Source organism: Eubalaena glacialis, chromosome 7, assembly GCF_028564815.1.
Source record: "Eubalaena glacialis isolate mEubGla1 chromosome 7, mEubGla1.1.hap2.+ XY, whole genome shotgun sequence".
Lineage (NCBI taxonomy): Eukaryota > Metazoa > Chordata > Mammalia > Artiodactyla > Balaenidae > Eubalaena > Eubalaena glacialis.
This window is the reverse complement of record NC_083722.1, coordinates 11,690,676-12,267,391: the sequence shown is the minus strand read 5'-3', so window position 1 is coordinate 12,267,391 and position 576,716 is coordinate 11,690,676. Positions and strand designations below refer to the sequence as shown.

General features: G+C 43.4%; 3 protein-coding genes and 1 pseudogene across 11 annotated transcripts; 2 read left to right on the top strand and 2 right to left on the bottom strand.

Moving 5' to 3' along the window:
- Positions 1 to 155,203: 155,203 nt before the first annotated feature.
- DTNBP1 (dystrobrevin binding protein 1) lies at positions 155,204 to 273,774 on the top strand. The gene is made up of 10 exons (XM_061195752.1): positions 155,204 to 155,407; positions 168,014 to 168,067; positions 168,787 to 168,837; positions 176,185 to 176,245; positions 186,497 to 186,629; positions 194,962 to 195,094; positions 208,105 to 208,127; positions 262,724 to 262,879; positions 269,859 to 270,002; positions 271,359 to 273,774. The coding sequence occupies exons 1-10, from the start codon at positions 155,349 to 155,351 to the stop codon at positions 271,574 to 271,576; spliced, it is 1,032 nt and encodes a 343-aa protein (XP_061051735.1). The 5' UTR covers positions 155,204 to 155,348; the 3' UTR covers positions 271,577 to 273,774.
- A 151-nt stretch (positions 273,775 to 273,925) lies between these two features.
- On the bottom strand, positions 273,926 to 514,548 carry JARID2 (jumonji and AT-rich interaction domain containing 2). Of its 9 annotated transcripts, none has more exons than XM_061195746.1 (19): positions 513,986 to 514,548; positions 401,285 to 401,420; positions 369,123 to 369,264; positions 334,945 to 335,114; positions 320,926 to 321,102; positions 303,167 to 303,399; positions 295,213 to 296,245; positions 291,613 to 292,115; positions 289,181 to 289,273; positions 286,494 to 286,612; positions 286,332 to 286,402; positions 285,548 to 285,662; positions 283,061 to 283,166; positions 281,967 to 282,149; positions 281,393 to 281,523; positions 280,614 to 280,797; positions 277,545 to 277,652; positions 275,468 to 275,626; positions 274,255 to 274,338 (listed from the first exon to the last, which is right to left on the bottom strand). In XM_061195746.1, exons 1-18 carry the CDS (start codon positions 514,028 to 514,030, stop codon positions 275,474 to 275,476), a joined length of 3,702 nt encoding a protein of 1,233 aa, XP_061051729.1. In that variant the 5' UTR covers positions 514,031 to 514,548; the 3' UTR covers positions 274,255 to 274,338; positions 275,468 to 275,473. The 9 variants fall into 9 exon arrangements, 8 of the variants coding, with proteins under 8 accessions (XP_061051726.1, XP_061051732.1, XP_061051731.1 ...); XR_009701536.1 differs by having other exon boundaries at positions 274,298 to 274,338; positions 274,749 to 275,626; XM_061195743.1 differs by lacking the exon at positions 275,468 to 275,626 and having other exon boundaries at positions 273,926 to 274,338.
- On the bottom strand, positions 511,084 to 512,094 carry LOC133094877 (homeobox protein Hox-B3-like). Its single transcript, XM_061195632.1, has 2 exons — positions 511,681 to 512,094; positions 511,084 to 511,554 (listed from the first exon to the last, which is right to left on the bottom strand). Exons 1-2 carry the CDS (start codon positions 512,092 to 512,094, stop codon positions 511,546 to 511,548), a joined length of 423 nt encoding a protein of 140 aa, XP_061051615.1. The 3' UTR covers positions 511,084 to 511,545.
- A 59,882-nt stretch (positions 514,549 to 574,430) lies between the features above and the next one.
- Positions 574,431 to 576,514, top strand: LOC133095645 (ferritin light chain-like; annotated as a pseudogene).
- Positions 576,515 to 576,716: the final 202 nt, after the last annotated feature.

Sequence of the window (576,716 nt, the reverse complement as noted above, 5' to 3'; positions counted from 1 at the left end):
GAGAAGGGAAGCTTGGTTAGTTAAATTATGGTATCTACCTACAATGAACTGTATATACTTTAAAAATGATTATACATATTGCATATATTCATATAGTTATGTTAATAAACTATTAAGTGAAAAGTCAGGTTATAGGCTTTGTATATGGTATGTAGCCTCATTATGTTTTTAGCATATGTATTTATGCATGTAATATATATGCATGATTCTTTTAAAGTTTTGGAACAATTTCAAATGCAGAGAAAAATTACCATTATAATACAAAAACTTCTCTCCTGAGCCATTTGAGAGTAAATTGCTGGTATGAGAGGCCTTGAGTGAACCACTCTGAGAGCTTGTTTCAGTCCCTGGAATTGGAGGAACACAGGGTCTAGTGCTTGACACCTGCCTGGGAGGGGAGGTGGCTGGCGTGTAAATGGCCTGCATTTCCACATTGGAGAGCCCGGGAAGTCTAAGATCGCATGGGGCAGAGATGACCTCTGCAGAAGGAAGCCACACTGGGGCACCTGGAGAGGACCTCCTCCCAGGAGGGTGCCTGGAGAGGCCAGGTGACCACCGGAGAGGGTGGGCCTGCAGAAAGTGGGGACCTAGGGCAGCTCATCAGCTGCCAGCAGAGGAGGCAAAGGTGAGAGGCACCTGGAGATAGAAGAACCTCCAAAAGAACTGCTCAGTCGCCCACAGGAGGGAAATCAGCATTTGAATTCTGAGCCACCCAGGGGCCCAACATTATACTACAACCACACAGGCAAGTATGAGTCCTCCAGCGGCTTCCCTCTTCCTTCCCCAACCTGCAGCCCTGGAGGAGCCAGATGCTGCCTGGTGATGGGGAATGAGGAGGAGGGCGTGGAAATGGAGCCGCTGGCCACGCCCCCTCCCCCCTCCCCCCCTGCTTTCTAACCCTGAGCAGGTCCTGGATGGAACAGGAGCTTAATTGTATGGGACTTTGTAGGAGCTGGACTTCTTTCCTGAATGTGACCAGTGCACTTTTTATGGTTATGAAAATGACTGGGAAAGTTCTAGGACCCACCCCAGATTGTACTCAGGAGCAGGGAGAAGTGAGTTGAGGGAACCTGTTGAAAGAGGCAGAGGTGGAAAATAATAAAGCAATTTTCTACTTGTACTCTATTGAGCTTGTTTGATAAACTGGATACTTAAAAGAAAATATTTAGTTTGAGCATGAAACTTATCTCTAAATGTGAGAAAGAATTCTCCTCATTTTAATAAGCTATTTTTTTCCAGCTTTATTGAGATATAATTGGCATGTAACATTGTGTAAGTTTAAAGTGTACAGTGTGGTGATTGGATACTCATTACTTTTTTTTTTTTTGGCCTATTGTAATCTATTGATAACTTACTAATTTTCAAAAATTAGCTCGGTAACCCTCTACTACATATCCCATTTAATTATTGTGTTTGTGTGTTTTAAGAATCCTGCTCGCAAAATAACATGAATAATACTTCTCTCATAAAATGCCCCAGGAAGGACTTTTTAAGTGTTATCCACATGGTAATTCTCTAACACACTTCCAGAAAGAGTAGATTACACATGAACCCTGACACAACCCGTTACCTCAGGAGACACTGAATTAAGCTTGGAAAAAGAGGATATTACATTCGGTTTCTGTAGCATTCCATTTTATGCTGGCAAGACACCTATCAACGTCGAACTGGCAACAATAAATTACCCAGGGCAATTTTTTTTTTTTAACATCTTTATTGGAGTATAATTGCTTTACAATGGTGTGCTAGTTTCTGCTTTATAACAAAGTGAATCAGTTATACATATACATATGTTCCCATATCTCTTCCCTCTTGCGTCTCCCTCCCTCCCACCCTCCCTATCCCACCCCTCTAGGTGGTCACAGACCACCTAGCTGATCTCCCTGTGCTATGCGGCTGCTTCCCACTAGCTATCTATTTTACATTTGGTAGTGTATATATGTCCATGCCACTCTCTCACCCTGTCACATCTTACCCCTCCCCCTCCCCATATCCTCAAGTCCATTCTCTAGTAGGTCTGTGTCTTTATTCCCGTCTTGCCACTAGGTTCTTCATGACCTTTTTTTTTTTTTCCTTAGATTCCATATATATGTGTTAGCATACTGTATTTGTTTTTCTCTTTCTGACTTACTTCACTCTGTATGACAGACTCTAACTCCATCCACCTCATTACAAATACCTCCATTTCGTTTCTTTTTATGGCTGAGTAATATTCCATTGTATATATGTGCCACATCTTCTTTATCCATTCATCCGATGATGGACACTTAGGTTGCTTCCATGTCCTGGCTATTGTAAATAGAACTGCAATGAACATTTTGGTACATGACTCTATTTGAATTATGGTTTTCTCAGGGTATATGCCCAGTAGTGAGATTGCTGGGTCATATGGTAGTTCTATTTTTAGTTTTTTAAGGAACCTCCATACTGTTCTCCATAGTGGCTCTATCAATTTACATTCCCACCAACAATGCAAGAGGGTTCCCTTTTCTCCACACCCTCTCCAGCATTTATTGTTTCTAGATTTTTTGATGATGGCCATTCTGACTGGTGTGAGATGATATCTCACTGTAGTTTTGATTTGCATTTCTCTAATGATTAATGATGTTGAGCATTCTTTCATGTGTTTGTTGGCAATCTGTATATCTTCTTTGGAGAAATGTCTATTCAGGTCTTCTGCCCATTTTTGGATTGGGTTGTTTGTTTTTTTGTTATTGAGCTGCATGAGCTGCTTGTAAATCTTGGAGATTAATCCTTTGTCAGTTGCTTCATTTGCAAATATTTTCTCCCATTCTGAGGGTTGTCTTTTGGTCTTGTTTATGGTTTCCTTTGCTGTGCAAAAGCTTTTAAGTTTCATTAGGTCCCATTTGTTTATTTGTGTTTTTATTTCCATTTCTCGAGGAGGTGGGTCAAAAAGGATCTTGCTGTGATTTATGTCATAGAGTGTTCTGCCTATGTTTTCCTCTAAGAGTTTTATAGTGTCTGGCCTTACACTTAGGTCTTTAATCCATTTTGAGTTTATTTTTGTGTATGGTGTTAGGGAGTGTTCTAATTTCATTCTTTTACATGTACCTGTCCAGTTTTCCCAGCACCACTTATTGAAGAGGCTGTCTTTTCTCCACTGTATATGCTTGCCTCCTTTATCAAAGATAAGGTGACCATATGTGCATGGGTTTATCTCTGGGTTTTCTATCCTGTTCCATTGATCTATGTTTCTGTTTTTGTGCCAGTACCAAACTGTCTTGATTACTGTAGCTTTGTAATATAGTCTGAAGTCAGGGAGCCTGATTCCTCCAGCTCCATTTTTCGTTCTCAAGATTGCTTTGGCTATTCGGGGTCTTTTGTGTTTCCATACAAATTGTGAAATTTTTTGTTCTAGTTCTGTGAAAAATGCCAGTGGTAGTTTGATAGGGATTGCATTGAATCTGTAGATTGCTTTGGGTAGTAGAGTCATTTTCACAATGTTTATTCTTCCAATCCAAGAACATGGTATATCTCTCCATCTATTTGTATCATCTTTAATTTCTTTCATCAGTGTCTTATAATTTTCTGCATACAGGTCTTTTGTCTCCTTAGGTAGGTTTATTCCTAGATATTTTATTCTTTTTTTGCAATGGTAAACGGGAGTGTTTTCTTAATTTCACTTTCAGATTTTTCATCATTAGTGTATAGGAATGCAAGAGATTTCTGCGCATTAATTTTGTATCCTGCTACTTTACCAAATTCATTGATTAGCTCTAGTAGTTTTCTGGTAGCATCTTTAGGATTCTCTATGTATAGTATCATGTCATCTGCAAACAGTGACAGATTTACTTCTTCTTTTCCGATTTGGATTCCTTTTATTTCTTTTTCTTCTCTGATTGCTGTGGCTAACACTTCCAAAACTATGTTGAATAATAGTGGTGAGAGTGGGCAACCTTGTCTTGTTCCTGATCTTAGTGGAAATGGTTTCAGTTTTTCACCATTGAGGACAATGTTGGCTGTGGGTTTGTCATATATGGCCTTTATTATGTTGAGGAAAGTTCCCTCTATGCCTACTTTCTGCAGGGCTTTTATCATAAATGGGTGTTGAATTTTGTCGAAAGCTTTCTCTGCATCTATTGCGATGGTCATATGGTTTTTCTCCTTCAATTTGTTAATATGATGTATCACGTTGATTGATTTGCGTATATTGAAGAATCCTTGCATTCCTGGAATAAACCCCACTTGATCATGGTGTATGATCCTTGTAATGTGCTGTTGGATTCTGTTTGCTAGTATTTTGTTGAGGATTTTTGCATCTATGTTCATCAGTGATATTGGCGTGTAGTTTTCTTTCTTTGTGACATCTTTGTCTGGTTTTGGTATCAGGGTGATGGTGGCCTTGTAGAATGAGTTGGGGAGTGTTCCTCCCTCTGCAATATTTTGGAAGAGTTTGAGAAGGATAGGTGTTAGCTCTTCTCTAAATGTTTGATAGAATTCTCCTGTGAAGCCATCTGGTCCTGGGCTTTTGTGTGTTGGAAGATTTTTAATCACAGTTTCAATTTCAGTGCTTGTGATTGGTCTGTTCATATTTTCTATTTCTTCCTGGTTCAGTCTCGGCAGGTTGTGCATTTCTAAGAATTTGTCCATTTCTTCCAGGTTGTCCATTTTATTGGCATAGAGTTGCTTGTAGTAATCTCTCATGATCGTTTGTATTTCTGCAGTGTCAGTGGTTACTTTTCCTTTTTCATTTCTAATTCTATTGATTTGAATCTTCTCCCTTTTTCTCTTGATGAGTCTGGCTAATGGTTTATCAATTTTGTTTATCTTCTCAAAGAACCAGCTTTTAGTTTCATTGATCTTTGCTATTGTCTCCTTCATTTCTTTTTCATTTATTTCTGATCTGTTCTTTATGATTTCTTTCCTTCTGCTAGCTTTGGGGGTTTTTTGTTCTTCTTTCTCTAATTGCTTTAGGTGCAAGGTTAGGTTGTTTATTCGAGATGTTTCCTGTTTCTTGATGTAGGCTTGTATTGCTATAAACTTCCCTCTTAGAACTGCTTTTGCTGCATCCCATATGTTTTGGGTCATCGTGTCTCCATTGTCATTCGTTTCTAGGTATTTTTTGATTTCCCCTTTGATTTCTTCAGTGATCACTTCGTTATTAAGTAGTGTATTGTGTAGCCTCCATGTGTTTGTATTTTTTATAGATCTTTTCCTGTAATTGATATCTAGTCTCATAGCGTTGTGGTCGGAAAAGATACTTGATACGATTTCAATTTTCTTAAATTTACCAAGGCTTGATTTGTGACCCAAGATATGATCTATCCTGGAGAATGTTCCATGAGCACTTGAGAAAAATGTGTATTCTGTTGTTTTTGGGTGGAATGTCCTATAAATATCAATTAAGTCCATCTTGTTTAATGTATCATTTAAAGCTTGTGTTTCCTTATTTATTTTCATTTTGGATGATCTGTCCATTGGTGAAAGTGGGGTGTTAAAGTCCCCTACTATGATTGTGTTACTGTCGATTTCCCCTTTTATGGCTGTTAGTATTTGCCTTATGTATTGTGGTGCTCCTATGTTGGGTGCATAAATATTTACAATTGTTATACCTTCTTCTTGGATCGACCCCTTGATCATTATAAAGTGTCCTTCTTTGTCTCTTGTAATAGTCTTTATTTTAAAGTCTATTTTGTCTGATATGAGAATTGCTACTCCAGCTTTCTTTTGATTTCCATTTGCATGGAATATCTTTTTCCATCCCCTCACTTTCAGTTTGTATGTGTCCCTAGGTCTGAAGTGGGTCTCTTGTAGACAGCATATATATGGGTCTTGTTTTTGTATCCATTCAGCCAGTCTGTGTCTTTTGGTGGGAGCATTTAATCCATTTACATTTAAGGTAATTATCGATATGTATGTTCCTATTCCATTTTCTTAATTGTTTTGGGTTTGGTATTGTAGGTCTTTTCCTTCTCTTGTGTTTCTTGCCTAGAGAAGTTCCTTTAGCATTTGTTGTAGAGCTGGTTTGGTGGTGCTGAATTCTCTTAGCTTTTGCTTGTCTGTAAAGCCTTTGATTTCTCCATCAAATCTGAATGAGATCCTTGCTGGGTAGAGTAATCTTGGTTGTAGGTTTTTCTCCTTCATCACTTTAAGTATATCCTGCCACTCCCTTCTGGCTTGCAGAGTTTCTGCTGAAAGATCAGCTGTTAACCTTATGAGGATTCCCTTGTGTGTTATTTGTTGGTTTTCCCTTGCTGCTTTTAATATGTTTTCTTTATATTTAATTTTTGATAGTTTGATTAATATGTGTCTTGGCGTGTTTCTCCTTGGATTTATCCTGTATGGGACTCTCTGTGCTTCCAGGACTTGATTAACTATTTCCTTTCCCATATTAGGGAAGTTTTCAACTATAATCTCTTCAAATATTTTCTCAGTCCCTTTCTTTTTCTCTTCTTCTTCTGGGACCCCTATAATTTGAATGTTGGTGCATTTAATGTTGTCCCAGAGGTCTCTGAGACTGTCCTCAGTTCTTTTCATTCTTTTTTCTTTATTCTGCTCTGCAGTAGTTATTTCCACTATTTTATCTTCCAGGTCACTTACCCGTTCTTCTGCCTCAGTTATTCTGCTATTGATCCCTTCTAGAGTATTTTTAATTTCATTTATTGTGTTTTTCATCGTTGCTTGGTTCCTCTTTAGTTCTTCTATGTCCTTGTTAAATGTTTCTTGCATTTTGTCTATTCTATTTCCAAGATTTTGGATCACCTTTACTATCATTATTCTGAATTCTTTTTCAGGTAGACTACCTATTTCCTCTTCATTTGTTAGGTCTGGTGTGTTTTGACCCTGCTCCTTCATCTGCTGTGTGTTTTTCTGTCTTCTCATTTTGCTTATCTTACTGTGTTTGGGGTCTCCTTTTCACAGGCTGCAGGTTCGTAGTTCCCGTTGTTTTTGGTATCTGTCCCCAGTGGCTAAGGTTGGTTCAGTGGGTTGTGTAGGCTTCCTGGTGGAGGGGACTAGTGCCTGTGTTCTGGTGGATGAGGCTGGATCTTGTCTTTCTGGTGGGCATGTCCACGTCTGGTGGTGTGTTTTGGGGTGTCTGTGGCCTTATTATGATTTTAGGCAGCCTCTCTGCTAATGGATGGGGCTGTGTTCCTGTCTTGCTAGTTGTTTGGCATAGTGTGTCCAGCACTGTAGCTTGCTGGTCGTTGAGTGAAGCTGGGTCTTGATGTTGAGATGGAGATCTCTGAGAGATTTTCGCCGTTTGGTATTACGTGGAGCTGGGAGGTCTCTTGTGGACCAGTGTCCTGAAGTTGGCTCTCCCACCTCAGAGGCACAGCCCTGATGCCTGGCTGGAGCACCAAGAGCCTTTCATCCACACGGCTCAGAATAAAAGGGAGAAAAAATAGAAAGAAAGAAAGAGGATAGAATAAAATAAAATAAAATCTATTATAATAAAAAAATAAAAAATTATTAAGAAAAAATTTATTAAGAAAAATTTTCTTAATTTTTTAAAATAAATTTATTAATTTTTATAAGAAAAAAATTATTAAGAAAAAATTTTTTTAATTTTTTAAAATAAAAAATAAGGAAAAAATTATTAAGAAAAAATTTATTAAGAAAAAAAATTTTTTAAGAAAACAAAAAAACAAAAACAAAAAAAAAAAAACGGACCCACCGAACCCTAGGACAAATGGTGAAAGCAAAGCTATACAGACAAAATCTCACCCAGAAGCATACACATATACACTCACAAAAAAAGGAAAAGGGGAAAAATTAATATATCCTGCTCCCAAAGTCCACCTCCTGAATTTGGGATGATTCGTTGTCTATTCAGGTATTCAACAGATGCAGGTACGTCAAGTTGATTGTGGAGATTTAATCCGCTGCTCCTGAGGCTGCTGGGAGAGATTTCCCTTTCTCTTCTTTGTTCGTACAGCTCCCGGGGTTCAGCTTTGGATTTGGACCCGCCTCTGCGTGTAGGTCGCCTGAGGGCATCTGTTCTTTGCTCAGACAGGACGGGGTTAAAGGAGCAGCTGATTCGGGGGCTCTGGCTCACTCAGGCCGGGGGGAGGGAGGGGTACGGAGGCGGGGCGATCCTGCGGCGGCAGCGGCCAGCATGACGTTGCACCAGCCTGAGGCGCGCCGTGCGTTCTCCCGGGGAAGTTGTCCCTGGGTCACGGGAGCCTGGCAGTGGCCGGCTGCACCGGCTCCCGGGAGGGGCGGTGTGGAGAGTGACCTGTGCTCGCACACAGGCTTCTTGGTGGAGGCAGCAGCAGCCTTAGCGTCCCATGCCCGTCTCTGGGGTCCGCGCTGATAGCCGCGGCTCGCGCCCGTCTCTGGAGCTCGTTTAGGCGGCGCTCTGAATCCCCTCTCCTCGCGCACCAGGAAACAAAGAGGCAAGAAAAAGTCTCTTGCCTCTTTGGCAGCTCCAGACCTTTTCCCGGACTCCCTCCCAGGTAGCTGTGGCGCACTAACCCCTTCAGGCTGTGTTCACGCCGCCAACCCCAGTCCTCTCCCTGCGATCCGACCGAAGCCCGAGCCTCAGCTCCCAGCCCCCGCCCGCCCCGGCGGGTGAGCAGACAAGCCTCTCGGGCTGGTGAGTGCTGGTCGGCACCGCTCCTCCGTGCAGGAATCTCTCCGCTTTGCCCCTCCGCACCCCTGTGGCTGCGCTCTCCTCCGTGGCTCCGAAGCTACCCCCCTCCACCACCCGCAGTCTCCCCCGCGAAGGGGCTTCCTAGTGTGTGGAAACCTTTCCTCCTTCACAGCTCCCTCCCACTGGTGCAGGTCCCGTCCCTATTCTTTTGTCTCTGTTTTTTCTTTTTTCTTTTACCCTACCCAAGTACGTGGGGAGTTTCTTGCCTTTTGGGAGGTCTGACGTCTTCTGCCAGCATTCAGTGGGTGTTCTGTAGGAGCAGTTCCACGTGTAGATGTATTTCTCATGTATCTGTGGGAAGGAAGGTGATCTCCGCGTCTTACTCTTCCGCCATCTTGCCCATTCCCCTCCCCAGGGCAATTTTTTAAATGTGACCTGAATTATTGAGATCTCAAATGCCAAAATATCAGTTTTTTAACTTACAATTTTTAAAGTTACTGGTTCTTTCTAGAATTACACAAATCCCATTTTCCCAGCTGCTGGTTTATCATTTTATTTTATCCTTCTGGTTGTCCTAAAACAGTACCGGAATTATTCATTTTCAGAAAATATTTTTATTGCTTGCATGGCAATTTCCTCCCATTATTTTGGAAAATAAATGAATTGAATGTTCTTTGAAAATAAATACTTCGAAGCACATGGGAGAAAATTACAAGAAAATTATGAAACCTAAGTTCAAAAAGAAAACCGGAGGTTTATGAGAATCAGCTAAATTCTATGCTGACATGGGTTTCTGACATTGTCCTCTGTTAGACTGTGTGACTTGCAGAGCTGGTTTGCTTTTTGTAGTCAGTACTTAGCTATGGAGGTCACAAAAGTCCCCCCATTGGCATATGTGTCCATACATCATACAGGAGGGCCAAGGCATACCTGGAGGGAGGTGGCAGTGGTTGGACAGGCATAGGCGACTGCTGGGATGTGATCCCTCTCCTGAGGTCTTCAGAAAATGAGAAAGAGACATTCTTAAGTGTAGAGACCAGGAGGAAAGATTGTTCTGAGCTTCTGCTCTGTTCTACAACTCTCCCTCCCAGAAAATACAAGCCAAATCTCCTCTTCATGCCTCCTTTCCAAGGAATAGCAAGGAATGAAATCATCAATTTAATAACAACCTCTTGATGTCATCAGAACTAAAATGCCTCCCAGATGGGAGCCAATTAGCAGGTCTTAGTTTTATTCAATCTCTTCTTCTTCAGGTTTCAGTGCAATTTCAGGGAATTCCATTAGCTGCAAGGGTAACTTTTGCCTTATCTGCAAACACTCCTTTACTTTAAAAAAAATAATAATTTAGTTATTTATTTTGTTTTATATAGCTCTTACATTTCAGAAGGCCATCATCTGGTCTTCAATATACCCAAACCTACTTTTGGCTTAAAAAAATGCAAAAACCAATGCCAATCTGCCCCTTCAGGAATCATCAAAAAAAAAAAAAAAAAAAATCAAGTCTGCAAGGAAAGACAGTTGGAGGAGAGGTACTTTTAGAACACTTGCAGCCATCAATGTGTCATTGGTAGACTGTGTGATATGGAGAAACAGGAACACATGAGTGATATTCCTGGCTTAGTCCACAATCAGCAATGTGGCTTAACTCTGTGGCCTAAGTTACCAGAAAAACTCCATAGTCCTTTCTGCCCTTAAAAAATGGTGTATGATTCTAGGTAAAGGGACTTTATAATTCAACAAATGCAAGACCATAAAATAATGTTTTAAAGATTCATAGAAGTTAATAATGTACCACCACCATAATTTATCCATGAAAAGAAAACATTTTTATAATGCCTGAAATGGTAACAGTGCCAGTGCTTGTTATTTTCACATGTTGAAAGCAGGTATTCAGTTGTTTTGCTTTTGAATGAGAACACCCTGCCCTCTCCTGAACTCCCACGATTAGGGGCTATGTTCCTTTAAGGCAGGAAGCACTGTTTTACTTGACATGCTCTGTATCGGGGGAAATCCAGTGGCAACATCAGCACGAGCTCGTGGGGCTCTCTGCAAGAAATGTTCCAAGATTTCAGATTTCTGAGATTGAAGAGTGTGAAATGTATCTTGGAAACAAGGCAATAAATGATGTATTTGGACAGAAATCTCTGGGATAAAAAATAAGAGGAAACTGCTGGCTTGATTTTGCAGTAACATTACCAAGACTGGAGAGCAAAAGGTCATATTTCCCAAAAAGTATCATGATTGCCACAAAGTTGACCAAGTTGTGTTGTGGATAATTAGGGACCCCAATGTTCTAAATCATTTAGGCAAAAAAGCCAGCCAGACAGGAGAAGGGAATGAGAAATGTTAGGTAAAGAAGGATGGACGGGGCAACTACAATAAACCACCTGCCAGGTGTTCTCACCTAGGGTCCCAGCTGCTGTCCTCTGGACCCAGAGAAGAGATCCTCACCATGATGGTTAGTTTTTTTTTGTTTTGTTTTTCTTTATTTTTGGCTGCATTGGGTCTTCATTGCTGCACTCAGGCTTTTCTCTAGTTGTGGTGAGCGGGGGCTGCTCTTCATTGCGGTGCACGGGCTTCTCATTGCAGTGGCTTCTCTTGTTGCGGAGCACAGGCTCTAGGCGCACGGGCTTCAGTAGTTGTGGCTCGAGGGCTCTAGGGCACAGGCTCAGTAGTTGTGGCGCACGGGCTTAGTTGCTCCGCGGCATGTGGGATCTTCCCGGACCAGGGCTTGAACCCATGTCCCCTGCATTGGCAGGCAGATTCTTAACCACTGTGCCACCAGGGAAGTCCCATGATGGTTAGTTTTATGTGTCAACTTGCCTGGGCCATGGGTGCCCAAACATTTGGTCAAACATTATTGAGTGTTTCTGTGAGGATGTTTCTGGATGAGATTAACATTTGAATCGGTAGACGGAGTGAAGTCGATTGCCCTCCTGATGTGGGTGGACCTCATCTAATCAGTTGAAGGCTCAAATACTGTAAAACCAAAAGACTGAGTAAGAGGGAACTCCTCCTGCCTGACTGCCTTGAGCTGGGACATCAGTTTTTTCCTGCCTTCAGATTTGAACTGAAACATTGGCTCTTCCTGGGTCTTGAACCTACCAGCCTTCAGACTGGAACTACACCATAGGTTCTCCTAGTTCTCAGGCCTTCAGACTTGGACTGGAACTTACACCATCAGCTCTCCTGGGTCTCCCGCTTGCCAACTGAAGATTTTGGGACTTGGCAGCCTCCATAATCACATAAGCCAGTTCCTTATAATAAATGTGTGTGTGTGTGTGTGTGCGTGTGTGTGTGTATCCTATTGGTTCTATTTTCCTGGAGAGCCCTAATACACTCATGTTCAAATATCTTCAAATATAAGAACATCTATCCATTTCTTACAGGGGAAAAAAAATACTTCCTGACACACTGCAGAGAAAGTAACATCCAGTGCGGCCCATGTAGTACAGAAGCACATATTTAATCATCCTGCTCACATTCAGAAGCCTGTCTGGAGACCTAAATAGAAAGGCAGACAGAGGACCCAGAGAGTCCATGAACATTGTCTTTAGTCATGGAAAGCAGGGGGTGCTGTGCTGGGGAGCAGGGCGTGCTGCAGGGCAGGGTAGGGAGAGGAACAGTGGGACACAGGGATGGAAACAATGTGCTCCTCCTCTCGGCCAGGCACGTGCTAGGTGTCCTACCTGCAGAATCCAAACAACAATCTTGGGAGGTTGGTGCTTAATTTTTATTTATTTAACACAATTTAGAAAATCATATAATTCCATTGAATTTAAAGTCGATAAGTCAGGAAAACAAGGCAAAGAGAAATTAAAAGTATAGGAAAATTAGATGAATTCAGGGGTGAGTTTCATCCAAAAAATGCAAATTACAAAATCTTATGCATGAGCCAGAAGTAGAGCATAGATTGGTCTAGTAGTGCTCTAGCCCCTAGTGCAAACGGGAGAGCAGGCTCAAGTCTGTGACTCATAGTCTTCAGAGGACAATGGCAAGGGAAACAGAGCTCCTCCTGGGGTTGATAAAAGAGAAACATTTTCCCCAAGCACCTTTGGAAACAGAGCCCTGTGGGCTGTTGGGAGCAAGAGCCTCCCTATAGAAGTGCTAACGAGCAGCTTCACAAGGCCACTTCTCATCATGTTCTTCCATGAGGGCAAGTAGAATAATGCCATTCAGTAAAAGCAATCGTTCAGGAAGCAAAGCACCAGCCCAGATACACAGCTCTCCAAAGGTCTCTCTTAATCCCAAAGGTAATTTTTAGAGTAATCTAAAGCAAGGTTCTTACTGGGGCATTTTGGAAATTTATGCTGAAGTTTTGGGTTATCACAACGTGAGGCTGGCCCCTGGCAGTCAGCAGGCAGGGCCCTGGACATCCTGCAATGGGTGGGAGACAACAAAAACCTTCCCATATCCCTTGAGGCTTTATAAATATAATACTGGATGGTCAAGGAGACGGAAAGCTTGTTATCACATGCTCTCATAAATAGCTGGTGGGAAAGCAAGATGGTGAAACTTCTAGAAGAAGAAGAATTCTTCTAGAAGAATTTGGCAATATCTAAAACTCTAAATATTTGACCCAGCAATTCTACTTCTAGGAATCCACTCTCAAGTTACACCTCCACAAATACAAAACAACATGTGCACAGGTTACTTGTTGCCACATTAGCTGGAATTTTAAAAGACCGGAAACAATACAAATGTCTATAAATGGGGAATTGTATTGTCCCTGGTTGAATCAACTAAGGGACATCTATACAACAGAGTGTGATATAGCCCTTAAAAAAGAATTAGGAAGGTTGACATGGAGTGACTTTAAGATATGTATAATATCTATAGCATATGGTATGCTACCTTTTTATATTAGAAAGAAAAGGAAACCCTAGACTAATAAACCAAAAATGAAAATCATTACTCATGGGAGGTTGAGAGAGGAAAATGAAGTGGAGGGGGTAGGAATGGGGCAAGAATTCTCTTAGAATAACTTTACTCTTTTGATTGAAGTATAGTTGACTTACAATGCTCTGCCAGTCTCTGCTGTACAGCAAAGTGACTCAGGTATACACAAACATACATTTTTTATAGTCTTTTCCATTATAGTTTATCACAGGATATTGAATATAGTTCCCTGTGCTATACATTAGGACCTTGTTGTTTATCCCTTCTAAATGTAATAGTTTGCATCTACCAACCCCAAATTCCCAGTCCATCCCTCTCACTCCCCCATTCCCCCTTGGCAACCACAAATCTGTTCTCTATGTCTGTGAGTCTGTTTCTGTTTTGTAGATTGGTTCATTTGTGGCATATTTTAGATTCTACACATAAGTGAGATCTTATGGTATTTGTCTTTCTCTTTCTGACTTACTTCACTTAGTATGATAATCTCTAGTTGCATCCATGTTGCTGCAAATGGCATTATTTCATTTATTTTTTATGGCTGAGTAGTATTCCATTGTATATATGTACCACATCTTGTTTATCCATTCATCTGTCGATAGACATTTAGATTGTTTCCATGTTTTGGCTATTGTAAATAGTGCTGCTATGAACACAGGAGTGCATGTATCGTTTTTTTTTAGAATTTTATTATTTTTTTATACAGCAGGTTCTTATTAATCTATTTTATACATATTAGTGTATATACGTCAATCCCAATCTCCCAATTCATCCCACCCCCCACCACCCCACCGCTTTCCTCCCTTGGTGTCCATACGTTTGTTCTCTACACCTGTGTCTCTATTTCTGCCTTATAAAACGGTTCATCTGTACCATTTTTCTAGATTCCACATACATGCGTTAATATACGATATTTGTTTTTCTCCTTCTGACTTACTGCACTCTGTATGAAAGTCTCTAGGTCCATCCACGTCTCTACAAATGACCCAGTTTCATTCCTTTTTATGGCAGAGTAGTATTCCATTGTATATATGTAGCACATCTTCTCTATCCATTCATCTGTCAGTGGGCATTTACGTTGATTCCATGACCTGGCTATTGTAAATAGTGCTGCAATGAACACTGGGGTGCATGTGTCTTTTTGAACTATGGTTTTCTCTGGGTATATGCCCAGTAATGGGATTGCTGGGTCATACGGTAATTCTCTTTTTCGTTTTTAAAGGAACCTCCATACTGTTCTCCATAGCGGCTGTATCAATTTACATTCCCACCAACAGTGCAAGATGGTTCCCTTTGCTCCACACCATCTCCAGCATTTGATGTTTGTAGATTTTCTGATGATGCCCATTCTAACTGGTGTGAGGTGATAACTCATTGCAGTTTTGATTTGCATTTCTCTAATAATTAGTGATGTTGAGCAGCTTTTCATGTGCCTCTTGGTCATCTGTATGTCTTCTTTTGAGAAATGTCTATTTAGGTCTTCTGCCCTTTTTTGATTAGGTTGTCTGTTTTTTTAATATTGAGCTGCATGAATTGTTTATGTATTTTGGAGATTAATCCTTTGTCCGTTGATTCGTTTGCAAATATTTTCTCCCATTCTGAGGGTTGTCTTTTCGTCTTGTTTATAGTTTCCTTTGCTGTGCAATAGCTTTTAAGTTTCATTAGGTCCCATTTGTTTATTTTTGTTTTTATTTCCATTACTCGAGGAGGTGGGTCAAAAAAGATCTTGCTGTGATTCATGCCCAAGGGTGTTCTTCCTATGTTTTCCTCTAACACTTTTATAGTGTCTGGTCTTACATTTAGGTCTCTAATCCATTTTGAGTTTATTTTCGTGTATGGTGTAAGGTAGTGTTCTAATTTCATTCTTTTACATGTAGCTGTCCAGTTTTCCCAGCACCACTTATTGAAGAGACTGTCTTTTCTCCATTGTATATTCTTGCCTCCTTTGTCATAGATTAGTTGACCATAAGTGCATGAGTTTATCTCTGGGCTTTCTATACTGCTCCATTAATCTATATTTCTGTTTTTGTGCCAGTACCATATTGTCTTGATTACTGTAGCTTTGTAGTATAGTCTGAAGTCAGGGAGTCTGATTCCTCCAGCTCCACTTTTTTCCCTCAAGATTGCTTTGGCTATTTGGGGTCTTTTGTGTCTCCAAACAAATTTTAAGATTTTTTGTTCTAGCTCTGTAAAAATTGCCATTGGTAATTTGATAGGGATTGAATTGATTCTGTAGATTACTTTGGGTAATATAGTCATTTTCACAATATTGATTATTCCATTCCAAGAACATGGTATATCTCTCCATCTGTTTGTGTCATCTTTGATTTCTTTCATCAGTGTCATAGTTTTCTGAGTACAGGTCTTTTGTCTCCCTAGGTAGGTTTATTCCTAGGTATTTTATTCTTTTTGTTGCAATGGTGAATGTGATTGTTTCCTTAATTTCTCTTTCTGATCTTTCATTGTTAGTGTATAGGAATGCAAGGGATTTCTGTGCATTAATTTTGTATCCTGCTACTTTACCAAATTGATTGATTAGCTCTAGTAGTTTTCTGGTGGCATCTTTAGGATTCTCTATGTATAGTATCATGTCATCTGCAGACAGTGACAGTTTTACTTTTTCTTTTCCAAATTGTATTCTTTTTATTTCTTTCTCTTCTCTGATTGCAGTGGCTAGGACTTCCAAAACTATGTTGAATAATAGTGGCTAGAGTGGACATCCTTGTCTTGTTCCTGATCTGAGAGGAAATGCTTTCAGTTTTTCACCATTGAGAGTGATGTTTGCTGTGGGTTTGTCGTATATGGCCTTTATTATGTTGAGGTAGGTTCCCTCTATGCCCACTTTCTGGAGAGTTTTTATCATAAATGGGTGTTGAATTTTGTCCAAAACTCTTTCTGCATCTACTGAGATGATCATATGTTTTTTTTCTTCAATTTGTTAATATGGTGTATCACATTGATTGATTTGCATATATTGAAGAATCCTTGCATCCCTGGGATAAATCCCACTTGATCATGGTTTATAATCCTTTTAATGTGTTGTTGGATTCTGTTTGCTAGTATTTTGTTGAGGATTTTTGCATCTATATTCATCAGTGATATTGGTCTGTAATTTTCTTTTTTTGTAGTATCTTTGTCTGGTTTTGGTATCAGAGTGATGGTGGCCTTGTAGAATGCATTTGGGAGTGTTCCTTCCTCTGCAATTTTTTGGAAGAGTTTGAGAAAGATAGGTGTTAACTCTTCTCTAAATGTTTGATAGAATTCATCTGTGAAGCCATCTGATCCTGGACTTTTCTTTGTTGGAAGATTTTTAAACACAGTTTCAATTTCATTACTTGTGATTGGTCTGTTCATATTTTCTATTTCTTCCTCGTTCAGTCTTGGAAGGTTATACCTTTCTAAGAATTTGTCCATTTCTTCCAGGTTGTCCATTTTATTGGCATAAAGTTGCCTGTAGTAGTCTCTTATGATGCTTTGTATTCCTGCGGTGTCTGTTGTAACTTCTCCTTTTTCATTTCTAATTTTGTTGATTTGAGTCCTCTCCCTCATTTTCTTGAGGAGTCTGGCTAATGGTTTATCAATTTTGTTTATCTTCTCAAAGAACCAGCTTTTAGTTTTATTGATCTTTGCTATTGTTTCCTTTGTTTCTATTTCATTTATTTCTGCTCTGATTTTTATGATTTCTTTCCTTCTACTAACTTTGGGTTTTGTTTGTTCCTCTTTCTCTAGTTCCTTTAGGTGTAAGGTTATATTGTTTATTTGAGATTTTTCTTGTTTCTTGAGGTAGGTTTGTATAGCTATAAACTTCCCTCTTAGAACTGCTTTTGCTGCATCCCATAGGTTTTCGATCATCGTGTTTTCGTTGTCATTTGTCTCTAGGTATTTTTTGATTTCCTCTCTGATTTCTTCAGTGATCTCTTGGTTATTTAGTAACGTATTGTTTAGCCTCCATGTGTTTGTGTTTTTTACGTTTTTTTTCCCTGTAATTGATTTCTAATCTCATAGCGTTGTGGTCAGAAAAGATGCTTGATATAATTTCAATTTTCTTAAATTTACCAAGGCTTGATTTGTGGCCCAAGATGTGATCTATCCTGGAGAATGTTCCATGTGCACTTGAGAAGAAAGTGTAATCTGCTGTTTTCAGATGGAATGTCCTATAAATATCAATTAAATCTATCTGGTCTATTGTGTCATTTAAAGCTTGTGTTTCCTTATTTATTTTCTGTCTGGATGATCTGTCCATTGGTGTAAGTGAGGTGTTGAAGTCACCTACTATTATTGTGTTACTGTCAATTTCCTCTTCTATAGCTGTTAGCATTTGCCTTATGTATTGAGGTGCTCCTATGTTGGGTGCATATATATTTATAATTGTTATATCTTCTTCTTGGATTGATCCCTTGATCATTGTGTAGTGTCCTTCCTTGTCTCTTGTAACATTATTTTAAACTCTATTTTATCTGATATGGGTATCGCTACTCCAGCTTTCTTTTGATTTCCATTTGCATGGAATATCTTTTTCCGTCCCCTCACTTTCAGTCTGTATGTGTCCCTAGGTCTGAAGTGGGTCTCTTGTAGACAGCATATATATGGGTCTTGTGTTTGTATCCATTCAGCAAGCCTTTGTCTTTTGGTTGGAGCATTTAATCCATTCACATTTAAGGTAATTATTGATGTGTATGTTCCTATGACCATTTTCTTAATTGTTTTGGGTTTGTTTTTGTAGGGCCTTATCTTCTCTTGTATTTCCCACTTAGAGAAGTGCCTTTAGCATTTGTTGTAGAGCTGGTTTGGTGGTGCAGAATTCTCTTAGCTTTTGCTTGTCTGTAAAGCTTTTGATTTCTCCATTGACTCTGGATGAGTTGGTTTCTAAATACATCTCCCACTAAAAGAAATTAGAGACCTTTGGATAAATGGATAATTCCAGTTCTAAGGAAGGAAAAGCAAAGTTGCTTTCAAAGATGAATGGCAGATATGTCAAGAAGTTACAGGAATCTAAATGTGGTACAAGACAACTGGCCTGGATTCTTCCAAAAAAAAAAATTAATGTCATGGGAAAAAAATAGTGGAGGGATTGTTCTGGATTAAAAGAAACTAGTAAAACATAATAAAAACAATAGATGAATGTTGATTGGATCCTGATTTTTAAAAATCACAGTTGTGAAAGTAATGGTTGGGTCAATTGAAGAATTTTGTACATGGACTAGATATTAGATAATATTATGAAATTACTGTTAATTTTTTTGGCATGATAACACTATTGTGAATATGTAAGAAAATATCCTTATTCTTAGAAGCTGCATAATGAAGTAAAGTGTAATATCTACAAACACTTTCAAATGATTCTGAAAAAAAAAAAAAGTTGAATTTTGGTGAAGGGTATACACCAGTATTCATTTTGCTATTCTTTTCACTCTTGTATGTATTTGAAATTTTTCATAATAAAAACTTGGGGGGCAAAGTTTCTACTTTTTTTTAGTGTAGACCCTTACTTTATTTTGTATATAAGCCCAAAATATTTATTGGCACAGTTTTTGATCAGTGAATTTTTCAGGAATGCACCTTCTATATGAATCAAGAGAAGCTCTCAGTTTTGTTTGGAATTTAAACCAAAATTATTCACCATATACAACCCACCTCTACCAACCTGCATGGATAGCTGTCACAGGTAGAGCATCTGACTGCTTCATTTTTCCTTCTGGAGTGGCTGTGCTCAGCATTTAATACTTCATATTGAAATATACCACATTGTATTATAACTTAATCTCCTTTTATGTCTTCTTTATATTCTAGTTAATATAGTATTTTGATTTTAAAAAATTTTTATGTGTAGATAGCTTATGTTTCTCAAGAATTTCATTTCAGAATAGTAAAAGGAGTCAATATAAAGCTTTGTTCTAGGAAGGTAGTCTGATAGGGTAGGAAATGATTTGGCTGCAGGATGGCCATAGTACACATCCTTCAGGGCAAAGCACACAGGCATGATTTTTCTCAACTAACCTTTTGACAGAAATTGAGTGGCAGCCCCATAAAGGGGACAGCCACTGGGGAACTGCCCGACTGTCAGCAAAGAAACCAGACCCCAACAGTGAGCCTGGCCTCGGCATAAGCTAAAATCTTCACTCCCTTACATTTGTGCTTGAAAATAGAAAAGTTGCAAACAGACAGATATGTAAGACTCCAGAAAGTTTCATTTGAGGGTTTGTTTTTGGTCTTTGTGAGAAGAAATTTCACTGAAGTGTCTATCTTCTTTTTTATAGCATTTCAAGAAGTGTGTGATAGCTCTGATAGTAAGTACAGGGATTACCTTTTTCTGAACCAGAATTGTGATGTGGCTTGACAAAGCATCGTCTATGACTACAGAAGGTATTATAAAGTTTTACAGTGGTACAAAATGAATCATATCCAGTTAGACAGTTAATGAGTATTCTTTACTGAAAAGAGGAAAATTTCCCTACTAATTGGTCCAGAAAATACACGACATATTCTTACCTTAAAACGCTGAACAAAAGATACAGAAGGAAGCAACATTCATTCATTCATTCAGCTAGCACTTATTAAATGCATTATATGTGTGAGGATAAAAACATTGAGAGGCACTATCCACCATCAAGGAGGTTATAGTTTAATGGGGAAGCAATTAACATTCAGTTAACTGTTAAAATAGTTAACATGTGTGCTGTGTGGTATGCGTGTTAGGGTGGGGGACGGAACAGGTCAGGGGACAGACATACTTGTTAAGAGCAAGGTATGGGGGGAGCCATTACAGAAAAAGCTGCTTTTGTGGAGAGACATAAAATCAAAACCCTCTGTGAAGCAAGGGCGTTATATAAGAAGAAAGTGAAAGATATCATCTTACCTAGTAATACAATGCCAGAGCTAGAGAACAGCTCATGAATAGGCGGAAAGAAAGTGCTGCCTAGGTGAATTCTGCTTGAAAGAAGGTATCTAGGGACTTAACTGGTGGCGCAGTGGTTAAGAATCCGCCTGCCAATGCAGGGGACACAGGCTCGAGCCCTGGTCCAGGAAGATCCCACATGCCGCAGAGCAACTAAGACCGTGCGCCACAACTACTGAGCCTGCACTATAGAGCCCATGAGCCACAACTACTGAAGACTGCGTGCCTAGAGCCCGTGCTCCGCAACAAGAGAAGCCACCACAATGAGAAGCCCGCGCACCGCAATGAAGAGTAGACACCGCTTGCCACAACTAGAGAAAAGCCTGCATGCAGCAATGAAGACCCAACACGGCCCAAAATAAATAAATAGAATAACAGTATAAAGTCAGAGCATAGGTCATATGGACCTTAGGATTCTAAACAGTGCAGAGGACACTGGTTCTATTTATTTACTTTCTGCCCAGGATCTGAAACTTCTTCCCATGTGGGGGAACCTCCATTGTATAGTCTTGGCAGCCACATCTGCCTCCCCACCTATGGCAGTGAGGGTGTGGACAACTGACTAGGGGCAGCTCATCCAATGCTCCAACCCCAGACTCTCATTCTCAGCACATAAAGCACAGGGCAGTGAATGCCATTCCAGTTCTCCAGGGACCCAGTGTGGGGAGAAAAGTGAAGACTCCTCTGCTGCTCTCTTCATCCCTGCAGGGAAGGTGAGAAAACAGAGCTGCAGAGATGTTAAGAAACCTGTACCAGGTAATTCAGATGGATAACATCTTGGCTGTAGACAAGGAGATTCAGTACCAAGAATGAAATTGCTGGGAGCGCTGTTGCCAGAGTAACCCGGTGTGGGTGTTGGGGTTGGTTCCTTCCTGTCACAACGATACCTGTTTCCATGTGCTGAGATCCTGAGGTGATGCCGTGTGGCTGACAGGGCCTTGGTGCTGTGGCGGGGTGTCAGGCCTAAGCCTCTGAGATGGGAGAGCCGAGTTCAGGATATTGGTCCACCAGAGACCTCCCGGCCCCTTGTAATATCAAACAGCAAAAGCTCTCCCAGAGATCTCCATCTCAATGCTAAGACACAGCTCCACTCAACGACCAGCAAGCTCCAGTGCTGGACACCCTATGCCAAACAACTAGCAAGACAGGAACACAAACGCACCCATTAGCAGAGAGGCTCCCTAAAATCATAATAAGTTAAAAGACAGCCCAAAGCACACCACCAGACGCGGTCCTGCCCACCAGAAAGACAAGATCCAGCCTCATCCACCAGAACACAGGCACCAGTCCCCTCCACCAGGAAGCCTACACAAGCCACTGAACCAGCCTTACCCACTGGGGGCAGACACCAAAAACAACAGGAACTACGAAACTGCAGCCTGCGAAATGGAGACCCAAAACACAGTAAGTTAAGCAAAATGAGAAGACAGAGAAATACACAGCAGATGAAGGAGCAAGGTAAAAACTGACCAGACCAAACAAATGAAGAGGAAATAGGCAGTGTACCTGAAAAAGAATTCGGAGTAATAATAGTAAAGATGATCCAAAATCTTGGAAATAGAATGGAGAAAATACAAGAAACGTTTAACGAGGACCTAGAAGAACTAAAGAGCAAACAAACAATGATGAACAACACAATAAATGAAATTTAAAATTCTCTAGAAGGAATCAACACCAGAATAACTGAGGCAGAAGAATGGATAAGTAACCTGGAAGATAAAATAGTGGAAATAACTACTGCAGAACAGAATAAAGAAAAAAGAATGGAAAGAATTGAGGACAATCTCAGAGACCTCTGGGACAACATTAAACACACCAACATTCGAATTATAGGGGTCCCAGAAGAAGAAGAGAAAAAGAAAGGGACTGAGAAAATATTTGAAGAGATTATAGTTGAAAACTTCCCTAATATGGATAAGGAAATTGTCAATCAAGTCCAGTAAGCGCAGAGAGTCCCATACAGGATAAATCCAAGGAGAAACACGCCAAGACACATATTAATCAAACTATCAAAAATTAAATACAAAGAAAAAATATTAAAATCAGCAAGGTAAAAGCAACAATTAACATACAAGGGAATCCCCATAAGGTTAACAGCTGATCTTTCAGCAGAAACTCTGCAAGCCAAAAGGGAGTGGCAGGACATATTTAAAGTGATGAAGGGAAAAACCTACAACCAAGATTACTCTACCCAGCAAGGATCTCATTCAGATTTGATGGAGAAATTAAAACCTTTACAGACAAGCAAAAGCTAAGAGAATTCAGCACCACCAAACCAGCTCTACAACAAATGCTAAAGGCACTTCTCTAGGCAGGAAATACAAGAGAAGGAAAAGACTTACAATAACAAACCCAAAACAATTAAGAAACTGGTAATAGGAACATACATATCGATAACTACCTTAAATGTAAATGGATTAAATGCTCCAACCAAAAGACATAGACTGGCTGAATGGATACAAAAACAAGAGCCGTACATATGCTGTCTACAAGAGACCCACTTCAGACCTAGGGACACATGCACACTGAAAGTGAGGGGATGGAAAAAGATATTGCATGCAAATGGAAATCAAAAGAAAGCTGGAGTAGCAATTCTCGTATCAGACAAAATGGACATTAAAATAAAGACTATTACAAGAGACAAAGAAGGACACTACATAATGATCAAGAGACCAATCCAAGAAGAAGATATAACAATTGTAAATATTTATGCACCCAACATAGGAGCACCTCAATACATAAAGCAAATGCTAACAGCCATAAAAGGAGAAATTGACAGTAACACAATCATAGTAGGGAACTTTAACACCCCACTTTCACCAATGGACAGATCATCCAAAATGAAATAAAAGAAACACAAGCTTTAAATGACACATTAAACAAAATGGAATTAATTGATATTTATAGGATGTTCCATCCAAAAACAACAGAATACACTTTCTTCTCAAGTGCTCATGGAATATTCTCCAGGATAGATCATATCTTGGGTCACAAATCAAGCCTTGGTAAATTTAAGAAAATTGAAATTGTATCAAGTATCTTTTCTGACCACAATGCTATGAGACTAGATATCAATTACAGGAAAAAATCTGTAAAAAATACAAACACATGGAGGCTAAACAATATGTTATGAAATAACCAAGAGATCACTGAAGAAATCAAAGAGGAAATAAAAAAATACCTAGAAACAAATGACAATGAAAACACGACGACCCAAAACCTATGGGATGCAGCAAAAGCAGTTCTAAGAGGGAAGTTTATAACAATACAAAACTACCTGAAGAAAAAAGAAGCATCTCAAATAAACAACCTAACCTTACACTTAAAGCAATTAGAGAAAGAAGAACAAAAACACCCCAAGGTTAGCAGAAGGAAAGAAGTCATAAAGATCAGAGCAGAAATAAATGAAAAAGAAATGAAGGAAACAATAGCAAAGATCAATAAAATTAGGGCTTCCCTGGTGGCGCAGTGGTTGAGAATCTGCCTGCCAATGCAGGGAACACGGGCTCGAGCCCTGGTCTGGGAAGATCCCACGTGCCGCGGAACAGCTGGGCCCGTGAGCCACAATTACTGAGCCTGCGCATCTGGAGCCTGTGCTCCGCAACAAGAGAGGCCGCGATAGTGAGAGGCCCGTGCACCGCGATGAAGAGTGGCCCCCGCTTGCCACAACTAGAGAAAGCCCTCGCACAGAAACGAAGACCCAACACAGCCATAAATAAATAAATAAATATTTTTTAAAAACCTACAAAGAATAAATGCTGGAGAGGGTGTGGAGAAAAAGGAACCCTCTTGCACTGTTGGTGGAAATATAAATTGATACAGCCACTATGGAGAACATTATGGAGGTTCCTCAAAAAACTAAAAATAGAACCACCATATGACCCAGCAATCCCACTACTGAGCATATACCCTGAGAAAACTATAATTCAAAAAGAGTCATGTACCACAATGTTCATTGCAGCTCTATTTACAATAGCCAGGACATGGAAGCAACCTAAGTGTGCATTGACAGATGAATGGATAAAGAAGATGTGGCACATATATACAATGGAATATGACTCAGCCATAAAAAGAAACGAAACTGAGTTATTAGTGAGGTGGATGGACCTAGAGACTGTCATACAGAGTGAGTCAGAAAGAGAAAAACAAATACCTCATGCTAACATATATATGGAATCTAAAAAAAAAAAAAGGTTCTGAAGAACCTAGGGGCAGGACTAGAATAAAAACGCAGACATAGAGAATGGACTTGAGGACACGGGGAGGGGGAAGGGTAAGCTGGGATGAAGTGAGAGTGTGGCATGGACATATACACACTACCAAATGTAAAGTAGATAGCTAGTGGGAAGCAGCTGCATAGCACAGGGAAATCAGCTCAGTGCTTTGTGTACACCTAGAGGGGTGGGATAGGGAGAGTGGGAGGGAGACGCAAGAGGGAGGAGATATGGGGATGTATGTATATGTATAGCTGATTCACCTTGTTATACAGCTGAAACTAACACACCATTGTAAAGCAATTGTACTCCAATAAAGATGTTAAAAAAAAAAAAAGAATGAAATTGCTGGCTCAAAAAAAAAAAAAAAGCACAGGGCAGCATTAATTCTGTTCTCAGTGACAGTGTTCAATGGCCACATTAGCTGCTGCACCTGTGGCAGCATCTTAACCAGGCTGTTTCTATGGAATGCCCTTGAAGCTGTTCAGCTTCTGTTGGTTCCTAACTGCATTCTGACCTTGTTCTTTGCTTTCTAACCTTGTTCTTCAGTTTTCCCATCAATTTGAGCATGTCTCAATACTCTTGTGAAGGATGTGTAGAGATGAGTAATTTTTAGACAGGAGAACAGGTGAAGGTAAGCCAAGTAATTAATGACCAGAAAGTTCTCTCAGCCTTCAAGATGGGCATGACTGATGGGCAGTTGTAGGAAAAAAGACGTGAAGAAGGTGGTGACAAGTAGAATCAATGTGAGACAATTTAAAAGACAAAACCGGTGTGGAGAACCAATGAGAAGCCCACAGAAGATATTGACAGAGGAATGTCAGGGAGGGAAAAGTACACTAACAACATGAGGCCACTGTGTTTAAAGAAAGCTAACGGGGAGAATAGCAGAAGAAAACTTTCCTAGAAAAATATGAAAATATATCAACTAATGCAGAAAGGGTGATAACAAAGCTCATTCTTGGATAAATCTAGACCAGACCATGAAAAAAAGGTGGAAGGGCTTTCCTGGTGGCACAGTGGTTAAGAATCCGCCTGCCAGTGCAGGGGACATGGGTTCGGGCCCTGGTCCAGGAAGGTCCCACATGCCGCGGAGCAACTAAGCCCGTGTGCCACAACTACTGAGCCCATGTGCCACAACTACTGAAGCCCGCGTGCCTAGAGCCCGTGCTCCACAACAAGAGAAGCCACCGCGATGAGAAGCCCACGCACCGCAACAAAGAGCAGCCCCCGCCCACCACAACTGGAGAAAGCCCGCGCGCAGCAACGAAGACCCAAGGCAGTCAAAAGTAAATAAATAAAATAAATTAAAAGCTCTGCTCATTCAAAAAAAAAAAGAAAAGGTGGAAGAATTTAACTCAATGTGTTCATGGAAAAAATAAGGAAGAAGGAAATATTAAAGAGTTATCCAGTTAAACTTTGCTTATAGGTTTGTGTTAAAAAAAATTATTCCACTATAAATGTAATATCAAAATACAGAAAAAATAAGCAAAAATTATCCATCATCCTATTAAGCCTAACATAACTATTAGCATGTTGGCATGTGTTGTTGTTTTTTCTTTATTACATAGTATTTTTTTAAATTGGTAGTCATTCTGTATCCTGATTTTCTATTTTATATTATTATATAAACAAGTTTCTCTGCTGGCTGAAAGTCTTAATTAATATACATTTTAATAGCTGCATAAGTCTATAAAGGAGATAACCTTGATTTCCTTGGTTCTAGATGGTGTGTGGGTGTGTGCACCACTTATTGTGTGACCACTATGTAAATAGGGCTCTATATGCATTTTCTATAATCCTCAAACATCAAATATATGGTCACCGTTACAAGTTCAGAGAAGTTGGAACAAGTAGTGATAAAGCAAGGTCTATGCTCAATTTTGCCCAATTCCAGGTCAATGCCACTTGGAACTGGGCAAAATTTCCACTACACCATGGCACCTCCCCATTAGCTGTTGCCAATTTTTTTTACTCTGAATAATATTGTAATTAATATCTTCATGTTGATAGTTTTTCCCTTAGTTTGGATTGATTCCTTAGAAGAGCTACCCAGAATCAGAATTACTAGGTCACAAGAATATTTTTGCATCTCAGTACATATCGCCGAGTGGATTTTCAAAAGGTCAAATGTCCTTTATAGTGCTGTCAATAATGAGTAAGAGTATTTCAGTAGACTTTTGCCAGCACTGATCATTTTCTTAATTTAACAGTATAATTTTCTTAATTTTCTGGCAGAGGTTTTTGATATATCAATAATTGGGTGAAGAAAAATGACAAATTACATGATGCAAAAATACTTCACTTTTTAGTTTAAAAATGATTTCAGTATGATAGATGTCATGTCAAGAGGCCTAATCAGTAACCATTCCCCCTTCTTTCCTGCCATCAGAACCCCAATGTTCATCAAGAATTTACATTCCTCTACAAGACCTCTGGGAAGGCTGGCCCCATCTCATTTCTACAGGGGTAAATCTTAATTAGTTTAAATCAGTCATGGCAATTTTATTCCCTTATTGGGAATGGTCTTAGGAAATGACATGTTTTCCTATTCTGGCCAGTAAGCAGGGGGTGATTCCTGGGAAGAGCTTCTTTACCATTGTCCCCATTTCTGCCTCTGGACATTGGCCAAAGTGAGGATGGGATGCTTCGAACTACTATAGTTATTTGAAACCATGAAGGGAGATAAGTGACTTACTGAAATTGGCAGGTGGAAAGAACATGGATCCTTACTGACGTCATGGAGCCCCTTAATTGACCATCACCATGATGCCCCTCCATCTAGATCTCTTGATTTATTTGATAATAAATCCCTTATTTAAGCCCACTAGGTCTGAGTTTTCTGATTCTTTGCTGTTCCTTGAAGCAGACAATATCCCATCTGACACAAGGGTCATATACAAGGAGTCAGAGGCCATTATATATTGGACTATGGTATCTCCAGTGTCAGTTTGGTCCCATCCATGAAGACTGTAGTGGAAACTGGCAGAGTGACCCAAGAGGCCTGATAGGGCAATATAAGGAGACAATGTGCAGTGAGTTTATTCTTTTTAGGAAACTGTAACTTGCAAAAGTGGGCTGGAAGTGATCCTACCTAGTGAACCTGTGTCAAAAGACCAGGCATGATTTCCTTCTTTAAAACCATGCAAGTCCATAGCCTCCATCCAAGATTTGAAATCTATGATCCCTGAAAGAGGAATACACAGTAAATGAGAAGAGGCCAGGAAATGGAGCTCACATACAATCAAGGTCATTTGGAGTTCAGGTTGCCAGCTCTGGGGTTGACTGTCAGCTTAGGAAAGGCACTTCCTTTCCTGGTGCTTCGGTTTCTAAGTGATCATTTGTATTCATTTTAGCTCCAGAGTTAAATGATTTGTTCTACCAGTTTTGAGAGGGACACAAAGTAAATGATCATACAGCATTTACCTGTATGTATTACTCTTATTATAGTTATCACTAATACTAGAAAAAATGTAAGGTACGGTGGTAAAGAGTATGTGCCCTGTGATCATACAAATCTGGGTTCAAATACCACTTGAGGTGTGATGTTGGGTGTCACTGAACCTTTCTAAACCTTGGTTTCCTCTCCTGTTATATGAAGATAATTCCCTTACAGGGCTGTCGTGAGGATTCAATGAGCTAATGCATGTAAAAAAAAGCTTAACTCATGGTAGGCATTCAGTAAACTGCTAGCCGTTGTTATTAGTAGTAACAATAACAACTAGCATTTATATGGCAGACAGTTCATGAGCCAGTACCTGGGTCTCCTAATTTGATTTTTGTGTTCTTTTTAATACAGCTCACAGCCTTGCGAGATAAAATTGAGTCTCAGACTCCTAAAACATAGAGAAAATGAGAAGAAAATATGTACAGAGAGAGCTATGTTGTATAAACATGCATAATACTGTGATAATAGATATACTGTAATAACACCAAACCATACCCTCTTCCGTAAAGCTGCCTGTATTTGCCACTCTGCTATCTCAGAGGACCCCCAACCCTGTAGAACAAGTAGGCAGTTAATGGTTTCCTATTCTCTGCCCAAACCAGAATATTGACGTTTTCCTCCCTCTGTGAAATGTTGACAACAAGCCTCGCGAGGACCAGGGGACAGTCCATAGACTGGGCGGTTAGGTGATGGAGTCAGCTCACTTCTCTCTAGAAAGAGAAGAAAAGCGGAAAATCTGCACCCAAGCATAGCCCTCTCTTGAATTCAAAGTCAATTTTCAAATGTGCACTCTTCTCAGGGTAAGGAAGAGTGCACAAAAGTTATCTGAAAATAGAAAAGGAAGCCATTAAAAATCCAGGTGCATGTTTAAGGTTAAACGATAACCAAACAAGAAAGAAGGGAGCAAATAGAAAGAAAGACTTACAGAGCCAGGAGCACAGCAGTGTTGGTCTCTACGGAACAGACTCTACCTCATCAAAGAATTTCTACTGCCTTAGGAAAGAAATACATGTTATATCTGGCTCTAGACAAGTACAGTCAGACCATCTCTGTTGAGTTTGGGTTTTTGTTGTTGTTTATTTTTATAGAACAATGGCCAATATAGCATATTAATATATTCAGGCTACTGTTCAGACAAAGAAAATGGTGAGAACAGTAGTGAAAGATATCTTTCACTCCACTTACAGTTGTTATCTGAAGGTAATAATAACCTTTTAGATGGATAAGAATAAAAAGCTTAAGAGACAAATGACATAATCAAAAGGAACACAGTGAGAATGGAATCTTCCCTCTGCTTCTTCTCAAAAACCTTAAATTCTCCACATGTGAAAGGGCATGCACAAAGGAGAGGTTTTAAGATTAAAATTGGGGCTAAGAGAAACAAAGTTTCCAAATTGGAAACTAATACAATTAAAGGGAAATCTGAAATAACAAGCTCTGCTCTCAAAACTCATAAATGTAGGAGAAAAAAATTCCTATACACCCCTACTTGGGATCAGAGGGGGATGCCCAATAACCAGAGTCTCAAAAATCCTTTGAGTAAGATCTAGAAATCCCAGTATCCCAGAGGGATACAAATCCTGTCAAAAAGGTTGGGCAAAGGGAATCAGGTTCATGAGATATTACCAACAATAATTAAGACCCTTGAGAGTACATGTTCAAAATTTTAAAGACAAGTAACATTTAACTAATGGGAAATTTATATCTATAGTATTAAGGAAAAAGAGATCACTTTTACCAAGAAGAAGAGGAAATGAAATATGTTTAAGGTAAACAGAAGGAAACAATGAATTCTCTTTAAAAAAAAAGTCAACATACATTTTCAATTTTAGAAATCTTTTCACATTAAATTTGATATAAGTGAGCAAGGGATGACTGGCCAGAATGGAAATATATTATGACTGGAAAATAAGGGCAATAGGCAAAAGTTGATGGAAAAGTTATTAGAAAGTTCTGGACTTCCAAAGAGACCATGTTCCAAATCCATTGTCCTAGACTACAAACTTTAGGGTGTGTTGTGAATAGCAGCTCGGTTCTGCTTCCCACACAGCACTGAGTGCATAAAACACACTCCATTGGTTGAGGTTTGAAAAGATTTTTAAAAAACAGGAATAGGGGTAAGAAGGAGATTTAGGCCAGAATGGAAGCAAACACCTGTGCTAATCCAGGATGCAGGAGCAGGGGTGTTGCCAGAATTAGTGGACAGTTTAAGCATCCCACGTCGAAAAAGAAGCTGCCAAGCAAGGGTGGTCTGAGGCCATGAACGGCGATTTGGGAGATTTTTCTGAATTTTGGAAAAATAAGGCTTTGATCCCAAAGACCATAAACACTTCTCTGAAAAATGTTATTGTCAGACTTCAAGAAGCTGTTGTGCATCTGACAAAGTACCTCTAATCACTCCTGAAAAATATGTTTTTACAAGAAAAATGCATTCCAAGCTCCAGTTGGGGGAGGGGGTGTGGTACCAAATCAGGAGCTGTAGAAGACGGTGACTGGAAACGCATGGAACACAAAGGGGCCTTAGAAACATTCGGGTCCAACTCCTTTGTGTTAAAGGAGAGAAGACTGGTAGAGGTATGTAATTACCCCCAGGTCACACAGCTAGGAACTAGAATGCAGGGCTAGATAAGAGACCAGTTAAGCAAATTCATCAGAGGATGTCCTCTCTAACCCCTCCAGGGAGAATTACCGGCTCCTCCCCTCCAACCTTTTGTACCTCCAATATAGCATTTACCAAACTGTAGCCAGGTAAGCCACCATCACACCTTCCTTTCCCTCTCTCCCACACTCCCTAACGGCCCTCAGGATGAAGACTATGTATCATTTGTCCCTTTCACCGCAGACCTTAATGTAAAAGGCTTAATATTGAGCCTTATAGGTAGGATTCAGTAAGTATTTATGGAATGAGCTAATGAACACCAAAAACGTAGATGGCAGGGTGGATATACACATCAGAGGACGGTACCTTGGGCGCTGCCAGGACTCCAGATCAGAGAAGGTGATAGTCTGGGGATGTCCGACCGCATTGGACCACTTAGAGTCACTGAGCACACACTGACAAAACACAGTTTACCTGGGGAAAGGTGGCTAGGTTAATGAAGGTTCTGGAAGCTGTAAATGCATTGAGGAGTCATGGAGGGAATTAGAGGTATTTAGCCTAAAAAAAAGAGAAGTTTCAGCGAGTGGTTTTCAAGATGCATTCATATTTTACAGAGATGCCCAAGGGGCTGCCAAGAAATAGGGAGCAGAAAGGGAGTGGGTAGAACGACGGGCACAAACCCAGATTCAAAAGGAGGAGTCTTGCTTTCATCTGCTTTACATATTGGGCGGTAGCATAAGATTCACAAGGAGCAGTGATGGGTACGTGGGGGGCTCACCCCCAGGGGACTATGATGGGGGTCTTTAAATATAAGGAAGAAGATTTAGACTTGCTCTTTGTATCCCTAGCACTCGGCACTAGAAACACAAGGCAGATCTCAGGTCACACACGGAAAGTAACACCCAGGGATCAGACCTGACTGTAAGTACCTGCCTATACTGCGGCCCTACATTGTCCGTTGGCACAGCTGGGGTCACTGGGCCTGCAGGCCTGGCACGTGTTTCCCTGCCCGCCAGCTCCAGGCTCCGGGGAGGGATTAAGAGGGCCTGCAGTCAGCAGCCCAGAGCTCGGTTGCTGAGCAGGTCTTGCTGCCAATTCCACTCTGACCCTAGGTTGAACTCTTCTTATTAGGTCTTATTCTTCACAAGACAAGACACCAAATCATAGCCTAGTTTCTGCATTGTTCCCACATACCCAAGCTTTATAAACTTCCCAGTACTACAACCGGTTCTCAGAAAACAGAGATTTTGTTTCTGAATCTTAATCCTCACCACCAGGTCTCTTTCACCATAGCCCTCCAGCCAGCTATGTTCCCTCCTTACTGCCTGTGATATGATGCCCTCTGGATGGCGCTCCACCACCTGCTGGCACCACCACCTGCAGCCCCTCGTGCCAGCCCTCCTTGACACCCCCTGACATCCCTGCCGGGCCTGGAGCCCTGCCTACTAGCTACTGCTTGGCAACTCTGACACTCCATGTTCTTGTCCAGATTTCCTCCTGGTGCCTAGGACTGGGTGCTGAACACATGGCCATCTTCTCCCAGGAGACTGTGATTATTATTATGTCTTCTCCTTAGAATGTCGACTCCATGAGGGAGCTGTTCTGTTCACAGGTGTAGCCCAAGTGCCTAAAACAGTGCCTGGCTCGTGGTAGGTACTTAACAGATATTAGATGCTGGTTTTGTTTTGTTCCTTGGGCCCTGATCCTTCCTGGTTTTATGCCATTGACCGAACTCTACAACTAGCATTATCTTACTATGTATCTACCTTAGAAAACGACAGCTCCCTGGGGACAGAAAATGGATATTCTTTTTTTTTTTTAATTGGGGTATCGTCGTTTTACAATGTTGTGTTAGTTCCTACTGTATGGCGAAGTAGAATTTCCTGTGTGCTATACAGCAGGTTCTCATTAGTTATCTATTTTATACACATTAGTGTATATATGTCAATCCCAATCTCCCAATTCATCCCTCTCCCTCTTTCCCCCCTTGGTGTCCGTACGTTTGTTCTCTACATCTGTGTCTCTATTTCTGCCTTGCAAACTGGTTCATCTGTACCATTTTTCTAGATTCCACATATATGCGTTAATATACGATATTTGTTTTTCTCTGTCTGACTTACTTCACTCTGTATGACTTCACTCTGTCTCTAAGTCCATCCACGTCTCTACAAATGACCCAGTTTCATTTTTGAATTCCCAAATTCAAAAAGGAATTTCATTCCTTTTTATGGCTGAATAATATTCCATTGTATATATGTACCACATCTTCTTTAATGCAAATCAAAACTACAATGAGGTATCACCTCACACAGGTTAGAATGGGCATCAACAAAAAATCTACAAACAATAAATGCTGGAGAGGGTGTGGAGAAAAGGGAACCCTCTTGCGCTGCTGGTGGGAATGTAAATTGATACAGCCACTATGGAGAACAGTATGGAGGTTCCTTAAAAAACTAAAACTAGAACTACCATATGACCCAGCAATCCCACTACTGGGCATATACCCAGAGAAAACCATAATTCAAAAAGACACATGAACCCCAATGTTCACTGCAGCACTATTTACAATAGCCAGGACATGGAAGCAACCTAAATGGCTATTCATTCTTGTTTGGAGAGTCAGCAAGGGAGGGAGGGGAGAAGGTGGCTGACCCCAGTGCTTCCCAAGGTTCCTTAGGGTTTATCAGGAAGAGATTTCATAGGAAGTTTTTTCTATACTCCTTATTCAGGAAGAAAAGTAACTTCCCAAGTCAGTGTCTGTGCCCTAAACTGGCTTCAATAACCATCAGTGCCTCCACCTTCACCACCGGCTGCCCCTTCTCGGCAGCCACGCCCCCAGTGGGCAGAGCTCGCAGGCAGCTGCATCTCTCACCCAGCACTCTGAACCCTGGCCACAGCTGACGGGACCGGGGGTGACACATGATCCAAAGACAGTCCATTTATAGGCTGACCAGCAACCCGGGACGTGGGCCAGTATGGTAACTGGGCTGGGTCAGTCAGGGTCTCCTCGGGAGCGTGAGCTGAAAGAACGGGGCAGATAACAGAATCTGAGGCTGATGGAATATTCTGGGGTGGGGTAGCAGCCATGAAGCACCATTCTCAGGGCAAAGTTTTGAGGAAGTAGGAACTGAAAGGAAACAGATCAGGAATGAAACATAAAATGCATAGAACAGGGGGAGATGAGCCAGCGGGGGGTGGCGGTAAGAAACAGACTTGCCAAGGAGCCAGGTCAGGCCAAGAGCCACCAGATGTCCTGCTGGGTTCCCAGACCCACCTCCGGGTCCTGCTGTTCCTGGTGGGGGGGGGGGCTTCTGAGCACACGTCTCCCTGGGATAAACATGTCCTTGTTTGAGATGCACTGGAGCCTTGCCACTAAAAGACTCTAATGAAAACACGTTCTGGTTGGGGGAATGCACTTGTTTCCTCTTGCTGCTATTACAAATTACCCTAAACTTAGGGACCCAAAGCAACACAGATTCATGATCCTGCAGTTCAGGAGGTCAGAACTCTGAATCGGGTTTCTCCGGGCTACAATCAAAGATGTCGGAAGGGCCGTGTTCCTTCAGGGTCTGTAGGGGAGAATGCTTTCTGGCCTTCTCCAGTTCCTAGAGGCGTCTGTAGCCCTCGCTTGTGACGCCAGCCAGCAACTACATCACCCCAGCCTCTCCTTCCATGCTCACTTCTTTCTCTGACTCTCTTACCTCCCTCTTCCCCTTATGAGAACCCTAATGACTTCCTTGGGCCTTCCCAGGTGGTCCAGGATAATCTCCCACCTCAAGGTCCTCAACCTGAATTATATTTGCAAAATCCCCTTTGCCGTGTAAGGTAACATAGTCACGGGTTCTGGGGATTAGGACATGGACCTCTATGGGAGGGAGCATTATTCTGCCCACTGCAGGGAACAAGGGGTAATCCCCTCAGGACTGCAAAGTAGACCAAGCCCTCAAAAATCGTAAGTCGGCTCCAGAGGGCTGCTTACATTCTAAATGCTTTAAAACAGGAAGGAATCGAGCTGGCAAACCGGCAAAGCTCCCTCTCATAAGCATCTGATCAAGAGGAGAGCATCCTCCGTATTCTCAATGCTGGTTTCCATATCTTACACAAACACAGGGCTTCCTGGGAGTGTGGGCTTAATTTGAAATGCAGGGTGAGAGTCTCACCCTCATTGGAAGGAAGTCTGATTAGCATTGCAATGAATAAGCAAGCAGTCCGGGGAGAGTGAGGCCGACCAGAACCGTACAAGAGATTGGTGTAGACCCACCTTGGATGCCGGTCCTTCCTCATTAAAGGAATTTATTTAGTTATATTTCACTCAGAAGAGCCTGTTGACAGCCCAGATGCACACGGCTGGGTAATTATAGGGCTCTAAGAAATGACGTGATGGGAAGAGAGGAGAATAAATGATAAAATAATGCCTGGTAGCAGCTTTGACTGACAGCACAGAGCTGTACCGTCAAGCCTGAGTGTGACAAGGGGAGAAAAGGAAAAGAAAGACGCCAGGCCCTGCCCCATTCTAGCTGTTTCCTTTCAATCCCTTGTTCCTGCTTCTTGTCTGTTGTGGAAAAAAGCCTCAGGTGCCTTCTTTAGTGTTTAGCTGGAAAGGAGACTTCGAGGCCTGGGGTTTCATGGAAACCAGGTGTTTAGTTTAAAAAGCAGAGATAAAAAAAAAAAAAAAAACCCTTTGCTGAAATCAGTTTTTCAAAAAATATACAGGCCCTCAGCAGCCGAGCGTAGTATCTTCGGAAGCCAGTGACTAATTATTCAAATGCATCCAGGGGCGGTAAGTATCCACCCGCATTCCTGGGTTGTAGAAACCCCAAATAGATAATGATGCAAGGATTCCACACCAGTTTGTAAAGAAAATTACATCAGCATGATTCAAACATGTTTATTCTTTTCAATTTTATACCAAGTCATGTTTCAGACATGGCCTGAGGGTTATGGGGCTTCCTCTAAGGCTTTTAGCCTCAAAGGGATCTACAGGTGGTGAAATATAGATCTCTTAAGGATCCACAATTTTCAGTCTGAGTTCTGAGGTCAGAGTTCATTGAGCTTTCTATTTGGACGTTTTTATGTTACTGGGATCCAAATGCTAACACTGAACTCATCAAAAATAGAGAAATAACTTGTATCTTTAGTGTTTCCCAGATCACCGATAATCTACAGAGACCGACCGAGTGTAAAGTCTTAAGTGCCAGGCAGACTGTGCACAGATTCCTTCTGTTTTCCGTTTTTTTTATGAGCTGTCTGCTGCCGTGTTGCCCCACCTGTGAGTATTCTGTTTTTCCCGTAGTGATTAGTTTGGATTACGGAATGATGAGAAAGCGTGTTGTGTAACAAATGAGATTAGGAAGAAGAGGGAAAAAAGAGCGAAAGGATATTACTTCTGACCTGTTGAAATAACCTAAGGCAATTTCTGATATAAAGGACAGCTTGTAGGACCCATCAGAGCCTAGAGCTGGGCTAACTCCTTCCTAGTATGTGTTTTCCACAGACTCACGTAGAAGGAAGCCAAAAAGGAGTGAGCACACTCTCTGCTCCAAGATGGATTTATTCCAACAAGGAGGCCGTACAAGAAAGAGGAATGAATACACACAGTACGGCCCTAAATAGGAGCACAGTGGGATGGAGATTCTATAAAGGGCAACTGGGTAGAAATATTGATTCTTAGGAGCAGAGAGTCTTCGAAAGACTGGAAGAAGAGATATTTCTGCTCTTCGATCTGATTTCAAATTTTGCGTCTTCAGCAAAAAGCCAGAGGCACAGGCCTTATGGGCCCAGAGGGAGATTAATGAAACGGCTTCTAGAAAACCAAAGCAGGACAATTTTGAGGCCAGAGTACCTTAACAACCATGCTCTGAGAACTACAAAAACCACAATAACAATAAACATTATAGAGGAGGAAAGGAGAGGGAGGCAGAACAATGATTTCCCCCAAAGATTTCCACATCCTACTCCCCATAACTTATGCATACATTTGGTTACATGGCAACGGGGAATTAAAGTTGCAGATGGAATTAAGACTGCTCATCAGGTGACCTTGAGATGGGAAGATTATCTTGGATTATCTTGGTGGGCCCAATGTAATCACAATGTTCTTAAAAGTGGAAGAGGAAGACGGAAAAGAAGTCAGAGTGATACAATGTAAGAAGGACTCAACCCACCATTGCTGGTTTTGTAGGTTGAGGAAGGGGCCATGAGCTGAGGCATGCAGGCAGCCTATAGAAGCTGGAAAAGGCAAGGAAAGAGATTCTTCCCAGAGTCTCCAGACGAGATGCAGCCCTGTGGACACCTTAATCTTAACCCAGTAAGACCAATTTCAGATGGACTTCTGACCTCCAGAACTGTAAAATGATATACATGTGTTGTCTTAAGCCTGTAAGTTTATGGTCATAGGAAACTCATACACCTGCCAGGTGAGTAGGGGAACATAACAGATGTCTGAACTGGTCTCGATGAGGACTAGATATATACCTCATGCTCCCCTCAGGAAAATGAAGTACTTGAGAACTCCAAGCAGTTGTTAGGAGAAAAGGAAATATTTTCAGACTCCTTGATCTTAACATCTCTGCCTATTAAGCTGGGGGAGTCTGAGCTATGCAGAGGGACCACTGTAATGGAGCTAAGGAATTAATCTTCTGACCCCCAGTGAGATGCAGACACCTCTGCTAAGGATTGCACGTTAGCAATGAAGAGACTTTCCTGGCATCACGGCCTCTGCTCTGAGAAAGATCTCAGATGTGCTACTATTTTTGTTTCAAAACTAGAATCTTCATATGAAAGTCGTGGTGTGGCAGATACTATTGGAAACAAATCCAAAGGTCTTTCTCCCATTCTTCCTTGCTGAGAGAGCCCTGTTTTGTTTAGGTATTTACCCACTCCTCCCCCATGTGATTCAGGGTCCAGTGGTGATTGATCTAAGCCAATCACAGTAGTCTCCTTTGCCCATGACGCTGTCATTATGGTCATGTGATACAGTTCTGGCCAATGGGCTGTGAAGGCAAGTCGGCTTGAAGGCTTCTGTGAACAGTTTTCCTCAAACTTGAAAAGAGACTCATGAAAGAGAAGAGCCTCTTTTTGCCTCTGGATGTTGTTGTGATGAGGAGGTGATTTCTGGAATTACGAGCCAGCATCTCCAGACCATGAAGATGTGAGGATGAGAGCAAAGCCATATACCAAGGTTAGCAGAGTGGAAGGACAGAAAGAACCCGGGTCCCTGATGACACCATGAAGCTCCTGAATTAACCAATTTCAGAGCCATCCTATGTGGGTCTTCTTATTTATGAGTCTATAAATCCCTTCAATTTTCTGTTGGTTGCAACTGAAAGTATCCCACCTGATGAACAGATGGTTAATTAACATCCGTAAAACGTAAAAGTTAATGAGAAAAAGATGTCTATTTCAAGATTTTTTTTAATTAAGCAAAAGAAAAGAACAGATAATTGCCAAATAAAAATAGACTGTAAACATTTGAAGAAGTATTCAGATTTACTAATAACTAACTAATTGCCAGTAAAAAGAACCAGATACTATTTTTTTGCCTCTAAATTGGCAAAAACCTTTTGTCAATGATGGCATATAATACTGTTGATGGCTTAGGGACATAGGCACTTCTCTTGGAAATGAAATGGACACATCCTTTCTAAAGAACACTTTAGTCACACATGTTACAGAGACAATCCCTGCTGGCTGGATCAGAGATTGGAATATCCCTGGTAACAACCTTGTACCCTAATATCTACTTAAATTCATTGATTTGCTGGTGAGCCTAGAAGCTGTCTTGGAACTATCTAGAAATATGTCTTCCTCTGAAGTTCAGACGTGCTTGGCAAAGTTAGATGGGGCCACCTGAAGCTAAGTTTTAAGAGGAAAAACAGTGTCCTTGGAAGGAAATCTTCCATGGGGAAGAAAAATCAGACAGACTTGTCAGGCAACAAGTTCTCCAAATGGACAAGGTAGTGATTCCAAGCGCATTGGCAAGAGCACAAGTATTTGGACACAAGCACAGATCCAGCCACCAGGGATGTTCTAGGGAGAAAAATCTATATTTGAAACCAGAGATTCTTAGTACAGAGGTTATAACAGCTCACAGCCCAAAGATCTCTTAATGGGGTCCCTCTGTCACTGTATATTAGAAAGGAGGGAAGGTGAGCACTGGCAGCCCAGAGCAGAGGAGGGCATCTCAGAGCATCTCCAAGGCACATCAGCAGTGAGGGTGCCCATGTGTCTGAGGGACCGTCAACCAATGTGAAGTGCCCTCTAGACACTCCCTGATAGGCTGGAGAGGAAAAGGAAGCTACAGAGGAGACTCAAGTAACTGCAGGTGCTCAAATAAGAAGAGAGGTCCTTAGGCTAGTAAAAGCTGTGTCTTCTTTTTTTGTTGTTGTTTTTTTGTAATGTTGAATGTTGAGTTCATTACCTCTTGTTTTGAGAATGCACATCAATACAAGTCTTCGGGATTATGGGGTAAAACATCACATCTCAGTTTACAGCCCTTTGCTTACTGAGCCAACCTCCTCTGAACTTGTGAATTCTGGCCACTTCTTGAAAAGATGCAGGTGCTCAGGTCAGATCAGCAACAGGTGAGTCTCCCAATGACCCTGGGAGGACTTGCTGCTGGAGAAATTCAAGACAGCCCCCTGTTCAGTCGAATCACAGACATTGTTCTACTTTTGAGCCAAGTAAGGGTGTTGATCTTCATCACACCTCTATGTTAGATGTTCCTTTTGCCAGTAGGGTTGAGTATCTTCTTTAACTCTTAAAGCATAGCAAGGACTGTGAGTCTGTGACTTCACTTGTGTCCAAATGCTAAAAAGACCTGAGAGACATTCACTACATCAGGAGACCTAAATCTCTTCATATTATTTGACCTAGCAATTCTTCTTCTACAAATTGATCCTAAGAAGATAATCGAGATTCACTCAAAGATCTTTATACAAGTACATCACAGTACTTTATACAAGTACATCAAGTATCCTTGATGTACGCATACATATACATCCTTGATGTACACACATACAAGTACATGTGATGTACTTTATACAAGTACATCACAGTACTTTCACAATTGCAAAATATTTTTTAAAAAAAGTTCAAGAATTGGGAAAGGGCTAAGTAATTTATGATACCATCCTTAAAATTATGTTTCTAAAAAGTATTTAACAATGTGAGAAAATGTTAAAAATTAAGGAAAAATTAATACAAAGAACTCAATGTGTATTATGACCCTAATTTTGTTTTTTAAAAAATGGAAAGAAGACTGGAAGGTAATGCACCCAGATTTTGCATAGTAATTAACTCCAGGTGCTGAGACTATGCAGGATTTTACTTTTCATTCTTTTAAGGAAGGGGTTATTTTTCATTTTTTACGTTTTACGGTTGTTTTACTATGAATGTGAATTGCTTTTGTGACTAATAATGAGATATGAGTTATGAGAATTCCATGCTAATGAACTTGAAAACTCCTACCCAAAATCTGATATTTCAAGGCTTATCATTTTAAGAGAAAGAAAAAGAATAGAATAGTGATGAATGGGTGTCCTGTTCAGAAAAGAGAGCAGATTCATCACCAAGTTCTTTTGGGTTAATCAATCCACAAGACAACACTTAAGATAATTGCATTCTGAAGCAAGCTATTCTAAAGCCATATTTTTTTTGTAGGCATTTGGTACATTTCTCTATGATTGAAAAGAGATGATTAATTCATGCTGGATGTCCTCATTTGTTTTAAAATTTTCCTCGGAATTAAGATATTTAGTTTTAATGTAATATTGCAATATTATTTCTCTTCTAATTTTTCATTTGTCTTCATTCATGTAAATACAGGGTTTAGATATACCATTTTACACTTAGTGAATTTAAAACTAGAGTTTAAGAAATCTTTTTTAAAATACTAAAAATAAATAAATAAATAGAGATAGTGAAGGAAGCATTTATCCTCCAGTTTTTGCATTCATTACAATCCCACCTCACAAGAAGAACAAATGAAATGTTTGGGTAAAACTCTGATGTGGTGAGCAATGAAGAAGAGCTCTTTGGAAGAACAGTTGTTTGAGCTAAGCAGTGGGTCCTCTGACCCATCCCCATGGGGAGCTGGCCTGGCAGTCTCTGTGGGGTGACAGCCGGAGGCTCTGGGATTGAGTGCTGCAGAAAGTGCCCTATTCCCTGCTTTCTGCCCCAGACTGCCAGCTCCTGAACTGGGCCCGTGTCCCTCCAGCAGAGAGTAAATGAAGCAGCCGGATGCTCAGGAGCTTGTCAGTGTCCCTTCAGCCCGATTGTCTATGAGTCAGATGCTCAACCCCAAAACCTCCTCCAGTCCCCTCCCTTTCCTGGACATCAAGACCAGACATGGGTTCCTGGTGGTCCTAATGAGCTGGGCGCTCTTGGAATCAGAAGCCTTTTGAGAAACATGAGAACCTTGGGGCAAACCAACAGTTCCTCAGAGCTTGCACTGAATTCTCGCTCTGTTTCATCCTCGTCTCAGCCCATATTCACTGTCTCTCCATTTGGCTCTTTCCCTACCGTCTCACCAACATTCTCCTCCTGCTTGGCCTTCCACGTAGCCCCATGGTCAAGACATACTTCATTTCCCCCCTTTCTCTCACCCTCCCTCCCTCCCTCTCTCCCCTTTCACACCAAGGACACACAAACACACATAAACACACCACACACACACATACATACACACACATACACCAGTGTTTTGGGGAAAGGTTTTAGATTGCCCATTATCAATTAACGAAAATGATTTGCTTTTAAACTATTTGTTTTGTCTCAGTTGTTGCCTTCCCATTCTGGTTCTCCTTTTTTTAAGTGTAAAATTCTTCTGTTTCAAATATCAGTAAAATGCCCACAGAATAATAGCTGTACCTTGAGGAGCCACTGATTGATAATACACATATACACAGAGGGATTCCCAGAATCTCTGCAATACTCCCAAGCTCCCCCCAACCAAGGCACAGGGCTGAGACCTCTGCTGTCAGCCAGGACAGTATTGTTCCGTCTCAGCTCTGCACAGAGCCACTCGGGGCACGAGGACTATCTTGCGGGGGTGATTTGATCAGCTGCTGAGGGTGCCCAAGGCTAATTGCATTATTAAATCACCAGCTCAGTTCCTAAGGGACCCTGGAGCTGGTATTTATCTGTATGGTTCTGATCATTCTTTTGGTTCAATAACAATTCCCTTAAAACGGCCTCTGTAAATTGGGAGAAAGGGTTGGGTGGTCACGTGGTGGTCACTGTGTAATCTCTACTTAGGGGAGACACCCCTCTGTGACCCGTCTCGCATTCCTGAAATGCCCTACTGCAGTCCACTTCCTTCGCAGCGTGGAACTCTGCCTTGAACGACACTCTTTCCAGCTGGGCTTCTGACCCTCTGCCTCCTCCTGGCTGGCCCCCTCCCTTTTAAGATGGCCATATCCAGCTCCCTAAACCCCAATCTGAGGGGTTCACGGCTGTGCTGTAAATGCGCTCGGTGCCCAGAAACTTACTTAACTAGCATCTGACTTCTAGTGTCATCCATGGCCTTAGATGCTGGACCCAGGCCAAACCCAGTGAATTAGGACTCTGGGATTGTGACAGCCTCTGGAATCTAGCCCGGCTTTGACAGGAGCTTGAGACACTGCTTCTCAGGAAAGAAAGTCTTGGGCTGGGTTAGTTTGTCCAATCTCTTCCCATTCCCACCTTTCCCCCCACCCCCAGATCTCCCCCAACTCCCAGCTCAATTATAGGAAGTGACTCTGGAGTGAGAAACACCTGGATTCCAACCCTAGCGTTTGCTGCTTACCAGTGCACAATGTCAGGCAAGTACTTAACCCCTCTTGCCTCACTTGCCGCATCTAAGAAATGCAAATAACGCGCCAGTTTTGCAAGGTTGTCGGGAGGATTTAAAGAAACAGACACTAATATGGCATTTGGCCTGTAGTAGACCATCAAAAAATTAAAATAAAATAAAATAAAATAAAATAAGGGAGTTCCCTGGTGGCCTAGTGGTAGGATTCCAGGCTTTCACTGCCTTGGCCCAGGTTCAATCCCTGGTCGGGGAGCTGAGATCCTGCAAGCCACAAAGTGCAGTCAAAAAATAATTTCTTTTTAATAAAATAAAATAGAATGGCACCACTGTTTTATCCAGTCCTCTCCTGATTTTTCCCAGTTCTGGAGACTCTAGCCATATGTCCACTCACCTGCCAGATGCAAAAAACCGGCAACGACCACAGCACTTTCCTGCAGGTCATTCCAAGACTGGTAAATCGTGGGTCAGTTTCCCAACACACGCCCCCTCCCCACAGACAAGCTCCGGCTTTAGACCTGCCTGCAGTCTATTCCTGTAATTTCTCAATTTTGTCTTCTGCCTATCATGTATTCCCTCTGATGCCTGCCTTTTGCAAGCCACACCCATGCAGTGGTATGCTGGAGCTGGTTTGTACTGGCCAACAAGAGCTGGTCATTAACTCTTCAAGAATTTTGCTGTTAATTGAAACCAGCTATGGCAGGAATATTTACACCCTGGAAATCAGCAACCATTACAAATAAATCCACGCGGTGCCTCCCTACCCAGGACTGGTTTCTGAGCCCACACTGTACCTACCAGTCATCCTGAGCATGAGTTGTCTGTGCCACACTCCCCTAAACCACGCTTCTCCCAGCAGTCTATTTCCTGTTACTGAGACCTCATCCCAGGGAGTGTGTCTGGTCTCCAGATTCCTGTGACCCTGTGGGGCATGGACCAAACCCCAGATGTGGCACCATCTAGTAGAATTCCACAAACTCTGGGCATCTCAGGGGACTCACTGCTTTGTTTACCATCAAGTTCTCACACATCTGAGACAGCTCCTGTCAAAATAGAGGCAATAGACCAATTCACACATTAATTATCTCAGACTGCAAACCTAATGGGAAGATTTCAGAGGTTCTCCTATTGAATAAACAAACCCTGTCAATGTTCTGTAAGAAAAGATTCTGGAAAGAGTCTAAATGACAGTCCCCCAGTAATATTTTAATTGAGATGATGCCGTGTGACAGAACGAATTCCATCCACAACTTTCCCTTGGCTCTTGTGTGACCTTTCCCCCCATTTCTCGACAGATTCGTCTTGCTGAACATCTTGTGGAGAATGTGGAAAACATCCCCTTTTTTCTCTGTCATGCTGAAATCTGAATCTCATGAATTTATTTTCCTTAGAATAACCGGTGCTGCATATTCTGATCACTTCTTCAATTATATTTGTAACACTCCTCTTCGAAATAGCTCGGAACATTTTCTCTCTCCTCCTACCCCTCTTTCTAGTCTTGATCCTTCAGTGGAAGATTCTTGCGTTGAACTTCAAGTTGACCATAGCCAGGGAAATATCAAACGGGTCACGGATGTGTCATTTTTGTGGGTATACCTTCAGAGTATAGTTTTTTGTTTTTTTTGTTTTTTTGTTTTTATTCTTGACACCATCTTTAATGCTTTTAAGCCAAGGAGGGTAGCTTAGGAAGGTCCTATAAGATAGTCACAGACTTGGAACTTTCCTGGTGGCGCAGTGGTTAAGAATCCACCTGCCAATGCAGGGGACACAGGTTCGAGCCCTGGCCCAGGAAGATTCCACATGCCGTGAAGCAACTAAGCCCGTGCGCCACAACTACTGAGCCTGCACTCTAGAGCCTGTGAGCCACAACTACTGAAGCCCACATGCCTAGAGCCCATGCTCTGCAACAAGAGAAGCCACCACAATGAGAAGCCCGCGCACCACAACAAAGAGTAGCCCCTGCTCACCACAACTAAAGAAAGCCCGTGTGCAGCAATGAAGACCCAATGCAGCCAAAAATAAGTAAATAAATAAATTTTTTTAAAAAGATAGTCACAGACTTGAGATTGCTCAGAAGAGTAACAAATACACTCCAACCCATCCACATGTTAATCGGGTCACCCATATGTACGTAGCCCGTTACGTTCTCAGTCCTCTTGAGGCTCCTCTCCTCAAGGAGTTTGGCTGTTTATCTAGTAGGAGAGATAGAAAAGTAAGAAAACACAGTAGGATCTGATATTATCTGTGCAGTAATATAGGTGTGAACAAAGTAAAGAGATAAAAGTGGTAAAGAAGGGATGACTAAGTCAGCTGGGCAACATATTAGTTTCCTGCGGTTGCTGTGACAAATTATCACAAATTTGGTGGCTGAAAACAACACAGATTTATTCTCTTATTGTTCCAGAGATCACATTCCAAAATGAGTCTTCTGGAGCTAAAATCGAAGTGTGTGCAGGGCTGTTTCCTTCTGAGAGCTCCAGGGGGAGAAACCCTTCCTTTGCCTCTTCCACCTTCTAGAGGCTGGCTGCATCCTCTCCTTGGGACCCGTCACTCCAGTCTCTGGTTCCATCACCACACTGCCTTCTCCTCCTCTGATCTCTGCCTCCTTTCATAAGGAGACTTGTGATTACATTGCCCCCCCACTCAGATAATCCAAGATAATCTCCTCATCTCAAGATCCTTAACTTAATCACCTCGGCAAGTCCCTTTTACCATGTAAAGTAACGAACGCACGAGTTCTGAGAATTTCAACACCAGCATTCAGTCTACCCCAGGCAGGATGTGGGAAGTGGAGTCCAGTGAAACTTCTTCCCAGATGTCAAGCAGAAGATGGTGGAGCCATTTGCTGTGTCTTGACCAGGTCATGCCTCTGCATCTTCCAGATCTGACCTGCCACGGACGCCCACCCTTCAGTCGCTGCTGCGCCCACCGCTGCCCTTCGTACCTCTGGAGGTGGCTTCAGCCTCCAACTCCTCCGAGGCCATGGGGGCCTGTGGGACAGCCCAATGCTCCACAACTTGGCTATCAGTCTACCTTAGCAGTGGACCTCCCACCACCATCCTCAGGTCCTACAACCGAAGTACAAAGGATTTCCCAATTTTACTTTGGAAAATAATGAGGATAACTTTTTAAAAAGCTATCTGTTATTATCACTTGTGTGTAACAAATGATACTAAGTGATGTATATGAATTATCTCATTTAATCCTTAAAAATAACCTCTGTGGCAAATACTAGCTTTATCCCCATGTTCAAGGTGAGGAAACTAAGGCTTAGTGATGTTAAGCCATTTGTCCATGGTCACTCTTGCCACGTAGCAAGAACCGTAGCTCAAACTTAAAACCAGCTTCCTCTGGTTCTAAAGCATCTGTTGTAACCACAACTCTATTCTATGCTGAAGTCAGCTGAGTCCCCATCTAGAGATTTATTCACTAAGGGATTAGATGCAATAAAGTAGAAAAGATATGAACACAGGTCCAAGAACTTAGTCACATATAAACTTATAAATTTGGGTCAATTGCTTTATTCCTATGTGCCTCAGTTTCTCATCCATAAATTGGAGATAAAAATATTACCCATTTGAGAGGGTTTTTTTTTTCTTTTTTCAGTGTATCTGGTGTGGAGCCTTAGATTCTGCCATCTGAACAAGCAAGCCCTCCAGATGATTCTCGGGAATCACTCTTTGAACAACTCTGAGCTCTCTTCAGGTAGGCCTTATAGTTGAATTGGGGTCAACCAGTAATAACCAGAATGGTAAGTTTTCAAGAACAAAGAAAAGCATTATTAGTTAAAATTGCTCCAGTAGGAATCTGAATGATAATAAAGCTTATTTCCTTTTTTATTAAAACCTTTAATTGACATATAACATTATATGAGTTTCAGGTGTATAATATAATGATGTGATATTTGTATATATTGTGAAATGATCAGCACAGTAAGGCTAGTTAATAACACTGCAATGTGTATTTGAAAGTTACTAAGAGAGTAGATCTTAAGAGTTCTCATCACAAGGGAAAAAATGTAACTATGTGTGGTGATGGATGTTAACTAGACTTACTGAGATAGTTTAATGAAGATTATATCAGATAACATGTGCAAATATTGTGTACCTGAAAGACAGTGATCAATACACGTTAGCTATGTTATTTAATTAAGAGTTATCATATTATTGAAAGTAGAGAATAGACACGTCTTTGTGTCTATTCTCTTTGTGAGGACTGGACCAGGGGAAGGTATTCTTTGATGCAGAACCTTCAAGGGAGGCTGGTGATAAGCATCTTGGTGAACAATCTAGGTCCAAATAAATGTTAACTTTCCTGCAAAGGGTATGCAGGGTATTGGCCATGGTGAAGGACCTTTGTCTGTCTGTCATTAAGTGTTCTCTCTCAGCTCTAAATTCCCTTCTACAATTTGCTCAGTGATACTGGAGTGAGACAAACAGGAGGGAGGGGGATGGGGCACAACCTTTAAAAGAATGACATAGTCCTTGAGGATAGACATAAACTGGCTAGAACCAACAAGTCCCAAGATGGCAGAAGATTCACCTTCCAGTAGACCTGGAGCCTTGTTATACACTCATTGTAATGCATTAGCTAAATGACACACCCATAGGTGCCTGGACAGTTCTGAGGCCGACCAAAAAAGGCCAAAAAGTAGGCGGTGGCTCAATTCCTGGAAATCCCCACTGCTTCTCCAAAATAGTTGGAATAATCCTCCCACTCATTAGCCTATGAAATTACCCAACTCATGAAAACTAACCGCCCCATATCTCGGGGCTGCTCTCACCTTCTGAGATGGCCCCCATTCTGTCTGTGGAGTGTGTGTCTCCCATGACCACTCTCGCCTTTTGAGACAGACCACACTCTGTCTGTGGAATGTGTTTCTCTCTAAATAAATCCACATCTTACCTATCACTTTGCCTCTCCCTGAATTTCTTCTTTGCTGAGACAAAAAGAACCCGAGCTTCGTTAAGTCCTGAGACCAGGTGTGCGATCTTAATTAAAAGACAGTGGGTTCAGGGACTCCCCGGCGGTCCAGTGGTTAAGACTCCGAGCTTCCACTGCAGGGGGCCCAGGTTCGATCCCTGGTCGGCGAACTAAGATCCCGAAAGCTACACAGCGCGGCCAAACTAATAATAATAAAAAAAAAAAGACAGTGGGTTCAAGTCCCAAATCTGAGTTTTGGCTGAGATTGAGTCCCAGCCCGTGCGTTCAAATCCCATCTGAGTGGTGCAGTTTTAAGACTGTTTGTCCTTTCCCTGTTAGGCATCAGCAGTCAGGGGTGCTAGATGAAGACGGGAAGGGGGAGGCGGAAGAGGGACCTGCTGCTGTGCCTGTGTGCACCCCACCCCCCCATTGTGGCACCTGTAGGTCGGTTCTAGTTGCAGGTGGGTCCAGTTGCCAGCTTCTTTTCACTCTCCCAGAACCTGGCTCCCAGAGCCCACACCCCCTCCGTCTCCCAGCTCCAGGGGCTCCTCCTCCAAGCTCCTGGGCAGCAGTCAGGCAGTGTCCTCCCCAGAAGGCTGTCAACCATGTGGGCCCCCATACAAGCTTCTCGGTTCTGGAAACCTCAACCTCTTGCCTTCGTTCTCCCAGCCCTAGATGTTCCAGTTGCTTCCTGCAGTAACTGTCTCTGTGCTAATTCTGTCACATTGCTGTTCCCTTTTTGTTTTTCCTGTCCTTGGACAACTGTTTAATCAATTCCCTAGAGTAAATTCTCTCTATTAGAGTAACTCACGTGGATTCTGTTTCCTGACTAGACCCTGAATGATAGGACACACACACACAACACACACTTATACTGTTAACACTGTTCACGGGGATTTGTGTATATACACACACACACACACACACACACGCACACGCACATTTGCACATGCTTTATCTATGCAAATGTGTGCAACTTCCTCAGTTTGTTCCAGCCCTGCATCTGTTCCATGGGCCCTCATTAATGCTCTATCCTTTCCAGATTCTAAAATGTAGTAGAAAGAACAAAGTGACAGAGTTCTAGATGATGGAAAATCTTTTCCTTCTCATAAACACAAGCATCTGTTCGATGCTTCCATAGTCAAAAACTTACAGGCCAACTCTTTTTAACATCAGTCATTCATGGTGGCAACATTTGTTAAAGACTTACTGGCTCCAATGGGAAATTTTAAGCAATTCGATGATAGAAAAATTCCCTATTGAAATTTTCACTGCTTCCTTCATTTATTCGACCTCTGTCGCTTTCCACTCAGTGCCTGGTACTCTAGACACTTCAGATACGGGAAAGGATAAGACAGACAAAGTCACAGCCCTCACGGGGGAAGGATGGGGGAATGAGGGACTGGGAAACTATTCCCAGACCAGTGGCTGGGAAGACAGCGTCGAGGTTCGGGTTTGGGTGACTGCAGCAGATAGAACTGAGGTTACGTGTGAGGGCTCTAGAGTCCAGCCGCCTAGTTTCAAGTCCTGCCTCCACCACTTACTGGCCAGATGACCTTGGAAATTTCCTAAATTTGTCTGTGCCTTCTCTTTCCTCTTTTTACAAAACAGGGATAATAATAAATACGTCTTCAAAGGGTTACTAGGGAGATTAGACAAGAAAATAAACGGTGCTTGACACAGTGCAGGCACTTGGTAAGTGCTAGCTGTTATTCCTGTCAACACCGTCATTAGAGATGTGCTTGAAGGGCTCCCTTGCCCTGAAAATCTGACTCGTTAATCTGCCAGGGAACCCAGAAGGGCTGAAGGGCAGGTCACAGTGGCCCATGTCCCAACAGCATCATCCTGGAAAAGTTACATAGCCTCTCTGAGCTTCCGTTTCTGCATGTGTCAAATGGTGACGATGGTGCCTGCCATGCAGAGTGTGGCTCGCACAGATTAGCCAGTGCATACACACCCACAAGCCCCTGCCTACCAAGTACCTAATAATTAGCACTCACTCCTCCAACAAGTACTTTGGGAGACCTACTGTGTGCCAGGCGTTATTCTCACTATGGCTAGAGCCAGGAACAAGACATAGTTGCTGTCCTAAAAGAGCTCATCTTCTAAGGAGGAGACAGACAAGAAATACACAAGCAAGTCACCACCAGGGGTGGTGGTGAGTGGGGGTGACCTGGGAAGTTCTCTGTAGAGGTGATGTCTGGCAGAGACAGGAAGGAAATGAGGGAGTAGGCTGTACAAACATTCGGGAAAGGAGAATCCCGTTCAGGGACAAAAACAAGTGCAAAGTCTCTGGGATGGAAATAGGGGTGTTCAAGGAGCAGGAAAAGACAATGTCACCAGATCAGGGAGAGTGTGTGAGAGAGAAGAACCGGATAGGGGCCAGCTCAGGCAGGGCCTGATAGGTATAAGAACACTGGATTTCAGGCCAATTTTTAGGGGAAGGCATTGGAGGTTGAGGTCAGAGGAAGCAACGTGATCTGATGATTCTTTTTCTAAACGATCACTCCAGCTGCTCTGTGCACAGCTGCCTGTAGGGAGAGAGAGTAGACACAGGGAGTCCAGTGGGGGGGATTAAGGATGTATTCTGAAGGTAGACTTAAAAGGATTTGCCAGTGGATTGCAGTGGAGAAGACTAGGAGAGGAGCATGTCTGGGTGAGGGACTGGGCAAAATTAGCTCAGATTTAGCCATGGAAGCGGGGTGCCTATTACACATCCACGCAGAGGGGTTGAGTGGGCAGTTGGATATACACGCCTGGTGCTACCTTCTCCCCCTCTCTGCTTCCCTTCCACCGTTACAGGGTTATTTATTAGAGTTAAGCCAATGACCTAAACAGATGCATTAAATCACCATTTGGTCATTTGGTATGAATCTAGTTAATTTATTTTACAGCAGTTTGCTGAAGGAATGAGAATATTTATGGCACACAGGAGCCTTTACCTGGCCCTGGAGAGAGGTCAGGTGTCCAGAATAGCAGAAGGAGTGCAGAAGGGGGAGGCGAAACAGCACTAGAAATGATTTTCCTCTGCCTGGCAGAGCTGGCCCTGTGTATATAACCTGTGCTGCCTTAGAATTTCACACAAGACTTATGAATCACGCTGAGTACCTCTTTCGGGGTCATTTACTTCCCTCTATCAATTACTAGCCAAGCCAGACACAGTCTGAATTTAAACCAAATTACAGTCGCTTTTTCCACCCACCACCCATTGAAATTCTCATCAACACCGTTATCAGTGACTGCTGGAGCTTCCATCCTAACAGGAAGACATCCCTCCAGGGACATCCTTCCAGGGAGGGAGACAAAGAAACACCCACGTCTTGGAAATAACCTTTCCAATTACCTTTCTTCTCTCTCCTGATGAGCCTGGCAGAATCATGTACCCCATCTCTGTATCTCATAAACGGTCTCCGCAGAGCCAGAGACAGGCAGTAGCTCTCCTCCTCATCACCTTAGCGTCCCTGGCTTGCTGCTAAGCACTGCTTCTTGGGGTTCTTTATTATCTTAATTGCATCTTGCATGCCCACCTTTCCGCTCGAGGAGCTGTGGGTATTAATCACTTCCGAGTCACTCTGGGAAATGCTGAGTGCTTTATCTTTTGCTCTGTCACCAGCATAAGGATACAGGAGGTCGCAAGGAGGCAAATGGCTTCCTTCTTGATCGCAACCTTCCTAAAATCCTCACTGCTCACCGTCTTGGCAGAAAACTTCAGGCCTTTTCCTCTGGGTAGCCATTCTTCACTATAGCGAGTTGCCTCCAAGGTCAAATTCATCAATGTCCCCTGTAAAATTACCAACTATCTGATGTTTTATTAACACTTTGCAAGCATCATCCACAGAGGTGAATGAGAGCATGCTGCAGAGCAGTGGTTTCAAGGTTTCCCACAGCATTAGCATCCCTGGGACCTCATTAGAAATGCACATTCTCAGGGTCCACCCAGACCAACCGAACAATCAGGACGTATGCAGGGGTGAGAGGGACACAGCAATGTGTTTTATCAAGCACTGCATGTGCTGAAGCACACTCAAGTTTGAGAACCACCGCAGAAACGCTTAGAATGGGAAACAGGATGCCAGTCACTCCGGTGACGAACAAACCCAGTGCCTTTGGTTGGGTCGCTTCACCTTGCACCTGACAACAAGGAGATCAGACCTGATCATTGATCATCTCTCCACCTCTTTCAGATCCAAAATTCTAAGAATGTATATGGGGACGGGGGTGGGGGGAAACAGTATGAAACAATGATGATGGTAATTATTAATATTTCTTGAGTGCTTCCTATGAGTCTGGCACTTGGACAGGCATTCTCATTACCTATGAGACACACACGTCTTGGAAATGGACAAATAAATGGTAAATTGTTCTAGTCTCCCTCCAAGACTCAGCTTGGGCTTTCCTGACACACAGTTGGAATTAGGTGTGTGCCCCGCATTCCACCACCTCCACATGCATTGCTCGTAGCTCTTAGCACTGGTCATTAAGACTCTCGGCCCTTGTCCTGGTTTCTCCCAATAACGTAAAGGAAGGGAGCACGTCTGTACCCCAGCATCTAGCCAAATGCCTGGTATTTCATAAGTATGTTCATATCAGTAACCTTCACTCTGTGCCCAGAAAACCACAGGCATTGGTGATGTCTTAAAGCCCCTTCAATTCTCATCTCCTCTCCCCTACTCATCCCAACCACCCTTGTTGTTTTTATACCTCTTCCCCACTAAGCTCTGTGATGTGGCCTATAACATCACACACGCCATGTTCCTCCGCAAAGGCCACACCCTGCATCTCTCAGTCGACTCCATCTTGGCCTCATCTCAGAATGAACTGACTAGCCCCTTCCTTTTACAGAGATGTCTAAAAGGCTGTCCTCTGATAGATGCGTTTTCAGACTCATTGATTTAGCTGTGATGCACAATTTCTAAGTGGGAAGTATAATAAAACCATTTTTTTTTAAAGAGCTATTCGTTTTTTGGTTTTTTTTAGTTTCTTTATTTCTTTATTTATTTTCTTTATTTATTTTTGGCTGCTTTGGGTCTTCGTTGCTGCGCCGGGGCTTTCTCTAGTTGTGGCGAGCGGAGGCTACTCTTCATTGTGTTGCGCGGACTTCTCATTGCGGTGGCTTCTCTTGTTGCAGAGCACGGGCTCTAGGCGCGCGGGCTCAGTGGTTGTGGCTCACAGGCTCAGTAGTTGTGGCTCGCGGGTTTTAGAGCACAGGCTCAGTAGTTGTAGCGCACGGGCTTAGCTGCTCCGTGGCATGTGGGATCTTCCCGGACCAGGGATCGAACCCATGTCCCCTGCATTGGCAGGCGGATTCTTAACCACTGTGCCACCAGGGAAGTCCAGTAAAACCATTTTTATTCATTTATTCCTGTATTTCTCTTCCTCCAACAGCAACAGTTCTTCTCCTTCACTAATTGTCCCACAGTAAATTGCTGGGAAAGGTCAGCCTCAGGTCTCCTTAGTGAGTTAATGTTAACATTTCCATAAGCCATGCAAAAAACAAATATACACTGTTTGAAGATTTTATCACCAGTTCTAACACCATCCCCATAGACCAAGCACTGTAGGGTCCAAGGGTCACGGAGAAGGAAGCCTCAGGAATGCAGATGTGCCCAGAAACAGCCTCACTACTGGGTCCATACAACACTCATGCCCACTAGCACACTTTCAGAACCTGACTTAAGATGCTGTTGTAGGCAGAATTCTCAGATGTGGCCTGGTGTACACACCCCTTTGCCCAGTTATTCGATCAGACACTAATCCAAGTGCTGCTATGAAGGGATTTTGCAGATGTAATTAGATTCCAAGTCCATTGATCTTAGGAAAGGGAGATTACCTTCAGTGGGCCTGACCTAATCAGGTGATCTCTTCAGTGTGATAGGACTATTCTTGGCAAGAAAGATTTGAATCATGAAGGACATTCTCCATCCCTGACTTTGGAGATGGAGGAGACCACAAGGCAAGGAATGCAGGTGGCCACTGACTAAGAGCCAGCAAAGAAATAGGACCACAGTCCTACAACTACAAGGAACTGAATTCTGCAACAACCTGAATGAGCTTTGGAAGCAGACCCTTCTTTAGTCAAGCCTCCTGATGAGAGCACAGCCCAGCCAACACCTTGATTTCAGCCTTGTGGAACCCTGAACAGAGAACCCAGACATGCTATGCCCAAACTTCTGACCAACAGAGCCGTGAGTTAATGTATGGGTATTGCTTTAAGCTGCTAAATGTGTGGGTAATTTCTTATACAGCAATAGGAAACTAACAGAGATGCTAATAGGTAACACCGCCCTCCTTTACCCTAAAATGTAGGTCTGCCCTTATCACACAGATACCTCATACACTCCATGCCTACCCCCACCCCCATTTCTATTCTTAACCTTGCCAGAGAAGGTTCTAGAAACACAAAATGTAACAACTCCCCCATTATAACAGAAGGCAAATACAACATGTGAGGACAGGAAGAGACCAGGCTGTTCCGTGACAGACAGGATCACCCCTACAGTCCCTGCTTTGCCCCTGAGTGTGGCTATCATGTGCTTTCTGTAAACAATCCATTATTTTTATGCCCTCAATCATCTAGCATATAACCTCTCACCCTCACTCCAAAGCCGTCCTGTACTCAGTGCCCTGAAATATCACAGATGGTGCCAACTGCCTCGTGGCTTCCACGACCCTCGAGTTGTCTGCTTCATTTTACTGGCTGTAATAGATGGCCTGGTCTTGCTGCACCACAAAATTGAGACAGGCCCTATCCTTCAGATTCCTTCCCGTGCACGCTGTTGGAAAGGGAGAGTCATTTATGGTCTCTCCTACTGGATTGTCTGTAAATGATAGGGCTGCATTTATAGGTTATGTTTTCGGCAGGAATATCCAGCTCAAGGCTGAGAAATTTCCCTGCAGGACAGATTACAGGGAAAGTGTGGGTGTCTTTTTTTTTTTTTTTAACTTTCTGGTCTTGGCAATTAATATTTAATGTAATACATCACCATGAATCACTGGGGGAGGCTCTCCTACAGTACTCATTAGCTTATTAAAATGAACACAACTGTTCTGGGTGATCTAAATTGTAGAATGATGACAAAAATAACAATAATAATAAATCTCACATCAATTTCATCCTGTCTTCTGTAATATTTCAGCTTGCCCTCCCCTGAGTCTGCAGGGTAGGGATGAGAACTTGAAACTAAAAGGGAAACCTGCCACCACAGCCTCAGGACTGTCATCCTCTCAGCTCAGGATGGCTCCCACCTGGGAAGCTCTGCTCTGTACCTGAGGGAGCAGGAATGGGTGAACACTCTCTCCTACACACCCCAGGCCATCACTTGGCCACTTCAACCTACTTCTGAGAGTCAATATAGCCTAGTAAGTCATTCCCAAACTTTGCTGCACACGAGAAACAGCTGCAGATCTCTAAACAATCCTGGCTCTCATCTGAGACACTCTAATGTCATCAGTCTGGGCTGTAACCTGGGAATTTGGGGGGTTTTCAAAGCTCCCCAAGTGGTCCCAATGTGCAGCCAAATGTGGGAACCACTGGCCCAATAGTCAAGGCACACTTTGGGTTAAGGCTTTACCACCAATAGCAGGACAACTTTGAGCAAGTCACATATTCTTTCTACACCTCAGTTTCCTAATCTGTAAAATGGACCTAGTCATGGTATCTACCTCACAGGTATTAGTAAATGAGAGCATGCCTGCTGATGGTTTACCCCAGTGCCTAGCACACAGTAAGCAGGCAGTATGTGTTAATTATTGACATTCTAATTGTTGCCATCATTATTATTTCTCTTGGCCTCTCTGGAGATCATGGAACCAAAGATTCTTTTGTTAGCAAGGACTTGAGGAGTCATCTACGTTCAGGAGTTACTGTTCAGAAGTCCCCAGCAGGTGACCATCCAGTTTGGCTTGCTAGCACTTTCTCCACCCAGTGGAACTCATCGTGGTAGTTAGATTCCCACATAGACAATTTGAGGGTACGATGGGAGAGGGGGGAACTGGGGGTTCAAATTTGACAAAGTAGGTAGTATTGTAAAGCTTCATTCACTCAGCAAGCATTTATTGGACATCTGCACCAAGTACTGTGCCGGGACCACTAAGAGAAAGACATAAACTCATGGTCCACTTAGCACAAATCGCCAGCTTTTGGTCACCCCACAGCCAGTTAAAGCTGAGAAGCCCAGATGATCCATTGGTAAATTAATTCTTTTGCTGGGGCTTTTCTGTTTGCTTGGAATCCCTCAGAGCCATGGTGGTGGCCCAGTTCTTTGGCCATCCTGACCTCTCCTATCCATCCCCTCACACCCTACCTTTGATCAATTTCTTCCCACTCCTTTCCCCTACCCTGTGCCTCTACTTTGTGTTCTCAGACTAGCTGTGTCATTCAAATATCCTAACTCTTGTGCCTCTTCCAATACTACTTCTCTGCCTTTCCTCGTGGGTTACTATCTTTCTGTATGACTTGTTAATCATGACCACGCAATACATACCTGCTCTTTCAAAACAACTCATATGGATGCCTGTCTAGGATTTTATCCCCTTATAAACCAACAATCAATATTTTAGAGAAGTTTAGTATAATCCTATCATCCCATTTTTCTGTTCCTCTTCCCAACAAAATGCCCCAAAGTTGTCTATTCTTGAGTCTTCACATATTTCTTGATATTTTCTTCTAAACCCTCTATTCTCAAGTTTCCACCCCTAGCACACCACTACCTCCCACTCATCCATGCTACTGGTGGACCCCTGCCGTAAGTGCAATTCTGATGCTAGCCACCCAGAGTTAGTGCAGACACCACAAGTTAAGGGCTCAGTCTCCACAAGACTGCTGCAAGATCAGGGATCCCTAGGCCACCCACACTTATGACCAATGGTGTGGTCATAAGTGTGACCCCTACACATTCAGGGGTTCCCACCCCTACACATTCAGGGGTTCCCACAACTCTCAGGTTTGATAATTCACTAGAAGGACTCACAGTAGTCTGGAAAGCACTATGCTTATGATTATACAATAGTTTTATTATGAAGGATACAAATCAGAACAAGCCAAATGAAGGAACTCACAGAGCGAGGTCTGGGAGAGCCCTGAACACAGAGTTTGTGTGCCCCTCTCCATGGAATCAGGGCATGTCACCCTCACAAGTACATCAATGTGGCCACCAAGCAGAAAGTTCCAGCCAGCTTCAGTAATAGGCATGACTGATTGAATCACTGGCCTCGTGATTAAATGCAACCTCCAGCCCTTCTCCACTCCCCAAGGTCAGAAAATTAGGCTGATATCACAGGGCTCAAAGCTCCAACCCTCTAAACACAGGGTTGATCTTTCTGGCATGGGTGACCCCCATCCTGAATCGTCTCATTAGCATAAGCTATCTAGGAGCCCACCCCGAGTCACCTCTTCAGCATAAATTATCAAGGCACACCATGAAAAAAAAGACATGCCTACCACTTGGATAATTCCAAGGAACCCAGGAGAAAGGCAAGCCAAATTCTTTATTATACAGCAACCTCCATCTTGCAGATCCAAGAGCAGTGTTGTACTTCTTAGCAGTGTTTGACAATTGATCGCTTCTTTTTTCTTGAGAGTTTTCTCACTGAGCTCTCTGGTTGTCCTCCTACCTCTCTGGCCATGCCTTCTCCTTCACTGGAGGCTACTCCCCTTCTTAGCCTCTAAGTCTAGAGTGCCCAGACCCCTTCTCTAGCTCTACCTTCTTTCGCCCAGTCCCAGGCCTGTAATTAACAAAAGTACATTGAGCCACAGCTGCGTCTTGTCATCCTGGGGCCTGTGTCACTGCAGCAAGCCCCAGAAACCCAGACCTCTGTTCCACAGGAGATCCGCACAGCCCGGCACCTCAGACACAGGTGCCACTGCTGCAGCAAGCGCACCTGTGCCTCAGGACCAAGGTGCTATGCCGGTTCGGCAGGCACCTCAATCCCAGCACCCTGACTCCACTGCCGCTCTGAGTTCCAGCATGGCTGACCTGGTGCAAAGAAGAATCCCCTCGGCTAGAACTCACTCCCACGGGCAAAAAAAAAGGAGACTAGGTAGATCCCAGCAGCCTTTTCCTCCAAGGTCCCTAATAACTCTAGCGATCACTTCCACCTGCAGGACCTTCCCAGACTTGGCTAAAGAAGATGATGCACACTTGGCTGATGTTGATTTTGGCTGTCACCGCTGCGTGGAGCCTACGCCGCTGTGCCCTCCCAGGAATCCCTGACGCCGACCCCACCCAGCTGGTGCCCTCATAGCCACCTTCAAGAGAAATTCTTTCCCCACTGAAGAAAGTCTCAGAAGACTGGGAGAGGTGACCGCTTCCTCGCCTTACTACTCTGGCTTGTAGTAAGCCTCGGAGGCAACAGGATGCGCTCGGTAAGTCAGCCCCCTATTTTTACCCTAAATGTTCAAAGCTGAACCAGACACAGAACTGTATCAGCAGTCAACCCACTAGGCAGGTCCCCCTCACTGCATCTGTATCTCTTTTCAATTCCTTCCAAATACTTGTACAACCGCAGAGCACTAGCAGGCCCGGGCAAAACTAAGAGGCCACCTAGAGCCCAGACAGAAAGAGAATCCAACATGAGTTGTTTAAAAACAGTGCAACAGCAAACAAAAACTTGTGACTTCCATTTCTGTGACATCTCCAAATTGTTTTGGAATTTATCAAAAACACTTGGAAGATGTAAACACTGGGAAAGTAAAAGCTATGGACTTGCCGAGCTGGCTAGAGTCTCCTGTAGACCAAACTAAGCTGTTTAAATGCTTGTGCCTGGCTGCAGTTGGGGACTTCTGTTCCTCTGGCAGGGGGGCTGAATCAGAACAAAAATTATGCCTTGACCTGACTCAAAGGTGTGCATTCCTAGCTCAGTGCCTTGGTCCTTGAGCTTATCCAGACGGTGAGATTTTTGAGGGCTGGGAGCTTGTCCTTGGCATCTTTGAATCTCTTGCAATTCTTACTGCTCAGCCTCATTTATAACTGGAGCCCCATAAACATGGACTGGTTCCTTGCTGCACGTTACTAAAATGTGATTGGGCTTCTGGGAGCTTGACACGTTATCAGATGGAAGGTAGTATTTTGTATAATAGTATGATTAGCTTATAGGTTGTGCAAAGGGAGTCTATAACAGGCAAAAAGAATGTTCTGGAAAATATTTTAATTTATAGCACCAAAGAAGAGAAGAAATGGCACAATTTCAAATAAGAAAAACCAGGTGTCTTGCTGTTGCTAGTAGAACTGTTCTGACTGATCCCAACATCAGTCTCTTTCACTTGGCTGGGGAGAGAGTCCACCCACAGTAGAATCACGCACTGACCCCTGGGGGTTCAGCAGATAGGACAATGACCTAGAAGCCTGACCAGGCTGCAGGAGCAGCCGGCAGATACTCTGCATGCTGGAAATGATAAGTTACTATAAACTGTGCCATGAGCCACATACAGAAGCAATTTGTAAATGGTTCCTTACAAAGTTGGGGGACATTGAGGACAAGCCAGAACACACAGGAAGGATGGAAACTCACGTCATCCTCTTAGTGCCTCCAACCTGATGACGAGGTTTTATCCCGCAGGATGCAGAAGCTAGACCCCTTTGTCACGGAGCTAAACCGCCGCCTGGCCCAGGGGTTTGAAAAGCAGAGGGAGGGTCCCAGAGAAGGTGAGGTAGCTGCAGGCCAGCCACTGTCCTACACCAACAATATGTGCCAGCAGGTAAGTGATAATGTGCATGGGCTAGTAAACGCAAAGGCAGTGTGGATGTCTCCAGTCTCGTGTAAAATGTCACTGTGGGCCACCCTAACTGGAAATATGCAGGGAGGGGGAAATCTGGGATGCACAGTGCAGACTAGCCACATTGACACATGACAAAGCCGCCACACTTTCTGAGACCAGCTCCTCCCTGCAGGGCTACGTGGGTCTTTGGCACAAGCAACCTGTCCCTGCCCTTCTCTGTCTTCTCCCACAGTCCCCTTCCCACCTGATTCCCTCCTTGCTTCTTTTCATTTTCCCCATTATCCCTGAAGGTCAAAGTGTCTGATGATTGGATGTTTCAGAAACTGTTAGGATCAAGAAGGGCCCAAAAGGGCCCAGCAAATACCTAACCAGGCTGTGGGGACCACTGCTCTTCAGTGGGATGGAAATCTGGGGTGCAGACCCCAGACCCAGGGTTTCTGACACCCTCTAACCAGACTGAAATAGGCTTGGACTGTTTTTTTTGGTTCTATCCTTCGGAGCCCAAAAAAATGAAAGTGAGGCAGATTATAATGGTAATTTTACTTTCTCATATTTGGAACCATATCTACCCAACATTGAACAATATTCTGGAAATGCAGAGGTTTTTTTTTTTTTTTTTCTCTTCTTTCCACAAGGGGATAAGTATCTTATTATCACAAATGAAACCTTAACAGATTCAGAGAAAGGGCTGTACCACCCTTAGGAATCTAAATCCAGATCCTTTACACATTTTCCATGGATACAAATCGCAATTGTTCACCACCTCTCATTGATCATAATCAAAAGATAGAAGAGGGCTTCCCTGGTGGCACAGTGGTTGAGAATCTGCCTGCCAATGCAGGGGATACGGGTTCGAGCCCTGGTCTGGGAAGATCCCACATGCCACGGAGCAACTGGGCCCATGAGCCACAACTACTGAGCCTGCGCGTCTGGAGCCTGTGCTCCGCAACAAGAGAGGCCACGACAGTGAGAGGTCCGCGCACCGCGATGAAGAGTGGCCCCCGCTTGCCACAACTAGAGAAAGCCCTCGCACAGAAACTAAGACCCAACACAGCAAAAATATATAAATAAATTAATTAATTTAAAAAAAAAAAAAGATAGACGAGACAAATTTCCAAGGGGAGGCTTGGTCCTTAAGTAGAAATACCTGTTTCCATGGTGACATCCTATTAAGTTATAGTTTGGAACTTTTTTCAGGGAACTGAAAAAAGTAGTTGACTAGAGATTCTGAATTTTAAATCCATATCATCAGTTAGAGCGTTGAGGGATTTGAACGCCTCCAGAATAATTTCACACGCTGGGAAGGATGAGTCACCAGTCATTTCATGAGGGCCATCCCTCGCTCAGGCAGGCAGCTTTGTATCTAGGCCTACCTGGAAGAGCTGAGGAGATACACATGAGTTTAGTTACTGACCCTGAATTGGGAAAGTTCTGTCTTTGTCCACAGAATTTAAACTTCTCTGAAGCATGACTTAAGAATTAGTTATTGAACATGTGGATTTTCCTCTCCTGGGGTCAATTAAATACTCATTAGAGGAATGGTTCACAGCCTTGGCTGTAAGTTAGAATAACCTGGAGAGCTTCTTAAACAATACTGATGCCAGAGTCCCACCCCTAGAGATTCTGATTCAGTCCGATTGGACTTGGGCCCAGGCAATGGTATGTTTTCAAAGCCCCCCAATGAGCCTAAAGTGCATCGGGGGTCTAGGGTCTCTCTCCTGGTTAAATAGTTTCCACGGTGGCTTAAGGAGAGGCAGGTCTCCACCACTCATACTTCCATTTAATGGGTGTTTGTTAAGGAGCAGGCTGAGGAATGAATTAACTTATCTGACTTAACCTGTCAGCAACCCCCTGGGGTAGATGTTACCATGATCTCCATTTTGTAAGTGAGAAAACTAAAGTGTAGAAAGGTTAAATTGTTGCCTGAGTTTGCAAAGCTACAGAGCATAGAGCTGGCTTTAAACTCTTACCTGGTGTCAACAAAGCCCATGCTGTTAGCCACCATTATATTTCCTGCCCCATCACTGGATAGTCCACCGGCCACTGAGAAAACGCCCAGTTGTCCAATTCTCACCACTTCACGGAAGAGGCAGAAGCAAGGAGAGGAAATAAATGCATCTCATAGGCTGTACTTTAGAGGTCTGATAAGTTCATAGAGTCTTAGTGCTGGCAGAGAAAGTCAAGGACACCAGGTGCAAGCACTTTATTTTCTAGATGAGGAAACATAAATCCAGAAAGAGTAAGTGATTTCCAAGGTTTATAAGTAGGTTGACTTCAGAGTCCCATCTCCTCGTTCTAAGTGAAGTCATTTTCTCCGGCACTCGTTAGTTTCCCATTTACCATCTAGTAGAGGAGAGAGCACAAGGGGACCGGCAAACTCAACTCGCAGCGTTAACGTGAGCAAATGTGTTCTCAGAGGCTAATGTGGTGTCATAGGCGGGGAGTACGGAGGAGGAGGAATTGCTTGTGGCTGGTGAGACTGGGGGAAACTTGACGGAGGAAGTGGCTTTTAAGTTGAGCCAAAATCAGGTAGGTTTCCATCTTGCTGAGCTGAAAGAGAGAACATGCCATAGGGAGGGAAGAGTGTACGCAGAGGCAGGAAGAGGGGAGATTTGTTGACCATCAGGTGGCCTGAATTGTCTTAACAGAGGATACCTGTGAGGAAAAGAAACAAGAGACACGATGAGGAAGTGGGAGCTAGGGCGCCGACCGAGGGGGCTGGACCCTAATCCAAAGGCAGTGGGACCGTGGCTGCTGCGTCCAGTGAGTGGGGACTGAAGTGCACAGTGAGGAGGGTCAGAGACAAGTCACAGAATCCGTCCTCTCACAAGGCACGGGAGGCTGAGCTCCTGCTGAGGTCTTGGGAGAGGAGAGAGGATGGAGACAGTGGGGTGGGGAGCAGAGCGCCGCAGCGGGGATGCGGATGAGCGCGGGGGTGATGAGGCTGAGAGACGGAAACCGGCCTCAGCGGGGGATGCGACTGTGCTCGCCCTGGACCCCACCCCGTAAAGCAGAAGCCAGAGAAAAAAGAGAAGGTGGGATGATAAAGTCCTTCTGGTCATTTCACTAAAAATCTGCCTTCCAAGGTGAGAGCCCAGCGGGAGAGGAAAGCCCTGCAGGAAAGGGGACGGGGCTGAGGTGAGCTGCGGGGCGGGAGGAGAGGAGAGGGCGGAGGCCGAGGGGAAGCCGCCGGCTGGAGAGGATATGCGTGCGCTGGGAGCAGACGGGCGTCGGAGGAAAGCCTCCGCTGTTTGCCCCGGGCCTGGTTGGACAGGTGACCAAAGTGGTTTCAAAAGGGACAGTAAGTGGCGAGAACAAAGTTCTGGGGGAATGTTATGAACCCAACTGCCCTGAATCAAATCCTCTTGAACACAAGCGTAGCCCACGGAATCGGTTGAGATCATGCAAAGAGACAGAATTCCATTCAGGTAGCTTAACTGCAGAGACTTTAAAGCAGGTGTGGGCATAGCTAATATACCAACCCCCAGAGACCGGAAACAGCAGAAGCCACACCACCCCTGGGCCTGAGCAGAGGGCAGTGAAGGCAGGGCTGCAGTCCCAGCGAGGACGGCCATCAGTGCGGTGCCAGCGCAGGGATGGGCAGAGAAGAAACACCCTGACTTCTCTCCCGCTGCCAGGCTCCTGTGCGATTCCCATTGGCTGCTCACAACAGGAAGTGGAGGGCAAGGCAGCCCAGGGATGACTGTTAGGGACCAGCCTTCCCAAGCGCAGAGCAAGGCAGAGAAGTGATTTGGGGGCAGAGCAAATGGAGACGAACTAGCATGCCCAGCAAGCAAACAGCCTTGGTCCTGAGTCCGTCAGAGTCCGCTGGCGTGTGACAGACACCGCTCTTCTCTCCGTGCCGGTGAATGATGGGCCGAACCTTCTAGGGGAGGAGGGAACTCCTGGCTCCGCACAGCTTTGCTGCTGCAACTCACCAGCTGCTTCTTCCCAAATGTCTGAAAACTAGCATCTTTGGAATCTTGCATGAATACTTGTATTGTAAAAATGACAACCAGATGAGCATGAACCTTTCCTGTGATGGCAAACCTTGTCCTCTTATGCCCATATTTCCCATAAACTAAACTCTGCCGAAGTATTTTTGTACTAAGTGTGAGAGGAAGCTTGGGAGATGTGGTTTGGCAGGTGAATTATGGGAGTTCCCAGATATTTGGTTTTTGAAGATAAGAGGAAAATTATTGCATCACTCATAAAGCCCTTTGCCACACCCAATACCAGAAAAATTTAAATGTACAGGTTTGGAGCAGGAGAAAGGAAATGCAGGGAATGACTAGAGATCAAAATGTTAAGTTGTATAGGATTAGAAAAGATACTTACAGCTGAAACGATTTGTTGCAGAACCCGGGGAAAGTGTGAATTATTTGCATAATAACAGAAGGCATCCCTCCACGACTTCACTCACTTTGCACTGCCCAGTTGCCCAGCCCCAGGAGATCAGTGCCCTCGTGACAGCCTCAAGCCTCCTCGGCAGGCCTGACATAACACCCCCAGGCCTTCTAGCCCTTCATCCTAAGTTTGACAGGGTGCTAAGATTCCATCAAATTAAAATTGCATTGTCCATTTAAAAACAGCTTTTTTTCAGGAGAAAAAGACATTACCAAATCATATGCTCACGTCGATTTTCAGAAACATAAAATTAGAAGAAAAACCTTCCATCAAATTTCAAATGTTCCAACTTCCAGGGTATCAGCTAGAAGTTGTTTTCCTGATCACAGTAATTCTCACGAAAGTACCAATGAGTCTGAATTTGCTTAAGGAGAATTTTTCTCTTCCAAAGAGTATCCTGCTAACCTAAATAACTCTCTCATTTGTGGAACAGGGAAAAGGAGATACTTTTGACCCAGAAAAAACGTCTTCAGCCATTTGGTATCCTATTTCCAAATATTATTGCCACCAGACTTTTGAGCTCAAGAACTCAAAAGAGCTTTTCTGAGTCACCAGTTGTTTTCCAAGAATATCAGCTAAGGAAACAGTAGAAAGGGATGGGGATCAATCCCTATTTCCAACTCAGCAGCAGTGAGACCTCTCAAAGTCAACTAATTATAGGAACCACCTATGGTTTTTGGCAAAATGACACTGATGACAAGGAGAAATAAGTCCTCTTTAACGTAAAATACCCCACTACCCTCTAAACTAAGACGAAGGCTCACATGTGACCAGTGCTAAGGAGAGGAGTATTCAATGCAGGACAGAAGATTAGGCGATTTGGTTTGTCAAAAAGGCCAGGGAAGTCTTTTTTTTCTTTTCTAATTGAAGTATAGTTGATTCACAATGTTGTGTTAATTTCTGCTGTACAGCAAAGTGACTCAGTTATACACATATATACGTTCTTTTTTATATTCTTTTCCATTATGGTTTATCCAAGGGTATTGAATATAGTTCCCTGTGCTATACAGTAGGACCTTGTTGTTTATCCATTCTACATGTAATAGTTTGCATCCACTAACCCCAAACTCCCAGTCCATCCCTCCCCCATGCCCCCTCCCCTTTGGCAACCACAAGTCTGTTCTCTATGTCTGTGAGTCTATTTCTGTTTCATAGATAGGTTAATTTGTGGCATATTTTAGATTCCACATATAAGTGATATCATCCGGTATTTGTCTTCCTCTTTCTGACTTACTTCACTTATTATGATAATCTCTAGTTGCACCCATGTTGCTGCAAATGGCATTATTTCTTTCTTTTTTATGGCTGAGTAGTAGTATCCCACTGTATATATGTACCACATCTCCTTTATCCATTCATCTGTCGATGGACATTTGGGTTGTTTCCATGTCTTGGCTATTGTGAATAGTGCTGCTATGAACATAGGGGTAAGGCCAGGGAAGTCTTGACCTGAGATCTGAAGGATAATTAGAAGTCAACTAGGCAAAGAAGGTAGGGAAAGTATGTTCAAAGGCCCTGTGGTAGAAAGGACCGTGGCAGGTAGGTGAAATTAAAAGTAGTCACTAGTGACTGGGACTGAGATCGTAAGGAGGTAGGGAGTTTCTGGGCCAAGAAAGTCCACAGGTCCATGCAGCATCTGTAGCCAGTGTTCAGGAGTTGTTTTCTGTTTCTTTGCTTGCTTACTTATTTGTTCTCTATCTTTCAAGCAGTGGAGGGAAGGAGGGAAGATGGCACTCACAGGCTTGCCTTTTAAGACAATCACTAACTATAGTATAGAGAATGGAATACAGGGGCAAGGGTGATGGGGAAGACCAGTTAAGAAACCACTGCAATAGTCAAGGCAAGAGATGATGGGAGCTTAAACCAGAGTGGAGACAATGACCAGATCTGAGAAATATTTAGAAGAAAAAAATCATTGAACCTGGTGACATTGGAAATGGGAGTGTAGCGGGGAGGGATCAAGGATGGCACCTACATTTCTAGCTTGTGTAACAGGTGGAACCATTCACCAAAATTGGAAATACTGGAAAGAAGACCAGGTTGGAGGGGAAAGATGATGAGTTTGGGTTGAGGCATGTTGTGTTCAGATGCCCTTGAGAAATCCAAGAGGAAATATGTAGGAGAAAGTTGGGCAAGCAGGTCAGAAGAGAGGTCAAGATTGGAAGTGGAAATGTGGGAATCAACTGCATGAAGTCAATTAAAGCTGTGGGTATAAGTAACAGAAGTATAGAATTAAAGGAGAAAATGGGGCTGGATAGAGTAGAACATGATACGAAGGACGGAGTGTGGTCAGAGAGGTAGAAGAAAATACTGAGGGGCAAGAAGGCTCCCAGAAACCTAGTAAAGAGCATTTCAAGAAGAATATGGTCAATGGTTCCAGAACAATTGGAGAGGTCAAGAAAGGTAAGGCCTGAAAATAGGTCCTTTGAATTGGTTGATACAGCAACCATTGTGATCTTGGTAAGAAATAATACAAGAACGCCTACGCACAGTTCTCTGATTGAAAAAAAAACTATTTTTTTGGAGAAAAAGTATATGGCCTGCAAACATTTGTTTTTCCTAAATTTGCTCTTATGGAAAAAAAAAAAAATCTGTACTTTAGCCATCTAGGGTCAACCAGATTGGAGACTTGCAGGTAATTCAGTGGGTGATGAGGAGTCGGGTGGAACCAGCTGAGGAAAGAAAGGAGGTCTCTTGGCACTGGGCTGGCAGAGCTGACTCCTGGCAGCTCCTTACCCTCTGTCCTGTGTCCTGTCCTGTGTTGGTTTCCTAGGGCTCTGTAATAAATTACTACATGCTGGGTGGCTTAAAACAACAGAAATTTATTCTCACAGCTCTGGAGGCTAGAAGTCCCACATCAAGGTGTTGACAGCACCACGCTCCCTCCAAAAGCTCTGGGAGGGGATCCTTCCTTGCTTCCTCCAGCTTTGGTAACTCCCGGTGTCCTTGGCTCGTGGCTGCTTCCATTATCATGTGGTCTCCTCTTGAGTCTTCCCCCTTCTCTTCTTTTCTAATGACATCTACCACTGGATTTAGAGCCCACTCTATTCCAGGGTGATCCCATCTCAAGATCCTTAACATAATTACTTCTGCAAAGACTCTTTTTCCAAATAAGGTCACAACCACAGGTTCCAATGGACATATCTTTGTAGGGACCACCATTCAACTCACTCCACCCTCCCATTCCCGTCTCCTGGAGTATCATTTCATCTAATCTGAACATCTCCATCCCCAAACTGAAGAGCCAACAATCCTATCCCTGCCCCTTTAATACCCAGCCCCAACCTTACCCAGCCAGGTCATAGGAGCCACCAAATTCCATGTAGAGCTGAGTGTGCTTCTTCCCTGGCCAGCTGCTCCAGACTATTCTTTTTCCTAGAGGAAGGTAGGTGTCCCAGACCCCAGAGCTCACTGCGGCTGGTAGGTAATTTTACTCTGCTGGATGTATTTCCCCATAGACACATTGCTAAACTGCATCACTAGGTTCTATCCCCTTCTTCATTCAAGACTTTAGGTGTCGCTTAGGATAAATGGTATTTTATGGATGTGGGGGAGGGGAGGGGAACCAACCATAGTTTAAATACATTGTATTGATAGTTTTCCAAGTTCCAAATGAACTTTTGAGACAACATCCATTTGCACACCAGGGATTCTGTGAAGGTTTCCTATATCAGCTACTGAATGAGAATTAGAACTCAAGAGTATTGATGAATAATTGGTCACTGTAACCATGAGGGACAGACACGTGGGGCTACATCACATGTCTGTGAGGTGGGTGGGGGCTCTTGCTGGCTGCTTTCTCCATTGAGGATAGAGAACCATGCATGTGGCTCTAAGTAGTTTCCCATGAAAGAGGTTTTTATGGGCTTCATGACTCAAGAACTGTATCTTCTTTCCAAACTGATGAAGAACAAAAAGTGGCACTTTATTGAGCTACTACAGTAAATGCTGTTTTAATAATAACAGGTGGACTTCCTCTCCTCCTAAGAGCTCATGTATTCCATTATGCATTTAACTTATCTTTACAAGAGTTCAGAAAAGCACTTTCAGATACCACTTCAAGGTGCATTTGGGGAAATCAAGGCACGGAGTTGATAAATGACTGCTGGGCCACGTTTTGGCCACCCATGAGGCAATTCATCCCTTCTCACCATCACAAAAGACTCTTAAGACTTAAAATTGTCCTTCAAAACTGTGTCTGTAGCTGAGAAAGAAATAGGATGCAGACCTCATTTTCCAGGTTTTGTGTCTTATCTTGTAAATCAGTGGTTCCCAAATTGGGTAGTGGTTAAATCGACTTGTTAAAAGTTTACTTTCTGTTCTGCCTCAGACCCATAGCATCAGAACCACCAGAGGGTGAGACTAGGGTGCTGTTGGCTGCATCTCTCCCCCCTTTTCTGATGCTCAGTCACATTTGGGTCCCCCCACTATGGGTCTCCTGGGGAGCTTTGCTTGGCTGTCTCTAGGCCCTCTGGTTTCTGGACCTTCCAGTAGTACAGGGTGCTGTCTGGACACATTTGGTCTTTGGTAACCACATCCGGGCCCAAGTTGTCTCCTGGGGGATGAAGCTGTGCTAAAGAACTGTCCTTCTGTGAGCTTCCCTAGTCACAAAAATTAGAAGATAATTCCCTTGTACCAGGGTCTGCCTCGGACAAACTAATGAAGCCAGTTCTCTGTGTCCTAGCCTTCAATCAGCATAGGGGATAAAGCATGGAGTCAGACAGCCATGTGAACTTAGGCAAGCCTTCAGTTTCTCCCTGGGCTTGAGCCTCAGTTTCCTCATCTGTACAATGGATGGGGTTGGGGGTGGGTAGTGGAACGGCAATGTAAAAGGAAGGTTACTAAAAGAATCAAATGGTATCTGTTAAATGCCTGTCATGGTTTTCAACAAATGGCAATTCTCTTTTCCTTTCCCTAGAAGGTCTCCATTTCTGTCATGTGAATTCTGGGAATCTCTGTTCCTTCTTTCTATTAGAACAAGGGTGTGGCATATCTTTCTGTGTGTGTGTACATTTAAGTTTTTTACCTTTTTGCAAGTTTTTAGCTTTTTAAGTTAAAAGTTAAGTTTTTAACTTTTTCATTTTACAATTAACTACCTGATTTTCCCATGTTGGCTGAGGAGAACCATTAACTGTAGTTCCTAGTTAAATAAGCAACTCTCTATGACTCTCACCCAGCAGAGTTACCCAGGTGGGAAGTAGTTTGATTGCAAATCTACTGCAGTTTGGAGCATCAGTCAGGAGCTTGTCTGAGCCCATTGTTTATTGCTTTTGTTCATGAGGTTGTATCTGTGGCACTGCTTTTCCAACCAATAATCACGAAGCTTCTCGCTATATCCAGGTTTGGGCTCATTTGAGAGTCCTCCTGCCCTAAAGCCCCAAAATGAATTTTGGATACTCCACAGACATCTCTATTTTGCAGCCAACATCTTAAACACAACCTCCAAATTTGATGAGGTAACATCTCAACAGGCAGAGATGTGATTTTATTTATATTGTATATGGAATGGAAGGCTTGTCTGCCCAGATACAGAAATTCAGAGCTCAGGAAACTGTAGTGTGACCAGCCATCCCAGTTTTCCTGGGACAGTGGTGTTTGCTGAACCTGGGAGTTCAGGTTTAAAACTGACAACATCCCAGGCAAACTGGGACAAGTTGACCTCCCTAGCAGGGAAGGGATGGGCACAATAGAAGACCTTTCCATCCTCTTTCAACAACTGGAAGTAGGTGAAGTTCTCATCAGCTGGTCTTCCGCCCCCACCTATGGGTAAAGTGGCCCAGGTAAGGCGTGCTCCTTGGCAGTCTCTGGTACAACTGCACGCTTTGTGCTGGACTCCAGGGTCTAGAGAAATCCTCACTCTTTGAATTCTAAAAATTGTTGGAGAATAACAAACAGAGCAGCTGGGACTTCCCACTTCTGGAATCCTGGGAATTTGCTCAGAATTATCTTTCAGTCAGACATTATGCTCCAGGACCAGTCTTATGGCAGACAGAGAATGGGGAAGTTGACGGACTCTCCCATTTACTAGCAGTGTGGCTTGGGCAAGTCCTCTCTAAATGTGAATTTCCTCACCTGCACTTTGGTGATGACAACATCTCCTTCAAAGAGCAATGGTGACGGACTTCCCTGATGGCGCAGTGGTTAGGAATCCGCCTGCCAATGCAGGGGACACGGGTTCAAGCCCTGGTCCAGGAAGATCCCACATGCCGCGGAGCAACTAAGCCCGTGCACCACAGCTACTGAGCCCACACGCCTAGAGCCCATGCTCCTCAACAGAAGAAGCCACTGCAAGGAGAAGCCCGCACACCACAACGAATAGTAGCCCCCGCTCGCCACAATTAGAGAAAGCCTGCACAAAGCAACAAAGACCCAAAGCAGCCAAAAATAAATTGAAAAAAAATTTTAAATCTTAAAAAAAAAATTTTTTAAAAAGCAATGGTGAGAATCCTGCAGGTACCAAGCACTCACTAACAAAGGCACCGAACTCATGCCCGTTTCTCTCTCCATCTCCGTGCCCTTGATGAGACATATATTTAGGGATGGTGTGATGACAGCCTCCAAACGTTCCTCCATGAGTTTAGATTCTAACATTCACTGTTAGAATTGCAGAACATTGCGTTGGAAAAAAAATTTTCAATGTTCTGCTCTCCTCTTCTCCAAAATGAGTATCATTAATGATCCATGAGCTTATGAGTTACAAAAATCCAGATTCTCCAATCTAGCCATCCAACAGATAAAGAAACTGAGGCCCAGAGTGGACGAGTGGATGACACACCTGCTACATAGCAGATCTAGAATCCAGTCCTCTAACTTCCAATCTTCTGATCCAGTGGCTCCTCCATCACACTGTCTCCTAATCCCTTTCCTCAAGGATTTGGTCTCTGGCAATAAAAAGAGTTGGGAGAGCAAGAATAAAAGCCTTAAGAAGATACTAGCGCTTTATTGATGCTTGATTAAAGGGGGCAAGAGCTGGTTTTACTAGAAGAAAGCGGGAAGGCCAGTGGGGGAGGGACAAGAAGACAGGGTTTAGAAGAAACACTAACTAGAAAGAAGAAAGCAAACTTTACCCAACTAGTCTACGTCAAGGTGACCCCAATCAAGAGACTATGCTTGACTGCTTGATGATAGTGACCCAAACGTGGCTACTTTTTTTAAGGGGTCCAATTCTAGCTCCTGTGACAATTACTAAGACATAGGACTCCCTGACTTGGAAAAGTGGAAACAGCAGCCCCCTCATAAAATGGGGTGCTGGCGCCAGCTTTCCCAGGCTGTCAGATGAGCATCTTTTGTATCTAGGGCACAGGTAATAGCAGGCTCACCCTGTTTCATTATATCTGTGATTCTGCAGTGCTTCTGCTTACACCTCGGGGCTGCCTCTGTAATTTAGGCTTGTGTCTTAAGACGGCTCTCCCCTTGGTAACTCGTGCTGGTGATGTGAAATCACTTTGTAAGCTGGGAAGGAGTGGAATGCGTAATCGAAAAGCTGTACCCAATTTGCCCAGCCTAAGAATCTGACAGTGGGAAAGGTAGAAAGTGCTTCTTGCCAAGAATGGATTGTGAAATGGATTAGAAAATGAAGGCTGTTTGGCATTCACCCCTTTGCAGCTCACAGGTAGCCTTGAGGGCTGCAGTGTAACCCCACCACTTTGCCCAAGAGGGAACTATGACTATGATTCCAGGTTACTTTAACTGTAGATTATTTTGTCCTAAACTGTAGATAAGAATTAGGATTCAGACTCAATTCCCACCTCCTTACTAATCTGTGAAGAAAAATGAGCCCGTTTATCAGGTCCTTGGGAAGCTGGAGATTTAGCTAGATTTAGTAATGCCCTATGACAAAGATAAAGTCTTTCCAAGAATAATAGAAGCAATATAGACTGTGATATTCTAAAAAGTGTGTTCAATTATGCATTAGATTAAAATGGAAAATAAATTATAGGTGAAATTGCACATAACAAAGAAGATTTCTGAGCTCTGTCCCTGACCCACTTATTAAGAACTGTATTCAGTGGGTCAGAATTTCATTAAAACAAAAGAAGTTAATGATTTCTTGAAGTTTGTCAAAATGGGTTTGACACGTAGTGAGAAAATAATAATAATAATATCAAAAGTAATAACTTATATAAATGCTTATCTTGTGTCAGGGAAGAAACCAGTCACTTCCATGCATCTTATAGTTGACACAAAAATAAGTATACAATAAATGTTAGGTATTGTTATAGTTATCACATTTAACCATTACAATCCTATGAGTTATGTACCTTTATCATTCCCATTTTGTACATGAGCAAACTGAGGTCCCAAAACGTCGGTAATTTGTCCGGCCTCCCACAGATGTATGTGTTGGACATGAGGTATTAGTTCATTTCTATCTAACTGGGAGGCCATGCTTCAGACTGCTATGCTTTAGTACCTCCCTGCTGTCCACATTGCCCTTGTTTAAGGCCTTTGTCCAAGCGGCAAAATCAGTTATGCAACTGAAGATAAGAATCACATATGGGCTTCCCTGGTGGCACAGTGGTTGAGAATCTGCCTGCCAATGCAGGAGACACGGGTTCGAGCCCTGGTCTGGGAAGATCCCACATGCCGCGGAGCAACTAGGCCCGTGAGCCACAATTGCTGAGCCTGCGCGTCTGGAGCCTGTGCTCCGCAACAAGAGAGGCCGCGATAGTGAGAGGCCCGCGCACCGCGATGAAGAGTGGCCCCCGCGTGCCGCAACTAGAGAAAGCCCTCGCACAGAAACGAGGACCCGACACAGCCATAAATAAATAAAATTAAAAAAAAAAAAAAAAAGAATCACATAGATTAGATATGTGAATTTTTAGCACTGTGTATGGATAAGAGTGTGGGCTTTGGAACCAACCCTACTACTTACCAGCTGTGTGGTAAGTTACTAAACTCCCTGTGTCTTGGTTTCCTTGTCTGTAAAATGAGATAATACCTCGCACACAGGGCTGTTGGAGGGAAAAAATTAACACCAGATAACTCCTCTGTAAATGTTACATATTATTATTACTAAATGAACCTGCTATCTTTTTTTTTTTAATTTTTTGGCCATGTGGCGCGTTATGTAGGACCTTAGTTCCCCGACTAGGAATCGAACCCACGCCCCCTGCGTTGGAAGCACGGAATCTTGACTACTGGACCACCAGGGAAGTCCTGAACCTGCTATCTTAAAGGTAAATAGCCTCTCAATGACAATACTTGCCTACACAATTTTTTTTACACAATTTTAACACAATATTTTGTAAAAAGTGTAATAAAGTCTTGAGACATTTTTCCAGCTAGGGAAGACACCATCATCCTAGCTGACAGCTGTAAATTCTAGGACACTGAGCTTGCCCCAGCCCTGTGAGTGATGGTTCTAGAGTGTCTTAAACCACAAGGAATGGAGAGTCAGTTGTATCAGGTACCTTTTCCCTTTGGGATTTGCACACACTGATGATTACACGTTGTGTGAAGAGGACTGAAATGAGCAGAGTCCTTTTCACAGGGAGCAGGTGTGAAAGTGTCATTGCAGTCATGGCCACAGCCACTGTTTTCAGAACAGCTAGGCTGGTCAGCTTCCGGTTAGGCAGGAGGCTCCTGCTTTCATTGGAGAGACACGAGACTCCCCAGGCAGGCTCTCCTGCCAGAAAGTATGAACTCCACATCTGTCATTCCACCATTATAGCTTCATCTCTAGCTCTCAAAGGCCCTTTCTCCTGAAGAATCCACTAATAGGATTTAAATACACCTGGAGGGTTCCAAGATTTTAGCAGAACCCACCCTGATTGCCTAATCAGTTGACACCTTCTGCAAGCATCCAGATGAAAAGTAAAATACTTCTAAGGACTGGACCCAGGAGGGTGAGGGAGCAGGCAGTGAAGCCAGCCTAAGAGTCTCTGTCCTGGTGTGGGTCTCCAAGGCCCTTGAGGCATTAACAACCTGTCTTGCCCTTAAAGAGACATTCATTAATGAATTAGCTGTTTGTGCCTTTGTCTACAAGATTATACAGAAAAGCTTCTGAGATGCATAATTCCCACAGTCTTTATTTGCCTTCACTGAAGGGCCTGATTATTAAATTATGTTTGTCGTTAAACCATTAGTGATTCCCACATTTAAGTCTAATTAAAAATGGGCTACTCTGCTTAATGATTGTTGCAAAGGAGATAACTCCTCAGTAATTCTAAACATTTACCCTCCATCTAGTGGGAAATGCAGTTTTTACCAGGGGCTGGGCCACCAGGAACTTTCTCAGTAAATGCAGGTCCCTCTCAGGCGGGTTGAACTGTCCTCCTGTTAAGGACACTATCTTCAGATGTTACTCAATTATCTTAAAGGCTAGGAGACAAGAGGGGAAATGAGGTCAGTGCATAGGACCACAGAAGACATTCCCTCTCCACTTCTCTGTAGTTCAAATGAAAAAATTTCCTTACTCAGCAACGAAGGATTTAAGATTCATACCTAAATGTTAATTTTGTGAAAATCAAAATTGTTTTATCTTCCAGTGTATTGTATTTGCTTTCCCCCCCCTCCAAAGTATATTTACTTATTTTAAAATCCAAAGTGTTATAATTAGTTTTCACAAAAAACGTGCTGTCTTTTGGGCTTCAGGTTTTTTTGTTTTGTTTTGGTTTTTTTTTTTTTTTTGATTTACTGAAGCAAAAACTGATTACAAAATTGTTATGCTGATACCTTCATACATCCTTGCTCAATTCCCTGCCCTGGAAAATCACATTTGGATTTTTCAAGCCTGTCTTGTCTGTTCAGTTCTCTAGTTATGGAGATACAATGATAGTGGTAATGCATAAAGGTGGGCGGCAGAGAGGACCACTGTTCAGAAGTATATCTTTCTTCTCCTGTCCATATATAAAATCCAGGAATTATTAGCTAGACCAAGGACCCAGCTTTTGCCAAATCCCTAAGAGTTCTATACCCTCTTCTCCCCGGGGGACCCCAGCAGAGGGAAGACACAAGCATGTGCTGGCTCAGAGGCACCAAATGTACCGGAGATCCCCTCTCCTGCTAGAGAAGCAGCACTCTTGGTGAGACAAGAGCCAGAGTTTGGCCTTGAATCTTGGCTCAGCCCTTAGTATTTGGTGGGACTTGGGAATGTTACCCAGCTTCTTGAACCTCTATTTCCTCACTTACAGAAGCAAGGTTTAAAATAGATTTGTAATGAGAATTGAATGAGACCATGTTTCAAAGCAAACAGCAGAAGATATTTAGCCAACGTTAATTTCCTTTCTCTGATCTAACTATTGATTATGAGTTTCTAACTCCCTCTATAAACCATTCTCCTTTTCAGAATTTTAATCTAGTCTTGTCTTTGGCAGCTGTCCCCAGAGGAGTTATGATTTATGAAGTTTCAGGACAGAATGCTAATTTTAAAATCTTTGTAGCTGCTAGCAATTATGACTTAAGGCACACACAGAGAACAATAAATATTTGATGTGTAGTGGGTTGAATGGTGGCCCTCCGCAAAGATATGTGTTTGCCCTTATCCCAGGAACCTGTGAATGTGACCTTATTGGGGAAAAAAAGATGCAATGAAGTTAAGGATCTTGAGATGAGATCTTCCCGGATTATCCAGGGAGGCCCTAGATGCCGTGATACATGTCCTTATATAAGTAAGACTTAGGGAGAGAACACAGACAGAAGAAGAGGAGGCGATGTGACCATCGAGGCAGAGACTGGAGTCTTGTGGCCACAAGTCAAGGAACGCTGACAGTCACCAGACACTGGAAGAGGCAGAGAATAGATTCTCCCCTAGAGTTCCCAGAGGGAGTGCGCCCTGCTGGACTTAGAACTTCTAGCCTCCAAACTAGAAGTGAGAGACAAAATTTCTGTTGTTTTAAGTCACCAAATTTGTGGTGCCTTGTTACAGTAGCCACAGGAACCTAATACAAGGTGCTACTATTATTAATAAATATAGATTTCCTTCCTCTCAATTTTGTTGTAAACCTAAAACTGCTCTAAAAAGTAAAGTCTTAAACATATATATACATATATATATGTGTATGTGTGTGTATATACATATGTTTTTTATTTTATTTTAAACCATTACTTTTTTAGCTTTGATACAGAGAAGTTAGAAAAGCCCCTTCTCTTGGTATTTTTCTAATAACAATCTTTACTAAAACAAAGGCAGTCAAGGGTGGAAGGAAGAGTTTCTCAGGACATTGAAGTCCTATTAAGTCATTCTGCTTGCAATCCCCAAAAATGTGCCATGAGTACTATGGAAAAACAAGAAGAGAAACCACTCTTTTAAAAGTGTTTGCCTTTATACTCTTGCATGTCAACACTGACAGTGCCAGGGAGCCACAAATACCAATGCACTTGACATTATTACCAGTGGGGGACTTTCCATCCTCACCCTCACAACCACCCCAAATCCAGTAAACAAGGATAATGAAGACATCTGTTGACTCCATCACCCCTCTTGCAACGCTTGCAATGCTGGTAACCTCCAACACTTTATTGACAAAAGTAAAACTTTGGCTCAGTTCTCTGTTCTTTTAAAAGCCCATATATCACCATTTGGCATCTCCAGGTTTGACTCATTCAGGATATTGTATTCTTTTCATGAGTACACAATGAGCTAAAGTCCTCTCAAGGGTATAGGTGTGCGTTCAGGAAGAAAAGTTTATGAGATTTTCTTCTTAATTCTGATCATTGAAAATTAGCTTTCTCATAAAAAAACAATATCCCTTTTTCCTAAGGGTGTTGTACAACTGGAAGATCAGAGCACATCATGAACAAAGTATCAAATTGAATGTAAAATGGATTAAAGGTGATTTAGAAATTTGAGCAGCAGCAGGGAAGCTGTGATACCTGTGATAGTATTAAGACTCGAGTTTGGGGTGATTATCTTACATCTCAGTTCAAATGAGGTTAATGGGCTTTCAAATCATCACTGGGGGAGGGCAGGCAGAACCAGCATCGTTCATGTGAGGAGTCCAAGTTCCTTGGCTTGTTTTACAAATCCTTTAGTATGTGACCTTTTACTTAAGTCAGTACTCCCCTTTTTTTTCCCCCCCATTTCTTCCACTTACTTGGTACATTCTATTGCTCTCTTCCACAAGAGTAAAGAAAGCATTGCATAGAACAGAATTTTGACCTAATTTTGACTTTCTTCAGGAAAAAATTTATACAGTCATTTCCTGCTTTTAAATACAAGCTATCCCTGGAGGTTAAGTGGCTCATTATGGGACAGAACAGTAACTTCACATATTCCTGTATCTTTGTTCCCAGCACATAGTAGGTACTCAATAAATACTGACTACTGAATGAATATGTTTAAATGTACATTTTTGAGCATCATAAGTAAAAAGTATGAAATGAGTAAGTCATGAAGCAAAGAATAAGTCTTTATTAGGCAGCATGGAAAAAGAACCAATAAGTGATCAATATTTAATCAGCACCTACTACATGTCAGGCACTTTTTAGGCACTGGGAATGCAGTGAATGAAACAGTCTCTTCCCTCATGGTACTGTCATTCTAGCTGGAAGAAAAGACAGTAAACAAACAAGTGTAAGGCAAAGTTATGATCTCTACTTGAGAGGCATATAGGCATTCACCCAAAGCCAAACCTAAGTGCTGGTTAACTTCCAGGTCAACTGACTCTGGTCCTTTTGACTCCTTGTTTTACCCCTCAACCATCACCAAATTTTAAGTGCAGCATATTTTAACTGGAAAAGGCTCATGTCTGCAAACCTGCATTTAGAGCTGCCATCTTCCTAAGGCCTTTTCAGGCTCTATATCACTGCCCAGAAGCAGACACCAAAAGTCTAAACCAGCTTCCTAAGGGGTGTCCTGCAGATCTAAGAATGAGAGTTATTTATTTATTCAGTTCTTCAACAAAACATTTATTGCATGCCACATAGTCTCCTAAATACTGATGTTGAGGGTACAGCAGTAAATAAGTCAAAATCCCTCTCTTCTCATGGAGCTCATGTGCTGGTTGGGGAGGTGAAGGGGGCAGATAGTAAGGAAATACTTACGCACACGTTCACAGTGCTATGGAAAAACACAAAGCAAATATATTTTAAATAAGATGGTCTAGTGAGTGGTCATTTGAGCTGAGACCCTAAAGAAGTGAGGGAGTGAGCCATGCTGATGTCTGAGGAAGAGCATTTCAGGCAGAGGCAGGTGCAAAGGCCCTAAGACAGGAGGTCCATGTGACTGGAACACAGTGACAGAAGGGGTAAGTGGTCGGAGATGAGGTCAGAGAAGTAATGGAGGGCCAGATTAGGTAGCGTCTCACAGGCCACTGTAATTGTCATTCTACACTCTCTGATGTGTAGAATCAAATATTGAGAGTTAGAATAAGCAGCTGGTAGAGTGGAAAGGAATCCTCTTTGGAATCAGAAAAATGTGGGTTCAAATTCTACCACCACTATTTGTAGTTGAGTAATCTTGGAGAGTCACAGAAACTCTCTGAGCCTCAGTTTCCTTGCCTGTAGAGTGGGCTGGTCATAGAAGCACACAGGGCTGCTGGGGGGATTAAATGGTAGGACCTTTGCAATGCACCTAGCACAGTGCCAGGCCCCATCAAGGATCTCAGCATATGGTAACACGGTACTTCCTTTCCCTCTTTTATCTCAAGCTCTTCAGCTTTTACTGTGACTGAGATGGGAAGGCATTGGAAGATTTTGAGCCAAGGAATGGTGTGACTTGACTTGAGCTTTTAAAAGCTGCTATGTGGAGGGTAGATTATGGGGAGCAGGGGTGGAAGCAGGGAGGTGAGTTAAGTGGCTAACGCAACAATCCAGGAAGAAGATGGTGGGATTTTGGACAAGGATGGTTGACGTGGAACTGGTGAGAAGTGGTCAGATGTGGGATATGTTTTCATGGAGCGAATAGCATTTGCTGATTTTTGCATGCAAAGTATTAGAAAAAGAGAGGTGCCTCCAAGATTTGGGGACCAAGAAACTGGAAAGTGAAGTTACCATTTACTAAGGTGGGGAAGATTTGAAATAGGCTTGGAGAGGCAGGTGCCAAGAGTCTGTTTCTGAACATGTTAAGTTTGAGATGTCTGTTATGTACTCAAGAGGAGCTATCAATTACACAGGTAGACGAGGCCAGGCCAGAAATGAGAGCTGGTATCGTAGGTGAGAGAACTCCATGGCAAAGGACTTAGGAATGCTGGGCTAGGGATAACGGGTTGCTTTACTCTAGGACTCCTTACAGTTTTTAACACAAATGTACTTTGTGAACATCCAAGAGAAGGATTTAAGGTTTACCAAACTTATTTAACTTATTTATTAAGTTTTACCACACTTATTTTAGGGAGCTTCCGGTCACACTGTTATTCTATAGAACACCCTTTGGAGAATACTGTTGAAGACAGTAAGTATTCGTTTTATAATAGAATGATCTCCACCTTGCAGCAAGACGGCACAAAAAACAATAAGAGTTTGAAATGTATATCCTTTAATCAGTACCTGACTACTTTTGTGCTTCTTTGCATTTTCCCTTGTGAATTAATAGAACCCCATTCTAATTTGGAAAGCAGATTGTTTTGAGGTTGGTTATATGAATTAAACCCTAAGATCTTGATCAGCTCACCCCTTGGGTGAACTAATAAACTCAGGTTTCTAAACCTGCAGGGCTAAGGGCTCAACCTCCTGAAGTCCAAACTGAAATAGTTCAACTTGCCTTTATCCTTTACTTTTCTTCAACTCAGTGGGTCTTATAGATTCAGGCCACCACCTCTTATACTCCTCTTGATCAATTTTAGCCTAGAACCTCTTGTCCGATCACCATCACAGTACTCTTCCCTGATGATCTCGTGTTTTCCCATAACTTAAACCACATACAGACTGATGGCTCCCAAATCCACATCTCGCGCTTCCAGCTTTCTCCTGAATCTTAGGATGGTATTTCCTACTGCTGTCAGCATCTCTATTGTGGTATCCTAGAAGCATCTCCAACTCAGTGTTTCCCAAACTGAGATCAACCTTTCCCTCAAAACTTGTTCTTCCTCCTGCAATGTTTACTTCCATCTACAGCACCACTGTGCTCCTGCTGCCCTACAGAGTAGCCTGGAGTCGTCCTTCCCTAGGGGCCCCCATCTGCTTTCTGCTGCCCCACCCAGGCCCCCAACGTGCAGTCATTCATCAAGTCATGTCATCACTACTTTCTAAATCTCCCCCAGCCTTCATCCTCTTCGCCCTCCGCTGACACCTCTCATTTCAGGTCCTCAAACAATTCTACCTGAATTGTTTCATTAGCCTCTGGGTGTCTTCCTGCCATCTGCATGGGGTCACCACCACCAACTGGTCCTCCTCGCTGCTGCCAAGGTTACCTTGTCAAACGGAAAACTAGTCACTTGACTTCTCTGGCTAAAAGCCACCAGTGGTGTCACACTACCTTCAGAATAAAGCCCGTGTGTTCAGGGCCTTTCACAGTCTGGTCCAACCCACCTCACTCCCACTGTGCCCCCAAGACACACAGAACAAATCTTTCTCCCCACGACATGACCTTTCATACCTCCGTACCTTTGCACGTGCCAGAGCCTTGCCTTTACTGGGAGCATGTCCCATCTCCCTTCACCCCTATCCAAAATAGCATCCCTTATCAGACTTGTCGAAAATGAAACCTTCTTTGAGAGCCTTCCTTCTGGACCCCTCAAGCAGGCAGATCTCTTTGGTACCTAGAACTTTTATATGTAACCCAGATTTCCCTGGGCCTTGGCAGCCTGGAGAAACAAGGGAAGAATATGGGTAGACTCAGTGAATGTTTCCTACCAATGAAAGTTAGGCATTTGGAGCTGGGACGAACACTCTGTAGGTGAGTGTTTTTAAGGCTAATGATACTGATCACAATGATTCTTAACAGCTTTCCAGGCCGAAGAAGCAAACCCATGGAGAACTGAAAAGAGCACAGCGAGGTTGTACAGAGACTGGAGTTGAGAGTTTGTTCAGGAACCGAAGGGAGCTGAGTCGTCTTTTTGTCCCACAGTGGCTAGAGTTCATGAAGCTCGTTCTACTTCTTCTATGTCCACCTCTCTCTGGATCCGTCCACATCGGCTGCTCTACCGGGTGCCAGATATCTCTCTCTCTCACATTCATACTCAACAACTGAGATTCTGACCTCAGAGGCCCCTGGAAACCCTTAAAAATGCTTCCCTCGGGTCAGGCACACAGTTATAGTCACAGGGGTCACAGGGGTTGCAAGCACAGAGCACTCAGAAGTGACCGGAGCCGTGACAAGTATCACAATGGCTTGTCAAGTTCAAGTACCTTCCTTGTGTTTCACAAATCCCTAACGTGTCCACATGTATTCCCGAACACCCATGATGGTCTTCTGCGTCCACATTTCTCTTTCCCTGTTACCCAGAGGCTCCATCTCTGGCTCCCTAGTCAATGCAAAGGTAGGTGTCTCTTCCCTTGCACAGATGGTGTCCTGTGGCCCCTGCCTTCTCCAGCCTCACTGGTATTAGTTTGGTCTGCAACCATGCTTGTGTCAGAGCACAACTGTCCTCTTCCAACTCATGCTAAAACCTGTTAGACCACAAAAGGGAGTTTCTAGTGGCACCTCTTGTGATTCAAGTCTTTTCCTTTAATTTGCTTGTTTGCTTCCTGACAGCTCACCCATTCACAAGGCACCTGACAAACTCAGGAGGTGAGACCAGAAGACAGTTTGACCACCACCCTCAAAAGCATTCTTCCTTGCCAGTATCCCAAACCAGATTGTACGTTTCAACTCTCTCCTCAGGGTGAGTTCCTTCTTTTTCAAGGGCAACACCAGGGAGTAAATTGCTTATAAATCTTAGCATGAGACCAAAGCATCAGCCAATTTCTCCATGGAGTTATTGTCTGTCCCAGGAGGCTCATCAAACCCCCATAACCCATGACATTAGCACCCTATGGCCCAGGAAGCTTATCAAACCCCCATAACCCATGACATTAGCACCCTATGGCCCAGGAAGCTTATCAAATTCCCATAACCCATGACATTAGCACCCTATGGCCCAGGAAGCTTATCAAACCCCCATAACCCATGACATCAGTGCCCCATGTCTCGCCTCCCCCACCACCACCCTCACTGTGCCCCTGAGTAGGTGGAGGCCCAGAGCCCAGGTCCTCTCTCTTGCTCCACGAATATACAATTCTGATTATCCTAACACTTGCCATGTTATATTTTAATAATCAGAGACAGAAGGAAACCAATATTGACTGATAACTAGTATGACCCAGATTTTTTATTAGATGCTTTACATTCATGATGATCTTTAATCTTCATGTCCACCCTTTAAGAAGGGAATAGTTGTCTATACGTTACAAGTAAGAAAATAACTCAGAGAAGTGACATGTCCTGTCACAAGATCTCACGGCTAACGAGGGCCACCCTCTCTCCTGCCCCCAGCTACTGTGAGCTCCTCCTTGGCAGTGACGGTCTGTAATTCATCACTGTATCTCCGCGGCATCTGTCACACTCTTAAGTAGGGGCTCAAACAACATTTTTCTAAGGAAAGAAGGAAGGGAAGGAAGAAAGGAGGAAGGAAAAATAAAGGCTTTGATTTCACCTTGCACTTAGTAAGCACTTAATAAATGTTTATGAGTGAATACTAAGGTTTGAGAGAAGCCCTCCAAGTTTCCCCTGAGGCAATCGAATGATGTGATTGGCAGGACTCAATTTATCAGCCTCCTCCAGGCAAGCTTGTGAAACAGAGCAAGAATGATGGGGCTGGAGCTAATGTAATTTCAGATGAATCCATTAGAGTCCCTGTACTGCTGGAAACTGGGACGCAGAATTAAAGTGCCCTTTATAATTTATACTCAAACACAAATGGGATGTGGAAAGTTGAACCTTTGCTTTATATTCTGATACCTTTTTCTCTGGCCCTCGAATCGGTTATCAAATGAAGAGAGCTTCAATAAGGGCAGAAAGCTGGGGTGATTTAGGAGCGATCCTTACCCCAGCCCAAGAGCTAGATGAGCTGACTTACCGAGCTGTCCTCCAGTCTCTCAATTTTATGATTATGTTATTTGGGTAACAGGAGGCAGGAGAGAAGAGACAGCCACACTGGGGAAGCGCTGTCTGATGAGAAGATGTCAGGTCCGAGGGAGTGGAGAGAGAGGCTGGGAGTCTATTTCATCGTGGCCGTGCACCCCGTCACGGAGACACTGTAATAAATAAACCATTGGCTATGAATGTGTTGATGTTTCCATAGCCTCTGTGCATAAGAGGGGTCAGCTGGAAAAGTATGAAGTCCACGGCCGTGGAGTTCTGCTTATTTATCATTCACAAAGAGATAAAGAGGATAGCCCAGGGATTTCTGCTTGGGGCAGAAATGGAGAGAGAGTGAGAGAGGGCATATTTTAAATTTATACCATTATCTCATCTCTAGGAAGAAATCAGGGGGATCAAAAAGTTAAAGACTGCAATGCAAATCTCCATCTCTCCAAACCTCAAGGGTTTTAGGATCCTAGGATTTTAGAGCCAGAAGAGCTCTTCCGGGCATCTGATTATTCTGTAGGTGAGGGAGCTGGGGCCTACCGGGTGGAAGCTGGCGTCAGTGAGAGGCAGAGCCCAGGCCACACTCAGGCCACCTGGGGCCTCCCTGGTCCTGCTCTTCCCCTGGTGCAGGAGAGCCTGCCCGTTCAGTAGTTCTCAGTTCATCGTATTCTATCTCAGTTCTACCAGCATCTCAGGATTCAGCACCCTCCACAAAATAAGCGTAACAGTGCCTACTCTTTACAGACTTGTATTAACTTATCAAATGAGATAATACATGTGGAATGAAAATGTTTTGCAAACTTTAAGAATCAAATGAGATAACAGATGTCAGATGAGAATGTATTGCAAATTGTAAGCCCTGGAATGTGCTATCAACCTCTGTGTGAATATAAGCATCATTAACATTGATGACATTAAAAAGTATCTACCCCATTATATAGCATCAGTGTAAATAATAATAACAGATTTCCAGTCTTTGTACATGACTTTTCAATTGACATCTCCTTTTCTTTTTTTTTTTTTTAACATCTTTATTGGAGTATAATTGCTTTACAGTGTTGTGTTAGTTTCTGCTGTATAACAAAGTGAATCAGCTATATGTATACATATATCCCCATATCCCCTCCCTCTTTCGTCTCCCTCCTACCCTCCCTATCCCACCCCTCTAGGTGGTCACAAAGCACCGAGCTGATCTCCCTGTGCTATGTAGCTGTTTCCCACTAGCTATCTATTTTACATTTGGTAGTGTATTTATGTCAATGCTCCTCTCTCACTTTGTCCCAGCTTGCCCTTCCCCCTCCCCGTGTCCTCAAGTCCATTCTCCATGTCTGTGTCTTTATTCCTGTCCTGCCCTTAGGTTCATCAGAACCTTTTTTTTTTTTTTTTTAGATTCCATATATATGTGTTCGCATACGGTATTTGTTTTTCTCTTTCTGACTTACTTCACCCTGTATGACAGACTCTCGGTCCATCCACCTCACTACAAATGACTCAATTTCATTTCTTTTTATGGCTGAGTAATATTCCATTGTATATATGTGCCACATCTTCTTTATCCATTCATCTGTCGATGGACACTTAGGTTGCTTCCATGTCCTGGCTATTGTAAATAGTGCTGCAATGAACATTGTGGTACATGACTCTTTTTGAATTATGGTTTTCTCAGGGTATATGCCCAGTAGTGGGATTGCTGGGTCATATGGTAGTTTTAGTTTTAGTTTTTTAAGGAACCTCCATACTGTTCTCCATAGTGGCTGTACCAATTTACATTCCCACCAACAGTGCAAGAGGGTTCCCTTTTCTCCACACCCTCTCCAGCATTTATTGTTTGTAGATTTTTTGATGATGGCCATTCTAACCCATGTGAGGTGACACCTCATTGTAGTTTTGATTTGCATTTCTGTAATGATTAGTGATGTTGAGCATCCTTTCATGTGTTTGTTGGCAATCTGTATATCTTCTTTGGAGAAATGTCTATTTAGATCTTCTGCCCATTTCTGGATTGGGTTGTTTGTTTTTTTGATACTGAGCTGCATGAGCTGCTTATATATTTTGGAAATTAATCCTTTGTCAGTTGCTTTGTTTGCAAACCCTCTAATAAAAATTCCTCTAACTTTTTTTATAAGCTCTTTTTTCTCATTAGAGGAAGTAATGTATGCTCATTATAGACCATTTTTAAAATAAATTTATTTATTTATTTATATTTTATTTTTGGCTGCATTGGGTCTTCGTTGCTGCACGGGGGCTTTCTCTAGTTGCAGCGAGCGGGGGCTTCTCTTCATTGTGGTGCGCAGGCTTCTCACTGCGGTGGCTTCTCTTGGGCTCTAGGCGCATGGGTGTCAGTAGTTGTGGCATGCAGGCTCAGTAGTTGTGGCACCCAGGCTTAGTTGCTCTGCGGCATGTGGGATCTTCCCAGACCAGGGCTGAAACCTGTATCCTCTGCATTGGCAGGCGGATTCTTAACCACTGCGCCACCAGGGAAGTCCTAGACAATTTTAAATACCAAAAGACGTAAAGAAAAAAATGTCATTCATAGTCCCAAAACCCAAACATAATCACCATTAATCTTTTGATATATTTCCTTCCAGTTTTTTGCCATACATATTTTAGTGAGTTATCATCATAATTGATTTGAATATTCTCTTCCCTGATTTTTTTCATTTAACATAATAACTTAGATATTTTTCCATGTTACTAAAAATCATTAAAATGTCTTAATGGTTGTATAACATTTTATTCTATGGATATACCATAGTCTATTTAATCATTCCTTCTTATGAGCTATTAGGTTGTTTCCTTTTGAAAAATATTATACATAATGCAACAATTAATTGTGAATAAATCTTTCATGTATCTCAATCTATAAACAGTATTTTAGGATAGTTTAGTAGAAATAGGACTCGTGAGAAGAGGAATTTTTAAAGTTTTGATACATTTGTTGAATTATTTTCAAGAAGATTTTATCAATTCACCTTTGCCCATCAGGGATGCAGTAACAAACTACCGCAAGTTGGGCGGCTTAAAACAACAGAAATTTATTCTCACCTAGTTCTGGAAGTCAGAGTCCAAAATCAAGGTTTTGGCACTGCCTTTTCCCTGTGAAGGCTCCAGGGAAGAATACTGCCTTGCCTCTTCTAGCTTCTGATGATGGTCAACAATTCTTGGTGTTCCTTGGTTTATGGCAGCATAATTCCAATCTCAGCCTCCATCTTCACATGGCCTTCTTCCCTATGTATCTGTGTGTCTCCAAATGTCTCTTTCCTTGTAAGGACACCAGTCTTTTGTCTTTCACTCTAATTCAGTATAACCTCATCTTAACTTGATTGCATCTGCAAAGACTCTATTTCCAAATCTGATCCCATTCACAGGTTCTTGGGTATCAGGACCTCAACATGCCTTATGAGAGGACACAATTCAACCCACAACAAATGGTATATGAATGTTCCCATCCCATCCTGTGGTCCCCAGCAATATCACTTCACATTTTAATTGTATTATGTATATCCTCAAAACAGAAATAGATTTCCATAAAGATCTTCACCAATGTTGAGCATGGTGGAGTGATTACTTTTCAGGGTTTTTTTTTTTTTAGGTTAGTCTTTTTTACATAACCAAGATTGATATTTATTTATGTTAATTTTGGGAAGAGCACTGATCTGCTTTTGATGTCCAGCTGAGCTATCTCTGCTATGGGCCCAGGCCTCCCCCAGAACCTCAGGGAGGGAACTTTTATCAGGAGCCACCCTGAAGAGGGGGAAGCTCATGAGCTTGGGAATAAGACAAATCTGGGTTCAAATCCCAGCTCTGCATCACCTTGAACATGTACTTCGTCTCTTTATTTTCTCCTCTGTTAAATAAGGATAGAAAACATGGAAGGGTCAAGCACTTAGCCCATTACATGGTAATTACTCAGTACATGTTAGCTATGGTTATTCATGTTGATTAAGGTTGTTGCCATTGGTACTATTATCATACTGTTGTTGATCCTTCCCAGTTTTTATGTAATAGGGTTCTTTCTCTCTGCCTAGGTATCTGTGTCTGGGCACTATTCCTGGAGCTCAAGCATTTTCTGTCTGACTCTGTCTCTCTCCTACCCAATCATTTATTGTGTGGATTCCTAAAATGCACATTGCATGCCTGGATTCTACCCTGATGTCCTTAGTTCCCTTGCAGGTCCTTGCTTTCTGCCACCAAATTGTCCCCTCACATCAGGGCATATCCTCTGCTACAGAGCCAAGTCCAGGCAGTTTGGTTTCCCCCTGGTGCCCCATCATATTTCAGTCCTTCAGACCTGACCTGCATATCCAGAACTTGCTTTGCATATGAGCCCTCTTGCCCAGTCTGACATCAGATATTGCATGGCATCTCCCTTTAGCCAGGCTTCTCTTCCATCAGTGTGGTATATTGTGACTTTCCAATAAGTGATAACCTTTTCTGGACCACCCCAGGCCCAGCTCCTTTCTCTTAGCCTGTCCAGTCTCTTCTGTTCAAGTCCTGGTTTTAAGAATTAACCTTATTAGAATCATCCACATTCTCCTCTTCAAAAAGATTCTTCAGTACCATATGCAATGATTCTTAGAATAAAAAACCCATATGACATTTCCCCCAAATTCATTAGTTTTCTGTTCCTCAAGTATTTTATACTCAACAGGATCAATCATGGGGAATGGAATGGGAAGAGAGGTAACAGTCAATGCTAAAGTGGTCTGGGGCACATTTTCTCCCACTTCTAATTGGGTGGCAAATTACTTATTCCACTTAATAAGGTAAGGGAATTATAAAACTCATCTATACGTATTTTATCCTGTGTATTTATGTTACTTTGGGGTGCCTGCTTACAGTAACCACAGTCAAATCCATTAAAGATGACTTTTATCTCTTAATGTCAGAGCCATCTCCTTGACCTACCTTGATGCATATTCATGGTGTCATTAACAGCTGGGCCATGCCCTTCAAGATAGCAGGCATAGAATAATGGGTCCTCCATGACCTGGAATTGCGTGGTAAAATACCACACTTTAAATGATGTTGCACACAAGCAAGACTTAGTCCTATGAGTCAGAAATAGCCTCTTTGCCCTCCAGCACTATGAAAGAAGTTCTCCTAAATATTGCAGAACATCTTCAAGCTGGCAGACACCAGTGCCTTCTTTGTCCTCTCCCGCATCTCACAGGAATCAAATCTCCTAATTCAAGAAAACAGCCAGAGAGTATCAATAAATGGTTAAAAATGCCAAGACTTTGGTTCTGATCAAGGCAAATCTCTAGAGGCAAGAGAAGATACCATACTGGGTCTGATCCAGTTTCTCTAGTTGTACAGCTCATTTCCATGATTTGTAACTCATAGCTATCAATGTTATATTACATGCCTATATATTGGCTTACATACATCTGTACACCTATTGAAAACCTCTAATGTGACATTCCCATACTCAAATTCACTAACTGGCAATGGTGCTGTTCAAGGACCTGACCTTATCGTATTTTATCAGGTAGAGCAGTGATATAGCTCTAGGAATGAGAGAACCTTCCGTCTGGGCCCTTGGAGTCACTCAACCTTTTTAATTAGGAGAGAGACTTGGGACCTTCTTGGGGTAGCAACCACTACCTACGGGGTTGCATCCAACATGGTGCTGAGTTCAAGCTCAGGTTAAGAAAATGACTCCAGGGTAGAATTCTAGGAAACTGGGAGCTTGACTCTTGGTATTGTTGTTGCTTAATTCTTAAAGAATAGCATCTCATGGGAAATCAGATGCCATGGGAGACTCACACGACTGAAAAAATGATAAGCAGATGAAGGAATGTAAGGCAATTGGGAATGAAATTAGAGTCGCCTTAAATCTGACTGAGGTTAACAGCTAGGATTTGATAATTTAAAGAATATTAACTTTGATTGCCTTAAAGAAAATGGAGTTGTGCTGAAGTACAAGCAGTCAAGGAAAATCTTATTCACAGCACCTACAGCGCTGCTTGACATATGTGAATTATTTGCTTCAATCAGGGAAACGCAGGGAGAGATGGCAATGGAGCGAAGGATGCTGACTGAGCTCTTCACCCTTTGGAAGACGAGGACCTCAGAGCTGAGCTCCACGGCCAAGTCCAGCTATGATTTGGTTTTAGAGAAGGTTTGAGACTAGGAATCAGGTCTCTGACTCAGGGTTGCAGCCCTTACATCAAAGGGAATTTCGTTCCCTCTCCAATATACTGATGGGTTCATAAGTCAGTCACCCTTCACCCTCCTCTTTTGGGGCAGTCTGTCTGGACTGAATCCCAGGGCTCTCAGTGGCCTCTTGGCTCCATCAAATGCTGGAATGTTGCGCTTCTCAACAGCAGGGGGCAACTTATTGTCATTTGCTGGAAAGTGGGAAAAATTATTTTCTCATGCTTCTGGGCCTCTCAGCAAGGGTGACAAAATGAAACATGAGTTTCACTCTGCTTCTGAATAAATAAAAGCTTATTCGCCTACAATTCTTAATTAAATTTTTTTCTGCATCATATTCCGCCTACTGGGAATCTCCCCTTTCCTTGAAACCAATGTCCATTCCTTCATTCTTGAGGGTGTTCCTTATGTCAGAGAACTGTCGTCAGGGTTTATCTTCATATTGTTCAATAACTATTGTGCAATGACTTAGCTACACTGTGTGTGAGACTTTGAAAAATGTGTGGCTGGTCCTAAAGTTCAGCCCCTATTCGTTCATTTGATCTTTTAGCCAACATTCCTTCAACTCCCCCTCGCTGTTCTGCGGATTACAGATTGAGTGCTACAGATACATAGCTGACACCCTCAAAAAGTTCAGATTCATACAGAGAGGGTGGGGGGTAGGAAAGTTTAAGATAAATCAGAAAGATTATCTACCAGATGTGCAACATAATTTCAGGAGTCTCAGAAACCATATAAGAACCTTAATTAATGCCTCCAAATTCCTACATGTCCTCAAAAATACTTTATATTATGAAAATAAGGAAAATTCCCTATAGGCATTCAGAAGGGGGGGAAAAAAAGGAAAGCTTGCCCAAAGAAGAACAAAAATCAGACTCCACAGTAACAGAAGATAATGGTGCATCATTCTCGAATTTTGACAGGAAAAGCCTATAGCCCAAGAATTCTATACTCAGTCCAAAAAACAACAACAACAACAAAAACAAAACAGTAGGGTTGCCAGATTTAACAAATAAAAACACAGGACACTCATATTAAATTTGAATTTCAGATAAACTATGTTTTTAGTATAAATATGTTCTATGCAGTATTGGGGACACACATACTAAAAACATGTTTAGTGTTTATCTGAAATTCAAATTTAACTGGGTGTCCTGTATTTTATCTGTCAACCCCAATATAAAAAACATTTATACTTCAGACATTTCAGACATCAACGAGCTAGAAGACTTAGCACGCCCCGTATTTTCTAAAACAGTTGCTTGGGATATTCACAATGTAAAGAATTTTAAAATTTGAATAAGAAAGTCATGATTAAAGGGGGCTAATGACTAGCAGTGAGCACCAATTACTAAAAATTTTAAAATTGGTGTAAATATGGTTAAAATTCTAGGAAAAGCTACATATTATTGAAAAGTAATGATTTAAAACTAATACATATACTAGTCATTCGAAGTCTATAATCTTAGATAGTATTACCAAGAAGTGGATGCAATCAATGGCTGGGGACAAATTTTACGCATATTCAGAGCACGGTTCACACAGCGTAGCAAGGTTAGAGAGAGGAATGACAACACACCTTCTTCTTTTGTAGAGTGCTGTTGTATGTATGATGTCATTCGAACATGATCTCATTTGGGTCTCACATGACCCTGGGAAAGTTGAGAGAATTAATAAGGTCAGTAAGCACATGTTTCTCATCTATACCATTGGAAAAAACAAGGCTGAGGGAGCATTAATGGATCACCCCATATTTAGCCACTAGCAAGTAGCAAGATCTTGTCTCCAAGTTCAGAGGGTGATTCCAGACCAAAGTGAGGTGTTCTGTCGGGTTTGTCCAACTCTCAAATCCAGTTTATTGCTAACTGCGAGGTCAAAGAAGCCACTCCCACTCAATATTTGTTGATAAATTAACATTTTTCCAGTCAATTCAACTGATTATTGATTGAGTTTCATGTTCTCAATCATATTCTCTGGGGTACGTAGAAACGGTGTGAAACATGACCTTTGTCTTCTGGATTTAAAATCTACTTAGAGAGGAAACCAACATACATGGGACAACCTGATAACTTCAGGGGATGGCTAGGTTTCTGAGCTATACATTACAAAATAGTATAACAGAATGCTTCTAATTTTTAAAATCTATATATTTTTAGTTATGCTTAGGAAAAAAACCTGGAATGTTGGAATACTGGGGAGTTTTATTTTCTTCTCTGTAATTTTCTGCATTTTCCAAGTTTTCTACAGGGAATAGAAAATACTTTAGACATCAAGAAAAGACATCTTGTTTTGTTGAGTTTAAATTAGATACTTCCCAGAAGACCAGAACTTGGAAATGTGGCCTTCTAAAAGGTTGTAATTCCAGACCTGCATTATCAGATATGCGGCTGTTGGACACCTGAAATTCGGCTAGCCCACGTTTCCAGGTGGTGTGAGTATAAATTACACTCCATATTTTGAAGACAGTACAAAAAAAAGATGTCTCAGTAATTTTTATATTGATTACATGTTGAAATGATAATATTTTGGATATATCGAGTTAAGCAAAATACACTCTTGGGTTAAATAAAATAAAATTAATTTCACTTGTTTCTTTTTAAATACAGTCACTTTAGAAAATTTTAAAATTCCATGAGTGGCTTGCATTTGTTGCTCAGAGTGCGTTTCCACCAGACAGAGAGCGCTGCTCTAGATGGATGGAACACCTACGTAGAGGCTACATGGAAATCAGATTTTCTAGATATTGCCATCAGTGTACCTACACTGCCCAGAGAATTTGTAACTGGACACGTTATCAAAAAAAGGTGAGTTAATTCTATTTAAAATTAGGGAGAAATCTCAGTAACAAGAATCAGTGCTTCCTCAGAATCAGGAATCATTGAGTAGGGTACTTGGGATTTGTTTTTGTTTTTTTTAATCTTCCTCTACATGGTATATTCTTTTCCAATAATGTTTTGAATTTTTAAAAATACAAAGCAGAATCTAATTTCTACAGTTTGTGAAACAGATTCTACCTACAATTTACAAGGAGTTCAGAGACAGATGACAGATGGGTATGCAAGAGAGGTTCATGGAGAAGGTGGTACACACGTGGAGTCTGGAAGGATGGTGAGTTTTACACAAGCAGGTGAGAGAACAAGGCTCTCAGACAGCCCTGCTAGTGTCCTGGTCGACGGACACACACTGAGCACTAAAGCCTGTGGCTGGGAGCAAAAACGTGCTGCTCAGACAGGCAGCTCTTTAACTTCTTTGGGCCTCAGTTTCCCCATCCGTAAAGTAAGGATAATAATGCCCACCTCAGTGCAGTTGTTGCAAGGATGAAATGTAATACTCTCTATAAAGGGCTCAGCAAAACAAAGCACTCGAGTGGTTATTATCATCACTGTTATTATTACTAATGGAAACTAAAGCTGTGCTGGTTGGAGAGAGGACCAGATTATAGAAAGTTTTGAAACCCACGCAGAGGAGTTAAGGAAAATTAAGTGTGCAGGGTGGACTCGAGAGGCAAGAACTAGACTCCAAGAAGTCAGTTTTGAGGCTGATGTGATGTGGGTGAGAGGTGGTGCGATTCGTTTCCTGGAGCTGCTGTAACAAATTACCACAAACTGGGTGGCTAAGAAGGACACTAAGGTACTGTCTCACAGTTCTGGAGGTTGGGAGTCGGAAATCAAGGTATCAGCACGGCCACACTCCTGCCTGAGGCTTTAGGGGAGGATCGTTCCTTGCCTCTTTCAGCTACTGGTGCCTCCAGCATGCTTTGGCTTGCGGCTATGTCATTCCAAATGTGAAGGCCAACATCTTCAAATCTCTCTCTGTTGTCTTCACATTGCCTCCTCCTCTCTGGATCATCCATCAGATCTCCCTCTGCCTCCCTTTTATAGGGACACATGTGATTGCATTGAGTGCCCACCCAGATAATCCAACATAATCTCCCCACCTCAACAGCCTTAACTTGATCACATCCTTTGCCATTTTAAGGTAGTATTTACAGGTCTGCCTTTTAAAGTAACCTATCTATAACTTACTGTAACTTTGGGGGCCATTTTTCAGCCCACCACAGGTGGTAAGGACCTTGGCAGAGCAGATTATCAAACAGTCCCAACAGCCCAGACATTAGCCCCTGGTGTGCCAGGTCCCAGGAGAATGGCCAAGGCCTGGCATGGGGTGAGGAGAAGTACTCAACTGTAGCTATTTTCCAAGTGATTTGGCTTTACTGGTACAACCTAGCAGAATGTAAGCCCTGTGTGGGATAGAAAAGGAGAGAAAGAGACTATAAGAGACTTTTTACAGGCAAAATTGATGGGCCTCGTTATGAAAGATGAAGTTCAGTGGACACTGTGTAAAGAGAGAGCTCACCATCTGTGGGAAGGACATGAGGGCATATTTTCCAAGTAGTCCAGGGTTGAGGCCGTTCTCCAGTGTGCTCGGCATCCCGGTCCCTGATACCGCTGCCCCGGCGCAGGTCCCTGCCTGAGAGACGTTAATGAATGCACTTCTCAGTCTTCAGACCCGGTGAGGATCCTGGCGCGAGGCTGCCAGCAACTGCAGTGTGTCAGAACAGACTGTTTACCAAACTCCCGCAAACGTGAGGAAGCCCAGGGGACTGCTCTAAATTAGGAGAAAACAGGTTCTTTCAAGGCAGTTAGTGCCCTCTCCTGAAACTACTAACAGAGGGTTGCTTTTCAGTACCTCCTGAGCTGATCAAGAGGTCGATGGGTCCTAATTAGCATGTGAGGTTTATGCATCTGTAAACTTGTAAAAGGAATGCTCTCTAGGGAATTTGAATCAGCAAGAACTGTTGTTCCCGTGGCCCTGGTTTAACAAGCAATGAAGACAATTTGCCTCTGTGTTTTTCCCATTAGGCTGGTAGACTGGAACGGAGATTATTTCTTGATGATCTTTTTCCAATATTTATTAGACATCAGTACAAGGTTCAGTGATCTAGCAAATCCACTTCTGGTATTTTCAATGAGAAAATGATATGAATGCTCATTAAAAGTGCATAATTTGACCCAAAGCCCAGGAAATTGAGAACTAAGTTCAGCAGACCTACTTAGACTCCATTCTTTGCATAGATGAGTACTTTGCATAGGTAGATGAGTAATCATGATGAGGACTCTATGCTTGATCAGAAACTCCTCTGGTGGGGCTTCCCTGGTGGCGCAGTGGTTGAGAATCTGCCTGCCAATGCAGGGGATATGGGTTCGAGCCCTGGTCTGGGAGGATCCCACATGCCGCGGAGCGACTGGGCCCGTGAGCCACAATTGCTGAGCCTGCGCGTCTGGAGCCTGTGCTCCGAAACAAGAGAGGCCGCGATAGTGAGAGGCCCGCGCACCGCGATGAAGAGTGGCCCCCACTTGCCACAACTGGAGAAAGGCCTCGCACAGAAACAAAGACCCAACACAGCCAAAAATAAATAAATTTAGGAAAAAAAAAAAAAAAAAAGAAACTCCTCTGGTGAGCATCACAGAAAAAGAATAGCATAAGTGCAACTTACACTTACTGCAAAAGTGGAGTTTGCTTGCTATAAACATGAGATTAGCAATAACAGGATGTGGTAAGGCCATGCCTCGTTCCACCCACCCCACCCCAACATGATCAATGTGAATTTATTTATTTTTGCTGTTATGCAACCATGGAAAGAAAGCTCAAATTTCAATGGACTCACCACCAAAGAGCAACCAAGTCCTGCTCTGTACGACACCCACTAAATGTCACACAGCTTCAGAAAAACAACCCTTGCCTTCCAGGAGTTAACAATTTAACAGTCCTCAACTTTTCATTGCTTAGGCAAAAATTATTTCCATTCATTACATTCATTTGTTACAGATGCTTACGTTTGATCTCTCAAGAGAATAGGAATAAAAGACTGCAGAAAATGCTTCGACCTGTATTTTCTGAATCCCTATCTTTAGCAAATCCCACACTTGCCCCTTCACCCAAATGCTTCATTAGTTTTGTTTTGTTTTATTCTTAAGAAATGTGTAATAAATCCCAGGAATCAGGACTGTTTAATACTTAGCCAAACACTTCTCATGAAGTGCCCTAAGGTTAGTCTAATTGCCTGGGCAAACAGCAACTCCACCTGCTTGCCTTTAGACACCCCGGAGCAGCCTTCACCTCCAAGCATCCCCACCATCCACTCCTGATAAAGCTTGTCCTGACTGAACAGAAACCAGCCATTGGACAGAAGAGGTGCCCCAAGAAGGCTCCTGGCCTTAGTTACTTTTCACACTCCAAAAGAGGAAGGCGGGCTAAGTCTGAGCCCTGATCTGAGCAACAAATGAGAATGAGGCAGCGTAGCAGCCGTGAGAGTGGGCCTTCAAATCTTCTACTGCCGGGAGTGCAGTTAACCGAGGGCCGGGCGGTTGTGCTCCGAAATCCATCTCCAGGGTTCCCTGCAGGCCACACTTCCCAAAGCTGCTCTGGGGTGGCTAAGGCCGGTCTGCCTGTGGGAAATGCGGGACTCTTCAGACAGGAAGCTTTGCCGAACTTTCCGTAGAATTGCATTGCAGTCTAAGTCACTTCTACCCACTCTTCATGTCTTCCTTCTCTGGGGTCAGACTTGCATCACTGTCTTTTCAAGCCCGTATTGGCTTTCTCCACGTTTTCTTTCACAGTTTTTTCCCCTAATAAATTTCTTGCACCTTTAACCAATCTGGGTGTCTGCTTCTCAGAGGACTTGGACTATCAAAAGCCGGGATCCGCCAAGAGAAGCAGAAAGCAGCTGAGGGGAGGAGAGGAGGGGGAGCATGGTGTTGATTTAACGATCAGACTCACTTCCTGAGATGAGGGCCGTGAGGCCTCAGTGAGGCTTCACTCAAAGCTTATAGTGATGGCTTTGTAATGTGCCTACTTGGCCAGGCTGGACTACATTTCCCAGAATTCCTTTTTCTCGTATGTTTCAGGTTAGGACAGACTCCAAGGAATATTCTCTCACGAGAGTTGGAAGGAGGCATAGTAGCGGCCTCCAGTTTGTACTGTGGCAAAAACTCGCTGCCGGTCTGCTGAGTCGCTCCGTTGAGATGAAACAGCACTGGGCCTGCCGTTACCATCCATCCCCCCAAATCTTCCTTCAGTTTCCCTGCACCCTGGGCCAGGTGTATACATGTTCAGCAACATGACACAGGGCCTCAGCTTCTGCAGAATACCCGCACCAGCAAGGCCAGAGGGAACAAAAAGGGACATGGGTTTCTGCCTGCCCACGTGGGGTTTCCGCCTGCCCACGCGGGGTTCCAGCCCCTGCTCACATGAGCTTCCCTTCTGTCTGCTTCTGGACTTCGGGCTCCAACACTTGTCAAGAAGACAGCCTTGTGGAGACTGCCTAGCCAGCTCCCATAATTGTGTAAGCCAGTGCCTAATAATTCATATTTTTTCAGTCATATATACATGTAAATATTCTTCATGGTTAAACCCTGAGCGATGCACTGATTACGTGCCCTCTCCCCAGTTTCCTTCCTGGCAGGGGTTCAGAGTAGGAACTAGGGTAGGCGCTGAGGCTCCGAAGAGCTCGCAATGCCAACCCTCTGCTGCTTTAGGTCAGAGCTGGACATCTACAACATGAAGATGAAACTGCGTCATGCGGACAGGTGTGCATTCACAGCCCACCTGGCAGAGGTGGAAGATGGATGATGTGGTTTTGTTTTTTAAATTATACACAGCTTTGTGGCCCCACCTCCCTGCCTGGGAAACCAGCCAAAAACAGTTGTTATTGGGACACCTACTACCATCACTACTTCCCTACTGTATAGAACAGGAATCCTGGGGCTCTCAGAAATGGGGCAGGGTCTAGCTCTTACACCAGGGCGGTTGCTAGCCCTTCTCTTCCTGATTTCCCAGTGCCAGTGTTGAGAGTGGTCTTCTGTCATCTGTGGAGCATAGCTGCCAGGGAGAAGCCTCTGACATTCCAGTCTGCCTCAGCGTGGGTGACGAGGTTCCAAAGCCAAGAAGTTCAGCGATGAGTTCCAAGGAGCCATGTGCTGCATCATTGGAGATCCTGACACCTTGAGGGGTGCATGGGGCAGGTACCATCTCCTCCACTCACGGGACCTTCCGTCCTCTAAGTCTCAGAGAACCCAGTTCTTCCTGGGTCCAGCTACTTCTCTACCCGCTCTTTACCTCCTGTAAGTGTCAATTATTCAAAATACCAGCCTCTTTATTCCCCCCTGGGTTTAGAAAAACCCCAAGGGGATGTTATCTTCTACTTCGCTCATGATAAGTCTGTAAATATTTATTTCTTTTTAATTTTTACTCCATGGGATTAAGAATCAGTATAACTTTGGGAGGAAGGATGGAGGTAGAAATTAGAGGGGTCACAAGGTGGGCTTCTGGGGTGCAGACAATGTATTATTTCTTGATCTGTATTCATTGAGCTGTACTTTTATGTTTTGTGTGCTTATCTCTGTTATACTTCAGTCTTTAAACGTTTAAGACAATCCAAATGCTATCAAAGTTGCATACAGTAAAAAAAAAAATCCCTTTCCCACACTTATTTCCTATACCTCACTTACCCTCCTCAGGTGAGTAGCCCTATTTAGGAGCTCCAGTACCTTGTAGGCTTTGCAGTCATTAGTGCTGTTCTGCATCTCCTTCCAGGCACCTGGTCCCATTGCCCTTCTGGCATTTCCCGGCCCTCCTGTGGTTGGACAGGATTGCGTGACTAATTCTGGCCAGTGAGTTGTAAGCGGAAATGATGCATGTCACTTTTGGGCCAAGGCATTCCATCGCCAGTATAAGGTCCTCTGGACTTCTCTTTTCCTCCTGCCACAGTGACATGCTGTTTTTTGGTTAGTGTTCTCCTTCAGCTTTGGTCTCAGAGGAATTATGACAAAGAGCCAGTTCACAGTGGATGCGGGCAAGAGGCATGAGCAAGAAATAAATGTGTGATGTTTTAAGCCACTGAGATTGGGGGGATTGTTTGGTACTGCACTGATTCATAGTGAGACCTCCTGTGTGTGTGTGTGTGTGTGTGTGTGTGTGTGTGTGTGTGTGTGTTTTGCATGTGTATATCTCTGAAGAGTACACCAAGACAAGAAAGTTGAAATAGAAATATATGGGGAAATATGAGTATAGTTAATGTATCTGTATCTATTAAGATATTTTCAGCTCCAAGTATAGAAACCCAAAGCGGAAGTCGCCTGCACAATAAGGCTCTTGCTTATGTAAGAGAGATGCGGTGATTCCAGGATTGTCTTGCTTATGTAAGAGAGGTGCGGTGATTCCAGGACTGTCTTGCTTATGTAAGAGAGGTGCGGTGATTCCAGGACTGTCTTGCTTATGTAAGAGAGGTGCGGTGATTCCAGGACTGTCTTGCTTATGTAAGAGAGGTGCGGTGATTCCAGGACTGTCTTGCTTATGTAAGAGAGGTGCGGTGATTCCAGGACTGTCTTGCTTATGTAAGAGAGGTGCGGTGATTCCAGGACTGTCTTGCTTATGTAAGAGAGGTGCGGTGATTCCAGGACTGTCTTGCTTATGTAAGAGAGGTGCGGTGATTCCAGGACTGTCTTGCTTATGTAAGAGAGGTGCGGTGATTCCAGGACTGTCTTGCTTATGTAAGAGAGGTGCGGTGATTCCAGGACTGTCTTGCTTATGTAAGAGAGGTGCGGTGATTCCAGGACTGTCTTGCTTATGTAAGAGAGGTGCGGTGATTCCAGGACTGTCTTGCTTATGTAAGAGAGGTGCGGTGATTCCAGGACTGTCTTGCTTATGTAAGAGAGGTGCGGTGATTCCAGGACTGTCTTGCTTATGTAAGAGAGGTGCGGTGATTCCAGGACTGTCTTGCTTATGTAAGAGAGGTGCGGTGATTCCAGGACTGTCTTGCTTATGTAAGAGAGGTGCGGTGATTCCAGGACTGTCTTGCTTATGTAAGAGAGGTGCGGTGATTCCAGGACTGTCTTGCTTATGTAAGAGAGGTGCGGTGATTCCAGGACTGTCTTGCTTATGTAAGAGAGGTGCGGTGATTCCAGGACTGTCTTGCTTATGTAAGAGAGGTGCGGTGATTCCAGGACTGTCTTGCTTATGTAAGAGAGGTGCGGTGATTCCAGGACTGTCTTGCTTATGTAAGAGAGGTGCGGTGATTCCAGGACTGTCTTGCTTATGTAAGAGAGGTGCGGTGATTCCAGGACTGTCTTGCTTATGTAAGAGAGGTGCGGTGATTCCAGGACTGTCTTGCTTATGTAAGAGAGGTGCGGTGATTCCAGGACTGTCTTGCTTATGTAAGAGAGGTGCGGTGATTCCAGGACTGTCTTGCTTATGTAAGAGAGGTGCGGTGATTCCAGGACTGTCTTGCTTATGTAAGAGAGGTGCGGTGATTCCAGGACTGTCCTGCTTATGTAAGAGAGGTGCGGTGATTCCAGGACTGTCTTGCTTATGTAAGAGAGGTGCGGTGATTCCAGGACTGTCTTGCTTATGTAAGAGAGGTGCGGTGATTCCAGGACTGTCTTGCTTATGTAAGAGAGGTGCGGTGATTCCAGGACTGTCTTGCTTATGTAAGAGAGGTGCGGTGATTCCAGGACTGTCTTGCTTATGTAAGAGAGGTGCGGTGATTCCAGGACTGTCTTGCTTATGTAAGAGAGGTGCGGTGATTCCAGGATTGGTTGAGATCAGCTGCTCAACTGTGTCATCAAAACCCCAGATTCTTTCCCCTCTGCCATCCTCAGTGTTTTGGCTGCCTCCCCTCTTGGTGCAAGATAGATGACTGCAGCAGATTCAGTTGTGTGTCTCCCTCAGGCTCTCATAATCTGTCTCTCTCAGACACACACACCAATACACACAAATATGCAGACACAAATCAGAGACTATTCAACAACATGTTCAGATTGAAAAAGGAAACAAGGCTTCAGCCATTATGATCATTTTAGCAGTTCTCTGATGGTGATTTCAAAGCTCTTTGAATGGTGTGTTGTGTTTATTATTAGAGTTTTTAACGCAACATAAAGTGTTCTTTTGTTAGTAGACCACAAAATCAGGTAGGACCTGTGACAGCCAAGAATAAAGAAAAGTGATAGAACGACTTTTGCTATTTCCTGGTACATTGATTTTGCGTGATGCTGAGCTTTGTAGTCTTGAGCAAGTTTAACTTCTCTCAAGCTCACTTTCCTTCTCCTCCCTGTAAAGGGGTTAACAATTGTACCTTCATCACAGATCTGCTGTGAGACTTAAATGAATTAATAAATATAAAGTGCTTAAACACTTTCTGGCCCATAGTAAATGCTATGGAACCAGTAGCTATTGACATTATAATAGGGTTTTGGGAGAATTAAATGAGTTAATGCATGTAAAGGACTTAGAATAACATGTAGTAAGCACTCAATATAGCTTTGCTACTGATGCTACTACTATTATTATAGCTTTAAGTAAGAAGATTGAAGAAGTTAAGGAGAGTAAAACATATAGTTAACCCTTTTAAACTGAATTTATCAGTATGAAATACCATTGTCATCTTCTTAATTATCATGATCCAATAGTAAAGTCTTACTGACCAGCTACAGCATAACTGATCGATAAGAAAAGAGGTCGTCATCCTAAATATGCTCTAACAATTTTCTAAGAGACCTGAATTGTGCAGACTGTCTCTTTAAAACCTTTCTATAAAAGATAACTAAAACTGCCCAGGAAATATTTAATTGATTCTTATTGCCATCAGCATACTTCCTATTGATTAGATTTATAATGCTGGATTTAAAAAATGTTTTTACAGAGTTTACAGTTCATTAGGGTACTTTATATAATCTTACTATTTTTTAAAATAGATCGTGGAACAGTACCATTTGGGTTGAACATCTAGTTTGTAGCCTTGGGGTTATACAAGTATTGTTTAGTGTGAAGCCCTGGTATCTGTTGTTAATGGGTTAAGAAGGCTCTGTGGCCCACAGGAAACTGAAGGAAACAAGGACATGAGCATTTATTAAGTGCTTCTATGTGTGTTTATGTCATGGTTATTTATACATTATTTTATCTAATCCACACCACAACCCTGCTTTGTGGTATCATCATCTCCATCTTCCCAGGTGAGGGAACTGAGACATAGAAGTTATGTGACTTAAAAAAAGTAGGAACCAGGAATTGGACAATGGAAGACCAGAGATGGGAGAGCAATCATGGTGTAGTCCAGGTAACTAAGGGATGGATGTTGTACCCAGCTGCCTTTTAGGGGGTCACAACTCTGCTGTGCTTGAAAGCCTTGACATTTAGAAAATGGGTTTTCTGTAAATCCACCCTTTATAAGGCAGTGTCTAAAAATATACCTACAGGAACAAATGTGCGTTTCCTGTTTTCTGAGTGGGCATATAATAAATGCTAACTGGCATTGCTTACAGGTGTAAAATTAATAATGGAGTTGGATCTGATTAGGAGAATAAAATCAGAGCTCTCAGTGTCCTGTGGCTACAGCCCAAGAAGCCCAGCTTAGGAGTCCCACACTGACTTAGGCCAGCTTGAAAAAAGATGGTTTGTCATTTCTTCGCCAAAAAAGCATTCATTAACCAAGGAAAGTAACTTAACATAGTACATTGTCATCTAGTGAACAAACGAGTACGATAAACCAACAAGAGCATTTCCTGAGTGTGCCAGCCATTGTGCTAGGCACCCGGACCACTAAGGCAAAGATTCATTGTCTCATGGAGCAGAAGTGAGCAGGTAACAACTGTGAAAAGGACATTTTTGTTTGTTTGCTTTTAATTTTTTGGCCGCACTGCATGGTATGAAGGATCTTAGTTCCCCGACCAGGGATCGAACCTGCGCCCCCCACAGTGAAAGTGTGGAGTCTTAACCACTGGACGGCCAGGGAAGTCCCTGAGTACAATACTACTAATTAAACAATAAACCTTTTTCCAGTTTCATGTACTTTTCCATAAAAAAATAAAAATGCGCAGGGACAAAAACTTGAAGAGAGTATGCAGAAATGAAAATTGTGTGTGTGTGTTTGAAATGGTCAGTATTATGCACTGATTTTTTTCCATGAAAAATTGTCTTTAATATTTTTATTTTATTGTTCAATTTTTTTAAAAAAACATAAATTACCAGGATTCTTCTCTTTTCTACTCAGTAGGCTTAAGTAGGCACTTTCTAAGGGAAATAAGGTCGTCAAATTTAGCAAAAATTAATACAGGATACATAATTAAATTTGAATTTCAGATATATTAATACAGTGAATAATATTTTTTAGTATTAATATGTCCCATACAGTATTTGGAATATGCTTCTATTAAAAAATTATATTTTTTTCTCTGAAATTCAAATTTAACTGGGCTTCCTATATTTTATCTGGCAACCCTACAGGAAAATGACACATAGGGAGAGTGTAGCTTAGTGTGCTGCACCTGGGGTCCTGTGTCATGGGAAGGGAGATGGCATGATGTCTTCCAGTAAGAAGATGCAAACATTATTTTCCCACCATTCTTACCATGTTCTGCTAGAGGGAAGATTTCTCTATCAGAGGATAGAAAGAGGCTGCAGGGAAAGGAAACCCATTAAACTATTTCAGAAGGTGTGTAATGCAGCTGTTACCTTGGCCTGACCCACCTCAACCAGACCTAATGTTGGGGGAGGGGTATGGAAGGGTAAGACGCGGGTGAGTGGGTGTGGGCCAGGGTTAAGCATGGGGGCCTGAGAGTGTGAGGGGAGAAGCAAATGCCCTCAGAATCAAAAGCAAGGTAAAGGAGACCTGTCTCTACCCCCCAGCACCCCTACTCCTCCCACCCCCACTTCCACCTCCCTCATTGGCCTTAAAACGAATAAAACTGTGGGCCCATTTGAAGTAAAACTTGAAATACATGCCCGTCGGGGCCAGTGCCAGTTTTGTGTTGCTGCCTCTGGGACCAAGCTGTAGTCCTAAGCAGACTACTCAAGATCTATTTCCAGAGAGCTTGCTGCAGTGCCTAGTTCCAATATATAATTTCTGGAATCCAAAGCAGTAATTTAGGAAGCACCATAAAAAGCACCTTGAGGCTTTAACCAGTGAAAACCCCGTAATCTGACAGGTTTACTTTGCATGGGAAATGTTGGCTTCTGCCTTACTTAAACTCTCGCACCAGCAATGCATGGAGTGTCTATGCTCTGGCCAGGAAGGGTCTCTTCCCCTCTCCCATCACTGGTCCCCTGCCCAGCTCCACTGTACTCCATCCACCCTGGATGAGAGGCACATGACAAACGTAGAAATTCACTAGGGTGCGCTTGAAGGCCCCTTTAGTTACCACATGGAAGTTGCTGCTACCACCTGAGAGCTGCCCATCATTTGGGAACCATCTCCTTCCAGGCTATTTTTCATTTCAAATTAAAAATTTTCGGGCTTCCCTGGTGGCGCAGTGGTTGAGAATCTGCCTGCCAATGCAGGGGACACGGGTTCGAGCCCTGGTCTGGGAAGATCCCACATGCCGCGGAGCAACTAGGCCCGTGAGCCACAATTACTGAGCCTGCGCGTCTGGAGCCTGTGCTCCGCAACAAGAGAGGCCGCGATAGTGAGAGGCCTGCGCACCGTGATGAAGAGTGGCCCCCACTTGCCGCAACTAGAGAAAGCCCTCGCACAGAAACGAAGACCCAACACAGCCATAAATAAATAAATAAATAAATATACCTTTAAAAAAAAAAAAAATTCCCTGGGGCTTCCCTGGTGGCGCAGTGGTTAAGGATTTGCCTGCCAAGGCAGGGGACACGGGTTCGAGCCCTGGCCCAGGAAGATCCCACATGCCGCAAAGCAAGTAAGCCCATGCACCACAACTACAGAGCCTGCGCTCTAGAGCCCGCAAGCCACAACTACTGAAGCCCGCGTGCTACAACTACTGAAGCCCACATGCCATGACTACTGAGCCCGCACACCACAACTACTGAAGCCCGCGTGCCACAACTACTGAGCCTGCGCTCTAGAGCCCGCAAGCCACAACTACTGAAGCCCACGTGCCACAACTACTGAAGCCCACATGCCATGACTACTGAGCCCGCACACCACAACTACTGAAGCCCGCGTGCCACAACTACTGAGCCTGCGCTCTAGAGCCCATGAGCCACAACTACTGAAGCCTGCGCACCTAGAGCCCGTGCTCTGCAACAAGAGAAGCCACCGCAGTGAGAAGCCTGTGCACCACAACAAAGAGTAGCCCCCGCTCGCTGCAACTAGAGAAAGCCCGCGTGCAGCAACGAAGACCCGACGCAGCCAAAAATAAATTAATTAATTAATTAAAAAAGAAAATGTCCTCACTGTGCCACAGGTTTTCCTTTCTGTATATAAATTCTGTTTTTCTTCCTGCTTCTGCTGCTTCTCTTGGAAGCCCTAACTCTTAAGTGATTTGCTCCCACCATATATGAACATGTGTTGACATCTAACCCTCAGAATAGTCCTTGAAAATTATTCCTCCTGCTTAGAGGATCCCAGAGGCATTGTGGGTAGTAGAATCAACACAGGATCTTGAGGCAGAAAACCTGGTTTATGCACTAGCTTTTTCCCTCACTACCTGCATGACCGTGGGCAACTCACTTAAGCTCTTCAGATTCCCTGTCTGTTGAAGTGGACACAGTTCCTCCTGCTTAGCTCACAGCTTGGTTATATGGAAGAAATGGAAGGAAATGAGAATGGTTTATAAACTATAAACCTGCTGTGCTAATAATAGCAAACATTTCTCAGTGTTTATTATGTGCTAGGCACTGAGTTTTGCGTGCTTATCTCATTGAATTCTCACAATAACTTCACAGGATAAATATTATTACCATTTTACAGATGGCTATACTGAGGCACAGTGCTTAAGTATCTTCCCAAGCATCATACTGGTAGTAAATGGTGGCCTTGGGATTTGAACCCAGGCCATCTGGCAGCCAAGCCTACTTTTTTGCCACAGGGCTGAGTTACTTCTCAGTTTCATTACTGTATTAAAATCATTGTTGGAAAGTGAGGCTAAAGATGCTTCTGTCCTGGCCTCACTGGGGTAGAAGGCAGTGCCATTGCCATGGGCTCTACCGTGAGTCTTTCCTTTTGAACCCTTCACTGTAGATCCCCTTGTGAGGCTGAGTTGGAGGAATCAAAACTACTCGCTGCTTAAAAGGTCTTTTCTGTTTCTCCCTGTGATGTTTCGGGGATATATCTGGCTAACAGTATATCCTGAATTGCATGCTAGTGAGGCTGCTGTAACAGTCCTCCTTTTCTAAGGCAGACAACACATTTATGGCTGTGAAACTTCGGACAGTCTGCTGGTAGCTGGGTGTAGCATGGGATTCCTCGAATGTCTGTAAGTAGGACATGTTTTAAAGGAACAGTATTCTCGTGGATCATGAAGACCAGTTCCATGGACCCCCAATTTGAGAAATGCCGATGTGTACCAGAAAGCACAGCCGAACCTGCGCTTAGGAAACCCAGGTTCTCCTGCCATCGCCGCTACCCAGCCAGGTCGATGTTGACTGAACTATAAGATGAGATCAGCCAGATCTGCGCTCACAGAGGCCACCGGCCCAAATGGGCGGGCAGGTGACCAAACGAGTGAGTGCCCAGAGCTGGTGAGGGGCCACGGGGAGCAGCGGCTTGGCCTCTGTGCACCGCAGCCGTGAGGGATTGCCGGCGCCATCTCTTCCCAGGTTCTGAGTTTTGAAGAGGAGCCTGACATTTCATGCCTTTATGAAAAATCTATCGATTTTTGTGTTTGGATTCTAAGTGTTGGAGATGAATACAACAATGCTTAAAGCACTGGGAGAACCAGACAAAAAACAGCTCTGTGAGCAAGAGCCGTGGCTGGAAAACCACCAGACTGAGACCCGGAACAAGGTCAAGAGTTTTCCAGTGACGTCCACCAGAGTGCCACAGAGCCTCTGTGCGGCTCCGGCGGGGGGTCCGGGGCAGCTCTTCCCCCATTTCAACCAGACAGCTCTGTCTGCTCTTCTAGTGACATCCCACTGATGTGTTTTGAGAAATGCTCCCACTGCTAACAACTGGAAGAGTTGAGATTTAAGGGCAGCTCTAGTGGTTGGTGCAGATAGAAATGTGTAGATAGAAATGGTGTGCTTTTTAAAAAAGAAACCATTCAGTGGGTCCAGAGGGCAGGAGCGAGGAGGCGTCACCCCTCTCCAGGCAGCAACTCACTGCTGCTCTGGACTCACTGTTTGGGTGGTTTCAGTTTTAGCGGGAACCTCTTCTGCACCTTTGCGTGTCCCCAAGACGGAAGCATGAAATAGCGGTGCTAGAAAGAAAAGCCCAGCTCAAAAGCAGTACCAAGTTCAGCCAGCCAGCCTGTTTGTCCCACTTAAGTTCTCTGAGCTCATTTAGCAGCAAGTGGTGGTGGTGTTACTGTCCCGGAAATGCCTCTGTAAAAGGCAATTCGTCTCGGAGTGCAGTCTCCCCCTGGTAAAGCTTGTCTTAGACCTTTCACTGCTCGTGTGTTTATTCTGTGGAGAAAGAGGCTGTCGTGTTCAGGATTGCACACAGCAGAGGAGCTGGAAGTGACACAATAATACAAGAGTTTGGGAGCCTCCCCTGAAAACATGTGAGGGAGTTTTTGCTGCATTCGACAGCTGAAAAGATGTAGGGTGTTGACAGTCCTGGCAGACCCAACAGATAAAAACTGCCACTCGGATATGGCAGGGAACCAGTGTGTGCGTGTGTGTGTGTGTGTGTGTGTTGGGAGGGGCGGTGGTTACAGACTTGTCTACCTTCATTCTCTCAGTGATAATTCAAGTGGTTCAATGATTATTTTACCGTGTTATCAAACCTCTACCCTAAGCATGGGGGGAGGATTATTTGGAATGGTCTAAGGAAACCAAAGGGAATGTAAGAGAATATAAATGAAGGAAAGATATATGAAGATATCAGCAGGAAAATCTCTTGATCACTGCAGTGTGATTTAGCTTAATAAGTTTCTCAAAGGGAAAGAGCTGGAAGGTCCATCATAGAGAATGGTGCACACCTGAGAGAGAACCGTCCCGGGCGTTTCATTTGAACAGGGCTTTATGCGGAGAGAGTGGGAGGAGAAGGGAAAGGGGTATGTGATGTTTGCCTAAACCTGCACATGCCTCTGACCCTCAGCCCTACAAACCTGAAACTTCAGTCAGTGAGATTTCCAGGATTCGCTTCACTTCCCACAACAACTTCTCTGAGAGGGAAGATGTGCTGACTCCCTGTATCATCTTTCAGTTTGATACAGCTGGTCCCGTATCTGGCGTGAGGGGGACACTGCTTTCCAGCACTGGGCTGGTCTTCTTCTACACTTTAGCGTCTGTTCGGCTAAGTGAAGTCTGTGGTGGCACAGATATCACCAACTTTCCTGAAGGTCAGGCTAGATGGTGTTCTTTTTTCAGAGGGACTCATATGGATCTGGTAATAGAGACATTACAATAACGCCTTTGATAATTTTCTGTACAGAAATCCTCTCCCACAATGTGGCATGCTTTTCATTCTCAAAGCCTTTGAGACTCTGTTGTGCTTCTAAATGAGATCAACGGCATAACCTTTCTTTGCTTTTGATGCAAACTCATAAATATAGGCAGTCTCCGAAGCAGGAGGTACGCCTCTCTTTTCTGTCCTCACTGTTTGGGATGACACGAAGGCAGCTCTTGTGATGACTGTACTATTAGTGTGTCGTGACCTGGACCTCAAATGTGAGAACTCTAACTCAACCCTCATCTCTTCTGAGTTCCTAGACGTATGTATTTTAAGTATAAACCTAAGCACAGGAGTTGCTGAGAAAAGCACTATTATTTAGATGTTCGTTGACAGGCTCTGTATATTAGATGTTCTTTTGCCATTTCACACAAACTGATGTTTTGACAGGTGCCATTTTATTTAGTTGGCAGGACTCACTTGACTGTTTTTCTCGTCAGCCCTCTTTGAATTTCCTCTACCAGATATAAATACCAAGCTGGCGTTGGCCAGAAGTGATCATCTAAAAGACAAAATTAACAAGTTCTAGAAAAGACCCCAGCCATTCTTGTACAAGCTATTTCATGGTGCTTTATAGCGTGGTTTAAATTTACTTTATTTAATTCTTTTTCTTTCCTCTGGTGAATTATTGATTCCTTAGCCTTGAAATGGAGATTCAAATAAGTACTTGGCAAAGAAGATTTGATGACTGTCCATTATACTGGAAGGGAAACATCATCCTTTCTCTAATAGCTCCGTGGGCTTCACTGAAGTGTTATTTACTAGCCTCCCTGGAGACTCATAACACTCACTCTCTCCGCTATAATACCCTGAGGAGAATTCTGTTTCTTTCTTTCTTTTAATATAAGGAGATGAATGTCATGGAAGAATGGTTATTTGGACAATTCTTGGCCTCCTCAATTCGTTTAAGACAAAGAGAATAGGTACATTTCATTAGTAATATCTCTGGGGACTAAAATGTTCTAAGTTTCCTTACTCAGGGAGAAAGAACCTAGAACCCCCTTCCCCCCACTTTTCTAAGTTTTTCTTTTGCAAGAAGGTGCTGCCGTTTGCATTCTGCCACTTAGGTACTTAATTTCTCTATTTGAAGCTGCACCCTGAATTCCTAAGTTAGAATGCACCACCTATGCTCTCATTTGCTCTCATAATCTTAAAGATGTTGGGATATGGTCATGCCTGTGGAACTTGATAGACTTCAGATCTCTCAGAGCTTGTGCTTTTCATACATTTTCCTCTATCAGTAACCCTCAGCCTTTGCTCAGGTTGTTTTGACAGTGTTGTAGGGAGCTTGTCTGCATTCTGTAAGGACAGTCCCCTGATTAGTGTACTCAGAGGTGGGAGATGCTTTTCAATCGGGAACAAGATAACTCCTTCTCCCTTTGAAATCACTGTATACCTTCCTTACAAATCTCTCAATCTTCCCTAGGAACTGCTAATAAAATAATTAGAAGGAACTTGATAATGTGACATTCTCTGTGTCTGGAAAGGGAGGAAAGCCACCAGAGAAAGAGCTCATCTTCATAGGATGTGGTGCATAGACAGTGGTGCCCGGCCCAGACCCCCTTCCATGGAGGAGGTCAGGGATTCCTCAGCTGCGGAGAACCCCTTGACTAAGGCCACTTCCCTTCCCACATGCCTTGACTGATTGATGTAGGAGTGTAAAGGCCAGGCCATCTCAGCCTGACTTGGGATGATTCTGAAGGGCCTTCTAGCTCCAGGACTCCCAGTAAGCTGAGGCTGCTGTGAGGCCTGCATCACAGTCAACTTCTCCCTCAGCCCACACCTGCTTCCTTCCACAGATACTGATCCAAGGGCAGCTCCTAATATACATCCTACACACTAAACTCTGGGGAACCCAATCTGTGACAGAGAGTGATATTATTTGGACAGAGGAAAGCACATCACCACGGAATTTTGTCTTCTTTGCATCATCAGATGTTAGTCTGTTACAACTAACAACAGTTCTAACTAGACTCTGCTGAAATAACACTGAGATGAAACTGGACTAAGAATAAGCTAATTATGAAGGAGGAAAATCTGTAGTTTTTAACTCCATTAACAATAGTGTCAATGACGTTAAATTGCCAGGCATTTCATTTCTATTATTTTATTTAACCCTCACAAGAATTCTGTGAAGTGGACATTATCCTCATTTTGTGAATAAGGAAATGTACTTGGAGATGTGAAATAACTTGAAAATATTACAAGGCCAAAGTGGATCTAAAACTCCAGTCTGTCTGACTGCACACACCTGAATTCTCATCCTTGCCTGGAATGTCCCTCCTTCAGCCCCTCCTACTCATTTGCTGCCCAGCGAAAATGCTGCTGTTCTCACCTTATAGTTAACTCAGATAATGCCTTAAAAGTGTAAATTTTGAAAACTGAGCCTCGCCTAAGAAAGATATTGCTGTCAAATAAAGCTATATTCTACTGTACTAGTATAAGTTTATTTCATGGTTTAGGACAGTATCTAATTAAAGTACTTAAATGAACCTCTCTGTATAATGTGGAAGTCTAATCCGGTTGAATCCTGTAAAATCCATTGAATAGACAGGATATTCTGTCTCTATGCTACTACTGTCTTCTAGTATTAACCAACAAGCTACATATAAGGATAGATCAGCATACTTCTTCTCAGAACTATTTTGTAAAAATGTAGCTCAATGTTTTGACCCCTTACTTCTGGCTCCCCCTTTATACCTTTATTGTTGCTTTGCTGACTTTCCTTCATTATTTAAGCATTTGCTTCATCTTTTAACATGCTGTTTATGTTCCTCTCAGCTGTTTTAAATCCTTTTTAGAAAGTCAGTTCCATCTTCTTTATTATTTAACTCCATCTTTTCCCTGGTCTCTTTTCCTGTGATAATGGTACCATAGCTGTAACAACCATAATGTGATATAAAAATGTCTCTGATTTCTGTTAGGGATAGGTGCTCCAGAAACTACCGGAGTTTGTTTCCTACACTCAGAACTGAAGAAAATGCTAAATTTTTCCTTAGAGGTTAGTGAAAATAAAGATGTAATTTTTTTGCACTCTAGTTTGTGGGCCCCCTGAAATCTCCCCATAGACCGCATGGTAGTCTGTGGATTCCAAGCTGGGGACTCGCAGAAGTAGACTGACTCCTAAAAATAATTTAATACCTTTGCCTCTGCATTACCTTCCATTTGTTCTATACACATTTATTGAGCACCTAGTATATGCTAGGCATTGTGCTGAGAACTGGGTATGCAAGATTTGAATAAGACTATGTGCCTACCCTCATTGCCCACTAAGAGAATCGAATGTATAAACTGATAACATACATTACAATATAGTACCAAGGTATAAACAAATTATTGTGGATATGCTTGTTTTTGATTCCTAAGTATAAACTGTAGTCTGTATACTCCCTCTATTCCCTCTGTAGAAGTCTGAAATAGACTTCTACAATTATATCACTTTTCTCTTTTCTTTCATTTCTCATAAATGCCTTCCACTATGCATCCGTGCTAAACTTGGGGGTTTTCCATTAATCATTAATTAGGGTCTAAGTATCTAAAAACAGAGGATATTTAATGCAGGGAATTGGTCACACAGATGATGGAAGAGCTGAGAAGACAATAGGGAATAGTGAAGCAACTGAGAGATTAGAGAGGGAAACCCTTAACCCTGGGTTGGCTGGAGGAACAAAGGGAGGAGGTCATGTTACCAGAACCCAGAGGCTGGGATAGCCCACTCGAAGTTGGAACCATAGTGCGTCAGCATTCAGCAGGAGTTGGAGCCACAGAAAATACACAGCCATGGCAGAGAGAGAGGAGAAGAAAAATACCTTGGCTTTTTCGTTCTTCCTGTCTTCCAGTCTCCTGCCAGTGCCTCCCACTGGACAAATCCAGCTGGAGGACAGCTGACATGACAGCCTGAGAAGTGCAGTGTGAGAGTCAGCCTCTTGCTGTATAGATTAAAGCTGGGGAAAAGCAAGGGGTGGATCCAAAGGCAGACATGCCCACGACCAGCATGGTTGCCTTCCTTCTTGACAGGCAGTTCTCCTTCCTGTGCCTTCTCCTAGATATATGACTTCTATTGAACTGTCTCAGGTCTACATTCGATCGCCCCCAGAACAAATAGCAAACACCAGACTGTGTGTCTTTTTGTTGGGTCTGTAAGAGGATATCTCAAACCTGTCAGTGCTTGTGAATCTTCATTTTGCTCCAGAACCTTAGATACTACTTCCTTTTTTGAATATCTGAAATAACCCACTATGGGGCAAGGTTCTCTTATGTTCTATACTCCAAAGCATGTATTCCCAACAGGGGTGATATCACCCCCAAAAGGGCAAAAATTAATTCTTGGGGGGAGGGCAGAGGAACAGGTTTTTAAAAACCTTAGATTTTATAATGCTTTGGGATCCTCCAAAGCTCAACTTATCTGACAACATCTTATTCCTTAGTATTTAATTTCTTTTGTCAGGGAGATATTTGATATAATTTTAAACTTTAAATAATTAATTTCTCCCCTCAGGGGGGCAAGACTGAAAGAAAAAAAAAGGGGGGGGGGAAAGGTAGAGAAACATTGCCCCAAAGGATGAAGAGTAATTTCTTCTTAACTCTCATCTCCTTGACATATTCTTATACCAATAGAATTTTTTTGACTTCTCTTCTGAATTTTTTTTCATGTATTATTATTTTCATCCTGCTTAGAAACTCTTCTTTAAAACTAGAACTATGAGTTCTGTTGTAAACAATAAAAATCAGCTTTAGTGGATTTAACCAAAAAAATTGTTTTTATTAATAGGTTATTGGTATCTTAAGAAAATTTCCAAATTACAACAAAATAATTTGAAAGAAACCAAGAAAAATAATTTGATAAAGAAAAAAAGCAAAAATTTATGAAAATAAAAACAAATTAAAAAAAATAAATCCAAAAGCCAGTTTTTTGAAAGGAATGACAAAATAGATAAACATTTCTGAAACCATAGATAAAGGAGAAATTAAATAGAATTATAAATGAATACTACATGCGACTCCATGACATTTTAAAATTTAGAAGAAATGAATAATTTTCTAGAAAAATTAAAATTAGAATACTCAATAATAAGAAGAAAGCTTGAATAAACCAGTTACCATAACAGATATTGAAAGGTAATTAGAATCTACCACTGGACAAAATACCAGAACTAGATGGCTTCATAGCTGAGTTTTATCTAACCCCTTAAGAACAAATTATTCCAATGTTATTTAAAATATTCCAGTCCTTGAAAAAAGATGAAACCCCCTCCAATTTATTTTATGAAGGTAGCATAACTTTAATGCCAAATCCAGAAAATCATTACAAAAAAAATTTTTGGATCAATCTCATATGTGTATAGAAGTGTATAACTTCGAAATAAAACCTTAACAAATAAAATCCCGCAAACATGTCAAAGAAATAATGCATGTATAAAAAAGCAGAGCTAATTTTTAGAAAACCTAAAAATAAAGCAGGATTTGTGTAAAGTGCGAATGAATATTAGGAATGGTATTAACGTAGTCTATTACATGAGCAGGTTAGAGGGGAAAAAGCAGATGTTTAAAGGTCTTTGATGAAATTTATCACATAACCTTTATAGAAAATCAAAATAAGGTAGAAATAGAAGGAAATAACAAATGTAATAAAAACTAATTAACAAAAAATAAAAATACTATCCTAAATGATAAAACACTATAACCATTTCTATTAAAATCAGAAATTAGACTGCTATGTCACCATTGCCATTTTTATTTAATACTGTCTTGGAAATTTTAACATTGAAATAAGATTAGAAAATGAAATAATTGATATAAACATTGGAAAGGAAGAAGTAGAAGTAAAAAACCCAAGAGAACCTGTTACCAAAAAATTATCAGACTTAATGAGTAAAGTGGCTGGTTAAAATATAGATTTACCAAAAAAAACCAAAACAAAACAGAAGCTATCCTGGAAGTAAGCCTAAAAATAGATATAAAAGAAATTATTCCATTCACAATAGAAATAACTGTAAAATGCTTAAGAATGAATTTTTAAAAACAGAGTATAGGAAATTATAAAAATCTTAAGGATATAATAAGCTAAGATATGCACAATTGGAAAGGTAAACCATGACTTTGGATGGATAAAATGTTAATATAATAAAAATCTCAATCCTCCTAAATTAATATATAAATTTAATGAAATTCTAATTATAATTTGAACAGGAATTCTTTCTCAGCAAAAGGAAGGAGAGGAAAGGAGAATTAAATAAATAATGTTAGGGACTTCCCTGGTGGCGCAGTGATAAGACTCCGTACTCCTAATGCAGGGGATTCGAGTTGGATCCCTGGTCAGGGAACTAGATCCACATGCATGCCGCAAGTAAGGAGCCTGCCTGCCACAACTAAGACCGGGTGCAACCAAATAAATAAATAAATATTTTAAACAATAATAAATAAAATAAATAATATTAGAGTCTATACCAATGGATAAGTATCCAACAATAACCAAGAAAATATGAAAAGTAAGCTTAGTGAAGGGGGGAGGACATGCTTTAATAGTTATAAGAACACAACATAATCTGCTCTAATAAAATAAATATGTTATTGGCATAGAATAGACAAATCAAAATGCAACAGCACAGACAACCCATAATTTAAATCCAGTTACGTATATATGATGGCATTTCATTTAAGTGGGAAAGAGTGAGTTATTTAATAATTGGTGGTGATACAGATATTTATCCAACTGAAAGAAAGTAAAATTGGACTGCTATCTTATACAGTATATAGAAATAAAGTCATATGGCTAAAAGACTTAAATGTAGAATTTTTTTAAAATTCCACAAGAAAATCTAAGAAGCAACATGTAGACAAGACTGGAAAAATAGACATACAAAATAAAAAATAGACATTTTATTATATATAAGTTTAAAACTATTTTATAGCTAAAACACAAAGTCAGTAACAAATAATAAGCTTAGGAGACTACTTGCAATGCAGAGGACATATGGGAGTTAATTATACTCTGAAAAAATCTCTTTCAAATTGGAAGAAAGGAATCAACAACAACAACAAAAACTAGGCAAAAGATACAAAGAGATCATTCATAGAGGGCAAGTTCAAATAGTCAACAACATATGGAGAGATCAAACCCATTAACCACTGAGAAAATGCAAATGAAAGTAATAATAAGGTATCATTTTACACCCAACAGAATGGCAAATATTTTCAAGTATTGTAACACCTATTGCTGGCAAAAATGCTGATAGAAAAGTGAGTTGTTTCAGCTTTTTAGGAAAGCAGTCTGACAACATCTATTATATTTCAATACACACACACACCTGTTTTGACTATTTATGGCGGGAAAAACAGAAAACCTCATGCTTAATGGAAAAACATTGAAAGCACTCCCTTTGAAATTAAAAAAAAACCCAAAGATTTCTGATAATATTTCTCTAGTTGAGCATTATAATAGGTTCTAGCCAGAGTAGTAAAACAGGTAAAATAAGGGAAAGTTGTAAGAATTGCCAGAGAGGACTGTCATTATTTGTAGATAACAAAATTGTATGTCTAGAAAATTTGAAAGAATCCACAGAGAAATTAGAAGCATTGAAGTTTAGCAAGTTTGCTTGATACAAAATTAATGTATACAATCATATTTCTAAATACTAGCTACTAAATAGTTAAAAAATAAATAATTTTAAAAACTTATAATAATATCAAAGATACTAGATGTCAAGGAGACATCTATCAGAAAATATGCAGGACTATTATGCAGAAAACTAAATTTTTGAGAGAACTTAAAAATACATAGAGTGTATGGTTTTATGGTTTGGAATGCTCATGCCATTTCTCCTCAGTTTAATAGATTTGGTGTGATCTCAGTCAAAATTCAAACAAATCTTTTTTCATAGAACTTGGCAAGTTGATTCCAAAATTTATATAAAAATACAAAGGGCCAAGAATAGTTAAAACCCTCTTGAAGAAGAACAAGGTGAGTGGCTAGCTCTTCCAGATATCACAAATCTTTATAAATCTATAAAAACCAAGAATGTATAGATAGTATTGGCATAGAGATAAACAAATAGACTAATGGAATAGAATAGAGAGCCTAGAAATAGAAGCATGCACTAGAACTCATTATCAAGTTACAAATTTTTCTCGAAAGAAGAATTATTACTTGCCCAGAGAGGTGTGGCTTTGTTTAAAACCCAAGTGTCCTCCCCTGTAATTCTCCTAACATATATTCCAAAGAACCCATACAATGTATTTTCTGGCACTAGCACTTTGAGCACCTTTGGATATTCTGGAAATAAGGGCCAATGGGGAAACTGCGTGGACCAATGACTTGACCAGGTGGAAAGATTTGCTCTGGGCCCCAACTCAAAGCTAGCAGCTTTTCTAGCCACCCATTTAAGTGAGCAGCGCAAGACGTTTGTATCAGCTAGGAATTGTATTAGGGACAGGAAATCCAACCGTAATAGTTTAACCAAATGGGGGGTTATTTTTGTCAGATTAAGAAGTATGGAGGTAAACAGCCCAGGGCTGGTGCAGTGGCTGCCTATTATCAGTAGTGTCTCAGGATCCTTCTATCTTTCGGCTCCACCATCCTTCACTTGCGATTTGTGCTCATGCATATTGCCTCATAGTCATGGTCCCAGGTTGGCTACCACAGCTCCAGATAGGAAGAAAGAGGGAAACAGAGGTGGTACATTTCCCAGAAATCGTGAGCTTTGTGCCACAGTAGCCAATTAGCCATGCGCTGATACTTGGTGACTCTCAGCTGCAAGGGAATCTGAATATTTTTAACTGGACACATTGCTACTCAAACAGAATTAGGGTTCCATCAAAAAGAAGAAATCCATATTGGTAGACAATCAGTAGTGTCCGCCACAGCATCCAAATGTGGTACATGTGATTTCTAAAATTTAAAAAGGCCTATAAAGCCTTGTGCCTCTCTTTCTCAGTGGTAAGAAGTGCAGTGGATAGCTACTTTCATTTTGTAGGAAAAGATCCCAACATTCCCCAGTTCCCCAGTGTGCTCATTCACTCATGCTCTCTCTCTTTCTCTCCCCCGTGCCCCCTCTCCCCCTCCCTTCCTCCGTCCCTAGTCCCCCCACCCCCGCCCCAATGTGCCTGCAAACACATGGAATTTTAGCAAGATAACAAGCCCCATAACTCCATGTGATGTATTCTACCCCCCTCACACACATAATATACCAAGGCACCCAGGCCGCATGTTACTTCCTGTTTCCAAGTTTATCAGTATGATGTCATTAATATAGTGAGCCAGCTCCATGTTCTGTCGACTAAATTTGATATAAACCCAGAGAATTGGCATAAGCTTGAGGCCCTGTGGTGAAAGTATATTGTTGACTCTGACAAATGAAAACAAATTCCTTATGATGTCCCTTATTATAGGGATAGAGGGAAAAAGCAAAGGGCACTCAATGGGGATTCAAGGATATTCTGAGTAAACCAGGGTATACTGCAGAGGCTGGTCTAGGTTAAAAACGAGTGAGAATGACTATTCAGATTTGGATGAAATTATTTTATCTCGGTTTTATTATTTTGCAGGAGTGCAAAAATAAAATTTAAAAGATTGCAAAAAGAGTCTCAGTAGACCTCATGGATAAGGATTTTGATCTGCCATTTATTCTGTTTTGCTCTTGCAGAGGCATGGAATAACACATTAGTATTCAAGGGTTTGTCACATCACTACGTAAGGAAATTGTTATGTTCCACAATTACACACTCCTGCATTCTATTTTTGAATTAGGTAATTGGGTCTTCTCACGAGTTCAGTCCAGCATGCCCTGCCATGGCCTACATGAATCATCTAAATCTTCCCACTGAAATTCTCCAGGCCCTCACTTCCCCCATCAATGGTCTGCCTTTCTCTTTAGAGACCAGCTGAGGATGTGACTTCAGCTCTTTTTAATTCAGAAACTTTCAGGATCAAACTGTACATTTGATATTTGGCTCTCTGCACACTTCAGTGTCAAGCGATAAATTCTTCTTACACAGCCATGGAAGCCTCTGGTTTTCAGCATGTGCGTTGAACTGAGAATTTGGAAATTTGAGCATGTCTTTCTTTTTATTTAAGCTATCAATTATCATTAGAAGATGCCACCTCATCCCATAGTCCTTGAATTCCCTGTGACCTTCATATTCAATAGCATTGATCTCTCAGTTCCCCTAAACTTAGCCTTCAGTGGCAATTCAGTTTAGGTGTGCACAGGTGATAATTTGATTAACCACTTCACCAGATCATGACTAGAACCCTTAAGAAAATCAGCTGGATTTTCATTGCCTTCAATTTCAAAGCTAGATAACAGGTATTTCTACATACATCCCAATATTTCTCTGGAACATTCACAGTTCTTAGTTGCAAAGACTAGAATCCAGCTCTGTCTGATTGAAGCAGAAAATTAATTTATTGAAGGATACTGGGTGGCTCATAAAATTTCTAGAAAGGCTAAAGAGTCAAGTTTGCAGTGAGGTAGCCAGGAAATATACTCCTGAGAAGGGACATGATGACTTGAATAGTCAATAGGCTAATTGAGCCCCTTTAGCACTGCTACCCCAGAACTTGATCATTCTGCCACCTCTGACCCTGAGAGACAATGGAGAGTTTCTTATGGTTCCCCCAACTTCATGACTTCATCTCATAAGTGGATGCTGTGACTCAGACCTGACTCTCGCAGTGGAGACTGGGAGAGCAAGTATCTGACATTTCAGCTTCTATAGTGGAAGATGTGTTCTGTCTTTCACTGATACAAGATGGGAAAATCCAAACATGCAAAAGGGTTTCTAGATACGGAACAGCCAAAAGGAAAGACAGATGTTCATTTTACCTTTTAATAAACCAGAAGAAGGAGGAATATTCAAACCTCTTTCTCTTCTTCTCCAGTAGGGAGACAAGATCATATCCAGCAAGAAGACAAACACAGCACACATCCTGGAGGTCATTGAAACGCTTTCATAACTGTGCCTATTTCCTGGGTCTCATGTTACATTACAACATTTTGAAGTCTCCCCCATTAGTGTCAATAGCCAAGTCACCTCTTCTCTTCACCGGGGATTTGTCATAACACAAGAGCTTACTTGGCCACTTTCATCCCTTTGGGTTCCATCCAGTGCTGACCTACTAACTATTAGTATTTCACACCAGATTTTACCATAACCTTGCCTTTCTCTATACTCAATCGCGTTTTTATTTAGTCAACACTTATTGAATATCTACGTATGCTAGGTGACATGCTAGTATTTGAAGACACATTCTCCAAGAAAGGAAGAGTTAACAAAATACGGGCAATTTTTGATTAGGCAAATGTAAATGCTCAGATTCTTGATAGAAACATTCAACATTTAAAGTATCTGTGTCTGAAAACAAACAAAAATAAATAAAAAGCCCAACAACTCCAGTGAACTCCCCTTGCATTAGAATAAGCCCAAACTCCGAACCATGCTGGGCCTTACAGGCCCTACAAGAGTGGGCCCTGTCTTTCAGCTGACCTCATCTCCCACTACATTTCTCTCCTCGCTATGATCCAGCCCCCTCAGCCTTCTTTCTCTTCCTTGAACAGACCAAGTTCATTCTTACCTAATTCTGCACTTGATGCTCCCTGTTCTCCGTAGTCTTCTCCGTGGCTGACTTCCCAGAGAGGACATCCCTGACCGCTCTATGTAAGACAGCCACTGTCTCTTCCCAGCCACTCTGTCTGATCACTCATATTTCCATGACGTTATATACCTACCACCCACTTGCCCAATAAGAGCCTGTGCTAACAGAGAGCAGGACCTTGCCTGTCACGTTCATCGCTATCCCCCGCACCTGCACATTGTAAGCCATCAGAAAAGGTTTAACATATGAATTAAAGTAAGGACTGGCAGAGTCCAAACTAATAGCAAGGGCAACCATGGGCCTATCAGGAGATCAGAATACTTAATGGTGCAGATCTCCAAGGTATGCTAGTACATCTTGGGTTTTCACATTTTCTGCAGATCTTTCTCCCCCTTTATAAGTTTTTCCAGAAGGTAGACAGGAAAAACGGAAGTATCTTTGGTCCAATCTAGAAGGATCACAGGGACATTGTGGCATTAAAGGCTGGGGAGACCTGGATTTGGTTATCATTTAAAAAGGCAATTTTTTCCAATAGAAGGAAAGTACTTGCCTGTTAAGTAAATCTCACCAAAAGGGAAGGTAAATTGGGAAGGCCCCATCCTGGCTTTTTCCATGTGGTCACATATGGCAGCATCCGCCCTCTTATCTGGTCGGGTGAAAACAACAACAGTGTACTCAGGCTCAGTAAATTTCAGGACTAACAGCAAATAGCAGTACAGGCTCCAAATCGGCTGCTTCTCTTGTCAGTGTAGCAATAGCCTTGGCAACTTTCTTTTTATCTCAGTACTCTAAAGCTATTTATACACTGGCATAGGAAAACATATTATTTGCAGAAATGCCTCCGGATCCTATGTCATTTATACAGGGACAGAAGATGTTTTCAAAGAACCATATTTCTGTAGTATTTTTTGCGACAAAGACTGTACAGCAATGATCTGCCAGGTTGCGTGGGTGTAAAAACAGCCTCCGGTAACTAACCTTCAGTTCTACTTTGGCTCTTTAAATATCTATTCAAGTTTTTCCGTCTGCCCATATTTAGATTTTGGAATTTAGTCATGATTAATTTGCAGGCTTTTAAGAATACAATCGAGTGCCTAGGAGTTCCTTTCTCAATCCTCTCCTCCTCTCTGTTGGGTTATTGGAATCGTGCCAATATCAGTGCACTTTGGAACTCTTACTTTAGCTAATCTGGAAATACGGCAATTATAGGGATAATGCAAGTCTCTTGCTTCACTTCCATAGGCTCCTGTGTTAGTTTGGGTCCTTCTAGAAGCAGATGCAAAGACAGGATTAGACATGCAAGAAATTTATCAAGGGAGATGCCAGTGAGGGAGAAAGGGGAGGGAGCTGAAGGAGGTGAGGAGGGCTGGGAAGGATGAGAGGGAAGTAATAAGCGGGGCGGATGGACAGTCTCAGATCGCCCCAGAGCCTTAAGAATGTTTCAGCCAGGTTGATGAAAAGCCTTTGAGCCGACATCGCCCATCAGAAGAGTCCCCCATCTTGCAGGAACAGGCCTGCATAAGCAGCCCTGTCACATTCAGTCGTTGGCCAGAAGCAGCCCACGGGGAGTGGGGACTCACGCACGTGCCGTGAGGGTCCCCATCTGTCACTGTGCTCTCTGCGGCAGGAGACCTGGGCGGTGCATTGTCAGTGCCGCCACAGCTCCCACCCAGTTTTCTTAACACAAGTAAAAGGTGGTAGCTTTTAACTTTCTTTAAAGCTCTGGGGTCCTAAAGTGGGCCGTCAGTCTACACAGGGAGGGACCGAGAGGTTAGGAACTACTTCAGGCCCTAGGCCTTCTTCACCCAGAGAGGCTTTTTACTATTGTATGCATTGGGGGTTCTACATAGGACTTCCTTAGGAGGAAAATGATTCCACTGCTTTCTAAATAGTTTCAAAACAGTTAAAGGAATACCACTGGTGCGGAGGTTCCCCTTTGAACACAAATCCTTGATTTGTGGGTCGTTGGAAGAAAAAAAAGATAATTTCTACTTAATACTTATTTCCCCAGACCATGTTCTTCTACACATTGGGCTTTCTATATGCTGTTCCATGTGCCTACAATGCCCTTCTCCCTCTTTTCTACCTAGAAAATTCTTCATCCTTCATGACCCATATCAACTGCCATCTCCCCTCTGAAATCTTCCCTGGTTTCCTGAGGCACAGGAAACAGTTCCTACCACTGTGTTCCCATGGTGATTTGTATCTTGATTACAGCATTTATTACATTTTATAATAATTTATTTACACATTTGTGTCCTCCACATTGTGAAGTTTTTATATTTTATTCTTTCCCTCTTTCTCTAAAGAGGGAAACATTGGCATCATTCCATAAATATAGTGGTAAGTTCTCTTCTTTTACAACTGTGACTAATATCTCTAGCTGGTTAAGAGAAAGCCATCTACTTTCTAAGTAATTTTGAATTTCCACTGCATGTTTTTAGAAGGAATAAAACCCTGACAAAAGCAAAAAAAAAAAAAAATTGACATCCAAAAGGTGGCTGTAAACTGATCATCAGTATTAGATCATTTGTATTACAACTTCGTGAGAACTATAAAAAGCAAACATGAAAAGAAAAACTTACCTATAATTAATTTATCCATTTAGTCCACAAATACTTATTGAGAAGCAACTGTGTGCCAGGCAATGTTGCAGGTGCCACCATAGCTAAAGACTATGATGAAAATAAAACAGAGTGAAGTGGCGGGGGTGATAGAGAGGCTACTCTAGGTGGGTGATCAGGAGAGGGGCTTCCTCTGATCTGTTAGGACATGTACAGCTTCAGGGGGATAGCATCCCTTGCAGAGAAAACAGCTAGTGCCAATGGCCCAAGATGGACCCACACCAAAGCCAGGGTGATGAGACTTTGGTGAGCAAGGCAGTTTGTGATGGGAGAGAAGTGGTCAGAGAGGCAGGCAGGAGTCAAGTAGGTAGGGCTTTGAGGAACAACATATGTATTTTGAATTTTTTCTTAGGTGGAACAGGATGTCATTGGAGGATTGTAAGCAGGCAAATGATATGATCTGATCATATCTGATCGTATCAAGCTCACTATGGATGCTGTGTATAAAACGGATTGTAGCAGGTTAGGACTAGTGAGGAGTCATTGGAGAAGTCAATTTGGATGAGGGGGCAGCAGTGGAGTGCAGTGTTAAAATATGCGAATAAATACTGTATATGGACACAAGCACATGTGTGTGCAAGTGCATATACACAGAAACATACACATCATAATGAAAGCAAAAAAAATTAATTCTGTGACCTCGGATCTCTATAATATCCCAATCATGCTCACATGAGAAACAATTAAACACGGCTTGTAAACGCACTTCTACCCCTGCTCCTTGCTCTCCGTTTCCTAGTTTATAGGAAATGATTAAACTGAGCAGAGAGGGTGGGAATTTCCGGTTGAGGGTCTGGAAGGACACAGGTGACAGAAACAGGAAGTCTGATCTGTAAGGCTGCTTCTCTTTTTTACTGTCCGAGTCTGCATCCATGAATTAGAGGTGATATATAGTCCTGTCCCCTGAGCAAACACACTAGTTAGAATATTCTGACAGAATTAATGAGGAGGCGGGGGTTGAGTGTTTAATTAGTTGACCATCTGTTCTATTAAATCATCTCTTACCTTGAAAGAGCACGGGTTCTTAAGTGAGCTCCCTGTCTCCAGTGTAAACCTCCCAAATCCATTCACCACATTGTTGCCAGAGTGCTGGAGCTAAGAGACAAGTCTAATTGTGCCCCACCCTGCTATGAAACCTCCAAGAGCTCTCCATCAGCTGAAGGCTGGTTTCAGCTCCTTTCATGCATGCGAGCCCCTCTGTATCTCTCGCATCTTGGCTCTTGCACCTGCCCTCACTGCACTCTTTGCTTGACCAAAACTGAGGAAAGGAGACCTGCTGTTCCCACCTTGTGCCTTTGCTCCTGCTGTTCCCTTTGTCGATACAGCAAGCCTTTACTTACATATGCGTCCACGGAGCCTCAGCGCAGGCTTCACTCTCAATAAAGCCTCCAGGTAGCCTTCCACGTTGCCCTTTTGTACCCTTAAAGCAATGGTTCTTAAAGCGTGGCCCATGGAACCCTGGGAGGGAGAGAGTTCCGTAAATTATCATGGGGCGTCCACAAGGTCAAAACTATTTTTTTTCATAATAGTACTAGGATGTTAATTGCCTTTTCCATGGTTGTTGATATTGGGTGACAATAGTGCAAAAGGAATGGTGAGTAAAACTGCTGGCATCTTCACATAAGTCAAGGCAGTGGCACCAAGGTACATTGGTAGACACTGTAATTCTTCACCACCACACACTCACAACGACAACAAAAGGCCAGTTGCACTTACCAATGTCCTTGATGAGGCAGTAAACAATACTGATTTTATTAAATCTCAGCCATTGAATACACAACTTTTTAATATTCTACGTGATGAAATGAGAAGGACAAACTCAAGCACTTCAGCTGCAAATCAAATAACAAGGGTTGTCACAAGAAAAAGCACCTGTGTTTGAGTTGTGAGCTGAGCTAGCTGCTTTTCTGTTTAGGTTGTTTTCACAGAACACCACTTTTATCTGAAAGAACGACTGACAAACTAGGATTAGCAGGCTTGGTTATTTGGCAGACATTTTCTGAAAGAGGAACCAAGTGAGCCTGTCACTTCAGGGAAAACAACTGAAAGTATTTGTTGCCAATGACAAAATGTATGCTTTCCAACAAAATTTTGAATTTTTGGAAAGCGTGTATCTGCCAGTGATATGAAGTTGACAGCTTCCCTGGACTTATAGACTTTCCTGATGAAATTGGAATTATTAATGAATATGTTTTATTAATATATTGTATAATAAAGTGTGTAAACATTTGGAAGATCTGCATGACCCAGTGAACCAGCATTTTCCAAATGACCAATGCATGATGTTACAAAGTCATGTGTGGGTGAAATCCATTCACAGTACAAGATAACCAATGTATTTTAATGTAACAAAGTATAGAATGTCTATTGCTGTCACCCAAATGGATCTATAGAATTAGTGTAATATCAGTCAAAATCCTAATAGGCTTTATTTTTGTAAAACTTGAGAAACTAATTCTAAAATTTATATGGAAATGCAAGGAAACTAGAGCAGCCAAAGCAATTTGAAAAAGAAGTTGAAGAATTTTCTACCTGATTTTAAGAATAATGATTAAGCTATAGTAATCAAGATAGTGTGATATTGGTATAAAGAGAGACATATAGATCAAATGGAACCTATAGAATAGAGGTTCTAGAAATAATTCTACACATATGTTGCCAAAATATTTTTAACAAAGATGCCAAGGCAGTGCAGTGGGGTAAAGATAATCTTTTCAGCAAATGTAACAACCGGATAGTCATTAAAAAAAAAAAAAAGAACCTCAATCATTACCTCATAATATATACAAAAATTAACTCAAACTTAATTTGAGTATCCATGTCTTAAATGTAAGAGTCAAAATTACAAAACTTCTAAAGGAATACATAGGAGAATTTAGTGACTCAGGGTTTGGCAAAGATTTCTTAAATAGGAAATAGAAAAAGCACAAACCCTTAAAGTCAATAAATTAATCAAAATGTAAAGCTTTTGCTTTTCAAAATGCCATGAAAATGAAAAGGCAAGCCATAGATTGGAGGAAAATATTTGCAAAACGTATATTTGACAAAACACTGGTATCTAGAATATATAAATAGCTCTTACAGCGATAAGAAGACGTTACCTAATGAAAAAATAGGCAAATAGTTTGCACAGACATGTCACTGAAAAAGATCTACGAAAGGCAAGTAATACATGAAAAGGTGCTCAGCATCATCAGTCATTATGGAAATGAAAATTGTAACCACAAAGAGATATCACTGTACATCCAGTAGAATGGCTGAGGTTAAAAAGACTGACAATACCAAGTATTAGAGGGGATGTAAAACATTGGAACTTTCATAAATTGCTAAGGGAATGGTAAATGGTACAGCCACTGTGGATAACAGTTTGACAGTTTTATAAAAAGCTGAACATATACTGCATGACCCAGCCATCTTACTCCTAGGTATTTTTACAAGAGAAATGAAAATATATGTCCACACAAAGACTTGAATATGAAAATTCATAGCAGAGTTATTTATAATAGCCAAAACCTTGGCTGGGGTGGGGAGGAAATAAATGTCCATCAGCAGGGGAAAGAATAAACAATTTGTGTCATATTCAAACAATGGAATACTACTCAGCAATAAAAAGGAACAAACTACTGATACATGTTAAAGCATGGATACATTTCATAATTATGCTGGGTGGAAGAAGCTAGACAAAAAAGACTACATACTTTATAGTCCCATTTAGATACAGTTCTAGACCTGTACTGTCAAATGTCGTAGCCACTAACCATATATGTCTATTGAGCACTTGAAATGTTACTAGTTCAAATTGAGAGATTCTATATGTATGAAATACATACCAGATTTCAGAGACTTCATATGAAAAAAAAGAAAATGTAAAGTATCTGTCTTAGTCTGTTCAGGCTACTATAACAAAAATACCATAGACTGGGTGGCTTATAAACAACAGAAATTTATTTCTCACAGTTCTGGAGACTGGGAAGTCCAGGATCAAGGTGCCAGCAGGTTCGATGTCTGGTGAAGGCCTGCTTCCTGCTTCATAGGTGGCAGTCTCCTTCCTGTGTCCTCACATGGTGGAAAGGGCAAGGAACCTCTCTGGGGTCTCTTTTAAAGGGCACTAATCCCATTCATGAGGGCTCCACTCTTATGTTGTAATACCTGCCAAAGGCTCCGCCTTCAAATACCATCACATTGGGGATTAGGTTTCAACATATGAATTTTGGAGGGGACACAAACATTCAGTCTTTGGCAATATCTCAGTAATTTTATGTTGATTACATGGCAAAATGGTAATATTTTATATATTGTGTTAAATGAAATATGCTACTAGAAAATTTACAATTGTATATGTGGCCCACATTTGTAGCTCATGTTATATTTCCTTTGGGCAGTGCTCTTATAGAAAAATACGAAGTAATCTGTAGTGACAGAAAACACATCAGTGATTGCCTGGGAATGGTTTGGGGGACATAGGAAGGAGGAATGGACTACAAAGGGGCACAGAGACACTTTTGAAGGTAATAAAAAAATGTTTATTATTTTGACTTTAGTGATATATACATGAATGTATCCATATGTCAAAACTCATCAAATTGTACATTTCAAATATGTGTGACTTATTGTAAGTCAGTTATATCTCAACAGATCTGTAAAAAATCTGTTTATTGATATGTTTTCAGATTGAACATTGCAACTACCCTTTAAGAAACTATCACTTAAAAAAAGAAACTGTCACTTGTCAAGCTTTTGTGTAATAGTAAAGAAGAATAGCCACAATTATTTGGAAAGGCTATTAAGATACTATTCCCATTTCAAACTATATACCTATGTGTGGCTATTTTTTTTTCATATACATCACAAAAACAACATATCTTAACAGATTGAATGTGAGGCATATATGAGAATCTAGCTGTCTTCTGTTAAGCCAGATCTATTTTAAAAATTTGCCAAATTTTAAAATATGCTAGTCTTCTGACTAAATATTTTGTGTTTTGGAAAATATAATTATTTTCCATTAAAATATCTTATTTATATTAACACATAATAAGTTTATTATTGGTTACTTTTTACTGATTTAATAAATACTTAAAAATTTTTCTGTTTAACTCGTATTTTAAAGATGGAGCCAATGAGACTTTGTTTATACACATAAACATTGTTTTTTAAACATGTCATTGGAATCATATAGAATGTCTGGATGCATCACATGATTTACAGGAACAGGAATTTCTTTTTTTTTTTTTTTTTAAGTATTTATTTATTTATTTATGGCTGTGTTGGGTCTTCGTTTCTGTGCGAGGGCTTTCTCTAGTTGTGGCAACAGGGGCCACTCTTCATCGCGGTGCGCGGGCCTCTCACTGTCGAGGCCTCTCTTGTTGCGGAGCACAGGCTCCAGACGTGCAGGCTCAGTAGTAGTGGCTCACGGGCCCAGCTGCTCCGCGGCACGTGGGATCTTCCCAGACCAGGGCTCGAACCCGTGTCCCCTGCATTGGCAGGCAGATTCTCAACCACTGCGCCACCAGGGAAGCCCAGGAATAGGAATTTCTACAAGAAGCTTTTATGAATGCAAATTTTATGAAAAAATTTACATGTGTATTTTTAAAATCAGCTAGATAGCTGATTAAATATGTTTATTTCTAAATTAGTTTCTATATAGCCCAGTCAGTTGAGCTTTAGGAAAAGTCTCTGAGCTAGAAACAAAGAAGTAATTTTTTTCTCTTATCTGTAGGAAGTAATCAGCAGCCAGCCTTGTGTATTTCATGAGGATAACATTGACCCCAATCTTACTGTTCTAGAAAGCTGTATCATTAGGATCCAGAAAGAAGACAGAAATCACGCTAGTTGTTTTAAAAGAGAAAATGTAATGTAAAGGATTGCTAGACAGATACTGGAGAACCAAAAAGGCAGAAAAGGAGCAGTTCAGGTATTGTGGAGATGGCATCCACAGGATGCAGCTACTACCCCTAGGACTGAAGAATGAAAGATCAGTAATAACATTTCCTAAGGACATATTATGTATATACTCTCTGCTGTTCTCCACATACATTATTTCTAAACCATACGGTCAATTAGCTATTACTATTCCCATTCTATTGATGAAGAAACTAAAGCTCAGAGAGACTAAAGCTGGGATTAGAACCTAAGTCTGTCTCATTCCAGAATCTAAGCAAGCTTTTATTTTCTTTGTAATTTTAATAAAATATGACATACATACAAGCAGCACATAGAAATATGTGACATCAGAAAATAAACACCACTGTGCTGTCAATTTACCTATACCTTAGAAGACCCCTATGTGCTACTCCTTATGGCATCTCCCCTACCTCCCAGGTTGCCACGCTCCTGAATTTTGTGTGACTAATTTGCTTTCTTTTTTAAAATAATCTTATTTCATATGTCTGTATCCCTAAACACTATATTTTAAAGTTTTGTCTGCTTTATATTTTATCTATTTGGAAATCATGAATAATGTCAGCCTTTCTCAGAAAAATTCCTTTGACAAAAGAATTAATCACAGACCTCTTACTGTATCTATAGTTCTGGAGTTTTAAACCCAGAGTAAGTAGAAGGCCTAGATTCATAGTTTTAAGGTAGGACTGCCAGATTTAGCAAATAAAAGTATAAATAACAATTCAGCATGTGTACCTCATGCAATATTTGGGACATACTTATACTTTAAAAGTATTTGTTTTTATCTAAAACTGAAATTTAACTGGGCATCTTGTATTTCATCTGGCAACTCAGTTTTAAGAGGACTTACTACATCAATCTTGATAGCCAAACACCAAGCACTGGCAACGCTGGGGGGTAATCAGCATTGTTCTAGTCGCTCCCACAACATAGGGGTGGAAATTACACGGATTCTAAACTTAGAAGACGCAGGTCCTAATTTCTACTTTATCAGTTCTAGGTTATGTGAACTTGAACAAGTCCCTTAAACTTCCCGGGCTTTGGTGTTTTCATCTTCAAACCTGGGATCATGAGAGGCTTCCTTATAAAAGTTAAATTCCCATCTATTATTAAAGAAATTCAATTGCTAACATTTAGGCTTGATAAACCAAGAAATAATAGCATAAGAACATTACTTAGAGATATGCGGGGGGCCCCAAGAAATCCTGAAAATGCTAGCAGTTCAGAATTCCAAATGGTTGCCTCTGAGTTGCAGAACCAGGGGTGAGTGTGGGAAGGGGTAGAGAGGGAGAGCTGCTTCTCGTGGTCAGATTGCTAGTGGCATTTCATGTTTTTAACATCAACTTTACTTTGGAAAAATTTTAATTGTTAAAGTAGAAATTGCATGGAAACAACTGAGATTGAGTTTCAAGGTAATAAAATCATGATAATCCTCATAGAATTGAGGATACAACGAGAATATATGTGTAAGGATTCTAAGAAAATTCCAGAGCTGATATCATGCCTGTCTTTTTAGAAAAAGGAAAGGAATAGAATCACCCTGCTGTCCCTGAAGAAACTGACTGTTAGCAGCAGGAGAATTTCCCCCAGCATCTTTTGATAAATCACTCAACCTTGACCAGCCAGCGAGTCCTGGTTAGTCTTTCTAGTTCAATGCTCAGAAGAGTTACGGCGCCCCGAAGGACTTTATAAGTATTTTTTATGCCAATGATGAATTCAAGTTACTGAATTTAATTCCAAAAAAGAAAACTCCTCCTGGGCTTCTGATGCCGGGCAGTGTCTTGAAGAAGATAAGTTGCCCCTCCCAACTTTGCCTCTGAAATAAGGTAGACTTTCACTACAGCTCAAATGAGGAATTGCAGGGAGCTGGGGCTGGCAGCACGAATGATCAGGTGTTAGGCAACTTAAGAGAGTGGCAGCGCCTTCTGGGGACACACAGGGGAGATGCGATGAAGTGACTGGTACTGCAGCCGAGGAAACTACATCCTCAGGCTTAGGTCTGCCCTCTAGTGGCTGCATATGCTAATTTCTCTCCAAAAAAGCTTGTTTCTCTCCCACAGGAGTGAGAACTTTGAGTTCCAAGTAACTAAAGAAGTAACTAGGGAGACAGAAACGAGAAACAGTTCAGACAGCACATGTTGAGATGCGGGTGAGAGATTGGGTTACAGCTGGGTGAGAGATTGGGTTACAGCTTCTTTGGATGCCTCTCCTCTGAGCTAGTGGTTCTCTAGAAATTAGAAAAATAAGGCCAGTAATCAAAGCAAAAATGCATTTAAGTTAAAGGATTGTCTTTCATTCTAAGATTTTTGTTCTGCCAAATTTGGGGCACTTTATAAAATGATGATGATAGTAAATGGTAATTTTCTTTTAATGTCCCATGTCATCTTCCAAATGTTTTGGAAATTTTTACTCATTTGTTACATCTCTCCTTCTAGGAACCATTGTTCCAAGCCACCTTTCAAATTCATAATCACAGAGTGATTTTCAGTGGATGTCCAAGATGATCATTTTCCAGAAAAATTAGGTATTCTTTCCATGATACAGACTTAAGACCTAAGCAGGATAAGTGATCTGTTTCCCATAATTCAGTACCTTGCACATGGCAGGAATTCAGTGGGGAATGCTGAAAAGAATGAAGTTCTTAGGTGATAGGCAGGGCCTGGAACCCAGATATTCTGCCACCTAATATGGTGTCCTTTTCACCACACCAGGTGATCTGTTTGATTGAAACACTGCTAGGTTTTCATAACAGGAAGGGGTTGGCCGGTGCCCGGAATAGCAGGAATCCAGCAGGGAGAATCTGTGTTTGCTGTGCTCAGGTGAGCCTTGGGACGTTTCTTTAGAGAGTCTAGACTAGACTAGGGGAAGTTTGGGGCCGTTGGTAACTCCTCTGGTGGCTTTTCCTCCTGGCTGGCATATGACTGAGACTGGGGGGTTGGGTAGGAATTACTGGGTGAGGGTGAGGACAAAGGCCTGGTGTGCTGCAGCGAGAAAATAGGGAAATAAAGGCCTATGTGAAAATGGGAATGTTCTACAACGTGGAGAGAGCAAGGAGGGGCGGAGGGAGGTTGCCTTAAAAGTAGCCAAGAGATCAAACACATGGGGCTCCCAGAATAACAAGGTGCCCTGAGTACTAAAGGGAAGTACCCAGTAACTCTGCCTGGATAACAACTTTAAAATCCAAGCAGTGTGTCAAAATGCACTCAAAGAAAGTTCTGTAAATTTAAACTTTCATAAATTCTGTCTTACAGCTCCAGAAAAACTATTCTCAAATATATACTTAATGATGTTGGTGAGGACATAGAGAAATTGGAATCCTCGTGCATTGCTGATAGGAATGTAAAATGATGCAGTCCCTATGGAAATCCATTTAGTAGTTTCTCAAAAGGTTAAACATAGTATTAGTATAGGTGACCCTTGAGCAGTACAGGTTTGAACTGCAAGGGTCCACTTATATGCAGATTTTTTTCGGTAGCAAATACTACAGTACTGCAAAATCCACTGTTGGTTGAATCCTCAGATGCAGAACCATGGATACAGAGGAACCTCAGATATGGTGGGCAAGTTATAAGTTAAACTTAGAATTTTGACTAAGAGGAAAGTCCATGCCTCTAACACCCATGCTGTTCAAGGGTCAACTGTATTTAATCCAGCAATTCCACTCCTAGGTATATACCCCAAAGAATTGAAAAACAGTGCTTATAGTAACTCTATTCATAATAGCCAAAAGGTAGAAACAACCCAAATACCTATCAACTGATAAATGGATTAGCAAATTGTGGTATATCCATATAATGGAATATTACTCAGCAAAAACAAGATATGAAGTACTGACACATGCTGCAACGTGAATGAACCTCAAAAACATTATGCTAAGTGAAAGAAGACAGACATAAAAGGTCATATGTTGTGTGATTCCATTTATATGAAATAGCCAGAATAAGAAAGATCCATAGAGGCAGAAATCAGATTAGTGGTTGCTAGGGGCTGGGGACAGGGGAGAAAGGGGAAGAGACTGCTTAATGGGTACAGAATTTCCTTTTGGGGTGATGAAAATGTTTTACATCTAGATAGAGGTGATAGATTGTGAATGTACTTAATGCTGTTGAATTGTATACTTTTAAATGGTAAATTGTATATTCTGTGAATTTTACCTCAATAAAAATATGATACATTTTTAAATGGTTTAAAAATATATTTAATGACAAGTCACTTTATTTTTTAAAATTTTTTAAAAATTTATTTATTTTATTTATTTATTTTTGGCTGCATTGGGTCTTCATTGTGGTGCGCGGCCTTCTCATTGCAGTGGCTTCTCTTGTTGCAGAACACGGGCTCTAGAGCGCAGGCTCACTAGTTGCGGTACACGGGCTCAGTAGTTGTGGCTCATGGGCTCTAGAGTGCAGGCTCAGTAGTTGTGGTGCACAGGCTTAGTTGCTCCGTGGCATGTGGGATCCTCCCGGACCAGGCCTCGAACCCGTTTTCCCCTGCATTGGCAGGCGGATTCTTAACCACTGCGCCACCGGGGAAGCCCTGACAAGTCACTTTAACTAGTTACTAGTTAAAGAGATAATGAAAAGAAGATTGAAGTCTAATTTTCACATGTTCTTCTTCGATTAAAATAATCAAATTTTAAAATGTTCTTTTCTCAACTGGTTGTATTTAAATTGTTATCAACTGTTAATAATTTTATGATTACCGCTGCAATTCACTTTCATGACCTATGGTTATCATTGTGCAAATATTGAGGATGAATGTAAATGAAAAGATTTCTTGACTCCATGTGCTGTAGATGAATTGCCATAGTTAATAAAATTTACCTATTCCACAATACTGGAGAGAAAGAAGTTAGAATTGGTTAAAAAAAAAAAGATCATTAAGGCCTTTGGAAAGGGGTGTGTCATTACATTCCTATTTCATTGATTCTAAGCTGCACATTTTTTCACATTTTAATATTGCTGAAATTGAGATGCCTCTTACAGCCACTGAGGCCAGGTGGCTGTCACGATGCAGCTATCACTGCCTGCACTTGTATATCCAAAAGTGCTAACTGGCTGTCAGAGACCTGGGGAAAAATCCGAGTGTGGGGCAGTCTTTTAAGAACATTCTTGATCACAAAACATGGACACTAATGACTCATTGTAGTAAAATGATTCCAAAGAGTTGGATTCATTTCAATTCTATTTTTTAATATTGTACAAACATGATATAGAATAATATCTATGCTAAAGAAATCTTTAAAAACTCTTTCAATGAGTGTAAAATAAAAATTCAAGTGATAAAAAAGCATTTTGTTATAGTTATGGACATCATTTTGTTATAGACAGTTATTTTGTTATGTAATAGACAGCATTTTTTCCCTATCTCCATAGAACATAAAATAATGGTGTCATATTTTCAGTGATGTCTTAGGTTTATCAAATATGGTAATTATTTTCTATAAAAAATCTTAAACATTTGCATTATTTTAGAAAATTATCCATAGTTCCAAATATTAACACTAGTGCACCTTATTTTTAAAAGTGAGCATATTTTAGTTCAGTAGAATTTACCTCCTTCAATAGATGTTTACTGAAAACCCTCAAAAAAAGAACTGTATTAGCTTCAATGTGGAATATTAAAATAAATAAGACAGCCCCTGAACTAAAGGAATTTACAATCTAGTAGATAAGTGATATTACTCCTCTGGTGTGTTTCATTCCTTTATTCATTCAAAAAATATTTACTGAGCAATTTCTTTATATCAGGTCCTGTTCCAGGGGCTAGAAATGTAACAGTAAACAAAACAAAATCCTCCACCCTCCTGGAACATACATTCCAGAAAGAAGACATTCAATAAAAAGGATAAACAAGTAAATGTATATTATGTTAGATAATGATAGGGACTAAGGGAAAAAAAAAAGACTAGAGGAAGGCTATGAAATACTGAGAGGAGGTTGAAGTTTTATATCTAGAAAGCCCTCACTGAGGAGGAAAACCTGATGAAAGTAGGAGCTAACAATGAGAAGATCTGGCTAAAGAAGCGCCTTCCAGGCAGAGGGCACAGCAAAGGCCCTGAGGCAGGAATGATGAGGAAGGAAGCAGACAGTCTGAAGCAGTGGAGAAAACAAAGAGTAGGCGGTGGGGACTTCCCTGGTGGCACAGTGGTTAAGAATCTGCCTGCCAATGCAGAGGACACAGGTTTGAGCCCTGGTCCAGGAAGATCCCACATGCTGCGGAGCAACTAAGCCTGTTCGCCACAACTACTGAGCCCACGTGCCACAACTACTGAGCCCACGTGCCACAACTACTGAAGCCCACGTGCCTAGAGCCCGTGCTCCGCAACAAGAGAAGCCACCGCAATGAGAAGCCCATGCACCGCAATGAAGACCCAATACAGCCAAAAATAAATAAATAAAATAAATAAATTTAAAAACATAAAATAAAGGAGTAGATGGTGGTACAACCAGAGAAGCAGGAGAGCCCAGATCTACAGAGCCTGTAGGTCAGGAGCCTGTAGGAGCCTTTTCTTGTGAGTGAGGTGAGGTGTTTGAGCAGAGAAGTGACACGATATGATTCATCTTTAATAGGAACGTTTTGACTGCTGTGTTGAGAGAAGGCTGAAAGGGGAAGAGCAGAAGCAGGGGAGCCAATTAGGAAGACGTTGAAATAACCAGGTGAGAGGTGAGGGTGTCTTGGATCCGAATAGTGTGAGTGAGCACGATGCGAGGCAGTGGAATTCTGAATAGATTCTGAAGGTGGCACTCACAGGACGTGTAGATGGATTGGAGGTGGGGCGTGAGATAAAGAGGAGTCACGGAGGACGCCGTGGTTTTCGGCCTGAGCGAATAGAATGGAACCGTCATGGACAAGATGAGGAAGAATCTAGGAGGTAATGACAAGAACTCAGCTGGGGAGATGTTAAGCTTGAGATGCTCTGAGAGTCCACTCTAGAGAAATACACCTGCAGGGCACTGGCCCCTCCTGAAGACATGACACACACTGATTGCTTTGTAACCATGGGTCCATGGGATTTCTGGACAGTTTGTGCCAGCCTGTCAACATTGTTCAGTGATCGTGGTGAGGTCGGTGATTTGCATCTGGTCTCAGTGAGATCCCCAGAAGGCTCTGCCATTGGGCCTGGTTACATGGGGGCATTAAGGCCGTGTGTGAGGCCTGCAGAATGTAAGAAACCCCAGCCATTTGGGGCTGCCTGGTTGTAAGGTGTCCCACGCACATATCAGTGGCTCCTGGTCCAAGAGAGAAAATGTGTTCAGTACAGCCCTTACGGAGGAAGCCTGTGCCTGGCCTCTCTGGGCCCCCAGCTGTGAGGCAGCCTTCCATGCCCCTAGTTTAAGGCTGTTGCTGCATTGTGTCCTTTTCCTGTGATAAACTGTAGATTTGTAAGCGCTGTCATTCTGGGTCCTATGAGTCTGCGTCAGCTCTCTGCCTGTGGTGCCCCTGGAAATGCTTTGTCCCCATAGGCAGAGAGATAGAAATGCCTGGAAATGTACTCCCCCCCGGGGACAACCCTTGACCAGTGGCTGACACATGTGCAGGGCTGGGGGCTGAGGGTCATGTCTAAGAGCCCAGCTCCCTTGTCTCTGGAAAACTCTGAGGTATAACTGAAGCCCCCGAGTTTCCTCACACCCAGGATCAGGTTAAAACTACCCTCTACAAGAATGCCTGCGGTTGTCCCTTTGCCTGGCTTCCTCTCCTCCCACTTTGTGTCTCCCTCTCCAGTCCTGGGAGCACCTCCTCACTAAATCATCTGCACACGAATCCTTGTCTCAGTATCTGCTTCTGGGCACCCAACCTAAGACAAACACGTAAATGATAGCTGAAGCCGCGAGTCTGGGTGAATTGTAAAATATCAAGAGACTTGATATTCATAGTACTCTCTATATTTAATGTTTTAAGGGATTTTGTTGTTACTGGTTTTTTTGGGAACCAAAGCAATTCTGAATGTTTCCAAGTTTAAAGTCTGCCCTTGCATAGCTGCATTTATGTAACAAATATTCAAGATTCAGCTGGAATAGGATCTCCTAACGAGGTCATCACCCCTTGATACATAAATACTGGCTTCTGGATGCAAATATAAAAATGAATAGAGGAATATGAGGGTATGAGTGTGTGTTTAAGTGTGTGTTGATGTCGGGGTACAAGGCACGGACAAAGGAGTCCTATGCGTGTTGTTGGCCATCAGGCAAAGTGAGGAACAGCCTCAATGGAACTAGACTAGAGAATACATTCTGGAATGTTCTGCCCAACATTAAGAGTAATATGGTCATGCTGCAGAAAGGAAAAATGACCATAAATACATATCGTTATTAATTCAAAAATATGTATTTTAGGTCATTTATGACATGTCTGGAACTGTGCTGAGGGGAGATTTGTGAGCTGGCAGGTGTAAGTCTGCCCTCACTGCACTTAAAGTTTGAAGCTGGGGAGAAGGAGAGACGGACCTTGAATGATCACCTAAATAATTATCTTCTTAAAATTATTTGTGTTAGAAAGAAACAGTACAAGGCATTATTAGAGTAAATAACTGGGGATTGGACTGACAGGAGAGGCCTCTCTGGAGAGGTGACCCCCAAGCTGAGCCTGAAGGATGAATAGAACTCAGCAGACAGAGAGAGCGTGTGCTCTGGATCTGGGGCCAGGCAAGAACAAGTCCTCCTCAAACTCCAGTCCTGCACTGTGCTCCAGCCACGAGAACCATCCCAGCAAGATCCTGTGTGCTTTGCCCCCACCCCCGGGCCCTTTTCTTCTGAGTACGGACTCTGTCCTTGCTTGAAATTCCCCACTTGGAGGCCATCTGATCCTCTCAAGATTCAGTTAATGCCTCTTCCTCTTTGAAGCTTTTGCTGACTCTGGGAAACGTTAGACCCTCCGGCCACCGTGTGCCTTGAACATTCCTGGCACATCGTAGGTACTTGTGAAATATTCATTGGGTATCTAGTAAATAAATATAACAGCACATTATTCAGTAACTTTTTGTAAATGTTTAAGCCATCTCCAGACCCTGAGCTCCATGGAAGCAGAGGCTGTGTCTTGCTTCTCCATCCAGTGCTTGATTCTGCAGCACTTTTTAAATGTTTGTTAAATGAATGTATGAGGTTAAGGAACTGGGGCTGTGATAACAGAAACCTAGGAGGTGAAGTTTCAACGTAAAGTCAGGTCAAATTATGGAAGGCCTTAAATGTTGTTTGAAGGAGTCTGGACCTTGTGTAGGATGTGTGGAGCCACTGACAGTGTCCGAGCAAGAGACTGGCTGTCTAGACCCGTGCTCTACGAAGATGGCTGTCAGCAGAGTGTACGACAGACAGAAGTGGGGAGAGATTGGAGGCGTGTAGGCCAGGTGGGAAGGTCCCTAGATTAGTGATAGTAGAAAGGGACAGGAGCGAGGAGGCACTGGGAAGGGAGAAACGGCTACGTCAGGACCCGAGAACTAATTTCATGTGGGAGATACACTCTGGGGCCTTTGCCACGAGAGGCTGCAGTTTGCGTGAACTCTCTGTAATGTTTCCTAAGAATTCTCCAGAGGCACATGAGTTTTCTAGTTAGGTAATTAAGAAACAGTATGTTCTCCAGAGAACAGCTGAATGCCCTAGATAATGTCTCCAATTTTGATTTAGCAAATGGGTGAGCTAGCTAGGCCATCAGTTTTTTGGGTTTGGTATTTTGGTTTTTGGTTTTTTGGTTGAATACCCACAAAATAACCATGTAATAACACCCCAGCAACATCAGTAGCCTAAGTGACTTCTGGAAGCTTCATCATCTCGTCTCCTAGATTCTGGCTTCCCTTTGATAACTAGAGTTAATGTTTCATTTTTATTGCTCCATCCCCCTGCAGCTTTAATTACCAATATGATTGAAAATGCTGTGGGTTTATTTGTTCATTAAAGGTAAATAAAAGGAAAAGAAAAGGGAGCATACAAAAAACTTAAACTGCGTTACAAATTTTATACCAGAAGTCAGGAAACAGAAAATTTAAGATTCTCAAGGCATGTGAATATTAATTTATCTGCTCTGCATATGTTTTAAAAGATGTTTCAAATCTAATCCTGAATCCAAACTAATCATCCATAATGTGGGTGGGTTAATATTAGCATAATTTATCTTTTGATTTTTTTAACTTCCTGAACAAATTTATGAGTGACTGTTCTGTATACCCCTAAACATTTATGAGGACCCATTATATGTCAAGCACTGTATTTTATATCTTTATGTATCTAAAACTTTAATTTTGCAAAATTCGTGCAAGACTATTGTACTATTATCTCCATTTTGCAGTTGATGAAACAGGCTCAGAGTGGCTCAGTGACTTGCCTGAGACCACACAGCTCACAGGCAATGGACACTGTTGGGAATTCAAATCTGCTTGCCTCCAAGCCTTCCCACCCTGCTGCCACTAAGACTGAACCACACAGCAGGTCGGCTCTAACATAGCAACACAACTCTATGAAAATGTTGAAAATTGTCCTAAATGGGCAAGAAGAATTAAAGCTGTCTTTCATGTTGTCCTGTGGTAAAAGCAGAGAATAAGCCTCAGTAAGCTTATCAGTTTCAATGAGCAAAAGAAACTGATTCCCAACAGCAAACAGTATAACCACCACATAGTATACACTCGCTTTGAAATCATTTCCTCTTTCTAATATAACTGTTTTCTTAGAAGGCCGTGGCCCTGTGTCAAATGTCACTGGACAATACTGTTGCAGGAAAATGGGGCGTGAGAGGGTAGTCATGTCCCAGGTCTCGGGTGAGTCCCCGGGGCGGGCCGCCAAGTGAGGGTCCTTGGCTTCACACAGGAAGGACTTCAAGAGTGAGCCATAGTAAAGTGAAAGCAAGTTTATTTAGAGATACACATTCCATAGGCAGAATGGGGTCCATCTCAGAAGGTGAGAGCTGCCGCGAGATATGGGGTGGTTAGTTTTCAAGGGCTGGGTAATTTCATAGGCTAACAAGTGGGTGGATTATTCCAACTATTTCGGGGAAGCGGGGGGGATTTCCAGGAATTGGGCCACTGCCCACTTTTTGGCCTTTTATGGTCAGCCTCAGAACTGTCCTGGCACCTGTGGGTGTGTCATTTAACTAATGCGTTATAACGAGTGTATAATGAGGCTCAAGGTCTACCTAAGTCAAATCTTCCACCATCTTGGGCCAAGTTGGTTCTAACCAGTTTATATCGTATCCTCAATGGCTCTGTCATTCTTTTAAAGGTTGCGTCCTGCCCCCTTCCCTCCTGTCTCAATACGACTGTAACAATATTTCAGGCTTCAGTGGATTGTTTCATAAGAACTTTCACACTTTACAAATAAACCTTTTTCTCTGTGTACATAATGATAATTTTTTTTTATTGTGCAGAACAATTTTCCAAAGCATGTAAAGGTAATTGATTGCTTATTAATATTTACAGCAACCCTACAAGTGGTTTGGAGCTGAATGTTGCCATTTGTATTTTCTTTCCCATGATGACTAACGTCTAGAAAAGTCAAGAAGTCCCAGCTGGACCCTGAAATTAAATGCTGGCCTGTGGCTCCAAGCCCAGTGCAATTTTGTGCACTTGAAGATGATCATTTGCTAGTAAATCTAAGAAAATAATAAGCATAGATACGATCCTTAAGACTGCAGGATGGAATTGCTACCCTATGTTCTTTTCCACCTCTGAAGTTATGAGGAAGGGAACTCATGGCTTCTTGTCCTCCTGCTATGTATGTCGCGGGGCCAGACACAGACTGTCACCCATTGTGTCATTTGAACCCTCACAACAGCACCTGAGGTTGGTGTTATTACCTCCATTTTACAGGCAGGGAAACAGACTCTCAGAGACATTAAGGAAATTTCCCAACCTCACTCACCTAGCAAATGATAGGTCCAGGGTTTAAACCCAGGTCAAGCCAAGCCCATGCTTATCCTACCCCCTCTGTCCCACCTCTCTTACTTTTTTTTTAATACTGACATCTGTCAGGAAATTTTAGAAACAGGCATGAGAAAATACGAATAGTTAAAATTCACAGATAACTGCCAATTCTTATTTTAGCATTCCTGCCAGATCTTTAATTAGAAAATCAAGACTGTTACATTGTCAGATTGGCTGCTTTGAAATTCCCTGCTTTCCCCAAGCCTCCGCTCTGCTGGAGGTGAAAACTGCCAAAAGGTGAATGTCACGACACACCAGGCAATATGTTTATGTATGATCAGGATATGCTTTTATATATGTGCTCCTGTTTAAAGAGTACATTCCAGATTTCATAATTTTACATTTTAAACAGGAAATTCATAATATCACTAAGAAGCAGCATCGTCTTATTTTTTTTTTTTTGGTCATGGAATTTCAGGGTGAATGTTTTGAATCATCTAACAGACTAACTTCTCTCATTTCTTTCCCCAAAGCATACCTGCATTATGACACAAATGTGCCAGGAGAATGCTAAATGGTTTTGTTCCCTTTTTAAAAGGAATATAGATAAAAAGCTGATCAGGAAAGGTTAGCAAGCAACTGCTGGCATCAAAAAGAGAGAGAAAGAATCAGAACCCAATCTCCTTTTCTTGTCAAGTATTTTGTATCTGGCTTTATAATACACAGAAGCATCCTTTATTATTAAAAGGTATCGTTCCAAGATAGCCTTAGAATGTTATCTTCTGTGTAGGTTCTGTCAAATTAGTTGCTTTAAAGCTCGATAGATCACAACAGAATTGAAATGATAAAGGACACATAACCAAGTTTTAAGAAATTACATTATCTGACACTCATGTGTGCCATTTTTTAAAACTTGCTTTTAGAAACTGTTAAGAAACTCAGGTTGTGGTACGTTAACAAAATATAGTGAAGCATAGACTGCCTCTGATTTTTAAAATAGCTAAGCTTACATGTACAAATATTTACTGCCTCGTCTTCCCCACTTTCATACCCCTCTCAGGATCCCCAGTGACACTGCCATGATGTGCGATAAAGTGGTTCAGGAGCAGAAGAAAGGACAGTGCTATGAAGAGAAGTTACAGTGTTAGGGAGCTGACTCCAGAATGGTGAGGTGGAAATTCATGGCCTTTGGAGTCAGCGGGGCTGAATTTAAAAATCAACCTTACTGCTTACTACCATATCACCTTAAACAAGTCACATAACCTCTCTGAGCCTTAGTTTCTGAATCTATAAAACAAGGACAATAATACACGCCTCATGAGAGTCTTGAAAGAATTAAATAGATGATACATGTAGCCATAATTGAAGCCATAACCCATGTGGTTCAGTTCCAGAGGAAACAGGATTTACAGGCTAAATATCATGGAAAAGCAATTCCGATTTTATTCAAGTTTCTCAGCATTGAAGAGAATCCAATTATAACCGATTGCAGTATTTCTCATAGCTGCTTGATTCTTCTACCTAATTCACTTGTGTCCTCAGTGTCTGGAGTTCCTCATTTACCACCAAAGAACATTCTCTACCCCTCCTTGCTTTTTCTATCGCTCCCACTTCACCTCCCACCTATCCAATTCATCTCTTTCCCAGACTTTATTACAAAGATGACTTAATTTCTTTTGAAAAGCCCTTTCTTTTTAACTCCAGTCTCTCCAACTCTGTGTTTCTCTGGCCATCCTGCATCACATGTATAGAGAAACCATTCTGAAGAAGAAAGACCAGTGGTTTGTTTTGGGAGATAAGTTTGGCTGATAAGGTGGTTTAAATGAAGCTGGAAATTACAGGCTTTTTCCTTGTCGATATGGGAGAGTGATGTGGAAGAAATTGGCCAACATTCCATGTTGATAATTTTCACCCCATGATTTATGTGAAGAAAGTAGCACAGGGTCTGGTACAAAGTATAATCTCAATATTTGTCTCTTCCATTCAGCATCTGTTCCAGATATCTACTGCTGCATAACATCATACTATGCCAAAACTAAGTAGCTTAAAACTACAGTTACTATTCTCCCTCATGGCTCTGTGGCTGACTGAGCTCACCTGGCCAGTTAGCACTTGGGGCCTCTCACGTGATTACAGTCAGTGGCACCTAGGCCTGGACTTGTCTGAAAACTCAAGTAGACACTCCGTTATCTCGGCTGGGAAGAGTGGAAGAGCCAAAGGCTCTTCCAAAGGCCAGGTGTCTGTCTGTTTGTCTCTCCGTATGGTCCCTCTATGTGACTGACTTGGGCTTCCTCCCAGCATGGCCATCGCAAGGGGGTCAGACTACTTACATTGTGTCTGGCTTCCTCAGAGAGCATTTCAAGAGACCCAGGTAGAAGCTACAAGGCTCCTTATGAAGTAGCCTCAGAATTTACACAGGCACCAAGTTTGCAAGTTAAAAGAAGCAAGTCTTAAAGCCAGCTCAGATTCAAGGGGAGGAAACTACACAAGGGCATGAAAACAGGGATGCACAGTTGATTGGGGGGCTGTCTTTGGAGACTATCTATCACATAGCCCACTCAACTCACCCAAAAACATTTTTTCCTCATTTTGGAAATTTAGAAATATCTTGTTACACTTTATAGTTACTTTTGCTAAAGAATAGAGAATTTGGGTCACATTGGCAGCCCCCTACATTAAGCCGACAAAGTTCAGTATGAAAACACCCAATCCCTTCATTCTTGGAGAGACAGTGTAGCCCTAAAATCAGACTGCCTGAATTTGACTCTTGACTCCACCCTACACTATCTCTTAGAGCTCGAGCTGGTTTTGCATCCCAGCATTTCCAGCCTGTAACTACAAGGCACTCCGGTAAGGAAACACCTTAAGCTCACCCAGGAATTCTAGACAGTTGACAGTAGTTTCAGAAAGTATAGGTAGTGTAATTTGTAATGTGAATACAGTGAATAAATGGCAGGTTACTGGCAAGCATGTTTATGGATGAATGAAACTTGCACTTATTTGGATTTGTGGCATCTCCAAATCCTTTTGTCTTTGGCTTCATTGGGAAATGAATGCAAAGCAGCACCCAACTTGCCCTAAACTTTTTAAATTCATTTTATTATACTGGTAGGAATTCAACCAATAACGTATTCTTTTGGGTGAGCAAGTATAACCAAAGCTTTGCAGACAAATACAATAAAATCTGCTAAGTAATTCTGGGAAGCATGGCTGGCTAGGAGTGAATAGAATGTGGGGGGACTGGTTTCCGAGGTGGGTGAGAGGCAAGGGAAGACCCTCCTCACCGTTCACAGGGAGGAGGCAGACCAGGCTTCCCTGGCCTTCCAGCAAATCTTCAGAAATCAAACAACAGAAACACCAAAGGGGTCCAAAGACTTACTAGGTTTGGCCATGGGGTGGGGTATTAGGATAAGATTTGGGGTAGGAGTGAGGTACCTCAGTGGAATAAGAAGTATGTCATTCTTTTGAGATCTTGTCCCAAGTTCATTGTGCAGATAGAGCATGAGAGGCCGAGGAGAGCTGTGTCAGTCAGGGTTGTTTGTGTCGAGCAACTGAAACCAACTCTGGCCAACTTGCGCAAAAGGGATTCTTTCAGCAGGATATAGGGCAGATTCAGAACAGACAGCCCCAGGCACCTCCAGAAGGCCTCAGTAGCAGGGATTACTAAATGGTCTTGTCTGGACATCTTCCCTAGAAAGGATGAACCAGTCCAACCATTTTTAGTCTTTTCATCACTAAGTTCAAGGAGAATGACAGCAATTATCCTAGCAGGGGTAGTTTGCCCAGCCATTGGCCAGAAAAAGGATGACCACCATTTAAATATATCCCATTTGGATATATCCAATGGGAGAGAGGTGGTTCTTCCATATGAGTGGTTTGCCCCAAGACAACACGTATCTACTATAAAAGTCAGTATTGACACACAAGAATAATAATACAAGTAGTAAAATGAGGGGTCTTGCCTTAGAATAATCAGGCAGGTGGATGGAGGGCAGGGTGTGGAGGTGGGCGGTAGTGTGCTGCTGTGCTGCCAGAAGTGGCTTGTTTTGCCCCAAGAGGCTAAAAGGCAGTTGAGAAAGAGGGATAATTACAGTCTGAGACAACATTTGAGAATAATAAATCTATTATTATCTTGTACCCTGTTTGATCCTCCAGACTCCTGCAGCCAGGTGAAATCCCAAACACAGAGCATCCTTTTCCAAAGACCTAAACACTCATAGAAAGGAAGGAGCACTAGAAAATCAAATGTTAGTTTGAACGAATTAATTCTGTTTGCTTTCTTGTTCATCTCAGTGAGGGTTTGAGTAAAGAGGTGGAGGAGGAGGTTGGTGATTTGGGGGCATTTAGATGAGTCAGGCTGACCCAGGTCAAGTGCAAGGGCTTAGGGCAAGTGAAAGTTCAGATGCCAGGAGAAGGGGAGCTCTGAGGTGGAGGAGGGCCGTTAGGACTGACCTTGGACCCAGGAAAGGGGAAGAGTACTCTTTCCCCTCCTCAACACAGAGGCCGTGGTTCCCCATTCCAGACCCAGAACTCAGGCTCCGATTGTCGTTCGGCCACCTTAAGGGTTAAACCAGCTTCAGTAGAAAAGGCCTATCGACCAAATCACCATTTGTAACTTTGTGGTTAGGGGGAAGATCCATCTTGGGTTTCTAAACACTGACATAAACCTTAAGAGCATGGCTTTTTCAGCTGCGGCGTTGTCTATAATGCATCGTTTATACTCTGTGATTTTGTTGGTGGGATTTATTCTGAGCGATCTGGCCTGGGGAGTTCTGTCATCAAGCAAACATTCATCTCTAGCGAATGTAATTTGGTTAAGCCCTTAATAATGCACAGTGGCTTTTATCATGTCTGCCTGGAGTCTTTATTTAGTCTGGCTGATTAACTAACTGGCTCAAATACCCTGCCTCTGTGGAGTACAGATAAACAAGGGCTTAACAAACTCAAGGGTACCTTACAGTCTCCTGCGGGGCCATGAGAGATGTGGGGAGCTCCTCTGAGGTGTTCCCATCAGAGGGCTTTCTGCCGGGTAACCAGAGGCTAAGTGGGAAAGAGAGGAGTCAGATTGCCCAGGTCAGGGCACTGCCGGGGGCAGTGGGTGGGAGGGGGACCTCAGGGCCTCTGGGGAGGATTATATCCATGCCCTGTTAAATAGAACATCCTTCCCCTTTCCTGTACTTCCTCTGCAGGCTCCCTGCCTGACCAAGGAGAACCTAAAAGCGGAAGGGGGAGGAAGAACAAAAGTGAAAGCACAGACCAGTCCTCATCCGTCCGTCCATCTTCCTCTCTGTGGAGGGTCCAATGAGCCTAGGCCAGGCCTGCACCTCGGGAGGGGAGGAGCCAAGGATGGAGCTTTAAGCTGGACTGGATTTGTGTGTGTGTGTGTGTGTGTGTGTGTGTGTGTGATGAAAGTTTCAAGAAAGCCACACCTATGACAACTTTATAATGTAAAAAAATGAAACTGTATGTCCCCTTCAGTTAATTTATCTTATTGCTCTATCAGTTTTTAAAAACTATAAAAGATGAGAATACAGCCTGATATATTTTGACCTTAAATCATCCACATGACTAATCATGAGGTTCACTAAGAACAGTCAGAACATTGACATGGCTCTTGGAAATTCAGCCAAAAATGACTCCAGTTTTGCAGAGTGAGAATTTTAAAAGTTCCAATTTATGGGGCTTCCCTGGTGGCGCAGTGGTTGAGAATCTGCCTGCCAATGCAGGGGACACGGGTTCGAGCCCTGATCTGGGAAGATCCCACATGCCGCGGAGCAACTAGGCCCGTGAGCCACAGCTACTGAGCCTGCGCGTCTGGAGCCTGTGCTCCGCAACAAGAGAGGCCGCGACAGTGAGAGGCCCAGGCACCGTGATGAAGAGTGGCCCCCACTCGCCGCAACTAGAGAAAGCCCTCGCACAGAAACCCAACTCGCACAGAAGACCCAACACAGCCAAAAATAAAATAAATAAATATTTTTTTAAAAAAAAAGAAAAAAAGAAAAACGTTTAAAAGAAAAAGAAGTTCCAATTTATGACATTCATCTTTCTGTACCTCCAGTTTTTGTATTGGCAAACACTGTAGATTTTTAAAATAAACATGAAGAGCTGCTTTGGACAGCTGGCGTGTGTGCACCCAAGGTGCAGCAGCAGTATCAGTTCATCTCTACACGTCATCCTAGCTCAGAACTCCAAAACACCACTGCTGTGAAGAAGCATTGTAGCTTCCCGAACGCCAGCCTCCAGGCTGAGAGAACAAGGTGCCGTGGGGTCACCATCTGGCATGACAGTGACTTAGATCAGGAGAACAGTAGATGATTTAGGTTGTTTGTTGTTGACTGTTGACAAATTGGCAACTAATAGTAGAGTTCTCCAGAGTCATCTATGTGTCAAATGGACACAGACTAAAGTCATGACCAAGAACTGTGCCTTTAATGTACCATCTAGAAATGAATTACTTAATTTTACTGCTGGGCAAAATAGAGGACATAGAACTAAAATATCAATGGGTAGTAAGTTTAAAAACAAAATCCAGACTCCCCCTTGACCCCATTAAATCTACATTATAAGGCCTACTGAATGCCAGTGCAGGGAATTCTACTGCAACCCCCTCGTTTCTCAGTTTCTTTAAATGATGTGTGTGTGTGTGTGTAGTTTAAGAATGCTGGAAATTTCAGTTTTGTGAAAAATGAACAAAAGACTGACATGTTCTTTTGATTGCTGGAACTTAAGGTTTCATTTCAACAGGATATATTTAGCATAAACCATTGTAGTTTAGCATTTTTACTAAAAGTTGATAAGGCACATTGCATTGAGTTTATTGACAGGAAGCCTATCATTAATATTTGTTTTCTTTTCCAAAAAAATTTGTATAAGGTCAAAATTCCAAGGGAAAATTGGCCAGTTTTCCAAAACATTTGGGAGGGTGAGTAGTGCCCCACTGAGACTGTGCTCTCTAGTGTTCATTAATGTGTGTAAATTCTGATTGGGAAGAGCAGTGATGTGTCTGGATCCTGCCCCCCACAGGGTGGATGCAAAGGCCAAGCCAGGGTAGGACAAGGGGAGTTTATTGGCCTTTAACATCAGTGGGTTTCTGATGACACCACAGCTGACACTGATCCTCACCTCTGCTCTCACTTCAGCCCCGAGCTATTTATAGGGCAAAGAACTTGAGACTTTACATCGGAGGTTAAATTTAGTGATGGTGAAATAGGGGATTAGTGGAAACTCTCTTCCCACTCAAAACACATCGTCAGGTTTGGGTAAAATGCAAGTAGAACATAAAGAAATGACAGTGAAGAGAAAAAAAGAGGTCCAGTTTGAAGGCTGGATCTGATCCTTGGCTGAATCCCATTTGGCCTGTAGGACAAGCTCCCAGATCTGATTTGATTTAGGGCTGCAATTGTGAAGATGCAATAAGGTATTGCAAACACTTAGTGACAATGCTCTGTATTAAAAGATGAAGACAGGATGGTTTATGGTCCCCCAAGGGTAGACAAGGCACTTCAAAAGGAGAAAATAGTCAGTGTGAGCCACGTTTCCCAGACTGTACCCCACAGGAGCACAAACAAGGGGTGGGGACAGTAACGCATTTCTGACTTGCTACCCCTCCAAGACGCCGGGATATTCTGCTTCACCAGCTTGGGGTAAAATTATTATTCAAGTCAGCCTCCAACTCGTATATCACTTGAATGGTTTTTCTTCTCTCCATAGGGACCCTCCCCTCATAATAAATCTCAAAACTCAGAGATCGTCTTAGTTCAAGGAGCCAGATTTGCTTTATCTTGGCTGGAGTCAAAATTCAGCTTCACCCCCATGAGGCTAGAGGATAACCGCTACTTACTAGGTATTGGCTGTTCCCTGCTAAAGGCATTTGGGCTCCCAGCGAGATCATCTTTGTGACTCAGGTCTCTGTTTACACACAGATGCACACACACACACACACACACACCCTCCCTCCACTGTGCCCAAAGTAGCCCTTTTTGGATAGAATTCAGGCTGTGCCGTGGGCCCAGGTGACCAGCACAAACCTCTCTTCCCCAACCTCCCCCATTCCCTTTCCACCAAGATGATTTCCCCTGGGCTGTCTCTAGTCTGAAGTCTTTCTGTCGTCTGACCTCAGTGAGATACCCCACCCCACCTGAGATGTTTTATAATGTTGCATGACTTTGAAAGGGAAGGAGTTAGGGGCTTTACTATATCTGCCCTCTCAGAGGCACCATAGATTTTATGCAAATTTGTGAACCTCTTCACCACAACCTTTAAGATCTATCTACCAAAACGTATTACACCCTTCCTCTGGAACAAGGGATGCCTGTTTGCATTGGTCTACATAAAAGGCCATGCAAATGATTCTTTTAGAAGACCTGCTCCAAGACGACATGCTGTCTCCACCATCTGGTAAAATGATACGGACCCTTGCGAAGCATGACCAGCTCCTCCTGAAAATCCTTTCTCAGAGAGCGTGAAACAGGTAAAAGTTAGATGGGGCTTTGGAAAGGCTGTTTATACCGGTGAACACTGGTGGGCTCTGGGTGCCCTGCTCAGATTCCCGTGCCATGGAGCGGACTCAAAATGCTGGCTGTCCTCCTGCAGTCAGACAGGCAGTGCCTTAGTCCTGTGAGTTTGAGGAAGTGAAGCTGGTAATGACCTGGGGTGGCCCACTGTCTGTGACTAAAGGCAGAAGCAGGGTATGTCGGTTTGGCCAATAGGGAGGACAGATTCGCCAGCCTGGGCGTTCCTCCTTTCCTCCTTCACCCCCAGAGTTGGGGCTCAACACCTACCCTCCCAGGTCTCTGATTCACATTTACACTGGGAAGCCTTTTGTTCCCGTTTAGGGGAGTCTCCTTCTCTCTGACCCTGAGTCTCTACAGTGGGATCCCAGGCAGGGGCTGTGTAACCCTCTCCCACTCCCTTCCAGAGGGCAGAGGGCAAGGGTGCCTGGCATGGGCAGGGTCCACCCCTCCCCTGCTCTGCTCCTAACACCAGTGGGCTCTCTGTCTTCTCTATTCCCTCCCTCTAGGGTCTTGCCAGTCTGTGAGGGAGGAAGTGTCACAGATAACCCGTGCAACCGGGCCAGCCGGGCTCAGCCCCCTGACGGGGGGCTGTAACCGCCACGTAACCAGGTGCCATTTGCCAGGAGCTGCCCGGGAAGGCTGGGCCAGATGCCAAGCTTCACCAACCAATCACATGCACCTTCCAGGAGTTCGTGCTGATGTACCTGGATTTAAGTTTCTCAGGGACGCTCAACACCAGGCCCCCTTTCATGACTCTTTCTTCCAAAGCAAAGTCAAGGTGAGTCACCCTTCGTCTGGGCTGTCATCACCACAGGTAAAACACTAATCGCCTCGCCTAGACTATAAACTCTTCACGGGTTTGTAGGTGCCTTATTGTCCTTCATTTCCTCATCTGCAAAATGGGCAAAATAATACGTGTAAAGTGCTTAGAATCCTGCCTAAGTGAGCTCTCAGTAGGTAATAGCCATCATTGTCATTACAGTAAGATAAAGTCAGTACGTTAGTATGTGCCTGGCATCTGGTAGAGCGCCAGGCATAGGCAGGGCCTCAGCAGTCACCCTCGTTGAGTAGACAATGTTGCAGAAAACCACGAGGACTCAGCCTTGCAGGACTGGGGGGCGGGGCACGTTAGGAAGCAGTGGGGAATCGGTAGATGGATGGCACCCCTGGATCCCCCAGACCGATCTTACTCTCAGCCTAAGAGCCCAGTGTTTCCTGTTCACTGTAGCCTCCAGGAGAGGAAGAATGGGGCTCCTGTTTGGGGTACTTTTCCTCCTGTGACATTTCCACTATTTTAAAATGTTGAGGTTTCACAAAAAGTCTTCCATCTATGAGCTCATTCTCTCTCGATGCCGTGTTCCCTGGCTGGGTACCACCAGGTAATGAGTGGTGGCTAATTAGGATGGCATTAAGCACAGCAGTTAGACTCACTTCAGGAACAGAATTCCAATAATGGAGGAAACAAACGAGCTTTTCATTGGTAGATACAATGGTTTATTAAGACAACAAATACATCTGTTCACTTGCATTTCTGTGTATAAACAGAGACAATACACTAGTTAAAGCAGAGGAACCCAGTGTGTTTGTACATGAGAACTACTTTCTTTCTCCCCCTCCCCTTGTCGAGATTCTCAGCACATCATAAAGGCAATGTTTGGAAACTTTATTATATATAAACCTCGAATTGAAGCAACATAAGCAAAAACATTACCAGGTACACTGGGTACTTTTTCTCTAATTTAACTATTAGAGGCTTATTTCCCCTTGCATAGGTCTAAGAAACAGCCCCTCATAATCCCCTTCTAGGGGAAAAAAAGGCCAAAAGCAGTTCTTGCACATGTTTTGTGTTGCTTAACCCTGCAACCTGGGTCACAATAGATTGGGCTGGGGACTGGTACTTGGCCTACAAGCAGACATGTATAGCATGAGGTGGTCTCGTGCAAGAGCTTTGCTTATGTGAGGCATTTTCTGTTAAATGAAGGACTGGAGAAAGCATTTAGAGCCTTCTTCTGGTCACTCAGGGAGGGGCAGAGTTGGCAGCAATGGCAGTAGCCAAAAGGCATGGAGAGAGGGCGTTAAGCTGAAGTCACCAGGCGGCAGGCGTCATGTGGTAGAGCAGAGCTTAGAAAGAGTGAAAAATGAAAGCAGAGGGAGTCAGAGACAGAGAAATAAATGGAACTGGAAGAGTCACCAGGAGAGGGGACAAGGGACTTTTTTTTTCCCTGAAATGACAGCTACTGAGAGCTGCTCAGGACACTTGAACGTTTGTTGTTTCCTGAAAGGCAACAAGAAGCTTCCAGTTCCACCAGGCCAAGTGTCAAGACACAGCCAGCTCCTGGGGTTCCCTCCCTTCGCCGTGTAGCATCCTTACAGAAAGACCGCATGCCTTGGGGTGGCCTGAGCACGCCAGACAGAGCCTGGCCTCCCCAGTGCGGTGCCCAGATTCGCTCCCTCGCTCCTCCCCTTCACACCACTGCCTCCAGGGTCAGCCAGCGCCGTTTGGGCAGAGGCTGCAGGAGCTCAGGCCCATGTACCAAATGTTACAAACTAAGTGATGGGGCTGGTGCCTGTTTGAAGGAGCTGGGAGAGTGGGGACCAGCTTCAGCCTGGAATCCTGAAGTCAGGGAGAGGTCTGGTGGACTCTGAGGTCACAGTCGCTGCTCTAGCCAGAGCGTCTGCTTCCTTTCCCTGCAGGCAGCTCAGGTCGCAAAGCTCAGCTCGGTTGTTCCTGGCCCCAACTATACATTAGAATCAACTGGGAAACTTTTGAAACTGTGTGGCTGAGGAGGTGTGGCCTCAGACCAGTTAAACCTGAGATTTCATCTCCAGAGATTGGGCCCAGGTATTGGTATTTTTTAAATGCTCTCCAAATGATTCTAAAGTGCAGCCAGGGTTGAGAACCATCCACTTAACTGCATTTAAAGGACTCTCTCTGGTTTCCTCCCAGAATCAGTTTCGCAGTATCAGTTTCCACTGACATGGGCAACTCCTGTGGACAGAGAGGCACTCTTAGGGCACTGGGACCTTATATTTGCCCTTCTCCTCAATCCTTTTCAATTATTGGGACTCCCCCCACCTATATTAAGCTGATACTTAACTATAGGTAATAATTGTCTCAATCATCTTTTTGTAATTCTTATTAAAAAGTTTCCATTTGAGTTAAATTCTCCCACTTGAAGAGATTTCTGTTCTATAATGGTTCAGAAGGTGTAATTTCTGAGATATACTTTCTCCAGGGAAAACCATTTATTTGTGGTCTCCTCTATTCATGTAGGGTCCCTACATTTTAATGAATGGAGTCACTTGGTTATTTATGAATATTTCATAGATCATATAGATCCGTACATAGATTAACGAAAAATAAAAGAGGTTTCCTCCTCTAATGCACTGTGTAGTACCTTTCCTTCATCTGAGCAAAAAGACGAGGTTAGGTGCCTGATTACATTTTATTATAGTGTGATAAAATTTCAAAACAAATAGATGCAGCTGAGCTGCCTCTCGCTGTTCTTTCAATGTGGTTCATGTTGAAAATATTCTTTCCCAACTTTGCTGGGAGTGTCACTCCACACACTGCTTGCCTTCTTGGTCTGTTAGCTTCTGTCTTCAGACTTTGATTCCCACCCCACCGGCCCCCCGCTCCCCCAATACCCTCTTCTTCTGTGTTCTTCTTCAACTGGGCTCTAATCTTTGCTCTGCGTGTTGGAATTCCCCTCCTCCACCTCTCAGGTTCCTGTCTGTTTTCCTTTTCAAAATGCCAAGCTGATGTTACCTTCCAGCTTCATTTAGCTTACTTTATTCTTAGAACGACTTATTGTTTCACCAGAAACATTTACAGCTTTTAATTGGTTTCTTTCTTCTGGCATCTTTAAATTCTTAAAAATTAAAGATATCAAAAATCTTGGTTTTGTAAAATTATAAATAAGTTAATAACAACACGTAGATGCCTTTACAAATCTGTTAGATTCCTGTAACTCAAATGGCAGTAGGGCCTTTCCAATTACTCTAAAAGATCTCTGCCAAAAAAGTGGTGTGAAATCTTCGGGGTCCTATGGCTTCTTCTTTTATAGCATCTTTTCTTTGGTTCCAATTCCACCAAATCCTCATTCATCATTTTATTTACTGTAAAAATCCAGAGACAAGGAAACCCCTTTCCTTAGCAAGTGTCCTAGAGCAGTGCTTCTCACATGTTAAATGAATACGAATCACCTGGGGATCTTGTTAAAATTCAGATTCTGATTCAGTAGGTCTGGGTGGGGCCTGAGATTCTGCATTTGCAACAAGCTCCCAGGTGATGCTGCTGCGGCTGCTCCAGGGAGGCACCACCATGGGGAGCTTCTTACGCAGCTTTGGTGCTTTTGCCCCAAATGTTTTATCATCACAGCTTTCTCCCTGCTTAGCTATTATGTTCTCAAATCAGCTCTCAACCAATTGCTGAATTAAGATGAGGTCAGTAGCCTCCACTATTGATGTTGGTTCCCTATACTTAAAACTTTTTTTTTTTCATTTTGCCAGTCAATCTTCCTAGTTTCTGGCTGATGACTGTTACTTAAATTGACACAACGTGTCGCATGTTTCAACTCTTGGTCCTTAATCATTCCTGCAAAACTACTCATGTGCAACAGTAGTCATTTTCTCTCTCTTTACTTTCATTTTTATAATTTACTTTTGTTTCCTTATAATTATCTCTTCTTATTAGCACTTTTAAAACTGTCACTGTTTGGGGGTTTATCAGACATGGGGTTAAGAATGTTCATAAAACACCTCAAAACGAAGGACAAACATGCCATAGACTAATAATGCAATGGTCAAGATAAAAATGATTGGGCACAAGTAAATCTATTTTCTAGTGACAGGCATACTCTCTTTGATCTGATTTGGTACTTTACTGGAATGTATGAAACTTAGTAAATTGAAAACATATGAGCAGAGGAGTTTATTTCAATTGAATAAAATGAAAAAGATTTATTACTTCTCAGTACATGTGGTTTCCACATCTACTAGACAGTGAGGAATCTGTCTCTGTAGACCTGATCATTTGATCGCTTACTCTGTACCAGGTACTGTTTCTGGGTGGTGGAGAAAGACCCAATAAACAGAACCCCTCTCAACCAACTTGTCTCAACCTACTAAGAAATAAGAAAGTCAGCATAAAGCACCCAGAACATCACTTTCATTTCTGGTAAGGGTGATGAAGCACATGACTTATGTTCATGGGCAAGCAGAACTCCTATTACTGAACCTCACGTTAAAACTTGCCCACCCAGTCACAGAAAGCACTGGGTCACTGCAGCCTGCTCACCTGGCAGCCTGTTCTTATGGAGTAGAACGGCTGTTCTTTACTGGATGTTTGCACCCAAGGAAAAGAAGAAAGGATGGGGCCAGGCTCCTTATTCCCTAGATCAGTGATCCCCAGCTTTTTTTGGCACCAGGGACCGGTTTCGTGGAAGACAATTTTTCCATGGACTGGGGGCAGCTCACCCGTTGCTGACCTCCTGCTGTGCGGCCTGGTTCCTAACAGGCCTCAGACCGGTACCAGTCCAAGGCCCGGGGGTTGGGGACCCCTGCCCTAGATCACTAATCAGAATAGTCACTTCTGCTCTGCCAGGAAAGGCCTATCCTCACACAGCCCATCTCACTTGACTCATTCAATCCCAGCCCTATCATATCCTGTCTTCTTTTTTTTTTTAATTTTTGGATGTGTCGGGTCTTTAGTTGTGGCACAAGAGATCTTCCGCTGCGGCGCTTGAGCTTCTCTCTAGTTGTGGGGTGCGGGTTTTCTCTCTCTAGTTGAGGCGCACAAGCTCAGTAGTTGTGGCGCGCAGCCTTAGTTGTCCCTCGGCATGTGGGATCTTAGTTCCCTGACCAGGGATCGAACCTGCGTCCCCTGCATTGCAGGACGGATTCTTTACCACTGGCCCAGTCTTTAAAATAAAGACAGATCCTGTCTTAAAATTTAGATATTTTGTTCATCACAAAATTTTTCACTAATTTAAAATTTTTTGAATATTGCATTAAAATATTATTCATCTTGATTACTAAGGTTTTTGGCTTCCCCTTAAGTTTTACACTTGAGGCCTTGCCCACCTCATCCTAGTCTCAGAGCTGGTTTTAAAATAAATGTGTAAGCAAATAAATAAACAACTTTTTCTTAAACAAATATTAAATAAATTATCAGATAGTGTTATGTACTAAGTTGAGAAACAGAGTGTATAGGAAGTGATTGGGCCGGTAAGTGGAATGATCAGGGAAGATCTACCTAAGAGGATGATATTTAAGCTGAGATCTGAATGCCACAAAGGAGCCAGCCATGGGACAATTTGGAGAAAAGCTTGTGAACAGGCCTCAAGGAAATGAATCTAGGATTTTCAGGGAACACACAACATACCAAAGGTTAGTATGGCTTAAATGTCAAGGAATGATAGGTGAGTAGTACTTACTTTGGATAGAGTGTCAGGAAGGGTTCAAATTTTAGGACTTCATAAGCCGAGTAAGGAGTTTGACTTTTTTTCTAAGGGCACAGAAGGATTTAAAGCAAGAAAGCGACACAATATGATTGCTCTTTTAAATAATTCTCTTCGGCTGCTGTATCAAGGATGAGTTACAGGCATGTGCATGGCAAAAGAGTAGAATAAGGAGACCTGTCAGTATTCCTGGTGAAAGATGATGGTGCCTTGGACCAGGGTGATTATAGTGAAGATGGAGAAAAAGGAGCAGGTTCTAGCAATACTTTAGAAATAGAGTTGATTGGACTTGATGAATTAATATTCAGCAGGTGGGGAAAATAGGAAATGGTAATTTCAGGTGGCTTAACTTGAGCAACTTGGTGTATGGTGGTGCCACTTACTGAAATGGAAGAGACTGGGATTAGGTTCGAAAGTGAGTTTGCAATAAAATTTTCAATTTTTGATATTTTGGGTTTGAGATGCCTGTTGGATACATGTGGAGTAAGCAACTGGTATGAATTGAAGGAGGGGGAGGGAGGACAGGGCTGAAGATGGAGATTTGGGCGTGACCGGTGCCTCGATAGAATTTACAGCATCGTAATGGACAGAATAACCTAGGAGGGGGCCATACATGGAGAAGCGCAGGAGCCTGCAAATGTGGCCTTGGGAGCAGCTGCTGAAGTAGGAGAAGGAGTGGACAGGAAGGGAGAGTGCATGAATGGTGTGCCTGAAAGAAAGAGAAGAACGTGTCTTAAGAATGGGATAAGGAGTTGCTTGAGAGCCACCGAGAGGTCGAGAAAAAAATCAGGGCAGATAAGTAAAATGGTATCGGCAACATGGCCGTCACTGGTGACTCGACAAAGGCCACCTCCTTTGGTATGAAGGGCACGAAAGCCTGATGGGGTAGGTTGAAAAGAGAATGGAAAGTAAAGATGTCGGAACAGTTGATTTTTGCCATTTTATCAATGAAGAAACCGAGGCTCAGAATGGTTAATTTTCTCATCCAAGGTCAAAGCCAGCGGGGTCAGATCCTGGAACCAGAGTCCACAAAAGTGTTTGCTACAGGGGAGGTGCACGCTATGCAAGAAATTGATCCATCTCTCTTCCAAACTGTGAAAACAAACGCCGCACTCAAAGAAGCGCTGGTTTTAAAGCATTCTTTCACGTGGCCACTTCAATTTTAAAGAGGAAAAGGAGAGGGCCTGGCTTCGCGCTAGGAAAAGGCACCCGAACCGCTCAGTTTCTTGGCTGGGAGAGAAGGACCGCCCCTTTTCCGCAGCCCGAGCCCGGCTGGGTCACTGCGGCTGCGCGGGCCTGGGCGCGGCGCGGGCGGGGCGGGAGCGCGCGAGCGGGGGGGCGGGAACGCGGAAGGGGCCGCGGCGCGAAGGCGAGAGCGGACCGGGGGCGGGGCCGGCCGTGAGTGTGCCGGGCGCGCCGTGACAGGTGCGGCGGGGTGTCTTCGCGGGGCTGAGGGCGGCGGCGGCGGCGGCGGCGGCGGCGGCCTGAGCGGAGGAGACGTGGAGGCGGCGGCGATGATGCTGGAGACCCTGCGCGAGCGGCTGCTGAGCGTGCAGCAGGATTTCACCTCCGGGTAGGTACACGGTGGGGGACGGAAAGGGAACCCGGGGGCCGGGCCGAGGAGGTGGGGGCACCGGGACGCGGCCTCCGCGCACCCCGGTCCGATCCCTCTCCCTCCTCCTCCCCCCACCCCGCCGCTCCCATCCCCGCCGGATCGAGGAAAGTAACGAACTTTCCGGCCTCTGTCCGGCCGCACAAAGTAACTTAGGTCCCACCGGGCAGACTCTGACCCGCGCCCCGGGCCCGGAAGGGGGTCGGGAAAGCTGCGGGCGCGCCGGGGACCATGCAGCCCCCTCCCGGCAGCCCTGGCCGGCCCGGGGGGGTGTCTTGTGAGGGGCGAGCGCGCCTCCCCGCTCCTCTGCCCGGGGGGGACGGTGACCCTGAGGCCCCTCCCACGCCGCCGAGACCCCTGCCCGCTCGAGCCTCGGAGCTTCTGCGGCCCCGCCTGCAGCCGGGCCGCTGCCCCCTCCCCAGGCCGGAGGTCGCGGGCGCCGCAGCCTTCACCCGCCGGGGCCCGGCCCCGCGTCCTGTCCACCCTCGCGCTCGGTTCGCTCGCTGAACCTTTGCCAAGGCTTGGCGCCTTTGCCCCTTTTGCTTTCTCTCTCTACCTTTGCCTCGGGTTTAACGCCTCAGTGAAGAAACTCTAGGGCCACAGAAACAACAGAACTATGGCAGTACTATTAATGCCTAGTGGTGAAGCGCACACGGACCAAGCGGTTCCCGAACTTTGCTTAGAATCACCTGGGAACCTTTAACCATCTTGATGCCGGGGTCGCAAACTATACTAATTACATCAGGCTGGCGATGGGGTTTTAAAGACCCCCAGGTGATTCCTGTGTGCGGCAAACTCTGGGAACCGCAGGCATAGACTCTAACGCCAGAAACTCGCAGAAACGTGTTTCTGTAAGTTTCTCTGCCTCAGTTTCCACGACTGTACAACGAGGGTGAAGATGGTACTCATAGGGTTATTTTGAGGATGAATGAATTAACATGTAAAACAGCGCAGTCACACTATGTCACTATTGTTATTTAGTGCTTAATTCATTTTAGTTTTTCCATTACTTTAGAAAGGGTGTCACTTTGATAAAGGATTTGTCTGTCACCTTTAGATTACGAATCCTTTGGAGAATGCCCTGAATAGGAGGGCCTCTCCATCATGTTTTAAATTTCTAATGAGAAAGATTTTAGCTAAAATTTTATGGGACAAAAATGTTTATATTGTTTGCCTCTTGGGTGCTGCATAGTAACAAACTGTCAAATACTTGAGCACTTACATGTAAAGCATTTTTGGTAATCTTGGTTTGGTGTCCTTAAGAATATTAGTTGTAGATGCTGTAGCAGTCATTCACTGATGCTGTGCTTGCATGCTTGCATTTCCTCCCCCCCCCTTTAAATTTAAAAAGTAACTTCCTTTCAGAACGTAAATTATTGTATTGAAAAATTGGGGTATAATGCTGGAATGATAGCATGAGAATGATCACAGATAAACACATCTGGGACAGCCCTGTTGTCATCACCTCAAGGAACTCCTTGATGGTGAAACAGTCTATCTTTTGGGAGTTACAACTACTGTAACTCCCTAGGTCATGTGGTTGCCTTTGAACCCATTCATTCTCCTGACCTTGGCTTAAGAAGGTTCAGCTTACCTGGGAATATAGATTCTGGACCCAAACCATCCTGAGAGATCTGGAAAACCTGAGTTTAGATAGGGAGAGGGTTGAGGGGATCTGGGTAGAACGCCTTGGAAACTGACCTTACCTCTTGAAGATGCCATTAACTGGGGCCAGTTTGGGATTAGACATCCTGAGTGGGCTTTCATTCCATTTAGGCCCTTCATTGGCTTCCTTGTACAGGTCATTTTCAGCTGACAAAGCACTGGACTGTCAGTGTGTGCCATTAGCCTGTCACCTGACAGAGAAATAACTCATCTTCAAGTTATGTCTGTGACTGGCAGCTTTAAACTCTGATGTTCACCTTTGTCAGGTCCACCAATTCCTAGGTGATTCTTTTTTAAATTTTTTAATTTTTAATTTTTTTTTATTCAAACAGAAAGTCACAAAAATTATAATCATCTTCATCAGTTCACTCAGTCCCATGTAATTAATTTTTTTTTCATCTTGATCTTTTGTTAGCACTTTTATGAATTCATCAGTTTTCCATTAGAGTTCTGAAAATGCTTATTCATTCAGTTCAGCAGTATAGTCAGTTACCAGAAACCTGTACTTGTCAGAGTCTTTTCCATGAATTCCTTGAAGATGAAACCCTTTTATAGGAACATTTTTGCAAAAGCATCAGAGTACACCCAGAACTGTCTGTAAATGACAAAAGACTTAAAAATGACCACGGTTAAAGATTTGATGAAAGTTGATAATAATGCAATTGACAAGGAAATTTAGTTATTTCTGAGATATACATTTTAAAGTAATAGCTAGAATTATGACTTATAACATTATACCAGAACATATAAGATTTTTAGAAATTTCATGTAATGTCTGAAACATTTATATTAACATATTTCCATACAAATAACCCAAAGAAAGTTTAGTATTAGTTGCTTTTTTGTTTGTTTGTTTTTTTATACTGCAGGTTCTTATTAGTCATCAACTTTATACACATCAGTGTATACATGTCAATCCCAATCGCTCAATTCAGCACACCACCATCCCCACCCCACTGCGGTTTTCCCCCCTTGGTGTCCATACATTTGTTCTCTACATCTGTGTCTCAACCTCTGCCTTGCAAACCGGTTCATCTGTACCATTTTTCTAGGTTCCACATATGTGCGTTAATATACGATATTTGTTTTTCTCTTTCTGACTTACTTCACTCTGTATGACAGTCTCTAGATCCATCCATGTCTCAACAAATGACTTAATTTCGTTCCTTTTAATGGCTGAGTAATATTCCATTGTATACATGTACCACATCTTCTTTATCCATTCGTCTGTTGATGGGCATTTAGGTTGTTTCCATGACCTGGCTATTGTAAATAGTGCTGCAATGAACATTGGGGTGCATGTGTCTTTTTGAATTATGGTGTTCTCTGGGTATATGCCCAGTAGTGGGATTGCTGGATCATATGGTAATTCTACTTTTAGTTTTTTAAGGAACCTCCATACTGTTCGCCATAGTGGCTGTATCAATTTACATTCCCACCAACAGTGCAAGAGGGTTCCCTTTTCTCCACACCCTCGCCAGTATTTGTTGTTTGTAGATTTTCTGATGATGCCCATTCTAACTGGTGTGAGGTGATACCTCATTGTAGTTTTGATTTGCATTTCTCTAATAATTAGTGATGTTGAGCATCTTTTCATGTGCTTCTTGGCCATCTGTATGTCTTCTTTGGAGAAATGTCTATTTAGGTCTTCTGCCCATTTTTGGATTGGGTTGTTTGTTTCTTTAATATTGAGCTGCATGAGCTGTTTATATATTTTGGAGATTAATCCTTTGTCTGTTGATTCGTTTGCAAATATTTTCTCCCATTCTGAGGGTTCTCTTTTCATTTTGTTTATGGTTTCCTTTGCTGTGCACGAGCTTTGAAGTTTCATTAGGTCCCATTTGTTTATTTTTGTTTTTATTTCCATTACTCTAGGAGGTGGATCAAAAAAGATCTTGCTGTGATTTATGTCCAAGAGTGTTCTTCCTATGTTTTCTTCTAAGAGTTTTATAGTGTCCGGTCTTACATTTAGATTTCGAATCCATTTTGAGTTTATTTTTGTGTATGGTGTTAGGGAGTTTTCTAATTTCATTCTTTTACATGTAGCTGTCCGGTTTTCCCAGCACCACTTATTGAAGAGACTGTCTTTTCTCCATTGTATATCTTTGCCTCCTTTGTCATAGATTAGTTGACCATAGGTGCGTGGGTTTATCTCTGGGCTTTCTATCTTGTTCCATTGATCTATGTTTCTGTTTTTGTGCCAGTACCATATTGTCTTGATTACTGTAGCTTTGTAGTATAGTCTGAAGTCAGGGAGTCTGATTCCTCCAGCTCCGTTTTTTTCCCTCAAGACTGCTTTGGCTATTCGAGGTCTTTTGTGTCTCCATACAAATTTTAAGATGATTTGTTCTAGTTCCATAAAAAATGCCATTGGTAATTTGATAGGGATTGCATTGAATCTGTAGATTGCTTTGGGTAGTATAGTCATTTTCACAATATTGATTCTTCCAATCCAAGAACATGGTATATCTCTCCATCTGTTGGTATCATCTTTAATTTCTTTCATCAGTGTCTTATAGTTTTCTGCATACAGGTCTTTTGTCTCCCTAGGTAGGTTTATTCCTAGGTATTTTATTCTTTTTGTTGCAGTGGTAAATGGGAGTGTTTCCATAATTTATCTTTCAGATTTTTCATCATTAGTGTATAGGAATGCAAGAGATTTCTGTGCATTAATTTTGTATCCTGCAACTTTACCAAATTCATTGATTAGCTCTAGTAGTTTTCTGGTGGCATTTTTAGGATTCTCTATGTATAGTATCATGTCATCTGCAAACAGTGACAGTTTTACTTCTTCTTTTCCAATTTGTATTCCTTTTATTTCTTTTTCTGCTCTGATTGCCGTGGCTAGGACTTCCAAAACTATGTTGAATAATAGTGGTGAGAGTGGACATCCTTGTCTTGTTCCTGATCTGAGAGGACATGCTTTCAGTTTTTCACCATTGAGAATGATGTTTGCTGTGGGTTTGTCCTATATGGCCTTTATTATGTTGAGGTAGGTTCCCTCTATGCCCACTTTCTGGAGAGTTTTTATCATAAATGGGTGTTGAATTCTGTCAAAAGCTTTTTCTGCATCTATTGAGATGATCATATGGTTTTTTTTCTTCAATTTGTTAATATGGTGTATCACATTGATTGATTTGCGTATATTGAAGAATCCTTGCATCCCTGGGATAAATCCCACTTCATCGTGGTGTATGAGCCTTTTAATGTGTTGTTGGATTCTGTTTGTTAGTATTTTGTTGAGGATTTTTGCATCTATATTCATCAGTGATATTGGTCTGTAATTTTCTTTTTTTGTAGTATCTTTGTCTGGTTTTGGTATCAGAGTGATGGTGGCCTTGTAGAATGCATTTGGGAGTGTTCCTTCCTCTGCAATTTTTTGGAAGAGTTTGAGAAGGATAGGTGTTAGCTCTTCTCTAAATGTTTGATAGAATTCACCTGTGAAGCCATCTGGTCCTGGACTTTTGTTTGTTGGAAGATTTTTAATCACAGTTTCATTTTCATTACTTGTGATTGGTCTGTTCATATTTTCTGTTTCTTCCTGGTTCAGTCTTGGAAGGTTATACCTTTCTAAGAATTTGTCCATTTCTTCCAGGTTGTCCATTTTATTGGCATAGAGTTGCTTGTAGTAGTCTCTTAGCGTGCTTTGTATTTCTGTGGTGTCTGTTGTAACTTCTCCTTTTTCATTTCTAATTTTATTGATTTGAGTCCTCTCCCTCTTTTTCTTGATGAGTCTGGCTAATGGTTTCTCAATTTTGTTTATCTTCTCAAAGAACCAGCTTTTAGTTTTATTGATCTTTGCTATTGTTTTCTTTGTTTCTATTTCATTTATTTCTGCTCTGATATTGATGATTTCTTTCCTTCTGCTAATTTTGGGTTTTGTTTGTTCTTTCTCTAGTTCCTTTAGGTGTAAGGTTAGATGTTTACTTGAGATTTTTCTTGTTTCTTGAGGTAGGCTTTTATAGCTATAAACTTCCCTCTTAGAACTGCTTTTGCTACATCCCATAGGTTTTGGATTGTTGTGTTTTCATTGTCATTTGTCTCTAGGTATTTTTTGATTTCCTCTTTGATTTCTTTAGTGTTCTCTTGGTTATTTAGTAACGTATTGTTTAGCCTCCATGTGTTTGTGTTTTTTACGTTTTTTCCCCCTGGAATTCATTTCTAATCTCATAGCATTGCGGTCAGAAAAGATGCTTGATATGATTTCAATTTTCTTAAATTTACTGAGGCTTGATTTGTGACCCAAGATGTGATCTATCCTGGAGAATGTTCCATGCGCACTTGAGAAGAAAGTGTAATCTGAAAAAAAAAAAAACCAAAAAAAAAAAAAACAAAAAGAAAGTGTAATCTGTTTTTGGATGGAATGTTCTATGAATATCAATTAAATCTATCTGGTCTGTTGTGTTATTTAAAGCTTCTGTTTCCTTATTTATTTTCATTTTGGATGATCTGTCCATTGGTGTAAGTGAGGTGTTAAAGTCCCCCACTATTATTGTGTTACTGTCGATTTCCTCTTTTATAGCCGTTAGCAGTTGCCTTATGTATTGAGGTGCTCTCCTAGGCGATTCTTAACAAGAAAAAATCCATGTAATTCCTTTTAGTAAACTGTTTCATATTCAGCCCAAGATCAACCTATTTTTGAATATTTTGCCAGGCTGAGAAAAGGTGACATTAAACACAGCTTCATGTGTATATTGCATGAAGGCACTGAGGGATTCAGAGATGAAAGCAACATGGCCCTTACCTCTCAAAACTACCCAGCTGGACCTGGTATTCCTTTAGAACACTTGCTGTTAATGCCCATAGAAGCCAGAACAGCTGGCTTACAAAATAATTGGAAACTTCATCTGTTCGGGTTGCCCTGGGAACTCAGTAGAAGAAAGGCCTGGTGCTTTCCTGAGCTCCTTCACGTGGATCTTCACAGCAGCCCAGAGCAGCAGCCTCTCCTCAGGGCTTTTCTACTCATTTTCAGTTTCTGAAATTCATATATCTGGAGCTGGAATGTAGGCAATTATTTTTTTTAAAGTAAAATAGGAATATCCTTTATCAGGCTCACAAGAGAATGCCACATTAATGATTAAAGCATATTTGATGGACATAACAAATTTCAACTTTCCATTCAAACTTAGAAAAAACGCAGCTTGAGGGCAGTGGAAAGATTGCTGCTGGCCTTCAAGGACTGTAGGTCGTCCATGGACTCGTGGTCTGTTTTGTAATTTTTAATTTTTTATTCATAATAAGAGCTATGTCAAAATCGAGATAAACCTAGAAATAATGTTGCTTTCTTTCTGGCCTAACTGGGTGGCCAGCTGGTCCAAAGGCCCCGGGAGTGGACTGCCTCCCAGCTTCGCTCTTTCCCCCTCACCTACATGAGTCCTCATCTGATTTAACTCCCTCGGAGCTCTAGGAGCCTTTCGGAGAGTTCACACAGAACATCCACTTTTTAGGGACTGGCTTGAGCTCTGAGGGAGACTTTTGGACCCACCGAAGCATTTACTTCAAATCCACTCTGGTCTTTGACTTTTTACCTTCTGAGCAGTTATGACCTACGACCTCAGGACTGAAGTGTGCAGGCATGCAAAACCCTTCAGGAAACTGAAAATCAGATTTACCAAGGGTTTGAAGCTGCCTGTCACTGCCTGGCATTTCCTGTCTGTAATGCTCTGGGTGCTTTTGGGTATGGATACAAGTGTTGCAACTAGACAGTGGGTGTTTCTTCCTCAAAGCCACCTCTGCCCTGACCTCCAGCCCTGCCCACTGCACTCATTTTCTCTTCTTCCCTCCTGTAGTATCAAAACCTCAAAGGAGAGGATCTAACAATCTAATTCACAGTGTGGTAAAATGGTGAGGTTTTGCCTGAAATGTTGACTCTTCCATGATTACTTACCTTTAGCAGGAAAAAAAATCTCAGTATTCAATTTGACCTAATAAACATTTACTGAGTTCCCACCAAGTGTCAGACACTGGGCTAGGAACTCAGTCTTCTTTATCATAGAAGCTTTTTTCATTTCGTCAAAAAAAAAAAAAAAAAGATTTGAGGCCACATGCTCAGTTTTGCCTGCTCTTTGCCCGTGTCTATATATTGGACTAGATCTTGGGGCTACAAAGTTAACTAAAACCATTTCTGCCTTCCGGATGCCCTAGACTGGTGGTAACATAAAGCAAAGCAGAAGGAACTGAATGTGAAAGATAGAAGTGATGTGGTTTTTGAGCCTAGAGGAAAGAGTCATTAGTTCAGATGCATTTATGGAAGGCTTCAAAGAGGAGGTGGCTTCTAGACTGGGCCTTGAAGAATGAGGAGGGATGAGGATAGATTTGGGTGAGGGATTTCAGAGATGAAGCTCTTGTGGGAGAGGAACCTGGAAAGGAAGTTTAGTTAGTGATAATAGAGGGTCTTCAGTGCTTTGCTAAATTAATTCATTTATGAAATATTTATTGAGCGCTTAGCTGTTGACAGGCACTAGGGTTACAGCGGAGAATGCATACACCGGACAGCAAATAATGTCCCTGCGCTCATTCTACTGGCAGGAGGCAGAATATCTACAAGGTCATAAGTACTGTTGCTAAAAATAAAGCAGGTTAAGGGGTTTTGGGGTGGGGGGTTGCTATCTTATATAGGGTGGTCTTGCTTATTTTTAGGTTGACTGGATCTTCTGAAGGTTTTTGTGGAGGGGAGCGGCCTGAGCCTACCTGTATTTCTGGAAGAATAATTTGGGAGGCGATGTGATGGGAGGATTAGAGATGGGGAACAGGGAGAGTATTAAGAAGGCTATAATTAGGGGGCAGGCGAGAGAGAATAGAAATTGAAGGAGGGAATAGTCCTGACATGACAGGCACTGGTCGATTTCATAAAAAGTGAGACTAGGAAGTGAAAAAGGTGGAGAAATTGAGGATGTTAATTTTGGAGTATCTTAGATAATGATGTAATTTACCAACAGGAGAGAAGTTGAGTAGTTTTGAGAGAGAAGGAGCAGTTGACGGTTAATGTGCTATGAGGTCCAAGAAGCAGCTGGAAATTTATGAAACACTCAGGAGAGAGGTCAGGACCGAAGTGGTGTGTTTGGGGGTGATTAGGATAGAGATAGGCTATAGTCCTCTCTCCCCTTCCTGAGTCTCTGTGGCTTTTGTGTGAATCTCTCAGCATTCAGAGCTTTGGGGTCATGTGCACTTTTAGGTAGGGTTAATGCTTTCATGTTTCCTGATCTTGGCTTTAAAAAAGAAAAAATGATAAACATTAACGGGAAAATATAATAGATTGGATTTTTATTCATAAACAGAATTTAAAGTTGGAATAATGGAGACATGAAAATGAGCCTTAAAGGACAAAATATGCTAATTAATACATTTTGTGGTGTTTTAAAGCAGCCATCCTCACCTTTCATAATCGCTGATGGGGTTAGATGAGTAGGAAATTGAAGTGAGGATAAATGGAATGCCGTCACGGTCCCTCATGCCATCGAGTCGGGTCCAGAGAGCACACTTCCTGCTCATCAGTCAGTGTCGTGCTCCGCCTCTCATGCTGTGTAACTACTTTTTAAACTTTTTGTCTAAGCAGTTTTGCTAGTTATCCCCGTTTCGTAGTAAGATGCCTCCATCTTAGTATTTTCTGTAAAGCTTAAAAAAATAAATGTGCTGGGGTCAAATTAAGGTAAGTCTTTGCAGCAATCTAAAAATAAAATATTGTGGTGTTATGAATTTGAAGGTAAGTGCTTTGAGCTCTGAAGTGTGCATTAGTTGCTTCGGGTAGAAAATAATTGTCAGGTGGCTCACTTAGAAGTCTGTATATTAATATTCTCACACAGCAGTACTCATGTCTCCCTGGGGGTATACGGTATTGTGAAGAAGATTAGGAACAGTGGAGAAGACTTTTATGGGAACTGGTGCATTGGGGGACCTCTACTTTATTTTACTTTGGCCCTGTAATGTACATAGCTTCTTACCTTTCTTGATGGTGATAATTTTTACTAAATTTGGAGATAGTTTGTATTACACTTTTTGTTTGAATTGGCTTTATAATTTACAATTATAGTTTGCTGCCAAAGTCATATTTCCTTTACTTCTTGTGGCAAATCATTATGGTCAGTACAATACTCCTATTTTATGGTTTAGGAAACTGGGTATTTCACTCAGATCAGTATTTCCTTCTCAGTGTGTCAAGACATGGTGGGACTTTATTAGCGGGTTGTTTCCAGCACAGACTTACTGTGAGAAACTTAAATAGGGTTATCCCCAAATAAAAATGGTAAGCTACTTTCAGTTGAATTCTGGGTTTTGAGTATATACTTCAGAAAGGACTGTTTTGCTTTTTTGGGGGTCTGACCTTATTTGTTTTTGACTTAAAGTGTTACATTGACTATTAATCTTATTTTATCTTTTTCTCTCCTGAACTTTCTTCTTGCTACTTTGTTTTCTACAGCAGTTTCTATTCTGAATTTTGGCATATTGATGATTTATATGGAGAAGGTGTGATGAGAAAAGATGAATATATAAAATACTTTTTTTGTTATTAAAACTTTTTCTTACAAAGTTTTAAACATATACAAAAATAGAATAACACAGTGAGTCCCATATTTTCATTATTCAGATTCAGCAGTTGTCAACTACTACCAGATTTGCTTTGTCTCTCCCTTATTTATAAAGTAAACCTCAGACTAAGCTCTTACATCTCTCATACATCAGTTTTCATCTCTCAAAAAAATACATTACATAAATGCAATGCCAATATCATACCTAGCAAAATTAACACTAATTCTTTGATATTATCAATTATCCAGTCCATAATCAAATTTCCTGGTTCTTAGAAATGTCTTTTTACAGTTGATCAAATCCACATCAAATAAGTTCCACACATTACATTTGGTTCAAGACCAATTTTTAAAGTAGGTGGTTGTTAAGGAGCCACCTGGGGAAGCTCTTACTGACCTTCCAACAATTTTATTTTCAGCTCCCTATAAGCTTCCTCCTTTCTCTTTTATTCCAAACTATTTTTTTTCTTTCTTTCTTTTGGGGAAGTGTGGAGGAGAACCCCACATTTGATATCTTACAATTGAGAAATTTAACATTTTTTTCAGAAATAAATACTTGAAATACTGACCTAAAGATTTGCTAGGTCCTATAATGAATGGTCCAAAGAGGGTCTTAGCAGTGAGCTTTCAATATCCTTGTAACACCTAACGATATTGAATTGTCCCAAATCACTGAATATAATACTAGAATCGTTTTGAGTATAATGCACTACTGTGTCTGCCTATCCTAGTATAATTCTACCTCGGATGTCACAACTAAGTGCCTTTCTCAGCTTTTGGAGTGGAAATGGTTGAATGGCTATCAAAATACCTTTCCCTAGCTGTTGCTTAATCTTAGTTTAAACCAGATTTACTAGTTTCCAAGCTAAGCTTGAAAATTTATATAGTTTTTCTGGGACAGGTTAGACTTTTTAAATTCAATTCATCTGGAGAGATATATACAAATAGTTTTATATTAAAGAGATTGCTAAGTCTTTTTAACATTGTATTGGAATTGATCTCATCAATATTTTAGTTTTTGAAAAAGAACATAGAACAATATAAAAAAATCTTAGTATGAAATTGACACTGCAACTTGTTAAAAAAAAATGACTTGACACTAGAAGTCCCTTTCTGGTTTTAAGCCAGGCATTATTGACCAAAAAGTTGTAATCCTCTGTCAGGGCTTGCACGTACAGCTGTGCACAACAAAGGGTTGGGGCATTCATAGGAGAGTCAGCTTGTATGCTAGGACAGTTTCTGACTGAGTGCAGTAAAGTGTCTTGAGAAAGGAGCACCTGTGTCTAGCTTTACAAAGGCTTCGTGGAGCTAGCTGGGGTACTGTGGCCTATGTTTCAGACTCTATTTAGAAATGAATATTTGTGGAAGTAATCAGATTAAGAAGAACATGTCCACATATCTCATTTTATGTGAGATTATCTCATAATTTAGCATTTGCTTTTTGGCAGTCTGTTATATGATACAGAGTCCACAGTTAAAGGTAGGTAAAAAATGGGCTGGTGAAGTGAAAAAACATTGTATGAAGTTTATGAACTTCATATTTTATATATAGAAGAGCCTATTTAATTTTATTTTACATATGCATTTCTAGCCCATTTATGTTTCCCAGCCCAATAATTTAAAAAAGCAAATAGAAGGGGAGTAGGCTGCTATAGTTAAATAGCTAGCAGAAGCAGTAAGTGGTAGCTGATACCAGATGACCAATGGTAGAGATGGAAAATTTAAATTTTGAAGAAATAGACGTAGGATCCTGAACAAACTCAGAAAACCGCTTTAGATTGGTTTCGAGTTGGTAAATGAAGAGACATTCCTAGCTCAGAAACATCTAAGAAGAGTACTGTTTTGCCACGAAATGCAGTCAGTGGTATTCATGATAATGATGCCTAGTTATCAGAAAATCTTCAATAGAATGTACCAAGACCTCTTTAATGAAGGTTTGTAATGTATTTTAGAAAGCCTTTTATCAATAGCTAAAATTTCTCAGAATGTTGGCACTTAGACAGTGCCTGGCATAGTTATCTACTTAAAAATGTGCTGCTTAGATATCTTTGTTGCTGATCAAGTTCACCTATGGAGACCACTTTTTTTTATCTGATGTTGCCAGAGTAGTGAGGTTTTCTAGTCCAGTTATATTTAGGAAATGTTTCTAGAAAAGGGATTTGGGGCAAGAAAAATATAAAAATATTTGCTACAAATTTTCCATTTGTGGTGTCTGATACATAGTAAACAAATATTTGTTGTCTGTAGAGGTGCTTAATTCTTGCTAAAAAAAAAAATTAGCTTATCCAACCCAAAGTTTTACGAACTGTGAAATTTGCATTTGAAAAATACCTCTTAAGCTGTAAAAATATGATATCTTATACTTGTTGAATTATAGGCTGAAGACTTTAACTGACAAGTCAAGAGAAGCTAAAGTAAAAAACAAACCCAGGTAAGCTTGTGCTGATTTAATTTACTATGACTTAGATTTCATACAACTTTTGGTTGTCATGATAGTATAATTAATGGATTTTATATCTGTTGAATGCATCTGACTAAACAATTTATTGATTCTTTCTAAATTTTGTAACACTGGAAATTTTTCTGATAAAATTGTAAACTGGTTGAAAAAATGGTGACGTGTAATTGTTTTACTCCATGACAGTCAATAGCTATTTGATCACAATTAATCATTTTTATTTGTATATTAAGAGCACAGTAAAAGTTCTCCATTATTGAGAAGCAAATTGATAATGAAACAGTACTTGGCAAGTGAGCCTCCTTAGCTGTGTTATCTGTTTTATATGAAAACACTAGTATAATTTGTGCAGTTTTTTCATTTTTTTAATAAAGTAAAGCACATGACCAAATTTCACTTTAAACCTAGAGATGAGGAGCTTTTTAAAAAATTTCTTGTTAGCTAACATTCTATTAAAGTGTTTATTATTGTGTGCTAAAAATCTATAGGGCAAAGTGATGGTTGATAGTATATTGCAGTATATTAACTTTGGAATAACTACATTTTTCTAAAAGTTTAGATCAATTGTCATTAGTGATTTAAAAATATTCCACATTATGATTGACAGCATCAAAATTATTATATGTAACTTTTTTTTTAAGTTGGCCTAAATCAGCAGCAGTTTTTAATAAAATAAGTGTTTCTTTTGGCAGGACTGTTCCGTATTTGCCAAAGTGCTCTGCTGGACTAGAATTACTTAGCAGGTAAGTGTTTTCATTTAAATAAAAAGGTTATACTTCTGACTACTGTCTAAAAGTATTTTATAACTTTATAGATAGAAACCTTAAAACAACTAAATTTTACCTTAACAAGGAGATTGGAAATTATTTACTTATTTGTGTTCCTGAGGGGCTTTTGCATTTCACTCATTAATACAAAGGCCATTCAGACTTTGAGCATATTGATCACTGTTGTGTTTACTAATCAGTAACTTTATCATGTGCATGTATTATGTTTGTGGTTTCTTTGTTGCAAGAAAATCAATTCTGGATTTGAGTCCCCAATAATTTTCTTACTTTGATTCTTAATTTTTTACCATTTCTTCTCCAATCCATTTCTATTGACGTGCAGATTAATATTAAAATACGTGATTTTCTTAGATGACATCAAAAGCATGAGTAACGCAGGAAAAAAAGATAAATTGGACTTTATCAAAATTAAAAACTTTTGCTCTTTAAAGAACACTATCAAGAAAGTGAAACAACAATCCACAGAATGGGAGAAAATATTTGCAAATTATACATCTGTTGAGGTACTTGTATCTAGAATGTATAAATAACTTTATAACTCAACAGTAAAAAGACAAATAATCCAGTGAAGAAATAGGCAAAGGATTTGAATAGACATTTCCATAAAAAAGATAGGCAAATGGCCAATAAGCACATGAAAAAATTCTCATCGTTAGTCATCAGGGAAGTGCAGACCAAAGCTACGATGAAATACCACTTCATACCCACTAGCATGGCTATAATCAAAAAGACAAACAATAACGAGTGTTGGCAGTGATGTGGAAAAATTGGAACCTTTATGCTCTGCTGGTGGGATTATAAAATCACTGCTTTGGAAAACAGTTTGGTAGTTTCTCAAAAAGTTAAAAGTAGAATTACCATGTGACCTAGCAGTTTCACACCAAGAAAATTGAAAACTTATGTCCACATAAAAAATTGTACACAAATGTGCATAATAGCAGTATCATTCATAAAGCAATATTATTCATAATAGCCAAAAAGTAGAAACAGCGCAAATATTCATCAGTCAATGAATCAATAACAAAATTTCCTATCTCCATACAATGGAATATTATTTAGCCATGAAAAGGAATGAAGTACTGAGGTGTGCTACATCTTGGATGAAACTTAAAAACATTATGCTAAATGAAAGGAATCAACAAAAATGGCACATAGTGTATGATTCCATTTATATGAAATGTCCAGAATAGGCAAATCCATAGAGATGGAAAGATAATTTTGCCAAGGTTTGGAGGAGAGAGGGGAATGAGTAATGACTGCTAATGGATATGGGGTTTCTTTTCAGGGTGATGAAAATATTTTGGAATTAGATAGTGGTGATAGTTGTCCCAACTAATTCTGTGAATATACTGTGAATTATGCACTTTATAAGATTTTTTTTTTTTGATGTGGACCTTTTTTAAAGTCTTTATTGAATTTGTTACAATACTGCTTCTGTTTTATGTTTTGGTTTTTTTGGCCGAGAGGCATGTGGGATCTTAGCTCCCCAACCAGGGGTCGAACCCACACCTCCTGCATTGGAAGGCAAAGTCTTAACTGCTGGACCGCCAGGGAAGTCCTGAATTATGCGCTTTAGAAGCATGAATTTTGGGACTTCCCTGGCAGTCCAGTGGTTAAAACTTCGAGCTTCCACTGCAGGGGGCGCAGGTTTGATCCCTGGTTGGGGAACTAAGATCCCCTCATGCCACATGGTGCGGCCAAAGAAAAAAAAAACATGAATTTTATGGTGTATCAAAATTCAATAAAGCTGTTATAAAAATAAGTATATGGTTTGCATATGTTGTTATATGCATTTCTGTACCCCGTAACATGGCATCTGATGGATAAGTGGTGGCCATGTGTGCAGTAGAGGGTATGCTCCTTCGCCTTATCAGGTTGTGTTAGGACACAATCACCTATACCTACATTTTGCTTTCTCTTTTCTAGCTTTTTATTCAGTTTCTTTTTATGGTTGCTAAATCTGGGGATTTTTCTTCTCTGAGTGCTTAATTTGACATTAATTTCCTGCTTGGTTTTGTTGAGTGAGGAACATAAGTGAACATGTGAGGAACATGAAAGGAGATATAGTAAAAAATTAATCAGTGGTGTTCTGTTTGCATGTTATCTTTATTTTTTTAATCTAGGGATTTAGTTGAAAGAACTTCATTGAAAGATTTACTTTAGACGTGTAGACTTATGTGTATGGTAGTTTTGGGAAATGGGGTGCATTTGGGGACTTAACATGAAAAATTTGCAGCCACAGGAATGTCTGTAATGTGTCTATTCATTGCACTGAAGCACAGTCTTTTCTCTTTGGAACTAGTATTGAGTGGAGGAAAGACCATTTTAAATAGCAGATAACCTAAATCATAAAATGTTCTTAATTGTTAAAAAAATTGTGTAAGATACATATAGCATAAAATTTGCCATCTTAACCATTATTAGGTGTACAATTCACTACTACTGAGTACATTCGCATTGTTGTGCATCCAGTCTCCAAAACTCTTTTCATCTTGCAAACGTCTGCCACTGGCAGCCAGCATTCTACTTTCTCTTTCTATGAATTTGACTACTTTAGGTACCTCTTAAAAGTGGCATCATACAGTATTTGTCTTTTTGTGATTGGCTTATTTCACTTAACATAATACTTTCAAGTTTCATCCATGTAGCTTGTTAGAAATTCTTCCTTTTTGGTCTTCCAGTTTTATTGAGATATAATTGGCATACAGTACTGTATAAGTTTAAGGTATTGCAACATAATGATTTGACTTACATACATCATGAGATGATTGCCACAGTAAGTTTAGTGAACATCCATATCTCATATAGATACAAAATAAAAGAAAAAGAATTTTTTTTCCTTGTGACGAGAACTCTTAGACTTTAACAACATTCATATATAACATACAGCAGTGTGAATTATATTCATTGTGTTGTATATTATATCCTTGGTACTTACTTATGTTACAAACTGGAAGTTTGTGCCTTTTCACTGCCTTCATTCGATTCCCCTTCCTCCACACCCCGCCCACCTGCCTCTGGTAACCACACATCTGATCTCTTTTTCTATTCGTTTGTTTGCTTGCTTGTTTTTAAAGTATAATTGATCTACAAAACTACGTTAGTCCCTGGTGCACAACATAGTTATTCCATATTTCTGTACATTACAAAATGATCACCAATAATTCAAAGGAATTTCCTTCCTTTTTAAGGCTGAATAATATTCCATTGTATGAATATACCATATTTTGCTTATTCATTCATCCATTAATGGACATTTGGGTTGCTTCCATTTTTTGGCTGTTGTAAACAATGCTGCTATGAATGTGGGTGTGCAGATATCTCTTCATGACCCAGCTTTCAGTTTTTTGGCAGTATATACTGAAAAAAGGAAATGCTGAATCATATGGTAATTTTACTTTAATATTTTGAAGAACCCCTATACTGTTTTCCATACCAGCTGCACCATTTTACATTCCCCTAGCAGTGCACATTTCTCCGGTTGCCTTTTCTCCACATTCTCACCAAAACTTGTTTTGGGGGTCTTTTGTTTGGCTGGTTGGTTTTTTTGCCATTCTCATTGGTATGAAGTGGTATCTCATTGTGGTTTTGATTTTCATTTCCCTAATGACTGATGATGGTGAGTTTCTCATGTGTTTATTGGCCATTTATATATCTTCTTTAGAGAAATATCTATTCAAGTCCTTTGCCTGTTTTTGGATAGGGTTGTTTTTTGTTGTTGAGTGTTAGGAGTTTTCTATATATTCTGGATATTAATCCATTATCAGGTATGTGATTTGTAAATATTTTCTCCCATTTTATTGGTTGCCTTTTTATCTGTTGATTGTGTTCTTTCATGCACAAAAGTTTCTAATTTTGATTAAGTCCAATTTGTCTATTTTCTTTGTGGCCTGTGCCTTTGGTGTTATATCCAAGAAATCATTGTCAAATCTAATGTCATGAAGCTTTTCTCCATGTTTTCTTCAAAGAGTTTTATAGTTTTAGTTCTTATGTTTGGATTTTTTGATCCATTTTTAGTTAATTTTTGTATATGGTGTTAAAGTAAGAGTCCAACTTCATTCTTTTGCATGTGGATACCCACTTTTCCCAGCACCCTAGCGTATTTGTTGAAAAGACTATCCTTTCCCCATTGAATGATCTTGGCACAGTTGTAGAAAATTATTTGACCATACATGCAAGTGTTTATTTCTGGGCTCTCTGTTTCATTGGCCTATATGTCTCCCTTTATACCAGTGCCACACTGTTTTGATTATTATTTGATTTTGATTATTGTAGCTTTGTAGTAAGTTTTGAAATCAAGAAGTGTGAGTCTTCCAACTTTGTTCTTCTTTTCAAGATTGTTTTGGCTTTTCAGGATCCCTTGACCTTCCATATGAATTTTATGATGGATTTTTTTCTACTTCGACAAAGAATGCCATTGGGATTTCAATAGGGATTACACTGAGTTTGTAGATTACTGTGGGTGCTATTGACAACATCTTAACAATATTAAGTCTTCCATTCCATGAACGTGGGATATCTTTCCATCTATTTATGTCTTTTAAAATTTCTTTCAGCAATATTTTGCAGTTTTCATTGTACAAGTATTCACCTCCTTGGTTAATTCCTAAAAATTTTTTTGATGCTATTGTAGATGGAATTGTTTTCTTAGTTCTCTTTGTTTTCTCCTTCCTACTGCCAGCTATAGGTTCTGTTTGTTCTTTTTCTAGTTCCTTAAGTTGTGAAGTTAGATTGTTGATTTGAGATCTTTTTTCTTTTTTCTTAAGCCTGAACTTTTTTTTGAGAGATAATTGACATATGACATTATATTAGTTTTAGGTGTACAGCATAATGACTCAATATTTGTATATATTGCAAAATAATCACCACAATAAATCTAGTTAACATCTATTATCACATATAGTTTAAAAAATTTTTCATGTGATGAGGACTTTTATGTTTTACTCTTAGCAACTTTCAAATATATGATATAGTATTATTAACTATAGTCACCATGCTGTATGTTATGTATAACTACAAGTTTATACCTTTGACCACCTTCACCCATTTCTCTCTCACACACACACAGCCACATCCAACCCCTCACCCCCTGCCTTTGGTAACCCCCAGTTTGTTCTCTGTACCTATGAGTTCAGGTTTATTTTGTTTTCTATTTATTTATTTAAAATTTTTTTTATTGAGGTATAGTTGATTTACAATATTAGTTTCAGGGGTACAACATAGTGATTCAAACTTTTTATAGATTATACTCCATTTAAAGTTATTATAAATTATTGGCTATATTCCCTGTGCTATACCCTTGTAGCTTACTTATCTCATACATAGTAGTTTGTACCTCTTAATCCCCTACCCCTTTCTTGCCCCTCCCCCTCTTCACTCTCCCCACTGGTAACCACTAATTTGTTCTGGGCATCTGTGAGTCTGTTTCTATTTTGTTATGTTCATTCATTTGTTGTATTTTTTAGATTCCATATATAAGTGATAACATACAGTATTTGTCTTTCTCTGTCTGACTTATTTCACTAAGCGTAATGCCCTCCAAGTCCATCCATGTTGTTGCAAATGGCAAAGGGGTTGCTCCCATGTCCTGGCTATTGTGAGTAGTGCTGCTGTGAACATTGGGTGCATGTGTCTTTTCGAATTATAGTTTTGTCTGGGTATGTGCCCAGGAGTGGGATTGCTGGATCATATGGTAGTTCTATTTTTAATTTTTTGAGGAACCTCCATACTGTTTTCCATAGTGGCTGCACCAGTTTACATTCCCACCAACAGTATACTAAGGGTTCCCTTTTCTTCACATCCTCACCAACACTTATTATTTGCTGTATTTTTGAGAATAGCCATCTAACAGGGGTGAGGCGATACCTCATTGTGGTTTTGATTTGCACTTTTTGATGATTAGTGAAGTGAGCACCTTTTCATGTACCTGTTGGTTATTTGTATGTCTTTGGAAAAATATCTGTTCAGAGCCTCTACCTGTTTTTTAATCAGATTGTTTTTTGCTATTGAGTTGCATGATTTCTTTACATATTTTGGGTATTAACTCTTTATTACATGTATGATTTGCAAGTATTTTCTCGCATTCAGTAGGTTGCCATTTCATTTTGTTGATGGTTTCCTTTGCTTTGCAGAAGCTTTTCTGTTTGATGTAGTTCTACTTGTTTGTTTTTGCTCTTTTTGCCTTTGCTTTTGGTGTCAGATCCAAAAAATCACAAGACCGATGTCAAGGAGCTTACTGCCTATGTTTTTTCATAGGAGTTTTATGGTTTCAGGTCCTACATTCAGGTCTTTAATCCATTTTGAGTTAATTTTGGGGTGTGGTATAAGATAGTTGTCCAGTTTCATCCTTTTGCATGTGGCTGTCCAGTTTTCCTTACACCATTTATTGAAGAGACTCTCCTTTCCCTATTGTATATTCTTGACTCCTTTGTTGTGAAGTAATTGAGCCATATATGCATGGGTTTATTTCTGGCTAGTTATTTTGCAAAATATCCCTCATTTTGGGTTTATCTGCTGTTTTCTCATGATTAAATTCAAGTTAGTGCTTTTATGGTGAGAATAACAGAAGAATAATGAATGTATCCTCCAGTGCATTGTATCAGTAGGCATATGATGTTGATACGTCTCCTTACTGTTGATGTTAATATTGACCACTTGGTTAAGGAAGTGTCTGCCAGGTTTCTCCACTTTAATACTGTTTCCCCCTTTTAAATTAATAAGTATCCTGTGGGGAGATACTTAGAGACTATGAAAATATCCTGTTTCTCTTTATACTCTCACCCACTAATTTTAGCATCTATTAGAATTCTTGCCTGAAATAATTAGTATTGTGTTTACCAAATGGTGATTTTCTATTTTTCTCATTTTGTCTGTCATTATTAATTGGAATTCTACCATCAGGAAGAATTTTTCCCTTCTGCCCCATTCGGTTGTTTATCTTAATCGCTATGAACTCATGGCTGTTGGTTTTAGTCCATGAGTTATAACCCGTTTCTACCATTATTTGTTTTGTTGGTCAGATTGTCCCAGATTTGGCAATTGGAAGCCCCTTGAAGTTGACTTCTGTGTGTTTACAGTGTGTCTCCGTTATTTTTTGAGCTTTCCTTTCTGACACCACAGGATGTAACAGGTTCATTTTTAGGTAGAATTTTTTTTTATTAATTAATTTTTATTGGTGTGCAGTTGCTTTACAATGTTGTGTTAGCTCCTACGGCACAGCAAAATGAATCAGCCCTACGTGTACATAGGTAGGATTTTTTTAATGTGTGGTTTGTATTTTGAATTATTTTTTGCTTTTCTTAGGTATGAAGATACATGGGCTGCACTGCACAGAAGAGCCCAGGAATGCGCAAGTGCTGGCGAGGTAAAGAATCAGCTAATCTTATACTCACGGGGAAAATACCCTTCTGCAGTCTTAAATGCTAGTTTTTAAGAAATTAAATTTGTAGTTGTGTTAAAACGTTTTGCAGGATATCTGAAATTTAGTAGTTGATTATGAAACTCCCTAAATAAAGCACTTTTTCATAATTTTTCAGTCAAGTAATTTAGTTTAGTTAGCTTAGAGAGTTTGTAACTTTTATTCTAGAGTCGCAAGTAAATATTTGGTTCATCCAGGTATAATGCTTTGAATTTGAGTCTGATACCTTTGCAGTTTATGTAAATTATGTCATTCCTTTCTACTCACTATTTAAGAATTCCTTTTTTGGAGGGCAAAAGTTTAACTTTGCTCAGTCTACTTAAAATCATTAATTTGCTTATTAGCAAATAAAGATCTCAGGAGTCAACCTCAATTACTTAGAAGAACAACCTATTTTCTATCTCTATAGAGTGTATAATGAATAAAAGAGACTTGTAATTAAAATTATTTGGTATATGTACTTAAAGCTTTTTTAGCCAAGATGAAATATAGTCTGTGTTATTGATGTCAGTCAAACGTTATTTCTTTCTAAAAACACTTCTGTGATTCTGACTTTTAATTGATTTAGACTGACTGACTTTACCATTTACCTAATTAGTGAAGCTGTAATAGTTGTATGTACAGAACATGGTAATACATATGATAAAATTTAGACATTAATGTTTCTCTTAGAAATTACTGAAAAGGAAGGTTATACATTTCTGTTAGTAAGGCAGACTAGATACTTTGAAAAGCCCTTTAGGTGTAAAACACCTAAATGCTGGATAGATTTTTTTTTTCAATTTTTAAATGCAGTAAGTGTACAAAAATTAAAGGAAATCCTAAAGGCAGAAAACAAACAAACAAAAACACCAGGGAACTGAAATGAGAGTGGTTAAAAAAATAACATGGAAGCTGGGGTCAAATAGTAAAACAAAAGCTTTAGAGATTTAGGTGATAGGAGATTTTTGTCTATGGGGAACTGAGTCTGAGACTCCTGCATAAAGCTCTTGGATATTTGAAGTGACTACATCTCTTGGTGAAAGGGTAATCTAAGACATTTAAAAAAAGAAAAGAAAAAAGAAAAGAAAAGCTACTTGTTGGCAAAAGGAGACAACAAGGAAACTTGTCTTCATAACAACTTGGAATAAATATAGTCTCCATTTTGGATTTGTTTATATGGTCTTGGCCTCACATGAGTGTTGGGCTCTAGTTTATACTTCCTGCATGATCAAGGAACCACTAACTTAAGAAATGAAAGGGCTACGGGTGACTGTGTCTTTGACACTCAACAGAAACAAATACCAGTTCTTAATGGATGAAACTTGTAAACCCAGGCCCTTCAAGATTCCCACAGATTCATCCCCTAACCACCCCCCTCTCCCCTGCCAAAGATTAGCAAACACACAAAGAAATATATTACCAAAAGTTTGAGTCACTAGAACCAAAGAGTAAGATTTAGACCTGTAAGGCACTTTAGATATTGCACTCTTGTATATAGACAATTAAATAGGAACATACAAAGTTTTTTAGAGAGATGAAAGATGGATGAAAAATGAGTAAGGAATAAGAGAGTATGAAACATGACTTTAAAACATGACTTTTAAAAGTCATTGAGATTAAAAACCCAAAGGATGTGCTTAACAGCAGGTATCTATAGCTGAAGAAAGAGCACATTGAAGTAGGAGATGAAGTCAGACATTACCCAGAAAGGATTTCTGAGATATGAAAATGGAAAATATGAAAGAGGAGTTAATAGAAAATAGTTATAAAAGGTCTATAGGTTGAACCAAGTAAAATTACCAATATGAGACCTTTTTGATCTGTAAAATTACAGTTTCATATAGCTCAGCTTAATATATCTAATAATCTAGAAAGAGAATGAGGGAAAGACAGTGTAGGAAAGTGTAAATGGCTGAGAATTTTCCAGAAATGAGATGTGTAAATCCTTAGATCCAAAAAGTATTACAAGCAAGCAAGGTAAGTAATTATCCACACCTAGACATACCATGTTGAAACTACAGAACACCAAAGGCAAAGAGAAGGTCTCAAAGTAACTAAAGAGAAAAGATAGATCACTTACAAATGAATGAGTTTCCATTAGACTTCTCAAACTGTTGTCAAGAATGAGGGCAAAGTGAGACATTTTCAGATAAAAATAGTTTTCTATCAACAGTTGTCCAATAAAGGAACTTCTAAAAAAATGTATTTCTGGATAAAAGAAATGATTTTGGAAGGTAGGTCTCAGGTATAGGAAGGAATAGTGAGCAAAGAAAATGGTAAACCATAAGTAAATATAAACAGTGACTATGTATTTCTATCAGTTATCTAGTTTGTGGAATTAAAAATGATAGAACAAAAATGCTAGATAAGAATAGCATGCAATCTGGAAGGCAGATTATCAGAGTTCAAGTATTCTAAAAGCCTTTGCATTATTAATGGGGAGGGTATAGATATTGATTAACCTTAGATTTAAAGTTAAATATGGAGGGCAGAATTTCAAGGGTAACCACTAAAGAACAGAAATAGTGTTTATCTTTCAAACCTGTAGAAGAAACTAGAATAATGAGAATGAATTAAATAGGAAACAGAGGATCACTCTATAAGATTCAGTTCCCTAAGGGGGAAAAGTCTAAACCTGTGTGTCTAGTAAGTCTCAGTATATAAAAGTCAAATTATAAGGAAAAATGGATAAATCTATCATCAAAATGGGGGGATGTTAATACATTCCTCTTAATTGATAGGGAAAAAACCCAAATAAAATAAGTATGGATATAGGACATGCGACTAATGTGATTTACAGACTTGACCAGATAGACAAATACAGAATCTGCCCCAACAAATACAGAATCTGCCCCAACAAATACAGAATACAGATTCTTTAAAGCACACCTGGAACACATAAAAATTGACCATGTACTGGGCCGCAAAGCAGTTCTCAACAAGTTTCATGTAAATCAACAAGTTTCATGTAAATCAAGTCATACAGAATATTCTCTGATCCTGGTGCAAATGAAGCTGGAAGTCAGTATAGGAAAACAATTTTGAAAATTCCATACGTTTGCAAATTAAAAATATATATTATGCATTGGGACTTCCCTGGTGGCGCAGTGGTTGGGAATCAGCCTGCCAATGCAGGCGACATGTGTTCGAGCCCTGGTCTGGGAAGATCCCACTTGCCGCAGAGCAACTAAGCCCGTGTGCCACGACTACTGAGCCTGCGCCCTAGAGCCCGTGAGCCACAACTCTGAGCCCGCGTGCCACCACTACTGAAGCCCACGTGCCTAGAGCCTGTGCTCTGCCACAAGAGAAGCCACCGCAATGAGAAGCCTGCGCACCACAACAAAGAGTAGCCCCCTCTCCCCGCAACTAGAGAAAGCCCACGTGCAGCAACGAAGACTCAACACAGCCAAAAATAAAGAAATTTATTTTTTTAAAAACTATAAAAAAATTTATAATGCATAATTTATGGTTCAAAGAAGGAAATAATACTGAAAATTTTTAAATAGAACTGAATTATAATAATTACTACACATAAATTGTATAATTTGCCAAAGACTACTTAGAGGGAAATTTTATAGGGGAAAAATTAGACTGAAAGTCAGTGAGCTAATCTAACCTAAGAATTAGAGAACAGAGTAAATCATGAAGGAAGAATGAAAGAGATAATAAAGATGAAAAAAGTAAATGAAATAGAATATAAAGAATACAATAGAAGCCAGACAAAGCCACAAGTTCTTAGAAAAGACTAATAAAATATGGTAGGTAGATGTCTGGTGATATGGATCAAGAAAAGAAGGATAAATAATTTTAAGAATTAAAGAATATAACTACAGCTACAGCAGAGTGAAAAGATAAGAGTTTGTGAACAACTCTATGACAGATATGAAAACTTAGACAAAATGGCAAAACCCTGGAAATTTTTACTAAAACCAATTTTAAAAGCAGTACAAATCCTGAATAGTCTTATAGCCACTAAAGAAACAGTATTAGTGATTAATCTTTTCACTAAGAAAGCACCAGGTCCACAAAGTTTCATAGGAGAGTTCTGTCAAACTTTCAGAGAGGCTACCATTTCAATGTTAGAGAAACTCCTGCAGCAAGTGAAAAAGGAGGAAACTCCCCAGCTCATTTCATGAGGCTAGAATAACTGATACTGAACCCCAACAAGGGAAGTATAAGAAAGTGAAATTGGAGTCCATTCCCATTCATGAATACAGTTACAAAAATTATAAGCAAAATGGAGGCATTATCTCTCACTTAACTTCAGTAACCTATTTCTGGAAATCAGATGTTCTGTGCAAACACTCTATCCAGGAACCTATTTGTCACATTCTAAATTGGAAAAGTCATAATGTGTTACATGTCCACCCAAAGCCCTCAACCAACTTTCTTAAATATATTTAAGAATATATTATAATATATATATATAACCAGCAAAACGTCTATAGATGGTAGCAATCTGTTAGGAAGTAAAGTGCTTCAAACATAGCTTTCTGCTTACCAAACCTGTGGTACACTCATTGACAAACAGCTGCCTCGTGTGTAGTAACGTGACCTCTCAACACTCACAGTATGCAGGGCTTGCCTCTCCTTTATAGATGGGCTCCTTGTACCGTCTCGTGATTCTCATATTCTATCAATGTTATTTGAAATTTCATTTGAGAATATTCTCACACATTGTTTTAAAATGTGTATCAAGCTTAAATGTAAAGTTTTCCTGTATAACTGTTAGCCAAAACTTTGTATATGTGTTTGTATATGTGCTTGTTCTGTGAATGTTGGATGATAAGCAAGAGGCATTCTACCTGGGAGACATCCTGCTGTATATATGACTGTGATGGCAGACCAAATCCAGCCATGCATAAACACCCCAGATTCCAGGATTATAAAGTTGGTTTGACATTAGAAAATCTTTTGTACGCCGTTGACCACGTTAACAAATTAAAAGAGAAAAATATATAATCGTCAGATGCAGAAAATACATTCAGTAAAATTATTCAGAGTAAAACGTTTTAGCAAGTTTTTAATAGAAGTTAACTTTTGTCCTAATATCTACCAAAACCTGCAGTATTTGACTTGTAGTATTTTGATCCCATGGTCAATCATCTTGCTAAATCCTCTTATTCTAATAATTTGCGTTCAAGGGTGGGAGTTGTTTTGTGTGGATGGAAGGGAAGAAGCAAAAACCTACCAGTCTTTCCTCAGGTCTTTTTACAGTGGGTAGAACCTCCAATGTTATGTTGAAAAAAAGTAGTTGAAGATCGTGGTTCAGATTTTGGCTCCATCAGACTTAAATGTGAAAGGAAAAATTATAAATCTTTTAGAAAATAGTAGAAAAGCTAAGACCTCAGGGTAGAGAAAGAGTTCTTCAACAAGGCATAATAAGTACCAACCATAAATGAAAATATTGATAATTTTTATCAAATCTTCTGTTCATCAAACAACACCATGAAAAAGTTAAGCAGTTCACAAAACAGAGAACTAGTGTTCAAAACATATGCAAAACCTCTACACACCAATAAAAAGAGAACCCATTAAAAAGTGAGCAAAAGATATGACCAGGTATTACACCGAAGAAAAAACATGAGTGACCAGTAAATGTGAAAATGTTCAAAATTGATTAGTAGTCAAGGAAATACAAATGAAAACCTCAAATTCATACTTGTTAGATTATCAAACATTTAAGAAGCTGTGAATTTTCTCTGCAGTCAGTCATTATTCACTGATGACAGTTGTCCCTTAGAAGAAACATGATGAGGAACAGCTAGAACTAGGGAGTGTAAATCCATCGGCACAGTCGTGTTAGAAAAATGAACTTCCATGAAGTGGAAATTGGAATTCCACATACCTTTCAAACAACAGTTTGGCCCCTAGGGATATTTTGTAACATTGCATCCCAAGCTTTCCCCTGGGGATGTTGGTATGGCTCACATTTCAGCACATAACATTGGCATGGTATCATCTATTCATTATGTAACAAATAGATGAGAGTACTTGAAGTGAGGGGTGTCTAGGCTGGAGGAGGTCTACTTACTCCAGCCCTGTTGAGCCTCCGCAGGGGGTGAGGAGCTCAATACTTTAGACACATTGGTAACTAACTTGTGAAAATTGCATGTGTGCAACAGGAGATTTGTACCAGAATGTTTATAGCAGGTTTTGTTGCGTCTTTAGACAGTCCCAAAGTCCACCTATAGAGTAAATTATTAGTATTCATAAAATCAAATACCATATGGCAGTGAAAAATTAGTGAACTACTATACCTACATGTATCAGCATGGATGAATCCCACAATATTCAGTGAAGACCATATCCTGTAGAGGAGGTTTTTTTTTTAAATTTTATTTATTTATTTTTAGCTGCTGTTGGGTCTTCCGTTGCTGCACGTGAGCTCTCTCTAGTTGCAGCGAGCGGGGGCTACTCTTCGTTGTGGTGCATGGGCTTCTCATTGAGGTGGCTTCTCTTGTTGCGGAGCACGGGCTCTAGGCGTGCGGGCTTCAATAGTTGTGGCTCGTGGGCTCAGTAGTTGTGGCTTGCTCCATGGCATATGGGATCTTCCCGGAACAGGGCTCAAACTCGTGTCCCCTGTATTGGCACGAGGATTCTTAACTGCTGCGCCACCAGGGAAGTCCTGTAGAGGAGCTTTAACAAAAATTATTATTTTTTTAATTTTAAGAAGTGTTTCATAATAAAATATATAGGAGAAAGAATTTCCTGTAAGATCTGTTGCTGAATGCTACATTTTTTCATAGTCGAGTATTTGGTTATTTTAAGACCCATATCTGATCAAAAGTGCCTCTGTTGATTTCCAGAAATATAGTTCTCAGCTTTAAAAATGAAAATTTATTTTAAAGCTCTCTGACGTATTGTTGAGACATATGTAAATATTTAAAATGTATCTTTAACGTGCAAAGTGTTTTATCATGTGTTTGTTTTGTCAGGCCATGCTCATGTGTCTTTAGTGGCCTTTAACCAAAGAGTATCAACCTGCCAGGGCAAATATACCTAAGGACAATTAAGTCTTCTTTGACAAATTATTTTATACTCAATTACTTTAAAACTAATTCTTACTATATAGTCTTAAAATTCAAAGCAACGTCTTAGAAAACAGTTTGGTCAATGGTAACTTTGTTGTCTAGACTTTTTCCACAAGTTTTGTTTTTTCTTTTCTTTTTTAACAAGTTTTTTGATTTTTTTTTTCCCTCCCCTAGCAATATATAAATGAGTACATAATTGATAGTGACTTAGGGGTTAGATTCTGAGGGCACCTTTTTAAGTTAGACTTCCAGTGCATTATTTGCTTATAATTTTTATTACTGTGAAATATTTGCTTGCCTTCAAATTGAACTCTTAAGATTCATGTTTTAACAGTTTGGTGCGTAAGCTGCTTAAATTAGGCATGCGTCACTCTCTTTGTGTTCCAGGTTGGATCTCTTCTGCCTGTGGTGGGAAGTGAACTGTACTGGGTGTGGGAATGCCTACTTTCTGCAGTAATACATTTTGACCTTGGGCAGATAAACGGAGTCTCTCTATTTTTAGTTTCCTCACATATAAAATGGTATAACACCACTTACACTGCTTACCAAAGTTGTTTGAAAATCACATGAAATAACGTACCCCCAAAACACAGAACTGTTTTATACAAAGTAAGGTCCTAATGTTACCCATTTACTTGTATCCCTGCTTTTTCTTTGTTCTCCTAACTTCAGTGTCCACCAGAAGGAATTTTGGAATGACTTGTAATTTGGGCAACAAACTATGGGTTTGTCTTGCTACTTAAACTTGATTTCCTGGTGTTAAATCTGGATTTATTCAGAATTGTTTACTTGGAGGAGAAAAATTGGCCTTCTGGAGATAGCTCATTTCTTATTAAGTAAAGTTGAAGTACAGTTTTTCAGAACCTTTTCTTTTGCTACCTTTTCACTTCTTCCTTTCATGTCCCCTTATACACAATCCCTAGAATATCAATTAAGGGCATGGGCTTAAGTGTCAAATTCCCTGGGATTGAATCTAGGTTCTCTGTGGCCCTTGGGAAAGTGACTCAGCTTCATTGTGCCTTGGTTTCTTCTTCTGTAAAAATGGAAGTGGTAATATTGCTCTGTTTACAAGGTTGCTGTGTAGTTAAATGAGATAATATATGTAAATTGCTTAGCACAGGGCCTGGCACACAGAAATGCTCAAAATGTTTTAGTATTATTATATTATACTTGGTAAAGATTTCTGAGAATCCATTCAACATCCCATTCTTTTAAATTAAAATAGTATTTTAATGTATTCTGATATATTCTTTCTATGCATGCTTCTTATATTCTATATGCAGAATATAATTTTCAATTTTGTGGAAGACATGAACTATACTGTACTTAAGTTTTAATACTTAAGTATGTTTCACTTTACTTTTCAGTAAGAAATGGTTCATATCTAAAAATTGTTTATTCTAGATTTTTCAAATTTTTAACATAATTAACCAGAGTAATTAAGATTTAACAAACTTTTTAAGAGATATGCCATGTACCAGGAAAAATATCTTTCTTATCATCAGTTCAGCCCTGTGATACAGGAATTATTTTTTCTTTTTTAGAATTTAAAAACTGCAGTTAAGAAAATTTGTGAGACCTACTCCAGACTAAAGCACCAAGAGTGCAGGGATCTTTTTTTCTCTTTTGTTCACCATGGTATCTCCAGTACCTGAAACAGTGCCGGGCAAAGAGTGGGCGGTCAGTAGAAACTTGTTGGATATTACAGATGAACCCTATGGGCACGGATCCTTGTGTCAAGCCCAGTTTCCTTACTATTGCATCACAGCTGTGTCTGTTAGCAATGCTCAGTATCTTTTAAACTCCTCTTCAGGATCTTTACAAAACCGGTTGGCACGGGCATTTTTAAGTATACAGAATTAATGAGACGTGCACTTGGAGTAGCGCTTGGTGTCACCTCCCCAGCTCAGCTGAGGCTTGTATGTGGGATGATGTGGTTACCCCTCCAATGTGGGCTGACTAACAATGGGGAGGTGTGCGTGAAGTGGGGATAATGTGAGGAAACAGGGCAGCTTTCTAACCTCTTTATTGTAGCTTAATTTTTTTATTTCAATGTTGTGAATTCCTAGAATATTAAAATGTAGAAGCTAAAATAATCTAGCGCCACATGCAAATAATTTTGTATCTTATTTTGATATTTTTATTCCTCTAAAAGTTCTTTCTTTAGTGAGATTCAGTAAAAATCAGTTGTATTCATGTTTCAGCTCTTGAAGAATCTTAATCTTGGGATGCGTAAATTGCCCCTTTTTTAATATGTTAACTATGAACTCTGATTTTACATATAAAATTCAAATATACTTTCTTCTGTTATATAATGAATTTTGAAGTCTTTATTGTACAAAATATGGGTGTCTTTCACAGTTCTTGCTTATTATTGGTGATGTTTTCAAAAGATAACCTCTCCGTGCTCCTTCTAAGTCTTATTCTAGGTCCTTTCCTCTCTCACCATGTTAAAACCAAAACAAAATTGTCTGGGAGAAACCGCTCTCTGTCATTGTCTTTACAGTTTTCAGGAAAACAAGTTAGAATTATTTTAGGCTAGTCTGGCATCCCACAGCCCTGCTGTTGGGAACCTTTCACCTCTGAATGTCTTCTTTGTTAGTGTAAATCCTTTTCTCCTTTTTCTGGAATTGATAATTGCCTCAGTAATTCCTCCGTACACAAGTACCATTTATCTTACTTTATGCAGTGAGTGTTCCTGTTTAAATGGAAATTGAATCATAATATATTCTAAATGCATTAGGGAACTTTTCTTTTAAAAGAATTCCTTTTGTAAAACAAATAATTACCCATTCATTATGTTTTGGGTTTGTTTTTGTTTGTTTTCTTTTCGGTTGTTAGTGGCTGTTTTTTATTTTTTCTAGATTTGAATTTTCAAATACATGGTTTACTTAAAAATAGGGTATAGTTTAGAAGTGACTTCTAAGGTCACTGCTGACCTTTCTCTTTCCTGGGTTAAGATGCACTGATAAAAGCTGTAATTTGATGTTTTCTGCGCTGGATGTTGAGGTGGTTCTTTTCTCAGAAAGAAAACAGCTCCAGTCTCTTTCGAGTAGTATCCTGCTGTCTGTACTCAGAAGGAGGGTTTTGGAAGATAACGTGGGCTAACTCTCATCATGCTGGCTGCAATCTCTGTGCCTGCTGTCTGGTTTTACTTTACCCCGCCTCTTCCATGTTGCAGCTGGTTGACAGCGAGGTTGTCGTGCTCTCCGCGCACTGGGAGAAGAAGCAGGCGAGCCTGATAGAGCTACAGCAGCAGCTTCGGCAGCTTCCGGGCCTAAAGGCAGATTTAGAATCCCTGACGGCAAGTCTGAGTAAGTTCCACGTTTGCCTCTGGACATTACTTCTAGGAATGAAAATAATTTGGTGTAATTCCAAAGCTTTCTAAGACTACATTAAATTATTGCTTAACAGGATGTGGGGGGAAATAGTTCTAATTAATTTCATATTCTGATTAACTGATGATTTGACAGAAAACGATGATTTAAAGTGTAGAAGTGATTTCTAAAATATACCACTAACTTTTTCTGCCTCATTTCTGCTCAGAAAACATAATTTTGTTGATTCTTTAAAGCGACTCAGGGTGGTCTTTGTGACTTTAGGTCTCTGTTTAAAAGTGTAAATGTAGGAAATAAAAAGGATTAGCTTGGCTTTGTTATGACTAAAGGATATACTCTGGAAGTTGTTGCTTTTAAAATTAGGTCTGCTCAGAGCTTCATGTCTTGAAATATGCTTTTTTCCCTTCTTTAAACTGATGAGAGATCAAACCCTCATTAAATGAGGGTACCTGTTTGGCTAAATTTATACCTTGTGGAAGTTTATATTTTTTTGTTGTTTTCATTGGGATGAATTATGCTGATATTTATTTCTTGAGTTTATATTCAGAAAATTAACTTTTATGCTTGACAGTTGCCACATCTTAGGATAATATTGTGGCTTATTATTTTCTAACCAAGCTTAAGATCTTAGTGAAGTAAGAGGTAGGGGTTATCTACATAGGAGTTGAATTTCTTGAGCTGATAACCTGACCCAGTCTCAATAGGTAAGGAGGTAAGGATACCCCACCATCTCTTCTGTTTTTCAGTACTGCCTTTTTAAAAGCAAAACAAAGCTGATTTACAAAGCGAGTAATTAGCAAATCATAAAACGTGTGTGTGTGTGTGTGTGTGTGTGTGAATAAAATAGACACGAATGGTATTTGGAATGCTATTGCTGATAACAATAGCTAATGTTTATAGCACCCACTATATGTCAGAGATTGTTAGGTGCTTTACAAACATTTTCAATCCTCACAAGATCCCTGCAGAAGTAGCTTTTATTATCCCACTTTACAGCTAAGGAAAGTTAGCGTTGGAGAGGTTGTGACTTGCTCAGGGTCACACAGTTAATAAGGTGTGAATCCAGGATCCCAGTCACGATGATGAGGGATGAGGCAGTTAGGGTGGCAGCTGTCAGTAGGCCTCATGAATTGCATTCTTGAAACCCTGGCCTTAGGGTTCTGTTATTTCTGAAGGCAGGGTGTGGAAAAGAGATCCCGGGTCTTAGGAGGAAGGCCCTCTGCATTATTTCCCTCTTGCAAGTATAGGAATGATTCTTCTCAAGGCTTTGATAACTAACTGATGGAAAAAGCCTCCAAGATATTTGGAATATTTCTTTTAGCCACTTTCTTTTTAGCTTCTCTTCCTGTATCTCTCTGAGTCGCTTGCTTTTCATTGGTTATGTATTTCTTTGCAGAGATATTCACCTCTGATACCATCCCCCCTTTTCTTTCCAGCTGAGAGTAAATTCTGTTTATAAATGTTATTTATTTGATACCACTCTTCTGATTAAATGCATTTTGCCACATTTCTAATTATTTTCATAGTTAATTCTGCTTAGGACATGCAGTATATATAAGTTTTTCTTAAGGTAGAATATACTGTATTTTCATTCTCAATTAGGATTCTTATATCCTGAAAAAATGATACTTAGTGACATAATACCGTCTTCTTTAGAAACTTCATTTTGGCTTCTTAAATGAATGGGGCAGGCTTCCCAAATGCTCACTTGAATTTTCTCTCTTTACTAATCTGAGAACATTGACCACTAAAGGCAAATTAAAGCTAAAGGTTTCTCTGAAGTACTATTCTAGACGGTCACTTCCAAATAATTTGATTCTTTTTTTTTGATTGAAGTGTAGTTGACATATTAGTTTCAGATGTACAACATAGTGATTCAACATTTATATACATTATGAATTGATCACCATTGTAAGTGTAGTAACCATCTGCCGCAATACAGTTATTACAATATTATTGACTTATTCCTTTTGCTGTGCATTACATCCCCATGACTAACTTATTTTATAACTGGACATTTGTACCTCTTAATCCCCTTCACCTATTTCATCCAGCTACCCCACTGCCCTCCCCTCTGGCAACCACCAGTTTGTTCTCTGTATCTGTGAGTCTTTTTCTGTTTTGTTTATTCGTTTTGTTTTTTAGATTCCATATGTAGGTGAAATCATATGGTATTTTTCTGTCTGACTTATTTCACGTAACATAATACCCCCCCAGGTCTATCCATGTTGTTGCAAATAGCAAGATTTCATTATTTTTTATGGCTGAGTAATACTCCATTGCATTTATCTATATATCATCTTTTTCCATTCATCAATTGATGCACAATTAGGTTGCCTCCATATCTTGGCTATTTTTACTAAAGCTGTAGTGAACATGGGGGTGCATGTATCTTTCCTAACTGGTGTTTTCATTGTCTTCGGATGAATACCAAGGAGTAGAATTGCTGGATCATATGGTATTTCTCTTTTTACTTTTTTGAGGAATCCATACTGTTTTCCGTAGTGGCTGCACCAACTTACATTCCCATCAGCAGTGCACCAGGGCTCCTTTTTTTCCACATCGTCACCAACACTCGTTAACTGTCTTTTTGGTAATAGCTATTCCGACAGGTGTGAGGTGATATTGTGGTTTCGATTCGCATTTTCCTGATGATTAGCAGTGTTGAGCGTCTCTTCATGTATCTGTTGGCCATCTGTATGGCTTCCTTGGAAAAATGTTTATTCAGGTCATCTGCCTATTTTTTAATCAGATTGTTTTTGGTTTTGATATTGAGTTGTGTGAGGTCCTTATGTATTTTAGATATTAACCCTTTATCAGATATATCATTTGCAATATCTTCTCCCATTTAGGAGGTTGCCTTTTCGTTTTGTTGAGGGTTTCCTTTGCTGTACAAATGCTTTTTAATTTGATATAGGCCCATTTGTTTATTTTTGCTTTTGTTGTCCTTGTCTCAGGAAAATATTTTGAAGCCAAATCTGGTAGGTTGTATAAATATATATCTGTATCATTAATGTATTTTGTGAATTCATCTTAATGAGTTTATGGATCATTCTTAGGTATTCGAATCATTTGGTTTTAAATGCTTGCTCATAAACTGTGGATTCCTTTATTTTTGGGTAGCTTCCAAAGACTCCTTATCATCACCTAAATACCTTGATATAATATTACAAGGTTTAGTCAAGCAATAATAAAAAATAAAAATAACTTAGAAGAAAATGGTAACTGACCTATATGTTAGGATTCTTGTAGCTTCTTTGAACTTTTTACCCTTTCATTGTCAAATCTAATACCATATCCAGTCAGTCCCTCCATTTCCCAGGCTACTTAACTCTTTGAGTCTTGCCTTGCTCTCTAAAGGGTCTGCCCTTATTAAAGAATAAGGGATTAATATGATGTGAACAATTTGAACCTTTGATGATGCTTTTAGCTGTGTTGTCCTATGGCTTAATAAATATGACTCCTGATTACATGCTCCCTCAGGAATTAAGTAAGAACAGATAATCCACTCATGTTTTTTTTAATGGGGTGTGATCCATCCAGCTTACAAAAGCCTGTGTAATAGATAACTACTGGTAAGGCTTATCATTTAAAAAAGAAATGATAAAGGTATGCTGGGAATTGGAAAATAAGGGCTGTTGGACTGACTCTCCGATCTGGATTTGGATCTCAATTCCACAGCTTCCTAACTGTGAGACCCCGTGCAGGTTTCATAACTTCTCTAAGCTTTAGTTTGCTTGCAGGATTGAGGGTGAGAGTACCTGCCTCGTAGGGTAGTTGGAGGGTTGAAGGAGGTGATGGGTGTAAAGCACTCAGCACAGTGCCTGGTATATTAGGCATCTGCTGAGTGCCATGTGCCGTTTGTAGGCTCTGGGGATACAGCAGTGAACAAGACCAGGCAACTGCCACCAGGATGCTGACGTTCTACTGGGAGTCTCTGTGGCCTTTGCAAATTTATAAATCCATTGTCTTTGACAGAAGGGTTTGGATGGATGTTATGTAATTTAGCTTGTCCTGCATAGAATGTAAAACCATAGCATGAAATGTGGTGAGAACAACAATGTAGTATTCTGTACATTGAAAGACAGTATGTAAGGATAAAAGGGAATGTTGTCCTCCACATCCTGTACACTTTCTTATTCTGTGCATTTTATCATAAAACTGGTAAAATGTTTGAAAAGTATTTATTGAATTCTCTTGAACTTCCACTAGAGGGTAGTCTAATCCTATTCCTATATTGAAGTCTAAAATGTCAAGGGCTTTTCTGAGTTATCTCTATTGCTTAGTTTATTTTGTATGACCTACTTAAAAAGACTGTTACCTTTGTCTAGAACAGATGATTCTGTTAATTCTTAGATAACAAAGTGCTGTAAGAGAATGACAGCCTTATACTGAGCTTGCATCTTTCTTTTGATCTGACCTGTTTTGCTTTCTCTGTACAGAATTTGAGAGTGCATCTAGCAGAGAGACTGTCACAGTTTTTAGGGTTTCATGAAATACATTATCTTATTGTCCAGGTTACGTTCTGAGATTAGACCCTTCAAGAGACTTATTAACTCTCTTTCAACACCTTTTAGTATATACTACACAGATCTCATTTGTTCCATGATGGCTTTTAATGCATTTCTTAAAGTTCCTTATTATCATACCATCATTACCTTATTACACAGAGTAATGAAAGTATTTGTTGAAGACTCTTGTGGTCCTTTAGTACCCAGCCTCTGTGACCTATGGGTTTGCAGTCAAAGATTTCTTTGTTCCTTGAGGCTAATTGTTTTTGCTAGAAAATACTCATTTAAGTGTGAAATTACGAATTTTAACGTGCTGTTCCATTCTTCATATGTCAGTGGTTACACTACAGATAATATGTATTCGAAACAAATGGCACAAAGGAAAATTCCAAACAGAATGGCTCTTCCTCTGGGATGGTCTCCTCCCAAAGATTTGTGACGTTCTTTCCTGCACAGCTGTCAGGCTCTGCCAAATGGCTTTTCCCAATAAAATTCCACCCATCTTTTCCACTGATCACTAAATGAGACATATGCTGTTGTTATAGCGAGCAAAATGGTGAGGCTGGAATTTCTTATAAAAAGGTACATTTGTGTCCACGGAGGCCTGCTAGTGTTTTATGTACGTGCATTCTAAGTCTGGTTACCAGATTGACTCATATCTGCAACTCGTTTCCTAACAGGAGATGAGCAGGGTGTGATGGGGAGATTAAATTTCTGCCCGTTTAAATTCAATATAAAATATTCAGAATACATACCATATATATGCTTATAATTATTATTTAAAGAGGTTTTTAAAAAGTTTTTAATATAAAAAGGGAAGAAGATTTATGTTCATCAATACAATTCTTCTGTATTTTATCACTGACTTCAAGCCTGTTAAGAGTTAAAATGGAAACGTTCCATTGCTTCTTCTGCTTTAACTCACTGGTAATGGGGCCTGATTTGATACACTAATAACAAAGTACCATCTTGTTTAATGTTTTCATAGTTCTCTGCCCATGTTTAACTTACTTGTTTACAAAATTTAGGATAACCTCCTAATATTTAAATTAGATGAACATGAATCATAGATTTGCTTTCTTGGTTATTATTTTATGTTTTAGAGTAATAGAATCATTCTGTCTCCAGAAATCCTTTTTAATTGAATTCAGCAGACTAGGTATTAGGGGATACAAAGATGCAAAGATATAGTCTTTACGCTTAAGACATTCACAGATGCCTGAGAGAGGTAAGAGTGCACAACTTGCGGTAGAATGTCAGAGTATAAGTCCTGGGCAGGGTTCACAGGTCTGTGGAAGCACAGAAGAGGGGAGAGAGCCCAGCGGGCTGGAAGCAGGGCGGGCTCTGACTTGAACCTGCCAGGGAGATGCAGGGCAGGGAGGCAAGCGGAGACCTCTCAGGAGAGGCAGAGGCAAGGGGGCAGGAACACACAAGACCCTCCTCGGAGTGATGAGCAGTCCTGAAGGAGAGTGGTAGTGAGGTTGGAAAAGTAGGCTGTGGCCAGTGAGTGGGGGTCCCTGGCCACAACTTTTAAAGGGGAGAACATAAATACGAGTTTGGCAGCAGTCATAAAGTGACCACTGACTCTCCCAAGCATTTTAAATCTCGGTTTGCCATTCAGCACGGGAACATGATGCTGTTGGCCTACATATCAAAGCCTCACCGTTATCCAGCCCCCTGTATGCTAAGGATAGCATGCGTGATGCTAAAGGAACCAGGTAGCTTAGAGCTGAATGGATTCCATATTAAATGTAGTTATTCTAGTTCTTATCACTTATCAAAGTGAAATAGCCTTTAAATAATCCTATTAGCTATGATCGTCTTTAAAGACCCTGTCAAACTAGTTAGAATGAGCTGAACATTGCTTCTTCAGGGCCAGTAACACTAGCTCCCAGGCTGAGGCTGCTAGTCATTTTTCCATTTAATATAATAACAAAAAATAATCTAAATAGCAACTAACATAATAACATCATTTTGCCTGTTTCCCGCCACATAAACTCCTTATGTACCATTTATGACATTATTAAAATCTTAGATATAATTTTTCATTGATTAAAACAGATTTTGCACACTGTTTCTGGTTAGGCTTTCCATAGTCACATATATTAGCTGTTGTATGTTACCCCTGTAGATAGATTCAAAACCGTTATGAACTGCATTATCAGTCTTTTCCAGACTTGCCATGATCTACAGTGACAGATCAATATGATAAAAATCATTACCTAAAATGTCTTTGAAGGGGAATGCTAAACTACTTGTCATCACATTTTAACTTTTCAGTAAAATTTTATTTTCCCCCAAAATCCACGTCTTTAAGCCCTAGACTCTACCAAATAGAAGCGGGAGTTTTTATAAGCATAGATATTTAGTAGAGTTAAAATTTAGGATATTAGAAAATGTGAATGCTTCTGGATTTAATAGATCTCCAGATCAAACATATCAATTAAAAACAGACAAAATATGTATCTTAATAAACCTAAAACTACACGTTGAAATTTAGGGAATTTGGGCCTAATGTAGGTGCTACAGAAGCTAATTTAGAAAGTCACGTGACAATCTAGTGGATAAGGGAAGGGATTAGACACACCATCCTTGTATCATAGCTATCTGAATGAAACCAAGGCTGGAAAGCTGCACAGCCAGCTTGCTCCTTCCTCGAGGCCCCTTCCTCCCGACGGCTGTGACTTCCAGACGTGGGAGTCACATTTCTTGCTGAGTCTCACTCTCCCTCATCTCTGTTAGATGCCTCTCCTTTGAGTTTTCACAGCACCTCAAGCCAAGCTCTGTCAGGCAGTGTTGTCACTGAAATACTCCTGCCCTCTACTTTAAGCTCTTTGAGCGCACGGACTATCTTTTTCATCTTTGTACCCCAGTGTCTGGCACATGCGGTGAGTGTTCGGTAAATGGCCCTGATGCTGTTTGAGTTCTAAAACCTTTGACCTCTGAAACTTTTCTGTTGTCTGAGAAAACAACCAGTCCTCACCCCTATGACTATGAAGTCTTGGTTTACTTACGCATCTATCAACTGGAAATCATTTTATGTAAGAGGGACTCAGTTTTGATTCCTGACTGCTCTTCACTTAGCTAGGTGACCTTGGGCAGAGCTCTGAAATAATTTCTGCAGGCTTTGGCTTGAATCTTTTAAATGAAGGATTTGACATAGATTATCTCCATGTTCCAATGAAGCTGCAAAGCTCTGCGGCCTAGAGACAAAGCTGAGTTGCTGAAAGACCAGTGGACAGTGAGCGCTGCTTCCGGGGTGTTTGTACGTCTGCGCAGCGCCTTGGAGGTTTACACGTGTCACGTGCACGGCCAGACAGACGCTGAAGTAACGAGGACTCTCAGATACTAAATTGTGTTCGGTGTCACATGTTAGTTATACTTTGCTATACTCGCATATGAAAATTGCCTATTCGTGTGGGGCATATGGGGTCCTTAGGATATCATACATTAGATTAATCAGGATACTCTGTTTCCTCATCCTGGTTAATAAAGTATTTTTTTAATTGAAGTATAGTTGATTTACGATGTGTTGATAAAGTATTTAAAGTATTCTGGAAAGTTCTGTTTTAAAAACGTTCGAGATAGAAAAGTATACTCAAAAAAGATAATTTGAAGTATGTTTTAATGTTAGTGCATTTTATTTTGCTTCAAGAAAGTTTAATAAAAATATTAGATAAATGCAGAACAATCTCAAGAGTTCAGACGTTTAACTTTTGGACACTTTTTCTTTTCTCCATGATCAAGGATTCTGATTTTTGACGTTTGTTTCTTCTTTTGACCTTATATACTTTCAGCTCATTTAGAGGCTAGTTTTGAGGAGGTAGAAAACCACCTGCTGAATCTGGAGGATTTATGTGGACAGTGTGAATTAGAAAGATACAAACATATGCAGTCCCAACACCTGGAAAATTACAAGAAAAATAAGAGGTGAGTTTGAAAAATTGGCCACGATATTCATTTTCAGTCTCAAAGTTTTCCACAGTACTTTACATGCTATTCTTTATAAGTTTGGACTGATAAAAGACAAAGGTGTCAGGTAAATCTCTTTAATAAGCTTTCCAAAGCATGATTTTTTTTTTTTTTTTTTTTTTGGTACCACTATCTGTTGCTGTTTTATTGGAGATGAGTTCTGGAAAGCTAAGGCTGGGATAGATGGTGGAGGGGAGCAGTGCAATGGGCAGAGCTTCCCAATCGAGTAGAACCCCCGACCTCATTTTCTCCAAGTGGCAGATCCTGCGCTGCTTTTTCCCCTTTTCTTCTCTTTTTATTTAGAGCAGGAGGAAAAGGAACCTAAGCTCAGGCTGTGGAAAGGGGCGCAGCTTTGTCACATGTTGGCTATGAGACCTTCAGCAAGTTATTGAATCTCTTAGCCTCAATACGTGTAGCTTATAGTGAAGATAATATTGTACCGGTTTCCTAGAGTTGTTGTGAGGGTTCAGTGAGATGGTCGTTATCAGCTGCAGTGTGTGCTCTGTCAGTAGTAGTTATTACGGTGATTATTTTCATTGGACTAACCTGAACTGGAAATGGGTAATAAGATTTGGAACTGTGAAATTTTATTTGTCATTCTTTTCTTCACTCTCACCCAGTGACTTAGGTTATTAGATATAATTAGTACATTATAATTTATATGTTACAAAATGAAAATCAACTTCATGTTTGGAAAACAGCCTCACCTTTAATTTGAGTAAAAGCCAAAGTGTACTGGACAAGTCTTAGCATGTTTCACATAATTGAAATATCATTTTAGAGGTATTTAGAGGAATTGTGTAGTAGAAAGAGCACTGTCATTAGTCGGAAGACCCAAGTCCTGGCTTCTACTAATTCTTTGCTCTTGGGCAAGCTGTTGACTTTCCTTTATACTTCATCCTGTTGTTAAGCTTTTCTTGACTAGCATTTGAAAGACTTCTTAAAAAATTACATAATTTTAGTAAATTTAGATATGATAAACAGATTTGTTGATAGCACCTGTTACTCTGAAATATGTAGGAAAAAATAGTGTGCCAGTTGATGACTACCAGTTTATAATCAGTAGCTTGAAATCTATAGGTAAAATAATGGTAAATTTTTCATGTTCTGATAGGCCAAATTTTAAAAAATTATAAAATTTACTTTATTTCTCAAGGACTGCATGAGATTAATGTAAGATGTCATAACAGGTTTTAAACCTAACAGTTTCAGTGAGAAATACCAAAGGTGGGAAATTTAAATTAACTAGTACTTTGATGGACTTTCCAAGACTTTGAAAAAAATTATATATGTAGATATTTGTTAATGGTTACTCATAGCATCTTCATAAAATAAATATTTATTAATAAATGCCAAAGTATTTTGCATCTGATTGTCTAATAAGACATTAGACTTGTGACTTAGCTTGAAATCATATTTTTATCCTGAAATGATAAGTACTGATTTAATTCACAGTTGTTAACAGTAATATGGTTTGTTTTGGTTATTGTGAAAAGTCCTTGAAAACCTAAGCTTGATTTTCTTCTCTAGCACTTCCTACCCATATGACCTTTTGCAAATGACCTATCTTTGGCTTTCTTATCTGTAAAATAGAGATAATGATATACTTTCCTGCAGGGTTATGGAAGATAAGGGAGAGTTTTGTTTAAAGGACCAAATAAAAGCTGGTCCATTTAGCTTACAGAATCGTTGGTGATTCTCAGTTCTAGTTAACTTGCCTTTCTAAATACAAATAGTGGAAATACTGACTATGAAACATTGCTTAATTCTGTTTATCAATATAAACTGTAATCTTTCCGAAACTCTTTTTCCCAGTTTTGTTGAGATGTAATTTATATGCAGCACTGTATAAGTTTAAGGTGTACGACATCATGACTTCACTTACATACATTGTAAATTGAGTACCACAAAAAGTTTAGTCAACATCCATCATCTCATTTAGATACAAAAAACGGGTGGGGGGGGATTTCCTTATGATGAGAATTCTTAGGATCTACTCTCTTAACAACTTTCATTTATACCACACAGCAGTGTTAACTGTCATTGTCATGTTGTACATTACATCCCTAGTACTTATTTATCTTCTAACTGGAAGTTTGTGCCTTTTGACCACTTTCATCCAATTCATCTTCATCCCTTATCAGATTTATCATGGGCAGATATTTTTTCCCATTCCATAGGTTGTCTTTTCATTTTGTTGGTCATTTCTTTTTCTGTGCAGAAGCTTTTTAGTTTGATGTCGTCCCACTTGTTTATTTGTTATTTTGTTGCTTGTGCTTTAGGTGTATCATATCCAAAAAATCATTGCCAAGACCCATAATAAGGAGCTTTTTTTCCCTGTTTTCTTCTAGTAGTTTTATTGTTTTGGGTCTTATATTTAAGTCTTTAATCCATTTTGAGCTCATTTTTGTGAGTGGTGTAAGATAGGGGTCTTTACACCTGAATATTCAATTTTCCCAGCACCATTTCTCGAAGAGACTGTTTTTTCTCCATTGAGTGAGTGTTCTTGGCTCCCTTGTCAAATATTAGTTGACTGTATATGCATGGTCTTCCTGAAATTCTTAACCTATTTTATTCAGCATATAAAAGGATGAACTATCTTCTTCAAAGAAACCTTTTGGAATCAATTTGTTTAGTTAATACACACACACACACACACAACACACACTCATATATGGCTGATTAACAATCAGTTGTAGTATAAATAATTTGAGTTGACAACACTGAGAATGAAGTAGTTTTATTCAGTCAAATGTAGATCAAAAAATATCTTTCCAATAATAAATTATGTAGAATATTTACTATTCAGAGATGTCTTATTTACGTTTTAAGCTTCTTCTTACTTTTATTCAATCTAGAGGTTATCAAAACTGGGAATATTATGAAGGCTAGTGTCAATAAATGGAAAAAAATGAATAAATATATGCATTGGCATATATTGGCATTATTTAGAAATAATGGAGGTAAATATTGGAAGAAATCTCTAGAAGAGTTGAATGTAGCTGCTTGCGAAAAGCAGGACAGAAAGGTGGGGAGAACTGAGCCGAGGAACTAATCTGCTTCATCATAAGTCCTTGTGGGTACTATTTGACTTAAGGAATGTACATGTACTATTTTGATAAACATAAAAATTGAATTTAGAAATTTTTTATTAGCTACAACATTCCCTGAAGTGTTTTACAGGAACAGTGGACTGAGAAGATAGCCACTGGCATTCCATGATCAAATAAGTTCCAGAAACACTTTACCCTGTATTTGCCTCATGGAACTTTGTAGTACATGTCAGTTTATTAAGGGTTCTGAGAATTCCTATAGTAGAGAAATTTGACTCAGCATTTCACAACTTACTTGCTTACAGAACCAATTCATCTCTAATACATATTAAAATTCTGTGACTTGATATCCTATATTACACCATTTGAAAAACTTTAAAAGGCCCCCAAATTAAACATTTTATTATGTGGTCCACAAGGGAAGAGTTTCTTAAAAATAAGCCTCTTTCCTCTTTAACAAGGGGCCCTACAAACTAAACGAATGATTTTTCTTTTCTTGCTCTGAAGAAGATAATGTGTAATACAATGGTTGGATGTGTGTGTGTGTGTGTGTGTGTGTGTGTGTGTGTGTGTGTGTATGTATGTATTACAGTGTCCACCCACTCTGTAGCTTTCCAGAAAATCTGAGTCAGACAACTAGATGGGGATGGAGAGAGTGGGGGAATGAAGGATAATTTCTCACACACCTCCAGTGCTAATCGTGTCTACGATAGGCTCCGATGCACTTTCTCATTCTGCTCCCATCAGAGCCTGGGGAGTGGGCAGGCAGCGATTGTTGGAGCTGGGGAGGAGATTGAGTTACATGAAATTATGTTACTGCTTAGGGGCCAGCATCAAGGCCAGGGTCTTCTTTTTTTTGACTGTTGCATTGGAATAAGTGGAATCCGTCCCAGATGTTGATATCAGTGCATCTGTAGTTGAGAACGGATATACGATACTTTGTCATATATTTGATAGGCATTCCCGGCACAGAATAAATTCCTGCCTCCTGTGAAAGGAGGGATGTGACCCATCCCAACAGTAATGTGGCTTACTATGGCAGATTCTCAGTGTGGGCAGAGGGAAACATAGAGCTTTAGAACACTCCTAGGGGTGTATCTACCCTTGAAAAACATTTGAATAGATGGTTTAACCTAAGTATTTCTGCATTGAAAAAGGACATCCTACTTTAGCTGGTTATCTAATGAAAGTGACATATAAGCAACTGTATAATTGTAGGGGGAAGATACCCATAAATAGCTTTTCTAATAACTCTTCTGCATATAAAGTGATATTGCTATTACTGATAGCTTTTATGGACAGGAATAGACACCGCCTTGATCAATAGTAAAACATGGTATAGTGGATGAAATATGGCTGTAGGCAGAGACAAGTACTGGTACCAGTAGTTAGGTTGTCATATGGTTCAGAAGATGAGTTAGCCATACAAGTGTAGCTCCTAGATGTGTTGCATAGGTTTTCATAACCAATAGGAAATACATTTTTTCATCAAGTAAGAAGCGTTAATATTGAATATATGAGCCAAAATAAAGAACCTAAGACCATTTACATTGTCTAGCTAGCAGTTAGAGAAATCGACTTGAGATTCGGGAGTCAGCTAGCATTTATAGTCATGGGTGTGGGGAGAAATAGATGATAAATGTGTACATGATTTTATTTATTTTTAACTTACTTATTTGTTTGGTTGTTTGGCTGTGCTGGGTCTTAGTTGCGGCACGTGGGATCTAGTTCCCTGACCAGGGATCAAACCTGGGCCCCCCCTGCATTGGGAGTGCGGAGTCCTAGCCGCTGGACCGCCAGGCAAGTCCCTGTACATGATTTTTAAAAAGGATAATTTCAGACAATTATATTGAAGAAAATAAAACAGAATAACATTATAGAGGTGGGGAGGGTTGCTTTGCTGGGGTGAGCAGGGAAGGCCCTTCCTGGAGGACACGTGAGAGCTGAGACCTGAGTAAGGAGGCAGCCACACGGGGATGGAGGATGACACCCTTCCAAGCAGAGGAGCAACAGATACGTTTAGAAGAATGAAGAAGTAGAGCTAAAAAGAAATTCAGCCTTCTAAATTTGTAATCTTTTCAGTACCACCATAATATTCCTTAGAATGATTATTGAGATTCTTTCATAATAATTTAGTTAAAGTCATATGTGAGTGATTTAATTAAAATATTTCTTACTTCCAGACTTTTGGATCCTTTGTTTTCCCCTTCAGTATGCAGCATACCATCAGAATTTCTCTGAAAATAGCTACATCTTGAAGAACAGTGTGATTTTAGTATTTCAGCTTAATTATAAATGACTCATAATTTTAACACAGTCTTCCACTGGACTTGAAATCTGCTTTGGGGCATACTAAACTCTAGAAGCATTTTTCACTGATTCATTTAGACTTTGAAACTTAATTGTCATCTCTTAGAAACGCCTGTGAGTGGGGGGGCACTGCTTCTGTTGATAAGATTCAGTGCCCAGGCATATTTTGAGAAAGTCATTATTCCTTCTGCTTTATGTATTACAGCTAATGCTAAGGAACTATGCTCTTCTTTGTGTTTGTGTTTTATTTTTATGTTAATGTGGACTGTAGACTAAGTTTAGAAAATCTTTAAAGCAAAGCATAACAGATTTATTTGAGATGTTATCTTTAGTAGTATTTGACCAGCTTATGTTCTAGAGAATAACCCACCAAACTCTTGAGCTTCAAGAACTGACTGTCCACTAGACAGGCTGTGGGCCACGGGTCTGACCTGTTCTTCCATTTCAGAGTGTTGAGGATGGTGTGCCTGGGAGACTTGCCACAGGCCTGGCTTTGCTGAGAATAGAACAGAAGAAACCAGTGGCATTCTCCAAGGTGAACAACAGAGAAGAAGGTCCAACAGAGATAGGCAGAAAGGCAATAACTAGCTCCCGAGGTTCTGCATGGAGATCCATTTGGATGCTGAATAGAAAGTAGATCAGGAGAGCTTTCCTTCAGGCAGTGCTTTTACAGAAAGGATCCTCCCAAGCTGGAATAACAGGGACCAGACTTACTCTCCCACCTGATGCAGCCAAAAAACAGACAAAATAAATGAAATAACACTTTGGAAGACATTGGGCAAAGAAGAGAAGTGATCCTTGATCGATAGGAAACAGGTGAGACAAGCCCTGTGGTTTCCCCAGCGTTCTGCCTTGAGAGTTTCCAGGCTAAGTGCAGGGAGGGGGCCCAGGTAGAGCCTGGCAGACTCTCTGAACTGAAGAACAGCTGAGTGCCTGGGAACCCAAGGCAGCCAGAGTTCACAGGACACAGTGCCAGGGAGAGAGGATACCGAAAATCTGCAGAAAGCTCCCCTGAATATTCAGCAGAGGACCGATAATTCATGTGAGGAAACCACCTGAGGCAGGAGGAAAATATCATCCAAAAGGGTCAGTTAGCAGTGCCTGGTGCTCACATCCTCACACTGTGCCTGAGCCCAGCAGCCAGACTGAAGAAGCTTAGAATTCCTGGGGCACCAGGTAGAGCACTCAGGAGCGTATCCTTCAGCAGGGGTACAGTTAGCCCTTGACTGAGCCCTGTTCCAGACCTGCTTAACTAATCATAAAAGCAAGCATCAAAAAGATCAAACTGTTTCCAAGTAAGTTAACTGTATCCCAGAACAAAGCTGAGGAATACTTGTAGAAATACAAAAATATCTAATAGCCAACAAGGTAGATCATTCTAACAGGTTGCTTGTGAATGGACAAGATGCATGGCACACTGAAGTTAAAATATTGTTCTAGAGAAAGATCGTATACAGGTTGTGTCATATTAAGACGTTCATAGAGACCAAATCCATGATGCACTTTAAATATTTAACCTGTATTTTTCTTCTTAGGTCTTTAGGTAACTAAGCCCATTGACAAATCAGTCCTTATTTACCTGACCTCTTGAAACTGTCCCTTTTTTACTTCTATAACACTCATATCCTAAATTTTCTTCTCTACTGTAGGTTAGTATCTAGTTGCCATTGTAGATGCTTTAGTTCTGTTATTCTCTTGGGTTCTGTTCTTGGTTGTTGCCACCTCCCATTCTACGTATTAAAAATATCTTGTTCTATAACACATGCCCCTCCACAGTACCTGTGTAAGGAACAAATGACAGCAGGGACTTCTAAGATACAGTTTTGTGCAAATTACCTCAAGCAGGTAGGCCCGCTCTCCCCCAGCCCCACCTTCATCCACTTTCTACCCTCTTAACCACAAACTCACCAGGTGCATAAGGGTACACATTTTCATGACTGTAGAATGCTAAGAAACAAAAGATTGGGTAATAGTGAATAGTAGCCGGTCTTTTGTGAAAGAGGTCTTGTAAGATCTTTCCTATGAACTTTCCTATCCATCAGCCATAACAAAGGGACGCTCTTCTACTGTGTTCAATACAAAAGGTATTGCTGATCATACTTTAAAAAAAATTTCCCCTAAACATTTTCAAATATGAAGAAAAATGTGAGAGTTGATTTTGCACTTCACATTTTGAATGTGGTATTTTGCCATAGAGAATCATTGTGTTAGGTTTTATTATGGATTTGTCCTGGGGAAGCAGTTTAGTGTTTAGAGAAAGTGTGCTTCCATCTGTGAGATGATTGTGTTTATGGAGACATTTATCCAGTGGTTCCAATCTATTAAGTTTGCATCTGTGGGTCTGATTTAGTTGATTTCTATACGTATACAGATTTAATATACTTCTTGCAACACTCCATAGATTTATTTATTAATGTGATGCTTTTTTTTTTTTTTTTTCCTGCCCTCATAACTCAACCCCTGTAGAGAAAATGATTAAATAGCAGTTTCGCCCTTTGGAAATATTAGATTTTTGAGTCTGGTGTTATTTGGTGAATGTTTTAGTTTCACGGTTTGTTATGCTAAATTTTGTGATGGCCTTTGCTGAATTGAGTAAAATTTAAAATATTGTAAAATCTAAAGGAAGGCATTTCAATTCTTTCTACTTATTTGATCTTCTGAAAATATTATTAAACTTTGAAAAAGAAGAGACTCAGATTTTTGAAATTGCAAGAGGCAAACACGTTGTTATCAGATGAGAGACTATGTGGTCAAACTTTTTTATAAAGAATAAAATCCTCCCTAGTCATAGCAAAGGCTTCTTTGAAGAAGCAGCTATTCTTAGTCATTCTGCAGCCACAGTACTTGATAATCATGACTTGCTGAGTGTCTGTTGTGTCTGACTCTGTGCACATGTGTGATCAGGGCGGATGAGATGTGATCTCTGCACTTCAGGATCTCTGCAGTGTAATTGTAGAGATGATACCTGCATGGAGATCACTGCATTACAAGGCAGTGCACCTGGTGTTATAAAACTGATGGACCTGAGTGCTATAGGAGTTGAGGGAAGGGGAGATTGCCATTTGAGTGTGAAGGATATCATCATGGAAAAGGTGAACTTGGATAAGAGTTTGGAGAGTAGCCAGAACTTAGAACTCCTGGTCACCTATGCTTTTTCATTTGGTTAGCGAGTATGACGTAATAATGGTTAAGAGTGAAGCATCTGCCATGTTTTCAATCAGTGTTACCTGTCATCATCAGTTATACTTTCCCTCAAAACTCAGTTCAATCCTGGCTCCTCCAGGAAGCCTTTCCCAGCAACCCACAGTGTGTGAGTTGCTCCCTCCTCTGTATTCCTAGAAAATCCTCAGCATGGCTGGCATTATCAGAGCACTATTCTATGACATCAGTTTCTAACTGTTGCTTTACTTCTGTCTCTTCTCCCTAAAGTTCCTTGAGGTTATGGAACGTGTATAACCCAACCTGAGCATTATTCCTACTGCTATTCCTGACGTTATTCCTAGTGTCTAAGGCTCAGTACATTTTTTGTTGAGTGAATGATCAAAGATTACATTCAGTATGAGAAAATGAATATTTATCCAAGGCACGATATTTATCATCATGACAGTAGTGACGATGGGGAGAAATGGATGGATTCAGGATATGTTTTGAGATAGAATTAATAGGATATATTGATGGATTAGATGTGGCGAAGGAGGGAGATGGATAAACCAAAGCTTGAGGAACTTGGTAATGGCATGAGTTGAGATGAGGGAGACAGAAGGAAGAACAGGCTCTTTTTTTTTTTAAATTTATTTATTTTATTTATTTTTGGCTGCCGTTGGGTCTTCGTTGCTGTGCGTGGGCTTTCTCTAGTTGCGGCGAGCGAGGGCTACTCTTCGTTGCAGTGTGCAGGCTTCTCGTTGCGGTGGCTTCTCTTGTTGCGGAGCACGACCTCTAGGCGCGCGGGCTTCAGTAGTTGTGGCACGCGGGCTCAGTAGTTGTGGCTCACGGGCTCTAGAGCACAGGCTCAGTAGTTGTGGCGCATGGGCTTAGTTGCTCTGCGGCATGTGGGATCTTCCCAGACCAGGGCTCGAACCTGTGTCTCCTGCATTGGCAGATGGATTCTTAACCACTGTGCCACCAGGGAAGCCCGAACAGGCTCTCTTGCAGGTATTGTTGGGAAGCCTGCTCCACTTTGAGCAGAGCTCTCAAATAGGCAGTTGCATTTGCGTCTGGAGCTCAAAGAAGAGATCAAGACAGGAAGTATAAATCAGGAAGTCAGTATGTGGATGGTATTTAAGGCTGCATAGCTGAATGAATTGCCTTGTGAGAGAATGTAAGTTACGCAGAGGGCCCAGGACCAGGCTGGCAGAGCTCCAGCATCTAGTGGTCGTCTGGAAGGGGTAGAGAAGTAGCAGAAGGAGCTGAGGGAGAAGGAGAAAAACTAGAGAAAACTTTCTCAAGGAATCAAATTCTGCTGAGGGATTCAGATGAAAACTGAGAGTGAGCATTGCCTTCGGCAGCTTGGTGATTGCCGGTGACCCTCACTGTGCAGTGGTGGGGTCTGGAAGCCAAGCTGGAGTAGGTTCAGGACTGAACAGGCAGTGGGGGAGCTGAATCCCTGAGTGGGTTACAGGGGAGGGGAGTCATGTCTTTCAGCATCGCCAGCCTTAGGTTTCCTACCTTCCAGATTATTTCATTAAGTTCCAAACTGAACTCATGCACTGCCCTCCAAAATCTGCTCCTCTTCCTAAGTTTTCTGTTAACGAATTCCCTTTCCTTCCAGTGATCCAGACTAGAACTCTCATGGTTATGTACTTATGCCCATGTCATCAGTTGCCATGGTCTGTTGAGTCTTCTCCGTGGCGTTTTTCAAATTGGACTCCCTCTCTTCATTGCCATTGCCACTGCCACTGCCACTTATGTTGCCCTTTCCAGGCACTAATTAGCTCTTCTTCAAACTCTTCTAATAGTTTCCTGAGTGCTCCCTGCTTTATTCTCCCCCTTGTTAGTACATCTATGCATCACAGCTAGAATGTTCTTCCCAAAGCACAGATTTGCTCAAGTTATTCTCCTGCTAAAAATAAAACCAAATCCTTTTAGCCTGGCACTCAGAATCCTCTACCTCTTTAACCTCATCTCCCACTACTTTCTCTTCATTCAGCCTGCTGTTCTGAATTATTTGTTCTTTCCTAAAGATAACCCGCACCGTTCAGCCTCCACGGCTTCACTTTCACCGTTACCTCTGCTTGATGTGCCTTTCCCTCCCTTCTCTTGTATCTTCTGTATTTCCAGATGCTGTTACCTCTGACATTGTGGAGTTTGCCCTAAAAATTACAAAACTTCAAGCCTTCCAGTGCTACTGATTTCCTTTATCAGTTCTTTAAAAGTTCCGTAGTACTGATTTTTACCTTAAACCACTGTTATCTGTACCACCACTACCTCAGCCAGTCTTCTTTTTTAGGAATTGGGTACAGGAGTGGCTTACTTTCTGAAAGGAAGTTTCATGAACTGCCGTGGGTCATGACAGTCTGTAAACAGAGGTGTCTAGGGAGAGCACCCTGCTGGCCTTTCCTTTTTTCTCATAGCAGCTTCCCATTGCTTTGATGAGGCAGCCAGAAGGTTGGAAGGTGGGCATGGTAACTCCACATGAAAGCTTCCCTCAATTGGGCAATGACTCATTAATAAGGTAGACACTGGATTCTTCGCTTTATGGTTTTTAGTATTCAGGGCGAGCGTAAGGGAAAAACAATGTCTGAAATCATTACTCCAAGTTTCACCTTTTTAAAACAGGAGGTGCTTTTTTGAAACTTTGTTTACTGCTGCATGTTCTAAAAGAAGGAAGGCAGACAGTATCTAAAGACTGTTATCAGAGAGAAAAGAATTACTTCTTAAAATATTGAACTGAGTGTTCCATCATCTTGTCCACCCCTTGGTGGCCTTAGGAGATTGCTCACACGAGGGCATCAGTAAGAAGTAGATTGAAGGTATCTCTTCAGGATATTCTCTTACGATACATGTTGCCTTTCCGCTAGGCCTATTTCGGCTTTCATCCCATTATTGGAGTATAAAGTAGGTTTTAGGCATGTTTACTTTGTACCTAGTCTTTTAAGAATGAAGCTGGGCTATTGGCTCAAGGGAAACAACTGCACTTTTTTTTTTTTAATGATAGGATCGAAAATAACATTCTTTTTTCTTAGTTAATGAACTCTGGTGCTGGGGCAATATTATCATGAGTTGGTATTTTTAGAAAAAAAGAGGGGTGAGATAACCATCTGATTTGAGAACCTTCCCTTGGCTGTTACAAGAATATTGGCTTTTCACTGGCAGCTTCCCAGTTCCACCAGCCAGCTGTTCATTGTAGTCACCTGTGTTGGAACATGAGCGGTATTGTAATTAGCAATGTGGAATACTGACTTGAGAATCTAAAATAGCTCTAGATTTTTAGTAAAACGTACATGCAAATAAAAGATAAACGTCTCATATTTTGAGTGGGATAACAAACCTTTACTAAATGAATTTGCCTCCTCAAAATTATTAGTACTGATAATGAGAAAAATATAATTACAGAATTATGAAGGAAAACCTGAAAAAAACTTGCTTTTGACTTCTTTGTCAAAAATGTTTTGTATTGTGGGGACTTTCCTGGTGGCACAGTGGTTTAGAATCCGCCTGCCAATGCAGGGGACACGGGTTCGAGCCCTAGTCCGGGAAGATTCCCACATGCCGTGGAGCAACTAAGCCCATGTGCCACAACTACTGAGCCTGCGCTCTGGAGCCCGCGAACCACAACTACTGAGCCCGCGTGCCACAACTACTGAAGCCCGCGTGCTTAGAGCCCATGCTGTGTAACAAGAGAAGCCACTGCAGTGAGAAGCCTGCACACCACAACGAAGAGTAGCCCCCGCTCGCCACAGCTAGAGAAAGCTCATGCACAGCAACGAAGACCCAACACAGCCATAAATAAATGAATGAATGAATGAATGAATGAATAAATAAATAGATTTATTTAAAAAAAAATGTTTTGTTATATGATTGTTCATCTATTTTCCCTGGCTTTACATTTCCCCAGGAAACTTTGTGTTTCAGCATCGCTAATTGACACTGCCAAAATTACAAACCAGAGGATTTCCTGGAGGCTTGGCCCTTTTGTGTCAGGATGATCTATGGACTTCAATCCTTTGACATATGCTCTCCCCTTTCATTTAAAAGAGGAAAACACTGCTCCTATTCTGGATGATTTTTAATTAAAGATTTTAAAAATCTGTTGTTTAATATTTATCAGTGGAGGGAAAATTGTTAAGTGCTTTTATAAACTGATTCTTATATATACTAGATGGTTCCTAGCTGGCATTAAAATGCTCTATGTCTTCTTATAAGTGTTTCAGTGTTCTAACAGTTTAAATTTTGGTAGAACTTTTTTGAGCCATTAATAGGGTAATAGCAGAAAAACTGAAAATAATAGCTTTAGGCTAATTGTACTGGTAATTTCACTGAAGTATAATTGACATGTGAACATCTAGAAATACCACTCTGGGCATTTGAAGTACTTAAAATTTTATAATCTAAGAGCAGTTTCCATTGGGAATAGATTAATAAATTTATATCTTTTTTTTCCTACAGGAAGGAACTTGAAACCTTCAAAGGTAATTTTGTGTTTAATTCTTCACTTTAAAGTAGATGACAGTTAATTGATGTCAGATGTTCTCTCGATGATGAAAGAATGCATTCCTTTTTCTTTAAATCAGACAATTTACATCAGAAAATAAAAGTTTGCTTAATACTGTTTTCGTAAATTTTATTTAATCACAAGTGGTTTTGATATTCTTTTTTAGCTGTAACACATGTACGAAGTGAGAGTTTCTGCTAATGACATTATAAGTAATATGCTAGGAGACACGGCACTAACTTTGAGGTTGTTGAGAATCATAGTGTTTTGGGTTTTTGTTTTTTGTTTTTTATAAATTTATTTATTTATTTTTGGCTGTGTTGGGTCTTTGTTGCTGCACGCGGGCTTTCTCTAGGTGCAGCGAGGGGGGCTACTCTTCGTTGCGGTGTGCGGGCTTCTCATTGCAGTGGCTTCTCTTGTTGTGGAGCACGGGCTCTAGGCACGTGGGCTTCAGTAGTTGTGGCTCGTGGGCTCTAGAGCGCACGCTCAGTAGTGGTGGTGTACGGGGCTTTGTTGCTCCGCAGCATGTGGGATCTTCCCAGACCGGGGATCGAACCCGTGTCCCCTGCATTGGCAGGCGGATTCTTATCCAGTGTGCCACCAGGGAAGTCCCTGGGTTTTTTTTTTTTTTAAACATTTATTTATTTATTATTTGGCTGTGCGGGGTCAGATCTTAGTTGTGGCACACAGGATCTTTAGTTGCAGTATGTGGACTCTTAGTTGTGGCATGCGGGATCTAGTTCCCTGACCAGGGATTGAACCCGGGCCCCCTGCATTGGGAGCGTGGAGTCTTAGCCACTAGACCACCAGGGAAGTCCCAGAGAATCATAATTTAAGAAGATTCTGGTTTCTGTTGTGCTGAGCCTGGGCCACACGGAGAGGCTGTGGTGATAAAGGCAGAGAGGTGGCCCTGCAGTTGACCCAGAGTCACATGAACCTCCTGCGAGGTTTTCAGTGCTGGGTCATGCTCTGCCACCATCTTGTAACTTTGGATAAGTCTCTCTATCTTTTTTAGCCTTAGTTTCTCAATCTGTAAAATTACAAGCTTTAATGAAGCTTTGATGAACTATATTCTGAGATACTAAAAGTGCCCAGCATTGCTTTTTAATTTTAGGGAACTATTTTAGGTGGGCACTGAAGAATCATTCTTGGCCACGTTGACCCTTACTGGTTATGGGGAAACACTTGTGAAAAATAGGGAAAACCACAAACTTTCCAACAGCTCAAAGCCCTTCCAATTCGCCACTTTTCAATTACTCGTTAGCAATTGAGTAGTGAAATTTCTTTTCTCAGAGAATTTCAGTAACCAAGAAGACTTTGAATTATTGCTTATTATGTTTCATATATAAGCTAGTATTGACTTTTAGAGTTACTGGTTAAAGATTTTCCAGTATATTATTTACAGTTGAATTGTTCATGTGTATGATTTATTTGGATGTGTTAGAGAAAATAAGTAACCCGCAAGGTAAAAGGTATAAAGGCTTATTCCTACTATGACTATAATCAGACAGACTTGTTTTGGCTGAGTTTCTGTTTGACTGACTACAGTTAAAGTAAATGATTAAGTTCATGGCCAGTTTGTTGAGGGCCATGTTAAATGATCATGTGACGTATTATCATGGCTACACCATTATTCTTAATCAATTTGTGAACCACAACTCATGTACATTATTTTTCCTCACTGGTTTAAAATAAGATTTGAAATCCTCATAAAATATTATTTTCCCTCTCCTTCTTTTCTTTTAGTCTACTAGCATCTTCTTATATCATGTTAGGAGAAGAAAAAAAGCAAGTTAATATTAAAAGGCAGGCAGGGACACAGATTATGCAAAATGTCAACTTTGCTTGCATCTCAGTACTGAGGCATTTTTTTTTTTGTATGACAGTATTCACAGAAAACAAGGAGACCAGCAGTTTGCAAAAGGTTAGATAGTGTTACATATTACCTGATAGAATAATTCAATTTATGCTAAAATATCTTGTTTATACACACATCCCTAATTATGCACAATATTTAACAGCACATCCAACCCACCCACAGGCCAATTAAAGCTCTCAAATTTGAACAAACCCTAAACTGATTATTGTATCATATCTAGTTTTTTAAAGAACTAATATTCATTGAAAATTCTTTCCTCTTGAGTGTTTTTCTTTTAATTTTTGAATTTTATTTATTTTTTTATACAGCAGGTTCTTATTAGTCATCCATTTTATACACATCAGTGTATACATGTCAATCCCAATCGCACAATTCATCACACCGCCACCCCCACCCCTCCACGGCTTTCCCCCCTTAGTGTCCATACGTTTGTTCTCTACATCTGTGTCTCAATTTCTGCCCTGCAAACCGGTTCATCTGTACCATTTTTGTAGGTTCCACATATATGCGTAAATATGCAATATTTGTTTTTCTCTGACTTACTTCACTCTGTATGACAGTCTCTAGGTCCACCGACGTCTCTACAAATGACCCAGTTTCGTTCCTTTTTATGGCTGAGTAATATTCCATTGTATATATGTACCACATCTTCTTTATCCATTCGTCTGTCGATGGGCATTTAGGTTGCTTCCATGACCTGGCTATGGTAAATAGTGCTGCAATGAACATTGGGGTGCATATGTCTTTTTGAATTATGGTTTTCTCTGGGTATATGCCCAGTACTGGGATTGCTGGATCATATGGTAATTCTACTTTCAGTTTTTTAAGGAACCTCCATACTGTTCTCCATAGTGGCTGTATCAATTTACATTCCCACCACCAGTGCAAGAGGGTTCCCTTTTCTCCACACCCTCTCCAGCATTTGTCGTTTGTAGATTTTCTGATGATGCCCGTTCTAACTGGTGTGAGGTGATACCTCATTGTAGTTTTGATTTGCATTTCTCTAATAATTAGTGATGTTGAGCATCTTTTCATGTGCTTCTTGGCCATCTGTATGTCTTCTTTGGAGAAATGTCTATTTAGGTCTTCTGCCCATTTTTGGATTGGGTTGTTTGTTTCTTTAATATTGAGCTGCATGAGCTGTTTATATATTTTGGAGATTAATCCTTTGTCCGTTGATTCGTTTGCAAATATTTTCTCCCATTCTGAGGGGTGTCTTTTCGTCTTGTTTATGGTTTCCTTTGCTGTGCAAGAGCTTTGAAGTTTCATTAGGTCCCATTTGTTTGTTTTTGTTTTTATTTCCATTACTCTAAGAGGTGGATGAAAAAAGATCTTGCTGTGATTTATGTCAAAGAGTGTTCTTCCTATGTTTTCCTCTAAGAGTTTTATAGTGTCCGGTCTTACACTTAGGTCTCTAATCCATTTTGAGTTTAATTTTGTGTATGGTGTTAGGGAGTGTTCTAATTTCATTCTTTTACATGTAGCTGTCCAGTTTTCCCAGCACCACTTATTGAAGAGACTGTCTTTTCTCCATTGTATATCCTTGCCTCCTTTGTCATAGATTAGTTGACCATAGTTGTGTGGGTTTATCTCTGGGCTTTCTGTCTTGTTTCATTGACCTATATTTCTGTTTTTGTGCCAGTACTATATTGTCTTGATTACTGTAACTTTGTAATATAGTCTGTAGTCAGGGCGTCTCATTCCTCCAGCTCCGTTTTTTTCCCTCAAGACTGCTTTGGCTATTCGGGGTCTTTTGTGTCTCCATACAAATTTTAAGAATTTTTTGTTCTAGTTCTGTAAAAAATGCCATTGGTAGTTTGATAGGGATTGCACTGAATCTGTAGATTGCTTTGGGTAGTGTAGTCATTTTCACAATATTGATTCTTCCAATCCAAGAACATGGTATATCTCTCCATCTGTTGGTATCATCCTTAATTTCTTTCATCAGTGTCTTATAGTTTTCTGCATACAGGCCTTTTGTCTCCCTAGGTAGGTTTATTCCTAGGTATTTTATTCTTTTTTGTTGCAATGGTAAATGGGAGTGTTTCCTTAATTTCTCTTTCAGATTTTTCATCATTAGTGTATAGGAATGCAAGAGATTTCTGTGCATTAATTTTGTATCCTGCAACTTCACCAAATTCATTGATTAGCTCTAGTAGTTTTCTGGTAGCATTTTTAGGATTCTCTATGTATAGTAAGTATCATGTCATCTGCAAACAGTGACAGTTTTACTTCTTCTTTTCCAATTTGTATTCCTTTTATTTCTTTTTCTTCTCTGATTGCCGTGGCTAGGACTTCCAAAACTATGTTGGATAATAGTGGTGAGAGTGGACATCCTTGTCCTGTTCCTGATCTTAGAGGAAATGCTTTCAGTTTCTCACCATTGAGGATGATGTTTGCTGTGGGTTTGTCGTATATGGCCTTTATTATGTTGAGGTAGGTTCCCTCTATGCCCACTTTCTGGAGAGTTTTTATCATAAATGGGTGTTGAATTTTGTCAAAAGCTTTTTCTGCATCTATGGAGATGATCATATGGTTTTTATTCTTGAATTTGTTAATATTGGTTTATCACATTGATTTATTTGCGTATATTGAAGAATCATTGCATCCCTGGGATAAATCCCACTTGATCATGGTGTATAACCCTTTTAATGTGTTGTTGGCTTCTGTTTGCTAGTATTTTGTTGTGGATTTTTGCATCTATATTCATCAGTGATATTGGTCTGTAATTTTCTTTTTTTGTAGTATCTTTGTCTGGTCTTGGTATCAGGGTGATGGTGGCCTCATAGAATGAGTTTGGGAGTGTTCCTTCCTCTGCAATTTTTTGAAGCGTTTGAGAAGGATGAGTGGTAGCTCATCTCTAAATGTTTGATAGAATTCACCTGTGAAGCCATCTGGTCCTGGACTTTTGTTTGTTGGAAGATTTTTAATCACAGTTTCAATTTCATTACTTGTGATTGGTCTGTTCATATTTTCTATTTCTTCCTGATTCATTCTTGGAAGGTTATATCTTTCTAAGGATTTGTCCATTTCTTCCAGGTTGTCCATTTTATTGGCATAGAGTTGCTTGTAGTAGTCTCTTAGGATGCTTTGTATTTCTGCGGTGTCTGTTGTAACTTCTCCTTTTTCATTTCTAATTTTATTGATTTGAGGAGTTTATCTTTATTGATTTTGTTTATCTTCTCAAAGAACCAGCTTTTACTTTTATTGATCTTTGCTATTGTTTTCTTTGTTTGTATTTCATTTATTTCTGCTCTGATCTTGATGATTTCTTTCCTTCTGCTAACTTTGGGTATTGTTTGTTCTTCTTTCTCTAGCCCCTTTAGGTGTAAGGTTAGATTGTTTATTTGAGATTTTTCTTGTTTCTTGAGGTAGGCTTGTATAGCTATAAACTTCCCTCTTAGAACTGCTTTTGCTGCATCCTATAGGTTTTGGATTGTTGTGTTTTCATTGTCATTTGTCTCTAGGTATTTTTTGATCTCCTCTTTGATTTCATCAGTGATCTCTTCATTACTTAGTAACGTAGTGTTAACCTCCATGTGTTTGTGTTTTTTACGTTTTTTTCCCCTGTAATTGATTTCTAATCTCATAGCGTTGTGGTCAGAAAAGATGCTTGGTATGATTTCAGTTTTCTTAAATTTACTGAGGCTTGATTTGTGACCCAAGATGTGATCTATCCTGGAGAATGTTCCATGCGCACTTGAGAAGAAAGTGTAATCTGTTTTTGGATGGAATGTCCTATAAATATCAATTAAATCTATCTGGTCTATTGTGTCATTTAAAGCTTGTGTTTCCTTATTAATTTTCTGTTTCGATGATCTGTCCATTGGTGTAAGTGAGGTGTTAAAGTCCCCCACTGTTATTGTTTTACTGTCGCTTTCCTCTTTTATAGCTGTTAGCAGTTGCCTTATGTATTGAGGTGCTCCTATGTTGGGTGCATATATATTTATAATTGTTACATCTTCTTCTTGGATTGATCCCTTGATCATTATGTAGTGTCCTTCCTTGTCTCTTGTAACATTCTTTATTTTAAAGTCTGTTTTATCTGACATGAGTATTGCTACTCCAGCTTTCTTTTGATTTCCATTTGCATGGAATATCTTTTTCCATCCCTTCACTTTCAGTCTGTCTGTGTCCCTAGGTCTGCAGTAGGTCTCTTGTAGACAGCATATTATATGGGTCTTGTTTTTGTGTCCATTCAGCAAGCCTGTGTCTTTTGGTTGGAGCATTTAATCCGTTCACGTTTAAGGTAGTTATCGATATGTATGTTCCTATGACCATTTTCTTAATTGTTTTGGGTTTGTTTTTGTAGGTCCTTTCCTTCTCTTGTGTTTCCCACTTAGAGAAGTTCCTTTAGCATTTGTTGTAGAGCTGGTTTGGTGGTGCTGAATTCTCTTAGCTTTTGCTTGTCTGTAAAGCTTTTGATTTCTCCATCGAATGTGAATGAGATCCTTGCCGGGTAGAGTAATCTTGGTTGTAGGTTCTTCCCTTTCATCACTTTAAGTATATCATGCCACTCCCTTCTGGCTTGTAGTTTCTGCTGAGAAATCAGCTGTTAACCTTATGGAAGTTTCCTTGTATGTTATTTGTCGTTTTTCCCTGGCTGATTTCAATAATTTTTCTTTGTCTTTAATTTTTACCAGTTTGATTACTGTGTGTCTTGGCATGTTTCTCCTTGGGTTTATCCTGTATGGGACTCTCTGCACTTCCTGGACTTGGGTGGCTATTTCCTTTCCCATGTTAGGGAAGTTTTCGACTGTAATCTCTTCAGATATTTTCTTGGGTCCTTTCACTCTCTCTTCTCCTTCTGGGACCCCTATAATGCGAATGTTGTTGCGTTTAATGTTGTCCCAGAGGTTTCTTAGGCTGTCTTCATTTCTTTTCATTCTTTTTTCTTTATTCTGTTCTGCAGCAGTGAATTCCACCATTCTGTCTTCCAGGTCACTTATCCATTCTTCTCCCTCAGTTAATTCTGTTGTTGATTCCTTCTAGTGTATTTTTCATTTCAGTTATTATATTGTTCATCTCTGTTTGTTTGTTCTTTAATTCTTCTAGGTCTTTGTTAAACATTTCTTGCATCTTCTCGATCTTTGCCTCCATTCTTTTTCAGAGGTCCTGGATCATCTTCACTATCATTATTCTGAATTCTTTTTCTGGAAGGTTGCCTATCTCTACTTCATTTAGTTGTTTTTCTGGGGTTTTATCTTATTCCTTCATCTGTTACATAGCCCTCTGCCTTTTCATCTTGTCTGTCTTTCTGTGAATGTGATTTATGTTCCACAGGCTGCAGGATTGTAGTTCTTCTTGCTTCTGCTGTCTTCCCTCTGGTGGATGAGGCTATCTAAGAGGCTTAAGCAAGTTTCCTGATCGGAGGGACTGGTGGTGGGTAGAGCTGGCTGTTGCTCTGGTGGGCAGAGCTCAGTAAAACTTTAATCTGCTTGTCTGCTGATGGGTGGGCCTGGGTTCCCTCCCTGTTGGTTGTTTGGCCTGAGGTGACCCAACACTGGAGCATACCCGGGTTCTTTGGTGAGGCTAATGGCAGACTCCAGGAGGGCTCACGCCAAGGAGTACTTCCAAGAACTTCCGCCGCCAGTGTCCTTGTCCTCACGGTGAGCCACAGCCACCCCCCACCTCTGCAGGAGACCCTCCAACACTAGCAGGTAGGTCTGGTTCAGTCTCCTATGGGGTCACTGCTCCTTCCCCTGGGTCCCGATGCTCACACTACTTTGTGTGTGCCCTCCAAGAGTGAAGTCTCTGTTTCCCCCAGTCCTGTCGAAGTCCTGCAATCAAATCCTGCTAGCCTTCAAAGTCTGATCCTCTAGGAATTCCTCCTCCCTTTGCCGGACCCGCAGGTTGGGAAGCCTGACGTGGGGCTCAGAACCTTCATTCCAGTGGGTGGACTTCTGTGGTATAAGTGTTCGCCAGTCTGTGAGTCACCCACCCAGCAGTTATGGGATTTGATTTTATTGTGATTGCACCCCTCCTACCATCTCATTGTGGCTTCTCCTTTGTCTTTGGATGTAGGGTATCTTTTTTTGTGAGTTCCAGTGTCTTCCTGTCAATGATTGTTCAGCAGTTAGTTGTGATTCCGGTGTTCTCGCAAGAGGGAGTGAGAGCAGGTCCTTCTACTCTGCCATCTTGAACCAAGCTCTGCCTCTTGAGTGTTTTGCTAATATTTCAAAAGCGTGAATAGCGTCTAATAAGAAAAAAAGAAATATAACTGCTCTTCTAAGACATTAGTGGAGGAAAAGAATTCATTCAAACATATTATAACAATTGCTTGTTTTTTGAACATTGCTTTTGCCTTTGTTTTTCCTTTATATGTTGCAGGAAAACAAAAGGTTTTACTTCCTCCAATTGTTTTATTCCACTTGTAGTTATATTTAGAAGCTTTTTGCTAAGTTGGGGAAGAGCTAACTTTGGGAGACAAAAAGGCAAAATTAGTAACCCTCAAAGTTAGTAACGTAGATCAGTATGATCCACTGAGTTCTGGGTTCTTCCTTCTGTACTCCATTGAGGTTAATGAGTTAAGTTCACCTTGCACTTGTGAAATACTTAGCAAATCTCTACAGTATTATTGAAACTAATTGTTTATTATTTGTTTTTTAAAATATTGGCAACAGGAAGGTTTTCTCTGTTCCCCCAAGTACTGCATTCATTTAAACTCTTTATTGATAGTCGCTTGAACATTATTACAATATAAAAAGGTGGGTAGGATCTTAAAAGTCTTAATTTTTTATTTTCAGTGGGGAAGGAACACCATCATTGTAACTACATGTAGAGTAGGTAAGTTTTTCGCAGTCCTTAAAGACATAGGAAATTGGCCACGAATAGATGTGTCTGTTATTTAGGGATTTTCATCATTTTTCCAGTTTAATTTTTAAAATACATTGTCATTTCATATATGAATCTTAATCACTCTTAAGTATAAGTCTAGAAATATCGTGGCACTGAAAAGAGTAGAGGTGAGGACATCTAGGCTTGGTTACTGTTCTTATCTCCATAACATTCCCAACTTAACATGGCTTTAATATGCGAACTTGTTCTTTTTCTTTCACTTTTGTGCCTTACCAAATTAACCGTCAGTCTCCATTTTCTCTGTAAAACACACTGACTGATACCACAGCATGCTGAATGCTCGTGGCTGATAGGCTACTCACCACTACAGCCAAATACTTTCATTTCTACCCAGAGTGAATTGTTTGTTCCCAAATTCATTTACCCTTGTTATTGTAATGTGCAGGTTTTTTTTTTTAATTTTAGCTTTACTGGAGTATAGTTGATTTACAATATTGTGTTAGTTTCTGGGGTATAGCAAGATAATTCAGTTTTACGCATACATATTTTCATTCATTTTTAGATTCTTTTCTCATATAGGTTATCACAGAATATTGAGTAGAGTTCCCTGTGTTATACAGCAGGTCCTTGTTGGTCATCTATCTTATGTGTAGTAGTGTGTGTATGTTCATCACAAGCTCCTGATTTATCGTCCCTCCCCACCCCTCCATGTTTCCCCTTTGGTAACCATAAGTTTGTTTTCGATATCTGTAAGTCTGTTTCTGTTTTGTAAATGAGTTCATTTGTATCATTTTTAAAATTAGATTCCACATATGAGTGATATCATATGATATTTGTCTTTCTCTGTCTGACTTACTTTACTTAGTATGATAATCTCTAGGTCCATCCATGTTGCTGCAAATGGCATTATTTCATTTTTTTATGGCTGAGTAATATTCCACTGTATATATGTACCACATCGTCTTTATCCATTCCTCTGTCGATGGACATTTAGGTTGCTTCCATGTCTTGGCTGTTGTAAATAGTGCTGCAGTGAACATTGGGGTGCATGTATCTTTTCAGATTATGGTTTTCTCTGGGTATATGCCCAGGAGTGGGATTGCTGGATCGTATGGTAGTTCTATTCTTAGTTTTTTAGGGAACCTCCATACTGTTTTCCATAGTGGTTGTACCAATTTACATTCCCACCAACAGTGTAGGAGGGTTCCCTTTTCCCCACACCCTTAATATGCAGTTTAATTAAATATCAGGTAAAATGATGAAACCTCAGCGTTAAGGATAACTGTTTGTAAGAAAATTAAGTTGACTGCTTTGGAAGACTTAATATAGGTAAATAGCTTTTAAAAATTGCTGCAAAATGTATAATTAGGAATTAGAAAAGACTTGGGGGAAAATAATAAATATTCTGAAAGGTTCTATGCACAGATTGCTTCACAGGTCTTAAATTCCTGCTCTGCTTTTAAAAATAGGCTGGAAATTTTATCCAGTGCAGTATAGGTGGCTTATACAAGGATTTTTTTCAACAAGTTGATCTATACTCAAAGAATTCAGAGGAAAAAGTATGGTTATATTTTAAATTAAAGTGGTTTTTAATGGATTCCTATATTAACTGCCTTTTGAAAAATTAAATGACCAACATGGGATCCAGTTGTATCATATAAGAGGACATCCACTGTAATCTCCTCCTCAATACAACATTACCCAACCGTGTCAGAAATGTGACTGACAGTGTGAAAACATGCCAGGATTTAGGGGTTATCACTATCACAGTGGGTGGATCACCATGAGAATATGTGGGGAAAGGCAGGTAAGACCAGCCTGATACAGTGTGATCACATTTAAGGCTTAGCTCTGGGAAGTGGAGCCAATGAAGGAGACAGGGCCAGAGTGGTCATCAAAACTGGTGGAAGACCAAGACAGTTCAGTGACAGGAAGTCCAGAGAGGAGAAAGTTTAAACTAGAAGTGGTTATCAGTGCTATAAGTAATGCAAAAAAGTTGAGCAGGATGGGGATGAATAGACAACTGGTGACCTGACAGAGCTATTTGTAAAGGGAGAATCCAGATTGTAAATCAGAAGTACACGAGAAATTAGGAAAGAAATGAAAAGGTCACTTGAGATAGAATCAGGATCAAGGTCAGGGGAGAAGGTGAAGTTGAAGATGTTAAGGAGTTGATTAAGATCTAGAGAAGATGGGGAAAAATATCCAGATAGATTATCCTTGTAGAGGATCCAGGACATCTCTTTCTCTGAGACCTTAGAGGAGGAAAGGCTGGCAGGTAATACGGGAGAAAGAATCTGTGTACGGAGGTAGTCTGAATTTGCAAGGCTAGGCTCAGAAGTAGAAATATAAACCAAAACAAATATGCTTTGGTTAACACAAAGCTGGGAATTAAAGAGCATATATGGTGGCTCAGCAGATCATGGTAATCTTGGGTGCTAATGAGATCATGATTAAAATGATTGGCCATGGAATTCAGGCCAGAAAAGAGAGTCCTGATGAGACCAGTAAAATAAGCAAGATACAAGGTACTGGGGATGGCGTACGCCCTAAAGGTGAAAAACACTTTGGTCGTTGAGGTGGATCTTGTGGTCAAAGAAAGAATTTCAGTTTGAGATCTTTGAGGTGGAACAGTTCCCAGTGATAATCATGGCTAAATTTGTGTTAAAAAGAAGAAATAAAATTAACGAGATTGTCTGAATTGGAGAATTCTGAGACCATTAGGAGCCTCACTTGTTTGGATGACTTGGGTATGGATTATGTGTACTGTTGGCTTGGCAACCATAGCATGTCACAAATTTGGATGTAATAGATAGATGGTAAACTTGGGTAGAATGTGTTGGTTCAACTCAAAGAGTTAGCTTAACATGTAAGACAAAACTCTTCAGCTGCCATTTGGCAATATTTAGGTAATGGAGACTCAGGTTGGGTAAGACAACTGTCCTCTGTCCTCAAGGAGCTAAAAGCACTGTGGCAAAGCTTATAGGATAGAAAGGCAAATATATAATTTTAATACAATGTAAAAAATATTAAAATAAAAATAAGCACACTAAGGCAGGAGTAATGAACTATTTAGAGAGAGGCACTTGAGTGCTGACCTGGCAGAAAAGGGTAATAAGGACATTCCAGGAAGAAGAAAGAACAATTGCAAAGATGCAGAGATGTTTATTTTATTTCAAGAATACAAGTTAAGGGGGAGACCTTCAAAATGGTGGAGGAGTAAGACGTGGAGATCACCTTCCTCCCCACAAATACATCCAAAATATATCTACATGTGGAACAACTTGTACAGAACACTTACTGAACGCTGGCAGAAGAACTCAGACTTCGCAAAAGACACCAGAGGGTGACCTAACATGCAGAGGCGGGGCCAAATCCACAGCTGAACCCCAGGAGCTGTGCGAACAAAGAAGAGAAAGGGAAATCTCTCCCAGCAGCCTCAGGAGCAGCGGATTAAATCTCCACAATCAACTTGATGTACCCTGCATCTGTGGAATACCTGAATAGACAAGGAATCATCCCAAATTGAGGAGGTGGACTTTGGGAGCAACTGTAGACTTGGGTTTCCTTTCTGCATCTAATTTGTTTCTGGTTTTATGTTTATCTCAGTTTAGTATTTAGAGCTTATTATCATTGGTAGATTTGTTTATTGATTTGGTTGCTCTCTTCCTTTACTTTTATATATATATATATATATATTTTTTTTTTTTTTCCCTTTTTCTCTCTTTGTGAGTGTGTATATGTATGCTTCTTTGTGTGATTTTTGTCTGTAGGTTTGCTTTTACCATTTGTCCTAGGGTTCTGTCTGGGTTTTTTTTTGTTTTTTGTTTTTGGCTTTTTAGTAGAGTTTTTAGCGCTTGTTATCATTGGTGGATTTGTTTATTGGTTTGGTTGTTCTTTCCTTTTTTATTACTTTTTAAAAATTTTAATAATATATTTTTTAATAACTATTTTTTTTTCTTTTTCTTTTTTTTTTTTTTTTCCCCCTCCCTTTTCTTCTGAGCCATGTGGCTGACAGGGTCTTGGTGCTCTGGCCAGGTGTCAGGCCTGAGCCTCTGAGGTGGGAGAGCTGAGTTCAGGACACTGGTCCACCAGAGACCTCCTGGCCCCATGTAATATCAGTTATCGAGAGCTCTCCCAGAGTTCTCCATCTCAACGCTAAGACACAGCTCCACTCAATGACCAGCAAGCTCCAATGCTGGACACCCCATGCTAAACAACTAGCAAGACAGAAACACAGCCCCACCCATTAGCAGAGAGGCTGCTAAAAACCATAATAAGGTCACAGACACCCCAAAACACACCACCAGACGTGGACCTGCCCACCAGAAAGACAAGGTCCAGCCTCATCCACCAGAACACAGGCACCAGTCCCCTCCACCAGGAAGGCTACACAACCCACTGAACCAACCTTACCCACTGGGGGCAGACACCAAAAACCACGGGAATTACGAACCTGCAGCCTGCGTAAAGGAGACCCCAAACACAGTAAGTTAAGCAAAATGAGAAGACAGAATACACAGCAGATGAAGGAGCAAGGTAAAAACCCACTAGACCAAACAAATGAAGAGGAAATAGGCAGCCTACCTGAAAAAGAATTCAGAGTAATGATAGTAAAGATGATCCAAAATCTTGGAAATAGAATGGAGAAAATACAAGAAACGTTTAACAAGGACCTAGAAGAACTAAAGAGCAAACAAACAATGCTGAACAACACAATAAATGAAATTAAAAATTCTCTAGAAGGAATCGATAGCAGAATAACTGAGGCAGAGGAATGGATAAGTGACCTGGAAGATAAAATAGTGGAAATAACTACTGCAGAGCAGAATAAAGAAAAAAGAATGAAAAGAATCGAGGACAGTCTCAGAGACCTCTGGGGCAACATTAAATGCACCAGGTTTCGAATTATAGGGGTCCCAGAAGAAGAAGAGAAATAGAAAGGGACTGAGAAAATATTTCAAGAAATTATAGTTGAAAACTTCCCTAATATGGGAAAGGAAATAGTCAATCAAGTCCAGGAAGCGCAGAGAGTCCCATACAGGATAAATACAAGGAGAAACACACCAAGACACATATTAATCAAACTATCAAAAATTTCATACAAAGAAAAAATATTAAAAGCAGCAAGGGAAAAGCAACAAATAACATACAAGGGAATCCCCATAAGGTTAACAGCTGATCCTTCAGCAGAAACTCTGCAAGCCAGAAGGGTGTGGCAGAACATATTTAAAGTGATGAAAGGGAAAAACCTACAACCAAGATTACCGAGCCAAGGATCTCATTCAGATTCGATGGAGAAATTTAAACCTTTACAGACAAGCAAAAGTTAAGAGAATTCAGCACCACCAAACCAGCTTTACAACAAATGCTAAAGGAACTTCTCTAGGCAGGAAACACAAAAGAAGGAAAAGACCTACAAAAACAAACCCAAAACAATTAAGAAAATAGTAATAGGAACATACATATCAATAACTACCTTAAATGTAAATTGATTAAATGCTCCAACCAAAAGACACAGTGGCTGAATGGATACAAAAACAAGACCTGTATATATGCTGTCTACAAGAGACCCACTTCAGACCTAGGGACACATACAGACTGAAAGTGAGGGGATGGTAAATGATATTCCATGCAAATGGAAATCAGAAGAAAGCTGGAGTAGCAATTCTCATATCAGACAAAACAGACTTTAAAATAAAGACTATTACAGGAGACAGAGACACTACATAACAATCAAGGGGTCAATCCAAGAAAAAGATATAACAATTGTAAATACTTATGCACCCAACATAGGAGCACCTCAATACATAAGGCAAATGCTAACAGCCATAAAAGGGGAAATCGACAGTAACACAATCATAGTAGGGGACTTTAACACCCTACTTTCACCAATGGGCAGATCATCCAAAATGAAAGTAAATAAGGAAAAACAAGCTTTAAATGATACATTAAACAAGATGGACTTAATTGATACTTATAGGACATTCCATCCAAAAACAACAGAATACACTTTCTTCTCAAGTGCTCATGGGACATTCTCCAGGATAGATCATATCTTGGGTCACAAATCAAGCCTTGGTAAATTTAAGAAAATTGAAATCTTATCAAGTATCTTTTCCAACCACAACACTATGAGACTAGATATCAATTACAGGAAAAAATATGTAAAGAAACACAAACACATGGAGGCTAAACAGTACACTACTAAATAACCAAGAGATCACTGAAGAAATCAAAGAGGAAATCAAAAAAATACCTAGAAACAAATGACAATGAAAACACGACGACCCAAAAATCTATGGGATGCAGCAAAAGCAGTTCTAAGAGGGAAGTTTATAGCAATACAATCCTACCTCAGGAAACAAGAAACATCTCAGATAAACAACCTAACCTTACACCTAAAGGAATTAGAGAAAGAAGAACAAAAAACCCCCAGGGTTAGCAGAAGGAACGTAATCATAAAGGTCAGATCAGAAATAAATGAAAAAGAAATGAAGGAAATGATAGCAAAGATCAATAAAACTAAAAGCTGGTTCTTTGAGAAGATAAACAAAATCGATAAACCATTAGCCAGACTCATCAAGAAAAAAAGGGAGAAGATTCAAATCAATAGAAATGAAAAAGAAGTAACAAGTGACACTGCAGAAATACAAAGGACCATGAGAGATTACTACAAGCAACTATATGCCAATAAAATGGACAACCTGGAAGAAATGGGCAAATTCTTAGAAAAGCACAACCTTCTGAGACTGAACCAGGAAGAAATAGAAAATATAAACAGACCAATCACAAGCATTGAAATTGAAACTGTGATTAAAAATCTTCCAACAAACAAAAGCCCAGGACCAGATGGCTTCACAGGCGAATTCTATGAAACACTGAGAGAAGAGCTAACACCTATCCTTCTCAAGTTCTTCCAAAATATAGCAGAGGAAGGAACACTCCCAAATTCATTCTACGAGGCCACCATCACCCTGATACCAAAACCAGACAAAGATGACACAAAAATAGAAAACTACAGGCCAATATCACTGATGAACATAGATGCAAAAATCCTTAACAAAATACTAGTGAACAGAATCCAACAGCACATTAAAAGGATCATACACCATGATCAAGTGGGGTTTATCCCAGGAGTGCAAGGATTCTTCAATATACGCAAATCAATCAATGTGATACACCATATTAACAAATTGAAGGAGAAAAACCATATGATCATCTCAGTAGATGCTGAAAAAGCTTTTCACAAGATTCAACACCCATCTGTGATAAAAACCCTCCAGAAAGTAGGCATAGAGGGAACTTACCTCAACATAATAAAGGCCATGTATGAAAAACCCACAGCCAACATCTTTCTCAGTGGTGAAAAACTGAAACCATTTCCACTAAGATCAGGAACAGGACAAGGTTGCCCACTCTCACCACTGTTATTCAACATAGTTTTGGAAGTTTTAGCCACAGCAATCAGAGAAGAAAAAGAAATAAAAGGAATACAAATTGGAAAAGAAGAAGTAAAACTGTCACTGTTTGCAGATGACATGATACTATATGTAGAGAATCCTAAAGATGCTACCAGAAAACTACTAGAGCTAATCAATGAATTTGTTAAAGTAACAGGATACAAAATTAATGCACAGAAATCTCTTGCATTCCTATACACTAATGATGAAAAATCTGAAAGAGAAATTAAGGAAACACTCCCATTTACCACTGCAATAAAAAGAATAAAATACCTAGGAATAAACCTACCTAAGGAGACAAAAGACCTGTATGCAGAAAACTGTAAGACACTGATGAAAGAAATTAAACATGATAGAAACAGATGGAGAGATATACCATGTTCTTGGATTGGAAGAATCAATATTGTGAAAATGACTATACTACCCAAAGCAATCTACAGATTCAGTGCAATCCCTATCAAACTACCAATGGCATTTTTCACAGAACTAGAACAAAAAAATTCACAATTTGTATGGAAACACAAAAGACCCCGAATAGCCAGAGCAATCTTGAGAAAGAAAAACAGAGCTGGAGGAATCAGGCTCCCTGACTTCAGACTATACTACAAAGCTACAGTAATCAATACAGTATGGTACTGGCACAGAAATAGAAATATAGATCAATGGAACAGGATAGAAAGCCCAGAGATAAACCCACACACATATGGTCACCTTATCTTTGATAAAGGAGGCAAGGATATACAATGGAGAAAAGACAGCCTCTTCAATAAGTGGTGCTGGGAAAACTGGACAGCTACATGTAAAAGAATGAAATTAGAACACTTCCTAACACCATACACAAAAATAAACTCAAAATGGATTAAAGACCTAAATGTAAGGCCAGACACTGTAAAACTCTTAGAGGAAAACATAGGAAGAACACTCTATGACGTACATCACAGCAAGATCCTTTTTGACCCACCTCCTTCCTAGAGAAATGGAAATAAAAACAAAAATAAACAAATGGGACCTAATGAAACTTCAAAGCTTTTGCACAGCAAAGGAAACCATAAACAAGGCTAAAAGACAACCCTCAGAATGGGAGAAAATATTTGCAAATGAAGCAACTGACAAAGGATTAATCTCCAAAATATACAAGCAGCTCATGCAGCTCAATATCAAAAAAACAAACAACCCAATCCAAAAGTGGGCCGAAGACCTAAATCGACATTTCTCCAAAGAAGATATATAGATTCCCAACAAACACATGAAAGGATGCTCAACATCACTAATCATTAGAGAAATGCAAATCAGAACTACAATGAGGTATCACCTCACACCGGTCAGAATGGCCATTATCAAAAAATCTACAAACAATAAATGCTGGAGAGGGTGTGGAGAAAAGGGAATGCTCTTGCACTGTTGGTGGTTATGTAAATTAATACAGCCACTATGCAGAACACTTTGGAGGTTCCTTATAAAACTAAAAATAGAACTACCATATGACACAGCAATCCCACTACTGGGCGTATACCCTGAGAAAACCATAATTCAAAAAGAGTTATGTACCACAATGTTCATTGCAGCACTATTTACAATAGCCAGGACATGGAAGCAACCTAAGTGTCCATCGACAGATGAATGGATAAAGAAGATGTGGCACATATATACAATGGAATATTAACCATAAAAAGAAACGAAATTGAGTTATTTGTAGTGAGGTGGTTGGACCTAGAGTCTGTCATACAGAATGAAGTAGGTCAGAAAGAGAAAAACAAATACTGTATGCTAACACATATATATGCAATGTTAAAAAGAAAAAAAAAATGTTCTGAAGAACCTAGGGGCAAGACAGGAATAGAGACATAGAGAATGGACTTGAGGACATGGGGAGGGGGAAGGGTAAGCTGGGACGAAGTGAGAGAGTGGCATGGACATATATACACTACCAAATGTAAAATAGATAGCTGGTAGGAAGCAGCCGCATAGCACAGGGAGATCAGCTCGGTGCTTTGTGTCCACCTAGAGGGGTGGGAGGAAGATGCCAGAGGGAGGGGATATGGGGATATATGTATATGTATATGTATAGCTGATTCACTTTGTTATACAGCAGAAACTAACACACCATTGTAAAGCAATTATACTCCAATAAAGATGTTAAAAAAAAAGAAGAGTACAAGTTAAAATTTAACTTCTTGTTCAATGAGATGACTACGAACAATTAGTTAGTGCCGGAGCATATGATGTGTGTGTGAAGTAGTGAAGGGGTGAAGTTGAGGCGTAGGCAGGGAACACATGCCACACAGCTCACATGTCATGCAAAGGAGGTTAGCCTTTTTCCTTTGGACCAGTGGTCTCCAAAGAGGCAAGTGAGTATGCAAAGTAATAGTTGTGGAGAAGAAAACTGGAACTTATGTTTCTTTCTTTTTTATGTCATCCTTTTAAGTTTCAATTTTTGTGTACATTCTATAATAATCTAATACAGGAATTGATGTATATGTTATATAAATATACACATCTGGGGTGCATGTTAAAAGTTTTTGTTCATGGCAGGACTGCATGGTCAGAAGAGCCCAACAGTCACTGTTGTAACTGAGAGAGCCAGGTAGGGTTGGGAGCACCCAAAGGGTTTTAATTAGGGTAGCAGGATCCGATTTGCACCATAGAGCAAGTTTTCTGGGATCAGATGGAAGATATATTGGAAGAGAGCAGGTCTAGAGCAAGAGGGGTTAGTTGAGAAACTGTTAAACATACTTGAATGAAGGCAGTTGTAGAATGGAGAGAAAGACCCAGATTCAAGAATCTAAGTAGGTAGAACAAAAAGAATTTCATGATTGTTGTGAGGAGTCTAGGATGACTGGAATTCTAGCTAGGACATGTGGGTAGATAGATTTTTCACTTACCAGGATATGTAATAAAGGCAGAAGAGCAGATTTGGGAGGGAACCATAGTGAATTCTGTTGGTTTTTTGGGGAGGAGGTAAAGGTATCAGTTTATTAATGACTGCAGGCAAGTTCCCAGTAATCCCACAAAAGTGCAAAACTTTTTGGTATCTGATAGAGAAATGCTTTTTTAAAACACTTTTATTGAGGTTTGATTTGTTTCATTCATTTTTAAGTGTACAAGTCAATGATATTTAGTAAATTTATAAAGTTGTGCAACCATCATCACAATCCAGTTTTAGAACATTTTCATCACCCACAACCATTCCTTTCTGCCCCCTTGCATTCAATACTGTTTTGTATTCCCAGCCACAGGCAGTCATTAAGCAGTTTCTGTCTCTATAGATTTTCCTTTTCTGGACCTTTCATATAAATGCAGTCATACACTATATAGTGTTTCTGCTTCTGGATTCTTTCACTCATGTTAAATTTTTGAAGTTCATGCATGTTGTAGTATATATCAGTAGATTGTTTTTCTTTTATTGCTGAATTAATATCTCATTGTATATGGGCTTCCCTGGTGGCACAGTGGTTAAGAATCCGCCTGCCCATGCAGGGGACACGGGTTTGAGCCCTGGCCCGGAAAGATCCCACGTGCCATGGAGCAACTAAGCCCGTGCGCCACAACTACTGAGCCTGCGCTCTAGAGCCCGCGAACCACAACTACTGAGCCCACGTGCTGCAACTACCAAAGCCCATGTGCCTGGAGCCTGTGCTCCACAACAAGAGAAGCCACTGCAATGAGAAGCCCGCGCACCGCAACAAAGAGTAGCCCCCACTCGCCACAACTGCAGAAAGCCTCCATGCAGCAACGAAGACTCAATGCAGCCAAAAAAAAAAAAAAAAAAAATCCCATTGTATCAATTTACTACATGTCGTTTATCCGTTCACTGGTTGATGGATATTTGGATTGCTTCCACTTTGGGGCTATTGTGAATAATGCTGCTATAAACTTTCATATGCAAGACTTCGGACATATGTTTTCATTTTTCTTGGGTATATAGCTAAGACTGGAATTTCTGGATCGTATGATAAGTTTATGCTTAACTTTTTAAGAAACTGCCAAGCTGTTCTCTGAAGCAGTGGTACTGTTTACATTCCTACCAGCTATGTATGGGGGTTGTGGTTTCTCCTCACCCTTGCCAACACTTGTTATTGTAGACTCTTAGATTTAGGTCTGTGATCCATTTTTTTTTTCTTCCTGTGATCCATTTTGAGTCAATTTTTGTGTTTGAGTGATGTAAGAGTCTAAGTTTTTTTTGTTTTTGTTTTTTACATATATCCAGTTGTCTCAGAACTTTTTTCGGAAAAGGCTTTTTCCCCCATTGAATTGCTTTGGCACCTTGGCCATAAATGTAAAGAGTTTATTTCTGGACTCTCAGTTTTGTTCCTTATTGCCAATACCACACTGCCTAGATTACTATAGTTTTGAAATTGGGAAGTGTAAGTCCTCCAGCTTTGTTCTTAAAAATCATTTTGGCTATTTTAGGTCTTTTGCATTTCTATATAAATTTTAGGATCATTTTGTCTATCTCTACAAAAAAAATCATGCTGGGATTTTGATAAGGAGTGTTTTGAATTTCTAAATCAATTTGGGGAGAATTGCTATCTTAACAATATTGAGTCTTCCCATTCATGAACATGGAATGTGTCTTCATTTATTTATAGCTTTGATTTTTCTTAGCAGTGTTTTGTTATTTTCAATATACAAGTCTCACACTTCTTTTGTTAAATTTATTTGTAAATATTTTATTCTTGTTGCGTGAATTCTGTCTTGAGCATATTAAATTTGAGGTGTCTATGAGACATTACAGGTAGAAGTGTCCAGTGGGTCGTTGGACGTCAGGAGAGAGATGTGAGCTGGAATTGGGGACAGTCAGCACACAGGTGGGAATGGGGAGCCTTGGGTTTGCATGCAGTTGCTCACGGAGAGCAGGCAGAAGAAAACAAAGGTGACAATGGATAGAAATCTGGGAAGCACTAGAATTCACTAGGCAGGCATAAGAAGAGAACTAGTTCCTTGTAACGGAGGCTGACAACAGTCAGCCACAGAGGTAAGGGGGAGAGAGTGGTGTCGCTCAGCGGAGAACATTTCAAGGAAATGCCAAGCAGCAGTGTCATGTGGTGGAGAGGGCAGAGTGGAAGATAGTCTGAGAAGGGGCATGTAATTTGTCAACTAAAGGCTAACTGGTGATGTTACTTGGAATAATTTCAGCAGCATGGGTGTTCCAGTGTAGGGACGGGAGGGGAACCCAGATGGCGGAGGATGAGGGGATGAGTGGGAGGTTCTGCCTCGTTCGCCGTGTGACCCCAGGTGCCTGGCACGTTGGTACTTACTAAACATTTGAGTGAATGGGGAGGTAGAGCGGTGCTTTCAAAAGCTAAGGCTTAGAGGAGGAAAGAGAGGAGAGGCTAGAGGGGAGGGTCAGGTTGAAGGCAGGAATGTTTTTTTAATTCGTGAGAAATGTGAGTGCCTTTGTATGAAAAAGGAAAAGAGGCTGTAGAGAGGGAGAGGCTGAGGGCAGTGAGAGTGGCTGGTCGATGAAGCTGTGATGCAGAGCAGACCAGAGGGAGTGGGGTTCAGAGCATACGATTTGAAACAGGAAAAGACTGTTGACAAGTATCTGTAACTATTGGAATTGTGATGATTTAAGATACTTACTAAAAATACATAGCACATTCCAAGCTACTGGTTAGTGTTGCTGAATTTGAAGGAACCTTTAGGCTAAAGCCATGTTGAAAATGAATTGGGGGAAATTTAAAGATACCTTATGTGTTAGGAAATAAACTATGTTCTTAATCTTTATTTTACTACTTCCAGATAGCAAGGTTTCTTCTCTTGTGGTATGTTACTAATGTGTCTTTGTGCCTACATGACAGATGCAGATGGATTTAGTATATTTTCAGCCTCCCTCCCCCTGCTTTTGAGCAGCATTTGGTATGGCCCCAGATCTGTGCATACATCTTTGCACACCAGAGCCCTCAGAGCTTGCATTTGGCTTTTATAGAGGCGGTAGATTACTATATATGTCTGCTTAAGCCATCAGCAGAAAACTAACAGGCTTAATAGAATTTCTCTGGAAAAACCTGCTTCTGGCTTCAGCCTCACTTCCTTTGTTCAACATCCCAGAAGATGCACATCAGGGGAGCTGCCTGGTAACTGGAGGTTTCACTTGACCAGCACTGAGCTTCTGTTTACTTGTTCAGTTCTCACATCCATGTCATCTCCAGGACTCACCGAAAATAATCAGAGGAATCCCTGTAGGTGGAACTTTATGTTTTTCCTTCGCTGCTTTTCTTTAAAATTTTTACCTCCATGCTTGGGTACATTGCGGTATTTGCATGGTATGCAGGTGATACATCACTGAAGAGCAGAAATTAAATTTCACCTTGATTTGAACCTACACAGTATATTTTAATGAAAGCATTATTTGTTTCTTTATATTACAAGGAAGTGATAATTACTAAATTAATACCTAAAACAAATAAGTAAAGAATGTTGCATGGAAATGTAGGACTTCTGCTTTTATAATTTTGTGTCTTATCCATCAGGTGAAATTCACCAGTCATTTTTATGAGGCAGCACATTTATAAGTTAAATATAAAATGCCAGGAAAGCAATGCCAGCCGTTAGAGTAATGAGTCCAGTACTAATGTACAGCTCCATAAAACTAACTCAGCATCCCTTGCTGCTAGTATGTTCATCTTCCAAAAAGCAGTTACTATAGTTAAACATGTGAGCTGTATCCAATAATAATGTAAAGTTAAAGTTCATTCCATGCTATTATATTGGTTCCTCTAAAACGGATGATTTTCCAAATAGGTTTTGAAAATGTAATAATGCTTTATACAGATTAAAACCTATATGTTATTTCCCTAATTATACAGAATTTCAGTGCTCCCTGTCACCTGTTGGTGATGGTTTTATGTCTACTTGTGGCATTTTTATAAATAGCACATATAAGGATATTGAATTCGTGGAATTTACTGCAAAAATTATACCTTAGAAATTAATTGGTGGCTTTTGTTTTTTTTGGTTGAGTAATTTATTCTACCCATGGAGATTACTGAGGAATAATTTTTTAATAATTATTGCATTTTTTAAAATTCTGTATTTTGCCTTTAAGGTGGCACATGTTATGACATATTATATATCATGCCGTCAGATGGAAGCCCACTTGTTTCCAAAGAAAAAAAATGAAAGAAGCACACATCGTCCCTGAGCTCTTTGTTACTCTACTGTGATTTTTCTGTTTCTGAGATTATATATTAAAGTTGAACTTGAATTAAAGGGAAACTTCCTCCTTCTTCCCCCTTTCTTATGTCTATCTTGTGTGTAGTGTAGCAAACCCTTCAAGCTCTTTAAGCTTAGACGCATTAACCGAAGCAAAATGATAGCTCAGGGATTCATTATAACACTGGAGTATCATGGAATGAAATTCTAACTCGAGGTATTACCACATCCTTATTCATTATTTGTTAAGTGTTCAGGAATAAACTGGTAAGAATGGAGAAGTGAGAACTTTAGTGCTTATTTTTAAAGTGTTTATAGGGAATGTATAATAAATGATGTTTTCTCTTCTTCCCTCAGTTATACTATCTTAACATGGTGGTTCTAAGAGCAAAGATTTGAATACAGGTATAATCTGGTATTAAATTTAATTTTTTTAAATGATTTAAGAAATTACTCCCTGAAAATCTTGATTTGTTGGTGAATACTGGCAAGATTTTAAGTATCTGCTTTTTTTCTCACATGTCTATATGTATAAGTTTAAAAAGCCGGTTTATGTTATATAACTTAGTATTTAAGTAAAGTTAGTATCTATGTCCTATACTACAGAAATATTCATATCCTCCCTGTTAATTTTGTCTCTAAGACAGTTTATGTTTAAGACCTAGTTGATTCTTTATTCTAATAACCTGTCATAAGATGTCATGCTGTGGCATGACCTAGAACTCCCAAAGATGACGGTTTATATTGAAGAGGAGTTGTAATTCTAACAGCTTGTGTAGGTATTAAACTACACAAAAGTAGAGCCTTGCGATCAGGGTTGTGATGCTTAAATGTTACCTTTCTGTAATTTCTTATAATGATTATATACTACTGTCCTGTAAACAATAATGATAGCAATAGAGTCTTTTTAGAAATGTATCAGGACAACTTTTTGTTGTAGATCATGTATGTTTGGTATCATGAATAAATACAGCTGTTCTATTTCATTACCTTTTTGCTGGAATATGGTATAAACTTGACAGCAAAAATTATACCTTTCAGAAAAACTAAATTTCGGTACCACAAAAAGGAGAGTTCTCTGAAAATTTTACCTGTCAGGCTCAAAAAGAGATTTTATTTGTTGAGTTCATATGGAGCTTCATGATTTTTTTCTCAGTTTTCTGGAGGTTTGTGCTGGAAAATAACCTATGGGATCTTGTAGCTCTGCTGTTTAAACTGTTTTGGGCAGGTGATGGAGTTTGCACTTTCTCAGAAGACTGGTCCATACCTAATGATTTTTATAGATTTCCAGGGCCCAGTCAAGTGGCTAGCTGAGCCCTATTGGAAAACCAAATAGTCATGTGGCTTTCCTTGTAGAGGTGTGCCCATTCCATAAACAAAAGTAGACGGTGGTGAATTGTTTTGTTCATGCTTCTGGCCACTTTCAGGAGGGATTTTAGTGTACTTAATGATTGTGGGTGAGGATGTTACATATTAAGGATATCAAATTGTTGTCATATTTATTACAGGTATTTAAACTCTCAGCTTGGTTATCTGTCTTTTAATTTTGTTTGCATTTTTATTACACATGGAAGCTTAATATTTTTATGTATTCAAGTGAATATTTTAAAACGACATCCTCCATTGGTTTTTTTTGTTTTTTTGTTTTTTTGTTTTTTGTTTTTTTTTTAATTTTTTTTTTTTTTTTTAACTTTGGGTTTGTTTATTTATTTATGGCTGTGTTGGGTCTTCGTTTCTGTGCAAGGGCTTTCTCTAGTTGCGGCAAGTGGGGGCCACTCTTCATCGCGGTGCATGGGCCTCTCACCATCGCGGCCTCTCTTGTTGCGGAGCACAGGCTCCAGACGCGCAGGCTCAGTAACTGTGGCTCACAGGCCTAGTTGCTCCGCGGCATGTGGGATCCTCCCAGACCAGGGCTCGAACCCGTGTCCCCTGCATTGGCAGGCAGACTCTCAACCACTGCGCCACCAGGGAAGCCCCTTGTTTTTTTTTTTTAATTAATTAATTTATTTATTTATTTTTGACTGTGTTGGGTCTTCGTTTCTGTGCGAGGGCTTTCTCTAGTTGCAGCGAGCGGGGGCCACTCTTCATCGCGGTGCACGGGCCTCTCACCATCGCGGCCTCTCTTGTTGCGGAGCACAGGCTCCAGACGCGCAGGCTCAGTAGTTGTGGCTCACGGGCCTAGTTGCTCCACGGCATGTGGGATCTTCCCAGACCAGGGCTCGAACCCGTGTCCCCTGCATTGGCAGGCGGATTCTCAACCACTGCGCCACCAGGGAAGCCCCTCCATAGTTTTTAATGCCTAAAAAGTTCCCTCCCAATCCTAAGAAAGAAATGTTAACTTGTAATTTCTTCTGGTTTTTATTCCAGCTCAATTATCATTTGCTCATTTCACGCTAACGAATCTGGAACTTATATTGATGTGTAGTATGAAGTGAGCATCAGTTTTTTGCCATAGAGGTAATTAATTTTTCTAGTACTCTGCAATAATGCTTTGCAGTTCTCAACCTCTTGTTGCCAAATTTTGTTGGCAAAATTTAATTGGTTAAGTTAAACTCTGCCTGCATGGTGCCTGATCCTGAGCAGCTTGGCTGTGGCTGGAAAACACATTCAACCTTCCCTGAGGTCTCACTTTAAATTCTGTGCACAGTTCACTAGAGAGCCTTGAGCACAGACTGGCACCCCTGCTCCTCTTTGCTCAGGCTGCCAGCAGCCCATCTCTGCTCCTTGTTCTCAGCTGATTTCTTCTGATTCCTCCGAGGAGATAGAAGCAATCAGAAGAGAACTTGCATGCGTTCCTTCCACTGACTCTCCCCACCCCCGTGTCTTGCTCTCTGCCACCTCCCTGATCTGTGGGATGTCTCCGCTTCTCCAGCTCTCCTTTTGTGCACCGCCTCCCATCTGCTCTCTCCTCCTCAAGGACTTCGCTCTGCCACTTTTTCCTTCTCTCTTCCTACGTTGTCTGCTGAATCATTCCAGCACTTACTCTGATGTTCCCCGTAGTTCACTCTGCTTTCTCTCAGTCGCCTTCGCCTCACTGTCCTTTCTACTCCCATCATCCCAGGTGGTGCAGTGCCTCCGGGCTCAATCCTTGGGCCTCTTCTCTCGCCTTCTGTGGTCTCATCAGTCCCCAGGCTTTAAATACCATCTGATGCTAATGACTCCCTGGTTAAAGGGCTCCTATCCCGCCTCTCCCCTAAATTCTAGGCTGGAAAAGCCAACTGCCAACTCAAGATCTGTACAGCTGTGCTTACAGGCAACTTTGGCTCAACACGGCAAAGCCTGAAGTCTTCACACTCATCTTCCCACCTTCCTGGCCGCTCATTCATCCCAGTGACACCACCATTCATCTTGGGGCTTTGACCAAAACAAACACACAACCCCAAAATAAAATGCTGCTTGATTCCTCTCTTGCTCTCACACCTCACATCCAATTCTTCAATAAATCCAGTCAGCCCTGCCTTCACACTAGATCCCAGATCTGACCATTCCTTACCGTCTCACCCACTGCCGTCTGGTCCAGCTGCCTCGGTCGTGTTTGGAAGCTGCGGTCGCTTCCTTGCCCAGTCCCTGCCTTACTGTCACCCTCCACTCAGAGTATCACCTCCTTGCTCCAGACACCCTGCGGCTTCCCATCCTGTTGAGAACAGCGCCCTTCTCGCTGCTTGCTTGGCCTCCATCACCCAGCGGTTTGCCCCCCCCCACCTCACCTCCTCCCACTCTTTCCTGGCCCCTCTGTCCAGCCCCAGCTGCTGCCCGCTGTTCCTCCTGAGGGCCCAGCATGCCCTGCCGTGGCCTGGGGCTTCTCCTAAGCCCTCTGCCTACACTGCTCCTTTCTTCCTGCTGCCTTCTCAAAGGTGTCCATGTTTTAAGTTGCTCATTATTCTCTCTCCCTTTACCTGGCTTTGTTTTACTTATGACATACATTCTTTTCTTTCTCTAACATGCAAACCTGACATACACTTATCTGGCTTTTCTCTGCTGCATCCAGTGTGTCTAGACAGTGGTTGGCACAGGACTCAGTAAATATTCGTTGGATGGATGGAGTGCTAAGACAGCATCCTATCCCCTTGCTTTCTGGCTTGGATTCTTTTTAACTCTGTCTTCTAAACATTGTGGAGCCATCTAGCTATCTATCTAAAAATTCAGATCAGCCACATCATGAAACCTTGAAGTGGCTCCCTAATCCTTCCAGCAGCATTTCCTAACATCAGTCACTAGAGCTTCAGTCACAAGTTTTGACATATCCATGTATCGGCTGTATTGCTTTTAACTGACTTTCTTTAAGTCAACTCATTTTAAAAATGTATTTTAAAACACGCTTCTTAGGGACTTCCCTGGCGGTCCAGTGGTTAGGACTCAGCGCTTTCACTGCCAGGGCCCCGGGTTCAGTCCCTGGTTGAGGAACTAAGATCCCACAAGTCGTGCAGTGCAGCAAAAAAAAAAAAAGAGAGAGAAAAAGTAAAATACTCTTCTTATTATAAATGGAAAAGCAGTATCACTTGACACAAATAGAAACTACTATTAAAACTGCCTGTACCACCACAAATTATCTTGCGTGCAGTATTTTGGAAAACTGAGCTTCAGGATTAAGTCCAAGCTCTTTAACAGAGCAGATAAAATTCTTCTTGAAAGCCCACGCTTGCCTCTCTGGCTTCATCACAATTTTTTTTGTACTGAAAACTTTAAGGATATATTATTTGCTGGGTTTATCTTGAACCAGACAGCTTTTTGAAAAGTGTTTTCCTCACTGATCAGTTAAAAGAAGTTCAAAAAGAAAGTATAAGTCACACTGTGAAATCAGTTTTGCCGAGAGGCAAACCTTGGTGGCCGAGTCTCCCCCTCCTTCCTGCCCGGGGCCCTCTTAGCAGAAGCATTTTTGCTGCTACTTTTGCCAGTTTCATCATTTGCACTTTTGTGAGACTAAACACCAAAATGCTGATCACAGCTGGAAACGGCAGTATAAAATCAAAGAGGGGTTGTTCTGTGGCCTCTTGCCCACGTGTGTGACTTCGGAAAGCGGTGGCAGCACTGTAAGGGAGAGCAGGCTGTTTGAGTTTCTTTTTCACTTTTTGGTTCCCTCGTATTCAGTCTTTTCTCAGATCGCCCTGTGCGGCATCGGTAACTGCCTTGAGAGAATTTTGTATTATACTCTAAAGAACAAGTGTGTTTCCTCAGAGCTGTGGTAAGAAGGTTTACATTACGGTGTCTCTTTTTTTCAAATTTAACACTGGAAAAGCCCAAAGAAGTGTTTAAAAAAGAGTCCATGAAAGTCAGATGGAGCTATGCCCTTAAATGGCTGATTTGGTTTGTGTAGATTAAAGGGTGAAAACATTACTGCTTTCTGGGATTAGACAGTTGTGTTAGGTTGGCAATATTTTGTGCTTTGTATTGAGAGGACATATAGCAGAAAATCATCAGTGTGTTTGTAGAATAAACCTGTTTTAAGTTCTCTATTCAGAAAACTTAGTACTTACAGCCTCGTGGAAAGCACTCAACTGAGATCAGAACCCTCTCCCTCTTTTAGGGCTGTATTGGATAATACTAGAAAACTTGGTGACACTCCACTTGGATTGTGAGAGAAATATTAGAGGATCTAACCACTAACTAATAAATAGACTTGCCTTTTTTCATGTCCAAGTAACTCCAGGGAAACGCTTCCTTTGAATGGCTGCCCTCCTCCTTCTCCACAAACATCTTTTGAGCTTTTGGGTGGAACAGCTTGCTGAGGCAGTGCTCTCTGTGCTGGAGGATGTTTATTTCAGTGCGCGTTGGAGAGCGTGACAGTGGATTCACTTCTAATAATTTTTGGTGAAAACAATATGCTCCGAGTAGAATGAAATTCTCGTATATGAGACACCCCACAGACACCCCACATTGTACGGGTGTTGAGTCTGAGTCTTTCCTCGGGTCTCAGGACCTGGACAGCTGCCTCATGGGATAGTGCAGCTGCCTCTTTGGAGTGCCAGGCTCAGCCTCAGTTACTTAATTTTCTTTGTCTAAGGGAGCCTTGTTTCCCCCAAACAACCCCCTCAGGTCTTGAAATGCTGTTGGTTCACTTAGTAAACACCTGTGTTTGTTGTTCTTGCCGTCTACTCTATCCAACACCAGGGATGTAGTGCCGACTGAGGAAGAACCCGCCAGCGCTTGCATCTCTAGCAGCTGATGTATGTTTACTTTTTTAAAAACTGCCAAGCTGTTTTGAAAGTGGCTCTTCTGTTTTTCAATCCTACCATCAATATATGGGAGTTTCAGTTGCTCCACATCCTTATCAACACTTATTTTTGTCCACCTTTTTAATTTTAGCCATTTTAGTGGGTGTGTAATATGGCAGTTTAACTTGCATTTCCTTAATTACTAATAATATTCAGCATCTTCCAATGTGCCTATTTGCTATTAGGATATCTTCTTTGATAATGGACTCTTCAAATCTTATGTGCTTTTTTCATTTTAATTTTTATTCATTTATTTGTTTTTTAAATTTTTATTGAAATAAAGCTGATTTACAAGGTGTTAGTTTCATGTATACAGCAAAGTGATTCAGTTATGCATATATACATATATTCTTTTTTTTTAAATAAATTTATTTATTTATTTATCTATTTATTTTTGGCTGTGTTGGGTCTTCGTTTCTGTGCAAGGGCTTTCTCCAGTTGTGGCGAGTGGGGGCTACTCTTCATTGCGGTGCGCGGGCCTCTCACTGTTGCGGCCTCTCCTGTTGCGGAGCACAGGCTCCAGACGCACAGGCTCAGTAGTTGTGGCTCACGGCCCTAGTCGCTCCGCGGCATGTGGGATCTTCCTGGACCAGGGCTCGAACCCGTGTCCCCTGCATTGGCAGGCGGACTCCCAACCACTGCGCCACCAGGGAAGCCCCATATATTCTTTTTTTACATTCTTTTCCATTATAGGTTATTACAAGATAGTGAGTATAGTCCCCTCCGCAGCTGGCTCTTTACAGTGGCTTATAGTAAAAGCTCCTTAGAGTTGACTAGCCCAGAAATGTTATTAATTTGATAAATCAAATTCTCAAGTCTATAAAACCTTCGCTTTAGTTTTCTCTTAATCTATACCATGTATCAGACATTTCCTATATGGTAGTAGGATGGAAAATAACAATATCTACTTTTGTAAATTAATGTTGACCAATGTAATTTTTCTAATTTTGATATTGAAAACTAGACTATGAAATATAGCTGGAAAAAATAGCGTAGGTTAAAAAAAAAACAAAAAAAAACATGGTAACTTTGCTCCAGAGGATATACAAGGCTTAATCCTTAAACCACACATTTCAGGTTAACCCAGGTATATGTGAACCTATTAGGCAGTGGAGCAGGTGATTAAGAGCACTGAATCTGGAGCCACTAGGAGTGCTCACTAGTGTGTTGTGTAACCTCTCTGAGCCTCAGTTTCCTCTTTAAAAAATGAAGACGAGAATAGGACCTACATCCTTTAATTGCTATAAGGATTAACTGAGTTGGTACATGTGAAGGGTTTTCAGCAGTGTCTGGCATTTACGTAAGCGTTAGCTACTATTACTACAGAGACGAGGCAAACAGGATAAGTGACCTGTTTTCCATTACTTGCTTTCTTTGTCTTGTACTTGAAAGGCATAAAGATACAGAAAAAGAGAAAAATCAAGTCTAAACCTCCGTAGGTTACAGAACTGAGTTTCTTGTACGTAATAAATATGGGTGGAGGTGTCTGCATTAGCAGTTCAACTCACAGGCTGGGTTTTAATCGGTTCATCACTTGCAGCTGTATGTCCTTGGCTAAGTGACTTAACCTCTGAGTCTGTTTGCTTACCTATAAAATGGGGAAAATAGTAGTACCTACCTCATAGCGCTTTTGTGAGAATAAATGAAATAATAATAGTGCCAGCCATATAATAAATTTGGAATGAATGTTAAGCTCTTTGTAATTATGAGTTCGTACTAACCGTAATTCTTATTGATGGGACTCCTAGCTCTCCATTTTTTGATTAGCCATGGGCTGTCTCTTTAATGAAAACAGTGGCAAAGCTCTGTAAAATAAGGGAATTGTTCACATGCAAATATGAGTTGGCTATTTTTATCATAAGTATATCTTCAGGACTCAAACTTTGGTTTCAGAAACAGTTTATTAACAAATGTGCATTCGTACGATTAAATTAGAGTATTAAAATAATTTTTAGAAAAATGTCTTGAAATTACAATGTGAAAAGTATCAAAATATTTAAAGTTCTAGAATGAGCTCCTAACTTTGAGATTTACAAATTTATTCTCTCATTCCTCATTTATTCTGCTTCTGTTGAATCTAAGCCCAGGATGTAAAGATGAATAGGACTGCGTGTCTGCTACCATCAGGAAGTTCACAGTACAGCTGGGAGTCAGTCAGTGGCTGTAGGACCACAAGTGGACTATGGGATCACCGTGGGCTGGTGCGGGGTTCCGGGGGCCTGCCAGACAGGGAAGACTGCCCAGAGGAAGGTTATCAGGCACCCTTGCAGTCACACGGCACTAAACCTGTGGAATTCCGGGCACCTGTCTTGTGAGTATGTACTGATCTTGAAAAAGATCCCACACGGCTATTGAAACCCCAGCAGCAGTAGTTGCAGTGAAACTAGAAGAGAGAGACAGTGGAGGGAGCAAAGGGAGGGAGGATTCTTCACGGATCAGTGACTTACAGTCTTTAAAGAGATTACAGTGAGGTTTAATGTGACAGGTAATAGGACCTTATCAATCTCTTAATTTTGATTGACAGTTCTTTGAATAAATTTGAACTGTGACTAGCTGAAATCTTTTGTTTGATCAGGTTGACAGTTAAAAGAATTATTATGCTTCCCCCACCCCTTTTTGTTACAGAAGTTATCAAACGTGTACAAAATAGAGTATAATGAAAGTCCGTGTCCCCATCACCCAGCTTCAACACTCAACACATGGCCCATCTGTTTCACCACCATCCCTGCCTATTCCCTCCCTCACTGCATCGTTTTCAAGCAAATTCCCTCTGTGGTATAATTTCATCCATTAATATCTCAATGTGTACCTCTAAAAAATAAGACAACCACAAAACCATTATTATACCTAAAATAATATAATAATTTTAATTCCTTAATGCCATTAAGATAGAAAGATGTTGTTAGGTTTTTTAGATTAATAAGTGAAATAGATGTTAAGTCATGTTATATCTCTGTAATACCTAGTTTACTAATTTCTAGTTTACTAAGAGTATACTTTTGAATTACTTTTTATTTTCGTATTGTCTGGTATTCAGTTCACGAACTGCCTTAGTTCACATTCAAATGTTATTATTTTATCAGAAACGTTAACCCTCTTTAAGCGGAAATTTACAAAAATCCGTGAGCATAGTTGGCTTACGTAAAGCACTCCCAGAAAGAACAGAGTAATAACTTTAGAAAGTCAAGTGTTTACTTCGCAAACAGAATCGGCATGTCTCGGGGATCTGCTGGAAGAAGAAGGAATTAAAAAATTTTTTTTTATCTGCCAGTGAGTACCCTGGTTTAGAAGGTGGAGTTTCTGGTGCTTGCCCAGAAAGGAGGCAGCGGGCAGGTGCAAAAATAGGGCATTGTTATGGTAGTGAGTTCATTGTCCTTACACAAGCTGACGAAATAACAACACATTTGCAGAGTTCCTCTGCTTCATCCTTCTTTTGTTCTCTTGGGCAGCAAGGTTAGGCTAATGAGCAGGGCTCTTTCTGCTATTTTTATAATAATTTTTCAAAGGTAGGCTATAAATGTCACACAGAAATTCCAGTAGTGTCCCATTTGCTATTTCAAGTTGCTGTAATGTGCTACACTATGAAATATAGCTAAACATGTTTGTCCATGTTAACAGAAAAGTAGTCACAACTCTTTCCACCTTAAAAAAATTTTATTAACCTCTATTACTACAAATATGTAGAATTGATTTTTTAATTAAGAGAAAGGGATATTTTGGTTAAGAGTGTATTCAGTACGTCAAATAAAAAGGTGAAACAGCCAAAGAAAGCATTCCATACATCACAATATATTTTTGAATAGAGCTGGTTTTTGCAGAAAAGTGATTTAAATCCTAGTTTCATTAAGTCTTTATTTGAAAATATGAAGTTCATTTTTATGGGAGTGTCTCTTGGCAGGGTGTGAGGTGTGCTGTTTTTCTTTTGGCTTCTGCATCAACTTCAATTTTCAGTTTATTCTACAAGATTATTGTTAGTAAATCAGGAATTGATTTAGTCCATCTCTAAGCCAGAGTAGGTCAGTACTAAAATATGGTTTGATGAAAGTATGGAAAGAGTATAGCCATATGTGTTTTATTTTTAGATTTTTTAATTACAAAATTAATTATTTGTATGTAAATTACCTATATGTTCAAGTATATCTTATGGAAAGTGAAAGCAGGCTCTTTGGAGATGATGTAGCTGATTTGGCTTTCTGTTTCTGATTAACTATTAAAACATCAAAGTAAAACCAGACGGACCAGTTGCATATTGGTACCTGTGAAGGTTGTCCAAATAAAAATAAGGTTTTTAAAAAAAATTTCTGCTATAATCAGTGTTTGCTGATTCAACAAAGATTTGTGCCTGTTTCTTTGTTAAGCATTGGGAATTCGAAGTTGAAAAGATTCTTACTTTCAAGGAGCTGATAGTCTAGTAGGAAGAGAGAGAAAAATTGTAAGACAGTGTATACAAGTGTATTTGGAACAGAAAGGAATCCCAAAGTTGTCTCGGGGCTGTTGGGAAAGATACTTGGAAGACTTGGGGTTAATGGTCATTTTATTCTGTAGACCTTAACAAAAAGTAAATAATAGGATTCACTTGTTGATTGACCACTGTGTGCCAGGCCCTCTGCTGGTAGTAGGTATACATGTATATAGTATGTACACGTTCATGTAATAGGTGTATGCACATATGTGTATGTACATACACAGTATACACGCACACGTACAGACATATACACGAGGGACGGGGGAGATGCCGTCATGGAGGTCGGTCCAGCAGGAAGAGTTAGGCCGTTTACAAGCAATGACAGTCATTATCACAGGGACACAGTTTAGACTGGTGAAGGGGGTGGGAAGGGCAGGGACTACCCGAGGTAGTGACTGTTTGAGACAGAAGAATGAGAGGGAGAAAACCAATATGAATAAGGGGCAGGGGGAGAAATTTCTAGCGGCGGTAAAGAAATTGGCAGGTGTGAAACAACTGAAAGGCAGCCTGTGTGGCCAGATTGTGGTGAGGCTGGAGCTGCCGCAGAAGCCAGACCCAGAAGGCCTTATGGAGAATTAGAAAGAGTTTGGATTTCATTTGTACTGCAGGGAAGGCCGACAAAGGGTTTTAAGTAGCGGGGGTGTGGGGGGGGGTGTGTGGGGTAACATCTGATTCATAATTTGGAAAGATGACTCTTACTGGGTATGTGGGAAAATGAGTGCTGCTTTCTGGTTAGATATGTGGAAAACGGACAGTAGAAAGGGTTGAGGAGGAGCAGAGGCCAGATAAGGGAATGGGACTGGGATGGGGAGACGTGGAAATGGATTCCAGGGATATTTTGGAAGCAGAATTAACACAATTTGGAGTAATTAGATATTGGAGAGAGTGGTCAGCTTTGTCATCTTCTCAGAAATGTGAAGATTGAAATATGTCCATTGGAATTGGCAACACGTGAGCCGCTGGTGACCATGAGAAGAGCAGCTTCAGTGGAGTGAAGGGGGCAGAAGCCATGTTGTACACATGTTGTTAATTCTCACAGCAGCCGTAGTGTCCTTGTCCCTGTTTTATGAATCTGAGAGATTTTAAAGTAACTTTCCAAAATTACCCAGCTGGAAACTTGTGCAGCAGGCATTTGAACATTGTCTTCTTGAGCTCAGAGGCTGTGCTCCGTGTACTGCGTTAGGCTGCTTCGTAGACGGATGGTGCTCGTAGAGGACGCCATGTGTTCCCTCTCCTGTGATTTTGATTTGGGCGTCTCCACTGACTAATGATGTTGAGCAGCTTTTCATGTGTTTATTAGCCACTCATGTATCTTCTTTGGTTAAATGACTACCGAAATATTTTGCCCATTTCTTAATTAGGTCGTCTTATTGAGTTGAAAGAGTTCTGTATTTTGGATACAAGCTCTTTATCAGATATGTGATTTGCCAATATTCTCTTCCAGTTTGTGGTTGTTCATTTTCTCATTTGTATATTTTGAAGCACAAAAGTTTTTAATTTTGGTGAAATCCATTTTATCAAAAAAATTTTTAATGAATTGTGCTTTTGTCATATCCAGGAACTCTTTGCCTAATTCAAGGCCATGGAGACTTTCTCCTTTTCTCTTCTAGAAGTTTTATCATAAGTTAGGTTTCACTTAATTGTGGAGATCATGGAATCTTTCTGTGAGGAAGTGGAACTTAAGCTGAGATCTGGAAGCTGAGTAGGAGCTAAAAGGGGAGGGAAGAGATTACGTGCAGAGGAAACGGCACGTGCAAAGCTCAAGGCTAGTGGGATTATGTCAAGTTTGAAGAGGTAGAAGGAAGGAGACCATTCGAGCTGGGGGCAGTGAGTGCAGGTGGCGGTACATGATGAGACTGGAGAGGTGACGGGATCATTTAGGCCATGTGAAGCAGTCCTTCTAAGAGCACTGGAGTCTGGGAGGGTTTTATTAGGCAGGGCGTGACATGACCAGGTTTGCTATGCAGAATAGTCACTCTGGCTACTATGCAGAAATGGATGGGAAGAGGGCTGGTGTGGATCTGGATTGACCAGCTAGGAGGCTGTTGACCAGTTAGTGAGAGATAATGGTAGCTTGGGCCCAAGGGAAATGTGAAAATTAGGATGATTAGGGACATTTGAGGGCTTACCTGCCTTGAATTCTGCATGGTCAAGCTTCCAACCTGGAGGTTATAATAAGGGTGAGTAAGCCAGTGTCTGTGGCTTCCAGTCTGTTCCCTAGCAGACACCTCTTTTTGGTTCTGTTCATTGGATTTTCTTTACCAAAAGGAGATGGTCCTAATAGCCCACACACAGCAATTTAGTTTAAACATCTTCACTGCTTTCCTCCTACTTCACAAGACTTAGGAAAAAAATTAAAAGCAAGTTAGTTATTTATTCATACGTCCATTTCATTAAAAAAAAAAAGTAAGTACTTATTTTATGCTACATACATAGAAGAGCAAGTACCTTTGTTGTAGAAAAGTGGCTTATAATCTAGGGTCAAGTAGTCTCAGATGGACCCCCCTACTGTTAATTCAGGAAGTTATCAGGGGAAATGTAACTGAGTCTGGTGAATATGAGAGAACAATGACAGTGCCACAAACTGTGAGCTGTAACCCACTAATTCAACAAAAGATGATTGTGAGACATTTTCAAGCACCACAGTATCAACTTCAACTCTGAGCTTTTATTTTAGTTCTGAAATATGAAATGTGGAAGAATCTTTTCTACGTTTTTCCCAGAGTGTCCTTTAATTGACTCAGTGAATTAATAGTAGCAAATTACGATTTCTCAAAGGGATTACAAAAAATCGAATTCATTTTATCTTTCAAAATACAACAGAAAGTACTGGGATTTCTAGACTAATGGTAAAGAAATATCTTGCTCAGAAAACTAAAACATGTATTTTTCTAAGTGCTTTCCATTCTGTCTGTGAAATTGATACCTGGAAACATATTTCCTCTTCTACAATTTTCTGAAGTATACAGAGAATCAGAGGTTTCTCTTGACTTCCGGTATAGAGAAAGAGAGGTAATGAAATGCTGATATAAAGAAAGAATGACAACATAGTCTTGAAATCCCTTTGCGGGAACATTTTAGCTGCTTACTGTCATAAATGGTAAATGTAGGACCTTTTTGACCATCAAAATTAAGAGATTCTAGGGAATGGGAAAATATTTCATCTCTTGTGTGTGTACCCATGATCGTAAATGGAAGGAATTAGGCTTAGGAAAGGTAAGGGTAAAAAAAGAAAAAGACATAAGAAATTACTGTCAGATTCTAGGGCTTTTTCTAAGGGACCCACCTATGTTTTTATAAGCAAATTTAAGAACTGGCAAAGCTGCCTGAGCCAAAAAGGCAGCGCTACCTGTTGCCAAGAGCATTGTCATTAATTGCCTTGACCATGGAGAATAAAAGTTCCTCTGCATACAAGGGAAGGTAGATAGAGGACAGTGAAAGGCCTGAACGATTTGTGCCAAAATGCTTATCAGATCACTTCTCTCTCTGGAGTACTGTGTGGTTCTGTCTTACCTGAATTTAAAACCGAACATATATCTCGTACGGTGCCGTCTTACATAATATGAAGTTTGTGTTTTTAAGGGTTTAAAAATCTTGTATCTTTATCTAGGACATTAGTTTATATGCTAACATATTCAAAAGACATGGAAACAGGGCTGTTTCCCTGATATGTTACAAACCATCTCATACAGTCAACTCAACTTGTTTTACTATACTTTTAGGCAGACTTTTTCATAAGATGGCAAGCGTTTGGGTTTTTTGTTTGTTTGTTTTTTGTTTTTCTCTCCTGCTTATGATCTTGTACGAAAACACAAAGTGATAAAATGAAAATAGTTCTGTTTTGGCTTAGATAAATTTTTTTCCTGGGTGGGTGTTTCTTGAATGTTGTGCCTTCTTACTCCTATCTTGTAATTAGTCATCGATTTGCTATTTTCACAATCATTCTTGAATTCCTATTTTGTGCCTAGAACAGGGAAAGACCACACAAAGTTGCCTAAGAAAACAACTTATTTCTGTGTATTGGATTGGTGGGCAAGCCTTCATTCTAAGGAATATTGATATTTTGTGGAGAGTTCATGGAAAGGACACTGTCATTGTCACATCCCAGTTTCAAAACACTATGGGTCTTGTTTTAGGAGTGGTAGCTCAACTTATAGACTTACCTTGCAACAAAATAGGCTTCTTGTATATCTTGCTGCCGTTTTAAGTACATATCATTGAGTACATATAAGGGATTTCCCATAATCTCATGCGTGTATTGAATCCTTCATTGAAAGGATAAATATCCTTACAGGTTGTATGCTTCTGGATAAACTCAATCCTCCTTCAGTTTCTCTGCCTACTTTCAGTTGTCAACCCCAAGGAAAAGTCATTGCATCATTTTGTAAATATGAATTTTGGGAAGTGATTCAGAGGCTGTATTTTATTGATCATTTGGGGGTGGCATTATGTTTGGAATGCCATTTTTAATGCTTTACAGGTTTCTTGGCCAACTTTTCCATAGTCCTTGGGCAGTGGCATTTTTGTATTAAAGTGAGTCTTGTTAAGCTCAGGTGTTTTTGAATGTGTACTACACTGACTTTATGGACCAATTTGACATCATTGTCCACTGCCAGCCCCTGAAAGCCAGTTGTAGCCACTTCCTGCTCCCACTGTTAGCCGTGGTGATGACACATGTTTGTTCTCAGCGCATACAATGGGATGCCAGTGTTTCCCTTCAGCTGCGCTGCTGTTTCCTGAGCTGCTGCGTCTGTTTGTCTTCTGCATGACTGCATCTTGAACACCTGGCCTGCTGTGACTGCCTTCTGCACCTCTGCAGTCAAGCAGCCAGTGGGAAGCCTGCTACCACCCACCGGTGCATGGTGCCCCTGCTCCTGGATGTGTGGTATCGACTGTGCAGCCTCCATGCCGGGGTGGTTACCAGGTCATTCACCGGACTCTCGCTGAGCACGTGACAGGCGCTGAGGCTGCCAGGTTGAAAGTGTAGGGGAGGAAAACTCTCTCCTCCACCTCTTAGGTTTAGTGCCTATGCCCTGAACATTAAATTGACAAAAGACAGATTTTTTATTTGATGGCAATATTTTAATTTTTGTGTACACATGGAGGCCTTCATAGAAAAGAAGTGAAGAACCAGAGCAGCCGTTAGACCTGGGGGTTTATATAGCATTTTAACAAAGGGTGATAAGTTGTGAAGATATAACTAGACAAGGAAGGAGAGTTCAGGCTTCTAGGGGTGGTAGACTGTGGGAAGGTGAGTGTATGGGGACCTAATGGGAGAAGGGGGTCATTGAGTGAGGTTTGTTACACAGACTCAGGCTGCTGCCTTCTCTGTTGATGCATCATCTCCTCTGCCTGGTAGGGGAGAGGGAGACATCTTTACAAACGTAAATTTATATTTCCTTTACAAAGGGAAATTTATACCCTGCTTTCAGACAGAGAGGGGAAGACCAAAGAGCTTTTCCCATTCCTGCTGTTTCTATATCGCCTTTAGCTCAAAATAATCCTCAGACCAAAGTGGCATATTTTGGGGTGGCATATCCTGATCCCTTTAAAAGACATCATGTCTGCCCTCGAGGAACCTAGTGTCTGGTGGAGGAACAGAGGGTAAGCATGTGGCAGCAGTGACACTTATCTGTTACAGTGGGAGGGTGGAGGAAAAAGAGCCTAAAACTCCCTGCATTTGTCAGAGGGGGGAGCAGTTGAGCTGAGACCCGGAGGATGAGCAGAGGTTGGCCGAGTGCAGGCCTCTGAGCCAAGGGCAGAGCAGTCACAGTCAAGGGCAGGGGAGAGCGCGTGGCTTATTTGGAGCCCTAGGATGTTGGCTTTAAGTCATGTGTAACTGGAAAAGCGGTTTCTCAGCGATACCTCCTGAATAGTGGTCTAGTTTCCAGGCTGTTCTTGCAGAAGTCCTCCCTGTCCATAATGTAGTTAAAGAGCCAGGAGAAAACAGGAAGAGCAGAGGGTAAAATCATCTCTGAACACCATTTTGAATCAGGAATAGTGTGTCTTTGATATTTCATACTTGTCTTTTTCACTTTCTGGTCCCTCTTTCTGCTGGGCCTTAATTACCCTCATGGCCAAAAGTCCCTACTGAGGCCTCCACCACAGCTGCCCTCTCCCCGTTTCTTCAAAATCGTCTACCTTTCTACCCATTTCTCCCCATATCTAGCATCTATATCTATTTTGAATGTTGCACTTTTCTAAAAGCTCCCAAATAGAGTATTCTCAATTTGCTTAAAAGAGAAATGTAAAATATGTAAATCTCTAATGGTGAAATTTCAGGAAGTAGTTCAAAGGGAAGTGAGGAATTCGGTCTACTCCACAGGCTGCCCCATGTGTTGATGTGTTGCTCTCCCACTGGTCCCTTCTTCATGCAACTTCTTCCTCTGCCTCTGGACTCAGGGATCTCCTCAGGGACCATCTCCTGCCATCCCTGCTGGCTAGTACCGCCAGCCTGTCTGGGAAGGCACAGAATCCATGTCTCATCCCCACCCTGTTAGCTGGCAGTGAGGGACTTATGGTAGAAGGAGGGAGGGGACCAAGGCAGCCATTCATAGTACTAATTTATTCATAAGTCACTCATTCATAAGCTTCCAACAGCTTGTAATTGAAAGTGATAAATCCCCATTTCTAAAATATTTTCTGGAAATAATGTGGTATGATCGGCTTTCAAGCATGTTGAGATTTGACTGTCACTGAACCTTCTAGAAGCAGAATGTTTCCAACCTGTGGCATGAGGACATTTATAACGAGAGGCTCTTGCATCCAAAAGCATGTTGAGCTTTGGGTCCTGTGTGATAAATATAGTTGAAATATATGCAGTATTCTGTTGCAAATGTGTGTAAATGTTGTGCAGAATAAAATTCAAAGTCATTTTTAAAAGTGCTACGGAATTCATAATAGATTTCTGTTGTCATGTATTTTCTCAGTAAATTGTCAATAAAAGTACACCCACTCTTAAACCTGAAAAGGTTTGAAACCATCGTTCTAGATTGCAATTTTTGGACTACTTAATTTGAAATCAAGGCAGCATAAGTAAAAACATTTCCGAAGGTAATTGTTTTGAATATTATTGAGTGTTCTTCAGTGATATTTAAAGTCTAAAGAAATCTAACATCTGAATTATTCTATCAGCATAGAGAATCATTATGCTAATGTGTGATCTTAAGCTGAACATGATTTTGATCTCACAGCATCCCGCTGGTGGAGTGTGGGGAACTGCCTGTGTAACCAGTGGGTTCTGTCCCCCGTGGACAGGACAGTTCCTGGGGGGGGACTTGGGATTGGCCCACAGGAGCTGGCTCCAGGCGGTGTGACTTGCGCACTCGTGGGGCTCTGCCCCGGCCCAAAAACTTCCTCTCTTAGCTTTGTTCCCTGAGCTTTAAAGGCCTTTGGATTCTACCGTGTCCTATTAAAATGCAGATGTCCTTTAAGGGAGATACTAAACCTAAAAACACAGCATCTTGGCTGTGAATTGCTGGAAGGATCTCGTCCTCTAAAAACTTTTCACAGAGCCTAGTCAACAGCTAGCTGAGTATAAAGGCTGGTGGGAAAGATAACACAAGCTAACGGGGGCAGGAAAACTAGCTCCAGGAGAGGAGGCCAGGTAGCCACGGAGACCCTGGGGAGCAGGGGGGCGCCGCCCAGGGACCGCCACATCCTCCTCTCTTGGTGCCCACGCCGGCTTCGTCTTGTGGATTTCCAGATTCAGATCCCCCTTAAAAAGAAGAAAATCATTTGTTCAGATAGAAATGCTCAAATTGTAGAACTGCAGATGGCATTCCTTTGACACCTTCTTTGGGGTCAAACGTAAAATAGAAAGTGGTGGTATCTCTGATTGCATTTTATTTTTGATGTGACTCATGAGAAAGCAACCAAAGCTTAAGTTTATTTCCCCATACTGATAGTGAGACTCATCTCAGGGGGCAGCTGTCAGAATTGGCTCACATTTGTCAAATTGTTGCTTGTTCCTGGATGAGTAAGATACAGAAATATAAATTTTATATAGTTAATGAAAATTTAAATTTAGTATCTATATCTGTAATGTTTTACTAATGATTTAAAAAAACCGTAGGCTTCAACACCAGGCCCAATCACCACCACCAAGTTTGGTTTTGTTTTCATTAACATTGTCTCATTTTCAGATGTACTGAGATCTTATTGTCTTCTTTCTCTTTTTGCCCCCTCCTCCAAATTTCCTTAGACAGGCATTTGAGTTTAGTTTTTGGAGATTTCTCAAATTTTTCTTATAATATAGCAGCCAGTCTACATCACTGTTATCATAGATATGAGAACTGTTACTTGAGAAAATTCCAGTGACACGACTTTTGTACTGAAATTCAAATGTTACGAGCAAGGGAGTGATTTTGGTTTTTGTGTCCTTAAGTTTTCTGTTTGCAAAAAAGTCATTCCTTCCTTACAAGTGTTAGAAGTGGGAAGAACTTGTTTTCTTTTGTTTTTAAAGTTTAGAATTTCTGAATAGAAAATATTGATGTGAAACCTAGGTGTGATCTATCTTAATCCATGAACAGATTATGTTTAACAGCTGTGAATCCATAGCACGTTAAGGTATTCTCAAATTTTTAATTATGTGATTACTTCTGTTGCATAATGAGCATACCAGGTTTTCAAGGTTGAGAAGTTTGTTAGTTTAAACGTTTTATTTGCCATTTAAACCATTGTTATTTGCTGTTTAGTGTGTTCAAGATTACCAATTTTCAAAGCAGTAGAATGTATTATAAAATTTTTTAATACTTCAGAAAGGTCTTTAAAATCTCTTAATGTCTTAGGTTATCATTAACTACTTATATCAGTGAAGCTCAAAAATGTTGATTAATGGAAACTTCTGATTGTAAAAGTTCCAAGTAACACTAGATTTTACTGTAGTATTGCTATAAAGTAGTATATTTTAAATCATGAACAAATAAGCTATAAGGAGCTAATAGGCATGTAGTAAATATGCTTATTAAATGTATTGAATAAATTAAATTTGTGAATGATATTACGTAAGAATAAGTGAATAAAGAAGTACATTCATACACTGAACATTTTAAAAGAAGGAATTTTTTATATTCATAACCACCCAAAACAATAAAGTATTAGTTGGATATGTCAAAATACATATTTATTATGATTATTGGGGAATGATAATATATTTTGTGTGTTTATAGAATCTTATGCTTATTTGAATTTTTAATTCTAAAGCTATATAACATTACAAAAAGTATATACCATTGAGGGCCAACAACCATCCACAATCTCACTGTATTAATGAAACTAATTTTTCAGGAGTGCTTTACCAGCCCTTTTTCATGTGATAAGTTACACATATTTGTCTTTTTATTCTTCTTTTACTTAATATCTTACGTCTTCACCATGTTTGTTGTTGGCTGCATGATGGCTCATCAAGTGGCCGAGTCATTTAATACAGAAATGAGCTTCTTTAGGTAGGCAGTAGCTCTTTTATTCTTTTGGATTATGTCCTTAGCGTGTATCTTCAGATGCGGTATCACTAGGTGAAAGTATGTTAGAGATTTTTTAAATCAGATTGCTTTCTAAGAGTCTTTTTAACAATTTATGCAAACACTAGTAATGAAAGTATCTCACCTCACTCTTGTTAGCATTGTTTTTATATTGGCCAATATGTAACTGGACAAAAATGGTACTTCATTTTTAATAACATATAGGGCTGAACAATTTTTGGTTTCTGTGAACTGTCTGTTTTTTCTATTGAAAAGATTTTATTGGGGTCTGGATTTTTTTTTTCTTTTTCTTTTTTTTACTGTGGTAAAAATAATGATCTTTTGCTACTTGTGGCAATTGTTTTTCCTCAATCTGTTGTTTCCCTTTTTATTGTATTTTTTTTTAATATCCAAGAGTGTTTACTGTTCATGTTACACAGTATCTGTTGATCCTTGATAATTTCTTCTATAGTGTGTAAGATCCCGTATTAGTAACTTTAAAGGTTTAATTTGGTTTTCTTTTTCTTTTTCCATATATCATTTTTGGTTTTCAGTTATTTAATTTATCCTGTATGCCTCTAAATTGATTTTATAAATGGCCAACGAGTTTTCACAATGCCACTTATTACAAATTTTTTTACTTTCTCCTTTGTTTCTGATATATCCTTTATTATATTTGTTTAGCATATGGTCACATCTCTTTTGGGGATTTTCCACTTAAATGATCCACCCATCTCTTTTTGTTTTACATAATGTTGGTGGGGTTTTTTTAATTAGTTATTTATTTATCTTGTCTGCGCCAGATCTTCGTTGCTGCGTGCGGGTTCTTCAGTTGCGGCATGCAGAATCTTTTTTTTTTAGTTGTGGCATGTGGAATCTTTAGTTGCGGCATGCATAATCTTTAGTTGCAGCATGCAGCCTCTTAGTTGCGGCATGCGTGTGAGATCTAGTTCCCTGACCAGGGATCGAACCCAGGCCCCCTGCATTAGGAGTGCAGAGGCTTAGCTACTGGACCACCAGGGAAGTCACTCCATAATGTTTAAATTGTTGTTTTGTGAAGTGTTTTAATATCTGGTGGGGCTAGGCTTCTCCTCACCTCTCACCACCTTTTAAAAAAATACATGATCAAGCTTTGATTTCAGAATTACTACGAAAAATCCATTCGATAGCTTTTGATTCTTTTCCATACCCATGACTTTGAAAACTTGAAATAATTTCAGTTTCTCCATTAGATTTTGATATTTAACAATTTCATTTCCTGTGTTAATTTCTATAACGTGTAATTTTAAAATCAAATTATTCATTTCATTGATGCTTCAAAATGTGTTAGCATGTATTTGGGCATGATAGTTAGTACAGGGGAGGAAAAAATGTTTTCCTCGATCCTCTTAGGGTCCTTGGCTGGGTCTGAAAATTAAAATGACAGAGATTAACAGGAGAAAAGTGTACAGATTTATTTAATGTTAAATTTTACGTTAACACGGGGGCCTTCATAAGGAAATGAAGACCCAAAGAAAGAGTTAAACTTGAGTGTTTTAAGCCAGGTTTGAGGGAGAGTGGATGTTCATAGAGAAATGTCATTAGGACAAAGGCTCTGAGGTAAGTGTAGTGAACTGGAGGCGACTTAGCCAGGCCAGCGTGTTGCACTCTTCTCTGTGTCCTTCCGTCTTGTTGATAAGGGTGCTCCTCTCTTCTGGGTACAGGGAGGGTACCTCCCACATGAGGATCTTAGGACCTGCTCCAGGGAGAAGAGCAAGGGGGAGGTCAGAGTGAGCTTCCTGCTTCTGCCATTTTCTCAAACTCCTTCAGCTGAAAATATCAATATGCCAAGTCCAGAACCCCATCACCAGTCACATATTGTTACATCTCTTCTGCCTCCGTTGGCATACCTTCTTTGCCATATCTAACTCTGGGTATATGTATTTTTTTCTTCTCTTAATTTTTATTTGACAGAGTTTGTATATTAGTTTTAAATACAAATGTAATTTTATATTGATTACATTAATGTAAACCCCTCCACGTTGTCTCTGCAAATGGCGAGGATGAGGACCTGCTCCTTGGTTGGATCGGGGTTCAGGACAAGGAACAGATGGTCACAACATTTTTGTTTCCTGCTGTATGAAGCCCCCAGGCCGTGAGCCAGGGACTGGTAAGGGATTCCACAGAAGGGGATCCAGCGCTTTTCTCATCCTGAAGGTGCTCATCTCTTATCAGTAAAGATGACTGTAAGTCCTGCTTGTTTATCATTATATGTTTTGGCTGCTGCTGGAGAGTTTCCTTTTTAGATGATTTTGTAAATATTCTAAAGAGAGTTTAGGAGAGGATGTTTCTGTCATTTCCATGAATTGTGCCAGCTTCCCCATCTTATATTTATTCTTTTCCATTATGTAAATATTTGTACAGAGTAAAAATTTGAATGAAGTGGATGCACAGAAACAGTTCATTAAGAGCTGTGGTTCCCAAAGTCTGGTCCTCGGACAGGCAGCATCACATCACCTTGGAATTGGTTAGAAATGTAAATTCTCTGACCCACCGATGACTGGATTGGTAACTCTGGGCGTGGGGCCCAGTGGTCCAGCAACCTCTGTGTCACCAGCCCTCGGATTGATTTTGATGACACTAAGGGCCTGCTATCTCCATAACCCCTTTGAATGAACTCTGCAGAGCTGATTTTCATACTTAGATACAAGCAGCTGCTTTATACTTCTTTTTCTAGAGTGTTTAATGTACTAACAACAAGAACAACAAAAAACTTTGGAGTTTGGAAGGATTCCTATAGCAATCTAAACCTTTCCCATTTTCCCCCCACATTTTGTTGTTAAGTAGGTCAGTACTCTAAGTAAAATTAAGGAAAATGTCAGGACTTTAAAATTCTAGGAAATTGGGCTAAATATTCATAACACAGAGCTTCTAGCCTGGAGTTTTTTAAATCTTACAAGAAAAAATTGGAAACCATCCAAAGAATGGGATAACATGGCAAACGCTTGATATCTAACAGCAATTTCACATACTGTTTCTGTAAAAAGTATCCTTTGTAACACATCACGGACTAGCCCTTTCCAGTGGAGTTGAACCGCCCCTTACCCATCTAGACGTCTTACCCATCGAGTTCTTTGTCGACCCCGGCAGGAAGTACAGCCTTCGTGACGCTACCTAGACTCACTTCAGGCCAGGGGCCCTCCAGTCCGGCCCCCGCCATGACGTTGGAACAGGTTCATAACTCGTGAAGCCTCTGGCCACAGTTTGAGTGCACTTCTCACTTACCCATTAATCTTAAGCTTTTTGTTCTCATCATTCTTTAAGCAGTAAAATGACCAGGAAGATAAATGCAAATGTACCTTCGGGGTTTTGTTAATAGTTGAATCTGATTTTCTTGAAAAGTTACTGTCAAATTCAAAAGGTCCTAAATCCTTTATTGCTAATCTGATTTTCATATAATCTTACCATAAAAAAAAAAAAGACAGGATTCAGGAGACCTTTTCCTGCCCCAGTCAAAAGGAAGTAAAAATAGAATTATATCATTTAAGAGCTGGACGTGACTTTCTTATGGATATCATCCAAACCCCCCCCCCCCCCCGCTTTCTAACTGATGGGAAATTGGAGGCCTGGCGGGGTGAACGGTGTGGCTCAGAGACCAGCAGCCACATCAGGGGCGTCTAAGCTGCCTTGCTCCTCTCGCAAAAGATAAGGTACAGTTGAGCATTTCTGTCTTACTGCTTTGGGCAAACCTTGTACATGTCGTGTTTCTGCAGTGTCTATTTTGCTAATACTCTAGATAGTGGTCATTTCCTTCAGGGTAATTGATAGAAATTTTTTAAGTGTTCCAGAAGTTTAGATACTAGAATAGTGTTTGTTTCCTGTGACATGGGTTTAGGAAACAGCTGTTCCAGTAGCTGCTCTAAATGACTGAACTTTGTGGAGTCTCCTTAGGAGTTGCCATGAGTTGTTGTCTAAAGGAGTTATTTATTCTGTCTGCCTGCAAAACCTGCCATTATCCTAAACTACTACATTTTAGGTAAGAAGTATCCTTTATTAGTTGCATGTAGAAGCAATAAGTACCTTTTGGCTTTTGATAAATGTGTGTGTGTGCACGCGTCCGTGTGTGTTGGAGGGAGGCTGAAGAGAAGCTCTGTAAAGAGTCATTTAACTTTCTTTTAAAACATGTGTTGACTTTAACATGCACAGAATTTTTTTTTCCGAAGACCAATTCTAAGGAATTAAGGAAAGGGCTCTATAATACTTTCAAATACTCATAGAAATAATGTATGGTATAAAATAATTGTAAACCTGTCTTGGAAACTAATTGTTGATGAAGGCTAGACAGAAAACTTTTAAAAACTGTAGAAATGTAGGGCACAGAAGTTGGTATTTTAAATGAATGTTTAAAACCTACAATTCTAGGACAGTATTAATTAAAGGTCTTTTTTGTCCTCCCTGAAACAATCTGTATTCATTTTTTAAGGCGGGGCAGGAGGTTGGGGAGACTTTAAAAATGGTTGAGTGTGCCTTATTTTGAAAACTAATTTGAGATAGAAATAAAAGGTAACTGTTAAATGGTAAAAATACAGAGTAGGTGGGTTTTAAAAATGGAAGGAAATCTTGTATATTTTGTCACTAAGAAGTCCTCCGTTCTTGTATAGAATTTTTCTAAAATTAAATATATTTTGCTATTTAAATAATAGCAATTATTGGAAATATTTAAGAGGAAGTTGAAACTTGTTTCTAACAGACACATACTCTGGGGAAAAGGAGGAGGGAAGGAAACAGATTCTCCATCATAGTTATTAAGTAGGTCTCACCAAATGCTGGTGAGGAAGGATGTGGAAGAATGAGGTCCCCCATACACTGGTGACAGGGGCCACTCCGGAAAAGAGTTTGGCAGTTCCTTTCAAAACCAAAAAATGCACTTACCATATGACCCAGCAATTGCATTCTTGGGCATTTATCTCAAAGAAATGACTTATTTTCATCCAGAAGCTGGTACACAAATGTTCATAGCAACTTTACTCATAGTATCCAAAAGTTGGAAGTGACCCAGGTGTCCTTCAGTGGGTGACTAGTCAAACTAACTAGTGGTCCCTCCACACCGTGGACACAACTCAGCAACAAAAAGAAACAAATTATCAATATGAGCAACTGCTAAGATGAACCTCAAGAATATGCCAAGTGAAAAAAGCCAATCTCAGAAGGATATATATATACCACATGATTTCATTTAGGTAGCATTTGTGTAATAACATGATCACAGATTTGGACTAGGGAGGGGTAAGGGTGGAGGAAGGGGGAGGGTATGGTTACCAGAGGGCAACCGGAGGAGCCTTGTGGTAACAGTAATGTTGAACATCCTGATTGCGGTTGTTACACAAGCCTGCGTGTGTGATGAGCCTGGAGAGAGCTCCCCCGTCCTGTACACTCACACACATACACACACACACACACACACGAGTGCATGCATGACTGGGGAAATCTGAATAAGCTCTGTGGAGTGTACCGGTGTCTGTTTTTTTGGTTTTGATATTGTACGGTAACTGGATAGGATGTTAGCACTGGGGAGACTCGGGATGGGTGTGTGGGACCGCTCTGTTCATTTCTTGACAACACCCTATGAACCTGTAACTATTTCAGAGTAAAAAGTTAAAAAAGCAGCAACTCTTCCAGTGGTACAAAAAGAGAAAAAAAAAAGACTGAATATTGCAGTTTCATATGGTTCAAGGAGAAAAGAACGTGCGCCAGACGCTGATGAGCGTGCATCAGAATGTGAGTGGTGCTCCTCCACTTAGGGTGATTTCAGAGGGATTTTCACGTTACTGTTTGTGCTTTTTCATGATTAAAATTTTCTCCACAATGTACATGCATTGTTCATGCATCAAAAAAAAAAGAAACTTTTAAATAAATGGCAACTAATCAGAAGCATAAAAAAATAGTGGGTCCTATTTTTAAAATTCTGTCACACTGACAGAATTTAGTGTAGTAATTTAGTGATCATGTAGTTTGACAGCCTGTTGGCAGTTAAATTTTTGTCAAAAAACAGTTTAGGAAGATACATGTTTACCTACTTGTATTTAGAAATTTGTTTAGGAATTTACAGAGATTTCACATTTCTTCCTTGATCATATCATATGCATTTTAGTATCACAGAATTTGTATTCTCGATATAAAAACATCTGAATTGTAAATATTTAAGTGATAGATTTAAAATCTATTCTTAGTCTTGCTTATTTATCTTGAATGAAAAATGTTCTCAATCTTTAATATTATGTAGAGATTACCAGAATTTTTCATAACTCATATTTAATTAAATTTTATTTTTTCTCTTCTAACATTTTTGGATTAAAGAGACTCTCGGTAACTCTTTTAACGGAGAGATTTGTCCTGGTTTTCCTCACATCATCCGTTTCTTTCTTCCCAGCAGCTCCAGGCTTCTTCAGTCATTAACACCTCACTGTCTTTTATTACTTATCAGCTCTGTTAAAAGGGCTTAGTTGTGGAATAAGTTGAAACTGTTCCTGAAATGAGCCTGATGGATTTTTTTTTTATATCTCATATATATACCCTTATGCCCCATTAAAACATATAATTGAGAATTGATTATAACATCTTCACTGGTAATGGAATTTTTTGTTGTTGTTTTGAGAAATTATCCAATTGAAATTGATAGTGGAGGCTAGAGTGGAAGTTGCAGTCAGATAAAACTTGAGCAATGACCTGGAGTTGAAATAAAGGAGACACGGACCTGGGTTGATAATGGAATTAAATGATTACTCCTGACTCCTGGTAGAAAAACTACAGCATCTTTTATCTAATTTTTTGGTGTGTTTATTTTTTTTTTCTCTTTAATCTTAAGGCTATTTGTTGAAGCTCTTTAAAATCTTTGTATTTGTCTGGCTTTCCCCGGTATAATAAATGACATCTTCAATGGGAATAGTGGGTCATTTTTCCTTATAGAAAATGTTCTATAATTTCTATTTTTCCACAGTCGTTCTCCCAGAGTCAGATGCTCTTAAACTTCTAGATTTGAAATATTCCCTCAGTGTCCTTCCATCATTTCTCCACTCCCAAATGTAGTTGTTTTCTTGGCAAAAGCTGAACCGATGATTCCAGAACAAACAGCACAGTCAGAACATCCTTGCTCAGGCACGTAGCTGAGGGTGAATCTTCTTAGCTGCTGAGCAGGACAGTTATTTAATAACTGCCATGTGCTTTTTTCATCATTGTCCTGAGTGTACAGCTGGTATAGAGTTAATGTACTTAGTTCTGTGATTCTAGCTTAGAGGTCAGCCCTGAGATATAAGAGGGGCTCTGAAATAAAGTGGGAAATGACAAAAGGCGCTTGGAAATATTTCAAATAACTAGTGTGTAACATGTCTTAAAACTTAAAACAGTGATTATTTTCCTTTAAGTCATTTTAAGTTCCCTAACCCAACCGTGTCCCACCTTTTGTGAGGGCTGGAACATGATTACATTTCATTCCAATGTAAAAAACCTAAGACAAAAACTATAGAACTTATAATTCAGAAACACGAGAGAATTGAAGTTTTGAAGCAGAAGTCTTGAGAAGAATGAAAGTTTTCAAGTTACATAACTATGTATCTCTATAAAATCTTAGTTCAGTTAAAACAAGATATTCTTTAATGAAAACCCCTTTGATAATTTCTGCATTGATCTTTGTTTCTGAGCTTCCTATTTTGGGTTTTTTTTTAAAAAAAAAAGAGTAATTGAACTTCGTTTGAAGTGTTTGAAGCATACTTAATCTATTCTAGGGCTCACTTATTCTAATGCACCTGGCAGTCATGAAGCATTTGAGCAGATAGGTTGATGGCTGAACTGAAATAAATGAAAAGACATCCTACTGAGTTCCCTTTCTCCCTCTTACAAGTACATGCTCCATTCCTTGCACGTTTGTTAAGGGCACTGATAGGTGACTCAGTCTGAAGTGTCCGAGTGGGGCTGAAAGAGTTGGGGTGATTCTCAGTGTCGTGCTCATCCTGGTTCATGGTAATATTTCGTATCATTTCCTTTTCCTAATAATAATGCTGGTAATATTAGCTGTCAGCTATTGGCAATACTGTGTGCCTGGTAATTCACGTGTTAACCTCATTTAATCCTGCCAACACCCGTATGAAATAAGTTCATCTCTCTTGTACAGAGGAGAAAGTTGAGACCCAGAGAGGTTCAGTTAGTTGTAGCTGGTAATAGATATCCTTGCTTGGGTTTCTCGGGAAGCAGAGCCTGAGATGAGGATTTTCCTGCAGGTAGTTTGTGTGAGAGGTGATCCCAGGAAGCAGGGGTGAGGGGGCGAGAAGGAAACGTCGGTAAAGGGATGCATCGTTAATGTCGCTGCTGCGGTTCCACCAGGACCTCTGACAGTTGTTCAGAATGCCTCCTAGAACTGTCCATCCAAAGGATGGGAGACTGGGCATTGATACACTGGCTTCTGTCACCCACTGGTTGAGAGCTGCCATAATTCCCCAGAACTTCTGGGCTAAGCTGACTTGTAGGTTCCCTGGGATTCAGAGGATACTCTGACCCCCCAAAAAAATAAGAGATGCACCTTGAATTGGGACCATCTGTATGTGGGCATACAGATGAGCTCACACAGAGCTGCGTTTCAGAAATCAGAGGTGGGCTAAAGGGAGGTGGGATGACGTGCCAGAAGCATCTAAAGGCATAAAGGGGATAGGACCAAGCCCAGACTGCTTCCAAAACCTGTGCTCTTTCCAAACCATCTCCCTGTAAACAGAGATAGGAGATGGGGGCCTGCAAGTCAGGGTGACATGAAAACTCAGAGAATGCACATAGTGATTATCATAGTGTGAGAAGACTGCACATCATCACCATTGTACATGTGATACATGTCGTCAGGATGATTTACTTTCCTGTCTGTGTTGCTTTGGTTAATATTAGCATTCCTTGCATATATGAAGATTAGGATACAAGAAGAATATCCAGAATATTCTAAATATTGAAGGCTATAACTGATTTGGGATTAAAAATGTACTCCATTATCAAGTTTTTAAGATCTACACATACAGGATCATGTTGTACCCGGGAGCTGTGACACGAGGTGTTGAGTATTTGTGGAGGGAATGACTAAGGTCGATCATGTGGGACCTCCAAGACTATTGTTCATTGTAAATTCTGGGGGTTTTTTTTTTTGGTTAAAAATCACTTGGTAACACCATGAAGACTTTCTTATTAAGATTTTTTATTTAATTTTTAATAGATGACGTATAGCATTGTGTAAGTTTAAGGTGTACAACATGTTGACCACTGTGGAGTCGCTCACACCTCCATCATGTCACATAATTACCATTTCTTTTTTGTGGTGGGAACACTTAAGATCTAGTCTCATAGAAACTTGGAAGAATACGATACGATGCTGTTGACTGTAATCACAGTGCTGTGCGTTCAACCGCCAGGACGTACTCCTACCTGCAAGGCTGCACCTTGGACCAGCATCTCCCCAGCTCCCACACCTGCTCTCCCCCTGGTAACCACCACTCCCACACCCGCTCCCACACCTGCTCTCCCCCTGGTAACCACCACTCCCACACCCGCTCCCACACCCGCTCTCCCCCTGGTAACCACCGCTCTGCTGTTTCTATGATGAGTTCAACTTTTTTTAGGTTCCACGTATAAGTGAGATCATACAGTATATGTCTTTGTCTGACTTCTCTCACTTAGTATAATGTCCTCAAGGCACACCTGTGCTGTCTCTCACAGCAGGATTTCCTTCTTTCTCATGGCTGGATAATATTCCTTTGTATATACGTACCACATCTTCTTTATCCATTCAGATATTGACAGACACTTAAACTGTTTCCATATGTTGGCTATTGTGAACGATGCTGCAGTGAGCATGGGAGTGCAGATCTCTTTTTGATATCCTGTTTTCATTTCCTTTAGATATATATCCAGAAGTGGAATTAATGGATCATATGTTAGTTCTATTTTTAATTTTTTGAGGAACCTTCATACTGTTTTCCATGGTAGCTGCACCAGTTTACAGTCCCACCAACAGTGCACAAGGGCTCCCTTTCCTCTACATCCTCACCAACACTTGTTATCTCTTGGCTTTTTGATGATGGCTGTTCTAACCTGTGATGGGGTTCTCTGCTCAGGGTCTCACAGGCTGGAATCAGGGGTTGACCAGGCTGCAAGGAATCTGTTTCCAAGCTCGTTCAGGTTGGTGGAGGAGTCCTGGCTCCTTGCAGTGGTAGGACTGAGGTCTCCGTTTTCAGGCTTAGCAGTCGGCCTGGGGTGGCTCTCAGCTCCTGGACACACCTTCAGTCCTTGTGTTAGGCCTCTCTGTCTTCAAAGCCAGCGAGGGAGGGGGCATGACCCTCATGTCAGACCCCTTCTGTGCTCACATCTCTTCTCCTGGAAAAGTCCAGGCCCACCCAGACGACCTCTCTCTCATAAAGTCAGCTGTGCCACAGAGCATACCCTAATCACGAGTCCTGGGGTCCTGCGGGCTGTGCATCCGGGGGCAGAGTTCCTGGGGTCTGTCTTCGAATCCTGCCCACCGCACCCTGTGAAGAACAAAGGACTGAAGAGTTAGAAGCAGATTCAGAACCAACCCTTAGCCCGTGTACAGGATGAATAGTGGTTGCATCATCTGTGTTCCCCATGCAGCCTGGGGAACGGTGAGCCGTCAGCAGGTCGTATGGGAAGGTAAATTCAGGCTTCTTGTTGGCGGCGAGGCTCGGGCTCATCGTATTATAGTTCTTCCTGGCGTGACTGACGCAGCCCTCGCTGGAATATAAAGTTCTTACGTTTCACGTCAGTACTGGGGTAATATTTCTATCCCAAATGTTCAGACAGTATGAGGCTCAGCAAGGTTAACCGACTCAGCCAAGTGGCTGGTTCACGGACAGCAAAGCCACGACCAGGTGTTCTTCTCACAGACTCCAGTGGCCACGTGCTGGCTCTGCAACCAGCGTTTACTGAGCGCCTCCTGCAGCCGGGCTGGGTGAGGTTAAGGTGGACGGTGGGTCATGGTCCTCCAGGAGCCCCGGCTCTCCACCTGTTGTGCTGCAGTCAGGGGGCCAGATGCGAGCCTGTGAGTCGGTATTTGTACCCATTCCGGTCTCAGTCCTTTTCCAAACCCTGCCTGACCCCAATTATTCTGTGTCCTTAGCTGAACTCGATGCGGAGCACACCCAGAAGGTCCTGGACATGGAGCAAAGCCAGCAAATGAAGCTGAGGGAGCGGCAGAAGTTTTTTGAGGAAGCCTTCCAGCAGGACATGGAGCAGTACCTCTCCACGGGCTGCCTGCAGACAGCAGAGAGGCGAGGCAAGTCAGGGAGCGGGCCCCGCGCTGTTGTGTGGCTAGGGTGCTGCCTCCAGAGCGGGGCTGGGACAGGGGCTCAAAGGGGATGCGTCCTGCCGTCTTTGTCTTGCTGTTGCTGTTGCCTCTTCTTATAGTTCTAGGCTTTTGTTGAAGATATTTAGAAAACATGGAATACATTTTTTTTAAACATTAAAAAGACAAAACAAACATTAGCCATAATTCTGTAGCACAGGATCCCTAATCCCTATTACTATTTTAGGGTGATTCTCTCTTGTGCGTGCCTATTTATATAGACTGTACATATATCTGGCTTTGTATCTAACTTTCCTTCATAGTGTATGGGGATCTTTCCCCTACATTATTAAAACTCCTTTGAAAGGGTATGTTTTAAAAGCGGCATCTTCATGGTCAGGACGTATCCTAGCAGTTTCCTAGTTGGACACTTAAGATTCTTTGCCTCTGTAAGTCGTGCTGTGATGTACATCTAGATGCATCTGATGATTTCCAAGAACACGCTGAGGGGCACAGGAGTTGGATTCCAGGCCCCTTCACCAGCCTTTCCTTCCCAGGACCTGGTGCCTGTGGAGGAGTGGTCTGGGCGGGCAGCTGACGTTTTCTCTCTGGCCAGCGCAGGAGCAGTCGGCAGTGTGTACAAGCGTCCTGGGCTTCCCCGCTTACCTGCCCTCCCTCCTCCTGGAAGCCCCTGCTCCTCCCAAACCTCTGTGCTCATTCTTCCTCTTTTGCCTGGCCCTGGCCTTTCCTCTCCATACCCTGCCCCTCATGGAAGCCCCCCCCCCCCAGTTTATCTGTTACCCTCCCTCTGTTCCTTCCTTCTCTATGTGCTCCCCAAGGAGAGGTTAAAGAAATCAAAGAACGAGGAAGGAAAAGAATGTAGAGAAAGCAGACTAATAGGTGTGACTTAGAATGACTGAAGGATGCGTTACGTTGACAGTGCTTCTTAAACTGAGGTGGATGGTACAGATTTGAAGTTCAACTGCTTCATCTCCAGTCAGCTCGCCCTCTGTGTGTCCCACTGATGGAGAGTCTGTCTTCATCTGGGAAAGTCAGACTGCATGTTCCCTCAGAGTACGTTCGCTATTCAGTTTCTTTAGTGTTTGGCGCTGGTTATGGAGAGAGCCATCCCTGTTCACTCCAGGGATCTGTGTCATGTTGTGGGCAGCAGCTGAGAAGGACATCACCCTAGTCTGCTTGGGCTGCTATAACAAAACAACACAGACTGGTAGCTTATACACAACAGGGCTGGAGGCTGGAAGTCTGTGGTCAAGGTGCTGGCCAATTTGGTTCCCAGTGAGAGGTCTGCAGCGTGTCCTCACTTGGCAGGGAGAGCTCCATCTCTGGTGCCTCTTCCTAGGAGGGCACTAACCCCATCCTCAGGGCCCCACCCTCATGACCTCTAGAATAATCACCTCCCAAAGGCCCACCTCCAGAAACCATCATATTGGGGGTTAGGGCTTCACCTTAGGAATTTGGGCGGGTGGGGGGGCACCCAAACATTTAGTCCATAACACACATACCCCGGCAAATCTGCCCCACAGATTTGAGCACAGTGAGACGTTATGCCGAGACGGCATGGGGAGGTGGGAGTGAAGAAAAGAGCAGTAGAGACTCTAATGCTTGTTCAGTTCAGTTCAGCAGACATTTCCTGAGCACCTGCTAAGTGCTCAGCAGAGGCAAAGAGAATATGAACGTGCCTCTTAGGAGATCCCATCCTCAGGGGATGAGGACACAGCAGAGGCTACAGCTTCAGAAGTCCCTCTTCGTTGGCCGTGAGCCTGCTGAGACAGGGATGGGCTGTTACTGCCAGGTCCTTGTGGCCAGCACAGCGCAGTGCTGGGCAAAGAGAAGGAAGGGCTCGGTCAAGACGTGTTGAACAGATAGCAATTAAGTATTAAGGAATTGAATTTTCATGGTTTCAAGCACCTAAAAAAATGTCCTTCAAGTTTCAAAAAAGTGTTGGGCTCTTTTTTTTTTTTAAGGTAAAAAAGAGAGTCACACATACATTGCCAATATGTGTGGTTTTGAAAGCACTGAGGAAGAAAATTGGAGGCCTTGGGCTTTTCAGCTTCCTGCTTCAGCTGGAGCAGAAAAGATGTTCACAAATAACAAACAGGCTTCTCCACACAAGGCTGTCCAGGGCCATCCCTTAGACTTCCCAGCCTGGGAGTCACACATCCCTTTCTTACAGCATATTCATCTCCAAGGATAAACACGCTTTCATTTAGAAAAATCAATCAAAATTAAGAATCTCTACAGTGAACATGGTATTTTACACTCATTCCACTAAATCAGAAATAGCAGTCTGAATTTTTCTCACTTTCCAAAGCATCATTTTTTAGTTAAGACAAAGGCATGGAAAGTTTTATCCAGAAAATGATCTAAGGGTGAAGGGATATCTGTGCCCACTGGGATTGTGGTGAGGCTGGGAACCACAAAGTGGGGAGCCTCACGCACGTGAAGGGGAGTGAGGGCAGTGCCCACCGTGCTGAAAAGCAATGGGAACCTGGGGCCCACGCATGCGCAGCAGCTCCAAGTGCCATTAGGACGTGATGAGGTGTTTTGTAAGACCCTGACGCAGGTTTTCTCTTCCACCTGACAAGACTCCCATTTTCTCAGAAAAACATCTACTGCTTTCACTTTGTTGCTTAAGCACCTGGGTATCCTGACAGTGTGTAGGTAGTTGTGACTACATCACCTTAAAGATGTCCTGTCTGTACCTGTGTGTTCCCACTGTTAGACCTTGGGTTCCTGGCATCTCTGCTGGGCTGGTAGTTCAGTCAAATCTTGTGTAGCCAGGGGCGCCCCCTGTGCCCTCAGACACTCTGACTCAGCCCCTGGGTGTCCCAGTGCCTGGGGAGGACAGGAGGATGTTTGGGCTAGTGCGAAACCCAGTAGGTCTGGGGTAGGGCCCAAGAATGTGCATTTCCCACAAGTTCCCCGGGGATGCCGAGGCTGCTGGTCTGGGGTCCACATCTTGAGAACCGCTTCTTTAGGGTACATAACTAGGACACAGTCATAGGACAAGCATATCTAATTGTACTAGATTCTGTCACAAATACCCACACCAGTTTACAATCTCCCAGAAGCTGTATGTGCGTGCTCCACTCACTCCACAGCTTTGTCAACACTTGGTAGTGTCAGATAGTTAAAATTTTTCACCAATTTATATGTATGAAATGACACTTTATTTTGGCTTTAATCTGCAGTTCCTTGATTGTCCATTTTTCTACTGGTTGGTTGTCTTCCTTTAGAGTCTTACACTCATGGTATCGGCCTTTTCTGATGATGTTTGGTGCAGATACCTTCTCTCAATCTGTGGCTTCTCTATTCTAGTGTGGCCTTTGCTAAATGTGTTTATTTTTAAGCTTTGCCCACTTTATTTTCTTGCTTATGGTTTGTACTTGTGTCTTGTTTAGGCAGTCCTTCCCTCCAAGTTATAAGGATACTCTGCTGTGTTTTATTCTAAAAGTTTCTATGTTTTCCATTTTATATTTGGCCCCTAAATCCACCACCATTTGGTTTTTGTGTGCATCGTGAGGTAAGGATCTGACTTTAATTCTTCACAGCAGTAACTGTCTATCTCAGCACCAGCATTCTCTCCACCGCTCACATGGTTTTCTGTCAGTTTCAGTACAACTGAGTCTTTTCTAGGCTTTCTTTTCTGTTCCAGTCTTCTGTTTGTCTGGCCTTGAGCCAAACCTTACTATCTTAATTTTAATTCTTCATTAAGTAGTGGTTCTCAACCAGGGGCAACTATGTCCCTTCGGGGACCCATGGCAACATCTGGAGAGTTCTCTTTGTTGTGATTGAGGTGGGGGGTAAGTGTCCATTTCAAAAGGCTTGTAAATTGGCTTGTTCAGATGTTTCCTGTTAATACTCAATTTTGGATTGCTTAATTATCAAAGAGGTACATTAGATCCTCATTTCCCCCATTATTATGGACTTGTTACCATTTTCCTTGTGATTCTTCCATATTTTGCTTTATAAAAATAACCACAGAATATATAGTCACATAGAAATTCTGAATTACCTTCCTGGTGAATGGAACCATTAAAGAAATCACTAAGCGGGGGCTTCCCTGGTGGTGCAGTGGTTAAGAATCCGCCTGCCAATGCAGGGGACATGGCTTTGAGCCCTGGTCCGGGAAGATCCCACATGCTACGGAGCAACTAAGCCCGTGCGCCACAACTGCTGAGCCTGTGCTCTAGAGCCTGTGAGCCACAACTACTGAGCCCGCGTGCCTAGAGCCTGTGCTCTGCAACAAGAGAAGCCACCGCAATGAGAAGCCTGCGCACGGCAACAAAGAGTAGCTCCCACTAGCTGCAACTAGAGAAAGCCTGCGCATGGCAACGAAGACCCAATGCAGCCAAAAATAAATAAAATTAAATAAATAAATTTTAAAAAAAAGAAAGGAACAAACTACTGACACATGCTGTAGTGTGGATAAACCTCCAAAAAAAAAAAAATCACTAAGTGCTGTGTTTTACCCCAATAATGCTTTTATTTCCCCTTCAAGTCTATTTTTTTTAATATTTATATAGCCATGTCAGCTTTCTTCAAGTTAATTTGTTTGCCCACTTCCCATTTTTCCTTAATTTTTTTTTAATGTTTTTGTTCTTATATTTTAGGAGTGTCTCTTACAAACAGAATAACTAGATTTTATCACTTATAGGAAACATTTTCAGGAAAATAGAAAGAAGCAAATAAGATGGTAGTAATGAAGCCAGGCAGTCAGTGATCACAGCAAATGTTAAACGAACCAAATCTGACACATAACAGATTATAAAAGTGGCTTCGTTACCACCTTATTCGGGGCTTTCTATTTTCCTGCAAGTGCCCCCTATGCTTTTAGTCCAATTATTTTCCCCCCTCTTTAAGAGAATGGCACAGACAGAAAAAAAGGGAGACTCTGCTCCTTTCAAAACTGAAGTCAAAGCCAGGCCGAAACGCCAAGGACTCCACAGTCACAAAGAAAACCCGCGTGTTCCCCACCTTCTCCCCCACAGGAGAGCAACCCCCAGAGGCACGAGCTTGACCCCTGTGCACTCAGGTCCCCATGACGGGTCAGCCTTGCAGGAGCCCCAGGGCAACACCGCCCCGGTGTCCCCTGTGAAGTGGCCGTGATTCCTGCGCGGCCAAGGGCGACACTGATGGCACATGTCACCCGGCTCCTCTGCCTTGGATGTTGCCACCTCGAGTGGGATGTCTCAACTGTAACAAGCTTTACCTGCTTTAGTGCTGAGCCTTCATTTCTTGTGCCCAGAGACAATCAGATTCCCACCTTCCTGCCAGACAAAACAGGGATCTGGCTCTCGTCAAGCTGCCTCTCCTGTCATTATCGTCCAGTCCTTCAATTCAGCTGGAGTAAATTCCCCAAATTTGATACTATTATGATTATTTTACTCCGAGTTTTATATATACTTACAGACTTACATGTCTCTTCTGTGCACTTCGGCCTCCCTCCCAGGACCCATGCCCTCTTCCCTCCTCCTGTGGTCCAACCTTTGCTGAGAGCAGGCGTAGGAGGGAGTCGTATCTCACACTTGATCTTAAGAGATGACATTTACCTCACCTCTTTGAATCTGTTATTCCACTGTCTTCTGACTCCAGTTGTTGAGCTGTCGGTCTAAGTATTTCCTGATCTTTCCTAATCTGCGCTTTCTCTTTGATGTTCATCATTTCGCTGCAGTGGATTAGGTGAGGATTTCTTTCATCTGTCTTGCTTGGCATGTATTTTGTTCCTAAATCCTGGATGTCTGATCTTTCAGCAAATCTGGAAGGTAACCAGCCTCTTTGAATATTACTGGTCCCTACCGCCTCCATTCTCATTTTGGAACTGTGAATATGTAAACTTTTGCATTTTCGATTTCTCTTAAGCTCTTTCATACTTCCCACTTGTTTCTTTGGTGTGTAGTGGAGAATTTGTCTTCTCGTTCACTAATTTTCTATTTGGCTGTCACCTCTTTAACTTGTGCCCGAAGTTTTAAATTTCAGTGATTTTTCCTATTTGGAAGTTATTTGGCTTTTTTTCAAATGCCTGATCTGATTTTTGACACCTTGTTCATTGTTTGATTCAATCTTTTCTTTCTTTAAAATATTTAAAGCCACTTTGAATTCTCGGGAAAAGATGCTAACAGTCTTTGTTTCTGCTGACCCTCACTCATAGTGACATGTGTACTGTAAATTCCGGATTGGATTGGATTTTGTGTTGAGTTTATATGCCTGTGAGACCCTGGGTTAAGGATGTGTCCACATCCAGAAATTTCTATTTGCTTGTGACAGGCAGCAGCATGCCTGGGATGATTTAAGTTACCTGGCTTGTAGTTTTCTGGACCACAGAGGCAGTTTAAATATGAACGCCAGACCCTGGAGGCACCCCTCACTGTGCCCAGGCTCAGACTCCTAGTGCTATAGCGTCCTTCTGCTGGTGGGCTGATTTTTTTTCTAGTCTGTGCCTTCACTGCACGGAGCTCTTGGGTGCAACTCGCCAGCTTGCAGATGTCCAAACTTTGCTGTTAAGATGAAGACTAGAGAAATGTCACAAGGGCAGGGAAGACTCCAAGTGGAATTGTAGTAAAGCTGGGGGCAACCACAGCCAGGGGTGTCTGGCAGGAATGTCAGCCTCTTTGAGTCAGTGCCCACCTCCGAGGCCAAGAATTGTCTGATGCAGAAAGGGTTACCGTCAGCACTTGCAAGCAAGAGGGCTGGGGGTGAAAAGGAAAACTGCTGTGGCAGGTTAAGAGGTAATAGTAACCAAGGTTAAGCTAGGATTGATTTAAAGTACCAAATGGGGACACGTCAGTAATACACTGCTCCAAAGTCTATTTTAAAAGTCTGGAGTAGCGGGAGATATTTTACACCTAGGAAACACAGTGTGCTTTTAGCCTAACACAGTGGAAGCTCACCTTTTAAAGTATTATTGAATGACAGAAGGTCTGACCTCTCCCTGTGCTGGTCTCCCCAGAGCCCATGGGCAGCATGTCATCCATGGACGTGAACGTGGACGTGCTGGAGCACATGGACCTGGTGGACGCCTCCGACCAGGAGGCCCTGGACGTGTTCCTGAACTCCGGTGGCGAGGACGACACTGTGCTGCCCCCTGTCTCAGGTAGGGCGACAAGCCTGCACATGCTGGGTCACACCTAGTTCCACGACTTCCCTCCACGTGGAGAACCGCACAAGGCTGTTCGGTTGCACACAGCGTGCACAGCTCTTCTTGTTCCACTAACCTGTTCCACACGCACTCTGGCCTCACAGAAGTGGACAAACGAAACACTGGCTGTTGTGGTCGTGAATTTCTCAAAGACTCTCAGTGCTTTACCCAGATACCTTCAGTCAACAGGGAGCTTTCTTGAATTGTGTTCTTTCTCCTCTGGCTCGGAAGTAATTTGAGTGGGGTTTTTCTTAAATTGTGTGTTTTCTCCTCTGGCTCGGAAGTTAGAGTGGGGTTTTTGTGGTTAAGCACTAGAATTTCGGGGAGGTGGGAGCTCTCCGGTGTGGCTTCCCCCTCCCCCATTCGGCAGGTATTTTTTTGATCTCTGCTGTGGGCAAGGCCAAGGTTTGTGTTTAGCACTTGGCTTGTATTTTAAAAATTAGTTGCAACCCTGTGGGCACGTTACCTCCATTTAATACCTTCCCGAAATTTTCATGTTCATTCGGCACATATTTACTGAGGCTTCGGCCCTATAGCTGGACTCAATTTATTTTAAATTTCGGACCATTCCTTCTGGGTGGGTGGTCTTCGTAGATGTAATTACAGAGAACGCGTTTAAGTTTCTTCCACGTACAAAAGGGCGAAAGGCCAGCCCTTCAGCAGCACCTGCCCCTTAGCTGGTGATCCCACTCCATGGGCTGCCGTCCTCACAATTCAGGCCCGGGGCTTCCTGTCTACGCGTGTCCCTAAGGTCTCCACAAAGCGGCTCGGTCCGTCTCCCCTTCCCGGGAACTGCGTGACAGTGCTGTCCCAGGCAGGGAGGCCCTTGTCCCGCCGAGAAGGCCAGCCCCTTCCCAGGGTCAGGAAGAGACTCGGCTTTGATTCCTTTAAGAGGATCCACAAGGGTTTTTCTCTTAACGTCCATTTCTTTGAATTATTTCAAAGGATATAAAGAGGTAAATCTAGATTATCAAGGTTACGAGGAGTGCTCCTCAAAGAAATGCAGTGTTCGCGGTTTGGCCTTGAGCACAGTGCTTTATTGGATACTGGGAAGGGTTCGGGATCTTTCCATGTGTCACAGGTGGCAGAAGGGTCAACTCGGGCCCTGGGCTGCCTCTGGCGTCACCTAGCTCAGCATTTTCTGGGGGCAGTTCCTGCACTGCTATGGGGCCTGGTTCTGCAGCCTGCACGTCACAGGAACAGAGAACTTACACCCGTTTTATGTTCTATGCGAGTTCAAATGATCATCTTCAGGGGCAGTTCTCAGATGCAGTACTTTTATGACAGGCTCGCTTCTGCTTTATTTTGCAGGGCCTGAAGCGAGCCCCGGTCAGGATGCAGTTACTCTTCAGGTTCCAAATCCCTCCCGATCCCGAGCCACATGGCCTTCCTCATCCTCAGCCTGCACCAACCCGGCTGCCCAGGACCCCAGCGAAGGTGGGGAGTCCCCCGTGGTCCAGTTGGACGAGGAGGGGGTGGAGGTGGACACTGCCCTTGCCACCTTACACACTGATGACAGTGACTCCTAAACCTGGGCGCCCACGCTCTGGCCACCTTCAGGGGACAACACAGCTGTGCCCAGAGGCCCGCAGTGAAGGCAGGTGGATTTAGGGAGGCTCTCGATTTTTACCCAGTTGCCAATAATGTGTGAGAAACTGACTGAAACAACAGCTACAATAAAGTTTGAGGACTGCAAACACAGCCGGTTTGTACAGAAGGGCTGCTAAATACACACGTTCTGCAGGCCTCAGAGTGCAGGCTGGGCCAGGAAATTAGGTGTCCACTGGGCTCGGCACTGCATGGCAAAGCCCTTTACAGGCAGGAAACTGTGCTTCCTCTCGGCTCTAACCAAGTTTGGGTTTTCTTCTGATCATTACAAAATTATGAAGTCCAACAAGCACGGCCTACCTTAATAGAGTACACACTCGGGCCCAGAGGAAGAGAGAGAAACCGAAGCCAAGCCCACACGCCAGCCCGCTCCTGACGGGACCCTGCTCCCCCAGGGACGTGTTTTCCCCTCTGCCCGCTCGCTCACAGCCCAGGGACGAGGGGCAGGCTGGTGCGAGGAGGGGCGGCTGCGGCCCTACACCCTCGTGGCCACGCTGCCTGCTGGTGTCCAGGGGCCCTGCAGAAAATGAGAGGCAAACGGCAACCGTTTGGGTTTTGTTCAGAGGGCATCCAGGCAACCACCAACGGAGGGAAAGTGAGATTAAAGATTAAAATTCGGTGTTCACTCCACTCCCTGGCCAATGGGACAGACCCCCTCAGCCCATTTATCAGAAAACATCTCATTTCATTCACTCATCTTCCACAAGACAGACAAGTGTCCAAAAAACTTTGTTTTTATTATTAAACCTTGTAGTACAAACCTGAAAAGTAAACAAAAAACTGGCAATAAACAACATGAAGTCTTCCCTCCCGGGGGAGGGGTGCAGAGCAGCGCTAATAAATTAAACGTCAGACCGTAAGCCGTAGGCAGAAGTTCACTGTCCAAAAGAGGGCAAGAACACAGCAAGGCCATGAAAACCGGACAAGCACATTGGAAAACACGACTCTGCTCATGTCATTGTTAAATATTCCAACACAGTTCAGTCTTCTGCAAACGACAACCGACAAAGTGTCACAGGACGCTCCTGACAGCCCCACCGGCGAGCTCAGTGCAACACGGGCAGCTGCGGGATCGGTGAATCCAATTATGAAACAAAGAACAGCTTGTGAAAACAGTTTCCCTTTTTTATTCCACACATACTGTACACACAACCGGAGAAGGGCAACAGCTACTCCATTATTATTTTTGTTGTTGTTGTTCAGTGATGTAAGCAGCACTTATAAATGTTACAAGAAAAACCCTGTAAGCATCCAATCCAACCGATGAAGAAACTGAAGTGTAAGGCTTTTCTTCATCTCGTCTTCTCACCCCCTCCCCTCCCCCACCCAGAAAAAGGCTCAAGTATTTAAAACAATTTACAGGCGTATGTACAAAAGGGACGGGATTTTTTTTTTTCTTTTTGTTACAACATGAAGAGAAAAAAATAGACCAGATGAGCGCAGATGCATTTTCACATTCAAAAAGAACGGCAGACCTCCTAGTGGCTCTAGATGTGATCACCAACAAAACGAGTTTAAAAAGAAAGATTAATGCTGACCTGTGAAGGTGTAAAACAAGCTGTGAGATGAAGATGGAATGTTAGAAAGATTGCACATCCATGACAAAGAAGCACTTAACGGCTTCAATCACTTTTTTCCTTTTTTTTTTTTTTTCCTTAAGGATGCTATTGAAGGGTTTTTTGATAAAGTAGCCAACAGCACCAAAAAATAACAGAATGGATTTCCTAATGAAATCAGGCACAGGTTTCCCTCACGTGACCCCCTCCAAGGCAGGCAGTCTTTTTCTTCTCTTTCCTTTTTTTTTCCTTAAACAGATGCATAGTGATGTGCTGGTAAAGAGAACCTAGTCACTCCGACCTCCTCATTTTGCCTATGGTTAGGAAACAACGTCCACCTTCAGCTGCCATAACCGCCCAAAGAAACAATGGGGATTCTCCGGTTTTAACAATTACAAACTCATCCTGCACATGACAGAAGAAAAGACAGCCAAAGTAAAGCCATTTCTTTCAAGTTTTGTGTGTGTGTGTGTGTGTGTGTGTGTGTGTGTGTCTCCTATCCCTTTTCCTCTCTAGAAAAAAATCTCACATTACTGACGGTTTTAAAATTTGTTCTCCAAACTTCACCCTCTTCAAAAATGGGTTAAAAAGCCTTTTATCCCCCCGACAATTACAAAAGAAAAAAAAAAACAAAAAACAAAAAAAAAACAAACAAAAAAAACCACAAACAAAAATCAAACAAAAAGGCTTTTGTCAGCCACAAGGGGCGATACAAATTAATAGCCCCTCAAGGGTTTTAAAACAGTGAATATACGGCAGTTTCAAAAATCTGACTGCAGTATCTAGGTATTCTAAGTACAAAAAAAGTTCAACAGTTTAATGCTAAAACAAAATTAGTTCTCTAAAACCAGAAGAAAATCTTCTTCAGAGCTAGTGCAAAGACAGCTTGTATCCTACAGCCAGTACTCCAAACTAGAATATAATAATTACAGAAAAATATCTATCCCCGGCCCCCGGTGCTGGCGTCTTCACGAGGAGGAGGCGGCGAGCCGGGAGGGCGGCACGTCCACCGTCGCTCTCTTGCGGGGCCCTCTTTTTGGTGTGGGTTTACCGAGACAGTTCTCAATGCTGCCGTTTTTACCAGATACCTTGCCACAGATCTGATTGACCAGGCTGATAATTTGTTCCTGTTTCGGGTTGAAAGGAAGACACAGGATTAGCCAACGGAAGAGCGTCGCCAGGACCCCCCAGGGAGTCACCTTCATCAAACCACGTCAGAGCAGCACCGAGGGGGCGTGGGGGGGGGGGGGGGCTGGGTGGCCTTGGAAATCCGCCCCGAGGTTCCCAGGTGCAGCGGCCTGGGAGCTGGTTAGGACAACAACTTCCCGAGACCGAGGTCCCCTGGCCAGGCACCTAAACGAAACACTCCTTCTCGGGGAGAAACCTGCCTCTTCTCATCTGGAAGCCAAGGATACAGTACGCCAAGTCCCTTCCTGATGGGCAGCTTCCTAACCCCACTTCCCCCTCCAGGGAGCCCAGGAGCGCCCCCTGGTGGCTGTAAAGTCCAAACGTTCACAAGCTGAAAGCCCTGAAATACCTGCAGCCCCAAAACCAGAGTAAGCGTGGGGCTGTTTCCTTAGAGCTGCTTTCCCGTCTGGTCTGTACCTTCACCCGTGTCCACGAGGTCCCTCGCCGCCGAGACAACACAGCAGCAGGCTTCCTGCTGCCGCCACCTGGGCACCTCCTCGGGGCTGAGAGGCCGCCCGGGGCCCCAGCAGGAAGGGGAGGGCTGGGAAGTGAGGGGAGACTCAGGCCTGAGGGCCCAGGGCCTCTCACCTGGCTCCCTGCACAGTGACAAATGCCTGGGGGCTGCTTGTTGCTCTCTCTGGCTACTCTGGAGCCTACTTAACCTGCTCTTGCAGATGAATACAAACACGTGTCTATAAACGTTTCTTATTCCCTCCTCAGCGAAGGGGAGAGAACAAACGGAACAAGAGAACCATCTATCTGTTGGTGTCAAAAATACATGTGTAACTTTAACACAACTTGCAACCATCCAGTTTTAAAAGAAACCACGGGGATATTAAAATGGCCCATGTTCTGCCATACACTCCAGAGCACCTGCTGAAGCCAGGGACGGATGGACCAGGAGGACACGGGGACAGGAGGCCACTCCTTCACTCAAGCCTGAGGGTCAGCCTAGTCCGGGCCCAGGCCTGCTCCCAGGCACTGCAAACATCGTTGGGCCACTTAAAGCACTTACGATACACATGCTAATGAAGAACAAACAGATGAGCTTCATTAAAGCCCAGTTACCTGCAGCTAAAGCCACCTGGGCAGCAGGGGGTCCGAGGAGGCAGCCGCCTGCCTGCACCTGTGTGACCGAACGGCTGGACAGAGGGGTCTGACTGCTGGGCACCGGGGCTCAGACCAGAGCTGTGCTCTCAAAAGCCATTTCTGAGATCCAACCCAGAGCTGGAAATTCCCCAATAAAAAAAAAAAAAAAATACAGTTCAACTCAATAGGGAACTGACTTGTGATTTTCATTTACTAAAACAGACCACTGGCAAAGTAGGAGGCTTACAAAACCTTTTCTCTTCTCTATGCGTGAGAACCAATGATTAAGCTTCAGACCGACAGACCCTACATATGTGATTCTTTTCCAGGATTTTGGTCACATCAAGACACCTAGCTCCAAGATGGGCTGGAAGTGGAAACTAACCCACGTTTTGTCGAGCTTCAGAATCATCTCGAGAAGCCCCAGCGCCGCCGGCTGTACCCTGCGAGTTGCCAGAGATGCTCTGACTCAGACACGAGGGTTTATTTTTAACCGTGCTCTGACATTTGCTGTTCAAGTGAAGAAGCAGGGAGGGGAAAGTGGTTATTGCCTTCGCTGAACACGCTCTTTGAAAACAAAGAAGATGCAAAGAGATCTGTTTTCAGCTTTCCAATCTTACAATTTAGCCAAAGGCTTCTGATCAGGTCCGACCACAGCCTGAGACCCCACGGGCGCCCCCATCGCCTCCCGGGGCACCCGGCCCGGCCCTGCCCTGCCCTGCCCGGGGCTGCCGTGTGTGATGGCCGGATGAGGCCGCCTTACGTGGGACTGGCCGCCCCAGGTTTGGGGGGCAGTGGGGATGGGGGAGCCGGCAGGTTCCACCCTCAGAGAGGGGCTCACGGCCGGACACCAAAGGGAGGAGGACGCTTCTCTGGAAGAGGGCGGGCCAGGAGGGGCCACGGGGTCCCCAGAGCAGTCTCCCAAGGTGACCCCCCCCCCCAAAAAGGACTCCGGGTCAGTCAAGGAGTAAAAGGGCCACGTGTCTCCGGAGCTGCGCGCTTGTACCTGGAAAGGCAATCGCAGAGCAGCCTGGAAGCACGTAAAACACACGTGACGAGACGAGACCGGCTGCTCTGGAAGCGGAGCCCTGGGTGCTCCATGCCGGCTGGAGCAGTGCCCTCCGCATGGGGGCACCTAGTGGGCAGTGGAGGCCAGCCAACACAGAAAGCACCTCACACGGACCTGCCCCTGGGGACGGCTGCGGTTTTCAGAGAGGGCGGAACTGGGTTTTATTCAGGTGAAACCTTCAGGAGCAAAAAGTGAAAGGCTCCGTGTCTGCCGAGGCCCTGGGGTGAGGGCAAGGGCGTGGGCACTCTCAGGGCCACCCCCTCGGGTGCCGCCCGCAGTTCAGCAAGTGGCCGCAGGCTCTGAAGTTCACCACGCGCTGACCCACAGCAGAACCGCTGGCAGCTGCAGGGCGGGACGCCGACACGGGCAGACGGGCACGGCGGTTGGCACTTTGTGTCCCAGAGACCCCGCGGGGCCAGGTCCAGGAAGGCTCCTCAGGCCGAGTCCCGGGGCCCCAGGGTCGGGCTGCTCTGAGGACACGGAGACCAGATGGACGCAGCCGCGAGGCCCCTGAAGCGGCCCTCGGCCTGGAGGGAAGGGGAGCCCTGGCTTGGCCCTGCCAATTTCGGTCTCGGTCTGTCCCGCGCTGTCCCCTCAGGATCTGGGCCCCGACTGGAGGTGATGGCACAGTCCCCTCCAGACAGTGGGGCAGCCACACCCCGAAACCAAACTCCTTACGAACCGAGCCACTGAGGCCAGGAGGGAAAGCAGAGCTGAGCGCGTTGCGGACGGGCTCGTTGGGGCACCACAAAGCGCGGACAAGGACAAAAATCCCTGCAGCCTCAGCTGCTGGTTTCTCCAGGCCAGTAGAACTCAAGCCGGACCTGCCCACTCCCCCATCCTGGCGCAGGGAGCTACCTTCCCACCACGTCAGGCTCCGGCCGGCCAGAAGGCGCCTGTAACCAGGCCGGCTGCACGCGGTCACGACAAGTGCTGTGACACGGACCATGCGGGCAGGGGACCGCTGCCACCCCGCGAGGCACTGACCTCGTCATAGCGGTACATGAGCTTCAGGCCGCGGCAGGACTTCTGCTTCTCCACGTGGCGCAGGGCGCACTCCAGGCAGAAGACCACGTTCTCGTTCTCCTGCACGACCTGCGGGACGAGAAGGACCCGAGGCTGAGGGGACTCGGGAGTGGGGGACAGGGGGGGCGTCCCGGGAGCAGAGTGTGGGAGGCCACCGCCCGGGCCAGGGGCGTCCGTGACCCAGAGACAAGGGATACTGACGAGAACACCAACAAGTCGCCCAACAAGTCACCGGGACTGGGATCGTCCACCAGGAAACAAGTAAGTGACCATCTCTGAGCTGCACCCAAAGGCCTCGAGGGCCCTCTTGGCTCCTGTGCACTTTCCCGCCAGAGGGTCTGAGCGCGGCGGGCTGGTGGACAGGGGCTGAGGGTCCTGAGGGCTCCTGAGACTTCTGGTTCAGAAACTCCCCTGGTACAAAAGGTGCCAGAATGGCCACACCCTGGACACTTCTGCGACAACGCATGTTTCTCCTGCTCGTGGGCGGCTCGGTTGGTCCAGCTGGTTTACACCACCTCGGGAGGCAGCACCTCTGTCCTCACTCCAGCCAGCATGGTTCCTGATCCTTGCCAGCGAGCCTGAATCTCCGGCCTGCAGCTACCCTGAGGATGCGCTGGCACCAGGGATGGGCCAAGGCCCCGCAGATGCTCAGAGCTGTGTGTGTGTGGGTTGGGGGCCGGGGGGAGGGCCATCCCTCACCCCAACCCTGACTCCCTGTCCTGGTCTCACTCAGTGTAAACAACGGGAAAATGCTGCCTTGACACACCAGATGCAAGAGCATCACAGGTCTTTTCATAAGGATTCAAGGGAAAGACCTAGGTTTCTTATCTTCATGGTTTCTAAGCAAAGACAAGAAAACAAGCTGGGGACGTGCCCGGTGGCACAGTGGTTGGGAATCTGCCTGCCGGTGCAGGGGACACGGGTTCAGGCCCTGGTCCGGGAAGATCCCACATGCCGCGGAGCAACTAAGCCCGTGCGCCACAACTACTGAGCCCACGCGCCACAACTACTGAAGCCCATGCACCTAGAGCCCGTGCTCCGCAACAAGAGAAGCCACCACAATGAAAAGCCCGCGCACCGCAATGAATAGTCCCTGCTCACCGCAACTAGAGAAAGCCCGAGCGCAGCAACAGAGACCCAATGCAGCCAAAAATAAATAAAAACTAAATAAATTTATAATAAAAGAAACAAAAAAAAACAAGCTGTAGGAATAAGGAAATGACACTTATTGGCACAAACACATCACCCGGGGCTGAGGACAGGAACAGACATAAATACGAAACAGTGAACAAAAACATATAAACCCCTTAGTACCTAAGCAATGAAAAGCATATATAAATAAAACCTCAATTTTTACCTATGTATTCAGGATATGTGCTTTTTAAAATAACATTCTGGCTAAGAAATCCTGGTGACAACTCTCAGGGTACAGCTTTCGGAGGGACAGCATAAAAATGAGCCCACACCCTGCTGTTTTTTGAGCCCACGGGAAGGGACCAGGGCCACATGAGGTCACAACAGTCACCCAGGCTCATGGGAAATACACGATGATTGTTTCCCACGAGAATAACTCCATTCTAATGCAAGAGGAACGAACACAGAACTACGCGGCTTTTATGAGCGACGTTCACAAAACATTTTTAAGATCTGGGGAAATTCTTATGACTTGTTTGTTTTAAAGACAGCATGGTTCTTGATTGTATCCTTTAAAAAGCCTCTGGGAAAAGAAAGCTAGATAGAAGAAAATATGTAAAGTGGGATGCGTGGTTGTTATGCACTGAATTATTACCCCTTCCCCAAATTCAGACATTGAAGTCCTAACCCTCAGTAACTCCGGAGGTGACTTATTTGGAGAGAGAGCCTTCAACGACATAATCAGGGAAATTGAGGTCGTAAGGGTGCGTCCTAGTCCAATATGACTTACGTCCTTTTAACAACAAGAGATTAACACACAGAAGCACACAGAGGAAAGGCCCTGTGAGGCCACAGGGCAAAACGACTGTCTACGATCCAAGGAGAGGCCTCAGAGGAAGCCAACCCTGGTGACACCTTGATCTTGGACTTCCAGCCTCTACAACTATGAAAAAAGGGACTTCTGTTGCTCAAGGCAGCAGTCAGTGGTGCTCTGATACAGCAGCCCTAGCCAACTATTACAGTATTCCTCGCATTATTTCTCAGTGCTCTGACGTCTCACGTGTGACAAAGGGCATCTGGCTCAGCGGGAGTGGCCACGTAGTCCCCTCTTCTCTGCAGGGCGGCCAGAGGGGTGCCGGGGACGCAGGGTGAGGGGGTGAGACAGCATCACAGTCACGCGGCACACGGCCAGGAGGCCAAGAGTCAGACCTGGGATGCGCTTGCCGCTCTGGGCCTCGGTGGCCACGTGGGGCTGGTGGGGATGCACGAGTGGGACATCGCGCCGGGCGTGGGACGGGCACTTACTACCTAGGCTTCTCTCTCGGGAGGGGGATTCTGCACAGGCACAGGCAGGGAGAGGGCAATGGCACCGGCTGAGGCCACAGCAGCGGGGGGCGTTCCTGCGTCTACAGAGACCTGTGTCAGGGCAGCTGCTCACAGGAGGCGAGAGGCAGGTCTGCACCATCCAGCTGGCCGTCCAGCAAGGCTTGTGGATGGGGTCCCCTCTGGCCTGGGATGGGGTCGGCATAGGGACGCTAAGCATATAACATAGCCCCAGGCTGGGCTGGATCAGCCCCTCAAGGAGTCTGCAGGAGCGACCAAGAAGGAAGGCAGACAGGCTGGACTGTGGCAGCTCAGGGGGCTGCCTTCCAGCCAGGACCAGACACAGGGAGGCTGGAGATAGGAGGTGCTGCTTCAACCAGACAGATTTCAGAGTCCACGGGGCAACAAGATCAGTCACATGGCTGAAGAGAAGCTAAGAGACACAAGGGAAGAGACGGGGGCCCCCACGTCTCCGCAGGGCAGCTGCGTAAGGGAGGGTGGGCAGGGGCCAGAGAAGGCAGAGCTGGGGGTCAGGGGAACGGAGCGGCGGCCCCGAGGCAGGCGGGGGCTCACCATGGACAGGTAGCACAGGTGCTGACAGATCTGGCACCGCCTCTCCGAGGTCTCCAGCTGCAGCCACTTCCGAGGCTTCTTCTTCCCGTCGGGCACCGCACTGCTGCCCTCGTGGCTGCCGTAGCGGGCGGAGGAGTGGAGGCCGGCCTCGAACAGCTGCCGCCGCTGCCGCAGCTCCGTGTCCCTGTCCAGACACACGAGGCTCAGGCCACCGCGCGGCTGGGCCGTGGGACCTCGGGGCCCAGCCTCCCCACCTGGGGCCTGCGTCCAAAGTCCAAAGGCCAGACCACCCCCAAGGGCTCTCGGATGGCCGGACCCTGCCTGCGGTGAACCCGGGGCAAAGCGCCCAGTGCCAGCCGGGGTGCCCCCGCGCCCGGGCCAAGGACGGACACGACAAACTATCTGCCGACGTCGGAATCAGAGGGTCAACAAGCGCGTGAAGATCGTGTGCTGTCCACCAGCTCCGCTGAGCCTCTGCAGGTCACATGGGAAGCCAGGCCAACGGTCCCTTCAGTTCCTGCCCCGTCTGCTCCTGCCCAGGGCCCTTCCTCGCTGGTGAGGGGCACCAAGGACCCGTGAGGCCAGGGGCTCAGGAGCCGCCTCCTGTCCGTTTCCACAAAGAGGGTGCACCTCCTGCAGCATCAGCACCCCAAAGTCTTCGCCTGCTGGCCAAGCCCCAGGCGGGCCCTGCAGCTCCGAGCCGGTGGCTGGCGGCTTCCCACAGAGGACGGGCCGCACCCCCATCCCGCCCGGCCTGGGCCCCGGGGGTCCTGTGTTACCTGAGCTCGTCCAGAAGGGCTGAGATGGTACTGAGAGTGGGACCGTTTTCCTTTTTCGCTTCCGCTTGTGCGATCTGGTAGAGTAACTTCTCCATGGAGAACGGCTTAGCTATGTGGCGACGCTTCATCTCCTGCAAGGGGCAGTCACGTCCCTTTAGGGCAGATTTTCAATGCTAGGCAGCTGTCAAGGGCTTTCTTTACTGGGGAGGGGTCGCTATCCGAATTTTCAAATGTTGAATTCCATCTGGATTCAAAGCAATTGAAAACTGTACGACAATCGTGTCTCCCTGGAGAAAGACACCGGGCACCAGGTACTCGTGGCTCCGCCAGCCGAGGACGGTGTTTGCCTTACACACCTTCAGTACTGACCTCCCAGTACTGACCGACCTCCCAGTACCGCAGTGGGTCAGTAACAGAGCTCGACGACTTTCATGATATAGTCAACCTCTAACAGCTCTCCCTCCCTAAAAAAAAACTCTCAGCCAACTCAGGTTTCCAGGAGTCACTTTGAAATTAAACATTATCTACACACAGACACACGCACAGGGACGCGTGCCAAGGGCCGCCTGCCTACCTTGGCCGTCTCGAAGCCCATACTCGTCCACTGGGTGGTGGCGAAGTGCACGGTCTCAGAGACGCTGTAGCCGCAACACACTTTGGACACAAAGGATCCCGGGAAGCAGACGACGAACTGGCCGCTCTGCTGCACTGTCCTGTGCACCTCGATCCCCTCCCTGCACAGCACCTCCGGGGAGATCTGTGGAGACCAGGGCTGAGCTGCACGCCCGCCAAGGGCCGCCCTCCCGGGTGCCTCCCTCCCAGGCGACAGCCTGCCGGCACACCTGCCCTCCAGACGGGGCATCGGGACCTAAGCCTGCTCCCGACACAGATTACGTTTGGTATGAAAGACGTTTTCTTTCTCCTTTAGAAAATAAAGAGACGTAACTCCTAAACAAAGGAGGAGGAAGTTCTAAACTGATACAGGCCCAAGAGTGACGACGATTCAGGCAAAGGCGTGGCCGCTGTGAGCGCCCCGTGTCCCCACGGGCACTGCCCGGGTTGGACCGGGATCCGTGTGCACAGCACGGGGGCTGCGGGCCCCCCGGAGGGGCTGCTGCTCACCTTCTCCGAGCCAAACCCAGAGTGAGGCGGGCCCAGGAGCGAAAGGAGACCCAGGCAGGGTCAGCGGAGGCCTGAAAAGCCTTGAGCTCAGGTTGTCAGAACACAATTCTAGGCTAAAGAGTTTCCCGGCAGCTCAGTAGGCTCATGACTGTCTGAAAATAGGGTCAGCAGCCGCTGTGCTCATCCCTGAGTGATCCTGACCAGAGGCCTAGGTGGCCCAGTCGTCCAGCTGCCCAGCGCACCCCAGTCGCCATTTACAAAAAAAACAAAAAACAAAAACCAAAACCCACCAGGCCCGGAAACAGAGTCAAAGTTCCCCACGTGCATGAGCCCTGTGTCCTGGGCCATCAATCAGAGGAACGCACTTTAGTTTGGTTTTCATAAGAGAGGACATTTTGCTTATGCTGGATCCCTGGAGGATTTATTTTTCATTGTCCTCTTTACCTTCGAGGGGCAGGTCGACAAAGAGGGTGAGCTAATAAAACAACTGCGTCGGCCACGCCACCTGACACCACCCAGTCTCCACCACCATCTTGGCCCCCGTACCATGACGTTGCTCTCGAGCATCTGCAGGCCGGGGGTGCCATTGGCTTGCAGCAGGGTGTGCACCACGTCCTCGAGCTTGTTCTCCTCCTCAGCAGGAATGCAATACCTGGGTGGTTTGGAATCAGGGCAGAAGGAGTTGACAAGGACCCTCTGCCCGGGAGCCCGTCCTCCACGCTCCCTCAGAGATGAGCAAACAGCAGCCTGGAAACTGGCCCTGGGCGCAGGAGGGGAGGTGGGCGCGCTCATAGGCGTCCCCAGGGTCTCCTCCCAGGGCAACTCTGCCGCTTCTGCCCTGTGGCCAGACTGCGGCCACTCCATCAGACAAACATGCATCTTTTATGCAGATCTGACCTATGCGTGAGCCAAAAAGCCTTCAAACCAAAAGCAGATGTTTAAAAGCCCCTATAAATCAGATCCAGACACATCTGCACACTCAACAGCCTCTCGTGAGCCTCGCAAGCTGCGACTTATCGCTGGGCTGGCACCTGACACTTTTCTGTTGCAGACAGAGGACGCTGCAGGACTAGGATTCGGTGTACACAAGAGACGCGCAGGACAACCAACCCCACCAGGGCCTGCGTCAGGGGAAGGGAGCGGCTGCACAGGGGCTGGGGCTCAGACAACACGGACCCCGCTGGCTGGAGCCAAGGAGCCCGGGAAGATGGTGGGGGAAAACACAGCCCGAACTCAACCAGAAGGACCTGGACCCTCAGTGCGATCCCAGGGAGCAGGAGAATGGGAATTGCCACTTGTGTCCCAGGAGGAACCCAGCAGGGACACACCTGCCACCTACAACTCCCGAGATCCTAGTGCCGGTGGTCAGCACGCAAGGCAGGCACGTGCAGCCTCCTCAAGGCCCCTCCTCTGGGACCTCCCAGCCCCACAGTCCACAGGCTTCAGTGGGACATCTGACCCCCCGCCCCGGAGCCGTGTGACAGGTCTTCAGGCTGCCCAGGCCTGGTGGGGAGGGCACGCACCTGTGATGAATCCCTGGAGGTGAGGGATCAAGTCCTGACTTCTGCTGAGTGAGAGGATGCACTCACCACATCCAAGGCTCTTTTCTTTTAAGTGCTTGTTATTTCAATGCCAACATATTCTGTTACGGATTTGTGATTTAAATCCAGGGTTTCTAACCTCAATCACATGTTTTAAGAAAAACCACACACCATGAAGTTCTCTGATCCTATCCGGCCGCCTCTCTCCTCCCCATCAGTGAGGTTCCACGGATTAGTCTTCACACAGCCCACAGAACCTCGGGTTTCCCTGCCTCTCACTCAACGGCCAAGCAGAACAACGACCACCGGGGCCACGAACTTTCACCCCATCACCCTGTGGGGTGCGGGCCACATCACTCCACTTCCCAATGAGGAACCAGGGTCCGGTGGGCCCGTCACAGGCCTGCGTGGGACCCTGTGACTCTCAACAGAGCCTGGCTGGCGCTGCCCGGCAGCGTCTCCGTGGGGAACGGCGCTGAGGGCTCAGTAGCTCCTGGAGGAGGGCCCGCACACCCCCAGCGTCCACGCACCGGCCACCCTGCGTGGGACCGTCCGGCTGTCCACCCGCAGCTCTGCCCGAGACCCCAGCCCCACCGCAGAAGATCAACCACAGGGCCTGCCCGCCTCTACACCGACCGCCACTCGCCCTGACGCAGCCGGAAGGCAGAGCGAGTCGTGATGGCCAGACTGCTGCTGACACTGGCTCCTTGGAGGGAGAACATTAGTTCTAAGACTTTGTTTGTTTTAATAAACGATGCTAATCACCCCATTAGGACCATAAACCCAGTTAGTGTGGGATGGATGGATGCGGTGCCGGCAGCCCGTGAGACGACAAGACATCTGATTATTTGCAGTGATTTCCCATCTGCCGTCGTAAACAAAGGAGCTGAAGAGCCAGCTCGGATCAGGGCTGGTGAGCCTGACGGTTAAGGATCACGCCTGGGAACCGGGCAGAAGGCTTCCTGGGAAACAGACAAACTCGTGCACCTCCCACGGCAGGAACTCCACTTCCAGTAAGACCTACTCTCTCTCTGCAGTCGGTGGACTGGGAGACACCAGCTGCCAAGAGAGGCTGAAAACCACCACTCACGCGAGGCCACGGAGAGAACAGTTCACACCGGGCGAGGCGGCGGCTGACGAGATGGGCGCCACTCCCAGCCAGCTTCCTGCCGCGCTCTCACTGTTTCTGACCCTGCTATGAAGCGAACTCTTGGAAATCAACAACCACCAGGGGAAAACCTCACAGAAGAAAAGCCCCTTGTCAGCAGGCAACTGAGAAAAGGAAAATGACCAATAAGCCTAAGAACAGATGCTCAACCTTGCTCATCACCTGAGCAAATTAAAATATTCTCCAGCAGCTCGACTTCCAGCACAGCTCCCCAAGCTGATATGACAGGGAACACGGGACAGACTCGCAAAGTCAGTCCTCCAAGGCTGTCAGCCATCAGTGAGTGAGAGGTGGCATCAGGAGGCCTGGGGCCAGTGTACTCACCAAATGCAGTCAGCACCAGTGTGTAAGTAGTCAATGTAGGGAAGGTGGTTTTGGTCTCGAGACCAGCATGAGGTAGAAAAGACCATGCCAATATTTAGCCAGGGAATTGTCACTCCTAGAACAAAGGGGACAGGGCAGGATGAAGACCAATGTCTCAGGGTGACAGCAAGAGAAATTGCATCTTCTCCCCAAACAAGAAAAAAGGAAGAAATGGGATTCAAAACCAGACAAAACCCAGTGAGAAGAAGGGACTTGCTCTTTCCTGCTTCTTATACAGAAACCAAGATCACATGACACTGTTACAAAACAGTAGTGGAAGAACATCTTAACTAGTGACTTAAGGCAGGAAGCAAGATGCCCAAGGAACACGACCACGACTGTTGTCGACTGGCCACCAGCCAGGAAGCGGGGCCCCTTTGTTCGGGGTAACCCCTCCCCCGCAGCGTGGGGTCACCCACGCCAGTCACCTCCTCCAGGGGCCCCTTCTTCCCACAACACCCAGAACAACTGGTTTCTCTCCCGGCTGTGAGGCAGTAGCCCCACGGAGTCGGAACGTTCGCTCTGAAATTGGCCAAGGCGGAAAGCTGGCCATTACGCATCTGCCCAGCTTCTAGATCTGCGATTTGGTTTACCTTTCCGCATTTTTACTGACTTCAGTCATGATGCCAACCCCTCTCTCTTCTCTAACAATCCCAGTTCTCTCTACGCGCCGGGGGCTGCAGTCCCCTCCCCTCCAGCTCTCGACGGGGCGAGCTGGGTCCACAGCCGCCCGAGGCAGGCTTACCAGGCACAGCACCAAGGTGACGCAGGATGGAGCCCGTGTTGTTGGGGAGGACGGTGAGGTTCCATCCGTGTCTGCAGAGGGAAGCACAGGGGCGTCACGGACGGGCGCGGCGGGGGGGCACCGTCCAGGCCCCAGGACACGGGCAGGAGCGTCCGACGTTACCTTGAAAACGGTTCTGATTTTCCCACCGGGAAGCCGCTGCCGTGGGTGTTGGTGTCCACCTTGCCGCAGTGCACGGCCACGTGGCAGTCCTTCTCCTCCACGAGCCTCCAGTACTCTTGCTGCGGGGAGAGGGAGGGCCGTCAGCACCGCCTTGCTGCCCGCGGCCGCAGGGCCCAGCTCAACTCAACGCCGCGAGACGAAGGGACCATCTTGGTCTAGAGCGACGGCCACTAGGGAGCAGGGGGACAGGGCTGCAGACAGACGGCCGCACGCCCACAGTCACGGCAGCCACGTCCGTAGTGGACGGATGGATAAACACAAGGTACAACGTCCATGGAATACGACTCAGCCTCAGAAAGGAGGGCAACTCTGAAACGCGCGACAACACGGATGAACCTTGAGGACTTCACGCTAAGTGGAATAAGCCAGTCTCAGAAGCACAGATACCGTGATGCCACTCCCGTGAGGTACCGAGGACAGTCAAAGTCGGAGAGAAAGAAGAGCGGCGGTGTCACGGGCTGCGTGGAGGGAGGACGGGGGCTCAGTGTTTAACAGAAACCGACTTTCAGTTTGGGAAGATGGAAAAGTTCTGGAAATGGATGGTGGTGACGGTCACACAACAACATGAATGGACTTCAGTGCCACTGAACTGCACTTAAAAATGGCTAAAATGGTAAATGTTACCCATATTTTACCACAATTAAAAATCATTTATACGAAAGGGAGGGAGAAAGCGATAACAGCAAAGGGGCTGAAGACGTGTGGCCACCATCCGCAGGTGTAATGACGACAGCCCCAGGCAGGCGTCTCAGCAGACACGCTGCACACCCCCAATGAGCGGGCTGCACGTGAGGGTCGGACCCCCAGGCTGTGACCCAAGCCAGCGCAACAGATGGGGGGGGGGGGTGGGCATGACCTAAACGACTGCGGGGCAAGAGGAGGTCGGGATGGGCTTTGCTAACGGGTGAGAGGGGTTCAGTTTCCCCCCTCACTGTGTCTTCACTCATCATTCCAGAAGCACAGCATCACCCGCCCCTGCTTCCTGGAACCCCACTTAAAGGAGGAAGCCTCACCCACGAGCCCCCGGTGTCAGCCACCACCCCGCCATGTGGCTTCTGCAACGAGACCAGCCTGGGGGCGGCCAGATGCCCCGTGTCAAGAAGGAAGTCGACAGCATTAAACGCCCGGGTTCCTCAAACAGACGTCCTCGCAGGCAGGGGATGACGGAGCAGCAGTCTGTCTGAGGGGACGGGTTCGGGCCAGTCCTGACTAGACTCACACCAACCTCTGCTGGGTGAAAGAGGCGGGGGAGGAAGGGGGCCGTCCGCTACAGGGGGGCCACTCGGGCTGGTGACACCGGCCAAGGAGAGGGCCCAGCCTCTTTGCAGGATCTAGAAGTCAGCCAGACTTAAAGTGTGGAGTTGAGCAAATCTTCCCTTTGTGTTTAGATATTATACAACTATTAAAGCGAAACCTGGGCTTCCAGAGAGAATTAATTCCTGAGTAGGAAGCGACGCACAGTGACAGCCCTAACCTTAGGGGACTCCCGACCAGGACCTGTGCTGTGAAGCAAAGGCCTCTTTTTCCAGCTCCGACGTTCAGCCCCAGAGTCGCGTTCCTTTCCTCTGACGTTTCTCCCACAAATGGCACAGGCACTCGGGAAGCAACTGTGACGGCCACGTGTCCCAGAATCAGGGCCCCGCTGGCATCGCGGTAGATGGAACATGGCTTTGGCAGGGCCAAAGATCAGGCCACTGTGTGGTGTTCACAGATACCGCCCAGGGTACAGACCCGGGGCCTAAAAGGAATGACGGTGATGCCAAAATCGAACACGGAATTCACCAACCTGGGAGACCAGGCCTGAGCACCAGGGCGGGACCTCCTGGGTTTCTGACGGTACCATCAGAGGTGGGGTCCCACGCGGCACAGATGCAGGGGACCAGGCGTCCTGGTGACCCAGACTGTCCTGGAAATCCCACTCCTGGGAAACCCGATCAAGTCAGGGCCCGGGCGCCCTGGTGGCCGGCATGGTTTTACCGAGAAGAAGAAGCACATATCTTTGAAGGAAAAGACGTGCTCTGAAACCAGCTGTTCACCAACAGCTGGGCTGCGGTCCGCAACACCTCACGCTCCGCCAGCAGCCGCCCTGAACCAGCGAGGGAAGTCGGGCCTCTCCCTGGACAGGCCCACCTACGTCAGCATCCGGGAGCCCCCGGCGGCTCGGCTGGGCGCTGCCCTGGGCGCCGACCCCCGGCCACACCTCACGCCAAACCCCCACTCGCTGGCCTGGGCGCAGACGCGCCTGCACCTCTCCAACCTCACGCAACTCAGAAGCACAAAACTGGCAACCTGCCAACCCCATTAAATGAAAAACAGGAGAGAGGAAAAAGCATAACTGTGGTTTCAAGGGATTCCAAACATTCTCTTGCGTAACAGGCACCCTGAGGACGGGCCTCGGCTCCAGGGGAGTCGGGGCGAAGCTGGGGAGGCTCATTCTCTCCATTACACCTTTGCTACCTCTGCACAAGTTGGGACCAACACGGGCTGAAACTTCTGGCCATCCCCAGAGCCCAGACGACGGGCTGAGCGCTCACGACCCCTCCGCACGCCCCCCCGCCCCAGGAGGCCCAGGGCCTCCATCCCTGGCTCCGAGCGGAACGGGGGCCGGGACCGCCCAGCTCACGCACCTCGATTTCAGCTGGTGCGGGCTCCTTGCTGAAGCACATGTTCATGATATTTCTTGCTGTTCGGTAAAAAGTCGTTAAAGAAACAGACCTTCCCTGAAAAGAAAACAAAAACAAGAGTCAAGCGTAAGGAACAAAGCAGAGCCAGGATCCCAAAGCAGGCCACCTCGTCATGGACCCCTGTGTGACGCGTCCCTGTGACCGGGGGCCGGGCCACATCTTGAGTTGACACGAGCAGAGGCGGAGGAAAAACATTCCCCGAGAAAGACCCTCGGTGCCAACAAAGGAGGCGGAAGACCCCTGGCCATCCAGCGCCGGGCCAGACCCCCCGCCAGCCAGCAGAACGGGGTCCCACAGGAGCCCCGGGTGCGCTGCCGAGGTGCCCCGCTTCAAAGCTGCCTTCACTCCCTGGAGCAACGAGTGCAACGTGGCAAGAGGCAGGGCTCCTCCGGTTGCCCCACGTGAGGGCAGGAGAAAGGCTGTGGCCAGGGGGAAACCAACAGCATCAAGACAGACACTGGCCGCACCTCGGGACCGGGGACCCCGGGAAAGAAACTTGGGTGACGCCTACACCCACCCTGAGGGTCCTCACGTGAGAACCAGCCAGATGAGCAGCCTGGCCTCGTAGATGTGCAGGGGACAGAGGGATGCGGCCCTTCTCTCGCCACGGAGCCACTCCCTGTCCCCCACGCCTCCCTGGGACAGCACGCAGGCTCTTCAGATTATCCGATGTCCCCTCCCCACCCCTGCACACCACCCCTTCCTGGGAATGTTAACAAGGACAAGCTCACTGGGATGACACGTGGCATCACGGATATGCTTTGTTCTAAAGGCAAGCCCTCCACTCCTCCCTGACCAGGCATGCTCACCCTTTGACTGTGGAAGTACTTACTGAGCACCTACTGTGTACAGGCCTAGTTCTAAGGGCTGCAGATAGAGCAGTGCTCAAAACAGACAACGTCCCTGGCCTCAGGGCAGCCTGGGGAACTCTGACTCACACAAAACAGCTGGGAGGTGGCACTAAGCGCGATGAACCAGAAGCAGAGGGGCAGGGCTGCAAGGTAGGTGGTCAGGGAGGGTCTCCCTAACGAGGCGATGCTGGAGCATCCCCATGAACAGAGCTGCAGGTCTAGGAAGGGGGCAGACCCTTCTTGCCTTTGGAAGGGCAGTCAAAGCAGTCAGCTCGCAGACCCTGCCCTGTGCTTTTGCTCTTCAGCTCTGTAAAGAGGGTTCTACCTAAAACAGAAACTGCTGTACAAGTCCAAACTTCTCCTGACCTGCCATTCATTACAAAATAAAATCCTAACTTCTAGGAGGGACCTGATTTTGTGTCAGCTAAAGCAGGGTGCCTGTAATTCAAGACGATGACACCCAGCACACAACAGTCAATGCCCCCAGATGCTGAGGGGGCTCAGAACCTGGAGCCTCGAGCTCCCGGCCCCTCGGCGCACAGAGGTGCCACGGAGCACTGTCACGGCCACCAGACTGCAGCCACAGCTGAGGGGACCCAACCCTGGCTGGGTCCAGTAACAGGAAAAGCTCTAGGCAAGCAGGCATCTCTCTCCAGAAAGGAGGGCAGGACTCAAGCCTAGGAGAGAATGAGAAGCGAGGCAGAGGGTGGCCAGAGGTGGGACCTCGGAGTGGGGACTCAAACGGAAGAGGCCAAACTCAGGGCAGAACCGCAGATGCCCGACGCGTGCCCAGACCACGGACAGGCTCGTGCGGTGGGAGCGTGACCACCAAGGCCTCCACAGGGCCCCTCCCCCAAGCCTACGGAGCAGATCACTGCCAGAGCGGCGCAGGGGCAGCGCCTAGTCTGTGCCCCCTGCCAGCCCGGGTCTCCACCGCCCTGTGGACACAGAGCCAGGCCGCCAAGTGGGAAGACACCAGGACACCACCGCGCGCCCCAGAGGAGGGAGCCTCCTTGGAATGGCTGGGCGGTTATGGGATGCAGCAGCAGGAGGGAGCCTCCCCTCCCCCTCCCCAGGAGACCCGAGATGGCGGACAGAAAGGGGCCGGCAGAGCCGAGCTGGGCAGGCTGGGTGGCAGTGGGGGGATGTCCATCGGGAGCTACAGAGGGCCTGGTCCCTGTGTGTACGAGAGGCCCTGGCCCCGACGGGCAGCCACTCCAGGATGAGGGGGTGTGGCTCCCAGGCTGCATCCCTGGCACGTGGGCACACATATGTGCACGCGCACACACAAACCCATTTAATGGAGAGGAAGCCCAAGGCCACGGCGGGCAAGCGACTCCCCTGGCTGGGCGCCCAGTAACCTCGTCCGGACACCCAGCCCCCTGCAGGCTGCAGACACCTCTCTTTACGAGGAACGTACCCAGAGCCGACCGTCAGGGGTCTCGGGAGCCTGACACAGCCGAGCCCCCGGCCCCTGCATGTGCACCCGAGGCCTCATACCCAGGCCCCGCACAGGGGCCCTACCTTATATATACACTTGTGGAAGTCGCTGAGGATGCCTTTGTCCTCCTCCTCCTCCTTCACCACCTCCTTTTCCTGAGCAAAGAGTCGCCGCCGCCCCGTCTTGAGCTGTGCGGGGCCCACCTCCTTCAGCTTGCTGCGGAAGCCGTTCCTGTGGGCCACGCCGTTGATGAGCCCGTTCTTGGGCTCGAAGCGGGGCAGCGGGTGGAAGCGGTTGTAGTCCTGCTCCGTGTGGCCCTCCAGGGGCCCCTTGCGCCTCTCCAGGCTCTCCTTCTCCATCAGCACCTCCTTCTCCAGGCGCCGGTGCTCCTCGGGGGACAGGGAGTCATAGGAGAGCAGGTACTGGCAGTAGGCCTCCTGGAGCTTGGCCAGCCGGTCCTGGGCGGTTTTGGGGATGCGCAGCATGTCTGCTAGTTTGTTCCATTTTTTGAGGTCAGTCACTTGCTGCATGCCGCCCATCTCGTTAATCAGCCGGAAAAAGCAGGCCAGGTCGAGCTCACAGCCTCCTGGGACGGTGAGGGGAGGAAACAGAGGGACAGTCGGTGAAAAGGCCCGTGAACAAGACCGTCCTCCATCACCCAGGAGTCCACGGGTGCCCGGTGCCCACTGCATGCCAGAGATGCCGCCAGGCCCTGGGGCCAGAGCAGCCAACAGAACAATCTAGTCTACAGAGAGGCGGGGTTCAGACCATCGTGGGCACTAGGACGATAAATAGAGCAGGACAGGCTGAGGGGCGGCTGTCTTAGGAGGGTGGTCAGGGCAAGTAGCCCCGAGGAGAGGACACTTAGGCAGAGGGCTGAATGGAAGGAGAGATGGCCGAGCAGATCCGTGAGGAGGAAGAGTCCAGCGTGCCCTGGAGCAGAGGCAGGGTGCACACCTCTCACACCCCAGGAGGCAGGGTGATGGAACAGGGCATCCCGGCTGGGGCTGGCAAGGCTTGGGTAGTGCCACCCGGCCACACCCACGAGCCAGCGTCACCTGGAACAGCCGCGATGTCGGAAAGTGTACACACGTAGCATGTGTTGTCATTCCCGACCCCCCCAACACCCCCAGCGCACACGCACACGCACACACACACAGTAACTTATTTTCGATCCCCCCCGGATTTCCGGGCAGCAGGCAGCACGAACCTCGGGGCAGGCGGTAGTCTGTCCCTCAGCTCCTCCCATCACCACTCACACAGAGGGCTGCTTATCTCAGAAGGTGTATGGGCTGGTTTTCACTACGCCCCTTGATCACACTGTACAAAGCATGTCAAAACTCAGATATGTTTGAATGCCCGCCAAGTGACTCTCTCAATGGGACCTGGAAAATCAACCTCCGTTTGGCCAATAAAGGGGGAAAAAAATCTTCCAGAATAACCGTCCACTGGCTGTTAGGAAGTAAATACACCACAAAATGGTAGGTGAGCAAAGTAAACATTAAGAACGTTTAGATCTTTAAAGGGTGGGGATAGACTTATATAAAATAAATGAACGGAAAAGCAGCGGAACTCCTGAGAGCAGCGCGTGCACGCTGGGCGAGCCGGGCACACGGGACCACCTCGGCCAGGGGAAGGGCGAGCAGCAGCCCGAGTCCATCTCCTGTGCTGGGTGGGACGCTGGGGCTGGCTGTGGTCAGTGTGGTCCGCGCGGCAGTGGGGGTCACGTCGAGGAGGAAACTCGCCCCAACCCTGGCTGGGAGGGGCCTAAAGCCCAAGATTCCAAGATGCACTCCAGGCCCTGCTCTCAGTCGGGGCATCTCCTGGGGCTGCCCGCACACCGCCCGGACTTGCCGAGGTGAAGAGGGACGGGAGTCACCCCAAGGGGCTCAGGCCACAGGCTGACCAGAAGGGAGGCAATCACTGTTATTCAACAGCACTGAGAAAACTGACCCAGTCCTTGCAAATCCATTATTTCACTCCTCACCTGCTATCACCAACCCATTCTCAGGACCACGAGGATGCCACATGACAAAGTGCCACCCTCCCAGAGAAGGAGCAGCCTTTCTGTGGATTCTGCGAAATTCCTTCAAAACTACCAGGTCTCTCGCACTGCGAGGAGGCCGAGCTCAGAGCCACAGCCCCAGGCCTCTGCGGGTAACGGGCCAGCTCAGCTCCTCTTCTGGAAGCTGACGACGCTTTACAGCTGGGTAACAGCAACGGGTGTGAACACACACACCACAGTGTCAGGTCCTCGCGGCTTCTGGTGCCACGCGAGTCAAGGTTAAGGAAACCTACTCTGAATGGAAGATCGCTGGCTGCCCTCATGACGTCACCTGAGCACACCGCCTGTCCCCAGAAGACCTACCGCACCCCCCCAGCAGGCTGGGGGACCAAAGACGTCCTACTGCAGCCACGACTTGGTGAGCTTCTTGGTCACCCACGCAGCCAGTGCCAAGCTCCCGAGAGGCTGGCACCTCCTCAGCCTGTTCCCACAGCCCTGTGTCACCTTCCACCACATCCCTGACAGTGGACCACAAACCAAGAATTCTTTCAATGTAAGTGATTCTCGCCTGCTGAGAGTAATAATGAAACCTCCATCTTACAAGGAGCCCTATCTCACTGCCAACTCTTGATACCTAAATGACCGATAATATCTTCTCTGCTCCCTGCCTTTAAAAAGTTGTCCTCTCCAACTGCAGGAAGGACATGCCCTATTCCCGTCGAGGGTCTGGAGCCAGAAGGGAAGCACGTGACTCACCTGGCAGACCCAAAAGGAACCCCATCCGCAGAACCGGCACGTCCCTGACAGAGCGAGTTAATCCTGGAGGCGCAGTAAGCAGGAGAGGAAGAGGGAAATGTGGATTCCAAGAGCCATCCGTGGGCTCTGCCTGGGGGCCAAGGGTCTTCACAACAGCTGGGTGTATGTTCACAAAAGCAGGCATCAAGGAGAGCTTTGCTTCAGTGACAGCCAGAGCTGTGCCTGCTCTCAGAAGTGTTCCTGGACCTGTGGGCTCCACGAGGGCCCAGTAATCACCAGAAAAACTGAGATGCAAGGACAGATGAGCAGACAGAGATAAATGGGCTGAAATGTACCCCACCTACAAAGAGTCATATGTTGAAGTCGTAACCTCAGGGCTGCAGAGTGTGACTGTATTTAGAGACAGGGTCTTTAAAGAGGTAATTAAAGTAAAATGAGGTCATCATGATGGGTCCTAACCCAATATGACTGGTGTCCTTGTAGCAAGAGGAAGAGCAAAGACCATGTGAGGACACAGGAGAAGGCGGCCGTCCACAAGCCAAGGGGAGAGGCCTCAGGAGAAACCAACCCTGCCAACACCTTGCTTTCAGATTTCCAGCCTCCAGACTGTGAGAAATAACTTCCTGTAGGTCAAGCCTCCCAGCCTGCAGAACTCAGGTAAGGCAGCCCCCAGCGGACGAATGCACGGGGGCAGCGTTCCTGCCCCTCTCACCGGACACCACTCTGGCCTCAGCAAGGTGGCCCGCAGCTCGGGGCAGCAGGGGTCGCCTAGTGTGAGAGCTGGGGGAACAGGACCAGCCCTCCTCCTCCCACAAGCACCCCGCACCTGCAGAAAGGGGGGCCTCAGACTCCTCCCGGGCCAAGAAGGGCCCGGAGAAGCTGAAGCTGGGGCGGGCACCACGGGATGCGGCGGGGGCCTTACCTATGAGCGGGAGCTCGTCCATGGTGATGCCCTGAGATCTGAGGTGCTTCTTGATGCAGGCCAGCCGCTGCACATTGGGGCCCCAGCGCCGGCCCAGCTTGTGGATGTGCTGGATCTGCGTGACGAAGCGCATCTCGTCGTTGAGCTTGCACTCGGGCCGCCAGTCCGGGGGCGGGATCACCCTGCACATGCCGTACTTCTCCACCTGAGGGCGCACCGACTCGATGTAGACGAGCGGGTCGTGGAACTCCTTGGCCGACGGCCGCAAGACAGGGATCTCGTCCATGGCCGCCCACCCGGCCCTGCCGGCCCCCTTCTCGGCCTTGGCCGCCGCCTCGTGCGGCCGGGGCAGGGGCTCCGATTGCGAGGTAGAACGATTTTCACAGGGGACGCCGTCCGGCTTGCCGTGTGCTTGTCTGCCCGGCGGGCCCTTGCCGGCCGTCACCCGCTTCGGCCGGTTCCTCTCCAGGCTCCGCTCGGGCACCTCCTTCTTCCCGTGGCCGCCAGGAGGCGCCTTCTCCACGGGGGCCGGGGCCGCCTTCCTGCCGGGACCCTCGGCAGCACCCGCCGCCCCCTTCATCTTCTTGGGGGGCGACTGCGGCTTGTCGGCCGGGGTCGCCTCTTCCAGCCTCCGCTTGGAGTTCCGCAGACCCTCCCGCAGCTGCCGCCCCCCCCCCTCCTTAGTGCATGACTTTGGGTTCAACCTGCCACTGACCTTGAGGCCATTGACGGTGTGCCCGGTGGACTTGGACGCCCCCCCGAGGGATAGCACCTGTTTTCGGGTTTTTGCATTGCTACTTTCAGTTTTCCCTGAGATTGTGTGGTTGACAGCTGAACTGGGCTTGTGGTGATTAGGTTTGGTTTCCTTGACCAGTTCTCTCTTGGCTTTGGTGTATGTGACAGTCCCCTTCGTCACCGTTGCAGTGTACTTCACAGTTTTGGACGGTGAAGGTCTGACTTCGCGCATCTTTTTGGCACTGGCTGCACTTGTACCCAGAGATGACATTCGAGTGACTCCGCCGACCTTAGAAACCTGGGAGGTGGCAGGAGGAGCAGAGGGGGAGAGACGGAGTTAGCACCTGTCAGCGGGGACCACCCCACACCCAAACTCAGCAGCCGGCGCCCGCTTTTGAGAGGCGGCGGCACGGGGGGTCCCGGCCAAGGCAGGCAAAACACACAGCCCCGAAGCCAGCTCTGAGATGCTCGGTTTCAGGATCTCCGCAGCACTCGGGGCCCATCCTTCCGCGCAAAAACACGCAGCCAACCTGGGTGCTGCCCAGGGGGTCTCCTGGGTGTGCTGTAACATTCACGTTTGTCGTTTGAAACTAGATGTTTCCCAGTGAGGACCCTCAACGTGCCTGCCAATCACCTGCCACAAGTTAATAACAATAACACCCGACAGCAAGGTCTTGCAGATAAGGGGGCAGACACACAGACACACACACCTGTGCCAAGAAAAGACATGGCTGCAATTTCTTCTGTGCTCCCTACAGCAGCATGATCTGCCCACAGAATTTTAAAATCCACGCTAAATAAGTAAAAAACAAAACAAAAATGCTATGGAAAGAAAGGAATAAGAGCACTCATGTGGCTCAGATGCCGGTCACGTGCCACGCCCAGAGGTGCAGCTGTCAGCTGTGGGCGTCTGCCAGTCAGTCACCTGTGAGACGGGCCCCAGGGCACCTCACTGGGTGCACCTCGCCTCTCTGATGCAGCAAAACAGGCCCGACCCCTTCTGCACAGATGGCTCCCATTTCCCGCCCCTACAAGCGTCCACATTCGATCCTACGGGAATTTGGTAAATGATCAGCCTCTCTTCACAGCCATCTTACAGCTTGGACACCACAATAATTTTGTGACACACAGAAGTCACCCTCATTTATAAAAAGAAGCCAGAGTGTGACAAGGGTGGACACCAGAAAAGCATTAATTGCCAAAGGATGATGACGGGCCCAGAGCAGGAGCTGACGCTGGGCTGGTTTGGTGTGGACACCATGTCACAGCTCTGCCTCTCAGTGGCCTCTGACATGTCATTTACCATCTTGGGCATCGATTCCTCACCTGCAACCAGGGATGCCAGGGTTACCTGAGCAACACCACCTCCCCAAAAGGCAGACTGAACATTACACATGCTCACTGGGAAACAGAGCAGAAACAGCAGCTGTCTTTTCTCACCAATGAGCCCAGAGAAGAAGGTGACCAGGAGGAGGACCTGGGCTCCCGAGTTGGGGAAGCCACCTGGCACCTAAAGCAGTTCACTCCTCTCCTGTCCACACCCGATGCACCCACGGGCTGTGCAGCTGCCCCGCCCCGAGGACCAGGTTCTGGAGGGCAGGGCCTGAGTCTCAGCGACCTCTGCACTGGGCCCAGGCCCAGCCCAGGTCGCTGGGCCCCATCCCCAGGGTCTCCCACCAAGTAGGTCTGGGATGGAGCCCGAGAATCTGCATTTCTAATGAGGTTCTGGTGATGCTGAGCCTCATCCAAGGACCTACTTTGGGAACCATGGCAGCAGACTATCAACAGAAGGTTCTGAACACAGAAAAAGGAAAGAAGCCCCCAGACCTGTATTTCTTCATTCGCCAATTATACGCGGTCCAATCAAAGCCATGAATTCTTGGTGTGAGATTGTGTTCCATGAGCCAACCCCGGGGCGTTTGGTAACCAGGTTTCTGGGGAGCCAGCCTTGACTTCTGGACTCGGTGAGGTCCCAGACTCCACTGGGGAGGGAGAGGCCAAAGAGAAGGCCCAGGAACTACAGCCTGGATGCACACTGCCGGCCACTCGAGAAAGAAGCAGGACTGACAGAGCAGGTGGTCTAGAATACGTAACAGGAAATTTAAAAACAAAACTAGCAGCCTGGCAACAATAAATTAAAAACAAATTTATAAAACCGGGGGCAGGGGCAAAGAAAAAATTTCCATGATAAGTACCACTAACATGGAATAGGATGTATGGTGAGGAATGCAAATACCTCAGATTTTTAACTGTTCTTTCAAATGCTTCCATTGACTAAAAACAAAACAGACCATTTAGAAAAACTAAAGGAAACAGTAAAACCCTGCTGAGGCTCACAGAAAGAGTTTTCCATCAGCGAGATGCTCAGGGATCCGCATCTTCAGAGAAGACACCCCTCGAAGCCCTCAATCTGTGGTTAGCCTGCTCGGACTCTCACCCAACTTACACATAAGCAGACGCACGGCACCGCTAATCTCTTCTTGAAGATGAGGATCCGCCAGCAGAAACGGCAGCCACCGCGCAGTGGACACCACCAACCAGCTCCTGCCGGCAGAGCCCACTGCCAGCCGTCATGTCTTGCCGAGGTTTAGGTTCAGTGCCTCCCAAACCCGGGAGCCCTGTGAACCCCTGGGGAGCTTGGAAATAATGCTGATTCCAGTCTAAAGCCCTCCCCATCCAGATTCTGACCTAACCGGTGAGGATGGAGAAAGGGGCTCAGTGTGTGCAAGTCCCAGACAGCTCTGCGCTCCCCCGACACGGCTGTGCACCTGCAGGAGGCCAGGAAGCCAGGCTTCCACTCTCCCAGATTCTACCTGGAGGAACAGCGCAGGGCCCCGGGTCAAACCAGTCCGGCTTCTCGGGGCCACCTGACCTCCTGGCTCACTGTCGTACAGGAAATTCCAAATTTTCACATGGTGGAATTCTGCGTAACTATTTCACCATCTTCAGTGGCAAAAAGATCACCTTCTTGTTTATCTATTTCTATAAACACAGACGCCTAGTCATTGGCCTGTGCTTGTCTCTGGGGTCCAATGAGTAATTGGTACCAAAGGAGACAAAGCTATGGAGGGAGGCACTGTCTCACCTTCACACTGAGCGTCTCCCCAGCCACCGCTCTATTCCACCATGGAATAGAGCCCAACGCTAAGTTTCACCTCAACACGCGCCCAGGTCACTTGGCCAGCCCACCACACGGGCCTGCTCTCAACCCTACATATCTGGAGGAAGTGCTGACACGGGGAGAGGGGTCACTGTAATTCACTGGAGAATCAACACTCCGGAGGCGGGAGGCCCGAGGCAGAGCCCTCCAGGGGGCAATAAAAGCCCTTCAGCTGAATAACTTAACATCTCTTCAAGGTGCTCCTTCTCAGCTCAGCTGTGGGCTTCTGACGCTGCACCCCACAGCTGTCACCCAGCTCTGCAGGAAGTGGGGTGTCTCGGCCCACCACCGCCCACCCGGCACCTGTAGCTCAGGTTACCCCTGTCCAACAGACATGAAGCGGTCCTCTGTTCAACCAGAAAGTCAACTACCAAACTCCCATTTCCCACTAGAGGGAGCCATTGAGTCGAGTGGCTCTGCCCGTCCTCTCAGAGCAGCAGCAAAGGAGCCCAAGAGAAACACTATTGGTTGGGGACAGTGCATTTGGGCTTTAAAATTCAAATTAAATAGCGAAAGAGCCCAAATGAACAGAATTCACTGGACAGGCAGCGAGCTACGGACAGGGAAGGCAGGCAGGCCTGCTGGTGTGGCGGGCGCCGGGAAGGTAGTGGGCAGGGGGACGAGTGGGACGAGGCGGACGCAGCCCTGCTCTCCAAAAGGAACGCCTGGTGCCGGTCGGAGCCCCTAACCTTCCCAAAGCACCTGCCGCCTCCCCTCTGCAGGCCACCTGACCCACTCACAAACACCACGTGACAAAGGCGCAATTCAAACTCCCCGCGTGACCTGATGACGAGCACAGTCAGACCTTAAACATTCTTCTAGCTAAGGCGAGTCTCTCACATTTCTCTCTGGATGCTCGTTTTTCATTTTCCAGAACGTTGAAGAATCCTCCTCATTCTTTGGTCTGAACAGCTCAACCTCCTCTCTCCATCCTACTAGGCCAAGACGTTCTGCAGCTGCCGTACATCTGACTGTGAAAACCTCTCCTCAAAGGTACCACAGCCCAGCAGACCCTCCGCCGGGCGTGTCTGCCCTGCCATGCAAGCTGGTGGTTTGCTTCCTCATGTTATGGCTCGGCCTCAGCGCAACAGATGAGAACCGGGAGGTGAGCCGGCGGGGGGCAGCCTCATCGTCCACGTCTTCCACCTCCTGGCTTACCAGCCACACACAGCTGTCTGCCAAAACCTCCACGCGACACGCTTGGAAAGCATCTCCACGCCCTCTCTAGGTGTCAGAATGGTTGCTTCTCCACCCTCAATTTGTTACTGTCTTTTACTGCACATTAACTCGACACCTACCACACATCGAATTCATCACCCAGGGCAGTTCCAGGGCTGCTACCCATGTGTGGGTGTCACCTGGCACACCGGGAGCCTTTGGGAGAATAAAAGCTGGAGGATTGGGGAGGCCCCTCACACTGAGTTCTCGCGCTCTGAGTCTCAAAGGCCGGGGGCTGGGACTCTTATGAAGGTGAGCACTCCACCCAGCCCCGTGAGAGGCAACGTCCTAGTAAGAAGCGCGAGCTCTCGGTGCATTGGGGCCAGCAGGGCATGGTCACTTCTCAGCAGCACCCCTACACAGGGCATCCCTCCACCCTGCCAGCTGGGCTTCGTACAATCACTGATCTTTTCTTTCAGGCTGACAGAAAAAAATTAATCATATCTGAAATTACGGATCCGAGTATTCTCTGGGCCTCCCGTCTTTTATGCAGTTGAAAAGATGAAAGGTCAGATTCTAATCACTTGCATCAGGCCATTACAAAGGAATCTACAATGGGCTTCTATTGACCTTTTTTCTTAGAGTATTTAACTAATGGGATTTGATGGTATCAAAATTATCCTTTCATTTCTCACAATGTCCCTGGGAGAAGAGTTGGCATCATTGGCTCCAAATGAACAACGAGGCTCAGGAAGGTTAACTATTACAGCTTAAGTCTCGGTGAAGGTCGTGGTCAGAGCCCAACTAGACCTGGGAGTCCTGGGTCATCCCACCCGGGTGGATTAGACAGGGGAGGGAGGGCAGGCAGGCGGGGGTGGGACGGGGACGGTTACACCCCACCTGCAAGACCTGAACCCAGAAAGCCGGCCAGGCTCCTACAGTCACTCAGATGACAGTCTGCCCTGCTACCCAGGTCTCTCCTCCATCTCCAGGCTGTGTGTAAAAGGGGCCACGTGAGCCTGCTGTGGATCAAGGGGATGGGGCCATCCCAGGGAAGGGGTACCTTCTACTCCCCTCAACTCTCACCTCCAACTGCGAGAACTCCTCTTGTTCAGTTACAAAGGGAAATCCTGAACTGAGGGGCAAGCGCTGGGGGTTGAGGATGAGCTTGGACCAACTGAGATGGGGGTTTACTCAATCCAGCCTCACGTGTAAAAGTGAGAGAGAGAGAGAGAGAGAGAGAGAGAGAGAGAGAGAGAGAGAGAGAGAGTGATTATGGTTCTATGTGAATAAAGTCACACATTCATTCCTGAGATTCCTGCTCCACAGATGGACCCCTTCCCTCTCTAGACCCCCTGAATTGTTGTCTTTCATAAGCAAAGATCTGGAGGAAAGTTCTGCACAAGGGCCTGTCCGGCCAACCGCTTTGGAAATGGAGTGGGGACTCAAGACACCAAAGGGATGGTGCGTCCTATACTTTATGTCCTGAAACTCGGGCACCCAGCTCGGGGGCGGCCAATTCCACAATCACGCTCAGGTGTTCTCGTGAGGAAAATGTGAGGTGTGTGTTTGAGGAACAGTGGGCAACGTTTAAAAAATGCAAAAACCACCTGTTTAATCTCAGGATAACACTTCAGAGGCACCAAGTGGCCATCTGAGGGCCGTGGAAACATTAAACACGAGGACTCTTGCCTCGTCCACTCCAGCTGGAGAGCTGAGTGATATCTGAAAGCTAAAGGTTAAGACTAATACTACGTGTGTACACACACCATCCTATGTATGTGCATGCATGCAGTTACATATTCAGAGACAATGGTCCCCAACGTCATCAAGAATGAGAAAGACCATGGGGAAAGAGCAATTCAACAGGAGGAGTTCCCACCTTCACACCACAAGGGCCATCTATTAGTCTCTCCACAACAGCGCCCGTCAGGGAATCTCCAGGCCACCCGCAGCTCGCCCAGAATCAATCAATCTTTCCAGATTAGAGTCCTCAGTCTATTCTAAGGCAAGTTTTAACTGTCTGTGACAAAATTCCCAGTGTGGAGAGCTAGTCTCCGATCCCCACGGCTCACCAACTCTCAGATGCGGTGAGAACGGGAGCAGAGGGGCCCGGGGCGGGGGCCTCACCGAGCTCCACGCCCGCCTCATCCCCAGTGCCCCCTCCCAGGTGCTGAGAACTCTGTCCAAGCTCAGGGAGAGGTGCCCACAAAGGATCTGCGTTCTGGATATGACCCCGAAGTCAGGGCGTGTGGGGGGTGGGGGGGGGGGCGGTGAGCAGAGCGCGTGCAGCCTCCGCTAACCCTAAGGGCGCAGGATGGAGCGAGTGTCCCCCGCGGCTGCACCCATCTCATCACCGCCTGCAGGCCTATCAGAAGTCCTGCCGCGAGCCACCAACGTGTCCATCAAGAAAAACAGGGACCACTCCAGGCCGTGTGCAGGCCTGTTCCAAGGTAACCTGTGGCTCCCGGCCTAACCTGAGGACTCCTCGCCTCACCTGGTGCCCGGGGCACTGGTGCGGGGGAGGGGTAACGAAGGAGTGTTCCCTCCCTACCCTTCTAGGGCATCCCAGCAAGCGAGGGTCTACTGCTGGTGGCACCGGGTGCTGGCAGCATCCTCCAGGGAGGGATGCAAACCCACCAACGGCCCCGCCTGATCCATCTTCACGGTAGGAGAGGCGTGTGCACTGGCACCTCTGTGCCCAGGTCATGTTTCTCTCACCCCCTCTCACCTCTGAGCATCCTTTCCTGCCTTCTGAGCTCTGGAAAGATGGATCTCTCAAGGCTACTACTCACATTTCCCCTTCAGTTAACTTGATGAAACGCGGCGGTGGCATCTGGCAGGAAGGCCGGCACCCTCCGGGCCAGACCCTGGTCCCCCGGCGGCAGGGCTGGGCTTTACCTGTTTCCGTAAGTCCTGAGCCGACCGATGCAGAGGGGGGTGGTGGTGAGCGGGGAGCCCTCTGGCAGAGGAGCCCGCGGAGGGGGCCGCTGGGGGGTGGCTCGCGGAAGCCTGCTCCCTCCGGCCGTCGGCCCGGGGATCACTGTGCTTCTCCTTCGCCGGAGTGGCCTCTTTGCTTTTGTGTTTCTGAACAGGTTCCTTCTCCCGTGATGACCTGCTGGAACCATTGAAAACTGGAAAGTAAGGAGAGAGGAAGAACAAAGTCACTACAGAGGATGCTGCCTGCTGCCAGGTACCCTAAATCCCCCAAAGACAAAAGGAGAAAGAAAAGGAAAACATTCTGGACGAACATCACATCTCACATGCTCTCAAGTCAAAACAACCACCACAAAGGACAGGAATAATCCTAAACACAGAGAGACCAAAAAATAAAAAAAGTTATGAACACATCCTAGGAATTATCTGCTTTGGTTGAAACCACTGAAAAATCCATTTTAAAAAATCCCTACAGGGACTTCCCTGGTGGTGCAGTGGTTAAGAATCCACCTGCCAATGCAGGGGACACGGGTTCGAGCCCTGGTCCGGGAAGATCCCACATGCCGCGGAGCAATGAAGCCCGTGTGCCACAACTACTGAGCCCGTGCACAGCAACTACTGAGCCCACGCGCCACAACTACTGAAGCCCACGCACCTAGAGCCCATGGTCCGCAACAAGAGAAGGCACCACAATGAGAAGCCCGTGCACCGCAACAAAGAGTAGCCCCTGCTCACCGCAACTAGAGTAAGCCCGCGCGCAGCAACGAAGACACAACGCAGCCACAAATAAAAAAAACAAAAAACAAAAAACAAACAAACAAAAAATCCCTACAAAACAAAAAAATAAACACACACGCACAAAATACACAGCAGCCCTCAGAATATCAACATCACACCTTAAACAAAAAGAGAAGAATTAAAATGAAGAAACCAACACAGGGGCTTCCCTGGTGGCGCAGTGGTTGAGAATCCGCCCGCCAGTGCAGAGGACACGGGTTCGAGCCCTGGCCCAGGAAGATCCCACATGCCACGGAGTAACTAAGCCCGTGCGCCACAACTACTGAAGCCCGCATGCCTAGAGCCTGTGCTCTGCAACAAGAGAAGCCACCGCAACGAGAAGCCTGTGCACCGCAATGAAGAGTAGCCCCCACTCGCCGCAACTAGCAAAAGCCTGCACACAGCAACAAAGACCCAATGCAGCCAAAAATAAATAAATAAATAAATAAAACAGAAAAGAAACCAACACAGTCTCATTCCACGAACAGGACCACCTCATGTATAAAGATACAGGGGATCTGAAAAAAGAATATGTTCTTCAGTTTAAAGTAACGCATTTAAGGCTGCAGATCTGCTGACGGATATGGGTGAGGACACAGCTGCTTCACCTGACCCCTCAGTGACCAGAGAAGAGGGCCAGAGAGGCACAGGCGCTCTGAGCCGGACCCGTTTCTATCCCAGGAGTCACAACACACCTACAAGTATTAAGTATTTGCCGACAGCCCAGGGGCCATGGTCAGGCGGGGAAGTCACTCAGCCTCGGAATCCAAAGGGACTGGACCTTACCCTCACGCCCATTTTACGGAGGACGCCAACGGAAGGCGAGTGCCGAGCCCAGGCCCTGCTGCCTCCCAGGCCCACCCTCCTGATCCCCAGGGTGTGCTCAGTGCTGGTTCCCCATGTGCCTGCTGCACACCCCCCGAACCCGCTTCCGGGAGCTGAGAAGAGAACAGCGATGCTCAGGGTCCTTACAGGAAACTTCATCACGCTGCCGCCCTGAGGTTTCTCCTCTGTTCACAGCCAGGACTCGCGCTCCAGGAAAGACCTGGCGGGCCCGGCACTCCTCCACGGCACCCACAAGCCCTTCACATCTGCTCCTCTGGTTCCCGCAGGTCCCCCCCCCCCATCTCAAACCCCCTGGGCAGGTGGCCTATTTCTCCAGGGAAGGAGGAAGGATGCCCCAAGCTTGGCTGCCCGGCCCCACGAGCTCCAGGCGGAACAGCCAGGGAAGCCAGTGAGCCCTTTCAGCTGTCATTTTAAAAAGGCTCCTGGAGCATTTCCTGACAGAAGGAGCCTTGAAAGGTCACTGTGTCCACCCGCCCACTGGGTACCTCCACTCCAAGGCTACCCACCCCCCAACCAGGCCTTGCAGAATTCCAGGCAGAAGTCACCACAGGACCAGTCAGCTGTAAAGAAAAACTTCCTCCTCCTTTGAGTTGAAACCTCTTCCTGAAGCTTAAAGACACAGAAGTCAAACCCCCTCTCCCACTGGTCCATAAGACAATAACGTATGTCTTCCAAGGATGCCCTCCCCAGTGCCTTCAATGCTTTCTTTGTCACCCCCATTTGTCTAAGTGTCCTTTAAATTACATTTATGCCTTGTAGATTGCAAATATTTTCCTCTTTTTTGCTTTTCCATCTGTTATGTTGCTAAATCTGCTAACCCACATTTTCAGTTTCTTAGCTTAGAAAGTTCTCCCATGGAGCTGGTCAGAGGTGGGGACTTTCTTACATGCAGCCAGCAGCACCGCACAAGAAGAAGAAGAAGAAGAAGAAGAAGAAGTAGAAGAAGAAGAAGAAAAAAAAAAAAATCCTAACATATTTTCAGATGGTATGATATTCCTCTAAGTTTCCCCCTAATTGTTTCTGATTCGATCGCTTAGATTTGCTTCTTTAGTGCACTTGTTATTACACTGTATATGGTGTAACACAGAGATTTACGTTCTCCATATCTGGATTGGATGTGAACCCTGATCTCTAAAGTTGCTCCCAGCCCCAGTGATTACACACTCTAAATAGATTTTCAATACAGACGTAAAGACCATGCCACAGCAAAATACGGTATATGATCCTGTGTTGTGCAAGGCTCTGCTGGTTACTTTGTTAGAGAAAAATGGAGCGCTGAATGGTTGGCATTTATTCTAAGTGTAAGTAACTACACATTGTCAGAATCCATCCATCATACCCAAGCTGGCAATATCTGCACTTGCTTTCCAGACAAATTAGAAGCAACATCCATAAGAAGTCATACTTCAATGTGATTAAAAATCAAGCCAAGGAATATGAATCTAGGCAATTCTTGACCGTTCACCAATTTTCTAAGGCAGTGAACATAGCTCCTTTATTGAAACAAAGCACAGAAGTTTCATCTTTTTTTTTTTTAATCTTAAACACTCCATACTTTCCTGAGCTTTGTTACTGCCACCAAGATGAGCAGTGTGCTAATTCCAGAATTACTGACTTCTCTGGTTGGTTACAAAAAAAATTTATTCTGGGGGTTGGTCCCCTTTCACAAGAGTGTACGAGCGGTTCAATTCCCAGCCCTAATGTCTGCACCTGGGCAAGCTGTGTAAATCCTCAGTTTGCTCGCCAAGGCTGGGGACCACACACTCCTACGTGGAGAGTGTGCAGTGCCCTGTCTGGGTTCAGGAGGCACTCGGCACTGGGGAGAACTTACTGCTGCTGCCTCTTTAAAAGGACCGTCTCAGGTTACTACACGCAGATTGTGGCAAGAGCTCTTCTGGCGTCCCGTCTGGTCCTCCCCGCAGACGCAGTAGAAGAATGGGCTTCAGTACAGCCCAAGGACAGGCCTAAGCAGACTCACCATAACCTCCTACTCGACCCCGGCTGCCTACCACGGCCTCCCAATATCCATTTCATGGGAAAACACAGGCGGTGGCCACGTCCTGGCCAAGCAAGGAGAAATATGATGCTGAAACCACAGCCCTCGTTGTTCTACCAGCTTAACGAGCGACCTGACCCATGGGGGACCCACAGACCCTTTCAGGGGATCCCCTAGGTCAAAAGTACTTTCTTAATTATCCTGAGAGTATTTACCTTTTTTACTGCGTTGACATTTCAGTGATGGTAATGGCTAAAGGTAGATCAGCCATCAGGGAAATGCAAACCAACATGACCATGAAATACCACTTCACATCCCCTAGGACGGCGATGTTCACAAAGATGGATAGAGGCAAGTGTGGGTGACAATGCAGAGTGGAACCTTCAAACACTGCAGGTGGGAATGTAAAATGGTGCAGCCACTCTAGAAAACCATCTGGAAGTTCCTCAAAATGTGAAACAGAGTCACCATATGACCCAGCAACTACACTCCCAGGTATGGGCACAAGAGAAATGAAAAATATGTCCACATAAGAACACGTACACGAATGTCCAGAGCAGAAATATCAACAATAGTTAATAACTGGGGAAAAATCCAAAGGTTCATCCACTGGCATTTAGCTAAACAAAATGGGGTGTTATCTATCCATAAAAAGGAATCAGGAGCAGATACGTGCCCCAGCACGGACGAACCTTGCAGACATTATGGGATGTGAAAGAAGCTAAGGGCAAAAGGTCACCTATTATAGAAGTCCATTCCTATGAAATGACCAGACCAATACATAAGGGACAGAAAGTATGTTAGTGGTTGCCAGGGGCTGGGGAGGGTTCAGGAAAATGGGAATGACTCCTAACGGGTACAGATTTTTCAGGGTGAAGGCGATGAAGACGTTCTAAAGTTGACTGTGATGATCATTACACAACTCTGTGAATATACTAAAAACTCCTAAATTGTACACTGTGGGTAAATTTTATGATATGTGAATTACATCGCCATAAAACTAAAAACAAAACAAAAACAAAAGAAAACTGCAACAGGTAGCAAAATTCAACACAAATCAATGCAGTGGCACCAAACTAAACGAACAAATATTGGTATTCTTCATTACCAGTTACTAGCAGTTAAAAAAAAAAAAAAAGACAGTTTCACTTTGGAAAGTGATAAAGCAATAGAAATTGTTAACAGTATTAAATCTCAACCCTGGAATCCACATACTTTGTGTGACAAAAATGGAACCACAGGACTTCCCTGGTGGTGCAGTGGTTAAGAATCTGCCTGCCGATGCAGGGGACACAGGTTCGAGCCCTGGTCTGGGAAGATCCCACATGCCGCGGAGCACCTAAGCCCGTGTGCCACAACTACTGAGCCCACACACCACAACTACTGGAACCTGCGTGCCTAGAGCCTGTGCTCCACAGCAAGAGAAGCCACCGCAATGAGAAGCCCGCGCAACGCAACTAAGAGCAGCCCCCTCTCCCCGCAACTAGAGAAAGCCCGTGTGCAGCAACAAAGACCCAATGCAGCCAAAAAAATAAATAAATAAAATAAATAAATTTATTTAAAAAAAAAAAAAAAAAAAAAGGAACCACACATAAGGCATTTCTCCTGAATACCAGTATGACGACTATTCCTAGGGAAAAGCACTTGTGAGATTAAGTTGTAAGCTAGCTGCTTTTTCACGGAATGCTATTTTTATTTGAAAGGACAACCGATGTAGTTATTTGTCAGCCATTTTCTCAAAAATGAACAAAGTGAGCCTGTCAAGGAAAAAGTAACTAACAGTGTTTGCTGCCAATGATAGAATTCACGATTTCAGGCAAAAATTACAATTCTGGAAAACCTGTATCTGCCACCATGAGTTTGACGGCCTCTCAACACTTAAAGACTTTCCCGAAGAGCTCAGTGCAGAGAGAAGATTCTTTGATACAACATAATGGAAGGTGTCGATGACTGGTAGGGGTGGATAACCCACTGAACCATTATTTTCAAATGATCAATACAAGACATTACAAAATTGTGTGTGGGTCAGAGAGCCATTCAAGGGAGAAGGCAAACCAATGGATGTTAACGTAACAGAGCATGAGAAGTTCACCGATATGGGTTCAGAGGATGGTAACAACTGACCTTGAAGAAACTACCACTGGTTGAGTCTGGGTGTGAAATCAAAGAATAAAATCTTCACAAAGGCTCCTCCCTCTTCCAACCACCTCTTTGCCTGAGACTGATTTTCTTCGTATATGACTGAATGCAGAAGCGGACCTAAGAATCTAGCCATCATCTCCTAAGCCAGACATCAAGGACATCTGCAGAAATGGAAAACCAAGCAACTCTCCTCACCTGTAACCTTTGGGGCTTGGAATATTGTCCCTTTACATGACAATGTTCTTTGTGTTAACATGTAATGGGGTTTGTGTTATTTTTAAATGAGTAAATATTTCTAAATTACCTCAGTTTTTAATTTTAATATGATAAATATCAATAAATACAATCCACAAAATAAAAGCCTCCTGGGGTCCCTCAATATTTTTTTAAGAGCAAAAACGGGTCTTGAGACCAACAAGCCTGAAAACCAGTAGGCTGGGTCATCTTTTCCATGGTTATTAGCTACACCATGGTTTCTAGAGGGTTTGAGGGACCCTGTACTTATGTCTATACCTACAAACCCCCCAAAAAGCTCAGGCTCTAAAATGAAGCTACTTAAATTTGAATCCAGATAAATCATTTGCTAACTATCTGACCTTGGACTGGTTTCCTGTCCAAGCCTTAGTTTCCCAATTAACTATTTATCTCATAGGGTCGCTTGGAGGATTCAGTGAGAAAATATTAGTCTAGAAAGGATCTTTGCGGCAGCAGTGGGCAAGTGTTAGCTTGTAAAGATCACCACACCACGACAGGGTCAATGCCAGATGGGCATCAGGGCACCAGTGCTCACGGTTTGTCACTCTATTCTTTTCCAGGTGAACCATGGGGGCGAGGCTAGTTGCTAGAACGAGGCTTCAAGGAACTTAGTTAACAGCTGGCACTGTGGTTAGCCAGCAACCTCTTTCTGAGATCCGGGGGCGGGAGGACAGAGCCTTCACTGTCATTATCTGTACCTGAAACAGAATGCACACCTCTGCTTCTGTTCTAATGCCCTGTAGGAGCTCTGACACCACCAACACCAAAAATGACTCCCCAGGAAAACACTGTGGGGAAAGGGGACCCTGATCACAGACAGGCGAGGAAAGAGGGAGGCACGCGCCCTTAACGCAATAAACCAAAGCGGCTGCTCTGTGACCTGCAGCACAAGTGTCTACGAAAGACTATTTGGATCAGATGATCGGGAAAGGGGAAGGTTTTCAAAAATACAAAAATTAAAAATGGAATAAAATTAACTTTGATTTGCAAACAAAGGGAGAGTTTTCAAAGGAATCCCCTTTCTGTAACCATCTTGCTGTTTTACAGCAGCCGTCCACCCCAATGGCAAACACAGCCAAAAAGTCAACTCACGTGTTACCGGGAGGTGGATGGGGGCGGTTGTTGGGTGAGGATGATGGTGCCTGAGACGAGGTATTTTTTGTCCTCAACAGCTCATTAACTTTAAGTGTCGTGGGAACCTGCAGTTTTGCTCCTCCAAGTAATTATCTTTTGTCTTAATTTGTAAGATTCTCCAGAAGAGGAGAGAAGGGGAAAGGAAAAAATATTCACTCTCACAGGAAAAGCCTAAACCCTGTGAACATAAGAGACAGAAAGTTCGAGGTGTACAGAGGACACACACACACTGTCTCCAATTAAAAGAAATAATTGGACTCATTTCTTTAAGGAGAGGAAAAAAGCATTTATCACGGTGAACCATATTAGGAAATTGTATTGTACTCAAATACAAACAGCTCTGCATTCATGAACAGAGACAAATATATTGACTTGTATACACATACTCTGAAAGTAAAATGGTCTGCAGATGAGGGTTTCCACACCACGGCGAGCAAAACCTTTAAATCCAAAGGCTGGTATTCTGACTTAGGGTCACTTCAGAAGGTAAGGTTTGCTCCCAGAAAGGGATGAAAAAGAAATGGGCAAGAAGGCACTTTAGAAACCTCTTCACCAGCAATCCCGCGATCATTTGTAAGGTGGAAAGCGATGCTTTCCAAGGAGGAACTCACGTCTACAGCTCCAGAGAGTCTGTACTAAACGATGTTCCCCCACCTGACTCTGTCCACACAGATCCCGATGAGATTCCTGGGGGATCCACAAGGCAGTCGATAAAACGCTGATCATAAGGTCTTTATAAAACCCTCACTCCATACACAACCTCTTGGAGGGACAGGGATAGTTTGGTTGTGATTTCTAGCCACCAGATCCAAACACATCTGCGCCTCAATTCCCGCAACTACAAAACAAACCAGCTGCCTGCCCTTATCTGCCCTCCAGGAATCGCTAAAGTATTCAAAATAATAAAAACGCTATCCATTCTTGAGAGAAAGGAGTTGTGCAAATATAAGAAAGTTGATCTTCTTAAAAGCGCCTGCTATAACAGCAAAGACCCACATCTGAAAACAGTCATTCCCTTTAAACAGAGCGCACAGGCCAGCAGAGGCACTTCTGCCTGCCCCCTTCCCCTGCCAGAGCCAGGCGCCCCAATCTTGCTAATTATTTGTGCTGCCAAAGGCACCTCATCTGAACGACAGCAAGTTTTTTATTAGGTGAGTAGGAAAGAGGACTCCTTGCTTGGCATCTGGCAAAAGTCCTATGATATCCTGAGATGACCCAGCACATCTAACCTTCACCTTGAGGGAGAAATACAAGAGCCATTACCGAAAGCTGGGCCGGAAGGTCTGCCAGCAGACACACGACGCACAGGAGGAAAGAAGGAGCAGGAAGCTGAACACGGGACTAACCCCCAAATTACGTAAAATAAGACCTGCTCCCTGTCCCACCCCCAAAACAAATCGAAGGGACAAAAAAAGAATCGCTGTAAATAGAGAAGACTGTGCTACAGAAAGGAAAAGAGAAGCACGCCAAGTTTCTGATCTGGAGCCAGATATTTAAATGGAAGCTTCGTGTCATTACAAGGCGTCCTGACTCGGGGAAGACAGACACCATCCATCGGCTGGCACTGAATCCTTGTTACTGTACAAAAGCCGCACTTGCTCCCTGGAGCCAGTTCAACTTTGAGTCACTATTGTCTGAAAACAATGGAATGCGTCTGCCAACCTGTGCCAACAGTTCAAAAGGATTTTAATGCCGCCTGTGTGAGTGCTGTAACCCGGTTTGCCCTGGGTAAAAATGGCCCCACTGACTTAGCTACAGCAGTCACGTGTCAAGGTAGAGAAAGCCAGGACCTGTAGGTCAGCATAAGCCCCATGAGGATCTCGCTCACGCTGGGAGCCCACAGCAAGGGCTGAAACCTACAGAGGCCTCCAAGCACCCTGACCCAGTATCACAAGCAAGTTCTACTGGTTTACGTGGAATTTGCGAAAGCCCTCTGGAATTTCCACTCAGTGAAATCTTATCACTTCGGTTACGTGTATAACAGGAAACAAATCTCTTGAAAAGAATTTTTAAAGCAAATTGGATTTTCTTCTCTTTGTAAGAACCTGAATCTGTAAGTCATAGAATGTTTTTCCTATCAAAACTTGGTTATTGGGCTTCCCTGGTGGCGAAGTGGTTGAGAATCTGCCTGCCAATGCAGGGGACACGGGTTCAAGCCTTGGTCTGGGAAGATCCCACGTGCCGCGGAGCAACTGGGCCCGTGAGCCACAATTGCTGAGCCTGCGCTCCGCAACAAGAGAGGCCGCGATAATGAGAGGCCCGCGCACCACGATGAAGAGTGGCCCCCGCTCGCCGCAACTAGAGAAAGTCCTCGCACAGAAACGAGGACCCAACACAGCCATAAATAAATAAATTTAAAAAAAAAAAACCAAAATTAATTTAAAAAAAAAAAAAAAAAACTTGGTTTTTACCAGGATTCCAAGATCTAGAAATGTGAATACATTATGGGTACTGATGTAACGTACCTGACAGAGTTACATAGATTTGCCAATTAAACACGTTTCTTACATAGAATCCTAATAACTGCAGATACCAAAGTTTGAAAATGGCACATGACCTTTATGAGAATATAAAGGTCAGGGCATCAGAAAGACCATCAATCCGAATGAATGGCTTCTGTCATTGAAAAATGGTTTCTTGGCCCCCTTGGCCCCCAAAGGAACCGAGGAAAGGACAAGACGGATGGCCAGATGGTGACTGACCCCCTGCCTGTCCCTGCATCAGGTGGCTCCATGGCTCTTGCATTCTCCAACGTGCCATGGCAGGGCCAGAGGACTGCCCGGGCTGAGGGCCTGTTGGGAGGGTGGGCAGTGGTCCAAGAGGAATCTCATACTTTCTCACCCTCCAGAAATAAGACAGAGCACAGAACTATGGGTTATACTCAGAGGGGGACAAATGTCAAGTCTGGAAGAGCAAATGAATGAACTGTTTTTGTAGCTCAGGGTTTCGTAAAGCCCTGCATTCAAGGATATGAATTCTAAAAGGCCAACCGCTTCTGAAGTGAATGGCAAGACTCTAGCCCACCTTTGGATCTGAACAAGGAAGCTCTAGCTATTCACAACAAACTGGGGGAGAGAGACACCTTGAAAGTGTGCACAAGAGTTAAACTGGAAGGCACTCCATGTACACAGTCACTCTACAAGTTATAGAAGAATTGGTAATTTGCAGAATAAAAATATTAGTACAGAAAACCAAATACAGAAATATCTGCATTGTAATAAGGATTGTTTTCAAGGTTCTCCAAATAAATTCTGTGGATCTGCTATTGGACCACACCAACCCTCCAGCCAGGAAAGGAATGACTTTTGGAAATCCTATACTCACACTGTATAGTCCCCGGGAACAGCACAACTTCCCAAGTGACTAAAAAGTCCCCTTAAGACAGGCCAGATGAATTTAGCTGGAAATACTAAATACTGAGCAGCTGGGTGAGCAGCTCAGCGATTCAATTTAAAATATGTATGATATACACGTATCCCAGGCAAGTATGGACAACAAAATTGATTAACGATTCTGAAAATCTAACACATTATCTTAATTTCTGCAGAACTGCAGAGTATTACAGGTCTTTAGAAGAGTCATGGGGCCTGAGGCCAGCAACAGGACGTAGTCAGCACCCCCTTTCTGAGAACTCATCAAGCACCAGGCGCTGTGCTGAGTGCATCTGTCACTCACTCATTACTAACAGACTTCTGTTTCTCTTTAGTAAGCTATTATTCACATAGCATGTGATCCACCCAGTCAAAGCGTACCACCCAGTGGATTCTGGCATATTCACAGAGTTGTGCAACCATCACCACAAAAATACAAGTTTAAAATGTTTTCATCACCGCCAAAGGAAACGCCATCCCTACCCACTCCTGAACCCTAATGGAAAAGCCAGGTGTCCATCCGCACACCAAACTACCAGGGGTCAGAGCGGTCCTAGATGTGTGTGTATATCCCCAAGGTCCCGCGTGGACCGTGAGAGCAAACGCTTCAGCAAGATGAAAAGAGACGGGGACGGGCTGGTCACACTGGCGGACAGGGGTCACCGGCGGACAGGTGTCACCGGCGGACAGGTGTCACCGGCGACCATCCACCACACTCGGAGCAGCTGCTTCTGATGCGGTCAGTGACGTCACAGTGCTCACGGTGCCCCTCGGGCAGCCCTCACCGCGTGCCAGGTATTTGAAACGTACTAATTTTCCAGGATTCTCTTATCAACTGCAAGGTTGTTCTAGACTTCCAGATCTTTCCACTCACACGTGGAGTTAACAGCCAATACGGTGTTCTCTACCACATAGGAATAAAACCTATATTGACGCATTTACCAGTCACAAAAACCTATGAAAGGACTTCCCTGGTGGCGCAGTGGTTAAGAATCTGCCTGCCAATGCAGGGGACACGGGTTCGAACCCTGGTCCGGGAAGATCGCACATGCTGTGGAGCAACTAAGCCTGTTCACCACAACTACTGAGCCTGAGATCTAGAGCCCGCGAGCCACAACTACTGAGCCTGAGATCTAGAGCCCGCGAGCCACAACTACTGAAGCCCACATGCCTAGAGCCCGCGTGCCACAACAACTGAAGCCTGCGTGCCTAGAGCCCGTGCTCCGCAACGAGAAGCCCACGCACCACAATGAAGAGTAGCCCCCGCTCACCGCAACTAGAGTAAGCCCGCGCACAGCAACGAAGACCCAACACGGCCATTAATTAATTAATTTAAAAAAAAATAAAATAAAAACCTATGAAAAAGCACTCCTACTACCTCTTTAAAGATAAGAAAACTAAAACTGCCCAAAGTTGCAACCACATATGGGCAGACAAGCATCAGTGTCCTGATCTCAACCACTAGGCCAAGTGGCCCCAAATGGAAGAGGGGTGGAAGGTAAAAGAAAAAAGCATTTCTCAGCTGGAGAGCATCTCCCCGTGGCACATGGGGGGACCCTGGCTCTGCCCACACAACCCACCCCTCCACCACCCGGACAGAGGGGCTGCTGAATGCACCTCAAAGGCAATCACAGGGCAGAAATGTGGTAAAGTCACCCAAGCAACCGCTTTTTGGCGCTTACACAACAACTCCCCCTCCCCGCCATGTCAATCCAAAAGCAATTAAATTATTCCAGCTGGGAGTCCAATGACATGTTGTTTAAAAAAGACTTGTGAAAAAAAGAAAAAAAAAAAAAAGACTTGTGAGAAATGTCCTTCTTCAGAAAGAGAGGAGCACACAAAGAAACAGTGGTCTCTGCTATTCCTTCCATTTTTCATTAAGTGCAAAACAAGCATGTGGAGAATGTACAATATGGGGCTGGTGTGAACAATCCACCCTCAATGAGTTCTCCTGTGCAAAGGGTAAGGAACGCCTCACCAGCGAGGAAAAACCAAAGCCAGAATCATTCCAGACAAAAGCCTACCTAATTCCTCTACCCTACCTCACTTATCCTGCTGGAAAACAATTACCAATGACGAGAACGTCTCAAAAACCAAGCCACTTCAAATATCAACTTGTAACACAAATACAAAAGCCACGTTTTGATTGTGTTGTTTGATGGCCAAATACAGAGATTACCTAAGGGCTCTATTGTTAGGATCATTTGAGGTTCTGTATACTGAAGCATATTTTGGAAACTCTGAAGAGCCATCGAAATAGAAGCTGCTGGAGGCATTGTTATTGTGACCCTTAAGTGTTGAGCCAAGGTCAAAAGCATGTGTGAGGCCATCCTTGTCATTTTAGATTATGCATTTTAATAAACACATCCATTTCCATTAGGATGCACAGTGGGTTATAAATGAGAACATTTGAGTCCTCTGTAATGTTTGCACAACTAAACATGTGCCTGGGGACACCAGGCTCTGGCAGGGGACTACTGGGGTCAGGGCTCCTATCCCTGGGAAGTTGAGCGCTGCCCCAGCCAGGCCCCATTAGACACCTATGGGGAGGGCAGGGGGAGCGTGCATTCTCTCCTGGCATCAGCTTCCACTAGCCCCACTCCTGCTCTGTAGGGAACCTGCTGCTTCACTGGGGTTCAAGTTTAGGGGAGAAACGAGATGAAGCAGGACACCATCGGCAGCTTGGGTTCTCGTTTCTTCAAACCAACGCAGCCTAAATAAAACTTTGGACCTGCCGCCAAATCAGGGTTTTGGGCCAAAGCTACCCTCATAATAAAGAGTTAGTTTTCCCCATTTTGTTTTCTATGCATTTATCTCCCCACATTTCAGTGAGGGTGCTGCTCCCGGGGGAGGGTACAGATGCTGCTGGATTTCCCGACACACCTCGACATCTCCAGCATACGAAGCAGGGGCAAGCACCGCTGGACAAGAGAAATCCTGCGTCAGGGAGAAGAGCACAAAGGCAGCTTGCTTTCCACTCTCTCATGTGGAAAAAGTCCGCAATTCTGAGGACCTGCTTGACCACGCGGTGATTACGGCCTCATCCAGGTTTTCCCTGTTAGAAAATCTATTTGAACACTTGTACACTTTTCACCTGAGTCCAAAATCAGAAGGAAACGGAGATGATCTGTCTGTAGATTTTACTTTTTGGAAAATGAGGGAGTAAAACTGAGGCAAGTATCAATCAACCAGTCAATCAAAAACTAAGGCAAGGGCAGGGAGAAGGGACACCCCCACCTCATTCACGAACTGCACCCCGCCTTTTCTTCCCATGCAGTCAGAGAACTTACTTTACTCTCAAGAATGATTCTGAGCTTATGTTCACCAAGTGCCCTCTAAAATCAGGGAAGGGGGCTGGGGCGTGGGAGGGGCACATGAAGCAGGACAAGGGCATCACTGGCCTCCTCGTGTCACAGGTGTCACACCACAGGGTCCCCTCCTCCATTCTGGGGAGCGGCGAGCCCAAGTGGTCGGCCTCGTGCCTCAGGAACCCTCTGACACTGGCCTGCTGCTCATCAGGAAGCAACCGGTCATCGGTGCCTTGCAAATCCAATCAAGCTTGGGGCTCTGCAGGCGCGCTCGGAACCTGAACTGCAAAAGTTCAGCTTTCTGAACCTGAAGGCGGCCTCCTCTGAACCCCAGACAGAAGAAACAAAGTCAGTCAGGGCCGGTCCTGGGTGAGCCCAAGCAGTTTCCTCATATACATAATCACCGACCATCTATCTGCTTTCTTTACCGATAAAGCCACTGGCCCAATGCCATGCCAACAGACCAGGTAAACACCTTCTGTACTCCTGCAGAGAACCTTCTATTACAAGTGAATCCTCTTTAGGAATATCTGTTTCATTCTGTTGACAGATGTCACGTTTAAACAAATATCCACTTTTATAACTGATAGGTACCCAAGATGAAATCCCATTACAAGGAATTTCAAGAAATTCTGCTCTATATTTACAAAGAAAAGGGTCTCAATAAAAACAAAGCAGGAAAGACAAGTTTAAGCTGCCACGGGAATTCCGCCACTGTTTGATCTGTATTTGTTAATCATGGAAACAGAGTTCCTCAGTGATTCCAGCCTCACTGCTTGGAGGATTCTTGTGAAAACCACTAGAGTCCTGGGGTTCACTGCTGCCATTCTGCAACTCATACTCTGTGGGAGACAACAGGGTACCAAGTTTCCTATGGGTCATAATAGGGGCAAGAAGATACAGTATAGATGGGAATGAGAGGAGATGAAAACAGGGTGGAATATGTTTTTAATCTGAAAATGGTACTAATGTCTCAGGGAGGAAAAAAAATGGATTCCAGGAATAAAATTTTAGTTAGGGAATCTTCATCCAGCTAATCAGGTCATCTTGGAAAAGCCACTTCCCTTTAACACACAGCAATGCCCACCATCCACCATAACAGATCTCAATGGTAACGATTCCTTTACCCGAGACACACGCAGTAACTATTTCTTTATTCCGGGATATAAATGAAGGAAGGAACAAATGAATGCCCACCTACACTATCCTACTTGTTTCATAGAAGAAGAAACTAAGAATCAGAGAAATTAAATGGGTACCCAGCAAGACACAGCTAATTAAGCCTTAAAAGGGGCAGGAAACGAAGCTCCTGATGACTAGTTGATGCTGATAAAGACCTTTATGGGAACAGAACGGGGGGGCGAGGGGAGAAAGGAACAAACGTGTGTGTTATGCAATTTGGTGTTATAGTATAATTTCAATTATCTAGAAATTGCTGGGAAAGGAACACTATGCCACAGCTAAATGTTCAGTTTTCAAAGATTATTACATGTTCGTTTTATCACTTTTGGGTGATAGCCCTCTAATCTCTGCTGCTGAGAACAGTACCTTCAGGAATCTCCTTACGCCCTCCTGCCGGGGGGACTTACTCCCCAGTGTCACTAAGTCTTGCTTTAATAACCTGCTGGTGGCAGTTTGCTTCCTTGTCATCGGCCTTCTTCATGTCACAGAGGATGCAGAACAGGGCAGGTAAGTAAGCTCGGCTAACTAGGTATTGAGAACTCAGTTTTTCTGAAATACCGAATCTGAGGCAGAAACTGGCCTTCTCCAAAGCTGACTTCTCTTTTTCAACAAAACTCTCTTCTTCCTCTGGGTCACTTGAAACTGGAGAAGCTTTCCTAACGGCCTGTGCATTTCCGAGCCGGCTTCAGCCCACTCCTTCCACTGGCCTCGCAGAGAAGCAAGCACTGCCATCCTTTGGGTTTTTAAAGACATGAGACCTCCAAAGACATGAAAGCTATGTGGCAACAGCACAACTGGAGACCCACGCAGAGCTGTGTCTCCCAGGCCGTGGCCTGTGGCACTGGCTCTTTGCCGCTGTCGACCAGATGACAGTGGTAGCTCCACCATCACAGCACAGGCTGAACCCATCGCAAAGCACAACTGTTCACAGGCTCACCCTTACAATAGAGTAGTGTCTGGCGCGGGGGGCATTTCAAAAATCTTGACTGCAATCTGCCACTTTGGGTGATGGGTGCAAGACATCAGATCTTCCATTTCTTCAACTGTAAAGCAAGAAACACCTCCTGCCCTGACCACCTCCCAATGACTCCACTGTAGAGTAAGTAGATGGAATCAAGAGATAATGTAGATGAACCCATCCTGAAAACGCTCATATTTTTACTGTCATTCATGGAAAACAGCCCTCAATCCACCCTCTCACAAAGGGGATTTCTGAAAGACCACCCACTAAAAGGAAATTAGAGAAGCCACCCCTTAGCTATGAACATGTCTACACACACAGCTAACAGAGGCTACACAAACACTTCACTTAATCCCTACCTTACAGATGAGGAGCCAGAGGCTGAGAAATACTGAGTTATGTACTGAGATTATTAACCTCTTCTCCCCAACAAACTGTCAGGTCCTTAAGTCACATTTTGTCATGTCTCTATGCCACCTAAACACAGCCCTAAGCAAGAAGCAGGACAGATGAATAATCACTCAACTGACAAGGCAAAAATGCCCAACAATGGTGCAGGTGAGAGATTCCTGTCACACCTAAGTGATGCTGGTCCTGCACCTCTACTTCCCATTGGGTCCAGAAAGACGAGGAGTAGTTCAGTGCACAGCCGTGGAGGAAAAAAAAAAATGAGCAGCTTTCCTCTGCCTCAATCACTTACTGGCAGCACTGGTTTTCTGCCATTTGTAGACGGGGATGCTCTACCTTCTAGGGTCTCCTTGAGTCCCAACGGAAGTATGATCTTGAGCAAAGAACCTGGTTAAGAATTCACAGAAAACAGCGGCCACCTCTCCCAACCTTATGCTCTTCGCTCCCCTCTCCTTTTCTTTCCTCTTTTCTTACTTCCTTTCCCCCCACCCCACACTAATCCAATTAGTCATCAAGTTCTCTCAACCCTACTCCCTGCAGTATTTCTATATCTACCTACACATTTTTGTACTTATATCCTCCTCCCATTTACATTGCCATGACCACCTTGTAGTCCCTCGTTACCTTCGGCCAGGTAATTGCTTACAATTACAGCCTGTCAATGTGTTTCCTCTTCTTTAAACCATTTCCCTTTATGAAATCCTCTTAATTGATGCCAGCTTAATCTTTTCAGAATGTAACTCCAATAAGGTCACCTCCCTGTTGAAAAACCACTGAGCACTTTCCACAGCCAACTTATTTATACTTTTCTCTCTCTCATATTCAAACTTTTGTTCCTGTTTTGTGGGCTACATGTCCTCCCCCACAATGTTAACAGTCGAGGGGAAAAAAAAAAATCAGTCTAGTTCACAATACATATGCATGTACTTGATTTCACATACTGGATAACACTTTCCTTTCTTCACTATCTCTGCCTGCTAAAATCACAACAGTGAAGTTGATCACAATAGCGTCTTCACGAAATCATCTTGACCATCTCTGTTTAGATGTGACGTCTTCCTCTTCCAATTCCTACGTCTGCCGCTCTTATGGAATTTATCATCATCTCCGCAAACATAAGAATATGTATCCTCATCTTAACAATGTATTTGTCTAGAACACACTTGATTGGACTGTGTCACACCAATGTCTGCTAAGTGCCTGGTACTTAAAGAAGCATCCAAAACTAGCTTCGCCACAAACCAGCTCTGCAGCCTTCATCTTCTCAACATATGATCGATTCTACCTTTCACCCAAAACTTTGGATTTTATCTTTTTTAACCCAAATTCAACAGTGGGCCTACCATGTCCATTGTGAACATGCTTGTGGGTTTTTCCTTTCCTGGGGGTTGACTGGCATGAAGATGAAGCGTTGTTGGTAGCTGTTTTGACGTCTTCTGTCTCATCATCTTCCTCCTCGACGTCCTCCTCGTCCTGAGAGCTTCCGAAATATACCATGCTGTTGGGCAGCGCAGGAGAACCTAGTGGGTTTAAAAGAAGGTGCATAAACACAGGCCTGGATCCTCACCCCTTCCAGAGGCGCACTTCAAATGGAGCCATTCGTTAAGTTACAAACTTAAATCCTCATGACTGAGCATATAAAACAAAGCTATTTATCTCTACTGCCATTTTTAATTTATTTTTCAAACATCCCCCCAGGAAATATAACTCCATCTGTGTCCTTTTAACAGATTTCAAGCAAAATCCCCCAGCAGGGGGATGATGCCATTCACCAAACATAACAAATGAAAATTTTAAAAATCTCATTTGAATAGTTCTTAAGAAGGGAAGGGAAAAACCACCAAGGACTGAACTGAGCAAGAAAAATTAATAAATTTTTTTTAAAAAAATCTACCCACAGTGTCAAGGACAAGAGACTATTCTGGGTTATGTCTTTAACTTTCTAGACTTAAAAAGTATGAATTTGAGCTAACGAATTTAAAATGAAAGAAGAGACAATCAGACAGAAGCAAGTAGTAAAAACAAAATATGACATTTCCTTATAGAAGGAAACTCTCTCATATTCATATGGGGTGAATGACAGGGATGGGTTCCCAAAAACCACGATATACTTGGAAGCTACTTTGATATGATGATCAGGTTAATAGCATGTAAAATTATTAAAATAAATTCCTGCATAACACTAACTGAGAAGCTGGTTTAAAAAAATAAAATCCCTCTTCACACACATCCCTTACTCCTTTCACACCTTAACCTCCTCATCCCCAAATGTTTTTGTTTCTGAACATAAGACAGAACAATAAACCAGAAAATAAGCTCAATATTACAAAGAAGCACAATACAGTTCTTCTTCATCAAATCATGAATTTTCAGAAGGAGATGTGTCAATTAATTGGTATACTGTTTGGGACCGAAGGCTGTTAAAAACCCCCCAAATTAATTGATTAATGGATCAAATTTTTTTAAGCCCCTGAGTTAACTTCTGGCCACACATCAACCTTCTTCCCCATTAGGTATCTTGAGGCGAGCTACTATCAAGTAACAGAAGAACTAATAAATGTGAAGTTCATTTCTTCTCGACAGTTTCCTGTGAATGAGCTAACACCCCAGGAACACCGGTCAAGATTCAAGTAACCAAATTTGCTCTCCTTCCCAAACAGGGATCTCAAACTTCAACCACAATGGTTTAAACCATTCCTGTCCAACTGCGGGGCTGCATGTTCTAACAAGGAGACGGACATGACTGAGTGGTTATCACGGCACTGAAGTGGGAAACCGAAACCGCCCAGCTCCCAGAAACACAAAGGCAAAGACAGTACCTTCCTCTTGTTGTCGTCAATGACCTACCAATACTCAAAACCCCACAAGTTATGTGGGTCACACCACTGAATGGAAATGAAACTCCAAAGGGATGTATGTGACAAAAATTCTGTGGATAACAGAATTGGATACACTCTGACAAAAGCCATTTCCTTTGTTTTCTCCCCTTTGATCACTTCCAATTAGAAGCAGGTTTTCAACAGAAGGAAGGTCTGACACAGGCTTTGGGGAAAAATCATCTAATCAAATAGAAGTTAGAGATGAAGTTTTTCAAAAAAAAAGAAGAAGAAGGAAATATCTGGCCGTATTTCCACTGGAACAATATATTTACCCTTGTACTAAGTGGTTTTACAATTGGTACAAGACTGAATACAAAAAGAGGAGACACCACCCTTACTAGCTTCCTACTTAGAAGTTTTCAGTTGGAACTTACCATCCACACAGATATACATTAAGTACCTCCACAGCCAAATATACCCATACTGTTAGATCCTTTCCTAAATCTAACTTTTTAAGTACTTAAGAAAAAGCAGGAGAAACCTTATATCAGCACTCAAAAGAGGTTCTGAGTAAAAAAAAAAAAAAAAAGAAAAGAAAAAAAAAAGAGAGAAAAAGAAAAAAGAGAAAGAAAAGGAAATTTACCATAAACTCCAACTCATTCTAGCATGTAACATGACACAAGGTAACACACTTCATGCTGCCAGACAGACAGAGCTGGGGACTCAACACCTGGAAGTTACAGACTCAGCCATTACACTTCCCTCTTCAGTAGAATGAGAAGGAATAGGTTAAATAAATCTCTTCAAGTTCCTTCGAGATCAAAATATCCACATCTAACTTCCTTTAAAGAAAAGTCTTCCTACACACTGTCTTGGATGCACCGACCAGCGGCTGAAATCAGAAAATGGATTAGTACTGTGAAGGGCAGGTTTTCGTGTAGATCCTGCAGTAACTTCCACAGCCCACTCTGCCCTCTGTCGGAGGGAAGCAGGATTAAAGGCTATAACTCCAGGAAGTAAGCCATTACCCCCTTCACCTTCCTCTTTCCCACCCCCTCAGGAGAAAAGGCAATAAACTGCAACAGAGGCCATTTGGGAGTAACTTTAAAAGGGGGAAAGTAAATCTATGTTTCAAACAGAATCAGGTAAAATCTACATGAAACACACGAGAAATAATTAACTGCCACCTACAGAATCTGTTGAGGATTTTTTGAAACTTAAACCCAATGCATAAAAGCATCACATTCCTTACATTCAAGATTCTGAGAATGGGGTGAACATTAAATTTATGTTCCAAAGAACTAAAATGGAGGGAATGTTTAGGAGCTCAGTTCAGAATCCAAGTTTCATTAACATCTTAAAGAAAGCACATGAAGTAATTTCTTCAACAAAAGAAAACAACCAATCTTATGAATCCATTTCTTTTTTTTATATATAGATTTATTTATTATTTATTTATTTTTGGCTGCGTCGGGTCTTAGCTGTGGCACGCGGGATCTTCGTTGCGGCATGTGGGATCTTTTGTTGCGGCACGCGGGCTTCTCTCTAGCTGTGGCGCGTGGGTTCCAGAGCGCATGGCCTCTGTAGTTTGTGGCACTGCGGGCTCTAGTTGAGGCGTGCGAGCTCAGTAGCTGTGGCCCGCGGGCTTAGCTGCCCCGTGGCATGTGGGATCTTAGTTCCCCGACCAAGGATCGAACCCGTGTCCCCTGCATTGTAAGGTGGATTCCTTACCACTGGACCACCAGGGAAGTCCCATGAATCCATTTCTTTAAACAGCTTCTCAGCAAATATAAAAACAAAGTGATGTAACCTGTTACATAGTCTAAAAGACAGTCAGAGGCTAAGAGAAAAGTGAAACAGAAAACAGAAGACCAGTAAAAGGGGAGGTGGAGGTGTGTGTTTCCTGAGGCACTCACTCTCAAACCAAAACTTATAATAATACAAAATCTTTCTGACGGGACTGGCTCTGCAGTCAGAGGTGGGAAATGACACAATTTCTCTAAGTATGGAGGCACGGGGGATAAAAGCAGAATGCTTTCACCCTGAAAGGTGATTTGGGTTCTCATCAGATGACTGACATGTTGGTCTGGACCTAAAGATCAAGCATCAACAAAATAAAAGGCAATGAAGATTCTCAAACCAGATGGGGAATGGAGAGGCTCGTACAAAGAAGGGAGATGGGGTAAGTGTTGAGGAAAAGGACCAATGCTCAATAATAAGGATCCTCAGGCGGAGAGGTCAGTTAATTACTAACAGAGGCAAGATGCCCTTGGTTCAAATATTAGGCTTGTGCCAATTCTCCCCTCCGCAGGTGCCACTCATCATGGACAGCACTCTCCCCAAGCCTGGGTATGGCCTCACTATTCTCCAGGTTTTGTTCAAGAAGCCACTGCCAATCTATAACCTGTCCCTCAGTAGTGGCCTCATCAACTACAGCCTTCTCCCCCAGAAAAACCAGACCTCCAGAATTTTACTGGGGACCTGCATACCAACTGTACCTCTCATTAACCTTGTAGTCAAACTGAAGCAAGGAGAAAAGACTAAATCCAACAGAGTCTAATGCTGCATATTCCAAAGCTCTGTCACCACGTAGCTACTGGAAATCCCTCTAAGACCCCGCTGACATGTCCATCTGCAAAGCCACGGAGAGGCCAAGCCAACATTCCAGATCAGGAGAAAGCACAGCACTAGGGGAAAGGCAGCAAAAACAGCTTCTTTCTTTCTTGTTGACACAAAACCAGTAAGATCATCTCACATTTCATAATCAAGGTGATAGAGAAACACTGACTGTTGTCTGGTAATACCTTGAGAATAGCCAAAGAAGAACCTCAAATACATAAAAGGAAACCAAAAGCATCTGAGAAGCCAAACTAGTCAAGACATTCACATAGAGCTTATTTATTTCTTCTTAGCCTAGATACAAGCTCAATTATCTAATTTACAAATAAGTTTAGAGGAGAAGGAATCTGCTAGACACACAAAGAAAAAGAAAAAGAAAAAGAAAAAGATGAAGGAAAGGATATTTTAAAGCCCTAAAATCACCCAGAAGTCTGTGCTGTTTATCACTGGTGAAAATTATCCTACATTCTTCAGTATAAAATGGGTGAACAGGTATATTAGATAATCAAATTGAGGCTGTGTGAATAGAAAGTTAAATTAACATTTAGTATTTGAAAACAGAAGACTATACGTGTTTTTAGAATTTTTCGTTAAAAATAGTTGGCAACTTATAGATTCTCGCACGTAAGAGGTAAGCTTCCTCTCTAGAAAATTTATTAGGGAAACGTCTTCCCTCCAAATGTCAGATGAGGCAAACTTTTGAAAAGCTCATTGTGGGTTCAGCATTCAGAAAAACGGGCATGGATCTACGGAGACGAAAATAACAACCTTCCCTTTCTACAGCAGGGCTCTGCTGCAAAACACAGGCGAAGGAGGTGAAAACAAGGGGTCTGAGAAAGGAAGGGCTCTGCAGCACCCACACCTGGTGTCCTCAGGTGGGCTCTCCGCATCAGAGGTATAAGCCCCACTCGTGCAAGTCAGACAGGCTGCTTATCACACAAAAATCTCACCATCTCGCTCCTTAACAAACTCTGTAGTTTTAAAGGAGTAATCAGTGAAAGGTGAATGCTTTTAGTGTTTTAAGAGTTAAGGATTGCATAGGGTATGGGGAGGGGGGGTAGTTATACATGTGTATTTAGTATATACAGTTTTCTATTAAAATCGCAGGCAGATTTTTCTCTCCTGATTATTCAAGCACATTAGCAAACGTGAAAAAAAAATCTGAACTTGGATCAGTCGGTGGGATCGGGAGTGCAGAACGCATCTGCGCTTTGCCAAAGCCGTATTTCATTACTTTTCAGAATTAGCTGGCAATGTCTCCACAATATTTACTGAAGTGAAAACCAAATGTTTTCATCTGGACAAAAATCAAACTGTGGTATGTTACAACCACAACAGAAATCATTTTAATCCAAAAGCTTGCTTTCTCTAATTTGGGCTGTGGTTTCTATAAAATTGGATTCTTCTCCATGAATCATGTACACATACAAGCCCTCGTTCTCATTATCTTCCCTCCCCCGACCAGTTCTTTATCTTAACAAGCTAAACATAGCTCGGCTCTATTTTGCAAAGACCCTAAAGGGATTCCCTGCCCGCTGTCATTTAGCTGGGGAGTCAAATTCTGTAGCTTGACCTAATAACCTCTGGGCTGTTTCCCCCCCCCCCCCCCGCTGACCCGATTTGGCGTGTTCGTGATTGATCTTCAGGATACACAAACAGAATGAAAGCAATCAGCCCCTACTATCATATTAAATTAAAATACAAAACTTCAAAGTGATCTGGTAGGAGGAGAAAGGGATAGTTATTTACTGATTTCCTGAGTTAGAGGAGAGGAGAGAGCTCCATCCTTCGAAACTGAAGAGTCAAGGGAGAAAGTGGGTACAACTGCCTTGGTCCATTCATCCCACTGTGTATGTACCCGGCACTGATCCAGGCACCAGCAACCCTCACAGACCAGACACCCGTACTCACCCCACACGTAAACACCAAGTGCCCTGAAAGACTGGGACAACTATAACACACTGAATGATGACCTCTGTCTCTTCCAGGTCGGCCTTTACAATTTACCAGGGAAGAAGAATTTACACCAAGACTTCCCAAACCTCACCCACTTCCACAGGCCCTAAGATTATATGCCATATCCACCTGCTATTTTCTTTAAAGTGATTCATATTCATGATTTAAATGGATTCTCTCTATTATATCAGTAGAAAATTAGTATCACATGCCCTAAAGAAAAGGTAGTTAATATTACAATAAAATTTTTAAACATGCAGCTAATGTCATTTCTGGCACCACCAGGGGTACATTTAGCAGGGCTTGGGAAACAGCCCTCCAGCCAAAGGCCAAACACAAAGGGGGCCCCTAATTCCTTATGGGATAAGGAGGAGCCTGGGCAATGAAGCCCATCCTGGAACTGCTCTTCCTTATAATACACACGTTATCCAAAAAAAGGATGCCAATCATTGAAAAGGACTCTACATGGAATCCAAAAGTCCAGGATGAAGCATCAGCTTGGCAGTCACGTGCCCACTTGTCAGGAGCCTCAATTTACTTGTCTGTACGATGAGATTAATGTCTTCAGACATAACATCTGTGATGACCCCAAAGGCCTATGAGGTAGCATATGCAAAAGCACTGTCAACATCCACACTTCAGTGCCATTATTAGGCTGACACATGGCTTCAGTGACAAAAACAACTCGAAACTATAAAAGCAGGCTGTCACTTTCCATAGGTGAGAGCAAAGGCAATTTATTTCCTCTCTGCTTTACTAAATGCGAAAGTTAGCAGACTGGCAACAAGGGGAGGGGGGCAGTGCGGTACACAGAAATAGGATGCAAACACAAAATGAACTCAACAGTTAGAATTTCTGGAACTTGGGCCGAGTAATGCCTTGTGAGAGCTGGAAACCTTCAGCCCGTAAGAGCCTTTTTTCAGGAAGAACAGGGAGGAAGTGATGATATGACTGTCACCTCAGTGTGCCCCTCTTCAGTTACGTGCTCCCAGATGTGCCAGTCTGACTGCACGTTTAGGAAATGCCCCACGGCAGGGCATGTGTTCTAAGAGCCCTGACGTGAGGGACTTGGCAACGAGAACCACTTTCCCTCTTGACATGTCAGCTCACGTACCGACCTAGCCGACCACAGCAATGGGAGAAAGTATCATTTAATTAACAGCTGGAATAATCTGCTTACTGTCTTTCCCATGAGGCTGTCTACACCTGTGGCTTGAAACGTACACAAACGAATACACATCCAGTCAAATGCAATGAGGTCTCTGGATCTCCTCACAGCAACTGAATGTGCAGATCACACCACACGGCACACTCAACCTAGCAGAAGTGGAAACAAGTCAGAAATTAACTTCATCAAGGCCACACAGAGACGACCTGAACACCCAAGTCTGTGCTCTCTCCACCACGAAAGTGTCCACAAATCCTATCAGACGTAAATACGGTAGAAGGGGCACCTTGCCTTTGGGACGTGGGTCCTGATGACTTTAGTGCTGTCAGCTGCCAGCAAGGTGCTCTGTAATCAAAACAGGACCATCGTTACTTCCAGCTACCTTCTCTAGATGGATTTCGGAAAGGACGAGAAATACTACGGGACTCTCCAGAAACTAAGGGGGAGGCCAGAGGCAACTGTGAGAAGGCTACTGACTCCGCGCCAGCAGCCACTGGCAGGGAGAAGGGAGCTGCTTTATCTGCAGGGAGGGCAAAGCCTGGTCGGAGGCCAGCTAGTCTGGAGCGGGGCCAACCCTCTGAGCAAAATGTCTTGGAGCCTTAACGACTGATCGAGGTCACAGAGCAATTAAAGGGGATCCATCCTTCCCCTCCTTGGCGCTTAAGGACACGATGGTTTCATATTTCTTCATAACTAGCCTGATAAACTATCCTGGCAAGTAAATTGCTTGCTCAGCACAACTCAGCCAAGTATACAGACTCTTGGAAAACCAAGCATATGAGGAACATAAGGCCAGTTTGATCTGGAGAAAAGTGAGGGTGGCCACTGAAATCCTCAGGGTGGCAAGAATACCACTTTGTCTGTTACCTCTCTCAGAAATTAAGATGCGACACCTCTCAAAAGGATCCATCAAAAAAAAGTTGTGTACCACTGTGACAGAGGGCCTTCCTCCCCAAAGAGTTCATGTAAAGTATTCCCATTTTGCTCAAGGAAGTTCATTACTAGTGCCATAGTGTTCCTTGCAATTGGAGGATTACTTAATTGCTTTCTAGCAGGTTAATCCCCTTTCATTCTGTGACCTCTAAATCACCCCAGGCTTTTGCATTTGCCCTACTTAGAATTTATCATCCTCAATACCCAACGCCAGTACTCTATCAAAACATGTGCTCCTTACCAATAAAGCCAACGACTGTCTTTAGAGAGAGTTCCATGGGTGGTCTGTCTCTTCTGGTACCTGCATTCTCCTCAGCTGGTCTTTTGTATCGTTCCTCTTCAGTTTCAAATGGAAGGCTCCTCCAATACCCTGTTCGTCTGCCTAAATTCACTGGGAAACGTAAGTCCACTGGATGGTCACCACAGGCACCATCTGGCCTGCTTCACACCCATGACTTTAACTCCACAGCAACTGTGTGCTAACTACACACCTATTTTACAAAAGAAGACACTTGGACTGAGAGTGGTTTAAGTCATCTGCCCAAGATCCACCAGGATCATTCAGCCTCCGGCCTGTGTTCCTACAATAACCCGCTGGAAAGCCCTTCCTCTAGCCTCAATCCGTTTTCCAACGTTGCCGGGATCATCTTACTCAATAAGGGTCTGGACATGTTATGTCTCCTCTCTCAGCTGAAGAACCTCAGTGAATATCCAGCCCAGGGCCCACAGAATCTGACACGTCTAACTCCCCTGCTTTAACGAGGGGTCCTCCAAAAAAGAAACCCAACACCATCCCAGGCCTTGGTAGGGGCTCCTGCAGAACTTTCTCCTTCTACAAAGCCAGCTCCATCCCAGGCCTTGGTAGGGGCTCCTGCAGAGCTTTCTACTTCTACAAAGCCAGCTCCATCCCAGAGAGCCTTGGGCAGAGTCCCTTCCTCTTCCACACACGCACCCTCTACCCTGGCATTGCCGTGCACCCTCTACCCTGGCATTGCCTAGCTGGTCTATCGCACCTACCACAGGGATACTGCTTTCCTGTTGCTAATCTGTTTTCTAGTGTCTGGCGTATAAAACACACTCAATAAAGGCTTGCTGAATTAATTAGCAATTGAATGATGGCTGATCGCTGAAGATTCTCTAAGGCCTGGGAAACAAAAGGCAAGCAGTCCCAAAACGGAAAGGACTGCTTCTCCATGGCTGACAGTGTGGGTCTTTCCTAAGAACTCCTCCAAAACAGCTCTCTTCTTTCCTCCGAACTGTGACACTGGACTGTGACACCCACGGTCAGAAGAAGGAACCATGTGCAGATGTGTATTTTCAGGGATCCCCCTTGGGAATCCCCCTTGTTTGCAGAGCCCCATAAAGAGAAAAATATAAATAAGAGAATCATTTAACCTGCCACTGCTCTGCTGTGTTAAGCTTTTTTAACCTGCTAATAACCATAGTCAGGACAAAGAGAAGCAGACAGAACTCATTAAGAATAACGAGACCAGTGACGGAAAATGCAGCGATGGTTAGAATCGATGCACGCGGCCCAGGGCACACACCCCTCCCCCTTCTCGGCCGATGTGCACCGGCAAAAGATGCTAATTATGCCTCTGGCAGGAGCCATGTGGACCCCCTTCAAAGCAGCCATTTAAAGATAAATACACTGCAGGCAAACACTTCAGGCCGGCTGCACTATTCACTCTTCCTTTCCTTTAGAGATTTTAGGTCATGATATTAAATAGGAAAGGAGAGAGCCCTGCCAAACTTAGCTGAAAGGTCTCTGCGTGCCTTAAGACAGATTTTTTAAATCTCTAAAGCTTCTTATCCCTGAACAACTGGCTGCTGTGTTGACATGTACACACTAATCCCAGAATTATTAATGGTATCGTTTTTCCCCACCCCAGGTTTTCGCTGAAGATACTTAATGGAGTTGTGGGGATAAGGTTGGGTCTTGGGCTTGCTGAGTGTCACTGATGGGTAACGAACACCAAGGCTTAAAGAACTCTACTTGCCGGCTTTTTCTCAGTCTCAAGATTCATTCTCTTCCATATTCCAAATTAGCGCTGAGACTATTATGGGTAATAACGGAGGACTGGAGAAAAGGATGATCTGTAATCCTTGGCAATAAACATCGTTTCCAGGTCTTTGATTCCTTCATGATTTCTGCAGCCAGGCTTTCTTTCCCACCAATACTGAGCCTATCAAGACTGTCTCCTTTACCCAGAGACTCCTGTAAAGGGTGATGGAGTGGCCAGGCTCTTGAGGCTGAGCATAAAGTTTGGGGCTCAGACAAGCTCTGTTTGGTGTGGAACCCGTACGAAAAAAGCAGCGGCAGAATTAGAATGCAGGTATTAAAAAAAACTTAATCAAATTCCCAACTATCAACTTTGTCTGTAAAGATTCCAGATGAGGCCAAGACTTAAGTGAGGAAGTGTCACCAGCAGTTGATACCTAAAAGTTAGAAATACATCTACATGTAAATCAAGAATTAGATAAATGATGAGACATCCACAAGATGGAAGGGGTATTTATGTGAGAGTGTGAAACAGGAAAACCAGATTGCAAAAATAAAAATATAATGCAATTCCATTTGGGGTGTGTGACTTGTATTATATATGCACAGAGAAGGCTTAGTAACATTTTCACCAAAGAGATGATAAACAGTGGTTGTCTCTGGAAGATTAGAGGGAGGGGTATTTTGATTATTTTTTTATTTTTATTTTTTGGTCTGTTTCTCCATCTTTTCTGCTGATCTTCCCTAGAGGAACATGAAATACATTTATAACTAAAAAAATTTTAAACATTTGAAACTGAAAGAGAATTATTAAAGTACCACTACAACAGGCTTTGTCTATTTAACCGTTGTACACCTCAAAATATGAGTTTTAATTAGCTCAAGCAACTGCCTATTAAAGTATGCCATCTAATGCCACCAAATCCATCACATTTCCAATATCATGAAGTACTTAGCGAATCACCTATCATGTGAGGCTTTTAGAAAAGCCAGATCAGGTAAACACACCTGACCTCACAAAGCCCTGGCTTTTAAAATAAAATACCTTAAATCTAAAAAGTACAGGAGGAAGAGTAAGAGGGTGCAATACTCTGTGTCAAAACCTTATTGCATATCAGCTAAAATAAACAACGAAACCTATTTTATTGTCTGACTCATGAATGTAGGAATAACTTTCCAAGCCTCAGAGTATTTTTCCAAAATTAAACATCTTAGGTTTCACTTACTGAAACTTTTGTTCCATCTGACAAGTGACAGAAGTAAACTGTGTCTATGAAAAGACATGATTCTCTTGTGTCTAGAGCCTGGAAATGTCAAAGCTGGGTACTTGGTAATGTTTTCCCTAGGTGCCATTTACTCGAGAAATAAGCATGCCTCTCCAAGCAAGGTCCTCCCCAAATCACCCAAAACCAGAGAAAATATGATTTTAAAAAAATTATGCATATATAGGTGCACATGGCACAAACATACAAATTCCGCTCTAAAAACAAGTCACACCCACTCCATAGGTAAAAACTTTCATAACTAAATTCCATAATCTGCAGAGCAGTTTTCTGACATCCTAATAGAACAAGATCAGTGAATCTTCCTAAAGAAAAGAGTTAAGGCATGGCTCCAAGGTAAATTTGGCTCCAGTGGGATTAAAAAGACACAATGAAGAGTCCTACCAACACAGAGCTTTAATTATTCACCTGAACCATCTTGCTGCTGATGACACTGTTGACCCTTCAAAGATCCCTTTCGCCCAAACTCCTTCTGAGCACCTGGTCCCACTCACTCTCCACTGCTGATGACACCACCCCACCCCCTACCAGCCTGCTGGTCACTCTCATCTTTCCTCTTCCTTTCACCCTTCACAGCCAATCCTGCACTTGAGTCTTTGCTAGTGGGTTTTTACACCTTCCTTTCCATCTCCACCCTCAACACCTAGGATCACTAGACTCCTTCGGCAAGGAGCTGTGTCAAACCCAAGGGAGGTGCTGGCAGGAGGCCCTGCTACCCACCCCACCTCCCTTTCGGGAGGGAGAAGTGGTCCGCACTGAAGTACAGTTATTCCCCTCCTTTATGTCTTGAGTCTCCCAGGACTATCATATCAGTAGCCTGTCATCTCAAACAAAAACCCCACCCTTCATTTTCCCTTCCCGAACCATTTAGTCCTAAAGCAAACCGGTACAAGGGGTGTGTGTGTGTGTGTGAGTGTGTAACGACCACGGCAGCCCCTGTGGTGTGCGAGAGCCAAAGGAGGATGAAGAGGTGTTCACACACAGGTCAGGCCGTTCACAGGGTCCGAGCCAAGTGAGATCAGAAGGGCTCCATGGGGAGGGTGGCAGCAGAGATGGGAGGTGGGGCGCACTGGAAAAGATGGATCAAATAAACAATTTATGGATAACAGGAGTCAACTTTCTCACTGTTTAATATAGAAAGAAAAAAAAAAAAAGAAAACCAGAAGGAACCCTTTGGTGCTAAACTAAAATTGGGAGGTACTGGTGCTCATTCATGGATTTTAATAGACCTAGAGACATAGATGTGCATACTAAATGAGCATGTGTGTGCATGTGCACATACATGCCCTTGCACATGTCCCACACACACACAATGCATTTCCCCCGATAGCTATGAGCACACCTCAAGCCCAGATCCTAGCTTCTAAAGAGCAGCTGTTCCTTAAAATAAACAGGGCTCTTAGAAGAAATGGCTGATTTCAGGGCTGAGGGAGGGAGTGCAAAACAAGAGTCCGGGACATTCCGCTGTGTCAGGGAGCTGGGATGGGAGGATGACAGGGACGTATCAAAGGGCAAGGGAGCCAGCTTGAAGGGGCTCCACTGATGGGATCTGGGACAATCAAACATCAAAACAGATGAGAGTAATAGATTACAACCCTCTGAACAAAACAGGAAATGGGTCCATCCAGATCCCCAAAAATGAGTAAACCGAGTTTGATGAGAAATGAAATACGGAGTTTCAAAGAGCCTCCCAATGAAATATGTATAATCACAAAAGCTGCCAAGGGTCCGCTTTCCGTGGAAAAGCCTGACAGACCTGCCTCAATGGAGTGACCAATGTGAGCACCATCAATCAAAGGCCAGACTGAAATGCAGGGGCCCGACAGGGCAATGAGAAGCACGAAGACTCCCTTCCATGATGCCCCTACCTGACATGGAGAGGCCCCTCAATCTCCCTCACCATCTTCTGTGTTCTTCCCTCACTTAGTTCCTAGAGTAAAGACTTTCCCAAAATAAGGCCATGTAAATCCAAACCCATCCTTCATTACAAAATTGTATCCTCTCCGTGCACTCCGTTCATTGGTCCTGTTCGTATGTACAGACCAATATTTCCACTGTTATCTATACCTACAAAGCACTACTGTTATTTTTCCTAAAGTAGTATGGCGGGGGTAGGGAGTGTACCCCGCATCAGCGTGGCTTATTCCCAGATCTCAGGAAACACAAGGAAACGGGACTTAACACCCATCCACAACTACCCCACCAAAAAAAAAAATTACAAAACAAAAAGCCTAGTTTGCAAAGCATGTGTGTGACGGTGATGCTGGGGTGGTAGAGGTCCTAAAAGGATGTCAGGGAGAAGTCAATTATACAAATGTAAGACTACAAACTGTGACACTGTGTGTTGAGACGCCAAGAAAGGTGATTCAAGAGTCAGAGGAAAAGGGAAGGAGAAACAGGAAGGCTCAAGCACCCTCCGGGTGGGATTCCTCACTTTACACTCTCACTCCCTCAAACCAGGCTGGGAATACAAAAGAGGTTGTAGAGCAGAGACCAAAGCCAACATCAAACCTCCTGGGGACGGCCTTGCCCCTTTTTCTTTCAACCAGGCTGCTCCCTCCAAACTGGCAACACAGTCTTACCTCGAAGGCAGAGAAAGGTAAGAAAATCTTCTGTCTTAGGCTTCCTTTTAGAGAGGTCAGAAATTTGAGTAGCTGGAGGGGGTAGCAATGGCTCCACTATCTTTACTGGAGTTGTGCTGGGACTATTCGGCTGGGATTGAGCAAACTTCCTTTGTGCTTGCAGCCTGGGCCTGTAAAAGCAAAAGAAAATTAACAACAAGCAGAGATCGGAGGATATAGATCTACGTGCAGCAATAAAATCATGACACAAAAGGGAAGAGAGACCTTATTTCAAGCAAACTCTTTGTTTCTAATTAAGGTTCTCTATATCTCTCTCACTCTCGTAAACCACAAGCCTGCTTTAAAGGGCAATAAATTTGCCTTAAAGGGCTACGTTTTCTACACTGATATAAAATATGCACCATGAGCATGTGTGTACGTCTGCACACAAGCGCGTGCCTGTGCACAAACCAGGGTGTGCCTGGGTATTTCCAAAGCAGCATGCGGTATTAGGTGACACGGGATTAATGGCTTTTGTACTTTTTCACAAATCATCTGCCACACTTATTTAGCATTCTGTGCTTTAACACGATACTATCACAAACACATACACAACTGCCTTCATATTGTGTAAGGACACCCCGTCCTAACCTTAGCCTGTCACTGACCTGGTCTCACACCCCCAGAAAATAGTCTCCCCACCTCTAAGCTCTTCAAACTCCAATTCAGCCAAATAAATCCACCTGGAATTAAAGCTTGTAATGCAGGGGGTGGGGGGAGAGGGGGAAGTCCACTTCTCTAGTCTATTCAAAACCCCTCCTTCATGGCCAAATTATGGGTTACCTTCTGCCCATACAAAAAGTCCAAAGTCCTTAGTTAGGGATTTGAAAAACTGGCCTTAACCTACCTTTCTCAGGCCTCTCCCTATTACCATCCTACACAGATACCAATCCCCTAATTTATCCACTTGGTGTCTACAAATCACAACTTCAATCTCCTTAACCAGACATTGTTCATTTACACAATTTTACATGTCAGACACTCTATTAATTTGAATCCTAATGACTCTTGGAAAGGTTTCTTTACTTTTTTCCTAACGCTGTAGCCAATAGTCGCTTTCCTTTTTCTACCTAAGTGTTTTTACCCCCTGTATAGCTGACTTGACCTTTATCATAAATTGCCTCCTATTAGCTCTTCCTTGAATTTTCAAGATCTCAACGCCTAATGGAAAAGAAACACCTTTGAGGGTGTGAACCTGTACGTGTCCTGCTTTAAACCACCTCTCTGGCCCTGCTCATAAAGATGTTCAAGAAATAGTATTTGAGAGCAGGGAAAAAACAAGAATCAAAAAGCAGCCCTATGGCACAGGGCTTTAAACGGATCTGCTCAGAACCCCAAACTGGAATCAATCACTATGTGGGTGGGACTGATAAAGCCACCCCAGCTCAAGGCTGCTTCGAGTATTACATATATTTATAATTCTATAGCACAAACAAGTCTTCCCTTAACTATTGTGGAGATAATGTAAAACAGTAAGCATAGTATCTTTAACTGCTGGTGCTCAAAATACCCTAACATTTTAAGTTAACATTCTAGTATTTAACAAAATAACCCCCCCCACACACACACACGTTTTCCACTTTGTAAAAATTAGCTCCCTTAAGTTTTAACCTCCCGTGTCCTGCCCAGACTCAACTCTTACCTCCCTAACGACCCACCAGAAACACTCCTGAATAGGTCATATTCCCAATATGAACTGACATTTGATCAACAGGTTGAGAGCATGACTGCTGCTTACTAACTGGGCAACAACCCTCAGTCCCTAAAATCTTACAAACATCACAATTAATCAAAAGCACTTCAGAACCCAGGAATAACCAAAGGAAAACAGCCACATAACAAGGTTTAACAGAAATTCCAAATGTCATAAATGGTAAGGGAATAAAACAATGCTCCCATTCTTGTGTTGTGAGGAACAAAGAGCTTTTTTTTGCAACCAACTGACTGTCCAGAAGATGACAGAGCAGAAGCGTGTGCTGGGAGAGCCTCCAAGCCCAGAGGACTGACCTTCAAGGAGGATCAGATGGGGGTGGGGTGTGTGTGTGTGTGTGTGTGTGTGTGTGTGACCGACTGAGAGACGTAAGAGCGGTGCTTCTCAAACCATCGCAGAAGAGGATCCGTTTTGCGTTTGGTTCCCCCTCACGGTCCCCTTTAGATTTTCTGTCTTTTACAAATGGATATTTTTATAAGATAATTATTGTAGGGGGAAAATGAAAGACATAAACTACAAGCTCGAATTTATTATTAGACTCAACAGACATAAAATCACCCTGTTCATCTGCTTTAACATGCTCACTGCCCACTCTCAATTTCCCTATTCAGCTCACTGGCACCAGGCAGCAAACAGCCCGTGCCTTGAGCAGCATCGCTTCAGAGAAAGGACAGGATACAGAAAAGTAGACAGCGGCGCCATGCCCTGCCACCCTCAGGGTGGACTGAGCCCAAGAGAACTACCCTCCTCTTCCAACAAGCTCCTGCTTTCCTCCAACTTGCCCTTCCTGTTAAAAGAAAACCCCCGTCATGTTTTCCTACTGAAAAGGGGTTTTAATTGGCAATTTTCTGATTCGTACATCTTCATTTAAATGGACACAACTCACACTCTGGGCATTAAGGGGGCTTTATGGAATCACTGCCTGTATGTGAACAGGATGTTCAGTGTTTACTGCTTTCTCAAAAGTCAGCAACGACAAATGCCACACATAACGAGAAGACGGCACAGCCTGAATGAAAAACAAACACGCAAACACAGATGACAGAGCAGGACACGGCAAAACATTCTACAATTTCATAACCTCAAAGATAAATGCTCTGACCGTTGCTCAAATAAAAGGTGCTTTTTGCCTGATGACTTTCTCAGGGAGGCTATGAAAAATAAGGGCATAACAGATTAAAAAGCGGCAGTAAAATAAATTACCCCTCAGAGGAATAAACCAAGCTCCCGAGTAATTAAGTATTTGTGAGACCCAGATGAAAGCAGGACCTAAAGAACAAGACAAACCAATATCTTGTTTTAAAGAGGCCAGAAGAATCCGTACTTTGCGGAAAGGGCAGGTCTGCGGTTTGGCTTTGTGTGTGCGGGTCCCGGGGGATTACAAAGGTGTGACTTTGCTTTGCTGTCCCCATGCAACACAAGAGTTTGAATGACACAACTCAGAGGCCAAATCCATGGAGGAAGCACTCTTAGCCATTCGGGTATGTTTGCGGGACAGGTGATTCATTCTAGAGTGTCTGATACGAGAAAATGAGTGTATGTTATTTACAATCAGTACAGAAAGGGGGCGGGGAGGTCCAGATGTGCTGAAGAGCTAGATGATCTGCACCTGGAGGAGCTGGGGGAAGAAGGAGGCTGGCGTGCAGGACAGGACAGGCATGATCAGACACCCACCAAGGGCGGTGGGGCTCCAGGAGGGCCTGCACTCAGCTGCTGGGCGCCAGCCGCGAGCAGGCCAGCAAGATGGGACCCACCCGACCCTCCACCAGGGACACCCTCCACTCCATTACCAGGGCGCAAATGCTTTAAATCGAAATTTAGGTTGAACTAAGGGAGTTCAGAGCCACCCAGGGGTGGGGCTGGAGAGAGTGTGGGGTTCCTGGGCACCAAGGGAAGAAACAAGCAGAATGTAGGGCCTCCAAAGGCTTTTTTGCCTGAAGTTTAGCCAGGAGGGCCTTTGCTGCCCGTTGGTAATGCACAGCAAGCCAGAACGCAGAAAATACAGAGGGCGTCTGTCCCACACAAACCACAGGAGTGTCGAGTGGAGCAAGACTCACTTCTGTGTTGATCTTTCATTAACTGATCCAGGAAGGAATTTCCCTTACAGAAGACCCCTTCGTGCCAGGAAGGTCAATGAAACCAACTAAACCAAACTCGCCAGCAAGCCGAAGAAACTTAAACCAACTGCGAAAGAAACGTGTAAATACATGTATATATGAATAATACATTGAGGGTAACCTTTTATGTACAGTGCGTTAAAATCTAGGGTTGAGAGGCAGTGAGGGTGAGGGGACAGAAGTGGTTTCAGATCAAATCATCGCTGTTCCTCACCTTCCGTGGTGTAAATGTGTGTATGTGAATTAAAAGACTAAAAAATTCAGAGAGCAAGTTCAGAGAATACAGAGCTTGCTATCTGAACCCCTTGTCGTGGGTAAGGCCATCTGGGGTGTCCCTTCTCTAGAAGGGACAGGAGCCCCATGGCAACCCAGTCATGACAAAGCTCAGCCCTGCTGGTGTGAATCCCATTTAAGCAAAAGTGCTTCTTTTTTTTTGGGGGGGGGGGGGGGTGGCGGACGTGTTGAAATGAAAGTTGCTTTACTGATCTGATTCCCCCAGTGTCACTCTCTGTAGAAATAAATGCTCTTAGGATAGAGGCAAAGGTTCTCAGGGGACCCTGCTTACTCCAGACTGCTCCCTCTAGCTGGAATGCTTCTCCCCTTTATCTCACCATGGCTGGCTTCTTCCCATAATCCAGCGAGGGGAACATTCTAGCCTGCTTTTTACGGAATCACGTTTTCCATGTCTCTGTTCAAAAGTCACCTCCTCAGAGAGACCGAGCCATCCTCAAATAGCACATCCCCCAGGACCTACCGCTCAACTCCATTTCCATTCCTCTGCCCTTCGGTGGCCTACAGAGTGGGCTCTCCTGCCGGGGCCTCCTCATGTCCTATTTCTGCATGTACGGGCTGTCGTGTGTCGAGGGCGAGCCCTCCGTAGATGTTGAGAGAGAAGGGCAGGAACATTATTACGCTGCTGTCCCATTTATGAACAATACCAATTCCTCACTCATTCCTTAGGAATCACACGTTTTTTGAGCAGAGGGGCAGAGGGCATGGTAATCCGGAGGTGGCAGGGAGACGGCTGGACAGATCTGAAATAGACCCAAGAGCTACAGGAGAGGCCTGTGGTTCTGCCACCAGTAAGGTTATTTGCCATCCCAGGATACGGCTCCCCGAAGGTCGAGTGGAATCCAGTTTCACTAAGAATCAGTTTCGGAAGAACCTGCCCGTTCGGTCACAATTTCCTCCACCACCACCGGCATCGCTTGTTGAGAATTTACTGAGCCACTTGCCCATCAGGAGCATCATCGAACAAAAGCCAATTAAGGTCGCGTTCTGGCTGTCAACCACGCTGCGTTACAAGCTACCCCCCAACCCCAACGCACGCCGCTGCACCCCACGTGTCCACACACAGCACACCTGTCCTGGGCCACAATCTGCCGGCCCAGGTGTGGGGGTCCTGCCACGCGCATCTGCACACGAGACCACCACACGTCAGAGACCGTGCTTCTTGACGAGCTGCGTGAGCTGCGGGGGAGGGGGTCCATCCTCTCCCTCCTCTCTCTTCCACGCCCCATGGTACACAGAAGAAGCCTTCTCTCACGTGGGATTCGCTGGCATTGGGGCCAATAGCCAAAGGAACGTTTCGCTTGATCACTTAAAATTTTACCCCAATAAATCTTCAAATATATTTCATATTTAGGTTAAAAAGAAAAAGAAGTACAGCACCTTTATGGGAATAAAGCAGCAGACCAAAATAAACACTAGCATTATTTTCCAAGTTAACAGATAAATTCCAAGACAAAGCTTGTAAAGAAAACCCACTGGTGGCTGACCAAGTCCTGTGCCAAATACTGTTTGTTCTGTAACACTCTCCCGGTGCCCTCTCCTGCCCTCCCCAAATCCTGCCTTTGGAAGCTTCCGGGCAGCCCGCCATCACTGTGGCACTGTGTCTCTGGGTCTCCTCTGGGGATACCTACAGGATAGAGTTAACCGGCTTATTGCTATCTGTGTGCTCAATCTCTAGGGCAGCCCTAAATATGGCACAACAGCAATTTCTAGGTTAATTAAATTCCATTTCTGTCCAGGATTTCTGATAGTTTACAAACCCATGGAGGACGAGGGGTATGCACGCAACTCAGCTGGACAAGGCGGGAGCGAGGGGGGACTAGGGGGTCTAAAGCAGTGCCCAGCCAGTCCTCGTGGAGGGCCGTGTATGCCAAACACCATCTTATAACTTAATTTTCCAATATTAGAAACGTAAGCTGGTAAATCCAGTTATTTAGATTACACCCCAAGTCTAAACAAAGAGCAATGCATGGGGGGGAGGGCAGGATGTGTGTTCATTCAAGAAAGAAGACGCGTTATATCTGACAAATGCAGAGGGGCCCGCATAGCCGGGCTCTTTGTGCCGGTGTGGGAGCTGGCCCTGAAGCTTCGCCAACTTGCTGAAAGGCCTATTCAAAAAAAAAAAAAAAAAATTCCTGTGTTTCCATCTCCAAAATAAGTACCCACTCTATTCTACCCCCAGACACACACACACTACAGACCTGGCAGCTAGTCAAAGAAACAAGAGCGGGTGTGTGTTGGGAGATTGTATGGGTCCAGCAGGGGATATCCCCTGCCCAGGGCAAGCTGCCCACCAAATTCAAATGCAAGTGCAGTTGCGGGTAAACCACACAGGATGGCTGTAAACATCCTGTATAGTAAAGAGAAAATAAACACATCCTCAAGTGAACCCGGAGGCTAGCAGAGACCAACTCACAGCAAACTCGGTAACAAGAAGCGCTGGCAACAGGCTCCATCCTTCTGCGCTCACGTCCCACCCTGCTCCAGAGTTACAATGGGTGTTGGTCTCACTGGGGTGTAGGGACTTCACCCAGTGACAGAAAAGGGAGGTCTGCAGCTCCATGAGAAGAGAAATGCCTGCTTTCAGGTGTTTCTGGAGATCTTGCCATACTGGTTCAGAGGTCTCATTTCTTGCTTTACATAGAAAGAGATGAAATCGTTTATGCTAAAAACCGCAGGATGTTAAATATTTGCAGCACTTGTCTTAAATTAAATTACACAGGCAACTATTTAGAGTAAAAGTTTGCTATTAACCTGATATACCTAAAGGAAGTTTTTTTACTTGAATCTCCTGGAGATGAAACCCTGTAAGGTTCTGCTTGGTCAGAGTGGTACAAGGAAAAGAACCGTGGTATCACAAAACCTGGGCTGCTTTGGTTCAACTACCTTGTGACCTTGGGCAAGCTGGGACTCTATTTCCTTGTTGGCAGAAGCAGTGGGGGGGGGGGGGGGGACCCCTATGAAAAGGAAACAACTCAGGGTCCTTCTAGCTCCAATCTCCTCTGACCTCATCTATAAAACCTGAATACAGTAATAATTCCTGTAATAATTCCTCTTGCATTATGATTTCATAACTCTGGTGACAAGTACTGATCTTTTGCCTGTACCAAGTGGAAAATAAAAAACCTCCAAAATGCCTGTGTTGCTAAAGATTGTTAGCGCCTATTTCCCAACTACAGGTTGTCAGGCAAAACAGCAAACGTGATAACTTCCAGATCTTGAGATACGCATACCGCCTTGCACTTTAGAAGGCAGAGGTGGAAAAAATTTTAAATATAGATGTTTCCCAAAAAAAAAAAAAAAGATGGCACAATGCCTAAAGTTGTTCCATAATTCCCTTAAACTACTAACTACTATGCTATCTATACTCTGCTGCCTTAAGACCTAATCCTTCCAATTAGGAATAAATCACTCATTTAGGAAAACACATGAACTTCCTTCAGAACCCTGAGATATCCTCAGGAAGGCTAACCTAACCACTTATAAGTATATTCATCAGCTCTACCCACCAAAAGGCCAGACGAAGGAGAAGGCAAGTACTGCAAACCCAAACACCACCCCGACTTCGGAAGATACTCCAAATGCTCACAAATAAATGCACTCCCTCAGAAAGTGGGCATCAGAGAGAAAGGTGAGCCTTCATTTTCTTTACCTCAGGTAAAAAGGGTCAGGGGAGAGAGAGGAGAATACCAAAAGCACTAAATATCTACAAGATACATGTGGTGTCTTCCCAAGTAGAACATTTCTTGGGCACACAAATCTCAGGCTGGTGGTGGGAGCCCACACAAATGGTATGAAAAGTAATATGCAGAACCGCTTCTGATCCCATTAATAAAATGATGCAATTATTTTTTTTAAAAGTCTGATGCAGCATCCTGAAATGTCAAAGAACCAAGGCTGCCTGGAAATCCTGACTCTGTCATGATCAAGGAAATATTTGACATTGACTTCTTTTGTGTTCTAGAAAGCAACCATGTCAAATTTGAGAGGGATCATCATTAATCAACAATTAAAGCGGCAACAAAGCCCTTTTGTTCTGTCAGTCACATGTGTTACAGTTTACCACCAATGGAAAGCAGCCAGTTTCGCCACCCCCAGGCCGCATAACCCTCTCCTTCTCGGGGATCCAACTCCAAACCCAGGATCTAGGAGCTGCAAATGCTCCTCTCCACAAAGACTTTTGGGTTCAGGCCAAAAACTGTATCTTACAGCAAAAGTAACAAGAGGATAACACGAGTCAGAAGACCAACACATGGAAGTTAAAAGTCTTAATCCAGCATGAATCTGCCAAAGAAATTCCTAATACACTACTGTAGTTACAAGGTGTGAACAAGTTACCTAAAGTACACTCATCTGTAAAAGCCTCCAAGAACCAGTTGAAATGCTGATCTGCCTTTCCATTCATTCTCTCTTGAGGTGGGACTGCCAATTTTGTTTTTAAAAATACTATTTCAACAAGAACCCCAGCAGTTTCTCAATTTTAGGTTACTCAATACCCGGCTGCGAACTGCCAGAAAACTCCTCGAATCCTGGCAGAGACGATGGCTGGGAAGGGAGACTGGATGACTCTGTGAGGCAGGAATCATGTTTTACTTCGTTCTTTGAAGGAGAGAAGAAAAATATATGAAGAAATTCATCCTGCAGTGTTACACAGTTCATTCATTAAACAGAATCCAGTGGAACCCTAGCAGTATAACTGAAAAGTCAATCCTATGGAAACGTCCCACCAGAAACATTCCCCATGGAGTCGTGCACAGGGTGAGATTCGAAAGTCCATCCGCACGTGATGGACCAAAGCACAAAGGCAGTGCTCAGAGAGCTAACCAGTCCCTGAAAGATACGGAGTAGGCTTCCTTCAGCTTCTCACATCCTCGGCCTCTTGGACACTAAGTCTGCTAACAGGGATCTGCTTTATTTAAAGGACGGCAAATAGAAAAGGGATTCTGGACAACTTCCCCGCCCACTGGAAATCCCGTGAAGTAGCCAACAAGCACCAATAGATGGCAGTAGACAGTCTTCAGACACCAGCTCTGGGATCACCCCTGAAAGGGGAATTCTGACTTTCGCAGATTTATGACAAGCCTGGCATTAACCAATTTTTAGTACCTGCACTAAAATCTGACGCCAGCTAAGTAAGAAACCAGCCACTTTTCACAGAAAGTAAGAGATGAACAATGTTAGCAATACTGTTTAACCCAACAACTCAATTACAACTCAAGTTCCTTGCTTGTATATGGAAAATACACAGCAACTCACAATCCAACATTTTACATCTTGAAAATATACCTAGGGCTAAAATCCACTGGATTGTTTTCTGAAATACGTTCCCTCCCCCAAAAGTGATTTTTACCACCCAGAAAAGTAAGAAAAGGCAAAACTAAAGTAATGCACCATGGTTCTAATATGCTTCCTTCCCCGGGAAGCCCAGAGTATTCATTTTGGGGCTCTGACAGAAATTTATTTAGTAGGCTGAAACATAATCCCGTGTAATGTTCAAAGTATGGGTGTTACTTAAGCTATCACCAACCAAACTGCGGAGGGAAGTCTGTTCTGTGATAAAGGGATACACTACAATCCACACATTGTCTCTTCCTGAAAGTTTATAAAAGAGGTCTAGGATTTTACGACAACTGCTAAAGTTAAAAAACATGACCATAATTAAAGAATCTGCTAATCACTAATGAACTAAGGGCCATTATCCTCCCTTTTTTTTTTTGCTGTTTGTGCTCTGTGATCCTGGAGTTACGGCACGTTCTCCCAATGAAAAACAGGAGCTCGCAGCATCCCAGACTCGGAGACTCAGCCCAGGCTCAGTGTCACTGGAGGCTGCCATGACGGACCCAGCAGACACAACAGTGGCACAGAAATTTAAATAAAAACCCAAGAACCTGTATCAATTCAAAGGAGGCAAAAGGGAGCCATGGCATAGAACCCACCTTCCTTCCTAACAAGGCCTAGGATACCCTCAAGCAATGCTGAACTTCTACCAACGTTCAGGGTTGCAGAAGGTAACCATACGTCAGGCCAGGAAGCAGAAACATTTATCCAAATGGCATCGCTATATCAAACCAAACCAAGTGGGCTTTTAAACCAGATGGGCCAGGGGAATGGAGGCCAACTCACACCTTCCAACTCAGCCAGGATCGTCTCTCATTTACACTCTTAACACCCATTCTGGGACCTAAGATGCCTCTCCCCAGTATAAAAGTCCCCTCACTTCTTCCTTGTCAACCACCTGGGAGTCCCAGATGGACTCTGCAGGATATGAACCCACAGGTCCTATACCTGAGGTCAAGGGAGCACTAAGTGGAAAGGGGTCACGTCTGTGGGCGGCAGCAAATGACAAGCAGAGACTCACCAAACATCTGCAGGACACACACATCCACCATAACTGTGTGTGGCTCAAACGATCCCTCGCAGGGGTCTAGTGACAGTGTCTTCTGACTAGACCTCACTTACATCACAAAATGAGAATTTCTCCAAGAGGGAAAAAAAGTTGGTCTCTGACTCACAAGGGGCCCTGTCATCAAATATGTTTTCTTACACCCATTTAACCAACAAAACCCTGCTGTTAATAAGACGAGTGACTTATCACTCCTTTCCAGAGATACTATATTTGAATTTGCTGAGATGCTATAAAAGCAGCTCAAAGGACTTTCAAAGGCTTTGAGCAAGGCCAGCTGCAGAAAACCCAAGAGGCGAGATTGCCAGTACACAGAAATCCAAACAAGCTCTCCCCTTCACCCAGTGCTGTCAATGACTAGTTATCCCTTTTGCGTCTGCAACATTCAAATGCCCTGACAAGTTCTGATCCTCACCAAGTTCCAGGAAACAGCCACAGGAAAGTCCAACCTCTTATACAGGACTCAAGATAAACACCCAAGCTGTATGCACCACTTCAGCAACTCCAAAGGGCTGAAAGACTTCCTGTTCAATTAAGCCCTTCATTAATCCTTCCTGCTCGAGCCTATTTTCGTGTCCATAAACAAGAAACAATGAAGCCACAGGTCAGCCTCCTTCAGTGCAGCTCATACCCTCCAAAGAAGGCCACAGGTCCACCTTCTGTCCTAGGTGCTGTCACAAAGCCTCGGCATCGCCTGGCTCCTCTCATTTTCTCTGTATGGCGGTACAAAAGAGGACAGAGAAGAAAAAATAGAGAAAAGAGGGAAAGAAATGGGAGAGAATCCCAATGTTCTACATGATCCTAATAAATTGTGAAAATGGCAGGCAGGGGGGAGATAATTCAACCGATGGAAACCTCCAATAATAAAAGGAACTGTCAAAAACATTTATGAAATGAAAGTTTAAAAAGTGACTAACCTCTAAAATCTTATTTTTTTAACCCCAAACTCAAGCCTAGCTTCCGTGGGTCCTCCCACACCAGGAACAGTCAATTTTTGTGATGCTTCCCATCGGTAGACGTGTTGTTTTCCCATGGCCCCATTCTCTCCCATTCCACTGCCCAGCCCAGAGGAGAATGTAAGCCCCTTCCACTGAGTGGTGAGACACTTGGCCACGGGAACCTCCCTCATGGTTCTTCTCGCTACGCTGCACCGCCACCACCAGGCAAGCCACCTCTGGAGAAAAAAGGAGAACCCCAAGGTGCAATTTAAGGATGGGTGCTGGTAGGGACCCCGTGAAGGAGGGGACGCGAGAGAGGAAACTGTCACATCTTCCCAAATGGTCAGAACCCATGACATGCTGAGGCATCATGGAAACAAATGACATCCTCCCCTTCTCTGTAACCCACTGATTAACTCAAAGAAACAGAAGCTTCTTAAATGCAAGTTTCCTCACAGTTAGCTTTCGCAAAATGCCAGGGCTGCAAGCTGGATAAATCTGAATCCTGTTCATAAAGATGCGGGTGGCAGGCCACGGGGGCCAGGAGGCGCGGAACTACTCCCTTTAGAAGAAGTCTCTTCAATTCTACCAGCCTAAACATGCCCTAATGGTCTCCCTTTGACCAAAGAGACATCCATCTTCCACTGTGTCAATACGATGCCAAACACCACGCTCCCAGCCATCCATCAGCCCTGGGAAGGGTCGGAAGGCCCCGCCTTCAGCAATTTGTAAATGAGCATGTAGGAGAACATTACCAGCTGGACACTTAGAAGTTTTCTGCCTCCCCCGACTCCCTCCAAAATATCCTCAGAGACCAGTGATAACAACCTCACACCCAGAAAAGACCCCCAGAAGTTGACCCTGGGAACCCACTGGTTTGCAGAAGGACGGTCATTCCCTTCCCCAGCTTAGTCCTTCAGCTGGGCTCTTCCTCAGGTTTCTCTGTGTTTGGTTCTCCTATTTCACACAATTCCAGGTATCCCAGATTTTACCCAGTGCTTTCTGAAATGGATTTATTTCATCTGAGATGCAGAGTACAGCAATGTAACGTCACAGGGCTTCCCCCCGCAAATTACTGTTTTCTTTGTGTTACACAATTTTGAAAGTAGAAAATGTTACATGAATTAATCCTACAGGTAGAAACAGGGTGCATCGCTGGAGCTGTTGGTTCCACCAGGTAAGTGAGACCTCCCTGTCCTAGATTTCTACAATCTTTCAGTTCTAAGATTATAAAGACACCAACAAACTCGAGCAAGGAGTCATAAAACGAAAACACTACTCAGTGAGCTCCGATAATTCGCTATCAATCTAAAACTGTAGATATATTTCACAAAAGAGTAAGGCGACTGAACAAGAAAACCCAACTCGGAAAACTCAGAATATCCATCCTCTCATCCCGCTCCCCCTTCAACAAAGGAGAGGCAACAGGCAGGCCCAGTAACTACTGACTACGCCGGGGAAGACCCCTCAAACGTGAGCACACGCAAAGAGTACACCTGAAAGGGAAAGTGAGGCCGAGAATCCGTGAGCTAGACGGAAAGGGACCTCAGGGAACCAGCAAACACACGCCCTGCCTTCCGGGTCTGACCGTGAAGCCTGGGTTCCATGAAGTGCAGCGTAATGGAGCTGCGGCAGGACAACACAAAACAGGACCTGTACTCGGTCATTAAAACAAACGAAACTGAGTTACGTGTAGTGAGGTGGATGGACCTAGTCTGTCATACAGAGTGAAGTAAGTCAGAAAGAGAAAAGCAAATACCGTACACTAACTCATATATACGGAATCTAAAAAAAAAAAAAAAAAAAGGTTCCAAAGAATCTAGGGGCAGGACAGGAATAAAGACGCAGACATAGAGAATGCATTGAGGACACGGGGAGGGGGAAGTGTAAGCTGGGACAAAGTGAGAGTGGCATGGACATATATACACTACCAAATGTAAAATAGCTAGCTAGTGGGAAGCAGCCGCATAGCACAGGGAGATCAGCTCGGTGCTTTGTGACCACCTCGAGGGGTGGGATAGGGAGGGTGGGAGGGCATGTGGGGATGTTGCATACAGCTGACTCACCTGGTTATACAGCAGAAACTAAGACAACATCGTAAAGCAGTTATACTTCAATAAAGATGTATTTAAAAAAAGAAAAAAACCAAAAAACAGGACCTGGGCCACACGAGGGAGTCGTCCCTTGGAACAACTTCCCTCTGGGATAGAAACAGGCTTGGGAACCAATCATTCATGAGAAGAGAACTTTCCAGGAAGAAAAGTAGTTTATTCCTTCCTGACCTCCCCTTCTCAAAGCGAACAGCTACAAAGACAACCTCACACCCCTGGGCTTCTAGGCTGATTAGCTCAACAATGAAACAATAAAACCAGTGGGGCCTGAGGGCTGGGTTGGGTCCTTTTAGAGCCTAAAGCCAGACCTTTTCCGATTTACAGAAGGAGACAAAGGCACCAGGTGAGGACTCAAACTCTATCTCGGGAGGACAGCCCACCAGACTCTCATTCTTCCACGAACTGAACTCATTTTAAAGGAACGTAAAAACATAGAATAAAAACATTATACAGGGGAAAATGACATGAGAAAGACATATGCTGGGGACTATGTGGAGAAAAAGAGATCCCTCGCACACTGTCAGTGCGAGTGTAAATTGGTGCAGCTAACTTTGGAAAACGGTATGGAGGCTCCTCAAAAACTTAAAAACAGAACTACCACAGGATCCAGCAATCCCACTTCTGGGTATTCATCCGAAGGAAATGAAGTCACTATCTCGAAGAGATACCAGCAACCCCATGTTCACTGCAGCATTATTTACAATTATTTACAGCCAAGATACGGAAACAAACTAAGAATCTGTGGAGGGATGAATGGATAAAGAAAACGTGGTATGAATATACAATGTAATATTATTCAGCCATAAAAAAGGAAATCCTGCCATTTATGACAACACGGATGGCTGCTGAGGGCGTCATGTTAAGTCAGACAGAGAAATACTGTGTGATCCTCCTTTACTGTGGAATCTAAAAAAAACAAACTCATAGAAACAGAGAGTAGACTATTAGCAGGGGTGTGTGTGTGTATGTGGTCAAGGTAGAAACTTCCAGTTATAACATGAGTAAGTTCTGGGGATCTAATGTACAGCATAGTGACTATAGTTAATAACACTTTACTGTATATTTGAAAGATTAAATTAAAAAATAAAAGTACATGAGGTGAGAGATGCGTTAACTAACCTTACTGTGGTAATCATTCATAATATGTGTATACACCAAATCATCAGGTTACATACTTTGAAGTCTACACAGTGTTATATGTTAAATATATCTCAATAAAGCTGGGGCGGGAACCACAATGACTAACATTCAAAAGTAGGGCTTCCCTGGTGGCACAGTGGTTAAGAATCCTCCTGCCAATGCAGGGGACACGAGTTCGGGCCCTGGTCCGGGAAGATCCCACATGCCGCGGAGCAACTAAGCCGATGTGCTACAACTACTGAGCCCGCGGGCCACAACTGCTGAAGCCCGCGTGCCTAGAGCCCATGCTCTGCAACAAGAGAAGCCACCACAATGAGAAGCCCGCACACTGCAACGAAGAGTAGCCCCTGCTCACCGCAACTAGAGAAAGCCCTCACGCAGCAATGAAGACCCAACGGAGCCAAAAATAAATATAAATAAAATAATAAATTAACAAAAGTAACCTAACACCCTGGAAATTTGAAATAAACTAGCCAGAATTAAGAGATTTAACTTGGTGGTAACTTAAAGCATTTCTTAAAAACAAAGCCCAAATCTATTTATGGAGTAGAAAGAAAAAAATTCAGTTATATACGACCACAAAACTTCAGAGAATGTCCCAGCACAGAAAGGCCCCAGATACAGGAAGTTGAGGAACCCTGTTCTGTTGTTGACCATCCTTCTTCTCATCGCCCCCTGAGAGATGAGGAAACAGTGCCTCAAGACACGTATTTGGTGACTTGAACAGGATTAAGCCACTACTGAATACGTTTAGAGAACACACAACAACATTCTGTCAAAATACTTGAATTAACAGTCCATGGAATGCACATAATGGAATTTTAAGACACTTGGATAAATGAATGGGTTCATTGCCTGTTCAGGGGCAGGGAGTAGCCTCTGTTGTCATGGTGACTGTAAACCAAAGCATTCCCATCCACACTTGACAGTGGGTAAAATAAACACAGATGAGAAGTGACCCTATTTTGCCCTGGCAAGAATTCTGTGACACTCCCTCCCTCTCCCCATCACCTCCTCAAGGGAACTGGCTCACCCCAATCTCTGTGCAACACTCTCTGGGAGACACCACCGCCCCTGAAAAGAAACCCACAGGCTAAAAATACAACAAATTTCATTTTAAAAGACAAGCTACTGAGAAAATGTTGACCAGTATATGGAATTGCCCTTCACAGCAAACACGACTAGAAGTATGAATTCTGTGCACCAAGGGACAGCTACAGTGTTATTTAGCATCCTCTCTCCTTCTCTGATCTAAAACACAACTTGCTTTCTAAAACACTGAAATTGGGCACACAGTGAAAGGCAGAGACAGACTTATGGAGGTGTGTGTGTGTTTTACAGGCAAATTCCCCCGCTGGGTATAAATTAAATTAAATCCTCTGCAAGTTGAAACGTGTGAAATCAGAGAAAGAATGAGAGGTGCGCTGGCACCTCCATATGTACATATTCTCACTCCCACCCCACCGCTGCCGGGCGCACACATATTCACACACATGCCCTGGAAGGGCTGTGGGGAAAGGCCTGGTAGAATCGTAAGAACGGGGATGTGATGGATATTGCATCGTCTCACTGTCAGCCGAATACCATCCATGAATACTAAGTAGAAAACAAAAGAAGAAATAACTTGCAGGGACACAGTACTGTTTCCAATTTTTCCTCTCCACAGCCCAGAAAGAACAGCAGGAAACATCCCCAGACCTAGTACTGTGCCATCAGTGTGGGTGCATCTACCAGGCCAAAGGAAGCACCACCATGACCTACAGGGAGCTGGAAATCATCCTATACTTAGGGAATTAAAGCCAGCCCAAGACAATCCCGTGCAAAGGCAGTCCAAGATGAAATCACATTGTCTGCTTTGGCGAGTTGTTTGTAGCAGGAAAATACTTCCACTCAGACAGCGTGCCCTTAGGTAGGGCATACTGCATGTAAGCAACTACCTAAAGACAAATTACACCGGGGCGGGGGGTTGGGAAGGAGGCGGCATGCAGCCAGAGACCAGTCTATAAATAATTTCAAATAAACCACACGGGAAGGAAAGACATCATTGTTCTGTTTCTGCACAAAGCAGATGAACAAGCTGAGGAAGGAAACGTTTGGGGACATAAAATGAAAAAGGTCTCGAAAGCCATCATCTCAAGCAGGCATGGGAAGACCGGCTAAGGCCTAAACTCAACATGTATGAAGGAAAGAGGAGGGCACAAACAGATGAAGTCGAACCACGCTTCACCTGTTGCGCTGAGTAAAGGTCTGTTCAAAGGAGAACCCAAACCAGAGAACAACAAAATGATCACAGCTCACCAAAGAAAAGAAAAATTAATTCATCTAAATTCTTACCTAAAGGAGTCACCCAAACTAACAAGCGGCGACAAGGGGAGAATACTGCTCTGAGATCAAGTCTTTCTGGAGCAAAGGCTGCATCTACCTGATAAAGGCTAACGGTTCCCAGAATTCTTAACTGCGGGGATCATCGCTGTCCATTTACACAGGGACTCTACAGAAAATGGATATTTAGTATTTGCTGAAGGACAGTAATATGCCAGGTGCCTTAAATCACGTACAGAATTTAGTCCAGTGGTTACCAGAGCACTGGTTATCAGAGTGTGATCCTCCAACCAGCAGCGTCAGAACTGCCTGGGAACTTATCAGAAATGCAAATTCTCAGACCAACTGAATCAGAAACTCTGGGGGGTGGGACCCAGCAAGCTGGGTTTTAACAAGTCCTCCAGGTGGTCTCCTACACGCTCAGGTCGGGGAACCACTGGGTGAGAGCCAGCTCCATAAGGTGCTGTGGTTGCCATTTATCGGACAATGCAATGGAGGCTCAGCGACTTTACCTGGCTTTTAAGAACATTGATGCCAAGCAAGTATCTACATTATTCCAAAGCCTTTGCTCTCTCCACTGCACCACATTATAGAGGCATTCTGTCCCTAGTACTGGACACGAAGACCCATTTAATTGGTGAGGCAGCCAGCATCAAAGATCTACTTTATATTTTAAATGAACAAAACCAGATTTAGTCCAGAGGGATTTTAATTCTGGATTTGTCCTCCCAATTTTGATAAAGTCTACTTTCAAAGGTAGCACCATAAAGGGTGCCACACTGGTGCCATGTGTGTATTGTAGGTCCCAGCTCGCTTAGCAAAAATATTTGGGTACTGCTCACAGCAGGGTTAGCCTGCTTACCTAGCCAGGCATGCCTGGGAACAGGCTCCCTACTGGCTTTATTTGCTAAGAGAAGTGTGTCCACTCCCACTGTCATGCAGTTAGTGGCCACTGGCTCAAGGGGGTTTCAACAAAATCAGTTTCTATGTTCCTAGATTAAGGGTCAACAATGGAGATAGAACCTCTTTGGGAAATCCGTGGGTGCCACTATCCAAACTGACATCTGTAAGCCTCTTCATTTCTCAAATTGCTTCAACGAAAGAGAAAATTATATCGAGAGTCTTAAATACTTTCTTTGTATACAAATTTCATTGTTTTAAGTATGAATTTTAAAATATCTGGGCAAACACAGGAGAGTGGTGAAGATGGGCAAAAGCAAATGTTTGTCCTCAAACAGGGATTAAAGTGTGTCCTGCCCATCTGAGGGCTGAACCAAGAAATCTGAATAACATGGGCAAGCCCTCGTTTGCACCAAAGGTAGTGGGAGTAGAGGCGGCGATGGTGATGGAAAGGGCCCCGCAAAAAGCAGTCCGAGCGAGCCTTCCGTGTGTCTGCTGGCATCACTCTTCCTGACCTTCAAAACACCCAGGTCTCCAGCACCCAGGGAAAGCTGTACTGCCCTACCTTCCTCTGGCTTCCACAACAGCCCAAGCTCATAGCAGGAGGGCATCTTTCAGAGACGTAATACAGATTTTGGCTGTATGGACAAGATCAATGTACATTTTGATTTGGTTCTAAAATCACTTCAAACATTCACAGACATTCTCACCGTGAGGATTCCCAGTGCCCAGTCCTCCCTAAGCCTTAGATTTCTCATCTATGGCCCAGGATGATCTGACATTCAGATGATCTATAAGGGCTCTATTTATCCCAGCCTCGTTCCATGAGACCGGACGGTAGGAGGCCTAAGAAATGAATATCGGGAGAGCAATCCTGGCCAGAGCGGCTCAAATCCCTACAAAGGGGAATAACGACAAGCTCCAGAAAGGCCAAGTGCCAGTGCACATTACACAATGGCATTTGCCAGACCAGCAAGCAGATTATAGTACAAACAGTCTGCAGGCTGTCACAATGGATGCAAACATAGTTCTTGGGGGCAGAATAACAGGCTGAACAAATTTATAATTATGTTCTAGAGAAAGAAGGACTGAAAACAACATATATTTTAAAACTGCTAGAATCCCATCCTGCACAGTTCCAAGTTAACAGGGAAAAAACAAAATGTAAGTTAATGAATACATCATAGGGTAATCACAAAGTATCCCCCAAGATTGACCTGAATCGTGCTCATGGTTACTTGAAGCATCCTCTTCAGACCATTCATTCCCCAATAGTTTGCAGGAGCCAAGGTGGGCTTCGGGCTGGAAACAAGGCCCCAGTAATCCTACCATCCCCAGATAAGTAGGCACTGACAAAAACAGCCTTCCCACGAGATAATAATCAATAACCACTAAATGGATTTACATCATAATACATCAGAGCCAATGCTTGCTTCGTGTTATTTTTCAATTATATTATCAGAGAACAATCTACTTGACCCAGTAAAGCACCTGGCCTATTATACTGTTATATACTCAACAAAATAGTACTTCCTATGAAAGAAGCAACATCTCAGAAGGCCTCCATTCATTTCCAAATATGTCTGAAACCAAGTATGAACAACAGGACAAAGATTCATTTCTAAGACCCAGCTCTCGTTTTCCTTTTAAACGTTTTCAAACTTTCTGCATTTTATATACAGTAGACAGCAGGAATTAACATTAATGCCAATTCTACACAGTTGAAGCTTTTTACAAAGTGGTCATATATGCTATTCAAACTTTACAGAGTAAATTTTCTTTAAGAACTAAACTCCAAAAATGCAAATAAACAAAGGCTAAGTCTTCTTTGACCTCTGGGAAAACCAAGATCTGAGAGGGTAACAGGAAAAAAATGCCAGATATATTTATTACCATCATGATGAGAGAATAATGCTTATTATCATGGAATTCGATGATCTGGTTAAATATCTCAAAATTCTACCAGAAAACAGCAGTCAATACTAAGCTAGCACCACAGGAAGAACCACACGGCCTTCAGACAAGAAGGCATTTCCCCCCTTCACTTGGCATCACTAATTAACAATGCCTGATGGAAATGCAGGAAACACACTGTGGTGGTTTGAGGACTCCAGAACCTGCTGTGAAAGCAGAAGTAGGTACTTGCTTATATCCTAATCAGAGGTCACAAGAGAGGCCCTGAGGAGTCATTTTACAAGTTATATTTTGGTTTCTATATAGATGGATGTGGAATTTTGGACCCAGGAAGTATTATGGAAGCAGAGGAGAGATAAGACGGGAGGAGAAACAGGCTGGGGAGGGGGGGAATAAAAGAGCAGAATAATATATTACTACCAAAAAACAGTGCGCTCCAGTCTTTCCTAACCCTCTAAAATAAATAACTATGGGCAACACTTCAAAAACACACAACAGAGAGACAGACACACAAGTACACATGCACCTACCTTCCAATATGATAAGAGGGTATGTAAGATCTGGACAATTCTAAATAGGAAAATATGCTTCTCAAATAGAACAACTCCTCTAGGAATTTCCTTTCCTTACACTCTATTTGGCTACTCTTCGAATTTGTTTACCTTCACAAAAACATACAAACATACCAGATACTCCGCCAGCCACTGGGGATACAAAGAAAAACAAGGACGATCCCATCTGTGAGGGAGCTGAGGGCCAAACCCTTTTAAAGCTTGAACATGGAGTGAGCACAGCTAGATAGCGATGATCACCCTATTCCCTCCCTGCCCAAACACACTCCAAAAAAAAAATCACACAGATGATGCTGACTCCACACTCATCCTATGGGATGGGCTTTAAGCTAGCGGGAGAGATCTATCAAAGCATTTTATGAGGCCATGATAGATTCTATGTTTCCAGATCAAAGCAACTGAGCCTAAAGCAAGTGAGAAAATATTCTCGTCCCACATTTACCTTATTCCAAGGGGAAAAAACCCATCTATTATTATGATCTCTTCTTTAAATTTCTGAATTTCTAACAGCAGAAATGAACCAAAAGCTTGCCCCCTGACGAGCGATTTACGTTGCTGCCTTCCCTCCTCAGCCTGTACTTTAGAATCTCTCTAGCGCAGTGCCCCCCCTCCACCCAGCCAATTCTACCATCAAAACGAAGAGGAGGGAAGGAGAGAGGGAAAGGGTAGGGCGGGGGTGATGAGAACACTCTATCCTCATCTTAGCAGCAACAATGTGCACTGCTTTTAATTGAGCTGCTAAGCAGCCAAGTGAGATGCTGACATCAGGGAACATTCTGCATAAAAAGCCATGTCTAACAACCCCTGCAAAAGCACTCACATGTGAACCACAAGTGACACTAATGGCTGTCACCCCCTTTGCAAATGAGGTGACTCCAAACCCCACAAACCCAGCATCTAGTGCCTTTCACGTGAGACGTATGGAACCAGTGTCGTCTCTGTGCTCGCCCTCAATTTCATCAAGGAAGACTTACGAACTGATCAGATGTTTCCGGGAGGGTCAGATACCACTGAAAAGATCAGGGACGCGTTTACATTTGTCCTTTGGGAGTGTAAAAGGCAAGGAGGGCAAAAGCACGTGACAGAGACGTTCATATCGAAAAATACGAGGAAGAGCAGTGCTAGAAGAGGAAGGAAGGAAACTGGTATCCAGTTTCCGTGGCAACCACAAAGCATGCATGCTACACCATCATTTGCATAGGAGGTGGAAGTGATATCCCTGCAATCAGGTCTCTGAGGTAACAGAAAAAGGAAATGGCCACAGCGGTAATAAAACTGCCTCAAATGAAGTTCTACCATTTTCCTTAAACAAATAAATGCAGCAGAAGCCTGGGTGCTTACCAGGAACCTTAAGCAAATTCTGGGAGCAGCTGCCCATTCCCACAAGCATCCAAAAATTTGTCCTCGGTAACAACTAATGGCCAATTAAATCAAAGGGATTTTGCCAATCTCTAACCCTGCAGAGGACACACGTACTCTGGGGCAGGCCCCGTGTTTCCCATTCCTTCCTTCACACTAAGACCCATGTACACGGACCTCTTAGGAGGGTGGTACGTCTTTATGGAGAACTGACTATCTACGAAGACTTCCCTAAACAGAATCCCTCTCTAGCAGGAAAAGTAATGTGTTAAGGAAAGAGGAGTCCAGTTTCACTAATGAAAAAGCTTAATACACAATTCCAGGAAGATAAGCATTAACAGTAAATTTGAAAATAAACTCACAATGCCAGAAAGATACACCTCTCCCTGCTTCAGATTCCTAAACTGTGTTACTCCATATACAAGGGGTTACCCCACCCCAGATCACCCAGGCCAGATATGTGGTGCTTTAAGAGACACTTGAAAATGGAAATTCCAAGATAACTTTAAAAGTCAAGTAAGGATGGAGCCAACATAAATTTATTCTAAAAGTCTCCTAATCAAAACCAGAAAATGACAGTGATAGCTTTCAATTACCAAAGCCCCCCCGTCCCCCCGTCAATCCCTTTCTGATTAGCCAAGAACCTCTTATGTTTAAGTCAAGTCATCCTTTGGTTCAAAAAAAGAAAGAGATCACGACTGGGGTTTGTTTTTCATTTACTAAGGTGAAGACAGGGAGCCCATCTGTTCCCTCCTCTAATCAAAGGAGGCTAACTAATGCTATCGTTCAACATGCATCCAACAAACATCAATTCCCGTGCCTCTCAGCACATCTTGGCTTGGAGTGATTTGGGGACCAAGGCTACAGCATAGCAGGCGCCTACCTCCTGCTGAGATACGTTACCGTGTTTAATTCGAAGAACCACCTGGGTTGTTGGTTACTGCAAGGCTGCCTACCTGGGCTGGTCCAACTCGAAGCCTGCACAGCTCTCAGACCACTGCAGGTCTCTGCAGGCCCAGGACAGGCAGGGTGGGGTGTCGGGTGCACCCTACTCTCACTACAGGTGACTGCTTAAATCAACTACAATACTGTGTCAACCCTGACGATGGACTCCGCAAGACAGAAAACTGGAGTGGGACCTATATTTTTGTCCCAACAAACACGTGTGCCCCTTCAAAATATCAACTAACCCTCTTATCTCAAACGTGCTGTACAGAAAAGTTAGTAAATAAACCCTGTCCCCTTCCAGCCCTCTGGTCAAGTCAGTTAGAGGAAGTACTGAAGCACACCAGGCCTTCCAGAAACAGCCTGCTACAGAGCACACAGAGCACGGCACGCGTCAAGGCTCAGCCTGTGCGAAGAAGCTCCCGGCACGCAGCGCTGGCCCTCCCTGCTCTGCAGCACCCAACATGCTCACTGCGTGATTAATGTGGCTCCAACACATCCAGCTACCGGGCTGACTGCGCCCCCGGCACTGGGCCTGTCTCTCCGTGCTATCTTGCCCAAGAAGCTGGCTCCCGACACCCTCCATCAGGAAGTTACAAGAGCTGCTCCATGGAGTCTAGAGCCTAGCAAGAGTGAAAGAGTCTACAAAAGGAAAAACTCAATGTTCCTGTCAGCTCACTGTAGGGGGCCCCAACTTCCCTAGACACCCCCTGGTGTCCCACAGACGTCACATCTTCCATGGTACTCGACACACGGCATTAGAAATGATTTGCTTCTTTCCTTCTTCTCTCTGGAATGGAGAGTTCCTGCAGCTCAAAATGAGGCTTAATCGTCCGTATCTTAGATCCATCCAAGTACCTGGCAAACAACTCGGATCTTGATGAAGAAATCAGCATTCCTGGACTCTGCTTTCCTGAAGGTCCCACTCCTCTGAGGGTTAAAAAGGTATCGCTTGGCCCAGCCCTGAGAATCCTCAGGCCTCTCCCAAAATTTTGAAAACAGAACTCTTCCACCCGTCTCCATCACCAGCACTCCGTGGGGGCTCTGCACCACTCCACTCAAGGTGGGTACAAACCATTTACTGAGTCCTGAAATAATCCGGGGGCTTTATCTCCTGCCAAAGTTCACCCAATCCCCTCTGTGTGTCAGTTTTCTCATCTACAAAATGGGAATGATGTTCAAAGACCTATCCCAAAGGGTCTGCTGTGAGAATCAAATGGACTAATACACGTAAACAGTTTAGAATATGGCCGGCACACCAGAAGTGGCACGTAAACATCTGTCAAAGCCACCCTGCAAAGGGGTAATTCTTTTGGAAGACTGTCTTTCTCACGGAGAGTTAAGAGGAAAAGCTGAGTTAAGCAGCAGAAAGGCTCTCCAAAGTGCCAGTCCATAAGATCCTAGAATCTTAGAATTTTCTTTCTCCCGATTTCTAATCAAAGGCCTAGTTATAAGACTGTGCCAGAAAAAAACATGTCACTCCTTAAACCATCTAACTCAGAGGATCAATCAGGGATAAGTCTCCCACCCAGGTGTCACTTGCCATAAGATCAAGAGGCCATCAGGAATGGACACACAGTAGTTTACACATGTTTGTATGCTACCCAGGGACCCAGCATCACTCCAAGAGTTTAGAAAATCTCATAGACACCAAGGCCCTGGAAAGCTGTCTTCCTGTCCCAGGAACAATGGCCTCACGGACTGTATGAGAGTCCTGGTCCCGGGGATACACCTATGAACAGTGCCGGGACAGAGGCACTGAAGTCAGGAGGGGGGTCTCAGGAGGCTAAAGCCACGTGCCATGTCCACAGGGTCGAGAAGAAGAAGGGGAAAGGAGAGAGAAGCAGCAGGAAGGCTCTCCAAAGAGGGGAGTGCCTTGAGAAAGCAGGTAAGGAGACTCCATGCAAGGACAGGGAACCAGGAAAAGGACAGGAGCACCCCGCAGTGCAAGCACAGCTGCCAGGAAGCCCTGAACACTGCCCCCCACACCCGACCTCCCCAGGCCTCGCGACCACGGAAGAGCAGGCCAGTGAGAGTCAGCAGGACTGGGGATGAGAGGTGACGCCCTTCCGCCAGCTCCTGCCTCCCACGTACCCAACCCAGGATAACACGCAGGGGCTCAGCCCAGGGTGAAGTCAAGCACACAGAGCACCCCTGAGCCCTACTTATGCTGGTTTGGGCGGTAACAGTGCACCTCTGCTAAAGCTAGAAGCACAGGGTAGAGGGGAGAAAGAAAACATTCCAAAGGGAAGGGAACCTGCAGCCCATCCTGCCATTTAGGCCAAACAAATCTACGCACATTCCATACAGGGAACCCCAAATCACCAGCCCAAGTCTGGGCAATCACGAAGCAACCTCAGTCCCCACCCAGTTCCAGATTCTTCCAAGCTCCACCCTCTGCCTCCTCTGCCCCACCTCCCAAAGCACCCTCAGTCCCCACCCAGTTCCAGATTCTTCCAAGCTCCACCCTCTGCCTCCTCTGCCCCACCTCCCAAAGCACCACCTAGACCTGGGCTTTCCTTCCTCTGATCCGCTGATCCGTGACTGGGCTGCGCCTTTGGTCCTCCATAAAGGGCGTTGCTCGTGCATTTTCACGTGCACAGTCAAGAGGGCCTAACGTGTGAGAAGGACCACACAGATGGACTCCACAAGATGCTTTGTTAAATGAGAAAAAGGGTCTGCTTCTTGGAAACCAAAGCAATGCAAAACACTGTCTTGAAACCCCCAAGTCATGCCACACAGGTAACAATCTGCCACATAGTCAAAATTCCAAGACAGGAAGAGCAAACGGGGAATCCCATAAACCTCCCACAAAAAATGTCATGTGCAAAACCAGTCAGACGTTATGTTGATTAGAGCAGCTTCCGTGGTTCCGCAGACACCAGGGCCGGGCTCCATGTCACCATGGGGAACGGGACGCGGGAGGGTTCTCTTCAACAGACTGCCACTGTCCTGGGTTACCGAGGGGACAGAACTCACGAGCGGGATCTGAGAGGTCTGAACAAAGCCCAGGGGATGCTGCTGCAGGAGAAGAATCTGTATCTAACCATGACCGTGGGTGATGACACTGAGAAGCCCTGGCACAATCAGAAAGGCTCTCACAGCTCTCTGCTAGCCAACTGGAGTCACGTGACTTTCAGATTCACCTTGGTGGCCACTTAATCTGGGAAAACACTTAAGATCAGGGTTAAGGTGTGTAGAGCTGAGAGATGCAAACTCCCCTCCCAAACTTGAACAGCTGGGAAGGTGAAAGAGACCCACCTATGAGCAGGAACCTAAGGTGAGCCAACAGAGTGAAAAGTGAAGTGAAAGAAAAGCGTATTTTCCCAGAGGGATGTAGGAACAACCCACTATAATCACTGAGTCATCACAATCTATCTGGAACGGTCACTTGAAATAAAATAGTCAGTTAGGGCCTCAGAGTTCTCACATCCAGGATGACTTGTGCAGGAAAGCATGACCTCTAACCTCTAATACTGGAAGGCTCCAGAGATGATTTCAAAAGCAAAGTGTGTTATACTCAAAAGAAACTAAAGATCCCCCGTCTTCTATCTACTGCTTGGTTTACAATGAACAAAAATATTTCACTTATTACATTAAAGAAGGAATACAAGCACCAGCAGAAAAGAGACCACTTACTAGGCTGTATGATCTGAGGGGCCGCAAGAGGTGTCCAGTGCACCGAGGTGCTCAGCTTGGGGGGCGAGAGGCACTGTGAACCAGCCACGGTTCAGCTCGCCAAGCCGGGCACTGCTGGCCCAAAGGAGCACCCTTCTGGAATTTGTCCTGAAGGTACCTGAAAAAATAAGACCTACATCCGATACTCCTGATGGAAGGTGACATGGTGGAAAAGTTCCAGGCATTAGAGATATGAAGAGCTGGGTTCAAATCGTGACTTTGCTATTTACACGAAACATGCCACTGGTGAAGTATTTTGAACATTTGTTGACTCAGCTATAAAACAGGGTAATAAAACCTTCCAGGTATTTCATAAGGATTAAAGTAAGATTTATTAGCACGATATGTTATATTCACTAAGGGACAGTTCTTCTTTTAGAGACAGACGTTCTGGAGCCTCAAAGAGTAGGAAGGATGGATTTCTACTAGCAACATGCTCTCTTGTGGAGGGAGATTTTCTATTTATAAGTCAGCTGCTTCTTTATTTTGAAATTTTCTACTTCATTGCATTGGGGCCTACTTATGCAATTCACTTTTTTCTTTTCTGATGACTAATTAAACGTGAGGTTATGACCGCGACTAAGATAAAGTGCAAACACAGTAGTTAACATTTCCTGTGTTGTGTTTCTATGTCATTCTCTCTCAGTCAACATTCAAAGAACAGATAGGACTTCTGCTTCTGGCTAAGACAGAGTAACAGGGACAGGATTCCCCTCCTGCCTGAAAAAACTAAAAATCCACACAAGACAATGGACATCACACAACAAAGCACTGTGGTCCCTGGGAAACAAATGATTGCCCAGATTACTGCCTTGAGAGAAATCCAGAGGAATCCCTGAGTTGAGGAGAACGAATTGAGAGTTTGGGGAGGAACAAAATGTATAGAGCAGAGTACTAGAGAGGCAACAGCCACACAGAAAACTCTGGAATCTGCTGAGGACCCTCCTCAAGTACTCGCTGAGTACACGTGTGTGAGGGAAGTACCCAAGGAAAAGTACCACAAGAAAGAATTACAGGGAACACTCCCCAAACCCCACACAGGGCTGGGAATCATGCTTTGCCAAAATGGTACACATAACTCACAGGGCACTGAGTAAAGTACTTACATGGGTTCTACCTGAGTAGTTGGGAAAACCTACCCCTACACCAAACACTGCTCTCTGGCCCTACCTAACAAAGCTTAAAAGGTTCAATGTTCCCTAGTAACCTAATCATACCCTAGAGCAATGCTTGAGAATAGGCAGAGAAATACAAACATACCCAGAACACAACAAAAGAAAACTTACGGTGCCTGGCATCCAATAAGAAAATACCAGGCAAGCAAAATAGGAGGAAGATATGACCTATATTGAGTGGAGGGACATCAATCAATCTAAAATGACCCATAAGTGACACACATGATAGGTTAGTAGACAAAGACACTAATAACATCTATTATAATTCCATTCCATATGTTCGAGAAGGTAGAACAAAGACTGAGCTATATTAGGAGAGACACTAAAGATTATAAAAAGACCAAAATCTAGAGACGTCTAGAGACTAAAGACAACAATGTCTGAGGTGAAAATTATATGTCTGCAGATATTAGGTAGAAACTACCTACAATGAAACACAGAGAAAAAAATGACTGGAATAAAATGAACAGAGTATTCATGAGCTGTGGAACAACTTGGAACACCTGGATATACGTGCACCTGAAATCCCTACGGTGGGGGAAAGGAACGCATGCAAAATATACCTGCAGAAATAATGGTTCTAATCTTTCCAAAATTGATGAAATCTACAAAACTGAGAAGCTCTATGAAGCCCAAACACAAGAATCTAAGAAACCTATATGAAAGCATATTGTATGATAGATTTTTTTAAACTTTAGAAGCAGATGTCTTGCCAGATACACTGCAAGCCAGGAGATGGTGGAGCAGTACCTTTAACAAACTCCACAGGGGAGTGGAGGAGGAGGAACTATTAATCTACAATTCTATACCCAGCAAAAATATCTTCCAAAACTGAATGTGAATTTCTCACAACTGCATGTGATTCTACAACCCTAATAAGAAGATTCTTTTTTAATCAGGGTGAAATAAAGACCTTATCAGATATAAAAAGCCTAAAAGATTGATCCAACACCAGCAGAAATTGGAAATGTTAAAGTCCTACAAGCAAAATCAAAAGGAAAATGATACCAGAAAGCCACATAGATTTAAAGGAAGGAATGAAGAGCACCAGAAGTGACAGCTGTGTGGGTAAATTAAAACAGCAGATGGGCTAGACACAGCTAGGTTTACATTTTTACATTTATGTAACTCCAGTTATTTTCTGTGGTTATTAAAGGTGTCGCATAATATTCAGTTCCTCAGTTTTGCACCTTTTTTACTTCCTGTAGGTAGAGAGTATGTCTCAGTCAAGATAGCTCTGAATTCAATAGTGCATTTAACATTAAACTATCCTACTAATGCATTTTGTTACACAGATATGTAAAAACTATTTAGGCTTTTAAAATTCTAATTCTTAAGGATGGTCACGATGAATAACTCCAATTTCTAACACTGCGTGCTGCCCAGTAAGAATCCTATGCATTTGGGCCTATCTTCTTTCCAAACTTGGAGGTAGCAAACTACTGCATGTCAACACAGTACCTCGGAACAGAAATAATAAGGAAAACAGTGATATTTGACAATTCAGCTGTAAAAGGGATGCCTATTAAAAGCCTGGGAGAATTCTCACCATCTCAACATGTATTCATATCCAAAACCTGAACCGCACCAAGTCCTCACCCCTAACACACCACATTCAAAATCCAACCTCCTAGAGCAGGGCTGGCTGTCTGAACTCCATCAAGTCTTACACTACCAAAGGCTTAAATAACTAAAATACAGCAGCTCTTTATTTAACAAAAAGAAAACACTTACATCCCTACAGAGGCACAGTCCACACTATTTTTTTAATTTTTTTTTACTAGGTCAGTAGACGCTCGTGGAGTTTGTTTTTAAAAGTGTGTCAGGGATCTTACTATTAAGTACTAGCGAAATAGGGGCCACCCCCCAAGGGCTTATGTGTGACTTATGTGTGAATAGCCCAGATAGCATCTTCACAAACTACATCCCCACCCCACTCACACCTGCTCTGTGCAAGCAAATACCTGGTCACAACAAGCTTTGTGGAAGAATTCACACTCCACACCATTAGGGTCCTTCCTGTGACTCAGTAACTTAAAAAAAAGAGGGACAGGGCTACCCTGGTGGCGCAGCGGTTGAGAATCTGCCTGCCAATGCAGGGGACATGGGTTCGGGCCCTGGTCTGGGAAGATCCCACATGCCACGGAGCAACTAGGCCCGTGAGCCACAACTACTGAGCCTGCGCGTCTGGAGCCTGTGCTCCGCAACAAGAGAGGCCACGATAGTGAGAGGCCCGCGCACCGCGATGAAGAGTGGCCCCCGCTCGCCGCAACTAGAGAAAGTCCTCGCACAGAAACGAAGACCCAACACAGCCAAAAAAATAAATTAATTAATTTAAAAAAAAAAAAAAAAAAAGAGGGACACAGGCCCACACTTTTCCATCTGCCCATGGATGGTGGTGAGGGCGGCACCATGGAGAAAAGATATAAATCACAATTTGCATAAATCAAAATCACATTTGAGAAGTCTTCAATGAATGTGCATGTCCCCATGTAGCAATTCATGTGTCACACACGCTGATGACAGCTAACAGTAATATGTCACACGGAGTCCTCCTTATATACCTGGGAGCTCCTCATGAATCAATTTGCCTAGGACACAAAACCTCCCATGAGGTGGTTACTAGTGTCACAGACGAGGAAACCGAGGCCCAGTGATGTTACAGAACCTGCCCAAGAACATATAATAGACAGTTGAGCCAGAAGAGGCCACACAGTCTGGCTCCAGCCCATACTCAACCACAAGGTCCCCATGACATGTCCCTGAGAACTACCACCGTCTTTACGTTCCTCCCACCTATTCCCTCCACCCATCCAAAGATAAAATAAGTACATACAACACTTAATTCTGCTAGATATCTGAGTGGCCAAGTCCAGTGACCCCTGAGGGACCATGCATTTTGGATCTCCCATGCACTTACACCTAAAAGTATACCATTTCACCAACTTCTCTGCACACCTTCTTTCCACCAGCCAAACACATAATCCCCATCCTGATCATAACCATCATTCCCAAGTTTCTCACAGTCTATCCACACGTGACTGACAAAATTGGTCCATTCTGGTTTCTAAAAATCCTCAGATACTTCTTGCAGGAAACAAATTTTACAATAACCAAGTATCCTGGGATGAGCAATGTAAGGGGGTGAGGGTAAGGAGCTAGGCATGGCATGATTAAAGGCTGAAAATCTTTGTCATGTTTCCATTCTAAACAGTAAGAACTAATTAATGTATGATTTTTTAAATTATTTATTAAACTCACCTACCACAGGGATCAAAAGAAAAACAAAACCAACACCTAGGAACTCCCACCAGCGCTGAGTCCTTCAGATCTTCAATGGCTGGGCTGCCCTGTCCATCAGACAGGCAAAGAGCTTCTAGAGAGGTTGGCTTTTCCTTTCACAAAGAGTGACTTTAGATGATGACCTTTTAATGACTAGGTAAAGAGATACCTTTTATTTCTGCCTCAATCAAGAAAAATAAATCCTATGGAACTCTGGATTCTACTGCTCCCTATGTGCCAAAAGATCCCCAACGTAAGTAAAACCAATGGCAGCAAGTACATAGGACCGAACATAGCTTAGGGGGTTTCCGGTAGAAAAATAACAGTGTAAACACATGGGATGTTTTGACTAAAGACTTAAGAAATGTGTTACAAGCATCAATCAGAAAATGGAATTGCTTCAACTTGCAGGCTGGAAATTCAGGGCAAGGTCTAAACTGAGGCTGGCGTAGTCTACACATCAGATTTCAATTTTTCTTAAGGAAGTCAAACACATAAATTCCCTTTCTTTCCCCTCCCCCACCAAGACAAAGGCATATTAACTGGTGATCCTAAAAACATGCACCTAGAAAGGGCAATTAACTGTACAAAAATAGCTAGCAATTCGTATCATTCTAAAGAGAGAGGGAGAGACAGAGGGAGGGAGGGAGGGAGAGGGAGAGAAAGAGGGAGAGAAAGAGAGAGAAAGAGGGAGAGAGGGAGGGAGAGAAGGAGGGAGGGAGAGAAGGAGGGAGGGAGGGAGGGAGGGAGGGAGAGAGAGAGGGAGCATTTTCCAAAACAAATACATAAATCATGACTGGAATTTTAGGACTCAGTGTTCTCAAATAGAAAGTCTAAATGCCAAAAGAGAATGCAAGTGGTGCATCATAAAACATGCTCTCCCTCATGCATATTTATGGGAATTTTAGACGCTAGGTAAAGAGTAAGATCTAGTCAACAATCAGTTCAATGCCACTTCAGCGACATTTCAAAATCACCACTTTAGGTAGTTACTCTGGGCTTGGCTTGGAATCAGCAGAGATAGCACACTCGTCAGCTTCTTAGAAAAGGTACGTTACATGTAACATGAAGGAAAGTTGAGCACTGAAGTCTGACGGTAACTGACAAAGCTCCAGGAATTCAGATTCCAGTTCATACCCTTACAAGGCAGGGCTCATACCATAGAATGTATACTAAACGTTTATGCTAAATACCAACAAGGAATCAAAATAAGCCAAAAATTATTAAAAGTTATTATTTTCTATTTGCTATGTACCCTGCAACACTTCAAGACATTTATGCCCTAACTACACTACCCAGCCGTAAACTACAAAGCCCCTTTCTGCAGCGCGGGCCACCCCAGACCAGCCCTAAATCTAGCCTAACCTGTCAAACCTTAATCTACACTACGTCCCTGATAGTAGACTGTGATCATAACTCCCCGAAATGCTGTCATGAATCCGTAATTCAGTAAAACAAGGTACTTGGCACACTAATAATTAAAGCAGATTAGCAATGCCTTGAGTTTTCCCTAAGTTCCCCTAAACAAAGTTTCTCTTTTTCACTGCCCTGGAGAATTAAAGTTAATTGACTGATTTGCACACAGCTGCCACACAGGACCACAGTCCCGTGCAAAGAGGAAGCCGGCGGCACTGCCATCTGAGAAAGGCACTAGGAGCCAGGGACAAAGGGCTCCCCACACCCACCCCAAGAGAATGAAGCCTAATGGCCTTTGTCATCATACCCCCATGCTGACCGACCTCACCAGAGGTGAGGGCGATGGACGGCCATGTAGCTGAAGGATGGGTACTGTCATTTCCAACCACAATCACAGACTTTTGTTCCTCAAAAACAGATGAAAGATGATGCATGACCCCCCACCCATGTTTGGAAACATGGAGAGTATTATTACACATTCCAGTATGTTTACTAATGTGGTTTTTCTTACACACCCTTTAACTCCCTCTCTTGTGACGTTGCACTTTTCAAATTGGGGCAGAGGGAATGTTTGTCACAGAGCATCTGAAACATTAAAGGCTTACACTGAGACACTCAGCCAAGTGTTTTTAAATAGAGTAACATACAAAGTCCAGTACACTCACTGGCAGAGATACTTCTTACATACGCGTGCTAATTGTACTAACAAATCCAATGACACCTTCTAAGACACAGTGCTGAGGATTAAGGGAAAAAGAGGATGGAAGTTAATACAGACTCTATACCATGGGTATTCTAAACGAAGACACTGCATGACAGAGGAAAATAAAGGCCTGGAGCTATGCATCTCAAATTTCAGATCTAAAGTACAGTTCTGTTAAGGATTTTAAGTATCCACACATGGCCACTCTTCTCCCTTCCTCTTAATTTGCCACCATATTCAGTTCTTCATTAGATATACACATCTAGATGGTTTCTGAAAAGTAACTATAATTCTGTACATAGAAAGGGCAAACAACGAAGTCCAGACCAGGAGTTATTTTTTTTCCCCTTTCCCAAACCTCTCCAACAAACAGATTCTAAGAAAAAGTAATTAATCTTGTCATCCAGGAAAACACCGAGTATGAGAGCAGAAAAGGAATGAAATGACATATAAATTCTAAGGGGGGGTGGCGGTCCGCGCAGACAACACGAGGCGTGAAATAAGGCTGATAACTAACAAAGGGTTTTTAAAACACCCAATTAAAAGCGTTATTATATAATGTCACTGTCTGACCATGAAGCCACAACTCTTATCAAACTACCATAGCCAACTTCCTGATCAAGCTATCTGAAGCTTATTTAGGAAAGTCATTTAAAAAAATTAAAAACCTGCTGGTAAATTAATTTTAAGAACCGATTTCACACCTACTAACTTGGTTACCACCAAGTGGATTTTGCTTTCCTGACAAGGGGAAGAATTTTTCAGAAACACCACATTTAATTCTTCAAATTTTTAGAAACATCTCTTTAGAAACGGCGAAATACCATCTAATATACTCAAGAATACAACTGATGAAAATCAATTAAAATGAACAGCAAAGACAGGAATTACAAGTTGGCAACTCTTTGGCCAATTTTTATGGCAGGAAAGTGTTTTCTTTGGTCCACAGCATTTTTTTGCTTTATTCATCTCTAATAATAATTAGTGGACAATATTTAGAAACCAGGATATTTGATACAAAAATCCAGAATTCTGGCTCCTCTATGAAAAAATCAGGAGATTGGGTGAGTGGGCCCAAGTTTGTTCCCACGTGGCCAAAACTGGCACCTAGTTTGAAAGTCCCTGGTTTAAGGCACCAATATTTTCAGCCTTGGGTACTAACCTTTTCCTCGACGGCCCTTCTTCAAAATCTGAAGAACTAACATCGTTGCTAGTTGAGGACACTTGGGATGCATCGTCCTTCTCATTCTCTGACTGTTCTGATGCTGGTCCTAATCCCTTAGACTGGCCATTACCAAGGAGCCCTACAGGTGAAAAAAGGGGACAAACACTTAAATACATGACATCAGGAAGCAGCACTTTACCACAGTTAACCCTACACAGTGGCTGATGAGGGCAGACAAGAATCTGGATAGAAGAGAATTAGAAGGCACATATCCCTTGTGAATGGAGGGGGAAAAGTCCCACCTCATCCTACTTTAGACCTTACACAAGAGTGAAATGCCTACCAAAGAAATAACTCCAACAGTAAGAAAGTCAAGCAGAAATGTGTAATTGTAATAATACACTATAGCGTTCTTTCTGAAGTGCATCAACATCTTTCAGGGCTGGGGAGTGGAAAGGAAGAAACAAACTTCACGTATTACCGATTCAAACTAGTTACCCTTCCAGGGCTAAATATTTACTCTAGAAACACTGAAATCCTTTTTGGAATTGCCTTCAGGAACCAGTACCTGCCACCCAAGAAAAAGCATCAATCATTACCTTGTGGCCATATATCAGTTCTTAACTAGAGGTCTGACTGTACAACTTGCTTTTCATAGCAATCCACTGTATCAGAGTCACTGTATTGGAATCTGATTGTCTCAGAGGATAAGGATTCTCCACGACTCCATACATGGCACCATGTGGAAGAGGGAGTCTGGTGGCCCCAGGATGAGCCACTAGTAACCCAGACTGGGAAAAGGGCTATGCCAAGTGACATGGAAGCTGCTGAGCCACCAGCCAACGGGTCACAGCTGAATAAAAGCCTGGTCTTCTAGCATTCAGATGTCCTTGCATCTAAGGCTCTAGATACAATTTAAGTTCTACCAACGGGGGGCTTGTACCCACACAAGTGTCCACAGCCACCAGCCCCCAGTTCCACTGTCTAGCCACCAGCCTCTGGGCATCAGCAGAAATGCTAGCAAGTCTGCATTTTCACAGCCACGGTGTTTGGCTTTTAAGTGAAGCCAAAAGGGCAGGGTGGCCCCTTGATTTTTGTTCTCCCAACCCTTCCAGCAAGTTTGTAAGCACTTACGTCCCTGTATTAAATCCCTTTTTGGTTGAAGCACTTAAAGAGCGGTTCCTATTAGTTGCAGTAAACACTATATAGAACACAATATTCTACATATTGGGTAAGATTTTCTGGAAGAACACAGTATACTGCAACAAAACCCTGGGACTTAGCCTGTTTACGCATGCATTTCCCCAGTTATCTATTTTTACATCATTTCAGGGTATGAGTAATAACATAACGTTGGAAATCTAATACAATGCAGTAAATAAAATCCCATGACTGTCACTTAGACTTGTGGCTTTGGGAGTCATGACTACAATACGGAAATGAAAACACAAGACAACTTCCCAGAGAAACAGAAAATGTGGGGAGTTTGCACTGTGAGGCAAACAGGAGACATAACTGCAGGGAAATCTATGAGTCTAAGGGTTGAAGTGTGGCCAACATTTCAAAGATGAGAGCAGTGCCATCCATTACGGTAACCACTAGTCACAGGGAGCTACTGAGTACCTGAAATATGGCTATGTGAGTAAGAAGATGAATTATTATTTTTATTCAACCTTATTTAAAACTCACTATAACTAACATTTCTTTAATAATTTGATATTAATTCTTGAAATATTCTGGATGTATTATTAGGTTACGTCAAATACATTTAAATTAGTCTTACCTGCTTCTTTAAAATTTTTTAATGCAGCTCTAGAAAACTAACACTACATATGTGGTTGAAATAACATCTCTATCGACCAGCACTAAATTAGAGCACTGTAGTAATGTCATGGGCGGTGGGGGTGGTGGGGAATGACCACGCACGAGCCCACCCAAATAGTAGGAAGATACAGACCATACTTATAAACGCAGATTAGGGAACTAGCTCAGGGACAAAATATAAGTCATGTGTAAAAAAGAAGAGCTAATGGATGAATTACCACACTTAAAAAGGATGGTAAATTCAAAATAAAAATTCTGGTTATGGAACCATATATAAAATTAATTTTTTAAGGGGGATCATCTCTAAAATAAAAGTGTACTCTTGGCTGAATTCAAATTTTTCAATAGTATGTAAGGACTTAAAGGAGAATAAAGCAAGAAAAGAGGAAGGAAATATAACTTCATTTTTTAACACCCACCATATGCCAGGGCACTGGGGATACAGGCATAATCCAACAAAGCCTAAATTTTAGTAGTGAGAGGAGATACTCCTGTGTGTATCAGTTAGCAGTACGTACAAAGAAGAAACCTTGCACTTGCAGGGCAAGCAATAGGGGAGGGCAGTGAATATGAATCACTGGAGCCAGCAAGCAAACCTGCAACAGCAAAACGAGGAGAGCAAAGCTGGTATGTGCAATACACCTAAAAAACAAAAACCAAAACAGTGGTGGTGCTAGTGACAGTGAAGGAGGAAGAGGAGGAAGAAGAGGTGGTTGTTTGAAGCTGTGTTTGAAACAAGGCGGAAACAGAAGGACCACCAGGTGCTGCTCGGTGAATCTGAGGAAGAAGCACTTGCTGTCCCCTTTGGTACATACATAACAAGATCTCAAGTATCTCCTGAGGGAGCAAGCAGCTAATGAGTGAATGAGTGAGTAAGTGAAGGAATGAGTTAGCAGAGAAAAGTTAAGCTCTTCAATGACGGCTATACCCTTGTCCTTCTGACAAAAAGAACCTCTGTAGACTGTAAAGAGTAGTGACCCTCAAACTTACGCCCTGGGCATAACCCCAGTGTGTCCTCTTCTAACAAATTTCCAGATGATGCTGGTTCTGCTTTGGCTGGTCTAGGGACCACATCTTGAGATCCACTATTGCAGGGGGAAGCCAAGATTCAAGCCAGTAAGAGATCTAGTTGCCCTAAGACACTATAAAGCTCTGGGCAAGTGTGCACTAGATCTCAGGAAACCAATTATGTTTGTACAATCTATCATAATACAACTCACGGTAAGGCACCCAAATCCAAAGTTCACTCACAGTAAGGCACCCAAAACCAAAGTTCTGCTGGGGCATTCTTCCACCTTGGATCATTAATTTTGTGAAAGGAAAGAAGGCTGCTTACAAAACTTATCACAAAGCTATCAGAGCCTGCTAATGACAAATACAGTTAAAAAGTAACGCATGATGGAAAAAAAGTGTTCATATCTAAGAGGCATCAGTCTAGAAACAAGGATATAATGTTTCTTTTCTCCAAAGGAAAAAAAAAAAAAAAAAAATCAACTGCCCAAGCACAAATTCAGGGAAACTGGGTTATCAAGTTTTACATGAAAAGGGGGAATTTTAATTGACTGTATGTGAGCTCAATGTCAGGCAAAAGGATTAGAATGCTCTGAAACACTAAGGCGTGACTGAGCCCCATTAAAAGGAATCTAATTGCTGAGTCCATAGTCCCAAGCCCTCATCAGACTAATATCCTCAAAGAACACCAAAGATTCCTCTATTCCAAGGACTAACAATGTCTGTTACCTGAACTAGGAGACAGATGGGTTGTCCTTCACTTTCCAGATCAGGAAAAAGGAGCCCACACAAAGGGGCTGCTTGCCTGTTCTGTGAACTAGGAGACCTCAGCTCTTTCCAGCCTTTCGGGGGGGGGGGGGGGGGGGGGCACGAATGACTTGTTCTGCGTATAACTGACTGTTTCAATTTGAGTACCCCCGTCCTGACATCAGCACAGAGAAAATGTACATTTATTTTTAGTTAGACAGTCTCCATGGTTGGATAAACCTGGGCTTTTTTTCTTTTCAGCACACCGCCCACCCCCTTATTCACATCTCCAGTGGACTGGCTACCCTATTTCATTTTGAATGTTTTCATCCAACTCGTACCACCTGCCCAGTCCAGAAAAGCCAGGTCAGCAAGATGGAACACGACGCCACAGGGCAGAAGAGCCGTTATCAGACCATCAGACAAGCCAATGAGTACTGCCTTTCCTTTCCCCTATGGAACAAAGCCCTGCCACCAATCTTTTACATTATTTTTAGTCAATGAGAAATAATCAAACGGCATCCTCTCCTCCAAACACACCAACTGGCTTTATCCCACCCTCGCCCAACCCCACCATCAACACAAACCTTTGTCGGGGGGAGGAGGTTAAACAGAGGAGACGCGATGGCCCAAAGACCACCTCCCCACACGAGCGTTCGTTCTCCTCTATTAATATTCAGTAGGTTGAACTTAAATTAAACCACATCTATTGTCTTTCACAAGAGCAATAAATATGAGCTGAAAATTCCAAATCACTGCGGTAAAGGCAGCCCTCGGCGAGTCTCCGTCAGCTGATGGGGCGGCGTGCCACAGGCCACCACAAGGGCAGTGCCCGTGCTCACGAGCTGAGAACCCCAGGGAAACAAAATTCAGGAGCTCTGGACCCTCATCTCCCAAATGAGCAAGCAACGAAAAGGCTTTCAAGGCAACACACCCGAACCGGTTCTTCCTAAGCCTGGAACGGCAGCAGCAAAGAGGAAGGAGCAGTCCTGTTCTGGGGGCTGGAGATGTACATGAACATCTCCCCCTGGCCTTAACGTAACGGGGGCTGGGAAATTTAAAACACAAATGAGGCCAAAGATTCCGTCAGCTAAGTGATGATGAGAGCTACAGATTTCAGAACAGAAATGTGCACAGAGAAGGAAATTCTTTCCTAACATCTGAAAAGGGGGACTAGAATGGGCAGTGCTTACAATTTTGTTTTAGACACAAAGAAGTTTCGCCAGTCCTCCCATCAGCTACACGTACGTGATGGAATACAAAACTGAAGGAAAATCTAATGCCCTTATTTCACAAAAGAAGGGTTAAAGAGAAAGGAAAACAAGGAGACCTCTGAAGCTGTTCCCGAGCTTCCAAAACATCTGGAGCACACCAAACGTATTAGCATATTAGGGAGAGTCAGTGTATTTGGCTTTGTTGTAGAAGAGATGCACAAAAGGTAATTCTGTATTATAGAGCCAATGCCCGTCTGTCACCCTGTCACTGCGAGACAAGGTATCACATTACATATTAAACAGTCAAGCATCCAAAGAGAGCTTTCATTTGCGGTAGCAGCAGCGTGTGTGTGTGTGTGTGTGTGTGTGTGTGTGTGTGTGTGTTGGAGGATGGCGGTGGCTGGCTGCTGCACTTTGAGTTGAGAGAAAAATTATAAACGCAGCCCCTTGGTGGAGGTAGGACCCTCTCTGAGGTATTCAGAATGTCAAGTTTGCTGCCACTACTAGTGGGAAATAAAGCCTATTTTCACTCAAATTTTGAAAGAAAAATTGGATTGTTTGCTTTTTGCGTGTGGATGCCAGGGAAACTCTGGCTCGGGCCAGCTTCACAGGGTCAACATGAATATGTAGTTTAAACCCAATTGTACACACTCGGGTCAGCAGCTGAGCTTCTGGATCGATCCCAGGGTCCAGGGAAGGGGGTGAGCAGTGCAGAAGGGTCCGCAGAGCTAAGCCCAGGCCGGTCCACTGACACCCTCTCCATCTCAAAACGCTGAGGTGGCTGAGAACAAATAACGGTCGTGAGGCATGATGTCACTGCCACACTCATGGTCAACGAAGCACAAATGAGCGTGGTTTAATACCTCAGCTTATGGAAAATAATTATCCCTTTCCCTAAGGAGAATGGCCCCTGACAGACTAGGGCTCCCCTTTGTCTGCTCTCAAATCAGCTGTGCAGATTTCTCACTCCAGCCAAGAAAACGGGGTCCAAACATAGCCCCAACAAACCCTCAAAGGAGCCCTCAAGACACAAGGGCAACACAGGTTTTTGTTAGTTTAACACCCAGAAAGTAGATAGTAGATAGACAGACAGACAGACAATCCCCTAGAAGCCTTTCACCACCACCAGACTTTTTCCCCACAAAACCTTCTTGGGTAATCTAAACCTTCTTTTGCACGCTCGATTTTTTGAGAACAGATGTTAGAAAAAAATCTGACGCAGTGATAATAACATGGAAAAGTTGGGCCACTGGGCAGGCAAGGAAAATGTCTGACCTCATCCTTTCCTCCTATTTCAGAATCACGCAAATGACTAAATTCAAGAGACACGAGCAGGAAAAGAGACAAACAGAACCCTAGCCCAGGAAGCATTTCCTCACCTCGCGGCACAAAGGAACAAGCCAGCAGACAGGTCACAAGTACACACAGGGAGAGGGACCAGATCGCTGCTCTTACTAAACCCCAAATGGGTCAGCACCAACAAGAGACAAAAGACCTCTCCTCCCCACGTCCTGACCAGGAGTTACACAAGGAGAGAAAACATTCCTCATGGAGAGGCTCCAACAACGACAAGCAAAGAGCCACAGCGGAACTTCACTGGATACAAAATCCCTCCATGGGAAGGATCCATAATCTCTAGGAAAGATTTCTGGATGGGCCCAGAAGCTACTGAAACTCTGATGATGACAACAGTGAGCAAAATGTGCTGTGCATTTTAGCACAACTCCTCTACTTCTTTGGGGCAAAGGCACTACTTCCTCCCTATACTCTCCCGCATCCTCCCATTCTTTATCCTTAACATGATTTTTATTACGATCAGAACAGATACAGTATCTTGAGCAGTAATGATTACTGAAATATAAGCACCCACATTGCTCTACAATGAGAAGCTCTACCTGCATCCAATTATCCTAAGCCTTCTATCCCACGTCATACCTCCTCTAGGTCCGTGCCCCATCCCAATACCTTATGCTGGCAAACCAGTCAACCTAATTATGACTGTCCATCAAAAGCACGAATCTTGGAATCCCCTAAAACATGAAACTCAAGTCTCTATCAGCTAAGTAAAAGTATTTGCTGGACAGGTGGCCCAGTTCCGAGCCGCCCAGAGGTCAAAAACTGCTTTCCACATACAGAAGTGATTAAAGTTGACGTTGTGCTTAGGCTGGTGTGGAAATGAGCTGCAGAACAATGGACCACTTACTGCGGAGCCCGGGAACTTAGAGGCAGACACAGTGGACGGGAACCCTAAACATTTTTAGAGAAATTCCTTTCGATAGACAAACAAGACCAGCGTGTCCAAAGTCTTCTGTTCAGATAAGCTGACATGCCAAAATCTGGTTTTATAAAGCATGGAATTTGTGCTTCTCAAGGGGACATTTTCCATATGCGGTGCATGTTCCCAGATAGTGACATTCTACCTGTAAATAATTAAAGTGTGTGTGTGTGTGTGGTTGTGTGTGAGTGTAGGTGTGTGAGTGTGTGTGTATGGAAGGAGGGAGAGGGGGAGAGAGAGAGAGAGAGTTATCTTTAAAGCTTCATATTACATTTACCCCACCAAAAGTGAGTTACCAAAAGAAACCGGTTCTCCAGTATTAGCAAGTCTCTACAAAGTTAAACAAAGCTGGCTTTAACGCAAATCAACAAATCCCATAAAGTTATTAGTTTGTGCACAAGTCGGTAATGATAAATGGGCACAACTCCAAACACTTTGTGTCCTAACATCATAATTCACAGAGAAGTAAACAGCCACATCCTTACCCCCAGAAACCTCTCTGGCTGCCTTTATTCCCTAAAGCCCATAAAATGGACCGCATGCAAGTCCTAAACTGTTTTGTTCATAAGTTTCCCAGTGCACTCAGTACCTCCCCCTCACATACAGACAAGTCAACTACACACCCACTTCTCAGATGAATATAGTAAAGGATTAAGTGGGCTATTCAAAGTCCAAAAGAAAAAAAAAACAACCTGCTGGCAGCAAGCAAGCTCAGAGAGGCCTACAGCCTCCCAAAGCTGCCTTCGTTCCAGTGCTGAAATCTAAAGGAAACAGTACAGAAAGCAGAACTCCAGGAACGCGGCCACAGAATCTGCAAAGATTTGAGGCACCTAAAATTGATGGCTGCTAAAACTCACCTGTGTCTCTATTTAGTAATACAAACATGGATCAATGCACAAAATATGGGAGCAGAAATGAGAGCACTCAAAGTTCAAAGCTTTAAGGTCTAACCTAGAATCACTCGGTCTCTGCTGACATGCCTCAGTTTCCTCCATCTTTCAAGGAAAGAAGAGGTGGAGAAGGAAAGTATGACAGGAAATGAAAACCATGCATGCTGTTTATAAAGGAAACCAAAGCTATGGTGAGGATGAACTAGTTAACTTTAATGAAACATTTATTTTTAAATGCTGGGAAATGATCACATAAATTGGCAATAAAATAAAGGGACCAGCCATAGCTGGATGGTGTTCAATCTCCAGAGAAAGGTCTAAACTCGTACAAGCCTGACTAAAACTGAAGATTTGGCCAAAATGGTCAACAGAGCTCAATGCTTTAAGAGCGACATTAATTCTCTCTTGTAAATTTCCACAGTACCTTTGCAGGAGCCACCATTGCCCCTAGGGAGGATACCAAAGCTGAAAGAATATTAATATTAGGCAAATCGCAACACTTTTTACATTCTCTCTCTCTCTCTATATATATATGGCACCTTACCATCCATAATGGATTTCATGAGGACCCCAATAGGGAAACCCACAAAAGGCCTATTTCTCCAACAAAAGCCACAGCAGCCTGAAACAAATCTACAGCTATTTGATTTTTATTTTATTTATAGGAACAGACCTTCTATCCCAGGTTCCTCAAGATAAGCCACCAAAAACTGCACCTGACAGACCCGTGGAGCAGCCATCCTCAGAGCCGGATCATTGCAGAGAGACAGAGAGGAAGAAGGACAGAGGAAGGGAGGAGGGAGGGAGGGAGGGAGAGCGCAGCGAGGCAGGCTCCAGAGCACTTGTCAACAATCCTCCCCTGTACGTAATGAGCAGGCGGCAGCGCAGATTCCGGCAGTGCAGATTCCACGCGGCGGGCGAGCGGCGCAGGGGCCTGGGGGAGGGGAGGCGTCAGGGAGAGGAGGTTATTTACGTGGCTGGGAGGGAATCTAGCACCAAAGAGGAGGGGGGGTCTGGGGCTTTTTTCCTTCCTGATAAATTAGAATGAGAAAAAGGAAAGAAAAGATGGACTTGCTTTTCATCCTGCAATTTCCTCAACCTGCAATGCAGACAAATCCTTATTTTAGAATTTCTGACATGGGGTGTGGGCCGGCGGCGTGCCACTTTGGATGGGAGCAGTTTGATTGTCTGCACTTGTGTGTGCCCAGTGTGCCAGACTGCCCCCCTCATGCACACACTCCCCCCAGCCCGGCAGCGGGGTCCATGGCACATTTTCAATGGCATCCCTTCTTAATATCATAATCTGTGTCATTCGGCACTTGCCTTTTATTTATTTCTATTTGTTTTTTTGGCTGGGAAACCTGGGCAGCTCTCCAGACAGACTGCAGAAATCTCTTTCCACATGCTCCTCCTCCAGCCCACCCGCCCCCTCCCTCCCACTCCTGCTACCAGGGTGCTTCATCACTTCTGTGATGACTGGCGTGGGCCACCGCTGCCCTCCCCGCCACCAGCGCATGGACACCCCTCCCCCAGACACATAAATTCATCTAATCTAATAAAACAGAAGCTGTTTTCCCTCGTTGCTTCTTGAGGATCTTTTACAAAACGGGCTCTGTGGCCTGGCAGCTGCCGAGAGGGGTGAAAAAGGCAAGATTCCAGCGGGGCTGGCCAGCTCCCTGGCCTCAGATAACTGGAGCGCGCATCTCCTTTCATACGTCATAAGCTTTTTGATTGTTAAAGTCAATTCTCCTGAAGCTTTCGAACTTCAGCTGGCAATTATAATGTCCAAAACACATGCTCTGAACACCAGCCCACATTCTCCTCTATATGCCTCTCCAGAGGGGAAAAAAGATGGTGGCAACACCCTCAGAGAACCCACATGGTATTGAAAGCTTCACTCACAGACTCATCCAAGGGAACTGGGGAAAGAATGCCCCCTTACTCTTACTTTTAGCTTGTTGTCGTTGTTATTTAACTATTGAATGAGCCCCTTCTGGGCTTTACACAGGTGAAGTTATTTAGAATTCAAAAAACCCTGATAGCAGACCTGTCCGCTTCACAGGGCCAGTGACTACTCTGTCCACTATGGTTGGTTCCTGTTTCCTAAATGACCATGGCATCTCCAGCTGCCTCACTTTCAAACAAAAAATATCAGGAGGCAGGTGATGGTCTTCCCTAACCTCTACTTGATTTCCACCACTCTAAAACCAAAATATAGGTAGGGCCTTAAGAGATAATCTAGTACAATCCTTCACTTTACAGATGAGTAAACGAAGGCTTATTCAGGTCTGGTTCTTAACCAAGATCACTCACTGTATTATTTCCTTATAAGTTCTCAACAAGCAGAAGGCCATCTATGAACCTGAGGTCTCTGGGGACAGAGGTAAGCTAACACACTAGAACAATGTCATGGCACAAATCGCGGTAGGATACACGGTTGGAAAAGCCTCTCCAATCATTACATGCCCAGTGTGAGCCCAGAACAGACCCTCATTCAGTTCTCTCCAGTGCAATATATTCTTATTATGGTGAACAACTGTTTGGCATGTGTCCCACTGCAGCATAAGTCATACACAGTCAATTAAAGGACATTTAAGGGATGACTATTTGGCTTCTCCCTCTTCTTTCTACTGGGACTTGTCTTTAAGTGCCTTCACTAATCAAAAGCACCCAAAAGGGAGAACTGGAAAGAGGGTATGAGACAGATATTTGGATGTATGGTAATCCTGAGAAAAGGTTAGTAAGGAACTGCAAACCATAAGACATAAACAACCAGCCAGAAATGAAGCTTGAGGGTCACGAATGGGATACTGGTCATCCTTAACATCTCCACCTCTGACCAATCCGACACAGCCATGGCAATAAGGGCTCTGTGCTCTTTCCATATCTCTATTCTCCCTGGCTTCACTGCTGCTTCCTCTTCCCATCAACTAAAAAAGTAACAAGGTGTTTAAATTCAAAAAGATAAGGCATAACAGGATGTTGGCCCCAGGCTGCTCTTACTTCCAAAACCATCATCAGCATGTGACCATGCACTCAGTATTCCCTAAAAGCTTAGCGTCAACTCTGGCCTGTGCTCTGCTGCTGGATCAGGAAGGGGAACTGGAAAACTCTTGCCTGTGAACTTCTGTAGGTTTTGGACTGTTTAGATAAAATGTCGGTTTACCAAAGAGGGAACGTATCTTCGGCACCAGACAGACTAAAAGCACCAGCACCCTCTGGGAGACACACACCACCACCGAGAACCAGGTTCAGTTTAAGAACAGCAACACAACTTTCAATATTTAAATTCTGGAAAGAGGGGAGGGTAGAAAAGGAGACTGGCAAGGACTGTTTCTTGTTCAAAGATAATATGACTGACAGCATCACCAGCTAAGTTTCAACATCCAAAGATCAGAGCAAGTCTCAATTCTTAAATGAAGTCAAGACTCCCCAAATACTAGCAACTCCATCTACCCCCATTTTATTTAATTTTTAATAATATAAAGAATATCTGCAAACCCAATCACTAAAACATTATCTATTGTGCTTCCCCCCCCCACCTCATTTCATTATTTTTTAGGTTACAGCACAAATATGCATGCCGAAATAGTATATTATCTTACTGTGCTTGACCATGAGCTTCACAAAAAGACTATCACACTGTGTTCAGTCTTAGAAGAGTTTTTTTTCCCCCAACTCAACATTAGGTTATTACTAAGATCCAACCATGATTTTGCTTATACTGTGTCCAGTCATTTTCACTATTATTTATCATACTCCATTGTATGGATATTCCACAATTTATTTTGATTCTCTTGTTCGTCTAAAGTTTTGCCTATTTGTTGCTATCATGAACCATGCTGCAAACATCCTTCTGCTTGTCCCCTGGAAAGCATGCACTAGAGTTTCTCTGGGATACATACCTAGGAGTGGAATTACTAGAAATCCTTGGATACATGAATACTCAAATTTATAAGTTAGTGGCAAACTGGTTTCAGGAGTCAGTGTTTGCTAGTGCACCAGCAAGGTATCACTGAATCTCCAAATGTTTAAATATAAGGACCTCTTATTACTCAAGACTCCAGAGTACAAGTCACTCCAATTGCTACTTCAGAACAGAACAGAATTTCAGAAAGGATGTCCTATCCAAAGAAATGCTCTGCAGCCAGCCAGGTACATGGCCATCATCCACCTAATTATCACCTCAACACCAGGACATCTAAGGACCTATTCTGCTGCTACGAGCTTTAGAATCAAAGACCCACCTACGTGCACTACCATGTCATTACCTCCGAGCTGGGCCAACTCCAGCAGCCCACCAGCTGCATTCAGCATTTTGCTCGCCTTAATCAAATTTAGATATCTAATAGTACCCTGTGCTGATTAATTAAAGAACCTGCTGCCTCAGAAGAATTAAGACCTTGTTTTATTCATGTATCCAATCAAGGAAGTCAGCCCATGTTGAGGGCTGGGATCCACCTCGTAAAGGAAAGACGAGCCTGTCAGAGCTAGAGCAAATCCTGGAGTACTTCTTACCACCCAAGATCAGCCTCTAAAAGCTCTCCAGTTCCCTGCTACCTATACAAGCTACTGCATACAAAGGAGGCACCTTAACATGTGAGTTAAGTGCTATGAACAGCAATTTACCAAAAATACTTAAAAAGGAGGGACAGGGTAGAGTGGGTTGCCCTGTGTGAGAGAAAGGCATAAAAGGTTGTGGAGTCTAGGAAGTCGAGGAAATAGAGGATTTTAATGAGTGCACCGCATGAGCTATGTGCTCAAAGATATTTCTCTGTTATTTGGGCTGAATTACATGGTATACTGATCATACCACCTAAATTACGATTTTTGAAAACAAGCCAATATGATCCACTGTGCTAATATTTGACTTCCAAAAATACAGAACCGTCATACTAATAATAAATATTACTTGTTAAAATTGTATGTATTTAAATAAAAGTTAAGACACTGGCAATATACCAAGCAGAATTAAGTACATACAGAGTCTGGCTTGAACCCTTTCCAAGAGGGCTTGGTAATTCCTGAAGCGCCAACAGCACTCAACTGTATAATGCATGTGGCTGGCCCTAGAGCCAATGTGACTTCAAGGCCACAGTGTTCAATTATACAATAATACCAATAATTACAAGAACACAGAAGGGAGATCTGGGCTGGGTGACTGTGTATTAACTAGTGAAACAAACTTGGTTGCTATGGATTTAGTCACTAATACCAATGAAATGGCACTACAATTAAACCAGGAAGTTCAAATTAATAAGCTATCGGAAAAAATGTTCCATCAGATTTTTTTAATTTAAAAAAAGAAAAAACTGGTTTATTTGGTAAGCATCTAAGCCACTAAGAACCTTAGTGGTTCACAGCACACATATTGTAATTTGGACAAGGTTGCCTGCTTCTAATCCTAGTTTTACTCCCCGTGAACTGTTCGAACTTAAGGAGAATCACTGAAAGCTCTCTGTGTCTCTGTGTCAGTTTCCTTATCTGTTAAATAGGCATAAGGACAACGGTGGTTTTAAGACATTAACGTAATTATACATATGTTGGGACTTCGCTGGTGGCGCAGTGGTTAAGAATCCACCTGCCAATGCAGGGGACATGGGTTCGAGCCCTGGTCCAGGGAGATCCCACATGCCGCGGAGCAACTAAGCCCATGCGCCACAACTACTGAGCCTGCGCTCTAGAGCCCATGAGCCACAACTAGTGAGTCCGCGTGCCACAACTACTGAAGCCCATGTGCCTAGAGCCCATGCTCTGAAACAAGAGAAGCCACCACAATGAGAAGCCTGCACACCACAACAAAGAGTAGCCCCCGCTAGCCACAGCTAGAGAAAAGCCCATGTGCAGCAACGAAGACCCAACGCAGCCACAAAAAAAAAAAAAAAAAAAGTAATTATACGTATGTTAAAGTACCAATGGCACATGATGAGTGCTTTATGAAGGGCTACCTATATGCCTTAATAAAACTTTGGTGCTAATGAAATACAATTTTTTGTTTAACATATACTTTTAATTATTTGATTGTAAAAACAAACAGAAGATAATATATACTTTAGCTTTGAATATATGTTTTAAATGATTCAGATAATGGATTTCAAAAGGTAAACAGAGAAATGATGCCAAGTTAAAGAAGATTATCAACACTGTGATTTTGAAAATGAATCGCAATAATATTAAGTAAAATTCAACAAGAATCACAACATGGCCTTGTTACCTACTTCAGAATAAAGAATAATGGAAAACTATGTTTGAAAAGTACTAAAACCAACAGCAGACTCAGGTCACAACTGAAGAGTAGTTGATCCCCTTTTCAAATCTAACTTTGACAAAGCCTATAGTCTCATACACTGCAAGTATGGTAAAAGATTGATAAACGGATGACAATTTTTTGAAGTCTTTACTTCAGCAATTTCACTTCTAGAAAGTAGTACTAAGAAAGTAAACGGAGAAACAAGAATTTATGTGCAAGGATTTCGACACAGTTCGTCTTTATTATTTTGTTGCTCCTTTTACTGGTTTAAATTCTATCTTTACTTAAAAAGAGAGCGAGAGAGAGAGAGACAGAGGTCTCCTACATCAGCTTTCTGAGCCATGCAATAGACTGGATATCAGTGCTTTAGTTTTCAAACCTGGCAACACCCCAAATAGTCCATGAAGGCGCTGGGGTAAGCTGGCTTGAGGGCATGTATGGCAAATGACAGGTTCTCAGCATTCCTTGAACTCTCAAGCCTTAGCACCTCTGCATACGCCATTCCCTCTTGTGGAATACTCTCTCCTCTGTCTGCCCAGAAAGCTCCTGCTCCTCCTCCTGGTCAGCCTTTAGTGACATACACCACCTGCTCTGCAGGTGCTATTCAATCTCTAATACCTGATTGTCAGGGTACTGACCAAGAGGATTTAGTCTTGCTCATCTTAATAACCCTCGAAACCTAGCATAAGCCTAGAGAAAGTGGTTGAGGCCTAATAAATGCTGTCAAACGCATAAGTTGTTTCTTGAGGCCATCTCAGGGCCTTCATAAGCCTGAAGCGCTCCTATTACCTTGGGGGGACCTCATTCTACAACTTACCAAGCTTTCAAAGGCATCCCCCACCCCTGCTTTCTTCCTAGAGAGAAGAATGTTTCAAATAATTATCTCTTTGTGTTTAAAAGTATTTTGCTAGGAATGCCTCGTGTAATTTATAATACACTGATTTCCTGGCATTCACCTATCAAAATTAGGAATTATTGAGAAACAACCTTCAAGTTTTCAGGTGAAATAAAATTAGAGCTCTCATAAATTTAACACTTACTAACCTTCACATTATATTGTTTTATACATATTTAACCCCTAAATGATTTTTTTTAAAAGAAATGGAGCCAATAATTTATTTCTACATGTAAAGCTGTTCTGTGTCTTCCTCAAAGTTTTACCTTTTATACCCTGCTAATTTTGATAAACTCATTTTGTTACTAACAATTTTAAATAAAAACCAAAACTAACTATAATCCTATCTTTTTTATAAGGTGAAATTACATCAATCACTATTAACAATTTTGTGTATATTCTTCATAGTATGTTCCTTAAAAGTATCATGTACCATACTAAAGACTAATGCTAAACATGGAACACAATTTTTTAACATTACACATGATTTTAAAAAATCACATTTTCAAACACTTAGTGACATGAGGAAAGACTGACAATGTAACTTAAACTGTAGAAATTCCACTGCATAAAACAATTACGTTGTGCTTAAAAAATATAAATGTACAGAAAGTAGACCAGAGAAAATAAAACTAGTAATAAAAACTGGTATTCTCCCCAGCAGAATCTTCATAATTTTCTGAAACTTCCAAATTTTCCACAATTAAAATGAATTTCTTTAAATACAAAGCCAAAAGGAAATCTTAAAAATTATTTAAATGGTATCAGAGGAAAATAGGTGTGTTGCCGTCATAGAAGCAGCACCTGAACGCAAAAGAAGTAATTAATGAAAAAAAAGCAGCGATTTTAAACATTACTTATGTGGCGCTAATAAAAAAACCTGGATAAGGTACGTGAGAACAGTAGACAATTTCTGGAGCCAGTGATACACTGCTATATGGAAGTCAAGGATAATATGAACATTGTGACATTAATACCATGGGCAACAGTATTCTGAAATTGCCCAAAACACTAAAAGGCATTTGAAACAAATATTAATATTGCTTCACTTTGTCAGGACTTTCTATATAACATACCAAGAGAATGTTTCTGAAATTGACTACACTGGCTATCTAAAAAGACTTCCAGCCAAAAACAACAACAACAAAAGATAGAGCATGAGGATAAAAGAGAAGAATTTCACCACTATGCTCATCCTGTCTCTATAACTGCATGGTCTAATTCTGTAGACTCTAGTTACATGCGGCTTTTAAAATTAACTAGGGCTTCCCTGGTGGCGCAGTGGTTGAGAACCCGTCTGCCAATGCAGGGGACACGGGTTCGAGCCCTGGTCTGGGAGGATCCCACATGCTGCGGAGCAACTGGGCCCGTGAGCCACAACTACTGAGCCTGCACGTCTGAAGCCTGTGCTCCGCAACAAGAGAGGCCACGATAGTGAGAGGCCCGCGCACCGCGATGAAGAGTGGCCCCCGCTCGCCGCAACTAGAGAAAGCCCTCGCACAGAAACGAAGACCCAACACAGCCAAAAATAAATAAATAAATAAAAATTTTTTAAAATAAATAAAATTAACTAAAACTAGCCAGACCAGCTAGGTCTCAAGGACTCAGGAGTCACAACTGACTAGTGGCTACCGTACAGGACCACGCAGGCACGAACATTTCCATCATCGCAGAGAGCCCTCTCCTGACCAGCGCTGATCTATAGAATTTTCATGGCTTTAGTCTCAAGACCCAGCAGCAGCCCCTGTGTCTGTGTGCTGTCCTCTGCTAGGAGTTAAGACCCAGTACACAGGGCAAGTCAGACAGACCGAACTTCTTTTCCGGCGGCAGGGTGAAAGGACAGGAGGGGTGAACAGAGCAGGAGCTGATAAATCCCCTCCAATGCAGCACAGATGGCTCGCAGTGTAATTGGTCTAGCTCTTACAGGAAGGGAGAAGGGAAAACAGAGGTTGGAACCATTCAAAAGCTACAAGCTTATTCAGAAAATGAAGAACTGTAGAAAAACTTTCTCTGTGCCAAGCAATTACACCAAAGGGGCATTTTTATCACAAACAGTTTTAGGTGATCCTGTTGTAGCTTGAGGGTGAAAGGTCAGCAAGCATCAACGAACAAAGTGCCACATGAAACTGTTCTGAGTTAGGTTTGCATCTTGCTACCCTCGAGGCTATAGGCACTGAGAGGTGTAAACCCGCAAACAGAGGACTCTGGGCTTGCTGCCTCTGTTCCTATACATGCAGGAGACCTCCAGAGAGAAACCATCACCCTGCATTCCTGTGTGCAGGGAGAGGCGTGGGTGGGGAAGGATGCACACACCATAGGCACCTTTCCTCTAGGTTACCTCCCATCCACTCCCCTCCAAGTTCTGCAAAAGTCTCCAAATGTTTCCCGACCCAACAGTACACAGGGCATTGAGCGAGCTGGAAGAACATGAGCCTGCCATAAACACATCCTGTCATCACTCATCACTAAAACAGAACCAAGTGAGACAAGGGATGGCCAGAGTTTTATTTTACTTAAGGAGGAAACCAGTGAAGGGATGATTGCTCACAGTGATACCCAGTTACTGGTAGAACTAGAATGACAGGACAATGTCAGTGCATATTACAACACATCAATTTTTTGATGCATCCAATATTGCTTTAAATGGCTGGAATCCAGGAATTTGGGGCTAATATAATTTGACAGATTGCAGTGTGAATGGTTACATCACATAGCCTCTATCACCTCTAAAAGGCTGCTGAAAATACATAGGCCCCAAGAATTTTCTTTCCTTGACCCTGACCTAAAGTTTAGTCGCCATTCTGATGTACTCCAAAGTCATTCTCCCTCCGCCTGCCTTAGGCCTACGCCCTCCAGCCAGCTGGCACAGATCCATCCTCTTTCGTGTACCAAGTGCCAGCTCAGAAACCATCCTCTCGGGCTCCTCAGAGACTACAGAATCCAGCGCTCTGTGCCCAGGGAGGGGTGCCCCACCCATACAAACCAAACTCTCACTATTCCTACAGGGCAGGTTTCCCAACACATCTGAGGAATGACCTGCTGGGGAAAACTAAACAGGGGTCGCTTCCTTTGAGCTTGGTCAGGGTTTCTGCTCTCCAAGTCCTAGGGTGACGTCGAATTACAGGATGCTGGCACCCAAACCCAGGGAAGAAAACAAACCGATTTTAATACAGTCCCTTAAGTATGCTGTTATATGACACAGCTACAGCTTTTATGAGAAGTGGTTAGGTAATGTATACCTAGAACCTCAATAACAACTGCCCTTTGAATGCTTCTTTTCTGCCAGGTACTAAGGACTTTAAATAAGTCATCCCATTAATCACCTCTGAGAAAGAAATTATTCCTCCACTTACAGAGCTGGGGAACAACGAGCAGGAGAGCCAAGCAGAATGGCCAAATCAGGTCTGTTAGTTCTGTTCACCCTTGGTGGGACTGTGCGCCATCCTTTCACGGATGACAGCATCGTCCTCTCTGCCAATTTCCACGAGAAAAGTTGGAGGGCTTTGGCCTCCTGGCCCAGGGCTGGCAGGAGGAGGAATGCCCAGCAGTTCTCTCCAGGAAGCCTCTCGATCATGTGCATTCACGGCTCCAGGGCCCTGAGCTCAGGCCAGTGCAACTGAGCCTGCCTCCAGTTCCAGAGTCCACCCGGGAAGGCGTAATTCCGGTTCACACAGATGCCTTCTCGCTGGGGATATACAACATGCGGACGTTCTGAGCTCGCTCTGCCCACCACCCGCCAAAAAAAACCAGTCAGTTCCTCAGACAGAAAGCACTCTTGACCTTGATTCTGCTTCACAAAAGGGCTAAGACACTGGAGGAGAATGTGTGACAAGTCAGCCCGCGGTGGTGGCCGGTATCCTTCCTTCCACTACCAAGAGTAGCCACTTGATGGCAATCTTAACCTATTCCCTTGGAATTCTTCCATAAAGGGAGACCCCAGGAGAGGGGAGGCACCAAGAGTGGGCTGGCTGACCCTGTGGACACTGCTGGAGACAGCATCTTTGCAGGACCTGCGTCTGCAGCGGCAGGAGTGTCCAAGGTGGAGGAAGAAACTAAGCCACCATTCTCCCTTGGGTTACTCGTCACATCACAGACTCCTGTGAGGGCCTAGGCAGAAGTGATTATACAGGCTCTGCAGTCAGACAACTCGGGAAGATGGATATCTCTCAGGCCCCGCGGCACGTTCACATCGGGCTTTCCATCAACAGACTGAAGTGCGAGGCAGACAGATGGTAACAAACAGGCTAATAAATCAACGGCAAGCTCCCGCCTCTTATCTCAGCACCTTGTCCCCTGAAACCACAGAAAAAAAGCCAATAATGAAAAAAGGCAACTTTCCTTAAAAGGTGTAACACTTGTTGAATAAAGCAGCCCAGCACTTTCCTTCTTATTTAAATTGTAAAAGAGAAGGAAAAAACAACAAAAAAAGCTATTTGCATCTTCTGCAGAAAAGGCTCTCCAGAAAAAAAAAATAGAAACACACTGTAAATTGCATTCACTAGACACTTCTATTTTCAGTGGCAGGAAGATAAACATCAAAATGTGGGGAGAAGGGGGAAGGAAACGGGGCTGTTATCAGGAACCAGTTGGCTCTCTCAGCTTGGATGATGACGTGCCCCCCCCCAAACACACCCACACCCCCACACACACCCCCACACACACACACACTTTGACCTGGCCCTGTGCTTCCTAACGCTTGGCTTCTCGATTTATAAGGAGGGTTCAGGCGGAGAGTGAAGAGTGTGCCAATATATTCCTCTGAGGGATTCAGAAAGTGCCAGCTGAGAGGCTTCCAGCTCACCCTTTACAACTGTAACGCTTTCCAACCGAGTCGACTGGAAAGGCCCTTTTCAAACAGTACTGGTTGTCTGAAGTCAGGTCAAGGACTGAGTGAGACGGGATAAAGCCACTAGGGTAGAGGTTAGGCAATTTGCAGTGCAGATCCCACTAGAAATTAGCAGGCCCCCTGCATGCCAAAATGGAATATTCTGCAATATTTCCACTGGCATGTCACCCGCCCTGATGGTGTCTGAAGAGGATTCATCAACCGTCTAGAGGGTAGGATGCAACTTTCAAAACACGGATTCAATGAGTCCCTTTCACGAATACCCCAATCGTATGGGAAGGAAGGAGAATGTCAGAAATAACAGTTACATGTTTCCGACGTGGAGACCTTGAGCTGCCTTCACGCATCAGAAGGCAGAGCCATGAAAAGCTGGAAGGAAACTGCCACTTCAGACAGCACCACAAGCTGGCCTGCGAGTCTCAAGCCCAGATGGCGTCCCCTGTCATCAAGACCAGGTGCCAAGCGTGACCAGGATGCCCACCTACCTGCCAAAGGGAAGTGCAGACCTGGTTAAGGAATAACCCAGAAGACAAGGGCAGGGCAGCCGGGAAGAGGCCCTGTGTGCACAAAGAGCTGACTCGTTACATCCAAGGTGTGAATGAGCCAAGAGCACCAGCGACAGGTCAGCGAATGGTGCAAAGAGAGGGGACCTGGGTCCCAGGACGTCGGGAACGAGGAGCCCTGAAGCTCTCCCTGGCACATCACAAGGACAGCCTGGCTGACAGGCTGGGCTGACACTGGCCACTCCTGTCCTTGAGAGGCACGGCTAAGGTTATGAAATAGTTCCCATTTCCTTCATTGTCCCCAAACCTCCTGGAACGCGAGACCTGTACTGTTTTACAATCTTTCAGAAAGAAATTATGAGGAAGCCAAATCTGGGACTCTGCAGAAGGACCCTGAAGGCCATGGAGGAAGCTGGAAGGATAGATGAGATCTGGCAGCAGGGAGATTAAGTAACGCATTCTACATGAAGGGATGTGTGGACTGCAGGGCAATTTCCCCAAAGCCTACCCAGTTAATCACTCTTCTGGCTTTAAATATACACAGTAGAAGGCTCAAGTAACAACAGGTTATTTCCAGAAACTAAGATAAAAGGTCTTCTAAATTTGGGGGAATGGGATCTAAGAAATTCACAAGCAAAGCAAAACTGCACTAGTCCATTGTGGTAAATCTGACAGTAATTATAAACTCCATAAATATACGTATCACAGAATTCAAATCGTGAAATGGGTAAGATTTAGAAAACACATGAGGCCTTTCTCCAAGTAGAAGGAGGTGGGTGGCATTATCAGTTACAAGAATGAACACAGATAAATTCCACGCATGGGCAAGCTACTTCTGGCTGAGTGCAGCCCTATCTGGTGAATGCCACAGGGCCTTCCCTTTCCATACAGATTCAGAATTTAAAATAATGGGAAAGCACTGCCCTAAAAATTACATTTACAGCATAATATTCAAGCAAATAAGATGAATTAACGTATAATAAATACAATTCCCTCAACTTCAAATAATCTCATGATTTTTCCCAACTCAAGGCTAGAACCATCCTTCCTAGGCCATCTCAATTGCCAATCCCCTCCCAAACCCTTAGGGCCTAAGAAACACCGTGTGTGCCCTCTCTTAGGGCTCTTGGCCTTGGACAGCTGCTCCCTGTGCATAGGAATCATGTTGCAATCCCCACTGCAGTAAGGGACTTGGGCTAATCCAAGTGGTCTCACAGAACCAACAACTCAATAAATAAATGTCCAAGTTTAATTCTACCCAATTGAGAGGAACAACATCTTCTCTAAGGTCCAACAGCCCTTACAGTTTCCTGACCTACCAGGAAATAGTTAGAGTCTCACAAAAAGAAACATGGTACAAATTAACACAGCAATTAACTGAATCTAAAATTGAAACAAACAGAACTGTCACCATTTCAAATCCCTACCGCATACTGGACTGTTACAGACTTAACGCCCACCAGCCAAATTCTTATGTTGAAACCCTAACACCCAGTGTGACTGTATCTGAAGGCAGAGCTTGGAAAGGTGATGAAGGTTAAATGAGGTTGTAAGGGAGGGGCGCTAATCTGATAGGGTTGGTATCCTTTTAAGAAGGGGAAGAGAAACCAATGGGCGCGCGTGCTCTCTCTCTCTCTCTCTCTCTCTCAGCCAGGAAGCAAGGCCTCACCAAGAACTGAAGTGGCCGGCACCCTGGATCTTGGACCTCCAGCCTCCAGACTATGAGAAATAAAGCTCTATTGTTTAAGCCATCCAGTCTGTGATATTTTCTTATGGCAGCACAAGCTGACTTATATATAGACTTACACCACAGCCACAAGAAAATGGACAGAAATCAGCAATCTCACCACACTGCTGCCTCACGTTTTTGCATCCTCAAGGCCACCAAGCTGATCATGGGGTCCTCACAAGAATCAATCTAACTGAAAGCACACTGTATTAGCAGAGAAGGCACATGACTTACAGATGCCAATTGCCCCTGGGGAAAAAGCCAAGTCTTGAACCCCAGTTCCAGAATGTTCTGAGTTATAACATCAAGGCCGAGTACTCTAAACACGCAGACTGAGAGCAGTGCCGCAAAGGGGGCGGGGCAGGGGTGCCACAAGAGACGCGTGACGTGGAAGAGGATGAGAAATAACTGTTTAAAAGCCCACTTGGTCTGGACTTGCACAACCGCTCAGAATGAAAGCTGTGATGCCGGTTTAGGATGGAGAATCTGGCTCCACGAGTGCCGCCATGAGACGGTGAATGTCATCCTTGAGCACGTCCAACTGTGGGGTCCTTATTCAAGCACTGCTTGAGGCCTCCAAGAGCTGCTTACTGGACACACCTGTGCCTCTGTCTCTGAGGCACTTTCAAGTCTCAACAGACACTCTCTGGCACCTGGTACATTCTGGAGAAATATCCTAAACTCATGTAACATCATAAAAGCTCCTGAAAACAGAGACAGCCATGTTGACAAACCACCAAATGAGCACATACTTTAAAGAAGTCAAATGAACTAGAAGGGGCAGGTGAAAACTTTTCTGGGGTGACGGAAAAGTCCTGTATCAACACTGGAGCTCTGGTCATACGGGTACATGTGCATCTGGCAACTCATGATATTGCACACCTAAGATAAGTGATTTCACAGAGTATAAATTCTTCCTCGATTTATTTAAAAAAAAAAAAAAAGTGGGGCAAGATCTGGATTCAGGAGTCCTGGGTTCAGATCCTGATTTGACCACTTCTTAGCAATGTAGCTTTGAGCATGTTGCTTTCCATCTGAGACCCACTAAACAAACCCGCAAAGTTATGATAGTAATCGTATAATTACCACACTGTTATGAGAATTAAAAGCAGTAACTTTTATTTTCTTAAAAGGACAGTTTTATTTTAAACTACCGATCAATGTATCTTGCACATAGGTAGGCTTTCAACAAATGTAGTTCAGAAAGAAAGGCTAAAAGGGTGACCTAATTCCAAGAATGTTTACGATAATGAGACTTATAAAGACATCACAATTATGAATAAATGTGCACTTTGGTAACAGGGAAAATAGCATGGGCTGTGACCTGGGGCGAGGGGGCTAGAGGGTCAAGGTGTATGCATTTTCAAAATGAAATCTGGAGTAAGAGATGGTACAAACCCCTGAACAGAGAGGAACACATCCACAGTGTAGCAGAGGGGTGCTGGGCGGAGGGGCGGGGACACAGCCGGTGTGCAGGTGACCACACACTCTACAGAGCACCCAGGAGGTGTGCATACAGCAGCAGTTAACATGGATGAAGCTTTTCTCTCCTGGAACTTACAATCTACTGTGGGGCAAGAGCTTATAATAAACAAACAGAATAATACAGTGCCAGGCAGTGAGAGAGTCTATGTCAAAAAATATTACAAGGTAAGGAGCTAAAGGGTAACAGGCAAAGGCACAATTTTTAATAAGATGCCCAAGGAAGAAGTCTCTGGTAACGGCACATTTGACCAGGACCCTGAAATACCGAGAGGGATCAAGTCACACAAGTACCTAAAGGGAGAAGAGTTCTAGACAGAAGCATCGGCAAGCACAAAAATTCTGGGGCAAGAATATACTACTAAGTGCATTTGGAACAGCAGGAAGGCTAGACTAGGTGAGGGAGAGATAGGCAGATAAGACCAGAGAGATGCTGCGGGATCATATCAGTGTCCAGGGTAAGATGCTTGCCTTTCATGCTAAGAGAGACGGGGGGGGGGGGGACGCTGCGGGACACCGCATGTGCTGATTCGCACTTACAAAGGACTGTTCTAGCTGCTGCCTAGAGAGGTAAAAAGGCAGAAGTTGAGGGAGCTTTAGGAGTCTCAGCCCAAGCTAGAGGTGGTGGACTCGTGGCAGCGGTGCAAACTCAGTTTCAGAACATATTGTGAGTTTAGAATAAACAGGTTTTGCAAAATCGGGGCGGGGGTGGGGGGAGTACCAGATAACTCACAGGTTTTGATCAAAGCAACCAGAAGTATGGAACTGGCATTTATTGACAATGGGAAGACGGCAGGGTGGGAGCAGATGGGAGGGAGTGGAGAGACAAGAGTTGGCTTGGTACACCTCAAGTTCATGACACCTATCAAGAAAGCAAAGTGCGGACGGCGGGTAGGCAACTAGAGTTCAGGAGAGAATCATCATGTCAAACGCTGCCGGATGGGCAACTAAAGCTACACTGACTGATAACTGGATTTGGCCATCAAGGTCATTATTAGCCTTGGTAAGTGGCCTGACTCTAGGGGTTCAAAAGAGAATGAGGGGGGAGAGGATATTAACATGAATATAAATAATAGAGGGAAACAGATTGTGTAGACATTTTTTTCCGAGGAATTCTATAAAGTAAAAGAAATGAATAGCAGGAGGGAGATAGATTATCGGAGGGTTTATTTTATGGGAGAAACTAGAACATGTTTTGTTTACTGATGGGAATGATCTAGTAAAGAAGTAAACAAATGACGAAGAAAAGAGGGATACTTTCCAGAGTGGTGTTCTCATAGAGATGAGACAAAGGGATTTTGGTGCCCAAAGGGAGGCACTGACCAGACAGACTCTTAGAGGCGGAAGAGCTTTAAGAAACATCCCAGGACACAGCAGGTTTCCATCCTCTCGGCTTCAACACCTCTCAAAGTCGAGCCATTCTAAGAACACGGGCAGGCAGGAAAACACTGTGGAACTGTCTCGAGCTCAGACATCACATGCATGCCCCCCCGCAGGTGACACTACCTGTGCGGTGTGCCCCTCTTACTACAGGGGTCCAAGCCAGGAGGATGGGGCTGTAATCACAGAGAGTGCACAGAGCTTGCAGAACTGCCAGAGGCGGCAGGCTGAGGCCGCTGGATGGGCAGCGGGCCTCAAGCACAAGTGACAGGAAAGAGGAGCAGAATACATTCACCTCCAGGGGCACCTCCATCCTCAACGCTCCAGGAACTCCTCACACGCAGCCATGCCTCCTGGGAAGCCTGGTGTCTCGCCATCATTTAAATTGGATTTCTGGTTCCAATCAGTCTTCAGCATGATCCATCCCTTCCAGTTAAGCTCATCAGCAAGGTTCAAAATTCCTCATCGGTAAAATGATGAGCCTGGCCTATATACCTCCAGAAGTCCCTTCCAGCTCTAGCCATCCATAATTCTGCGGCCGAAAGGGCTGCAGGCAGGCTCGCCATTCCCTTGGTGCCAAAGCGGTACAACCAGGCTGGCCACTGAAACCTGCCATTTGTCCCTCTGGACTGTGGCATCAACAATCCCGGCCAGTGTCTACTTACTGGTCCTCACCCCTGCCCCGCACACTACCCCGTCCCAGCCTCAGCCCTCGCTCAAGAAGTCCCACAGCTTTCAAGGCCCACAGGAATGCAACTTCTTTACTGAAGCTTTTCCTGGTAGCTCAGCACTGGGCCTTTCACATCACCTGCCTCCCTGCTAGCCTCCTCACATTAAACCGGTCACACACACCTCTGATTTTTAAAGCATTTTGTTATATTTTATTGTGCTTCATTGATACCAAGTCACACATATTTCTCTCTTGTTAGAAAGCATCTCACAATTATCATGGCTTACACTTATAATTGGAAGCATTTTTTCTTTTCTTCCATAAAATAATGCATCACTTAATGACATCTTAGATGAGATGAAATAAGCTATTCTGACTACTCCAAAATTAGCAATTTCAGTTCCGTTTTTATTACTCACAATAGCTCCTACATACTAAGAATTCCATCAAGTACTGATCAGATGGAGCTCTATCTAGAAATTTCCCATCTGCATTACTCAGGGTCATGAAGACTGACGACAGAACACCTACAAGAGAAAGAAATCAAGCCTTCCCAACTCTACCATTATCCAAGATAGATGCAGCTTCATTTTTAAACAAAGAATAAATGTAGGTTGTTTTCAAGAAGTGTATTTGCCCTCACTGCCTTGCTCTTCCATGGAGTGCTGTCAGGGGACGCAGGTGACAAATGTCTCAGGCGCTGGACTGTTAAGAGAAAACTTAACTCATGGCCCAACCTGCAGAGGCCACAAGCACTGACACAGCAGCAGTTCAATCTGGAAAAGCCAATTTCTTCGGCAGGGGGTGGGGGGAGATTGTCTTTCCTGTTGAAGTAGAGACTATCTTGAGAACTGCTGGACATTAGAGCTTCAGGCCAGGAGAAGGCAACCACACGGCCACAGCATTCATTTCAAATATGGCCAAAAATAAACTTCCATTCATCAGACAAGGTGCCCAGGCTCTGATTTTGACTCGAAAGTCACACTTTAATCTCATCCTGTAACCAGTGAATTTGCAGAAGCTGGGCCCATGTTTCATTCCATAGACATCAGTAATCTCAGAGAGATTTTGAAGAGAGTCCAACAAAATTCTACCCTTTTAAAAAAGAAATGGGATGGGGGGGGCGGGGGCAGTTTGCACAGGGGGTCCTATATTTGTACTTCTAGCTTTGATCCTTGGCTACAAATGGACAGTTGTTGCCAGCAAGGCCACTGCCCCTCTCTCACCACCTCATGGAGGTGATTGGCAGCCCTCTGCCAGCTGGCTGGTTCCACAACAATATTAAAAACACAAATCTGTATCCCTAGGTGAAGAAACAGAAAGAAATAATGAATGTATCCGTGTGTAAGGAGGGTGACCAATCAGGAGGAATGCAGTTTTTCGATTTCCTCTGACTATGAATTCAATGACAAGCGCTAATAAAGCCCAGAACCATGGTCACATGAATAAATACTTGTACTGCTCCCCCCTCTTCTGAGGTCTCTTTGCCAATGAAAGATTTCACAGATCTCCTTCAAAAGAAATTGCTATTTGAAAAAAAAAAGTACTCCTACAATTTTGTATTTTTGAAATCCTATCTTTACAGGGGGTTCCAAAACTACTTCTATTTATTTAAGTGGTGGTTATTATAAGCAAGGGAGAAAGCCAGGGTTTAAATCCTGGCTCTGCCCCATACTAGTAGTGTAAGCAAATTGCTAATCCGCCCTAGTGCAGTTTCCTATATTTCTAGAAAATGGTTGGTTTCGAAAGTTAAATGAGCAAAATACAGGTGAAGTGCTAGAACAATAACTGGCAAAAAGCAAGCGCTCAATATAGGTTCCAGCTATCACAACTACTGTAAAATTCTAAGAAAAAACAATCAAGCTTCCCTTAAATCTAGTCAAGATGCTTTAGCTGGCCACAGGGTTTGCTGGATCTCAGATGAAACTTATAGGAAGCAAATGAAATTCAAATACAGCTAATAGCTCCCCTCTCTTACTGTGTAATTATGTGTACTCATTATTTGTGTAGCATGTTATTATTTAAATGTCCCTAATTTCAGCCCCAGCAGGCCAAGGGCCCTCAAAGAGTGGCCGAGGTCTCCGCCTCTGCCAGCCTTTCTGAAGCTTTTGTCAATTTATTACTGCCGGGAAAAGTGGCACCATCTACAGCAGAGAGTAGACAGAAGGCTCACATACAGCAGAAATCTTAGCACCACCTCCTCTGAAGCCTGGCTACAGCCAACGAGCTGTATAACAACAGCTTCAATTCCTACACACACAACCCACTGGGATGTCCCAGACTCAAGATCCGCCACCTCCAGTAGGACAAAAAAAAAATTCATCCCTTGTCACTTTAGAAGCACAAAAGCAAGACTGATGGCAAACATGGATTTTATGACATAAAATATGAGGTCTCTCTACTATCTTATGTCTGCTTGGCTTATTATGTCTCTACCAGACCTGCACAAGGGGCGCGGCTGAGCTCAGCCACTCAGACAAGCTGCTGCTGTTGGCACCCTGTTAGCAGACACCAGACCCCAACCCTCCTCCCACAGGAGGCCAGGGCAGGGGGCTGCTTGTTCATCATCCTAGCATGCCTGTGATCTCGCAGAAGTGATGGCAATTCATTTCCCAATTAGATAAAAATTATGTCAAGCCCATTCTACTGTGAACTCAAGATATTATTTTTAAATTGAATTTTCCCAGGAAACTCTGGCAAGACCAATAACCAAGAAACATCTTTGCTTTGAAATACAAGGGGAAAAACAAAACACCTTGTTTTCAATACTACTGTTGCAAAGATAGGGTGCCATTTTCCTCCATTCTGGATTCTAAAATAAGCACTGGATTCAAAGTTACTTGAGCTGTACTTCCAATTCTGCTACTGCAGCATAAATAACCGTGTGCCATTAGGAAGTTACTACCACAGAGAACACACTCAGCGAGCCCCCCAACAAGAATGTCATCTTCCCCTTACAGACAGAAACCCCGCAGGTCTCAGCGGTACCTCACTACCCACAATCCTCAAGCCATGAAGCATGAGAAAGGGAGCACAGAGGGCAGCAGCCCCACCAACACCGCCCTAGCTGGGTTGCAGGCACCTACTCTCACCTCTGTCCCGTCCAGCTTCATACCACACCTCCCAGCAAGGGCTCTGTACTGGACAGTTTCAAATTCTACCTCCAGATAACTTTCTGTCACAATTAAAACTAAAACAATGGAATTATTTCAACTTTTGAAAGGGAACCTCAAGGGGGTAGGGGACCAAAAAAAATTCAAAGAGAAATGAAAAGGAAAGGCATGACTGTTAAAACCACTCTTCCCCCACCACTAACCTATCTTCACTTGCCGCACAATGAAGAACCCCAAACAGTGTGCTGTGATGTACAGCGCCAGACAAGGTCATTCTACTGCACAGCATACGAATGATGATCTGTTATAAAGCACCCACTCAAACTTGAGTGATAAATACAGACGCACGCATATGTACACGCGCACATATGTACACACATTCAGAGAGAACGCCGCTTGCAGTCCTCACTACCCATCCCCACCAAGAGTCCTGGAGGCTGCCGGCTACTTCAGCTTTCTCTGGATCACACCCCCTAGGAGAGCACCCCTGAGATTCTGGGACCTACAGAGAGGGACTTATTCCCATGGTAACGAGTCTGGTTTCCATGCTTCCCAGTAGCCCCCGAATAAGAAAGCACACTTTGTTTAACATGCTAGCTGCCTTTAAGAAAATTATTCTTAAAACACACACAAGTTCTAAAACGAGGAGATGTATTTACTTAGAACTGCTATCGAAATCCAACATGCGGAATAACAAAAAGGTGGCCTTGGAATACAGCCTGCACAAACACCAACCAGAAAAGGGCATGCTGACAACTTCACAACCAAAAGAGAGGGGAGGAAGGGAGGAAGGAGGGAGGGAGGGAGGGAGGGAAAGACAAGTCAGTCTTTATCAGGGTGAAAGGCAAACTACCACGACAAACAACAAAGACCACCTTTTTTATGGAGGTGGTAAAAGAATGATTTAAAGTCTTCAATGATCCCGATAGAGATGTATGTGCCAACTTTTCTTAGAATTCCTTCCTCGGTATCGTCAAGCCCTGAGTATGCCAATGAAAACAAGAGCTACATTTGGCCAACTAGCTGGCAGCACTAGTTGCTTCTTGAATGCTTTATTTTAGTTTTTGTTCTTTTACCCAAATTCCACCATTATTCAATCCTGGACACCTGGCTACCTTCTTGTCCTAAAAGCTGATTTTTCCCAGTTGGGTGGGTTTTTTAGTTGTTAAAAGATTCCTAGGGGCTTCCCTGGTGGCGCAGTGGTTGAGAATCTGCCTGCCAATGCAGGGGACACGGGTTCGAGCCCTGGGGTAGGAAAGGAAGAGGAGGCGGAGGGAGGGCCTGTCAGTGGCTCCAGCACCACTGTCCTAGGACACTGAGCAAAAAGGCTTAGAGCAACCAGCAGTCTGAAGCCTTCCCTCTCATCTTTACCTGTTCAAAGAAATCTCTGAAACACATTCACTTTAAAATGGTTAAAATGGGGGGCTTCCCTGGTGGCGCAGCGGTTGAGAATCTGCCTGCTAATGCAGGGGACGCGGGTTCGAGCCTTGGTCTGGGAAGATCCCACATGCCGTGGAGCAACTAGGCCCAGTGAGCCACAATTACTGAGCCTGCGCGTCTGGAGCCTGTGCTCCGCAACAAGAGAGGCCGCGACAGTGAGAGGCCCACGCACCGCGATGAAGAGTGGCCTCCGCTCGCCGCAACTAGAGAAAGCCCTCGCACACAAACGAAGACCCAACGCAGCCAAAAATTAATTAATTAATTAATTAACTAACTAAAAAAAAAAAAAAAAAAAAAAAGATTCCTAAAGCACGAAGGCATCACCACTCCAGAACAGCAGAATGAGAGCACGCCTTGTCACAGCAGTAAAATCTAACCCCGTAGCAGCCATTGCTCTACTATAACCCCAGGATCCAATGATATTCTCCCCCCCCCATCACCCTCCCCTCAAAAACTTAAGAGCAGAACAGTATGTTCAATGTGAAGCAATGTCAACAAGACTGATCACGTCAAATGCTCTCTAAAAAGACACATGGCTTAGCATTTACTCCATTACAGGCAGCCAAGAAATGGCGGGGTCCCTACCTGGTAGGAGACCCGTGAACAAATAGGGGTCCAAGCTGTGTAACTGTGGCAACAGATTCCTCAAATTATTTTGCTTCTGCACGTGTGAAAGATTCAAAAAGGGCCTTTCCCATACACATTGGCTCAGACTTCAGGCGGTTCTTGTTTCAAGTCACACAGTACTAGAAGAGAGTGACAGAACCTGGGTGGATGGCAGGGCGGACCCCGGTGGTGTTCAGGAAGGCCATCTCAGAAAACCCCGCCATGGGCTTGTGGAAAGAGAGCGCCAACAGGTCCTGTCTGGAAGCACTAGTTCCAACAAGAGGCTCCCAGGCAACTCACCTTACAACTAACCAGGATGGAAAAAAACTGGATGCCCTAAGTCAACCTGTGGCTCTGTCCCCTGGCAAGTTGTCAGGTTTGCCATGTGTGATGACTATTACCAGAGGATCACAGCCAAAACTCAAAAAGAATAATAGGATCTCATCTTCCTTATCTCCTCGCTCCAAACAAGTACAAACCAGAACATGGTCAATTCATTCACATTTATCTAAGATTCTAGGAGATTAATAAGAACAAGAGAGGCTGTGGAATACAGCCACAGCCACAACCCCCGAAATAAAATATAAACAGTAACCAAATGCTAGTTCTGAAATGGTGTTCACTGGATGATTTCATCCGAGTCACACTAACCCTGTTAAAAAGAGACATCAGAATAAACTCAGACGGGAGTACGTTTCTCTCCAGGCTTCAAGGACCCACTTGGTACCCATCCAGGATGAGGGACACTTCGGACGCACGGGAACTCTACCTCCACTGCCCACCTGCCGCTGTGCAGCCACCTGCCAGCTTGATCAACAAGGAAGGAAGCAGGGCCTTAGGAGGCTGCTGAGCCAGAGAGACAGAGGGAAGGGCAGCAGGCCCACAGATTCAGGCTACTTCCTATATAAACAGGGGATAAGAACCAAAGTTGCCACATTTCAGCGAGATCATCAAAGGCTTCTTCTGCCCTCATACTTGGGTAGAAAGACAGATGTTCACAGAAAAACCTGTAAGTCAGGCTCCACACTCAATCCAAGAACGGGCAGAAACCAGATCGCAGCCCTGGTCTTGTCTATAGGGCGCAGACTAACTAAGGCACCTTGCCAATTATATTATGCAACATATAAAGGAGCATCAAAACAAATCTATAAACCCAACGGGATGTCCAGAATAACTGCCGTTAGGGGCCCAGCCTGAGAAGCAAGAGCCGCCCAAAGCACATCCATTTCGGAAACAAGGCCAGGCCCAGAGACATCATCCAAAACAACAAAACAGGCAACTCACCGTTCACTGCTTTCAGGCTCCCAGCAATGCCTTCACCATGCTGCCTCTTCTGGGCATTCTTGAACTCCTTCAGAGACAAATAAAGGACTTTACGTACCACCCTTTCTTCTGACCATGGAATCCCATCACTGTCATCCTGGAGAAACAAGGAAGAATGGGGAGAGGGGAGTTACTTAAAGGAAAGCAAGCAAATGTTAATTAAGAGTCAGAATAAACTTAAAAAAAACAAACAAACAAACAAAAAAAAACAAATGCCAAACAAGTATTGAGTGACTGAGACCAAGTTCCGGAGATCAGAACTACATCCTATAGTGGAGGGAGGGCACTGGCCCTTCCTGGAGAGACCACAAGCAAAGACCTACCCCTTAGGCTGTAAAGGGACCGGAAGAGAGACACAAGCATCTCACTTCCTTTACATGCCCCACGCCCAAATCCCGTCATTAACTGGTAATAGATATAAGTTTTATATTCCTGGCAAAGTTTAGAAAAAAAGAGTTATTGCAGCCACAACAGGAGGTGTAATGCATCACTGTACTGTAGTTCTTTAAAGCGAATAATGCCAGAATGTAGGCACCTTACAAACATGAGCTACACCCTTTTGCAAAATTTACTGTTGTTGTTGCGGTTTGGTGCTACTTTCAAGGAATTTACAGTTCAGTCAGAAGAAATGAAACTGGATCTGTACTGGCCTTTTAAGGTGATGAATCACAAAAACGAGAGAGGGAGAGGGACCACTGCAGAAAAGGGCAATGGATCTTTGTGGACTAGAGAATGGGGTGGCAGGGGGGTGGGGGGATGAGTTTTGAAAAAGAATACACACAATAGGTCTTGAAGATCTCATTTAAAAGTGTGGCTCCCTTATGTCAAAATAAAGGTGAGGCGGGGGGCACACCAAAGAACCAGCAGCCCACCCAGAGACCACTCCAGCAATTCCAGTAGTAAACACGGAAAGAAAGACTGCAGACCAGCAGGGATTGCGGCAGGACAAGAGCCAAGTCTGGGAAGACGGAGATGGTTGATACTGGTGCCCCAAATGAGTTAACTGTTTTAGGGAACCAGCAAGAGAGTTTTTGATTTTAAGGTTTAAAGAGTTGCTTCACACAGCTTGGGATACTCACAGGTTCTCTTCTGTGGATATCTGCCTACTGTTTGCTAATCTAAGAAGTCCTTACAGTCACATACCTACTTTAAGACTTAAGCATTTTATGAGTTCAATTTAGAGATGGAAGGATTATGGGCTTCTCAGTTATTTGGGGCCTTAAGAGAATAAGGAAAACATTAATACCCCAGTAATATTCAGGTTCCTTTTGTTCAAACAGGAGGCCACATACCCTAGAGTCAGGCTGGTGCTGTTACACTCAACATCAGACAGAACTGGTTTTTACTCCCTGCCACTACCCGGCCAACTAAACCCTCCAGGGGCCGAGATAAGGGAAGTAGATTATCCAAGGTCTTCTCCAGCTCACAAATTCCTAAACTCTGCATAAACACACACTACGTCTTAGAAATCCAACCACACAGACTCTAAAGCCCTAAATAACCGAAGCGGTGCTCCTGTTAAGCTTCCGGGATTTCTCAGAATGACAGTGATTCTCCATCTTCCATAACAAGGGGAAGAGAAGGCCTGGGAGAAAAGAGCTAGGATTTCCACCTAGCCCGGATGTCCTTCACTTCTGCAGACCTGCCAAGCCGAGGCTTCCGTCACCTCCAGAGGAAGAAGGCACATCCTGTCTCCCCAGTCGCTCTCCTAAGAGAGACAAGGCATCTACAGACCAGGGTGGTGGTGGAATCCACACATGAAGGCTGAAAGCAGACTAGGCCTCCACCCCGCGGGAGGAACACAGGTTACTTCTTAACCACCACTGGGTCCAAGTCACCAGAGACCTGCCAATCGCATGGCTGAAAACCAGGAAAATGAAGCGCTCTGACCAGACCCCAGCTGAGGAGCCCAAGGAACCAACCTGCATAAGAGGCAAATGATTCAGCTACACAACACGTGAAAAGCACAATGAATCACTCTTAGCAACAAGCAACTCCCCTCAGGGTGCATGAAAATGCCTCTAGCATTTTGGTTTCAACTGAATGATAATCTTAACCTCGGGAAGAGTTCATGCTCACTGGGCTGAAGTCCACCTTTCAGGATCCAGGGAAGTCTGTCGGGCAGAATTCTCTTCACCACCCCCAGGTTCCTACCCTCAGCATTCAGGTCTCCACAACAAGCCAGGCTGCGATTATAAATGATTACTTCCTACATACACAGAGTTTATAAATTGTAAAGCCCCAAAATAGCTTTCAATGTAAAATTCCTGTGACGATTTACTGCTTCCTGTTCAGACTGGTGCCTTCATTTTGACTCCAGGCCTCCATATGAAAGAATTATACCCCGACAACTAATATCTAATTAAAACATAAACCATGTGAGAGGGAAACTCCTGCAAAGGAAGATGCATTTAAGGTTCACTTAGTGACACCAGCAGCCCCATGACACCTATAAAGTACTTTAAATACAGGAGAAGCAAATCCAGGACACAGAATATGGGGTTTCAAGTTCTAGACATTACAAATCAAAACAAAACACACACACACACACACACACACACACACACACACACGAGTTCTTTTATAATCTAGAATGCTCGTCAAGACTTCCCTCAGTGTTGATGCAATATGCAAACCTAGCAGGTAAGAAGTCCACTCTGCTCTGTTTCCAAAAGCTCAGCAGGTAAGAATTCAGAGATTAGAAATCCAACTGCCATTCACAGCTGCAGAGTCACGATGAATCACTACATTCCGCTTACAGCCCTCCCTACTGGGAGGCTAGCAAGGTGGGCCTGCACCCAACCACGAGGCAGCACGGGGCTGTGCAACCTAAGCTGGGCGTCCTGGAAAGCCGGAAAGAAGGTACTTCAGAGGCCTAACGCTTACCCACCCTTATCATAGTTCTGAACAACCAAGTGCTGAGCGCTCTAGAAAACAACCCAGACGTAACTAACTCCCTCACCAGAAGTCAAGCAACTCAGGTGAACCCCCCTCTTCCCCGGGCCACCCCCCAGCCCAAGAGCTTCTATGACCTTTAAGTCCGGCCCTCTGTTGTATTTCCCCCTTTTCAGTAGCTGTCTTATTTAGAAGTAATGTCTCCATGGAGTCAGGACATCGTTTCTCCTGCTCAGCACCTGAAACATGCCTGACAGAGTGAGAGCTCAGGATTTCTGAAAACTGTACAAACTCAGCCTCCCGTGTACCATTACCCACACTTGGCCTGCCAGTGCCTCACTTCCAGAATGGGTTAAGTGAAGTGCCTGAAATCACTCTAATTCCTGACTGAAATCACTGCTACTCCCCAAAAACACTCCTCACAGTGACTAATCCCACAGGGCCAGGCGACACATTCTCAGCAGTAAGCTTGTCAGCGTCCTAACACAGGGGCCACACCACCCCTTCTGCCACCACCTAGCGCTCCCTGCAAAAAACAGTGCCCAACTCCAAGTCCACATGGCCTTACAGGGCCCAAATCCGCTGCCCCTGTTGCAGTCCCTTACGCTCAGCTAAACACCAACCCATTCCTTCGCAAAATACCCCTTCTGAGTTCTCCCTGTTCTCCTTCCCAAGGAAGGAAGTAGCCAAGCATTCAGTCCATTCTACTTTACTGGTCAGCTTAATAAAGGCAGACACAGGAGGAGGCATAGCCACTGATATGGAGTCTAGCAGCCTCATTCTGATGCAAATTCAGCTGCCCAGAGTGTGTGTCTATTCTTGTGAACTGCATTATTGATTTAAAAACAGCTCTTGTCATTTGGAGTTTCCATAAGACCTCTAGGTTAATAGACCATCTAAAACTTGAGAAGAACAGTCAGGCTCCCGATGACACACCACCTTCCCTCATTCCCCCAATCTCTTACTTGTTTCTCCCCAAGACCAAAAAATGCTTTGCAAACACTGAAATAAATAAAAGTAATTGGGTCTGCTGGCAGTAGCGGGGGAAAAAAATCATCACATAGATCTAGATTCACTTGGCTACTGACTGCGAAAAATCACTCTTTGGCAAATGGAAGACTGAGTAATAAGACCTTTAAAAGTAAAAGTGACAGGGTTTTCTTTTCATTTGTAAAACGTCTACCATTCTTTGAAATAACTTTGAAAATGGCAACAGGTCAGGAATTAAAACTAGAATGTTTGTGGTCACACATAATCTTTTTATTAAAAGGAAAAATAACAGCATAACCTCATGCTGCCCCAAGTTTTATAGCAGACATGTAAGAAAAAGGGGCACAGAAAGTAAGCACATGAAGACACTACACACCTTGCAGCAAACAGCACCATCTAACAATTCTCCAAAGCCCACAGTCCAGGTTAGAGATATAACAGCCTTGTACATCCTTCCATACCGTTGCAACTCCAAGTGTGCTCCAAAGACCACCAGTGCCTTAACCGCTTGGCATCTTGTTAGAAATGCAGGCTCATTTTTTAAGATCCTCTGGTGATTCCCATGCACATTAAAGTTTCAGAAGCTCTGCTGTACACACTAGTTCCCCATCCTGCCCATTTCATGTCACTTTCTAACCTCCATCACGATACAGGCAAAGGTAAAGAAAGATGAGGTGAAACGCCAAGATGAATACTTCTAACATCCATCTAACTGTTGCCATTTCTACTGTCAGAATACAGAAGTCTATATTAACATATTCTGAGAACTCTTCCCTTTGACTTCTGTTCACCAAACTAAAACAAGTGACCAAATAGCAAAAGCGAAATCAACAAAAAAGGTAAGACAAGTAGTGGATAGTTCCTTGAATCATTCTTATGTGACATGATGTCTCAAACCCTCATTCTCTGATTACCCAATTTGGAATGACTTCCCTTTAAAAAGGTGACATCCAGAATTAAACACACATTCCAACATGTGAATAATACTCTAGAACAACAGGACCAACACATGCAATAAGATCATTTCTATTTCCATGCACAATCCAAAAGCTGGGATACATTTTAGTAGCCACATTACACAGCAGGACCTCATTAAGCTTGCAGTTAACTATACCCTCCAAGGTGATTTTATTGGGGGGCGGGGGGGAGGTTCTTTCCCCCCCCCCCACACTACAATGCAACAAAACCCAAAGGAAGGCTCCAATCCAACAAAAATCACAGCTCCCAGTTGTAGAATTCTTCTTCTGTGATGTTCTCCTGACCTCTAAGGTAAAAAACAAAAACAAAAACCAACACAACAGGCCACAGAGGGTCCTGTGTGAATGAGACCATAAACCAAGTTGTCCTCCTTACCCAGGTTTACTGGACAAGACAGAAAAGAAGGTACGGGATCTGCTGGGTGAAGGCTGCTGTGTCTTTCCCCCACACACCGTCATGGAGAAGGGCTGGGTTTGTGGACATAGGCGTGACGTGCATGACTGTTTTCAATGTGCTTGAGTGCCCAGCCCAACCTTCACTGACGGCATAAATTCAAATCAACGTTAGTTTAAACAAAGTCTAAAAAGGATCTTAATATAAATAAATTTGCTGACGATTCGAACTGTCTCTCCATGGCTCACACTTCAAAACACTGGGTTACTGATTTAACATGCTCTAACTACACCAAGAGTTCTTCTAATTGACTGTGTCAAAACTGATCAGGTCAGTGATACAGTAAAGCCATGCCCTCCATTCAGCCACAGGCCTGGGCCAAGCCTTCATGGGCTTCTGCTCTCCAGTGATGGCCAGCTTTTCACCAAGCTGGGCTTCCAATCCTCTTTTGAGCGCTCAGATGCTTTAGTGCAAGGAAACAGGGACGTCCAGGTCAGTCAAGCTTACAAAACAGGTGCCAGGCAGAGGACAATACCCCTGCAGTCATAAGGGAAGAATATAAAAAGTGATAATGATTGCAGTCATCCCTTGTTATCCACGGGGGATTGGCTCCAGGACCCCGCACGGACACCAAAATCCCAGGATGCTCAAGTCTCTTATATAAAATGGTTATGTTTGCATATAACCTACCTACATCTACATCCTTCCTACTGTACACTTTAAATCAGCTCTAGGGCTTCCCTGGTGGCGCAGTGGTTAAGAATCTGCCTGCCAATGCAGGGGACACGGGTTCGAGCCCTAGTCTGGGAAGATCCCACATGCCGCGGAGCAACTAGGCCCGTGAGCCACAATTACTGAGCCTGCACGTCTGAAGCCTGTGCTCCGCAACAAGAGAGGCCGCGATAGTGAGAGGCCTGCACACCGCGATGAAGAGTGGTCCCCACTTGCCACGGCTAGAGAAAGCCCTTGCACAGAAACGAAGACCCAACACAGCCAAAATAAATACATTAATTAATTAATATTAAAAAAAAATTTAAAAAAAATCAGCTCTAGATTACTTGTAATACCTAATACAATGTAAATGCTGTTTACATTTTTACTGGCCGGGCAAATATTTACATATTTGCTGGTGGAGCAAAGTCAAGTTTTGCTTTTTGTATCTTTCTGGAAGATTTTTCCTGAATGTTTTCAATCCGCCATTGGTTGAATCCAGGAATGCAGAACCCACAGATGTGGAGTGCCAACTGTACGACAATGGCAAACGTCTCCTGGGTGCTCGTTATATACCAGACGGTGGGCTCAGCACTTGCTTGCACAGTTAATGCTCGCAATTCTGTGCGCAGCCTCCCCTTCGGACAAGGGCCACACCATGCTTTCTCCCTTTAGTTTAAAAGCGATGGGAAAGGAAGGAATCACGAAACTCGTGGTTATCGTTTAGAGATGAGTTTCAGGGTCTTGCCCAAAGGTGCCGTGGATGGAGAGAAGCAGGAGTTGGCTCATTAGCCAGCTATCAGTCCGTCGGTCCACTACGGGGCAGATGCCAGATCAGGAAGCAAAATTCTAAACTCAGAAATTTGTTATTAAAGAGAAAACGTCAAAAGGGTAACTCACATTGGCTCCTAAATGAAAGCACCATTAAAATTACTAATTTCAAGGGGCGAATATAAATGTTATATGAAAAACAACTCGTGCATCAGCTAGAGCTGGAAACTACTAAGAGGAGAAGGCAGAGGAGAGGAAAGGAAGGAGGGAGGGAGCTCCTCTCACTGGCCTTTACAACTGGCTTCTATAACTGAAAGAATATCAATTCTATGGGCATCTCTCAAAGCATCCTTATGCAATTTCTCGATGTCTCCATTTTTTTTATGGTTTCAAATTCAGGCCATCTTGACTCAAGAGAGGGAAAACAATGATGAAAAAGCACAGGTTCTAGGGAAGCCCATTTCTGATCAAACAAAAAAACATTTTCTAACAATTACAACTATTTTTAAAATGAAATGCCCCCCCCACAATGGAAGATAGTGAATTTCCCACTACTTGTGAGCAAACTGCGTAAGAGTCTCATCCATCACAGGTAAAGTGACCAGTAACTTACCATCGCAGCCAAGGGCACTGCTAATAATGGATGCTGGGACAACTGGTAGAAAACTGGGACGTAGGTCAACCAGGGACTAGGTCCCTTCCAGCAGATTTGAATCCATTATAAAAAAAGGTCTTCACTACCACACAGATCATTTTTAACAACATCACCACATAAAATAAAGCCAACATCCAAGACATAGCAGGATAAAAGTGTGACACACACCTGCGTTTTAAGTTGAAATCCAGAACCTCCCACCAATGTTTTAAATTTCAACCTGAGGGGGGTTGGGGGTGGGTGTGGTAACGACACACGGGACAGATGCAGAAGCCACCATGTTCCACCGAAAACACTCCTGCTTCCACAGGGAGGGAGCACAGCACGTCAAATGCTCTTCACAGCCTCCGGTAAGTAAACCAAGCAGATGGGGCTGTGCAGGTTGGGAGAGAGGAGAACATTCAGGTTCACAGGCAGGAAGACCTTCTCCTAACATGAAACCCCTTGTTAAAACTTATACAGGGCTTCCCGGGTGGCGCAGTGGTTGGGAATCTGCCTGCCAATTCGACAGGACGCAGGGACGAGCCCTGGTCCGGGAAGGTCCCACGTGCCGCGGAGCAACTAGGCCCGCGCATCACAACTACTGAGCCTGAGCTCTGGAGCCCGCGAGCCACAGCTGCTGAGCCCGCGTGCTACAATTGCTGAAGCCCGCACGTCTAGAGCCCGTACTCTGCAACAGGAGAGGCCCGCGCACTGCAACGAGGGGTGGCCCCCACTCGCCGCAACTAGAGAAAGCCTGCGCGCAGCAACAAAGACCCAATGTAGCCAAAAATAAATAAATAAATAAATTAAATAAATAAATTTATTTAAAAAACAACTTATACAAGTGCTAAGACAAACAATTATGTGTTTAGATTACAGGAGGCACTGGATGAGTTACTAATACCACAATATGCATATATCCCACTTCTATCCACTTCTGCCAAGGCTCTGGAAATGGAGGGATTTGTGACTTTCCACTCCCTTTTCTTAAAAAAATGAAGTGTGATGTCCAATTCCAATGCTCAATTCCACCCTGGGTTGGATTAACAGAAAATGCCAAATGGCAAGGCCGGGTGTGCGGTGGGGGATTGATGGTTGCAAAGAGATGACCAGTAAGAAAAGAAAATTTAAAAGACTTGCTCCAGGAGGGAGGTGGGGAGAACGAATTCATAGCCCTTTCCTCCTTCCAGGGAAAAATGTCTGGAAAACTCTACATGAAAGCCTTTTATTTTCTAGAGCACAAGTTTTGCATATACCTGCTATTAAATCATCCTACTTAAGGCAATTTGTTGCTGTCTGAAATATCAGCCTCTTCCATCCACAGTTTGAGAGAACAATGAAAGCATCGGAAATAATAATAATAATAATAATAATTTGTTGGGGATGTTGATTCTTGGCACAGACTCCATATAAATGAGGATTTACAGAGAGAGGGGGAGAATACTGAAGGATAAAGTGAGAGAGAGGTACAACTTAGGCTAAAACTACCGTTTCTTCCCCTTTTAACAAAATATTTTCTCCATTGGAAATCAACTCAATTTCTCAAATCGACTTGATGCTAATCCATTTTTTAAAATTCCATAAAATGGTTCACCTGTCAATACTCAAACATCAAAGAGAAATCGGGGAATATTCACACCTAGAAATTAGATAAGCGGCCAGGAAGCCACTGACTTACTGAACTTGTGAACGATGTTCCTTCGCCTTGGTTTTAAATTAAAAGCACTTCAAGCAGCAAATATCCTCCGACAGACATGCTTCCCAGGATAAAGCAAACGGTCTGAAAACGCTTATGCAAGGAAAGTTTTACTTCTTCCAAACTCCCATTAAATAATGTGTACTTATCTTTGATTACCGCCTATTTAAAAAAAAAAAAAGCTACAGCTGAAATTGGATTAAGAACTTCTGCTGAAAACGGTTTATTGCATAACACAACTCTGACAGCCTGAATCTCCGGCCACCAACTGAGCCTTTATAAAAATCTGCTGGGCAGCTGCCAAGTCAGCCCTTTTGCCTCTGAGCGTGTCCAACACCGCCGTTGTCAAGGCAGCAGCAGCAGCACGGGCTGCGCCGGCGCACGTTCACCGTTAAGCGGTGCAGGCAGGGACCAGCAGTGAGGGCCATGCAACACAGCACTCAACCCCCTGCAATTCTTGGTCTGACAGTTTGTTGTTTCAACATAATCAAAAAGGACTCAAGATCTAGAGCAGCACTGTCTCCAAGAATCCAGCAGAAAACAGACTGGCAATCTACCTTCAGACTGAGGGCGAAATTAAGTCAAATTACAATACTTGACCGATATCTTAGAAAAAGAAATCAGAATGAGGGACGATCCAGTATCAGCAATGCCAACGTGCGACTCCACAATGGCCTCATTTGGGAATAAATTATTAACAAGCAGGTTCCCAAAAGAATTCTGACTGATTTGGATCTTTTAATCATTACAGCCTTTTCATGTTAATAAGAATACCCTCCCCGCAAATCCCCTAAATAGCATATTCTAAGCTGAACTATGCAATACAGTAGTCTCCAGCCACAAAAAATTAAGTTGTAGTGGACACATTTCAAGAACTCAACAGCCACGTGTGTCCCAAAACAGACAGGTCAGCTAAAGAATGTTTCCATCATCACTGAACTAGAGCAACGCTTATAATTAATTGGACGGGGTTTCAATAGCCTGTATTCCTTGCTCACGCATTTCATTACGTCCCTGAGACTCTTCAAAACATGTACCTTTATGTTCTACTCAGGAACAGGAAAATTCTGGAATATGAGACTACCTTGCACAAGAAAGCCAGAGTCTAAAGTAGGTAAGAACAGATATCTACCCAACAACTCTCAGGAAAGTGGTTCCAATTTGCTCTGCTACATGTCGCCTTTTAGATTTGCAGGGAATATACATGAAATTCAGAGGATGAAGTCTAAAATTCTTGTCTACAAGGAAGCCCTGAAGATGCACACTGCTTTAACATGCCTTCAAATCATTTTCTAAGGAATTCCCCTACAAAATTCATCCTCTGGATTAAGAACAGACAAAAGCCAGCACCCCACCAGCCAGTCTCTCAGCACCAACAGGGTGACGCCTCCTGCCAGGGCCAGTCAAGGTTATCGGCCTATGAACTGTGGCGAAGGGTTAGGGCAATTTTTACACTCCTGTTTCTTCCTCCAGGCCCTGGGACACTGCTGGGTCACTGTAGGGGCTCTGTCAATACCTGACTGACTTGCTGGCTTTTTTGGCTCATCAAGAACCTCCATCCTGGAAATAAGCATATTAAGTGTCCATACATTCGCAGGGGATTGGTCGGTCATGCTACATTGTAAAACCATTAAGGGCTTGGGGGGCCATTTTATGAAAAATTTCAAGTTACAGTAAAGTACACAAATAAACTTTGTCCTTGAATTTAACATAAATTGACAACGCATCACGTTTGTCCTTTCCCCCTTTTTCTCATATCCTCCAGCGGTCCCCAGAGTTAAGGACCACCCTGGGATTGGTTTGCACCCTGTCATTACAGGCATGGGTCTCCAGAAATAATTTTAATGCCTGTCACCCCTCCAAGCAGTGCTTCCCACTAATAGAAAATGCAGACCACTGTGTAGCAGGCCACATACCACTTGTTTCTCATGCGTTCTGTCCTGTACATTTCACAACTAGCCAGTGAAGCAGCATCACACAAACATCTCCAAATCATGCACATGAGGTTAAGACAGACAGCATCCTGACTAGCCTGTGTGACTCCAGAGGACCCACCATGTGGTCTTTTTCATCTTCGTGTTCCCAACTAGATGAGTCTAGTATACAGCAGGCATTCAAAAATACTTCACTAGAATAAACACATATTAACAGGGGTAAGAGAGACCTGGATTCCAGTTCTGGAATTCTCTATTTACTGATGTACAAACAAATGACCAAGGGAGTGGCTCTCAACTTGAGCGTCTGTGAGCAACAACTCCGGAGCTTAATAAACCACACACTGTGGCTTCCACCCACAGAGCTCTCCCAGGTGATGTTGAAGCTGCTGGTCAGGGAACACACTTTGAGAACCGCAAGTGTACACAGCCTTGCAAGGGACCTGACTCCCACCTCGCCTTTGCATGAAAACGGTTCTCACTGCCATGAAACACATTATAATTGCCAAATCTAATGCAATTTATTGGTAACCTGACTCTCCCCTGGTTTTCCTATTTCCTCTCCCCCACTACCTTCAACTCTGATTCCTCTGCCCTTCCCAATCTCTGATTATGATCTAAATAATAATTGCAATGCATTACTTTCTGAAACCATCAATCCAAGGGGCTCTTTCCCCTACTCAAAAGCTCTGTATAGCTCCCCAATGGCTACCACAGGAGGAATTTCCAAATTTCTTAGCATGGCCTACAAAATTATCATTAACCCAACTTACCGTAGAGGTTTTAAGTCCTTCCCCCTCTAGAGCTCCCAACACCACTCCCCCCCAACAGACAAGGGGTGAGCATCTCAAGTAGAGACAATAGCTCTCATCCTTGCATCCCCATCTCAAAACAGATTATCAAGAAACAGGAGTACTGGTGTTTATTAACTAAATATTGACCATGACTTCAACAATAATTCAACAGTAAATAAAGAATAGACTTTCTAGGGACTTCCCTGGTGATGCAGTGGTTAAGAATCTGTCTGCCAATGCAAGGGACACGGGTTCGAGCCCTGGTCCGGGAAGATCCCACATGCTGCAGAGCAACTAAGCCCATGCGCCACAACTACTGAAGCCCACGAACCTAGAGCCCATGCTCCGCAACAAGAGAAACCACCACAATGAGAAGCCCGCGCACCACAACGAAGAGTAGCCCCCGATCGCCGCAACTAGAGAAAGCCTGCGTGCAGCAAAGAAGACCCAACGCGGCCATACATACATACATACGTACATACATAAATAGGAAAAAAAAAGATTTTCTAAATACACAAAGATAAAAGTCCAACCTCAAATCTCTTTCACAACAATACTTTAGTACCAAGAAATATTTAAACAGTCAATTAGGCTCAATTTACCAACTATGTCTGCTTCAGTATTTTCCCACAGCTTTCAGTTTTTATAACGTATAGAATGCATGATCTCTGTGACCAGGACCCTTAGTACAAGATATCAGTTTTATTCAAACTGAGATATCTCCTACCAGTTAAGCCAGTTCCTAGTCCAATGACAAGGTTTAACCATATTACTATTTCACAATGGTTTGCGAAGATCACAATTATTTCTGCCACCTAAACAAAACTGGAAACCTTTGCTGGCTCCTGTGTCCAAGCCAGTTCTAGCCTTGCTTCTTTCATGCAAAATGAGATTTCCTGCAGTTTTTTCAGCTCCATAAAACAGCCTGATAGACCAGTGAATGATTCAATGAAAAGATTTACGCTTACCTATAGACGGACAAAGCTCCTCCAAAGTCATGAGGGCTGACCCCCCAAAAGGGAACAGGGCATATGTGCAGTCTCATTTTCCAACAAAGCTGTTAGGGAAAGCAAATATGGCCTTCTAGAAGCAACGTCATGCTCCTTCCTATGCTGACATTTCACAGTGATAAGAGAAACAAAACTCATGTTGTGAGCACAGTGGATGTTAAGTAGAAGTTTACTATTTACACTTCAGGTAACGTGTGTGAAAGAATAAAGCAGAAGTAGAGAGATGACAATTTTACTCTAAATGGTAAACTATGAGAGAGATCTGAGCAAAGAAGTAACAGAATTTGTTTTACATTTGTAAAAACTTGCACAGGCTGCTGGGTTAAGAATAAACCAGCTTAGGGGGTGATGAAGGAAGGTTGTGACAACTGCCTACACAAGAAGTGAGAACCCAGGAGGCAGCGAGAGGCTGTGAGGACTGGTTACATTCTGGAAACACTTAGAAGGCAAGAAAAACTGGGTGCTGATGATCTATGTGACCAGGACCCTTAGTACAAGTACCCGTGAGAAAAGAAGAGCAAAAGAATAACCCCCAAATTTTTCATCTCAGAACATTTCTTTTCCTTTCTGGAGGAAAAAAAGGGCACTTCTGAAAAGAGTGCTTTGAAGCAGAGAGAAGGGAGAGAGGAACCAAGAGTTTAGTTTTTAGACATGCTGAGTTGGAGCCGTCCATACAGACCCTAGAAGAGAGGTCAAAGTTCAGACCACGTGTCAAAGCTGGAGCTCTGAATACAGCTGGTGGTTCAACATCAAACCTAGGCTCCAACTTTAGGTACTTTATCAAAGGGCAGAAAAACATAGTTCACCTCTTCACTGAAAGTTAGGGGTGAAGTCAGGTAAAGGCTGGCTGACCCAGACAAGTCATTTTATGGCTAAAAGGGTTTTCAGAGACTTAGGGAAAATGATGCTTTCAAATAAAGAGTGAATGAAGGCAGAGGAGTGAACATGGAAGGAAGAAAAGGAATGTTTCACATACTCCAGAGGCATTCTAGAAACATCTACATTGGATGCATCCCTAAATTAAGTTCAATAATACAGCAGAGGAGACCTTAGAAATCCACTGCTCAGCTCAGGCCATACTGTAGCCCAATGGCTGCTGCTGGTAAGAAAGTTCTATGTAGCCACGTGAAGTCATAAATCACTCACACACAAATCCAGACACCCCTTCTTATATTTAGCTTCACGTGCAAATGAGGAAAATGATGACATCCACCCCTAGGCAGACAGACAGAGGCAGGCCTGAGGCCCAAAACCTGCTCACAGGATACCCTGTACGGCAACAGAGACTATGCAGACAAGGTTTCAAATGGACACAAATCAGAAAGACTTGCACAGGGCTGAGACAAACTACAACCTGTTTTCTCTCAAGTGAATCGCGAAAGGATCCAGAGCAGCTCCTTTTGGATGCCCTAAGACTTGGTGGAAGAATACAGAAAATAATTCCCTCTAAGTGGTCAACTCTATTTTCTATCATACCCACCCATGAGTCACATCCCACTGGCATACCCATGTTGTGCTTTCTCTTCGAATTTCTATTTTCTCTCCTGAAAACGCACTGAACAGGGGTTCCCAGAAACCCATTTTCCCATCTTCCTAACCAGTCCTCCACCTCCACTGCTGGTGACCAGTGTTCCAGTCTGAGCAGCATGGGAGCTTGGTTGCCCTGGAAGTCCTCTGGGGAGCTTTATCGAGGACAGACCTCACCACCATCCTCTGACTCAATGGTCCAGGGTAGGGCCTGCACCCAGAGATTTTGGTAAACTCAAAACTCAGTCCCAGCGCCACCCATCCATCGCCACTCCCACCTTTGAGGGAATTACAGTCGCACTGCATTAAAATCATCCATATCCTGACAATTCCCTAACAGCAAGCCTGGTACACATTAGGAGCTTAGTAAACAACTGTTGAGGAAATGAAGCTTAAAAAAAAAGAAAGAAAGAAAGAAAGGACGTAACTAAGGAAACCAGGTAACTATTTAAATAGAACACAGAGAATGTTTTAAAACACTCTATTTTCTTGACATTAATCCTCTAAAATTGAGAATTCAGTATTCTCTAAACTCGAGAAAAAGTGTTAGCTGATACTAAAGCTTCCCTTTCTCTGAAACACAAAATGAGCCCCTACTACCTTCAAGGGACAGAATCACACTGAATAAATTACTCAAAGCTTCCTTACCTCCAACTGAATGAGGAAAACCAACCCTGCATGTCTGTGAGTCAGAGCCAAGTTCTGAATTGCCAATAATCCATACAAAAATACTATCTCAGTAATACTATCAGGAAACTAGGTTACGGTTGCTCACTGATTTAATTCTATCAGGAGGGAGAGATGGGAAAGGCAGATCATCTTTGACCCAATATCCCATCACTGGGAACTAAGAACTAAATTAAGGGGGAAAAAACCTTCAGATGTTCAATTTCTCCTTAATCCAAAACTCAAGCCGCTGCAGAATAACCCCAGCCCCTAAGTCACCTGTAGGACATGAATGAAGCTTTCGTTCCTCTTCTTGTGCCATCAGAACAAGGACTGTCGGGCTCTACTCCGAGATCTCCTGCCCACGTTAACATATAATTCTACTTTTGCTTCCAGATAAGTGGGCCTCTACAACACACTAGAGAGACCAAGCTGCCTGCCTGCCGCCTTCTTGCTCCTAATATTCTCCAGTTACACAGCAGCTCTCAAAAAAGACCTGTCCACCCCAGGCACAAGAGAAACAGATCTCACCCTTCCAACACGATAGTAACGGACTGATTTTATCCTTAAAGTTGATGATGAAACGTTTAAAAAGAAAAACAGAAGATAGGAAAAAGGAAGGGGCGGAGGAGAGGTTATCCTATACAAAACAATTCTCTTTTTTTATGGCCAGTTGGGGTTTGACAAACTTTTCAGACCATTTCACAAAAGCCCTGACCTCAAAGAAAACACTTTCCAATTTTAACATACATGCCCACACAAAGAAACCCAGCAAGCACTCCCCAAGGGCCAAAATAAAATGCTCTCTAGTAATTACCATAAATAGAAAAGGAGATGGGCTTTCTGAGTGAGAGTACAGAGTACGAGAAAAACCACCAGAAACAAAAACATCATAAACAAAATTACATGGCCAACAATAAACTGGGAGGAAAGTAGACTTGCTTCTCAGTGAGATGCAAAGAAACACATCTGGGAGATGCTCAAACAAGGGAAGTGGACACGTCCACAAGCCAGCAGAGGCTACAAGGGTGTAACCTGCCAGCACAGCCCTTAAATACAAAGAGAATCTGGTGACAATTCATTTTCTGTATGCAGTACAAACTGAAAAGTTTCCAGAAAATCCAACAAAATATAACTCAAGAAAATATTTGAGAATGGATGTATTTCTCATTACTCTCACTTATTCTTTCCCATACATTTGGCATAAAATTTCCCAATCTATTCCAATGTCTTGGAATTTCTTAAAAATCACTAAACAGAATTACTTAGAGAGATTCTCCCTTAAAAACAGCTTGAGAGCCCGAGTGCGTCTCAAACGTAGAAGGCATTTGTCCATCAGTCCAACCACACTAGCTCCCACTGTGATGAGGATGTGATCAGTTTGCAATGATGATTGAACTTCACTGACATGTACTGTTTAAATCATATCCATAACGAACCTGTGATTAAAGACAGGAAGCACAGAAAACACTAATAATGAATGACGAGCATAAAAATAAGTCCATGCACCTGCCTCATAATCCTCACCATTCTGTATATTGTACACATCTGATCAAGAACTGTTCTATTGTGAAACATGATATCTTCAGTACTGCAAAATCCCATGCTATCTACACTTATGGTTGCACTCTTTGAGCTTAACCATATTCTAGGCAACCTTCTAAGAGATGCTGGTGAAACAATGCACTGATGGGGAAACAAATGGCTTGCCTGGGGTAGGAAAGGAAGAGGAGGCGGAGGGAGGGCCTGTCAGTGGCTCCAGCACCACTGTCCTAGGACACTGAGCAAAAAGGCTTAGAGCAACCAGCAGTCTGAAGCCTTCCCTCTCATCTTTACCTGTTCAAAGAAATCTCTGAAACACATTCACTTTAAAATGGTTAAAATGGGGGGCTTCCCTGGTGGCGCAGCGGTTGAGAATCTGCCTGCTAATGCAGGGGACGCGGGTTCGAGCCTTGGTCTGGGAAGATCCCACATGCCGCGGAGCGACTAGGCCCCGTGAGCCACAACTACTGAGCCTGCGCGTCTGGAGCCTGTGCTCCGCAACAAGAGAGGCCGCGACAGTGAGAGGCCCGCGCACCGCGATGAAGAGTGGCCCCCGCTTACCACAACTAGAGAAAGCCCTCTCACAGAAACGAAGACCCAACACAGCCAAAAATAAATAAATAAATTTATTTAAAAAAAAAAAAATTTAAATGGTTAAAAAGATGAAGTTTGTATTATGTGAATTTCACCTCAACAACCAAAACTTATACTATGATGTTAAATTTGCTAATCTCAAAACAAATTCTACTTAAAATTAACTTTGAGATATTGACAATAATGAAATTATTAATATTGTATTCCCATGTGAAAGTCCTAGAAATAATGTTAGTGGCAAACTGGGTTTGAGTTTTAAAAGGCTTGTAAAATCATCCACTGACACGTGAAACAAATCCATAACCACTTTTTACCAAGTAAAAAGTTTAACAATTCCCAAATACAAAATATATCATTATATGGCACCTTAAGCAAACCAAAATATCAACTAAGTTGATATTTATCATGTTCATTAGAAACTTCTAACAATGCATCATCACTGAAATTTTAAAAATCATTAGAATGTACAAGGAGACAATTCCTTCATAATTTATACACTTTTTGAGACCCATAAACTTCTTATCACAAGGGAAGGATGGGTTTGTGTGGAGTTTGCTCCCTCTGTACCCAGAGCCTTGGCCTGACAAACAGTAGTGACCAAATACACAGAAAGGGACAGAACCAAGTATTGATATAATAATCTCAACATTCTTCCTGATTTTCAGTATTTTTTTCCTTTGCATCCTTGCTGTGGTCTGCAATGGTTTGAACCCATATCCCAAATAACTCTTTTGCACTTTTTTTCCCCCTGCAATTCTCTTCCTCTGGATCTTCCCTTATCACAATATTCATTTCTCAGTCAAATGTCACCTGCTCAAAGAAGGCTTCTCTGACCACCCTACCACATAATCTAAATAACTGATTTAACTTTCTTCAGAGCATTTATCACCCATAAAATTCTTATTTGATGGGAGCACATATTACATGGTTTCCTAATGAAATTACTGGCTGAATTCCACCAGTAATGTGGCAAAAACTCAAAGACTGTATATGTAGCCTTCAACACACTCAACACTTGATTTTCTAGGGTGGTACAGTTAATTATTTTCTCATCTTGAAAAATTAATCAGGGTCAAAGCGATAAGTTAACTCACATAAGCTAACAAAGTCAAGTCCACCTCTCTGTTAAAGAGGACAAAGAAACGAGGATAACACAGCCTCCTTTCCTATTGCTGCTGCTAACAATTACCACAAATTAGTGTCTTAAAACACTAATTTATTCTCTTACAGTTGTGGAGGTCAGAAGGTCAAAATCAGTTTTGCCGGGTTAAAGTGGAGGTATTTGGCTGGTTTCTTCTGGAAGCTCTGAGGGGAAAATCCAATTCCTTGCCTTTTCAGGTTCCCTGGCTTGTGGTCCATTCAGCCGTCTTCAAAGAGCCTCACTCCAACCTCTACGTTCTGTTTTCACATCTCCTTTCTCTCTCTCTGCCTCTGATGTTCCTACCTCTGTTTTGTAAGGACCCTTGTGATTACACTGGGCCCACCTGGACCATCTCCCCGTTGAATACCCTTTCACCACATAAAGTAACAGGCTAGGACTTGAATATATTTGGGGGCCATTATGCAGCCTCCCCTCTCTTAAGCTGTACATGAGGAGGCTGAAAGAAAATGAGTCTCCGGATTTTTTCCCATTTGTTTCTCTTTTAGTGTACATAAATATACAATCAGTCCCTCAAGTCTTGCACTAATGAAGGAGGAACACCCAAGTGGGTCGACAATAATGGGTGGAACAACCATCTCCCAAAGTTCCCTAGAAACGGCAAAGTAATTGAGTGTTTTGATTGAAAGGACTTTTTTTTCTGTATTGAAATCACAGGGGTAGGGGAGTGGCAAACCGGTTGAAGGGTTTTACTATTGTTCTGATTCCTCAATAAAGAGGAACATGGGACACACGTTAGGAACAGGATCATTTAACGTGTTAGGGTCTTACCTTCTAAGCCCGCAACTGATTGCTAGGATTTCAACTGTTAATTGACCTTATCAAATGGCATTAGATTTGGGGCTGGAACTTTATATTTTTTATTTTATTATTCAAAAAAGCCCTTCTTAGATAATTATTTTACTGTTTCCTAAAGACAAAGGTGTGCTTTTTCTGCAATCTCCAGACTGCTCTTTTCAAAACTAGCACTAAACTAGAAATTTAAATTAAAGAACGTATGAATATGCCGAAACTTTCTCAGAGGTAACGGGATGATACGAATTAACCTCAAGATTTCTACTCTAAGATATACAAATGGATAATAAACACATGAAAATATGCTTGCCAGCATTAGTCATTAGGGAATTGCAAATCAAAACCACAATGAGACACCACTTCACACCCACTAGGATGGCTATAATCATAAAGACAGACAAAAGTAAGAGCTGACAGGAATGTGGAGAAATCGGCTCCATTACACATTGTGGTGGGAATGAAGAGTGAGTGGGGCAGTGGTTCTGAAATACAGTCTGGCTACTCCTCAAAAAGTTCAACCGGTGACCACAGGACCCAGCAAGGCCACTCTGAGGTATATATACCCAAGACAAACACGCGAAACCGTATGTCCACACAAAAACTTGCACATACATGTGTTCCTAGCAGCATCGTGTATGATGGCCGAAACGTGGAAACAATCCATGAGTTGTATCCATCAAATCATGAGTGGATAAGACTGTGTTATATCCATAAATGGAATTGTTCGGCAATGAAAAGAAAGTATTCCTATATCTCAATAAAGTTGCCCTGTGCAAATAAATAACCTTGGCGGTGTTACACTGCATTTATTTGCAAAACCTGCTCTACTTCGCATATTTGCTGAGCGTTTACAGAGAATTTAGACTTCGAGTCACGTCTGCAGTGGAAGAAGCTAGAGGTGCATGCTACCCTTCTACCGCTCCACCAGCTGGAGGCGCTCCATCCAATGTCTGTTCCCTACAAGACAGGACCACCATCCCACTTAACAGATATTCAGACAACTTCATGTGTACAGCAGGTTAGGGGAGCAAAGTGAGAGGAGTAAGCAAGGGGAGGGAAGGAAACACCAAGATGCTGCAGCTTCCTGTCTCCCAGACAAAGACCTCCCACACCACTCAGTGATCTGTGACCACACAGAGGCAGGTGTGGGCCTCCTTGGGGCTGCTTCTTCAGGAGTCTGAGTCTGAGCCAGGACACTGACAGTCTGCGTGTGTTACTAGGAAACAACTCGAAGACAGAGGGCAAGGTGACATTAATGTTGGGGAAGCGGGGGAGGGGCACCTGAAGAGAGTTCCTTGTTAACCATCAGAGAGCTGTAGTTGTTCAAACCTGGAGCCTCACAGAGTCTCGGCTAAGCACGATCGCTCAGATTTACAGCAGCCTTTATAATGCTTTCTGTTACAAAGAGCTACACGTCAATAAATTAATCTGAGTGCAAGAAACAAACAGGATTTCAGGGAGGAGGGGAGCTGGCAAGATAAGCGAGCAGTAAAGACTGAGTTTATGGAAGGAAGACTCCTGCCTGTCTGTCCGGTGAGGGGCCGCCGGGCAGAGCTGAGTTCCTCTGCCACATCTGAGAGCACCGAGGGAGACTATCCATGGGAGGGGGAGAAAAGATAAAAAGGACAATCAACATAGACGTTAAATACCTCCTGGCCCCAAGATTCAGCACAGTGATTTTCCTGTTAAAAAAGCTTATCTACAGGAGTATCTGCTCCTTTTTACCAACTCTCCAGCCAAGGCCAGACGAGTCTGTACAGAGTCTCCTGGGATGCCATCGGCAGAGGGGAGCGAGGAGCCGGAGAGCGACGCAGGCCGCCTCTCTCCCCTGCCAAATGAAGCCGCCGCCAAAACACCCCATTTATAACGCCGCCGCACAGAAGTGTGTGTACAGAGGGACCACACAGCAACTTTTCAGAAGGCTAGAATAACTTACAAGTTTAACCCATAAAGTGGTCACTCCCTTAAAAAAAAATCAGCAAATATGAAAGTAATGATCAATGGCAGGGGCCCCCAAAATAGCTGCTTCTCAGAGGCCACGGTCTAAGCAGGCTTCAGTGATACAAATGCACCACCTTCCCGCCGACAGAACACTACACACCTGCACCAAAATGTACACGTGAGGACCCCAGAGAGACCTAGAAAGCCTAAGTAACAGTCAGAAAGGCTTGTTTGGACTCCACCGAGAAAGGCAGGGATGAGAACCCAGACCTCCTGCTTCGTGAGGCCAACATCTTCTTCGCAGGACACCAGGCCACCCTGCGCTGGCAGAAGGGCTGTCTCATCTGTGTGACCAGCAAACAGGACAATCCCCACCACCCACGGCAGCCATCCGTGCCGGCAAAAGAGCTCCACCAGATTTCCCCCTAACTCCCCACGGTCACCTGTCAAGTATCGGCTGAAGATGTCTCTCTTCACCTCAGAAAAGTTTTCTTCGAACTCAAGAGTATCAGCATGTGGTTCTCCTATTAGAACCACACGCCTGCTCAGAGATTCTAACCAATGCTTGACTCCCCGACTGCACGAGAACCCCACGAGGTGAGCGCAAGTCTCCTCATCGTGAGCGGTGTTCATGTTTAGCAGCATCCTCTTCCTTCACCAAAAAGTAAAAAAATCCCCGTTATGTTCTACGCCACTAGGACAGAACACACTATGGCACAATCCGTTAATCACGCCTCAGGATACCAGATTTTTGCCCTGAATTTTAAGTCCAGTTGTTCCTCCTGCCTTCAGATGCCCTGGAACAGGCGATCCTTGTGGACCTAACAGAACTTCATCCACTGTGGGGGGAGCCACCTTTCTTTTTTTAGGTGCCATAAATTTTGGCCACACAAATATTTCTTTCACTAATATCAAATTTACAGCCTACTGCTTCATTTCTGTGTCTTTGTTTATTCAAAATAACTTAATGATATGATCCGGCATTGAAACGAAGTCTTTCCGAATCTTGTTTAGAAGGAGTTAATTCTAACATGTAAAGACCCAACAGTGCCTGTAACTTCACTGAAGTTCTGGTTATAAGATAAACCACCCTGGACTTCCCTGGTGGCGCAGTGGTTAAGAATCTGCCTACCAATGCAGGGGACACGGGTTTGAGCCCTGGTCCGGGAAGATCCCACATGCCGCGGAGCAACTAAGCCTGGGCGCCACAACTACTGAGCCTGTACTCCAGAGCCCGTGAGCCACAACTACTGAGGTCACGTGCCACAACTATTGAAGCCCACGTGCCTAGAGTCAGTGCTCTGCAACAAAGAGAAGCTACCACAATGAGAAGCCCATGCACTGCAATGAAGAGTAGCCCCCACTCACTGCAACTAGAGAAAGCCCACGTGCAGCAACGAAGACCCAACACAGCCATAAATAAATAAATAAATAAATAAATTTATTTTTAAAAAAAAGATAAACCACCCTGACCAAATCTGCTTAAGCTCTGGCTCTGGAAATTATGTCACAGATGCCATCTGGTTATTTCTTGTTTTAAATATTTTAAAATATGAAAACCAAATACATCTTAGAATCAAAGAAAAATGATAATTACCGAGGTAACACCAAAATCACCCCCAATAGCTACATGGTCTCCATGTTTACAGTGAAGGAATATCTGCCAGGCAGACACTTAATTCAATACATATTTTGATAAAAGTCTTCAGATAGAGAAAGCGAGTGAGCTGGAGCAGGAAGACATGCAGCCTGCCTTCTTCATGGATACGGCAAACCAGTGTGGTCACATCAGGTGCCTGGTTACTTCCCAGCACAGAAGAACAGAAAAGCGACCCTACAGAGCGGCCTCCCACCCAGCAGACCTTGCTGATGGCAATTCTGTGATCCCTTGGGTGTCTGCCTCTGTTCACGCCCAGAGTTGATCCAGCTCCCCAAATTCGGGTCCTGAGTTGTCAGAACAGATGCTGTGCATCCACAGAGCTGCATAAATCATCCAGAAGACTTAAGCAACGTTTACTTCTCAGATACAGAGGACCCAGTTACCACCTCTGAACCCACCTCTACAACTTTCACCATCTACTGGATGATAAAACTACGAATGGCCTGATGTGACATCTGTGACAAAAGAATCTAGGGTCAAGCCGTAAGAAGAAACGCCTACATGGCTTGTGCCTTGTCTCCAAAACACAACAGTCCAGGATTTTAGCTAGAAACGATGCTGCATGCGTTACGCTGAAGGCCAGAATAAGAAACTGCTGTTTTTTTTTGTTTTTTTTTTTTTAATATTATTTATTTATTTATTTATATTTTTGGCTGTGTTGGGTCTTCGTTTCTGTGCGAGGGCCTTCTCCAGCTGCGGCAAGCGGGGGCCACTCTTCATCGCGGTGCGCGGGCCTCTCACCATCGTGGCCTCTCTTGTTGCGGAGCACAGGCTCCAGACGCGCAGGCTCAGTAGTTGTGGCTCACGGGCCCAGTTGCTCCGCGGCATGTGGGATCTTCCCAGACCAGGGCTCGAACCCGTGTCCCCTGCATTGGCAGTCAGACTCTCAACCACTGCGCCACCAGGGAAGCCCCAGAAACTGCTGTTTTTGATCCACCACATCTTCAACTCTCCCTCAGTCTCACTGATAAACAAACAAAACTGCAGCCTGCCTGAGGAGGGGGAGTGGGGGACTTTACGGTATCCCTTCCTTTTCTTCTTCAGTGTTTCCTCGGGAGCTCCTGGCGAGCCAAAACCCATCGATGACCTTCTGCCAAAACTGCAACTATCAAGCTGCCAATGCCAAAGCCCAATCCCACTTCTAAAACCGTGCCCTTTAATTTGTCCTCTACCTCCAGACTGAAAAACCCTGTAAACAGAAATGGGAATTTTCCAACCTGGAAATACTTCAGACTGAAAACTCTCTGCTCATTCTCTCTGGACAACCCAGTGAGGCCCACTTCACTCACAGGTGCCTAATTAGGGCACATGATGTGGCTGCGGCTATGGACAGAGACACTAAAACTCGCCCACAAAACTCCACTCTCGGATGGAGCATTTTTACATTTCTGCTCAGTATCTTCCATCACCCAAAGGAAGTCACCGTATCTTGGATTAGAGAATAAAAGCTAAAATAACAACTAGGTCCTTCAGAACTAACCAGTACTAATCTACCAAGTCACCCACAGGTGACCTCCTGGATGGGATTTTGTTTGTTTGTTTGTTTTTTAAAGAAAATGATAAGCAGAGCAACCTAAACTGCAAGGTCAAAGGGGGAGTTCACAGTACAAGATGGTCTAAGAGATCTCACGGAAATGTTTTCCATCCCTAATGCAAAGACTACCAACGTGAAAAAACCTTTTCAACTGTGTCCCTGGAGCTCTTTTCATGGCCTCAATTAAGTCTTCGACTTCCATCCCGTATGCTTCAGATGGTAGACTATGACCTGCCTCTTTCATGGAAATAAATTAAATATTTTTGTCTGATTAATTGGCTTAACTCTCCCCACCCACCCACCCAAAGAGGCAGTAAATAGTAAATGCTAAGCGTTGGCAGCTATGTGTGCTCTTGTGGGCTCCTCCTGCCCTGCTCCTCCTGGTACAGCTGCTTCTCATCTAGCTGTACGTTGTCACTGTCTGCAAAGGCTTGGTTGTGGGCGTTTTACCCTCTAATGGTTTCGATGAAGAATAAAGGATAACTTGGAGTTTGACATTTTTATACTTGAGAAGAAAGCAAGAGCAATTCTCTCTGCCCTTTCAAGTATAACTAAAAAGGAAAAGAAAATCCACTAGTTAACATCTGGAACAAAATATTAAATCAAATTAAAACTTTAAACCATTTCTGTGAGCTTACGGAAAGTCTGAACCAGTCAGTGGACGTTTCCAAAATACATTTTAGAAAATACTGACTCGCTTCCCCCATACACACACAGTAATCTGCTACAGTGAAAACTCTGAGAGAAAACAGCATCCTGAAGAAGCATAATTAAATTCCCCTGTCCTGTAAAATGGATTAAGCCACTGCCACCAACATATACAAAAAGTGTAAGTTTTAAAACCCCAACAGAATTATACCTTTTAAAAAGAGATTGGTGTAATTGGAGAATGTCTCATTCTCTGTCCCATTTTCATTCACATCCTCACAGTGTATCTACATAATGAGAACTGAAACACTTCTCAAAAATGCAGCCACGTAAATAATCAGGGAAGGTAAAATGGATTCTGAAGGCTTAAAAGGTTAAACGACTTAGAAGAACGCTTCCTTGCTTAAATAACCATTTCTCTCAGGAGAAGCATGCAGCTCTCTTCTCCCTTTCTCTCCACCTCCCCCAACACACATTTTCCTGAAATCTTACATTAAATCAACACACTCAAATCCTGAGTGCCAAATCCTTAAATAGAGTAGCTACTGAATGTTTAGTTGCATAACATGTGTCCCAGTGTACTCAGATTACTTAATCACCTAATCACTCGGGTTACAAATACAGCTTTAGGAAATCCTTCTACCTGGCTTTTTTCGGATATAAAATAGTTCAGTTACGTAAACTTGACAACGATATTTAAAATCTATTTGGAATAACAAACATCTGAATGCTTATGTCCACTGGACCATATTCAGGACAAATGACATCAAGCAATGCTTGTGGAGGTAGCCAAGAAGGCTTCTTTAGGCGATGACTCGACATCCCCCTCCCAGATAAAGGAAAGGAAATTCTTTTCTTAGAGTTATGTACACAGGTGCATCAACCAAATGCAGAAGAGCAGAAAGGAAGATGGAAAAAAGCCACACCAAAGCCAACTATCCTGCCCTACAAACCAGAAAACCATTAGCACTTTAATTGAAACCAGAATCTGGGAAAGCCGAGAAAACTTAAAAGGGGCGCAAACAGTTATAATAAGAGGAGGAGACTCATGGATTTAATTACTTCCACTACACATGAGAATTAAGAATAAATGGTGGAAAACCACAAGACAGCAGACAGTAAAGAAAAAAAGTTCAATGTTGATTGCCATTGGTGTTAACAGGAGTTTCTAACACCTGCTATAAACTACTGTGTAATAAAAAATGAATTACTCTCCAAGAGAATAAATGAATGCATTAATGTGAGCCACCATCTCTGGGAAGTGCATTTAAACTCCTTTAAAACACCAAAGTAACATTCACCAAATAGATGCTTCAATGCACATTTAATAGGATGGAAAGACTGTGGCCCTCTCCAAAGATTCCAGTCTACATATGACAAAAAACACAGAATGTAGTATTACCAAACAGGAAATTCACTTCATAAGAATTCATTATTTCAAATACAAATAGTTGAATAACAACAACAAAAACAATAAACATTTACTGAATACATTTTACATGTACGACCACAACCCTTTCTCAGAACCACCCCATGAAGGAAAGGCTAACGTGACCCAGACCACACAGTGAGTTAAGTGGCAGGGGAGGACGCAGATCCTCCCAAAGCAACCAAGCAAAGTGAGTCTCCCCAAGGCACGATGGGACCCAAACAGAACACAGCAACTCAAGAGCTGTATTAAACCAGACCCTTACCCTGTGCTACTCTAGGAAGACATAAAAAAATGGAAATCCTCTTCAGAAAATTTCTTTTAAAGGAAATGAAGTAGTTGTAAGAGAGAGTAAATTTATAAAAGCTAGAAATGCACAGATGGTCTTACTTCATCCCCAAAACAATATGAATAAAATGTCAGCTATATTTAATTAGAAATTGAATTTCGATGGAATCTTATCCCCCACCCAGAGGTGAACTACTTTTCCAAATACTGCCTAATTCCTATCAAAAGCTCTTTCTCAATTACACAGACAAAAAACAGGACTACAACAGCTAGACAAAGATAAATTGATAACCTTGACCTTCAGACTTTCGGTACAAAGACAAACCAATTTAAAATGGTTCTCAAATTGGGGTGCAGCTCCAATCATGTTATCGGGGCTCCACTCCAAACCAGAGTAGCTGGGGGTAGAAGTGTTGAATTTTTGTAGTTCCACAAGGGGTTCAGATGGACATCCCTGGTTAAGAACATCAGACTATACTGCATTCCTGAATCTCTTCTAGCCCCTCTTGAAAAGGTCTTGAAAGAAACTTGTCTACACAGATAGATAAGCAGTGTGTAAGTCTCTACTCCAAAGCACAGAACTGCAAGAACACGTACTAGAAACTTCTGACAAGTGTAGCAAGAAAGCAGTAGGAACACCCGCCAACTATCATCCCTGAGCCTGGAAGACAGCTGCAGCTTTTTGGGGGGGGGGGGGGGAAGGGGGGGTAACTGTGCCATACGGAGAGAAATCACATTTGACGCACATTTTATGATTTTTGCAACAGCAGCAAACTCACCTTTCTAATTAAATTAGGCTCTGGCAAAAAAAAAAAAAAAATTTTTAACGGATCCTCAACTAATATTAAAGACGGAAGCTGACAACCCAAAACAGCACATAACCCAAGTCTTCAAAACTGTACTGTAATATTAGCAGCACTTTATGGATGAAGTTATTAATAAAAATACAAAAAAATGCCCAAAGCATTATAATAGCAGGCAGTTAAAACTATTACAGCTAATTAAGAGTTGACTGTTACAGAAGACTTCAGACCAAGAAGAGACAGACAACACAGGACTAAAAACTTTCTGCCAAGAATATATAAAGATACACACAAGTAGGAGAGAATCCATCAAAAACCTCCAGTCAACACTGAATGATCTACATTCGTGGAAAGAAACAATCATAGATAATTACTTCTAAAATCAGAGATTCTGAGGGCTGGGAATGCTCTGGAATTATAGTGATGAATGCACAACCTTGAGAACTTACTAAAAGTCACTGAATTGCACACTTTAAATGGGTGAACTGTATGGTATGTAACATATCTCAATAAACCTGTTTAAGAAAACAGCAGAAAGCTCATCAGACTTCCATACGAACCGCATTCAAAAAAATCTTTACAAAAATTCTATTTTTCAATTACAACCGCTGAGTCAGCCAGAGCTACACACACTCCACGCTGACTACTAACCCCCAATGTAACCAGGGAAATCTCCGTATGTCAAAGTATGTTTCATCTTTGTTACATGGAACGTGACAGAATGGAAGAGAGGAAATTATATACTCAAGCACCACCCACTGAATTAAAAAAACAAAACAAAACAAAACAAACAAAAAAAGCCCCCACAGAATTAGTGAATGCCTCCCTCCTTCTTCTACTTTCCGAAATTGCTTTAGGTCTGACTACTACTTTATATAGTCAAACCATGAAAGTGAGTTTCACAGCTACCATTGGAAACTATAATATCACCACTTACTCCCCAAGTGTGAAAGAATTTCATGTACTTCCCCTAAAACTCAAGCAAACTTTGTATTCAATTCTATGATACATATGCATTAAGTTAACATTAGGTAAACATTAAGTTAAACTGAAGCTCCAGGACAAATGCCAAACACTGAGGTATTACATAGCTGCAAAAACAACCCAATGGCTAGTTGTCTCCGTGATCTCCCTGGAGGGCTGAAAGAAGGGCTGGCAGGAACTCCGATGCCCAGATCAGCAAGGTCAGCAGCACGGAGCTTAATACTCTGAAGCTATTTAAAAGGTCCTCTCGGGTAAATCTAAAAGCAGCATACATCAGAATGAATGACTACGAGTCCAAGACACCAAAGCTATTCCCCAATTATTAACTGCTTTGTCTTTTAATCTAAATTCACCACCGCCTTTTCCTGGTCTAGCTAGCTCATAGTCTCTCCTGACTACTATGCCAAGATCAACGTGCATTAGTCTAAACAATCTGATCTTAACCAGACCCTGCTTCTGTCAGAGATAACGGAAGGGCCACATTAACTCACAGAACATCTGCTAACTGCTGAGGGCACAGTGACAGGGTATCACGCTGCCCTTCCCCCTCGCTGACGGCACCACACACACACCACAGGTCTCTTTGATGTACAATAGCCCAATTTTACATGGAGAGATGATCATACTCTCCAACACACATCCAACTCGTCGATATAATCTCAACCCAGCTTCGGGGGAGTTTTTTAAATATGATATTCACCATCTTTGAATTCCACCAGCAATAATTATGCCCACCAAAATTGTAAGACTGATCTGGCTGCATTTAAGGAGAACGTAATGAAACCCGTCCTTTGAAGTTCAGTGGGAAAATCCAAAAAAAAAAATCAGAAAACCAAATTTGAAAAGCATGGACAACAGCATTTCTTAAGTCCTAACTAGGAATGCATAATTGAAGCAGTTATTCACAACAATCCTCATTATTTTACTTGCCTAGACTCAGTTAACACATCTTAGAACACAGTCATAAATAAACTCTAAAATCAAAGCATCTAAATAATGAGTAATTTAGTACTAGTACTAAATGCCTAAGTAATGGGTAAATAAGGATACAAAGTAAATACTGGGATGGAAAAAGGCCACATTACATAATAATGTTCATTTTGAAGTAGGAGAGTTTATTTGAATAATCCTATGAAAAACACTTTGTCAGTAAAAACCATCTATAATTTTAACCAACTATGAAACTTCACAGGGCATCTCCATGAATTTAAGAGCTATGTAGAGAGTGAGACTCATCAAAAGACTTCTTAAAAGTGTCTTTTTGGACCAAGTAATTCATTCCTTTTTATCCTAAGGAGATAATTATGAAGATGCTCTAAACTCTGAAGATGTTCATTACTTTATCCCAAAGCCAGGTATTAATAAATTCTAACTGGCAACACAGAAGAGTGGCTGAGCTGGGCTGGCTGAAGATCTGGCTGTCAGACAACCCCGAGCTTGTGTGTACTCTGCCCCAGGTTCCCACATCCACATCCACACCCACCCTCTGGGTCAAGGAGGCACAGTTAAGGAAAGGGGAGGTAGGGGAGAGCCCAGCACACAAAGCCTGGGAGAGGGGTGATTCCACTCCCCTGCACTGTAGAACACTATATAGCCGGTTACAAAGAAATAAGCAGAAAATTATTTTAAATAGAAGACTTGTAAGTCTTCTGTGCAATATGCTTTGGGGACTGTTTCTGTTTTGTTTCTTCGTGTTTCAGCACACTAAATGAAAAAGAAAGAAAAATTGATAAACATAAAATGTTAATAATTATCAAAGCAGTACAAATGTTGCTACTTTTCCTTTTTTTTTTAGCATCCAGAGTTTCTAAATGTTCAAAAATGAAAATAAAATACTTGTGTGATATAAAAAGCTACTTTAAATAAATCGCACACAAAATAGGGTATCCAACTGTTAGCAAATTACATTCTTTCTTTTTCTGGAATTCCTAACTTTAGACATTCTCAGTACTGCACACCCTCCCGATATTTAATTACATAATTGCATTTGTTGAAAACATTTATTGACTATCTATCAGCGAAGGTTCTGTGAGGAGACTGTGATTCTGCCCATGCCTAGGCACTGTTCCAAACCCAGCCTTTCATCAATGTGATTTCTCATCTCCATTTACTAAAGAATAATGACTAATCCAGCAAGCCAGTGGCAAAATTAACTGGCACCCCTTCAATAATTCCTAGAATACAGTATTACCCAAAGAAGATACTTTATATATAAATATAAACTCTTCTAAACACAAAAATAGAAAGTCCAGTCAATGAGGTGTGGTAAGTCTTATGAGCACTGTTTATATAATAAATGTGATGGGCCCAGGAAGAATAGGCGTTTCTGGCAAATGTCTATGTGAGGTTTGAGGCTGGGGCCTGCCCCAGACTGTGACCACTTCCCTATGTGTTGTAGCGAAACTAAAAGCCCATCTGCTTAAGGAAGCCTTTGTAAATTTTATATCCACTGTTTCAAAGAAAAACCTTAACTATATTTTAAAAGAGTTTTTAAATTTTCCCCACTCAAAATGTGGATGAGTTGGAAAGAACATATGGGAGGAAGAATTCTTCATGTAAATAATAGGTACATAGAGCAAGAGAAAAGAAATGGGCTAGGGAGAGGGTACTAATTCTGCTTGAATATTTCACACTTTTCCATTGAATAGGAAACATCTCAAAATTACACAGAAGAAACCAACAAAAACTTTTACAGAACAATGAAAATAACACTTCTAACATCACACAGGCAGGAAGAATAGCGTGGGTATACAAGACTTCCTTTTGCAAACAGTCTCCTTTGTTTCACTTTTTTTTTTTTTTTTTTAAAGAGATAGAGGTCATTGCGTGTATGTGAAGCAAACACTTGCACTGCAAGCCTGCTCAAGGTGACCAGGACTTTGACAGTTTAAATTATCACAGAGAGACAGACATGTCTCAACAACGGCATGGAAGCAAACTTCAGTTAACATCCCACAGGTGACTTCAGGATTAGACAGTCATAAGATCACCTGAGACCTGGGAGTGTTACCTAAAACTATCTGACATTGACATTCACAGGAAACATATTTCTGACCTGGAAGGAACTAAGAAGGACTGGAATAAAGATCATGGCATCAACACCATAAATCTACCTTCCCCATCACGGCTGGAATTGTAATAGACATACAGGACACCACCAAGTCTTATGAATGGAAGTCTAGATAAATCAGATGTTTCCTACATACACATCAATTCAACAGCTCTCCAATACTCATCCACTAAAATGACCATTCAAAGCATGCTGGGGAGGAGACCTTACAGCCTAGGGGTTAGCACATCCACACAGGAAATAAAACTCTAGCACCAGACTGAGTGGTCCTAAGTACTCCCATTTAGTAGGTAAATTACACGCCCAACTAGTGAAAAGCAGAGTATCAAAAGTTCCATTCATGTCACATAAGTCACATAGTCAGAATTAGGCTCAGAAACCTGCCCATGATTTTATCTGCCGTGACCTCACTGGTCATCAGCTTCCTTCCTCTGTAAAGTAAGAACTACAGGAGACGGCACAGGCAAAGAGGAAAGGACATGCCAGGCACTTTACAGGCATGCGAAATTTGTTAGTCCTGACTGTAACAACTTCATAGCCATGGCTGCAGAACACAGCATCTGCATTAAGAGACAAAACCTATAATCTGGAATGCATATAAGAGGGGTGATTAGAAGTAACAAATTGATTTTTACACGTGGCCAACTGAACCACACTCAATAAAAATCAGTTAACCCCTGCCTGGCAAAAGAAATTTGGTGAAAGTCCAGTGCTGGTTCCCAATCCTGACTACATGTCACAACCTAGAGAGCATGATAGAATACAGGATCCTAGTTATGTGTTAAAAATGCATAAAACATGCACCTAAAATTTTAACTTCACTTTTTTTAAACCATAACCCTGTATTTTACTAGTGAACCAATGCTGAAACTAAACACAGAAGAGGGTGTGTTTTTAATAAGCTCCAGAGAGCAGTTTTCAACATTTGGGAAATAGTACAACATTCTTTCCCCAGGCAAAATGGTTCCCTTACAAAAGCCTTAGTATCTATCATTGTCTACAGGAATTTACAAATGTTGCTTTAAATGTATGCTTAAAAAGTATACACTACAGCTCTAACTAAATGTTAGCAATTATAAAATTCTGAGGCTTACAGAAATAGTTCATTCCAAAACAGGAAAAAGCCAAGATGTTTAATCCTCAGATTCCTATTTTTTAACAACATACTGAAATTTGTTGTTATGAAATAGCATCATAAAACACACAACTAGAGAAGTTAGACTTGACATACTCTCCCTCCCCCGCACCCAGAGGTAATCTACTCCCTTTTTTAGAGTTTCAGGGACAGAAGCCCAGCCACGGTGATGGTATCCTCCAGGACAATGAAGGGGCCATACTTGCGACAAGCGCATCCACCAAGAGGAGGAGGAGAGGAGGAACCCTTTCTCACTGCTGCTCAGCAGGAACAGAGGGCAGCCAAAGAGGAATGGCTGCGGCCTGGAGAAGAAACTGTGGATAGAGAACTGGGGGCCCTACAAGGACAGGGGACACCATGAGACAAGAGATGCTCAGGGACACCTCAACATCAAGGGGCGAGCAGAGAAAGAGGAACTGCAGCTAGAGAATGGTCAGAGACAGGAAGAGAACAAAGGAAGAAGAAAATGGTGTCCCAGATGCAAAGACAGGGGAGAGAACTTGTAGGAAGAACAAACGTGTCCAGTGTTGTAATAGGTGACACTATAGATCAGAGAGAGGCCTGTCCTAAGACATCTGGATTCAAAGCAGACCTCTGCCGTAAAGCAAGGTGACCCTGATGTCTCTGACGCTGCCGTGTACAACATGAGGGGTGCAGACAGAGTACTCCCTGGGGCCCCCTCTGGTTGTACAGAGCTAAGATGTACCGACTTTCAATTACCATTTACAAAATCAAGAGAGAAAAAAAGGTTGGTGACTGGTTAATAGTCTGCATCAAGGAGAAATTAAATATACTCCACTGGTTTAATACCATTAACTTCTGAAAACTAAACCAATGAAAATAAATTAATAGCAGCCCTTGTGAGCCTAGGTGGTGTCGTATACCATTATGTGCCAGTTCTTGAACTGGCAGTAGGAGTCCGTTTTTCAGAGGAACTAGAATTTTCCCAGTCCCACATTAGCCCTTATTTCACTGTTACTTCATGCAGAGTTTCAAAAAGGTCTTCTGTTTCTACAGTTCTACAGTATCCCAAGTAGTTCAGAATTAAGAATCTAAGAAAGAGACATACAGAACACGATATAATGTCTACCAGATGCTCAACTGGTAAAAACAGCCAATACCTGCTTGATCCATCTGGTGGTCAATGGGCTCCCAATGCTGGTTGAAGGAGGGACAAAGAAACAAGCACTCCGTCGCATCAGCCTGAAGAAACCGCTGTGGACTTAAGTCAAGCCAAGCCCAGACCAGATTGAAAATTAAGAGGGGGTCAGAAAATTAGTGGCTGTGAAAATAGAACAGGAAAACTCTATTCCCTTCAATGTGTATAAAACGGTCCCTACATTTCAAGTATGTATCCATATAAAAAGCATCTTCATATAAACAGAATTATCAGGATGCACTCTCTAAGATCTGAGTTACTCCAAAGTAACTCAAGTGGGGCTCACATTCCCCTGGGTAACAAGAGCCATCACCTCCCAGGAACCCCTGCGACTTACAAGGTCAAATTTTCTTCCATTATGCAGCACATTGACAATGCCTCTTCAGAGACGTGATCTGTTAATATATGATTTATTGTAATTAAGCAACACAGTTTAATGTCATCAAGAGGCTTTAATTAGAAGAGGCTGCCATGTCTTCACACTGTCAGATCAATTCCTGTTTGCACATCCGTACAGACTTACACACGCTCCGAGAAACACCTCTGCTTGCACCAAGCAAGCCTTCCTTTGGGGCTATGGTCTTCCCACTGTAAAACGTTGTAGTACTTTAAAGGTCTGCCCACTTGATGGGTTTTGTGTGTTCTTCCATACCAAAAACCACACTTTCAAAAACCAAAAACAAACAAAAAAGTTCCTCTCTTCTCTAGAATGTCCTGCATGATAACAGATTCCTCTGGTACTTGTTCGAACTCTTGTGTTACCACCTCAGTGGTATGCTTCCCTTGACCCAAGATTCCCCAATCATTTGTATACTATGGCACCAACTCTGAATCTCATTTCTGTTGACACGTAACTCAACTTCGTTTCCTTTCTTTTTCACCTACACATTCCTGAACAAATCTGGATGCTAAGCTAGCCATAACCCTTTCTGTTAATCCCAAAACACATTCAGAGGGATGTGAGAAAAAAGGGGCATCCAATATATCCCTATTTCCATGACAGTAGGGAATGGAATTATTGGTAAATCATCTACCATATAAGGGACCTGTATCCAGAATATATAAAGAGTTCTTACAACTCAACAATAAAAATACAAAACAACCCAATCCAAAAATGGGTAAAGGAATACACATTTCTCCAATAAAGATGTACAAAAGACATAAGTAGTTACCATGACCAATCAATTCCACTGCCAACTAAAAAAACTGAAAACCTTTGTCCAGACAAAATCCTGTATACAAAAGTTCATAGCAGCACTATTTATAATGGCCAACAAATGAAAACAACCAAATGTCATTTATGGATAAATAAAATATGGTATATTCATACAATGAAATATTATTGGCAATAAGAAAGAACGAATTCTGGAAAATCAATAGTGGTGATGACTGCACAACATGGTGAATGTTGTCAATGCCACTGAATTATATTCCTAAAAATGGCTAAAATGGGAAATTCTGTTATGCATATTTTATCACAATTTTTAAAAATTAAAAGGGGGAGGCATGGGGAATATAGCCAATATTTATAATAACTATAAATGGGGTATAACTTTTTAAAAATTATGAATTGTACACCTGTAACTTGTACAGGTGTACAACTTGTACACCTGTAATATTGTACACCTATTAACTTACAGGTTTCAACAACTACACTTCAATAAAAATAATAATAATAAAAGGGGGGTGAAGTACTGATTCGTGGTACAGCATGGATGAACCTCAAAAACATTATGATGGGTGAAAAAAGGCCTGACACAAAAGGCCACATATTGTACAATTCCATTTTTATGAAATGTCCAGAACAGTCATATCCATCGCACCAGAGAGGACATGAATGACTGGTGGGGCCTGGGGGAGAGAGGGAATGGGCAGTGACCGCTAATGGGTATGAGGCCTATCTTTCAGGGGTGACAAAAATGTTCTGAAATTAGATAGTGGTGATAGTTGCATAACTCTGTGAATATACTAAAATCCATAGAATTTTATGCTTTAAAAGGGTACATGTTATGGTACATGGATTATATCTCAATAAAGCTGTTATTTAAAAAAAAAAGAAGAAGATGATGATAGTGGGAAGAAGCTTAGGAAACATATGCATGTGTGTATGTGTGTTAAAATACAAGAACATATGTCTATTTCCCCAATTTGGATTTGTTTGTCTTTCAGGGCAAATCCACACAAATTGTTCTGTTTCCCAACTCTGCAGGGGCTAAAGAGTGAAACTCTCCAGTCTTACCACAACTCAGAAGGCCTATCAGGCAGGCAGGAGACCAAGGTATCCACCAAATCTATAACATCTTGGTCTCTTCTCCTGGAGCTGAAGTGCAGGTGTGGTCACTACAACAACATATTCCTTTAGAAGTACTGGGAGGTTATGCGTACTTCGGAAGAGGGGGTTTAAATGTTGCTCCTTCCAGATAATAAAACTGTTTCTCCACGGTGATACTGTAAAAAACCGCCCATTTAATTAAATGGAAATAAAGATTTGGATTTAACTTTAAGTCTCTTACATTAACACTATCACACAATGTATTTTGATTCATTAATAAAAGAACTGTGTGACAAGTTTGAGTTCTAATTACTACTCAGGTATATCTTAAAAATTAAACTCATGAGGCAAATCGTCAATTTGTTTTTCTCAAATAACCACTTAACCCCGTCCTGTAAAATATCAATAAATTATCAGTGAAGTAATTTCGCATGAATATTGTCATCCTTTTTGGCAGGCCTTTTTTTCCTAGGCCATTTTAATCCTCCCACTTTCTTCCTCCTTCTACACACTGATGAATGGCTAAGTTAGAGCTACCGGTTTTTCATTTGGCAGTACTTCTTTTTACCAGCCTTTCCAAATTTTTTAGGCCATGACCCAACTCTGGCTCTTACGCCAGAACATACTTGTAACGGGTTACCTTAGCAAGTATGCTCCCAAATCGCAGGGTAGTTCATAAACTCTTGCTCAAATGGACAACTTTAAATACTTTTGCAGAAGCTTTTTCTGCTTTCCTTTCCCTATATTAGACTACACGTTTGTCGTGCTTTTGAAATGGGGAGTGGGGAGGACAGAACCACTACTGACTTCTCAAGACAATGAATATGTATGTTTCATTACCTATTATAATGAATATGTAAGTTGCATATGTAAGCACTTATCAAACTATCTTAAGAAACAATTACTTAATTACAACAACAAACACTATTTCACAGAACTCTGAAGTAAGTCACCTTCTAAAAACACTGAAGCTTGGAAGTATTCAGTCCTCCCAAGCAGGAAAGTGCAGAATTTTTTAAAGTTTTTAAGAGATCTTTTGATGTCACTTTCCTAGTATTAAACACTACCTCTTTGCAATACTTGCATCTTTTGGCTGATTCATCAAAAACAGTGACTGAATTGGAGACGCTTCTGACTACACTATTTCCATTATTCATGCTGTGGAGTGTTCAAAATGTGTTTTGAATATTTTCTTATTATACCAATTTTTGAAATGCACACCATATCCCTTTAATAACACCATGCACTAATCTAAGACTGCCAACCTAAGCCATTTATAATCATATTTCTGTTGGAAGAAAAATGTACTTAATTAACATTATTGGGGATTAAAACAAAAAAAAAAAAAAAAAAAAAGAGAGCGAGAGAGAAAGAAAAAAAGAAAACCCACATACTGACACCACATTTCCTCCAGTAATTTTAAGTCGTGACCACTGTGTTGTATCAAGCGCTGGCCACACAAGTGGATCAACTTAACCATTCTGGTGCTGGCGCAGGATGTGGATGCGGTGGTATTAATGAGAGCGTGAGCTTATAGTGTAACCTCGCCAGACCAAATAACCTCCTGGCCACACAAGTAGAAAATAATTAAAACAAGCATGATTCCAATTTAGCTTTGTAACCAGATGGTGAATGAAAAAGCAGACAAAGACTCATTTTGTGAATAACCTGGGGAACAGCTCCTACAGTTTCTTTTAAAGTTACAGTCTGACTCATGAAATTTAAAAAAAAAAAAAAAAAAAAAAAAAAGGCGGCCCGAGGGACAAAGGTTCTTACCAGAATTCACTCCCAGAGCAGATACATGTCATTTTCTCTAGGTCATGGCTAAAGAAATCACAACGTATTCCTTAAATGAATGCCAAGTTTAATTACAGCAAAACCCAAAAAAACACTCAGGAAAAGTTAAGTAGAAGACAAGATGCTGCTAAACATCTATTTCACCGAGATGTATGTACATCAACAACTATACAAGGTAAATGTTTCAAATCATCAGGACTACAAAATGACACAAGCCTACACCAATATTCTACAAAAACATTTTTTCCCCAAAAAATAAACATTTGCAACCTAGCACTGAACTCATGTTCTTTATTTTCCTCCCCCAAGAAGAATAAAGGTATTTCATGGGTAAGTGAAAGAAGGAAACATCTTAAAATAAGACCCAGTAACTTTGCTAACACTGCACTACAACTCTAGAAACAGGAAGACAAATCTAAATGAGCTGCCTGACCTTCACAAGGTAGACAGAGCGTAAGTGGTTTAACCTATATATTAAAGATGGAAACTCTCGTCCATGAAAGGGAGATGCTAGTTAATCTGGGCACCCCCAAATGAGGATGAAACAGTAAAAGAGGCCATCATACCGTCCAGTATGTTCTGCCAATACACACACACACACAACACACACACACACACACACACACACACACACTTCCCCTGGTGGACTTTGAGCCTGCCATGACTGAAGAGTCGGAACCCTAAGGAGTTCATTTCAACACATCACCTCCCTCGTGCTCAAACCTTTGTTAGATAAAGGCAGGCTGTCAACTCTCCCTCTACACCCTGCAGACCTGGAAGCAACTGACTTCTCCAGGCCCACCCCTCTCCCCAGTTCCACCCACACCCATCCCCTTCAATCCCCTCCCCTGGCAGGATCACTCAGAACCACAGAGCAGAAGAATCCCAGGCCACAGTCCCAAGGGATGGTAAGAGCAAGATAAAGAAGGGAACTGCAGGGCTAAGGGGGGATCCCAAAATAATGCAAACAAACATATTAAAAGGACACTTGTTTCTGCCTCATTAAATTCAAGCACCAATACACGGATTGTTTCTCTGGGTTCCTAAATTGTTTCTGACCTAGTTTGCTTCCTTGAGTCAATGGATTTACAGTGGGTGTACAGATACTTCTCTGGTCCCAAGGGAAAGATGAGAACCTAGCAAAAATCCCATTTTGAGGACATCACATTTGGAGGCCTGCAATCACTTCTCCGGCTTTCCCTGCTGGCCTCTTGTACACCGGCTGTGTGTGTGCCCAGCCCAACGTCACTGGGCTAGGGCCTCCAAGCTACAGATCTAATGGACGAGTCTCCACACTCTACATACCTGACAAGTAACCGTCCTACAGCAGCAACCCCATCCCATAAAACCCACGCTGCTATCGGTTTGAAATGGGGGACGGGGTGTCTTGACAATACGAATCTCCTGCTTTGAGGTCACAGGGCGCACAGTCTCATTATGGCTGTATGTTGTGTTCTCACAGTCCTGCCTTTGGGGTAATATTAATATTACACTGGGCAACTTGGATGAACAGTCTCATGTTTCGAATCCCTCTTCTGTAAAAACGGGAGTGAGCCTTCAATGGATTTTAGCTATTTTCTAAGCACTGTACATATATAATCATTTAATCCTTTCATCAGCACCAAATAATGAGCTCAGAACACTGCAAGGTTCGTATACCTTTTTGTCAGGACCTACAAGGACCCGCATCATATGGAAAGGCCCTCCCTGGGGTGTTGCAGGAGGGCTGACCCTTACACCTCACACCTCCTGGAATTTTCCCGGCATGAACTCTCACTCGGGGTGAGTCTTTTATTCTGCCAACATTTACTGAACAGCCAGGCCTGTGGTAAATAAATATTCACTAGCAATCTGCTAACAAGATGGATCAACAGGGGCCAGGGCAGCACCGAGGGGGAAAGGCACCTCTGAAAACAAACAATTAAGAGCCTGTGTGACTTGCGTTGTGACAGAAATGAGAACGAGGTAACACCAGTATGGAAGATGCATCTAATTGGTGGAAGGGAGAAGGCTTCACAAAGGAAATGACACCGAATCTTAGAAGGGTAAGAATGTAAAAATAAAGAGGTTAGAAGGCCTCTTTTAGGCCCTGTTCATCTCCAAGTGTATTACTCTGATTTTTGTAAAAAAAAAACAAAACAAAACTGCCCTAGAACCAAATTTCTACCATCCAGCGGGGGACTGCTTCTCCAAGATCCTCCCAGTGGCCTCATGGGTGCTGGGCCCTCTCCCCCTCCCAGCCCTCTTTTCTCCTCCCCAGCCCAGCCTCCCAAGCACCGCAGGTCAACCTGCATCAGAATGGAAGGGACGGCGCTGAACTCAGCCTTGCTCACACTTGCACCCACCTAAGACCCCAGGGGCCGATCCCACCCTCAAGGTGGGCAACCAGGATTTCACAGTCCGCTCTCTCAATCACACTACACACCCATGTGTGTCGGCACTCACAGACCCCGGGAGGTAAGGATCTTGCATTAGTTTCCAGATGCCGACTGAACGTCACACATACTGTAGATCTGCACCCCCGAAAAAGTGCAGCTGAGGGACTGAAATCTGAAAATGCACAGGAGGGAGTGGAGACTGGTCAGAAGGGAAGATGAGATGTGAAAAAACCCAAGGCCAGGTCTCTCCTCAAAGCAAAACCCCATCCACGGCGTTTCAGATCTCTCCCAAAGGCTGCTGGCAAGTGAGGCCACACACAACTATGACCCTGAGGACAAAGGACCCTGTCCCGCAACAAATTACAAACTATAGGGGCGAAGGCTGGGGTATTAGATTAGTAATGAACTTATTTTTTAATCAACCAATCTCAGTGCACAGACCTTATTTTAAACCAACCTTTTAAAAAAAAGGAGACAGTGTAGAGGAGATCTGAATACTGACTAGTTATTTCATATTAAAAACTATTATTTATGTTATCAGTATCCTGGGCATGTCTTCTGTAAACAGAATCCTCATCTTTTAAGTTTAATAATAGAATGTTTACACTTTAAATGATATGATGTTTGAAATTTGCTTTTACTACAATCCAAGGGGTAGAAGTAGACATTATAAATGAAACAGAATTAACTACACATTGGATACTGCTGGAGCCAGGAAGTGGGTATGTGGTAGTGTATTAGACGATTTTCAATACTTTTGCATAGGTTGGCAATTTCCTATAATAAAATGTTTCTTAAAGGAGGAAGGTGGGACTTCCCCGGTGGTGCAGTGGTTAAGAATCCGCCTGCCAGTGCAGGCATCACGGGTTCGATCCCTGGTCCGGGAAGATCCCACGTGCCACGGAGCAACTAAGCCCGTGCGCCACAACTACCGAGCCTGCACTCTAGAGCCCACAAGCCACAACTGCTGAGCCTGTGTGCCGCAACTCCTGAAGCCCACACGCCTAGAGCCCGTGCTCCGCAACAAGAGAAGCCACCACAATGAGAAGCCCGCGCACCGCAATGAAGAGTAGCCCCTGCTTGCTGCAACTAGAGAAAGCCCGCACGCAGCAACGAAGACCCAATGCAGCCAAAAATAAATAAATAAAATATAAATAAATTTGTTTAAAAAGGGGGGGGGGGCTTCCCTGGTGGCGCAGTGGTTGAGAATCTGCCTGCCAATGCAGGGGACACGGGTTCGAGCCCTGGTCTGGGAAGATCCCACATGCTGCGGAGCAAGTGGGCCCGTGAGCTACAACTACTGAGCCTGCGCGTCTGGAGCCTGTGCTCCGCAACGAGAGGCCGCGATAGTGAGAGGCCCGCGCACCGCGATGAAGAGTGGCCCCCGCTCGCCGCAACTAGAGAAAGCCCTCGCACAGAAACGAAGACCCAACACAGCAAAAATAAATAAATAAATAAATTTATAAAGTTCCTACCAAAATTCTAAAAAAAAAAAAAAAAGAAAGGGGGCGGGGGGGAAGGTGTTTGCTCCTCTAGAAAAAAAAGGTTTTAAATCACACAGCCTGTAAGTAGAGCAGCAAAAGTCTCACCCTGTTGTGTCTCAGGATCTCTTGGAACTCTGAAAAATTACTGAGGACCTAGAGAGTTGTTGTCTACATGGGATGTAGATATTTAGATACTGATAGACAGATACTCAAATTAAGACCGAGAAAGGGCTTCCCTGGTGGCGCAGTGAGTGGTTAAGAATCCGCCTGCCAATGCAGGGGATAGGGGTTCGAGCCCTGGTCCGGGAAGATCCCACATGCCGCGGAGCAACAAAGCCTGTGCGCCGCAACTACTGAGCCTGTGCTCTAGAGCCAGCGAGCCACAACTACTGAAGCCCGTGCGCCTAGACCCCGTGCTCGGCAACAAGAGAAGCCACTGCAATGAGAAGCCCGCGCACCGCAACTAAGAGGAGCCCCCGCTCACGGCAACTAGAGAAAGCCCGCTGCAGCAACGAAGACCCAACGCAGCCAAAAATAAATAAATAAATTTATTAAAAAAAAGACTGAGAAAAAATTATAATATACATTAATTCACTTAGAAAATAAACCACTACACATTAACATAAATAACATCCTTATGAAAGTTATATTTTCCAAAATAAAAAGATTTACTGAAAAATGTGGCACTGTTTTCCACTTTGGCAAATCTCATTAATGTCTGGTGTAACAGAAGTCACCTGGATGCTCATAACAGAATTCAATCTGATGCGTTCTCTCACACCGTGTAGTGTCTAGAAAGCCCCACTGCACATTTGAGAGAAACGAGAGTGAAGTAGGAAAGCAATGCCATGGTATTACTCTAATAATACTTATTACCTTGCGAATTCCCCAAAAAGGAACTCTGAGAACCCCAGGAATCCCTGTGTGACATTGAGAACCACTGAGATGGAGGGGAAAGTCTGTGGGAAAAAGCAGAACTTCCCCTTGTGAGCAGGCCCAGCAAAGACCCTCTACTCCTCTTTACTGTGAAGTGAAATGAGGCACAGAGTTGACAGGAAAGAACACTGTGTCCCCCTAAACCCCCTCCCACACACAGCACTGTTACGAGGAAGGGCCTCCGTGTAGCAGGGACTGGGAGAAAGTGGCTTAAACACATATATAAATCAAGGCAAGCGGTGAATAGCCAAGATACACTGTGTTCTAGACTGTTGATCCCTAATAGGAAATCAACACACGGGGTCTCCTGACAAGCGTTCTTCTTTCAAATTAAATCAGGAAAAACTGGACAGATCCAAGTACATCACCAATAGTAATGAACATAAGGCTAAGTTTCATGAAACGTATTTCAATTGTATGCGTGTGCACACAGACGCTGGGTCTCACTCAAACTTTCTCAGCGCAGATAAAAGTCAAAGTTTACAAGCACATGGTGCTCAGGTACAAGGCATAGGTTCTAAAGTCTTCTTAAAAAAAGGACAGGAAGAAAAACAGCCTTTCAAGAGGAAGCAAGAGAAGGTAGGGGGGCCTGTGGAGAAAACAGGAACAAAGCTGACTTCTCAGGGGACGAAACCGGGTGAAGGGACCAGAGAGACAGAACCCAGAGGAGACCAGCTGTGGAGGAAACCCCACGACTCCCCCTGGAAGCATCTAGCCTATGGAGCTATTTACTCAAAAACTACAGATAGATTTACACAGATAGACCTGTGAGATATCTGTTCAAGGACTGAAAACGGGAAGCCTGACAGTCAACAGTGAGGAAAAAAAAAAAAAGAAACAAAGATTAAGTCAGCTGTTGGAAAAAGAAGATGAAAGCTGAGCCATGCCCGGTACAAGCGATCTCCGCGACACACAAGCTCCTCTCCTTACAGACTTCCCACTTAGGATTTCAGTGTAAAACACAGATACCCCACCAGCACCAGCCATCTCAACCTTTGGGAATGGAACCCAACACACTCAGGGGCCTTTTGGGATTAAGTGAAAAAAGCAAGTTTCAAAATTGTGCTAGGAGGAAGATGAAATTATACACACATACAAATACAGAGAAAAACTTGGAAAGGATTTCCTCTAGAGAGAGAGAGAGAGAGAGACTGGAAAGGGTGGGGAATTTATAACTTTATTCCCTTCTGTGCTGTTGAAATGCTTTGTCAAAGGGCATGGGTTACTTTGCCAAAGAGCACAGAGTTTTAAACCAAAAACAAAAGGAGACTCATTTAAAAAAGAAAATCACCTTTGACCCATACTTTGCACCAAAAAAAACTTAACTCCACAAGTGGTCAGAGCCCAAATGTACTGATAAAAAAATATTATTGAAGTCCTAGAGGAAACACAGGAGATAATCCTTGCCATGAGATTTCTTAGGATACAAAAAGGAGGAACTGATAAAGATAATTTGAGCTTCATTCAAATAATAACAGTTCTGTACCACTGATGAAAATGAATGTTAAGAAATGTCATGGCCTGAGTTGTGACCCCTCTCCGCCCACCCGCCCCAAAGTTCAATTATCCTAACCCAAAGTACCTCAGAATATGACTGGCATTTGGAGACAGTGTTTAAAGAGGTGACTGAGTTACAATGAGGTCAAGAGGGTGCGGCCTGCTCCACTATGACTGGTGTCCTTATAAGAAGATGAAGTCTGGACGTGTACGGAGGAAAGAGGATGTGAACATATGGGGAGAAGGCGACCAGAAACCGAGGAGGAAGGCCTCAGAAGAAACAAACCAGGTCTTCAATTTCTGGCCTCCGTAACTGTGAGAAAATTTTTAGTATTTAAGCTACCCAGTCTGTGGTACTTTGTTACAGCAGCCCTAAGCAAACTAATACAGAAAAAGAACACATGTGCAAAACACATATCTAATAATAGATTCGTATCCAAAACATATTAAAAAAAAAAAAAACTCTCAATACTTGATAATAAGAAAACAACCCAATTTTAAATGAGCAAATACACACATGAAAAGATACTCAACATCTATCAGTCACCAGGGAAATGCAAATTAAAACCCACGGTGAGATTCTACTACATACCTATTAAAATGGCTAGAAGTGAAAAGCTGACAACACCAAATACAAATGAACCCTCCAGGGCAAAACTGAACCCTCATACGCTGCTTGTGGAATGCAAAAAGAGTACAGTCACTCTGGAAAAGATCGGCATTTTCTTATAAAGTTAAAACATACACTAGCAATGAATACCTAGCAATAAATACTATAACCTCACAAAAACACACGTGTGTGTGTGTGTGTGTGTATCAGCTCCATTCACAATTGCCAAAAAATGCAAACGACCAAACGTCCATGAATATCCATGATGAAGACACAAACTGTGGTACAGCCAACAAGAGAACACCACTCAGCAATGAACAGAAATCAACTTCTAATACAAACAACATGGATGAATCTCCAATACATGAAGAAGCTATACTATACTCAAAGGCTAAATGCTGTGTGATTCCACTTAAGACACTCCAGAAAAGTCACAGAAAATCCAGAAAAGAACTCACTGGTTAGAGAGAAGGGCACCTGACTAGGTCACTTGACTGTGATAGTTACATGACTCAAAGCATTGACAAACTTCGCAGAAGTGAATACCTAAAATGGGTAAATTTTACTGCATGCTGGTTATACCTCAATATGTCCCTTTACTCAGAGCATAATGATACAGGTGTGCCCCAAGATTCTTGCACACAATAGACCAGTGCTGTCCAAGAGAAATACAACACGAGCCACACGATAATTTTAAGTTATCAAATAGTCACATTAAAACTGCTAAACAGGTGAGGTTTCAAAAATATTTTACTTAAATATGTCCAAAATATTATCATTTAAACATGGAGTCAATATAAAAATCAAGTGATTTAAGATCTAGAGAAGAAACTAGTGGTTGCCTGCGGGGAGAGGGAAGGGGGTGCCACAGGGGGATCGGGGAGAAGGGGTTATTATGGGACTATAGGAAATCCTGTGTCCAACTTTTGAAAATGTAAAGACTCATTCAGTTAAAAAAAAAAAAAAAATCAAGTGACTTAGCTTTATTTTCATATTACTAAGTCTTAGAAATCCAGCGTGTATTTCACACCAGCGGCGCATATCAATACAGACCAGGCACGCTTCAATTGCTCACAGGTGGCTAGAGTGGCTCCCTTTACATTTGAAGTAACTTTGAGCTCTACAATGCCAGACAAAGCATGATCCCAAGGAAAGGCCACAAACGGAAGAAAGGCAAGGTGTTGGAAAACCTTTCCCTGGTTTGACTCTTCAGGGGTAGCGGAGAGTCGCCCGGAGATCTATGAAAAGTGCTGAATCGGGCGGTGGCGGGGGGGGGGGGGGAGACAGGATTTCTCTGGTGCAGCAGCATGCCCAAGCCAGGCTACGGTGAGTCACTCACGCGCACACATGCATGCAAGCACGCACACACACCCCAGCTCATTCGTCAGAGTGTAAGAAAGGAAAAGCAAAGAACACGAAATAGCTACTCCTACACAATACAGATACGCTTAATGGATGCAGAAAGCAAGGCGAGAAATGCATTTGGAAAACCAGGCTGTGCCGGCCTGCCTAGCAGGCAAAAGCCCACCACCCACTCAGATCTAAGAGGCTCCTTACCACAGTCGAGGGGAGCAGAAAAGAAAAAAGCCAGAATGAATCTGTTGGAAATCTACCACGACCATGCTATGGGGAAAAGCAAACTACAGTCCTGGTGCTTGCTACCTTAGCATGTAACTGAGTTAACTGCACTGAAGTTCTAGAATGAGCCTGCCACGACCAAATCGCATAGTCCAATCTCAAATGAACCAGATAATTCAGAACAGCTTGGAATTTTTCTCATTGGTTTAAGAGTATGCCGTTATGTTTATATTATGGTTATGTCTGATATTCTGGAATTGGGGGGGGAGTTTTATTTTAAGACATAATCTGGAAATAGCCAGGAAATCATCTATCCTTCTCTATCCTGAAGTCTCCCCTGGTGGCACAGTGGTGCCACCAACCCCCGATGTTACAGGTACCTCATACAAAGCTATCTGTTTAGCTAAATGACAGAGAGAGAAAGTCTGGTTCAGCCTGTGGCTTGATGCAGATACCCCCTGGCTGCTGGCTGAAGATACTGCCCAGGATTTCGGTTTAGAAATAGTCCTTGAACACTTTCAACATATGCCAGGTACTATTCTAAGCATCTGTCTTGTGATTCAAACTCACTCAATACTTACAAGGTAGGTGCTGTTTTTTAATATCTCCAATCCCGCAAAAAAGGAAAGGACTCAAGTGAAGGATGTTACTCAAAGCACATACCTCGGCATCTATCTGGACCCTCTCAGGCACTGGGAAATACGCTGAAGGCTAATATATTTGGTAGGCCATTGCAAAGCAATACTAAATTAGTCCACAGAGTCATGAATATAGCTCTTACTCTCTGAGTATCCTGTTCTTTAACCGGGTGTAAGATCACAACCACAGGTCCCACACACACCTTCCCCTTGTTCTTACTGTCTCTTGAAAACTCAGGTCCCACAAGCAATCATATTATTCTATCTGCTTCTTGGTATGTCTGAAATTACATTTTCATATTTTTCATTCTACCAGTCTGGCCCAGTGAAGATTTCCCACCTTCCCATCAACCCCTGGACACCAATTTTAATAGTTAAGAACCCTTCCAATTATAAAATTAGAGTTCTAACTCATACTCCATTATTACTAACTTCTCCTATCTTCAAAGAAAATATTTTGGCTGTTGTTACTTTGCTTAGCCATTGACCCAAAGAAGAACGCAGCCATTACTTTGTAAAGACAAGAACTATTCATTAGATGCCAAAGAAATGTGTCTTCTGCGGACAAGTTATGAAACAGTTAAGTCTCCTGGTGCTCAGTCTTTGGTTCAGAACAGACAGCCTGGTTTCACTGCCTCCAATACTTGAATGTAGAGAGAAAGCATAAGTAATAAAAAGCTACAGCCAAGTGTCTTGTGACCCAACCAAAAGGATTTTAAAACTTGTTAAATATCTCCTTGTCAAACATCATTTGAAGTGACTTAATCCTTGGGTAAGCATGCATTTTCACATTAACAAAATGTGTTCTGAAACTAATATTCTCAACACTCGTGTGGTCACAGCCTCAGTTAACACACAGAGTAGACAACTCACAAATAACTATTAAGAATCATTTTTATGATTTCCTTTTTCTTGAGGTTAAAGATGGCATTGCCCTTTATCCCTACAACAAGAATGTGGGTGTGGGGCTTCCCTGGTGGCGCAGTGGTTGAGAATCTGCCTGCTAATGCAGGGGACACGGGTTCGAGCCCTGGTCCGGGAAGATCCCACATACCGCGGAGCAACTAAGCCTGTGCGCCACAACTACTGAGCCGGCGCGCCTAGAGCCCGTGACCCACAACTACTGAGCCCACGTGCCACAACTACTGAAGCCCGCGCACCTAGAGCCCGTGCTCCACAACAAGAGAAGCCACCGCGATGAGAAGCCCGCAATCTGCAACTAAGAGTAGTCCCCGCTCGCCGCAACCAGGGAAAGCCTGCACACAGCGACAAAGACCCAACGCAGCCAAAAATAAATAAATAAACTTGTTTAAAGAAAAAAGAACGTGGATGATTATATCAATGACAGTAAAACTCAATGTATTCGGTTGGCCAAAAAGTTCATTTGGTTTTAAGTAAAAATAAAAGACACATTTTTTCATTTTCACCAAGAACTTTACTGAACAATGTATTCACTAACCAAACGAACTTTTTGGCCAACCCAATAGTTTGAATTGGCCCAGGCCCAGGTCCTCTGTAATTGGTAACATTCAGAAATCAAAGGCAAATGAAATCTAGTTATTTTCTTCTCAAAATTATCTTGTAAGTTTCTGGCAATTTCAACGTGCTCACAACAGGCAAAAGAGTGCCCATCATACTGCCTTGTACAACCAACATGTATTCTCTTGAGTGAATGTTATTATGATACACTGCCTCCCCTCCCGCACATTCACATACTACAACTTCATAAAACTCCACCAACAAGATGGGCAAAGGCACCAAAACCATGAAGTAATTCCAAACTGCATATCATTGTTCACATGCAGATTTAAAAAACAAAACAAAAAAACAGTATCGTATTCTTGTTTGCGTTGGCAAAAGATACCAAAGACTGCTCTTCGCTGGTTTTATCTCCATAAGCAGTATATGTTAAGAGGCCATACGGTTAATTCCACAAATGAAATACAGTGAGTAATTATTTCCTATATTATCCATTCTGAACAACATCTAATCTAGCTGCTCAAGAAAGATTCCTGATTAGATAAGGAGGAAACATTTTATGTCATTAGCTATACAGTTTCATCTTGTTGAGGAGATGCATTGTAATGAATACCAGATGAGTTTAAAGTACAGTAGGGTTCAAAACAACCTCCAGATCACATTTATGTAGCCTGTTGATACTGAACAGTCACTATTTCACCTTCTACCTCAAACCACTTACCCAGTAACACCCCTCACTTCCCAGATACCAATCCACTCTGAATTAGTATTTAGCGTACAATCACTGAGGCTCTTAAACTGTATTTTTCCTATTTTCACCCATTCGTCCTACGAGCTGCCTAATTAAATGCAAGGTTTTCCTTTTTCCTTATAAGTCAGTCCTGGTGGAAACAAAACAGGGTTAGCCTAACTTGGACTCCTGCTACATAACCAAGACTTGACCTGTGTCTTGATTAAATATTAAGTCACTGGGATTGCAGGGGGAATCAACACAGCAAGGCATTTTCCATTCTCTTCACAAGCCTCCCCAAGCACAGTTTCTTCCTGTCATCTTTCTCCTTATACATCCACGCACGGGATCATAAGCGAACCATGCTAAAAAAGGGGACAACTACAAAGTTTTAATTATTTGAAACATACTGAAAAACATACTGTGAGGATGGAAGAATCTGGGGAGCTCAAATTAACGAAGCTCTAACAATATAGCTGTGTCTACTTGAAATTACCAACTCGTAGATACATAGACACACTCCGTAACACTAGGGTGTGACTGAAGTATCTCAGCGCTCAGCTCCAGTTCACAGAAGGCAAGAGTCACAGGGCTGAACTTCTCTGAAATCAAAATGTAGCTGATGCAAGAAGCTTGATTATTGCATCAAATTAACATGATTTGCAGCTGTTGATTAGGTTTTTCCTCATAGAAAGTTGCAGGGCCATCTCCAGGTTATATTTTCCCTGCTGCTCTCCAGTACAGACCCCATTTCCAAATTCTGTTGCATAAACCAAAGACAGGTAAATCCATCTCACTCACACACATAACAGCCAGTTTGAAACCAAGTAAAGGAAAAGGTTACACACAAGACAATGACTGTCAGAAGCATCCTTTGAAAATGATGTTTAAGGCAGCAGCCCCTCATTGGTCCCAGGTCTCCAAAAAGAAGGAAAAGGCTGAGTGTTTGTCTCATGAATCTCTTTGATGATTTATAACACTCCATATATATCTCTCCCCACCCCCAAGAAAGTAAATAAGCCATAAAGCCAGTCATCCTCTCTTTGACATCACCAAAGGCCTGATTTCGTTCTCCCCGCTGTTAGCTCAGAAAACTGATTAGAACTGAATGTCTAGGCTGCTTCCTTATGCCCTTCTAATAAAGCCAACCACAGCAAAGAAAACAGAAATTAGTGGCAAGTAGAGAGCCTTTTGCCACTGGGATTCACGGCAGCCGCTGGACAGGCCATTATGGTTGTCTGGCTCCAGCTCTTTTCTCAGTAACCACCCCCCGCCTCTTGCCTGCCCCACACCACCCTCCAAGATCAAAGGCAGCACTTACTGTTTATAACATCCTGAGCAATCCGGGAATCCCAAGAGGTTTTTGTTACCTTTCCCATCCCTCACTGTCTCTGCTCCCAAAAATCTTCTCTAATGAGGCTGGCCAGCCCTGGCACAGTCATACCCGGGAATCAGGCCTGCCCCAAAGGAAGCTCCTCTGAGATGCCTCATGATTAAAGAGGGGGTGGGGGGTGGCTCTGGGGAACATCAGGACAGGCTCTGAGAGCATGTGGTTCCCAGCCTCTACGTCCCAGCAACTGTGCAGCTAGAAGCGCTGAAAGCAAGCTGCTTCTTTCTACTCTTGTCGTCGGAAAACAAACAGCTCTTGCTGGGTATGTAAAAGGTCCCAGGTACCCTACAACAGACATCAACTTGCCTCTTCTAGAAGGAGGCACGGCTGGAGAGCACACCCCACCAGGGCAGCCAGGGAACAGCTCCCTATACCTTCCTTGTTCCCTTCTCCCTTTCCCTCTCAAAATGCTGGCTGGCTACAGCTGTTGGTCCCCCAGCCCAGTCCTGGACTTCAGCTTTTCCTTTGCAGTTTAAACACAAAGGGAGAGCAAGCTGTCTGAGTAGTCACTCCCATTCTCACAGCCTTGGGGTGGGGGGGTGGGGGGTGGGGGGGTAGGGGGGGGCCAAGCTCAATGGCCTGGAACCATCAGCGAGGCTCCACGCAGCCTGGGAGACCCCAGCTGCCTCTGCCTCCCTCTGCAGCTTCTCATCTCGTCTGCTGCTGAGACACAGTGGAGCAAGCACAGCAGGGAAAGAAAGGCCTAAGCACACAAGTTTGGGGGAGCAGGACCGGTACTGAAAAGAGACCCGACAGGGATCGACACCCCCCTACCCCTGCCCTCGGCCAGCTCTGCACACCCCAGCTTTATGTGGTGCCCTGAAGGTAGTTAATCCTCGCCAGGGGCACACCTACCCTGGGAGTGAAGAGGGGTGAATGAAGGGGGCATAGATAGGAGGGCCTAGAACAAATACCCAGGCAGTCACGGCCATTTCAACAGCAGAAGTTAATTCAAACAAAAACCCAAAAACTACATTCCAACCCAACACCTCAGGGATTCAGGGGACACGATCTGGTTGGATTCTGAGCCCGCTGGTTACCTTTGGGAAAACTCATCTTTACTGAGCTTGTAAGCAGGGCAAAATTTAAGTTCAAGAGGCAAACCTCCAAGTTTACTAAAGTAAAGGTAAAAATTTCCTGGGGGGTTTTGGGGGAAATTACTTTCAGGGCAATGTTTGCTGAGTATCTCAGATTTCAAATTAAAGTATATCTTTACTACAAATCCATTCATCACCTTTAAATGACTCCCAAAGCCACAACAAACCATAACCACCTCAGAAGCCCAAATATTATCCTAAGTGAGACTTGCATTTTCAAGTAAAAGGGAAAAAAACTGACACGTGCTATTGTCTCTATGTTTCACATAAAGATTTATTTCTGAACTGGTTTCTAAGAGTTGTTTCTTCCCCCTTTCTGAAGGGGGTTTCATAGGGGGACAGGAAGAAATTATTTCTGACTTTAAAAATTCTATTGCTAAATTGATAGAATCAAGTTAAATGCTGAGCAATGTACCATTTCTAATTATAAATAACTGGTGGGGAAAGGATGTATAAAATCTCAACTGCTAATACTTAAGAGTGTCTACACGGATGCATTCTAAACCAGACATACACTCATCTAAACCCCACAGTTACCCTAAGGCAAAGGTACTACTATTATCCTCTTTTTACAAGTGAGGAAATTGAGGTGCAGACAGGCTAAATGACTTGCCCAAGGTCATTCCACTAGAGGCAGAGCTGAGATTTAAACACAGGCACCTGGCTTCAAGCAATCCTTTTAACCAAATCACACTGCTTCAAAGGTTTCTTAAAAACTGAACAAGAGGGGCTTCCCTGGTGGCGCAGTGGTTACGAATCTGCCTGCCAATGCAGGGCACACGGGTTTGAGCCCTGGTCCAAGAAGATCCCACATGCCACGGAGCAACTAAGTCCATGCACCACAGCTACCGAGCCTGTGCTCTAGAGCCTGCGAGCCACAACTACTGAGCCTGCACTCTAGAGCCTGCGAGCCACAACTACTGAAGCTCGCGCACCTAGAGCCCGAGCTCCACCAGAGAAGCCATCATCGCAACGAGAGAAGCCCGCACACCACAACAAAGAGTAGCCCCCGCTAGCCACAACTAGAGAAAGCCCGCGTGCAGCAATGAAGACCCAACACAGCCAAAAATAAATAAATAGATATCTAGATAGATAGATAAAATCTACCAAAAAAAACAAAACAGAAAAACTGAACAAGAGCTGAGCTCTTTAAAGAGACTGATGGGGCTTCCCTGGTGGCGCAGTAGTTAAGAATCCGCCTGCCAATGCAGGGGACACGGGTTCGAGCCCTGGTCTGGGAAGATCCCACATGCTGCGAAACAACTAAGCCCGCGAGCCACAACTACTGAAGCCCAAGCGCCTAGAGCCTGTGCTCCGCAACAGGAGAAGCCACGGCAATGAGAAGCCCATACACCACAACGAAGAGTAGCCCCCGCTCACCTCAACTAAAGAAAGCCTGCACACAGCAACGAAGACCCAACACAGCCAAAGAAAGAAAGAAAGAAATAGAAAAAAAGATTAAAAAAAATAGACACTAATGATGACCTTCCAAAAGATAGACAGAGAGAAAGACAAGACAGATAGGATAATCTTTGCAATGAGGGAAATTCTTCATTTTCCACAGTCTCCAACAACAAGTCTCACTGATTTCAAGTGCTTCATGCAATAGCAATGACCCTATTGTGGCCTAGGGGTTCACCCCAAATTCACGTGAGGTGCTGGTCTAGAGAAAGGCTCCAGGCACAGCCCATTCAGCACCTCTCCCGCTCTCTGTCACCTGGCCCGCAGGCACAGCAAACACTAAAACATGTGCTGCTTCTCTGGGAATGCTAGTCAGCATCTTCCAGTACTTGAAAAGGGGAAATAAAGGTGGCTCCCCACTTTTTCTGTCATACCACTACTATTACTGCCACGAACAGCCCAAAATGTCTTTGCTTTTAAGCACTGCAAAGCATAAGGAATTCTACCACCCTCAGCAACAAACCTGAAAATTATTACAGAAACAATCTTTCTTATAAAAGATTCCTGGGCTTCCCTGGTGGCGCAGTGGTTAAGAATCCGCCTGCCAATGCAGGGGACACGGGTTCGAGCCCTGGTCCGGAAGGATCCCACATGCCGCGGAGCAACGAAGCCCGTGTGCCACAACTACTGAGCCTGCGCATCTGGAGCCTGTGCTCCGCAACAAGAGAGGCCGCGATAGTGAGAGGCCCGCGCACTGAGATGAAGAGTGGCCCCCACTTGCCGCAACTAGAGAAAGCCCTCGCATAGAAACGAAGACCCAACACAGCCAAAAAATAAATAAATAAAATAATAAAAATAAACAAAGATTCCTAACTGGGACCCTTGGCTAAATAACAACAGAATCTGTATTTCACAGAGCTTCTCAAGCAAGCAGCTCTCTTTTTAGAATCAAAATGTGTAGAGGTCACCGTTTTAGTTGTACTTGTGGTATTAGCTGAGAAAACACTTAACAAAATATTTATGGAATGGAACTGAACAAAAGCAGGACCCATATGAATGATCTCCGGCTCCAGCTTACTAAGTCCTCCATCACTAGGAAATCAATCTAAAGATAAAAAGAAGATTAATTTTTAAAGCATCACTTTCTTCTTTCGCAGATTTTGGAGCCATAAAGCAATCAGTTTCCAAGTCAGAACCAGCAGGTACCGGTGTATGGACAGCACACTGGGCCCAGCTGGCATGCCCCCCAAGGGACTTGCTTCATTAAAGCCCTTTCCCACTTCTGGTTACAGTATTATACTCAAAACTCAAACTGAATTAGACATGAAAGAACTGGGCACAAATTCCACTTGTTTCTTCAAGGAACTCAGGACCAGCACAACTAAATGGGGGGCCTGAAGCAACAGAAGACACTTCATCTATTTTGGCCAAACCCCATCCTAATTATGAAGGTATTCTATCTGCACTCTGGACACACTGCCGCTCCAAAATACACAAATGGTGTAGGTCAAAATTCCAGATTCCACTCCACACTCTAGGGCTTACTGACTCTGCTATGCCTCCCCGGCTGAAGATCAAAGTTACGTTTGAAAATGTAATGCTTCGAGATGAGGCTACACACAGTCCTTTCTCATTACCTTGGGAAGCCAGCTGACATCGATGGGGGGAAAGTAGGGCATCCACTTTCCTAAGCCGCCCATAATAGAGTCAATCAAACAAAATTCTAAGGTACCAACGCGCTGTTTCTGACCCTCTGTAGTCCTCCAGATTGTCCACTAGCTGGCGTCTTAAAGAAGTGATGACTGTAATAAAAACATGTCTAAGCTCTTCTTTCCAACAGAATCAATCTACAAAAATACAGTGATGATTTTTGGACAAGCATGCCACTCTTGTGTTTCTTGTGAAAGGCTTTTATGGTGGCAGCCGGGATCAAACAAACTAGGCCAGGTACGCAGATGTTTTGCTTTACCAACACGCTCTAGAAACCAGGAATAATAGTTCACAAATTATTTCTGCCAATTTATTTCACAGTCCCCAAACTTTTCCTCCAAGATCTATTTCTGACATCTCTGGGTTCCCTTTGCCATTTTGAGAATTCAAGCTTCCTCTTTCCTCGCACTCCAAGAGGCCTCAACTGTATTTCCAGGGGTCTCCCAGCCTCAACACACAAGTACCAAACAAACTGTATGAGTTACATCTAATGCATGGCTCTTACTTACTTCTCAATATCATTTACTGGATTAAAGCCCTGCCTATGAGAAATCTTACAGCAGGAGTCACAAAGTGAACTACAGCAAATCTCAAAGTACTATTTACTCATTCACTCCTTCAACAAATACTTAGGAAGTACAGTGCCGGCACTGATTTAGGTGCTTGAGGTAGATCTGAGCAAGAACAAAAACCTTCCTGCTTCTATATTCTAAAACAACAAGTAAATAACAAGTAAGGTATCTGAGGTAGTGGTACACGCTAGAAATAAAAGGGCGATGTGACAGAATACCTGGCAGGAGAGCAACACAAGTGGGGAGAGCGTGGCCTGGGCCAGCCAGGGAGCCACAGGAGCCCTCGGGGTGGAGCAGGACCCACACTGCAGTCCAGCCGAGCCACTCACTGCCTCAGTGACCTTCAGCATGGTGCTTGACCTCAAGAAGCCTCACAGGGGTCCTCGCCTGTGAACCCTATCATCTGAATAGCTGTTATCCAGAATCAGAGTCACTTATATTGGCTATACCTTGGACCCAAACACAGTATTTTTTCCCCAAACAAGGTAATGAAGAGAAACACAAAGAGGGGCGCCTCCATGAGGGCTTCGGGAGCAGCAGGTCTGAGGCTGCCTGGGGAGAGAACGACAAAGGTAATTAGCAAGCCTCACACCTACGAGGCTCAGCTGCCATTCCGGGAAAGGCTTAGATGACAAATGCATTTCGGGTACTGCTTTGAAAAATCCCAAGTGGGATGAAATTAACCTTCTAATAGTAAGTTCTTAAAATGCCGTGAAGTTCCTATAGATCACCAGGGAACGTTCTCACCAAGTTCACTTACTTCCAGGCTACTTAACTTTCTTCCCCAGATTTGCAAGTCAAAAAACTAGTACCACAGAGAAAAGACACACCACTTCTGCGAGTTCGTGAATCACCCCACGAATTAGACAGACGTGGTTCTCAACGCTGCACCTGGACATACAACATTCTGCTGAAGCACCGATAACCGCATGCTCTGACTTGAGCAGCATTCTGTGTCATTTCAGTTTTGACAGCAGATTTCTCAGAAAAGCTGACTCTCTTGAAAATGTGAGGCCACAATGAAGAGGTACAAATGCCAGCTCTGTGAGACCTGCGCCCCAGTTCCCAGTATTTACGCAGAGGCTCTGGGGGCAGGTGGAGCTGGCACCCCCTTCCGGATTCCCAACCCGGCCACCACCCCCCGCCCACGCCCCACACAGGACACCTGCTCTCAACACAGCACTTTCTTCGTATAAGAAAGAAAATGAGAAGTTACAGGGTGCGCCAACCAGGCACACAGATCCACCAGAATGGCACTTTCTCACTGATGAAAACTACTGCAGCAGAGATCAGGAGACAGTCTCCTGCACTGAAGGCTCCGTGGTTCCTCTCTGTTTGGAGTCCCTTTGGCTCACTTCTCCCCTCTGATCAAAAGAAGGGATGTAAAGAGGTACCGAGGTAGGAGACAGTTGCCCAGCACTGAGCCCTGTGACATTCAGCACTGAATTCTCTTCCCCAAAAACTAAGTTTCAAAACAAGTTAACACAAGCAAAAAAAAAACCAAAAAAACATATTTTGTAGATGGACGCTGCAGCCTGATTTAAGGGAAAGATGCTGAAGGGAGAGTCAGAACTCCAGTGCTTACTCCCAGCTCTGATGCTAAGGAACAAAGGCTGGGTCTGTTGATACATTTGCTTGTTTTTTCCCCTTATCTGGAGGGGTGAGCGGGGAATCTGGCTGGATCATCACTCCAGGTACGTGGCTTTTCCAGTCTGTGTGAAAGCTAAAGGTTGTTTTAATTAAGAAAGTTAAGAAATGGACTCTCCGTGAAATAATGCAAGGACCAGACCATCTGAGAAGGTAAGCCAAGAGAAGACAAGAAAAAGAAAAACAGAAAGACAGAAATAGACAGAAAAAGAAAGGCATAGAAAAAACAAAAACAAAAAAAGACTATTCAGCCATTAACAGGGAAGAACAAACTACTGGTACACACAACATGTACGAACCTCAACAGCATTCCAGTAAGGGACCTAGATACAAGATTGCTTCCATTTACATGAACTTTTACAACAGTGCTAGAAAGCAGGGCAGTGCTGGCCCGGGCCTGTGGGACGGGAGGGGCAGGACCTTTCTGAGGGGATGGAAGTGTTGCATTTAATACCCAGGTGTGTGCAGTTGCCAAAACTTACCAAAATGTGCGCTTGCAATGGCTGCATTTGTAAACTGCACTTCAGGAAACTTGCTTTTTTTTTAAAAATCTGAACTGATTTAATTGTTTTTAAAAAGAAGAGGGGAGGGGCAGTTGTGACAACTCACTGGGTTAAACTGGAAAGTAGCCACCCAAATTAAATACACGTCAATGCCAAAAGCCACACCTTTGGTGACACAATTCAGGGACCTGGTCCAAATGTGGGGAAATTCCCCCAAGTTTCATGCTGTTAAAAGTGACTTATTAAAGAAATATTTACAATACAAACTCCCTTTCAGACCTTGGGATATTTAAAGAAAAAGCAGATTTTATCTTATTAAAAAAAAAAGAGAGAAAAAAAGTTACTTTTTTGCAAGCTGAATCAGAGTACCATTTGTGGTTTGCCTTAAGGGATTTGCTTCTGTGTTGGGCAGAAAAGCAAATCCCCATATTGACCTGTGCAGAGAAAAGCCTTGCTCATAAGTTTTCATGCTTTTTCAAACCCAGTGAGGTTTCAAACTGAGGGAGGCTCCCCACAGCCAGGATTCCCACTAGGTGGGCAGGAAGCAGGCGACCAGCACTTCTTTCCTGGGGGAGGTGACTGGATTTGGGGTGAGGGTAGTATGAATCCCCTGCCCCAGTCTATCCTCCCCAGGGAAAAGTCTCTGAGCCCAACAACTTCTGTTACAGAAACACTACAGGAGTTACCCCACTGCAGTTCCAAAAGTGCCGTGGCAAACCTCGGCATCCCAAAGGAGCCCAAGTCCCGGCACTCACGATGGGTTACTTACTCCACGAGGGTTCGCAAAAGGGGTCTTTGGGCAGGCGGCCCCTCAGAGACACAGAAAATCAGAACACGTTCCCAGACCTGGAATCAGCAGCCCACAAACCAAAGTCAGCTCAGTTCCTGGCACAAGATGATTTACAAGTCATCCTGGCAGGGGTCACATCCAAGAGCTATTTTAAGACAATAATCTTGGTCTAAATCTGGTCAAAGGGTACTGAGTACTTGAGGTTAAATCCCATCTCCTAGGAAGATCAGTCAGAAGACTTAGGCCCATTTCCTTTCAGCACCTCCAGAAGCCAGGGCATCCCCAGCTCTCCAGAACAACCTGGCAAAAAATGCAGAGACAGCACAGGACAGAAACAGCATGGTTTATGCCATCTTGAGAATCCCTTCACCAAAATTCAGGGCCATCTTTGTTCCACTCACCTTCCGTTTTCTATGTAAACCACCATTTCAGTTTTGGTTGCAGTAACATGGGAGGAGGGCGACTTATTAATGCTATCTATAAATGACAACTTCAGCAGACAGCGTTTTCCACTGTGACTAGTCATTTGTAAAGAATACTGATTTTCTCTACAAACAATAAATGCTGGAGAGGGTGTGGAGAAAAGGGAACCCTCTTGCACTGTTGGTGGGAATGTAAACTGATACAGCCACTATGGAGAACAGTATGGAGGTTCCTTAAAAAACTAAAAATAGAACTACCATACGACCCAGCAATCCCACTGCTGGGCATATACCCTGAGAAAACTATCATTCAAAAAGAGTCATGTACCACAATGTTCACTGCAGCTCTATTTACAACAGCCAGGACATGAAAGCAACCTAAGTGTCCATCAACAGATGAATGAATGGATAAAGAAGATGTGGCACACATATACAATGGAATATTACTCAGCCATAAAAAGAAATGAAACTGAGTTATTCGTAGTGAGGTGGATGGACCTAGAGTCTGTCATACAGAGTGAAGTAAGTCAGAAGGAGAAAAATAAATACCGTATGCTAACAGATGTATACGGAATCTTAAAAAAAAAAAGGTCATGAAGAACCTAGGGGCAGGACGGGATTAGACACAGACCTACTAGAGAATGGACCTGAGGACACGGGGAGGGGGAAGGGTGAGCTGGGACAAAGTGAGAGAGTGGCATGGACATATATACACTACCAAATGTAAAATCGATAGCTAGTGGGAAGCAGCCAGGGGTGGGATAGGGAGGGTGGGAGGGAGGGAGACGAAAGAGGGAAGAGATATGGGGATATATGTATATGTATGGCTGATTCACCTTGCTATAAAGCAGAAACTAACACACCACTGTAAAGCAATTATACTCCAATAAAGATGTTTTAAAAAAACAAAAATAAAAATAAAATAACAGGGCTTCCCTGGTGGCGCAGTGGTTGAGAATCTGCCTGCCGATACAGGGGACACGGGTTCGAGCCCTGGTCTGGGAAGTTCCCACATGCCGCGGAGCAACTAGGCCCGTGAGCCACAACTGCTGAGCCTGCGCGTCTGGAGCCTGTGCTCCGCAACAAGAGAGGCCGCGATAGTGAGAGGCCCACGCACCGCGATGAAGAGTGGCCCCCACTTGCCGCAACTGGAGAAGGCCCTCGCACAGAAACGAAGACCCAACACAGCCATAAATAAATAAATAAATAAAAATTTTAAAAAATAAAATAACCAGATTTTCAACACTTAGTACAAAAATAAAGAGTAAAATATCTTAAAAAAAAAAAAAAAGAATACTGATTTTCTTACTTTTATTCTGCAAAGTGGCTACAGCAGGAAGCATCACTTTTACGCTGTTCTGCAGGGTTATGAAAAAACTAGAATATTCATGTATTTTTACATAAATCACATGCTTGTTTTGCTCTAACCAGTAGTAGGGGGCAAAGGCATTTAAGCAGCACTTCTAGAAATTAAATTAGCTATCTGGTATTCGTCTATTTCACCAGAGACGCCCAGCCCAGGCCAACCAGTCAGTCCGGGAAAACCTCCCTTGTCTCAATCCACAGCTGGATGAGCGGCTTCTCTTAAGACATGGCGACTCTGTTTTCCCCCTGCTTCCCCGACTCTCTCTTCTTTGGACAAGGAAGATTCTAGATGCCAATTTTTAAAATTACACTGCAATGCATATTTCTTGAAAAAAATACAAAAAATAAGCCTTATCTCTTAAGCATCCCTCCCTCTTCCCAAACTCCTGCACATCATGATTTATCACGAAACCTTACATTTTACTCTCAAACACACTGCTCTCCACCCCCATCTTCACCAGCTAATTCCTACCCTCCATGTCTACACTGTGACATCCAGAAAATCTCAGTTGTCCCTCCAAAGTGTACCCACAGCACCCTGGACAATTCACCTATCAAAGCACTTGTCCCCTCCCTCTATAACATCACAGCCACTGTTCACTATTGAGTGCCTGGCATATGGTAGGAGATCAATAAATCAATAACTATTTCTCAGATAAACAAACAAAAATTAAACTAAACTTATTTTGATCACTCAAATAAAACACTGTTGGTTTTGGGGCATGTGTGTGTATATGTGGGGGTGTGTGTGTACGTATATTTATGTATATATATGTGTATATACATACATATATATACACACATACACACACACATATATGTCCTTTTATAGTACTTTTCCTGAACAAATATACTATTTATTTGAATTATTATAACAATAACAAAAGATTAAACTGTACATACTATTTTCTCACTTGCTTTTTTTATTTACATTATGTCATTAAATATTCTTGCTACCACATCATTTTAATGATTGCATGGAACAGATGTTCACTAATTTAACCAATCCCCCATTGGTTACAATTCTTCACTGTGATACACAGTGAAATACACTTGATACACATCCCTGTGGCCAAGTCTAAATAAATTCCTAGAAGCAGAGTGGCTGAGTCAAATGGTATGCAAAATAATTATACTAGTTACAGTACACACGGAAAACTTAAAATAGGGGTGATTTTTTTAAGGATACTGACAGGATCTCCACGACCAGAATAATGAGCACAGCTGGCCGGGGGAACACAGGGTTGTTTAGCCCAAAGATGAACAATGAGTCTGTTAGATGGGAGTCATGTTTATTTAGCTCCTCCTGAGGATAAAACGGGAACCTTTGAAAGAGAGGGAAAGAGCACGGGATTTTCCCAAAGAGCTATCCAACAAGGACTGAGCGGTGGCTTTAAGAGTTGAGGCTGAGGCAGGCTGGGATCCTGGCAGGGGAAAGACCGGGCCAGCGTCACAGGAAAGGCAGTCAACCAAAAAGGTCACTCTTGTTCAACTACTACTATGTCAACCCTCCAGAGGGCTCCTCACGGCTTTCTTCAAATGAAACTGGAGAAAAGCCACGATGAAACTTTCCTCTGTTACCCTAACAGCTATCAGAGCATGTGGCATATTGACTGCACACAAAATGCTCCTGAGAGAACCAATTTCCCTAATAAGCAAAAAAAAATCGTGGTCGACCAAATGGTGGATTCAGTCACTGATGACAGCATAGTGACATGTTTTATGTCTTTTCAAAATGGGGAGGGTCTAGCTTAGCCTCACAGCTTAAGGCCCTCACTGTAATATATGTAATAAGAGTAAATGACTCTAATGATAACATTTGTTGTAATTGCCTAATCTCCCTGTTTTTTAAAGAAGGAAGGTATTCAACAGATCAACTGTCACTATTTAACCACAGGGGGGATAGGATTATCTCTTCCTCAATTTTTACCAACGTTCATATGTAAATGAAGTAAGTTTCTAAAAAGACACTTTTTTTTTTTTTTAAGGAAAGTCAAAGATGGAGAAAAACAACGTTGTGCTTCTATTTAAACGTCGAGTTTCTTTAGAAAGGCAGGGGGATGGATGAAATGACAAACTGAGTGTCAGCGTCAAGTTCTGGGTGACAATAAAAAAGGTTCAGGAGCCAGACCACCTGTGAGCTTGGTCCCTCTGGCTTCTGTCTCCACATCCCTGTCACGGAGCTAACAGTACCATGCTGACACAGATGGTATAAGGATCAAATGAGTTAATACATATAAAATGCTTAGACCAGTGCCTGGCACACAGGAAGTGCCATTTAACTGTCAGACACTTCTTTTCACCATCAGTGTCATTTCCAAGTGTACTTACAGAGGGACCAAACCCATGAGAATAACGCAGGACCTCAAGTAAGCAAGAAGGGCTGGTGAAGAGGCGACTTTAAAAATACAAGCAGAACCGACTTTCAAACAGTCTACCTTCTGAAAGTTCATTTATTCACTGACCATTTAAAACTCAGGATGCACTTCATCATTAAAAGGCATGTTTAAAATGGTGGTTGGGTTCCCAAACCAACACAAAGGAGTTCAACAAGTCTCACTCAGATAATAATGAAAAAGAGGGAAAACATTCAGGAAAATGACTGGAAACTGCTAGGGGACGCTGTGGGGGAGAAAAAAAGTAAAGAATTCTCTGTGCTGCTCCAAAAGACTGGAAAAACTCAAGGAGGAAGCACTGTCAACCACGCTATGGCAGGAACACTGGATGGAAACTCTGGTCTGAATGAGAAAAACCAAGTCAGGGTCTACAATGTAGCAAGTGCTGGCTTTAGCTGTCACTTTACTGGCTCCAGAGAAAAATAATAAAGTTTTAGACTACACTGGCTGGGAGTCTGGATTTCTTGGACCTAATGAATTATGCACTATAATGAACTATGCAAATTAACTGAAACCAGGCTCTGCTCTCCTAGGAAAACTGGGCAATGAATGTATTTCTCATTGGCTACTAGTCTTAAGTCTGAAAGTAAACTAATCACATAATCAAAAGGAAAGACTAGCTAACTTACAGAAAGATACAAAATTTCCCCCAATAAACAAAAGTGTTCTTGATTCATAGCAGGGCATCAGCAAAAAAGGGGGAAAAACCCACAGCAACCTCCAGCCTCAAACACTACATAATGAAATTACAGAATGGACCAGTCCAATTTCCTGGTGAGTGAGATACAGGTCTTCTGTAAAAACCACAACCCCTTCCTCCAAGCAGAGCTCCAAGAAATTTTAAAGTTTGAATATAAAAGTTAACTGCAATCGACTAAAAACAGAACAAAGAAAACAGTCGTTTAAAATTCAAAGCAGAAGGATGAGGTCAGGAAAAAGGATGGCGTGTGGATCTTCCCCACCTTCTATTTGTTCTCCGTCCCACTTGTCCCATTTGCCCCACTTGCCCCTCGTGCTTTTGTTCCTACATTCCTTGTACACTGTTTTGCTGTCCTCTTGTGAAAGGTCTTCCCAGGCCTGTTTAACAGGGCTTCCCTGGTGGCGCAGTAGTTAAGAATCCGCCTGCCAACGCAGGGGACACGGGTTCGATCTCTGGCCCGGGAAGATCCCACATGCCACGGAGCAACTAAGCCCATGCGCCACAACTACTGAAGCCTGCAGGCCTAGAGGCCGTGCTCTGCAACAAGAGAAGCCATGACAATGAGAAGCCCGCACACCACAACGAAGAGTAGCCCCCGCTCACCACAACTAGAGAAAGCCCGCGCACAGCAACGAAGACCCAATACAGCCAAAAATAAAAACAAATAAATTAATTAAAAAAAAAAAAGTCCAAACAATTCAAAACTAAACTATGGCGTTGAAGACAACTTTACTAGGGAGGGGCTGATAAGATTCTGTTTCTTGATCTAGCTACTTCACTTGAAAGTTCAAAGTATCTGAAAAATCCATTTAAAGAAGACAGTATTCTTTTCAAGTCCCCAGAATTTGGACTAAATGGCATGATCCCTAAGGTAAAACATTGCCAAGCCAACAACTCCTGCCTCTCACTGTTAATGAGAAAGGAGGCCAGTGGGTAGGTGGGAAGGTGGGTGGGTAGGGGATCGTGACCGAGATTTTGCGGTCGCTGCTGCTAGGGTTGATGTACTCAACTCCAAAGGACACTCAGGACACACCACATGACTGCTGACGGCAAAGCACACAAAGCATCTGCCACTGGTGAATCTCAAAGTATGAAGAAAACTGAAGCTACCTGCCAGCAGAAACTCGGAACACTGTAAGCCTTGAGAAACTGTTGCTACAGCTTTGAAAAAACCTGATATTTAGAAAAGAGATCGATTTGGTGCCACAAGTGAGCCTCTAGAAATATAAACTGAGCTCTTCTTTGCATTTTAAAAAATGCAGCCAACAGAATTTACGAGCGAATACTCGTAAATTCTTAACTTGAAAATGTTCAGAATGACGTGTGTGTACATGCATAATGTGTACAGCACAATACCCTACAGGGATGGTGAGACCCCCCTTGTAAACATTCATACCCTGCCCAAGTAATTCCTGAGACTTCATCTGAACTGTAAGCACATCTCTTACAGACAGAACGTTAGGTATTGAAGGAATAATCCAAAGAGATCAGGGAGAAAACCAAGGCCAAGAACCCTTAAGACCCCTTGAACTCTGTTTATTCTCAGTCAACAAGGACATCTGCTTCTGGCCTATTACCCAACGACGACGAGGTCATGGTCCATGGGGAAATAAGCTGCTTTACTCACACGTCACAACCCGCCTCTCCCGAAGATGGAAACACCACCAGAGAATGAAACCAGTATTAACTCTAAGCTGAACTACGCTGCAGGGCAAGACAGACGTGAAGGAGAATGGGATGCAGCGTGGTGAAACAGAAAAAGCCAAGAAAGGCACCTAGCTCTTCGGGAGCAACTCCACACAGTGGGGCCTTTCTGTCTCCAAAGTGGAGGAATGTCACCAGCCAGTACCCCTTCCCCAGCCCAGATGTCAACTGCTCTCAGAAAGGAAGCCCCCTCGTGTGACATGACATAAGGGGGCATGTTCATAAGAGGACGAGCAAACATAAGCAGACAGTCTTTAAATCGTCCCTCAAGACTGCAACAACAATGCTAGCGGTACAGCTACCATTCCAAAGACAGAAGACCTTACAGAAGCCAGCAGCCACATCCTCGGACAGGCTCATTTTCCAGGTGCAAATTACGGGCCAGAAACCCTGGACAACTAAAGCCCAGGTCTGTGCTCACTCTCAGAGGGCACCCCTCCACCCCCTCCCACCAAGTGCCAAGAAGGGGCAACTGGGCTGCAGCGACCCCAGGACAGATTTCAGACATTCCAGCCCAAGTGGTCCTAGGAAGCCTTCAGCTAAGAAAAAAGAGCCAATCAAAGGGATGAAACACAGCGTAAGAGTTGCTCAACCGCTCTCCCTACCGCGCCAGGCACACCTGGGACCAGGCTGACCCCACCAGCACGTGCTCTGCACACACACACACAGTGATTCAAGGAAAATGCTTAGCCTGCTCAGCTCCCGGCCATAATCTAGGAAACCAGACACAAAAGAAAGTGTCCAGGGCTACTGTGTAGGATAATGACCCTGTCCAGGGTAAGAGTGGGATTCGGGGCAGAAATCCACGGAGCAGCCTAGGGACCTACGAGGAGCCGTTCAATAAATATTTGTTGATTGATTTTTTAAGAGATGATTAAAGGGCTAGAGGAGAAAAGGCCAGGCAACAAAGATCAAAAGTAAAGCATCCGTCACCTAGAAATGGGAGTCTGTGAAGGGCCATCAGATGATGGTCTGGCTGCTAAAGAGAGGGCTGTACCCCACCAGCTGGCTTCTTCCAGTGTCTGTAAACTTGCTGGCCTGCGAAAGGTTGCCAGCAGACTGGGAATCCTCCAGCTTTAAATCATTCCTCTAAAGAATGAATGAATGATCAACCCTCTGGGAGGCTACCAAAAAGTACAGGTTCATCTCCCCCAAATTACAGGAGGATCACTAAACCATGTCCATCCTCTACCACCAACTTCAGGAGGCAGGGAAAAGGAAGCATGGTAGAAAAGGGCCAGGACAACTGAAGTGAAACCAAGGCTGGCTGGCTACCTAGGGGAGCAACCACTGCCTCCTGCTTACCTAGGAATGTTTACAAGCACTTGACATTAATTACCTCCAAGGCAACCCCATGGGGAAGATACTATGATCACCTCAGTTGAAGAAACTGAGGCACACACAACATAAGCAACTTGTTGGAAGTCACACAGCTTGAACAAGGGGCAGAGTTGGGGTTCGGACCCAGCGCTCCGAATCATAAATTATGCACTGGGGGTTCAGGGCTGGGTTCAAGATTACCTGCCACTAAACCTACAGTCAGGATTCACCCCAGGGGAACTAAAAAGAAAGCACTCAACACTAACAATACATAGTAACATCTGCACCTGAAATAGCACCGTCCAAACCTGGAAATATCTATTCCCTCAACTACTACTGCCTTGTCCAACGAGCTTACCTTGTTCAATGGTGATTGGGCTGGGGATTTTCTTGGGGCAGGATGTTGAGGCCAGTATTAAAAATAATACTAAAGATTTTAATCACAATTATTTAAATAATCACAAAACAGGGGCAACTTTCGCCCAATAGATCTTATTTGATTGGGCAAAGAGGGCAACAAGCATTTTAAACAGTGCTTCCAATAAATTAATAAAAGCAAACAAAAGTGCTGAACTTAAGAAACATCAAGCCCTAAGGATAAAACGCATCCTGAAGAGCAAAGGCCAGCAGCTGCTGGGCCTGCAAGTGGGGGCAACTGACAGAGCCCCTCCCCAGGCCCCCTGCTCAGGACAGCCTGGGAGCCTGCCTGGTGCACATTCTCAGGCCCTGAACCAGAACAGGCATCGCAGCAAGACCCCGGGGTGATTCCCACACGGGTCTGAGAAGTGCCGCCCTGTATAAGGATGTATGTGTGCCTTGAGTCGCGATCACACTTTCTACCAGAAAGCAAGTGGAGGCAGAGAGGTGAAGGAACCATTCAAATGCTACAAGGCTGTCAAAATCAGCCCCAGATTCCTATAACTTTCATTTATAAATTAAAAATTAGAATTACCATTTTATTCTAATTCTGCCATCAAGTGTGAACAAGAAGAAATTTATTGAAAATTCTTTGTGGTTCATAACTGTCACCTATTTTGAAAATTAACCACCAGAAATCCTGTGATCGCAATATATGTATTATTAATGTTCTCTTATTCTTCGCATTAAAATCGTCCATCCTGGGCAAAGCGCAGGAAGCCCCGTTTCAGTTTTGTAAGTAATTCTACTTGAATTCTATAAGAAAAGGTACTAAAATAAGTGAATCACTATAAAATGAATGAAGCAAAAAGATAACAAAATATGGAAAAGAGAGTAAAGAAACAGGGACCACTCTAAATCACCCTAAATAAAGCATAGACATAAACCATCCTGAATATTATCAAGGCAAAAACAGAGAACTTACAGCATTAGGTTTTCAGCTACTAAAGCTGCAATATACACCTTTCTTCTACTCTTGAAGTAACACATTTGTAATTATTGTAAAATGAAGGATTTGGATGTCATGAATTGTTACCCTCCTAAGTACAAGGAGTTGTAACCAGTTTCCCCCCTTTCAGAGATATACTTTTCCCTAAATATCAGTGACTCAAAAAAACACATCAACATACAACTCACCAACACTGACAATCTACGTTAATCAAATTTTTACTACTCCAGAAAAATAAGGAGCTCTCCTTATTACAACCTAAGTCACCAAACCAGACATTTCCTTCACAGGCTAATAATAAAATGTGTCCATCAACACACCAAGAGGGCAGCCTCATTTCCTGATCTGAATTTCATATTCAAGTATCCATGTAATTTCCCCTACCTTGCAAATATACAGGACAAACTATAGCTCTGCATTCATTCTTCCTATCAAACCACGGTGGGAAAGAAAACAGAATCATCCCACACAAACCACTCTTAAGAGCTTACAGGCTGCAGTTAAATCTATACAAGAAATAAAATTTGGACAACATTCTCCATTTAATGTGATCCTCTCACAATGGGAGATGGATTGCAATTATCCATTAATGTAACCTACCCTCCACAGTCAATAAATAAATGGCACTTCCCGTCACTCAGATGAACCCTGAGTGAAAGGGCTAGAAAGAAATAAAGATATAAATGAGATTCTGTAAATATCTAAGGAACACACTGATGACTGATTTCAAGCCAAAATGTCCAGAACTCATGACAGAAAGTGAAATGCCTGTGATTAATATGGTCTCACTTTTAAATGCATTAAAGTTATGCTAACATTCTCACCAGTCTCTGAAAACAAAAAAGAAATTTAGAGTGAAAAAAGGGCTCAAGTTCCAATTTGCTAATTCAAGTCACACCCTATCATTTTGTAGCCCTCCTCCTTACCGGGCACCTGCTGTTCCTTTGGAATTTTTAAAGACCTGGGATTTGAGTAATTATAGCCATTTCAGAAATAGTTTCTGAAAACCTAGTTACCTATACACTGCTTTAAATGTCTGCCTTTAAGTGTTCAGTTTGTAGGGAGACTACATAGGGAACGTAGTCTTATTCTTTTATACCCAGAATCTTCTCATCCCAATCTATTCTGCTTCCCGGCTACCAAAACTCACTCACTGAAGGGTTATCTACCCTGAGAGGGTCTGGGTAACCCTAACCCTTCTTTAAAAACTATTTCAAATTAAGAACACAAGATTTGGGGAAACACCAGGGGACTGCCTGCTCCCTTTCTCTACCTCTCCCCTCCCCTCCACCCATACACACACAAGCAGCAGCAGTGACAACAAGAGGGTGCCTGGTCTTTGCAAACAGGCTCCACCATCCAGTAACTGGCTCACAAATTTCATTCATAACTTGAAACAGAAAGGGCCCAAAATGAGCGATCTGTAATTTTAAATGATGTCATTACTCTCCTGGCTGCAAGCGGTTAAAGAAGGCCTTGCAAGCTCATGAATTACAGGTGCAGTTTATTACTCTCCATGAGCTCAGAACAAGAACACCACCTCAGGAAGCTGGGGCCAAGAGGGGAAGGAGGTCAGCTGCAAGCCCAGATGCTTCCACGGACTGAAGCTTCAATGTCACTCATCCCATCACAGTGGAACGAGCCTTCCTGCTCCCAGGCCCTCCCTCCTCCCTCACTGCCCACAGCACACCTTTAAGATGGAGAAATTTTTACATGTATATTATGCATCTTTCCTTAAAATATATTTCAGATCAGAACTTGTTAACTAGTCTTTAAGCAGAGGTTTTTACATGCTTATGAGATGAAAGGCACAGCAGTCAGATAATCAGGAAAAACACATCCAACCTTCACTGCTGAAAAGTTTTCCAACAGATTGCAGTCTGCGTACAGCAGTTCCACACCATCCAAACCCCAAATGGAGGTATAAACACACACACTCTGGACTCAGTGGTTTATTCTTAGCATATACTGGACTAATTAGAAATCGCATTTCAGGACGACCTGGAATTCCATGTATAGAGACAAAAGAAGGCACAGGTTAGGGGCGGGGTGATGGTGGGGTGGGCAGCCATGCTAGGCAGTTACTCGGAAGCCCACGGCCTCAGGGCCTGAGATCCTGGCAGAACGGAACTCAGGTTCTCTTAAGGGGCAGCAGGCAAAGTGATGACCAAGAGAAGACTCAGAGATCAGCCTCAAGGCAAGCAAGCCAGACCAACAGAAAATATGATTCAATACAAATGTCTTATTCCCCGACGCCCACGTCCACCCCTTTGAAGGGAGGAAACTGGCAGAGGTTGCCTCAATAACTTCCGGCCAAATGAGGATTGCTCTGGAAACTGCAGCCAGGCCATCTGTGTGGCCCCCAAGCTACGGTGCCGTGGAAAAATAGGGAACCGAGACCAAGACCAAGACCATGGGTTTGGGCAGAGCTAGGTGGACTTGCTCTTATTTCCCCTCCCAGGCCTAACTGAGCAGGAAACCAGCGCTTCTGAATGCCAGCTCCACCCGTTCTCCAGGCTGCAAATTCCTTACTATAGCAAAGGGCATAACACCATCTTCTGAGCGCTGATGGCAGGCTTAGTGAGTTAACACAAAAAGCTGGGACTCAACAAATGTTTTGGTTTCCTCTAAATCCACCCCCCCGAACCCCTTCCCACAGAAAGAATTTCATCCCTCTGCAGACCCTCTTCCTCATGACCCCAAACAGGGAGAGACCAATGCCATTTCTTCCCGGCGTCAAACACACCTGGACCTCTGTTGTAGAGAAAGCTGAAATTTGATTTATCCTGCCGACACCTTCATTCTTACAAATTAGTTGCTGGCAGCAGAGGCGTGATTAGAACAGTCAGTGTTCTTTACACTACTTTGGCCTTTCCCAAAGAGGGTTCCAGAGAACCCTAGGTCCACGGATATTATTCAAAATTGGGGTTCAATGACCAACTAAGTTTGAGAATTGTCAGCTTTAAACAGGTTTCTTTCCTTTAGCTTTGTTCATGTGCACTGTGATTCTCTTTCTCTAAAAAATCTGACCACAGAAGCTTCCATCCCCAGCCCCCTCAAAAGCATAACATATTTCTCAGAACACAGTTGGGATACACCACACTACTTTGTCTCACCCAATTTTGTTGGTGGTTTGATTCAGGTCTGTATTTGGGGAGAAGGGTGTTTTTCTAAGTAATACGTGAGCATGTAGGGTAAAAATATGTTTGCTCAGAGAAACTGAAAAAAAGCAACTGTCCTTATCCTTGGAGGTTTCAAGGGTACAAATTAAGTTATTAACGTAACAATAACTAGAGAAACTCATGGAATTTCAAGTTGCCACTGTAGTAGTGAACTCTTCGGACCCTTAACAGAAATATGACTCCATCACAAATTGTCTAACAGAACCCAGCAGTCACTTTTTAAGAAAATATTCTTACTGTTGGTAAAGATACGAGGAAAACAGATGGGAGCCCTGAGAAGCTATCTAATAAAGCACATTAACAAACTAAAAAAAATGACTTGAGCTACAATTCAAATGTACTTTTGTTTTGTTTGTTTTTTTATTTTACTTATTTATTTTTGGCTGCATTAGTCTTTGTTGCTGTGCGCGGGCTTTCTCTAGTTGCGGTGGAGCGGGGGCTACTCTTCGTTGCGGTGCACGGGCTTCTCATTGTGGTGGCTTACCTTGTTGTGGAGCACAGGCTCTAGGCGCCTGGGCTTCAGGAGTTGTGGCTCGCGGGGCTCTAGAGCGCAGGCTCAGTAGTTGTGGCACATGGGCTTAGTTGCTAGGCCGCGTGTGGGATCTTCCCGGACCAGGACTCGAACCTGTGTCCCCTGCATTGGCAGGCAGATTCTTAATCACTGCGCCACCAGGGAAGCCCTCAAACGTAGTTTTGATTATATCTGATTACACTCTGATTACATCACTTTCTGTTGCCATATGTGAGGGAAAAGTTGGATTAAACTCCCCCAAAATGTCTTGGTTACTAAGTTTCTGCAAAGAGTTCATAAGGAGAGTCCTTTAAGGAAAAAGTCTTACATTGTAAATGTGATTTAACTGTCATAGATCTATTTGTGCACAGATCTAGATTACTGTAAGAGAGCACTAATATTGTAGGTCTTACTCTTTTTTTATTTATTCTTTTTCTACTTTCTGAATTTCCTGTACTACATATATGCTCCTTTCAAAAAGAAAAACATTAACATGTTACATTTATAGAGAAAATAAAGGGTTCACTAAATAACCTAATACTGGATTTTTTTTTCCAACTCTCCTGACAATTTTTACAGATCAGCAGGGCTGATCTATGTGGAAAGTGCTATGTGGAAAGGATTCCGAAAAGGAATCAAAGAGGTCCAGGACTTGCTACAGCCGTGATCCAAAGGAAAGAAAAGCGAAATGACCAGCCCTGGTGAGTAAGGGCCAACCATCCCTAACAAGACTTCTGTGCTGTGTGGGGAAGGAAAGTCCAAGAAAGGCATGACTTATAAAAGCATAAGCAGATAAACAGTACATGAAGACAGCTGAAGAGAAACATCAGATTCAAACAAGTCTGAAGATGCCCTAGTTTAGGAATTCTGAGACTTGATACAGTTACCCAAACTGGGAGTGGACACTTCAAGGATGGACATGGCTAGAGGACATAAGCAGGGACCCACGATATGGACAAAACCCACACATGAGATGTTATGAATACTACAGTGTAAACCAAAATGGAAAATTTAAAAACAAAAAACTTTAACAGCATGAAAACCATAAAATGGTCAAGATACATAAGGGGCTGGGAACGTACAAGATGAGCCTGGCACACCTTCCTGTATCAGAAAGTAAGAAAGTGCTTAAGGAATGATGGGGACGTGTTATAGGGACACAGGAGACAGCTTAAATGGTTCCCAATATTAATTTCCTCACTGATAACTGTACTAAGGTTTTATAAGAGAACATTCTTATTGTTAGGAAATATATACTTAAGTATCTGAGGATAAAGAGTTATTATGTCTGCACCTTACTCCCAAATGGTTCAGAGTAAGTATGCGGTGAGGGAAAGACACAGAGGAGAGAATATATAACCAGACATGACAAAATGTTAGATGACAGAAATTCTTTGTACTATTTTTGCAACTGTTCAGTTAGAAATAACTTTTAAAACCTACCACAGGGGCTTCCCTGGTGGCGTAGCGGTTAAGAATCTGCCTGCCAATGCAGGGGACACGGGTTCGATCCCTGGGCCAGGAAGCTCCCACATGCCACGGATCAGCTAAGCCCGTGCGCCACAACTACTGACCCTGCGCTCTAGAGCCTGTGAGCCACAACTACTGAAGCCTGTTTGCCTAGAGCCCGTGCTCCGCAACAAGAGAAGCCACAGCAATGAGAAGCCTGTGCACCACAACGAAGAGTAGCCCCCACTCGCAGCAACTAGAGAAAACCCGTGCGCAGCAACAAAGACCCAATGCAGCCAAAAATAAATAAATAAAATTAAAACAAAAACAAAAACCTACCACAAAGTAAACAAAGTAAGTGCTAAAGAGTCACCAGGAGTTCTGAGGTGCGAGAAGATCAGAGCATCCCTGCTTTAGAAAGATCTGCTGCTACCGTCTTCTTTGTCAAAATCTGTAAGCTCAAAGACCCCAAAAATGACACCATTAGAACATACACTACAAATGCCCAACTGCACTTATACCAAGAATAATAAAAAATAGCATTCACTTCAACCTAATGAAAATGTTACTGACAAAGGCCTTTCTTTTTATAAGTTACTTAAAAGACAAAAAGCAACTTCTCTTTGTGGACTGAAAAACAGCAAGATCAAAAAATGAAGGAGATTGATGGCAGGGGGCGGGCAGGGAGGGGGGGCAGGGAGAGGGGGGCAGGGAGAGGGGGGCAGGGAGAGGGGGGCAGGGAGAGGGGGGCGGTGAACGGACACCTTTCGACACTAAGTTACAGCCTCACAAAAGGGGAGAAAGCCACAGGCCTGGCAGAAGTGGTCTCTCTTTTGTATGTTTATGTGAGACATAAAAATTTTTTCCAGTATAAAACCCTAAGCAGCCAAAGAGCTATTCAACAATGAAATTTACATCTCTTAAACTATTCACCATCTAGCAATCTCCTCACAGCCAAGACTTCCAGCAATCCCAGTATCATTTTCATTACACCCAGAAGCAGGGACACCTAGAACTAGAGTTCAACTACAGAAGCTGAGAAGACTGTCAAATCTATCCAAATGTCTGCGGCTTCCTCAAGTCTGTCAGTTCAGTTATAGTTAGATCACACAATCTTCATTTAAGAGCCAGAGTAAAAATAGCGATTCAATGGAAAAAAATTTTCTCCAATTAAAATGGCCTGAAGTGCTAACTGCTTCACACTTCTTGAAATCTACTTGTATAAAATTAACTTCATTAATGTTAGCAAAGCCACTTCTGGTCACACCAGTAGTCTGCATAATACGAGCTGGTTCCACACCAGGGAGAAGCTAAAGAAGACGGTGGTGGGAAAGCTCCAGTTACCTGTTGTGGTGCTTTCGAGTTATCTAAATCCTTGGAGCAATTTATAGGTTTCCTCTTTCAAGAAGTTCTATTGCTGATCCAAGAAAATGAAATGGTTCTCATTACATTCTCTCCTAAAACACTCCTGGCCCCAGGATCCTCCCTCTGTCCCAAGCTGCCAGACGTCTCTCCCTCAGATGACAAAGTCCTTCCCTTGTGTCCCTTCTCCATTAGAAGAAGTCAGGTTGAGGCCCTAACTCTGAGTCTACCCCCAGCAGAGTTCAGAATGTAGTTCACCATCAGCCCAGCTTAAAAGTCTTAGTTTGTGGCTCACTGATTCTTGGTTACTGGCAGGAACAAGCCCTGCCTCTCCGGGCTCATCTCCCTTCACGGCCTGCACTGACCTTTCCACTCCAGACACACCAACATATACAGGTGTGCACACATGCCCATGCTGCTATAGGCCCTGGTGCTTTGCAGTGTTCTTTCTGACCCTGCTTATCTAACCATTCAAGCCCCAGCCTTTTACCTGACTAACTTGTACTCACATCCTTTATAAGAAACTGCCTTCCTCCAGGAAGCCCTCCCTGACCCAATACCTCACTCCCACAACAGTTAGGCACCTCCTTCCTGGAAGCTTCCGAAATGGCCTGTGCGTGTCCCTCAGTCCCCTGACATACTATAATCAGCAGTCTGTGTACCTGTCTCCCCTGCTAGACAATGAGATCCTTAAGATAAGGGACAATCTTACTGGAAAACACTATCAATGTTTACTAAATAAATCAAAGACTATTCCATAAAACCTTATCACAAACACTTAGTCTCCATTCAAAAGTAAAGCCCTCTAATTCCTTTGTTCACAAAATATTTGTCTATCAACTACACTTCAATAAAATTTTTTAAAATTGCCCTTTCAAAGAACCAGAGTTCTTTAAAAATGATTTCTAAAACGATTTATTAGTGGAAAAGATTAACAGGTATCAACAGGTATCACAACTTAGGTAAAAAAAGGGAAAGGGGGTTATCCTTGAAATGTGGCCAACTTCTCTTAACACCATGAATTCATGATGCCTAACGAGGTTTGCCATTACTACAGATCACTGCAACATCTGTACGGGGAAAAAATGCAAGTGACCTAAATCCAAACACAAATCAGCCATCGCAAAGGTTAATGACACTTTGGGACACTCCAGTCCAGGGACCCCCCAGTCCAGGGACCCCCTAGTGAACTAAGTAGGGGCAGACTCAAGAGCATCAAATAGGCATCAGAGGACTTCCCTGGTGGTGCAGTGGTTAAGAATCCGCCGGCCAATGCAGGCGACACGGGTTCGAGCCCTGGTCCGGGAAGATCCCACATGCCGCGGAGCAACTAAGCCCGTGCGCCACAACTACTGAGCCTGCGCTCTAAAGCCCGCGAGCCACAACTACTGAGCCCGCGTGCCACAACTACGGAAGCCCACACGCCTAGAGCCCGTGCTCCAGAAGAGGAGAAGCCACCGCAGTGAGAAGCCCGCACACCACAACCAAGAGTAGCCCCAGCTCGCCACAGCTAGAGAAAGCCCACGCGCAGCAACAAAGACCCAACACAGCCAAAATAAATTAAAAAATAAATAAAACATCATTTAAAAAAAAAAAAAAAATAGGCATCAGGCCCAGGAAGGGAAAGGCATCCCTCTGTGAGGATCTTCAACTATTTCAAAATCTTATGCTTTTGGAGATAGAAATAAGAAATCAATAAGCCTAGAACTAGCTAAGTAACCTTCTTTTACCAGATCAGTTTCTCAGATTGCTTTAGGGATACACAGCTTTCAAAAGGCAAACTGTTTTCGAGGCTCGATCGCAAATGACAGTCCTGAATGGATTTGCCAGAATATTGTTGATACTTGCCACTGCACATGAAAATATTTCTAAAACGATGTCCTACCTTGAATTAATATTACACCTTAACTTCCAGGTGACTCTGGATTTCACAATGTTAATATTTAAATATTCCAGTGGGCTCTGGGGTGCTGTATTGGAACAACACTTGCTGGGGAACAGCAGTATCATACTTCTGGGGAATCATTTGGCAAAATATAAGAGATATATTTTTAAGATGTCCATTTCCACTGACCCAGTAATTGTGTATTTGGTCATATATCCTAAAAGAAACAAGTAATAAAAATAAAATAATAATAAAATTTGGAAAACTGCACTTATACATGCATTGAATAGATGCATCCCCATTAAAATTGTTATTATGGAAGAAAGAAAGAAATACAAAAAGAAGCTTCATCCCACAATGATGGGCAAACCCGGGGAAGACCTCAGACTCACTCCATTAGGAAAACCTAAAGTGAAGGGGTTGATTCAGAAAAGTTGGCAGTGAGGTGGGGCAAAAAATTGTTATTATGGAAAACATGTAATCACATAAGGAAATGTTTATGATAATATCTAGTGGAAAAAACAGAGAAACAAAACTGTATATACCACAGGATTACCAAAACATTTTCACAGAAGCAAAGAACAGCCGGCAAAATACAGCAAAATGTTTACAACAGTTGTGTGGGGCAGTAAAGCTAGGGATAACTTCTTTTCTGCCTTTCTGTGGTGTTTCTGTGTTACTACTTAAGAAAAAAAAAAACATTATTTTAAAATACGCGCGCGCATGTGTGTGTGTGTGTGTGTCCGCGCAGTGTACGCAGGAAGGCGGCATCGCAGCCCTGAGATGGGAGGTCTGCCTGCCCATTCAGTACACTGCTCCAGGTCACTGTGATTTGGGGTGTCACAGGCTCTCAGCTACATCCCTTCACCTGAGGTCAGTGCTCCCTTCTCCTTTAGTCCAAGAAATTCCCCGTCTTGACTTAACTGCTACTTCATGTCTGATACAGGCCGAGAACGCAGACCATTTAAGTCACTGAGAACTGTAGGCACAACGGCTTCTCAGCCTCCCCCATATAAAGGCAAACCGCACGTGAAAAGGGGTGTTTGGTACAGAGTCAAAACGTCAAGAAGATGAATAAAAGAGCATTTCCAACCTAAGAGAAGATGAACACTCTAAGAGGCTACTGAGTTAACTAAGTGTACAAGCTGAATCTAATTTAAATTTTTAAAGCATTTTTAAACTCATTTGAAAACCAACCTTACATCACGTGAGCTTGATTCTGGCCAGATGCTAACACTACTAACCATTAAAAGAAAGCAGGAAGACTGACAATACTGACGCTGACATGGACATAGAGCCATTGGACCGCTCAGGGTGGCAAGGTGGTGCAAGCACTTTGGAGAACTGTGTGGCAGTTTCTTATTAACGTTAAACATACACTTAATTTATGACCCAATTACATACCTAAGGAATGACTGACTCCTAAGAAATGAAAACCTACTGACTACATCCAAGCCTTGAACTGAAATGTTCATAGCAACCCTCGGCCAAAAATTGGAAACAACCCAAAGTCCCTCAATGCGTAAGTAGATGCATGAGCTATGACATTTCCATACAATGGAGTATTACTCAACAATAAAAAAGGAATGAACTACTGATAAATGCAGCAACACGAAGCAATCTGAAAAAATCATGCTGTATAAAACAGGCAACGCTTATTATCTTTAGTGATAAAAATTAAAACAGTGGCTGGGTGGAGACAGAAGTAACTACAAAGGGCAGGAGGGACCACTCAGAGTGATGAAAATATATTTTAATTGGGTGGTTACGTGGGAATATGTATATGACTGTCAAAACTCAAGGAACTGTATACTTGAAATGGGTGTGTCTATGTAAATTACGTATCAATAGACACGCTAATTTGGCTACGATCCAAGCTAATAATTTTCATTAAAATTAAGATTATATATTTTTCTACCACATTACAGTGGTTGCAGACAGCATGAAAGAAATACCATTTGCTATCACTGCTGAAACTGCAATAATTAAACCCACCGTTAGGGCTAGTTATTTAATAGAGGATTCAGAAGTAAACATGTTTTACCATCTTACAAATTTGCTTTTTCACATTCTGATGGCTACATTTCAATGTAATAGGTTCCCTTTTTAATCCTGGATATTTTACTGTCTCAGCATTTGGAAGCATTTTAAGAAAAAGGGTCAGGAGACCCTTTCATCAGATTGCAAAAGGTTACAAGTACCTTCCGGATAAGGAAAAGGGCATGTGTTTGGGGAATGGGAACCGGGACAGCTCAAAAAGTTTTTCTGGACTGGGGGAGGGGAAGTGCAGAGTCAACAGAAACTGGCTCTGAGCCCAGCCTTCTGGCTGAGCTTGCAAAGCCCGGAGGGCTTTAAAGTGATAATCTGATTACTTTCACTGCTATCTGGAAAATGGGCAAAGGACACAGGGGCAGGCAGCAAAGATAAGGTAGGTACAGGGAAATGAGCTGGGAGGCGAACACTGCTCAGGATGAGGTTCTAGTGGGCTGTACTAGGAAGGCAGCACTCACAGAAAATAATTTCAGTAGAAACACTGTACTAGAAGGAGGAACTCCAAACTTAGTATAACCAATGTATAAAGAATAACCTGGGACTTCCCTGGCGCAGTGGTTGGGAATCCACCTGCAGGTGCAGGGGACACGGGTTCAATCCCTGGTCCCGGAAGATCCCACATGCCGCGGAGCAGCTAAGCCCCTGCGCCACAACTACTGAGCCCACGAGCCACAACTACTGAGCCTGCGCGCCTAGAGCCTGCGCTCTGCAACAAGAGAAGCCACCGCAATGAGAAGCCCGCAATGAGAAGCCCGCGCACCGCAATGAAGATGCGAGAGAGGGAGGGAGGGAGAGAAGGAAGGGGGAAGGGGGAAGGGAGGGGAGGAAGGGAGGGAAGGGAGGGAAGGGAGGGAAGGGAGGGAGGGAGGAAGGGAGGGAGGGAGGGAGGGAGGGAGGGAGGGGAGGGAGGGGAGGGAGGGGAGGGAGGGGAGGGAGGGGAGGGAGGAAGAATAACCCTACTTAGACTTTGGAAGTTGCAGGTTGCTGAGTCAACCAGCCTAAATCTGCTGCTCTTCCATCAAGCAGGTTTTAATATGTAAGTCTGATACATAATGCATGCTTTATGCCAGCAAAAATTCCTTTATTAAGAGATTCCGAAGACTCTCCAAATTGTTTTAGTGAAATATGAATTTTATGGAGGCAAAAGGTTAGAAACACAAAGACACTGCCTTCTTTTCTAGCCTCATTTACTAGGGACTATGTTAGAGAATCAGACAATAAACAAAGGGTCTCTGAGGAACCAAAAGCAATTTCAAAGTTCACAGACAAAAGCAATGACACTTTACTTCTCACAGAGGCCCAGTTCCTTAATCAGGGACTTCTTAGCTTTACCTTACACAGCAATAGCCTAGTTAACTGGTTTCCCCTATTATTACCTGATGAAAACATACTTAAACACACATCCATGGTACCAACAGTAAGTAGCAAGCGTCAAAAGAAATCAGGAAAAACTCAAATTAAGGGAGAAAATCCAAGGCTAAAGCAGTTGTTCTAAAAAGCTTTTAAAGCAGTTCTATCCTTTAAAAGAAACCTGTGGATGGCAAATATGTACAACCGAAAGGGGCAAGCAGCTCAGAGCCAGTTCTCAAAGTGACTCTTACCAATGCAAATCTGACCGCAAAAGAAAGCTATTTTGTTTAGGGGCAGTCTCCTAGCTCAGAGCCAGTTCTCAAAGTGACTCTTACCAATGCAAATCTGACCGCAAAAGAAAGCTACTTTGTTTAGGGGCAGTCTCCTAGTTTTATCCGTTTTCTACCTTTCATGTGTATAACACAATGGTACAAAATAGATGTTACCCCTTTATCTCACCCTCTGTTTTGTCCTTTCTTTTTAAAGACTAAAAAATTGATGTAGATTTTCATGTATATTTAAGTGGATTTAGAATCCAGAAACTGATGCATAGGCCAAGGCTGTCTTCTTATACATCCATGGGAACATTAATATATTATTTAATACAGGATAATGATAGTCATGACACCAACACTTTTAAAAGTACATTTTAAGCCTTTGGGTATGTAAGTAGGGATAAAGCCCAACATATCCATAAAATGTTGCTGTCAGAAGAAGTCATTAGTGGAAGATTGCAGAGACCTGAGTTTTCATACCATTTTAGTGGCTGATGTGAGAGTACAGAGAAGATTAAGAAATTGGAGGGTAGTATTTAACCAGATGGGAAATAATAAAAGGAGAATTTCTTACATAATATTTTCATATTCTTGAGGTCAGAAAAGCATTCCTAAGCAAGACACAAACCTGTAAAGGAAAACCAAACTCGACTACAGAAAAACTTTAAACTTCTGTATGAGAAAAAAGACACCATTAAAGGATAAAGGGCACAATTAAACACAATTAAAGCATAAAGGACAGACTGGGAGAAAATATTTGTCATATGTTTAATAAATAAAGAACATAAAGAGCTCTGACAAAAAGTAAGAAAAAGGAAAAATAAAACAATATAAAAATGGGCAGAGGGACTTCCCTGGTGGCACAGTGGTTACGAATCCGCCTGCCAATGCAGGGGATAGGGGTTCGAGCCCTGGTCCAGGAAGATCCCACATGCCGCGGAGCGACTAAGCCCGTGCGCCACAACTACTGAGCTTGCACTCTAGAGCCCATGCGCCACAACTACTGAAGCCTGCGTGCCTAGAGCCCGAGCTCTGCAACTAGAGAAGCCACCGCAATGAGAAGCCAGTGCACCGCAACGAAGAGTAGCCCCCGCTCGCTGCAACTAGAGAAAGCCCGCGCGCAGCAACAAAGACCCTACACAGCCAAATAAATAAATATATAAAGTTTATCATGGATTCTTTAAAAAAATAAGGGCAGAGGTCATGAACAAAAGAAATACGGATGGCCAATGAAAAATGCTCAATACAGAGAAATGCAAATCCAACAACAATGATGAGTCATATTTGATTCATTAGCAAAAACTAAAGAAGTTTTTTAATACTTGTTGGCAAGAAGGAAGGGAAATAAAGACTCTATACACTGTTGGTGAAAATACAAATAAATTGGTTAAACCTTTTCGGAAGGAAAAAAAAATCTCTTCCTACTGTAGAAACTGAGCACATACTCTTGGACTCAGTACTTCCAATGCAATCTGATGCCAATATGCCCACGCGTGTGAAAGATGTATGGAAAGAAATTTGATTTTAAGTGAACAAAACAGAGAAAACAACTTAAATGTCTACTGAGTGCCCCTAAATGTCAGGCACTCTTCTTGGAAGGAAATCATAAGGTCCTGTCAGATACTACACAGCACTAAAAAGAATGACATGGAAAGATCTACAAGACATAGTTAAGTGAGAAAAGGCTAGATCACACAACATGACCCATGATTCCGTTTATATAAAACAAGCCAAAAAGAAGAAAAAGGGGGGGAAAAGCCTATATATACACACATCTACATAAATATGCGTCTAAATGTACAGAAAGTGTACCGAGTACTAATGCATAAGGGACACGGGGGTTTCACATTTTGCTCTGAACATTTCTGAATTTGACCTTGAATTCAAAATTAAATTTAAATTCAAAATCAATTTGAATTTTGCATACCATGATGTATTCGTATTATTTTTCTTTTGGCATCATGTGAGTCACAATGCAGTGAAGAGTGAAAGACAGACAATCTGAGGCAAACCCCAAAATGCCTTGGGCAGGTCACCTGACCAAATCAGTCACTTACTACAAGGGGTTTGTAGCCCGTTTGCCCTCCAAGTCCTCTGTGCAGACTAGCTGGAAGCGGCCTCCCAAGTACAGATTACATTCAGCACTCCTGCACTTACAAAAACCAAACACTGACACACTTAAAACTTTCTAACCTACTCACAAACCAGTCATCCAAATACCAGCTAATGCATGATAACACTGAATTATCACTTACATGGTGGCATGACTTGACAGCACTTGGATTTCCAGGCTAATGGTAACACATACATCGCAGAAAAGCAAAGATCTCACGTTAAAACCAAGGGGTTGGGAATTCCCTGATGGTCCACTGGTTAGGACTCCGAGCTCTCACTGCCAAAGGCCTGGGTTCGAACTAGGATCCCACAGTCCACAAGGTGCGGCCAAAAAACAAAACCAAAAAACAAAAACAAACAGACAAAAAAAACAAACAGTTATGGCCCTTTACTTCCCATGTTACGGCTTCGAAGAAACTGCACTAAATGAACTACCTTCAATACAGGTTCAAGCACCCTATTTGAAGATTACCACCAACAATCTCCTGTAAATTCGGATATTCATTCCTCCCACTGACATCTTAGCCAATTCTTTGTGATCTTTTTTTAATGCAGGAGGACGGAAGAACCAAGAAGATTATAGGAACGAGAGGATCTGAAATCTAATTTTTTTTCTAAATTGGAAGGAGAAAACCGAGAAACTAATTTCTCAACTTGGCCCTGCTATAGTTTAACTCGAACATGTTGAGAGAAGCCACAATACTACAGCTGAACGAGAGCCAACATTTACTTTGGCAGAAAAAAACCAAACCCATTGAATTTTTTTTTTTAATACTTCTAAAGTGCTACACTACTAAAGTCCTTTTTTAATGGATAAGCAAGAGCACCATTCAAATTTTCCAAAGTCAAAGACTTGAGAAGAAGAAAGTAGACGCTGGGTAATGCACATACACACCGCACGATGTTCATCTTGGAGTCTAGGTGAAGAGTGTCCTGGTGTTCATCATACCTGTTCCTTCAACTTTTCTATGTGAAATTTCTCATAATATAAAAAGTTGGGGAAAGAGATTTTAATCAAATTTATCTGGAGGAGCCTTGGGTTAAGGTGGAAATGAGGATAACAACAAACATTTACTGACTGCCTGCCAGTAGACCTGAAGATGTACCATACAGGCCAGTAGACCCAAAGGTGAACTACAAGAGGTATCTGCCTATCAACAACACTGCCTTTGCTCACGAGCTTCTCCCAAGAACAAGGCCAAGTGCCCGGCACATAGTAGATGCTTATTAGCAGTATCAACACACAGCGGGAGCCCAGGGGCCTTTCAGGGAAGGTAGAAGGTCACCAGTGGCAAAATGGAAGAAAGAAAAGGGTGCAATACAACCAGAGCCTTAAAGGACCATGACCTTGACAGGAAAGAGACAGAAAATGAACAGGAATGGCATTCTGCAGAAGATGAAACTGGGATAAGATTGATCCAACAAAGGGTTTTAGGTAACACTTAAGAGCTTAGATTTTATCCCATAAGCAATGGAGAGCTATGGAAGTTTTGAGCAGGAAAGTAACTTTTTTTGTTTTCATGAAAGATGACTGTGACAACAGTAGAGAACTTAGGGGATAGTACCTCACCCACACTAACCATCAACACAAGTGCAGATAAATATGGTATAAATTTAAGTACAAGAAAGTTGTGCTTGGAGAGCTAAGGGAAGTGACAGCAGAATTTTAATGCAAGTGGTGTCAGTAAAGGCTTTTATAAATTAGCAAGGGAGATAAAGATAAAAAGTACACTTGGACACAAACATTCATGACCCCAGGGTATCACTGAAAACAGGAAGCATGGTGTGCCATGAACTTCAACACATGAATCCATATACATTACAAGTCAGACTCATGACACTTTAAAAAACAAAACAAAACACCTGACAATACCAACTTTAGCAAGGACACATGTTGCTGGGAGGAGTGTAGCACTTCAATTATTTCAGAGAACATTTTAGTATTTATTAACATTGAAAATGCATACACCCTCTGACCAGACAACTGAAATCCTAGGTCTGTGCGATAGAGAACTTCGTATAGATGTGAGTCGAGAGATACCAAAATGAGGGTCACAGCTACAGTCAGTAGCAAAAAACAAAAAAGCAGCTTATCATCCATCAGCAACAGGTATATAATAATTAGTTTTTCTCAGGGGGAAACAAATTCAATCTCAAAGCATTTCCTCCCTGAGTCCCATTCCAAATGTAAACTATTTTTCGCTTTCTAAGGTAGACAGCCAGCAGCCCTACAGCTTCTCTTGTCTTTGTCTGGGCACCTGTCACTTCCCCTCTTTTGCGTCCTCCTTCACCATCACACCCCCGAACACACATACACGCACGCGCGTGCACACACCCCCAACGTGGCCTCCTGTACACTTTGCTGTGAGAAGACAAAGAAAAACCCTTTTCTGAAGTCAATAAATAAAAGCACCCCACAAGGCTAAGTTCTAATCCCAGCTGCGTTCTTCTCTCCTAGTGCTAGGTGGGACCAGCATCTCGGGGCATCAATAGGGTAGGCCTAGGTGACTCTTCCCCACACTCAAGTTTTGAAAACCAAAAGTCTTTCTCCTAGTTCTCAATTCTTTTTTATCCTCTAATTAGAATTCTTTCTTTATACTCTGAGAACCTCGCTTTCCTGCTCCTTGAGTTGAGAAACATTGAAGTTCAATCCCTCCCCCCTCCCTTCTCTTCCTCCCCACCTTCCTTTAAACCTTCCCCCCTCCCTTCCCCCACCCCTCTGCAAATGTGGGTTCAGTCCCATCAGGGGAAAACCTCAGACGAAATGAGAAACTCAGCAGCCGGGGCGAGACTAGGCCTGGGGTGCTGGCGCCATCCCCCAGTAGCCACCAGCATCCACCAATCTGGGGCTCTGCAGTGAGTTTATACAACAGCTGGGTAACCTCTGCCCCATCCCCTCCTCACACATCAATTCCCTCCTGTGGGTGTGGGCCCTTCCTCTCCTGCACCTTCCATAATTATGTCAGCCACACTGGTCTTCCTGAGGGCATACTTCTTACCGGGGTTAATTTTTTCCTTGCACCTTCTACAGCGTGCACCGCCGGTGTGCTCTCTCCCCAAAAAAGTTGTTTCTGCTTTCTCTCCATTTATCCATATTGTTCTTGCCAACTTTCTCTGGAAATTTCCCCAAGCATCTCTAACTAGATGGAATCCTTGTTTATATGTTAGTAAGCTATATAGTATACATTCTTCCTGTTTTTCTTCTTGAAATAGATATAAGTGTAATGCTTCAGTAATAGCTACTCAATTTATAAAAATCATAATTTTACCTTATTAAGTTGTTATGTTCAAGAGTTACCTTAAAATGCAAAATGAGGTCTGCTGGACCTTGATTAGAGATTTCAGTTTAACTACTGGTTCCTCTTTTCATTTGAGTACCCTGAAAAAGGGGCTGGCCGACAACCCTGAAGACCTTTACCCAGGAGAGAGAAGGGTCAAAATCTGTAAGCCTAGACACCTTGGGGTACAGAAATATCATTACTGAAATCTACACAATGGAGAAAAGTGGACTCAACTCCAGCTCCGCCTACACCCCACACTGCTTCAGCCTCTTGTCTCTCAAAAGCTGAGACTCTTAATCAGTAAAAATAAGAGAATAAACTCTGCTTTGCAGAGGTATGTGAGAATATATACATTTAGTTTACACACTTTACGTTTAAATCTGTTACTTAGCAGGCCGGGCACTCAAAAGTGTGGTGTTTACTACCATGGAGAGAATTCCACAAAGACCTCTCACTAAGCACCCATTCATGAAGAAGGTAAATTTGAAGGGACTGTAGCTTTCTAATGAAATACATGGTACTAAGATGTTTGCTTTGTCAGATGTGTTCCCTCTTCCTTAAAGCATACCTAGGGCTTGCCTGCTGATGGCCTTGTGGTGAAAGTCCAAAAACAATCAAATTGCGCCAGGCCTGTTACCAAGAAACTAGCATAGCAACTTTATGTTGAATAGTCACTGGAGATGTCAGGTGGCATGGATGAAACACACAAGGACTACTCCTTAAAGTGACACCCCAGCCCATCTGTCCCAGTCCCCGACCGTGTACATGGCCCAACAAAATCCCTTGCTTCATTCCACAGGGCCCCAGATCTCTGCCCCAATGCAGGACAGGAACAGGAGAAAATGCTAGACAGATGTGGAGTCTCCAGTCAAGGGGCTGACAACTAGGTGGACATCCTCAGGCAACCTCTGCAAAGACAGGGAAATGGAAGGACTAGGCTGGGTGGACTCTTTCATTGCTCCAGGGGTGACCTTCTACCTCGAAACAGCCGATGGCCCCTAGAAGTCCTCCTCCCTCAGCTCTCCCAGCGCTCGGGAGAAGATGAGCCAGATCCTATGGGATGCACCGACAGTGATTTACACAGTTCCCTAAAGGCACTGACAAATACATGCTTCCTCTCTCCAGGGACACTTTAAACTCCTTTTGGACAGTAATCATACCTCTTATGCCCTTTTAAAGGTTCCTGAGACTGCACAGAATGCTTAAGCATTGTAACAGGTATGCAAAATCGAATGGGTCTGCATTGCCTTGGTTTTTCTGAGAGTCAGCTAAAATCGGACATTCAAGGGGAGGAGAGGGACCAAAACAAAATTAAATTAACTATCAAGTCAAACGTTAGTCACCTTAAACAGGGAAAGGAAGGCAACATCTGTTTACCTCCTTCCCTCCAGCACTGCCTCTTTTCCTCATTAGCATCAATGGAGAGAGAAATGCAAAGCAATTTTTCTGGTACCTTTTTTTCTCAAAATTGAACATTCTGTATCTATACAGAAGCACTAAACAGCCTCACCATTGCACTCATTAACTTTTCTTCTTATAAGAAAATATCCCCAACTGCCCCAAAGCCCCACTATTCGTGGCTTAATTTGCAAACCCCATTAGATGAAAAGTACCAGAAAATTGCCTGTCCCATTTCATGCAGCACCTTCCCCATAGCAGTGACACAAGCAATTAAGCTAATACGTCTGTATCCCAAGAGGAGGAAAGGGGACAAAAGTCTCAACTTCTCTACATGGAATGGAATTTCCCCACTACAGAAGCAAGGTTCAGAGAGTGAGAGAAGGGAATTGCAATGCAGTTAAGTTCGCTATTTAATAATACAAGACCATAATCAACTGCAAGTCCTTGAACTTACATTATGCCTTTCTACTGGGATGCTCTTGTAATTTCAAATGTGTTACCATAAAATCCTGGCCATTGGAGAGACAAGAGACTGGGGGGAGAAGGGGAGAGAGAAAATGGACTTTAATTAAAATATGAATAATCCAAGTCCAGCTAATTCAAAGCATCTGACTCCAACACCTAGTCAGCTGGGAAACAGCAGCTGCTTCCAATTACAAGTGATTTTGAATTAACCGGTATCAGTATCTAATGAAGAAGCTGTGGATGTAGGAAGTTTTCCAATTCAGCTGTGCACTCAGCCTTTTGAAAGAAAAGAAAGGAAACGCCAAAGATCCAAAGGCCTGTCTATATGACCTCTTTCTAGGTCAGGACAAAGTTTTCCAGCTTGTTCTTGTCTTTGCCTCTGACCCCCAAGGGCTAGCGTTCGTGCTGCTCCTTGCACTGTGCTTCTCCATTCTTGGATTCTCAGCCCAGACACGTCTTCACAAGGGAGACCCGACAGCTCTTTCTGCTGCCTGCACACCTCCTGCTGCTCCCGTGACCCAGAGGCTGTGACCTCAAGTCACAGAGCCCCAGGTAACCCAGCAAAACCCACTTTTAATCCTATCACACAAACTGGGAAGCCAGAAAGGCTCTTGCAGTCCAGTGGGCTCTCCAGAGACCATAAGTCAAAGGCCTAACCAAAACCTACTATGGCCCAGAGACTAGTACCAGCAGCCTCCTGTGGAAAGAACATTCCAGAAGGACAACCGGCTTCCAACTGCAGGTGGAGCTTTAGACCATCAGATTGTCAATAGCTTTTTAAGAGTCCCACTGATGCAATCAGGGAATGGGAAAAAAATAGGAAAGGAAGAGTGGAAACCTCTAAAATCTCCTTCTTAGACCCTACGAAGACTAAAGATGCCAAGCATCACCATGAAGAGAAAAAAATCCAGAATCAATAGTGAAGCAACAGAATTGCTGGCTCTGGTCTACTAAATTACCCGCTTTCACACATCAAGACGCAAGTTCTGAAATCTCCCTCTCCCGTCCTGGGCTGCTGCGTAATAAACCACTCTGGAAAGATCAGTACCAGGCTGTGTTAAGTTACCTGAATGAAGGCAAATTAATTTGGATCTCAGATCCCAACTGGCTGCTGAACTGCCCTTTTCCCACACATTTCCTGTTTTACAAATAGCACACGTTTTTTCAGAACAAAATATTAGATAACACATAGAAACCTTTAGCTTTTCTGTGAACGTAAAACAGAATCACGAAATTCTCTAGTTGACCAAAACAAAAACCAAAACAAAAAAAAAAACAATGCACCAGTTTCTTCATTCACCTTTAAAGAAACATGCAAAACACTAAGGACATCCCTGAAATGCTCATAAAATGTAAATAAATAAATAAATAAATATTTCAGGGCTTCCCTGGTGGCGCAGTGGTTAAGAATCCGCCTGCCAATGCAGGGGACACGGGTTCGAGCCCCGGTCCGGGAAGATCCCACATGCTGCAGAGCAACTAAGCCCGTGCGCCACAACTACTGAGCCCGCGCGCCACAACTACTGAAGCCCATGCACCTAGGGCCCATGCTCTGCAACAAGAGAAGCCACCGCAATGAGAAGCCCGCACACCACAACGAAGAGTACTCCCCGCTCACCGCGACTAGAGAAAGCCCGCGCACAGCAAAGGCCCAACACTGCCAAAAATAAAGAATAAAAAATTAAAAATTTCACGTCTAAAAATATTTTTAAAAGATAAAGAAGGAAAAAGATATAAATATTTTGAAAGAGATACAAAAGGGGGGGAAAACGAAACAGTAAGTTCTTCAGTGAGTAGTCCCACAAGAATGAAATTGATCTTTCGGAATTCAAAACCAGGGTCCTACTAATTTACATTACTGCTGGAAAAAAAAAAAAAATCATGCTTCGAAAAAAAATCCTTAAAAACAATTTTTTAAAGAACACAACCATTATGTGAAGATCACTTCCTTACTTTTATAACTAAGAGCTGGTCCCAGGGGAGACACCGGTGGGGATAAATAATTGTAGAAGAAAAGATTATAAACACATCCCATTTAAAACCTTTAATCATTTCGTTATTCAATTCAGCATATGTTTACAGTGAACTCACTATGTGCATTCAATATTGTTAGCAAATTAAAAATGTTTCTTAAAAGTCAAGATGACAAGTGAACACGAGTGTGGTGGAGACCAGGAAATGCAGTTACTCTTAATACGAGGAAGCTGCAATGTTTCCAGGCAGAAGGAACTCCCCCCCGCCTCCTACACACACACACAGGGAAATGGAGCAAGTAACAAATGAAGACCCACAAAATCTAGTAAACACCAACTGTGAATCGTCCAACTTCCTTCTCTGTAAATAGCCACTTACTAGGTTTTGTTTCATATACTGATAAAATACATAATAAATCTTAATGCAGTATCATACCTTTTAATCTGAGCGAAAAATCATTAAAATTCTTCTTTTAACACTTGAGAGAATGATTTTAAGAACTACCTGGGGGGGTTTGGGGGGCGGTAGGAGCTAAGCTTATGAATTCAGTGATGGCGTGGCAGCAATAATAACGTAGTAAAAAAAAAAAAGTATAATGGCCAGACATTCAAAATTAAATGACATACACATACTATACTACTTATGACCCCCATTTTACAGATTACAAAAAAACTGAGACACAGAGAGATTAAGTAAATGACAAGAGTCAGAATTGAAACCCACGGCTCGGCTGCATAACAAGCAGGCAACACTGCCTGCCCAGAAGAAGACAAGCACAGCCTTCAAAGCGAAACAAGAGCAGAATTCAAATCTCCCCTGGGGATGGGGGCAGGGGAGGCCGACCCTGGCCCCTTTCCCCTGCCTTGTTTCCTCAACTGCAATTTGGGGAAAAATAGCCACTTCACAGGGCTATGGTAAGGTGTGAATAGATAAAACACTGTTTCATAAAACATTTAAGTAGGTACAAATCCATAGGAGCTACCATCCAATAGAGAGCTTCTTTTTTAAAAGACATATAAGCTTTCAAGATGAGTTCTGGATAGAAACCAGCAAAACAGCAAGGGCCCTACACAGAAATCCCTGAGACTGCTCTGTGTTTACCAAATGAGACATGACAGAGTTTGGGGAAACACATAACATTATACAGACAGTGCATTATAATAACTAGTCTTTAAGGAAACACCAGGCTTCCTTCCAGAATAAAAATTAAAGAACGGTCCTCAGAAAGGAGAGCGTATAGGACATTGGGCCAAAAGAAGCTGTTTGAAGCAATGCTTATGAGGCTTTACAATCCCATAACTGTTTTTAAACATCTTTCAATTGGGGGAGAATGACGAATGTGGTCTTCAGTCCCTGCTGCTTCAGCAAGCTGGATCCACTAAAGTGAGTTTTTTAAACTTTTTTTGGTAGAAGAGATCTGATGAGAACTCCCCAGTGCACAAAGAGCTGCTCTGGTTTAGACAGAGACATGAAAAAAATGAGAACCACTGCACAAACTACCCATAAAATCAAAGCTGTCCTAAACCCTTGCGAGGACACAGGACCATCCGCTGAGAGCCTTCGAGAAATGCAGCATCTCAAACCCCACCGCAGACCTGCCGAACGAGAAGCTCCCTCGTAATAAGATCCTTGAGTGATCAGCGTGCAGTGGCCAAAAACCTCTCGGAGCTTTATTTGGTCTCAATCCTGGACTCCCTCCCACGTCCTTCCCCACCACGAGAGTATAAAATACATAACTGGACAAATAACACACAGAAGATAACAAATACTTGTAGAATTAAAGTTGAATAAAGTGAAAGGGACGTCGGGCTACAAATGTCTAGGAAGACAGAAATCAGAATGTTCCCATCACACATTACGACTTCTCAGCTAAGGAAAACTTAACTGTACGAAGTTCCACCGCTTTTCCAAGGCAGAGCATAAACCCAAAGCAGAGCTCAGCGCCTCTACAACACACTCACTGTCAAGTCCAAAAGTACGGTTTCAAGTTCCAGGCCCCAGGACACGTCAGCCTGACAGCACTTGAAACCATTAAGCTTCTTAAAGCACCAATTCTATACCAATGAAATGAGAGAAGATTGTCAGACTACCTAATAAATGGTTAGGATCAAACACACGAAAACACCCAAGAAAGATCCTGAGTAAATTGTTTCCTCAGTCGAAAAAAAAGAAGTGCTAGAATCTACAAAAGTACGAAACAGTGTGTTCCTTTTGTACAGAATTCCTTGTCTTTAAGAGTCTCAATGCTCTACCGACTGAGCTAGCTGGGTGTACCAATACCTTGTGTCTTTAAAAAAAAAAAATTTTTTTAATAAAAACGCACACAATTACACAATTTCTGTGACTACTCAGGAATACAGCTAAACAGTCTCCTGGCAAAACTCAATTTAAGGCCCTGTCACCAAATATTAAATGTACCTCTCTTCAACCTGTGAGGTAAATTCTCAGTTTCCTTCCTGTTGACAATCCAGGCCTGACTGGACCACAGCTCACTTCTGGACCCTGCCTGGGCTCCGGTCTCTGCAGTCAGCACTGCAGACACACATACAGACCGCCTGCATAACAGGGAGGGTTTCCTCCCAAGGGGACTCGCGAATGTACGCGTTTGTGAACATGTGCAACATCTCCAAGACCAAGCAAATGACCCATCACCCAAGAAAATGCTCAGGAGTACCTCCAAAGTACACCGAAAGATTAAAAAGCCAACGTGAGAAGGCAGTCATCAAGTCAGAAACTTCACTTTTTATAAGAAGTTGTACAGTCCAGGGGCTTGGTCTAGGGTTGGGGGTGGAAGCAGGGGTGTGAGGAGACAGAAGCCACTTAAGGGTTTTCCTCCTCCAACAAGGAGGAGGCAAGCACCTAATAAAGGGGCAACAAGAGGTGACGGCTCAGCACATCTTCTGATAAACTCTAGGATGTTCCCCAAGCACAGACCAGACACGGAGGCCTCAAACTTCCCAACTGGGGGCAGCCAGCCGGCACTTTCCACCTTGCCGGCCACGGGCACACGCCTGACTTGAAGAGACTTAACAAAAGAGTTATATAGCCCCAACTTCCTTGACTTTAATTAAACTTGGCTTCCACTTCTGAAAACCCCTCAAGTTTTTATTTTGTTTTGTAGCCCCACTAATGCTTTTCATTGAGAGATGCTGTGAAAAGGAGAAGCAAATTCTTTGCAGCTGCATGTGAGCATCCTGCCAACTGAAGCACAGGACGAAGCACTCCCATGTTAAAAATGTCCAACTGGGAGATTTACAAACCAGCAGGGGGGAATGGACGGAGGAGAGGAAGACGTGTGCGTGTGAAAGATCTGCAGAAAGCTCCCTTTTTTGTTTTTAAGTCCCAGGGGCCTCTGAAGGCTTGTCATGCTTCAGCGACTGTCACCCCCTCCCACTTTACCCCCTTTCTAAAGCCACCGGCCTTTCCAGACACATTCTGCACAACCACTTTTCAGCTGTTCTTTCTTTCACCCCTTTCTCCCCAGGCCTCCCCCAGCAGTCCTGCCACAACTGGATAAATGGAAAGAAGGAGAACAGGGAGGAAGCGACCATTTTCCTCCGACCAGAGGAAGCCCAGAGTTAAGCTGCACTCCTGGCAAGGAAACGGACAGTCCCTTTGGCAAATGAACTTTTTCGTTTCTATCAGCAGCAGCAAGATAACCACGGTCAACAACAATCAGAGCTCAAAGCTGATGAGCTTTTTTGGTTGTGCTGCTAAAGCGCTTATGTAGGAAACCCTAGCTGTGCCCTTTCAAAACGCTAATTCTGGTCAAATATGTCACCCTAGAAGGTCTGGAGGTTTTGGTTGAAATTTCTGCATCAAGGGGTGGGTCCAGAGAAGGGAAAGAGTGGCGGCACCGCCCCTCAGCACAAGGTCCAGTGAGCAGATAGTTTCATAAGCAAAGCTTTCACTTCCATCCACCAGCCATCCACCTTCTGCGGTAGGGAGGAGTCCATATCCCCCCCATTTATACTGTGGCCAGAGTATAAATGACTAATCCCCCCTCTGTCGCTCTGGGGCTAAGGCATAGGAGTTCTGACCCAGCAGCATTCTGGGGGGCCATGTGCATGTGCATTCCACGGAACCACTTTCCTCATTTGAACCCTCGGCTGAATGGAGCTCATTTCCAGGGCCCCAAGTAACACGGCCACATCCTCGGAATGTAGGTAAAACACACAGCCCTCTGGGGAGCAGCATACACAGCCCAGCAACCTCTGACCCCATCCAGACGGATGCACGGTAACAAAGAACCGTCAGGCTAACAGCCAGGAGGCCCCGTAAGGTCCTCAGTAATGAAACCAAGGTGAAATCTCCCTCCTACATCACAGCAGACTTCCAAAGGCAGGAGCGCCAATGAAATATCCTCCCATAAAGACTTTCAACAGCAGGGGTTGAAACAACCAACCAGAAAACTCACCAGAATCGGCACACTCCATTCTGAGTATTCGAGTCCGTCCACATTTTTACTATCGTTTGAAACCTGATTCTAACAACAACGTTCTACCTGGACTATTTCACAACTGACACCCTGCCAGGGAGCAGGCGTATCCTCCTCGGCACCTGAAGCCATTTACATCAGCTGGTTAGGATTCAGACGCTCCCTTCTCAGTCGCTGGCATCCCCAGGCCTTTTGCTTCCCCTCAAACAGATCTCTGACCCTCTACATGGGAAAAGGAAAGGCAGTGAATGCTACATCTGATGCTAGTGAGCTGCTCGCCTAAGATTTTTTTGTTTGGATGGGTGGAGGGCACCGAGGTCAGGAGAATGACACTCCAGGAAGCTCAGGCTCTGTGCTGAGCTCACCACCTCTCCCCACAGCCAAAGGAGAACAATTTAACTAATCATCTGCCATCCAGCAAGTTGCAATACGTCAGTATTAGTCCAAACCCTCCACCAAGCAGCTGTAAGAGCGCGACACTGACGTGCAGGCAGAAGGGAGCGCAGTTACACCTAACAGAACACATCATCTTCCCTCATGGAGGCATCTGCATCCCATTTTACAGTGCAGAACACTGAGGATGGCTCTCAGATGAGGCCCAGTGATCTCCCAGGGCACTCAGCTAGTACATGGCAGGGTGGTATTTAGAGCAGTTTCCTAGGATGGAGGCAACTGAGGTCTCCAGGAGTGGTGAGATGTTCACAAAGACACACACAAACACATGTGCTCCGTCAGATTATGTACTCACAAAGTTGTTTTAAAACAGACAGTGCAGTACTTCCACATAAGCTAACACAAAAACACGTTTCTGCCTCATAATGACAATAAAAGCTTGTCACTGATAAGAGACTCCTAAAGCCAGAGTATACGACACACACCGCGGCCAGGAGAAACAGGTGAGGCAACGCGGTTCCTGAAGGGCAGCCAAGCACTCTGGGTGGAGAGCGAGGCCCAGAAAACTGCCGTTTCCTTCTGAGGCCCTAAGAGGTAGTTTTCTCCCCCAGGGGCAGAGGATGTGGAACTCACTGTTTGCTATTTTCCTTTTCATTACTACTGTTCCAGGGTGAGTGTCACGGTCGCTGGGAGAGGCTGTAGGAAGAAAGTAAAAAATCTAGACTGATGCTTGACTTTGTATGCAAGTTCACTGTAAGAGTTAAAATATGCTTGTCCAAGACCATCCTCTCCCTTCAAGAGAGCTCTTTTCAAGGGAGGACATACCAGGATCCCCAAACTCTGCTTAATCAGCACAAATACCACACGGGATTCATCGGACCCATTTGTCCTCTTGGGCTCCAGACACTCTGTAGGGTAAAACGTAGAGACATAAAGGAATTAGGGAGAGCATATGTGACAGTTATTTGAGATAAAGCTGATCAGTACTGACCTTTAATTTGGAGACCCTGAGCCTCGTGCCATCTTTTTTTATGAACATGGGAGAGCACTTTGGGACCTTTCCAGCTGGGAGGAAGGAAGCACCATTATTCATCCCCGTTGGCTAAGAGACCTGACAAGCTCCACTTTTAAAACCTGTACAGACTGGCTACCACCAGTGCCCTCCGATTCCATGAGGCATGACTTTCAGACAGACCCGAGCTGAGAAGGGGGCTGAAAATCAATCAGGTTAAAATGAAAGGGACAATTCTACACTATCCTGTGACACACCATGGACGCAGGTCCCAAAAGGGACTGGACGTGCTGCCATGGCTACACCAGGTCCCTAGGAAAGGGGGTCAGCATCCACTGAGGAACCCTGCAGGGATACCCCCTAACTGGCTGGAAAGTGACCTATCCAGTGGCTCCTTCTGTAGCCAAGAAGTTGGCTTCACTTCTGTATCCACAGGGAGACTTGAGGACAATTCCCAAAGTGATATCACTTCACAAAATAAACCCCATAGAGCTGGATCTGGAACATTATTGCACAGATATCTGAAGTCCCAGCTGACAGTCCTATACATCTTTGGAGCTAGGAAGATTATTAAGGCTTTAAAATTCAATTACAATTATGGGACTCTAAAATAACAAGAAAAACTCTAACAAAAAAAAAAAAGAAGAAGAAGACCGCAAACCTAAGTCTGAGATGCAGAACGAAAGGGACACGAATTCAACACCCCTGCCTTGTCCAAAAGGGGGTCAGTCAGTCCCACAGCACAGACGGGGGCAAGCAACTGTCAAAGACAAGGGCTGGGTTGGATCCGGCCAACATTACAAGTACAACCAACTGGTCCTGTCCCTCAGTCTTGTGCTTTTAAAGGGCAGTCGATGTGCCAACTATTTTAAAGCTCCAACACACTAATTCTGTAAACAATAATGGCTACAGCCTGCACACTGCGCACTGGAATGGATTCCTCAACTTGGCCTCATCACTTATGCAGCTGATGAAACAAACACTGACAGCTTTTTTGCATTTGTAAAGGCCCCACAGCAGCTGTGGTGATCCCACCATAGAGCAATGAATTAAGCCTGAAACCCAGCTGGGTCTGAACAGAAGCCTTTTTTGCACAATACAGCAAGACTATCATTGTTAACCTAGGCATTATTGGGAAATATTCTGCATTACATTATAGGGCAGTTCTAACTCAATTCGTAAAATTAGTCTAATAAGCAATTTTAGTAGGAGGGATGTGGCATTTGCTTTTGAAATGGCACAAGTATGTGTGTAGGTTATAGGTAACACTGCACAAAGGCAGCCTGGCAGAACAGAACACAGATTTCCAGTTAAACAATGCAAAGTTTAAAATAGCAACTCCTTCTTAGATACTCACGCACACATACACTCACTCACTCACTCACACCTACCACCTTCTAAATTGAGGTGGGTATCTTACCTTGCAAATCCTTGGTTAGTTAGCCACTACAGAGAAAATAGTGAATACAGCCGTCTGCCCTTTAGGTAAGGCAAATCAATGACACAAGAGTCAATCTGGAACCGAGAGCTGTACCAGAAAAACCGGGGAGTGGTGGAAAAACGTGATTAATCCCCTTATTAATGAATCTTTGACACTGAACTTGAGCAGTAGGTAACAAATAAGATCCCCAAACACTAGCACACTAGCCTTTGGCTTCCTATTACCAGGAACCTCGAGGAAAGGCAGGGACACCCACACCAAGTCGTCACTCCCAGAGAACCAGAACCCACAATGTCCAAGTCTCCAAAGGCCTCCAGCACCCTTGGTCATGGGGCTTTTTTCCATCCCCACCATTCCAACTCTCTTCTATCGCCTCATACTTTCTACGAACACTTGAAAATGAGCAAAAAGTGCTCTACTCAAGTAGGAGACTGATCTCATCTCAACAATTTCACACCAACTTGGGAAAAATAAATCTGGAAATAGCCAAAGAAAACATGGCACCATCCCTCTTCCTTAAAAGAACACCCATTTCTTAAAGGAGTTTGTTATGAGGCCCTTTTTTGATTTTTATGCATTTTTCGTTTAGGTAAAAGGCAGCTTGGAAGGAGCAAGAAAATCAGGCGAATTTCTAGGTAGACAGTGGTTCTCTTCCCCGTAGGCTTTTGCCAAAGCACGTCAACATCAGTAACCACGACAGAGTCAAAAACCAAACGTGAGACAAGAAAACAACCCCTCGATCGTTCTCTGCTCCCAGAGAGGAGCCGGGGTTTTTAAACCCCTGGCTCCTCCCAAAACTACGTGGTAAATGCTTTGCAGAAATGCACCTGAAGGCCCACAACCCAAAACATCTGAGCACCCACAAAAAGCCAATCATCCCGTGATGCAATGCCAAGCCCCATCACTTTCTCACGCCTAAGCAAGTGTTTAGAGCTTGCAAAGGAAAGGGGGAGAGGAAATAAGACCACTGCTGGCCACCCACAAACAGTGAAGAGTAGCAGTCAGACAGAGAGGAAAGTGAGAACCCCACCACCCCAAGGCAAGGCAGCTGCCCCAGCAGGAGAGAGTCCCATGCAGCCCTCTGCCGAACAGAACACAGGAGGCTCTGGGACACAGGCTAAGAGGAACAGCTTCACAGGTGAAAGAGCAGTAAATAAATGTATCAGCAGTAATCACCTAGATGGGCAAGACGGTCTAGCTTGAGGTATTCCAAGAGAAATGCAAGCAGCATCCCCACAGAGACTTGCACACAAATGTTCGCAGAAGCATTATGTACGAGAGCCAAAACGTGGAAACAACCCAAACGTCCATCAGCTGATGAATGGATGAGCAAAATGTGGTGTAGGTCCATCCAATGAAGTATTATTCAGCCATAAAAAGGAACTGAGTCCAGATACACACTACAACATGAAGGAACCTTGAAAACACTATGCCAAGTGAAAGAAGCCAGTCACAAAAGGCCACATATTGTATGATTCTATTTACATCAAATGTACAGAATAGGCAAATTCATAGAGACAGAAAGTAGATTAGTGGTTGCCAAAGACTAGAAAAACTGGGGTGAGATGTGGAGTGACTGCCAATGGGTATAGAGTTTCTTTTTGGGGTGATGAAAAGGTTCTAAAATTGATCGCGGTGTTATTGCACAACTCCAAATATACTAAAAACCACCGAACTGTTAAGCGAGAAAAAAAAAAATCACATTCACATCCAAGATCACTCAGGGAAGACTGAGATGCCTAGGATGCCTTTCTGTCTTGAACCACCAGTAGAACGCCAAAAGAAACATAGTTGAAGAACTGCCAAAGGAACTGGAATAAGTTGGGGATATGAGAGTTTTAAAAAAGAAAGGGCTAAAAGGGGCTGACACTTTGCTAAAGATACAGCAGCCAAGGACCGCAATGTATGCCAAGAATATATATATATATACACACATACACACTGTAGTTAGACTGAAAAGTGTGATGAGGGGTAACTTTAATCTCCCAAAAAATAAAAACTGCAACTGGAGGCTTCCTATTTCCCTGCAGCTACGTTGTGGGCTTTAATTAAGAGCATGACAGCCTACCATTTAAATATATTTATCCAATGTCAGTGCCTACTTAGACAAGTCCCTTTAATTCGTTTTAAAACCGTCTTTGGATTCGTAAATTGGGAAGGAAGCAGTTAGAGGAGGAACTCCAAAAGTACATTCGGTCACTTATCAGCCTTAAAAATCTTTTCACACTCAGCAGGGAGGATTCTGTGCCGTTGATGCTAGGAAAAAAGCAACCATGAAGCACCACCCCAGGTCTTCCCTGGACCGTATATAATGCCTGTCCGGAGAAACAAGCAGTTAGGACTGAGCAATGTGTTCTGTTCTTTATTGAGATGACCTCCTCCGTGTACAAACAGAGTAAAAGGACTCCTCTTACAATAGGTGCCGTTAAGGTCTTCATTTGTATTAAACTGTAAGCAAACAATGTTCAGCTGTAAAAGCTTTTGCAAATCAAAGATAATGGCCTTGGACTTCCCTGGTGGCGCAGTGGTTAAGAACCTGCCTGACAATGCAGGGGACACGGGTTCGAGCTCTGGTCCGGGGAGATCCCACATGCCGTGGAGCAACTAAGCCGATGCGCCACAACTACTGAAGCCTGCGCTCTAGAGCCCGTGCTCCAAAACAAGAGAAACCACCGCAATGAGAAGCCCGCGCACTGCAACGAAGAGTAGCCCCCGCTCGCCGCAACCAGAGAAAGCCCGCACTCAGCAACGAAGACCCAACACAGCCAAAGATAAATAAATTTATTTTTTAAAAAAAGAAAAAGATAATGGTCTTCCTTGGTAAACTGACCGTTCTTTATAATTATCATTATTTATACTCCCAAGAGGCTTTGCCTACTGCTCCAAAGAATTCTGGAAGGAAATAACATGACAACTTCAGCAAGTCTCACGTTAGATGGAAAGGGAAAAGGCTAGTTCCAGAGTAGAAAATGTGTTTCATTGGGGCCATGTCAGCGCTGGGGTAGCAGCTCCATGTAACTGGAGCAGGGAGCAGAATTAGAAGAAAAGAAAAAACGCCACTTTTCAGCTTCAGATATTTCCAAGTCAGACCCGTCGTCCTCCCCACCTCCCAGAGCTTCCTAGCTTACCAGAGCCAAAAGAAAACCCATTTTTATAGCATCATTAGAGTTTTGATTTATCATGACTACAAAAGAGTGTGCTTCTCAGGGCTCTGCAAGTCTATATTTGTATCAGGAGTTTCTGCAGGACTAAATGATGGTGTTTATATTGACCTGGGGTCGGGGGCAGTCCAGGAGAAAGAAACAAGTACTCCCCAACCTTTTCCACCAGGAGACTAGGCCTGTGGCTCAGATATGCCCAGAGCCCAGAGCCCGGGACAATCAGGCAAGTCAAATGTGTTCTTCACTTAAGGAGATTTCCTTTCACTCTGTCAGCCACCTTTCAGATTCCAGCGAAGTTTAAACCACAATGGTTTGGAATCCTAACAGCAGTTTTGAGGATTATGGTACAGAATGAGTATTTGCAAACATTTTTAAAAACACAGAATGCTGGATCATGCAGTCACATGTACCAATCGCTTCCCCCAAAGAAGTTCATTTATTAAATCCAGACCCTCCCTGGCCCCCTGCATGGTGGAAAAAGGTGGTATTAAACTGCACTGGCATTTAAATAGAAATCTGATCTCTGCCATTCAAGGATGTGATCACCACCGGGGATTACTTTCATGCATCTTTAAAATTCTTCCACATTAAAAGTTCTCTCAGGGTGTCAATACCAATATTACTTAACAAACCTTGCCTTTAACTAAAGTTTTAGGTCAAGTTTGCAGAGCTAAAACAAAAAGCTACTCAGCCAAACACTGGTGGGTTGAGGACAAGTGTTCGCTGCCCATATTTTAATGTGGTTGTCACTTTGGGGATTTAGAGAGTGAACTTCAGTCAGATCAAAGCAAAAATTGTTTGCTCCCAGGATGACTGCTCATTATGGCCTTAAATCTTTTTCGGAATAAGGTGTGATGTATGTAAGTAAATATATCAAATAAACCCCCCTCAAAAAATTGTAACCAACTACAAGTCCCAGTGAAAAGGCTGCAGAGCAAATGGAATCGAATGTCAGACAAAAACCACACCACAAGAATCAGGCTTACTAGTGAGACTGTTTCCCCGTCCCCCACTAAACCCTCCTAAATACACGGGAATGAGCTCTTTACAGAGCAATACCAAGTGTTTCGTCATTTTCAAACGATTAAGAAACCAGGTTGACTGCCCGTTTGGCACCTATCAAAGCTGGTAGCCTTGGCCACTCGGGATCATCAGTTTGGCAAGGAGTCACGTGGCATGTGTCAAGTACCCGGTCCTGGTGGCAGGGAGCTACTGCAGGTGAAAGCCATGTGCTACCAATTTAACTGGGACTCCAGCCCACGGATCCTCGCCATCACATCGACTCTTTCATCCCCCAACATCAAGACATTATCACAAGCTGAAAACAGAATGCACAGCGCTTTCATGCTCTGGGCAACAGAAGAATGGAAAAGGGGGGCAATTTAGGTAAAACCAATAAACATTTAAGTCCTACCTCATTTCTAAATGGACATCTTTACTGAAGAATGAAAAAGAAGGTGAAGAGTTTATCCAAAAGTACTCTTAAACGCCAAAAAGTAATGCTGCTTCTTAGCAGTTCTGGGATACCACCTCATTCTCACATGGGGGGAGGGAGGATGATAAAAAGCCATCATCAGAACAATCAAAAAGTGTGTCTGATACAACGATCACACTGCATTTTACCTTAAGTTTGGAAGAAAAAGCATCTATATTATTTTCATTTCTATCCTCTTCCTCAGACAACCCGGATAGGCTGTAATCAGCAAGGATGACCCAGAAACATCATGTTCCCTCTTCAACCTTGAGGCTGGAGAATTACAGCCACAAAGACCTGCAGGACCTAAAATAAGAATAATCTGGTCTAGATAGTTACAGTTTATAAAGCACTTCACATGTTAACATACGATTCTGCCTCCCCCAAAATGACCTTGAGGGGCCAATAAATGAAAGTCTAAGTCTCCCCATTTTATGCAAGAAGAAACTGAGACTGAGGGGAAGTGTTTACCCAAGGTCACCAGCTCTCTTCCCACAGGGTTTGGCATCTCTGCTGTCAACTGAACTGTAAATTCTCTGAGGACAATGTCATATTTTCTAACCCCTAACAGAGCCAGAGAATACATCAGCTGTATTTGACTAAACAGTCTTCCAAGCCAGAGCCCAATGGGACCCTTGTAACCGTACAAAACCCACCTCACAAACAAGGCTGAAATCACTTGCGAAAATAATGGGATTCTGGGGTCATTTTAAAGTTACGTCACGTCCTCACAAAAAAAGCATTTCATAAACATGAAATATGTAATTGTACAATTCCACAGATGCTTCTTCCTTTACTGCTACAGTCATCCTAATAACACATTGTGTTCTCAGAGCAATTTTGTTTTACAAAGTGCTTTCCCATATCTTATCTCATTTAGTTCTAATGCCCTGAGAGAGGACAAGGAAAGAAAATAGAAACTTAAATAAAACCCAACTGACATCCTTACTACTTGTTACAAGTGCCTGTATTGGTTTTTAAAAGCCAACAAACAAACCCGCTGGCACTACCTCGGAGACGTAAATTAGTACAGTCTTTCTCCCAGAAAACAACGTAAGAGGGATCTGAATTGTAAACACAGGTAACACAAAGTGGTAGTTCCACACTGAGGAGTTTGGAATTAAGTGCAAAAAGATACAGGAAAAGCATACTGCACACATCACTGTGGACGACAGCCCCCACACTGTGAAAAGGCCATCAAGAACAGGCAGGTCAAGAAAACTGTGGTACAGATTGACCGAGTGCCCAGCAGCTATTAAAAATAATGACGCAGAATCATATTTTGATAACTGAAATGAGATATAAATGCAAAGAGCGCGGAACAGAACATCTCTTAGGAGTATGAGCCCACATAGGTAAAACGACATATCTACAAGTGCAGGAGCACCCCGTAGGTAATTGCAGTAGATCTTACCTTTGTGTAGCTGTTCGATTTGAATGATTTCTTATAAGGCAAAAGAATCGTTTTCAAAGGGGGACAAACCCTATTGGCCCAATTAGGTATGGGGATTACATGTGGATTTTATTTTCCCATGAAAATGAATCAATAACTGCAGTTACCATGGATAACTGAGGATCCATCTGGCAGGAGGAAGCATCTCTGAAAGCCGGTCCAAAGGCATTACCCCAGCTGGCCTTCCACTATATCAGGGGCTGGGTTTCATGCCCCGGCTGTCACTGATAAAACGTGCAACCTTTGTTATTAGACACCTCAGGTTTTCTCAGCTGTGAAATTGATTAGTGAAGCTCACCTTTTTCCACTAGATCCTTACCAATTCCCTCCCACTAGTGGGTATTATTTGAAATACTCCAAAAGCTTCAACTCGACAAATATTTCCTCAACTGTGTGATGACAGAAAATTCAGCCTCTAATCGTGTGGGGTTAACAGGGTGAGACACATGTAAACACTAATTCCAGAACCTAGAGGTACGTGTGAGGAGTCGGGCCCACAGAAAAGGGGCTTGGCTCTGCCTGACTGGGGAAGGGGGTGGCAAGCTGTCCAGTCAGGCCTCAGAGTGGTCAAGGTGGGCTCCACAGGCAATCCGTCCCCTGAGCAAGTTGAGCAACCAAGATGTGCAAAGGCCAAGAGGCTGGCTCAGCAGCAGTGGAATGGGTGGCCAGAAGCTCAAGGTAGAGCAAGAGCTTTTTATGCTGTGCTGAGGACAAACGTAGCTTAGACTTGATCCACTGAAGGTTCATGGTCGGATTTTCAAGTTCAAGGATTACTGCTCCAAGATCCAGGTTAAACATCTTTGGTGAAACATCTCTGTACAAAGATTCAGTGCCGCTCTAATCCTAATTCTCAATCTGTCAGTCTTTCTAACTCACCACCCAGACATATTCAGAAGTCAAGTGTTGGATAACAGAGAAGAGATTCAACCACCAGAGAGTGGGGCTGGGAAGAGATTACATCACCTTCTAATCTTTTTTTTTTTTAAATTATAGTTGATTTACAACATTGTGTTAGTTTCAGGTGTACAGCAAAGTGATTCAATTATACATTTTTTATTTTTTATTCAGATTCCTTTTCATTATAGGTTATTATGAGATATTGAATATAATCACCTTCTAACCTTTAAAGCTTTGTTCTATATCCCAAAATGGACTTCAGAATATCTGTTGCTATTCATTTGGCTTATTAAGAGGCAAAGTATAGAATTCATCTGATTCATTTATTCCTGAGTCAGCCTGGAAGGCTGCCGACAGACCTGATGTCTCCAGGTTGGTGATTTCCAACTGTGTAATCATACCTTCTTGAGCATTTGTGCATAGTATGCAGTTTACAAAGTGCTTTCACATCAAAAATCTTACTGACCCTCCCAACAAGCCTGTGAGGTGTATGGAACAAGTTTTCCAGGTGAGGAAGCAGCCCAGCGAGGTTATGTGGCTTGCTCAGGGTCACACAGCTCATATTCCCAATCTTGTCCACTATAACCACAGAGGTGCCCTACATATTCAAAACAAGCCCGTCCCAATCTGAGGCATTAAATTCCCCAAGCCCACATACTAGCAATAAGGCATGGACTCAAAGCACAAAACACTCCAAGTCCTGATTAGGTCAACATCCAACTGCTGCTTAACAGAATAAGCATTCATGCAGCACCCCTTCTGCAAACCTAGGGAGGGAATAAATGCAAGAAACACATGCTCAGCCCTAATCCCTTCTCATTTCCTCCTGGCACCTGTTTCTGCCCCCAGAGGCACCAAACACTTTTAACAGCTGGCAGAAATAAGAACCAAGAGATAACACACACAACCATTGTAGCCCTAACCCAAATTGTGGCTGGGAAATAATGGAGAAAGAACCACCCAGATTTAAAAAGAGAGCAATAAAACAGGGCACCCAAATGGCTCCCACATTCCCCTGGGTGATTCAGTCACTAGATACCTGGGCTGCTGTCACATAACCCAGAGGGTCTCCTGATGGAAAAGACACACACAACCCACCCCCCCCTCTCACGCCTCCCCACCCCCAGCCAAAAATATCACTGGAAAAGAATTCCTGGTTGTACTGGAGAAAATACGTGAGAAGAGCTGTACTGGGAGTACAGAGGGGCAAAATTTGTGGCTATGAATTTTATGACCTTCTAGGACTCAAGGTAACTAAACACTGCTGCCAGTATTTCAATGCTCACTGCCTTCCTCTTCATGGGTGGTGGAGCTTGACAGACTTAACAAAATTAGAACTTAAGATCCAATTTAGGCCTTCTAGGCCACACCAGCTCTCCAAAACAGCTCTCAAGAACTTCTGCCAGTAGGGTTCCCCTTTCTAAGGCCCTCATACACCCTATGAATACGCGAGTAATTATGTATAATGTTCCCATTACTCACGCTGCCTCATTAACATATCTAGGCAGCCTTTGTTTACTGCCCGGCCCAGACCCTGGTGAGGATTTGAGGGCACATGATTTCCCCCAGCGCCCTATGGTACCCTATGCAGCAAAAGTCAGGGGCAACAATAAAGGCGCCAGAAAAAGCATCGAAGCTAATCTGTCACAGCCCCTGCGAAATCAAATGAATTCGGAAGCCTGGAGAGCAAACGCAGCCCAGGCCGCCCCTCAGGTAACACCGAAGAGCGTGGGGTGCAGGCACTTGTAAAATACAGAGCACAAACCAGCCGGGTCCCAGGACAACTGGGATCTCAGCTCTTCTTCCACTGAGGACTCAAGGAGACAGCCAGCGGGGGATAAGGGGGTAGCTCCACCAACTGGTGTTTAAAAAAACAACAAACATGCACTTGAGACAGATCCACTCCTGCTCCTGGAGGCTGACAAACTGCCTTAACTTCCCCCCAACTTTCTCAAGCCAAAAAACCTCTCCAAAGGCTGCCAAGAGCCCCCATTATGGCATTTTCCCCTTTTCGGGGCTACTCCGATCACTCCTATTACCTCAAGGTCATCTGGACTAAGAAGTGGGGAGAAGATACAGCCTTTCACTCTCTGGCCAGGGCCTACCGGCCTCAGTTTTCCCTTCTGTAAAATGGACTCAACAGCCTCTTCCTCTCCTGTGAACTCACTAGGGAAACAATAACTGTGGGCAGTTATTTCAGAACTGACATCTTCTCCTCACGATGCTAGAGCGTTTCCTACAATCCAAGCTCCTCTGGCACATTTCTTCAAATGGCAAAGAGAAGTCCCACGAGGCATGGGAGGCCTCCTCACAACAGCAGTAAAATCTGTGGCAAGACAGCCTGGTGGAAGTAGAAAGAAAGCCCAACAGAGACGCAGGGCCCAGGGCTGTGGTCCAGCTGCCCACTCGGATGTGCCTGAGACTTGGCCCTCAGGATAGGATCTACCTCTGCACAACGTGGGCCCTCTCCCACCCCACACATCCTGACAAAGAGACAAAAGCCACCTGCAAGAGGTGACAGGACAGGAAGTCCCGGAGGCAGGCAGGATCATTCAACCGGGAGCAAAAGGGTATCCGGCAAGTGCTGCCACTTCCTGCTAGGTTCAGCTCTACTTTTAACAATTTTATTCTGAGTCAGAAATGAATGAAGATCCTTGATTGAAAAGTGTGAGGCTGCCAGAGGACTACAGGGTTGTCTGAAGTCAAGAAAGATTAAACCCTAAAAGGAAAACAAAAATCTCACTCAAATTGTCTACAAAAAAGTAGACCAAAGTCATCAGAGTTCCCACCTCCTGGAATGAAAGGGGCCTGCGATGAGGAGGCAAGTGTGGAAAAGGCTTTATGGACAGACAAAAGGGACCAGAAGCACGAAGTCTGGGGCCTGGAAAAGGAAGTGAGGCTTGTGGAGGGGAGGGCAGTCAGAGGAATGAGGAGAATAGTTACCTGGGAGATGGAAAGAAACAAGAGAACTGAGTAGAAACTGATTCAATGTGTCTTGTTTCCATTAACAGGTAGGCTTGAGGATCTGAAATGGAACAGATCTTTAGCAGTATCTCCTAAGTAAAACAAAATAATTAAAGTTGCTGGATTACAAGATACAAGCTTCTGAACTCCATATAAATGAAGTGTAAAATCACTCATCTTTCTGCCTCCGCCATCCTGAGAATGACACAAACTCTAAAAGTAATACAAATTACCTCAGCAGGGCCACTCTGACCCACATTTTATCTATGCTACCTGGCATGAACTAGATAACCTAGTCCAGTTTAATATTTGAGGATTAAGCCTAAATACAATGGAAGCACTCTTATCAGAGCTGATAGGGACCATAGGTTGGTTGGCTAATATAAAGTTTATTAAGCAGGAAATCTTTAAAAAAATATATATCTATTTATACAGATACGTAGATTATATACATATACATGTAACGTAATGAACACATATATGTGCTGTTACAGATATTTTTGAGAATTCGTGGTGCTCCATGTTATGCTTTTTTGTTTGTTGGGAAGGAAGTTTGGCCGTAAGTGAAGCTTGGTTCTTAAAAGGGAACCACTTGTAAAGCAACGTGTGCAGAATCCTTACAGATTTTCCCCAAGCCTTTTAAATGGGGAAAATGGCGGGCCCACATCTAATTTAACCGTCTCATTTTTTTTAGTACTTCACTTTTATCAAGGGTTCTCAAACATTCAGCTTCAAGCTTTCATAGAAACCAACTCTCTTTTCACATTCGTTCAAAGGTTTACATAATATTTAACCGAAATTGCAATAATAAGTCTAACTGGAATAACCAGATTTGGGAATAAACAACTGATACTTGGCAAGTCTTCTATATGGGAAGGAGCCAAAGGGGACAGAAGCACACACTTCCCAGGCCTGCCCACTGGCCAGGAGCTTCGTGCTGAGATATCACAGCCAGGATGTTCTGCAGCCAGGAGAACCAGAGAGGCTGGGTAGGTGGAAGGCGATTAGTAGGAGTGCTGTTACTATAATCCTAGGGGAGACTGAGACCTGGACCAGTAACAGGAGCATCAAAACAATGCAAGCAGAATTCCAATAACTAAACTTCTTAGGTTGCAAAACTTTTAACCATTTGGATGAAAATGTCAGGAGTCAGGTCCTCAGACCATCATGATCGAGGGCAAACCTTAAAAATAGACCAGCTTTTCAGCATCCAGTCACGATTCTTAAAAAACTGAGAACAAACTACAAAAGTGTGCATCTACCCAAAAAAAACCCATAAAACAAACAAAAAAAACAATGCCTATGGCTAACAGCATACTTCCATCCATACTGCCCTGGCAATATCAGCTCTATTCTATATAAAAGACTGTCAGTATAACCACTCTTCACTCTGGAGTCTGAGCTGCCTGCCTGATCATTTCATGTCATTTTTCCAGATCCACATTACTGACTCATTACCGTTCACTTCACCGAAGTTATATGTTTTGAGTGACATGTTTCATCCTTATTTTTCCACTAGCCCTGTAATTTTTAGTGTGCGATTTTATAGAACTTGAGGTTTTTCACCAATGCAGACACCATGCTACATTACATACACCTCTGGTTACATAGATCTGCACTGTTCAGTAGGATAGCTACTAGTCATACATAGCTCTTGAACTTTTGAAATGACTAGTCCAAACTGAGTTGCCCTGTAAGGGTTAAAAAAATACACCAGATTTCAAAGACACAAGATAAAAAAAGAAGGCAAAAGATCTTAGCAACTTTTGTACTGATTACATGTTAAGATAATGTTTTTATTATACTAAGGTTAAATAAAACTATCATTAAATTAAAAAAAAAAGTCCAGCTTAGCCTTTACCAAGTGTTTTAATGTACTGGGCTTAATATGACTTTCCCATGTCGTCTTTGAAAGGAAGAAAAGGGTTCTATTTTGAATCTAAGAAACATCGGTTACATACTCCAAAAGATTTTCTCTTTCTGAAGGAGGAAAGTTTAAATAACCTTTGGAACAGGATATGTATTAGCACTGGAGTTATTTCCAAGACGTGTGTAAGCAAGTCAATAGCCCTCAGCCCAGCAACAGGAACTGGTCTAACCTCCTATGACAGAGGAAACAGCCATTAAACCATCTAAGTACCAAATAATTCTAATTGGCTATTTGGGCCAATGGCTATGGGGGACACACAAGTCAGGTCTACAGTAAAGTAATAATAACCGAAGTAATAATAACTCAAATTGGATTATTTTTAAACATAATTTTTTTTTAAATTTCAGTGACACACTTTGGACTCTTAAATTGACAATATTCCTTCTATAATCTCTCCAGACAGTGACGGTTGCTAAATTGTCTCTGCCCGAGACTATGTAACAAAGAGAAAAGTTTTCTCCACTACCAGAGACAAACAGAAAGCAAGCCACGTGAACAGCTCAAAAAAGGAAAAGCTGGGCTTCTCTGGTGGCACAGTGGTTAGGAGTCGGCCTGCCAATGCGGGGGACACGGGTTCGAACCCTGGTCCAGGAAGATCCCACATGCCACGGAGCAACTTAAGCCCATACGCCACAACTACTGAGCCTGCGTGCCTAGAGCCCGTGCTCCGCAACAAGAGAAGCCACCGCAATGAGAAGCCCGCGCACCGCAACGAAGAGTAGCCCCGGCTTACTGCAACGAGAAAAGCCCGCGTACAGCAACAAGGACCCAATGCAGCCAAAAACAAAATAAAATAAAAATTTTTTAAAAACACCATTCACTTTACAGCAGTACACCATATATACTCGATAAATATGTTAATCAATAAATATTTTTTAAAAAGGAAAAGTGTAGCAATTAAATAATGTGTACAAATTTTTTCCCCCAGAACTGTAAAATAATTCAATTGGGTGTAAAATGGGGGGGAAGGGGGGCGCCACGGGGGGCAGAAGCTCACAAATCCTACCACTACATTTTGGTGTCGTTCTCTTTTTCTTTACAATTTTATGTAATTATAGTAAATCCCGCTTTTGAATCTGGTAACACAAACTTTTTCCAGTTTTTTCAATCATACTGCACTTTTAACTCAGAAAATTAGGTACTTAAAATTTACAGCCTAGTGTTACAAATTCTGCTTGAGCTGTCCTAGGAATCAAACTGGTAATGTTTTCATGCTAACTGTATGAATCATATCTTCATGTGGCAGAGATTTTTATTTCAAACTCATACCTGCTATAAAGCATCAAAGATCAAATGGTTTTGCAACCTGGGTATCATCTGTTATTCTGCCTAGGAACAACCAACCAGTGGAGTGATGGTAATGGCATAAAATACCCATAGAGCAAAACATGCAACTGTTTTTATTGTCCAAGTGAATTAGGGCTTTGAAAGGCAAATGTTTTCAGTTATTTAAGGTATTGTAGTGGGAATCGTGCCCAGCAATTAAGACAGGATTACAGTGTAATTTATGAGTTTCACAAGGACGTCATTTAATATGAAATATAACAATAATTTCTCCCAAAGCCTGCCATCTACAATCCCACCCCCAAACTCTGCTTTGCTAAAACAATAAACTAAACGGCAACGCGGCAGGCATCTACGGCTTTTGAGACTACTTGCAGGAAATGTGCTGCCTTCCACGAGCTCAAATAATAATTCCACCTTACATTGAAAGAGCATACATACTGTTTTACATCTTCCACGGACATTATCTCACGCACGTGATCTCAGATAAAGTGAAGTGGCAAAGGCACGTATTACTTTTTCCATTTTACAGAAGAGTAAACAGACCCAGATTTCCAGCCTCTTGTTCTCCGGTTCTCAAGAACTAAGCCCAGAACACCTTAGACTTGCAGTCCAGTGCTCTTTCAAGCACGCGCATCAATGACAGTCTTCCCCCGTCTGCCCCAGCCCCTAAAATACTCAATAGGCCTAGAGCTGGCACAGCGAAGAAGTGCCACTCTGGTGTTTCAAAGCATCCATCAAGAGCAACAGTTGATGCTGTGCAACATCACCCAGAAAGGCATCCCGCCACATCCTGCAGAGACACCCCCAACACGACTTTAAAGTGACAAGGTGGCCAAATCCACAACATGGTTCTCCTACAAAGCCAAGCTTCCCTGCATGAAGTTTCCCTGCTTTTCAAAAGCGTTGACGAGAGAACACGACCACCACCGCAGTAATGCCACAGCATCAGCAAACCTGGAAACAGAGGAAACGAAAACGTTTCTGCAGACAGGAAGCGTCTCCGCCCTGCTCCCCACCCCCTAAAGGGAATCAGCTGGGTTGGGGGCGCTCGCAGGGGGACCACAGGCTCCCCGCGCTCACCTGGAGGGAAGCGCGGCGTTTCGCGGCGGAAGGCCGAGGCCGGTCGCATCCTCCTCCTCCTCCACTTCCTCCTCCCACGCGGCAGCCCCCGCCTCCGCGCCGCTCCCTCCTCCCCCGCAGCCCCGCCGCGCTGGAACCTCCCGCCCGACTTTTGACGTCACGGAGGAGGAGAAGGTTCCACCCGGGCCCGTCCCTTTGTGACGTCACAATGACAAAAGAACGCGGCCGGAGCGTCCGGGAACCCGGAGCCGCGGGGGGCGGAGGGAGGGAGGGGAGGCCGGCGCGAGGCGGGGGAGGAATCAGGGGGCGGAAAGGGGGCGCGCTGACGTCTCGCTGGCTTAACCTGTTGCTCTCGGGCCCGCACTGGAGCCAGCGGGCAGGGCCGCGGGGAGCCGGCCACGCCGCCGCCGCCATGCTCCGCCGTGCGCGCGCCCCCCGCCCCCTCCCCGCCACGCCCCCGCCCCGCGCGCCGCATCGCCCCCTCCCCAGGCCGACCGGCCGCACCGCCCCCGCGCCCCACCCACCCATCCGCCAGCCCGCCGGCCAGCGCCGCCCGCCCGGAGCCCGGAGCCCGCAGCCCGGAGCCCGGAGCCTGCAGCCTGCAGCCCGCCCCCTACAGGCCGCGCGCGGACTCCGGGCCCCGGCCCAGCCCGCCGCGACCCCCGCGCGCCCTCCCCTTCGCAGCCGGCTAGAGCACATCGGGAACACGGGCTCCGCTCCCCGAGCGTTAACTCGTGCTCTGCCTCCCGCGGCCGCCGCCAGCCACGGGCAGGGGGCCGGGCGCCAGGACTCGACACGATCCGCTGACCACCGGCAACAAAACATCCCACCCCACGCCGCTCCCCAACTTCGCGATGACTTGGGCGGAGGTGGGGGTGGCTCTGGTCCAAGTTCTACCCCTTTTGCTTTGTGGCTGCACCCGGATCGGATGTGCCCCGGGAAGGCGTCCACGCTCGCAAGCAAGGTTGTCTCCCTGCAGTTTCTACTGCCCGAGTTTAAACTAGTCCTTTGCATTCTCCCCAGCCCTCTGCAATGCGGATGTATTTTAATTCTTAAATTCTTTAGGGAACAGCTTTTTAAGTTGGGCTTGATTATTTAACCTTGCATTTCTTTCATAGTTGAAGTTTACGTGTCTAGATTAGGATCAGCCCTCAAGAAGAGATATTCAGCTTTTCCATTAAATCTATTTTTTACAAAACCAGTGCCCCGAAGGTCATCTCCCATTACACACATCACACTGCTCAAAAAGGAAAAATATTAAGACCAATTTGTCGACCCGAGTTAAATAAAACTTTCTTATAACGTTACATTATTCCTAATGTGTGTTCATTTGGCCTTTTTTTTTTTTTTAATGGGTTCTTTGATTTAAAGCATGCAGCTAATCACCGATCACTCGAGTGCATATTTGGTTAATCCTCGGTCCCCCTCTCCCCTCCCTCCCCCCAAACTTAAAAAAAACAAAAAGCCACCATACACAAAACAAAAACACTCCCCATGCCAATCAAAACGTAGCTGTACTATGCACAAAACAAATTTAACTATTCCACACCAGTTAAATCTCTGAATAATCACCCAATTTCAGAAGGCCAGTTAACTGGGAGTAATTATTTGTAGTCACTTACATATGCATTCACATGCCTTCTTAAAAACATTAGCTATATTGTATGTCTTTTTCCCCCTAAAACTGGAAACCATGAATTTTTAAACAAAACCAGTCCCATTATTAAAGTCAATCCCAACAAATGCATTCGCTGTAACGCGATTCCCAATTGGTTTATGTTGCGAACCAAATAAGCCAGAACGACCACATACATTAAATTTGATGTGCCAGTGCAAGGAACAAGATCGCCATAATCGGACCCTCGATTGCAACTTAAAGGGCTTCCAACACACATGCGTTACACGATTTCCCCGAATAACATTAATAATAATAACAGGCTCATTTGCATGCAAAGTGCAATAGGGGCCAAATCCGCCCGAGAATGCAGTTTAGTCACATTACCGCAGCCCCTACCCCCCCACCCAGGCTCCACCAAAATCCCCTGCCTTTCATCTAAAACTAGATTATGGTTGTGTCATTCGAGGTCAATTTATTCACTGGAGGTATCGCTACACCAATCTGTTTTTTCGTCCAAACTAGGCAGACACGACTTTGCCTGAAAAAGCCTTCTTTCAGAAAAGAAAGAAACAGCCTTATCGGACGCTGTGTTTAAAACCCTTCAGCTGCAGAATTATCTATAAACTTGACATTCACAGCCATTGCTTAAAACTACAAGTCAAAGGATGTGTTGTTAGGAGCACTTACGTATTTCTTCTGAATGATATTCCTCTTGGGTCTTTCCTTGCTCATTCTGAGATCCAAATGCTGATTGCAAAAGGGGACAATTGCTTCATGAATTTAAAGCCGTCAGAAATTTGCAAAAAAATATCCTGGTGGTTTTTATTGTTGTTGGTGGTGGTGGTTGATCTTGGAATCCGACTTTTCTTCCTCTTCCCCCAAAGCCCGATTCGCCTTGAAATAAATCCGAAATTGGGAAGGAAAAAAAAAAAAGCCAAAGACGAAGCAAACAAAAAAAAATTTCACTTTAGTAAAACACTCATAATGGAAAATTTCCCCCGAAACACACACACACACAAAAAAAAACCGACGCCCTTCACTCCCCCCCCCTTTTTCCTCCAAAAACTACATCAGCGAAACGTGAAGGTCCTTAGTGTCTGATCCGTAGTTACATCTTGGAAAAGAAAAAGGAAAGATAAATAAAAAATGTTGGAAGTCACGTTTGTGCTGCAGCAGCAGTGCGAGCAGAAGAGTCAACTCCAGCGGCGGCGGCGGCGGCACCACAGCGAGGGCTCGCCGAGTCTCTTTTTTCCAAGCCCCCTAACCAATGAGAGAAAGGCTATCCAGCCCAACTTTAAATGGACTCTGCTTTTATACAAGTTAGGGCTCCTCGGATAATTCCCCGCCGGACGCTAGCCGAAAACTCCCACAGCTGGGCCACCAAGCGCCCGCCTCCTCCGGTGCCGACCGCCCGTGGCCGAGCCCAGAGGACCCCCGCAGCCCCGTCGACGAGACACCCGAGAGGCCTACGACGAACCCTTCCCGGGCTACCCCTCAGACATCGCTCCCACGCCGAGCCTAAGAGTGGAATTGAGAGAGGCTCCCTAGCTCAATGCATGGCACGCTCGGTCGCTCCACCTCACCCCCTTTCCCCAGCTTGCCGCTCACCGCACAGCCGCCACACGCTAGCCCCCGCCACGCCTCGTGTCTACCTGCAGCTGGGCTGCTGGGTGCCAGTGCCCCAGGACGGCCGGCCCCGGGGAGAGCCGCCTATTCCCGGGGCACCTTAGAATGGTCCCCTTGATCTTCTGGAAGTTGTAGTCCCCCGACTACAAAATGGCTATGGCCACGGGAGCTGGGAACTACAATTCCCAGCCTGCCCCGCAAGCCTGTCACTCAACTCCCCTCCCTCCTCCCCGCCCCCTCCCCCTCGCCGGCCCTGCCAACAAACGCCTGGACGTGTCCCGCGTGTGACACTGAGAGAGGCTGGCTCGGGATTGGCCCGCAGAGCGTGTGGTCCGCGAGCAAGGAACTCCCCACGCCGGCCCGCCCCCTGGCCCCCGGCCGCGGCCCCCCTCCCCCCCCCCCGCGGCGGCCGGCCCCCTCCCCGCGCGCCCCGCCCCCACCCGCGGCGCAAACCGCCTGTGGAATCGAGGAATTGCGCGCGCGCTGGCCCGCGCCGAGCGGCCGTGGGGGGGGGGGGGGAGAGAGACGCGCGGCGTCCCAGGGGAAGGCCTCGGAGCGTGGCGGCGCGGGGGGCGGTGTCGGCGAGGGGTTGGAGCCAGTCCTAAGGAAAACTGGGCCACGCACCAAGAGGAATCCTCGGTGCGAACTAGTTGATCGGCGGCGCCTGCTGCTTCGGCGGCGCAGCCGGTGTCACCTCAGGACACCGCCTCGCGTCGCCGCACGAAGCGTGCCGCGGTCGGGCTCGGGGGAGCCCGAGGTCACCTCTGCCCGCGGCCGCACGCGCCTCCCGCGCGGAAAGGCCACCTCCCGGCGCGGCACGCGGCCCGGCGGGCGAGGACGGCGTCCGGGGTAGGGGGACCCCAAAAGGGAAGCCCCGGCCGCCGCCTTCTGCAAAAGATCTCCGTCTTCAAGGAGATCACGCTCGATCTTGGCTGCTCCCGGCGTCTTTTGCGTCTGGGGCGCCTGTGCGCGAGACTAAAACGTTGAGGGGGAAACGAGTGGAATATGGAGCCCGAGCCACACAGACACGCACACCGTAAGGAAGCATCTGGAACGCCGAGTGCCAGGAATGTCAACGGCGGTAGCCACGCGAGAGCCCGCTTTCTACCTGCGGCTGCCCCCTGTTGTGCTTATTTAATCGTCGATATAAATGAAGTAGGGAGGCCCTGGTGTATCTCTTCGGCCTTCGCGTTATTAACAACTTTTGTCAAGTCTCTCGTAGCCTTTCTGCATTGTTAATTTCCTCGTTTTCACCGTGGTTTTACAGAAGTGATGTTCTAAAGCATCTCCTCTCCGGCAACCCTTTTAAGAAATGAAAAAGTGGAATAAATGCGCCCTCGTACTCATTCCCATACCTTCAATTCTCCTTCCCGTTCCTCAGATTCTCCTTACCTCGAAAGTATCACAATTGTTAGGTTTTACCTGCAGCAGTCTTTGAAGAGAGAACCTGGTGTCTAGAAAGGTCTCAGGCACGAGGTAAGAGACCTGGATTCAAACCACCTCTGGGCCCCTTCCTAAAAGGTACCCGACGGCCTCTCTGAGCTGGTCAGCTTCCTCATCAGCAAATTAGCGACCATCAAACCTTGTGGGGTGGATTAGATAATCATGTGAACCCAGCTGAGAACCAGGCATGTTATTAGAAGCTTTCAATAAATGAAATAAAGTGCTGCTTTAAAATGCTTTTTAAGTATTACTTTTCCTTTTTAAAAAAAAAAAAATTGAAATGACATGCCATATGTCCCTTTCACAATCAGAAAAATAAACGACCCTCTGAGCCTTCACGTGGCGCCTGTGCTGAAGGACCCCACAGAACAGGCTCCAAGTTTCCATATTGGCCACCCAGGTGACTTGATGGTTAGGTTACAACGAGGTGGTTTCAGAAGACTTTCTGATCATTATGGCCTGCATTCTGGTGGTCTCCGCTTCTCCACACTCTTAGGGTTTTAACCAGCTTTCAGGAAGTTTAATGTCAGATCTGCCCATCCCCAGGCAAAATACTAAAGAACAGAGCTGGGTTTTTTCTAGCTTCCCTCAGCTAGCCCCTGAGGCTGGGCGTCTCTGTCCCCAGGCCGAGAGAACTCCGGTGCGTCTCCAGGTCACCACATTTGAAAAACCATTCTCATTGAGGCTTGCGGGCTGTTTGCTCATTTCCAAAAGATGTGTATAACATTAGCGTTGTTTTCCCTGAAAAGGAAAATAGGTTGACCTTTTTAGCCGTTGAAAGGCTTTCCTGTTGTGGAAGTCACTGTCTCCTGATGAACTTGCTTTCCCTGCCATCTTGGCAAAGCCATAGATTACCTTTTCCTCCTCTTTTTCATTTTCTGTAAGTGAATTATCACTCTGCTGATGATTTTTACCTCTCACAGCAGGTCTCTTGACCTCTTCCAAGTCGTGAAGTAGGGGATGGCAGGGTGGGGGAAGACCTCACTAGGTACAGTGCTCCTACAGGACCTGTGTGCCAGCACTGGTCTCATTCCTGAAGACACAGAGAGAGAGAGAACGAAAGTTCTTCGTCAAGAAACACACAGCTCAGTAGAAAAGGCAGACTCTATGACCAATTATGATACCTCTAAAAAGTACTGTATTTGCATTATAGAAAAGGTGCTAAAGGGAATCCTTTAGGTGACCAGGAATGAAGGAGTTTTGAAGGATGAGTAGGAGATCAGCAGTTTGAAGTATGCTGAGCAACTTTCCCACATTAAAAAAAAAAAATCATAAGACCTAAAAAAACAACCACACTTACGGATGGGACTCAGTTTTTGTTTGGGAGTGCCCAAAAATGAAACTGAGAGGTGAGCAGGAGCCAGGACCAGAAAGGTTCTGTGTGCCACTTTGGACTTTGCCTATAAGCTAAAAAAGAAGCTCAGAAGGATTTTCACTAGCCGTATAAAGCGGATTTGTGTTTTTGAAAAGTAATTCTGATTGTGAGAGATGAAATTGAGGACTGAAGAAAACAGAGGCAGGGAGAGCTGGAAACCAGTTGCAATGTTATTGCATAAATGAGGTGAGAAATGGTTATGATCTGAATCCAGCAGCAGAGGAAATAGCAGAGCTAGCAGAGAACACGTTGAGAAATACTTAGAATGTCAAAAGTCAATAGGACTTGGGAACTGGTTAGCTGGAGGGAATGGTGACTAATAGGGCAGAGTCTAAAGATCATTCCTTAATCTTACATTTTATGCCCTTAATTAGATCAATTATCCACTGTAGGAAGCCTGGGAACATGATGGAAGTGAAAGAGGAAGAGGTAGCAAATCATCAGACACAAATAAGAGCAGGCACTTACTATTCTGGGTCCAAATCTGCATGGGCAATCACCAAGCATTTCTAGTCCACCGTTTGAGTTCCTATAGGAAATGACAAGGGGGCTTTCCCGGTGGCACAGTGGTTAAGAATCCGCCTGCCAATGCAGGGGACAGGGATTTGAGCCCTGGTCCCGGGAGATCCCACGTGCCTCGGAGAAACTAAGCCCGTGCACCGCAACTACTGAGCCTGTGCTCTAGAGCCCACGAGCCATAACTACTGAGCCTGAGCGCCTAGAGCCCAGGCTCCAGGCTCCGCAACAAGAGAAGCCACTGCATTGAGAAGCCCTCACACCACAATGAAGAGTAGCCCCCGCTCGCCGCAACTAGAGAAAGCTCGCGTGCAGCAACGAAGACCCAACACAGCCAAAAATAAATAAATAAAATAAACTCATTAAAAAAAAATAACAAGGAAGGAATTAAAAAGTAAAGACCAAGGACAGAAGAATAATCCACAGTCCTATATTATATGCATATTGAAATTTCCCTCTTAATGCAGGGATGACACACGTTATCCCACGTGCTTCCACACGTGAATCACAACCATGGTTCTCCTAAGAAGTAACTCAAGGTTCATCTTCTCCAGAAACCCTGCCTTAATAGCCCATCTTCCCTGCCCCCCCGTATTATATCCGTATATGCTTACATTCTCCAATTTTGTCTTATGTTCCCATCTCCTCTCCAAATAAAAAATAAGCTTTCTAAAATCAGAGACCATGTTGTCTACTTCTCATCCCCTCCCCAAAGCTCCAGAAACTTCTTAGAATTTGGCAGGGTCCAGTAAATGCTTACTGATGAATATTTCACCCAAACTATAATGCCTGACTGTTTAGACTTTTGCCAGCCATTTAGTCTCTTGACTATCATCTCCAGTTGCGTTTTGGAGCACTACTGTTCCTCCTCTTCCAGTACCCAAATCCACCATAGTGCTGTATACTCTTTAAGGCCCCAGCTCCAGTCTTATCTCCAGTTCAGCCTGGCTGCTGGCCTTCCTCCTCTTGAATTCTCATTGCCCCTGTTACTTCAGCCACATCTTTTAAGAATAAAAATTATACGTATTTAAGGTGTACAGTGTGATGTTTGGATATGCATATGCATTTTTTTAAGAGGTGTGGAAACTTACCACTCAAGTGTATATATATATATATATTTTTAATTTATTTATTTTACTTATTTTTGGCTGCGTTGGGCCTTCGTTGCTGCGCGCGGGCTTTTTCTAGTTGCAGCGAGCGGGGGCTACTCTTCGTTGAGGTGCGCAGGCTTCACATTGTGGTGGCTTCTCTTTTGTGGAGCACAGGCTCTAGGCGCGCAGGATTCAGTAGTTGTGGTACGTGGGTTCAGTAGTTGTGGCTCACGGGCTCTAGAGCGCAAGCCCAGTAGTTGTGGTGCACGGGCTCAGTTGCTCCGCAGCATGTGGGATCTTCCCGGACCAGGGCTTGAACCCGTGTCCCCTGCACTGGCAGGTGGATTCTTAACTATTGCACCACCAGGGAAGCCCGTATATTCATTATGAAATGGCTGTTACAGTCAAACTAATTAACATATCTCTCACCTCACACGGTTACCATCAGCCCCATTTTTTGAGCTTTAAAATTTTATTCCATGTTGTCTTTGTTTTCTGATTATGTCATTTGTATATCTTGTCTCTCCTATTTAGATTGAAAATCTCACTGGAGCCATGATTTGTCTCATATTGAGGCAGCCCTTGGGCAGTGAGGCCCATCACTGGGTGGGAATCAGATGTTTCTAATGTTAACTCTCTGAGTGACCTTAAGCCATTCATTTGACCCCTGTGGGCCTCCGCTTCATCATCAATAAAATGAGAGGGTTAAATTCAATTATCGCCAAAGAAATTTGTGGATCCAACATGCTCTAATCCTACTTTGACCTTTGTACCGTGCTTCCTTGTTCCCCTCTCAGTGCTGGCCCCCCTAAGTAGACTTAAATACATAATTGTTGGGTAAGAATTACTAGGGCAGATTTCTTTATACTTGTATGTTATTAATTGCCTAATACAACCTTATATTTCTCTGTGATATCTAATGATACCTTTCATTTATATAACTTGTTATAGTGTTTAAAGCACAGTCATAATAATATAATTTAACCCATAAAACAACCCAGATTAAGATAGGTCTTACCATCTTCACTCTTCCAGTGTGAAAATGAAATAGTAAGAGGTTATGATTTGTTCAAGTTCATATAACTAGTAGGGTGGCAGAGCCAGGAGTCAAAGCCAGGCCTCCTGTCTCTGCATCCCTTGTGCAGGCCACCTCCCTGGTTTTCTAAAATGTGGTCCAAGACACATTATTCCATGTCACCAGATACTGAAAGAAAAGGATGTTTGAGGAGATAGATTTGGAATTTCTAAATTACCCAAAGATACTTTACTGTAGAGTTTAAAATCCCGAAGAGGCATATAGTTTTCCAAACTACTTTGGCCACAGAAGCCTATTTTTAAGGAGCTGGTATCCATGGAACAGTCTCAGAGACATGCTTCACCCAATATGATGAATTTATGCTTCATAAATGATTGCTGACTGACAATAATTCTTACCTAAGTGACTGAGTACTTTATGTGAAGTTTCTAATTTTATATAGGTCTATCTTGGTATGTAGGGGGAAGGGAGTTAGGAGGAGGGATGTAAAAAATAATCTTTGACTGACATCAGGTTTATAAATAACTATGAGCCAGTGTACTTAGAAGGTAGGGGCTTCTGTTGAGAGAAGGTAGAACAGCTATTTCAAGCTGAGATTTGCCAGAGTATTTTAAAACACTAGACGGTAAACCAAGAAGTAAACAGCCTTCTTAAGAGTGAGTGATGTCAAGGAGACATTAGTTCTTTTTGTTATTCACTGCTCCCTGTCCCTGAATTTATAGTCTCATTTGTCAAACTTCACTTAAATGCCACAGTACAAGCCAGATACAATAAAATAATATTTTATACTGGTTGACTGTGGACCTCATTTATACAAGTCACTGAAAGTCCCTGGTCCTTTGGACTTTCTAAAATTTTTGGACTATCATTACTATTCTGCTTAGATTATGTCTTGTGTTATTGAAAGTGAGCTGGCCCCGATTCAGAAACTCTGGTAAGGCAGCCAAGATGGGAAACCTGCAGTTCCTAAAAATAGAAGTTACTGTTTATAATAATACGGGTACTCTGTGTTTGGGGGGAAAAATCTATCAGTAATTAACGAAACCACAGGGGCTCATTATGAGGAAACTGAGGCATAGAGATTCCAAGTAGGCAGGGAAAGAGGAAAGGAACTGTGTTAACCAGGGCATCTTCTGTTGCAGCTGAACGAAGCCCACATGAAAATAGCTAATGGAAAAAAAGGGGGTGGAGAGGTTTGCTTCATCTAACTGGGGAATCTGGAGCCCTAGTTTCAGGGCTACAAATGATGTCATCATCTCCCCCCATCTCCTTGCTTCTCGTTCTCTCTCCATTCATCTCAGCATTTCTTTCTTCTGTCAGCAGGCAGCGAAGGTAGCTCCAAAGAAAACTTGTTTCCCACCATGGACATGGTGGTGGAGCACAGTTTGTTACCAGAAGGAGTGGGAGAAAAACATTCTGGGCAGCAAATAAGCAGCAGCAATCACAGCCCACCACAGCAATCATTAGCTCTTCACTCTGTCGGGGCCACAAAAGGGAGCAGCGTAGGAGAAAAGTATCTTTCACCAATCAGAAGCCCGCAGGTGCATTTGATTCTAGACCAGTCCAGCTCAGTCCAGGGCTACACTTTCTCGTTCACCCCAACTTCCACATCTTGAGGTTTTCACAGACACATAATCCAAGATGCTGGTTACTCTCCGTCCAACCCTCTGCCATGGCTCCTATGAATCCATGTGCTGCTAAGCAAAAACAGAGCCTATCTCCTGCAAAACTGTAACATCTGCAGAGTTTATGTTCTTTTCTGAAATCTTAATTTTCCAAAACCCCAGATTCATCCATACCTTTACAGAAACCCGGGACCATGTTTCTCTCTGATTACACACACACACACAGTAAAACAGAAGAGATTCGGACACCAGCAGTTATACTGTGACTAGAAATTAGTGGATTATTAATTTCCAGATGTTTGTCTTTCAGTTGTCAAGCATTCACTGAAAAAAAAAAACATTTGTTGAACATTTACTAAGGATATAAAATTGAATAAAACAAACCCTATCCTCAAAACATGCACACAAAGCACTGAGTTTTCCCTCATGAAAGGAATGTCAGAGAAGACATCTGAAGGAAGTAGGGGGCCTCTAGGCTCTACTCAACTGAGGGCTGGCCATGAGCTGCTCTGGTGCTGAGCCTCCCAGGAGACTGCAGAAGAGGCCCCATTCCTTCACTCCACCCCTGTCTACCCATCCTCAGCCCCAAGAATCTGGAAGCTCAGCCTCCTCTCTTTTTTTCTTTTCTCTCCTTTTAGCTTTCATTTGTTCATTGATTCATTCATTCATTCATCCATCCAAAGAGTACCCAGTGCCTGCTTAGAATGCTCCCCTTTCTCTGCACTTTCACCTTTCTGGATCCTTGCAGCCCTCCTAAGTGAGCAAAGTGGAGCCCAACAGTCCTCAGACAGGAAGGGCACCTGGGGTGAGAAAAAGGGAGGAGGCACTGAACCCAGGTAAAGTCCCGAAATGCAGGACAAGGCAAGGGGACCCACAGTGTCACAATCAGGCCTTTATTACTACAAAATGGCAATGTCTTTTTGTGTCCACGTGTGCATGTGCATAAGATAAAGGAGGTGAGGGCTTTCAAACAGTGTACGGTATCTTAGAGGGTTTTAGGCATTTATGATTGTAGACAAATACAGATACAAAGAGAAAAACTATAACATCAGGGTGGTTATTCAATATAGTATAGCTTACAGGCGAGATTATACTGGGAATCTGAAGGCTTGCGGTTTAGTCTCAGTTTTTTGTGACGTTGGACAAGTCACTTTGCTAGGCGTCACTTTCTTCACTTGTAAAGAAGGAGACTGTGGCCTAAACACCCTCCCAAATCTACTATTCTATGATTCTGTACAAATCAATACTAATCTGGATAGTTTGTGATCATACCAATTTTATACATGGTTGTGTAGATAGAAAAATACATAGATAGATAGATAGATAGATAGATAGATAGATAGTCACAGCCCATGATTAAGGCACTCTGTTTGGGTCAATATGTTTGAAGAGGAGACTAGGGTCCCGACTGGTAGGAGAATCCTTATCTCCCAAGCAACTTAGGACCCCAAGTGGGTTGAGATTCTCTCAACCTAGAGGGTAGGAGAAACCAGGAGGAAGGATGCTAGATTTTCTGAAATTACTATAGAACAGATCCTTGGACATTTTTCAGCCATGTCAGTATGGCTGCAGCTGTCCCAAACTTTTCCAGGTCTCAGACATAGACAGCCAGAATCACATTCCTTATACTCTCCATTTACCCGCTTACAAAGTACCTAGCACTTACCTAGCAAAGTATCTCCACATGGTAGATAAATGCTTCTGAAATAAATGAATGGAATTTGGCACTGTGCCAATGATTGTTTTGTTCACAAATAATTCTCTGCATTTGGAGTGCTCTTTCAAAGAGGTCAGCTCCCACCAAGGAGTTGCAATTATTGGGGAAGTGAAACTGATTGACAAGTGGTACTTAAGAGATCTCCATTTTGCTTCCCAGCCAGCACTTCTCTTGTGAAATGTCCAAACAAGAGAGGACGAAATGAAACATTTCATGTTCCTTCAGTAACATAATACACCCAGACATTTTCATAAAGTGAGTCTAAAACTCAGGATCGGTGTGGATGTATTCATCTGACAAATGATATTTGTCTGCTGCTGTTATGGACTGAATTGTGTCCTCAACAAAAATTGCAATGTTGAAGTACTAACCAACAGTACCTCAGAACGTTGTCTGTATTTGGAGATAGGATCTTTAGAGAGGTAATTAAGTTAAAACGAGGTCATTACAGTGGGCCCTAATCCAGTATAATTGGTGTCCTTATAAGAGGAAATTTGGACACAGACACACAAAGAGGGAAGACCACGTGAAGACACGGAGAGAAGTCAGCCATCTACAAGCCAAGGAGAAAGGCTTCAGAAGAAAATAAGTGGGCGGACACCTTGGTCTTGGACTTCTAGCCTCCAGAGATGCAAGGACATAAATTTCTGTTGTTTAAGCCAGCCTGTACTTTGTTATGGCAGCCCCAGCAAACTAATACAGTTGCCTTGTAAATTTAATCTTTCAAATGAAAATGACCAGTGCCCAAAAGGTCCTGAGGTTGAGGTGCTTGTCTGGTAATGGGGATAGGCTGTGTGGCTCTCTGGCATCCACTTCCCCTGTGACATGAATTTACAAGATGAGGTAAATGAGATTAGGATACTCTATAGATGGCACTCCCAGCACCTGATCTCCTAGCCACGGCCTACTTGATCCAAAGATTTACAAGTTTCTGGGGTACATAAGTATGGAGATTGGGAAAAGATAGGGGTAGGGGGGAAGGGATGAAGCTTCTCAATTTTCAGTATTGTGGCCCAAGGATAGGTCCAATATCCACATCTGGGACAAGGGCGTCCCTTTTGAGAAGACTACCTTATTCCCTCCAGCTTTCATCCTAGGTTCCTGCTTTTTCCCAAGATCTAGCACCATCAATTGGCTGAGAGTTCTTTCTCCTAAAGAATGGGGAGAGATGAGTTTCAAAAAGATTGAATGTCTTTTTCTGCCTAAAAATTTTTCTTCTCTTCCCCAAATTTTTAAATAAAGAAGCAGCCAAAGTATTTGACTTTGCTGGCTTAGCAGATGGGCTTATACTGTAGTAGAGTATTATTTAAGCCCAACTTCAATTTTTATAATAGTCATCAATAATTTTAAGGGAATTCCCCGGCGGACCAGTGGTTAAGCCTCCGTGCTTCCACTGCAGGGGACTCGGGTTTGATCCCTGGTCAGGGAACTAAGATCCCGCATGCCACGTGGCATGGCCAAAAAAATTAAATTAAATTAAAATTAAAATTAAAATTATGGTTTAGAAAAAAAATAATTGTGAAAGTCCAACATAATGACCTTTACATCCACAAAAGTAACTGACTTATATTACTTATCCACAGCCCAAATCATTATCTAGCTGAAGAGAGGCACTTAAATATCTCCTTTCTCAAATCTAAGGTCAAGGTTGACCACAGATCATTTGCTGCCCTTTTAGGTAGTGAATTGGCCCACATAGTTAGAGTTCTACCATTAGAATATCATTCTTGAACAGAAAAGAAAATTTCTCCCTTTGGGATAAGGTACTCTAAGATCTAGGGATCTATTTTTAAATGAAAGTTCTACAAGAGAATTATTACACTGTTATCAGTCATTAATACGTTATCATGAATTAAGTATTAGAGATTAGCAAACCAGACTTCTAGCAAGGTCTCAGGAAACAAAATAAGGAAGTGTTGATATGTATGATACTTTTAATAAAGTATCTTTTATATCTCAGCTTTCTTATCAACACAATGGAGCAAGCTGTCACGTACTCTAGTATGGATTTTGATGAGGGGAAAAAAATTAGAAATAAAAAAAGCCAACTGAAAGGAAAAACCATACAGAAACACAGGTATCATTGTAGATATCCTTTAGTATGTGACACAGATATATTTCTGAAATTTTTATTATGAAGCAGAGTCATTTATTATGGATTCTTGAGCCTAAGTTCATGAATGACAGCCCTGACCAGGGAATGGTGGGTCCAGGTAAGAGTCTACCTTTCGGTTTGTCTGAGACTTTCCTGGTATTAGCACTGAAAGTGCTGAGCAAACCATCAAGGATGGTCACCCCAGCTTAGAAAGACATTCAAGACTGCAAACTCCAAGAGGGTAGAAGCTCCAAATGAAGGGTGGAACAGGTCCTCAATCAATATTTTTGGAATGACGCAATCAATGAATGTCCCTGAACAAAGACCATTCTCACTGTACCCATTCCTCTGAACACTTGTGGGGGAAGGCATGACATAAATCCCAGATACCAGTGACCATCATACATTTGACCTCTCTGGTCCACAAAGGAGTCTTTCTTCAACTGAGTTACCTTTCCGGGACCCCCAGGAAATTCTTCCAATTCTTGCCAGTCTTAGCCAAACACATAATTATCAGAACTGACCTGGAGGTGAATCTTTCACAACTATGACATTAAAACCAGCTGCAGAGGAGAATCATGGGAGTGGCACACCTTCCAAAATCCAAGGTTAATAGGGTGTGAATTGCCACTTTCTTCACTTCAGCAATTCCTTTAACCTGCTTGGGGAGGAGAAGAAAGTGGGGCAGCACCAGCTATGAGGGGACAACAGACAACAACGCTCTCTGCTCCCCTCGTCCCACCCCTCCCAACCCTCTTGCTCCCCCTCCAAAAGCACCAGGCATTCAGTTATACGGTACTAGATATTTATACAGCCTACTCAATGTGAATTCAAATTTATTTCCAAGTCATTAGGGCCAATTACTCACCTTTGGGCCCTGTAATATCATTTGTTTCCTGCCAAACAGATTGTTTTTTCCTATTGCAAATGTGATAAATCCTTTAGAGCGCTGCTCAGTCATGTTTAAACTGATTCAGATTGGTGCAGGGTTGGGGGTGAATGAATGAGTGGATGAGTCATGATATACAGATCTCATTGATGATCCTTTTAATTCGAGAAGAATTCAGTGCTATTGAGGAGAATGGGCTGACTTGGAAGGCACTAGTATGAATACTGGTACTATTTATTTCCTTTAATTGGACCAAGACTTGAAAGAATGAAAATATTTTCTTTTGCCTTTATTTTGGCCGTGAAGGATCCAATTTCCTTTCTTCTCCAGCTTTCACAGATGTATTAAATTACACGCTGTGTCTAACTGTGCTAGGATTTGAGGAGGTTAGAAAAACAATGATAAAATAGTCCCTGTCCTGTGGGAGATTGCAGTCTATCTGAAAGAAAAGATAGGCACACAAGAAAAAAGGTATCAACCGAAAACTTAATAATCTCCATGATTAGGTTCCAAAACGGTCCAGTCTAGTGATTCTCCACGTGTGCTGCCCCAGACTAGCCCTATGAGAATCACCTGGGACTTGTAAGAATTGCAAATTCTTGGGCTCTCTACCCCAGCCCCAGTGAATGAGAATTTTAGGGGCAGGGCACAGCGATCTGTGTTTTAACAAGCCCTTTGGGGGGTGTGATACTCATCTAATTTTGAGAACTTCTTTTTTTTTAAATTAATTAATTAATTAATTTTTGGCTGCATTGGGTCTTCGTTGCTGTGCGTGGGCTTTCTCTAGTTGCAGCGAGTGGGGGCTCTTCTTAGTTGCGGTGCGCGGGCTTCTCACTGCGGTGGCTTCTCTTGTTGCGGAGCACAGGCTCTAGGCACGCGGGCTTCAGTAGTTGTGGCATCTGGGCTCAGTAGCTGTGGCTTGCGGGCTCTAGAGCGCAGGCTCAGTAGCTATGGCGCACGGGCTTAGTTGCTCCGCGGCATGTGGGATCTTCCCGGACCAGGGCTCGAACCCGTGTCCCCTGCACTGGCAGGTGGATTCCTAACTGCTGCGCTACCAGGGAAGTCCAGTTTGAGAACTTCTTGTGTAGATGTTTTAGTGCCCAGAAGTTTGGGAGAGCGATGTGGAAACTGGAAAAGGATCTGAACTGAGTTTGGCCAGACAGCTCCTCTCTTGATTTCAGTTTCCCAAATTACCTAGTAAATCTCTATATAAATAACTCTCTTTACAACTGTAGTTTTTTTTTTTTAATCACTTGTGTTAATAGGCATTAATTTGTGATTGTCTTAGCTCCCTTCATTAAGATATAAACTCCATGAAGGCAGGTCCCTCTTTTCCACTTCCTGCCCAGCTCTTGACTGCACGCTAAAGATAAAAGTTTAATAGTGTTCTTGCTGGATTGTATATTTCCATGATTTTATATCCTCCTATGATTTGTTAAATATACATTAAGGGCCTGTAATGTGCCTGATAATTGATATTGACAGGAGTAAAAAGTCCTGTAAGAAATGACCCTTGCCCTAGAATCTAGTTGGAACAAAAATATACCCTCAAGAAAGAACAGCATGAGGTTGCATACGGGTAAGTACAAATAAAGATTTAGATTAGATTAATAAAGACCATAGGATTCAGAAAAGAGGGACAGAGAGCCATCCAGTGGGTGGAGAGGGGCTGGAGCTTGAGCAGGATTTCAAAATCCTTGGAGAGGGTTAGCCTGGCCCAGAACAATGGGGAAAGGGAGAAGAGGGCTGGAACAAGGGGACTGAGTGGCCTGAAGCAAGATGTGGACAGAGTCAAGGAGCCTCAGGGTGACAGCCCTGCTACGCGGGTGCCTGTGAAGTGGGGAGAGGGTTAGAGTGCAAAGGGTTGGAGTAGGCAGTTCCCTGAGAGCCACGAGTGGCAGCTTCGCTAAGAATTTTTCCCTTAAGTGTATGCTTTGTTTTGATTTATTTTGTTTTGCGGGCAGGGTGGGTAGGGGTAGATTGTGAGTCTTGTGCAGAAGGAATTGGAGGTGGGGAAGGAAAGAAGGAAAGAACAGTCAGAAGGGGCTCAGTCGTTCAGCCCCACTTATGGGGCTCTTCCTCTGGGTCCCGAGATGGAAGAGAGAAGCTCTTCCCTGAAAGAGCTCACAGTCTAGTACAGGAGGCAGAATATCCTAACACAGTGCCATCAACACCACGGTAGAAAAGTTGGGGATTTCTAGCCTGGGCTATCAGGGAAGGCTTCCCGGAGCAAGGGAAGGGACACTAGAAGGACTGAGTGGCTTTAGCCAGGTGCAGAAGTGGACAGAGGAACAGCAGGCGCAGAGCCACCAAAGCGAGAGGGAGCAGGGGGCAGTGAAGGGATTACAAGCAGATTGGTTGGATTTGGCAAAGGCGGACATGAGCAAATGACCAGAGGTGAGTCTTGGAGAGATGGGAAGACGTGAGATCATGACGGGATGATGGGTGGGACGTGGCCAGGGTAGCAGTTTGAAGAGGATACTCTAATGGGAGTCTGAAAGGAGGGGACATGCCAGCAAGGCATTTAGAAGGATGAAGGGTGAAAGGCCAGACCCTGGGGGAGAGGAGGATTGTGGGAATGTCACAGAGCTTTTGAGTGGAAGGACCAGCAAGACTTGGTGCCAGTTGTTATGTGGGTCGAGGGACAGAGAAGGGTCAACATTTAAAATATATAGTTTTTTGAGCTTGGGCAGCTCAGAGAATGCTGTTACTGTTGAGAGAAATAAGGAAGTTCGGAGGGGAAACTGGGGGTGGGGGAAAGATGATTATTTCAGTTTTGGATATGTTGTTTGCTCTCTTGAGCTGCTTTGTTTGGTTTCTATAGCTGTTTCTTCTTCCCTTAAAATTTAGTTTCAGTGCTTAGAGGAAAAAAAAAAAAGAGCCCAGTTTTGTATCTTGCACAAGATCGAGGTGCATCTATTTATGCAACATAAAATGGCCCAAGAGCCTAAGGGATCAATAAACAACCGAGTTGTTCCAGATTTTCAATGCCAGGTGCCAAGGTGAGGAAGCGCGCTGAGGGAGGCTGTTCTACCCGATGTTTCTGTCTTGTCATCCTGGCCGCAGGGGAAGGGGAAGCTTGGGAACCTCACCTGGCTGGCTGGACTTTTGTTTTTCTCAGGAGTCCTTGCTCCACAAATCAGGGCTTCCCAACGGACCTGTCGGAAGAGATCATAGGTCTGACATCCCAGGCCACCCTGGCTCAGCTTCCTACAGCAAAAGCTTTCTAAACGGATTCTTGCTCTCTGGGGACAGGAACTAAAGTTTCTGCAGCCTCACTGACACTCACCGACCTCAGATCTTTTCATGTCCTGCTCGGGCAGGTGGCTAGGGCTACCGGTGAGAGAGAACATAGGTCAGCCTGAATCTCCCGCTCGCTCAAGTGGAGAAAGCCTCACAGTGTGGGATCAAGGAGAGAAAGAAAAGCCTGACCCTGGCTCCTCTCCACCGGAGACAGAGAAGCAGTGGGTTGAGGTGAGACCAGCTGACCGCTCTGCCTCCCATAGACTCTTTCTTTATCTTTTTTAAAATTTATTTATTTAATTTATTTATTTTTGGCTGTGTTGGGTCTTCGTTGCTGCGCGTGGCTTTCTCAAGTTGTGGTGAGCGGGGACTACTCTTTGTTGCGGTGCACGGGCTTCTCATTGTGGTGGTTTCTCTTGTTGCGGAGCCTGGGCTCTAGGTGTGCGGGCTTCAGTAGTTGTGGCACACGGGCTCAGTAGTTGTGGCTCGTGGGCTCAGTAGTTGTGGCTTGCGGGCTCAGTAGTTGTGGCACGTGGGCTCAGTAGTTGTGGCACGCGGGCTCAGTAGTTGTGGTGCACGGGCTTAGTTGCTCCGTGGCATGTGGGATCTTCCTGGACCAGGGCTCGAACCCGTGTGCCCTGCATTGGCAGGTGGGTTCCTAACCACTGTGCCACCAGGGAAGCCCCCCATAGACTCTTTCAAGCCACCAGCCACGCTGCCTCTGATGCTTGTACGTATGCAGAGCGTCCCTGCCTGACCTCTTTAAGCACAGTACGTCTACCTTGATTTCATGGAGTCAAGCTAACCCTACATGTGTGACCTCCTTAGCCGGACTGAAGCACTGTTGAAAGATAAAGTTCATTTAGGAATAAGAATAACTTTCTTAAGTTGGGGTTTCATGGAACAAGGGGCAGCTGCTCTGAAATCAAGGAGGAGCCCTGGCATCACCTGACTCTTCCTCTTGTAAAAGCATCCTGCAAACCCATTCACTTCTCTCTGTCCTCACCATTAGCCTAGACCTTCAACTCTTCCCTGTTCCACCGTAATTCCCTCCAAATTGGCCTTCCTGCCCACACGCTGCCCAGCCAGAATCCGTTCTCTGCAGTGAAGAGAGACTGGTCTTCCCACAACCCAAATCTGATTCTGTCCTGTGGTGGATTGCCTGTGAAGGTGGCCGCCAACATTTCCTCCCATCCGCGTATGCACGCTCTTCCCATGAAAACTGGAATCTATTCCTCCTCCTCTTGAGTCTGGGCCTTCTGACTTGCTTCTACCAGCAGAATGTTGTTAGTGATGAAAATGACATTCTGGGACTTCTAAACCCAGGGGTTAAGAGCTTAGCTTCTGTTTTTCCTCGCTTGGGAGTCAGCTGCCATGGAAAGAAACTTGGGCCAGATAACCAGATGATAACAGACCAGCTGGAGAAACAGAGGACCAGCCGGCTCCCGAAGGTTGCAGCCCAGAGGAATGAGTGGGGCCATATGAACGTTCTAACCCTAGCCATCTCGGTTCTCCCATTCCAGTCAGACCACCCCAGCCAGCACCCCGGGGAGCAAAGAAGAGCCCAAATTGCAGGATCATGAGTAGATAAAGGGTTGCTGTTGTTTTAAGCCACGAAGTTTTGGCGTGGCTTGTTACATAGCAATAGATGTTACATAGCAATGATGGCTGAAACATACCCTACTCTTAAAGTACACTTTCCTTAAAATGGTGCTGACCCAGCCCCTCCGTCTTCAACCTCATCTCTCACCACTCCACCTAGTCTTCTACTCTAGGCCTTTGACACTTATACCACATCTCTCTCACCCTCCTTAATCCTACCTAGTCATCCATCAGCTTCCTTCTTCTAGGAAACATCACTTCTTCCAGGAAATCTTTGATTCCATGAGACTAGGTTAGGGGCCTTATGTACAATATCATATAAGTTTCGGGTGTACAACATAGTGATTCACAATTTTTTTTTCTTTTTGGCCACGCCTCACAGCTTGCAGGATCACAGTTCCCTGACCAGGGATTGAACCCAGGCCATGGCAGTGAAAGCCCGGAATCCTAACCACTAGGCCACCAGGCAACTCCCGTGATTCACAATTTTTAAAGGTTATACTCCAGGGCTTCCCTGGTGGCGCAGTGGTTGAGAATCTGCCTGCTAATGCAGGGGACACGGGTTCGAGCCCTGGTCTGGGAAGATCCCACATGCCGCGGAGCAACTAGGCCCGTGAGCCACAATTACTGAGCCTGCGCGTCTGGAGCCTGTGCTCCGCAACGAGAGAGGCCGCGATAGTGAGAGGCCCGCGCATCGCGATGAAGAGTGGCCCCCCGCTTGCCGCAACTAGAGAAAGCCCTCGCACAGAAACGAAGACCCAACACAGCCAAAAATAAATAATAAATAAATAATAAATAAATTTTAAAAAAAGAAGTATATATTTTTAAAAAAAACAGAAAACAAAAGCTTATACTCCATTTATAGTTATTACAAAATATCGGCTAGAGTCCCTGTGTTGTACAATCTACCATTATACTTTTAATGACGTATATACCATGAAAGTGGGGACTTTCTGCCTTTCTTGTAAGTGTATCCCATATTCCTCACACACAATCTGCACAGTAGGTGCTATTCAACGTTTGCTGAATGAATGAATGAAAGGCCAGCTGAATAAGGGACTAAAACTATGGAGTATTCTTTTTAGACTTGATCATGTCATCCTTTCCTCGTACCACCCCGATCATCCCCAGCAGATACTACATTCTGAAAGCTTTCTTTCAGCTTCTCTGAATCTGAAATTTCTTCTCTCTATCTCAACTGTCTCTGAAGGAACAGTAACCGGTATTCAGGGTGATGAGCCTGGGATATGAGGAAACCTTGATGTGATGAATTGTCAGCGATTAAAGGTTACTTTTAACTTTTGAAAATTGAGTGAGTCAATTTATAACAATCTACATCTCTAACTCTTCATCAACCCCAATGTTAAAAATTCCCAAACAACTCCAATGTTTGTCCCTGCTGGGTAATAAAAACAAATGCCTTGCTTTTGTAAATGTTTTTACTTTTTTAGAGGAGATTTCATGTCCGGGTTTCATATCCATTTGATTCTCACCACAGTTCTACGAGATGAATAGGAAGGTGGTGGTGGTATGTTTCTCTGTTACAGGTTTGGAAGCAGAGGTTGTATAGGCTTCCAGGGCTATATAGCTCATTGGTGAAACAAGGGAGACAGGATCCATTCTGCTGATGACGAAACAGCCTGCTGCTTTTGCCCCGTGTGGTCTCTGTGACAACAGTCCAGTTTACTGAAAAACTGAAAGTTGTACTTGACATTTGTAGTTTTCTTTACAGTATTTAGTTATTAAGATTTCCTTTCCATTACTTTTTAAAAATGTAACTTTTTATTATGGAAAATTTTTAACATATGGATAATAATATAAGCATATATAATAGTATGATGAATCCTCATATACCATCCCCCAGCTTCAACAATTATCAGTATTTTCCCATTCTTATTTCATTTATCCCCTTATTTTTTTTTCTGGAGAATTTAAAAATAAATCCCAGACATTGTTCCATTTTACCCATAAATACCTCATTATATCTATCTAATAGCTAAGGTGCCTTTATCACTTTGTCTAAAACGTAACCGTCATACCATTTCACACCTACCAAAATCAGCAATAATGCTTTAACATCAGCTAATATGCCATCTATATTCAACTTCTATAGGATTTTCTTTCTTCAGTTGGTTCATTCAAATCAAAACCTAAACAAGTTCCACACACTGTTTTTTTTTTTTGGTCTTTTTTTTTTTAATTGTATTTACTTATTTATTTATTTTTATTTTTGGCTGTGTTGGGTCTTCGTTGGTGCTCGCGGGCTTTCTCTAGTTGCGGCGAGCGGGGGCTACTCTTCGTTGTGGTGCAAGGGCTTCTCGTTGTGGTGGCTTCTCCTGCTGTGGAGCACGGTCTCTAGGTGTGCAGGCTTCAGTAGTTGTGGCCCACAGGCTCAGTAGTTATGGCACACGGGCTCAGCAGTTGTGGCTCACGGGCTCTAGAGCGCAGGCTCAGTAGTTGTGGCGCACGGGCTTAGCTGGTCCGTGGCATGTGGGATCTTCCCGGACAAGGGATTGAACCCGTGTCCCCTGCATTAGTGGGTGGATTCTTAACCACTGTGCCACCAGGGAAGTCCCTTTGAGTCATATTTGATTCTTCTTTTCTCTCAGTCCCCCAACAGCCAATCTCATCAGGTCCTATTGTCTCTACCACCAAAATATACCCTGAATCAGAATCTGTCCACTTCTTTCGATGCCTATTGCTATTGTCCTAGTTAACCTAGTTAATCTACCTTTTACCTGGATTACTGGTATGCTAGTTGTTTAATCTATTCTTCTGTTTAATCTACTTAATCTGCTTGTTTAATCTATTGATCTATTTCTTCTGGTTAATCTATTCTTCAACAGGTGGTCAAAGTGGTCTTTTTTTTTTGGCCTGACCAGGAAATGAACCCAGGCCACAGCAGTGAAAGCACTGATTCCTAACCACTAGACCACCAGGGAACTCCCAAAGTGGTCTTTTAAAAATATGCAAGTCAGATGATGTAATTCCTCTCAGTAAAAATGAGTTTCCATACCATTTGTTAAAGTAACCAGACTGGGCCCAAGATGGAGTCGCTCATGCCCAGCCCGACAACAGCAAACCAAAACTTCACTAAGTTTCTATGCTTGGCTCTCCCAGAAAAGGAAGGCCTGGGTCAACCAGTGAGTGCTTGACTGATCAGCACAAGTCACCTCACCGGCTACAAGACTTCCCTTTGCTCCATATGGCGAAAGTACCTTGCTTTAACCAATCAGCAAATGCCTTGTTCCTGCTCATTTTGGTCTATAAACCCCTCTCGGATTGTACAACTCTTTAGAGTTCCTTTCTATCTGCTAGACTGGATGCTGCCTGATTCATAAATTGCTGAGTCAAGCCAATAAGATCTTTAAGATTTACCCAGCTGAATTTTTGTTCTTTAGCACATGTTAACTATAACTTTATCTCCTACAACCTTCTCCCTTGCTAATCAGCTCCAGTCACTGGAATCTCCTTTCTCCCTGTGGTGAGCTGAGCTCCTGCATTTTCACTTGCCTTTCCTGGGAAGGACTGTTCTGATTTCCCCCATCTGAGACCTTCCCACAGGTCTTAGCATAAATGCCACTTTCTTGGCAAGACCGTCTCTGACCTCTATCCCAATTCTCATTCATTACTCTGTGTGGCTGTTCTTTGTTGTAGCCATATCTCATTTATTTGATTACTGTTGGTTTCCTTCAGCCGAATGTAAGTTCTACAAGTGTAGATGCCTTGTCTGTCATGGGGACTGCTGTAAATCAAAGGCCTAGAAAAAATGCCTGGCAGATTGTAGGCGCCTAGGCCAATTAAAAAATTTATTTATTTGTTTGTTTGTTTATTTTTGGCATGGCATGCGGGATCTTAGTTCCCCGACCAGGGATCAAACCTGTGCCCCCTGCAGTGGAAGCGAGGTGTCTCAACCACTGGACCGCCAGGGAAGTACCCCCTCAAATTTTTTTTTTTTTTAAACTTAACCAATAAATGATGAAAAGAAACCATCCAAGACTCCATTCCAGGCTCCAGCGCTGAGCTCTTTTGGTTAAGTGGATAACCTTGGACTCAAACCACCTCTGGCGGTGAGTTGGACGGAGAGGGAAAGCAGGCTACCTCCACTGCACTCATCAGGATCCTCGTCTAGGGGCACCCGAAGGATTTTTGCTTTGCTTAGGCTTTCTCAAGGTTGATGCCTGCCTCATCCCCCATGCCGCCCCTTGCCTCTTTCACCTGAAGGGTGGAGGAAAAGCAAGAGGTACAGATGTGACACCCAGCAACAGGAGACGTGTTCCTGCGGGCAGTGCATTCAGCCTTGGAAACAGTTCTAGGGAGAATTAAAAACACAGCTGCACTGAAAGAGAGTGCTTGAAGGTGGGGCAGGGAGGGAGGTGCATTGTTTGTCTTTGGGAGCATTTAGGGTGAAAGGAATAGTTTAGAATTTAGAGAATCGCCATTGTTTTCTGAAAGAAGCCCCAGAGGCCCTACCTGTGGGCCAAAAGGAGAAAGCCTAACAAAAGAGGCAAAGGGGGAAGAAGATTCGGGGTAGTCTCCTTTTCTTATAATGTGCTGCTGGTCACGGAATAAGGTAGTTCGGAGGGGTTATTTTGTTGTCATTTATTTTGTTTTGTTTATCATCACCTTTGCTAATCTTGGAGACTTCCCCTTCCTTTGGGTTTATATTGTCAGAATATTTAGGGAAAGATTTTAAGAATTTCCCCTTCCCCACCCCAATTCTTTGAATTTTTCCTTCGAATGCAAATAAAATCATTTACCATTTGGATACACTGTAATTAAAGAGAGGAAGGGGCAGTTTCGTGAATCTAAAACAGACTTCCTTTTTTCTGTGTGTGGGTTCCGAGTCATTTAAAGGCAACGGGAGGACCCGCTGAGGGGGGCTGGGCAATGGGGGTTGGCGGTGAAGGTGGGGTGGAGGTGCTGAAATCAACAACAGAACATAATTGAAGCTGGATCAAATGATAAGACATCAAATCCCACACAATTTGACATCAGACAACTCTTTATGGTAAAATGTTAAGTACTTAATATTTTACTTTCATTGCAGGTCATCTTGCATTGTACCCCAAAGCTATTTGTTCCTAGAACAAATGTGCATATGCTTATTAGATTTAACAATCCACTGCTTCCAGTTAGTAAAGAGGTCAGCCTAAACCTGGCTCTCTTGAATGAATGAGCCTCATTTGCACTTGTGGTGACCGATACAGTAGCTCTCAAACCAGAAGGATGAGATGAGGCTGGAGAGATAATATATCAGTAATGCTGATTCAATCCTTTTTTCTTCCTTTTATTTTATTTTCATGCATCCCTGTGCCTGTGGATGACTTACCACCCTCCTCCCCATGTTTAAGGTTGAGACTGGTTTATCACCTAAGAAGTAATCAAGACAGTTAAGCCAAGGTGAAAAGAAGCTGCCACTCAGCCTCCCTCCTTCACCTACCTCTCTCTATAAGTGGCTTTTATTGATTATTCGATTGGGTAAACGCCCAGAAGGGGAAATAACTTAGTTGAAAAGTAGTGTTATTTTATCCATTCTGATTTTCATCGGTTCTGAGAAAATTTGATTCATTTTCCTAGATCAGTACTAACTTTTGGGTTTTCTCTCTTTCAAAAAAACAAAAAAAAGGAAGAATAAAAAGAAAGAAAGAGGGACTTCCCTGGTGGCACAGTGGTTGAGAATCCGCCTGCCAATGCAGGGGACATGGGTTCGAGCCCTGGTCAGGGAAGATCCCACATGCTGCAGAGCAACTAAGCCCGTGCACCACAACTACTGGGCCTGCGCTCTAGAGCCCGCGAGCCACAACTACTGAGCCCGCACGCCACAACTACTGAAGCCCGCGCACCTAGAGCCCATGCTCCGCAACGAGACAAGCCACTGCAATGAAAAAGCCCGCGCACCGCAACGAAGAGTAGCCCCTGCTCACCGCAACTAGAGAAAGCCCGCGTGCAGCAATGAAGACCCAACAGAGCCAAAACTAAAATAAATTAAAAAAAAAAAAAGAAAGGAAGAAAGAAAAGAAAGAAAGAAAAGGAACGAAAAAGAAAGGGAGGGAGGGAGAGAGAGAGAGGAAGGAAGGAAGAAAGAAAAAAATGGTTTTGGGGAGTCAAGAGCTGAATCATGAGTTAAGGAGGTGGATGGACGGACACAGTTGACTAACTGGGCTGTACTTCCTCTGCTCTCCCAAACACCTTGTAACAGCCCTTCTCTGGGGATGTGAGAGTGAAATTCTGCGGCTGAGGCTCACTTCCAGTTGATGAAATGCTTCGTCATCGGCTGGGGTGAAGACGCATCTTCAGTAATAAGGCATGACTGTAATTCCTCACCCTCTGGCTATTATTAATCATGACTCATTTCATGAAAGAGGGAATAAAAGACTCTGTAGGCCCAAAGCACATCTAAGCTGGAAGGATTTCAGGCTTGGGCGTGTGAGGCTTTTCCCTTTATAAAGGGGGAAATGAGTTGTGCTCTCCTAAGGGAGAGAGGTCTGGCTCTCGCAAAGGAGACTGTCAGATCGGCCTCTTGTACGGGGAAAGGTCTTACTCATCATCAGGAGAAAACAAACTCACCCTGATCGGACTCTCCATTAACAGCCTGCATTGATGCAATAGTCTGCAGCAATATTTGCCCTTTTTTCTCCTTAGAAAACAAGACATGTCCAAGTGCCTTGGGCCATATACTTAGTCCTGACTTAGCCTGGAATTATTTGGGGGTTATTCACCCTTGATAATGAATAACTACATAGCTGGAAGGAATCTTAGAGATCATTTCATGTGTCTCCTCAATTCAAAGATAAGGGGGAAAAAACAAGGTTGATAAGATTTACTGGGACCTGCGCAGAACACTATTCCTTGACCCAGAAATGAACTGGCACCCAGGGCTTTTGGCTTTTAGGCCTATGCTCTATCTATCGCAACAGAACCTCAGCTGAGTGTGGACTTCAGCTGAGTGAACTCTGGAAGGTTCATGTGTCACAATGGACCTCAGTAAGAGGTCCTGGGTTCAAATGAAGACTATGCCTGTGCTTGACTGCATAGTCTTGGGCAAACTAGTTAACCTTGTCACACTAAAATAACTAGAAATTCTCAGTTTCCTCATCTCTTAAATGGGTCTAATAACATTATTGTCAAGCAATGGCTGTTGTAAAGATTAAGATCATGCACATGAAGTGCTCAGCACGGACATAATTAGCCCTTGGTAAACATTGTTGTTAGGAGTGAAATGGTTTCCTTAAGGAGGGCTCAAATAAGATTAGAGGGTAAACGATGTGTGGCTTTCTCCCAACCATGTTTCTTTCCTTCCTTCTTAGTAGGATGGCTTTCTTTGCCAAGGAGTCCCCGACTCTCCCGTCCCCAGCCTAGCAATGGTGAGGATGTACATGGTGGCAGTTTGTCCGCTCTTGGGAGAGAGAGCGATGTGAGTTCTTAGGGTTCATTGCTCCCCTTAGCCCAGCTCAGGCCCACCTCCGAAAGCCTGGGAATCAGAGAAGGCTGGTTACTGCAGCTCCTCACCCCGCCCCTCCTATTTTACTGTTCTTCTCACCCTTCTCCGCCTCCTGCATCTTCCTTTCCTCTCCTTCCTCCCTTCTATCTTCTCCATCAGTTGCTACCACTGATCCAGCCCTGGGAACACTAGGAAATCCTCCAACGTCTTTTTCCTAGTGTTTTTTACACTTGATCTTAGCCAAAAGGCTGAGAAGCGATTTCCTAGGTTTTTTTAAGAAGCATTTTCTAGTGTGTGTTAAAAATAATTTTGTTTTCAGAGGCATGACAAACCAGAGATGCGCCTTTAAGGAAGGACAGGCTGCAGGGCTGAAAGTCCCTAGCTGTCTCCTCTGGGACCCATCTCAGCTGGAGGCCGGTTTCTCCCGGCAGCCCACGGTCACAGACAGAGCCCGGTGGTGTTCCAAGGGCTGGGCTATTTCTGCCCCAGGAGGGACTCCTCTAGTGGGTGTTCTCTGCTCCACGGCTCCCTTGGCTTGGCAGAGGGTTTGTCACATCTTCACTCTGATCTGAAGACTCCCCCTGCCCAGTCCTGCTCCTGCCCCTTTTCTTTCATAGGTGTTCCCTGTGAAACCCCATGCCAGCATCTGCTTCCCAGATAACACAAGAAGCCTCGCTACTCGTCATCCCATCCCTAGGGCCATATGTGTGGGGCACACATGTGTCAGGAAGGGGAGCAGATGACATACACTGGGGAAAAAGGGCTCAGAGGGCAAGAAATGCCTGAGCACCAACTACGTGTTGGGCACTGAGCCAGGCCCTCTGTATATGAGATTTCCTTTAGTCTTCATAATGAAACTGATGTTGGTTTTACTACCTCCATTTACTGTTAAAGACACCACGGGCTCAGAAAGGTTAAGAAACTTGCCTGAGGTGCTTCGAACCCACCCAGGGATGCCAAAAAAACAAAAACAAAACCAAAGACAAACAAAAAAGAAACTTGCCTGAGGGCACCTGACTATTAAGGGGTGGAGCCAGGATTTGAACCTAGACTGTTCGACTCCAGTGTTTGGGCTCTTTGGGCTGCTGGGCTGAGGGTGAGGCAGCACAGTGGGCCCCGTTTCCTTCTGGAAACCCCGCAAGCCAAGCATCTTCATCAATACTCAGTAATTCTGTCAGAGCAACAGAGCCCAGAGTCATTCGGAGTGGTGTGCAGGAGAGAGAAATTAGAATCCTTCATTTCACTCTAGAAACGCCTTCTGAATCTCCTACTGTGATCCACCCCTTTCCCCACATTCAACTTCAGACAAAGAGCTAAGCCTAATAAAGGTAAACATCATCGTAATTATAATAAAGTAATAATAATACAAAGTTAGCTCACGTGATGAGAGCTCTCGTGACACATACTTTTTTATCCACACACATCCATGTGTTTTCTTGCTTAATATTTGTTCTTCCATCTGCCTTGCAAAGAACTCTCTTCCCTTGTGAATGTTCTTGCCGGTCTGTCCTCCTGCTGACCCTGAATTTCAAGGAGGGGGCAGATGCTCAGCTGCTGCTCAGCCCTCTGGCTATACTTTGAGCCTCAGAGAGACAAGCAGGTACATGATTTTCTGCCATGTTACAAATAGGGAAACATGAAGGAGTAAGTTGGGTTGTGCACATTAAGGAGTATGGCTATATGGAGCCTGACTGTCTTCCTGTGCTTTGGCTCAAAGGAAATTATAAAACGTTATTAAGCGTCTGTTATCTCTGTCTCGTGGGAATTTCATTTAGCCCCTTGATACATAAATACTAGATCTGGCCTGCAAGAAGAATGTTACTACCACTTATTGATGATTTACTCTGTACCAGGCACTGTGATGGGTACTTTGCAGGCAATTATACTTTCATGGCTTTCGAGCCATGATTGTCCCATTTTACTTAGGAGCAAACAGATTCAGAGAGGTTAAGCAGCTGGCTTAAGATCACACAGCTACGCAGAATTAGGTTTCAAACCTAACTCTGACTCCAAAGCTTATTCTGTGCACCATGCTGTATAGCTCTGGGAAGAAATGGGCTTAGGAGGCCCTGAAACTTAATGTTTTAAAATAGATATTAAAACTATTTGATATTTGTCATATCCTCAAGACAATTTAGTGAGATAGATGGCAATATTTTCCATCTTAACACATCCTTCCCTTTTTAAGTCTCTTTTTCCTCCCGACCACCCCTTTCAAGGCCAAACCTCTAAAACAAAATTAGCCCACACTTCCTCACGTCCCATCCTCTCCTCCGCGTACTTCCCCGGGGCTCCACGACCACCTCGGCACAGAACCTGCTCTTGTCATCATCCCCAGGGACCTCCGTGTTGCCAAATCCACTGGACTCTCCCCCCTCCCCATCTTTTTCAGATTCTTTAGGAATATTTGACCCAGTTGATCCCTCCTTCTTGAAAGAATGTCCTCCTTTGGTTTGGGGAACGTCACACACTCTCAGTGTTTTCCTTTCCCCTCTCTCACCACCACTCAGGCCCCTTCCCGGGTTCTTTCTATCTATTACCAGCTGTTTATGCAATACTCGGTCCTTCCTTCTTCCTGACAAATACAACCCCAGCGTTGTTCAGGTCAGCAAAGTGCCCAGCTAAAAAGACTTCCTTTTCTGGATTCACTTGGAGTTGGGAGGATATGTGCTCTGGACAATGAAGAAGCTGGCTGCGTAAAGGCTTCCAGGACAGCTTTCATTTCTTGATTAAAAGGAGAGGGCTTGCCCTGTGTCCCTCCTGCTTCCTACCTGGATTGTGGTCGTGCGCCCAAGGCTACAGCTGCCATCTTGTGACCATGAAGCCACAAGCTCGAGGATAGAGACCTACATGCCAAAAACCGCAGAAGAGGAAGATAAAAGAACTTGGGTCCCCAAGGTATTATGGATCGGCTGCGCCATCCTTGGGCTGCCAAGGTCCAGATTTCATGTTATGTGACAAGAATACACCCTCACCTAAACACTCAACAAGAGTTTTCTGTTATTTGCCATCAAATAAAAACATTCTGAATTGATACTTAACTACCGTGCCTCTGAATCTTAGAAACACCCAGGATTTTAGTCTTTGGACCCTCTTCTTTTATCTGTCTAATGATATACAAGCTCTGGGAGAAGGTAGCTCTCACTAGGTGACTTTCTACACTTCCTTAGTTTTAAGTAATAATTACCTACTACTGACATCCAAATTTATGCCTCTAGCCCAAGCTTCCTTGGCACCTACATTGCAGTGTCTTAGTGAGATTTCTAGGTGGTGTTGTTTCTTCTCCATACCTCACAATCTGGCCCAACAGGAAGTCCTGTATTTTCTGCCTCTTAAATATGTTGAGAATTCATTGACTTCTCTCCATCCTCAGGGCTCCCTCTTTAGAACAAGACACAGAGAAGGGAAGCTGTCCACCCTCACAGGGAGCCAGGACTCAGAGAACTGAAAGAACCTTCCTCTCCCAGAACTGTCCACATTAATATGAATTTACTATTCCTTTGTCTTCATTAGCATGACTTTACTTTTCCAGGAGATACTTCCCCAGGCAAAGAATTTGATTGTTTCTTACAGGAACCTCCTGGAAGATCCATCGGATTTTCTCTATAAAGCATCAACAGACATTTCATGCCCCCATATTCTTTGAACCCCTTGCCTTAAAATTCTCTCACCTTGCTAGTTTCAACAATCCTAAACTGTTATATCATGATCCTAACCGAGCCTCCATGCTGAAAGACCTACCTTAAATCATGAGCCAAATTCTCCATAAAATTCAACCTTGCTTTTTCCCTTCCAAGACACTGCCAAAATCCTGTTCTGCTTCACCGCAGAAAGCAATAGACTCAGCTCTGTCTCATCAACACACTGGGTTGGGAAGTTAGCATTTGACCACACCATCACCGGCTCCATTTCCCCTCCCCACCGGCTGTCCTCAAATCTATTCTCCAAGTAGCAGGCAGAGTGGTCTTTTTAAAAAACGCAAATTGGGCATTGTGATTTTTCTTCATAAAACCCTCTGTATCAGATGCCTCCTCCCACTTATGATCTCTGTCACTTCTGATGTCAGCTGTGGGGTGGGTGGCCCCAGTGGGCGGTCCCAAGTGGGCTTCAGGTCAAGTCATAGGACAGTGGCTACCTGCTGTGCACATCTGGGTGGGGGGGACCTTTGCTTCCTGCCTGGGGATTCCTCCAAATTTGCAGCCGCTGGGAAGCTTGAGGCAAAGGGTAAACAGTCCCACCTCTAGTGCATCAGGAGGACCATCGGGAGGCTCGCTTTATGCTTCTCAGGAGATCCAGGGATGAAGCCCTACTGCTTCAGTTGAAGTGGCAGCCTGACACTTGTTTCTTCCTCCTTCTTTGTCTTAATCTCTCGGTCTTGCCTCTTTCTCAAGATCATTTCAACTTGCACAGAAGTTTTCGTTTCAGGCTCTGTTTCTCAGGAAACACAAGCTAAGGGTCCCTACACTAAGTTTCCCTTTTACCTGGAATAATCCTTACTGTGCCAACAAGTCGCTGCTCACCTCTTCTCTCTCATCTCGTTCTGCTCTCCCCTCTTGCTCCACACTGGAGGCACATTGGCCCCCTTTTAGTTTCTTGAATACATAAAAAAGTAAAAATGGCACTGAAGGGGAGCAGAATATGCCACCCCAAAATATGCTTCCTTGGCATGAGGATTATTTTGGGCTGATCATTTCTGAGAAAAAATAGACACAGGAGAAGCTCTAAAAACAGTAGAAATTTATATTTATATTTGTATTTATATTTATAACGGAAATCTCCATTTGCAGTGTATCTCCCTCTCTGAACCAGGAAGAGAAAGAGGACCTCAATCACCAAAAAACTCTCATCACTGAAGAGGGTGCCAGATTTAAATCTGCATAACAACCTTCCTGTACTTTTCCTGGTAACCTCCCATAACTGGCCTCCCCACCCATCTTTCTTTTGTCTTTAGCTGGAGATGGTATTTAAGGTGGTGGCTTGGGCCATTTCATGCAGTTGTTTGGTTTTCCTGGGTCTCTCCCATGTATACAGGAGGGATACATGTTACTTTATTTTATTTTGCGGGGCTGCTTTGGGTCTTTGTTGCTGCGCATGGGCTTTTCTGTGGTTGCGGCGAGCGGGGGCTGCTCTTCGTTGCGGTGCGCGGGCTTCTCATTGCGGTGGCTTCTCTTGCTGCGCGGAGCCCGGGCTCTAGGCACGCGGGCTCAGTAGTTGTGGCTCGTCAGCTCTAGAGCGCAGGCTCAGTAGTTGTGGCGCATGGGCTTAGTTGCTCTGTGGCATGTGGCATCTTCCCAGACCAGGGCTCGAACCCGTGCCCCCTGCACTGGCAAGTGGATTCTTTTTTTTTTTTAACATCTTTATTGGAGTATAATTGCTTTACAATGTTGTGTTAGTTTCTGCTGTATAACAAAGTGAATCAGCTATACGTATACATATATCCCCATATCCCCTCCCTCTTGCGTCTCCCTCCCACCCTCCCTATCCCACCCCTCTAGGTGGTCACAAAACACAGAGCTGATCTTCCTGTGCTATGCAGCTGCTTCCCACTAGCTATCTATTTTACATTTGGTAGTGTATATTTGTCAATGCTACTCTCTCACTTCATCCCAGCTTACCCTTCCTCCTGCCGGTGTCCTCAAGTCCATTCTCTACGTCTGCGTCTTTATTCCTGTCTGCCCCTAGGTTCATCAGGACCTTTTTTTTTTTTTAGATTCATATATATGTGTTAGCATACGGTAATTTTTCTCTTTTGGACTTACTTCACTCTGTATGACAGACTCTAGGTCCATCCACCTCACGACAAATAACTCAATTTCGTTTCTTTTTATGGCTGAGTAATATTCCATTGTATATATGTGGGCAGGTGGACTCTTAACCACTGCGCCACCAGGGAAGCCCGGGATACACGTTGCTGAAGTTATGTTTGTCTCTTGTTAATTTGTCTTTTATTACAGGGGGATCTCAACCCCTGAACCTAGAAGGGTAGAAGGAAAATCATTTTTCTTCCCCTACACCGGTCTGTAGATTTCAGAAGGAATTTATCCTGGCTGGAAAGCCAGGGTTGCCCATCTCCAGAATCAGCAGGTGCAGCGAGGGGCAAGGCTGGGTTCTGGAGAGTGCTGGGAGGCAGGGAATGAGAGCAGAGGGGAGAAGGAGCGCACAGGCCTCTGGAGGGCACAGCCCCTACCCCCTTCTTCCCTCTGGGGACCTTTCTGTGCAGATCTCATAACATCCAGCCCCGGAACTGGGACTCTCCCTGGAACAGCAGGCGGACTTGAGCAACAAGGGTGTTCCTGGCATTTCTTCCACTGTGAACTTTTTTTTTCTTTTTCTTTTTGGCTGCGCCGTGCAGCATGCAGGGTCCCAGTTCCCTGACCAGGGATCGAAGCCACACCCTCTGCAGTGGAAGCAAAGAGTCTTAACCACTGGACCGCCAGAGAAGTCCCTTTCCAGTGGGAACTTCACAAAACCACCTTCCCCCTTTCCCCGGGCTTCCCCCTCTCCCCACTTTCATCGTATCACGACAACTCTTGTCTCGGATGTATTACAATTAATCACATTGTAGATTGGAAGTGACCCATATATTTTCCTATGTTTCACGTGGTTTGAGACATATTCTAGACTCCCTGATGAAAACTACGTTTCCTCGTTTCATCAGCATCGGGGTGAAAAAGTCTTCCTTCTATCCTTCTAGGTCGTTTGGCTGGTCTAATAATTAAATTGACAAAAGACATTAACAGGGGGAAAAAAATTAATGTTGTATGTATGGGAGGCCCATAAAAATATGAGATACAGAGTTAGTCAGGCAATTGAGGCTTCTATGCCATCCTGAGCTCAGGAATGGGAGACGGACTTGAGGCTTCAAAGGGGAAGAGGGGGGACTTCCCTGGTGGCGTGGTGGCTAAGAATCTGCCTGCCAATGCAGGGGACACAGGTTCGAGCCCTGGTCCGGGAAGATCCCACATGCCACGGAGCAAATAAGCCCATGTGCGACAACTACTGAGCCTGCGCTCTAGAGCCCGTGAGCCACAACTACTGAGCCCACGTGCTGCAACTACTGAAGCCCGCGCGCCTAGAGCCTGTGCTCCACAACAAGAGAAGCCACCACAATGAGAAGCCCGCGCACTGCAACGAAGAGTAGCCCCCGCTCGTCGCAACTAGAGAAAGCCCGCGCGCAGCAATGAAGACCCAATGAAGCTAAAAATAAATAAATAAAATAAATAAATTTATTAAAAAATAAAGGTGGGGGAGGAGGGTAATTCACAGGAAGATAAGATGCTAATCAGATGTTTGCCCTGTTGTACAAGTAAGTCTTTCAGATAAAGAATTATCTCCAGTAATAGCTCTCTTTCTGGGCCAGGCCCCCTATCTAAGTTCTTTTAAGCAGTAAGGGAAAGGTAAAAGTTTTTCTTGAGTCTGCTGGGTTTTGGTTGCCTTCAGCTCAAAATAATCTACATGCCAAAGTGGCACATTTGGGGGGAGAGGGGTATATATCTACTCTTCCTCAGCAACATATTTTCTTTTTCTAGTTAGTTTCTGTAATTTTAATCCCTCATTGTCAGATTAACACAGTTCCTTGTGGAATGTTTGGAAAAATACCAGAAGGTGTAAAGAAGCAAACAAACATACCATAATTCCAGTAGAAATACAGTAGTTTGGTATATGTCCACAGACTTTTTTTCTATATACAATTTCCCTGTACATAAAACCACCTACATGCTTTAAAACTCTCCTTCCACAGATGACTGCTTTCATCCTATCCCCACCACCCTCCCAGGAGACACTCAGGCCAGCAGGCTGCCAATCACTCTGGCAATGGGGGTGGAACATGACCCAAGCGGGTCCTATCAGAGTCCTTCCCTGGGAATGATATATGGACTCTGGGAGAAGGGAGCTTCCTTCTTCAACTTGAACTGCTGGGCTGGGCTGTGAAATCCTGGCAGTGGTGGTGGACATTTTCTCAGGATGGAAGAAGCCTACTGTAGAAAGAGAATGAAACCACTACACAGAAAAAGACTAGCCAAGAAATGAAGAGAGAGCAGACAAAGGGTAAGAACTGTTGTTCACATGTAAGCACCTGTATCTTCTTAAGCCAGTCATATCCATGGAGTTCCCAGTTTACTGGAGCTAATCAATCCCATTTAAAACAATTAGCTTTGGGGGACTTCCCTGGCAATCCAGTGGTTAAGATTCTGCACTTCCACTGCAGGGGGCTTGGAATCGATCCCTGGTCGGGGAACTAAGATGCCGCAGGCCATGTGGCAGGCATGGCCAAAATATTAAAAAATAAATAAATAAAAAATTAGGGGCTACCCTTGTGGCGCAGTGGTTAAGAATCCACCTGCCAATGCAGGGGACATGGGTTCGAGCCCTGGTCCAGGAAGATCCCACATGCTGCAGAGCAACTAAGCCCGTGTGCCACAACTACTGAGCCTGTGCTCTAGAGCCCGCGAGCCACAACTACTGAGCCCGCATGCCTAGAGCCCGTGATACGAAACAAGAGAAGCCACCGCAATGGGGAGCCCACGCACTGCAACGAAGAGCAGCCTCTGCTCGTCGCAACTAGAGAAAGCCCGCACACAGCAACGAAGACCCAGTGCAGCCAAAAATAAAAATAAATAAATTTATTTACCAAAAAAAATTAGCTTTGGGAGTTTCCTGGTGGTCTTGTGGTTAGGATTCGGCACTTTCACTGCCATGGCCCGGGTTCACTCCCTGGCCTGGCAACTGAGATCCCACAAGCTGTGCTGTGCAGCCAAAATTTAAAAAAAAGAAATTAGTTTTAACTGGGTTTCTAATATTTGAACCAAGTGAGTCATGATCAGTACAGGGCTTGTAGACATCGTCTCACTTCATCCTTCAACAATTCTGTGAACTGGGTTTTAACCATGTGTTACAGATAAGGAGGCTGAAATTTAGAGAGGTTAAATGTGCTTAGAATCACTTGGGGTGTTTAGAATATGGGGTTTATATACCCTCTTAACAAAGGGTGATGAATCTATGGAGAAGTGATAAGACACAGGAAAAAGATTTGGGTGCTGAGGGCTGGTAAATTGTGGGAAGGTAGATATGTGGGGGAGACTAAGAGAAGATAAGTGTTATTTTAATAAGGTTTGTTTACACAGACCCAGTTCAGTGCTGATTTTCTGTCTCTAGTGACAATGGTTTTCCTCCTCCACCTACAGGAAAGGGGAGAGTGAACACCTTCACAAAGGGAAATTTATGACCTGCTTTTAGGCAGATGGGGGAGGGCAAAGAGCTCTTTCTGCGTTTGCCACTGATTAATCACTTTCAGCTCAAAACAACCCTTATGCCAAAGTGGCATATTTGGAGTGGCATATTCTGATCCCCTTCAAAATAAATCAATTGATAAAGCATGTCAATTATGTTCCTCGTTATAGAATTGCAGAGTTCTAAGTATGAAAGGACTTGAAAAACAATTCCTATATACTTATTCTAGAGGAGGGAGACCTGGGGCCCAGGGACATCCAGAAACTTGCTCCTTCTTTGTCCCTTGCCTCACGCCCTTTATGGTTCCTCCTCAGTACGCAGAAAATAAGTTCTAAACATGGGGTACAGGTTCTTCAGGTTATGTCTACTTTCCAGACTGATTTCCCACCTATTCATTTCTCTTTTTTGTTGTTCTCGTAATAGCAAAGTTCTTATAAATCCCTCTGTGAATGTCATATTTTATGTCTTGGTGGCTTTGCCCATGCAGGTTTCCCCTAACTCTTTTTTTTTTTAATAATTTAAGAAAATATATTTATTTATTTATTTATTTTTGGCTGCATCGGGTCTTCATTGCTGTGCAAGGGCTTTCTCCAGTTGCAGCAAGCGGGGGCTACTCTTCGTAGCACTGCACTGGCTTCTCATTGCGGTGGCTTCTCTTGTTGTGGAGCACGGGCTCTAGGTGCATGGGCTTCAGTAGTTGCGGCATACGGGCTCAGTAGTTGTGGCTCGCGGGCTCTAGAGCGCAGGCTCAGTAGTTGTGGTGCACTGGCTTAGTTGCTCCGTGGCATGTGGGATCTTCCCGGACCAGGGCTCGAACCCGTGTCCCCTGCATTGGTGGGCGGATTCCTAACCACTGCACCACCAGGGAAGCCCCACTGTCCTCCCCGACTAACTCTTACTCAGGCACCAGCTCCTCTCAACAGCCCTCTCCAAACCCCACCACTCCACCTGCAGAGAACGTTGTGCATCTAACTGTAGAACAATTGCTTTGAATATTGAAACCAATGGAATCTCCCAAACCGTAAGTACCATTAGGTCAGGGTCATGCCACATTCATTTTTGTGACCCTCGACCTAGCACAGTGTCTATTACATAATAGACACTCTACTGACGTTTTTAAACTAAGCTGAATTGCTCTTACAGGTTAATGGAATAATCAGGATAGTAACTGTGCTTTATCTACTCTGTCATATTCAGTTTTAAAAATGTTTTTTCTTCCAGTTTTATTGAGGTATAATTGACATACAGCACTGTATAAATTTAAGGTGGATGGCATAATAATTTGGCTTACATACATCATGAAATGATTACCACAACAAATTTAGTTAACATCTATCATCTCATACAAAATAAAAGAAAAAAATCTCTTTTCCTTGTGATGAGAACTCTTAGGATTTACTCTTTTAACAAGTTTCATATATTTTTCCCCCCAAATCAGTTAAGATTGCTAAAATTTGTGGGTGGACATTTTCCTTGTTTTTCATTTACTGAGTTGTCTTTTATTTAAGAAAATGCAATTTCCTTCTTAAGCCTACAGACCACCTTGTTAAGTTTCTTTCATGCATGTATGTGTCTGTGAAAGGAGTCGTCCTCATGTTTCCGGGCATTTCTAATTTCTTTACAACACGATTTAGTTCTATGGAGCACACACCCAGATGGGGAACATCAGAAAATAGTAAGAGGTTTCCACCATATTTTATCATTATTTTGAGGAAACTTTCTTCTAATATTTCTTAGAAAGTTGTGGTTTAGAGCAAAGAAATCTTATTACACCTTACCTTTTTTTCTCTTTCTACTCTATCAATAACTAACAGAAGCTAGAAAGCACCTAAAATTCCTTCTTCTCCAAACCTCATCATGCTATCAATTTCTAGAAAATGCTTATAATTCTGAGACTTCAATAGCTTTGACAGCAAGAACACATAAAGTGAGCACACAGTCTGAATGCCAAAATATTACTGAAAGTCTTAGTTTAAGTCATTAAATTTTTATTCATATTTTAAGATAATTGCTATTGAAATGCAATCAAAACTGAAAATAAGGGTAAGATGTTTCTAATTCCCACTAAAAATGGAGAAAGCACAATAAATTGGAATCTAGAAATTACAGTGTTTGCTTTTGCTATATATCTGGGGAAGCAAGAGCCCCCCCCACACTTAAAACACTCAGAAATTAATTAAAAATGAATGATTTATCACTATCTCACTTTTTATCATCAGCATTAATTCAAATGGGTGAAAAAGAAAACCTTAAAAATGAAATATGAAGTACTATAAAATATGGATGATTGAAAAATAATTTGGGGATGGAGAAATATTTTCTAAATATGCCACAAAATGTTTAAGCAAATTTGGAAAACTTTTGGCAAAATATGTGACAAACATAAGGTTAATATCAGTAATACACAATGAACTCTTTATCTATTAACAAGAAAAAGCAGTCCAGTGGTTAAGACTCTGTGCTTCCACTGCAGGGACGCACAGGTTTGATCCCTGGTTGGGGAACTGAGATCCTACATGCCACACTGTGCAGCCCCCCCACAAAAAAGGCAGAAAAGAAAAAATTGGCAAGGGGTATAAGCAGGCAATTTCACAAAAGAAATAACCAATGATAATCACATTTATATACTTATTACTGAGAGAAATAACTTTAATAATCTAAGAATGCAAATGAAACGTCATTATTTCTATCATATTGTTAGAAATGAAAAATTGACAAAAGACTGAAAAGAAGTAGAGAAATGGGACTTCCCTGGTGGTCCAGTGGTTAAGAATCCACCTGCCAATGCAGGGGACACGGGTTTGATCCCTTGTCCAGGAAGATCCCACATGCCACGGAGCAGCTAAGCCCATGTGCCACGACTGCTGAAGCTCGCACACTCTGGGACCTGCGTGCTGCAACTACTGAGCCCACATGCTGCAACTACTGAAGCCTGCGTGCCTAGAGCCCATGCTTCGCAACAAGAGAAGCCCGCACACTGCAATGAAGAGTAGCCCCTGCTCGCCACAACTAGAGAAAGCGTGCGCGCAGCAACGAAGACCCAGCGCAGCCAACAAAAAAGTAGAGAAATGAATGTTATCATGTATTTATTGATTGTAGTTGAAATTTATCTAACCTTTCTGGGTCCCAGTTGTGTAATATGCACCAAAATTTAAAATATGCATTTTCATCGACCCCCCAATCTCAGTTTTTGTAAATTATTTCTCACAAGTGCAAATATATACACATGAATGTTTATTGTTTTAATTTTTTTATTATTTTAATTTTTCTTCTGCTTTTATTTTTATTAAAATTATCCATGCACATAATTTTAAGAGTGAAATAGTTCTACAAGGCTTGTTACTAAAAACAGCAACCCCTGATCAACCCTACCTATCTCCTGCTCCCCAGATACTTCCAACACTTTTAGTCAATTATTTCAGTATCATCTTCATAATTTTTAATAAGTTGTATGTTTAGTTTTTGAGTTTTCAGTTTTAGGAATTATCAGTTGATTTCCCAGTAGTGGGTGAGGCCATAACTCTCTCACAGCCCAGTCAAGGATTCACACACACTTCTTGCCACCATTCTCCCAATACAGTTTAGTATGGATCAATACTAAGTATGTACAGTATTATTACCATATAAATGTTAATCATAACTTAGCCATATGGTTTGATGTGATAAATTTTCATTCCCTGCACAAAATTTGCTTTTTCTGTTAATAATTGTCCCTTCTCCTCTTCATTTTCTGTGTACTTACACCACTTCATCTCAAACTTGTTTTTCAGTTTTGTATTTCAGCAGCTCAAGGGAAACTCATCACATGAACACTTCGGGGGAATAGTGGGGTGTCCTAAACATTCTGCTACAGATATTAGTCACATAGTAAGTTCTCTCGGAGGAGAGAGCAGTGGTCCAGATTAGGGGATTCAGTCTTTCGATTTCCAGCTAGTAAATTATTTCGCCTCTCTGAGCCCCAGTGTCTTCATCTGAGAGGTGGTGATAACAGCAGAACCTACACTGTAGCTTTATTCTAAAGAATAATGATTAAATGAGTAGCAGTGTTCAGCACGAAGTAAATACTTATTAAGAGCTGTTTTAAATTATTCTATGAGAGTAAAAGTAGTAGGAATTTAGGAGGTTAATTTCCATCCAGAAATTTATTACTTAGTTTTCCCTTAATTTTTTCCTGATTCAGCAATACATATTCATCAATAGAAAATTTGAAAAGTACACTATAGTGTAAAGAAGCACAAAAGAAAACCTCTCATAATCCCACTATACGAGGCAACTGCAGTTAACCTTTTCGCATATTTTGTACCAGTTGTTTTTTTTTTTAATAGAAAATTTTTAAATAATTTACATGCTTATGATTTTACTGCTTTAGAACATTTTGAATTCTGCTTTTTTTCCCGTGACTTGACATTACATTAAAAACATTTCTAACATCATTTAAAAATCCTTACTAGCATTTTTTTAAAATGCAAATTGCATAGTATTTTACTATATTGCTATAGGGGGACAAACCGCCTCCATTTGCCTTGGTCTGGAGAGGGTTCTCGGGACACAGAACTTTATTTGGGGAGTCCAGGGCAAACCAGGATTGAGTTGGTCACCTTACTTTTACACAACCTTTTAATTGGATAATTAGGTTTTTTCCATTTTTTAACCTTATAAACAGCACTGACGTAATCTTTTTTAGCATTTAATGGTCTTTCAAGTTGTTTTAATAATAACTGCTCTTTTCCAAATCCTTGAGGGCAAAAAATCATCTTTGGCCTAGATTTTTTTGTTTAACCCAGTTATGTAGATGCTCAATAAATATGGCACTAGGACTTCCTTGGTGGTGCAATGGTTAAGAATCTGCCTACCAGTGCAGGGGACACAGGTTCGAGCCATGGTCCGGGAAGATCCCACATGCCGTGGAGCAACTAAGCCCGTGTGCCACAACTACTGAGCTTACGCTCTAGAGCCCGCAAGCCACAACTACTGAGCCCGCGTGCTGCAACTACGGAAGCCCACGCGCCTACAGCCCATGCTCCAAACCAAGAGAAGCCACCCCAGTGAGAAGCCCGCGCACCGCAACAAAGAGTGAAGAGTAGCCCCTGCTCGCCACAACTAGAGAAAGCCTGCGCGCAGCAACAAAGACCCAACGCAGCCAAATAAATAAATAAATAAATATGGTACTAACCAATGGAACGACTGACTCTTTAGCGTTGTTGTAGGTTGCACTGTGTCTCCCCGCCCCCCCAAAAAAAGACATGTTGAAGTCCTAATCCCTGGTGCCTGTGAATATGACCTTATTTGGAAATAGGGTCTTTGTAGATGTAATTAAGATGTAAATTAAGATGTGGTCAGAGTGGATTAGGGTGGGCCCTAATTCCAGTATGTCTGGTGTCTATATAAGAAGGGGAGAGACACAGAGACAGACCCACAGGGAGGAGAACACTATGTGAAGACACAGACACATGGAAGGAAGATGGTCATGTGACTGGAGGCAGAGATTGGAGTGATGCAGCTGCAAACCTGGTGTCTTAGTCCATTTGTGCTGCCGTAAGAAAATACCATAGACTGGGTAGCTATAGACAACAGAAATTTATTTCTCACGTTTCTGGAGGCTGGAAGTCTAAGATCAGGGAGCCGGCATGGTTGAGTGAAGACTTTTTCTGGGTCTCAGACTTGTTATATCCTCACGTGGTGGAAGGGGGATGGATCTCTCTGGAGTCTCTTTTATAAGACAGTAATTCCATTCATGAGAGTTCCACCCTCAGGATGGAGGCACCTGCCAAAGTCCCTACCTTTAATATCATTGCCTTCAGGGGTTAGGATTTCATCATATATGGATTTTGAGGGGGACACAAACATTCTGCCCATGGCTTCAAGGAACACCAAGGATTGCTGGCAGTTTCCAGAAGTTAGGAGAGCGAGCATGGTCCTGCTGACACCGCAATCTCAAATTTCTAGGCTGCAGAACTCTGGGAGAATACATTTCTGTGGTTTTACGCCACCCAGTTTGTGGTAGTTTGTTATGGCAGTCCTAGGAAACTAATCCAGGTGGCTTGGGTGAAAATGGAGGAGAGGAAAGTCAGCAGATTTGGTGTCTGGTGAGGGCCTGTCTCCTGGTTCAGAGATGGACAACGGTCTTCCAGCTATGTCCTAACATGGCAGAAGGGAGGGGAGGCTGTTAGAGGCCTCTTTTATAAGGGCACTAATCCCATTCATGAGGGCTCCACCCTCCTAATAACATCACAGTGGGGAAAATAGGTTTCAACATATGAATTTGAGGAGGGACAAACATTCAATAGCACTTGGTAGTTTCCATTTCCTCCTTTGCTCCTGGCTGTTGCTCCAAATGTGCCTCATGTCTGCCCTCATTTGTGAAGTGGCCCTTCCTGAAGTGAGGACAAAAACTAATCAACTTCCCGTATTACACTTTTTAATATTCTAAAATGATTTATGACTTTTTCCTCTGGATGTTCCCTTATATTAATTATGAAGACTCCTTAAATATTGCTAACCTTATGGTTTTGTATTTCATGAGTGGCCATAAATTGATGGGTCTGATGGGTATTGGTCATATTCTGGAAGCTTTTCTCAAGCAGCAGTGGACATTTCTATTTAGATAAATTCTATGAGCATCCTCTTGCTTTCCCTGGGAACATCTGAGGTACCTCATGCTCACATCTTGATTAAGGAGCCTTAATAAAAGTTAATATGTTAGACCCATCTTTAAGAGTTTGATGAAAACACATTAGATAAGTAGACAGTGGGGGCTATTTTGCCTCATGCTTATTCCCCAATTAATCAACAGTAAAAGTCCTGCCCTTCCCCCACCTCACTCTCAGGGCTGGAGACCACCTAGGGTCACCCACTTCGATATTTGAATCTGGCTAATTCTCTGATAGTTATACACATAGAAATGCCACGAACACAGTTTGGCCTCACTTTTGTGGTCTGCTTTAATTTTTTAACAGAATATTAATGGAAGAAGGTATTTCAAGAATTGTGGTCAAGACCTTTGCCCTAGAACATCTGAGAACATAAATCATCCAAGGCGTGTGGTGGTCCATTCTATTTTTAGTGCTCTCTAGGGATGGAGATTACGGAACTTTCCTTAGTTGCCTATTCTAGTGTTAAATGACTATTATAGTTAGTAGATCTTCTTTTTTTTTTTTTTTTTAATTTCATTTATTTTTATTTATTTATGGCTGTGTTGGGTCTTCGTTTCTGTGCGAGGGCTTTCTCTAGTTGCGGCAAGTGGGGGCCACTCTTCATCACGGTGCGCGGGCCTCTCACTATCGCAGCCTCTCTTGTTGCGGAGCACAGGCTCCAGATGCGCAGGCTCAGTAGTTGTGGCTCACGGGCCCAGTTGCTCCGCGGCATGTGGGATCTTCCCAGACCAGGGCTTGAACCCGTGTCCCCTGCATTGGCAGGCAGATTCTCAACCACTGCGCCACCAGGGAAGCCCAGTAGATCTTCTTTGAGTCTTCTTACCATCTTTGTAGAATCTAAAGTTTTTTTTTTTCCTTTACTAATGCTTTAATTTCAGAATTATAGTTTTGTAGCTTTGGAATAATAGAGTTCGTGATTGAAGTTTGAGGAGAAGGCAGGAGAAACAAAAACACTTGGGAGGCACATTAGTTATCTTATATTCTTAGAATATTGTGATTTGGATTTCTGTTTCTAGAGGACAATCATAGATTAGAGCTTCAGTTGTTTAGGAATTCCTGCCAGTCTTTAAAACAGCACGCGTTAAACATAAATGATTCTCAGAGACAAAAAAAACACTGTAAAACTGGATGCCAAGAGTACATGGCCTTCTCTGGTGAAGTCCATTATGTTTTAAAACCAACAGACTATTTTGTAACGTATGTTCTTGTAATGTACTCCCTGATAGAGCCAACCTAGGATGTGCAAAGAGAATTTTTAAAAAGCAGCTGTGGGACTTCCCTGGTGGTGCAGTGGTTAAGAATCCGCCTACCAATGCAGGGGTCACAGGTTCGATCCCTGGTCCGGAAAGATCCCACGTGCTGCGGAGCAACTAAGCCTGTGAGCCACAACTACTGAGCCTGCGCTCTAGAGCCCGTGAGCCACAACTACCGAGCCCACGTGCTGCAACTACTGAAGCCCGCGCGCCTAGAGCCTGTGCTCCACAACAAGAGAAGCCACCGCAATGAGAAGCCTGCGCATGGCAACGAAGAGTAGCCCCTGCTCGCAGCAACTAGAGAAAGCCCACACACAGCACTGAAGACCCAACATAACCAAAATAAATAAATAAAAAAAAATAAAAAGCAGCTGTATTATCATTTGTCAGTTAACGGATTATGCAAAGTCTTATCCAATCAGGATTGTGGGGGGAAACGCCTTAGTCTCAGCTGATCAAAATAATAACATCAATCAATAGTAACTTATGGGCTTCCCTGGTGGTGCGGTGGTTAGGAGTCCGCCTGCCAATGCGGGGGACACGGGTTCAAGCCCTGGTCTGGGAAGATCCCACATGCCGCGGAACAACTAAGCCCATGCGCCACAACTACTGAGGCTGCGCTCTAGAGCCCAAGAGCCACAACTACTGAGCCCGTGTGCTGCATCCACTGAAGCCCCCACACTCTAGAGCCCGTGCTCCGCAGCAGGAGAGGCCACCACAATGAGAAGCCCGCACACTGCATCGAAGAGTGGCCCCCGCTCGCCACAACTAGAGAAAGCCCACGCGCAGCAAAGAAGATGCAACACAGCGAAAAATAATAAATAAAAATAAATTTAAAAAAAAAAAAAAAAAGTAACTTATGTGATGGTCAAGATGCCCATTCTTCCCCAGGAGGAGTAGATAAGCAGCTCCCATGTACATAGACCAACACTATCTTCCAAGCTGAACTCAAAGGTAGGATCTTCCCTGTGTACTGTACACATCATAACACTTCTCCCTCAACCCCATTCAATACTGCAGTCTGCATCTTCTAAGAAAAGAGATATTCTTCTACTCAACCACAATACTATTATCACATCCAAGGACACTAACTTTTACTTAATAGCTGTCATCTAGTATATAATCTATATTTACAGTTCTCCAATTGTTCCCCAAATACTTTTTATACAGTGTTTTCTTCCCCTGATCATCTAGAATCCCATGAAGGTTCACATGTTACATATGATTATTCTGACTTATTCTTTTAAAAAAAATTTTTTTTGGCTGCGTTGGGTTTTCGTTGCTGCGCGCGGGCTTTCTCTAGTTGCAGCGAGCGGGGGCTACTCTTTGTTGCCGTGCGCGGGCTTCTCATTGCGGTGGCTTCTCCTGTTGCGGAGCATGGGCTCTAGGCACATGGGCTTCAGTAGTTGTGGCTCGCGGGCTTAGCTTCTCCGTGTCATGTGGGATCTTCCCGGACCAGGGATCGAACCCGTGTCGCCTGCATTGGCAGGTGGATTCTTAACCACTGAGCCACCAGGGAAGTCCCATATTCTGATTTGTTCTTAAAATCAAAATGAGTTTAAGTAAATTGTTTTGCCCATGATTGGGAAACTCTTGGTGAACCCCCTGACTTTTTCTGAGATAGGAGCTCCTTGGGTTTAGAAATAAAGCATTATTATATTTTGGTGGCAAGAGAACTGGGCTGAGCCTTAAGCATCCTGGATTCCAGGCCTTGTCCTACCACTAATTATCTGCACAAGTTCAGGTAAGTGACTTTGTCCTTCTGGCCCTCATTTTGTTACCTGGAAAAGCTGTGTGGTATGATAAGATAAACAAACGAGTTTAAAGACCCAGTTTCAGTCTTGGTTCTGCACTAATTGTGTGACTTTGAGCGCACCCCCCTGCCTTCCCATTCATTTATGAATTGATTTGAGAAATTTGCTTTGAGTGCTTACCAAGGGGCCATGTGACCATGACAGGTTCAGTCCCTGTCCTCACAGAGCTCAGAATGCCATTCAGGAGGCAGACATGACATACGTAGTCGTATCAGTGAGTCATTAATTTCAACTCTGGCAAGTTAAAACACTCAGAGGAGTGCTGTTGACGGAGAGTAACAGGGAGACCTCCTCTAGATGGGGGCCACAGAGGGTGAAGGAAAGGAAGGGGAAAACCCCAGGTAGGCTTCTCACAGGAAGTGACTTTTAAGTTGACACAAGACGGATGAGTGGGTGTTGACCAGGTAAGTTTGGCGGAGTTTTCCCTCTTTGTGAATCAGTTTTTCTTTTTCAATTTAGAAAAAAGAAAACAGATGTGGCAGAGATTGCTGGGGGTCCCCCAGCAGATGCTCTATCCTTCTTCCTTGTCATAGAACTCCAGTGTTACTCATGGTATGACATTGCCAGCAACCTTTGCACCTTCTCGTGGCCTTGTGATGAATTTTGGCAGTTGGAATTCTGGCCACTTCTGGGATGCATTCTTAAAGGAAGGTGATATACCCCTTCATACCACCTTCCTCTGTCCTGTGGCTGTAACAAGGACTTGGTAGTGAACGTTCTTTGGCTATGTGGGCAGGACAACATCTAGGGGTAGCGTAGTGGTGACTCGGGCCACCCCACCATTCCTAACTGTCTATAGTTGTGCTTATGTCTAAGGGAGAAATATTCATCTTTTATTTTTGGCCGCCTCGTGCAGCTTGTGGGACCTTAGTTCCCCAACCAGGGATGGAACCTTGGCCCTCGGCAGTGAAAGCATGGAGTCCTAACCACTGGACCACCAGGGAATTCCCAAAGGGAGAAATAAACTACCATCTTGTTTAAGCCATTTTGGACCAGTTGAAATGGAGCTCTATTATATGAAGTTGAACTTAAATTGTAAGCAATACAGTGTGCCTATCAGAACATTCACATTAAATAAAAGAATATAATGAAAAGTAATGCTTATTGCCTACATGCCTCAGAGTTGCTTTTAAGCATCACAATAATCAGAGTTGAACATCAGACTTCAAGTGTGAAAAGATTAGGACCTGGGGCTTCCCTGGGGGTCCAGTGGAAGACTCTGCACTTCCACTGCAGGGGGCGTGGGTTCGACCCCTGGTTGGTGAACTAAATTCCCGCATGCTGTGCGGTGCGGCCGAAAGAAGAAAAAAGGATTAGGACCAGACTCTCCTTTGCTATGGTTGCACCTTCATCAATGTATTTGGGGGCATCCATCCCTCACCTGGTGAAAGGCCAGTTCATATTGCTGGCTTTTTTTTTTTTTTTTTAATAAATTTATTTATTTATTTATATTTATTTTTGGCTGTGTTGGGTCTTCGTTTCTGTGCGAGGGCCTTCTCCAGTTGCGGCGAGCGGGGGCCACTCTTCATCGCGGTGCGCGGGCCTCTCACCGTCGCGGCCTCTCCCGTTGCGGAGCACAGGCTCCAGGCGTGCAGACTCAGCAGTTGTGGCCCACGGGCCTAGTCGCTCCGCGGCATGTGGGATCTTCCCAGACCAGGGCCCGAACCCGTGGCCCCTGCATTGGCAGGCAGACTCCCAACCACAGTGCCACCAGGGAAGCCCCATATTGCTGACTTTTTGTATTGCTCTATGACATCTAAGGTCACTTCAAAACCCATCTCCATTGATTGAGCCATGTTGCAGGATTTCTGGCCCAGAGCTCTGGTTTGATAGCACCGTGGGGTCTGTGAACCATCTTACAAGGCAACTGAAGTGACCTCACACAGCCTGCCCCGCCCCTTACGGGACACTCCCCCCCTCCACCACCCCCCACCTCCTCGACCAAATCTTCATTAGATGAATGACTTTTGTTGAGAAATCATTCTGGTGATTCTTCATTTTTACTATTATTTCACACTATAAACCAAAGCATCAACATGAATACCAGAAAAGTTAAACACACTGAAGAACACACAGTCATGACTCATGGATCCTCTTGTGAGCAGCTTGTCCATTCATGGTGTCAGTGTTTATCAGCATTGTGAGAAACACCCAAATGTCACCCAAGTGTTAAACTGATCCACACACACACACACACACACACACACACACACCATGCCATCTATTTCTCTGGAGTGTAACTGGGTTCACAGGGGATTAAGGCTCTTCATAGAAATGAATAGATTATGTGTTGCATTGTCATAAAATCATTCATAGCTGGGTGGGGCCCCAAGCTTACCTGGCACCATTTTCATTATAGCTCAAGGGATTCATCCTGTGTCAGAGAAGAGCAAGATGGAGAGTTGAATGCAGAATCTCATAAATGGATCTGTGCTCTGGCTTAGTTGATTCTGAAAAGAATCAGTCAAATAAAAGCAGTGCATTAGAGAATATTATTTTAAGCAAAAGATTTTATGAAATAACATCAATCCATTGACCATAAATAATTGGTCTGTTGAGTGCTCCATTACTATTTATTGAACACCGGTAGAGTGAGGGGGCCTGTTGTCAGGGAAACAGAAGAATGGGGTCACCACCATGCCTAAACATCTTCTAGTGGTCATTTCCAGTAGGGCCCAAAGTCTTTCCTGTAAAAACATTGTTTTTGAATATTTGCTTAAAATTACATTAAAGTAGACACTTGAAGAATAGCAGCAAAAAGAGGGATTTGATCTCAGTTCTGCTTGTGGCCCCCAATGCCCGTTCCCCACGGTATGCGAGGCCCTTACAGTCTAGTGCCTGCCTCTCGCTGTGGCCCTGTATCTCACCATCCCCCTCCTCTCTCTACTCTTCAGTTGAACTTAACAATAGCTCTCTGTGCCTTTCCACTAGTCACTGGCTCTTCTTGGAATGCTTCTGTTCTTTTTTTTTTTGCCTTAATACCCTCTCATTCTTCAAAACTGAACATAGTATATACCCCAAAGAATTGAAAGCAGGGTCATAAGAAGTATTTATCCACCCATGTTCATGGTAGCATTATTCACAATAGCCAAAGGTGGAAGCAACCCAAGTGCCCATTGACAGATGAATGGATAAAACAAAATATGGTCTATACAATTGTCCCTCAGGGTCCACTGGGGACTAGTTCCAGGAGCACCCCTGACCCCCACCAATACAATACCAAAATCCTCTGATGCTCTAGTTTCTTAAATAAAGTGGCATAGTATTTGCATATGACCTATGTATAGCCTCCCTTATACTTTAAATCATCTCTGGATTACTTATAATACCTAATACAATGTACATGCTATATAAATAGTTGCTGTTGCACAGCAAATTCAAATTCTGCTTTTTGGAAATTTCTGGAAATTAAAAGAATTTTTTTCACTCCACAGTTGGTTGGACCCTCAGATGCAGAATTCATGGATACAGAGGGCCAACTGTACATATAATGAAATGTTATTCAGCCTTAAAAAGGAAGGAAATTTTGACATATACTACAACACAGATGAATCTTGAGGACATTATGCTAAGTGAAATTAGCCAGTCACAAAAGGGCAAATATTAATACTATATGATGCCATTCACATGAAGAGGTTAGAGTAGTCACATTATACTGACAGAAAGGAGAATGGTGGTTGCCTCAGGCTAGGGAGAGGGAGGACAGGGAGTTACTGTTTAATGGGTACTGAGTTTCAGTTTGGGAAGATGGAAAAAGTTCTGGAGATGGATGGTGGTGATGGTGGCACAAAAATGTGAGTGTATGTCATGCCGCTGAACTAAACACTGAAAATGGTAAATTTTATGTTGTGTTTGTTTTACCACAATTAAAATAAATTAATTCAAAAAGACTTAATACAGACATATCTGACCCCCTCAATCTGGGATGGGTGTTCCTCCTACTTGACCCCAGAGCACATGATACTATGTACTTATTTATTTTTGGCTGCGTCGGGTCTTAGCTGCAGCATGCAGGATCTTTAGTTGCAGTGTGTGGGCTCTTAGTTGTGACACGTGGGCTTAGTTACCCCGTGGCATGTGGGATCTTAGTTCCCGGATCTTAGTTCCCAGGGATTGAACCCGAGTTCCCTGCACTGAAAGGCGGATTCTTAACCACTGGACCACCAGGGAAGTCCCTCATGATACTATTTTTATTATTAAACCATGTCATGCTTTTTTTATATTGTAAGGATGTAAAGTATCAATAATGTAAAACCTTTACCATCTTACCCATGTAGTTATTGTTCAGTAAACAGGAGTTATTATAACATTTACCAATTGGATTATAACCTTTCTTACTAGTCTGTCTTTTTAGATCATAAAACCCTTGAAGACAGGAGCTGTCTCTTTAATCTATGTCTCCGAAGCCTATAGCAAGGTATCTGGCATATCGGTTCATCAAAAAACTAAATGAAGATGAAACGGATAATTCATGGAACCCTAAAACCAGAAAGAAACTTTGGAGACTAAGGACAACATTGCATCCACCCTCCCCAAAACAGATCATCCACATCAAGTGCACTGCCCAATTCCTGCACATAGTAAGCATTTAATAAATGTTAGTTCTTGTTCCCTTTCCTCTCATTTTACAGAGAAAGGGATTGAGGTCCACAGAGGTGAGGTAATTGGCTCAGTTAAACAGCTTAGTCACGGAAGAGACAAGCGCCACATCTTCTGGTCCACCGTATCTTTTTCTATAACATGGGAAACATGGGATGTGGGAATGACCCTTGACCTCAACAGTAATAGGTTCACAAATAACTTTTTATTATGGGAAGATTCAAACGTACAGAAAAGTAGGGAGGATAGCATTATGAGCCCTATGTACCCATGACTCAGCTCCAACAACTGTCAACGCTTTGTCACTCTTTTTGCATCTATAGCCCTCTACATCTCACCTCTCCCCTCCCCTCCAGAGTATTTAAGGCTAATCCTAAACATCTTATCTAATTCTAACTGTATTTTTCATGGAACTCTTTTTCATGTGTTTCATCTCTAGAAAGGGTCAACTCAGTTGGAAAAGATTTCCATGAGGGAAAACCTCAATTCTTCTACTAAAAGATACTGGAAATCAGCTTCTCAAAACACCCATGACACTTGCAGACCTTTAGAATCTTGCCAAAGTATGCACCCCAAAACAGAAGTAACCTCCGATTTGCCCTAGTCTCTAGAGATCTTCCAATTCATATAATCTGCTGAGTGTTCCTGTCTTTGTGCTATCATTCCCAACCTGCACGAATCATCCTCTGTACCCATCCCCAGTGGCAACCTCTGTGCTTTTCTGTTTTTTTTTTTAATAGTTTGTATTATTATTTTTAAATTTTATTTATTTTATTTATTTATTTTTGGCTGCATTGGGTCTCCATTGCTGCACGCGGGCTTTCTCTAGCTGCGGCGAGCGGGGCCTACTCTTCATTGCGGTGCACGGGCTTCTCGTTGCGGCAGCTTCTCTTGTGGCGGAGCACGGGCTCTAGGCACGCAGGATTCAGTAGTTGTGGCTCGCGGGCTCTAGAGCGCAGGCTCAGTAGTTGTGGCGCATGGGCTTAGTTCCTCCGCAGCATGTGGGATCTTCCCGGACCAGGGCTCCAACCCGTGTCGCCTGCATTGGCAGGCGGATTCTTAACCACTGCGCCACTAGGGAAGTCCCTGTGCTTTTCTCTGTATAGTTTTACTTCCCCAAATGCCTTCTTTTTTCCAAAATCTATCAGTCCTTCAAGACCATTTCAGGAACTTTGACCTAAAACCTTTTTTAGATGGTCTCACCCTTGGAATGAGATGGCTTTTACAGTCACAGCACAGTCTTAACTATTATTTAATTGTTTCACTTCTATCAGTTTTGCCTCCTTAACAAGATTGCAGGTTCGTTGATGGCAAGGATTCTGTTAAAACATCTTTTTGGTATTTCCTCTCATTCCTTCTGTCCCCATCCCAAGGCCATCGGCAGTGGAGAGCTCATACTAAATTGGTTATGACAGTGTGTTGATTAATCTTTGCACACTCATATTTTGATAGTATAGTCGAATCTATGCAGTGATCTTGCCCGAAACATCAAATTTGAATCTGATCTGCTCTTTTTTTTTTTTAACATCTTTATTGGAGTGTAATTGCTTTACAATGGTGTGTTAGTTTCTGCTTTATAACAAAGTGAATCAGCTATACATATACATATATCCCCATATCTCTTCCCTCTTGCATCTCCCTCCCTCCCACCCTCCCTATCCCACCCCTCTAGGTGGTCACAAACCACCTAGCTGAGCTCCCTGTGCTATGCGGCTGCTTCCCACTAGCTATCTATTTTACCTTTGGTAGTGTATATATGTCCACGACACTCTCTGATCTGCTCTCTTGATCCAACTTCCAGTTTTCAAGAAAACGGAACAGAGGACCTCACAGGGATGCAAACTGAAAAATCTGCATCGTGGGAAACTTTCTAGGAAAAGTTTCTTCAATACATAAATTGCAGTGGGAAAAAAAGAAAAAAAAAACAGTTGGAGGGACAACGGATAAGAACTGACAACCAAGCACAGTCTGTGAACCTTGTGTGGATTCTGATCCAAGCAAACAAACTGAACAAACATATGACATTTATGAGATAATTAAACGCTTAATGGATAGTTTATGATGTGAATGAAGGGCTTTATTTTTAATTCACTATTTGAAAAAAAATTGTGGTAAAATACATATAACAATATAAAATGTACTATTTTAATCATTTTTCAGTCCATTATCCAGCTCAGTGGTGTTGCGTACATTCACACTGTTGTGCTACCTTCACCGCCGTCCAGCCGCAGAGCTCTTTCCATCTTGCGGAATTGCAACCGCACCCCATTCCCGCCTCCCCTCAGCCCCTGGCTACCACCATCCCACTTTTGTCTCTATGCATTTACTACTCTAAGAACCTTATGTGAGTGGAATTATACAGGATTTGTCCTTTTGTGACTGGCTTATTTCACTCGGCACAGTGTCCTCAAGGTCCATCTATGTTGTAGCAGGTGTCAAAAGTGTTTTTTTTTTTTAGAGGTAGTAATTGTTTTGTGTTTTGTTTAAAAAAAAAAAAAAGAGTCCTTATCTTTTAGAGATACGCACTGAAATATTTATGGATGAAGTGATAGAAAGTCTGGGATTTGTTCCAACATAACCTGGTGGGGGACTTGCTGGGGGTACAGCTGAAATAAAATTAGCTGCAAGTTATTAATTGTTGCAGCTGGGTGATAGGTACGTAGGGGACCATTATGTCTATTTTGATCTATGTTTGGCATTTTTTATAAGAAATTGGTTTTAAAAAAGTAGTATCTAGAAGGGAATGTGTGGCTCATTTAACACTTCTGGCCCTCTGTGGCTCTCCGTTCTTTCTCAGTGAGGACATTTGTGGTCCAGGCGGGTGACGGCCTCTGTTCTCCGTCGGGCCAGGACTGGAGCCTGTGCAGAACTGCTTACAGGGGACTCTGTGCCCAGTGATACACTGCAAAGGGTGCATATAAATCAGGCATCTCTTAGCTACTCTTGTTGATAGATTGATCTGGCTGCGCTGTTAGAATCTGGGTAGGTGTTTAGAATCCAGACACAAAGTCAAGGGATTTGTCCTTGTGCCTGTTCCTTGCGTGCAGGGATTTATTCAGCATTACCCGGCCGGCCCTTAGGCCTAGAGGGGCCTGTACTGGGGAATGAGAGGAGACCCTCCTGGTGAGCCCCATCTTGGGCTTGTCAACTGTCAGAGGACCTTCAGCCCGGAGTAGAGGGGAGGGCTGAGGAAAAACAGTCTCATGGTGCTAAGCTGGGTGAGAGGCTGGCTCATGCTGGGGAATAGAAAGTACACTGCTTCCCTCTAGGAGTTGAATTAACTCTTTCAGGCCAATAGAATTAGTTCAGTAATGACTATCCTGTTGCCTTCAGATTTTCCCGAATGGGGTTTTTAATGAGCTGCGTCCACCCCATGCTACCCATGCCACAATTCAACAGAATTGACTGGTAAACTCAGCCAACAACAGGTTTGACTAATGTCTTTTTCTCGGAATAGCCCAAGTGTTCTTGTGAAGGGATCAATTGCTGCCTTCAGAACCGAGAAGGCGCAACCTCATTAGAGGCTGCGGGTAGACGAGCCCTCTAATCTTCATTCATTTCCAGAGCAGGGATTGTAGTTTCTTGTACCACAGCCCATTCACGGGCCTTTTGTGTTCCTATCAAGTCTTAGTTCCTTGTTTCCAATTTGCTATATAATTTCTCTTCAGGCTTGTAGCTTCGGAGAAAAGAAGTAACAGTAAGCAAGTTTTAACTGACAGGTTTTGAAACCTGAAAGTTAAACATCTAGACAGGTTAGCAGCTGCATTGAAAACGCTTTAAAGAAGATTGCAGTTGAATTGATTTCCAGCTTTGCAGGTGGCAGTGTTTATAATTGAACGGCTCTGAAATGCGAAGGAAAGGTCTACTATTATTTGCAAAATATCTCATCTCCACATCCACAACCCCCAGCAGCACAGAAGGTTGGAGAAATAAGAAAAATAAGGACTAGTATTTTTTAATTAAAAGCCATCTTGGGAGGTTTTAAGGACTTCTCCCTACTTTCTTTTAAGCAGAAAAGTAGTGATGTTGCCCGCAACTGGCCTTTTAAAGAAAAGACAAGAGAATTGACACCTAAGTAGGTTGGTCAGTGGCTGCCATTTGAAAGATAAATTTGCTCTGTGAGACAGAGTGTCTTCAGTACCTTGGAAGAGATAATTAAACCAAATATTAGCCTGGAGTCTTGAAAGGGTTAACTCATCTCTCAAGGCCACTCAGTTTACTTCTAGAGAACACGTGTTCCCCTCAGCCACTTTCCCCCCACCCCAGGATAGAGCCCTTTGTTCCCTGGTCCTCTGCTGAGCTGGGGCTGTGCAGCTGGACTCCCCAAAGAATTAAGCACCTTCAGTGTCAAGCTCTCCTTGCGCAGTTACCCCAAGGAGTCTACAGTCTGTTGGATGTTAGCACACAGATTTGTCCTTTGTGGCTGCTGTGTTAGTTAACTCAATAAAACAATCCATCCTTACAGCCAGGAGTGCATCTGCTGTTCCTCAGGGCATCAACTCTGGAGTCAGGCACACTTGGGTTTGGATCCTGACCCTAACCTTTACTAGCTGGGGGACATAATTTAGAACCCTAAACTTGAGTTCTCTCTCTATAAAATGGGTTTGATAGGGAGCATCCATGGAGGAAGACTCAGTGAGTACTGTCGCTCAGGGCCTGGTTCTGGGTGAGTTCTCAATCCTTGTTAGCTTTTGTTACTGTTGTTATTATTACGAGGTCCTTACCCTCTGGGCCTTGCCTCCTTCTCCCTCTGATGAAATTCTCCGTAACTTCTCTGTGAGGTCTCTACAGGTTCTCCCCTTGCAGTGTTTCCAGCACAGCTTGTGGGTGTGTTTGTTATAGCCCTTTACTATATTGTGTTGAAACTGCTTGTTCACCCCACCTTGCTGGTGGTTGTAGGCATTAAAGTAATGTATGTATGTGTCTGGCACAGGGGAGGCAATCAGTGAAGTGTAACTTCGTTTTACTTATTAAGTGTCTGGCTCACTAGGCACAATTTTATCCTACAAATGCTTACTGAATGTCTACTGGAAGCAGCGATCTCATGGAACCCTTACAACAATCCTAGGAAGTTGAGGAACTTCCCCGGTGGTCCAGTGGTAAAGAATCCGCCTTACAACGAAGGGGACGCTGGTTCGATCCTGGTTGGGGAACTAAGATCCCACATGTCCATGCACCACAACTACTGAGCTCGAGCACCTCAACTAGAGAGCCCGTGAGCTGCAAACTACAGAGCCCACGTGGCCTGGAGCCTGCGCGCCACAACTACAGAGAGAAAACCTGCATGCCACAACTAGAGAGAGGCCCACGTACCACAACTAAGATCCAATGCAGCCAAAAAAAAAAAAAAAAAAAAACACCTAGGAAGTTGATACTATTATCTTCCCTGTTTGACAGCAGAGGAGGAGGTGGCTTGGAGTGGTCAAGTCAGCTGCCCAAAGCCAACTAGAAGGGAGTAGGGCTGGGATTCGAACCAAAGATGGTGAGAGCTGGGACCATATGTTCTCTATCTTTGCATTCTTAGAAGCTAGCACAGGACTTCCCTGGTGCTGCAGTGATTAAGAATCCGCCTGCCAGTGCAGGGTACAGGGGTTCGAGCCCTGGTCGGGGAAGATCCCACATGCCACGGAGCAACTAAGCCCGTGTGCCACAAGTACTGAGCCTGCACTCTAGAGCCCGTGAGCCACAACTACTGAGCCCGCGCGCCTAGAGCCCATGCTCCACAACAAAGAGAAGCCACCGCAATGAGAAACCTGCGCGCCGCAAGGAAGACGCCCTGCAACTAGAGAAAGCCCGCACGCAGCAATGAAAACCCAACACGGCCAAAAATAAATAAATAAATATACATATAAAAAAAGAAGCTAGCACAACTCCTAACACCTGGTCAATGCACCGTAAATATTGAGTGGATGAATTGGAGTCAACTGTCACTCTTTGGCCTACCGAGCTAAAGAGGATGCCAGTGAGTCTTACTTAGTTCAGCTCTCTGGGCTGGTCATTTGGCTGTTTGTTCTCAGATCCAGGCCTCATAATTCCCCTGATCTGCTCTGGACCATGCACAAAGGGCTGATCTGCAGAGGCATTTCCCAGACTCCCTTGCCGACTGGCTTCCAACTCAGTTCAGCCAATGCGAGGCTGCCCTGGGGGGAGCCGCAGGGGGTGCAGCCACGGCCAAAGATGCTGCCTAAAACAGAAATGAAGGGGGAAAATTCTCTGACTTCTCCTTTCCTCCTGCTCCGCAGTCTCCATCGAGTGCCCGCACTGACTGAAAGGAGCTCGATGCCAGGGGCAAGGGGGCCTGAGAGGTGGCGCTTTCGCGGGTCAGTTCCCCTGTGATGCAGAACAGAGGGGTAGTGAATAAAGCTGACAACAACCAGGGAAACTGTCCCTCCTTCTTTCTAGGTCAGAATTTCTTCCAATCAGGAACTTGGCTCAGATACATATAGAAGGTCCTAAATTGGGAGAGGTTTTTTGGAAAAGGAAAGGGGGTGGGGGTAGGGGGCAGGGTGGGGAGCACAGATGTTTCTTTGGGTGTTCTATTATTGGCATACATTTTTTATTTGCTGGCTGATTGGGGCTTGTGGAACAAGTCAAAATGTAAAAAAGTCAAAGTGGTATGTGTTTTTAACTTTCACGATTAAAAAAAAAAAAGCCATTACCTTGTGACAAATGGCCACTTATCCTGAAGATGTTGTATTCAGTTAAGACTCCCACTAGGGTGGTCACGGGAACCTCGTTCATGAATTTGTGGCAGAATGAGACTCATCAATAGCTTGCTTAATAAATATAGATTAAAAGGATATCCAATATCTGCCTTAAACCCACAAAGGAATATATATTTGCAGCAAGAGATCAAAACTCTAATGAAGGCAGCAGAAGATGGCTTTAAAGACAATTCCCTGTTGCAACTTGATGATGAAAATCAGTCTTAACTGTGCATTTAATTTCTTCTGTGGGTTCAAAGCACATCCTTAAAGTTTCATCCGAAGAAGGTTAATCATGATAGTCTTTGGAGCCTACAAAGCTTCTAATATTGGGTAGAGTTAGTAAAAGATACTTGTGTGAATAAAAACGTTTGCTTATTTTAAGTGAGGTGTTTCTTAAAAAAAAAAAAAGAAGAAGAACCTGACAAAATACCATCTTTGTCGAAATCCCTGAAGAAACTAATATGGGAAAAAATATGGGATTAGTAAGTACAAAGCATTCATTTGTAAAAAATACCTTTCTTACTCTCCACAAAACCCATGTTTCCATAGCAAAATTCTGTGTGCGTAAGGAAAGGGATCATTTTATATAAAAAGGAAATAAAAAAGGAAGAGCCACAACAAAACTCCTTCCTTGATGAGGTGGCCAAGACCTATTTAATGCAGGACAACATTTCAGAGGCCCATGGCAGGTCCATAAAACTTGTGCCCTCTTTCCTTCCTTTTTTCTCATTGATTTTACTTTTTGGCCTTCTCTGTGTCTTCCAAGACTGGCTTAAATTGTCAAATAGGCCATACTTTATGATGTTTACCTTTGATTCTACATACAACCCTGGTCCCACATCTTCTGTTCTTGCTTCCTCCTTATTTCTCTCCAGCTCTAAGCCTGAGATTCTTTTTTTTTTTTTTTAATATTTATTTATTTTATTATTTATTTATTTACTTAGGCTGCACCAGGTCTTAGTTGTGGCACGCGGGATCTTTTAGTTCTGGCATGCAGACTTCTTAGTTGTGGCATGCAGGTTTCTCAGTTGCGGCATGCGGACTCTTAGTTGCAGAGTGCACACTCTTAGTTGTGTCACGCAAACTCTTAGTTGTGGCATGTGGGATCTAGTTCCTGGACCAGGGATCGAACCTGGGTCCCCGGCATTGGGAGTGAGGAGTCTTACCCACTGGACCACCAGGGAAGTCCCGAAGCCTGAGGTTCTTACATGTTACTGTGCGTAAGGATCAAATGAGAATTTGGGTTATAAATTCAGATTCCTGGGCCCTGGTGCCCAGGATCCTCATTCAGTGATTCCGTGTTGAAGTCCAGGAATCTGGAGTTTCACCAAACACCTTAAGTATTTATGCTGTCGGTATTGAGATATGCTGTCATGTTATTGGATAAGACGTGACCTTTTACCAGGGTATTTTCATTGTATTGAGGGAGGAAGGGATCTTTAATTGTGGACGTACAGGCATCAGCAATCCGTGTGTCTAGAGAGGTTCTAGATGGAACACAGCTTCCTGGCAAATCCTGTTGTCAGGCCTGTAGTTTTTCTCGCTTTTCTTGCTGTTCCCCCTTTCCCCTGTAGCAGTGGGGGTGAGGAGGGCCCCCGGAGGTCAAAGGGGATCATCTGTCTCTGGTTTGAAATTCAAGGACTTGGAGAGTCCATGACCCTTATTCTTTGGTAGACCACTTTCTAGCTTTGATAGGTTTTAAAATTTTAAGACAAGCTAAAAAATAATCAAAACCTGTACTCAGAACTTGCCTTACACATAAGAAGTTACTTCTGTAACATGAATGGAGGGGAATCGACTCTGGTTTCAAAGATGGTCCCCCACTATCTGTCAATGCACCTGAAATCCTAACCATTACAAATGATGGCCTTTGGACCCTGGAAAATTGTTAGACCTCAAAAGTCTCGCTATTACAATGCACACACTTCTGGGTCAATATTACCTTAAACTGGAGTCAGTGAGCATTTTGGTGATGGTCTAAGACGATTGGAATTGGGACCAAAAAGAATGCGGAGAGGATAGAAGAAAGAGTTTTGCTGGATGCTGGTTTTGCTTTCAGGTGAGAAAAATGTCAGCTCTTCCCCTTCCTTACTCTAATCACTCATACTGTTAGCAAATAAGAAAATTTAAGTTGCAGGGAAAAAAAAAACCAACCCCCCTGCAAAACAAATTAAAAAACAACAACCGGGCTTCCCTGGTGGCGCAGTGGTTGAGAATCTGCCTGCCAAAGCAGGGCACACGGGTTCAAGCCCTGGTCTGGGAAGATCCCACATGCCGCGGAGCAACTAGGTCCGCGAGCCACAATTACTGAGCCTGTGCGTCTGGAGCCTGTGCTCCGCAACAAGAGAGGCCGCGATAATGAGAGGCCCGCGCACCGCGATGAAGAGTGGCCCCCACTTGCCGCAACTAGAGAAAGCCCTCGCACAGAAACGAAGACCCAACACAGCCAAAAATAAATAAATAAATAAAAAATAAAAAAACAAAAAAACAAAAAAAACAACCAAACCAAGTAGGAGTGGCTCTTTGGATGAATTCCAGACAACAGAAATAATTCCTACAACACTGTAAATCGATTCTCCAAACTCTGAATATACTGAGTAGTGGAAATGTCTTTTTACTGTATATGTTTTTTTGATAGCAATATTTAAGAAAGTAACAGTATACTTATGTCTGTATGACATAATACACATTGAAATCATTTTAAAATGTTACTTTAAAATGCTGAAGGCGAGGGCTTCCCTGGTGGCGCAGTGGTTAAGAATCCGCCTGCCAATGCAGGGGACACGGGTTGGAGCCCTGGGCCAGGAAGATCCCACATGCTGCGGAGCAACTAAGCCCGTGAGCCACAACTACTGAGTCTGAGCTCTAGAGCCCGTGAGCCACAACTACTGAGCCCACGTGCCACAACTATTGAGCCTGCGTGCCTAGAGCCCATGCTCTGCAACAAAGAGAAGCCACCGCAATGAGAAGCCCGTGCACCGCAACAAAGAGTTGCCCCTGCTCGCCGCAACTAGAAAGCCTGCACGCAGCAACGAAGACCCAACGCAACTAAAAATAAATAAGTTAATTAATTTTAAAAAATGCTGAAGGCGACTGCTGTAAGTTTGAAACATTAGGTGAAAGTATTCAATATAATTTTAAATTCTGCAATTAGAGAGGGGAAACTGGGGTTGGGGATAAATTAGGAGTATGGGATTAACAGAAACTACTATACATAAAACAGATAAGCAACGAGGATTTACTGTATAGCACAGGGAACTATATTCAATATCTTGTAATAACCTATAAAGAAAAATAATCTGAGAAAATATGTATAACTGAATCACTTTGCTGTATACCTGAAACTAACACAATATTATAAATCAACTATACTTCAATTAAAAACAAAAGAAAGGGGAAACTTTTAGAAGTATGTATTTGAGTAATGCAAGTTGTATTAAATTATGTCTTAAATTATGTCAAACTTTATAAGACTGAAACATGGTCTCTCTCTTTCTTTAAATTGAAGTATAATTAATTTGTCTCCTTTTGAATAATTGTAGAAATAACTTTTGAGGAGTCGCAGATCAGCCTTCATTTTCCCCTTTATTCTTTTTCCCTCTTGCTTCACCACTTCCTTCAGTCAGTACACTGTCTACAAAAGTTACTCCTAGCAGTATGCATACAAAGTTGATTTCTGAGCAGCGTTTGCACTGTTAAGGGTTCTCTTTTCTGGTGGTGGCTCTGAGGAATCTTATGACCTTGGCAAGTTATCTTTGGATGTCTTGATTGCCCCATGATAAAGTGGAGATAACCATGCCTATTGTTCAAAAAGGATTCATAAGACACCATCTACGAACTTTCCTGAAGTCTGGGATAAGAGCATATTATAAGTGCCCTTGTTTCTGTTCTTATTAGCATGATTTTAGTTATACCTGGGGACTTGAATTTGCCTTAACACCCTCTTGTATGGAGCTATTTTATAAGAAGTGCTTGTTTTTGTCATTTGCTCTAAGACAAGGGGAAGGAAAGTCCCCCCACCCCTCAAAAATAATCAGACTAACAGCCATCTTATAACAGATTGAAACTTTCTGTAACTGTATTGTAGTTTTCTTCAACTTTAGTAAAAGTCATTTTCTGAATAGAACCTCCTGTTTTGATAGTCTGAAACTCTGTGCATCATTTTAAACTCCACTTCCTAGCACTTATTTTAGCTCGAAGCAAAATTTGCTAAACTGTGAAGGATTCTAGTAAGATACGTCGTAGCCATTGTAAGCAAGCAATTCTGATTCAGACATTAAGGCTGCAACAGTTTGACCCACACACGTTCTGCCTAATCAGGTAGGTCCCACCGCCACCACCAAGAGGTTGAGGGAGTTTTCTTTCTCATTGTCTAGGCTCTAAGCAATGGCAATAAGAAGTGCAAACAAGTGTTGCACAGTGGATCTGTTTTTGATACCCTATCCAAGTCACCAAGCGTGTGCATTTGCTTGGAGAATGGCACACTCTGCAGCGGGCCCTTGCACGTTTATACTCGTGCAGGGCCTTAATGGGAAACATTTGAGTCTGGTTGCAAAGATTCCCTCACTGTGAAATCTGTTCCTAACACAATGGTCAGATTGAAAGGAGTTTCATTACATGGCTGGGCATTTCTTCTTTCTTTGGGGAATATAAAAGGTGAATGCAATACTTTCCAGTTTAAAGTTACCACAAAACTTCATAATCTTAACCTCAAAATCAACTCCTAAATTTATACGGAGAACCAGAGGCCTTGAGCTGGCTGCAACTGCCTGTTTGATCTTGGTTAAGTTCCAAAAAGCTAGGGAGAGTTCAAAGCAAGGCCAGGGGCAAGTCCAAACTGTAATCCACGTCCCCTTTTCCTTCCGTCTATAATCTCCCTCTCCATCCTCCGGTATGAACTACAGTAGATATCCATTTCAATAACCCTAGACACCGTAGATTCTAGAACAATGAGGAACACATCTTTCCTTATTGATACTGACAGACCCTTTGGTCAGAAAATGTCCCTCAACAGATGTTAGAGAATGTGGTTATAAACCAAAAAGGTATCTGTTACAACTTTTAAGGCTGTTTTATTTCTAGCTCTGTAAATTCCACTGGATAAGGTTTAATTTTTTTCACCCCTTTTTCTTCAGAAAGCCCTCTTGAGGGTTTAGGACACAGGAAAGCAGTTATGGCGTAAGATAAGATGCTGCCTCTGCTTTTGCATTAGCCACCCCTCCCCCATCTTCCCACAAAGAAAAAGAGAACTGAAAGGACAGTTACGAAGCCGTACCAATAATAAAGCAAGAACGAGTTCTTCAAATTCATTATTCGAGTTACTGTATTTGGAAATTGAATAATGCCATTTTTTCCAATCTAAGCACTCTGGATGTTATTTCATTCGAATCGTACTGTTGGAAGATGCTTTTAGATTATTTTAACTCTGGTTAAAGAATACATCCATTGATATCAAAAAGAATTGAATTGTACCCTGACTTTGAGGTGAATGACTGCCTGAGTACTGACCTAGTCTGAAATTCACTTCGTATCAAATGGGCCACCCGGCATAAGTGAATTCAGCTTAAAATTCCTAATGAGGCCACAAGCATTGGCATAAATACATGAAAGTGGAGATTTAACACTGTACGATAATGTCTTCTTTCCCAGGAAGATTTATTCCCTATAACATAAACACCTATGACAAATAAACAATGAAAAAGAGGAGTGAAAGGGACAGAAATAGTATGCTGACACAGGTGATAGTGATGACGGTTGTGTGTGGCTTTGCTCCCAAGTCACCCAGAGCCCAAGTGAGTCCTCTACCTTCTGAGATAAACATTCCCAATGTCCCACTTTTGCACCCCTGTCCCCCAGTCCTGAGTTTGGGCAGGAGTGGGAAGGAGAGGCGTTCTGTTCATATTTTCCTTGCAGAGCTCCTAAGTGCTGCACGAAGAATGTGCAGGGCAGAGTGCCGGATGTCTGATAATGTAAAAGCAAGGGAAGCCTTGAGTGTCATGGCATGTATATATATATCCCTCGGAAAATGCAATCTGCCATATCTGTATCACCCCACATGTTTTGTTTTTGGTTTTTGCAATGTGATGTTGACATTCCTCCATTGAGAAGGTATGTTCCCTACCTCTGAACTTGAGAAAATCTTTGTAACTGCCTCGACAAATAGAATGCAGTGGAAGTGACAGTGTTTGACCTCTGAGGCAACGTCACAAAAGGCCACGTGGCTTCTGTGTGGCTCCCTCTCTCTCAGGATGCTCACCTTGGCAACCCAGCCACCACACTGTGAGGAAGCCCTGGCCATTTGGAGAAGCCACTTGCAGGTGTCCCAATCGCAGCCTTAGCTCAGAGGTGGTCCTAGGCAGGGGGAGGAGGGGAGAAAGGAGAGCTTAGGCTGGCGGCGGGTTGGGGGTGGGTGGTGGAGACGGAGGAGGCTGGAAGTGACTAGACTGCTGCTCACTAACTGACTTTAGGAATATTGAGTTTACTGCTGCTCACTAACTGACTTTAGGAATATTGAGTTTCCGGCAGGTCGCGCGGCAGGCCTGAGGATCTGTCTCTTGCTTCAACAGTGTTTAGAATGAACGGACCAAGGGATACCCCTTGTTCCAGCCTCCGACCGCCCTCCAACCTTTTTTCCAGTTGCAACCTTTGGAATCAGCCACTCAGCTACCCTCGGCCACTGGAACCAACCAACACCATTTTTGGAGGTTAACTCCTTATTACCAATCAACCCTGAGCTCCCAGATTTGTCAGAATTATTCCACCGAGGTGGAGGTCGCCGTCAACCGCCTGGTCAACCTGCATCTGCAGGCCCTCTATACCTACCTCTCTCAGGGCTTCTATTTCGACCGCGACGATGGGGCTCTTCAGAGTGTGGGCCACTTTTTCCGTGAATTGGCCAAGGAGAAGCGCTAAGGCACTGAACGTCTCTTGAAAATACAAAACCAGTGCAGCGACCGCGCCCTCTTCCAGGACGTGCAGAAGCCATCTCAAGATGAGTGGGGTGAAACCCAGGACGCTATGGAAGCCGCCATTCTCACGGAGAAGGACCTGAACCAGGCCCTTTTGGACCTGCATACCCTGGGTTCTGCCCGCACAGACCCTCACCTCTGAGACTTCCTGGAGAGCCGCTTCCTGTATGAGCAGGTGAAACTCATCAAGAAGATGGGTGACCACCTGACCAACCTCCGCAGGCTGGCTGGTCCTCAGGCTGGGCTGGGCCAGTAACTCTTTGAAAGGCTCACCCTCAAGCATGACTAGGAGCCTCTGAAACCCAGCGGCCTTTGAGGAGCCCCTGTGGTCATGGCTTCTGCCTGAAGCCTTCTCTGCAGGCACTAGGCAGCTTTTTAACCACCCTGGAGCCCTCTCCCAAGCCTTGGACCAAATGGAAATAAAGCTTTTGGCAGCCAAAAGAAAAAAAAAGGAATATTGAGTTTCCCATTTGTGCCAGGCAGTGTTGTAG

Excerpts from the sequence above, each read along its gene's own strand:
- LOC133094877 (XM_061195632.1), bottom strand. The coding sequence starts at position 512,094 with ATGGCGGCGGCGGCGTGGCCGGCTCCCCGCGGCCCTGCCCGCTGGCTC.
- JARID2 (XM_061195743.1), bottom strand. The coding sequence starts at position 514,030 with ATGAGCAAGGAAAGACCCAAGAGGAATATCATTCAGAAGAAATAC. Across the intron at positions 283,167-285,547 it reads ACTGGTGCTGACTGCATTTG|GTATTGCATTCCTGCTGAGG; the intron begins GTGAGTACACTG and ends CAAACCACCCAG. Across the intron at positions 282,150-283,060 it reads TGCTCGAGAGCAACGTCATG|ATCTCCCCGGAGGTGCTGTG; the intron begins GTACGGGGGCCA and ends TGGTCTCCACAG.
- DTNBP1 (XM_061195752.1), top strand. The coding sequence starts at position 155,349 with ATGATGCTGGAGACCCTGCGCGAGCGGCTGCTGAGCGTGCAGCAGGAT. Across the intron at positions 176,246-186,496 it reads AATGCGCAAGTGCTGGCGAG|CTGGTTGACAGCGAGGTTGT; the intron begins GTAAAGAATCAG and ends TCCATGTTGCAG. Across the intron at positions 208,128-262,723 it reads GGAACTTGAAACCTTCAAAG|CTGAACTCGATGCGGAGCAC; the intron begins GTAATTTTGTGT and ends CTGTGTCCTTAG.